Source organism: Anabrus simplex, chromosome 4 (assembly GCF_040414725.1).
Source record: "Anabrus simplex isolate iqAnaSimp1 chromosome 4, ASM4041472v1, whole genome shotgun sequence".
Taxonomy (NCBI): Eukaryota; Metazoa; Arthropoda; class Insecta; order Orthoptera; family Tettigoniidae; genus Anabrus; species Anabrus simplex.
In genome coordinates this window covers 170353158-170925061 of record NC_090268.1, presented here as the reverse complement: position 1 = coordinate 170925061, position 571904 = coordinate 170353158, and the positions used below count along the sequence as shown (strand labels likewise).

At 41.2% G+C, this 571904-nt stretch overlaps 1 protein-coding gene across 1 annotated transcript; it reads right to left on the bottom strand.

Annotated features, from left to right (window-relative positions):
* Nucleotides 1-132104: 132104 nt before the first annotated feature.
* On the bottom strand, nt 132105-553497 carry LOC136872214 (sodium- and chloride-dependent glycine transporter 1-like). The gene is made up of 15 exons (XM_068227369.1): nt 553423-553497; nt 528317-528473; nt 512809-512940; nt 465981-466135; nt 446329-446350; nt 436317-436377; nt 424344-424611; nt 393055-393158; nt 362559-362683; nt 359619-359731; nt 314030-314158; nt 276215-276314; nt 230427-230527; nt 224872-225039; nt 132105-132257 (listed from the first exon to the last, which is right to left on the bottom strand). The coding sequence occupies exons 1-15, from the start codon at nt 553495-553497 to the stop codon at nt 132105-132107; spliced, it is 1863 nt and encodes a 620-aa protein (XP_068083470.1).
* Nucleotides 553498-571904: the final 18407 nt, after the last annotated feature.

Genomic DNA, 571904 nt, shown 5'->3' with positions numbered 1-571904 from the left:
TTGGCCTCTTCATGCACAATTTCAAGATCTGCCTGGACGAAGGCTTGGCGTGGTACCGTACTTTTTGTGTTCTTGCCAAATAACAAATATCAAATAACAGAGGTCTTACGAACTTGGTTAGGATAATATCACTAACAGTTTGCTGATGTTCTTTGACTTCACACTGTAACAAAACACATTCTGAAAGTTTTTTTTTTTTTTTTTTTTTGCTATTTGTTTTAAGTCGCACCGACACAGATAGGTCTTATGGCGATGATGGGATAGAAAAGGCCTAGAAACTGGAAGGAAGCTGCCGTGGCCTTAATTAAGGTACAGTCCCAGCATTTGCCTGGTGTGAAAATGGGAAACCACGGAAAACCATCTTCAGGGCTGCTGACAGTGGGCTTCGAACGCACTATCTCCCGGATGCAAGCCCACAGCTGCGCGCTCCTAACCGCACGGCCAACTCGCCCGGTATTCTGAAAGGGAAGACGTTGCAAGTCCTCGTATTACACTCGTACGTTTGAAGGACTTCGACAATAGGGCACAGCAGCTTAAACGAACTCTTGCAGATGCTTCACCAGAGCAACAAAATAAGGTTTCGGGTATCGAACTCCTCCTCTGTCCTGATGCATAATCAGTTCCATTTAGCGGTGTCGAAGCTCTAGGCAGTGAGATGTTGCTGACACAAATGTCACACTCCATCCTCTCTTCAACAACACGAACCTAATAGCCGCAAATTAGGATTTGATTTCCTGTTTCTAGTTTGATTGGAATATTATCGTTTGGATATCTGAGGTTGCCCAAAATGTCTAAACATGAAGACGTTTGTTTTGTGATTGTCCGTCACAATTCTTATCACAAGGAATCCACTATCCTCCACGGCTTTAATCACTTTCTGAAAAAAATCCGCAGCCTGTTTCCAGTCATTCGACCAGGCCAGGAATGGAATGAATGAAGCCCCCATCTAGCAGCGGGGATAGGAATTGTGCCGGCTACCGAATCTTGTCGCACTCCTCCGGGGCAGTGATTAATGAATGACAGATGAAATGAAATGATATTCGAGAGTGTTCCTGGAATGAAATATCATAGGGGAAAACCGGAGTATCCCGAGAAAAACCTGTCCCGATTTCGCTTTGTCCAGCACAAATCTCACATGGAGTGATCGGGTTTGAACCACAGAACCCAGAGGTGAGAGGCCGGCGCGCTCCTGCCTGAGCCACGGAGGCTCCATCACCTTCTGAAATAAGGTGTAAAGGCACAGATACGAGAGTAATCTGAAGATATCCAATTACTTCCTTTATTGGGTCCTTGCCTAGATAAAGCCGACAGCCGCTTTTCTCTCAGTTCCCTTCTAGACGGTATTTCACTGAGTCTTATCTTTTCTGGCTGCGAACCACCTTGCCGAGATTGGCAAAATGGTACACAACAATTGAATATTTCGGGGAAAGGATCTGAAGTTTCAGTTCTGCGAAAAATATACCTTGCACGAACGGAAAGAATCAAGTACCAACACCTTAAAATCACTTTTGAAATGTCTATAAGCATAACATGATTAATTCTTTTCACAGTTCTATACAAAATATCTCTTGTACGAACGGAAGTGAGCAGACACGTTTACTCGTTGTACGAAATAACTCCGGTTTTCACACACATTCATGCACCAATAACAGTGCTACACCCGCACTGATAAGCGAAGATTGTGGGTCTATTGCTGCACTCTTACGGCGACTTGAAGAAATATTGGTAGTCGCGCCTTCCTGTGTTAAACTAGTGGCATAGAGAAGGCAGTATAAGGGGATCGAGACGGCGGTGACCGTCCCCAAGCAGGTTCGCAGTATCGCCGCCAGATGTCTCGACATCGTGCTATAGTTTTCATGTTTTGTAGTGTATTAACATACGGAGAAAAGTTATTTTAATACCGGTACGTTTACGTATAGATTTCACTTAGAGTTAGTGTTGAAATGAACTCCAAGTAAGTTTCATTTGCATTATAAAAGATGGTGTATTGTTGTGTACCGTACTGTAAATCCGATTCGTCAGAGAAAGGAGAACATTGGGAGTTTTCATTCGTTTCCCGCCAATCCAGTTTTAAAGGAGAAGTGGATAATTGCTATATTTAGACAGGGGGCAAATCAGGTTCCCTTTGGTCGCCTACGAAGTCATCCAGAGTCTATAATTTACGTTTTAAAGATTGTGCCTTCAGTTTAAGTACAGCAAAAAGACAACTTCTTCCGAATAGAGTCCCTTCAGTCTTCATGGGTTATCCGCCTACAAACAGGAAGGTGTCACACCTGTAGTCGAGGGTAGAAAAAAGACATTTCCCGAAACCGGAATCTACACGTACAACTCCAAATAAAATAAGAAAGCAGTGTTCTACAGATGATTGTGAAAATGTAATGATTCTGCCGAATTATGCAAGTAAACCTACCACAAATGAAATAGGAATTCAAGTCTCTTTCCCACTTGCTGACCATAACGCTAGCATTCCAAAAGCGAAATATACACTGACTGACAGAGCAAATGCAACACCAAGAAGGAGTGGTCAGAACTTAATGCCAATTGCAGGGTATACTGACGTCACTGAGGTATGCTCATGATGTGAAATGCGCCGCTGTGTTGCGCACGTAGCGAACGATAAATGGGACACGGCGTTGGCGAATGGCCCACTTCGTACCGTGATTTCTCAGCCGACAGTCATTGTAGAACGTGTTGTCGTGTGCCACAGGACACGTGTATAGCTAAAAATGCCAGGCCGCCGTCAACGGAGGCATTTCCAGCAGACAGACGACTTTACGAGGAGTATGGTGATCGGGCTGAGAAGGGCAGGTTGGTCGCTTCGTCAAATCGCAGCCGATACCCATAGAGATGTGTCCACGGTGCAGCGCCTGTGGCGAAGATGGTTGGCGCAGGGACATGTGGCACGTGCGAGGGGTCCAGGCGCAGCCCGAGTGACGTCAGCACGCGAGGATCAGCGCATCCGCTGCCAAGCGGTGGTAGCCCCGCACGCCACGTCAACCGCCATTCTTCAGCATGTGCAAGACACCCTGGCTGTTCCAATATCGACCAGAACAATTTCCCGTCGATTGGTTAAAGGAGGCCTGCACTCCCGGCGTCCGCTCAGAAGACTACCATTGACTCCACAGCATAGACGTGCACGCCTGGCATAGTGCCGGGCTAGAGCGACTTGGATGAGGGAATGGCGGAACGTCGTGTTCTCCGATGAGTTACGCTTCTGTTCTGTCAGTGATAGTCACCGCAGACGAGTGTGGCGTCGGCGTGGAGAAAGGTCAAATCCGGCAGTAACTGTGGAGCGCCCTACCGCTAGACAACGCGGCATCATGGTTTGGGGCGCTATTGCGTATGATTCCACGTCATCTCTAGTGCGTATTCAAGGCACGTTAAATGCCCACCGCTACGTGCAGCATGTGCTGCAGCCGGTGGCACTCCCGTACCTTCAGGGGCTGCCCAATGCTCTGTTTCAGCAGGATAATGCCCGCCCACACACTGCTCGCATCTCCCAACAGGCTCTACGAGGTGTACAGATGCTTCCGTGGCCAGCGAACTCTCCGGATCTCTCACCAATCAAACACGTGTGGGATCTCATTGGACGCCGTTTGCAAACTCTGCCCCAGCCTCGTACGGACGACCAACTGTGGCAAATGGTTGACAGAGAATGGAGAACCATCCCTCAGGACACCATCCGCACTCTTATTGACTCTGTACCTCGACGTGTTTCTGCGTGCATCGCCGCTCGCGGTGGTCCTACATCCTACTGAGTCGATGCCGTGCGCATTGTGTAACCTGCATATCGATTTGAAATAAACATCAATTATTCGTCCGTGCCGTCTCTGTTTTTTCCCCAACTATCATCCCTTTCGAACCACTCCTTCTTGGTGTTGCATTTGCTCTGTCAGTCAGTGTATACTGAAAAGGAAATCAAACTACCGACTGAGACAAACATTACGCAAGCTAAGAAATAAAATAAAAGATCTGAAGTCCTCGAAGAAAGTTAAAAATTCTTCATTTGATGAACAAGTTAATAAAATAAGGAAAGATGGTGGAAATGGAGAAATGAAAGCATTATTACTGTTACCGTGTTTTTGTGGTAGTTATGCGTGAAAGAAGGTGCGGGGTGGTGAACAGGTCTCAAGCTATGAAAGTAAAATTAATTTAAAATTTAACAAGGTTATATTTTCTTTTCAAAATAAAGAAATAACAAACATGGCAGGTACAGAGTAGCAAGTCAAAAGGGTAGTTACAATATTTACAGAATTTGGGCTTCGAGCCCTGACTTCACAATGCTTGGGCAATCAGCCCAACCTTACTTCAAAATAAGTATTAACAGAGGGGCAGAAAACCCCATTCATGCTCAGGAGCACTTGCTCCAAATTACACCGAAAAGCCTCCACGAGGCATACAACACTCAATTTTCGAAAAAGAGCCACTCGCTCTCAACTTTAAGCCTCTCAAAGGCCACACCAAACTCCACCTTCAAGTTGTCCTCACTGGACATAGACACAGGGGTAAAATACCCAACCTACTGAGGTCTATTAAATGAAAAGGGGTAATTACATGACCTCCAAAATAACAATTTGAGAGGAGGCGGTCTGCACTCCTAATACACTTTGTTTTTAAAACCTAATCTGGCTCTAGGCCACTAATGCAAGGGCTAATCCCATACTACAGAGGTGACTTTAGAAAAGAACAATTTGTTTTACGTTAACTAAGAATAGGTTGAGAAAAATAAGTTCACCTCAAAACAATATGATTGGGAACTCGAGAGGGTTAAGCACTCTCTATCCCAATATGTAGTTTAAAAGATAGAATAAATACAAGTTTCTTTACATTTTAAGGAAGGTTACATAATGGAAAAACTTCGGACCCGCCCCGAGAGTTAAACTGCTGAGCAAGCAAGAAAAGAAGTAATTAATCGGCCATTACCTGGTTGTTGACCGCTGCCGGAGAAAGAGGCGCTTCCCGCCCCCTGCTATGTACTTTACACACAGAAAGATGGAACAGAAGTGGCCCGGAGACCCTAAAATCAGCAGTTTATATTCTCTCTCGGAAGGTTCGAGGCGTTAGGGGAATGAAAACACTCTCCCACAAACTCTTTATTGGGTAGGATACAGCAACATATTCAAGTTGGGGGAAGATACATCTGATTGGTCAGAAATTAATAAAAGAAATTCGGGATTGGCTAAATACAAAACAAGGGGAAAGAGAGGGGTATACAGCCAACTTAAACAATAACAGAAAGAAATTTAACAAGAAACAAACTTTTGAAATAAAAATTTCTCCAAAAAATAGTTCTTTCACTCCGCACTAGGGTGCACTATTGTTGATCTTCAGTAGTGTCCTCTAGAAGAGAAAGTTCACACTTCTTACTACAAGCAAAACAAAAATACGTCGAAAATGACACAGTTCAAAAACTCTAAAATTTCCACGTAGTGACATCTTTTGAGAAATTTGAAAATTAATACCGTCAATAAAGTTCAGACTTCCTCCAGCAGAGGAGTTTCAATTGGCGCACATTTTAAATTAGCGGCGTGGAGGTGTACCGCCCGGTACAGACCTCCCCCCCCCCCCAAAAGTTCCTCCAGGGGTGACACATGAAATTTGTTTGAAAACAAGGTCCAAGTTTTGATGTAGATATGGAGATTAATTGCCGAAGAATTTATAAGATTTTCTTAATGTGGTTTGATTCAGTTTCAAAATTTTTGTTGTAATTGGAGAAGTAAAGTTTTTATGTTTGTAGAAGTTGAATTCAGAAGGAAAACTTTAGTTTTTAAAGTTGAGGAAAATTTTCTAAGTCCACCAAATATTGCAGTAGAATACCCAAGAAAAGGTAGTAAAGTTGATCTGGAATGTCCATATAGTTGATGTTGATTAAGTTGGATGGCCAGACCGGCCGTTGCAGCTTGCGTCCAGAGGAGGCCGCTCGGACCCCTCAAGTACCCTGAGATACCGCTCGCCTGAACTATGAGGGGAGCAGTGGTGTTGAAGCACGCCGCGCCCGCGGTGAACATATACAGGCTGCGGGCAAGTAGCAGGTCGTGCGCCGCACATCAGCCTTGGCCGGGAGGAGAGCTCCGGCTCGCCGTGCACATGTGGTCCTCGCTGGGGAAGAGGGGGCCCTTCCTCTAACCCAATCGCAGCACGGCGCCGCACGGCTGCGGGGGCACTGAAACGTTAAAGCTAGGCGGCAAAATTTGTTGGACCATCATCTTTTTTTTTTTTTTGAGGGCACAGGCTTTGTGGAGAGGTTGAGGGGCCAGCGGCGTGCAGAAATTCATTTCATATGCGAGCCACTGTGTATAGTGGAGCAGGAGACGGGAGCGTGGTAATGGCCGTAGCAAGGATAGGACAGCAGTTTAACCGCGCGGGGAAGGTTTACAAAAACTTACATATGAAACAAAATATTATAGAAGGGGCAGAATGCCTTCAACGTGAAAACTCAAAAAAAAAAAAAAATATAACCTTCATATTCCTTTCAAGATAATATGAAGCAAGTTAACACAGAAATTACACCGGTTTCACCTGTGACAGGTGAACCCTAAATATCCTCTCGGTGGCTGGATTGCTTAATAATAATGTGACCGGCGTAAGGAAATCCAGAATGACACACGGCCCATGGAATCTGGGGGCAAGCTTGCCCGCGGGAACAAAATTCTTGACCATTACTTGGTCACCTACCTTCAAAGGGGTGGGTCTCCGTCCACGATCATACCTTTCCCTAACCTTTTCATGAGACACTTTAAGATGGGCTTTAGCCTTCTTCCAAAGATCTTTAATATTATCCGGATCTATTGTCTCGGGTAGAATGTCACTCAGAGACCAGAGGTTAGAGAGCGGCGTGTTGGGAACGAACTTGAACATCAAAGAAGCTGGAGTAAATTTGTGAGATTCATGAACCGCCGAATTCAAAGCAAAAGCTAACCAATTCAGGGACGTGTCCCACCTGGAATGATCTTCATGATGATAGGCAATAAGCGCGGACCTGAGATTACGATTAACCCGTTCAGCCAGAGATGGTTGAGGGTAATAAGCAGAAGTTGTCACATGAGAGATGGACAGGTCAAAGCAGAATTTACGAAATAAATTAGATGTAAAAGCCTTAGCATTATCAGATACAACATATTGGCACGGACCAAAAGAAGCAAAAATAGAATTTAGGCAAGTAATGGTGGACTGCGCGGTAGCCAGCTTAGTTGGAAATAACCAGGAAAATCTCGTAAAGCCATCTACGCATACAAAGATGAACTTGTTGGCATTTCCCTTCGACTGGGGGAAGGGTCCTACATAATCAATATACAGGCGTTCCATGGGGCGCGACGCTTGATGCGAAGGCAAAAGGCCTACCTTGGTGGACATGGTGGGTTTACTGAGCAAACAAGATTTACAAGCTTTTACAAGTTCACGGATTTCACCGTCCATACCCTTCCAGATTAACCTTTCACGAATCTTTTCACGAGTTTTAAAGATACCAAGATGCCCTCCTAATGGGGTCTCATGATAATACTTGAAGATCATAGATACAAGAACAGCTGGAACGACAACTTTCATCATCTTATCATGCCTCGATGGGCAACATAAAACACCATTCCTCAGAACATAAGGGACAACATGTTCCCCAGAAGAAAGGGTTTCCATTATAGGAGCCAGCGTCGGATCTTCACGTTGGTATTTCTCGATATCCCTAAAGAGCATGGGAACATCTGTTAAGATGGCATTAACATCAGATAGTATGGACTCGGAAGGTGATGAACTGTCGACCGGTTCATGGGTCTCGACGTCGTTGGAAAACATACGGCTGAGTCCATCAGCAACAACATTTTCGGTACCTCTGATATGCCTGACATCGAATTGGAAGGCAGAAATACGGATGACCCAACGGGCTATACGACCAGTACGACGCGGCCTACCTAAGATCCAGCTTAAGGCTTGATTATCTGTCTCCAGGTCGAATTTGACATGTTCCAGATAGAGACGGAACTTCTCTAAGGCAAATAAGACTGCCAACCCTTCGAGCTCATAGATAGAATACTTGGCTTCTTGAGCCGATAGAGTCCTAGATGCATAGGCGATGGGTCGCCTCCCTTGTTCAGTCTCTTGAAGAAGGACTGCAGCTACTGCTGACGACGACGCGTCGGTTTGGACGATGAATTTCTTCGAGAAATCAGGCATAGCAAGTACAGGGGCATTACATAGAGCTAATTTAAGATCTTCAAAAGCGGCTTGTTGAGAAGGTCCCCACTCGAATTTGATGCCTTTCCTACGAAGAAGGTTCAAGGGCGCCGCTCTATTAGCGAAGTTAGGAATAAACTTCCTGAAGAAATTCACCATACCAATGAACCTGACGATACCTTTAATGTCATTGGGAGGTTTAAAATCACGGATGGCCTGTGTTCTAGAATGATCGACCGCTACACCATCAGGTGACACAATATGCCCTAGGAACGACATAGAGGGCTTAGCAAAGGCGACCTTGGACAACTTGACAGTTAACCCAGCCTTACGAAGGCGATCGAGAACTTCTCGCAGATGATCTAGATGTTCTTCAAAAGTCTCTGAAAATACGACGACATCATCCAAGTAGTGATATAAGTACTCAAATTTGATGTCGGAGAAGACCCTATCTAGTAGCCTAGTGAGTACAGCTGCTCCCGTGGGGAGCCCGAAAGGCACGCGGTTGTATTCGTATAAATTCCAGTCCGTGGCAAACGCTGTAAGATGTTTAGACTTTTCGGCAAGGGGAATTTGATTATAGGCCTGATTCAAGTCCAAGATAGTAAAGAACTTGGCCTTACGGAACCATGAAAAACAAGAATGAAGGTCGGGAAGGGGCACAGATTGTAACACCACCTTCCGATTGAGAGCCCTATAATCAATGACAGGCCTGAAGCCTCCTTGGGGTTTCGGGACTAGAAATATAGGTGACGAATACGCCGACTTAGAGGGCCTAATAATACCATCCTTCAACATCTGATCAATGATTTCTTTCAGAGCCTTCATTTTAGGTGGCGATAGCCTATAAGGTGGAAAACGGACGGGAATCGAATCCGTGACCTCAATTTTGTATTCAATAAGGTCAGTAACGATACGAGTATCCGAAAACACCTCTGAAAATGACTGACATAATTTACGAATACTATCAGCCTGCTCCTCAGGTAGATGTCTAAGGTCTAACAACATCTCATCCTGGGTAGGCGAAATAGATGAACATGATACAGAATTACACTTTAACAAGGGAATTTTACAATTGGACGCAAATTTGAATGTGCACGACCTACTCTGGAGATCGAGCACAAGACCAGTGTGAGAAATGAAGTCCGCTCCCAGAATGATGGGGCAAGACAAGTGCTTAGCCACAAACAGTTTGGTTTTCCATGTAAATTTAAAAATACGAATTTTGACCTGTACAGAACCTAGAATTTCTAATGGAGATGAATTAGCCGAAACATATTGAACAGGAGATGAGTCATAGTCAGGTAGTTTACAAACAGACTTCAATTTTGAATACCATTGGTCCGAAATAATTGAACAAACACTGCCTGAATCTAATAGAGCGGTTATAGGCTCGTTATTTAACTCAATCTTAAGAAAAGGAACAGGTGCGGGGGTATCCGCCGCAATCCTAAGACATTCTTTAGGGCATTCAAAAGATGAATTTGAAGGCTGATCGTTCCCTGAATTCACGACCTTTTTGCCAGGGGCTGAGCCTTGGGAAGCAGAATTAGTCGACTCAGCCGAAGCCGCTAGTCACATTTTATTATTGGCATTGGTGGAATTTGCACCAGAAGTTGAGCAGGAGGGGGTGCTATTTGAGTTTGGGCAATTCTTGGCGATATGTGAGAAAGCCCCACATTTAAAACAGCCTTGTGATGAACCAGCCCCATTATTTGCCCTACTAGACTTGATCAGTGGACACTTATTGCGAAGATGGTCAGGCGACCCGCAAGCATAACATTTACGAGGTGTGACTGATCGGCGACTTGGAGGCCGAGTATTACTAAAAGAAGGTGGGGGTTCTTTCGCGACACGCAAGGAATCGGCGTATCTCACTCCTTCCGCTGAGACGGCCAATGCTTCAAGTTCAGAGAAAGTTTGCGGGCACGCCGCGAAACACAAATATGACCTATAGGATGGTGAGATACCTTCCACAATGGCTTGTACAATCTGATCCTCAGGGAAGTGAAGAGCAAACACCCTAGTATAAAACTTAATGTCCTGTATGAAATCAGCCAAGTTTTCATCCAAGCGCTGTACACGGTAATAGTACTTCTGAATCAGAGATGACCTCGCGCGAGCAGGAATAAAATTTGCAAGCAAGTGTGCGTGAAAATCTTCAATAGATGACTGTTCAGCTATGGCTCTTACTATTTTGTCAGAGAGAATACCAATTGCATAAGGATAGATGATTTGCAAAATTTGACATGGAGAAAGAGAAAACACAAGGGCATGGTCCTGAAATTCAACTAGAAATCTTAAAAATGATGGTGGTATTAACGGAAAACTTAGAGATACCTCTGAGCAACATTGCCAATGGATGAGGCAAGCTGCTAAACCCTGGTGACATAGTAGGTAAAGGTTTCAATGGCAAGGAAGTTAATTCCGAACGTATATTTTTCAACGATGCACGGCGTTCAGACTCGTCCAATGGGGCAGCGGTTGTTTGAGCAGCGATGGTTTTCCTATTTACTTCTCCCTTAGGAGGCTCTTCCTCGCTACCTACATTCACTGTGGTGGGTAGATCGCTTTTGGGAGGAACCTCCCCAGTTAACAATTGAGTGACCTTGCTAGATAATTCAGAAATATTTTCAAGCAGCGTACTAGCTTCCTTCTTCTGAACGTCATTCAGCTTTAGAGACAACAGATCGTTAACTCTATTTGAGAAATGATATAGCCTGGCTTGCACACGCTTAATTTGATTAGGAGAAGGATCATTTTCATCAAAAAAACTAACTACAGAGGCTAGCCCAGTAATATTCTCGACGATCGTGGAAAGAGAGTCGTCAATTTCTTTCTCTCCCAAGGTGGGGATGGAAATAGGCAACTCAAGGGACTCTCTAAGCTTGTTTGTGTCTATCGCAACCGTGCCTCCAGATTGCACATTTCTAATAGTCAATTCATAGATCAACTCCTCCTTGCGCAAATACTTAAGATGGAGAACATCGCGAGGGCCGGGCATGATGACAGAACAATTTTGAAAAACTCAAAAAATTCCAGCAACAGAGAAAATGGTTAGAGTTCGGATCAAAACAATGTTTAGCCGTCAAAAGGGGCTAAAATGAGACCCATTCAACCACGCTCTGCTACCACTTGTTACCGTGTTTTTGTGGTAGTTATGCGTGAAAGAAGGTGCGGGGTGGTGAACAGGTCTCAAGCTATGAAAGTAAAATTAATTTAAAATTTAACAAGGTTATATTTTCTTTTCAAAATAAAGAAATAACAAACATGGCAGGTACAGAGTAGCAAGTCAAAAGGGTAGTTACAATATTTACAGAATTTGGGCTTCGAGCCCTGACTTCACAATGCTTGGGCAATCAGCCCAACCTTACTTCAAAATAAGTATTAACAGAGGGGCAGAAAACCCCATTCATGCTCAGGAGCACTTGCTCCAAATTACACCGAAAAGCCTCCACGAGGCATACAACACTCAATTTTCGAAAAAGAGCCACTCGCTCTCAACTTTAAGCCTCTCAAAGGCCACACCAAACTCCACCTTCAAGTTGTCCTCACTGGACATAGACACAGGGGTAAAATACCCAACCTACTGAGGTCTATTAAATGAACAGGGGTAATTACATGACCTCCAAAATAACAGTTTGAGAGGAGGCGGTCTGCACTCCTAATACACTTTGTTTTTAAAACCTAATCTGGCTCTAGGCCACTAATGCAAGGGCTAATCCCATACTACAGAGGTGACTTTAGAAAAGAACAATTTGTTTTACGTTAACTAAGAATAGGTTGAGAAAAATAAGTTCACCTCAAAACAATATGATTGGGAACTCGAGAGGGTTAAGCACTCTCTATCCCAATATGTAGTTTAAAAGATAGAATAAATACAAGTTTCTTTACATTTTAAGGAAGGTTACATAATGGAAAAACTTCGGACCCGCCCCGAGAGTTAAACTGCTGAGCAAGCAAGAAAAGAAGTAATTACTCGTCCATTACCTGGTTGTTGACCGCTGCCGGAGAAAGAGGCGCTTCCCGCCCCCTGCTATGTACTTTACACACAGAAAGATGGAACAGAAGTGGCCCGGAGACCCTAAAATCAGCAGTTTATATTCTCTCGCGGAAGGTTCGAGGCGTTAGGGGAATGAAAACACCCTCCCACAAACTCTTTATTGGGTAGGATGCAGCAACATATTCAAGTTGGGGGAAGATACATCTGATTGGTCAGAAATTAATAAAAGAAATTCGGGATTGGCTAAATACAAAACAAGGGGAAAGAGAGGGGTATACAGCCAACTTAAACAATAACAGAAAGAAATTTAACAAGAAACAAACTTTTGAAATAAAATTTCTCCAAAAAATAGTTCTTTCACTCCGCACTAGGGTGCACTATTGTTGATCTTCAGTAGTGTCCTCTAGAAGAGAAAGTTCACACTTCTTACTACAAGCAAAACAAAAATACGTCGAAAATGACACAGTTCAAAAACTCTAAAATTTCCACGTAGTGACATCTTCTGAGAAATTTGAAAATTAATACCGTCAATAAAGTTCAGACTTCCTCCAGCAGAGGAGTTTCAATTGGCGCACATTTTAAATTAGCGGCGTGGAGGTGTACCGCCCGGTACAATTACTATTAGAACAAATAGACGCTTATCGGAAGAGGTATGTAAGATATGGAGAAACAACTTTAAAAATGTCTGTCCTTTTGCAAAGAAAATATCCAATGGGCTACAGATGCATTAGATCACTTCATTGCCTCCAACTTCCGCATCAAAAGACACTTAATAATTATGCTGGCTTTTCGAATGGAGAAACAGGAATAACATCCCTCATTAAACAAAGGCTCCATTACGAAGTCATGAATTTGACATGCGTGGAGGAAAAGTTAGGATCCCTAATCATAGATGAAATGGCTATCAAGCCATGATCGTAATCTTGACCGATTTCTAGGATACTTCGAGGATGAACTTGAAGAATCGGGCCTTAACGACAGGATTGCAAAGAGGCTTCTGTGCTTTTTGTTTCGAGAGCTCTCTACATCTTTTCGGGTTCCTGTGGCGTTTTATTTCACTCGCCAATTAACGGGTACACAACAGCGCAAATTAACTTTGAAGGTGTTGTCTGAAGTGGAAAACACAGGTTTTAAAATTTTGCGATTGGTTACTAATAACTGTACAGTTAATGTAAATATGATGAAAAACTTGTGCAATGGAACCATCTCGCCTGAAATTCAGCACCCAAATGACCAAAATCGTCTTCTCTTTCTGAGTTTCGACTCTAGTAATGTGCTAAAGAACAGTCGTTCCCAGTTTAGACAGAAATATATTTTCCACGAGAAAAAAAATGATATCAAGCATCCATATTAAGAAACTACCGGTATATAATATACAAAGGCAGCAAACAGTGAAGCCTACTCGTGGCTTAACAAGGAAAGTAGTTTTTTCCATCTAACCTGGAAAAAATGAATGTCCAAAGGGCTAAATTTTTATTTTCGACATGTGTTAAAGGAGCTCCATAAGCAGTGTCAGATATGGGATCTCTTAATAAGACCGTAGAATTTATGGAACATATCAGGAAATGGCACGATATTCATGACGTATGTAACATTAAGTACTCTTACACGTCAAGAAATGCGGATAAAATTATATTTACGGAGTCGGATGATGAAAGACTAAATGGCTGAAAGACACCTTTGTTCCTTATTTGGAAGAAATTCAGAAATATGTTGTGAAGAGTCACTGGATTAATCAAGAAACTTATGAAGCCCTCATTCTTACCACCAAGTCAACTGTGCAGTGCATTAAATATGTATTATCACTTGGGTTCCATTATATCCTAAGTCGGAACTTGAATAGCGACGATATTGAACTTCTGCTTAGTCATCTAAGAAAAAGAGGAGGATTTAATGATATAATGGATGTGAGGTCCTGCATTTATGCTATGGAAACGACTTTAATTACGGGCATGATAAATATCCGTACCCGCTACATCTGACTCTTCGAACGTGGAAAGACAGGCTTTCAGGACATCAGCTGCAATTCGTCAGAAAGAATCAAAATATGAGAGCAAATTAGGTCTGAACCTATTGCTCTTCCAACAACAGTTTTGGAATTTCTTGATGGAATGCTCGAAGGTAAGCTAATTAATCAATTCGCAATTATTGTATTTTCTTTCCCATGTATTATTTTTAATAAGCCTCAAAGATCTGCAAGTTTTATATAATCTTAAGACGCTATAGATATTAAGAATAATACCATGTCTTTTCAGAGAAACCTGTCACTCTGTAGTTGTCTTCCTTGGCCATGATAGGTGGTTATCTTGTTCGAGTTGCTGAAGAAAATTCCAATTGTGAATCATGCTTGGGACAGATATCCTCGGTCACTATTGACAGTCCACTGATGTTGTTGAACGCCGTGTGGTTGTTTTTCGTCAGAGGTCAGCACAATCAGACTGCTACAGCCCCAGTGGAAGGGGGACAGAGTCACGCGCCTCACCGGCGTCAGTGAGTTGCGAGACTTGGACGAGCGTGGGTAACGGTATTGTGTTTGTGCGCTACAACATGGACCACGGCGTCCTAATGTATATTTTGTACAGTGTAAATAGTTTTGTGAATAAATGAAGTATGTAATGTACATTATGTTGGCCTTCCCTTTGCACTTAATGAAGTACATTTCGTGGACTGTGGGAAGAGCTAGGCCTTGTTCAACACGAGTAAGCAACTCTAAAACGAGACCGAACATTTTGGTCCTCCGATGCCCGATGTGATTCAATGACGATATTACATCTCATAATCTGCGCATTTAGGCCTATTAGTGATTACAGTTTATTTACAAGTGTTTACATTTGTGAAATACGAATGTGTTCGTTTTATCGCCAAACTTACAACCACCCACGTGCTAAGTACTGCGCAGTAAGGTACAAATGAGTGACTTCAACTAACGTGCCGTGTATGTGATTCACAACCATTTTCTACATGAAACACTGTGACTTGTGATGTGATTAACTGAGTTCTAATACAGTTCTCATTCATTTTAAAGTTGTCTTGTATGGAGGATATTTATTTGGGATTCAATATATTATTTCCCAGTCACAAGTCCAAGGTAATATTTCACTTGTATCACATCAACACACATTTACATAATTAATTATCGTTTTAAACACAAATACACTTAGGTAGACAAACTGAAAAAGGTACTATTGTGTCTTTTGTGTGTAGATCCATGAAAGTATGACACTATATACGGAGTTCGAATACACAGATATTTGATGGTTCTTTAGCAGCATAAACGTAATACACTGTACAAGATTAGGACTGAGGAAAACTCTTGGGGCGAGATACACTCACCAGGAACGTATAGAAATGCCACTTCGCAAACATGTCGGAAAAAACAACTGAAAATCTAGAGCGTAACTACAATTTGATATGAGTGTTATCAAGGTACCGTACTCGTTTAAAATAGCAATGATAATAGGTGAAGGTTGAGACAGCAAGACTGATAGTCGTGTAGGTAAAGCTACGTGTTCTTTAATTAATTTCTGCATTAAAATTGCCTGGTAGTGTGCATATTGGGGGCATTGGAAAAATAAACGGTCGCTGTCGGCATAAGGTTCTCCACAGGAACAAGTTGGGTCATTCGTAATGTGAAATCGAGATAAGTATACAGGGGTTAATGAATGATTAAAGCGTAATCTAATTATATTAGTGATGTGACGTCGTGTGTACTTACCGTTTGCAAACCACGGGAGTGTGGGAATATTCGGTTGAATTTGGTAATAATATTGGCCTTTCGTACAAGCTGATATACGCCATTGTGTGTACCATGCGTGTTGAGCTTCGTGTTTAATACATGGAAGGAAATCTGAGACCGGAATTTTGATTCGTAATAAGTTCGTGGTATCTGCACTAGCCTCTTTGGCTGCTATATCGGCCATGTCGTTGTCTACGTGCTGACTATGTCCTTTAATCCATAATAACGTTATAGCAAAGCCAGATGTTTCGAGTTGATAAAGGAGATGTTTAACGTCATAGACATATGTATTTTGACTGTGGGAGAAAGATTGTAGAGCTTATAGCATACTTTGAGAATCGCTAAATATATTTATTTTTCTGGAATGCAATTTTTTGACATATAATAGAGCTTGATATATGGCATATAGTTCTGCTGTAAAGATAGTTAAATTATTAGGCAACGGATATTTAAAGCTAGTGTGTGTTTGTGGACCAAAAAATGCTGCTCCAACTCCAGTACACGACTTTGATCCATCGGTAAAAATGTGATAATCTGGTGAAGTAATTAAACTTTTAAATTTCTTATGAGCGCATGGTATGAGATTAGGTGCATGCATTGTTTGATTTGAAGAATCAAAAGGTACAATGATAATTGATGGACGGAATGTTTGAATATCGTAGCTACATGAGTACATATTTAAGCGTGGTGTTCGTAATATAATCTCAGCAATATGGTGCATTTCAGCATATGCCATATATATGGCGGGGTACTGATGATTAGGTGGAGGTCGCTGTTGATAGTATTCATATAATAATTTTAATTTGGGGACGATAAGAGAGTTCGATCTGCTAATATGTTTAAGTAGAAATTTATTTGAAATTTTTATCCTTCGAATGGGCAGCGGTTCTTCTGTAGTTTCCACTAATAAAGCGTTAGTAGGTGTTGTTCGGAGGGCACCCACGCTGATAAGTAATGCAGAAAATTGTAAACGATCCAAGGCTAATAAACAGTTTTTAGAGGCTAAATCGATAATATGTGCACTATAATCAAGTGTGGAACGGATAGTTGCACGATATAATTGTAATGCTGACAATGTACGTTTCGTTACCGTTCGTAATATGGTGATATAGCGATCAGATTTCCTAATTAAATACTGTATTTGGGGTTGCCATGTAAGTCTTTGGTCTACATAGACGCCTAAATATAAGTGTTGTGAGACATTTTAAACTTCGAGATTGAAGCGTGTGTTGCCGCCATCTTGCGCGGACGAATACAGTCTTGCCAACCCAATTGGTGGAAATTCCAAGGAGTAGTAATCCAGATCCGTAGCAGTAGTTCCAGAAGTGACCACCAGAGTGCAGCCCAGACGCGCAGTGCTCTTTGGTTTTCAGCCCTGCTGTGGAAGGATACATCCTCCTGATCTGTAAGTAATCTGGCATTCCCAGTCCTTTATAATATATCCATTATTTCTTGTTATCCTTCACCATGGATCCTGTCCAGCAAAAAGGTCTCATAAAAAAGAGAGCAGTTATTAAGTCTCGTATAAAGCGTATAGCTAGTATTGTCAGTACATTTAATGAAGGCTCAAATCTGAATGATATTCGAGTTAGGCAAAGGCTGCTATGTTCAAGTAATAAGGAATACAACGATGTTCAAACCTAGTTAGAAATTAGCGATACCGAAGTAGTTCATGATGCAGATAGGGAATCCACTGAAGAACTCATCCTAGAAATAGAATCTAAGATGGAAACTCTGTTGAATGCAAATTCGAATGCAACATTCCCCGCAACATCTAGTTCTTCAAATACCAGTAGCATACATGAAATAAGACTCCCTACAATTTCACTGCCAAAATTTACAGGAATTATTTCTGAATTTATTCATTTTCGAGATACCTTCCAGAGCCTAGTAATTAATAATTATGCCTTAACAGACGTACAGAGGTACTATTCCCTACTATCATGCTTATCGGGAGAACCTCATAAATTAATTGAAAGCTGGCCTGTCACTGAAAGCAATTTCAAGGTAGCTTGGGAATTAATCTTTCAGAGATATAATAACCCCAAATTGATTGTAGACCTACACGTTAAGCAACTGCTAGATCTTCCGTCAGTTAAAACATAATCAGCGAAGGACTTAAGAGTGTTGCTAAATCAACTGCTGAGCAACCTGAGCGCTGTTGAATAGAAATAGATGTGCCTCTGCATGACATTTTGTTATCTCGCTTAGTGCTAGATCGAATCAGCCTCGGTCTAAGAAAACAGTGGGAAGTTAAATCCTCAGATAAGAAGTTCCCTCGCTTGAAGGATTTAGTAGCTTTCTTGGAGAATAGTTGTCAAACTCTGGAGCTAATCAACCCCGAAAAACACCAAAGCGACAAGCAACAGGTCGTATCCAAACATGGTGGTGATAAGAGCAGTAAGAAGTCCTTTGTCACAACAGCAACTCATTGTGAGTTTTGTAAGACTTCTCACACCCTAACAAAATGCCCTAAGTTTCGTGAAGCCAGCGTTGGAAATAGAATAGATTTCACCAAGAAGTGAAGACTTTGCTTTAACTGTCTGGGTGCTAATCATACTTTAAAGGAGTGTAGTTCAGGAAATTGTCGAATCTGCAATAATAGACATCATACTCTCTTGCACAAGGAGTAGAGTACATCCTACAATGCTTCTACTACATCAGAAACCAACCAGACTCAGCAGCAAACCTACTGTGCTGTGAAGAGCAACTATACTCATGTAGAAGTTCTATTGTCAACAGCTCTCGTAGTGGTCACAGACAAACGTGGGAATGCACATCAGTGCCGAGCTCTACTTGATAGTGCGTCTCAAATGCATTTCATGTCCAGGCGTTTGGCAGATCGCTTAGGGATTGAATTGAGTCGGCACTCAATGCCTATAAGGGGAATTAGTGATACTAAGGCAACTGAATCATCACATATTTGTCAAATCCAAGTTACATCTAGGGTCACAGACTACACTACCCCCATTGTTTGTGCTGTACTTCCTCGCATAACTGGTCAGCTCCCTACAGTACAGCTTGACACGTCTGACTGGCAGCTACCACAGGACATTCCCTTGGCGGATCCTCAATTTAGTACACCAGGTGAATTTGATTTACTACTGGGGGCTTCTGTGTTTTTTGACATACTGCGTCGTGGTCAACTCACGAGAGAAAATCATCCTGTACTACAGGACACTGAATTTGGTTGGATCTTATCAGGCAAGATACCACCACACTCTCTAAAGTCCACCAGCAAAAACGTAATGTGTCTTGTGCGCGGCAATGAACTGCACGTACAGGTCGAACGATTTTGGCAACAAGAGGAAGTAAAGATGTCTCCCCCGCGTTCTAAGGAAGAAAGTCAGTGCGAAGAACACTTTGTGAATAACACTACTAGGGACAGCACCGGAAGATATGTTGTAAGACTGCCTATTAAACCACACCATGAGGAACTTGGGGATTCATTTAAATACGCCACTCGTTGCCTCAGTCAAATTGAACAGCGGTTACATCGCCAACCAGACTTGAAGAAGGACTATGTTGAGTTCATGACAGAATATGCTTATCTTCATCACATGGAATTTGCGACAACGCAAACCAATAAGCCAACATATTACCTGCCACATCATGCTGTAATTAAGCAGTCCAGCACTACCACTAAGGTCAGAGTCGTCTTCAACGCCTCTGCTAAAACTACTAGTAACTACTCACTGAACGATATCTTGATGGTTGGACCTACGGTACAAGAAGACTTGTATTCTATCATCTTGAGATTTAGAACACATAAGTATGCCTTCACTGCACATGTTACAAAAATGTACAGGCAAATTCTAGTTCATCCTGATGACCAAGATCTGCAACGCATTGTATGGCGTTCATCTCCGAATGAACCTATCCAGATTTATCGACTTTCCACTGTAACATATGGTACCTCGGCAGCGCCTTTTTTAGCCACGAGATGCCTGGTACAACTTGCCAACGATGATGCACTGCAATACCCAAGAGCGTCGGAGACATTACGAAGAGACTTCTATGTTGATGATGTTCTGAGTGGAGCAGATACCATTGGAGATGCACTCAGTCTGCAACAAGAGCTGATCGAACTACTCAGTAGCGCAGGCTTTCCTCTTCGTAAATGGTGTGCTAACCATCCCACTCTTTTAGAGCACATACCTCTTGAGCACCAAGGATCACAACTGCCCTGTAGTCTGGATGACAAGGAAGAGGGTACCATTAAGGCCTTGGGACTACTGTGGCATCCTCTAAAGGACATCTTCCAGTTTGTAGCTACCAGTCACATGCAGAAGACCACAACCTGGACAAAACGTAGAGTGTTATCCTGCATTTCAGCCATTTTTGATCCGTTGGGCCTCTTAGGTCCAGTAATAATAAAATGTAAAATTTTCTTGCAACACTTATGGTTGGCGAAAGTGGACTGGGATCAGAGTTTGCCTCCTGAGTTATTAAATACTTGGAAACAGTTTCACGCACATTTGCCATCACTCAACGACATTGGCATCCCTCGAAGGGTGACGGGAGACGGAGAAATTAAACGATATGAGTTACACGGATTCTCTGATGCTTCAGAAAGAGCCTTTGGAGCATCTGTTTACGTACGGAGTATAGATGTCAAGGATAATGTAACAGTAGTGCTGTTAAGCTCCAAATCCAGAGTAGCACCATTGAAACAGATTTCTCTCCCTAGACTTGAACTATGTGGTGCATTACTCCTTGTAAAATTAATGGATAAGGTTAAAACTGCACTTAACCTCAAAATTGAACAAAACTACTATTGAACTGATTCTACCATACTACTAGCTTGGCTTGCAGGAGAGCCCGCATCTTGGAAAACGTTTGTTGGTAACCGAGTGTCTGAGATACAACAACTTTCATCTGTAGAACAATGGAACCATGTGACGTCACAGGACAATCCAGCTGACATCATTTCGAGAGGGATTGAACCACATCTTCTTCAAGACAATCTGTTATGGTGGGCGGGACCATCCTGGCTCTACCAGCCACCGTCAACCTGGCCTGTCAGCGACATGAAGAAAACTTCCGAACTCACTGATGTACCAGAGCAACGGAAACCAGCTGTTTGCTTACTTGTTGTCAGTCGTTTCCTTGAAGATTTCGTCCAACGCTTTTCCTCTTGGTCACGGCTGGTGAGAGTCATGGCCTTCATACTGAGATACATGAACAACCTCAGGCTTGCTGCTTCAAGGAGACAGGTGGGAAGTCTGACTGTAGTAGAACTTCAAGAGGCATCGCACAGGATCATTCGTACTGCCCAAGAACGAGAATATGGTAAGAAGCTTCAAGATCTGCAACTTGGCAGACCGATCGCAAAGGACAGCAAGTTGAAGTCTCTTCATCCCTTTGTAGATGCAAACCAGATGCTTAGGGTGGGCGGCAGATTGGAACAATCTCAAGCTCCGTACAGCCAGAAACATCCCATCATCCTACCACCTAATCATCATGTGACCAGGTTGTTAGTAATGTGTGAACACATGCGACTTCTGCATGCTGGACCCCAACTTTTGCTTGCAACCATTAGACAACGATATTGGATACCTAATGGTAAGTCTGTCATAAGGCACATAACACACAAGTGCCTCCCTTGCTACAAGTTGAAGATAAGTACATCAACTCAACTCATGAGCCAGCTCCCACACCACACGGTAGAACCCAACAGACCATTTTTGAACTGCGGACTTGACTATGGGGGTCCACTTTACATTAAGCAAGGGACTCGAAAGAGCAAAACAAAGCTAAAATGTTATATTGCTCTATTCATCTGCATGGCTACCAAGGCGATCCATCTTGAACTTGTCTCTGACCTGTTTACTGATGCGTTCCCAGCTGCTCTGCGTAGATTCACATCGCGTCGGGGTATCTGCCAGAATATCTACAGCGACAATGGAAGTACCTTCGTGGGAGCAAGAAACGAGCTACGGGAGCTTCACACCCTTTTCAGATCTCAAGTACATCAGAGGAAGGTGGATGACTTCGCATCTCAATGTGGAATCCAGTGGCATTTTATTCCACCGCATGCCCCTTATTTTGGTGGGCTGTGGGAGGCTGGCATAAAGTCTACTAAGTCCCATTTGAAGAAGGTTGCAGGAAATCTTGTACTGACTTTTGAAGAAATGTCCACGTTGTTAGTCCAGATTGAGGCATGCCTGAATTCGAGACCAATAACCAAATTGTCTGATAACCCTGATGACTATTCATTCCTGACTCCCGGTCACTTCCTGATTGGAGAACCTCTCACAACCATCTCAAAGCCAGATTTATTTACAGTTTCAGGTTCTCGTCTGTCCAGGTAGCAACTACTTCAGCGTTGCAGACAGTACTTCTGGAAGCGGTGGTCAAGGGACTATCAATGTCAACTCCAGCAGCGGCCTAAGTGGTCAGCAGGAAGGGTCAACCTTCAACCCGGAACTCTGGTTCTTCTCAAGGAAGACAACTTGCCACCTCTCGTGTGGCAGACAGGGATCGTGGTAGATATGCACGCAGGTGCCGACGGCTTGGTGCGAGTTGCCACTATTCGCACTCCCAAGGAGACCTTCAAACGGCCAATTGCAAAACTTTGTGTCTTCCCAGAAGAGATTGAAACTGTATATAGTGAAAATGTAATTAGTGAAAAGGTGTAATCTTTTATGTGCTAAAACTTTGGTTTTTTCATTTGACTTTTTCAGTGTGAGTGCTAATTTTTATTGTTCTTAATAATATTTATGTTTGTAATTTATATATAAATTAGGTGGGCGGTATGTTGAACGCCATGTGTTTTCTTTCGTCAGAGGTCAGCACAATTAGACTGCTACAGCCCGAGTGGAAGGGGGGCAGAGTCACGCGCCTCACCAGCGTCAGTGAGTTCCGAGACTTTGACGAGTGTGGGTAACGGTATTGTGTTTGTGCGCTACAACATGGACTACGGCGCCCTAATGTATATTTTGTACAGTGTAAATAGTTTTGTGAATAAATGAAGTATGTAATGTACATTATGTTGGCCTTCCCTTTGCACATAATGAAGTACATTTCGTGGACTGTGGGAAGAGCTAGGCCTCGTTCAACACGAGTAAGCAACTCTAAAACGAGACCGAACAGATGTGCCTCATTAGGATGCAAGATGGTGGAGCATTACGCTGCCCCTCAAGAAAATTTGTTTACTTTCTGCAAAATACTTTGAATTTTACGCGTCACTCCTTACGTTATCTGGGCAATACGAATTTAGTTAAAAACTTAACGTTTTTGTTGTTCCAAAGTTCATTGAGACATTCAAATGTGATGAGTGTGATCAGAGAGCACTGGCTGTAACTCACACTACAAAACTTTTAAAACCAATTCTCGACAATGAAGCTCGTAAAATTGCAGATGCTCATGACTTGGAAAAGAAGTTGAGGACAAAGCCTTTAAGTCGGAAGATCTTAAAAATATTATGAGATATACGGTCAGTGATACTGGGAAGTCATTTTAATGTATTACATTTATTATTTATTGCACTTAACTTCGCCTAAAATAATTCCAAATATCACTTAAATGTGCTTTATATTACATCAAATCACTCTAAATCACATTTAGGTGGTCCTAACTTCATTGTTTGTACTTTTGATGTGTTTAAAAACTAACACGTACTATTAATATAATGTATTTCGCGCGAGCAGTATAGCACGATGTCGAGACCTCTAGCGGACGTTCGTGAAACTACTTGCGACCCGCAATTCTATCGGCCCACTTCCCGGCCTTGTATATCTCATAGGCAACGTTCAAAGACAAAGATAATCCATATATTCACTTATTTAGTTCACTTCCAACCCATATCGCATTCCAGTCAACATTGTTTTATAGTGTTGTTGTTTTTGTTGTTGTGGATGTTGATGATGATGATGTAATATGAGACGATGGCGTACATGGATTTCATCATAAAGTATGCACGGTATGTGAGCTCATTCCTACTTAACTAAAAACCAAACCAAACTAAACACCATGGACCTTGACGGGCCTTTGCCTACCAAGCGACCACTGCTCAGCCCGAAGGCCTGAAGATTACGAGGTGTCATGTGGTCAGCACGACGAATCCTCTCGGCCGTTATTTTTGGCTTTCTAGACCGGGGCCGCTATCTCACCGTCAGATAGCTCCTCAATTCTAATCACGTAGGCTGAGTGGACCTCGAACCAGCCCTCAGGTCCAGGTAAAAATTCCTGACCTGGCCGGGAATCGAAACCAGGGCCTCCGGGTAAGAGGCAGGCACGCTACCCCTAGACCACGGTACTTAACTAAAGGAAATATATATCTATAAGGAGCACTCGAATGAGTATTAAGTTTGTTGTGTTGATTTATATTTTGCTGTATTCTGTTAGAGTTTTTAGTCTGTTTTTGCACTTTAGCAGATGGTAGCGGTCGCACTTTTCCTTACACAGTGTACAAACACAGTCGTCTGTTGGGTTGTGGAATTTTGTCTTTGCGCATATTTTGTGGTGGAAGCTATGTATGGCATATCTTGTTATGACATGTCTTTGTTCTTGAAGTTGTTTGGTCCAGTTACGGTCTATCATGGCGTCATTGCTGTAGAATTCGGGGTCCATTTCCGCGCGTTTCTTAAGAAGTTTTTTTTTTTTCTGAAACTCTTGGAATGGGGCGGTAGATGGCAGTGGTAGATTGAGTCGTAGATCTTCAATGAAGTAGGTTTTTCGTGCCAGTACATAAACAAGTCTGGAGGGTGCGAGTTTACCTACTCCTAGGGCCTTCTTGAGGAATATTGCTTTGACTATTTCTATCCTCTTCAAGTCTCCGATTGCCAGGTTGTCCCATATTATTCCGATTCCTTATGTGGCAATTGGGGTTATTGCGGTCTTGAGTGAAGTCATCGTTGTGTTAAGGGATAGCATAGATATATTCTTGATATTGTGAATGGCTCTGATTGCTGCTGTTGTTCTGTCTATAACGTGGTTATTGAAGGATGTCATGCTCGTTTGGAACGTGATGCCCACGGATTTGAATTTCTTGACTATTTCTAGTGTTTTACTTTTTAATGATATAGCGTCGTCCTTGGCCGTCTTGCCACCTTTTCCAAACACCATCTGTACTGTCTTTTCCTGGTTAATTTCAAATTTGTTATCTGAAGCCCAATCTTTTAACTTCATCATTGTCGTCTGTAGTTCTTCCTTTGAGCTCGATCCCAGTGCCGTGTCATCAGGGTACATTATTAGAGTAGTCTCAGGAGAGTCCGTCATTATTTGTGTGATATCTCCCGTTGCTACGTTGAATAGTAGCGGACTTAGGAGGTCTCCTTGGAGTACCCCATTTGTTTGAATTACTTTCCCGGATGAGGATGCTCCAAGTTTTGATTAGGTTGTAGTCTAGTATGGCCTCAACGATTCTCACGAGCGTGCGGTCACCAAACATTTCTTTTAATTTTCCTATCAGGATATTTATTTATTATTTATTTATTTTATGCCTCGGCCCTCTCTTACACTTAAGCACTACGTACAGTACATAATCACATACTTTGGTAAAATAACATTAGCAGACCCTAGGAGCTACCTAAATTTATGGAGTAATATTATAACATATTGTAATTGTTATATTTAATGATTAATATTATCTAGCCTATCTACATCTACATCACCTAACAATAGTTCTAAATCACGCTTGCAATCATACACACTAACATTCATACAAGCTGGCCACGTATTTAAGAGGGAATCTCGACAAGACCGTTTAAATGAGACTGTTGAAGTGCTATTACGTATACTGACAGGGAGTGTGTTCCATAGCCTTGCCCCAGACACTTGGAAAGAGTGGCTGTATACAGATGAATGATTAATCGGTATCATAAGGGTAGAAGTCGATCTGGTATTATGTCCATGGAAAGATGAGAGGAAGTTAAAATGTGAGGATAGGTATTCAGGTGTAGATTCGTTCAGAAGTCGAAAAATTAGTGTCACAGTATGTAAATTCCTTAGTTGATCCATTTTCAGCCAGGATAGCTTCTCATAATAAGGGGAAATGTGTGTCCTAAAGTTCAAAGAAAATATAAATCGTATGCAAGAGTTCATTGCCCTTTGAAGTTTCATAGTTTGTTCTGCAGTTGCATCGGTTAATACGACATCACAGTAATAAATTATTGGGAAAATGAGGGGTTGGATAAGTTTTATTTTCATGCTGTGTGGAAGAATGGATTGTTTCATTTTTAGGGGGCGAAGAGATGCATATACTTTTCTGCAGACACTTGTTATATGGTCATTCCAGTTTAATGTGTCATTCATGACAACGCCTAGGTTTTTTACAGACTTCTGAAAAGGTATAGCTTCACCACAGAGCATGAGGTTAGATCAAAGATCAAAAGTCTTCTTATAGTCAACAAAGACGACAGTACTTCCCTTTTGGGTGCCTCAGTGCCTCTTCTACTTTTTCTTTTAAATATGCTGCGGCTTGTAACGTGCTTTTTCCTTTGCGGAAGCCTTGTTGGCATTCTGGTATGAATGGGTCTATTTCGTTATTCAGGTGATTCGCTACAATAGTTGCTTTCTAGAGCTATACCTCTATATCAGTCGGGGTTGTCAGTTTCTCCTTTCCATTTGTAGTGTATCTTCAGCGTTGCCGTTCTCCAAACTTCCGGTATTTTGCCTAAATTTAGACATTTAGCCTAAAGGAAATATCACAAGTCGAACGTCATAAAATGCAAGTACGGTAACTAACTCAAAATATGAATAATGGTGCACCAAAACTAGCGTTATCGCGTAATTCTAATGTAGATCCAATTGTAATTTCAGTGGGAGAATTACTTTATAAATATCAGGTTGAAACAGACACACCATCAAATATTTTCACATATGAAACTCGGGACTGCAAATAAGATAAATATGTGTCAACGAATAGCATTATGAGTATGCTGCGGCTTGTTAACGTGCTTTTTCCTTTGCGGAAGCCCATTTGGCATTCTGGTATGAATGGGTCTATTTCGTTATTCAGGTTATTACTACTTTATAGTCTTATATTAAGTGCCATGCAACATCATAATTGCCCACAGCCCATTATGTAAATAAAACATGCAAACAAATACATTTCTCGTACAAAATTTCAATAATAATTGTTCCGAGATTTCTGTGGAACAGCAGAGGTGAAAGAAGGTGCCGGGGTGAATGGGTCTAACTACAAAGCCGAGATATGAATTAAAATTTCATTAAAGGTTATATTTTCGAAAATAGCAAAACTTAACAATTTTCACATAGAATTTCAAAATTTAACAAATAACAACAAGTCAACAAATAACCGATAATTCAGGTACAAGACCAGAAAAAGCCAAGATACAGAACAATTCTGGGTTTTACGCCCCTCACTCTACAATTCCCTTGAGCTCATAGCTCGAATATACCAAGCACAAGACCTTCAAGGACAGAAAACCCCTTCATTCAAGGAGCACTTGCACCTAATTACAATATCAAGCCTCCTACAGGCACTTTTCCAACACTAGAAAAGAGCTGACGCGCTCTCAGTTTTTCAAGCCTCTTCGAGGCCATACCATACTTTACAATCACTTGTCATCAAGGCACAAATTACACCACTAAAACGGGGGTATCTTGTACCCAATCTACTGGGCTTTAAAAGAAAAAGAACAGGTTAAGTGAATGGCCCGCAATACCAAAGGAATGGAGGCGAGTACTTGCACTCCTAAATACACATTTTAAAACCTAAAAGGCACTAGGCCGAAGAAACAAGGGCTATTCCCAAACTATGGAGGTGACTCGTATACAGAATAAATTTAACACATTAAGGAAGAGTAGAAAATCGGTTACGAAAACGTAGTCACCTCAAATCAAAGTGAAGGGGAGCTCGAAAGGGTAAAGCACTCTCTATCCCCGATTTACAGTTAAAGATATATGAAGTTTTTTCATAAACTGGAAGAAATTTACATGTTTGTAGAGATAGGTTACATGGTAAAGGTTTCGGACCTTCCCCGCGGGTTAAAGTGCTGAGCTAGCAAGAAATAAAGATGTTAAGCGGCCATTACCTTACTGAAGAACTGCTGCCGGAAGAAAGAGGCGCTTCCCGCCTCCTGCTACACGTCCATACTCTAAGTTAGATGTTGATGAAGTGGCCCAGAGACAAGAAAATCAGCAGTTTTTATACCCTCGGGGAAGATTCGAGACCTTTCATGAATAATTAAGACACACCCACAGGCTTTTATTGGCTACAGTACACAGTTACACATAAAATCGAAGAAGAAACCAATGATTGGTGGGAAATTAATTACAGAAATTCTGGATTGGTTAAGTTCAAAACTGGCGGAAAGAAAGAACGAAATTTAGCAAGGACAAAACTTATGAGTACAAAATTTCTTCAAGAAAGTTCCTTCACTTCGCACCAGGGTGCATGATCACAGTTCTTAGGCAGTGACATCTATGAGAGAATGTCCAAACTTCTTGATAAATAGTAAACAAAAACACGTCGAAATTCGCAGTGACATCTTCAGAGGAAAGGTTTAAGTAGATCCAGTTTTAAGTTCACAGTTTCTCCTGTAGAGGAGTATTTTAAGGCGGAAAATTCAAATGTGCGGCGTAGAGGTGTACCAGCCGGTACAACAACAACAACAACAACAACAACAACAACAACAACAACAACAACAACAACAATAATAATAATAATAATAATAATAATAATAATAATAATAATAATAATAATAATAATAATAATAATAATAATAAACAGAAAAATACATACAACTTAATCGAAACATTTACCTTATTACTGGATAATGCATCTACTTGCTGGTTACTTTCATCTGTTTGCGTATCTGCAGTTTCAGTTCATTAGGGTCGATTTTTGGCTTGCTAGTTTCCTGGCAATATCTTTAGAAGCAGTGTTTTCTTCCAACACTTGAATATAATTGTTTATAAAACTGTTAGAGAGAATTTCGATGCACTTCTTAATAAGATATTTTAACGGGGTACCACATTTGCCGACATTATCCCAGTTACTAATTATGCATTCACTTAGCTGCATACTGCCCATACTGCTGACTGTCAATTTTAAGAAGTCCTGTTCATAAACTTCACTACTCAGAACCTGAACATCTGAGTACTGACTCATGATCCAGAACCGCTATTGCTCTTACTACTGCCATATAGGGTGAAAACTATGGCCATGTACGGTATTTATCTATCTTCCTCGTAAATAATTTCATAAATCTCAGGAATTAAACTTTTTATGAATAATTTTAGAAAATTATTAAAGCGATGGGGTCAGCCCTATTTCGCGAAATAACGTAAAAAATGTTTCTTTTTCCCGAAATCGATAATGAATAAGGCGATAAAATCATGCCTCTGCACATGTTCTAACATTAGGTGTTTTTTTTTTCTTTTTTTTTTTTTTCAGAAGCACGGGGTACCGCTCAAAGATATTCTCAACTTGCAACTCTGCATCACATTCATTGCACACGAACTTTGAGTGCTACTGACGAAAAGATTAACCATAAGTACTACCACGCGCTAATGCTATTGACGAGACGGTTCATCGCTATGCGCGTACTGTTTAGTTCCACATTCCAGCTGTTTGAGACGCTGTCATTTGCAAGTGAACCTACCTGCTGTCGTATGATAGTCTACCGGACCATTTACTTTGCACTGAAAATTTCTGTGGTGATTGTTTATTAGGATGAAAGTCTAAGCTGATAATACAGTATTTTAGGGAGGTGACTGAACTCCCTGCGTGATAACCTTTCAGTGACCCATAGGTTAAACTCATCATGTCCCGAATCATACTATTTTGTTACATTGTGATTAGGAACAAAGATAATAAGTATTTATAGTGCTACAATGTCGCTATTTAACTCCATGTTAAACCATAGTCGTGTAAAAAATATGATTTTAGTAAACTGTCCTTCGTTATGAATATTACATCATCTCACTCTAGATTTATTGAAGTATTACCTTATGAAGTTAACAGTAATGAATAAATAAATAAATAAATAAATAAATAAATAAATAAATAAATAAATAAATAAATAAATAAATAAATAAAAAATACAATTTTCTTCCTGCTAATTCGCCTGTTTAGACGTACTGCTGCTGGCACTTCATGTGGATATGGTTATACGGCCGGATGGCCTTCCTGAAGCACCGAGCGATTTAACTATGCGGTTTCGGTCATGTAGTTGTGAGCTTGCATTCGGGAGATAATGGTTTCGAACTCCACTGTTGGCAGCCCGGAATGGTTTTCCGTGGTTCCACATTTTCTCCACGAACGCCTCCTTCCCAGTCCTAGCCGTGTCCTATCCCATCGTCGCCATAAGACCTGTCTGTGTCAGCGCGATGTAAAACTAGTATCTTACCCGACGCCAACTGTAAGCGACAGTTTGTATTCACTGCTGCGTGTTTCCTTGCTGGTTGGTGTTCTGCTGTAGTATGTAGGTGAAGTATAGGAAGACGAGGACAAAGACACAGTCTCCGAGTTAGAGGAATGAACAACATGCAGTTAAAATTACCGGCCCGACTGAGAATCGAACCCGGGTCCCTCTGAACCGAAGGACATTATGTTCACCTTTCATCGAAGGAGCCGTGAAAAATAAATAAATAAATAAATAAATAAATAAATAAATAAATAAATAAATAAATAAATAAATAAATAAATAAATAAATAAATAAATAAATAAATAAATAAATAAATAAATAAATAAATAAATAATCTTAACCTTTCAGTATGCAAAGCTCTATGAATATACTAAATGCCTTCACAATACTCTTTTGTAATTAGCTCTGTCACATCAGCGTCCATAACTCTCGCATTGAAAATCCCCCAGGCGCTCATATCTTGGAAGGGACAACGGTGGTGGTGGTGGTCGTCGTCGTCGTGGTGATTGTTGTTTAAAGAGGAAGTACAACTAGTAACCATCCTCTCTGAACAAATTAAGTGGAAACAAAATGAAATTAAGTGGAAACAAAATGAAATTAAGTGGAAACAATATTAAAATAAATTTAAAACTATTTAATACACGGACGAATTTGAAAATGGATTTTTAAAATTTCCGCCTCTGTGCTGTAGTGGTTAGCGTGATTAGCTGCCACACCCGAAGGCCCGGGTTCGATTTCCGATTCTGCCACGAAATTGAAAAAGTGATATAAGGGCTGGAACGGGTTCACTCAGCCTCGGGAGGTCAACTGAGTAGAGGGGGTTCGATTCCCACCTCAGCCATCCTGGAAGTGGTTTTCCGTGATTTCCCACTTCTTCTCCAGGCAAATGTCGGAATGGTACCTAACTTAAGGCCACGGCCGCTTCCTTCCCTCTTCCTTGTCTATCCCTTCCAATCTTCCCATCCCCGCACAAGGTCCCTGTTCAGCATAGCAGGTGAGGCCGCCTGGGCGAGGTACTGGTCATGCTGTACAGATGTATCCCCCGACCCAAAGTCTCACGCTCCAGTACACTGCCCTTGAAGCAGTAGAGGTGGGATCTCCTGCTGAGTCCGAGATAAAACCAACCCTGGAGGGTAAACTGATTAAGAAAGAAAGAAAGAAAGAAAGAAAGAAAGAAAGAAAGAAAGAAAGAAAGAAAAAAGAAAGAAAGACTTAAAATAATAACAAGTATTTTATTAAGCCGAAAAGACACTGAAAACTTGAAATAAAGAAGCTCTTCATTAATCCACTCTCTAACATAAAGCGAATGACGAAATCATCAGTATTCCCGTCATCTGCTAGTAATGAGTTCGAGTGTCTGCTGCAGGCCGATTTTCCACCTTAGACCCGAGAGTTCGGCACACACTGTGAGGATGTGGGCCACGGTGAATTCGGCACCACAAGAACACACTTGGGGGTCTTCCATCTTCAGGAGGTTAAAGTGCGTAGATCTTTCATGACCTATCCTCAGCCCAAGGTCTATATACACAGCTCAGGACACGAATGTTACTTACAATGCCGCTATTTTGGGACTCAATGTGGGCGATCCCTACATTTCCATATTGCATATGGGCAAGTTTCGGATTTTAAAAATGTATTTAAGAACACAAAAGCTGTTAAAATTAGTTTTATTTGCCTGGAACTACGTGTAATTAATAGCTTTCCTATAACCTGAGAATTCTGATATAATGATCAGATATCTATTTTGCAATTTCTTAAATTTCATAAATTGTGAATAGGTGCAATGGAATTAAAACCAGATTATATGACAAAATTATCATAATATTTTTTGAGCTACTACACCTGATTTAGGGTAACGCAACGGTTAGTGTAATTATATGCCATCCTCGGAGCCCAGATTCGATTCCAGATAATGCCAGTAATTTAAGAATGGTAGGAGGGCTGGTATGTGAACAAAGTACGGTAATATAATGATTAAAAAAGTGTGGACGGTTAAAATTATATAACATAGAGGTACACGGGAGGAACCGAAATAAAAAGGTATGGAATCTGGCCGTAAACTGCTGATAGGAAATTACCTCAGTTGATAGCCAGTTCGGTGGGCTAAAACAATATTATTTATTACTGTTCCGGGGATTTCGCGCGACGCAGAGGTGTGAGAAGGTGCTGAGGTGAATGGGTGGACAGGGAAATGACCAGAGCATAAGTTAAAGCACAATAGTTTACAAGGGATGAGCATTGTAGCTCTGAAGGTATACTATTTTACAAGAGCATATTTGCTGCACTCACATTCTAGGAGACTTGGCTCCGAAAGGTTACTGTAGTCAAGCCTCGAAGAGGCACAAGCTTCATACAAAATTATGTCTCACAACTTTCAAAAATACTGTGTTAACAGTCACTTCTGCTCAACAGTCTGTTATACATTCGTTTATCAATAATTTCACTTTAAACCTGTGCAATGAATGCCGATACTACATGGCCTTAATGTAAAATTAAAGGGTTTAAGACGATCGGCCATGAACAAAATGCTAGGAGACGAAACACTTGCACTCCTTTTAGAAAACACTAAAAATCCTAAATGGGCTTATGGCCCGAAGTTGCAGAGGCTAAGCCTATACGACAAAGAGATGACTAAAGGTAAAAAATTAAATGCCGAAAGAGATTGAAGAATGTAGTGGTTTAGACCAAAAGAAATTTTCTAAAATATGTGATTAGTGGTCCTATCTTAATGAAAATCGGTATTGTAACGGTTCAAATCCCGTTACAGGGTGATATCTGTATTTTTATAATTTTATTATTTGATCTGTATTATTATTATTATTATTATTATTATTGTACCGGGCGGTACACCTCTACTCTGTTTATTTAAAAGTTGCGCCAGTTGAAACTCCTCTTCTGGAGGAAGGTTGAACTTTATCTATTCTATTAATTCTCTACTTTCTCAGAAGATGTCACCACGTGGAAAATTTTGAGTTTTTGAACTGTGTCACTTTTGATGTGTTTTTGTTTCGCTTGAAGTAAGAAGTGTGAACTTTCTCTTCTAGAGGACACTACTGAAGAATTACAATAGTGCAACCTAGTGCGAAATCAAAGAACTATTTTGTTGGAGAAATTTTTATTTCAAAAGTTTGTTTCTTGTTAAATTTCTTTCTGTTATTGTTTAAGTTGGCTGTATACCCCTCTTTTTCCCCTTAGTTTGGATCTAGCCAATCCCGAATTTCTTTAATTAATTTTCCACCAATAATGTGTTTCTTTTTCCTCTATGTAGGGGTTTCTTTTCCCGAACCAATAAAGATTTTGTGGGAGGGTGTTTTATTTCCCCTAACGCCTAGAATCTTCCGCGAGAGGATATAAACTGCTGATTTTGGGGTCTCCGGGCCACTTCTGTTCCATCTTTCAGTGTATTCAGTACATTGCAGGAGGCGGGAAGCGCCTCTTTCCTCGGCAGCGATCTACTACCAGGTAATGGCCTATTAATATCTTCTTTTCTTGCTAGGTCGGCAGTTTAACTCTCGCGGCGGGTTCGAAGCGTTTTCCATCATGTAACCTTTTCCTAAAATGTAACTACTCTTTTCTTCTTTTCTTGTAAAGTTACATATTGGGATAGAGAGTGCTAACCCTCTCGAGCTCCCACTCAAATTTGTTTTGAGGTGAACTTATTTTCTCAAACTTTTCTTCGTTTATGTAATGTAAAGTGTTCTTCTCTAAGTCACCTCTGTAGTATGGGATTAGCCCTTGCGTTAGTGGCCCAGAGCCAGATTAGGTTTTAAAAGCAAAGTGTATTAGGAGTGCAAGTTCGCCTCCTCTCAAGTTGTATTTTAGAGGTCATGTATTAATCTTTTCTCACCTAATAGACCTCAGTAGGTTGGGTATTTTACCCCTGTGTATATGTCCTTTGAGGACGACTTGAAAGTTGAGTTTGGTGTGGCCTGGGAGAGGCTTAACTTTAAGAGCGAGTGGCTCTTTTCTAAAACTGAGAGTTGTATGCCTCGAGGAGGCTTTGCTGTGTAATTTGGAGCAAGGGCTCCAGGGTTTGAGTGGGGTCTTCTGCCCCTTTTGTTGAAATTGGTATATCGTAAAGTTGAGCTAGTTGCTCAAGAATTGTGTTTTCAGGGCTCGAAGCCCAAATTCTTTAATCCCTGTAATTGTACATTTCAAGTTGTATTTCGGCTACTAAGTACCTGTTCTATTGGTTGTTACCTAATTTTGAAAAGAAAATATAACCTTGTTAAATTTTAAAATTTAATTTCTCTTTAGTAGCTTGAGACCTATTCACCACCCAGCACCTTCTTTCATGCTTAACTACCACAAAAACTCGGTAACAAGTGGTAGCAGAGCGTGGTTGAATGGGTCTCAATTTAGCCCCTTTTGACGGCTAAACATTGCTTTGGTTCGAACTCTAACAATTTTCTCAGTTGCTGGAATTTTTTGAGTTTTTCAAAATTGTTCTGTCATCATGCCCGGCCCTCGCGATGTTCTCCTCCTTAACTACTTGCGCAAAGAGGAGTTGATATATGAGTTAACTATCAGAAACGTTCAATCTGGAGGCACGGTTGCAATAGACACTAACAAGCTTAGAGAGTCCCTTGATTTGCCCATTTCCATCCCCAATTTGGGAGAGAAAGAAATTGACGACTCTCTTTCCACGATTGTCGAGAATATTACTGGGCTAGCATCGGTAGTCAGCTTTTTTGATGAAAACGATCCATCTCCTAATCAAATTAAGCGTGTGCAAGGCAGGCTGTATCACTTTGCAAATAGAGTTAATGATCTATTGTCTCTAAAGGTGAATGACGTTCAGAGGAAGCAAGCTAATACGCTCCTTGAAACTATTTCTGAATTGTCTAATAAGGTCACTCTATTGCTAACCGGCGAAGCTCCTCCCAAAACTGATCAACCCGCCACGGTGAATGTAGGTAACGAGGAAGAGCCTCCTCAGGGAGAAGTCAATAGGATAACCGTTGCTGCTCAAACTATCTCTGCCCCATCGAACAACGAATCTGAACGCCGTGCGTCATTGAGTAACATCCGCTCTGAATTAACTTCCTTGCCCTTGAAACCTTTAACGACTATGACACCTGGGTTCAGCAGCTTGCCTCATCCATTGGCAATGTTGCTTAGAGGTATCTCTAAGTTTTCCGTCAACACCACCAGTGACGTAATTTCATTTTTAAGATTTCTAGTGGAATTTCAGGATCATGCCCTTGTGTTTTCTCTTTCCCCATGTCAAATTTTGCAAATTATCTATCCTTATGCTATTGGTGTTCTATCTGACAAAATAGTTAGAGCCATTGCCGAGCAATCTTCTATTGAGGATTTCCACGCCCATTTGCTAGCTAACTTCATCCCGGCTAGGGCCAGGTCCTCCCTTATTCAGAAATACTATTATCGGGTACAGCGCTTGGATGAAAACCTGGCAGACTTCATCCAAGATATTAAGTTTTATACTAGGGTGTTTGCTCTCCACTTCCCTGAGGATCAGATCGTGCAAGCTATTGTTGAAGGGATTTCACCACCCTACAGGTCATATTTGTGTTTCGCGGCGTGCCCGCAAACCTTCTCTGAACTGGAAGCATTAGCCGTCTCTGCGGAAGGAGTTAGGTATGCCGATTCCTTGCGTGTGGCGAAAGAACCCCCGCCTTCCTTTAGTAACACTCGGCCTCCACCTCGCCGACCAGTCAATCCCCGTAAATGTTATGCTTGTGGGTCGCCTGACCATCTGCGGAATAAGTGTCCTCTGATCAAGTCAAGTGGGACAAGGAATGGAGTAGGGCCATCACAAGGCTGTTTTAAGTGTGGGGCCTTCTCACATATCGCCAAGAATTGCCCAAACTCAAATAGCACCCCCTCCTGCTCAACTTCTGGTGCAAATTCCAGCTATTCCAATAATAAAAAGTGACTAGTGGCGTCGGCTGAGCCGACTAATCCATCTTCCCGAGACTTAGCCCCTAGTAAACAGGTTGTAAATGCAGAGAACGACCAGCCTTCAAATTCATCTTTTGAATGCCCTAAAGAGTGTCTTAGGATTGCGGCGGATACCCCCGCACCTGTTCCTTTTCTTAAGATTGAGTTAAATAACGAGCCTATAACAGCTCTCTTAGATTCAGGCAGTGTTTGTTCCATTATTTCGGCTGATTGGTATTCTAAATTGAAATCTGTTTGTAAACTCCCTGACTATGTCTCTTCTCCTGTTCAATATGTTTCGGCTAATTCATCTCCATTAGAAATTCTAGGTTCCATACATGTCAAAATTCGGGTTTTTAAGTTTACTTGGAAGATCAAATTGTTTGTGGCCAAGCGTTTGTCTTGCCCCATCATATTGGGAGCGGACTTCATTTCTCACACTGGTCTTGTGCTCGATCTCCAGTGTAGGTCGTGCATATTCAAATTTGCGTCCAATTGTAGAATTCCCTTGTTAAAGTGTAATTCTGTATCATGTTCATCTATTTCGCCTACCCAGGATGAGATGTTGTTAGACCTTAGACATCTACCTGAGGAGCAGGCTGATAGTATTCGGAAACTGTGTCAGTCGTTTCCCGAGGTGTTCTCTGATACTCTTGGTGTTACTGACCTTATTGAATACAAAATTGAGGTCACGGATTCAATTCCTGTCCGTTTTCCACCGTATAGGCTATCTCCACCTAAAATGAAGGCTCTGAAAGAAATCATCGATCAGATGTTGAAGGATGGTATTATTAGGCCCTCTAAGTCAGCGTATTCTTCGCCTATTTTTCTAGTCCCGAAACCCCAAGGAGGCTTCAGGCCTGTCATTGATTACAGGGCTCTCAATCGGAAGGTGGTGTTGCAATCTGTGCCCCTTCCCGACCTTCATTCTTGCTTTTCATGGTTTCGTAAGGCCAAGTTCTTCACCATCTTGGACTTGAATCAGGCCTATAATCAAATTCCCCTTGCCGAAGAGTCTAAACATCTTACAGCGTTTGCCACGGACTGGAATTTATATGAATACAACCGCGTGCCTTTCGGGCTCCCCACGGGGGCAGCTGTGCTCACTAGGCTACTAGATAGGGTCTTTTCCGACATCAAATTTGAGTACTTATATCACTACTTGGATGATGTCGTCGTATTTTCCGAAACCTTTGAAGAACATCTAGATCATTTGCGAGAAGTTCTCAATCGCCTTCGTAAGGCTGGGTTAACTGTTAAGTTGTCCAAGGTTGCCTTTGCTAAGCCCTCTATGTCATTCCTAGGGCATATTGTGTCACCTGATGGTGTAGCAGTCGATCATTCTAGAACACAGGCCATCCGTGATTTTAAACCTCCTAAGGACATCAAAGGTATCGCTAGATTCATTGGTATGGTGAATTTCTTCAGGAAGTTTATTCCTAACTTCGCTAATAGAGCGGCGCCCTTAAACCTTCTTCGTAGGAAAGGCATCAAATTCGAGTGGGGACCTTCTCAACAAGCCGCTTTCGAAGATCTTAAATTAGCTCTCTGTAATGCCCCTGTACTTGCTATGCCTGATTTCTCGAAGAAATTCATCGTCCAAACGGACGCGTCGTCGTCAGCTGTAGCTGCAGTCCTTCTTCAAGAGACTGAACTAGGGAGGCGTCCCATCGCCTATGCATCTAGGACTCTATCGGTTCAAGAAGCCAAGTATTCCATCTATGAGCTCGAAAGGTTGGCAGTCTTATTCGCCTTAGAAAAGTTCCGTCTCTATCTGGAACATGTCAAATTCGACCTGGAGACAGATAATCAAGCCTTAAGCTGGGTCTTAGGTAGGCCGCGTCGTACTGGTCGTATAGCCCGTTGGGCCATCCGTATTTCTGCCTTCCAATTTGATGTACGACATATCAGAGGTACCGAAAATGTTGTTGCTGATGGACTCAGCCGTATGTTTCATAACGACGTCGAGACCCACGAACCGGTCGATAGTTCATCACCTTCCGAGTCCATACTATCTGGTGTTAATGCCATCTTAACAGGTGCTCCCATGCTTTTTAGGGATATTGAGAAATACCAACGTGAAGATCCGACGCTGGCTCCTATAATGGAAACCCTTTCTTCTGGGGAACATGTTGTCCCTTATGTTCTGAGGAATGGTGTTCTATGTTGCCCTTCGAGGCATGATAAGTTGATGAAAGTTGTTGTTCCAGCGGTTCTTGTACCTATGATCTTCAAATACTATCATGAGACCCCATTGGGGGGGCATCTTGGAATCTTTAAAACTCGTGAAAAGATTCGTGAAATGTTCATATGGAAAGGTATGGACGGTGAAATTCGAGAACTTGTAAAAGCTTGTAAATCTTGTTTGATCAGTAAACCCACCATGTCCACTAAAGTAGGCCTTTTGTCTTCTCATCAAGCGTCGCGCCCCATGGAACGCCTGTATATCGATTATGTGGGACCCTTCCCCCAGTCAAAGGGTAATGCCAACAAGTTCATCTTTGTGTGTGTAGATGGTTTTACAAGATTTTCCTGGTTATTTCCGACTAAGCTGGCTACCGCTCAGTCCACCATTACTTGCCTAAATTCTATTTTTGCTTCTTTTGGTCCGTGCCAATACATCGTATCTGATAATGCTAAAGCTTTTACATCAAATCTGTTTCGTAAATTCTGTTTTGACTTGTCCATCTCTCATGTAACTACATCTGCTTATTACCCTCAACCATCTCTGGCTGAACGGGTTAACCGCAATCTCAGGTCCGCACTTATTGCCTATCATCATGAAGATCATTCTAGGTGGGACACGTCCCTGCATTGGTTAGCTTTTGCTTTGAATTCGGCGGTTCATGAATCTCACAAATTTACTCCAGCTTCTTTGATGTTTAAGTTCGTTCCCAACACGCCGCTCTCTAACCTCTGGTCTCTGAATGACATTCTGCCCGAGACAATAGATCCGGACAACATTAAAGATCTTTGGAAGAAGGCTAAAGCTAATCTTAAAGTGTCTCATGAAAAGGTTAGGGAAAGGTATGATCGTGGACGGAGACCCACCACTTTGAAGGTAGGTGACCAGGTTATGGTCAAAAATTTTGTTCCCGCGGGCAAGCTTGCCCCCAGATTTCATGGGCCTTGTATCATTCTCGATTTTCTTACGCCGGTTACCTTATTGCTAAGTAATCCAGCCACCGAGAGGATATTTAGAGTTCACCTGTCCCAGGTGAAACCGGTGTAATTTCTGTGTTAACTTGCTCCATATTATTTTGAAAGGATATGAAGGTTATATTTTTTTTGAGTTTCACTTTTAAGGCATTCTGCCCCTTCTGTAATATTTTGGTTTTAGATGTAAGCCTTATGTAAAACCTGCCCCGACCCGTTAAACTGCCATCCTGTTCTTGCCACGGCCATTACCACGCTCCCGTCTCCTGCTCCACTCTACACAGTGGCTTAATGAATACCATGAATATCTGCACGCCGCTGGCCCCTCACTCTCTCTACAAGCCTGTACCCTCAAAGAAAATAATTGTCCAACACAATTCTGCCGCCTAGCTTTAATGTTTCAGCGCCCCCGCAGCCGCGCAGCGCCGTGCAGCGACTGGGGAGGGGGATGGGCCCCCTCCTCTCCAGCGAGGACGACATGTGCACGGCGAGCCGGAGCTCACCTCCCGGCCAAGGCTGATGTGCGGCGCACGACCTGCTACATGCCCGCAGCCTGTATCTGTTCACCGCGGGCGCGGCGTACTTCAACACCTCTGCTCCCCTCATAGTGCGGGCGAGCGGTATCTCAGGGTACTTGAGGGGTCCGAGCGGCCTCCGTTGGACGCAAGCTGCAACGGCCGGTCTGGCCATCCGACTCAATCTACATCAACTACATGGACAGTCACCATAAGCAATAATTACATTTGGGAATTTAACAACAATATTTGGTGGACATTGCAAAACTTTTCTTCACCTTTTAAGCATTAAAGGTTTATCTTCAGAAATTCAACTTCTACAAACATAAAAACTTTACTGCACCGGCAACAACAAAATTTTGAAATTGCAACCAACCAAATTACTAAAATCTTATAAATGCTTCCGCAATTAATCTTAATATCAACATCAAAACTTGGACCTTAGTTTGGAAACAAAGCTTATGTTCTTCTGTGTTACCCCTTGGAGGAACTTTTGGGGGGGGAGGTCTGTACCGGGCGGTACACCTCTACTCTGTTTATTTAAAAGTTGCGCCAGTTGAAACTCCTCTTCTGGAGGAAGGTTGAACTTTATCTATTCTATTAATTCTCTACTTTCTCAGAAGATGTCACCACGTGGAAAATTTTGAGTTTTTGAACTGTGTCACTTTTGATGTGTTTTTGTTTCGCTTGAAGTAAGAAGTGTGAACTTTCTCTTCTAGAGGACACTACTGAAGAATTACAATAGTGCAACCTAGTGCGAAATCAAAGAACTATTTTGTTGGAGAAATTTTTATTTCAAAAGTTTGTTTCTTGTTAAATTTCTTTCTGTTATTGTTTAAGTTGGCTGTATACCCCTCTTTTTCCCCTTAGTTTGGATCTAGCCAATCCCGAATTTCTTTAATTAATTTTCCACCAATAATGTGTTTCTTTTTCCTCTATGTAGGGGTTTCTTTTCCCGAACCAATAAAGATTTTGTGGGAGGGTGTTTTATTTCCCCTAACGCCTAGAATCTTCCGCGAGAGGATATAAACTGCTGGTTTTGGGGTCTCCGGGCCACTTCTGTTCCATCTTTCAGTGTATTCAGTACATTGCAGGAGGCGGGAAGCGCCTCTTTCCTCGGCAGCGATCTACTACCAGGTAATGGCCTATTAATATCTTCTTTTCTTGCTAGGTCGGCAGTTTAACTCTCGCGGCGGGTTCGAAGCGTTTTCCATCATGTAACCTTTTCCTAAAATGTAACTACTCTTTTCTTCTTTTCTTGTAAAGTTACATATTGGGATAGAGAGTGCTAACCCTCTCGAGCTCCCACTCAAATTTGTTTTGAGGTGAACTTATTTTCTCAAACTTTTCTTCGTTTATGTAATGTAAAGTGTTCTTCTCTAAGTCACCTCTGTAGTATGGGATTAGCCCTTGCGTTAGTGGCCCAGAGCCAGATTAGGTTTTAAAAGCAAAGTGTATTAGGAGTGCAAGTTCGCCTCCTCTCAAGTTGTATTTTAGAGGTCATGTATTAATCTTTTCTCACCTAATAGACCTCAGTAGGTTGGGTATTTTACCCCTGTGTATATGTCCTTTGAGGACGACTTGAAAGTTGAGTTTGGTGTGGCCTGGGAGAGGCTTAACTTTAAGAGCGAGTGGCTCTTTTCTAAAACTGAGAGTTGTATGCCTCGAGGAGGCTTTGCTGTGTAATTTGGAGCAAGGGCTCCAGGGTTTGAGTGGGGTCTTCTGCCCCTTTTGTTGAAATTGGTATATCGTAAAGTTGAGCTAGTTGCTCAAGAATTGTGTTTTCAGGGCTCGAAGCCCAAATTCTTTAATCCCTGTAATTGTACATTTCAAGTTGTATTTCGGCTACTAAGTACCTGTTCTATTGGTTGTTACCTAATTTTGAAAAGAAAATATAACCTTGTTAAATTTTAAAATTTAATTTCTCTTTAGTAGCTTGAGACCTATTCACCACCCAGCACCTTCTTTCATGCTTAACTACCACAAAAACTCGGTAACAATTATTATTATTATTATTATTATTATTATTATTATTATTTTAACTGTGAGATTACTATTATTATATTATCATTCTTATTCAATTCGATTCTGCAATGCTTGTCGCTTGCATGATTGTAGTTAACTGTATGCATATATATGTGTGTGTAGATTAACATTAAAAAACATGTACAGTGAGAATTGTTATATATCAGATGTTGGATGTGACATCGTTACATTGTGTAATACTGCTGGGATTTCTGTCAAGTCATCGCCACGTCATGCTACGTCATCGTGCGTATTTAGCACTGAGCTCAGATATTCAGGCCGCCCCAGGGGATTTCACCATTACATGCAACGGTTTGAGGCGGGTGGGAGTAGATCGTAGTCATTTCTGGAGATTACGTAGGTGTGCCATGCTGTACCTATATAAGGTGGATGCATATTATACAGTCAGTCATTATTCAATTGGAAGGAGAGGCGACAGTTGGTCGGAGTGTGAACGAGATGCAGAGGCCTCAATCGGTCATTAATTCAACGGGAGTCTACGGGAAGGAGAAGACTCAGTGAACCATCAGTCTTTGGTCATTGAGAGAGTGAGGCCAAAGTTGGTCGGTAACTTAGTTGAAGATACGGACGCAAAGGCTTACCATGGAGTCATAGAAGGATACCACTTGCAATGGAGTCATACAGTGCAGACTTTGACTACTATTGACTTTCTGCATACAGGCAGCTTCCCTAATTCTATTAACTATCTAATAATACCTCCATTTCTTTAATAGTATTGACTTTCTGCATACAGGCAGCTTCCCTAATTCTATCAGAACAATGCTTTAACATAATCCTTACGATATCAACTTCTGAACCAATACTATTAAGATTTTTCCATACGAGCACGTGTGTCAGAAAACATTCTGTCATAGACACTCCCTCCTGTTGTCTATATTTACCAAGCATAGTCCGTTCTCTCTCACGACCTTGGATATTCTCATCTCAAAACTTATTAATGAACTTCTCTTTAAATTCTCCTAAATTAGACATATTATTACGGTACACTTGAAACCAGGTTTTACTTTCATCGATGAAGGAATTAGACAAGATCTCCAACACGTATTCCCATTCGATAATATTATCCCTCAACTTACTTGCATATCTTTTCTCGACTAATTTTAAAAATTCCATACGATTAAACTGTTTTCCAGTAAACTTAGGCAAATCTTGGTCCCTATTGTACAAACCACTCGTTACTACTATTTATCTTGTAATCTGACCTTCTCTCATTTCTTTCCATAGTACCCTCTGGCAATTCAAAACTTTTTCTTCCGCTATTCTCTCCGCATTCCATTTCATTATTCTCAATTCTTCCTGTAATTTTTCCTCTTTCTCTGTAACCTTCTGCGACAAAGTTTCTTGTTTGTTCTTTAGTTCTCTGACCTGCCCAAGCTCTTTTTCAAACGTTTCTACCTTACTGACATATTCCGTCATATCTTGCACCACTGCATTATGGATCTTGTCCAATCTTTTTTCGACCATCTCATGAATTTCTTCCCGATTACTAGAAATCTTATTACTTAACTCTACGATATTCTGAGTAAATGTTTCTTTGACATGCTCAATTTGAGTATGAAGATCGCTCCGACTCAACTCCATTTCTCCTCTAAGGTCAACACACTCCTTGTTTAGCTTATTTTCTAACTTAGATATTTGATTAGTTACCTCTACTATCTTAGTATCTATTTTAGAATTTAATGATTCACTTAACACCTCTATTTTCTCATTGATCGCAATGTTGCTACTAATCATTTCTTCGATTTTATTACTTACGTCTTTCTTACTATTTTCGTTACTACTAATTATTTGTTCTATTTTACTACTTAGAGAGTTAATCTGTTTATTACTATTTCTGCAGATGATAAAATGGAACTCTGAGTAACGCCTTATCACTCAAACTGAATCAATTTTGCCCTTATTAACTTACGTATATCAATAAATCACATCCTTCTTGGCAACAACAATAAAAGGATCAATACTATGACTACAAGATGGTTCAATTATTCCGTAATCCAGCATAATGTTTATCTGTTCTTCGACGTCACTAGCATTTTTAAGTTGAATGGGGTACTTACCTCCCACAAATGATTAGTAATGTACTACAAATTTATGTTCATATACGTGTTCTACTTACCACTAGATACATCTCGATGCTTACCTAACATTGAACACAATTACTCCTCCTGTAATTCACTCAAATTACCTCACGTCACTGCCTCATACCGACGATCCCTCGGATACTGTTCGTATAGACACGTAACACACTTCAACACATTTCCTCTCACTAGGAACACCTTCACTTACCTCTCATATATCTTTAAAGAGCACACATTACCAAACACTTAGCTCAGACCATCATAATTAACACGTACTTCTTTGCTAGTTTTATCCCAGAACAAACACACACTACCTATATCTACCTCCATGATTTGCAACCAAGTCAGCTTCTAAACTAACTGAATACACAAGTTTTGGTATAACAAGGCATGGCTGAAACTTACAATTATCTTCTATCGTGATTAGTACCGCTATCATTTTATTTACTCACTGTGACTTACCCAACGACTGTTATAATATCCAATAGTACCTTCACTTACCTTCTTCGTGTCACAATTTCTATCATCAGAGTTACTACTTCACTAGTGACAGTATATTCCCAGTATTAGAAGTACTTACATCACTTTAACAGATCACTTCTTACGTCTAACTTACTGCTACCATTAATTACTTCATTAACTACGACTACGTCATTACTTAAATATCTCACTTAACATTACTTAGGTCACAATCAGACTGTACTCTTAAATCTACTTTCACTACATAACTACTTATACTACATACCTGTACAACTTCTACCTTCGGACTGTTCACTTAATTTACCCGATTCCCTGTGCGTTTGGAATACTCTGACTCGATGACTATTCCTCAATACCATTCGCATTTGTCCTATTACTCTCTCTCTCTGATGACTTAAATCCTCACGCCTTCCGTCACTTTGGCCTATAAAGTTTCCTCGCCTTCCTTCTCCGGATTGCCCCTGATAACTCTGCTGAACCCTATCACTATTGAAATGTCTATTATTCCTCGGCTGATCATAATTATTCCCTCTCCAGCTATTTTGTCTATAATTCCTCACATAATTCACATCTGCACGCCTCCCATCTTCCGATTCTCTCTGGTAACTCTGCTGACCTCTATCACTATTGAAATTTCTATTATTCCTCGGCTGATCATAATTATTCGCTCTCCAGCTATTTTGTCTGTAATTCCTTGCATAATTCACATCTGCACGCCTCCCATCTTCCGATTCTCTCTGGTAACCCCTCTGATAATTATCTGACCTGTTTTCCCTTTCCTCTGCTATTCTACTTTGTGGTCGACTACCATCTACGCTACCATTCAGAGCCTCGAAACTATCTAGCGTAGATGGTAGTCGACCACAAAGTAGAATAGCAGAGGAAAGGGAAAACAGGTCAGATAATTATCAGAGGGGTTACCAGAGAGAATCGGAAGATGGGAGGCGTGCAGATGTGAATTATGCAAGGAATTACAGACAAAATAGCTGGAGAGCGAATAATTATGATCAGCCGAGGAATAATAGAAATTTCAATAGTGATAGAGGTCAGCAGAGTTACCAGAGAGAATCGGAAGATGGGAGGCGTGCAGATGTGAATTATGTGAGGAATTATAGACAAAATAGCTGGAGAGGGAATAATTATGATCAGCCGAGGAATAATAGACATTTCAATAGTGATAGGGTTCAGCAGAGTTATCAGGGGCAATCCGGAGAAGGAAGGCGAGGAAACTTTATAGGCCAAAGTGACGGAAGGCGTGAGGATTTAAGTCATCAGAGAGAGAGAGTAATAGGACAAATGCGAATGGTATTGAGGAATAGTCATCGAGTCAGAGTATTCCAAACGCACAGGGAATCGGGTAAATTAAGTGAACAGTCCGAAGGTAGAAGTTGTACAGGTATGTAGTATAAGTAGTTATGTAGTGAAAGTAGATTTAAGAGTACAGTCTGATTGTGACCTAAGTAATGTTAAGTGAGATATTTAAGTAATGACGTAGTCGTAGTTAATGAAGTAATTAATGGTAGCAGTAAGTTAGACGTAAGAAGTGATCTGTTAAAGTGATGTAAGTACTTCTAATACTGGGAATATACTGTCACTAGTGAAGTAGTAACTCTGATGATAGAAATTGTGACACGAAGAAGGTAAGTGAAGGTACTATTGGATATTATAACAGTCGTTGGGTAAGTCACAGTGAGTAAATAAAATGATAGCGGTACTAATCACGATAGAAGATAATTGTAAGTTTCAGCCATGCCTTGTTATACCAAAACTTGTGTATTCAGTTAGTTTAGAAGCTGACTTGGTTGCAAATCATGGAGGTAGATATAGGTAGTGTGTGTTTGTTCTGGGATAAAACTAGCAAAGAAGTACGTGTTAATTATGATGGTCTGAGCTAAGTGTTTGGTAATGTGTGCTCTTTAAAGATATATGAGAGGTAAGTGAAGGTGTTCCTAGTGAGAGGAAATGTGTTGAAGTGTGTTACGTGTCTATACGAACAGTATCCGAGGGATCGTCGGTATGAGGCAGTGACGTGAGGTAATTTGAGTGAATTACAGGAGGAGTAATTGTGTTCAATGTTAGGTAAGCATCGAGATGTATCTAGTGGTAAGTAGAACACGTATATGAACATAAATTTGTAGTACATTACTAATCATTTGTGGGAGGTAAGTACCCCATTCAACTTAAAAATGCTAGTGACGTCGAAGAACAGATAAACATTATGCTGGATTACGGAATAATTGAACCATCTTGTAGTCATAGTATTGATCCTTTTATTGTTGTTGCCAAGAAGGATGTGATTTATTGATATACGTAAGTTAATAAGGGCAAAATTGATTCAGTTTGAGTGATAAGGCGTTACTCAGAGTTCCATTTTATCATCTGCAGAAATATGTCTAAGTTATTTTTGTATCAGGGGTATTTCACTATTGTGAACCGTATCGGGGAGTGTGCATATTCCTTAAAAGATCAGGAAGGGAAGATTGTCGGTACTTATAACATTAGGAATTTGAAGAAGTACTTCACGTGAGATTTGTTGAGATAAGAATAAGATGATTAATTTTTGTGAGAAACTGGAAAAATAAAACTAACATATATGAATTTGCGTGTGAACCAAGTGTCGTATTGGTGTATTGGAAGAATTAGTGCTACATTGTCATGCGTTGTATGTCAAAGCGGAGAACGAGACATTGAACAGTTATCTACGATAACCATATGCGAGAAAAGTTCTCATGTAAGAATTTTCATAAAATGTTTTGATATGTTAAAAAAAGAAGAATGTTGTGTAATCATTTAAAATTATTTGTATGTATTAAATTGAGTGCTGTAGTCTTGTGATTTGTATGAGAGAGAGAGAGAATGGGACACTGGACAGTTATCTACGATGACAATGTGCGAGAAAAATTCTCATGTTTGCGATGTTTTATAAAATGTATGGATGTTGAAAAAGAAAATTATTGTTGTATACTCATTTAAAGTGTTTGCATGTGTCAGTGTTTTATATATATATATTATGTTGTTCATAAATCAATCGATTCTTTGTTCTACGATTTATTTATGAGGGAGGCGAATTGTAACGGTTCAAATCCCGTTACAGGATGATATCTGTACTTTTTTATCATTTTATTATTTTATCTGTGTTATTATTATTATGTCAGTAATATTATTTTATCTGTAAGATTACTATTATTATATTATCATTCTTATTCAATTCAATTCTGCAATGCTTGTCGCTTGCATGATTGTAGTTAACTGTATGCATATATATGTGCGTGTAGATTAACATTAAAAAACATGTACAGTGAGAATTGTTATATATCAGATGTTGGATGTGACATCGTTACATTGTGCAATACTGCTGGGATTTCTGTCAAGTCATCGCCACGTCATGCTACGTCATCGTGCGTATTTAGCACTGAGCTCAGATACTCAGGCCGCCCCAGGGGATTTCACCATTACATGCAACGGTTTGAGGCGGGTGGGAGTAGATCATAGTTATTTCTGGAGATTACATAGGTGTGCCATGCTGTGCCTATATAAGGTGGATGCATATTGTACAGTCAGTCATTATTCAATTGGAAGGAGAGGCGACAGTTGGTCGGAGTGTGAACGAGATGCAGAGGCCTCAGTCGGTCATTAAGTCAACGGGAGTCTACGGGAAGGAGAAGACTCAGCGAACCATCAGTCTTTGGTCATTGAGAGAGTAAGGCCAAAGTTGGTCGGTCACTTAGTTGAAAATACGGACGCAAAGGCTTACCATGGAGTCATAGAAGGATACCACTAGCAATGGAGTCATACAGTGCAGACTTACCCAGAAGTTCTATAATATGGAGAAGAAGCAGTCACAAGGATGCATCACCAAGTCAGGCGTGACACATCTACAGTAAACAACAGATTTAAGGAATACGTCGTAATTACACTCAAAGTGTTGAAGGTACAGTCAAGTGAAACAGTGAGAGATATATTCCGTATAAAATGTTATATGTCCGGTCAAGAAGAATTCAAATTCATGGCTAGTTTCTTTCAGTTGCAATGTAATAATTTCATATTTTCATCTGTTTCAAGAATATATTTTGTTCTATCAAATTAATTTAGCGTTTCATTTCTACAGTAAAATATCTTAACCTCAAAAATTAATGGGGAAATCGAACGCCAATCTCCTTTTCCCAGAACTTATATGGTATGTTGTCAAAAGTAAGCTTATTACCCCAGACCCTAGAGATAGTCAAGATTCTCATTCTATTGTTGCTGCACTGAGTGGTAGCTGGCGCCCTTCAAATAACGTATGTGTAAGTAAGCAGGTAAGAAGTAAGTGTGAGTACAAGGTTCGACGATTGTGTATTTTATTTAATGAATATTAATTTTCATAATTTCAATTTTAAATGCAGATATTTCATATTTTCAATTTAAATGCAGATGTATATGTTTCAAAAGATAGTCACAGAGTTAGGAAAATTACCGTATGCAAAGTCGCTATAATCTAGGCCATAAATAATTTTATTCACGCTGAGTGAAATGGTAGTTTAGGTGAAGGCCTAAAATTTAATTTTCAAATATTTATGTTGTTAGTGGTCGTATCGGTATATATTACATAACTAAAGTTATATAGTATTAAATTTCCATCATTTATGTCATACATTGTTACCGTACCGGCTATGATCACAGAGATATTCATGAATTTGGATTTTTGTTACTAAGTCTATATCAGCGCCGGGTCACAAGAAGATTGGTGAACAGAATTTAATGAAAATCGGTATGTAATGTCCGAGAATAGTTAACTACAGTCTGCGCTATAAATATTTTATAAGACGCCCTAATATCACAGAGTTAATTTTGGATGGTTCTTGGAAACGTACGCAACAGCAAGAGGAAGATACATAATTTCGTTGTTGGGACGCTAAATTACCCCCACATCACGTGCTTCTATCAGGAGGGCTTTTTCTGTCAAGGACAGACACTTCATCTATATATCGACAGGGTGGTGACGTATATCGGCTCTCATTGGCACGAGATGTCATGTGACATCAAGGGAGGAAGTGGGAATATGAAGAGGATTTATATAGATCTACACGGCGTGGTGAAGATCATTCTGTATTCTGATTCTGTATTCTGCATACAGCTTTCTTGAGTCTCCATTCTCAGGTAGTCCACGGGTTTTTAGAGAGTCACTCTGCTATTTGAGTGCATCGCTAACGATGTGCTTATACTCAGCATTTCTTATCGGCTCTGTGAGACTTACTCAGATTATTTAGAAAGACAAGTTCATATAATATAGAAGGACTGGATGTTTCCGTTCTCTCTGTTCAATTAATTCCGATGTAGAATTTCACATTGTAAGGCTGGTACTATGTTTTTGGTACTTTAGCACAATAGGGAGTGATAGATTCAGGGTGGAATCCATTCCATGAAGCAGATGCTAAGGATGATGCTGTTGGAAGAAGGACGATAACTATCAACCACGGAAGCAGACGACGAAAAGATCAACCTACGGTGAGCATTAGTAATCCCTGTTATCGCAAGTCCGCGCGTGTAGTATTGAATTGTAATCTCAGTCAGTCATTTTTAATTTTGGTAAAAACTCGTTTTTACGTAATTTCATCTTTTTTTTTGGAATAAAACTTTTTACTTTTTACATCGTTAAATAATTGACTTTTTAGTAGGTTCCCTATGTTTTTCCACATGGTATTTAATGGTCAGTATCCTTATACCCCACGACCGGGATAGTCTCATTAAATTTAGTATTTTCTAGATCTAAATTCGGTTTCCAATTACATTTAATTTCGAAGCCTGGCGTCCAGCGTGCAATTGTTGTTAATTATCTATATCGGGTATTTGATCCGTTACGCCCTTTGTACTTAGGAGTAAGGAGATAAGCTGCTCGACTAAGTGGTTTGTTCCGAGCTGTCAGTAGAGAGATGGCGCGGAATGATTTTAAGCTTGAATTGAGTTTCTTAAAGTAGGGAAAAATCATAACATAAAAATAAAGTTGGAATTCAAGAGGTCAAATTGGGGCAAATATTAGTTTATACAGGTTATACCAGAACTATACCGACAAAAAAGAATCAGGGATGTTCTTCGCGTTTAAGAACGATGGCTCAATCGGATTGGCGAAGTAAATTTATTTTCGAGAAAATGTGGTTACTTCCTGGCGAGCGATTCAAATTGACGAACTTGCCATGTTTGCTATGTCAGACAGCCAGCCGGCTGCCTGTTGCTGCGCGTCAGATAAAGGAAGAGGAGGGAGGGGAAGTGGGAAGGGGAAGATAGCGGTAATGCTCGGTGCGAATGCACAAGTTTCCCGTTCATTTCGCATAGTCGCTTCCCAGCCCCAGTTTGTTCTGCACAAATCGACTTACTATGCCAACCCCGTAGAAAGAGAAGATGAACTTGTATAAAGAACACAGGCAGCTTTCCAGGTCGTTCGCGACAACACCACACATCCTGAACAGAGTCTAACGCTCACTACTACACCCCTATGAACTGTGCATCGAATTGAAAGGGGCGGGCATATTGAACTACTGTAATCAAACCATTGGGCGTATTGTTTCCTTCGTTCAGCATTTCATTCCATTTACAATGTTGTCAGTGTCGTGGGGCGGCAGCGTTGCATCTTCGAGCATATTAAATGATAAAGAACATTCCTGCTGCCAACAGCCGAGAGGACAAAACGATCTTGGGCATTCCTTAACTGACAAGTGTCTTAAATACAGTATATTCTTGTACTGTGTGTGCAGGTACGGCTGTTTAATAAACGAGCTGTGGATATTGCCTGTAAGACACAAGGGCATTCCTGTGTGAGTCGAACGAGGAAACTTGTGCGGAGCATTATCTCTGTCTCCATCAAACACCCTAGTTCCCCTCCCTCCCCTTCTCTTCTCTGAAGCACGGCAGCGGCTTGTGCTTTGGTAGAGTGAATACGGCGAGTTCGCGCGCCCGGAAGAAACTAAGTATCCTCATTTTTCGAAAAGAAAAATTTTCTCCACCAATCTGATTGCACCATCTTTCTTAACATAACACGAAGGCATCCCTGATTTATTTATCGGTATAGTTCTGATACACCCTGTAGAAAGAGGAATTAGGAGTTAGAATAACAAGGGAGATGTTCGATAAATGGACCGCCTCTGTGCTGTAGTGGTTAGTGTGATTAGCTGCCCCCCCCCAGAGGCCCAAGTTCGATTCCCGGCTCTGCCACGAAATTTGAAAAGTGGTACGAGGGTTGGAACTGGGTCCACTCAGTCTCGGGAGGTCAACGGAGTAGAGGTGGGTTCGATTCCCACTTCAGCCATCCTGGAAGTGGTTTTCCGTGGTTTCCCACTTCTCATCCAGGCAAATGCCGGGATGGTACTTAACTTAAGGCCATGGCCGCTTCCTTCCCATTTCCTCGTCTATCCCTTCCTATCTTACCATCCCCCGCAAGGCCCCTGTTCAACATAGCAGGTGAGGCCGCCTGGGCGAGGTAATGCTCATCCTCCCCAGTTGTATCCCCCGACCCAGAGTCTGAAACTCCAAGACACTGCCCTTGAGGCGGGTATAGGAGGGATCCCTCGCTGAGTCCGAGGGGAAAACCAACCCTGGAGGGTAAACAGACAAAGCAGAAGAAGAAGAAGAAGAAGAAGAAGAAGAAGAAGAAGAAGAAGAAGGTGTTCGATAAATGTCCAACATCTTTGAAATTATTCAATACAATACTAAGTAAACAACTGGTAGGGAATTACCACCTGTACGACAGCTCTAAATGCAAGTCTATGTTGATTGATTGATTGATTGATTGATTGATTGATTGATTGATTGATTGAGTTACTGCCTTACAGTACCGGCCAAAAGACTACAATATAATATGACAGAAATTCTATATACTCAATTATTAATAATATGATTTCCCAAGAACTTATGTCTATAGAAAAATGTTTATAATCTATATACAGGGTGAAGCGTAATTCGCGCACTCGGGCGTCGCAGCGCGACTCCTCACATGCCAGCAGTAAAAAAAATCTCTCTTACAAAATTTCATCTTGCGAGTATATCCGGTAGAAAACGGACGTTGAAGAGTAGCAATCTGGCAACACTGTAACCACATGTAAGGTAACTACTGCTGTCAGCAGAAATTAGTCGTACTGTCCAGTTGGTGCAGTGGGTAAAGTTTTTGGTTGGCATGCAGGAGGTCGATGGTTCGATCCTGGGTTGAGGCGCATTTTTTATTTGCTAATTTCCATCTGACATTACCTACTGTAATACAGTAAGACACCATTTCTGAGGTCACATGTATTCTACACTTCATCATCATCATCATCATCATCATCTGTTTACCCTCCAGGTTCGGTTTTTCCCTCGCACTCAGCGAGGGATCCCACCTCTACCGCCTCAAGGGCAGTGTCCTGGAGCTTCAGACTCTTGGTCGGGGGATACAACTGGGGAGTATGACCGGTACCTCGCCCAGGCGGCCTCACCTGCTATGGTGAACAGGGGCCTTGTAGGGGGATGGGAAGATTGGAAGGGATAGGCAAGGATGAGGGAAGGAAGCGGCCGTGGCCTTAAGTCAGGTACCATCCCGGCATTCGCCTGGAGGTGAAGTGGGAAACCACGGAAAACCACTTCGAGGATGGCTGAGGTGGGAATCGAACCCACCTCTACTCAGTTGACCTCCCGAGGCTGAGTGGACCCCGTTCCAGCCCTCGTACCACTTTTCAAATTTCGTGGCAGAGCCGGGAATCGAACCCGGACCTCCGGGGGTGGCAGCTAATCACGCTAACCACTACACCACAGAGGCGGCATTCTACACTTACAACATAATAATAATAATAATAATAATAATAATAATAATAATAATAATAATAATAATAATAATAATAATAATAATAATGCATTGAGATACGTACTAAACAGCATGCGGTTACCAGACGCAATGTTGAAAGGCAGAATGATTGGGACCATGATGATGTGTTGTATGTTGGGTATTCAGCCCGAAGGCTGGTTTGATCCTCTACAGCTCCACCAACAACTGCCATAGGCCTAGATAGCCTAGGTATCACTGAAGAAGCATACTAGGGAAGTGAGGAGTGAGGTAGTTTCCCGTTGCTTCCCTCACTGAGTCAGAAGTTCCTATTGCATATCAGTCTGCCAAGCCCACTGAAATGCATGCACCAACCGACCCTATGAGCGATATTTTCACACCATTCATAACAGGGACTGGCTGCATAAGGAATGACATTACTGGCATCGCTCATACCTCGGTCACTTTCTGTTGTATGTCCGTCGCTCCCCTCGATCCGCCAGCCAGCTACAAGCGTGCCAGTGTGTTATTCTTCGAGCCTCGACGCGCAGCCCTCAGTGCGCGTGCCCGGAACGTCGTGTGTGCTATATAAAGGAGCTCCTAGCCTGTCCAGACGCCCACTGACCCCGGTGTCCAGCTCCAGAATACACCCTACGTCGAGCACGGAGGCTACTCCTCTTGAAAATGTGCTTCGGCCAGGTGGACTGAATTTCTGGCAGTAAGAGGTCTCACCTCGGGTCACCGCTCCTCTTGCCTATTCCGCTGTCCATGCCCAGTCTTACCATTATATGCCACTATCATTCCCTAGCTAATGCAAGCTCCCATTATCGACTTAGTTTCGCTAAGTAGGAACTCTTCAGTCATTGAACTTACGTTAATGAACTCAGACACTTCAACAAGGAAGGACTCTCTGAGATATTTACGTCAGTGCTTCTGATAGTTTTCGACTATCAAGAACTTTTCATGTCACAAAGACTATCTTTCCGAAATAGTAGTGAACGTGAATACTCCAACGTGTATACAGTGTACAAAGACAGACTCTTTCTCCAAATTCATAGTTCAATTTGCTTCGAGATAACTTTCAGTTTTGTTAGTGTAAATATTGTAATTTTACATGTGAAGCAAATAAAGAAGTTGTGCTTTTTGTAAACCCAACCTTGTTTACAACACTTTCATATTGCCAAAGCCAAGGATGAGACTGAGACAGGTCAATGAAAGTAACAAATTTATTCTAGCCTATACCAGAAGACATAGTGCACTGTAGTGCACTGTAAACACTACATCCTGCCAGCAAAGGCACAAATTGTAACCGAGTTTCGACATTATTCGCAGAGCACGTTGCTAGGCCTACTGGTAACGTAATGCCCTAACGAAATGTAATGGACCTGAACAAGGCAAGAATAATAGTTGGTACTAATCTATGGGACCATTGGAGGAGGGTACAAAGAAGCCAGGTTTCACATCTAGTGGATGAAGTGGTGCGAATAAATTCACGCCCACGACGTGGAAAGGGCGCCTTTCAAAGCTCACCAATGAAAATGATTGTTCGTCCATTTCTAGGATCGTAGTATGTAAGTGCAAATGGTTTCTAGAGGACCGACTGTAATCGCTGTTGACGATTAAGATGTCAGATACCATACCACCTGGACTACATTTACGAAATAAAAAACATAGCCTGAACCCAGGATCGACCACTCGACCTACTGCATGCTAACCCAAAACTCTATCCACTGCACCAACTGTACAGCACGACTAACTTCTGCTGACAGAGATAGTTACCCTACATGTGGTTACAGTGTTGCCAGATTGCTACTCTTCAACGTCGTTTTTCTGCCGGATATACTCGCAAGACGAAATTTTGTAAGAGACATTTTTTTATTGCTGGCATGTGAGGAGTCGCGCTGCAACGTGCACGAATTACGCTTCACCCTGTATAATTTGAACGTGTAACACAATATTGTAAGCCTCCGTGGCTCAGGTGGCAGCGCGCCGGCCTTTCACCGCTGGGTTTCGTGGTTCAAATCCCGGTCACTCCATGTGAGATTTGCGCTGGACAAAGTGAAGGCCGGACAGGTTTCTCTCCGGGTACTCCGGTTTTCCCTGTCATATTTCATTCCAGCAACACTCTCCAATATAATTTCGTTTCATCTGTCATTCATTAATCATTGCCCCAGAGGAGTGCGACAGGCTTCGGCAGCCGGCACAATTCCTATCCTCGCCGTTAGATAGGGGCTTCATTCATTCCATTCCTGACCCGGTCGAATGACTGGAAACAGGCTGTGGATTTTCATTTCAACACAATATTGTGAGGAAACTGCAATACAAAAAGCCTATGTGTTGTACATCAAAATAAAGTTCTCCATCTCAGGATTACTAGAAAAATATTATGTATTTCATTAAGTTCTTTATTTGAGTAAAATAGTCACTTATTCGAGTAATACGATGCTCAGGTCTTTGCATTTAACTGCATTCGTCGATAGATGGTTCCAAGAAAGTTGTCTCTGCTGGTCTTTCTATGTTACTCAGATATGGCTCTGTGAAATATTTGTTTACAAGCTCCAAGAGACTGCGAAGAAACATTTGTTATTCAATTTTATAAATAGTATTCATGATTAAAAGCAACCGCTGTCGCATGGACAGGAATTGTAGCTTTGTTATTACCAGACGGTACAACAATTCAAAAAACGTTTAGTTTGCCTATTCCAGTAAAAGACAGTTCAGTTTCATGTATTAAATGTAAGATTATGATAGTGCAATTGCCAAGGTTCAAAAATTCTGTATGTAGAGTCATAACAGAAATCTTAAGTTTAAAGGCAAATAAACGGTCTTTCGGAGTTCAGTATATTTTCCGTTCCTCTTCTCACGCTTCCTTTATCATCAATTTCATTCGTAGTCTTTGTTTACAGCTATTGCTGCGACAGGCCACTGACATAATATAATTATTTGTTTAGCGTATGGTATTAGTATTAGTATTTATTTATGAACAAACAGGCTTTCCGCCCCATAACATGTTCACAAAGCAATAAGACACAATCTTAATAATAAAAAAAAAAAAAAAAGAAAAATAATAATAATAAAAATAATAATAAAATAATGATAATAATAATATAATACATAAAAATAAAATAATGATAATAGAGGTAATAGGAATAAATAATAACAAAAATGATAACAATTCTGTAGCAGTCCTCGGCTCGAGGATCCAGCAAACTCATCACTTGTCCTTATGCCTACAGCAATTTTCGTCACATTCCTTTTCCCTGACCTACTCCCGATCAATACCAAAACATCGACAGTCAGCACTTACATTCTAACCAGCCATAACACAAACAAAAGTCCTCCACGTTCACAACAATAAATAACACAATCCTAACCCAGCAGAAAATCATAATAACTTACAATCAAATTTCAACACTGGTCTCCCTCCACACTTACCTTAAATACCACTTTTATTTCAATGCATTACTACCTCTCATGTTGCAACTTGACCATTATTTAGCCATGCTTGTTCTCATTTTAAAACCCAAGCCATGCTCAGCATTACATTTGCTATCGCAACCACCACTCATTCCGTGTCCTTGTGGATTCAGCACATACGTCATCTTCGTTGTCCTCTAACTTACTCTCTGTCCAAACCATAACAACCAACATTCCGCAATTGCCCTTCAATCCATCATACACTACATTTACCAACCCGCACTTAATACAATCATCTCTCCAACTCCAAAAGTTTCAGCAATAAATTAAACCATCTCATTACCAATCCATCTTCGCCTATACCAACACTTCTCCCACACCACATTTTTTTTTTCGATAAATCTAAACTACTTCAGCAATAAATAAACCATCTACATACCAACTCCCGGATTCAGATACCACCTCTTATCCACAATTTCCATTCCAGATCCACCTCATATACCTTTCACAATACACCACTAAATCTAAATTTACAACATCTCAGATTTACAAAATAACACCGCTTAACACCGCTTCTCACCATATTTCGACCATAGTCCTCAATAACTGCGACCATTTTATACCACCACTTCTCCAACACCTCATTTCAGCAATATGACACATCTTACCTTAATCATATCTAGATACCAGGCCATCTTCACCTTAAAATACCAAACACTCATATACCATCTCTTCACCAACACCACATTCCAATCTCTACCATCCAAAACTCTTGTCCCTCTTAACACTCACTTAGTTAGCATTAAATAAACCTCCTACCCAACCAAAAGCTAATACAGCTACCCTTCAATACCAACACATCGCTTCATATACCACCTCTCAATCTCATACCACACTATCATGCTATCCTCTCTCTTATATACATCAACAATAAATATACCACTTCACCATTGTCACATTTCGGCCTTCACAAATAATTACCATCATAACCTAATAAATTTACAGTGAATAACAATTACTGACTTATCGTAAGACTTACCAATCAGCGTCAACTCCAATTATCACAATAAATATATCACTTCACCCTTAGCACGTCTCAGCCTTCACAAATTATTTACCATATTTCAGTCTTCACAAATAGTTACCATCCTAGCCTAATAAAATTACAATGAATAACAATTACTGACATATCATAAAACAAACAGACCATGCCATCCTGTCCTCTTACCCAACTCCCCTAACTAAATACTCAGTCCCTATATACACTAAACCATTAAAATTTTAACCTACTATCTCCTTCCCTTATACAGATAACTATTCTACCCCCCTATTCCCCTGCCCACCCTCTAACTCACTCTCCTTCATTTTACTCTCGCAGGCCTTTTTTGTCGCACAAAAATACCTGTTCAATTCACCCCCTTTTTCCCATTGTTTAAGAATCCATCTCAGTATTGCGTTCTCATCCCCTCTCCCCAGTACTTCCCGATTCTCGGCACTCAATAATCTATGTCTTAACCCCCTCGTTCCCTCACAGTCTCTTAGCAAGTGAAACTCATCATTCACATCTCCACAAAGTACACACCTTGTCTTATCCCTGCCCTGTAACCAGCCCTTATTCCTTGGCAGACCTAAAAGCCACCACATCATCCCATATCGATTTGACCTATCAACGTATCTAATATTCAACCCTGCTATCTCCTCTATTTTCGTCAAAACAATCAGCGAATTTCTTAGTCTGCTTTCCCCCAATAATTTCTGCCTATGGATATCCCTAATTCTCCTTTCTAGTATTTTCATCCCTCTCACTTCTGTCTTTGACCAAACCTCCCCCCACAGGTGCCCTAATCCTATCCTCTCTAAATATCCTTTTATTTTTTCTAACCATCCCCCCTTATACATGCTCTTAAATTGCTGTACATATGCAGCCTGTAAAACTCTCCCACCTTCCTGTCTTTTTAAATTCATCCAATATCTAACTATTCTTTTCACACCCTCTGATTCCAAATCCTCCCCACACATTAATTCCGCCCCTACGTTTGCTGTACACCTCGGTAAGCCCATCACTAACTTAGCAAAACTACTAACAATCTTTCTTAGTTCCTCTCTTTTTTCATCCAGCCCCCAAACTTCTGCTCCGTATAATACCCTCCCCACTATTACCGACCTGAACACGAGTCTCAGTGTTTTATAACTGATCCCCGGGAACTTGAGTAGCAAATTTCTGACTGAGGCTAAGGCTGCCAAGCCTCTATATTTCATTCTTTTGATCTGGTCACTCCAAGTTCCTTTATCATTAAAAATAACTCCTAAATATTCCAGCTTCCTTACCTGTTCCAATCTTTCTCCCTGTATTACCCAATTCCCTTCCATCTTTCTTCTTTTGTTCACCTGTACTATCAATATTTTAGACTTATTTCCATTAATTTTCAATCCCCATTTCCTCGCAAATAGCATCACTGACTCTAAGGCCCTATTCATCGCCCCTGAAGTTAACGTCATCAATAACACATCATCCGCAAATATCAGTCCTGGCACTTCCAAACCATTAATTACCGGTACAGCCCAATTTCCTGCCCCAAACCCCTCTAAAATATCGTTTATAAATAAAATAAACAGTATGGGCGATAACTTGCAACCTTGTTTTAAACCCACCTTGGACTCCAATGGTCCACTCATTCTCTCTTCTCCCAATTTTACACAAAACCTGACGTCCCTGTATATTCCTTCCACTGCCCTCAACATCTTCTCCGAAATCCCTAGCCTACCTAATTTCTCTCGTAGTGCCTCTCTATTTACCTTATCAAAAGCTTTCTCAAAATCTATTGCTGCTACATAAACCGTACTTCTATTCATATTCTTATACTTTTCTAAAATAGTCTTTACTATCATTATATTATCCACTGTTCTTTTCTTTTTCCTAAATCCCCCTTGGTAATCTGTCAAAATTGTTTAGCGTATGGCTTTTAGTGCCGGGAGTTTCCGAGGATATATGCGACTCGTCTAGTGCAGATTTTTCTATTTGATGCCCATGGCGACCGGCACGTCTGGGAGCGAGATGGTGATGATGATGAGGTAGGGAGAGGGTGAAATCCGGTATTGGTACGTAACCCATTCCTGTTTAATGATCCCAAGGGGTCTGCTCAAGGCTTAACATCAATATTCGTCGGACGAATCACCATCAACAGCGTCATATCGCTCATTAAATACAACAACGTCATAACTCAAAAACAGTCTCTTTTGAGTTAGTGGTGGTCGTGGTGATTATTGTTTTAAGAGGAAGTACAACTAGGCAACCACCCTCTATTAACACTAACTAGCAAATGTACCCGTGCTTCGCTACGGTATTCTACATTGTATACGGATATCGACGTAAATACTGTGCGTGCAGCAAATGAGATTGTTTTAAAATTGCATGTCTCTTAGCCTTATCCGAGAAATAGCATGGGGAGGTCCACATACGTTGTTTCCAACGTAAAGTGAGGGTTGCGGAGTTGTGATGATAACGCCAGGCTCACTTGCCTACTGCCATTCACAATCGAGTTGGCAAGTTTACATTATAATTGCAGGCCCCAATGCCTACTGCGCGGTCACAATCGATTTGGGGAGTTTTAGTTACAATGGCAGACCCATTTCCTACTTTCAGACAGGTTACAGTTGAGGAGTTTTTATTATAATACCAGGCAACTTCCCTACCACCAGTCAAAATTGAGTTGTGCAGTTATTATAATGACAGTCCCTTTTTACTGCTGCTAGCCAGCTTACTGCCAGTCACACGGAATTAGTGAGTTTCCATGAAAATAGCAGGCCACTATGCCTAATGCTAGTCAAATTTTAGATTGGAACATTTGTTTATAATGGCGGGCACCCTGGCCTAGAGCCAAACACAATAGAGTAGGGGACTTTCGAACAAAACTGCATGATCCCTTGCCTTCTGCAAGACAAATCGAAAAGTGAATTATTCATTAAAATGGTAGGCCCTCCTTACTAATGCCAGTTACACAGGAGTTGGAGAAGGACCCCATTCCTACTGCCAGCAGTCAAAGTCGGTGTAGGGAGTACTGATTACAATAGCAGACACATCCTTTCTCGATCGCTACAAATCGACATCAATGAATATATACAGATGGACATACGAAAGTATATGAATGTTTACAATATTGCAGACCTTCATTTACAGATTAACTGCTGCTAAACGGTACGTCATATCGACAAAGGATTGTATCGTAAGGCGCAGTATTTAGCGATCTAAATGGCTGGTCCTATGATATTTTCTCGCATCTAATCTATTCATGGGTCAGATTGAATCAGAAACGTTGAATAGGTTGAAATTTGTGTAAGATTATCTTACATTGCATTACTTTTCGGATAATTATGTGACATAGCATTTGGCTCACATATGGGTACTGGATGGGCCAATGTTCGTGTAGAGTTTGATCATACTATCTTTCCTGTAAGTGATTGAAATGATGCACATGAGAAGAAAAGGTTTAGAAATTAATTTCCATTAAGGCAGGTAGATTTCCATTAAGTTTGGTTGTGTGTATTTTGAGGGAGTGCAAAATAACGGTTTCGGTTTCGTATAAACCCCCAATTAGTTCAGGGATTTAGAAACAATATTTGCCCTAAAACCTCCCCAAAGGATAGGTGGATTCTAAATATGAAGTTTGGTGGAAATATATCCAGTAGTTTTCAAGTTAGAGAAAGACAAACAGACCAAACAAACAAACAAACAAAAAACAAACAAACAAACAAAGAAACAAACAAACAAACTAACTAACTAACTAACAGACACCAAGGAAACCTACCCTTGGACAGATGGATGCTATATATAAAATTTGGTTCAAATATCTTGTTAGTTTTCAAGTTGTAAGAAGTACGCTTTACACGCACCCGCTCTTGCGTTAAGTCCGCTGGGATTTGTACCGAAAAACGGTCCGTTAATGATATCTCCCTTACTAAATCCTGTTATCGAAATGATGCACATGAGAAAAAAAGGTTTAAAAATTAATTTTCATTAAGGCAGGTTGATTTCCATTAAGTTCGGTTGTGTATACTTTGAGGGAGTGCAAAATCACAGTTTCGGTTTCGTAAAAAACCCCACTCAATTCAGGGATTTAGAAACGATATTTGCGCTAAAACCTACCCAAGGAGAGGTGGATTCTAAATATGAAGTTTGGTGCAAATATATATTTAGTAGTTTTCAAGTTATAGAAGGACAGACAAACAGACAAACAGACAAAGAGACTAACAGACAAACAAACAGACAAACAGACACCAAAGCTAAAAATGATGCAGATGGTCATTATTACACCTGAAACGGATAACTGTACGGAAATTTCGCCAAAATAATCAGTGTACAGACACACAGTTTGCGCTAAAACCTACCCAAGGACAGGTGGATTCTAAATATGAAGTTTGGTAGAAATATATCCAGTAGTTTTCAAGTTATAGAAGGACAGACAAACAGACAAACAGACAAACAAACAGACAAACAGACACCAAAGCTAAAAATTATGCAGATGGTCATTATTACACCTGAAACGGATAACTGTACCGAAATTTCGCCAAAATAATCAATGTACAGACACTCGGTCGTTACGATTTTATTTATATAGATGACGGATAAGCATGAGCACGTTGAAAAGTGCAGACTTCCACTTCGAGATTCATATCTCCTAAACGGTTTATGATATTAAGAAACGGTTTGCGCCATCAGACGCCTCATTTATCCCTCTACATGTTTGTTTCTAAACCATTTCCTCGTATCTCCCATATTAAGGGGGTAAATTGAGTTCAAATTTTGAATAGGGTGAAATTTGGGTGCATTTTTAACATTTTACATTACATTTTGCCTACTTATGTATAAGCTAGAATCATGAAATTTGGTACACATATGTCCCTTAATCGTGCTAATGTGCGCACACAACGTGATGATCCTATCATTGTTATAAGTGTGTCAAACAATAAAATATACTTGTAAAAATCACCAAATTTACGAAGAATCCAGAAATACGGCCAAATTTAACGTACAAGGGAGAGAGATACGACAAAATGTCACAGGACCAAAGTTGTAGATCACTCCGAATTGAAGGGACATTGCGCCATCCGTTTTGTGATACGACTTACCGTTTAGCCAAAAAATAGCTCAGAAGGAATGTCTGCACAGTCATTAAAATTGCCTCCATATTTCGATATCCTTGGGGGTAAAAAGTGAAAAATTTGAACATCTTGGAATTTTCCCGTCGGTTAGGGTTCAAAAGCTATAATTTCACCAAATTTCAATTGTCTACCTCGTCTCGCAGGTTGTGCCGCCATCTTGATTTGGGGGGATGGGGGATAAAAATGAGGAAATCCCCGAAAATTTTTAAGCCCACGAAACCTATAGGTTATCGTTTTGGATATATTATACGACTGTGTTCTTATACTGAGTCCAAAATTTGAGCCCCCCCAGCGTGCCCCCTTCAGGGAATTTTAAGAATTTCCGATTTTTCTAGGGATCCTGGGGTCATCAGTTTCCCTCGTACCAAGTTTCAAATTTCTGAGATTTCTGGAAGTGCCTCATTAATTCACGTCTTTTTTCATTTTTAAATATTTATATATACATCGCTCCAGCCCGACTTGCTTTTATATATATAGATTTGGGGGGATGGGGATTAAAAATGAGGAAATTCCCGAAAATTTTTAAGCCCACGAAACCTATAGGTTATCGTTTTGGATATACTATACGACTGTGTTCTTATACTGAGCCCAAAATTTGAGGCCCCCCAGCGTGCCCCCTTCAGGGAATTTTGAGAATTTTTGATTTTTCTAGGGATCCTGGGGTCATCAGTTTCCCTCGTACCAAGTTTCAAATTTCTGAGATTTCTGGAAGTGCCTCATTAATTCACGTCTTTTTTCATTTTTAAATATTTATATATACATCGCTCCAGCCCGACTTGCTTTTATATATATAGATGACGGATAAGCATGAGCACGTTGAAAAGTGCAGACTTCCACTTCGAGATTCATATCTCCTAAACGGTTTATGATATTAAGAAACGGTTTGCGCCATCAGACGCCTCATTTATCGCTCTACATGTTTGTGTCTAAACTATTTCCTCGTATCGCCCATATTAAGGGTGTAAATTGAGTTCAAAGCTTGAATAGGGTGAAATTTGGGTGCATTTTTAACATTTTACATTACATTTTGCCTACTTATGTATAAGCTAGAATCATTAAATTTGGTACACATATGTCCCTTAATCGTGCCAATGTGCGCACACAACGTGATGATCCTATCATTGTTATAAGTGTGTCAAACAATAAAATATACTTGTAAAAATCACCAAATTTACGAAGAATCCAGAAATACGGCCAAATTTAACGTATAAGGGAGAGAGATACGACAAAATGTCACAGGACCAAAGTTGTAGATCACTCCGAATTGAAGGGACATTGTGCCATCCGTTTTGTGGTACGACTTACCGTTTAGCCAAAAAATAGCTCAGAAGGAATGTCTGCACAGTCATTAAAATTGCCTCCATATTTCGATATCCTTGGGGGTAAAAAGTGAAAAATTTGAACATCTTGGAATTTTCCCGTCGGTTAGGGTTCAAAAGCTATAATTTCACCAAATTTCAATTGTCTACCTCGTCTCGCAGGTTGTGCCGCCATCTTGATTTGGGGGGATGGGGGATAAAAATGAGGAAATCCCCGAAAATTTTTAAGCCCACGAAACCTATAGGTTATCGTTTTGGATATACTATACGACTGTGTTCTTATACTGAGCCCAAAATTTGAGCCCCCCCAGCGTGCCCCCTTCAGGGAATTTTGAGAATTTCCGATTTTTCTAGGGATCCTGGGGTCATCAGTTTCCCTCGTACCAAGTTTCAAATTTCTGAGATTTCTGCAAGTGCCTCATTAATTCACGTCTTTTTTCATTTTTTAATATTTATATATACATCGCTCCAGCCCGACTTGCTTTTATATATATAGATGACGGATAAGCATGAGCACGTTGAAAAGTGCAGACTTCCACTTCGAGATTCATATCTCCCAAACGGTGTATGATATTAAGAAACGGTTTGCGCCATCAGACGCCTCATTTATCGCTCTACATGTTTGTTTCTAAACTATTTCCTCGTATCGCCCATATTAAGGGGGTAAATTGAGTTCAAATTTTGAATAGGGTGAAATTTGGGTGCATTTTTAACATTTTACATTACATTTTGCCTACTTACGTATAAGCTAGAATCATTAAATTTGGTACACATATGTCCCTTAATCGTGCCAACGTGCGCACACAACGTGATGATCCTATCATTGTTATAAGTGTGTCAAACAATAAAATATACTTGTAAAAATCACCAAATTTACGAACAATCCAGAAATACGGCCAAATTTAACGTATAAGGGAGAGAGATACGACAAAATGTCACAGGACCAAAGTTGTAGATCACTCCGAATTGAAGCGACATTGTGCCATCCGTTTTGTGATACGACTTACCGTTTAGCCAAAAAATAGCTCAAAAGGAATGTCTGCACAGTCATTAAAATTGCCTCCATATTTCGATATCTTTGGGGGTAAAAAGTGAAAAATTTGAACATCTTGGAATTTTCCCGTCGGTTAGGGACCAAGAGCTATAATTTCACCAAATTTCAATTGTCTACCTCGTCTGGCAGGTTGTGCCGCCATCTTGATTTGGGGGGATAGGGGATAAAAATGAGGAAATTCCCGAAAATTTTTAAGCCCACGAAACCTATAGGTTATCGTTTTGGATATACTATACGACTGTGTTCTTATGCTGAGCCCAAAATTTGAGCCCCGCCAGCGTGCCCCCTTCAGGGAATTTTGAGAATTTCCGATTTTTCTAGGGATCCTGGGGTCATCAGTTTCCCTCGTACCAAGTTTCAAATTTCTGAGATTTCTGGAAGTGCCTCATTAATTCACGTCTTTTTTCATTTTTAAATATTTATATATACATCGCTCCAGCCCGACTTGCTTTTATATATATAGATTTGGGGGGATGGGGATTAAAAATGAGGAAATTCCCGAAAATTTTTAAGCCCACGAAACCTATAGGTTATCGTTTTGGATATACTATACGACTGTGTTCTTATACTGAGCCCAAAATTTGAGGCCCCCCAGCGTGCCCCCTTCAGGGAATTTTGAGAATTTTTGATTTTTCTAGGGATCCTGGGGTCATCAGTTTCCCTCGTACCAAGTTTCAAATTTCTGAGATTTCTGGAAGTGCCTCATTAATTCACGTCTTTTTTCATTTTTAAATATTTATATATACATCGCTCCAGCCCGACTTGCCTTTATATATATAGATGACGGATAAGCATGAGCACGTTGAAAAGTGCAGACTTCCACTTCGAGATTCATATCTCCTAAACGGTTTATGATATTAAGAAACGGTTTGCGCCATCAGACGCCTCATTTATCGCTCTACATGTTTGTTTCTAAACTATTTCCTCGTATCGCCCATATTAAGGGTGTAAATTGAGTTCAAATTTTGAATAGGGTGAAATTTGGGTGCATTTTTAACATTTTACATTACATTTTGCCTACTTATGTATAAGCTAGAATCATTAAATTTGGTACACATATGTCCCTTAATCGTGCCAATGTGCGCACACAACGTGATGATCCTATCATTGTTATAAGTGTGTCAAACAATAAAATATACTTGTAAAAATCACCAAATTTACGAAGAATCCAGAAATACGGCCAAATTTAACGTATAAGGGAGAGAGATACGACAAAATGTCACAGGACCAAAGTTGTAGATCACTCCGAATTGAAGGGACATTGTGCCATCCGTTTTGTGATACGACTTACCGTTTAGCCAAAAAATAGCTCAGAAGGAATGTCTGGACAGTCATTAAAATTGCCTCCATATTTCGATATCCTTGGGGGTAAAAAGTGAAAAATTTGAACATCTTGGAATTTTCCCGTCGGTTAGGGTTCAAAAGCTATAATTTCACCAAATTTCAATTGTCTACCTCGTCTCGCAGGTTGTGCCGCCATCTTGATTTGGGGGGATGGGGGATAAAAATGAGGAAATTCCCGAAAATTTTTAAGCCCACGAAACCTATAGGTTATCGTTTTGGATATACTATACGACTGTGTTCTTATACTGAGCCCAAAATTTGAGCCCCCCTAGCGTGCCCCCTTCAGGGAATTTTGAGAATTTCTGATTTTTCTAGGGATCCTGGGGTCATCAGTTTCCCTCGTACCAAGTTTCAAATTTCTGAGATTTCTGGAAGTGCCTCATTAATTCACGTCTTTTTTCATTTTTAAATATATATATGTATACATCGCTCCAGCCCGACTTGCTTTTATATATTCGATATCCTTGGGGGTAAAAAGTGAAAAATGTGAACATCTTGGAATTTTCCCGTCGGTTAGTGTTCAAAAGCTATAATTTCACCAAATTTCAATTGTCTACCTCGTCTCGCAGGTTGTGCCGCCATCTTGATTTGGGGGGATGGGGGATAAAAATGAAAAAATTCCCGAAAATTTTTAAGCCCACGAAACCTATAGGTTATCGTTTTGGATATACTATACGACTGTGTTCTTATACTGAGCCCAAAATTTGAGCCCCCCTAGCGTGCCCCCTTCAGGGAATTTTGAGAATTTCTGATTTTTGTAGGGATCCTGGGGTCATCAGTTTCCCTCGTACCAAGTTTCAAATTTCTGAGATTTCTGGAAGTGCCTCATTAATTCACGTCTTTTTTCATTTTTAAATATTTATATATACATCGCTCCAGCCCGACTTGCTTTTATATATATAGATGACGGATAAGCGTGAGCACGTTGAAAAGTGCAGACTTCCACTTCGAGATTCATATCTCCTAAACGGTTTATGATATTAAGGAACGGTTTGCGCCATCAGACGCCTCATTTATCGCTCTAAAGGTTTGTTCCTAAACTATATCCTCGTATCTCCCATATTAATGGGGAAAATTGAGTTCAAATTTTGAATAGGGTGAAATTTGGGTGCATTTTTAACATTTTACATTACATTTTGCCTACTTATGTATAAGCTAGATTCATGAAATTTGGTACACACATTTCCCTTAATCGTGCCAATGTGCGCACCTAACGCGATGATCCTATCATTCTTATAAGTGTGTCAAACGATGAAATATACTTGTAAAAATCACCAAATTTACGAACAATCCAGAAATACGGCCAAATTTAACGTATAAGGGAGAGAGATACGACAAAATGTCACAGGACCAAAGTTGTAGATCACTCCGAATTGAAGCGACATTGTGCCATCCGTTTTGTGATACGACTTACCGTTTAGCCAAAAAATAGCTCAAAAGGAATGTCTGCACAGTCATTAAAATTGCCTCCATATTTCGATATCTTTGGGGGTAAAAAGTGAAAAATTTGAACATCTTGGAATTTTCCCGTCGGTTAGGGACCAAAAGCTATAATTTCACCAAATTTCAATTGTCTACCTCGTCTGGCAGGTTGTGCCGCCATCTTGATTTGGGGGGATAGGGGATAAAAATGAGGAAATTCCCGAAAATTTTTAAGCCCACGAAACCTATAGGTTATCGTTTTGGATATACTATACGACTGTGTTCTTATGCTGAGCCCAAAATTTGAGCCCCCCCAGCGTGCCCCCTTCAGGGAATTTTGAGAATTTCCGATTTTTCTAGGGATCCTGGGGTCATCAGTTTCCCTCGTACCAAGTTTCAAATTTCTGAGATTTCTGGAAGTGCCTCATTAATTCACGTCTTTTTTCATTTTTAAATATTTATGTATACATCGCTCCAGCCCGACTTGCTTTTATATATATAGATGACGGATAAGCATGAGCACGTTGAAAAGTGCAGACTTCCACTTCGAGATTCATATCTCCTAAACGGTTTATGATATTAAGGAACGGTTTGCGCCATCAGACGCCTCATTTATCGCTCTACATGTTTGTTTCTAAACTATTTCCTCGTATCGCCCATATTAAGGGGGTAAATTGAGTTCAAATTTTGAATAGGGTGAAATTTGGGTGCATTTTTAACATTTTACATTACATTTTGCCTACTTACGTATAAGCTAGAATCATTAAATTTGGTACACATATGTCCCTTAATCGTGCCAACGTGCGCACACAACGTGATGATCCTATCATTGTTATAAGTGTGTCAAACAATAAAATATACTTGTAAAAATCACCAAATTTACGAACAATCCAGAAATACGGCCAAATTTAACGTATAAGGGAGAGAGATACGACAAAATGTCACAGGACCAAAGTTGTAGATCACTCCGAATTGAAGGGACATTGTGCCATCCGTTTTGTGATACGACTTACCGTTTAGCCAAAAAATAGCTCAAAAGGAATGTCTGCACAGTCATTAAAATTGCCTCCATATTTCGATATCTTTGGGGGTAAAAAGTGAAAAATTTGAACATCTTGGAATTTTCCCGTCGGTTAGGGACCAAAAGCTATAATTTCACCAAATTTCAATTGTCTACCTCGTCTGGCAGGTTGTGCCGCCATCTTGATTTGGGGGGATAGGGGATAAAAATGAGGAAATTCCCGAAAATTTTTAAGCCCACGAAACCTATAGGTTATCGTTTTGGATATACTATACGACTGTGTTCTTATGCTGAGCCCAAAATTTGAGCCCCCCCAGCGTGCCCCCTTCAGGGAATTTTGAGAATTTCCGATTTTTCTAGGGATCCTGGGGTCATCAGTTTCCCTCGTACCAAGTTTCAAATTTCTGAGATTTCTGGAAGTGCCTCATTAATTCACGTCTTTTTTCATTTTTAAATATTTATATATACATCGCTCCAGCCCGACTTGCTTTTATATATATAGACTAGCAAGATACCCGTGCTTCGCTACGGTATTATACTGAAATTTATAATTGAATGCTTATTGTTTTAGATATATAATCCGCCGAAATTCGCGATCTGACTCGTTCTCTGCGAGAATCCACCAAAATTCCAGATCTATTATTTTACGGCACGTTTCCTCCCATTTTTAAATCTTCCTTTCCAGCAAGCGATTTCGTACTTCCCGGGTTAGGCTCAGGTATTCCTCCAGGTCAGTTGGGTCCGTAAATCTTTGCCATCTTTTCCTATAATATTTTTAATACGGATATAATCCTTCAGGAGATCCGGCGTGCTGTCATACTGGGTGCCTTGGCGGCACTGAACACGCGACCGGACTGCATTCTTAGTCATTACCCGTCCAGGAGCCGTTTCCATCGCGGTCCGCAATTTGACGACGGTCCGGATTATTATTATTATTATTATTATTATTATTACTATTATGTGATGCTGGAATGGCTGATGACAGGGAAAACCGGAGTATCCGGAGAAAAACCTGTCCCGCCTCCATTAAGTACATTAATAACAGTAAAATCAATTGGCCTCACCTCCTTCTACACCCCACCGCCGTTAAGTTTATTTACAGCCACCCCCCCCCCCGAAAAAGAATTAAAAGGATGCTTGTTTCTTTATGTTTAAGGGAGATTCCAAACACCAATGTTCACATCTATTACCTTCAGTTTTGAGATATAAGTATCCACATAAAAAATTTACTTTTTTCACTTCATTTCACAATAATCTCTCCTCCCCCTAAATGAATTTTCCCGCAAAAAATACTTGTTTCTTTAATAGTAAGGATCTTCTAAATACCAATTATCACGACTCTAACTTCTTCTTCAGTTTTTGATTTATGTGTCCTCATGAAAGGAATTCAACACCTTTACACTCCCGCCCTCCAAGCTGGTTTCCCCACCAAAACGCCTTTTTCTTTGTTTTTAAAGGAGATCCAAATACGAATTTTCACGTCTGTAACAACTTTAGTATTAGATGTATGTATTCTCATACAATTAAGTCAACTAATGTTTCTATTCTTTCACCCCCCCACTTCATTGGATTTTCCGAGAATTCGTGTTTCTTTACTTTTAAAGAAGATTGCAAATAACAAATTTCACGTCTGTAACATCTTCATTTTTGAGATATCAGTAGCCTAATTAAAAGAATTCATCACCATTTTAAGTCACTTTTACCCCCCCCGCCCTCCGCCCAAGTGGTATTTCCGAAAACTAAAAATACACTTTTCTTTATGTTTAATAGAGATAAAAAATACCATTTTTCACTTCTGTAACATGTGAAGTTTTTTAGATATCCGTAAAAATTCTCATTTTAAAATTTCATCCCTTTTGGGTTCCCCTTAAGTAGAGTTTCCAAAAACAAATAACCTATATTTATTTACATTTACAGGAGATTTACACCCACTTTTTACGTCTGTAACATTTTACGATTCCAAGATATTTTGTAGATATAGTCTTTCAAAAAATTCACCCCAATTTGTCACTCCTGTTTAACTGCCATTAATTGGCTTTTCCAAAAACTAAAAAATACGTGTTTCTTTATTTTTAAAGGAGATCCCATATGCGAATTATCAGTTCTGTAATATCTTTCGTTTCTGAGATATGTGTATTCTCATTAAAGGCATTCAACCCATTCTTCACCCTTTTACACCCCACCTATTAGGACTTACTGGAAACAAAAAAATACGTGTTCCTTTATTTTTAGAGGAGATTCTAACCACCAATTTTTACATCTGTAAATTTTAAAGTTTTAAGATGTAGACACACTCATTTTAAAAAATTCACCCCCGTTTTCACCCCCCAATATTTGGATTTTCCAAAAACGAAAAAATACCTGTTTCTTTACCTTTAAAGTAGATCCAAAATACCAATTTTCAGGTCTGTAATAACTTCAGGTTCTGAAATATAAGTATCCTCATGAAAGGCATTCAACCCATTATTCACCCTTTTACACCCTTCCTATTGGGATTTTCCGAAAACAAAAGAATACGTGTTTCTTTATTTTTAAAGGAGATTCTAAATACCAATTTTTACATCTATAAACTTGAAAAGTTTTGAGATATAGATACACTCATTTTAAAAAATCACCCCCTTTTCACCCCCCCCCCATTAATTGTATTTTCCACAAACAAAAAATACGTGTTTATTTATTTTTAAAGGAGATCCCAAACACCAATTTTCAGGTCTGTAATATCTTCAGGTTCTGAAATATAAGTAGACTCATGAAATGCATTCGACCCCTTTTTCAACCTTTTCCACCCTTCCTATTAGGATTTTCCGAAAACAAAATATACGTGTTTCTTTATCTTTAATGGAGATTCTAAATACCTATTTTTACACCTATAACCTTTAAAAGTTTTGAGATATAGATACACTCATTTTAAAATATTACCCCTTTTTTACCCCCCTTAATTGGGTTTTCCAGAAACAAAAAATACGTGTTTCTTTATTTTTAAAGGAGATCCCAAACACCAATTTTCAGGTCTATAATATCTTCAGTTTCTGAGATATAAGTAGCCTCATTAAAGGCATTCAACCCCTTTTTCACCCCTTTTCACATCTCCTATTGCGATTTTCTGAAAACAAAAAAATACTTGTTTCTTTATTTTTAATGTAGATTCTAAATACCAATTTTTACATCTGCAAACTTTAACAGTTTGGAGATATAGATTCACTCATTTTAAAATTTCACCCCCTTTTCACCCTCTCATTAATTGGATTTTCCAAAAACAAAAAAATACGTGTTTCTTTATTTTTAAAAGAGATCAAAAGTACCAATTTTCAGGTCTGTAATATCTTCAGTTTCTGAGATATAAGTACCGGTATCCTGATTAAAGGCATTCAACACATTTTCCCACATTTTCACCCTTTTTCACCCCTCCTATTTGGATTTTCTGAAAACAAAAAAATACGTGTTTCCTTATTTTCAAAGAAGATTCTAAATACCAATTTTTACATTTGTAATCTTTTAAAGTTTTGAGATATAGGTGCACTCATTTCAAAATTTCACCCCACCTTTTCACCCCCTTAGCAACGGAATATCCAAAAATCCTCTCTTAGCGAGCACCTACATCTTAATATGAATGTATCCCCAAAATTTCATCTCATTATGTCCAGTAGTTTTGGCTCGGCGATGATGAATCAGTCAGTCAGTCAGTCAGTCAGTCAGGACAAGCTATTTTATATATATAGATGACGGATAAGCATGAGCACGTTGAAAAGTGCAGACTTCCACTTCGAGATTCATATCTCCTAAACGGTTTATGATATTAAGAAACGGTTTGCGCCATCAGACGCCTCATTTATCGCTCTACATGTTTGTTTCTAAACTATTTCCTCGTATCGCCCATATTAAGGGGGTAAATTGAGTTCAAATTTTGAATAGGGTGAAATTTGGGTGCATTTTTAACATTTTACATTACATTTTGCCTACTTATGTATAAGCTAGAATCATTAAATTTGGTACACATATGTCCCTTAATCGTGCCAATGTGCGCACACAACCTGATGATCCTATCATTGTTATAAGTGTGTCAAACAATAAAATATACTTGTAAAAATCACCAAATTTACGAAGAATCCAGAAATACGGCCAAATTTAACGTATAAGGGAGAGAGATACGACAAAATGTCACAGGACCAAAGTTGTAGATCACTCCGAATTGAAGGGACATTGTGCCATCCGTTTTGTGATACGACTTACCGTTTAGCCAAAAAATAGCTCAGAAGGAATGTCTGCACAGTCATTAAAATTGCCTCCATATTTCGATATCCTTGGGGGTAAAAAGTGAAAAATTTGAACATCTTGGAATTTTCCCGTCGGTTAGGGTTCAAAAGCTATAATTTCACCAAATTTCAATTGTCTACCTCGTCTCGCAGGTTGTGCCGCCATCTTGATTTGGGGGGATGGGGGATAAAAATGAGGAAATTCCCGAAAATTTTTAAGCCCACGAAACCTATAGGTTATCGTTTTGGATATACTATACGACTGTGTTCTTATACTGAGCCCAAAATTTGAGCCCCCCTAGCGTGCCCCCTTCAGGGAATTTTGAGAATTTCTGATTTTTCTAGGGATCCTGGGGTCATCAGTTTCCCTCGTACCAAGTTTCAAATTTCTGAGATTTCTGGAAGTGCCTCATTAATTCACGTCTTTTTTCATTTTTAAATATATATATATATATACATCGCTCCAGCCCGACTTGCTTTTATATATTCGATATCCTTGGGGGTAAAAAGTGAAAAATGTGAACATCTTGGAATTTTCCCGTCGGTTAGTGTTCAAAAGCTATAATTTCACCAAATTTCAATTGTCTACCTCGTCTCGCAGGTTGTGCCGCCATCTTGATTTGGGGGGATGGGGGATAAAAATGAGGAAATTCCCGAAAATTTTTAAGCCCACGAAACCTATAGGTTATCGTTTTGGATATACTATACGACTGTGTTCTTATACTGAGCCCAAAATTTGAGCCCCCCTAGCGTGCCCCCTTCAGGGAATTTTGAGAATTTCTGATTTTTGTAGGGATCCTGGGGTCATCAGTTTCCCTCGTACCAAGTTTCAAATTTCTGAGATTTCTGGAAGTGGCTCATTAATTCACGTCTTTTTTCATTTTTAAATATTTATATATACATCGCTCCAGCCCGACTTGCTTTTATATATATGGACTAGCAAACGTACCCGTGCTTCGCTACGGTATTCTACATTGTATACGGATATCGACGTAAATACTGTGCGTGCAGCAAATGAGATTCTTTAAAATTGCATGTCTCTTAGCCTTATCCGAGAAATAGCATGGGGAGATCCACATACGTTGTTTCCATTGTAAAGTGAGGGTTGCGGAGTTGTGATGATAACGCTAGGCTCAGTTGCCTATTGCCATTCAGAATCGAGTTGGCAAGTTTATATTATAATTGCAGGCCCCAATGCCTACTGCGCGGTCACAATCGATTTGGGGAGTTTTAGTTACAATGGCAGACCCATTTCCTACTTTCAGACAGGTTACAGTTGAGGAGTTTTTATTATAATACCAGGCAACTTCCCTACCACCAGTCAAAATTGAGTTGTGCAGTTATCATTATAATGACAGTCCCTTTTTACTGTTGCTAGCCAGCTTACTGCCAGTCACACAGAATTAGTGAGTTTCCATGAAAATAGCAGGCCACTATGCCTAATGCTAGTCAAATTTTAGATTGGAACATTTGTTTATAATGGCGGGCACCCTGGGCTAGAGCCAAACACAATAGAGTAGGGGACTTTCGAACAAAACTGCATGATCCCTTGCCTTCTGCAAGACAAATCGAAAAGTGAATTATTCATTAAAATGGTAGGCCCTCCTTACTAATGCCAGTTACACAGGAGTTGGAGAAGGACCCCATTCCTACTGCCAGCAGTCAAAGTCGGTGTAGGGAGTACTGATTACAATAGCAGACACATCCTTTCTCGATCGCTACAAATCAACATCAATGAATATATACAGATGGACATACGAAAGTATATGAATGTTTACAATATTGCAGACCTTCATTTACAGATTAACTGCTGCTAAACGGTACGTCATATCGACAAAGGATTGTACCGTAAGGCGCAGTATTTAGCGATCTAAATGGCTGGTCCTATGATATTTTCTCGCATCTAATCTATTCATGGGTCAGATTGAATCAGAAACGTTGAATAGGTTGAAATTTGTGTAAGAATATCTTACATTGAATTACTTTTCGGATAATTATGTGACATAGCATTTGGCTCACATATGGGTACTGGGTGGGCCAATGTTCGTGTAGAGTTTGATCATACTATCTTTCCTGTAAGTGATTGAAATGATGCACATGAGAAGAAAAGGTTTAGAAATTAATTTCCATTAAGGCAGGTAGATTTCCATTAAGTTTGGTTGTGTGTATTTTGAGGGAGTGCAAAATCACGGTTTCGGTTTCGTATAAACCCCCAATTAGTTCAGGGATTTAGAAACAATATTTGCCTCAAACCTCCCCAAAGGACAGGTGGATTCTAATTATGAAGTTTGGTGGAAATATATCCAGTAGTTTTCAAGTTAGAGAAAGACAAACAGAGCAACAAACAAAGAAACATACAAACAAAGAAACAAACAAACAAACTAACTAACTAACTAACAGACACCAAGGAAAACTACCCTTGGACAGATGGATGCTATATATAAAATTTGGTTCAAATATCTTGTTAGTTTTCAGTTGTAAGAAGTACGCTTTACACGCACCCGCTCTTGCGTTAAGTCCGCTGGGATTTGTACCGAAAAACGGTCCGTTAATGATATCTCCCTTACTAAATCCTGTTATCGAAATGATGCACATGAGAAAAAAAAGGTTTAGAAATTAATTTTCATTAAGGCAGGTTGATTTCCATTAAGTTCGGTTGTGTATAATTTGAGGGAGTGTAAAATAACGGTTTCGGTTCCGTAAAAATCCCCACTCAGTTCAGGGATTTAGAAACGATATTTGCGCTAAAAACCTACCCAAGGAGAGGTGGATTCTAAATATGAACTTTGGTGGAAATATATATTTAGTAGTTTTCAAGTTATAAAAGGACAGACAAACAGACAAACAGACAAACAAACAGACAAACAGACACCTAAGCTAAAAATGATGCAGATGGTCATTATTACACCTGAAACGGATAACTGTACGGAAATTTCGCCAAAATAATCAATGTACAGACACACGGTCGTTACGATTTTATTTATATAGATGACGGATAAGCATGAGCACGTTGAAAAGTGCAGACTTCCACTTCGATATTCATATCTCCTAAACGGTTTATGATATTAAGAAACGGTTTGCGCCATCAGACGCCTCATTTATCGCTCTAACTGTTTGTTGCTAAACCATATCCTCGTATCTCCCATATTAAGGGGGTAAATTGAGTTCAAATTTTGGAAAGGGTGAAATTTGGGTGCATTTTTAACATTTTACATTACTTTTTGCCTACTTATGTATAAGATAGAATCATGAAATTTGGTACACATATGTCCCTTAATCGTGCCAATGTGCGCACCTAACGCGATGATCCTATCATTCCTATAAGTGTGTCAAACAACGAAATATACTTGTACAAATCACCAAAATTACGAACAATCCAGAAATACGGCCAAATTTAACGTATAAGGGAGAGAGATACGACAAAATGACACAGGACCAAAGTTGTAGATCACTCCGAATTGAAGTGACGTTGTTCCATCCGTTTTGTGATACGACTTACCGTTTAGCCAAAAAATACCTCAAAAGGAATGTCTGCACAGTCATTAAAATTGCCTCCATATTTCGATATCTTTGGGGGTAAAAAGTGAAAAATTTTAACATCTTGGAATTTTCCCGTCGGTTAGGGACCAAAAGCTATAATTTCACCAAATTTCAATGGTCTACCTCGTCTGGCAGGTTGTGCCGCCATCTTGATTTGGGGGGATAGGGGATAAAAATGAGGAAATTCCCGAAAAATTTTAAGCCCACGAAACATATAGGTTATCGTTTTGGATATATTATACGACTGTGTTCTTATGCTGAGCCCAAAATTTGAGCCCCCCCAGCGTGCCCCCTTCAGGGAATTTTGAGAATTTCCGATTTTTCTAGGGATCCTGGGGTCATCAGTTTCCCTCGTACCAAGTTTCAAATTTCTGACATTTCTGGAAGTGCCTCATTAATTCACGTCTTTTTTCATTTTTAAATATTTATATATACATCGCTCCAGCCCGACTTGCTTTTATATATATAGATGAGAGAGGAAAAAATTGAAGGGATCCAACATTTCGAAAAATTAAGGTAGGTATCGGCCAAAGGAAGAAAAGGGCCACGAAGGGCGTGAGTATGAAACACTCCCTAGGCTTTGCAACCTAATACCGTCGGGGTCGGAAAATAACAGATGTTGACCGACGGAGGTTCCTGTAAGATAGATGAAAGTAAGGAGCTTGGCACAAGAAAGTGGAAGCAACGCCAGGACTCAAATAAGGGCCCCGTGGTCGCCAACCCATGCTCCCAAGTTAAGAGCCCTGGGACCCCTTTTAGTTACCTCTTTCGACAGGCAGAGGATACCGTGGGTGTTATTCCACTGCCCCAACCCCCAGGGGGATGTTTTGAGATGTTTATCAGTTAAAAGTGCATGCAAGAACCGGTACCATGGTATACAGTTATAACGTTCTTGTATTTAATGAGCAATACTGTATATCCTCACTCTATATGAACGCTGCGGGGAGGCTTGGAATTGAATCCGGGGTTTTGGCAAGCAATCTGGTGGTTAGAAATTGCATACTGCCATCTCTCCTACCCTGCCGGCCAACATTCTGACGGTGAACATGTTTTCCACCATCGGTACTCGAACCGGCAAACCACGGTGTCAGACCTTATAAACTCGACTCCTTAAGGACCTTAACTACTAGGCGGACTGATAGACAGAGATAGATAGATAGATAGATAGATAGATAGATAGATAGATAGATAGATAGATAGATAGATAGATTAATTTTGTGACGATTGTTTTAAGAGGAAGTACAATATTATGGGAGACGAAAGAGCATCCTAAAATTTTCCCGTTCTTAGAACCATCCGTAAAGATATGTCGCCCATCCGGCTACTGGTGAACGAAGTCCTCCGATGAACAGAGGCGGTAGTTAACGAAAGTCGTGGGAAGTGACCGCGCTGCTTAAAAGAGACATATTTGTGGAATGCAGTTGATTTGCACGTAGCAGCGCTTAAACAATGTCGTAGACCTAATTTCCTGATGTTAACGAAAAACAGATGAGTTAGAAATGCGACCATTACAATCGGCAATGTAGGCAGCGGGACTATAGCTGCAGATATCGGAAGGGTGAGGTGCGGTGGTACAGCGAAGGCCCGCGCGGCATAAAGCTAAAGTAGAAAGATTACGAGATACGTGTTCCGGAGTTCGGACACGCTTCCGTTTTAACTATCAGCAGGTCATTTGAACGAGACACATTAAAATGACGCCGACAGCTAACATTTGCCGTACTGAGTAATACAAAATGCTTGCTTCATGTAATGAACGTGGAACGTGTTGACCATGTACTCATTGTGTAATTTGGTCGATAAGCTGTGCTGATATGATATCTGTGCTGGCGTGTGTGTGCTGTAACTGGGACTAGGCCTGGCCTAGTACCATATCGGCATTAGTTTGGAGTAGAGGTAGGAAACTAAGAAAAATATTTCCAGGATGGTCGAGAGAGGACTCTAATAATAATAATAATAATAATAATAATAATAATAATAATGGTTCGCGGTGTGGGTTACTGTATACACGTCCTAGTTACGGACCATGGGCAACGGCTGAGTGGCCTTGTGAGTGGTTATGAGAGTCGGGATACCAGTTGCCATGGGCATCTCGGACACATTCTGAATCATGGTCCTCCTTGTGCTGAGGCGGCTAGAACTATATAATCCACCTGTGGTTCACAGAATTTTCACCGAGCACGCTCAGAACGTTTTAAGCAAGCCTAGGATCTATGGGAGTAACGGAGTTTCACTCCCATTTGACAAGCTAGGTACTCGTTGGAAACAACTTGGCGAACGAAATGAAATTAGATCGGGAGCTATAAATATTAATGCGTCTTATGGAAGAAAGAAAGTAAAGCTAGTTGAGTCAACAAAGAGGATGCATCTGGATGTGTTAGGAGTTAATGATATTCGGTTAAGGGGAGATAATGAGGAAGAGATAGGAGAGTGTAAAGTTTATTTGACAGGTGTTAAAAAGCGAAGGGAAGTGTTTTGGGTAAAACTGTTCATCAGGAATATTATTGCACGCAACATAGTTTCTGTTAGACACGCAAATGAGCGAATTGTGCGGGTAGATTTTTCAGTTGGAGGAAATTAGGACGAGAACTGTCTCAGCGTTTTCACCATGTGAGGGTGCGGATGAGGGTGAAGTTGACAGGTTGGATGAATAATTGAGTGACATAGTAGTCAGGGTCAACAGCAAGGATATGATAGTGTTAATGGGCGACTTCAATGCGAGAGTTGGGAATAGAACTGACGGATACGAAAGGATGATTGGTAAATGTGGGGAAGGTATGGAAGCTAATAGGAATGTGAGCGTTTGCTGGACTTCTGTGCTGCTATGGAATTAGCTGTTACGAATACATTCTTCGAGCACAAGGCTACTCACTGCTACACATGGGTGGGTAGGGGCACCAGATCCATAATAGACTATATCATAACCAATTTTGAATTCAGGAAATCTGTTAAGAATGTGCGGGTATTCCGTGATTTGTTGATGTTACAGACCACTATCCGATCTGTAGTGAACTAAGTATCTCTAGGCCTACGATCTGTCTGCAGACGAATAAGGGTAGAATATCTCCACGACGGGGAAATTAAGACAGGATATGATTAGTGAAAAGTTCCAAACAATGAGCAGTAAGCAGGTTCAGGATATAGAAAGAGAATGGGTGGCATACAGGGATGCTACAGTAGAAACAGCAAGGGAATGCCTAGGAACAACTGTGTGTAAAGATGGATAAAAGCGAACACTTGGTGGAATGATAAAGTGAGAGCAGCTTGTAAACGTAGAAAGAAGACGTATCAGAAATGGCCCCAAACAAGGACTGATGCATACAGGGAATTGTTCGTAGAGCGAAACATAGTTGTTGAATCCAAGAAGAAGTCGTGGGAAGATTTTGGTAATAAAGAAAGGCTAGTAAGATAGTAATAAAGAATCTTTAGAAGAGAGGGAAAAGAGAAAATGAATAGTGTTTTGGCTAAATCTGATGAACTCATAATAGATATTAGGGAATCATTGGACAGGTGGAAGGAATATTTTGAAACACTTCTCAACGTAAAAGGAAATCTTCCTGGTGACATCTCAAACAACCGAGCTCGGCGAGGACGACAACGTTGTTGGTCAAATTATTCTTGAGGAAGTGGAAAGGATGGTAAATACACTTCTTTGTCAGAAAGCAGCAGGAATAGATGAAATTAGACCTGAAATAGTGAAGTATAGTGGAAGGCAGGGATGAAATGGCTTCGTAGAGTAATAAGATTAGCATGGAGTGTTAGTAAGGCACCTTCTGATTGGACAAAACCAGTGATTGAACTTATCTGTAAGCAAGGGATGAGGAAGGATTGCAACAACTATCGAGGTATCTCATTTATCAGTATACCAGGCAAGATGTTCACATGGATTTTAGAAGGGAGGGTGCGTTCAGTGTTTGAGAGTAAGTTGGATCAAAACCAGTGTGGTTTCAGATCACAGAGTGGCTGTCAGGATCAGATTTTCAGTATGCGCCAAGTATTTGAAAAACGCTACGAGATGAATAAACAGTTATATTTATGTTTCGTAGACTTAGAGAAGGCATACGGCGAGTGCCGAGGGGGAAAGCTGTTCGCCGTACTGCAGGGCTATGGGATAAGGGATAGGTTATTAAAATCAATCAAAGACATTGTATGTTGACAATTGGGCTGCAGTGAGAATCGATGGTAGAATGAGTTCTTGGTTCAAGATACTTACAGGGGTTAGACAAGGCTATAATCTTTCACCTTTGTTGTTCATAGTTTACGTGGATCATCTGCTGAAAGGTATTAAATAGCAGGGAGGGATTCAGTTAGGTGAAAATGTAGTAAGCAGTCTGGCCTATGATGACGATTTGGTCTTAATGACAGATTGTGCTAAAAGCCTGCAGTCTAACATCATGGAACCTGAAAAAAGGTGCAATGAGTATGGTATGAAAATTAGCGTTTCTAAGACTAAATTTGTATCAGTAGGTACGAAATCCAAGAGAATTGAATTTCTGTTTGAGGTTACAAAGCTGGAACAGGTAGATCATTTCAAGTATTTAGGATGTGTGTTCTACCACTATGGTAGTATATTAATGGGATTGATTCAAGGTGCAGTAAAGCTAATGCAGTGAGCTCGCAGTTTCAACCAACAGTATTCTGTAAGAAGGAAGTCAGCTCCCGGACGAAACTATCTTTATATAGGTCTGTTTTCAGACCAACTTTGCTTTACGGGAGTGAAAGCTGGGTGGACTCAGGTTATGTTATTCATAAGCTACAAGTAACAGGCGTGAAAATAGCGAGAATGATTTGCTGGTACAAACAGGTGGAAAGAATGGTTGAAGGGTGCTGGGAATGAGGAGATAAAGGCTATGTTAGGAATGTACTCGATGGAGGAAGCTGTACGCATAAACCGGCTTCGGTGTTGGGGTCAGGTAAGGCGAATGGAGGAGGATGGGTTGCCCAGGAGAATAATGGACTTTGCTAAGGAGGGTAAGAGAACTAGAGTGAGACCAAGACGACAATGGTTAGATTCCGTTTCTAACGATTTAAAGATAAGATATATAGGACTAAACGGGGTCGAAGAACTACTGACAATTAGTAAATTCGCAGAGGCTTGCAGACTGAACGCTAAAAGGCTTAACAGTCCCTAGAGAAGATGTATGTATAATAGGATAATAATAATAATAATAATAATAATAATAATAATAATAATAATAATAATAATAATAATAGGAGATGGATTGTCACCCCTTCTCTTCAACCTCGTCCTAGATAAGGTGATGAGGGAATGAGGAAAAAGAACTGAAAACACAAAATGGCTGGAACCCAGTAAACATGGGGACACAAAAAAACAAGCTTGAAAATCCATGCTTAGCCGTCGCGGATGACCTGGCCCTCTTGTCCAGCGATGAAGTCACAGCGATAAAGCAAGTTGAAATTCTCGAAGAATGACTTCATATCTCCTTCGAGAAAACTGAATTTTTCTGTTCAAAACTAGACATCCATAGTTTCAATACAAAATTCGGGCAAATCAACCGAGTCCCTCACTTCAAATACCTGGGCGAAATCCTCGAACCAACCGGACAAGAAAAAATAGCCCAAAACAATCGTGTCCAAAAACTCAGAAGAGCATACGGGAGAACAAGAGAAATCAACAACAAAAAATGTATGTCTCTCCACGTTAAGATTAAACATTACAATACTGTAATCTACCTGAGGCTTTATATGCAGGGGAAACTCTAACGCTTCATAAAAAGGGCGAGCTGGAGAATATCTTAAAAGAAGAGCGAAAAATCATGAGGAAAATTTTAGGACCAAGACACACGGAAGAAGGGTAGCGCCTCCAAACCAGAAATCCACAGAAAAATTATCTAGTATTGCAGCTGACCTCAGGAAAAGAAGGCTAAAATTTTATGGACATGTTAAAGAGGCTTCCAGGAATCAGACTAACCCAAGTTCTTGCAAGAGTTGATTAACTGAAGAATTTCCCTTGGATACAACAAACAAAAGAGGACATGAAGAACGCACAAATATTACCTGAAGAAATTTTGAATCGAAATATGTATAGAAAGAAAATTGACAAGTGGGAAATTCCTCCAGAGAATGAAGTACCAAAATGAGCGGGTACCAAGTGGACAGATGAAAGCATCCTGGATCCTCCGCAAATGAAATCATATATAAAGCTTTGTGTCTTCCGAAAGGGACCATTCACGCATAATAATAATAATAATAATAATAATAATAATGATTGTACCGGGCGGTACACCTTCACGCCGCTAATTCAAACAGTGCGCCAGTTGAAACTCATCTACTGGAGGAAGCTTGAACTTTAACAACCACATTAATTCTAAGATTTCTCAGAAGATGTCCCTACTGTAAATTTTGAAGTGTTCTGAACTATGTCTGTTTCGATTCGTTTTGGTTTTCTCTGTAGTAAGAAGTGTGAACATTCTCTTCTAGATGGCACTACTTAAGAACTACAATTGTGCACCCTAGTGCGAAGTGAAGGAACTTTTTTTGAAGAAATTTTGTAGTCATAAGTTTGTTCTTTCTTAAATTTCTTTCAGTTATTTTTTGGGTTGGCAGTATAACCCTTCTCTTTCCACTTGTTTTGAATTTAGCCAATCCCGAATTTCTCTAATTAATTTTTGACCAATAACGTATGTCTTCTCCGATATGGAGATGTTGCTTTATGCTACCCAATAAAATTGAGGGGGGTGTGGGTTCTCATTCTTGAAAGGTCTCGAATGTTCCACGAGGGTATTTAAACTGCTGACTTTCTGGTCTCCTGGCCACTTCAGTAACATCTATCCGTGTGTGATTATGTAGCAGGGGACGGGAAGCGCCTCTTTCTTCGAGCAGCAGTTCATCCATAAGGTAATGGCCTTTTAATAACTTCTTTGCTCGCTAGCTCAGCAGTTTAACCCTCGGGGCAGGTTCGAAACTTTTATCATGTAACTTTCCTTTAAAATGTAAAAGACACTTGGTATAAATTCTGTCTCTTTAACTACAAATTGGGATAGAGAGTGCCTAACCCTCTCGAGCTCCCACTCATATTGTTTTGAGGTGATTACGTTTTCAGAACAGTTTCCCTTCTCTTCGTAGTGTAATAAAGTTTTCCTATCGTGTCACCTCCGTAGTATGGGATTAGCCCTCGCATAAGCGGCCTAGTGCCAAATAGGTTTTAAAAAAAGGTGTATTAGGAGTGCAAGTTACGCCTCCACTCAAGTTGGTATTTTGGGGCCATGTAATTGTCCTGTTTCTTTACTGAATAGGCCTCAGTAGGTTGGGTATTTTTACCCCTGTTCTTATGTGCCTGGAGGGCAGTTTGAAGGTGGAATTTGGTGTGGCCTTTGAAGAGGCTTGAACTTTGAGAGCGGGTTGCTCTTTCTTAAATTTGGTTTCTGTGTGCCTCGAGCAGGCTTAACTGGGTAATTGGGAGCTAGTGCTCCTTGGCATGGTTGGGGTTTTCTGCCCCTTTGTTGAACTTTGTACATAGGTAAAGTTGGGCTCATTGCTCGAGGATTGCGTGTCTGGGGGCTCGAAGCCCAAATCCATTAACAAATTGCAATTGTACATTCCTAATTTGTTGATATGCTACTGAGTACCTGTTATACTTGTTATTTCTTGATCTTGAAAAAAAAATATAACCTTTGTTAAATTTTAAATTAACTTTAATTTCGTAAGTTGAGACCTATTCATCCCAGCACCTTCTTTCACCTCTGCCGGTCCACCAAAATTCTGTAACAAGTGGTAGCAGAGCATGGTTGAATGGGTCTCAATTTAGCCCCCTTTGACGGCTAAACATTGTTTTTAATTCGAACTCTAACAATTTTCTCAGTTGCTGGAATTTTTTGATTTTTTCTAAAACAATTCTGTCATCATGTCCGGCCCTCGCGAGGTTCTCCATCCTTTCTATTTGCGTAAAGAAGAACTAATTTATGAACTATCTCTCCGAAACGTTCAATCTGGAGGCACGGTTGCGTTGGATGCTAATAAACTTAAAGATTCCCTTGAGTTGCCTATTACCACCCCAACGTTGGGAGAGAAAGAAATTGACGATGCTCTCTCCACGATCAATGATAATACTACTGAGCTAGCATCTGTAGTTAGTTTTTTTGAAGAAGGGAACCCATCCCCTAACCAACTTAAACGTGTGCAAGCTCGACTATTTCATTTTTATAATAGGCTTAATGATCTATTGTCTCCCAGGTTGAGTGACATTCAGGGAAAGGAAGCTAGTGCCCTCACTGAAAACATTTCTAAACTGTCCAGTACCGTTGGTCACTTGTTATCGGGGGTAACGCCTCTCAAAACTGACCCGCCCCTGGCGGTAAACACTGTTAGCGAGGAAACTTCTTCCAAAGGGGAAGAAAATGGAACATCAACAGTTACTCAAAAAACCACTCCCCCATTAGAAACTGAGTCCGATCGTCGCACGTCCATTCCACCCTTTGTGTAAAATAGCGCACCTTCGGAATCGGCTTCTCCGCCACTTAGGCCCCTTTCTACTATGTCACCTGGTTTCAGCAGTTTAACCCATCCATTAGCTATGTTACTTAGAGGTTTTTCCAAGTTTTCTGTTAACTCCACAACCGATGTCATTGCTTTCTTAAGGTTTTTAGTTGAATTCCAAGATCATGCCCTTGTTTTTTTTCTGTCTCCGTGTCAAATCCTTCAGATAATTTACCCTTATTCCATTGGTGTTCTCTCCGACAAGATAGCTAGGGCAATCGCTGAACAGTCATCCATAGAAGACTTCCATGCCCATCAGTTGGCAAATTTTATCCCCGCTCGAGCTAGGTCATCGCTCATTCAAAAGTACTACTACCGAGTACAACGGTTGGATGAGAATTTGGCCGACTTCATCCAAGACATCAAGTTTTACACTAGGGTGTTTGCCCTACATTTCCCTGAAGATCAAATTGTTCAGGCTATTGTAGAAGGTATTTCACTACCTTACAGATCATACTTGTGTTTTGCGTCGCGTCCGCAAACTTTCGCTGAGTTAGAGGCTATGGCTGTCTCAGCCGAAAGAGTCAGATACGCCGATACCTTGCGTGTCGCGAAAGAACCCCCTCCATCCTCTAGTAGTTTTCGGCCTCCACCTCGCCGACCATCTTCGCAATAAATGTCCATTGATCAAATCTAGTAGGACATTAATGGAGCAAGTTCATCCCAAGGTTGCTTTAAATGCGGCGCGTTTTCACATATTGCCAAGAACTGCCCTAATGCTAACAGCACTCCCTCCTGCTCAACTTCTGGTGCAACTTCCACCAAGGCCAATAATAATAAGTGACTAGGGGCTTCGGCTGAGTCGGCGAACCCTTCTTCTCGAGGCTCAGCCCCCAGTAATCATGTCGAAATTTCAGGGAAAACTCTGTCTTCAAATTTATCTTTTGAAGGTCCCAAAGAATGTCTTAGGATTGCGGCGGATACCCCCGCACCTGTTCCTTTTCTCAAAAGTGAATTAAATAATGAACCTGTAACAGCTTTATTAGATTCAGGCAGTGTGAGTTCTATTATTTCGGCTGAATGGTACTCCAAATTGAAAACTGTTTGTAAACTTCCTGACTATTGCTCATCTTCAGTTCAATATGTTTCGGCTAATTCTTCTCCATTAGAAATTTTAGGTTTTTTATATGCCAAAATTCGGATTTCTAAATTTACTTGGAAAGTTAAACTGTTTGTGGCTAAGCACTTGTCTTGCCCCATTATATTGGGAGCGTATTTCATGTCTTCTACTGGTCTAGTGCTCGACATCCAGAGCAGGTCGTGCACATTCAAATTTGCTTCTAATGGTAAAATCCCTTTGTTAAAGTGTAGTTCTGTATCATGTTCATCAATTTCGCCTACCCAGGAGGAGATGTTGTTAGATCTTAGACATCTACCTGAGGAGCAGGCTGATAGTATTCGTAAGCTGTGTCAGTCGTTTCCAGAGGTGTTCTCGGATACTCTTGGTGTTACTGACCTTATTGAATACAAAATCGAGGTCACGGATTCGATTCCTGTCCGTTTTCCTCCTTATAGGCTATCTCCACCTAAAATGAAGGCACTGAAAGAAATCATCGATCAAATGTTAAAGGATGGTATTATTCGGCCCTCTAAGTCGGCGTATTCTTCACCTATTTTTCTAGTCCCGAAACCCCAAGGTGGCTTCAGGCCTGTGATTGATTATAGGGCTCTCAATCGGAAGGTGGTGTTACAATCTGTGCCCCTTCCAGACCTTCACTCTTGTTTTTCATGGTTTCAGAAGGCTAAGTTCTTTACCATCTTGGATCTGAATCAGGCCTATAATCAAATTCCTCTGGCTGAAGAATCTAAACATCTTACAGCATTTGCCACGGATTGGAATTTGTATGAATATAACCGCGTACCTTTCGGGCTCCCCACGGGAGTAGCTGTACTTACGAGTGCTAGATAGGGTCTTCTCCGACATCAAATTTGAGTACTTGTACCACTATCTTGATGATGTCGTATTTTCGGAGACTTTCGAAGAACATCTAGATCATCTGAAAGAAGTTCTCAATCGCCTTCGTAAGGCTGGGTTAACGGTGAAGTTGTCCAAGGTCGCCTTCGCTAAGCCTTCCATGTCATTCCTAGGGCATATTGTGTCGCCCGATGGTGTTGCAGTCGATCACTCTAGAACAGAGGCCATCCGTGATTTCAAGCCTCCCAAGGACATCAAAGGTATTGCCAGATTCATTGGTATGGTGAATTTCTTCAGGAAATTTATTCCAAATTTCGCCAATAGAGCGGCGCCCTTGAACTTACTACGTAGGAAAGGCGTCAAATTTGAGTGGGGACCTTCTCAACAAGCCGCTTTTGAAGATCTCAAATTAGCTCTGTGTAATGCCCCTGTTCTGGCTATGCCCGATTTCTCCAAGAAATTCATCGTCCAAACCGACGCGTCGTCGTCGGCGGTAGCTGCAGTCCTTCTTCAAGAGACCGAACTAGGGAGGCGACCCATCGCCTATGCCTCTAGGACTCTATCGGCTCAAGAAGCCAAGTATTCAATCTATGAGCTCGAAGGTTTGGCAGTCTTATTTGCTTTAGAAAAGTTCCGTCTTTATCTGGAACATGTCAAGTTCGACTTGGAAACTGATAACCAAGCCTTAAGCTGGGTCTTAGGTAGGCCGCGTCGTACTGGTCGTATAGCCCGGTGGGCCATCCGAATTTCTGCCTTCCAATTTGAGGTTAGGCATAACAGAGGTACTGAAAATGTTGTGGCAGACGGACTAAGCCGTATGTTTTCCAATGATGTAGAGACCCATGAACTGGTCGATAGTTCGTCACCTCCCGAGTCCATACGACCTGAGGTTTATGCCATTCTGACTAATGCTCCCATGTTGTTTAGGGATATTGAAAGATATCAACGTGAAGATCCAGTGCTGGCTCCCATTATGGAAACCCTTTCTTCTGGGGAATATGTCGTCCCTTATGTATTGAGGAATGGTGTTTTATGTTGCCCGTCGAGGCATGATCAAAAAATGAAAGTTGTAGTTCCAGCTGTTCTTGTACCAATGATCTTCATCTACTATCATGAGACCCCCTTATGGGGGCATTTAGGCATCTTCAAAACCCGAGAAAAGATTCGTGAAGTGTTCATCTGGAAGGGTATGGACGGAGAAATCCGTGAATTGGTAAAATCTTGTAAATCATGTTTGCTTAGTAAACCTACCATGTCAACTAAGCAAGGGCTTTTGTCTTCTCATCAAGCGTCGCGCCCCATGGAACGTCTCTACATCGATTACGTAGGACCCTTCTCCCAGTCAAAGGGGAATGCCAACAAGTTCATCCTTGTATGTGTAGATGGTTTTACAAGATTTTCTTGGTTATTTCCAACTAAGCTGGCTATCACCCAGTCCACCATTACTTGTTTAAATTCAATTTTTGCTTCTTTCGGTCCGTGTCAATATGTTGTGTCTGATAATGCTAAAGCTTTCACATCCAATCTCTTTCGTAAATTCTGTTTTGATCTGTCCCTATCGCATGTAACAACATCTGCTTACTATCCTCAACCATCTCTACCGGAATGGGTCAACCGTAATCTGAGGTCGGCCCTTATTGCCTATCATCACGACGATCATTCTAGGTGTGACACGTCCTTGCATTGGTTAGCTTTTGCTTTGAATTCGGCGGTTCATGAATCTCATAAATTTACTCCAGCTTCTTTGATGTTCAAGTTTGTTCCCAACACGCCGCTCTCTAACCTTTGGTCTCTTAGTGATATTCTGCCTGAGACAATAGATCCTGATAATATTAAAGATCTTTGGAAAAAGGCTAAAGCCAATCTTAAAGTGTCTCATGAAAAGGTTAGGGAAAGATATGATCGTGGACGGAGACCCACCCATTTGAAGGTAGGCGACCAGGTTATGGTCAAGAATTTTGTTCCCGCGGGCAAGCTTGCCCACAGAGTTCATGGGCCTTGTATTATTCTTGATTTCCTTACACCCGTTACTTTATTATTAAGCAATCCAGCCACCGAGAGGATATTTAGGGTTCACCTGTCGCAGGTGAAACCTGTGTAACTTCCGCGCTAACTTAGCTGGTTTTTATTTTTTTGTTACATTTTGAAAGAATTCGGAAGGTTATATTTTTTTGGTTTCATTTTTAGGCCTTCTGCCCCTGGAATTAGGTCTCTTGTATTTAAATATTTTTTGTACAACCTCCCCCGACCAGTTAAACTGCTATCCTGTCCTCGCCATGGCCATTTCCATGCTCCCGTCTCCTGCTCAAACACACCAGTGGCTAATTAAGATGAGATAAAAACCTCCACGCCGCTGGCCCCTCTGCCTCACCACAAAGACTGTACCCTAAAATCATTATGGTCCAACAAAATTCTGCCGCCGAGATCTTAATGTTTCAGTGCCCCCGCAGCCGTGCTGCGCCGTACCGCTACTGGAGTGGAGCACGGGCCCGATCTACTTCAGTGAGGTCAACCAGTGTACGGCGAGCCGGAGCCCTACTCCCGGTCAAGGCTGATGTGCGGAGCACCTTCTACAAACTGCCCGGGGCCGGTAAACAATCGTCGCGTGTGCGGCGTGCTTCACCACCACTACCCTTCCCATAGTGCGGGAGAGCGGTATCTCAGGGTACTTGAGGGGTCCGAGCGGCCTCATCTGGACACAAGCTGTTGCGGCTGGTTTCGCCATCAAGTAATAGGCAACTAATGTACTTATCCAGCTACATGGACATTCCATATCTACAATTACTACATTTTTGGATTCAACTGCAACATCTGGTGGACTTAGAATTTTTTTCCTTTCAAGAATTAAAGGTTTTCTTTCTGAATTCAACTACTACAGCATAAAACCATTTAATCAAAAGTTACTCCAAAGAATTTTTAAACTGGATCAAACCACCTTAAGAAAACCTTTTGGTGAATCCTTCTGTAATTAATTTCTATATCAACATCATAACTTGAACCTTGTTTTAAAACAAAATTTGGTGTTCTTCTGTGTCACCCCTTGGAAGGACTTTTTTTTTTGGAGGGGGGAGGTCTGTACCGCGCGGTACACCTCCACGCTGCTAATTCAAACAGTGCGCCAGTTGAAACTCCTCTACTGGAGGAAGCCTGAACTTTAACAATCACATTAATTCTAAGATTTCTCAGAAGATGTCCCTACTGTAAATTTTGAAGTGTTCTGAACTATGTCTGTTTCGATTCGTTTTGGTTTTCTCTGTAGTAAGAAGTGTGAACATTCTCTTCTAGATGGCACTACTTAAGAACTACAATTGTGCACCCTAGTGCGAAGTGAAGGAACTTTTTTGAAGAAATTTTGTAGTCATAAGTTTGTTCTTTCTTAAATTTCTTTCAGTTATTTTTTGGGTTAGCAGTATAACCCTTCTCTTTCCGCTTGTTTTGAATTTAGCCAATCCCGAATTTCTCTAATTAATTTTTGACCAATAACGTATATCTTCTCCGATATGGAGATGTTGCTTTATGCTACCCAATAAAATTGAGGGGGGTGTGGGTTCTCATTCTTGAAAGGTCTCGAATGTTCCACGAGGGTATTTAAACTGCTGACTTTCTGGTCTCCTGGCCACTTCAGTAACATCTATCCGTGTGTGATTATGTAGCAGGGGACGGGAAGCGCCTCTTTCTTCGGGCAGCAGTTCATCCATAAGGTAATGGCCTTTTAATAACTTCTTTGCTCGCTAGCTCAGCAGTTTAACCCTCGGGGCAGGTTCGAAACTTTTATCATGTAACTTTCCTTTAAAATGTAAAAGACACTTGGTATAAATTCTGTCTCTTTAACTACAAATTGGGATAGAGAGTGCCTAACCCTCTCGAGCTCCCACTCATATTGGTTTGAGATGACTACGTTTTCAGAACAGTTTCCCTTCTCTTCGTAGTGTAATAAAGTTTTCCTATCGTGTCACCTCCGTAGTATGGGATTAGCCCTCGCATAAGCGGCCTAGTGCCAAATAGGTTTTTAAAAAAGGTGTATTAGGAGTGCAAGTTACGCCTCCACTCAAGTTGGTATTTTGGGGCCATGTAATTGTCCTGTTTCTTTACTGAATAGGCCTCAGTAGGTTGGGTATTTTTACCCCTGTTCTTATGTGCCTGGAGGGCAGCTTGAAGGTGGAGTTTGGTGTGGCCTTTGAAGAGGCTTGAACTTTGAGAGCGGGTTGCTCTTTCTTAAATTTGGTTTCTGTGTGCCTCGAGCAGGCTTAACTGGGTAATTGGGAGCTAGTGCTCCTTGGCATGGTTGGGGTTTTCTGCCCCTTTGTTGAACTTTGTACATAGGTAAAGTTGGGCTCATTGCTCAAGGATTGCGTGTCTGGGGGCTCGAAGCCAAAATCCATTAACAAATTGCAATTGTACATTCCTAATTTGTTGATATGCTACTGAGTACCTGTTATACTTGTTATTTCTTGATCTTGAAAAGAAAATATAACCTTTGTTAAATTTTAAATTAACTTTAATTTCGTAAGTTGAGACCTATTCATCCCAGCACCTTCTTTCACCTCTGCCGGTCCACCAAAATTCCGTAATAATAATAATAATAATAATAATAATAATAATAATAATAATAATAATAATAATAATAAATTATTTAATGCGCACAATGTGCAAGATACAAAATATTAATCTTCGTTACAAAATTTCACCAGTGATTCCGATCGCTGTTTACAACTTAAAACATGGTACCTAGTACAGTGAGCACCACATCTTGAACATACACAGTTCAAACCTGGTTTATGATAATGCTTTATATTACATTGTTTATAATGGAACCTATGAACGGAGAACCTTGTCAGCAAGTGTCGCAGTTCATATCCACCTTGAACCCACTCGCGATTTAGCATGGCATCGGTAGAGTAGAAATCTTCCCAGATGGCAGCCTTCTTCGATCGTAGGTCTCGAAGCAGATGTATATAGGGTGTTGTTGCTGGAAACAACAACTGTAGCCTTAGCTCCTCCACATAAAATCCCTCTCTGCATAGCTCATACACGAGTCGGGAAGGAGAATATTTGGAGAGACACAGAGCCTGTTTCAAGTAGTTTGCCTTCAACTTCTCGATTTTATCTGAATGTTTCATACTCAAATGTTCCCAAATGTTTTCCAAGCCATATGTTGCTATAGGGCTGATTTTTAGATGAAAGAGTTTTATGGCTGTTTCTAAAGACAAGTTTCTCAGATGCTTAATGTCAGATATTGCTTTCATAGATGCATTTAGACGGTCCATGAGATGGAGGGTGAAAACATTACCTTGGGTTTGAAAAATTACACCCAAGTATTTAAAATGCTTTACGGACTTAAGTTCTTGGTCTTCATAAAGGAAGGTTGCATGAGGCCCCCCTCTTCTAAACGTCATGGACACTGTTTTTTCCACATTCAGTTTGAGCTCTTTTTTATTTATCCAATCTACTATTTGGTTGAATGATTCCTGGAGTTCCTTCTGTGACGTTGATGTTAGACCATATCATCAGCGTACATTAATAGTTTGACGCTTTCCTGGTTTACCAAATCCACTATGTCTGCCGTCGCAATGATGAATAGTAGTGGAATTAATGGGTCTCCCTGTAATACTCCGGTTGTTTGCTCCAAAATAATAGATTTGGTAATGCCATCATCTACTTCTACTGAATTGTTGAGCAGTAGGTTCCTAATCAGCGGTATAAGGTAGTTCGTACTACCACTGACACTATCCAATTTTTCTAACAGTATGGTTCTGCTTATGGTGTCAAAAACTTTCGAATAATCTATAAAGATGGCATGCAATTTATCCCTTGGTTTCTTTAAGGCTTCTTCTATGTCAGTCTGGAGACAGCGGATAGCTAAAGTCGTTGATTTTCCTTTTCTAAATCCAAATTGCGACTCCGGTAGGTTATTTTCCACCCGTTTAATGAGACGTTTACCTACTAGTGAAGTTAAAGTCTTTAGTAGAGTACATTCTAGTGCTATTCCTCTATATGAGTTGGGATCTGCGGTGTCACCTTTGCCTTTATATAGCATTTTAATAGTAGATTTTCTCCAGTTGTGAGTGATGGATTCACCCAATTTTGGGAGAGCAGATTTAAGATGTTAATTGAAAATATGATCTGGGCCACATGCTTTGTTATCTTTAGAAGCTGTAATAGTTGATACAACCTGATTCATTGAAAATTCGTGAAGTTCAGGGATTATTTGAAAAACTGGCACGAAATAATTAGTAGGTCGTGTGTCCCTCTCTTGAAGCACTGTACTCAAGTGCTTTTCCCAAACTTCCATTGGTAAGTTCCTGGAGAACTTCGGTTGTCTAGGCTTCAGGGCGAGGTAAGGATCTAGACTGGCACGTTCTATAAGTTTATTTTCTTCTTCCTCTCTATAATTATTTTTGGTTTCTTTTAGTAGTAGTTGGTATGCTTTCCTTTTACTGGTATATATTTCAAGAAATTATTTTGTTTTCTCTCTTCTGGTTGTATGTAATGCTTCCCAATACATCTCTATGACATTTATAGCATTCCTTGGTGAACCAGGGTTGAGGTTTCCTGACCACAGGTATTGATGGTAGAGTAGCATTCTGGAGCAGCACTTCTAGATATAATGCAACCTCATTAAGGTTACCCTCTCGTAATAGGTTAAGTATCGTTTGATTATCTTCACCACAGATAAGAGACGGATTACTTTTTCTACTTATTTTTGCACGTCCTTTAACCGTATCAAGCGTACTAAGCCTATTCTCTAGCTGTAAGGAAGTTGCAACTGGTAGGTGTTTCCGTTGCGCCTCGAGAATAACCTCCTGCTTGATCGGCACAAACTTGGAGTTTATAAACACCAGATCTATTGTGCTAGCACCATTATGAGACATGTAGGTATTCATGTTAGAGGCATTCACCAACCGAAGACCTTCCTCTTCTAAGAAGTCCAAAACTTCTGTTGATTTTCGATGTTCTGTATCAATGCGACAATTTAGGTCTCCGGCGAGGATAATGGCATCATCCCTAGTAGTCACAGTTAAAGCTTTACTAACTTCCTCAATAATCTCAGCTGATGAGAAATCTGGCAGGAAATATACACATACACAAACACACGGCTTGGTTCGAACTACTAAAACGTTCGTAGATCTGTATTGTACACTAAATGGTGAGAATTGATCAGTGAACAGACATGCAATGCCTCCTTTGGGTCTCCCTACTGGGGATTTTTCTGCCATGACGAATGTTGAATAATGTCTACTGGTTTGCCACACATGCGTTAAAAATGTTTCCACTAGGATTATCACATCAAATTCCTGTATTATCTCTTCTAGTGTGTTTGTCATGCTCAGCAGTCCTTCAATATTCCATAATAGTACCTTAATCTTTGATGTAGGCAAAACGTTGTCGTTCTTATCAGGATTTGGTTGAGAGCATTGTACCCGAGCCGTTATGGGGTCGAAAATTATACCTCCTGACCAAAATCCTCCCTGGCCAGAATTATGGGTTATTTACTTTTTCTAGGTGGTCGAAACCAATACCAATTCGAAACGCCTTCTTTATACCTTTTGTGTCTAATTGGTCACAAATAATGTCATCAGATATATTGTTATCTCGAAGGAATTTAGTAATATCCTCTCTCTCCGTGTTCTGATGAAGTTTGCCTATATACAACCAGGCTGTTCTATTAGCCGCTCTTAGGTTGCTAGTTTCATCAGCCTTTCTCGAACCTATGATTACCTGTCTACGGTGCCGGTTTCGCTTCACAGCCTCTGTCCATATGCCTCTTCGGTGTTATCAGATGACGTCTCTTTGTCTTCAATTACTCTAATGTTCTGTTCGTGGCTATTTGACTCCACTTGTGGTGGTTTCGGGGCCAATCCTTTCTTGGCAGTGATTCTTCCTTTTGAGGTCTTTGGTGTTTTTCTTGGACTACTTCATTGTCTGCATTCAAGTTGGTAGCCTCAGTCGTTGTGGTTGCGGTGTCTCCCGTTGTTTTGGTGTTATTTGTAGTTCTTCTGGTTGCAGATTTTTCCAGGCCTTTCGACAATATGTCTGCTTGCTGAAGTTGCGTCTCCAGGATGAGTGTCATTTTCTTCATTAGATCTTCGCTTACTTCATTAAGCTTTTCCTTGATTTCATCGCATGTTTGTTTATTTTCAAGCGCGATTTGTCTTGTCTCGTGATCTTCTAAGGTTCCAGAGTTCAGTCCGTAGGTTTTTAGGCGGTTTTTTCATGTTTCACACATCCATAGCAGGGATCCTTTCTTTGACTTTAGAGCGTTGTACTCTGTTATTGTGAGCGTAGTGCATTCTCTGTGGAACCGGAGTTCACAGTCACCATCACAGATGACGGTATTTTCGTCCTTTGTCAGGGTTATGGCACATTTGGCACATTTTGGACACTGCTTATTTTCCATGTGCTGGTTGTTTGGTTGCAGGAAGTTTCCTCGCAGTTGTGGCAGGTCGGGGTCTGCCAGATTAATTGAGTTTTATGTGTCGTAGGACGTTCGTCACCCTGCGAAAGTCCTCTCGCTTTAGCAGTCAATGCCCGTCCGTATTTGTTGCACCTGTAGACTTTCTCTCTTGTGTGGATCGGTTGAGAGATAGCAGTGAATGTCTGACCGCATTTAAAGCAAGTGTGGCGTTTCCCTCCTGTGTGAACCAGTTTGTGGGGTAGGGGTAAATGCTTGAGCGCTTTTATTGAAGCTGTGGATTTTTTCACCTCTATGAATCGATTTGTGCGGTGGCGTGAGTTTACTTCGGTTTGTGCTATCTGTGGTAACACTTTTATATGGATCACATTTAAATAATTAATAACGGCATAACTTAACGTTCGTTGATCCTGAGAATTTATCTTCAGGCACTGTCAACTAAGTTGACATAAAGTGTTTAATAAGGTGTCTAAGTGTGGCGCTAATAAAAAGTATTTGTCTGTCGGACTGTGCGATAGGCTGAAGTCTTTGTCCAACTTTCGTACTTGAATTCTAGCTCGTCTTGAATGCAATTGCGTTGAGTAGTTATTCTCTACGAAGCATAACGATTCTCAACTCACCTTCACTTTTGTAAAAAGAAAATATATCGCCTTATGGCGTCTTGACAACACTATTTACGTCTGAATCGCTTATTTTATCTGTAAATATCACTTATTTATCAGAGCAACACTCTTGCAGTATCCTTACGCGGCCGCCATGTTCCCAATAATAATAATAATAATAATAATAATAATAATAATAATAATAATAATAATAATAATAATAATAATAATAATAATAATAATAATAATAATAATAATAATAATAATTGTACGTACCGGGAGGTACACCTCAACTCCGCTCATTCAAAATAAGCGCCTTAATGAACTCCTCTATCGACAAAAGGTGAAACTGATACTACATGAACTTGAAACTTTAATCAGAAGATGTCACTACTGAAATGTTAAGTAATTGTGTTATTGTGAAGTTTCCTAAACTGATTGAATTTCTCCTTCTTTTGTTTTGCTATACATCAAGAAGTTTGGACATTTTTCTACAGATGTCACTACGAAAAAATTTTGATCATGCTCTCTGGTGCAAAGTGGAAGAACTTATAATTTAAAGAAGTTTCGTATTCCTAGGTTTTCCATAACTGAATATATGTTCATTTATTTTTGGGTTGGCAACACTTCTTTTTCTTTCCGCCAGTTTTGAATCTGGCCAATCATAAATATTTTGTAATTAATTTTCAACCAATCCCGCATTTCTTGTTCACTTTGAATTTGCCAATAAAAATTGAGAGGGTGTGGCCGGATTAGTCCTGAATTCTCTCGAACATTCCCTGCGGGATATATAAACTGCGGCTTTTCTGGCTCCCTTGTCAATTGATCGCCGTCTTTCTAAAAGTGTGTGTTAAGGCAGGAGGCGGGGCGCCTCTTTCTTCGGCCGGCAGAATATCTACAAGGTAATGGGCACGTAAATTATTTCTTTCTTGCTGTATCCGCAAATTTATCCGAGGGGAAAGTCCGAATCTTTGACTATGTAACAAACTTTTCTAAAATGTAAATCTTCTTTCGGCTAATGTAAAAACTTCATAGCGTTTAAACTTAAATCGAGGTTAGAGAGTGAGTTACCCTCTCGAGCTCCTCTTCATCTTGGTTTGAGGTGACTACAATTTAGTAACTGTTCTTGTAATGTATTAAAGTAATTTCCATGCGAGCCACCTCAGTAGTTTGGGACTAGCACCTGTTTCATCGGCCAAGAGCCCTGTAGGTTTTAATAGATTTAATAGCGCGGTGTTAGCCTCCATTCTGTTTGTGTTCGGGCCGTTTATTTAACCTGTTCTTTTTCGCAAAGGCCCTGTAGGTTGGGTACTAGATACCACTGTATAAAACTATTTCAATTTGTAAGTTGTGCCTTGAGAGGCCAGAGATTGTAAGATTTTGATGTTGCCTTGAGTAGGCTGGAAGAAACTGAGAGCCTGTTAGCTCTTTTCAAAGTTTTATAATAGTGAAGGGTGCCTTTCGAAGGCTAGACATTGTAATTTAGGGAGCAAGTGCTCTTGAATTAGGGGATTTCTGCCCTTGACTAAATTATTTCTCATTTTGAATTGTAAACTTGAGCTGGTAGCTCAGAAATTGTAAAACTAGGGGCTTGAAGCCCAAAATTGTTAAAGTTCTGGATCTCGTTTCAAGATTGGCATTGTACCTGATTTTTCATTGTGATTTCACCTAGTGGAAATTTGTTAAATTTGTTTTTTTAAATATTGAAAGAAATATAACTTTTGTTAAAATTTTAATTCAATTCTTGGTATTGTAGTTATACCCATTTAAACCCGCACCTTCTTTCACCATCTCTGCGTTCCACAGATACTCCGGAATAATAATAATAATAATAATAATAATAATAATAATAATAATAATAATAATAATAATAATAATAATAATAATAATTGTACCGGTTGGTACACCTCTACGCCGCACATTTGAATTTTCCGCCTTAAAATACCTTCCTATAGGAGAAGCCCGGAACTTTAACAACTGAACTAACTCTACTGTTTATCAGAAGATGTCATTGTGTGTTTTTGATTTCGTTTTCATTGATCAAGAAGTGTGGACATTCTCTAACAGAAGTCTCTACCAAAAAAACTATGATTGTGCACTCTAGTGTGAAGGAATGAACTTTCTTGAAGAAATTTTGTATTCATCAGTTTTGTCTTTACTAAATTTTGTTCTTTTATATGAGGGTTGGCAATATTAAGCTTCCTTTCCACCTGCTTTGAATTTAACCAATCCTAAATTTCTGTAATTAATTTCCCACCAATAAGGTGTTTCTTCTTCGCCTTGTGTATAAGTTTTTGCTGTCAACCAGTAAAAATTGAGTGGGTGTGTCTACTCATTCCTGAAAGGTCTCGAATTTTCCACGAGGGTATAAAAACTGCTGATTTTCTTGTCTCCGGGCCACTCGTATTACATGTTTCTCAGTGTGTGAATATGTAGCAGGGGGCGGGAGGCGCCTCGTTATTCAGGCAGCCGTTCTTCTACAAGGTAATGGCCTTTTAACATCTGTATTTCTTGCTAGCTCAGCAGTTTAACTCTCGGGGAAGGTTCGAAACCTTTAATATGTAACCCATCTCTTTAAAATGTAAATCCCTTCTCTCTCCATGTAAAAACTACAATTTCTTTAACTGTAATTCGGGGATAGAGAGTGCCTTACCCTCTCGAGCTCCCCTTCATTTTTGGAATTCGAGGTGACTACGTTTTCGTACCCGTTTTTCTCTTCCTTCTTAAAGTGTTAAATTTATTTTCCAGACTAGTCACCTCCATAGATTGGGATTAGCCCCTGTATTATTGGCCTAGCGGCACATAGGTTTTAACAAACTTTAGTGTAGGAGTGCAAGTACTCGCCTCCATTCAATTTTGTATTTTGGGCCATTTGTTTAACCCGTTTTGTTTTCCTTCCTGAGAAGACCCAGTAGATTGGGTACGAGGTACCCCTGTGCCATTATAAGTGTGCCTTGAGGGCAGTTAGTGTAAAGTCAGTTTATGGCCACTTAAATAGGCTTGAAAGATCGAGAGCGGGTCAGCTCTTTTTGGTATTTTGAAAGATGCCTCAGGGAGGCGTGACATTTTGATTGCTGGAGCTAATGCTCCATGTAATTAAGGGTTTTCTGCCCTTTGGTAATTTGTGGTTATGAGCTGAGGGCTCAGGAATTGTAACTTGGGGCACGAAGCCCAGAACTTGTAAGAACCCGAAACTCGGGCTTTTCTTGTAAATCTATCTGGTACCTGATTTTGTATTTCCCCTAGTGGAAACTGGTTTAAGTTTTTATCTAATCTTGGACTTCTTGATTGTGTATCTGATTTAACTTGTTATTTGTTGTATGCTCAAAATTCTATGTCACCATTGTTTAGTTTCGAAAATATAACCTGTATTGAAATGTTAATTCATCTTTCGGACTTGTAGTTAGACCCATTCCAGCCCGCACCTTCTTTCACCTCTGCCTTCCACGGATAACTCCGTAACAATAATAATAATAACAATTTCATGTGGCTGTTATAACTTCGTTCACGAAATCTTTTTCATTTGTTTGCTAGGAAGTCAAATTTGTTATTACGGTAGTCGGATGCTGACGATCAGGTAGTGGTGTTGATTACATTTTAAGAGGAAGTACAACTGAGCAACCTTCCTCTATTAACGTACATCAGAGGGAAAGTGGAAGAGGTCCGACACTTCGAAGAATGAAGGTATTGGCAAAAGGAAGGGCCACGAAGGACGTGAAAATGAACTCCCTAGGCCTCGAGTGCTCTAATACCGTCGGAGTCGGAAAAGAACAAGACTTGACCAAGGGAGGTCCGATAAGAAAGCGACGACACTGACGCAAGTAAGTGGAAGCAAGACCAGACTCAGCTATGGGAACTATGGTCGCCTGTCTACGCTCCCAAGTTGAGATGGCCACGTAAGAGATTCTCTGGGTGTTATTCTACCGCCCCCACCCATAAGGGAGATTCAGTCAAGGAGGCGGACTCTGATGGCGACAATAATTCAGAGGGTTAAAAAGTTCAAAAACTCGGTGAAATCATACAAGAGAACGGACTAGAGAAAGCTGTTGTAGACGTTCATATCTAAAAATGGAGAGAGCTTATAGTCTAACTAAAAACATCTACCACAAGAAATTCATCTCATGAAATGCAAAAATAAGGCATTACAACACAGTAGTAAGAAGAGCATGTACCTCGCGATGAATTACAAATTGAAGAACCTGGAGATCCTAGAAAGAAGAATACTACGGAAAACCTAGGGCCCAATGCAGACTGTAGACGGCTTGAAACTTCGGAACAATAATGAAGTAAAAAGAAAAAATATGGAGAAAATTTCAGAGACCATGAAAAAGAGGAACTACCTGTGGAACAAGAAGACAACGACGGCGTGGATTAAGGAAGTTCGTAAAGATCTAGAGAAGTCCAACATTCAGGAAGTTCAGATGTTAGACAGCAGAACATTTCGGACCACGATTCAACATTTGGAAGGGTTTCAAGTCGAAAAAATGTAAAGACGCGTAGAGCCTGGACGGATGAACAGAAGAAACAGCATAGCGCCCATATGAAGGAGTACTGGAGGAAGACGAAACTTCAGACAAAGAAAAAATGAAATTGTAGCGTGATCCTAAGTGGTTAATTCACTAATAATAATAATAATAATAATAATAATAATAATAATAATAATAATAATAATAATAATAGCCATCTCTAAGCTCCAAGTTTCGGTAACAGCGACATCATTATGGAGGTACCACCAGCCTGTATGGTGTCTTCTTGACAAGTGGACTCCATGGCTTCATTGGGGTCCCTACCATCAGCTTGAAACAACTCATCGGACCAAGCTACATGTCGCCCGTCAGCTATGGTCCATTTAGCAACGTTACACACGCCAGTAAGACGCTGTGCCCGATGTCGTGGTGTTCTGGTAGATCTCTGCTTCCGTATCCCACTGACGTTAAAGAACGCTGCACTGACCTGCTGGATTTGCGTCTGGTACCTCCTGCATTAAATATGGATATGATCTGAGCCAGTGTCGCTTGTCTGTTACCACGGTCTGACGTCGCTAGTCGTGATAATTAAAGCGTCCCGCGCACTTGGCGACCACGACAGCGGCCCAAGTCGCCGCGGCTAGCATAATGTTAATGAGTATATGGACATCCGCTCACTGGACGATAGCTGCCGCCTGGTCATGGCGTTGGTCGCTGACATAGCGACACACAAGCGCTCAGCTCTTTGTATTATAACTTCTGCACAACCCCGCACTCAAGAGACCAGCAGCGCGGCTCTTTGGAGAGAAGCAGAGTCCGACTTGTCAGTTCAGTGAGCGGTGAGTACATAATTATGACCATGAATATCGGTGTGCAGTTTATAAAACAAATTAAAAATTGACTCGGATTTGGGACATATCATCGGAAGCATATAGTGATGTAAAGAAAAAAACAATGGGAGGAAATCGCTGAATTGTTTGGAGGCTACGACACTGTACATAATAAAGCAAAACAATGTTTTGATGATCTAGAGCTTAAGAGCGGATGCACACAATAACTTCTCTTGTGTTTGTGTTTTCTTCGGTAAAGATATGCTAAAGCAGCGATCTTTTCAACCTCCATATCAGGAGTCTAGACTGATGATAACATCAGCCGTCCAGCTGGTCGCTGTGTCGGCCGTTCCATCAGCGACTTTGGCCGCTGTCGTGGTCGCCAAGTGCGCCGGAAGCGTTAAATATCCGTGATCGGCCACTGTGCCAGGTATTGCCGATACTCGCGTGACAACGTCCAGAAGCGGCGATTGGGAATTAGAAGTGTGTGTGTGTGGGGGGGGGGGGGCAAAAATTATACAGACAACATAAAGTAGCGGGTTTGAGGGATATAGCGGGCGGGGGTTATACACATCAAAACTGAACAAAAAAGCTACAGAATGGTAAGTTTTGATGCTCTTTGAGCGAATTTCAACAGAGAGGTACTTTACTAACTTAAGTGCGGCAACGATAGTTTTTTGAGATTTTGATTCAGTACTATACAATAAAACTTTCATCGAAGAAACAATTTTACTCACGTATTACAATTACATAGAAGTACGGCGTGATTATAAAATTTAAAAAATCATTTAGTAGTTAACTACACTCTAAGAAACTAACAGACAGTATTAAAGAGACTGCCAGATTGACGAATTCACGCGGCAAGCAGGTGAATCATACCTCAGTGTCCACGACCTTGGCAAAAATATACCCCTGTTACCCTTCCTCATAACATTTGCGAAGACTCCACTACATGCTGTGGCGCTATACAAATCGGTTAGCGAGGACGAACGACATTTTGTGCGTATTTTCGATAATAATTTTGTTAATAATTAAAAATTTGTACACATTTTAAAAATAATTCCTAGTTTCAGCCGGCTGAAATGGAATAAAAAGCAATGTTTTCTTTACAAAGTGGGGGGGGGGTGCGACTGCCCCCCGTCGCCCCCCTTAGTCACCGCTACTGTCAATGTCGATCGAGGAATGTTAAATGTCCGTACAACTTCGACAATGGAATGTTCCATTCATCCTGCCCCCATTATCATGCCCCGTTCGAAAGACGATAATTCACGTCACGTGTCACGACCAGCACACACGGTGTTTCCGCTCACTCTCGAGATGTCACCGAGGTGATACTGGTGGTGATTATTGTTTCAAGAGGAAGTATAACTAGGCAACCATACTCTTTATAACACTAATCAGAAAAATGGAAGGGATCCGACACTTCGGAAAATGAAGGTATTGGCCAAAGAAAGGCAAGGGTCACGAAGAGCGTGAAAATGAAAGACTCCTTAGGCCTCGAGTGCTCTAATACCGTCCGAGTCGGTAAAAAACAAAAGTTGACCAAAGGAGATCGGAGAGGAGCCTGGCACAAGTGGAAGCAATGCCAAGACTCAGCTAAATGCCCCGTGGTCGCCAACCCACGCTCCCAAGTTGAGAGCCCTTGGGGCTCCTTTTAGTCGCCTCTTACGACAGGCAGGGGATACCGTAGATGTTATTCTACCACCCCCACCCACAGGGGCTAGAGATATCAGACCACACCTGGACACTTCAAAGATATCACGCCACGGTGGCACCGGCCACTATTACCTTTAAATACCGCTATCCCATGACTTTTGACATATCAGTAGTTGCAACCATTGGTTGTCGTCAAAGTTGTTTTTTCTAGTGATCTAGTTCAACTCCTAGTGAATGCTGAGATGATAAAAAACAGAAATGTTTTGGCCATAATCGCTTCTTTCTGAGTTCGACTCCTTGGCTGAATGATCAGCGTTGAGGTTCAGACGGTCCCGAGTTCGATTCATGGCTGGGCTGGGAATTTCAATCGCATGTGGCTCGGGGAATGGCTGTTTGTGTTTGTCCCAACACTCTCCTCTTCGTATTGAGACAACACACCGCACTACCAACCACCACAGTAACACGTAATAGTGATAACATCCCTCCACAAAGGATTGGGGTTAGGAAGGGCATTCGGGCGTAAAACAGAGCCAAATCCACATGTGCAACACTGTTCGCACCCGCGACCTCATACGGTTTGGTAAAAGCGGCGGAGGAAGGAGAAGAAGAAGAAGAATCACTTCTTTCTCAGTCGCATGGCCTCAGGTACCGTAAGCAGGTATTTTTAATTCGACTTTTTCTGGCTGCTTTCTCATCAATTCCGACGTTCCGTTTCACTTCAGGCCTAGTACATGGCAGAGTAAAGCGAACCTCTCTTGAGCGTCTATGATTGAGTTTAAATTAATTTTGTCTGAACACCAAATGTGTCACCAGATATCTTTTAAATGCCGACATCGTGTTTCCTGCAGACCGAGGTTCCGTCTTAGGCCAGAGAGATCTGCACACTCTGTGAGGATGTGGGCCACCGCTAACTCTGACTGTTCCTTGGCGAAAATGGGATAGGACTGGGAAGGAAGCGAGCGTGGCCGTAATTATGATTCATCCCCTGCATTGCCTGGTGTGGAATTGGGGAAACCATGGAAAACGATCCTCAAGTTTGCCGATTGTGGAGTTCAAACTCATCACTTCCCGAGTGTAAACTTATAGGTACTCGACCCTATTCGCGCAGCCAACTCGCTGCTGATTAGTGTCTTATAGTCCGCCTCCGTAGTTTAACGGTTAGTGTTATTAGCTGCCGCCCTCGGGGACCCGGGTTTGATTCCCGATACTGCCAGTAATTTAAGAATGAGTGGGGGCTGGTATGTGGTTGAAATGGTACATGCAGCTCACCTCCATTAGGGGTGTACCTGAAAAGAGTTGCACCACCTCGGGATGAGGACACGAGTTTACTAGTGTCTTATAAGGAAAACAATTATTATATAACCATCAGAAATCTCAGTTAGTGATATATAAATCAGTGTAAATATAGAGATGGATGATCCGCCTAGTCAATACTATGTATTAATTTCTGAAAAATATACCTTTCACATTTACATTATATCTAGTACATGTTTCGAGAATGTACACATTCTCTTCTTCAGCTAGTTAAGTTAAAATTCGTGTATACAAAAAGACCTGGTGAAAATGGGGGCCCCCGTTAAGAAATCTAAAACTATAACAAGGACAATGTAACATGTTAAGAATTGATGGGCCGCCTCTGTGGTGTAGTGGTTAGCGTGATTAGCTGCCACCCCCGGAGGCCCGGGTTCGATTCCCGGCTCTGCCACGAAATTTGAAAAGTGGTATGAGGGCTGGAACGGGGTCCACTCAGCCTCGGGAGGTCAACTGAGTAGAGGTGGGTTCGATTCCCACCTCAGCCATCCTGGAAGTGGTTTTCCGTGGTTTCCCACTTCTCCTCCAGGCGAATGCCGGGATGGTACCTAACATAAGGCCACGGCTGCTTCCTTCCCTCTTCCTTGCCTATCCCTTCCAATCTTCCCATCCCTCCACAAGGCCCCTGTTCAGCATAGCAGGTGAGGCCGCCTGGGCGAGGTACTGGTCATTCTCCCCAGTTGTATCCCCGACCAGGAGTCTGAAGCTCCAGGACACTGCCCTTGAGGCGGTAGAGGTAGGATCCCTCGCTGTGTCCGAGGGAAAAGCCGACCCTGGAGGGTAAACAGATGATGATGATGATGATGATGAAGAATTGATGGATGGTGCAATGGAATTAAATTCCATCTTGTCATATACAATGCTTTCTTGTAAAATTCAAGTAGGTTGATATTAAGAATAATATAAAATGATATAAAACCTTGTTATCAAGCCGATACCCTCCGTTAATGTGTGCTTATGCAGCCAAGTTCATATCAACCTGGCTGCATAAACACACATTCTTAACATGTTACATTGTCCTTGTTATAGTTTTAGATTTCTTAACGGGGGCCCCCATTTTCACCAGGTCTTTTTGCTTACAAGGGGCTGCCTGGCCGAGGCGGTAAAGGCGTGCTCGGTTCGCCCGGAAGGACGTGGGTTCGAATCCTCGTCAGGAAGTAGTCAAATTTAAGAAACGAGATTTCCACTTCCGGAGGTGCATATGGCCCTGAGATTCACTCAGCCTACACCAAAAATGAGTACCAGGTTAATTCCTGGGGACAAAGGCGGCCGGTCGTAGAGCTGACCACTCTACCCCATCACGTGCCGCGGTTAACAATGGTGGAAGCCTTTACCTTCCACTCCACCAAGGGCCTTCATGGCCTGTCGGAGGTGTCTTTGTCTTTGTCTTATTGCTTACACGAATTTTAACTGAACTAGCTGAAGAAGAGAATGTGCATATTCTCGAGGCATGTACCAGATATAATGTAAATGTGAAAGGTAAATCTATATATTAAAAAAAATTAATACATTGTATTGACTAGGCGGATCATCCATCTCTATAAATATTTACTGTGATTAAATCAATGCAGACCCAATACTGGCCATTATGGTCAAGATTCTTAATCTATATATATAAAATAACTTGTCCTGACTGACTGACTGACTGACTGACTGATTCATCATCGCCGAGCCAAAACTACTGGACATAAAGAAATGAAATTTTGGGGATAAATTCATATTAAGATGTAGGTGCTCGCTAAGAGAGGATTTTTGGATATTCCATGGCTAAGGGGGTGAAAAGGGGGGTGAAATTTTAAAATGAGTGTATCTATATCTCAAAACTTTAAAAGTTTATAGACGTAAAAATTGGTATTTAGAATCTTCTTTAAAAATAAGGAAACACATATTTTTTTGTTTTCAGAAAATCGCAATCGGAGGGATGAAAAAGGGTGAAAATGGGGGAAAATGGGTTGAATGCCTTTAATCAGGATACCGGTACTTATATCTCAGAAACTGAAGATATTACAGACCTGAAAATTGGTACTTTTGATCTCTTTTAAAAACAAAGAAACACGTATTTTTTTTGTTTTTGAAAAATCCAATTAATGGGAGGGTGGAAAGGTGGTGAATTTTAAAAATGAGTGAATCTATATCTACAAACTTTTAAAGTTTGCAAATGTAAAAATTGGTATTTAGAATCTTCTTTAAAAATAAGGAAACACATATTTTTTTGTTTTCAGAAAATCGCAATAGGAGGAGTGAAAAGGGATGAAAAATGGGTTGAATGCCTTTAATGAGGCTACTTATATCTCAGAAACTGAAGATATTATAGACCTGAAAATTTGTGTTTGGGATCTCCGTTAAAAATAAAGAAACACGTATATTTTTGTTTCTGGAAAACCCAATAAAGGGGGGGGGGGGCTGAAAAGGGGATAATATTTTAATGAGTGTATCTATATCTCAAAACTTTTAAAGATAGATGTAAAAATGGGTATTTAGAATCTCCATTAAAAATAAAGAAACACGTATATTTTGTTTTCGGAAAATCCTAATAGGAAGGGTGGAAAAGGTTGAAAAAGGGGTCGAATGCATTTCATGAGTCTACTTATATTTCAGAACCTGAAGATATTACAGACCTGAAAATTGGTGTTTGGGATCTCCTTTAAAAATAAATAAACACGTATTTTTTGTTTGTGGAAAATACTATTAATGGGGGGGGGAGGGGGTGAAAAGGGGGTGAATTTTTAAAATGAGTGTATCTATATCTCTAAACTTTTTAAGTTTATAGATGTAAAATTTGGTATTTAGAATCTCCTTTAAAAATAAAGAAACAAGTATTCTTTTGTTTTCGGAAAATCCCAATAGGAAGGGTGTAAAAGGGTGAATAATGGGTTGAATGCCTTTCATGAGGCTACTTATATTTCAGAACCTGAAGATATTACAGACCTGAAAACTGGTATTTTGGGTCTACTTTAAAAGTAAAGAAACAAGTATTTTTTCGTTTTTGGAAAATCCAAATATTGGGGGGTGAAAAGGGGGGTGAACTTTTTAAAATGAGTGTGTCTACATCTTAAAACTTTAAAATTTACAGATGTAAAAATTGGTAGTTAGAATCTCCTCTAAAAATAAAGGAACACGTATTTTTTTGTTTCCAGTAAATCCTAATAGGAGGGGTGTAAAAGGGTGAAAAATGGGTTGAATGCCTTTAATGAGGATACACAAATCTCATAAACGAAAGATATTACATAACTGATAATTCGCATATGGGATCTCCTTTAAAAATAAAGAAACACGTATTTTTTAGTTTTTGGAAAAGCCAATTAATGGCGGTTAAACAGGAGTGACAAATTGGGGTGAATTTTTTGAAAGACAATATCTACAGAATATCTTGGAAACGTAAAATGTTACAGACGTAAAAAGTGGGTGTAAATCTCCTGTAAATGTAAAGAAATATAGGTGATTTGTTTTTGGAAACTCCACTTAAGGGGAACTCAAAAGGGGTGAAATTTTAAAATGAGAATTTTTACAGTATATCTAAAAAAAACTTAACACGTTACAGAGGTGAAAAATGGTATTTTTTATCTCTATTAAACATAAAGAAAAGTGTGTTTATAGTTTTCGGAAATACCACTTGGGTGGAGGGGGGGGGGTAAGAGTGACTGAAAATGGTGATGAATTCTTTTAATTAGGCTACTGATACCTCAAAAATGAAGATGTTGCAGACGTGAAATTTGATATTTGCAATCTGCTTTAAAAGTAAAGAAACACGTATTCTCGGAAAATCCAATGAAGGTGTGGGGGGGGGGGGGTGAAAGAATTGAGAAATTAATTGACTTAATTGTATGAGAATGCATACATCTAATAAAAACTAAAGTTGTTACAGACGTGAAAATTCGTATTTGGATCTCCTTTAAAAACAAAGAAAAACGCGTTTTGGTGGGGAAACCATCTTGGAGGGCGGGAGTGTAAAGGAGTTGAATTCCTTTCATGAGGACACATAAATCAAAAACTGAAGAAGTTAGGGTCGTGATAATTGGTATTTAGAAGATCCTTTACTATTAAAGAAACAAGCATGTTTTGCGGGAAAATTCACTTATGGGGGGGGGGGATTATTGTGAAATGAAGTGAAAAAAATTAAATTATTTTTATGGGGATACTTATATCTCACAACTGAAGGTAATAGACGTGAACACTGGTGTTTGGAATCTCCCTTAAACATAAAGAAACAAGCATTCTTTTAATTATTTTTTTGGGGGGGGGGGGTGGCGGTAAATAAACTTAACGGCGGTGGGGTGTAGAAGGAGGTGAGACCAATTGATTTTACTGTTATTAATGTACTTATAAGGATCCTCCGTTGCTCAGGCGGCAGCGCGCCGGCCTCTCACAGCTGGGTTCCGTGGTTCAAATCCCGGTCACTCCATGTGGCATTCGTGCTGGACAAAACGGATGCGGGATAGGTTTTTCTCCGGATACTCCGGTTTTCCCTGTCATCAGCCATTCCAACAACACATAATAATAATAATAATAATAATAATAATAATAATAATAATCCGGACCGTCGTCAAATGTGCGGACCGCGCTGGAAACGGCTCCTGGACGGGTAATGACTAAGAATGCAGTCCGGCCGCGGGTTCAGTGCCGCCAAGGCACCCAATATGACAGCACGCCGGATCTCCTAAAGGATTTTATCCATATTACAAATATTATAGGAAAATATGGCAAAGATTTACGGGCCCAACTGACCGGGAGGAATACCTGAGCCTAGCCCGGGAAGTACGAAATCGATTGCTGGAAAGGAAGATTGAAAAATGGGAGGAAACGTGCCGTAATCTAATAGAAAACGAGTCAGATCGGGAATTTTGGTGGATTCTCGCAGAAAACGAGTCAGATCGCGAATTTCGGTGGATTATATATCTAAGACAATAAGCATTCAATTATAAATTTCAGTATAATACCGTAGCGAAGCACGGGTATCTTGCTAGTAGTATATAAATCAGTATCAACAGCAAGAACATGCAGTTTAACGCTTCTTCCGACACAGCATTGTAACTACGTATTTCATGGTATTTACTTTAGATTATCAGCTTGGTTCTTACTCACTCACTTGTTGACTTCTGCATACAACAAATAATGAGAAATATTCTACAGTATATTTCAAAATGAAATGCTTATTTCCAATCTTAACAGCCGATCCAGGCACGCCGACTTCGGGTAATTATTGGGGGAAGGGGGGGGGGGCATGATTAACATGAACAAGGCCGTGTGGAATGATAAACAATAATTATTAATGTAAAATTTCTGTATTTTAACAATAATCACAATCAGACAGTAAAACAGAACAATAATGAATTATTTGGTGGCGGGGGCAAAATGACACTCTGCCACCCTCAAAGATTATTGGGTGGTTGGGGGGGGGGGGGGGGGCAGAAAACGCCTAGCACTCCGAAAGTCGACGCCTCTGCAATAAACATATTCTTAAGTAAAAATTATCTGCACAAGGATAATTATTATCTACAACCTGATAGCCTTTTGGATATGCTGTATGTGGGGTCATAATAGTCGAGTGACACAGGAATTGGCTTTTTTTTTTTCTTTTTCTTTGTTGCTATTTTGCTTTACGTCTCACCGACACAGATAGGTCTTACGGCGACGATGGGACGGGAAAGGCCTAGGAATGGGAAGGAAGCGGCCGTGGCCTTAATTAAGGTACAGCCCCGGCATTTGCCTGGTGTGAAAATGGGAAACCACGGAAAACCATCTTCAGGGCTGCCGACAGTGGGATTCGAACCCACTATCTCCCGGATGCGAGCTCACAGCTGCGCGCTCCTAACCGCACGGCCAACTCGCCCGGTAGGAATTGGCTTCTCATCACGGTGATCGTGATTCGAATCCCAGCCAACACTTGTGAATTTTTTAAAAATCAAAAGTTGTGGTGATTATTGTTTTAAGTACAACTGCAAAACCATTCTCTATTAACACTACTCAGAGGGAAAATAGAAGAGGTTCAGATCTTTGAAGAATGACAGTATCGGCAAAGAAAGACAACGGCCGCGAAGTGCGTGGAAACGAAAGACTTCCTAGGCCTCGCAAACCTAATACCCTTGGGTTCGGAAGAGAACAAGATATGATCAAGGGAGATCAGATACGATAGATGAAAGTGAAGAGCCTGACAAGTGTAAGCATGGGGCCCCGTGGTCGCCAACCCATGCTCCTGAGTTGAAAACCTCTGGTTTGCCTTTTTGTCGGCTATTACGACAGGCAGCTTATACCGTGGATGTTATTCTACACAGAGGGGTTTATTTAAAAAAAAAACCCGCCATAAATGGCATGAAAGTAAAAGACTCTCTTCTTCTACTCTTTCTTCTTTAAGTGCCATATCCTGTCCTCCAGATAGTGCTGGCAAACGAAGGCGGTTCTCCGTTGATTGAATCCGAGATACGATTGAAATGCCCCATGCGGTTACCTCCGGTACTGCCGACGAATGGCGAGCATATTTACGGAGGGGAAACGGAGAACGGTGGTAGTAAGGTGGATTGGAGAGGGGAGGGCATCCGGAGGTGAGTCATACGATTCGTCACTAGCCAGTGCTCGGAGACAGGTTGCGAAGTTTAGACTAGGTAACTTACAGCTGGGCATGGCAGTAAACAGTAGAACGGATTCGTGCAATCGCTCGTTGTACGACGGACATTTTCCAATGCCAAAATGGAAATCGGAGGTATGGCATTTATCTGAAAGAGATTTTAGTAGAAAAGAGGCAAAATGTTCTTTATGCGGTCGGTTATATGCAACAGGTGGGGGAACATCGAATCTTCTGGATCATTTAAGACGTTTCCATAAGTAAAATATTGAAGCAAATGCTGATAATGATAGTGGTAACACCGTAGTGATGTATTGCGAAGATAACGAGGAAAAGAAAAAGATTGACGAAATGCTAAGGAGATTCATTGTAAGTGATATGTTGCCATTTATTCTTGTCGTAAGTGAAGAATTTAAAGACTTCGTCAAAGCTCTGAATCCCCGGTACTTATTACCTTCCCGTCGCACATTGGCAAATTTACGTACGTTAATTCATTCATTAAAGACTTATATTTCCTGAATTTTTTAAAGGATATAATGTGGAAAACATATAACACTGTCAAAGAGGCCTTGAAAATTGATATATCGCTCGCTAAATCTGTCTAATTGACTATTGATACGTGGACATCAATCAGGCAAGATTGTTATCTTGCAGTTAAAGCCCATTTTGTAAAAGACAACGCCTTAGTATCTGCTTGTCTTCAATGCTGTGTATTTGAAGATAATCACACAGCAGAAAATATTGCACAAGCTTTGAAAAATGTTATTGCAAACTGGGGGATGAAATGAAATGGCGAATGTTTTTTAGTGCCAGGAGTGTCGGAGGACATGTTCGGCTCGCCAGGTGCAGGTCTTTCGATTTGACTCCCGTAGGCGACCTGCGAGTCGTAATGAGGATGAAATGATGATGAAGACAACATATACACCCAGCCCCCGCGCCAGCGAAATTAACCAACGATGGTTAAAATTCCCGACCCTGCCTGGAATCGAACCCGGGACCCCTGTGACCAAAGTCCAGCACGCTAAAACTGGGGAATCACTGGGAGAGTAACCGCTAATGTTACTGATAATGCTGCTAATATGGTCGCAGCTGTGCAGAAATTGTCCATTCGGCATGTCCTATGTATGGCTCATACGTTGAATCTGGAATTAGCTGCCAGCATCAAAAACACGCCTTCATTAGCGGAAGTTCTGAACCACGCCTCGAATATAGTGACGTTTTTCAAGTCAGTAAACTCCCATTACTCTCTGATCGATGTATTAAAAATACTGCACCTTTACGGTTAAGGGAAACTAAATTATTATTTTAACTAGCAAGATACCCGTGCTTCGCTACGGTATTATACTGAAATTTATAATTGAATGCTTATTGTTTTAGATATATAATCCGCCGAAATTCGCGTTCTGACTCGTTTTCGGCGAGAATCCACCAAAATTCCCGTTCTGACTCGTTTTCTATTAGATTTCGGCATGTTTCCTCCCATTTTTCAATCTTCCTTTCCAGCAATCGATTTCGTACTTCCCGGGCTAGGCTCAGGTATTCCTCCCGGTCAGTTGGGTCCCTAAATCTTTGCCATATTTTCCTATAATCATTTTTAATATGGATGAAATCCTTCAGGAGAACCGGCGTGGTGTCATATTGGGTGCCTTGGCGGCACTAAACCCGCGGCCGGACTGCATTCTTAGTCATTACCAGTCCAGGAGCCGTTTCAAGCGCAGTCCGCACAACTGACGACGGTCCGGAACATTATTATTATTATTATTATTATTATTATTATTATTATGTGTCGCTGTAATGGCTGATGACAGGGAAAACCGGAGTATCCGGAGAAAAACCTGTCCCGCCTCCGTTTTGTCCAGCACGAATGACACATGTAGTGACCGGGATTTGAACCACGGAACCCAGCTGTGAGAGGCCGGCGCGCTGCCGCCTGAGCAACGGAGGATCCTTATAAGTACATTAAGAACAGTAAAATCAATTGGTCTCACCTCCTTCTACACCCCACCGCCGTTATGTTTGTTTACCGCCACTCCCCCCCCCCCCCCAAAAAGAAATTAAAAGAATGCTTGTTTCTTTATGTTTAAGGGAGATTCCAAACACCAATGTTCACGTCTATTACCTTCAGTTTTGAGATATAAGTATCCCAATAAAAATAATTTACTTTCTGCACTTCATATCACAATACTCCCCCCCCCCCCTCCCCAAGTGAATTTTCCCGCAAAAAATGCTTGTTTCTTTAATAGGAAAGGATCTTCTTAAATACCAATGATCACGACTCTAACTTCTTCAGTTTTTGATTTATGTGTCCTCATGAAAGGAATTCAACTCCTTTACACTCCCGCCCTCCAAGATGGTTTCCCCACCAAAACGCGCTTTTCTTTGTTTTTAAAGGAGATCCAAATACGAATTTTCACGTCTGTAACAACTTTAGTTTTTATTAGATGTATGTATTCTCATACAATTAAGCCAATTAATTTTTCAATTCTTCCCTCCCCCCTTCATTGGATTTTCCGAGAATACGTGTTTCTTTTCTTTTAAAGAAGATCGCAAATATCAAATTTCACGTCTGTAACGTCTTCATTTTTGTGATATCAGTAGCCTAATTAAAAGAATTCAACACCATTTTCAGTCACCTTTACCACCCCCCTCCATCCAAGTGGTATTACCGAAAACTAAAAACACACGTTTCTTTATGTTTAATAAAGATAAACAATACCTTAACTTCTGTAACATGTTAAGTTTTTTTTTTTTTAGATATACTGTAAAAATTCTCATTTTAAAATTTCACCCCTTTTGAGTTCCCCTTAAGTGGAGTTTCCAAAAACAAATAACCTATGTTTATTTACATTTACAGGAGATTCCAAACACCCACTTTTTACGTCTGTAACATTTTACGTTTCCAAGATATTCTGTAGATATAGTCTTTCAAAAAATTCACCCCAATTTGTCACTCCTGTTTAACCGCCATTAATTGGATTTCCCAAAAACTAAGAATTACGTGTTTCTTTATTTTTAAAGGAGATCCCATATACAAATTTTCAGTTCTGTAATATCTTTCGTTTCTGAGATACATGTATCCCCATTAACGGCATTCAACCCATTTTTCACCCCTTTTACACCCCTCCTATTAGGATTTACAGGAAACAAAAAAATACGTGTTCCTTTATTTTTAGAGGAGATTCTAACTACCAATTTTTACATCTGTAAATTTTAAAGTTTTAAGATGTAGACGCACTCATTTTAAAAATTCACCCCCCCCCCCTTTTCACCCCCTCAGTATTTGGATTTTCCAAAAACGAAAAAAATACGTGTTTCTTTACTTTTAAAGTAGATCCAAAATACCAATTTTCAGGTCTGTAATATCTTCAGGTTCTGAAATATAAGTAGCCTCATTAAAGGCATTCAACCCATTTTTCACCCTTTTACACCCTTCCTGTTGGGATTTTCCGAAAACAAAAGAATACGTGTTTCTTTATTTTTAAAGGAGATTCTAAATACCAATTTTTACATCTATAAACTTTAAAAGTTTTGAGATATAGATACACTCATTTTAAAAAATCACCCCCTTTTCACCCCCCCTCCATTAATTGGATTTTCCACAAACAAAAAAAATACGTGTTTCTTTATTTTTAAAGGAGATCCCAAACACCAATTTTCAGGTCTGTAATATCTTCAGGTTCTGAGATATAAGTATCCTCATTAAAGGCATTCAACCCATTTTCACCCCTTTTCACTCCTCCTATTGCGATTTTCCGAAAACAAAAAAATACGTGTTTCTTTATTTTTAATGAAGATTCTAAATACCAATTTTTACATCAGCAAACTTTAAAAGTTTCGAGATATAGATTCACTCATTTTAAAAATTCACCCCCATTTCACCCTCCTATTAATTGATTTTCCAAAAACAAAAAGATACGTGTTTCTTTATTTTTAAAAGAGATCAAAAGTACCAATTTTGAGGTCTGTAATATCTTCAGTTTCTGATATATAAGTACCGGTATCCTGATTAAAGGCATTCAACCCATTTTCCCCCATTTTCACCCTTTTTCACCCCCCCCTATTGGGATTTTCTGAAAACAAAAAAATACGTGTTTCCTTATTTTTAAAGAAGATTCTAAATACACAATTTTCACATCTATAAACGTTTAAAGTTTTGAGATATAGATACACTCATTTTAAAATTTCATCCTCCCTTTTCACCCCCTTACCGAAGGAATATCCAAAAATCCTCTCTTAGCGAGCACCTACATCATAATGTGAATATATCCCCAAAATTTCATTTCTTTATATCCAGTAGTTTTGGCTCGGCGATGATGAATCAGTCAGTCAGTCAGTCAGTCAGTCAGTCAGTCAGTCAGTCAGTCAGTCAGTCAGTCAGTCAGGACAAGCTATTTTATATATATAGATAATTTGACACAGGCACAGCAGCATCGCAAGTGAAAAACTCGCTAGCTTTCAAAATGCAGCAGGAAAGCCAAGGCTACGTTTAGTACAACAATTAGTGACACGATGGAACAGCGTAAAGTGGAACCTTGGTTTGCGAGCATAAATCGTTCCGGCAACATGTTTGTAATCCAAAGCGATTGTATATCAAAGCAAGTTTTCCCATAAGAAGCAATTGAAACGCGGATGATTCGTCCACAACACAAAAATATGTATTCACATACAATTTCTAAAACAAAATATAACGTAAAACGAATTAAAGCGCACTTTTCCTTACAATAGAATCATTGTTGGTGTGAGGGAGACGAAAGATGACGTGTAGCACGAATTTCTCTAACGGAATCACTGCTATCTGTTGGCTCACTGGAATTGTTTTCTTTTCGTGCAACTTTAACGAGGAACCTGTCCAATGACTGTTGCTTTTGCCTCTTTTTGAGGATTTCACGAAAATGTGACATTACATTGTCATTGAACTGATTCATGGCTCGCACTGCTACAGCCTTATTCGGATGGTGTTTTTCTACAAAATTTTGCACCATTTCCCACATTATGCACTTATCAAGAATCTCAGTTGAAGTGAGAGGTTCCATTGACTTTTACTCCTCCTCTTCCCCGGACGAGATCTCCATAACCTCCTTCTGTTGTTCGCGATGCAGGTCCATCAGTTCGTTGGTAGATAGTTCCTGGCCATGTTCTTCCACCAGCTCTTGAATGTCCACGTCATTCACCTCCAGTCCCATAATCTTCCCTAAGGACACAATTTCATCGACAATCGGCGTCTCATTGTCACCAACAAACCCCTCAAAGTCACGTCCAAGAACACAGTCAGGCCACGGCTTTCCCCAAGCGGAAGTGAGAGCTCTCTTGGTGACCCCATCCCAGGCTTTATCGATGACCTTCAGGAAGTTCACGATGCGGAAATTATTTCTCCCAAACTCTCGGAGAGTAAGGTTTGTTTCTTCGGTCACTTCGAAGCATCGCTAAAATAGTGCTTTGGTGTATAGCTTCTTGAAGTTCGAAATGACTTGCTGATCCATAAGCTGGATTAGTGGAGTAGTGTTAGGAGGAAGGAACTTAACGAACTTGAATTCCTCCAGTAAGTCGTTCTCAAGGCCTCAAGGCCTGTAGGATGAGCAGGAGCATTGTCCATAACCAGCAAGACTTTGAGCGGCAGATTATTTTCTGAAAGGTATTTCTTCACTACAGGACCAAATACCTCGTTCATCCATTCAACAAACGAACAAGGGAGGGGAAAACGTAGGCACACGTGACGCTCGTATTGCGGAACCTCACTCGCTTATCAAGTTACAATTTATTTAAAATGTGTGCTCGTCTTGCAAAACACTCGTAGACCAAGTTACTCTCATTCCAAGGTTTCATTGTACTTGGGATGGTTCGCCGTTAGCTGGACGTTAAGGACGAGCTTTTGCTTCCGCAGGCAAACGTGGTGAACTCCCCACGGGCTCTCAAAGGGTATATAATTTTCATCAGCAACATAAGTATATTTTTAGCACAAGTCATATCTGAACATGGATGCTCCAGTCTATTGTATTTTACCCCTTGGGTGCTGACGAAATGTTATGCCTATAAATACAGTAATAATGCAAATTATATTAAAAATTACAAACAAGCACGTATCTTATATGTCTAACCAGTAATAATTCGCTTATAAATGCGTCATAGTTAGATGCATGACTTTATGCATTAATTAATGTAGTAATAATTTTGTAATATTAGTGCCATTATTTGTCTTTTCAGCGGTGGAATGGGGACTTTTGTAAGAAATGCTTCAAATCACCTCACCGATAGAAACTATGACAACAGTTCTCTCGGGAGAACAGTATGTGACCTGCTCACAAATTATCCCTCTCGTGCATGGGTTGTCTCTGGAACTCACTAATATAACAAGAAACTTGTTGACGGATGTCGGCAAACAATTGTCAGTTTCCCTTTTGAGTGAAGTGGAAAAGAGACTCTTTGTTTATGAATCGCGACCTGTTCCAAAACTTGCAACCTTCCTTGACCCACGCTTTAAAAAGGCAGCATTTCGCTTGCCTGAAAGAGCAGACGAAGCAAGAAAGCAGGCAGAGTCCGAAATAGCATTGTTTCTGAGAAGGAACTTGAAAGAACGTCGTCCTTACATCCGTCGGCGCAAACCATTGCAGGACCAAGCAAGTATGGTGGTGGGTTATTAAATTTCCTGTCACGGAACGGTGCTCAAGCAAATATAACATAGCCTACTCACCGACGACTGACACAGCTATATGTGTGCGACAGTACACAGAAAAACCACACGCCCTTGGGATTACAGACCCATTGGCTTACTGGGTTAAGGAAAATACATCGAAAGGTCTAAGTGACGTAGCCCTCTGGTATCTTCCTGTTCCAGCCACCTCTGTACCTGCCGAAATAACTTTTTCAACGGCTGGCCAGATCATAACGGATCGGCGAAATTCACTCTCTCCAGAATCAACTAATAAGTTGATTTTCCTGAATGGGAACAAAACGTATTTAACCGAACAATGCACACAGTTCGTTTGATTTAAGCACGTTTCCTAGGTCCATGTTCATTTAATTTTTCAAAGTCAGCAGTACTGCGGATATAACATTCTTTTTTCATTCACTGTGGTCAGTATGTAAGCTACTTGGCACTGTACTGCGTTACTTTTGTTTATATGGTACCAATAACATCGTTAGAACATGCTCCTATCCAATTCGCCACGTAGTAAATGTATCAATAAGAATTTGAAATTACCGCGTGGCAGATTACTCGTAAGTAAATCGGAACTCCGAATAAATACGCGCCAAACATTCGCTCCGGGAAAAACTGCTCCGTTACCAGCACTACCTCCAGACGTTGGTAATCACCCTGGCAGAAGTGCCCGTTTCTTTGGCTAATCTGAAGAGTTGTTCGGTGTTGTTGATGCCAGACCACGGCATGGTGGAAATGTACGGACTGCTATTCAAGTACATCGCGGTTCACACGAGATCGTGCACTATCATGAAGAAAGTCAACGGTACAATCCCAAGATAAGCCGCACTGGTAGTTCTCTCCGAAAATGTTAGGTAATTTACACTTGTCTGAGGTGTGGAGCCCACTTAGGCAATTATCAATGATACCGGCCCACATATTCATTGTAAATCGTCGCTGAATATGTCCCCGTCGAATCGTATGTAGGTTATTGTTCGAATCGTATGTAGGTTATTGTGTATGGGTATTATCAAATAGCGTATTATGATAATAGTGGAAACTCCTACGAGAAACTGGCGACACCGCTTCTGCGTGTCATTAAGTGGTTCGAGGAGATTATCTACACTTGCTACTGCAGTCAGCTGTGTGTGTAGGAAGTGTCATATTTACAATTCAGATAGTTTTGTGCTAGTTATGTATCACTATTTTGGAAATGACAGGAAGAGGAGTTATTTGTGCTATGTACGGGTGTTTTATTTACAAAAAGCAAAAGTGATCGCAAGCCATTTTACAGATATCCTAAAAACAAATTGTTGCGAGTATACTTACCTGTTAATGTGCATATTTTTTCTATTCACGTGAACGTACTTTCTTTAAAACATTCTTCAGAAACCTATGTGTTTCATCGATTTTTAAGTGTACCCAGTGGGCTGTGAAGAGAAGAAGGGCAGATTTAGATGAAATTCTGAGGACCAAATGACCAGAACATATAAATAAAGGCTATGTAGTGTGCTCGTACCACTTCACAGAAAAGGATTTCAGAAACAAAAATCACTTAAGATATATATAGTTTCTTGTGGTATTTCATAGTTCTTATCAAGACTCAACTGAACAGAAATAGCGATTCAAGAGAGAAAAATCTTGCCAGTAAAAATATCAGACTGGAAAAGCTATTGCTTGTATGACTTGATCTTGGAGATGTTATCAGACGGTAGACATAACATGTCGTTAGAATGTTTTAATTCAATGAAACATTGTTTTGTTTTATTCTTATCACTGGTTCTTTCAGATCAACATCCACCTCCTTCCTTCCCTATATTACGTTACAAGAACGATGTAAACATCTTAAAACCTGTATTTTATTGGGTTTTCGAAGTCGAAATGTGTAGCGTTTTAATAACTCGTTGTGTTAGTGTTCTCCTCGAGCCGCTAGATGGCAGCATTACGCGCTGTCGTCACTGCTTTGCGTGGTAAGTGAGGCGAGTTTACACTATAATCATATTAAGCTACTAGCAAGATACCACACGTGCTTCGCTACGAATTTAAACTGAAAATTATTATTCAAAGTTTTATATTTTGGGAGAGTCCACTGTCAGCTAAGCCTGTAAAATACGCCCTCAGTTCGCACGTTAAACGTTTTTGGGAAAATGATTACTTATTTTCTGAGCTAGCACTCATTTGAACCCCAAACGGAAGAATGTGAATGTTTTAAACCCAATCTTATTTAAAATCTGGGATGTAAAAGCGACCAACCTGTGAAATTTTGATTCTGTATGTCGAACAGTAATGGAGGAATGAATACTTTTTAAGAGGTGAATGTTTTTAAATATTCATTAACATCTAGAGCATAGAAAACCAACCTTCATAAAAAAATAAATTCGTTCCTGAAAGTGTTTTGGAAGAATGGATATTGTGTCTTTGAGGGTTACCCACCATCTAAACCCCTTAGGGGAGAAATATTTTGAAGTATACGATATTTTACACCTAGCACATAAAAGAACACCCTTCTCGTAAAATTACAACTTTGTACGTCAAACATGTTTTGGAGGGATGAATAATTTCGTTTACGGAGCTAAGCTCATTTAACACATTAAGGTTGGAACATTAAAAAAATTTCCTGTTTCACACCTAGGATTTATAGTTATGAACTTCATTGTGTTCCGTATTGAAGTGGGATTCAATAGGTGAACCTTGAAAGATTTAAATTTACACCTAGGGTTTGGAATTGGAATTTTGTCTTCGTACGTTAAACCGTTTCGGAGGAAGGAATGAATATATTTGGTTTCGGATCTTAACCCTCATTAAACTCTCTGTCATTTAACGCCTAGGATATCATTTGAAATTTTAACATCATTCAAACGGTTTCATACATCATTCCTCACCCCGCAGACAAAACCGCCTTAGGGGTGTATTGTTTTAACTCCACTTCTTATTTGTATCCTCATAGAAATAATTCAACCCCTTTTACACCCCCTTAAGTTGATTCCACCCCCTCCCCCGCCACAAAATACGGTGTCTTTATTTTTAAAGGAGATTCCAAATACCAATTTTCACGTCTGTAATATCTTCAGTTTTGGAGATACCAGCATCTTAATAAAAATAATACTGTACAGCCCTTTTTCAGTCATTATACCCCCCCTTAAGTGTTTTTACCGAAAACAAAAATACGTGTCACCTTATTTTTTTCGCTTCTGTAGTATGTTAAGTTTTTGAGTTATACTACAGATTGCTAGTTTTAAACATTCACCCCTTTAACACTTCCCCTTAAGTGGATTTTTAGGAAACAAATTATGCATGTTCCTTTACTTTTACAGGAGATTCCAAATACCAATTTTCACGTCTGTAACATGTTACGTTTTGGATATATATCGTAGATATACTCATTTTAAAAATTCATCCCCTTTGTGACACCTGTTTCCCCCTCTTAAGAAGATTCTCCAAAAACAGAAAAAATACTTGTTTCTTTATTTTTAAAGATTTTAAATACAAATTTTCAAGACTGTAACATCTTCAGTTTTTGAGAAATAAGTATTCTCATAAAAGGTACTCAACCCCTTTTTCATACCCTTTAAGAGGACTTTCCGGAAAAAAATACGTGTTCTCTTATTTTTAAAGAAGATTCCAAATACCAATTTTCACGTCTTTAAACTGTTAAGTTTTTGAGATATAGATACACTCATTTTAAAAATTCTCCCCCATTATCACTCCCTTAGCGACGGAATATCCAAAAATTCTCCCTTAGTGAGTACCTACATTATAATATAAATGTATACTCAAAATTTAATTTCTTTATGTTCAGTAGTTTTGGTTCGGGGATGATGAATCTGTCAGTCAGTCAGTCAGTCAGTCAGTTAGGACATTTTTTTTTAATATATAGATTTGGTATTATGGGTGCTTTTCACTCTATTCCTCGTGAAACAGATTTCGTCTGTAGCTAACACTTGGAAGGAGAAGAGTGACTGTTGTGCCTTTTCGTTTGGAAACCACGTACAGAATTCCCACCTTTGTGGGAAAATATTCGTCTTGCAGTCACTATACATTTTGCAGATTATATGGTCACAGAATGCTCTTCACGCAGGACGGCATTGATAGTCCACTCGGACACAACGACGTCACGCGGAACACTTCGCGTCCTTCTCTTTGGGTACCACTCAGTTATGTCCAGAATGTTGGCTCCTTCTGCTAACACTTGATGCGATCTTTGCTGACTACATTTTCAATAAAACACTACCGGCATTGCGCGCTCACAGATACGCAGAAATCAACGTTCTCCTTTTGGGTGTGTGGCGAATAGGAAATACTCTGGTAGACAAAAAAGTGGATCACTTTAATTTAAGAGCAAAAACTGTATTTACCTTAAGCCTTGCATTTTCTTCATTCCTACACCATATTATTATAAAATGAAGTTAATCTGTGCTATGCATACTTCGTACTGATTATCGAAGTCCTTTTTTTTTAACTTTATCCAAAAAGTTTTAAGATGCTGTTATGGCAGTATAATTATTTTAAGGGAATTATTATTATTATTATTATTATTATTATTATTATTATTATTATTATTATTATTATACTGAATGAAGGGTAAACGGGGATTTAAATGAGACTATGGAATATGTAGGAAATTGGGAGATAGGTGGACAGGAGATAGGGATCTACGCTCAGATGGCCTTTATTTGAACCGCAATGGTACATATAAATTAGGAGGTTTCTTTTGAAGAGTTATAGGGAAGTAGGCCTACATTCAGGGAAACTGTGTGGACCAGGGAGCGGTGATGACAGTATAAGAAGCATGAAGTCAAGTAAGGATTACATGAAATACTCAGTGTTAACTGTTGAAGTATTGTAAAGAAAGGAATATAATTAATTTGATAGATATATATACACCAGATATTGTAATAGGAATTGAATCATGGCTGAGAAGTGATTTTATGTATGCGAAATTTTTCTCTCGGACCTGGAGTGTTTACCGTAGAGACAGGTTTGGAACGGTATGAGGGGGGGGGGGTATTTATAGTGGTGAGAGAAGAATATGTAAGCTAAGAAAAAGCTAAGGATGAGGAACATGAAATTTTAGGTGTAAGACTCATCTTAAAAGACAATGGATAACCTGATGTTTTGGGGTGTACAGACGTGGGAAGGCTGGCACTGACGCTGATGCAGAATCATTTGATAAAATAATCAACGATACAATGAATTGAATTTATTGATAATTTACATGCCACAGAGTATCAAACACCCCTTTATGTAGCGTCTTCATATAATACAAAACAGGTTTATGAACATACTAACTACAATTTTATAATATAAAAATATTAAATTAAACATTATTAAAAATTAAAAAATCAGATACCAAATTCGGTAAAATTATAATATAATAAGTCAGAAAGTAAATCATTAAGCCTATTTATTATTTTACACTACAAGGTTCTAAAGAATCTAAAGCTAAAACAGAGAAACCATTTTGCAAGAAATATACATATTTGTAATTGTTACACACAATAATGCCTGACCTCAGCCTCTTGCGTACTCCTCCAGGAAGATTAAGGACTGCTTTAGTTGAGTACAGTTAGTGCTATTTGCGAAACGGTGAAGATTAACCCTTTATAAGGCGGAGGGAATTATTTTCCCACCTCGGTTTTTTTTGCCATTTCTGGGCTCTGGGAATTTATTTTCCATGTATTGATGTGTGCTGCACTCTTGGGAATATCTGTGGAACTATTCTGATCTTCTTGGAATCTTTAGCTTCTTTGGAAAACATCTGAAGAGCGATATTGTGCCAGCGCAACGCCTGATGTGAACAAGATTTATGAAGTGAAAATAGGGTAAAATCAACATTTTATAAGTCTACATACTATTTACATGAATGTTCATTGTTTATTGTGCATTTTCCTCATTTGGTCTGAGATTATTTACTTCCTTTTACCAACTGAAGATTTCTGAGATATAAATTTCTTTCACACTGTATGTGGGAATATGCTTCCCATAGCCCACATAGGTGTCCGAAATATTTTTGCTAAATAAAAAGTGAACTGAACTGAAATTGTGTCCGTAGGTGGGAAATATGTTCCCACTTCTGAATGGCAAACAGCAGGCAGTGGGAAGTATGTTCCCATCTTAATACTGACCTCCTTAGTCCTGGATTGTTTTTTTTTTTTTTGTCAAATTGTATTATTTAGCACTCACAGGGCCTGTAAATGAAGTTAGTTAGAAAGGAAAGTGTTTTATTGAGTAATGCCTTATAAAGTGTTAAAGAAGATAAAGGTACGTGATGCAGTCCAAACAAAGTATTTGTTAAATTTCGTGGTACGTTGGAGGGGAATTTGAAGGGTAGTTTCTGTAATCTCTGTAGTCTCTGTTATGTACCGACCCCATAGGTCTAAATTCATTATACAGGTAGGATGGGGTCTTCAGTTTGAGAATTTTGTGCGTGGCAACAGCTACTGAGATATCCCGACGTTCATGGAGTTTCAACCATTGCAGCTGTATGTAATAGAGTGTTATGTGTTCATCACGCCTCATGTGCCACGTAACGAACACATGCGTTTTGTACCCTCTGTAGTTTTATGTTCAGAGTTTCGGATAGGTCGTTGTATACTAGTGAACGATAGTCAAACAAGTAGTTTACGCATGCCATGACACGTTACGTTTCGAAATATGCATGAATGACAAAAAACTTTTCGGATCACATTTGACGTATGATCAGACCCGGATAAGGTTCTGTGAAAAACTAGACCTACATTGTTAACGGTGTCACTATAATGGATATCTCTATCTAGAAATTTTATTGCTGGGAGGGATTTGAGATCAACAGTTTACCGGAGTATTGTGTAACCTATGCAAGTAAGCTGGACCTTAGCCACATTTAATTGGAGGTTATGATTTGCTCTCCCTTGTATCAATCGAGAGATGTTATGGTTACAATGCATTGTACAAGAAGGTGCGTTAGTGGCACTGAAGTGGAAGTAAGCTTGTAAGTCATCAGCATACATGTGAAAGGTACTACTTTTAAAGATTTCGGAGATGTCGTTAATATAAAAACATAATGTACCGAGGACTGTTCCTTGTGGTACGCCACAATTCACTGATTCCGAACTAGAGGATCGGCCATCAATAAACGTGACTCCTTGTGATCTATTTGACAAATATGATTCAAACCACGACAGAGCACTCTGCGAGAAGCCATTCGACTTCATCGTAGTGCTCCCGGTGTGTGCGTCCGCCTCCTGTTTTAAAGTACGTGTTCTGCGTATCAGTACTAGTTTTACGGGTTCATTCGAGGTACCCATTATGAATTAATAGTGGCGCTCACGATTCCTGCAGTCTTCTAGCCCGTAAACACACATTTCATTATATTACTCCGGTTTAGGGAGAGGAACCGATGTCTTTCAGAATTGTAGTAAATGTTAAGGGATGCATAAAACTGGATCGCAAGGGACTGGTGGACCAGCCGGTATATAACCAATATACGACATTAAATAGAATGGTTGCGAAAGAGAAACTTTTGAATTGTTATCCTCACCAGAATTATCTCTACTTCTCGTCCAAAATAATTCCAGTAATCGAGTGATGCACGGGAATACGAATTATCTCGCCACATCATTTCAGTGGAGCTGGGTAGCATTTCTTTAGTTCTTCGAAGTCATGTTCCACCATTACTTGATGTTTCACATTACAGCGCACACCATTTTAACACTATCCATAGTCGGCACTGAATTTAGTCCGAAATGGCTTACAGCACGTTTGAGAATGTCAGTACGGGTCTTAGTCATACCGCAGTTCTTTAACAGCCTCTTTGATTTGAAGACCATTTCGGTAGGAGTATGAAACAAATTTAACAATGATGGGTCTGATTTTATTGTGACTTCTGGTACCAACGCTGTGCGAGCGGTCGATCATCGTGGGATCAAGTGGAACATTGATCCGAGTGGCAATCTTCTGAATGCACTTATCGGTGTCTTCCCCTGCAGTTGCAGGTACTCCAAATATACGTAAGCTGTTCCGACGTTGACAACTTTCCAATTCATCTGTCCTATCGTCTGACTGCCGGTGAAAATCAGTTATTGCCTCGTCTCGTTTGGTGAGTTCACAATTTAATTCTCTTATTAGATCAGTTTAAAATCAGTACTTTCTTTAAGTTTGTGCATGACTTCATCGGCTATTCTGTCTACAAGTTCGTCGAGGTGTGAACTATCTTAATGAAGTTATCCAACGCTAGCGACCACCGACAATAGTAAATAGACAGGCATAGCATCTCATAGCATAGTTGCCAGTGAAGCTGGAAACTTGCGGCCGCCGCCATCTTACGTCACCAGAGATCCACTGTAAACATATACGTTACTGAGTTACGTGCAGTTTGGGCTTAGGCTATGTTCTTTCTTTCCACATTTCACTCTTATTTTTGGCGAACTACTGTGTGGTAGAATGGTGAATACCTGCGTAGTGTTCGGGTGTGGTTTTTTCCAATTCATGAGGAAAGAAGAACGAAGGAGAAGGAACAGGGGTTTCAATACACCGGTAAGTGGCTCACATGTACACTTGTTGTCTAGTTATTAATGATATTAAATTTACTATTAAAGATGCCTGATTATGTAGGAAACAGAGATAACTTCCTTCCGATCTATATATGTTGGCGTTAGCCCCTTGTGATGGAGCGCGGAATAATACTTGTACCTGGAGGTACACCTCAACCTCGCACATTTAAAGGAAGCGTCTTAAGGAACATTATCTATCGAACAAAACTTGAAACCGCTAATGCATAAAGTTGGGACATTGATCAGAAGATGTCACTACTGAATAACTGAATAATATGCTATTTTGAAGTTTCCTAAACTGACTGGATTTCTTTGTTTTGTTTTGGTGTACATCAATAAGTTTGCACTTTTCTCCATAGATGCCTGTACTAAAAAACTTGGTTCGTACACTCTGGTGCAAGGTGAAATAATTAGTGATTTAAAGAAGTTTTGTGTTTATAGGTTTTCTCAACTAAATTAACTTTCATTTATTTTCATACTTCAAGGTTTGCAACACTTCCTGCTCATCCCGCCAGCTTTGGAGTCTGGCCAATCACAAATTTTCTATAATTACTTTTTAGCCAATCATAAGCTTATTTTAACTTTTGGAGTATCCAATAAAATGAGAGGGTGTGTCCGGATCTAGTCCAGAGCCTTCTCGAACCCTCCCCTCGGATATAAAAGCCGCGGCCTTTTCCAGTTACCTTGTCTTATTGATCGTCGAACTTCTGAGTGTGTGTGTTAAGAGAGGAGGCGGGGTGCCTTATTCTTCGGCAGGCTGAACATCAGTCCAGGTAATGGCCACCAGTTTTCTATCTCTGTAGCTATCTCCGCAAACTGACCCGAGGGGAAGATTCTAATCTTTAACTACTTAAACGTCTGTTTCCTATAATGTAAACTTCTTCCTTATGTAAAATTTCATAAAGAAACTGTAAATTGGGGATAGAGAGTGCGTTACCCTCTCGAGTCCCCCTTCAATTTATCTTGAGGTGACTATGATTTTGTAAGAGTTTTTCTCCTGTAAATCATTAATTAACTTGTCCTAGTCCCCTCAGTGGTTTGGGATTAGCCTCTGTATCATCGGGCCGCGAGCCCAAGTAGGGTTTTAAAACCTGGTTGTCAAGGAGCGCAAGTGTACGCCTCCATAAATTTTTGAGTTTGGGCCTGTAATTTAACCTGTTCTTCCTTTTCACGAAGGCCCAGTAGGATGGGTACTAGATACCCTGTGTAATCTAAATTGTAAATTGTAGGTTGGGCCTAGAGAGGCCAGAACTTATAAGGTTTGTGTAAAGTTGCCTTGTGTACGCTGTAAGAGTTTGGGAGCGCAGTCTCCCAGGTCGAATTTGTAGAGCATGTAAGCTCTTTTCAGATATTTGTTGTAATATTGAGTGGTGCCTTTGGAAGGCTGTAAATTGTAACGGTTGGAGAGAAGTGCTCTGGAATTTTTTGTCTTGTGAGATATCTCTCCTTGTCTAACTAAACGCTACATTGGCGACGTTGTAAACTTGAAAATTCGGAGCTCGAAGCTCAAAAAACTTGTATATTACCTATCACTGGGTTTTCTATTATTTTATATCAAACTGCTATTGTATCTGACATTTAGGTCTTTCACAAACTGAAGCATTTTGCTTGTTAACCTTTAAATTTCTGAAAAGAAATATAACCTTTATTTTAAAGTTTTAAATTGATCTTTGTCTCTCGTAGATAGACCCATTCCAGCCCGCACCTTCTTTCACCTCTCTGCATTCCACAGATAACCCCGGAACAAGTGGTAGCAGAGCGTGGTTCAATGGGTCTATTTTAAGCCCTTTTTGACGGCTAAACATAGGATCCGCTCCAAACTCTAAGAATTTTCCCGGTTGCTGGGAGTTTTTCAAATTATTAACTTTTTCTGTCAAAATGTCGGGTCGTCGCGAAGTCTTAGCTTCAGGGTACTTGCGCGAGGAGGAATTGATCTATGAGCTCCTCATTAGAAAAGTCCAATCTGGAGGCACGATTGTAGCAGATGTTGCCAAACTTAAAGTGTCATTAGAACTTCCTATTTGCATCCCAGTTTTTGGGGAGAAAGATATTGATGAGGCTCTATCCACTATCACAGACAATACCACCGAGCTAGCGTCTGTAGTTAGTTTTTTTGAAGTGAGTGATCCATCTGCTAACCAAATTAAGAGAGGACAGGCTAGACTGTTTCATTTCTATAATAGGGCTAGGGACCTACTGTCTCTAAAGGTAAAGGATGATCATGCTAAGAAGGCTAGCAATTTTGTTGAACATCTGTCAGATATGTCTAATAGAGCTAGTCAATTGTTGACTGGAGCCGCTGCTCCCAAAACCCACCAAGTCCCTTTGATAAACTTGGCTACTGAAGAGGACTATAGTAAAGCTATTGAAACTAGGAAATCTGTTGCAACTCAACAAACACCTGCCCCATTGGAAACTGAGTCTGGTCACCCTAGACAAATTCCACCTTCCCTTTTAAATAATGCTGTGTTGGAAACTTCTCAGCCTCCTTTGCCGTCACCTATTATGTCGCCAGGTTTCAGTAGTTTGCCTCATCCATTGGCTATGTTGCTTAAGTGCATTTCAAAAATTTCAGTAAACTCAACTAATAAAGTTATTTCCTTCTGAATGTTCTTAGTAGAATTTCAAGACCATGCGTTAATGTTTCCCCTCTCTCATTCCCAAATACTTCAAATTAGATATCCTTATTCCGTCTGCGTCCTTTCGGACAAAATAGTTAAAGGCATAACTGATCGATCATCTATAGAAGAATTCCACGCCCACCTCCTGGCAAACTTTATTCCGGCCAGAGTAATGTCATCATTAATCCGAAAGTTCTATTTTAGAGTCAGCGATTGGATGAAAATCTTGCAGACTTTATCTAAGGTATTAAATTTTTCACCAGGGTGTTCGGTCTTCATTTCTCTGAAGACCATATAGTGCAAACTATTGTCGAAGGTATATCTCCGCCCTGTGGATCGTATCTATGTTTCGCGTCTCGTCCTCAAACCTTTTCTGGATTAGAGGCAATGGCTGCGTCAGCAGAAGGAGTAAGGTATGCCGATACCTTACGAGTTGCTAAGGAGCCCCCTCCGTCTCTGTCAATACGGGCTCTAATGTCATGACAAAGCTCTTCTGAGATTTTATTTGATGGCGTGTGTTTACCTCTTCCATCAACTTCAATCATACCGCACCCACTGGCCTTTTTCAAGGCAGTTTTCACCACTTGAATACTTATCCCCAGTGTATTCAAAAACATTCCTTGACAAATGGGGATTTTATTGTTTGACACGTTTAAATGATAAATATTTGTTGCTGTTCTTTGCCGTTGTGTCTCAAGACATTGTAGCCTATGCCTTATAACTGGCTTTTCCTCCACAAGGGAAATAATGTACTGTCTATTAAGGTCCCAACTCTTCTCTGCGCTCCAAAATTCATTAAATATTTGCTGTCTTTCAACATCAGTTACCTTTGTTCAATATTTCAGTATGCAGTTTCTACATTCAGAACGAAGGACACGCTTACCAACTAACTTACCAGCTGAAGAGACACATTCTTCTTCACCTAATAACTTTCCTCACATTCTTCTTCCACAAAAGAGTATTTCTTTTCCTTTTCCTACAACCATTCTTATTATTTTCAAAATCTTCATCTTCAGAATCTGAGTACGGAACCAATCTAACACCAGTTGTACGCGAGGGGAGCAAAAATGTTCCGTTCTCTCTTTGCTTACCGGGCGAGTTGGCCGTGCGTGTAGAGGCGCGCGGCTGTGAGCTTGCATCCGGGAGATAGTAGGTTCGAATCTCACTATCGGCAGCCCTGAAGATGGTTTTCCGTGGTTTCCCATTTTCACACCAGGCAAATGCTGGGGCTGTACCTTAATTAAGGCCACGGCCGCTTCCTTCCAACTCCTAGACCTTTCCTATCCCATCGTCGCCATAAGACCTATCTGTGTCGGTGCGACTTAAAGCCCCTAGCAAAAAAACAACCTCTCTTTGCTTGATGTCACGAACAGAAGAAAGGGCACTGGATGGGGTATCATTACAGTCACTCTCCAACGAATGCTCTTGTGGGGGCTGTGATCTCTTACCAGAACTACCCACAAGCCCATGAAAATTGGCACTGCATTCTATTTTAGTCTCTTCAACAGCGGGTAAATAGGCGTGGCGACTTGATCATTGTAACCTACGTCAGTGTAATGCGAATTCACTTTAACACATTCTAATTGAGTGTACACCGTTTCTCCACTATCTTCTCCGTCCTCTTCTTCTTCTTCTTCTTCTTCTTCTTCTTCACAAAATCGGGTATCGTAACAGTAGGGGCCCGTGGACAAAAGATGTTTTTAAGCTACTATCCAACAGATAAAAGCACACGCACGAATAACAGTTCTTGAACAAATGGCATTGGCTCTTAAAATACAGTATACAGTATAACCGTTCATGATTATGAAGTGCGATGAACTTAATGCTTATTTCCACTTTTTTACCTACTTGTAGATTCATAGAAGGAATGGCAGTTTCTGTTCCCTGAAGCTCATTATCATTGTCATTAAACCCTGTAAAAGAAATTGATTAACAAGCTAATTACTGTGAGGCTCATAAAGAAGAAGACTCTTTTCTAAAACGTAAACAAATTAATTTTCAATATCTGTAGAGCATAGAAATATAAATATATTGTACTAATCGATATTATTCTTACTTCCTGGACACTGGTTAACTGCAGTGCAAGATCAACATCCGTCCACGACTCATTGCTTCTTATGAATGAAACCGAGCAGAACATGCAAAACAATGGTAATATTCCCGCTTAAGTCAACAAAATCCTTGTCAATAATGTGACTTAAACTACAATGGTAACACAAAATCTTAATGCCAAACTATCTTAAACGGACTTAGGCTATCGCAAGTTATGATTTGCTTAGAACCAAAGTATCGTAAGTGGACTTAGGATAAGTTGGCTCACAGAATTCTTGGGACTATATATTGACACTGCTAATTCGTAAAATTATTGTCTTACAAGACTTAACATAGTCTGGCTCAATAAAGCGCTCTTTCATCATCTACACTCCGGATTATCTCATAAAGGCAAAAATAGACTTAAGATAGTCTGGTTCTCAGGTACGGAAATGATTCCACTACCTTCAGTTTATATATTTCTTCTTCAATTAGGGTTAGAGGTAAACTTATATTGTTTGACTATAATAACCTAAATTATACACAATGTTATAATAATGCTTTTTGTTTTATGTCCCACCAATTGCTTTCGGAGTTGCTGGAATTGTGTCCGATAAATGTTCTTTTACGTGCCAATACGTAACAATGTGACAATGGCATATTCGAGAACCTTCAAATACCACTGGACTGAGTCAGGATCGAACCTGGCAACTTGAGCCCAAAAGGCCAGCGCTCTACCACTTGACCTGCTCAGACAGACTTAATTTAAAAAATTAAGATACCTATCACCACATTTTTACATGCTTCGTCATTTGGTAACTTCTGATGACAGGAAGTTATGTAAGATCTCTCTCTGTGTCTGATTTCAAGCTTGGAGGATGAAACCTCAGTTCTAATTATAAACAGAGGAATCTACTTCATTTGCATGCTTTTACCAACTCAGTACTGAAAGGCACAAGAGCCTGAAATGCTACGCTTTTTACATTGCATCGACACAGATAACGATGATGCGATAGGACAGAACTAGGTCTGGGAAGGAAGAAACCGTGGCCTTACAGCTCCAATTGCCTGCTGTTGATTGTGGGAAAACAATCTTCAAGTCTGCCAACGTAGGTTTTGAACCTGTCATCTCCCGAATGTAAGTTCACAGAGAGTCTGAAATTAAGCAGTGCAAAAACTTAGGTACTCTGACAGACATATTACATATAGTAATCCTTAGAAAGTTCTGATTAGAGACTAGGAGTTGCCACGTTCTACTGAATGAGAGTACAAAAAGAATAGAGAAAGAGAAATAATCGCTTCAGTCAATATATTCATTATTTTTTTCAATTACAGTGAGGAAAAGACTGATTTTCAATTACTCCAATAAGCCTCTCCGTTGTTTCGTTTTGCAGACGTCCATTTTCAGCCTGCTGTAGCGCAGCCTTAGCCATAAGCATTGCTGCCTCAGCCTGCTGCTTTGCTGCTTCACCAATCATCTGCAATGAAAGGGAACAGTGGAAGATTAATATTTTATTGTTAAAAATCTTTCTTGCTACTGGTTTTATGTCGCACAGACTCGAACCGTAAGACCTGCCTATGTCAGTATAAAGTGAAACAAATAACAAAAAATACCCACATGCCATTGCTTACTTGTCAGTAAACTTAAGGTAACCCATGAGTGAAATTCAAAAGTCCTAAACCATCAAAGCTATATTTTTCAAATTTATACCAAAGATGTAATATATCAGAGGACTGTTTGTAAGTTTTCAATTCAGTAGCTTTAATGGTTCAGAAGATATGATCAAATTACTTCATTTTTATGAGACTCCATAGAAAAAGTTCCTCGTATTGCAAATTTGATTTTTTAACTCCATATTTTGTCAACATGTTCATCAAACATGCACTTTTTAAAATTGCCTTTAGTTTTAATGTGCTAATGATAGATAATCCACTAGATTTTTTTAATTTATGCATTCATAAATTTTTCCTTAAATTTCAGCAAAAGAATAGTAATTTGGAAACGAATAATAGTAATTATTTTTCCAGAAGAAAACTGTTCGCAATTTTAATCCATCATATATCTGTGAACTAATGTAGCAAGTTTGAACTGCCTATCTCAAAAAAAGTAACGCAAGGGACATTTTATATGCAGGAAGGTACTGAAAATTTGAAGTATGAGAAAACAGAAATTAAAGATCTGCATGCACTACTCACCCTAAAATCCTCCTGGTACGTATGTGGGGCCCCCAGATTTCTTTTTTCTCCTGCTCTCCTGATGCTTTAGCAATCTTCTTCTTCTTTCTCTGTTCCTTTCCACTGGTAGAACCTCTCTTCTTGCATTCAAACACAATGCAACGAAAATGTAAATGAAAACTAAGTGATGCATGGAGTGAAGAAGTGGGCTCCGCGAGATATTTAAATTGCTGCAGGGACTTTAAAAATGGCGGTTGCCGTTCGGCGATGCAATATTTCGATAGAAGAAGGCCTGGGCAAAATCAAAATTTCAATTGTTTCATCGATTTTCACGAAAATTCACTCATGGGTTACCTTAAAAGATGAAATATATTAAGCATTTACCAAGGAAATCCAATTGGTGAAGTACATATATATATATATATATTATTGGGGAAGAAAACGATGACGTGTGTCATACATTTCATGCTTGTCTGTCTGTTAGGTCATCAGCCCAGAGGCTGGTTGGATCCTCAAATAGCACCACCAAAGGTAATGCGGTTATAAGGAAACCGCAAAAACCAATGGCAGCACCAAAATGAGGCGTACTAGGCAAGGCGAGGAGTGAGGTAGTTTGCCATTGCTTTCCTCACTGGGTCAGAAAGTGCTATTGCAGCACGACTGACCCTATGAGCAACATCTTTCATACCACTCAGATGCACTAGTCGTGCTCTGAATGTCATTACTCAGCACTACCCATACCCCAGCAGCTTCCATATTGTCACAGCCATGGATGAGACTGGGACTTCGGTGAAAGCTACACTTTACTCTGGCCTGTGCCAAGAGATGGATACAAAAGTAACTGCAGGTATGTGGACAGCTGGAGTAACAGGCATTGGTCACAATATTTAAGTAGGGGAAATCTACTGTGGACTTAAGATCCCTCCAAACCTGTACATGAACACTGTATTAGATAATGATTAAACACAAATATTACTTATAAATATAATTAAACGTACAACTTGCCACTGTTTATTGTCATTGACAGTTCCTCCGGGAACATTGTTGAGTATGTCGGTTAAAGACTTCCACCTTTCACTTACGCCTCCATTCCCATCTTCCCCCAGAATTTTTTTGCGAGCAAAAAGATTATGGTTCTCCATGTACGTCACCAGTTCTTCTATCTAGCTTTCCGTAGCTCTTCCAGCTCTTGGAGTTTTAAAGCTGAAAGTAATATCCTACATAGTTTAGTCATCATAGTTTATACTGCAATATTGATTAATAGTATATCTCATTCTTGTGAACTAAGAGAAATTGTAGAGAAATTCTACACTTCTTTCCAGTAATTATATACCATTGTGGCCTGAAAATTACACATTTTCATTATACTGTAGACTGTCATGACTAAATGTTCAATTTGCAAGCATCTATGAATTAACTAAGCACCTCCATACTCCTTAGTTTGCAACTAGCTCTGTAGCCTCGTTTCATTCCTATTAAAAACTGAACCTAACCATCATCGCTTTGGCCCCCTCTAAGTAATCTTAAACAACAGAGTCTATTATTTTTCTAGGCAACCTATCCTTGTCCGTTCACCTGAACAATAAAATAATAATTACATGGCCTCAGAAGGAGCATAAATATGCTACCCGAAAGTTTAATAAATTTAACAGCAAATAAAAAGACAAATCTACATCAAAACAGACTTTCAAAATCCTATCTCATCACCTATAGGTACCCAAAACCTATTGCAATTCATAATATCTACATACCCGTACTGTTACCATCACACTGTGGAGTACCGGTATAATCACATACAAATGAATGGAAGAATATGTAAGGTACTACTCACAAATAATACTAATTCATTCACCAGGGTGTAGTGGATATAAAGAAAGAAAATGAAACTGGTACTGGTAGGGTGGCATGGAGAGCAGCATTAAACCAGTCTATGGACTTATGATCCAAACAACAACAATAAATTTGGTACCGGTACGGGAGCATCGTATATGCATTAATTTAAAACATGATTTTGAGTGCTTAACGTTACGCGTCTGTTTAATCTGTGAGCGGCGTTTTGTTGTGGGATAGTAAAGACAGAATTATTCACGGCTATGTGTTTGAGCGACTGTTTCATTTAAATGTGCAAGTCCGTAAGTTAAAATTTTGCTCTGTTTTAAACCAATAAAATGCGTATATTCTTCTATTATGCCTCATATAACACAAGTAAATACTGTACCAAAATCAAGCATTAGATTACCACATCCAACAATCTACAATTAAAAACACGAATATTGTAAGCCACGTGGTGTTTGAGCGAGTGTATTTCATTTCAATGTGCAATACGGGTACTTTTATTCTGCCTCATAAAACACAAGTAAATACCAAAATCAAGCAGAATACCACATCCAACACTCTACAATTTTTAAAAAAGAATAGGCTATTGTAAGCCACGTGGTTCTATAGGCCTAAAATAGGAATTTGATACTCTCGTTAATCCTAACATTCTAGTAATTCCTATAATACGATGCTGTTCATAAAATTCTATTAACACTTACCTCGAATAGTTTCTTGAAGACGTATCCATTTCAATAGCAAAAACCAAACGTTTAACGAACAATGTGTAGACGTACGGCTGTAATACGTTCAAGTTGGCGAAGACTACCGCGCTTAATGCGTTTCACTAACAACTCTACTCACTCTCCTGTAAGAGATCATCACTTCTTATTGGTCAAAAATTCTAGCCTTCGACCGGGGCGTTCCGAAGAAATTATTTTTACCGACCGAGTTGAGTGACGTCACACAGCTCTCGCTTGCAACGATTCCACAGAGTACAGAATAGCTCGGCGCCAGAACTGTCGGCCCTGCAAGTATAATACTCGCTGATTTGCCGATCCGAACATCGTCGGTTGGCATGTACAGAATAGCACCCCTGGCAGGTGAGCATGAACATTGTGTGTCTGTTAAAATGGCGCACGATCTGTCGGTCAAAAAAAAAAAATATTAAGATAAGGTTGGAATCGAACCACTGCATTACGAGTATTCAGACACTTAGTGTCACCAGCCCTTAACTGACTCAGTCACAAATACAACATACAAGACACTCGCTAAAGGATTATTAATACGTACGGCCGTTCGCCATCGAAAGTTAATATCCGCGTCCAAGTCTTCAGTAATGCTTTACAGTGTTGATTTAACCTTTTGTCATTACGGAGCACGTGGCATACGTATTCATTCGACCGTACTTTCTCCATAACTAAACAACAACTCAATGCACTATTCATAGGGCGTGAGGAAATAGATAAGTGCTGTGATGTGACCTCGTAGGTGTGGATTATTATTACTGTGCGTTGGACTCGGGAGGTTGTGGATTCGAATCCTATGCTGGCCTTCCTGAAAATGGTTGTCCTCAGTTTCCCATTCTCACCACGAGGCAAATGCCGGGACGGTACGTTAGTAAAAGACCAAGGCCCTTCCCAATCCTTCCCCACCTATCCAAGGGACAGACGCGAAAACCAATAGGAAAACAATTCTTTCTTTCTTAATCTATTTACCCTCCAGGGTTGGCTTTGCCCTCGGACTCAGCGAAGGATTCCACCTCTACCGCCTCAAGGGCGGTGTCCTGGAGCATAAGACTTTGGGCGGAGATACAAGAGGGGAGGATGACCAGTACCTCGCCCAGGCGGCCTCACCTGCTATACTGAACAGGGGCCTTGGTGGGGAATGGGAAGATTGGAAGGGATAGACAAGGAAGCGGGAAGGAAGCGGCCGTGGCCTTAAGTTAGGTACCATCCCGGCATTTGCCTGGAGGAGAAGTGGGAAACCACGTAAAACCACTTCCAGGATGGCTGAGGTGGGAATCAAATCCACCTCTACTCAGTTGACCTCCCGAGGCTGAGTGTACCCCGTTCCAGCCCTCGTACCACTTTTCAAATTTCGTGGCAGAGCCGGGAATTGAACCTGGGCCTCCGTGCGTGGCAGCTAATCACACTAAGCCCTACACCACAGAGGCGGACACCTGTTTTATTTAAAGGCGCAATAAATAAAATGTTTACAGAACGGTTCTAGGTATTTGGCGCAGAATTGTGCACAGTGGTTTCTCCTTTGCTAGGTCCATGAGATCAGTTTACAGTGATGACATACAGATAGCGGAGAGAAATTTCAAGTTATTTGATGTTCATAAAACTAAATTATAAGCATCTTTATGTTATACGCGTTATTTGAGTTGCCTGTCAAAATAATGGGGGTGGTGAACCACCCGGTATATTATGGCGTGTGGTCGCGGGTATTTGTTTGTTTCTTTCTTTCTTAATCTATTTACCCTCCAGGGTTGGTTTTTCCCTCTGAGTCAGCAAGGGATCCTACCTCTACCGCCTCAAGGGCAGTGTCCTGGAGCGTGAGACTTTGGGTCGGAGCGATACAACTGGGAAGGAGGACTAGTACCTCGCCCAGGTTGCCTCACCTGCTATGCTGAACAGGGGCCTTGTTGGGGGATGGGAAGATTGGAAGGGATAGACGAGGAAGAGGGAAGGAAGCGGCTGTGGCCATAAGTTAGGGACCAATCCAGCATTTTCCTGGAATTGAAGTGGGAAACCTCGGAAAACCTCTTCGAGGATGGCTGAGGGGGGAGTTGAACCTACCTCTACTTGATTGACCTCCCGAGGCTGAGTGGACCCCGTTCCAGCCCTCGTACCACTTTTCAAATTTCGTGGCAGAGCAGGGAATCGAACCCGCCCCTCCGGGGATGGCAGCTAATCACGCTAACCACTATACCACAGAGGCGGGTTTATGTTCTCTTAAAGATCTATAAGTATAAGCCACAAGGAAGACAATCACATATAAAATGATATTTGGAGCCTCTGATTTTCCCAGATGATACATGAGAAAGAACAATTGTGTTTGAAATGGCTTGTTAAATAATTCAGAGGCAGCTGGTGTACAAAATGTAAGTTGATGTCAGTATATTTCCATCGGGTATGTTCTTTACGCCTGTTCTTTAAAGTAGTCCTGTGATAAACCTTATCTTCATTCCGTCCATGGGGGGGAGGAGGAATGATGTCGATTCATATTTATCTGAGTGGGATTTTCACCACGGTGGGTACAGGGTGGCCACAAAGTCCCGTTACCCACTCTTATAACCGACAGATACCCCTAAACCTAGTTAAATAAGTTGTACGCCATTTCTAAGAGTTTTTTTTAAATATACGGCATTATGAGTCCAAAGCTTCACTCTGTGCACCATCATTTTCATGGCAAAGGATAATACGGCGCCAAGTTCTGTGCGACATTCTTCGGAGCATTGCTGGTGTGACTTTACTGAAAGCTTATCTTACAGCATCTTTCAGTTCATCCGTGGTATTGTATCGGTTTTGTGAAACGATACCCTTTATGAACCCCCATAGCTCATTATCACATGTGGTAAGGTCTGGGCTTCGTGGTGGCCAGGCAAGTGGAGCCGCCAGCAGAGGAGAACCACGACCTATCCATCGCTCTGGAAGAGCTTCATTAATATATTCGCGCACCGCGATGCTGGAACCAACATGTCTCTTTAATTCCGTGCTCCTCCAAGAGAGGAACAAACCAGTCCTGCAACATGCTCAGGTAACTGTGCTGATTCCCAGCACCTTCGAAAAAGAACGGCCCAGACAAGCGTCTGCTGTCCATGGCTGCCCATATCATGACATGCGGTGGGTTATTTTCCAACTCTTCATAAAAGTGTGGATTTGTCTTGCTCCAGAAGACCACATTTCGTGCGCGAGAGCTCTTGTAAATCGCACACTCATCGGAAAAGCACTTTGCCTCGTTTAGGTATTGTGTCGAACATCTGAAGAAGTGCCGCACATGCCTCCATTCTCCGGTCGATGTCAGCATCCGATCATTCCTGGACGGGTGCAGGCCGATATAGGCGCAAGCCTAATAAGTCTTTCTTTATGTGCTTCTGCATTGTCGACCGGGGTATCTGCAATTCCGCCGATCTTTTATGCGTCGACTTCTTCGGCGACCTCTCCACGGACTCCTCAACAAACTGACATGTTTCTCTTCTTGTGGAGGGTCTCCCACTTCTGTGGCGAAGGGTTTCTTTTCCCATCGCAGAAGTGTTTATTCTGGAGGAGGCTCTCGTTGAAATCGTGCCCGAAAATCAGTACGAACGTGTGCTACTCTTCCCTGTTTGCCCTCTCTCATGCATCCAATAATTTGCAATAAGACGCTGTTCAGTACTGTAACTGGACGTATCAGCGATCGTTTAGTTCACACAATCTGAAACATAGAACAAACCGAACGTACATTAACATTTATACGGGGTAACGGGACTTTGTGGCCACCCTGCAGTTAATTTTGTACGTCGTAGACATCTCATGGGCAGATTTTTGTTTAGGATATGTGTTGAGATGTCATTGGGAGATGTAATAATGTTATGTGTGTTATATATGAGTCCGCGTCTATGGCGTAGTGGTTAGTGTGGTTAGCTGCCACCCCTGGAGGCCCGAGTTCGAATACCGGCTCTGCGACAACATTTGAAAAGTGGTACGAGGTCTGCAACGGGGTTCACTCAGCCTTGGGAGGTCAACTGAGTAGAAGGGAGTTCGATTCGCTCCTCAGCCATCCTTGAAGCGGTTTTCCGTGGTTTCTCACCTATCCTCCAGGCAAATGCTGGGATGGTACCTAACTTATGGCCACGGCCGCTTCCTTCCCTCTTCCTTGTCTATCACTTCCAATCTTCCCATCGCCCAACAAGGTTCCTCTTCAGCATAGCAGGCGAGGCCACCTGGGTGGAGTAATGGTCCTCCTCAGTTGTATCCCTCCGATCCAAAGTCTCACGCTCCAAGACACTGCCCTTGAGTGATAGAGGTGGGATCCCTCGCTGAGTCCGAGGGAAGAACCAACTCTGGAGGGTAAAAGGATTAAGAAATAAAGAAAGAAAGAAAGAAAGAAAGAAAGAAAGAAAGAAAGAAAGAAAAAGAAAGAAAGACGTGTTATATATGAAATTTTCGTGGGAGACAGTTACGTCCGTTCATTTTTCTATGTCATTCTTGTGTTACTTAGACACCGCAGAGCGTAGATTCGCTGTCGTATGGTGGAAGTTAGGGTGTTTTGTGTATGTTTTGTGTATCAGAGGGGTGTGGATGTGTTTGGATGAAGATTCAGGCACCTGCGTGAGTCAGTCAAAATTTGGGGTTAAATTACCATAATAATATTATTAATAATGGCCGTAGTAATATTTGTTCTACTGGGGAATGAGGCATGTCACGATTTAGGCCCATGCATAAATTTATTTAGTCGGGGTTGTAATCTAGAAAATTTCAGTGGGGAGGCGAAGTACCAGAGTTCAATCTGATGAAACTTAGGATTTTCGTTGGAAGGAAAATGCCATATTTATGTCTGGAATGCCGTGATATCGAAAGGAGAAATGAAGGGATGTTCTTACTGTCCGAAGTTGATTCGTGGAGAAGGAAATGTTGTCCATGTGAGTGAGACCATGAGATATAGTGTTGTTCTTTTGTAAAGTGATTATGTAGGAGAATCCAGAAGTGTTGTATTCCTGGTGAAGATACCAGAGGAGATATATTGGTACCGGGATTTTGTGGGGAAACCCGAGAAGAAAGCCCTCGGACAGTGTTCGTTTTAATGTGGGAATGACCCGTATTTTGATTCTGTGTAAGTCACAAGAGAGGGGGGAAAAAGGGGAAAGGTGGTTTATTTAACTCCAGTGAAAACGTGTAATTCGAGATGGCATGTAACGCATTCCACCAGTCTTATTAGGTTCTTACAGGTTAACCCTCAATCGGGCGCGCTCTTCCGACGAACACTCTCGGGCGCGCGCGGTCTTTTAGACCGCAAGGATTATTTTCGTAATTTATTGTACGGCCTTGGAATCTAATAAAAATGTTAAAGTTTAATACTATTGCAAGTAAGTTTACTATTATTAAGATAATATTTAAAACATTTTACGTACTCAATGACCGCATTAGAAAAATAAAAACTTGTTGAAAATTGAGTTGATTTACAAATAAATTTTGAAAGCTTTGAAAAATAACTTTCCGTTCTATTTATTTTTTCTGGTTTGTAAAATGGAAGCTGTTTGAACTAGATATATATTTATCCTCCCCTTCATCCATTGTCACTGTAATATTTCTGGCATAAGTAATCGTAAATTAAAACACCGTTTTATTCAGAAATATTTGTATTCCAAATGATAAAAACTTCTAATTTTACAGCATAAAAGCCACCTTTGTGAAAAGCATGTATATGGGAGAATTATACAATATTTTACGTATATTTGAGTTCATATGTAAGTTCAATTTTGCACTATTTTCTTTATGTGAACACACTGGAGAATTATTGTCATTGTTTTAACCAAATATTGGTATAGTCGACAATCTTTTGTACAATATCGTCTGGAAAAAGTAGCTCCCAGGCCTCAATTGAAGTTTTAACACTCCTGGCTAAACCTTTAGTCCCTATAAGGCGTGTTACAATATTATGATCTGGTCCACGACCAGTCCTTGCGAATGTTGGGTGCGCATGCCGTTCTGTCTTACCGTCCTTGCCTGTCAAATTCACTTCAGAAACACCAGCACCGCATCCATCATCACCAGATAGCTCACTATTTGTATCATGGTCAGTAACCTGAAGATTGTCAGTTTCACCTTCATCATCACTTTGTGGCTGCTGTCTGGAAGTATCTTCTGCTGCCTCATCAACTTCTTCCAATAGGCATCCTACTGCTTTGTCTCTGTCTTTCACAAATGCAGTTATTCTTTCACTTTCTTCCTTTTCAACACTCTCTATCAATAATCGGATTATTTCCTCTTCAGCAGGATCCATATTGAGATGTATATGCACACGAAACTAAACGAATCTAGTAAAACACAGCCGGGCGCGTACTGGTCACAATGACCGAGACACAAGTTACACCAACGGGCGCATCGGTGTCAAAGACCGCAGACTGACTCGAACATCTACCTTTCTGTCTACAGGGTGTCTGACGAGGGGCCACCCTATCAGGGGGCTAGACGATCCCTTGGGGGAGATAGTCTGGAGGAGGCGTGGCATAGCTGACCTTCATACAGATTCCCTGACCAAAACTTTTAGAGGTCGGTCGTTTAGACCGCTACGCGCCCGATTAAGGGTTAAAAGACATGGATAATAGAACACAATGTTTGGTGTTATATATATTTGTCTGAACTGCATAAAGTGCAAATTGAGTTCATCCTCGTGAGACGAGAAGGTCTTCGGAGACCAGCTGTTCACAGGCTGCGTTGAGCGAAAGGGTCGCCCGAGCTGAAATTCAAAGCAAGGCATTGGAGGCAGTCTTGTCTGAATTATATTACAACTGTCATTTGAATCAGTTTTCATTTCCCAGGAAGTTCATTGTGATATGATGGTAGCCAAGATAGTTCACGTTTCGAGTCCAATGACCTACATAGGGGAGTTTGCATTTGAGTTTAACGAGTTTGACCGGAATAGTTTGCTTTAGTTTTACCTTTTAATTCAATAGAAGTTTATGTTGTATTTAAGGATATCGGCTTTGTATAATGCGAATATACGTGTGTAAATAATAGGAGTACGTTATATTTAGTCTTTGTAGTTGTATTTACAGTACTTCGATAAGCCTTGCTTGACGGGTAATGACTAATAGCCTACATGAGAATGAATCCACGAGATAGTTGGGCCGAAGATAGGACTGGGAAAGTGATGTAGCCGGCCAATTCACTCTATATGAATGTTGAGTTTTCCAGTAAATCACATACGGGATTACATGGATGAGGTAGCCCTAGTCATTGTCCAAGGGATATCGTTGCTTTCAGACCTGCTGTAAATAGTTAATCGAATTATTATTATTTTTTTGTAGAGAAGCATTGTCATCTGCATACTGCAATTCTGTGACCCGGGCGGAATAGGTAAGTCTGGCCTAGTTGAAAAGCTAACCGTCGTACCAATATTTAATTTCCACACCTGTGTTGTTTGCAGGCGTTGTTTCATAAAGCATATCTGTCTGGTACAGGGCGAAAAGTGTAGGTGCAAGTACACATCCTTGCTTGAGTCCATTTATGATTGGACATTCTTCTGAGATATCATTCTGATACAGTACCGGACCAACCCCATTATGGAGAGCTTGGATCAGACTAACAAAATGATCGGGGCATCCAAAGTGCCTCAAAACCATCCACATGGAGTTTCAAGGAACCGTATCAATGGCCTTTCAAGGCCATAGAACACTAAGGACAGAGGTTTCATTTGTTTCCTGCACTTCTGTTCTGCAACAATCAAATGTGCAGATCACTACGATAGTACTCCTTCCGTCATCATGGCTACAAAAACAAACAAGAAAGACGCTTTGCTGGCTTTTACTGAAAGTCCCCAGTCTCTTTCCGAACTCTCAGATACACAAAATCCTATCCACAGTAGCTGAGTATACAAGGCAGCCCCGTATGATTTGTTTATTGAACAGCTGTAAATTACCGGGCGAGTTGGCTGTGCGTTTAGAGTCGCGCAGCTGTGAGCTTGCATCCGGGAGGCAGTGGGTTCGAATCCCACTGTCGGCAGCCCTGAAGATGGTTTTCCGTGGTTTTCTATTTTCACACCAGGCAAATGCTAGGGCTGTACCTTAATTAAGCCCACGGCCGCTTCCTTCCCGATCCTGGGCTTTCCCTATCCCTCCCCCTGTGGGTGGGGGCGGTAGAATAACACCCACGGTATCCCCTGCCTGTCGTAAGAGGCGACTAAAAGGGGCCTCAGGGGCTCTGAACTTCGGAGCGTGGGTTGGCGACCACGGGGCCCTCAGCTGAGTCCTGGCATTCCTTCCACTTACTTGTGCCAGGCTCCTCACTTTCATCTATCCTATCCGACCTCCCTTGGTCAACTCTTGTTCTTTGCCGACCCCGACGCTATTAGGTTTGCGAGGGCTAGGGAGTCTTTCATTTTCACGCCCTTCGTGGCCCTCGTCTTCCTTTGGCCGATATCTTCATTTTTTCGAAGTGTCGGACCCCCTTCAGTATTTTCCCTCTGATTAGTGTTAAATAGAGGATGGTTGCCTAGTTGTAGTTCCTCTTAACAGAATAATCACCACCACTTTCCCTATCCCATCGTCACCATAACACCTACCTGTGTCGGTGCGACGTTAAGAAAATAGCAAATAAAGCTGTAAATTATAAAAGAAGCCGACACATTTCTCGAAATTATGGCGAAGGTTTTGACAACTTTTACTTAACGTTTCGGAAAGAGTTAAAACACGTTAGAGACTGCATGTTTTCAACCACTTCCTGGGCTGAATAGCTCAAACGGTAGAGCGCTGACCTTCTGAGCTCGAGTTTAAGGGTTGATCCCTGTTCAGCCCGGGGGTGTTTGAAAGTTTGAAAGTGCTCAAATATGCCAGCACCGAGCTCGATAGCTACAGTCGCTTAAGTGCGGCCAGTATCCAGTATTCGGGAAATAGTAGGTTCGAACCCCACTGTCGGCAGCCCTGAAAATGGTTTTCCGTGGTTTCCCATTTTCACACCAGGCAAATGCTGGGGCTGTACCTTAATTAAAGCCACGGCCGCTTCCTTCCCACTCCTAGCCCTTCCCTGTCCCATCGTCGCCATAAGACCTGTCTGTGTCGGTAAAGCAACTAGCAAAAAAAAAAAAAAAAAAAAAAATATATATATATATATGGCAGCCTCGTGTCGGTATGTAAGAGAACTCCTCCGGGTCGAAATTCCAGCACCTCGGGGACTTCGATTGAGTAATGGTGTTACTCGCACTGCTCATACCTCAGTCACTTTCATATTGTCAAAACCAAGGATAAGACTGAAACAGGCCAGTGGAAGTAAAAATATTCTTCTAGCCCATATCAGGAGACTTAGTGCACTGTAAACACGATATATCGCCAGCAAAGGCATACGTTATATACCGAAGATTATTATCATCTCAATAAGGGAAATGTGAGTTGGTTTGAGGAATAAGGATTCGATGAGTAAATTACATGGTTATAGCCCTCAGAAGGATAGGAATGATACCATCAAGTCCTGCAAAGACGGGAATATCAGGATTTAATAAACTGAGTTCCACAAGATCAGTTTGGAGAAGGAAAGAATTTAAAATCTACTTGATGATCTTGCCTTACTCATCAGTCCTTGAGGTTAATTTTTTCACGATTTCAGGGCTTCTCGAGGGACAAACACATCAAGAAACATGTACTAAAGTGGCCAAAAATGGCTATGGAGTATATGGAGTAGCTTTCAAATGGTCGCTATAGGCCTATGCATAAGCGTAAATTATAAGACAGTGGAGGTTCAAGATCCTAATACACACACATAACATTTTTTAAAGTCTAACAGTGAAAATTTGTCATTTTATTCTCATTTGAATAACCAAGGTATGCTACGCAGACAAAAGACACGTGAGAAAAGTCAAATGAGCATTTTTGGTGGTTATTTATGAACAAGGATGTTCAATTACTGTTATTAAAATTAAAACAAGAAGTACTTCACAGAAAATAATAATAAAAACGTCGAAAAGAAAAATGGACAGGTAGAGAAGAAGGGAAAGAGACCGAAAATGCAACTAGTGGCTTTTTAAAAATCTGTGGCTAACTTAATACTCAAAATGGCCAGATCTAGGCACATAATAGTTAAATTGGCAAGTCTGCAGTCTCTGCAAGCGCATGAGATGTTCTTTTTATCTGTTAAAACTGTCGTGCCTTGCCCTGGCTGGTGCTCGCCTTTTCTTTTTCTTTTTCCAAACACCAGGTGCGGCTCGGCAAGACAGCTTCTTCCCGGTAGCCAGTCAGAGGGAGGGATGCCAGTAATGTGCATACGCTTCGAAAATAATTCCACTAAAGAACTTCAAATATTTATTTTCTACTTTACAAATTTTTAACAAATCATTCGGCGTGTAGCGATTCAGTAAAGAAAATTTCAGTTAATTTTCATGTGTAGCTGACAAGTTGTGAGGAAAGTCAAAACGCGGCAAATCACATTTGAGCTTGGCGGGGGCGGGAAGTGGAGTGATCACATATGAGAAACGTGATCGCGGCAAGCCGGCAGGCGGCAGCCATTAGCTAACAGACAACGAACGAGGTATGGTGTCTTATCGCATATCTCCCAAGTTTTTGGTGTACGACATTGTTTATAGAGTTCATGATCAGGCTCGGATGACAACACGATGAACTTCCAAGTGATGGAGAAAGTTTTAGTATTTATCTGACAAAATAAACTGTGAGATATCGTCGAACAAGTGAAGCAAACAGCTACGCGTTGTCATTTGGGGAAGTGGACCGTAGAAAAATTCTGTTTCGTACATTGAACGTGTATATTTATCTACTTATAGACTTATTTTACTCGTTTATTTTTCTCGAGCTCTTTTACGCAGTGATGTGGTTTAAAAATAACTCATAAGTCGCCTTGTGGATGGGGCTGTAGAATACATCCACGGTATCCCCTGCCTGTCGTAAGAGGCGACTACAAGGGGCTTCAGGGGCTCTCAACTTGGGAGCGTGGGTTGGCGACCACGGGTCCTCTAGCTGAATCTGGGATTGTTTCTACTTGTGTCAGGCTCCTAGCTTTCATCTTTCCTATCTGACCTCCCTTGGTCAACTCTTGTTCTTTTCCGACCCCGACGGTATTAGGTTTTCGAGGACTTGGGAGTCTTTCATTTTCAAGCCCTCGTGGCCCTACCCTTTCTATTACCGATACCTTCATTTTTCGAAGGATTGGTCATCTTCTCTTTTCTCTCTGATTAGTGTTAATAGAGGATGGTTGCCCAGTTGTACGTCATCCTAAAACCTCCACCGCCACAATAATTTTCACGGAACGTATCCTCATCATGACGCTTCTCATTCGGAGTTATTTTCTCGTCAATGCAGTACTCGTATTTAAGTAAGTTTAGGGATCAGTGTTGTTTTGTTTATTTAGTGTTTCGCCGAGCGAGTGGGCTACATGGTTTGAGTTGTGCTGCTTGCTTGCGGGAGATAATGTGGTTCATTGGCAGTAACGAACACGGTTTTGGGTGGTTCCTCGTTTTCATACCAGACAAATAGGCCCTACTGATGATGAAGCTATTATAAGGACATGGCTGTTTCCTTTGAATCATCAACGCCGAAAACCAATAAATACGTGATGCCGTGGTATTAAATGGCTTGAGCTACTCCAAACCACAGTGATATACTTCTGTGGGTGGGGGCGGTAGAATAACACCCACGGTGTTCCCTGCCTGTCGTAAAGGCATCTGAAAGGGGCCCCAGGGGCTCAACTTGGGAGCGTGGGTTGGCGACCATAGGGCTCTCAGCTGAGTCCTGCCATTGCTTCCACTTACTTTTGCGAGGCTCTTCAGTTTCATCTATCCTATCCGACCTCCCTTGGTCAACTCTTGTTCTTTTCGACCCCGACGTCCCTTCTCCCTCTCTTTCTCTCTCTCTTTTGCTGCCCTTGTGGGTGGGGGACACAAACGATGAATACACCCATGGTATCCCCTGCCCGTCGTAAGAGGCGACTAAAAGGGGCGACCAAGGGGGTCATTGAATTAGAACCATGAGACTACTTGTGAATAGTACCATCACGCGGGGAACACCATGGGTCGCCTTTACTTGCGAGTAGTACCACTATGTTACGCACACAATAGGTTTGTGATTGGTAGCAGCAGTGAGTGTTTCGTTATGGGTTTACGGTATCCGTGATTAGTACCATCATATGTGGAACACCATGGGCTTACGTTGTCTGTATTATCATTATGTGAGAAACACCAAGGGTCAGGGCGTTGCCTGTGATTAGTACCACTATATTAGCGACACCGTGGGTCTGCGTTGCTTATGAGTGGCGCCGTTATGTGAGAAACACCATAGGTCTGTGTTACCTGTGCGACGTACAATGCTTGTAAGTAGTACCATAATGTGTGGGACACTGTGAGTCTACGTTACCTTTGGTTAGTACCGCTACATGAGAAATACCATGGTTCTACTTCACTCGTGATAGATGTCATTATGAGGGGCCGTTGACCTGGATTTTGGACCCCTTTAGACAACAAGCATCATCATCGTCATCATTATGACTCCTCATACCACCGTGAGATCTCACCTTGTTATCCCCTGTGGCTAAGATTGGTAGAATACATCCACGGCACCCCTGCTTGTAAGAGGTGACTGAAAGGGATGCCAGGGGATGGATGCTAACTTACGAGCATGGTTTGGCGACCACGGTTGCCTTAGATGAGACTGACATTGTTTCAACTCTCTTGTCTCGGGCTCTTCACTTTCATCTTTCGTATCAAACCTCCCTTATTCAACACTTGTTTTCATCCGACCCCGACCGAAGCCTAGAAAGTGTTTCATTTCCACTCCCATCGTGGCCCTTCCCACGTCAATATTATCCGTCAATATTTTCAGTAAAGAGGAATAATTACGTCGAAATTACGTTTTTGAGTAAGAGGTCAAACATTTCTATGCCACCAGTGCTAAATTGACGTGATTGTTGAACACGTGAAGATCTGATTTATGTGATAAATTGATTCATATCCGTCCATTCATTTTTCATCCTCACGTTCTGCTTTCAGGTCAGTGGAGGATTTTGACTTTTAATTTTTCATTATATTTCGTCTCATTTCATACAAATACAGGACGATGACCGAGATGTTAAGCCCCTTTAAACAAAACGCATCATCAATTCAAATCGCATTGGGGGAATGCAATCAAAGCAGAATATAAGAAATCACGTGGATTTTAGGGCTTGTCCAAATTGCTGTTTATATTTTGCAATTCGACAATGGGTTCATCCCAAGCTAAATCTTCGAAGATTAACTCTTGTTCAATTCGCTATGCACAGTTTCAGTAAAGAGGAATAATTACGTCGAAATTACCAACATTTTTGAGTAAGAGTTCAAACTTTTCTATGCCAACAATACTAAATTGACGTGATTGTTGAACACGTAGTGCACATTCGCCCTTACTGATTAATTTATGAATTGATGGGTTGGTTTTCTAACTGCCTGACTTAGTGGTACCCCTGGCATTTGCATTTTAATTCCCAGGCTCTATTTATTTCTTCTGCAGTGTCTATTCTTTCGTTGCCGTCACGTATATTTCCATTCACTGGTGCATTATATTTCCGAGTCCATGTATCAAGTATAGCTTCATCACTGCTGAAGTTTGTGCCACCCTTATCTTAATAGAGAACTGTCCTTTTTTGTAAGTTCTTTCGGTTTTTCTAACTTCTGTTGAAGAAACGTTAGTTTAATTGAAACTTTACAGATGCTCTTGACTCCACGAGTTCAGTTTCCTCATTCTTCTTTTCTTGCTTAATTGTCTCTCTTGTTCCCCTCTGGCCAATCTGCGTTCATCAACAGTTTCTCTAGCCTGGTTATGCTGCATCACTCGTATCCAACATTTTGAAAATCTGAAACTTCTTTACAGTCTTGATGAAACCAACCGTACCGGGCGAGTTGGCCGTGCGCGTAGAGGCGCGCGGCTGTGAGCTTGCATCCGGGAGATAGTAGGTTCGAATCCCACTGTCGACAGCCCTGAAGATGGTTTTCCGTGGTTTCACATTTTCACACCAGGCAAATGCTGGGGCTGTACCTTAATTAAGGCCATGGCCGCTTCCTTCCCACTCTTAGGCGTTTCCTATCCCATCGTTGCCATAAGACCTATCTGTGTCGGTGCGACGTAAAGCCCATAGCAAAAAAAAAAAAATACCACAACCGTTGCATTCTCTACAACTTCTTATCCTAAGGCATTATCTGCAGTAGTTACGAGGAATCTATGAGGTTCTTGTTAAACCACCGAATAAAATCGTTCCCACTACCTTGCCACTATTTGCGCGTGAAGCATTTCACGACTGCTATTGTTTTGTTAGATTGCAAACTGGTCTATTGTTATGCCAGAATTGTAACGGTGTTTTGAGCTTTTCAAATAATCAGTTACTTATGGGAGGCTCATTTAGTCCATTCGTCGCTTTCCCAAATGCCCAGGGTGTACTTGGGGACAGTAAATGTGTGAAAATTTAACAATGCGTATAAATGTACGATTGTGGCTGAAACACAAGGGCATTATTTATAGGGCTATGAGATATTTCTGCGCTGATCAGGGTGATGCCGTTGGTGAGAGAACGGTACGGATCTAGGCTTGTGTATTTGACAATATTACATCATTGTGCCGTGCCTGCAACAAGAAGCTGTCCATTGGTTTGAAATCTTTCTTTGCCCGTATTAAGGGAGACCTGAAGGTGATGCAAGATATTTTGTGCTGGTGCAATCGCATTTCTTGTGAGATGTGGTGATGATCTCTGCTTTAAGAGGTAGTACAACAAGTGGAGTACGTACCTCGATTTTTGCACAAATTTGCAAATTTCATTTTAGTGCATTTTAGTATTCTTTGGTATGTGTACAGTAAAGCACCATGTTCAAATGCAGTGCGGCATTGCAAGGGAAATTATTATTTTGACGTTGTCATCAAATCTATGCTGACCCCTCGGTACGATGGAGAACTCATTGAGGACCTGAATTGAGATTTGATTTCTCCATGCCATCTCGACTTACAATATCGAGTATTTTTAATTTTTGGGGTTCCATAATTAAGACAATTTTTAATCCCTTTAACAATTTTACATAATTAGTTAACTAATTTTCAAGAAGTAGGTGCAGTATTTAAATCAGGCAAATTGAGGTACTTCATCCTAATTTCATCACAGTTTTAATAGGGCCCTAACGCGTTAATATACAAGGTACTCCGGCACCGAAAGAAACAATATGGCTGACGGTTAGGGACGCTTGTGACGAAACACATGAAGTGCGGAAGTCTGTTGGATCGCTCCTTCTTGATTAGTTCCTTTGGCGTCAAATGAATATATCAGAGAACTTCCTTTAAGGTGAAGTCCATTTTGAACCAGGTCGCTGAACTTTATTTTGGTAAGTTGCGCCAGAGGAGGAACAATACAGTTTAATTTCAAAATGGAATTGTGATCCTTCCATCTATTCGACGAAGATGGGTCGCTCAACACCCTGTTGTGATTACTAGAGCTGTCAATTCATTAAAGGAAATTTCATGGCTTCCTCAACGTCTCTGCCACTTTAAACAAATCACCAGCAACAGTGCAGCGGGACACGTGGCAAAGTAGAGCAAAGCACAGTTCGGAGTGGATGGTACCACATGAATCCCCACCTTCTGGACATCAACTCAGCTCGACTAGTTGGAGGTCACTTAATCGTTTGGGGGATGCTATTGGAAGATATAGAAAAAACCTCATGAAGTACAGGTATTTAGAAAAACAGACAGAACACTATGATTGTGGGGAAATAGAAACTGCTCCGCACATGTATAACTGTGCATTTCAAGACCTCCTTAAAGGGAGCAAAGAGGGAATTGCTGTCGCTATAGATTGGACGGACTCAGCGTGACCGCAATAAATATATATGTTGGGTATTCAGCCCTCAAAATTATTCGCTGACTTCTTGCAGTTAAATGTACAGTATGTTGTAATATGCCTTGTGTCTACTTCACCTTTGTTGCTTGATACCTGCATTTATTTTATTGATGGATTGTTTTCTTTTTCGCTTGTTTTCTTTGAAGGAAAAGATTTTGTGGAGTATGAATGATGATTGTAGGATTGCTGTGGACGTGTGATACTGAAACTTGTTAACTTCGTCGTTATATCCTGAATCGTGGTTACATTTGTACTTGTTCATCTACTAATGATTTGTCATTTCTACATTCCAGTACATAATTTTTTCGGAATGAATTGAGATTTGATTTCTCCATATCTTCTCGATTTACCACATCGAGCATTTTCATAATTTTGGCTTTCCATAATTAAGACAGTTTTAATCCCCTTTAACAATTTTACTTAATTAGTTAACAAATTTTCAAAACTTAGGTGTAGTATTTAAAACTGATATATTGAGGCAATTCATCCTAATTTTGTCACCCTTTAATTAATTAACTAATGAATTAACTAATTAATTAATTATTAATGCAAAGTATATTTATTAAATTTTGTTTATCTTAAAATCGTGTTACTTATTTCATTTAATATCGGTAAGAGAGCTGAATTTGTAGTTTTTAAAACTGTGTACTGACCTTTTGATTTTGCCACATTGTGAGAGTTTTGTCACTGTTTCCACATGTGATTATTGTCACTGGTAAGTAATTATAAAAGTTGTGACGTAATTTTAAAATACTATTGTCTCTTATTTGGGACCCTGGATACAAACATCAAAGCGTTAAGAGCAAATAAATCAATAACATTACTTAATCAGGCACTAACGGGTTCAAGGGAGCAAGTGGGAACTGCTGTCGCTAATTATTGGACGGACTCAGTGTAACCGCAGGAAGTATGTATTTTGAATGTTGGGTATTCAGCCCTCAAAATTATTATCTTACTTAATGCCGGTTAAACGTACAGTATGTCTTAATATGCCTTGTGTATTCTTCACGTTTGTTGCCTGATACCTGCATTTATTTTATTGAGGGATTGTTTCCATATTTGGCTTGTTTTCTTTGAAGAAATGAGATTTTGTGGGTTGTGAATAAGGATTCGCTGATTGATTTGCACGTGTGATACTGAACCTTATTAACTTCCTCGTTATATCCTGAATCTTGGTTAAATTAATATTTCTTCATCTATTAATGATTTGTCAATTCTATATTTCAGTACATATTTTTGGAAATGAACTGAGTGATTTCTCCATCTCTTCTCGACTTACCAGATCGAGCATTTTTATAACTTTTGGATGCAATAATTAAGACAATTTTTAATCCCCTTTAACAATTTTACCTAATTACTTTACTAATTTTCAAGAACAAGGTGTAGTATTTAAATGAGGTAAATTGAGATACTTCATCCTAATTTCATCAACATTTAATTAATTAATTAATTATTATTTCAAAGAAGGTTTATTAAATATTGTTTATTTTCAAATTGTGTTACTCATTTCATGAAATATCGGTAAGAGAGCTGAATTTTTAGTTTTTAAAATTATGTACTGGCCTTTGGATTTTGCCATTGTGTGGGGGTTAGGTCACTGTTTCCACATGTGTTTATTTTCACTGGTAAGTAATTATAAACGTTGTGACATAGTTTTAAAATATTGATGTTTCTTATATGGGAGCGTAGATACAAACGTCAAGTATTAAAATCAAATAAATCAATAAAACTTTTAATCCGGCACTAACGGGTTAATATTCAAGGTACCTCGGCAGTGAAAGAAACAATATGGTTGACGGTTACGGACGTTTGTGACGAAACACATGAAGTGCGTAAGTCTGTTGGATCGCTCCTTGATTAGTTCCTTTGGCGTCAAATGAATATCTCAGACAATTTTCTCAAAAGTGAAGTCCATTTTGAACCAGGTCGCTGAACGTTATTCTGATAAGTTGCGCCAGAGGAGGAATAATACAGTTTAATTTCAAAATGGAATTGTGTTCCTTCCATCTATTCGACGCAGATGGGTCGCTCAACACCCTGTTGTGATTACTAGAGCTGTCAATTCATTAAAGGAAATTTCATGGCTTCCTCAACGTCTCTGCCACTTTAAACAAATCACCAGCAACAGTGCAGCGGGACACGTGGCAAAGTAGAGCAAAGCACAGTTCGGAGTGGATGGTACCACATGAATCCCCACCTTCTGGACATCAACTCAGCTCGACTAGTTGGAGGTCACTTAATCGTTTGGGGGATGCTATTGGAAGATATAGAAAAAACCTCATGAAGTACAGGTATTTAGAAAAACAGACAGAACACTATGATTGTGGGGAAATAGAAACTGCTCCGCACATGTATAACTGTACATTTCAAACCTCCTTAAAGGGAGCAAAGAGGTAATTGCTGTCGCTATAGATTGGACGGACTCAGCGTGACCGCAATAAATATGTATGTTGGATATTCAGCCTTCAAAATTATTCGCCGACTTCTTGCAGTTAAATGTACAGTATGTTGTAATATGCCTTGTGTCTACTTCACCTTTGTTGCCTGATACCTGCATTTATTTTATTGATGGATTGTTTTCTTTTTCGCTTGTTTTCTTTGAAGGAAAAGATTTTGTGGAGTATGAATGATGATTGTAGGATTGCTGTGGACGTGTGATACTGAACTTTATTATTTTCGTCGTTATATCCTGAATCGTTGTTAAATTAATACTTGTTCATCTACTTATGATTTGTCATTTCTCTATTTCAGTACATAATTTATAGGGAATGAATTGAGATTTGATTTCTCCATATTTTGTCGTCTTACCACTTCGAGGATTTTTATAATTTAGGGGTTCTAGAATTAAGACAATTTTTAATACCCTTTAATAATTTTACTTAATTAAGTAATTTTCAAGAATTACGCGTAGTATTCAAATCAAGTAAATGTAGGTACTTCATCTTAATTTAATCCCCCTTTAATTATTTACCGGTAACTAATAAATTACTATTTCAAGGAATATTTAATAAATTCCGCTTATCTTAAATTCGTGTTGTTCAGAGAAAAGATTTTGTGGGGTATGGATGATGATTAGCTGATTGCTGTGAACATGTGATACTGAACATTAATTTCGTCGTTATATCCTGAATCGTGGTTAAATTCATACTTGTTCATCTATTAATGATTTGTCATTTCTGTATGTCCGTACATACATTTTTGGGAATGAACTGAGATTTGACTTTCTCCATATCTTCTCAACTTACCACATGGAGCTTTTTTTATAATTTTGGAGTTCCATAGTTAAGACAATTTTTAATCTCCTTTAACAATTTTACTTAATTAGTGAACTAATTTTCAAGAATTAGGTGTAATATTTTAATCAGGTAAATTGAGATACATCATCCTAATTTCATCACCTTTAATTAATGTTTTAATTAATTATTATTTCAAAGAAGGTTTATTAAATGTTGTTTATCTTCAAATTGTGTTACTCATTTCATGAAATATCGGTAAGAGAGCTGAATTTGTAGTTTTTAAAATTATGTACTGGCCTTTGGATTTTGCCATTGCGTGGGGGTTAAGTCACTGTTTCCACATGTGTTTATTTTCACTGGTAAGTAATTATAAACGTTGTGACATAATTTTCAAATATTATTGTTTCTTATTTGGGAGCGTAGATACAAACGTCAAGTATTGAAAGCAAATAAATCAATAACAGTTTTAATCGGGCACTAACGGGTTAATATTCAAGGTACCTCAGCATTGAAAGAAACTATATGGCTGACGGTTAGGGAAGTTTGTGACGAAACACATGAAGTGCGTAAGTCTGTTGGATCGCTCCTTCTTGATTAGTTCCTTTGGCGTCAAATGAATATCTCAGAGAACTTCCTCTAAAGTGAAGTCCATTTTGAACCAGGTCGCTGAACTTTATTCTGATAAGTTGCGCCAGAGGAGGAACAATACAGTTTAATTTCAAAATGGAATTGTGACCCTTCCATCTATTCGACGACGATTGGTCGCTCATCTCTCTGTTGTGATTACTAGAGCTGTCAATTCATTCAAGGAAATCTCATCACTTCCTCAACGTCCCTGCCACTTTAAACAAATCACCAGCAACAGTCCGCCGGGACACGTGGCAAAGTAGAGCAGAGCACATCTCGGAGTGGATGGTACCACATGAATCTCCACTTTCTGGACATCTACTAAACTCGACTACTTGGAGGTCACTTAATCGTTTGGGGGATGCTGTTGGAAGATATAGAAAACCTCAAGAAGTACAAGTATTTAGAAAAACAGACAGAACACTGTGATTGTGGGGAAATACAAACTACGCCGCACATGTATAACTGTCAAATGTACCCTGTTCAGTGTACATTTCAAGACCTCGTTGAAGGGAGCAAAGAGGGAATTGCTGTCACTAATTATTGGACGGACTCTGTGTGACCTCAAAAAATATGTATGTTGTATGTTGGGTATTCAGCCTGAAGGCTGGTTTGGTCCTCCACAGCTCCACCAACAGCTGTCATAGGTAGTGTAGGTGTCACTGAGGAGGCATACTAGGGAAATGAGGAGTGAGGTAGTTTCCCATTGATTTCTTCACTGAGCCAGAAGTTGCTATTACTTATCAGTCTGCCAAGCCCACTGAAATGAATGCTCGAACCGACCCGATGAGCGATATTTTAAAACCATTCACATCAGTGACTGACTGCAGAAGGAACGGTATTACTGGAATCGTTTATACCTCGGTTATTTTCATAGTGTCAGAGCTAAGGATGAGACTAAGACAGGTCAATGAAAGTAACAAATTTATTCTGGCCCATACAACACTACATCCTGCCAGCAAAAAAAAATATAGATCTGTAAGATACCTTGCATTTTTTTATAATTGTAACGTGTATCTTGATTTACATACCTGTATTTATGTATACAGTATTTGTATTGTATCAACTCTCGAACACGAAATAATAATAATAATAATAATAATAATAATAATAATAATAATAATAATAATAATAATAATAATCGATCAGACAATTTCCTCTAAAGTGAAGTCCATTCTGAACCAGGCCGTTGAACTTCATTCTGGTAAGTGGCACCAGAGGAGGAATAATTCAGTTTAATTTAAAAATGGAATTTTCATCCTTTCGTCCATTTGACGACGATTGTTCGCTCATCACTCTCTTGTCAACACTAGAGTCGTCATTTCTTTAAAGGAAGTTTCAACGCTGGGGCGTATTTTTCACCAGTTTCTGTGAAGCTGTGCGTTGTAAAATTACAAGAAAGAGCGGGAGACCTTGGGTTAAGTATATCTTAATTTCTTGGGCATTTTTAGTTTAGTCTTTTGTGTCTTGATCTTAAATGTTGACATTGTCCCGTACAGGAACCATTACTACATCTTGTCGACTGGAATTCAACGAGCACTTAGCGATTGAATGAATAATGCACGAGACTGGACATCGGTCTCTCCTTTCAGCCGTAGAATTACCAGAGTAACCGGTACGTTGCCACATAAACGCAGTTTCATTATGATACTGATTTTTAAAATGAGGAATGTTGTTGAAGAGATCTGCATTAATTAACCCTCTTGTGCATGAATTAGTTTTTATTCGCATTAGGTGACGAAAATTTCCAGCTTCAAACTTGTGTTCAGTGTCTTATATTTATCAACAGTTCTTATCTAGAGCTAGTATCTTAACACACTTATGTGCTGTGGTTTGTTATAAAGGAATATATTGTATCCGTATCGACGACGCCCGTACATTTTTCAGTGGAGAGCATGGGTTTGACGCCAGGGCGTGTACGGTCCATGCTTAGGAAACGTCAGAGAGAGAGAGAGAGAGAGAGAGAGAGAGAGAGAGAGAGAGAGAGAGTAGTACAATAATTTCTTATACTTTTGAACTTTTGTTTATTCAAAAGAAAGGAGCAAATCATATCACCTCATAGATGAAGAGCTGAATTTACAGAGTTCAGGTTGGGAAATGAGGACGCCGTCCCCACGGCGTTGGCGTCGATGACGTCCCGTGATGACGAGCTCCTTCCCCTCACCATTGAACACTTCTCTGCACTATGGAACAGCGTAATCCGTCGATGGTCGACGGTTCTGGAAGTTCTGCTAGAGGCTCGAACCACGCAGTCTAATGACAGGTGAAGTGCAGCGTGGAATGTATAGTTAATCAATGAATTCTACTTAAGTCCCAAGAAGGGAGTAAAGAGAGCGTGTGACACCGAACAGAACGTCAATAAAATCTGAACGAGACTTCCTTACAGCACTGCACTGGAGATAATTGCGTAACACTGTTCATATGAGTTACGAGTTCTATTGTTCGTAAACTTTAGCACACATAAACAAGTTTCCAGTGATGCTTTCATCGAAGAGATTAAATCAGTTTTACAATCTACGACGAAAGTTATATTAACACAGTTCAAAAGTGAAATAATAACCGTCCGTGTCATTCGTCGGAAAAATAGAAAATGACAGTTCGTAACATTCTCCATCACTAAGGTTAATAATGCAATGAATTTAACATTGTTTTTTTAAGCACAGTCTAATGAAAATCAAAGAATGATGCTGAGACGTAGTTTTATACAACACTTGAAGGTATGACAAGCGTCGTAATGAAGTACAATCCCATTAACATACTACAGCACTGTTCGTAAAATAAGAACGATCGCTAAGACAAGATCAAATGAAAGAAACTCCTTCCTCGATAGACCGTCTTTCGAAGTTTTCTAAAGCATACAGTATTTCAAAGCACAATCTCATAAAATGAACATAGTTCTTTCATTGAGAATAGTCATTCGAAATTAACAGAGTTCATTCATTTAGAAAAGTTATTCGAAATTAACACAGTTCTTTCATTTAGAATAGTTATTCGAAATTAACACAGTTCTTCCATTTAGAACAGTTATTCGAAATTAACACAGGTCTTTCATTTAAAATAGTCATTCGGAAATAACACAGTTCTTTCATTTAGAATAGTTATTCGAAATTAACACAGTTCATTCATTTAGAATAGTTATTCGAAATTAACACAGTTCTTTCATTTAGAATAGTCATTCGAAATTAACACAGTTCTTTCATTTAGAATAGTCATTCGAAATTAACACAGTTCTTTCATTTAGAATAGTCATTCGAAATTAACACAGTTCTTTCATTTAGAATAGTCATTCGAAGTTAACACAGTTCTTTCATTTAGGATAGTCATTTGAAATTAACGCAGTTCTTTCATTTAGAATAGTTATTCGAAATTAACACAGTTCATTCATTTAGAATAGTTATTCGAAATTAACACAGTTCATTCATTTAGAATAGTCATTCGAAATTAACACAGTTCTTTCATTTGGAGTAGTCATTCGAAATTAACACAGTTCTTTCATTTAGAATAGTTATTCGAAATTAACACAGTTCATTTAGAATAGCTATTCGAAATTAACGCAGTTCATTCATTTAGAATATTCATTCGAAATTAACACAGTTCTTTCATTTAGAATATTCATTCGAAATTAACACAGTTCTTTGATTTAGAATAGTCATTCGAAATTAACACAGGTGTTTCATCTAGAATAGTCATTCGAAATTAACACAGTTATTTAATTTAGAATAGTCATTCGAAATTAACACAGTTATTTAATTTAGAATAGTCATTCGAAATTAACATAGTTCCTTCATTTAGAGTATTCTTTAGAAGTACGAAAAGAAATTAAGTTGCCGTACGGAAACACAGTCTGAAAGAGCACACTTCCTACGGAAATTGTACCGGGAGGTACACCTCCACTCCGCTAATTTAAAATGTGCGCCAGTTGAAACTCCTCTGTTGGAGGAAGTCTGAACTTTATCTACGCTATTAATTCTTTACCTTCTCAGAAGATGTCACCACGTGGAAAATTTTGAGTTTTTGAACTGTGTCATTTTTGATGTGTTTTTGTTTCGCTTGAAGTAAGAAGTGTGAACTTTCTCTTCTAGAGGACACTACTGAAGATCAACAATAGTGCACCCTAGTGCGGAGTCAAAGAACTATTTTGTTGGAGAAATTTTTATTTCAAATGTTTGTTTCTTGCTAAATTTCTTTCTGTTATTGTTTAAGTTGGCTGTATACCCCTCTTTTCCCCCTTGTTTTAGATTTATCCAATCCCGAATTTCTTTTAGTAATTTCCGACCAATCCGATGTATCTTCCCCCATCTTGGATATGTTTCTGTACCCTAGCCAATAAAGTAATTGTGGGCGGGTGTTTTCATTCCCCTAACGCCTAGAAACTTCCGCGAGAGGATTTAAACTGCTGATTTTAGGGTCTCCGGGCCACTTCTGTTCCATCTTTCAGTGTATAAAGTACATAGCAGGAGGCGGGAAGCGCCTCTTTCCTCGGCAGCGGTCATCAATAAGGTAATGGCCGATTAATAAATTCTTTCTTTGCTAGCTCAGCAGTTTAACTCTCGGGGCGGGTGCGAAGCGTTCCACCATGTAACCTTTTCCTAAAATGTAACAATCTTTCTTCTATTCTCTTTTAAGCTACCTTCTGGGATAGAGAGTGCTAACCCTCTCGAGCTCCCACTCTTATTGTTTTGAGGTGAACTTATTTTCTCAACCTATTCTTCGTTAATGTAAAACAAATTGCTCTTTTCTAAAGTCACCTCGGTAGTATGGGATTAGCCCTTGCATTAGTGGCCTAAAGCCAGATTAGGTTTTTTTAAAAACAAGTGTATTAGGAGTGCAGATTGCCTCCTCTCAAATTGTTATTTTAGAGGTCATGTAATTGCCCCTTTTCATTTAATAGACCTCAGTAGGTTGGGTATTGTACCCCTGTGTCTATGTCCAGTGAGGACAACTTGAAGGTGGAGTTTGGTGTGGCCTGGGAGAGGCTTAAATTTTGAGAGCGAGTGGCTCTTTTGAAAATTAAGTGTTGTATGCCTCGTGGAGGCTTTTCTGTGTAATTTGGAGCAAGGGCTCCTAGGTATGAATGGGGTTTTCTGCCCCTCTGTTAAAACTCGTGTTTGGGGTAAAACTGAGCTGATTGCCCAAGCTGTGTAAAATCAGGGCGCGAAGCCCAATTCCTGTAAATATTGTAACTACCCTTTTTGACTTGCTACTTTGTACCTGCCATGCTTGTTATTTCTTGTTTTTGAAAAGAAAATATAACCTTGTTAAATTTTAAATTAATTTTGCTTTCGTAGCTGGAGACCTATTCACACCCGCACCTTCTTTCACCTCTACCTACCACGGAAAAACTCCGTAACAAGTGGTAGCAGAGCGTGGTTGAATGGGTCTCAATTTAGCCCCTTTTGACGGCTAAACATTGTTTGTTCCGAACTCTAACTATTTTCCCAGTTGCTGGAATTTTTTGAGTTTTTCAAAATTGTTCTGTCACCATGCCCGGCCCTCGCGATGTTCTCCATCTTAACTATTTGCGCAAGGAGGAGTTGATCTATGAATTGACTATTAGAAATGTACAATCTGGAGGCACGGTTGCAGTAGACACAAACAAGCTTAGAGAGTCCCTATATTTGCCCATTTCCATCCCCAATTTGGGAGAGAAAGAAATTGACGACTCTCTTTCCACGATCACGGAGAATATTACTGGGCTAGCTTCTGTAGTTAGTTTTTTTGATGAAAATGATCCTTCTCCTAATCAAATTAAGCGTGTGCAAGCTAGGCTATATCATTTTTCGAATAGGGTTAACGATCTGTTGTCTCTAAAGTTGAATGACGTTCAGAAGAAGGAAGCTAGTACGCTGCTTGAAAATATGTCTGAATTATCTAGCAAGGTCACTCAATTGTTAACAGGGGAGGTTCCTCCCAAAAGCGATCTACCCACCACAGTGAATGCAGGTAGTGAGGAAGCGCCTCCCAGGGGAGAAGTTAATAGGATAACCGTTGCTGCTCAAACTATCCCTGCCCCATTGGACAACGAATCTGAACGTCGTGCATCATTGAGTAACATCCGTTCTGAATTAACTTCCTTGCCATTGAAACCTTTACCTACTATGTCACCCGGGTTTAGCAGCTTGCCTCATCCATTGGCAATGTTGCTCAGAGGCATCTCTAGGTTTTCCGTTAATACCACCAGTGATGTAATTTCATTTTTAAGATTTCTAGTTGAATTTCAGGATCATGCCCTTGTGTTTTCTCTTTCTCCATGTCAAATTTTGCAAATTATCTATCCGTATGCTATTGGTATTCTCTCAGATAAAATCGTAAGAGCCATTGCCGAGCAATCATCTATTGAGGATTTCCATGCCCATTTGCTAGCTAACTTCATCCCGGCTAGGGCCAGGTCCTCCCTTATTCAGAAGTACTATTACCGTGTACAACGCTTGGATGAAAACTTGGCTGATTTCATACATGACATTAAGTTTTATACTAGGGTGTTTGCTCTTCATTTCCCTGAGAATCAGATTGTACAAGCTATTGTGGAAGGGATTTCACCACCCTATAGGTCATATTTGTGTTTCGCGGCGTGCCCGCAAACTTTCTCTGAACTTGAAGCATTGGCCGTCTCAGCGGAAGGAGTTAGATACGCCGATTCTTTGCGTGTCGCGTGTCCTTTAGTAATACTCGGCCTCCACCTCGCCGACCAGTCAATCCCCGTAAATGTTATGCTTGCGGGTCGCCTGACCATCTGCGCAACAAGTGTCCACTGATCAAGTCAAGTGGGACAAGGAATGGAGCCGGGTCATCACAAGGCTGTTTTAAATGTGGGGCTTTCTCACATATCGCCAAGAATTGTCCCAATTCGAATAGCACCCCCTCCTGCTCAACTTCTGGTGCAAATTCCACCTATGCCAATAATAAAAAGTGACTAGTGGCTTCGGCTGAGTCGACTAATCCATCTTCCCGAGACTCAGCCCCTGGTAAACAGGTTGTAAATTCAGGGAACGAGCAATTTTCAAATTCATCTTTTGAAGGTCCCAAAGAGTGTCTTAGAATTGCGGCGGATACCCCCGCACCGGTCCCCTTTCTCAAAATTGAGTTAAATAACGAGCCTATAACAGCTCTCTTAGATTCAGGTAGTGTTTGTTCTATTATTTCGGCTGATTGGTATTCAAAATTGAAATCTGTTTGTAAACTTCCTAACTATTGTTTGTCGGCGATCCAATACGTTTCGGCTAATTCCTCTCCATTAGAAATTCTCGGTTCCTTATATGTCAAAATTCGTATTTTTAAATTCACATGGAAAGTTAAATTGTTTGTGGCCAAGCACTTGTCTTGCCCCATTATATTGGGAGCGGACTTTATTTCTCACACTGGTCTTGTGCTCGATCTTCAGAGTAGGTCTTGCACTTTCAAATTTGCCTCTAATTGTAATATCCCTCTATTAAAGTGTAATTCTGCATCATGTTCTTCTATTTCGCCTACCCAGGATGAGATGTTGTTAGACCTTAGGCATCTACCTGAGGAGCAGGCTGATAGTATTCGCAAATTGTGTCAGTCGTTTCCCGAGGTGTTCTCTGATACTCTTGGTGTTACTGACCTTATTGAATACAAAATTGAGGTCACGGATTCGATTCCTGTCCGTTTTCCACCTTATAGGCTATCTCCACCTAAAATGAAGGCTCTAAAAGAAATCATCGATCAGATGTTGAAGGACGGTATTATTAGGCCCTCTAAGTCAGCGTATTCTTCGCCTATTTTTTTAGTCCCGAAACCCCAAGGGGGCTTCAGGCCTGTCATTGATTACAGGGCTCTCAATCGGAAGGTGGGGTTACAATCTGTGCCCCTTCCCGACCTTCATTCTTGTTTTTCATGGTTTCGTAAGGCCAAGTTCTTTACTATCTTGGACTTGAATCAGGCCTATAATCAAATTCCCCTTGCCGAAGAGTCTAAACATCTTACAGCGTTTGCCACGGACTGGAATTTATACGAATACAACCGCGTGCCTTTCGGGCTCCCCACGGGAGCAGCTGTACTCACTAGGCTACTAGATAGGGTCTTCTCCGACATCAAATTTGAGTACTTATATCACTACTTGGACGATGTCGTCGTATTTTCAGAGACTTTTGAAGAACATCTAGATCATCTGCGAGAAGTTCTCGATCGCCTTCGTAAGGCTGGGTTAACTGTTAAGTTGTCCAAGGTTGCCTTTGCTAAGCCCTCTATGTCTTTCCTAGGGCATATTGTGTCACCGGATGGTGTAGCAGTCGATCATTCTAGAACACAGGCCATCCGTGATTTTAAACCTCCCAAAGACATTAAAGGTATCGCCAAGTTCATTGGTATGGTGAATTTCTTCAGGAAGTTTATTCCTAACTTCGCTAATAGAGCGGCGCCCTTAAACCTTCTTCGTAGGAAAAGCATCAAATTCGAGTGGGGACCTTCTCAACAAGCCGCTTTTGAAGACCTTAAATTAGCTCTTTGTAATGCCCCTGTACTGGCTATGCCTGATTTCTCGAAGAAATTCATTGTCCAAACCGACGCATCGTCGTCAGCGGTAGCTGCAGTCCTTCTTCAAGAGACTGAACTAGGGAGGCGCCCCATCGCCTATGCGTCTAGGACATTGTCGGCTCAAGAAGCCAAGTATTCCGTCTATGAGCTCGAAGGTTTGGCAGTCTTATTCGCCTTAGAGAAGTTCCGTCTCTATCTGGAACATGTCAAATTCGACCTGGCGACAGATAATCAAGCCTTAAGCTGGGTCTTAGGTAGGCCGCGTCGTACTGGTCGTATAGCCCGCTGGGCCATCCGTATTTCTGCCTTCCAGTTTGATGTTAGACATATCAGAGGTACCGAAAATGTTGTTGCTGATGGACTCAGCCGTATGTTTTCTAACGACGTCGAGACCCACGAACCGGTCGACAATTCATCACCTTCCGAGTCCATACTATCTAAGGTTAATGCCATCCTAACAGATGCTCCCATGCTCTTTAGGGATATCGAGAAATACCAACGTGAAGATCCGACGCTGGCTCCGATAATGGAAACCCTTTCTTCTGGGGAACATGTTGTCCCTTATGTTCTGAGGAATGGTGTTCTATGTTGCCCTTCGAGGCATGATAAGATGATGAAAGTTGTCGTTCCAGCTGTTCTTGTACCTATGATCTTCAAGTATTATCATGAGACCCCATTAGGAGGGCATCTTGGAATCTTTAAAACTCGTGAAAAGATTCGTGAAATGTTCATCTGGAAAGGTATGGACGGTGAAATCCGTGAACTAGTAAAGGCTTGTAAATCCTGTTTGCTTAGTAAACCGACCATGTCCACCAAGGTAGGCCTCTTGTCTTCTCAGCAAGCGTCGCGCCCCATGGAACGCCTGTATATTGATTATGTAGGACCATTCCCCCAGTCAAAGGGTAATGCCAACAAGTTCATCCTTGTGTGTGTAGATGGTTTTACCGGATTTTCTTGGTTATTTCCGACTAAGCTGGCTACCGCTCAGTCTACCATTACTTGCTTAAATTCTATTTTTGCTTCTTTTGGTCCGTGCCAATATATTGTATCTGATAATGCGAAGGCTTTTACATCTAACTTATTTCGTAAATTCTGTTTTGACTTATCCATCTCTCATGTAACTACTTCTGCTTATTACCCTCAACCATCTCTGGCTGAACGGGTTAATCGTAATCTCAGGTGCGCACTTATTGCCTATCATCATGAAGATCATTCCAGGTGGGACACGTCCCTGCATTGGTTAGCTTTTGCTTTGAATTCGGCGGTTCATGAATCTCATAAGTTCACTCCAGCTTCCTTGATGTTCAAGTTTGTTCCCAACACGCCGCTCTCTAACCTTTGGTCTCTGAGTGACATTCTACCCGAGACAATAGATCCGGATAATATTAAAGATCTTTGGAAGAAGGCTAAAGCCAATCTTAAGGTATCTCATGAAAAGGTTAGAGAAAAGTATGATCGTGGACGGAGACCCACCACTTTGAAGGTAGGTGAGCAGGTGATGGTCAAGAATTTTGTTCCCGCGGGCAAGCTTGCCCCCAGATTTCATGGGCCATGCATCATTCTCGATTTTCTTACGCCGGTTACATTGTTAGTAAGCAATCCAGCCACCGAGAGGATATTTAGGGTTCACCTGTCCCAGGTGAAACCGGTGTAAATTTTGTGTCAACTTGCTTCATATAATTTGATAGGAATATGAAGGTTATATTTTTTTCTTGAGTTCCACTCTTAAGGCATTCTGCTCCTTCTATTTTATTTTATATGTAAGCATTTCTGTGAAACCTCCCCCGATTTGTTAAACTGCCATCCTGTCCTTGCCACGGCCATTACCACGCTCCCGTCTCCTGCTCCATTACACACAGTGGCTGGCTTAGATGAAATGCCATGGATATCTGCACGCCGCTGGCCCCTCAAGCTCTCTACATGCCTGTGCCCTCAAAAGAAACATGATGGTCCAACACAATTCTGCCGCCTAGCTTAAATGTTTCAGTGCCCCCGCAGCCGCGCGGCGCTGTGCCGCGGCTGGGTTCGAGGACGGGCCCCCTCGGCCCCAGCGAGGACGACATGTGCACGGCGAGCCGGAGCTCTCCTCCCGGCCTAGGCTGATGTGCGGCGCACGACCTGCTACTTGCCCGCAGCCTGTATATGTTCACCGCGGGCGCGGCGTGTTTCAACACCTCTGCTCCCCTCATAGTGCGGGCGAGCGGTATCTCAGGGTACTTGAGGGGTCCGAGCGGCCTCCTTTAGACGCAAGCTGCAACGGCCGGTCTGGCCATCCAACTTCATCAACCTCAACTACATGGACAGTTACGATAAGCAATGACTACACTCGGGAATTCAACAGCAATATTTGGTGGACATTGCAAAATTTTTCATCACTTTTAAGTATTAAAAGTCTATCTTCGGAATTCTACTTCTACAAACTTAAAAACTTTACTTCATCTGCAACAACAAAATTTTGAAACTAAATCAAACCAAATTAAGAAAATCTTATAAATTTTTTTTTTGGCAATTAATCTCCATATCTACATCAAAACTTGGACCTTGTTTTCAAACAATTTCATGTGTCACCCCGGGAGGAACTTTTTGGGGGGGGGGAGGTCTGTACCGGGAGGTACACCTCCACTCCGCTAATTTAAAATGTGCGCCAGTTGAAACTCCTCTGTTGGAGGAAGTCTGAACTTTATCTACGCTATTAATTCTTTACCTTCTCAGAAGATGTCACCACGTGGAAAATTTTGAGTTTTTGAACTGTGTCATTTTTGATGTGTTTTTGTTTCGCTTGAAGTAAGAAGTGTGAACTTTCTCTTCTAGAGGACACTACTGAAGATCAACAATAGTGCACCCTAGTGCGGAGTCAAAGAACTATTTTGTTGGAGAAATTTTTATTTCAAATGTTTGTTTCTTGCTAAATTTCTTTCTGTTATTGTTTAAGTTGGCTGTATACCCCTCTTTTCCCCCTTGTTTTAGATTTATCCAATCCCGAATTTCTTTTAGTAATTTCCGACCAATCCGATGTATCTTCCCCCATCTTGGATATGTTTCTGTACCCTAGCCAATAAAGTAATTGTGGGCGGGTGTTTTCATTCCCCTAACGCCTAGAAACTTCCGCGAGAGGATTTAAACTGCTGATTTTAGGGTCTCCGGGCCACTTCTGTTCCATCTTTCAGTGTATAAAGTACATAGCAGGAGGCGGGAAGCGCCTCTTTCCTCGGCAGCGGTCATCAATAAGGTAATGGCCGATTAATAAATTCTTTCTTTGCTAGCTCAGCAGTTTAACTCTCGGGGCGGGTGCGAAGCGTTCCACCATGTAACCTTTTCCTAAAATGTAACAATCTTTCTTCTATTCTCTTTTAAGCTACCTTCTGGGATAGAGAGTGCTAACCCTCTCGAGCTCCCACTCTTATTGTTTTGAGGTGAACTTATTTTCTCAACCTATTCTTCGTTAATGTAAAACAAATTGCTCTTTTCTAAAGTCACCTCGGTAGTATGGGATTAGCCCTTGCATTAGTGGCCTAGAGCCAGATTAGGTTTTTTTAAAAACAAGTGTATTAGGAGTGCAGATTGCCTCCTCTCAAATTGTTATTTTAGAGGTCATGTAATTGCCCCTTTTCATTTAATAGACCTCAGTAGGTTGGATATTGTACCCCTGTGTCTATGTCCAGTGAGGACAACTTGAAGGTGGAGTTTGGTGTGGCCTGGGAGAGGCTTAAATTTTGAGAGCGAGTGGCTCTTTTGAAAATTAAGTGTTGTATGCCTCGTGGAGGCTTTTCTGTGTAATTTGGAGCAGGGGCTCCTAGGTATGAATGGGGTTTTCTGCCCCTCTGTTAAAACTCGTGTTTGGGGTAAAACTGAGCTGATTGCCCAAGCTGTGTAAAATCAGGGCGCGAAGCCCAATTCCTGTAAATATTGTAACTACCCTTTTTGACTTGCTACTTTGTACCTGCCATACTTGTTATTTCTTGTTTTTGAAAAGAAAATATAACCTTGTTAAATTTTAAATTAATTTTGCTTTCGTAGCTGGAGACCTATTCACACCCGCACCTTCTTTCACCTCTACCTACCACGGAAAAACTCCGTAACAGTTTTTCACTGAGCAGTCATGAATTTAAGCCATAGTCTACGCAAGAGACGAAGTTCCAACACTGAGGCACTATCAATTCATATATGATAGGGAACAGATTTTCTGAAAATAAAGCACAGTTTTTAAATGCACATTCGGAATGTCATTCAAACGAAATAATTTGAATGCACAGTCTTTACGAGAACAACAACTAAGAATGAAGTTCCCACGAGTCATTTCGGGAATATTTGTTCGTAGAATGAGTGTTACTTTTACGAGATAAATTCTACCACACTCATGTCACTGTTAAATGTTCGTCAATCAGTAAAAATGACTTGTAATATTTTAAACACCACTTCTCACACTTGATATTTAGCGTTCGAGGTTCGCACCTCGGGCTTAGAATGTTTACTGAACATTCGTACTTTACGTGTAGAATATTGGCGTTTCGCCAGGCAGGGTAACGATGTAGAATCATAGTCCCAAAGCTGGTCCGCGCACGAGATGGCTGGGACGACACGAAGATACTGCCTCAAATATTACTGTTAGGGCACCCCCGAGGGGGCCTTATTGGGTACCAGTACCGGTGCGCTTAATTGCGCTCCTCTGCTGACCTGTTCAGGAGAATAAGTAGTTAGCAATAATAATAATAATGATGACTGTACCGGGAGGTACACCCCAACGCCGCGCATTTAAATGTTGCGCCTAATAGAACTCCTCTACAGGAGGAACAGTGAACTTGAGACTAGACCTACTTAAACTTTTACTCAGAAGATGTCACTACAGTAATTTGACGTAATTTTGTTATTGTGAAGTTTCCAGAACTGTGTAAATTTCTACTTGTTTTTGTTTTCAATTCATCAAGAATTTTGGACATTCCCTCATAGATGTCACGGCTAAAAAACTATGATCATGCACCCTGGTGCGAAGTGAAGGAACGTTTTTTGAAGAAATTTTGTATTCATAAGTTTTTCTTTACCAAATTTCGTTCATTCATTTTTGGGTTGGCAATATTGATCTCTTCTTTCCGCCAGTTTTGAATTCAGCCAATCCCTAATTTCTGTAATTAATTTTCAGCCTATCACAGGCTTCTTCTTCTTCGTTCACATATTTTCTCACACAGTTTGCACACGCATTCGTCGCTTGGATCGTGATATATTTCTTTTACGCATAGCTTATGATGGAAACCATGTACAGCCAGCCTGTTGATAGCACTGCGCATGTTCTTATTTGGGCCCATCCAGTCTCTGTTTGTCATAGCATCCGTCACGTAGAACTCCGGCCAGATTTCTTCTCTTTTGCTTAACCTCAGATTTAGGTGAGCAGTGGCTTGGGGTGTCGATGGCACAGAAAGATATCTAAGGTCCTCGATAAGGAAAGGCTCCTGAGCTAGTTCATAAGTTAGTCTAGATGGAGATGTCTTAGAAATAACTAATATTCTTTTCAGAAAGGTAGCTTTCACTTTTTCAAGGGTAGTTAGGTCAGATGTTGATAATTTGTCCCAGATTAAATCTATGCCATATGTCAGAATGTGTAGTATCTTTGCATGAAAAAGTTTCATTGCCGAGCCTATTGATATTTTGGTTGGGTCTTGTATATCGTAAATTCCTCTTATTGCTGCTGCTGTTCTTTCCCTCACATGTATTTTGAACGAAGATCCTGACGTTTGTAGAGTGATGCCGAGGTAGCGAAACTTATTTACTGTAGTCAAGTCTACCCCTGCATATGAAATTATGTCTGTCGCTGCTATTCTTCCTTCTTTTCTGAAGACCATACAGACCGTCTTGTTCTTGTTAACCTGGAAGTCGTTTGTTTCGGCCCATTCCTGTAGTCTATCTACTGCGATCTGAAGGTCTTCTCTGTTTCTCGATCCTATTATCATGTCATCTGCGTAGGCACACAGCACTGTTGGCAAATTATCTGTTATTCTTGTCATGTCTGTTGTAGCTACGTTAAAAAGCGTAGGGCTAATGGGGTCTCCTTGTAATACACCTTTTGTTTGAGTGATGGGGGAAGAGAGTGATACCCCATCATCTATTCTCACGCTATTGTAGGCTAGAAGGTTATTTATTACAATCTGAAGTTCGTTGTCTGCTCCAATCATACCGTCTAATTTTTTCCATTAATTTTGATCTGTTGAGCACGTCGAAGGCCTTGCTGAAGTCAATGAATATAGCATAAAATTTTCCTTTTGGGTGCCTAAGTGCTTCTTGCACCTCATCTAGTAAATTAGCGACAGCTTGTAGAATTCCTCTGCCTTTCCTGAAACCGAATTGTTCCTCTGGGAGATGATCATCTATTAGTTCGTTAAGTCTTTGATTAATGATTTTTGTATATACTTTCATGATGTTCTCTAGCGCTATCCCTCTATACGAGTTTTCATCATCAGGCTCTCCTTTTCCCTTGTATAACATTTTTATGTAGGACGTCCTCCAACTTTTCGGGATTATACCTGTTTCTAGACATTTATTGAACAGCTTGGTCCAATAAGGTGCTAGCAATTGTAGAGTGTCTTTTAGATTATCGTTGTAAATTCCATCCGGACCGGCTGCTTTGTATTTTTTAGTGTCTTGAATTGTTCTCGTCACTTCATCTATTGTTATTTCTAGATTTTTTGTCGAACATTTTGCGATATCTGGTGCTACTGTTCGTCTTCCTGTACTTAGTACATTATTAAAGTGGGTTTCCCATTTATTCATGTTTATTTGATTCGATGGATTCACCCTTTTCCTCTTTAAAGCTACAAAAGGATCTCTTAAAGCTTCTTGGGCTTTCTGTTGTGCCTGCATTTCGGTATAGTTGTTCCTTTTCGTTTTCAGTAATTGTTTATAGCTTCTTCGTTGTATCGCGTACGCTTGTAAGGTGGTTACAGTTTTAAGTCTTCTGGCTATATGTAGTAATTTGAGCGCTTTTCTTCTTTCTATGTAGCATTCTTCATCAAACCATTCTTTGGACTTCCGAGGTTTCTTGTGGAACAAAGAATCCCTTACTATTCCTAGAGCTGTTTCGAGATTACTTTCCTCAATGAGCTGATGAGTCTCTTCTATCCTTTGGCTGTTTGCCCTGAGTTTGTTTTCGTCTATACTTCTTGATCTTATGTGTATATTCCATGTTTCATGTGGGACCTCTTGTCTGATTAAGAAATTTGTCGATACTGGTAGATGTTTCCTTTGTGCGGCAATACCTTGATTTCTCATAATCTGATGTCCTATCAGTTTAATATTTCTTCCTCGGTAGAAGATTAAATCAATGGTACTGGAACCGTTTGGAGCCAAGTAGGTGACCACCTCACTTGTATTGATTAGACGGTATCCTTCCGTGAGCAGCATTTCTAATACGATATCTGTTTTGCTAGTCTGTTTATCCAGACGACAGTTAAAATCTCCAGCTAGTATTATATTTTTGTCCTTGTCAGTAAATGGTAGAATTTTGGCTATTTGCTCGATAGTGTCTTCCACTTTTTTCAACGGACTAATATACGTTCCTACTATAGTAATTTCTTCTGCTTTCAAGATTACTAAGTTTTCATCTATTATTGTATCTCTAAGTCTTCCCATTTTGTTGTACGTGCAGGTCACTCTTCCTTCTGGCCTTCCTGATTCCTTCTGAATTGATAATGCGTGTTTGCTGTAGTAGCCTGGCGTATCCATCCTCTCTGTCAGCATTGTTTCTGTGATTATAATTATATCATGTCCAATTATAATTATATCATTTACCGGGCGAGTTGGCCGTGCGCGTAGAGGCGCGCGGCTGTGAGCTTGCATCCGGGAGATAGTAGGTTCGAATCCCACTATCGGCAGCCCTGAAGATGGTTTTCCGTGGTTTCCCATTTTCACACCAGGCAAATGCTGGGGCTGTACCTTAATTAAGGCCACGGCCGCTTCCTTCCAACTCCTAGGCCTTTCCCATCCCATCGTCGCCATAAGACCTATCTGTGTCGGTGCGACGTAAAGCCACTAGCAAAAAAAAAATAAAAATAAAATAAAATTATATCATGTCCTGCCCAAGGATTTTCTGGAGTTGTTGAAAGCAAGCCGCTTATTCCTTCTACATTCCATAAAATCAAGTCAAGTGTGAGATTTCCTGAATCAAAGTTATCTTTTTTGATTAATGTGTTCATTAACCTATTGAAATTTGGCGCCATCATGCCTTCTCTTTCGAAAACGAAACTGTCTTACTAGAACTCCGGCTGGCCAGAAAACTGCTTCCATGGCTCGTTCTTTTTCCGCAAGCGGGATGGAAATTTTAAAAGCTTTGAAATATCCTTAGGTTTGTAATTCTTCACAAGTTACCTGGTGTGTTATTCCTTGTTTTTGAAGAAGTTCCTTAATTTTTTCTTCTGTAATATCTCTGTGGAGTTTTCCTATGTATAGCCAAACCTTTCTTTCTCCAGCTTGGAGCTCGCTATTGCTCATTGTTCCAGTTATTGTGGGCTCATTACCTATCCCTTTCATTTTTCTGGTTATATTATCTTGTCGGGGTGCTCCTGGGTTATTCACTTTTCCCATTTCCACATTCCTATTCATTGTGGTATCATTGATTTTGCATTGTGTATCCGTTTCTGCATCCTCCCCTGTTGTTGTATTGTTCCTTTGTATTTCCAGGTGACTTGTTCCCTTTATTACTGATGATCTAGATGTTTGGGCAAATTCTGTATTATTTTGCTGTGGTGTGTAACTTTAAGGTAGCCAATAAAATTGAGCGGGTGTGGCTAATTTATTCATGAAAGGTCTCGGACCTTCCACGAGGGTTTATAAACTGCAGATTTTCTCCTCTCTTGGCCATTTGATCAACATCTAACTTAGTGTGTGTGTAGAGCAGGAGGCGGAAGCCTCCTCTTTCATCTGGCAGCAGGTCTTCAGCAAGGTAATGGCCAGTTAACATCTTTATTTCTTGCTAGCTCCGCAGTTTAACCTGAGGGAAAGGTGCGAAACTTTAACCATGTAACTTTTCTACAAATGTATTTTTCTGCCGGCTTATGTAAAAACTTCCTAAAATTTTTACTTTAAATCGGGGATAGACAGTGATCTACCCTCTCGAGCTCCTCTTCACTTTGGTTTGAGGTGACTACGTTTTGTAACTGGTTTTCTTCCTTTCCGTAATGTCTTAAATTATTCGTATACGAGTCACCTCCATAGTTTGGGAATAGCCCCTGTTTCATCGGCCTAGTGCCCTTTAGGTTTTAAGAAGTCACATCGAGGAGTGCAAGTATTCGCCTCCTTTCATTTTGTGTTCGGGCCATTTATTTAACTGTTATTTATTTTACACGAAGGCCCTATAGATTGGGTACAATATACCCCTGTTTCAATTTTTGTAAGCTGGGCCATGGAAGGCCAAAAGATGTAAGATATTTTTGGTGTTGCCTTGAATAGGCTTGAAAACTGAGAGCCTGTTAGCTCTTTTTCAAAGTAAGATTACTGAATGCCTTTCGGAGGCTTAATATTGTGAGTTGGGAGCCAGTGCTCCAGGCATTAGGGGATTTCTGCCCTTAAGTAAAGTTATGATCTTTGTAAAGTTAAGTGTGTAGCTCAGGAATTGTTAAGTGAGGGCTTGAAGCCCAAGTTCTGTTTATACCACCAATCTTGTCTTTCCTAGACTTGTTTATTGCTACTGGTACCTTTTACATTGTTATTTGTTGATTTTTAAAAAGAAAAAATAATATAACCTTTGTTAAAGTTTTAAATTAACATTGATTTTGTAGTTAGACCCATTCACCCCGGCACCTTATTTCACCTCTGCTGGTCCACGGGTAACCCCGTAACAATGATAATGATTATATTAAAGTTAATCATCTGTATCGTGGTTTGCGGTAAAGTGAAAATTGAGCAAAGTTCAAACTTCGCGTTGTGTGGACCATGGCTGTATAGGTAATAATTTGGATTTTTTCTAAATTATTTTCCACCAGTAACAAGGGCCGAGCCTGGTTGGTGACCCATCCAAACTCTGACCACGCCCGATGTTGCTTAACTGTATCGGGCCCTGGCGCTGGATTGTTTGCCGGAATATGTGTATTTTGATCATATATTCGGGTGTGTCGATGTCGGTGACAATTTCGAATTTAGAAAAACAGTATGTGGATTTGCAGCGTTTATGTGCATCCCGCTTAGGCGTCCTGTCGGTTTCCAGTGCTTCGGTTATGATGGTGATGATTGCTGCTTTTTGCGGTTGTATAGGATCGTTTGTGGATGACTTTGAGATAATGTGAGGCTAGAAGGCTGTTTCTGGATGGGAGTGTGGCTAGAAGCCCGTTTCAGGATGGAAGTGAGAACTTTCTTGAGATTTATGCTTGGATTTGCTGGGGTTGTTTTCTTGGGATATTTGCTTGGCTTGGCTGGGGTTGTTGTTTCTTGGTTGGAGTAGTCGGTTGAGGGTGTCTTGGGGTTGGGGGTGGGTATTGGGTGTGGTGGCCTGATTTGGGTCAAAAGGAGGTGTAATACTTGTAGTAATTGAAGCAGGGTATTTGTGTTCGGAGTTGGAGGGGCGGAGGTGGTTATGGCAGGTCGTGGGTTCGGGGACGACAACCTGCGCATTGTAGCGGGTAAAGGTTTCGCAACCCTCCAGAAACACCAACTGTGAGAGCGAGGTGTAACTGATGACCCTCCCCCTCCACACGCAATGAAGTAGAGTAACCGGTGTGAACCTCGTGCAACCCCCACACCGACTCCCCGCCGGACCATCGGAAAATGTCAGACGGCCGCCAGCAGAAGCAGACCACATTGTCCTATAAGGTCGTGAAGCACGTAGCAAGACCAAAGGAACGTCAAACACCGAGTACCAGTCGCACGTCACAAAGCTCATCCAGACCTGAGACAGTTACGCCGATCATAATACAACGAACCATGTCACAGGAACGCCAGCCTCAACAACCGGCCAGCAGCCTCAGGTACACCCTCCAGCGCAACAACCACCTCAACCAGAGCAGCCTCCACAACCACAGAATCCGCCAACGCTCCAAGATTTCACCCACATTGTGAACCAACTAGCCAGGAATATTCAGCAGTTGACAGATCATTTTTAGAACAGGAGCAAGACTTGGACGACACGGGTGGCGACAACTATTCAGAGGAGCAGGAGCTTCATTTTCGCAACCTCCGCCCACACAACTACAGCAAGGGCCTCGAGACGCCGCCGGACCATCGGGTGTACCAAATCGCCTCAGCACTGGAAGGCATGCTCCATATCCTACCCAGAGGCCGGGACCATCACGACGTGGCGATGACGCTCTGGCTACTCTCGGCGTGGTACTCTCTCGACCACGCCCAGAGAAAGTATGCATTCAACAGAGAAAACCTCCTTTACATTGCTCTTTCCAGGGGTTGTAACTCGGCAATTCAACTCGAACAGGCCACCGGAGACGAAATTGCAGAGCTCCCAGCCGGCTTCCAATTCCAGCCTCTACCACGACGGACGGTCAGCCACACCCCAGCAGCCATGGGGAGGGGTCTTGGCAGTCGCGTTCGAAGAGGAAGAGGGGCGATAGCACCTTAAGCTCCAGCAGCCGCTCAACAGTAGACGCGTCCAACATCTCGCCTCCGACCGACCTTCTCCCCCGGATCAGGCGGAGCGCTCTGCTTTCGGCAACACTCTCAGAACGAGAGAATCCTGTGACGCGATTCCGCAGGATGCAGAAGAAATCCAAGTCCAACCTACGACGCAGTCCCGGACGCAAGAGACGGCCAGACAAGTTCCAGTGGGGTAGGGTTGTTTATTTATTATTTTCCTAATTGTTTCTCTTGTAACCTTTTCATTCTTTGTGATTTTGTTTACAATGCCTCTGAACGCTCTACTGTATGATCGATATATTCATTAAATAGTATTTGTGGGGACACCTTTTCGTAGAAGGGACCTTACGGCTCTAGCCTCTTGTCCCGGCGAGGCTGCGCCAGTCAACTCCCCCTTACACGCGCCAGGCCATTCGGCTATATAAGGCGAGGGGTCAGTTGGCTCTGGAGCAGTCGTCAAGCGGGGACAGGAGGCAGAGCCAACTAAGTAAAGTAACCGGTGTGAACCTCGGGCAACCCCACACCGACTCCCCTTCAGACCATCGGAGAATGTCAGACGGCCGCCAGCAGAAGCAGACCACATTTTCCTATAAGGTCGTAAAGCACGTAGCAAGACCAAAGGAACGTCAAACACCGAGTACCAGTCGCACGACACAAAGCTCATCCAGACCTCAGACAGTTACGCCGATCATAATACAACGAACCATGTTACAGGAACGCCAGCCTTAACAACCTTCCCAGCAGTCTCAGGTACAGCATTCAGTGCAACAACCACCTCAACCAGAGCAGCCTCCACAACCACAGAATCCGCCAACGTTCCAGGATCTCACCCTCAATGTGAACAAACTAGCCAGGAATATGCAAATGTAGACAGATCATTTTTTAGAACAGAGCAAGACTTGGACGACACGGGTAGCGACAACTAACCGGAGGAGCAGGAGCTTCCTTTTCGCAACCTCCGCCCACACAACTACAGCAAGGGCCTCGAGATCCCGCCGGACCATCAGGTGTACCAAATCGCCTCAGCACTGCAAGGCATGCTCCAGACACTACCCACAAACCTGGACCATCACGACGTGGCGACGACGCTCTGGCTACTCCCGGCGTGGTACTCTCTCGACCACGCCCAGAGAATGTATGCATTCAACAGAGCAAACCTCCAACCAGGGGTTGGAACTCGGCAATTCAACTCGACCAGGCCACCGGAGACGAAATTGCAGAGCTCCCAGCCGGCTTCCAATTCCAGCCTCTACCACGACGGATGGTCAGCCGCACCCCAGCAGCCAGGGGGAGGGGTCGTGGCCGTCGCGGTGGAAGAGGAAGAGAGGTAGCAGCACCTCAAGCTCCAGCAGCCGCTCAACAGTAGACGCGTCCTCCATCTCGCCTCCGCCCGACCTTCTCCCCCGGATCAGGCGGAGCCCTGTGCCTTCGTCAACACCGTCAGAACGAGACTTCTGTAACGCGATTCCGCGGGATGCAGAAGAAATCCAAGGCCATCCTACGACGCAGTCCCAGACGCAAGAGACTGCCACAGAAGTTCCAGTGAGGCAGGGTTGTTTATTTATTTTTTGCCTAATTGTTTCTCTTGTAACCTTTTCATTCTTTGTGATCTTTGTTTACAATGCCTCGGAACGCTCTACTGTATGATTGATATATTCATTAAATAGCATAGGTGGGGTCACCTTCTTGTAGAAGGGACCTCACGGCTCTAGCCTCTTGTCCCGGCGAGGCTGCGCCAGTCAACTCCCCCTTACACGCGCCAAGCCATTCGGCTATATAAGGCGAAGGGTGAGTTGGCTCTGGAGCAGTCGTCAAGCGGGGACAGAAGTTGTGGCTACCCATTCCCTCCACAGCACGGTTCAGACTGACGGCTCATCCGGGGAGCGCCCCCGATTTATAGCAAATCCGGGTGCGCGTGTAACGAATCGAGCACTTCCCTGGACGGGGCGTCAGTCGGGTTGGCTGCAGAGGCAATGGGTTGCCACGAGAGGTAACCCCCTCTCCATTGCTTTATTTATGAACTTTATATACAAGGCAATCATATAACCATGAGCATGTAGTGCCGGTCCCCTGCCTGTACGGAGGGTCCAGAAGGCCACGGTACTATCCGTATATATATATACAAAGTCCTAATATTTACAAGAATATCTTGAAGGAACCATAATGCTGCAGTGATGGCGGCTGCTATCTCTGCTGCGTGTATCGGTGCTGGCGCTGTATATGCCTGGGCCCATCCCTGGGCGTGTCTAGGCGCCACTGCTGCGATGGAGGGTGGCGTGACGTCGGAGTAGACAATGTCCGTCGGCTGGAGGAACGCTGTCTTGCGAGGCCACGAACCTACTACGCTGGCGTAGCAGGGGGAGAGGTGATACTCCCACGTGGCGCGTCCCAGGTGGCGGATAGGGGGGTCCTAACCGGCTTGCCGGCGGACTTGAGGGAAATAAAATACCTCTCGCGGACCAAATACACTACCCCTGCGGGTGGGGGACGCACATGTAGAATACACCCGCGGTATCCCCTGCCTGTCGTAAGAGGCGACTACAAGGGGCGACCAAGGGATGATTTAATTAGAACCATGAAACTACTCTTGATTCGTACCATCATGCGGGGAACACCATGGGTTGCATGTACTTGCGAGTAGTATCACTAAATTGGTACGAAATAGGTTTGTGATTAGTTGCAGTAAAAAGCCTGGCCTGGTGGATTCCAGTACCCGTGCATCGTACCCATGTGTGCAACACCGCGGGTCTGGGCGTAGCCTGTGAGTTGTACCGCTATATGAGCGGCACCGTGGGTCAGCGTTGCCTGTGGTTGGTACCCACTATGTGAGGAACACCACGGGAATACCGGCGCCCGTGACTGGTACACGAAGGTGAAGAACCTTACCGGTTTGCGTTGGCTATGAGTGGCGCCATTGTGTGCGAAACACCATAGGTCTGCGTTCCCTGTACGAATTGCAATACTTGTGAGTAGTACCATCTTGTGTCTTCGCTACTTTTGATCAGTACCCCAAAATGACAAATACCATGGTTCTACTTTACTCGCGACATATACCATTCTGTGGGGCCTTAGACGTGAATTTAGCACCCCTTCAGTCATCAAGCATCATTGTGCTTTATAAATGGTCCCTTGGTCAGTAATACTCCAATTAACTACCTTCTTTTTGAGTCTGATCCACTGTTTTTGTTTGTTTGTTTTGTTTTTTGTAGGGTTCATGTCCATCCATTCATTCTTCATGAAATTTTTAATTTTATTTTGGTCAGTGGATGAATTTGAATTTTTTGTTATTTCATTTCGTACCATTAGGGGCCGATGACCTCGATGTTAGGCCCCTTTAAACAACAAGCATCATCATTATCATCATCATCTTCATGTCTTGCGAGGGGTGGCCAGAAACTGGGGCGTCAGGAGTCGTCGGATCCAAAAACTCTCCCCGGACATCGCGTGTTTTGACAAGAAGTACGGCCATCCCATTACATAGGCACACCATGATAAGTAGCCCGCTACCTGGGCTCGTTCTTCCTCTGTGGCAACTGGTATCACAGGGAGTAGCTGAAGTGCTTTTTCCTGTGTAGCATGGTGCAACGATATTTCTGCTACCGGTATGTTGATTGTCACACCCAAGTAGGTTAATATGTCCACTGGTGAGAGGATGGATTTAGTTCTGTTGATCGTGATACCCATGATGACCTCAAGGTATAGCACAATATCTTGAGCCATAGTGTCGTCCAGGTTGGGTCCATGCACCAGCCAATCGTCCAGATACGCTATGAATGAGACGGGAAATTCCTGAGTGATGAACTCTCCGACTGCCAGCGCCCACCTCTGCATGATGGAAGGCGCTCGCGCATGGCCCATAGGGAGCCGGGTCCACACGTAAGCTGTTTGTCTGTAGTACCCCCTCCCCCAGGGGTGTCTTGAATGTGGGTCAATCATAATATGTTAGAATCCACTTACCAAATCCAATTTGATAGCTCTGTGGTGATTGGGAATGCTGGCGAGTGCCTCTGCCGGTCCTTGCAATTATTCATTACTCGAAGTCAACCGAAGTATCCCGGCATTTCACGAGCTCGCGGCTCACTTGGCACGGTGAGTTCGTTCCCACTAGGGAGCGAAGCTCTTGAAATAAAAACATGGCTACTCTCAAAAAAGTTGTTTGTAGCTGGAATAAATATCTGGAATTATTTTTCATCGTAGAATTATGGGTTCAATATACTCCTGCAATGATGAACTACCTGTTACATCGCTTGTGAATAAAATGACCTTGTCCTTAACGATGCTACATGTTTTTTTCCGGCAGTGTAGCCTATAAACGATATTTTTATTACTACTATAAGCTCTTAACTTTGAAAGACCGATCATTACTGCTACTGTCCATGGGTACGCAGTGTAAGGTGCAAGTATACTTGCATGACCGTAGGTCGGTAATATCTTTGAGGATGAGCCAGAGGAACTCTTGAAGCCTGGGGTGACTGGATGGGGGGGGGGGGCGAAAAATAAATTGTGTTTGCTACGCGTGGATGTTGGAGGGGTGGAAGGAGTATCTTAAGTTGTAGGGATGTTTTACCATTTGTTATGTAAGAAAAAGTGCATCACTGGTGTATGTGTTAGACTGACAGTAAAGTTGTATGGGAAAAATGTAATAAAGTAATATAAATAATGCATACATGCATGAGAATCCAACGATCACATAGGGGGTCTTCGTCCATGAGAGGGTTAAGTACAACATTAATTAATTATCCATTAGCGCAGTTTGAAAAGCTTTGGTTAAATGTCCTCTTTAATTGCTGTACATCCAATTGCTACCTCAGTTTATAAAATCCAGCAGACTACAGCAGCGGTGTGGTTTAGAGTCCATAGCTAGGCCTACCTGTGGTGCTGTGCATCACACAAATTTGTTACCTTCATTCGACGACGGTTTTTCGCTCGTCACTCTCTTGAACTCTCTGAGGATGTGGGCCACGGTGAGTTCGGCACCGCAAGAAAACACTGGGTGGAGGGGGATTCCCTCTCCGGAGGTAACAGTGAGCAGATCTTCCATTAACTATCCTCACCCTACATAAAACTACGGCCTCTCTCCGTGAAAGCCGGAAAGAGGACCTCCACACGTCAGTTGCTCTCAGCTTGTTGGGGTTCGGATAATAGCCACTCCGATTCCCAGGACGCCAAGATGGTTCGACGTAGCTTAGAACAAATATCCGTAGTAGGTACGTTCATAGCTGTAGGTGGTAAAAGTAACGCTTCTTCAACAGCTTCATATCACGCAAACCCAACGTGGCTTGGGAGCCACGCGAAAGTGATTCTGGTGCTAGCTTCACTCTACCTTGCTAGAAGGTCATGAATCCGCCGTACAGTGGGTGTTGTGGGAAACAAATGTCAATGGACTTAACGAGTCGGTACATACGAGACTATGTGGGCCACCGTGAGTTCGGCACTGCAAGAAGACATTGGGTGGAGGGGAGCTTCCCCCTCCGGAGGTAAGAGTGAGTGACCTATTCTCAGCCTACATAAAACTATGGCCTCTCTCCGTGAATGTCGGAAAGAGGACCTCTACACGGCAGTTGCTCAGACTGGTCCGGCCCACCTAAAATAGGGAAGTCAGTGGTTCCAGAATAGTCTGGAAGTTGGATACGCTCAGAAACCTCTCGGCCCTAAATCGTGACCCAGTGCAAAGTGCAGTGTTTCTTAGATAGCGAAAATCTCCGCAGTATACACGGTCCACACATACAGAAGCGAAATGTTCGTGCTAATTTCAACTTGAACCGGCTGACCACGGTGTCAGACCATATAGACTTGACGCCTTAATGATCGTGGCTATTCGGTTCAACGAAGACTTATCACGGATGAGATGAAATTTCTCAGAAAATGCGCACTATTCAGTTTATTAGATAACAAAAGGCATGCTCAAGTAACCGAGCAATTGAAAACACTTGACTGCATACAACCTTACCAGAAGGAAATGGCCCCAGCATATCCGTCAAATGGAAAGACCAGAATACCAAGGCACATACTCCAATACAGAAGATCCACTGGGAGACTGCAGAAGTGGTGAGAACAGATTTTAACAGACCGCTGGTCTACAGGATGATGGTGGTGATCGAATGAGAACTAGATGAAAAAAATGAAATGTCGTATGGCTTTTAGTGCCGGGATATCCCAGGAAGGGTTCGGCTCGCCAGGTGGAGGTCTTTCTATTTGACCCCCGTAGGCGACCTGCGCGTCGTGATGTGGATGAAATGATGATGAAAACAACACATACACCCAGGCCCCGTGCCATTGGAATTAACCAATTAAGGGTAAAATCCCCGACCAGGCCGGGAATCGAACCCGGGACCCTCGGAACCGAAGGTCAGTACGCTGACAGTTCAGCCAACGAGTCGGACAAGAACTTAATGATATCTTGTAACGGGGGGCTTAAAGCAGTTTATCTAATTGGCGCTCTTTCTCTAAACATGTTCTATGATTATAAAAGCAGCGTACCTGGTAAACGTGCAGGAAGGCGTGGCCCCACTGTTAGCAGTAAAATTTAACGTCGTTGCTATCATAATCTGCTTTGGAAATTAGATCAATATTCGTCCAATCGCCAGGTAAAAAGAACGAAGAGGAAGAAAACAGTTAAATATTTCAGTAATATTTTTTCTTCCGGGTTAAATCGTGTTTTTTTCTGTTCATTCCGTACAGTTTGCCGATGTTCGCAACACTTTGTCAAGCGACTGCAATACCGATACTGGATCCGAGGTAATCGATCTCCCAGGCGTTAATCGACTTCGAAACGTCGGCAAATTGTACGAAATGTACAATAAAAAAAACATCACTCTTCAACCCGGAAGAAGAACTAAATTACAGCTCAGCAGAGAGGTAAAGAAGCGTCAGGGGTGAATGGCTGGACAAAATATGAACCAAAGTTTAACTTCTGATAATGATATCTACCGAAAAAATTATTTTCATCCTTTTCTTATTCGATTCTTTCAAATCTACAATAACAAAGTTTTAACAATTGGGAAACATTAACAAGAAATAACAGGGGATCTTAGAAGATCAGTTGGTTTACAAATCGGGGAGAAAGGACCTCCATTTCATATAAGTCTGTCAGTAAAACTCAGTCTTATAAACTTGCAAGGTTTGGGTATAGGGTAGCCTTTACAATTAAAGTTCAATAGCAGAGGGGAAATAAAATGTTATACACTTCGAAGAAGAAGCCGTAGTTTCTAGAACAAAGCAGTAAGAGGGGAATCAAACCGTCAATATTAAGGTCACTTTTAGATTAAAGGTTCTCGAACCATGCCAACAATTTAACATTTTACAAGTGCCCTTTATGGGCCAACAAATTACATTAATTACTTGAAGCAGAATGTACTTCCTGCTTTTAAAACCTTGGCCAACTTTTATACTCGCTAACCTTAGATAATAGGGGAGCTGCATTTGAAGGATGAATCGACAGATGCAGAATTTTAACAGGAGCCGCATCATACTACATGGCCGAGGAAAGGAAAGACACAAAGGTTAACTATAAATGCCGAGAATAAACCGAAAATGGAGGCTTGATACACTCAAGCACTCCTAGTCTAATACAAAATATAATATCTAACAGGGCTTAGGGCTTGATGAAGCAGTGGAAAACCATACAACTTGGTAACTAAGGAAGAAAAATTACAGTCCGAAAGGAGGGTAGAGAAATTTAGAAAAATGGAAAACTTAGTCACCAGTAAGGAAAGTGAAGAAGGGAAAAGAGGGTACACACTCGTGCGTCCTTACATTTTACAGAGTTCCCTTTAGGGGAGATTACATTATGTCCGAAGACTGCCTAGAAAACCTACATTTTAAGTCCAAGGAGAAATTAAAATCCAGGAAACGCAGATCAACCTAATTGTCACATGATAAGGGGGAACGCTGGAATCTTCCCTTTTGTCACGCGAGATAATGTTCACACAGTTAGATGAAAATTCTGTCTTTACCTTGAGATGCCACCTCTTTACGCTAGCCCCCGCCTCAGTATCTCCTCAGTTACGTAGCACACTCAAAGATGTAGATTGACACTTTAGCTCTAAAAACTCACAGTATTTATATAGGAGCTGGTTCACAGTTCTTGAACAATGACATAATGTGTTCTTCCATTGGTAGAATCAAATGTCATGAAGGAGATCCTTGACTGGTTGAATAAAGGACTGTCAGCGATACAACCCCAAAATAACAAAAAGAAAACAACAGAAGGGCACAGCTTATTAAACCATCAACCCCGTAACTTCCTTATCAAGTTAATTACAACATATTCCACTAGGCTGTACAACTATTCAACAGTGGAGACATCTTGTGAAAATACTTCAAAATCCTTAGATGTTGTAAGTTTGATCTGTGTCTAGTAGATTTCGCTCCAATCATACAGAATAGCGGGGGGCGGGGATTCAAACTCAAACTATTGTCACAATATTTATCGCTATAGAGTATTTTATTGAAATGTAATTTACATCAGTAGGATGACCTGTTCTGTTCGACGCACTGTTGTGAAATTACTCTTGTCGTTTCTCTCCCTCATCTTATTATTCAGTCTCTTCCTGTCCTCCCTGAACTTGCTGCTCTCCCGTCTCTTGAATTCCCTTTTGCCTTTCGATCATTGCTAGCCATTCAGCGCGGTACTCTGGAAGATCTGGTCCCCAGTCCTCGGCAGGCGTTATGTTAGTAACCACCCTCTGCAAAACAGGAAATCAGTCAATAACATCCACAGATCATTCCATGTTAAGTAAAGGGTACTGCTTTCATAGACCTACAAGGATTGAACACACATCCTCTTGAACACCCATAATTCCTCGTGATTAAGGAATATTATAATGTACTTCATATTGTATTATGAAGGAAAGAAGAAAGGATGGGGCTATTTTTGCCCTGAGTTACTAAAATAACTATTTAACATACTCGATTTCATAAATACATTCGCAAAGAGGAAGCAGGCTAGCAGCAACAGCTATAGCTTTGTTGCCTTCCTCCATTCCCTTTTGAGTTACTGCGGTACATGGAACGCGTTATCCATTACGCTGTGAATCGCAGGCAGTTATCACTGTTGAAGATAAGTGATCTACACACATCAGAAAAGGTTTTGCTTCACCTTGGTGCTCCTGGACCTTTACATACAAATGGAATAGAGATTTACACAAACAATATTTCAGCTGTCTTTATTGCTCATGAAAACCATACATTGTACATTGTACAATCATACAGCTAGCCTTTCTGAAGTTGTGGTCCAGATTGCAGCATACACCAGTACCTCCAATATCCAGTAGCACGTTCTCATGCAATGATGCATGCCCGTGGCATAGTATCCACTTGTTCATCAAGGCACCGTTGGTCCAGATTTTCCCACTCCTCAACGGCGATTCGGCGTAGATCTCTCAGATTGGTTGATGGGTCATCTCTTCCAAGAAAAGACGTTTTCAGTGTATCCCAGGCATGTTGCATAGAGTTCATATCCGGAGAATACGCTGGCCACTCTTGTCGAGCAATGTCGTTATCATGAATGAACTCATTCACAAGATGTGCACGATGAGGGCGAGAATGGTCGTCCATGAAGACGAATGCCTCTCCGAAATGCTGCCGATATGGTTGCAGTGTAGGTCGGAGGATGTCATTTCTGTACGTTATAGCCGTTTCGGCTGCTTCCATGACCGTCAGTGGCGTACGTCGGCCCCTCATGATGCCACCCCAAAACATCAGCGAACCACCACCTTGCTGCACGCGCTGGACAGTATGTCTAAAACGTTCAGGCTGACCACACTGCCTCCAAACACGTCTCCAACGATTGTCTGGTTGTCTGTGAAGAGAACTTGATGCCAATTCTGATGGGTCATGTTCAGCATGTTGTTGGGCCTATCTGTACCACGCTGCATGGTGTCTAGGTTCCCAATGTGAATCTCACCAAGGAAGTCGGGAGTGAATTTGCTCATCATGCAGCTATTGGGTACAGTTTTGAGTTGAAACGCGACGTCCTGTGGCTGCACGAAACGGAATATTCAGCACGGTGGCGTTGCATTCAGGGTTCCTCCGAGCTGAAATCCGTACGTGGAGGTCATCCACTGCAGTCGTGGTCCATGGGCGGCCTGAGCGAGGCATATCATTGACAGTTCCTGTATCTCTGTACTTCCACCATGTACGAACAACATCGCTTTGTTTCACTTGGAGACGTCTGGAAACTTTCCTTGATGAGATCCGCTCCTGACACAATGTGACAATGCAGATACCATAAAACTGCGGTATTCGCCTTCTAAGCATGGCAGAAATACAGACAACACGAGCAGTGTACCTCCTTCCTGGTGGAATTACTGGAACTCATCGGCTGTCGTACGCACTCCATCTAACAGACTCTGCTCTTGCATGGTTGTTTACATCTTTGGGCAGGTTTAGTGACTGCTTAGGGACTGTGCTCTTGATGCAATATAAACATTCAGCATCAGTGTTCCGGCGAACTTGGAACCGAGGTGATGCAACACTTTGTTTGATGTGTGTATTTATTTGTGTGTGCTAATATTCTTGTACTACACATCAGTTGATACTGGCGTTTTTGATGTCGTGGTGTGCAGCGATACAGCACGGCATGACTTGTCCTCATACAGAAATTCACTGAGTTTTATTTGTGCTCGGTTTTGTTATTTAGCTGTTGGTTCTTAAGCGCATTTTGTTTTTGCCATTATTTTACCACTTTTTTCACAAGCGTATTTAATTTTCACCTTCCCCTAGAATTCCTAAAAATAACTTGTGGCTTAGTTTCTTCATCTTTTATTTTAAACTTAAGTAATGAGTTTCGTTCGCCTCTATAGTGTAGTGGTTAGCGTGATTAGCCGCCACCCCCGGAGGCTCGGGTTCGATTCCTGGCTCTGCCACGAAATTTGAAAAGTGGTACGAGGGCTGGAACAGAATCCACTCAGCCTGGGGAGGCCAACTGAGTAGAGGTGGGTTAGATTCCCATCTCAGCCATCCTCGAAGTGGTTTTCCGTGGTTTCCCACTTCCCCTCCAAGTAAATGCCGGCATGGTACCTATCTTAAAGCCATGGCCGCTTCCTTCCCTCTTCTTTGTCTGTCCCTTCCAATCTTCCCATTCCTCTACAAGGCCCCTGTTCAGCATAGCAGGTGAGACCGCCTGGGCGAGGCACTGGTCATTCTCCCCAGTTGTATCCCCCGACCCAAAGTCTGAAGCTCCAGGGCACTGGCCTTGAGGCGAAAGAGGAGGGCTCCCTCGCTGAGTCCGGGGGAAAACCGACCCTGGAGGGTAAACAGATTAAGCAGGAGAAGAAGAAGTAATGAGTTTCACAAATTTCTGTGCCACCGTTTTTACATATTGCTGCGTAAACCAAACTGAGCCCCTCTAAACTCTCCGTGTCTTTTGAGTTCCTTAAAATAATTTTCAGCTTATTTTCTTCCCCTCACCCCCCCCCCCTTTACCTTGAAATTAAATACTGAGTTTCGCGATGCTGTTGTGCAAAGCTGTTCGATATGGCAATTTTCTTGTCATAAAAGCAATACTGATTTCTTAGCATGGAATGGTCTATATATTAATCAGTCATTTAAGAAAGGGCACATGTCTAGAAATATAATTTTTCAAGAGGAGTAAGAAATTTAAAAACCAGTCTTGCTATTTACGTTAAATGTATGTGTTTTGACCGTTAGTGTTGATGATTGTGGCTGGGTTACTTGATAAAATATGGAGTAATGATAAAGGACTTTATTTGATTTGGCAGATAAAGAAAATGGATGTATGCCCTTTCTATTGGGTGAGTCAGCTGCGCCTGACGTTTCTGCTTTTAGGCATCCCAACGAACGTCAGTGGGGTGATGGTCGATTTTCCTTTGCCGTATACCAAGATACAGTCGCCTTCAAAACATTTACTGCATCATCACTGCACGACTTTTGCAAAAGCATATATGGGACAGGTATTTACACAAAACATCAAACTGCCATACGGTTATGTAAAATGTACGTGCCAGTTATAAGCTTTCGATTGGTTATGAAATTATCGCTAAAAGCGATGGCATACTGATAGAAAACGTGTGTGAGTTTGTGAAGCGGATCGTAGTTTTACATCAAGTAAGCTTTCTGATAAACTGGAGGCAACAGTCAACGTGGTGTAGTGGACTAACCACATATGTTGCGTTGGTAGTTGGGTTCTAATCCCACGAGCGATAAATTATTCAAATTTTAAACTTTAAGGATCAAATAGGAGGCCATTCGTACCACATTCGACCACTAGCATGCATGTTGAATGTGTAGGGCCTGACACTTGGTGTTGCCTAGCAGTCCTGGTAATTTCATCGCTATGTATTCAGCAGATGAGTATGTTGACATGCTCCTCATCTGCGGTGAAGCAAGACAGAACGCACAGGAAGCATAGCTCTTGTACCAGGAAAGATTTCCACACAGACAACAACCAAACACAAATACGTTTAGGAGGGTGGAGCGACGTTTGCGTATAACTTCGTCACTTTCCCGAATAGGTCCTGTTAGAGAGGCACCGGTTACGTCCGTTGAAATTGCTGACATGGTTTTGGACACTTTCCGAGGGAATCCTCACACGAGTACCCGTGCAGTAGCACAACAGGCCAACATCAGCCAGTCGTCTCTTGTAAGGATATTGCATTCCAGTTCTTTTCGTCCGTATCACCTGCAACTACATCAAGAACTCCACGGACGAAATTTCGAAACTCATGTTGATTTCTGTGCGTGGATATTGACGTAAGTGGCAAATGATCCAGCGTTTGTAGCTCACATTTTATTTTCGGACGAGGCACGATTTCATAATAATGGCCCTGTGAATCGTCATAATATGCACTACTGGAGTGTTGAATATCCTATTGGGTAAGGCAGGCAGCATTTCAGCCACGATGGGGGGTAAATGCCTAGTGTGGTATACTGGGTGATCACCTAATTGGACCATATTTCTTTGAGGATCATTTGGCAGGAGCCCGGTACCTACAGTTTCTTCAAGACCAACTACCATTGTTACTAGAGGATGTGCCCCTGGGTGAGTGTTACACATCCCGGTAGATGGATAGGAAAGAGAGGACCCGTAATCTGGCCTGCTAGATCTCCCGCTTTGACGCCACTGGACTTCTTCCTATGGATCTATTTGAAGGATGTAGTGTACTCTCAGCAGCCGGAATACCGTGAAAGCCTTCGAAACCTTATTACGGAAGCCTGCGAATCCGTAACGCCTACAATGCTACAAAGAGCCCGAATGGCAGTTCAACGGCTTGCTGAAACGTGCATTACTGCAGGACATCTCTTCGAACACTCACTGCGCTAACAGGCTGTTGCTCAGTCAATCGGATTCAAACCCCCAATCATTATATCCTCGACCAGCCCTGCTTATAAAACATCCACATAAGCAGCCGTAGTGGCCTATAACAGTGACAAAATAACTTAATTAATTAGTCCACGACGTGAGGTTAATTCGGATACATAGACTCTGTGGGCGATTCTCGAAGTACAAAGTGCGAATAAATTTTACAGGCTCAAGTGGGATTCGAACCCACCTACCAAACGCAGCTGTATTAACAGCACCGCACTTAACCTATGACACCAGGGCGACTCCAGTGAGTAGGATTCCAGAAAGCCTACTAGATGGACTACTAGTTCCGCTTCACAAATGCACACACGTTTTCTATCAGTATCCCATCGCTTTTAGCGTTCATTTCATACCCTACTGAAAGCTCATAATTGGTACGTACTTTTTGATGCATTGTGTAAATGCCTGTCGCATGCGGTACATGTTTTTGCAAAGGTAATGGTGCAGTGAGTGTTGCTTGGTATGCGGCAAAGGAGAATAAAACCGTAACGACACCAGTGACATTCGGTGGAATGCCTAACAGCATAAAACGTCAGGCGCGGCTGACTCACCCGGTATAATGATGACTGAATGGAAATCAGTTTAGTAGCAAAAATATATTGTTTACTCAGAGATTAGACACACCGTGTCCTTGTTGTACAATACTAATCACTGAATAACAGGCAATGAAAATGCTCGTCAGTCACACGAACAGTCGGCCATGCAGGTATTTCATTGAAAAAGTCTTTGTACTCCCCCAGATGCCACTTCTGGACACTTTAGGTCATTCTTCTTGTTCCCATCAATAGGACTTGGTTCTTCGTAGGCAAGTTCTTTAGGAAGCTGGACGTTGCTGTCTACTTTCAAACGGAAGGTGTGTTCAATAAGACTTGATGAACTGTTTCGTCCGTACGTTTCCTGGATCTTCGGCAGAGTAAAGAAGTGCACTCCCCTTCCTCGAGATTCACCTAACAGTCCTCCTTTCTTATATTCGGAAGTATAATGCTTACTTCCAAATCACATCATTTGGTGCAAAGGAACTTATAAATAGAAAATGGCTTTATGCCAATATTCTAAGTCCAAGGGGAGGTGTACCAGTTAAGAGGAAGTCTTATTCCTTCGCCAAAGAAGGAACGTAAGTTTCTACAGATATATTTTGTTGGCGAAGTTGAAATAGAAGCACGTAAACGATGTTCCGGAGTTCCTGATGTTAATCACTGCTTAGTAAAACAATTACAAATGATACTTCATGTTAATAATTACTTAAAAGGCTTGACAACAGTATTAGATAAGGTGGCGCCAGACTGTGAACAGTTTCAAATCATTATTTGTGCACACTGGAAGCCTTCTGACTCTCGCCGAGGCCGCTTCAGTGCACACACAACGAATAAAGTAGCTAATGTGATCGTCAGTCAGCAGTTCGGAAAGAGAGAGATCGTGATTCATAGCGCAACCTATGGTTGTGGAGCACCGTACCAAACCATCCAGCACATCACCGAGGAGTGCAATTTGAGAGCCCACACGGGTGATCAGAGCTACACCAATGAGCCTTGAGTGGACTTGAGGCTCTTAACATTATTTTGTCTTGTGTATTTCCAGTAATATGTCTTTTATTATTTGTACATTTTATTTATTTCTATTATTATTATTATTATTATTACAATTATTAGTTAACATTGGTATGTGTTATTTATTATTTTCTTTATTTATATTTATAGTAGTTTGTTTGTATGCATAGTTGTGTTTCTTCCTTGTGTAATGTCATACGCTAAATAAATAAATAAATAAATAAATAAATAAATAAATAAATAAATAAATAAATAAATAAATAAATGAATAGTCACAACAATCAGTTAAGACCAAAAGACGCACCAGTGAAGTACACCCCGCTTCAGATGCGCTACAATATCCTCTTATTTCTTGTCACGGTGAAGACAGGTATGACATCAGTTTGCATCAGCGTGATGCTTAATCCAAACAACAGTAAAATTTAAAAAAGCCCTTTCGGCAGCAAACTATTATGCTTATTTCATAATGGTCAGAGATGCAAAAGAAACTAATGAACCTTAGTTTTGCGCTCTTTTAAGCTATTTCCTTGCGAATATATATCGTAAAATAGAAACGGGAAGATTGAATTTTATGGGAAACTAGCAAGATACCCGTGCTTCGCTATGGTAATATACTGAAATTTATAATGAAATGCTGGCATAAGTAAGCGGAAGGAATGCCAGGACTCAGCTCAGAGCCCCGTGGTCACAGACCCACGCTCCCAAGTTGAGAGCCCTTAGGGCTCCTTTTAGTCGCTTCTTACGACAGGCAGAGATATCGTGGGTGTTATTCACCGCCCCCACCCATAAGAGGAAGAGGCATCCGACTGCCGTCCATCTTGCTGTACACCTTGAAAATTGACAACGTGTATACTTCGAACAATTTATCTGATAAAATAAATAACCCTCCTCAGACGATACTCCTGACCTTCTTCGAATGATGCAAAATTACACGAACTTTGATGTACGCCAAGATTCCTTCTTAACTACATCTGGACAGCTACAAAAGCAGTGGGAAAGAAAGAAGCGTGAAGACAATGTTTATGAATAGCCTGGCGTGAACGAAGAGACTGGAACAACATTGAGTGGTATCATCTTCGATTATTACTGCATGAGGTTGCGTACTACAACATCTTTTGAACATCTAAAGACTGCCGATGGTGTTCTTCATCCAATGTTCCAGTCTTCGTGCAAAACATTATGTTTGTTAGGAGATGATAGACATTGGAATTCAACACTGGAAGGAGCAGCTATTCGTGATTCGCCTTTTAAATTGCGAGAGGGGTGGTGGTGATTATTGCTTTAAGAGGAAGCACAACTGGGCAACCATCCTCCATGTAACACTAATCAGAGGGAAAAATGGAACGGATCCGACACGTCGAAAAATGAAAGCATCGGTCAAAGGAAGACAAGCACCACGAAGGGCGTGAAAATGAAAGACTGCCTAGGCCTCGAGTGCTCTAATGCTGTCGGGGTAGGAAAAGAACAAGAGTTGACCAAGGGAAGTCGGATAGGATAGATGAAAGTGAGGAGCCTGGCACAAGTAAGTGAAAGCAGTATCAGGACTCTCCTGAGGCCTCGTAGTCGTCAACCCACGCTCCGAAGTTAAGAACCCCTGGGCCCCCTTTTAGTCGCCTCTTACGACAGGCAGGGATTACCGTGACTGTTATTCTATCGCCCTCACCTACAAGGAGTATAAAGAGATCCAACACTTGGAAAAATGAAGATATCGGCCGAAGAAAATAGCCGCGAAGGGCGTGAAAATGAAAGACTCCCTATGCCTCGAGTGCTCTAATACCGTCGGAAACTGATATTAATGTCGAATCCATAGTTTATATATTTTTTATGTTTTTATATTTCACCCATCCCCATAGGGTGCTTAGTGTGTTTTACCCCCACAGTAATTTTTCTGATAGTAAGTCAAAATGTACCAAGTTCAGTTGAGAGCTATTCTGGAACATACACACATACATCCGTCATCTCAATAATTTTGGATATTTTCTCTTTCACCCTTTCTCAACCCCCATGCCGATGGATACTGAACTTGGACTTAAACGACAAGCGGATTGCCGGTATTCATCTCGGTGACGTCGGAAACTATGGATTCTACACTAATATTGGTCGTTGTCTATAATTATTTTATTTCACCCCTCTTCCCACCACCGCCCCTAAGAGGTGTCTTACCCCACAGTTTTCTTTCCCAAATAATTAATATATGTGTGCCATGTTTGGCTGAGAGCTATGCTGGAACATGCGCTCATACATCCATAATCTGTCATTTTCGAAATTGTTCACCCCTTCCAACCTCCATCCCGAATGGGAATGAACTGTGACTCAACTACCCCGAAAATTATGGATTCGACACTAATATCGGTCATATTCGGATATTTTTACAATCCACCCCATTCCTGTGGGGCTGCTGGGGGTTTATTGCTCCTACAGTATTTTTCCAGACAGCAAGTTATATGTGTATCAAGTTTGGTTAAAAGCTTTGCTAGAACGTGCACACTCATCCGGCCCATGTCTAAGTCACATACGATGTGAGGATACTGGCGTTTTAAGATGTAGGCTATAAAGTGGTTTAGCAAGTTTCTCATTAGCATAAAAGGGTCAATCTTGACATTGGCCCCCTTCTCTTATTTTACATTTGTTTCAAGAAGGGACAATGTCGACATTGGCCTTTATTGCTGACAGATTGTTTCAACAATTGAAACAGTCCTGTGACATTGGTCTTAAATCTGGCGGGAATACACAATAATAAGTGTTGTTCCTTTAACAATTCCCCGAACTTTTTAGCACATTGTCAATGATGAATCTAGACAGTCTTGGTGGGCACACACATCATGTTTCACAGAGGCCGGATAATGGTATCTTTGTGTCAGAAGACAGGCTTTGATATCAGTGGTAAGGTGGTGATTATTGTTTTAAGAGGAAGTACAACTAGGCAACCATCCTCTATATAACACTAATCAGACGGAAAATTGGAAGGGGTCCGACACTTCGAAAAATGAAGGTATCGGCCAAAGGAAGACAAGGGCCACGAAGGGCGTGAAAATGAAAGACTCCCTAGCCCTCGCAAACCTAATAGCGTCGGGGTCGGAAAAGAACAAGAGTTGACCAAGGGAGGTCGGAGAGGATAGATGAAAGTGAGGAGCCTGGCACAAGTAAGTGGAAGCAATGCCAGGACTCAGCTGAGGGCCCCGTGGTCGCCAACCCACGCTCCATAGTTCAGAGCCCCTGGGGCATATCAGTGGTAAGTAAGTCTGTTCATTATAATAACCACAAATCGCTTGTTTTACACGGACGAAACAGTAATCAGGTTTATTTTGATTACGTATTTGTAGCTCGGTTTCTAATTATTTGTTCTTTACTTTAGAGCAAGTTACAAACGATTTACCAAAAATGATCGGTCAGACGTCATAAATGTAGTCAGTGAGGAGTCTGGACAACAAAATGTACCAGTTAAACCAGGACTTCAATCATCTTAAATGAATGCACGAGTACAATTATAACGCTAATAATAATCAAATACAAATACCTGTTTTCATGAGGGAGATTTTTCTTAGCCTATTAATCTTATAACTTTTCTAGGGCGTGTTGCACATTGTTTATCAGAATCCTACTCGTCAAATGGCACAATGTGCGGGAAGAAAGAGCACGAGGAACCAACTGCACCTGAAATATCAACGTTCAAGTCGTCACTCTGCTTTGAAGGTAAATTTACTAAAATAGACTGTTATTTTATACCTCATTTTTCCAACACAAACCCATAAATTGACTGGTATCTCTACTTAATACCGATTTAAAATATATACAACCGCCTATTAATTGATTTCATTGTTATTTTCTTTCAGGTTTTCCCAGTTCGAGTAGAGAAGAAAACGCATGTTCATCATTATTGGAAGATGTGATTTCAATTTCTGATGAAGATATATTTGAAGATTCTGATGAGTGTGTTCCAAGTGATGTCGAAAGTAGTGATGAAAGCACGGAATAAAAGTTGTAACACTGGCCTTTTATTAGCAGAAATGTCTATCCACACTTTTTCTACGTTGTGGTGTGGCATTTTACAAAGACAACTTTTAACCTTCAACTTGACCATCCATGTAAAATGACTTAAAGAATATTCACCTGTATGTTACATTTGGAATGAAACAGTGGCAGGAACAGGTGGCCAAGAAATGGCTTCTTGTCTATATGATTGTTTGATGAATCTGCCTGACGAAATTGTGGAGATAAACTTGTATAGTGATTCGTGTACTGGACAAAACAAAAGTATTTTTATTGCAATCATGTTTCTTAAGTAGTAGAAGAATGTATGATTATGAGAAGACGTTTGGAAACCAACCACAAGTTTCTTGAAGTTTGACATACTCACTTGGAAGCTGATTCTATACACGCAGCGATAGAGAAGACAAAGACAACAACTGTTGAAGCGGAACTGCCAAGAGACTGGGCCAAATTAATACGCATGGTTCCCCGAAAGGCACCCATAACTGCAATAGAGCTGGAACAAAAGGATTTCTACGGCTTTAAATGCTTGATGAGAAGTCATTATCTGCACAAGAAAATTAACACAGAAGGGAATCCTGTTGTTTGGAACAAGATAAATTGGATGAAGCATCACTCAGATATGCCAGGAATTGTTTCCTACAAACATAGTTACTCCTCAGAAGAATCATATAAGATGATATATCTAACAGAAAGGAAACTCGACGTTTGTAGATGCCAAAACTCGCACCTATTTCTGATGCCATCATTCCCATTCCAGAAAAGAAATTAAAGGACTTAAAAGCATCTCCTTCCGCACATCAACATAAGCAGTCGTCCATTCTACATGCAGTTCGTCAGTCACCTGAGAGCTAATACACAGTCGTAAAGGAGATGAACTTATATTTTATGAGAGGGAGGATGAGGATGGTGATGATTATGATGGAAACGAGTGATACATGTTTTTTGTTTCTACGTTTACAGTATCAACCATGGTGTATGTGAAAATTATTTGTCTGATAATAAGAACAGTGAATAAACAGTTCTACCCCTGATTTCGAGACTAAATCCGCAAGTTCATTTCCCGCAGTCCCAACGTGACTTGGAAGCCGCCCGAAAGTGATCCTGGTGCCAGCATCACTTAACCTGGCTAGGTCATGAATCTGCTGCACCAGTGGGTGTTGCGAGAAAGAGGTTTCAATAGACTGCAGAGAACTTAACCAGTCGGTACAGATGAGAAAATGGTTTCTTTCATCACCCAGTGCAAACTGCATGGCTTCTAAGATGGCGTAAAGCTCCGCAGTATACACGCTACATACCCTAGGAAGCGAGATCTTCATGCTTTTATCAACGGTGACGAAAGAGCCACGAACATTTTCTCCGATCTTAGAACGAAGTCCTGGAAATACCTCCGATAAACGGAGGAATCCGTGTTCACATTGGGCCTACGGAGTAGATCTAGGCGTATATCCGGTCGCGGAACTAACTACGGAGGTGCCTCGTTAAAAGTCTGTTCAAGACAACCAACGATATCTATATTTAACTCACGACACAAGCTTTGAATTCGAAACCCGACCAGCAGTGTGGCATTCGGCCGGTCTTGATACCTCTGGTGGTACTGGGTACTAAAGATGCACTGGTAGCATGGATGTGGCGGAATTTAACGAATTTTGGCAGCGTACATGAGGAGTAATAACTGCCTCCTTATTCGTAAAAATGGAACTCCCGCTTCAGCGAGTAAGCTGGGAATGGGGCTAGTACGGAAAACTCCCGTTGCCAACTCCACTATTGTGAACACTGTCTAAAAGGCTCAGCGTAGATTTTGATGCTGAACCATATGGTGCACTACCATAGTCCAGTATATTCGAGAGAGGAAATTTGCCGTGTAGAAACGTAGCAGCACCGCACGGTCAGCCCCACGAAGTGCCGCTAAGAAACTTAAGGCTTCGGCCACAGTGCGAGCGGAACTTTGCCGCTAGCGAAAAGTTGAAGAATGGGGAGGAGAGAGCTTCTGTGCGGACATCTAGCGAGAGTCAGTAAGCGGCGCACGAGGTGATTAGATAATGGCAGTTTCAAAGTTTTAGATTTTTTTACCTAAACTGAAGAATTCACCGTAGGACTAGGAGAGAATTTCGTGCTCATCCAGTAAATAAATAACGTGAAATGCATGGGGAATTTCATCATTTATATAGCGAACTGAATTTATTTCCTGCTAAGATTGTTCAAATATAGTTGTGAGGCCATTCAACCTTTTTACTTCTTAATAAAAAGGCGCGACTGCAGAAGCAAGTCACCAACTTCCAGAGACCCATAAAAGTCAGATGTAATGCTTAACACAAGTTTTCATCTCTGCAATATATTACAAAGTATATTAATATTAATTAAACAATAATAATAGGACATACATTAATAATATACATTGAAAACTATATTGTTTGTGTCCATAACCGTGATCGATTTTAAACTGAATTTATCTGGTATATTTAAGATCGTTCCAATTTCTTCCAGGCTTCCCTTGTCACTATTAGCTTTCCGAAGTTCTTCTCTCTGTCTTTCCATAGGAAAGTTCGGGTTTGAACTTCGGAAATTAGCACTTTCATCTCCTCTCTTGCTAGTTCACTAACGGTCATTGCGAGCGGCGCAGCAGAAATCTCAAACAGGAGTGAGCGGCTAGCGGCGGGTAGCGTTGTCCTTGAACCAACTTCCCCTCCAAAATAACGCGCCGCTGTCACTATGGCCACATGCATTTGCTAACGCACGTTTGAGTTTCATCTATGCCGCCACACAACGCAACGCTCCGCTCGCCGCTATCGAAAAGTTGAAGAGTGGGGAGGAGAGAGCGGCTGTGCGGACATCTAGCAAGAGTCAGTCAGCGGCGCGGCGTCTCCCCTGCACGTAGTGTTAGATGATGGCAGTTTCAATTTTCTCGTTTGTCCCCGCCTCTAGAAATGTTTTATCTAAACTGAAGAATTCGACGTAGGACTAGGAGAGAATTTCATGATCATCCAGTAAATAAATTACGTGAAATGCATGGGGAATTTCATCATTTATATGGAGAACTGAATTGATTTCCTGCTAAGATGTTTCAAATAAATTTCTATGTCCATTCAAATTTTTGACTTCTTTCTAAAACTTAAGGCGCAACTGTAGAAGCAAGTCACCAACTTCCAGAGACCCATAAAAGTCAGATGTAATGACGAACACAAGTTTTCATATCGGCAATATATGACAAAGGATAATAATATTAATTAAACAATAATAATAGGGCGTAAAATAATAATAATAATATGTTGCATTAAATACAATATTGTTTATGTTCATAACCGTGATTGATTTTTAACTGAATTTACTCGTATATTTAAGATCGTTTCAATCTCTTTCCAGGCTTCCCTTGTCACTAATAGGTTTTCGAAATTCTTCTCTCTGTCGTTCCATAGGAAAGTTCAGGTTTAAACTTCAGAAATTAGCACTTTCATCTCCTCCCTTATTAATTCACTAACAGTCATTGCGAGCGGCGCAGCTGAAATCTCAAACAGGAGTGAGCGGTTAGCGGCATGCAGCGTTGTACTTGAGCCAACTTCCCCTCCAAAATGACGCGCCGCTGGCACTATGGCCACATGCATTTGCTAACGCAGGTTTGAGTCTCATCTTTGCCGCCACACAACGCAACGCTCCGCTCGCCGCCTGCACTGTGGCCGAAGCCTAAGCATGTTAAGTCTCTTCATGCAGAGAACCATCAGCAGTGGATGTAGGGCTGCCACGTTAGTCTCTTATCAAAATAAAGACCCAGGAAGGTATCTGTCAATCTACTCGGACTCGAAAGAGCCGGAAGGACATGAAATTCTCAATAAATGTCCGCATATTTTCCATAAATCCCCACTGGTGGAGTATGGAGAGAATCTCATATCGCCAGGTAGTATCGTCAGCTATCTCCAGGTCAAAAAGCACGGCGACTAGGTATTCCTTCAGGAGAAAGGCCTCCTGAATGGCGCTCTCCAGTCTGACCAAATGATCGGTGGCGGACCGGTGAGAGCGAAATCCGCACTGGTAGTTAGTCAAGAGACCTCCCATCGCCCAAACAGGACGCCGGTTAAACACACTTTCAAATAGCTTACAAACGCCATTTGTAAGGCATATTGGCCTATAACTATCCAGAAGTTTTGGATCGTTACCTGGCTTCGGAATTGACATCACAATCCCCTCACGCCATTGAGATGGAAACACCCCCTCACTCCATATTTTGTTGAATAGAGTGAGGATATATTTGAGACATCAGTCACTTAAATGCTTTAGCATTTGATTGTGAATTTTGTCTGATCCAGGAGCCACGTGCATAGCGCGAGTGCACTGCGCAACTCCCATACGTAAAAGGCACGTTATAGGAATGCGACGCACTAGAGGCGAAGGAGAGCTGGTGTGCCTCTGCTTCGCGCTTAATTGGTAGAAATGCAGAATCGTATATCCCAGAGCAGGACGTATCTGTGAAATGTGGCGCGATCTGGTCTGCAGTGAGTGAAGGAATCATAATTATATTTCCATTAATGGAGATTCCGATGGCTGAGGGCCAGTTATGTACTCCGACCAAACGGCAGTTTCTTGTCCACACTTGTGGTGACGGAGTACCGTATGTATCGTCATGGAACACGCATCCTTTTCCCACGTAGCTTTCTTACTTTCACGAATTAAAAAACGGGCCATCGTGCTCAGTCGCTTAAATGTGATATGACTGGCCATTATAGGATTCGGACAATAATTTTTAAAAGCCCGTTGGCGTCACGTATGGGTTCTGCCATTTAGTCAGTCCACCATGGCCCTGTTTCCGGCGAGTGATACCGGAAAAGGAAGGAATTGTTTGCAGCAGGCAGAATTCCAGTAGTAATGGAAGAAACGTGGTCGTCAACAGACTCCAGCATATCATCGGCCATCACTGCAAGTTTGAACAATTTCGGCCAATTTTCCCGCCGAAGTAACCAGCGCTTGGGTACTTAGGACTGTCTTTGAATCAAGAGATATAGAATTATCGGGAAGTGGTCACTATCACAGAGGTAATTGCGTACTTGCCACCATAGGAGGAGAACTAGCTTTGGCTGCACAAGGTGATATCCTAGTGTGATATGTGCCATGTGCGATGCTGAAATGTATCGGTTCCCCTGTGTTAAGCACGCAAAGATCTAACTGGTTGATCAATCGCTCGAGAATCCTCTCCCTAGCAGGGGAAGACGGAGAAACCCAAAGTGTGATATGGGCGTTCACGTCTCACTGTATGTGGAAAGGAGGAGGTAATTGAGGGATCAAATCTTGGAGTGCATGCATTTCAAGATCGTAGTCCGGTGGACTGTACACGTTGCACACCGTTGTCATTATTGGCAACACACGCGAACTGCATGTAGTTGAGTTCGGAGCGCTACTTCGTCGCTGAAGATGTCGGAGCGAACTAGAATACAAACGCCCACAATCACTGCGCCATCTACAGCTATTCTGTCTTTAGAATACATACGATATCTTCTCATAGTCGAGTCGTGTCCAGGTCTCAAACGAGATTACTGTAGACAGACTACGGAGGCCGCAGAGACGGCACTGCAATAGTGCCTTTGTGGGGTTTGGTAGCTTTATGAAATTAGGAAATTGGCTTGCTCTTTTTTCGGTTCCTTTTATGTCATTATCATAATCCACGACAGTGAGTGGTCCAGTCTCCACTGTCTCCTCAGCAGAGGGAGACACGGCGTCCGAGAACTCCCTGGATGCTGATCTAGCTGATTGAGAACAGTGAGCCTTCTTGAGATAATTGGTCTTGGTGTTCCATAGAGGGGGTCCTAGAGGAGACATCTCTCTGTCGTGTTGCATGACAACGCACGTTGTCATGTCGCAAACAATGTCAATTTCTTATTGCAACGGTAGCATTGGGAGATCTTGGAACAGTGAGCCTTCTTCTTGAGATAATTGGGATCCCCAGAAAGGGATCGAGCAAAAGGGCGTCGGGGCCTCTTTAATTATATATGATATAAAACTGGGGCGGTGATCCGCATAGTGGTGGTAGTGATTATTATTTTCAGAGGAAATACAACTAGGCAACAGAGTTGACGTCTAGCCTGGGAGAGGCGAGAGCGGAAATAAGTCTAAACCGAGGTGCGACTGACAAGCTGCGAGAGGAGATCGAGATAAAACTTGAAGAGTTGACCACTGACATCGGAAAACAAGTATCTGAAACGCAACAGAAGACCGAAGATAAGATATATTTGAAGCTTAAAGGTAAAAAAGGGAAACAGAAGAGAGATTGAAAGAAATAGAGGATCAGCTTCCAACAGAAATGAGAGAAGAGATTGTAAAAACGGGGAAAAAGTAAAGAATATGATATTGGAAGGTAGAGAAACAATGCGAACATTTAGGAGCTATGTTCGAGTATGGAAACATGGATAGAGGTATCGCAGAAGAACCAGGTTAAAATTAAAACGGTGGAGAAAGAAATAGCGTAAATGAGAGATAAGCTGGAATTATTAGATTTACGGGCAGATAAGAAGTTGAGCAAAATAAAATGTTCAGTACAGCAGAATAGCATAAAGTGCCGAGTCGGGTAAGTGATCACACTACTTTGAGTGATATCCTACATCTACCTAGACCGGATGAACACAGTTCGACTCCCAATGCAACCAACAATATTCCCATGTACAACATCGTTTGTAGCAGCAAAGACAAGCCGCGTAAATTTATCGGTAACGATGATAGAACTCCAAGAGCAATTCTGAGGGAGATGGATGATTATATTGAGGTTTGCAGGATACCACCTGATCGACGGCTAAGGACGGTAGATAAGTTCCTAGGTGAGGTAGCTGCAGATTGGATGAATGCGTTCAGGTACACATTTAGTACGCACGAAGAATTTAAGGACGCCTTCCTTAAAAAATTGGGACGTATCCACGCAACAATTATTGAGCATAGAATTATATTCTCTTAAATATCCAGCCACGCTCCCCAAGAAATATTCACAGTTCTTCATTTCTCAGGTCATTAAATTTAGAGATTTGGATGCCCCGCCATCTGAGACAGAAATTATAGCGGCAATTTCACGTCAGTGGCCTATCGAAGGCCAGATAAGTTTAATAGCTTCGAGTGTGAGGACGGCAGCCGAAGCAAAAGTAACTCTACGCCGATTGGATCAGACGTCTAACCAGAATCAGCCGAGGATAAGACATGTCCGGGCGATTCATACGGTCGACATAGGTTAGAATGGTAGTACTTCGCCAAACGTGAGAAGGCATAATAACCAACAAAGTTCGGGGACGCAAACGATGTCTCGAGAGCAGCGAACCGGAGATACAACACAAGGTAATGGGAACTGGCAACGGAGGAATCGAGTAGAAAATTATAGAAGATAAAACTACCATGAGAATACGTCTAATCAACGAGGTTACAGTTACCCGAATGGTCACAATGGGAGGAGTTATCGATATAAATACAGGATTTATAACGGACCCATACGACCGTATTATAGATGGGACCAAAAGGAACAAAGGGCGAGAGCTGAAAGAGGAAACTACCCTACAAATTACGACCAACGGAATAAAGAATCGAGAAGGTACATTGAAGAAATGAAGGACAAAAGACAAGAGGAAGACCGGTGGAAAGGTGCGATACAGGCAAATAATGCCGGCGGTTGCCACGGAGCAGAAAGTACTGCTTATAGGGAGTACCGCCTGCGGCAACAGGAGGCAGGATTAAATCCCAATGCGCTCGCTTATGAGGGCAGAGGGACAGAGAAAAAAGCCCACTAAGTACGGAAGGAGCCTGAATCTGACACAAGGGGACGACAATTGATGGACTGTGGTGTCAGTAGATAGTTGGATTGTGCGACCAGAAGGTTTATTTGAAGAAGAGGTGACTCAAAATTTTCAATCTGTCAAACGTTTACCTGTAATTTATGCAAGAGTTGGTCATCTTCGCATTAAAACTTTGGTGGACACTAGCGCGACAATCCGTGTAGTGTCACAAGCACTCATCAATAAGTTAAAGTCACAGATGAAAGTACTTATCATTCCTATTTCCACATTGAAAGTCAGAGGAATTGTGCCTGATAAAACAGCAGTATGCAAGGAGCAAGCTTTGTTAGATATCAAAATTGGAAAGTTGGTAGACACATCCATGTGTAATCTTGCAGAAGATGGAGTTCAGTTTAATTCTTGGAACCGACTTCCTAGGGGAATATAAAGCTTTGATAGACATGGGCAGCAATAATATAATTTTTCGGTTCAAAATTCAAGTGAAGAATTGAGACTGGGTCAGGTTGAAGAAAGTTTAGGTGATGAGAGGATTTGGACAACGATAGTAACAGAACGAAATATTATCATCATTTCCAAAAATTGGTTAGAGAACTGCAGTGAATTAATGGAATATTTTGAGGCCATGACACTAAATTAGAATCAGAAGATAAGGATGAGAAATTATCAAAATTGTTGCCAAAAATAGCAGAGGCACCGGTGAGTGAAGAGGCGCGCATAATGTTGAGGGAAATCTTGGTGCATCATAAAAATATATTTGGTTCTAATCCTGGGAAGATACCCAACTATAAATATAAAATCATCGTGAATAAATGGGAACCGTTTAAGCAGAAGCCATACCCTATCCCCGAGAAACTATTTCCTTAGATTAAGGAGTTAATGGAAGACATGGAAAACAATGGGATGATAACTAAATCTCCTACACCATTTTAAGCCCTATCCTGGCTGTTCCGAAGGCAAATGGTTCTGTCAGTGTGTATTTGGATACCAGGGAGGTTAATAAACGCCTTGTATCCGAGTACACACAGGCTCCAGCGTTCAAAGACATTCTTAAAAAATTTGCAGGAATCGAATACTTTACATCGTCTTTCCATCATATCGAGTTGCATCCGGAATCCAGCATGTTAACAGGATTTATGTTTAATAACCAGACGTACCATTTTAAGACTTCCGTTCGGCCTCAAGAATTCTAGTTCAGCACTGATCCCTGCACTGGAGGATAATTTGAGTCCTGAAGTGAAGGCATTCACAATCATATATACTGATGATATTTTTTGCTCAAAAACAATCGAGGAGCACTTGGATAGAATGAATCGTCTTTTGGCAGATCTTAACCGATGAAATTTTAAAGTCAACCTGGAAAAATTGCATTTCTGCAATCAGAGTACATCATTTTTGGTTCATTTTATTGATGGTAAAGGAATTAAGCCCAATCCTGAGAAAATCTCATCTAATCAAAATTCCCAAAACCAACAAGAGTTAAAAACATCAGGCAGTTCCTAGGATTATGTCAGTTATTTTCGGACCATTGTATGTCATACACGGAGACCGTGGCACCCCTGCAGGAATCACTGAAAGTAAATAATCCATGGAAATGGGGAGAAGACCAAGACGAAGCCTTCAGGAAAACTAAGGAGATGCTGGCTAAATCAATAAAATTAGGATATTCCTCATATGATCGCCCATTCATTATACAAACGGACGCTTCGAATGTAGGCATAGGAGCCGTGTTGTATCAAGAAACTCCGGGGAATGAACAGAAGATTACGTATTTGACATTCACAAGTAGAAAATTACGGAATCACATGTTGAAATGGACAACTGCAGAGTTAGAGATGTTGTCAATTGTAGTCGCCCTGGAACAATGGATGAAATACATCTATGGATTCCCAATCATAATCCGCACAGACCACAAAGTACTAACCTTTATCTTAAAATCAAATGTGGGAAGTGACAGAGTATAGAGATGGTCTTTATTTGCCCAGCAGTTTGACCTCACGTTGGAGCATTGCCCTGGTAGATTGAATATTTAGCCGTAACCCTGATAACGTCGAAGCTACAGTAGATCTAGCAGTTTTAGATGAAGAAGATCAGAATATCGTAGACAAGCTCCCAAATTTACGCCAGGAAAAGACATTATTATTTAATTTAATTTCGCACAATGTGCATAATTAGATGACATACTCTTAAGCATTTTCACAGAATTTTGTCAGAGATATTTCTCTGCGCTTACATGTCATTACGTGATATCTGTCACATGGGTTATCACAAAGTTTGCACACGCATAGTTCATCCGGTTGGTGGTAGATGTCTCTCGTGCAGATAAGGTGGTGAAAACCATGAACAGCAAAACGCGTCATGAAGTGTCTCAATGCGTAATTGGCTTTTATCCATTCTCTGTTGACCGTATTCTCCCGTCACCGAGAGAACCGAACCTGATGTAAACAAAGAAAAATGTGTATCCGTATGTATCCATCCGCGGTCTAAACGCTGATTGGAGAATCAGTGGGCTACTCCCGGACACATGGCAGGAACCACGTGGGCAGTCTTGAAACTGTCGTTACTTCGCTTGATTGCGGCGATTACATCAGGATTAGCTCTACATAGACTGTTGCCGGATACCACTGACATCAACATTGACTGGCAATTGCGATGCGGATTACGGCACAAATTATACTCACTGTCCGCGAAAAATAAACAAATGGCATCTCGATATTTAACATATCAGAAAAGAAAGGTAGATTTGAATTTATGGCCGAAACGTAAATACGTAAATACGTAAATCAATCATAACAGCGCATATAAGTAAAACTTCACACATTTAATATTCTAATCAAGTAAAATTCTAGCGAGGAACTTAGAAGACGCAATATTGAAACAATAAAATGTACAGTACCGGTGCTTTACCTAATCACAATATGATAAAGGACGAACGACTTCCAAGTAAGCGCTTCTTCGATTTCCCAGGTGTTCTTACCAATCCTTGGTGCAGTCATTCGCTGCGCGCGGTATTAATGCTCTACTCCGAAACACAAGTGAACTCGGATGTCAGCTTCGCAAATCCTTTAAAGCTAAAGTCGGGTATTTCTTACGAAATTTATGAAACACATTCATTGCAATTGCCTTCTCGCCACTTTTCAAAGGTTTCCCTTTGCGATGCTTAACGAACTCAACTCTGTGATCCACATTGCACAAGAACAAGTACTAATGTCTCACTCACTCACTCATTCACTCACGCACTGTACTGCTTGCTTCCCAAGCTCACAGTTTAACAAAATGGCGGGTCAAGCATGAGCGAATGCGTCCCTTGTTCTCTTCAATTTGAAATGCTTGTTTATATTGAATAACATTGAATACAAAGAGTTTTTGTATATTTCTCTGACTTAAATTACTTAAAGAATTATATTTCGGACATTTTGCACCTAGGATCACATTAGCCATGATGTGGCTAACGAACTAGTTTCATGTCTCCGCGTAGGTGTCCCGCGGCAGCACTAACCAATAAACGTTAACCCAAGCACGTGCTTATGTTTACATCACGACTGGTTCTGTGGGTGAAATCTGTATAGCATCTGTAGCGTAAAATTCAGGAAATATTTCTTCTCTTTTTCCTTGCAGTTCAAGGAGTAGACTCTGGTATGCTTCTGTTGATAGCAGGCATAGGTCGTATCTCAAATCCTCAATGTAGAAGGATTCCTGGCGAGAACATATACCAGACGTGAGGGTGTATACTTTGAAATACACAAGGCCTTTTTCAGGAATCTTGCCTTTAATTTTTCGATTTCCTTCAGATTCTTCTTTCTTAATTGGTTAGTCAAACCATATATCACTATTGGAGTGATTTTTAACTTGAACATTTTTAACGCGGTATTTAATGATAACTTCCGTAAATTCGGTATACTGTTCATAGTTGATAAAGCGGTGATAACTCTCTCCCGAACATGGATACTGTATATATTTCCGTGAGTCTGTAATGTGATTCCCAAATATTTGTAATGTTTTACGATCGATAGTGTATCTCTTTTATAAATATAACATCATTAGCTGCCGGTTTGCCTCCTTTCCTGAAAGTCATTGACACAGTTTTATTTTCATTTAATTGAAGTTCGTTCTCGGTTGCCCATATTGTAAGTTTGTAGAAAGCCTCCTGGAGATTCGCTAACTCAGTGGATACAAGCACCATGTCGTCCGCGTATGCGTATAATTTGACCTTTTCTGTTCTAATGCTCTGAGTTATGTCCGCAGTTACTATGCTAAATAGGAGCGGACTAAGCGGATCACCTTGCAAAACTCCGTTTATTTGTTCTATCGGATCTGATATATCAACATTGTCATCTATTTGTATGACATTTTTGTTCAGAATGTTCCTTAAAATCCTCGTGATGTAATTTTTCCCAGTGAGCTTTTCCAGTTTATCGATTGCTATATTTCTATTCACGAGGTCGAAGGTCTTAGTTGAGTCTATAAAGACAGCGTCTAGTTTACCTCTGTGGAATCTTAATGCATCTTCTATATACCCTTGTAAACATTTTACCTCTTGGAGTGTTGATTTTCCCTTCATGAATCCAAATTGCTCTTCCGGTATTGATCCTTCAACCAAGCTGTATAGACGTTTTGTTATAAGGCTTGTCAGTATTTTTAGGGCAGTACATCCGAAAGCTATTCCACGATATGCGTTTGGATCCCCAATGCTTCCTTTCCCTTTGTATAAACTTTTAAAAGTAGAAAGTCTCCAGTTACGAGGTATTTTTCCTTGCTTTATGCATTCATTTTATAGGCCTGTCCATATTTTCTTGAGATGGGTTGCTGTACTTTTAAGATTTTCGTGTGGACCACAAGCCTTTTTGTCTTTCGTTGTGTTTATTACATGTTCTACTTCTTCTACCGTAAAGGGATTGAAATTAATCTCTGGAAACTCGTCTTCAGTTAGCTCTTCTGCTCGAGTTTCTTTTGCTTGCAAGACTTTGCTGAAATATTCTCTCCATATTTTAATCGGAATGTTGCTCGGAAAATGTGGTTGTTTGGGCAGTACTGCTTTGTACCATTGTTGTTCTGCCTCTTCTATTTGTTTTTGCTCTTCTTTGTCTTGAGATATTTATTTTGCCTTTTCTGATTATTGTTTTATAATTCTTTCTTGCGTCATTATATTTTCGTAGCGATGTTTCTGTTGGCATTAGTCTCGCGCATCTCAGTGCCTTCAGCATGTCTTTCCTTGCTTTATAGCAGTTGTGATTAAACCAGGGTTTCGCTCTTCGATTTTGTTGATTATTATATACGACAGTATCTTTGATAAATATTTCTAAATTGGCAATGGCATTATCTATATTGTCTTCACGAATGTTTTCAGTTATTGCATCTGTATCCATTTCAGCTAATCTAATTAGGTCAACTCTTCTCCCCCTCTTGGGTTTTCTTTTTCATTCTCGGTTTTTTGCAACTCTTCCAGTTTTATGATAGTGTCCACTGGTAGGTGCTTCCTTGCAACTATATTTGATAGTACCTTCTGTTGCGTTGACCTTACATTGGTGAAGACTAGAACAATTGTGCTGCAACCATTTACACATATATATTTTTAGAGTCTCTTTTATTTACCATTATCAAGCATTCGCTTTCTAAATACTCGACTACGTTTTCCGATTTCTTTTGACTAATGTCGACTCTGGAGTTTAAATCTCCCATTAATATGGTTCTTTCGTTCCGATGTATCATATTTATTGCTGTGACCAGCTCATCGGTGATATCTTCTTCTTTATATTCAGGCTGAAAGTAGACAGCGATTATTATGCATAGCTTTGTTTTTACCATTAGAATGGTATCGGTTTCCATCATGACACTGAATGGGGACAGTCTGGCTTTTAATAGCAAGGTGATACCGCCTTTAGGTCTACCACGTAGACCTTGTGTTGCGTGAGAATGTATGGAGTAAAAGTTTTTGGTGTTCCATTCTACGGTGAGGCATGTTTCAGTTAAGATTACTGCATCATATGGTTGGAATAAGTTTTCTGGTATCAAATCCAGGGCGTTTCTCAATCCTTCAATGTTTCAAAGTAGTGTCTTTAATGAATCTGGGGTGCAATTTTTATTAATTTTTACGGTACAAAATTTTGCATTTTTGTGGACGTTCTTATTTTTGTTTGCATTGGTTTTATCTTCACATGCAAGTTTCCAGGTTGATTCCCTGAATTCGCCTGTTTCTGTGTCGACGTTGGAAACGAAAAGGCCTCACAATCACTCCTTTAGGCCAAAATCTTGAGTCTTCTGTTGCCTTTAGTTGCCTATATGGGAATCCTATTTTGAACGATTTATAAGTACCCGGTGAATTTAATTCCTCACATACTATATTTTCTTCTATTCCTTTCTGTTGAAGGAAGTTTCTGACGCTTTCTGTTGTGGTGCTTTTGGATAGTTTACCCAAGTATAGCCATGCAGTCCTTTCTGCTGCTTGAATCGTGTTGTCCATAGAGGTTCCTATGATGACCTGTTGGTAGCGCTTCTTCTTCTTCTGTTATTTCTGTCTTTGTAACTGTTATGTTCATCTTGTTCACCATTTTTATTGCAATGGTGTTCGAAGTTTTGTCCTACATATTCTATGTTCGTGTCGTGGATGGTAACTTTTGTTTTCTGATGATAGGTTGTTCTACTGATTTTGGACTTTCCTCTGTCATTTGGTTTGTCTTTGCCATCCGAGGGCTGTAATCGAGTTCTATGTTGATTTTGTCTCGTTGTTCACTTTTCCTTATGAGGCATTCTACAGTTAGCTTGGAAAGTGCTTCGGCCATTTAATTTATTTTCATAGTTAGTTCCGTACGCATGTCTTCCAATGCTCTCTGCATGTTCTTTCCTGCTTTATACAAGGTGAAATTTTGTTAACAGCTAATACACTGACTGACAGAGCAAATGCAACACCAAGAAGGAGTGGTCAGAACTTTATGCCAATTGCAGGGTAGACTGACGTCACTGAGGTATGCTCATGATGTGAAATGCGCCGCTGTGCTGCGCACGTAGCGAACGATAAATGGGACACGGCGTTGGCGAATGGCCCACTTCGTACCGTGATTTCTCAGCCGACAGTCATTGTAGAACGTGTTGTCGTGTGCCACAGGACACGTGTATAGCTAAGAATGCCAGGCCGCCGTCAACGGAGGCATTTCCAGCAGACAGACGACTTTACGAGGGGTATGGTGATCGGGCTGAGAAGGGCAGGTTGGTCGCTTCGTCAAATCGCAGCCGATACCCATAGGGATGTGTCCACGGTGCAGCGCCTGTGGCGAAGATGGTTGGCGCAGGGACATGTGGCACGTGCGAGGGGTCCAGGCGCAGCCCGAGTGACGTCAGCACGCGAGGATCGGCGCATCCGCCGCCAAGCGGTGGCAGCCCCGCACGCCACGTCAACCGCCATTCTTCAGCATGTGCAAGACACCCTAGCTGTTCCAATATCGACCAGAACAATTTCCCGTCGATTGGTTGAAGGAGGCCTGCACTCCCGGCGTCCGCTCAGAAGACTACCATTGACTCCACAGCATAGACGTGAACGCCTGGCATGGTGCCGGGCTAGAGCGACTTGGATGAGGGAATGGCGGAACGTTGTTCTCCGATGAGTCACGCTTCTGTTCTGTCAGTGATAGTCACCGCAGACGAGTGTGGCGTCGGCGTGGAGAAAGGTCAAATCCGGCAGTAACTGTGGAGCGCCCTACCGCTAGACAACGCGGCATCATGGTTTGGGGCGCTATTGCGTATGATTCCACGTCACCTCTAGTGCGTATTCAAGGCACGTTAAATGCCCACCGCTACGTGCAGCATGTGCTGCGGCCGGTGGCACTCCCGTACCTTCAGGGGCTGCCCAATGCTCTGTTTCAGCAGGATAATGCCCGCCCACACACTGCTCGCATCTCCCAACAGGCTCTACGAGGTGTACAGATGCTTCCGTGGCCAGCGTACTCTCCGGATCTCTCACCAATCGAACACGTGTGGGATCTCATTGGACGCCGTTTGCAAACTGTGCCCCAGCCTCGTACGGACGACCAACTGTGGCAAATGGTTGACAGAGAATGGAGAACCATCCCTCAGGACACCATCCGCACTCTTATTGACTCTGTACCTCGACGTGTTTCTGCGTGCACCGCCGCTCGCGGTGGTCCTACATCCTACTGAGTCGATGCCGTGCGCATTGTGTAACCTGCATATCGGTTTGAAATAAACATAAATTATTCGCCCGTGCCGTCTCTGTTTTTTCCCCAACTTTCATCCCTTTCGAACCACTCCTTCTTGGTGTTGCATTTGCTCTGTCAGTCAGTGTACATAACCATAGAAGTTTCGATTTCTCTTTATTGGTTGATTTAAGAGCATTAAATTGACCTTGTTGTAGCTCCGCACATGAGAGGTGGTGCCATCGCTGGCATAACCCATCGCAGGTCACAGCTGCATCATTTTCTTCAACTCGTTTGTTGCATATTGAACAGATTTCATGCATATCAATTTCCTCGTTAGGTGTCGCAGTGTGGTGGTTGCTTTCTTTCGGTTGGTATATCTGTATTTTCTTTGTTCTTCGCAAAGCGGGCTCCAAGATGGCAGATCCTGTAAAAAATCTTGCCTAGTGCTCTTTTGAAATAGATATTGTCTGTTCTGCACTATGATTATCATAAATTACACTTCCTGACACAAATATTATTAACGGCACTTCACTTAAATAGATAGCACTTAATTTTATGAATTGTATCACTGTTTTATTTCGTATTTGTAAGACACGATTTTATTTGCGTGCTCTACCTCACACATCCCACAACGTGGAAAACAGTGGACAAGAAACAATGAACATTGGTGGCTAATTTATTTTAAGACTCAGTGTCATGTCTAGGGTGTTCGACACTCCAAGATACAAGAACCAAGCAGCCTATAGACTTATAGGTTGTGTGGACTGCTACCTCGACAGGTACAAATCAAGGGGATACTTTAAGGAGTTTCTAAGAAAATTTGCTAACAGCGAATTATGGAAACTAGGCAGCAAGTCTTTGGAAGCTACGCTTGGGGAAATCGAGGCATGCGAGTATGAATTATCTGAATCCTTAGATATTGAAGAGTACACTGCAGGCACCCTTTATGGGAAGTACAGTTATGTACAAGGCATATACGAATCTGACTCCAACTTCCCAAACCAACATGTTGCTGTTGGTAAAGTTATATTTTAGATGTTCAGCTCAATCACTCGGAAAAGGAGAAAGGTTTATTGTGATTGGGACGCAATGATTCGTTTGGTCGAAGGATACCTTAGCGGGAGATATGTAGCAACAACGGCAGCTCACGATGCCTCCCACTTAACAACTTGCAGCTCCCTGGCTATGGACATCATTTCTATTGGCATGGCCGCATGCAGACTAGGCAAGGATTCCTTGGATGCCTACCAATAACGGGATTTCGCACATCTCTCAAGACCACAGGGAATGGTTCACTATGAAATGCTGGTGTGAGGCACTCAAAAATATCAGATTGTCAGGCAAAACAGAAGCATCTGTAAACATGTCAGAACGCATCAGGGATAGTAGCATGGACGCAAGATGGCAAAGAACATCAATTATTGAATCCACCGGGGCACAGAACATCGGTGCTGAAGACGGGTATAGAGTCTTGGGCCTGGTCATCTTTGAATACAGTGACGCAGTATATGTGCTTGATTACTCTGCAATGGATCAGGTCCACTCCGTTGCAAAATTCTGGGAAGGCGCATGGAGATTTACTGTGAACTACAGAATCTCAGGAATCCTTGACTCTACAAAACCCGATGTCCACACCATCCTCAAGCTCGGCCAATCATGGGTTGCCAGGTCTCTAGAATATTCAAGATACAGCGACCGTCTAGCCAGATCCATGAAACAATCTCTTGCTTTACTCCAGAACGAACTTTACACGTCCGCTGAGAAGCTTGATATGAAGTGGGAAGTCAAGTCTAAAAGCCTCAGAGAGAAGATATCTGACATATTTGACTTGAGCACGTACTGGCACCAAGAGGTTGCGAGCTGGAAAATGCCAGACCGTGTGAAACTTGTCTATGCCCATCTTTACTACGGCCTGCCTGCTCCCGACTGTAACATACCTGCACTCATTTTCAGGGCAACTGTCTACATGGGCCAAGCAATGAAAGTTAACCCTGAGACCTGGGCGGACTTCATGAAGTATGTCAAAACCTATGACCTAGCGAAGGTCCTCACAAGAGTCAGAGACTTCACCAAAGTAGGATACAAGGAGGAAGCACGCTATTCACTCAAAGATGCAAGATGGGCCAAAAATGTGTAAAAGGAGAATTCTGCATTCCTCCCGACCATGAACTTGACAAAGCTTGGTTATTCCATCATTACGAATTCAAGGAATCAATTAGTGAATGTTTTTTTTTGAAGCAGCAGACGTCACACACGTCAGTGCAGACGCAAAAGCTTTCAAGGATGTGTTTACTATTCGCAAACAGCCCAGGGTAATTCACAATGAGTTATTATATGCCCTCACATACGCCCCATTGCTCAGCTGCACATACACACCCAGGTCTGTGCTAGTTGCTTTAGAGACAGGCACTGACTCATGGGATCGACTGGCTGTTATCGCTGCCAAATCTGAAAACACTAAGCCAGCAGAGAGTGTGCGTGAGACTTGGTCTGGCAATGACATTACCCGGGAACAAAGATATTATGAACCTACTAAATTGCTAATTGACTATATTAACAAAGAAATTGAACTCGGTACACCAAGATGCCTTGAGGACCATGAGAAAGTCATACAATACCATTATTTCAACAATTTACTGCATAAATTGATCGATGAGGAGCATACTAAATTCCGAATTGTTGTATCACCAGTGTTCCAAATGGATTTATTTTGGCTAGGACATCATGCTACCGGACACGCAGGAATAGAAAAGAGACGGCCACCCTGCAGGAAATCATTTGGCCACGCATGAGACGCATGATTCAGCAAGTTTTGCGCACCTGCGATACCTATCAGCGCATTAAACCAAACACCTTCTTATTGAAACAATGCCTAGGAAATTATTTGCAATAGACTATTTCGGAGCTTTACCTTCAAGACGCCGTAGCGTAAAGTACATTCTTGTTTGTATGGATGTACTTTCCAAATTAGTAACACTTTGTCCAGTGTAAGAGGCCAATATAAGTTCAGCTTTATATCAGATGAAGAATAATATAATACCAAAAATGGGCAAACCTGACAGCTTATTCAGTGACCATGGGCCGCAATTCACTTCACTAGCTTTCAAAAAAGGGAATTAGAAAAGTTAGAAATAAGGCACGTGTTGAGTTCCGTCAGACATCAGGAGTCTAATCCGCGTGAATGTATTATGAGGGAAATTGCCAAATACTGTCGCATTTTTATTCCTAGGGAACACTGGAAATGGCCAGAGGTCATACCAATCATTACAGAAAGTATCAAACAGGAGTCGACAGAACAAATCCCATCAGTCGTACATCATAACGAATATCCGCACCGACCTTGGAAAGATAAGATTCCGTGTCCATGTGACCCAAGGCCGTCTGCAGAGATATGTATACGAGACACCGCAGAGCGGTTGAACGCACAGGCAGATAAGAGACTGCGGAGAAGCCGGAACAACCGTTTCCATCGACAATTGAGGGTCGAAGAGCTAGTGTTAATCAAACTTCCCCAGAGCTTCGAGTGTTTGCCGAACTATATGTGGGTCCGTACACAGTAATATAAGTGTATGACAATAACTCATACAAGGTGCAGAGTCTGAATGGATCTATAGAGAAAATCTTCAACGCAGCAAATGTTAAATTATATTATCCAAGAGGTCAGATTAGGATAGATTATATTCCGGAAAATGAAGAAATGGAGAGAGCCGAGGAAGAGAGTGAACGAGAAGATCAAGACTCCAATGAACGTCCTGTAATGCTAGAAGGCGAGGACGACGACGAAGATATTGAGGACATAAACTACGTGGAAATGGAGAAGACAACTCTGCCATGTGAAGGTATTTGTGAAGAGTGTGGGAGTACACAACGGATATTTCAATCGCTGCTCGACGTATACTACAACGTACCTAAGGACAATGGTCATCTGCGGGAAGAGAATGTAAGCCTGCGAGATAGCAGAGAGCAGTGAAAGGAAGAGAGTCCACATTGTGCGATGACAGCAGATTTTGGTAGAAAAAAGCAAATACGTAGTCACGTATTCATTATTTTCCCGAGTAAGATGGGGATGCGCCGTATTCTGACGGCTAATTTGGAATATTAAATTATATTATTTGGCATATTAAACTGTATTAAAAACGTTGACTGCAGTTGGACGTTACAAGAGTGGCAGATTATAGCTGAGACCGGAAGTCAAAGAGACAGAATGTCGTGGGACACTTGCTTGAATCTTTCCAGAGACCGTAAGAAGCTTCCAGTTTTATTCATAGTCGGCATAGAGCGCATGTGTAGGGTACGTAAAGCCACGAGGTGAGCTGAGCCAATTAGAAAGCAAGGGCGTGGCTACTTTGAATACTGGACCGCGCAGAGTTGAAACTTCAGGATGACCAACATTGTTCTACGCGTGGTGTGATTGCATGAGAGAATGGTCAGTTCTCTTATTTGAGGTTTTACCACATGCCTGAGAACTAGAAATATTCGGGAATAAATTAGGAAAATTTTCTGAGCCGTAATCTGTTTATTATGAGTGCATCTGATATTAATTTCTGTGGATTATAAATACATTGTGTGAAAAAATAGCTCTGATTGGCTGAGCGTTTGAATCGTCGGGGAATCCCCTAGCCATAACGGCGTCTGCAAAGATACTTAAGCGCACCACATGGTGGAGCGTTCTTCTTCTGCTGTGTCGTTGAGTAGTGAGCACCTCTTTTGCCTGTGTCTCGTTGAGTAGTGAACATCGGTGTGATACTACAGTGTACGCGGGACGCGTAGTTGCTGCCAAGTGGCAGAAGTTTAACTTTGTACGGTCGTACCGACCCAAGACAGTGCAAATTTCTTGTGAACAGTGTGATTTAAACTATGTATAATCGTTAGCCGAGTGCGCTGTGGCACAAATACGTGCATTAACAGGACAAACTGTAATTTCCGCTGCAGTCTGGTAATTGGGCAAGGGAAGCCATCGGGCCTGTCGCGTTTCGCGAGAGACTGTTCGATTCGATCCGTGGGCCGCTCCTAGAGACAGTGATTGATCCCCTAACACTTACTTTTGATGGTGAATAGGTTGTGTGTACCAATTTCTTCACGTTGGCTTTCCATTACAGCCGACAGTGGGCTTGTTTCGGTGCAACTTGCACAAAGAACGGTGAAGAGAGACTGACAGATATTTATATGTTGCTGTTGTACAGGAACTAGCTTCAAGAAGATGGCATCATCCATTGAAGAGAGAAGATTGGATTCCCATGAGGAAAACGTGTTAAACCTGGTGTAACACGTCATGCCAGCGAGGATGTAACTCGCTAAAGATGTACTGGGAGTTGCCAAGTTAAGTTGCATGTATATTTAAGTGGCATGCTTTGTGTAATACTTTAAATACTAGTGAGGCTTAGATTAGGGGTTTTCTTTAGTTTTAATTTCAGCTAGAGGGCATGAGTTCACGCTATATATGTGTGATATTGTAAATATGGACAGGACTGGGTTGCATGTGTTCTTTTACTTTCTACTTAGCTACTTACTTAGCTAGATGGGAAACTGAGGGCGATGAAAGGTTTTATTTTTATTTGTGTGAATTATGCATGTTATTTAGTTAAGGTTATTCCTGTGTTTCTTTATACAGTTAGAATGATTATATAGCTGAAATCATCAACATCCAGAGTCACAGACTTACAGCGTCGAGACTAAATTTTTATTTAATTTTTATATAGAGATTAGCGACAGATAGATTGCTTGCTGCATGGATTTCAGGTGCTGTAAGACGTGTGGAGCTGAATATACACCGTTGAATTACAATAGGATATTTTAAAATGTATTGGAAACTGTTTTGGACAATGGTTAGGCAGGGAATCGAGCCCTGATTTATATTGAAAAGGGCTGATGAGAATACAGGATAGAGATGTCAATTTTGTGCCTGCTGAAATATATCTGAAGTCAATGATGCCGGCAATGTGCATACCTGGAAATATTATGACAACTATGTGTATGTGAAATGAGAATTGGACTGTGATTTTATTGAGGAGAATAATTATTGAGAATTAGAGATGCCGCGAAGAAAATGTCAGGCCAAGTAATTACTACAAATGTGTTGAGGAATATGAGAAATATGTGAAGTGAGAATCGGCCTGTGATTTTATTATGAAGAAATATTATTGAGAATTAGACATGCCACGAAGGAAATGTCAGGCCAAAAGATTATTACATATGTTTTGAGGAATATGCTAGCGTGCCGGCAATGTGTACGTCTGAATGCCAGTTTACGAGCGGTTTTAGCTCGCTATGAAGGTCAGTTTAACAGCCAGTCTTATAGACTAGTTGTGAAGCTAAGAATAGCTTCCGCAATGTAACCTTCTCAAAACAGTGACCAAGTTCCGAAAGTAGTCGTGTGTTTTAATATTCTTTACAGCTGATTGCCAAGCAGGAAATCTGGAGTTGACGAAGGGCGCTAGCCTGCGGTCTGATACAATAAGATGGACGGGAGTGTTGCCCGTTGCTTCCCTTGTGAATACTGAATTATGTTATTTGTTTCTTTTAGAAGATTGTGTATTTGTGTGATTTATTGTGATATTGTGTGATGTCTTCTTTGTTAATGGGAAACAGCCCGAGTGCTGAGTTATGATTAAGGTTTTCTAGTTCCGACTAGACCTTTGGTGAACCGCGTTTCACATGTCGAGTCAGTGTAGTATATGTTTTTCACCCCCCGATCCAGTGCAAATACTTGATTATTTTAGCCAGTTGTGAATGTTGTAAATATAGTGTAAAGCCATGTGCCACTACTTACGGTATTAGACCACATGCAGATACACTTAGCTAGGCAACCGTCCCAAATCAAATCCGTTAAATTGTGATCATGCGACGATGTCACTCCATGTAAACAGGAACTTTGGACTATCACGTTGATTCATAATGAAACTTTTCAGTAATTGATTTGTAATTTGAATTTATATTTCCATATTTTGATTTTGTTTTGCGTCGATATTGTTTGTTTTTACATTTTAACATGATAATTTGTTGGACTTAATTTCATTTCGTCGCCGGTTTGAGGCTCTTTTAATTTGGTTTCTACTTTGTGAATATTAGAATGGTTCGGATGATTTTGCGCAATAAACCTATCTTACCCTATATCAGTATTTCTCATTCGATATCAACATCCATTATTTTTCCCTGAGGTTTCCAACCGCCTGCAAAGTAACGTTTTGGTGTCAAGGTTTCAAATTACTCAATTTTTGGTTATTATTTTCATCGATTTGGAATCAATCGTCCTGAGGGCTACGTGTGTGTCTGTGGATCCTCACAAACATTGGACCACCTACTGTTTGAATGTGCTGCATGTGAAAGAAGAAGGAATCCCCTAACTCTCATTTGAATTATTGCAACATTGTATTATCCAAACCCCTGTATCATTTGTTTAAGAAACCATGCTGTTACAAATATATTATTAACTTCATCCACTTCATTTTCCGCTAATTAGATACAGAATTCATTTTCATTGTAAAGCTGTATATGTATTTTAACTATAACCCTAATATACTATGTAAAATACGGTTCCAAACTGCTGTGGATATTCAATAATAATAATAATAATAATAATAATAATAATAATAATAATAATAATAATAATAATAATAATAATAATAATAATAATAATAATAATAATAATAATCCTGTCATGATACTTAGAGATAAGTGTAAACTTTGACCTTTAGACTTGCCCGTGACAACCTAACCGACTCTCTACCCTCCTGAGTTCAGTCGGATGGAGGCATCGTCCTAGAGCAGGGATGGCGAACCTTTTCCAACTAGTGTGCCATTTTAAGTCTGGTTTATTACTATCATCTGTTGACTGTGCCACTTGTTATTTTCTATTAGGGGATGTCTACAACCTAGAAACCCCCCCCCCCCGGGACTTCCTTTATAAATTCCCGATTATGTTTCATAATATGTCATTTATTTATTCATTTACAGATTCATTTATTTATTTATTATACATATATCTGGTAAATACATTTGACTGCATGTTCCGTGGGGCTGTGCCTCAATTATGGCCACGGCGGTTTCCTTCCCACTTGTACGCCAATCCCACTTTCGCCACAAGACCTATCTATGTCGGTGCGACGTAAAACAAATTGTAAAAAAAATAGTTATTAGATACAAAATTCAAAAGTACTAATATTGCGAATGGACTTAACTTCCTCCATTAGTTTCATTATCATTCCATGTTGTAGTTTGTATGCTCAACAATTAAACTAATTTCTCCCTCATCACATTTCCATAACGAAATCTAAAATTAAAAAACAGGTATCCCTTTTTGTAAGGTCACATTCTGCTTTCATCAAAACATACTGCATACATGTGGGAGTTATCCAAATTAGCTTTCAACTGCTCCGAAACTTCTTCACTCATTTTTAATATTCTATCCTTGACAGCAGTTCAGCTGGCTGGCATTCCTTTAATGTGTCGGACGTCAATAAGAAACTTTGTTTCAATTAGTTTGTTTTGTGCAAAGTTCGATATTTTGTTAAACGAACTCTCTTCTTTCTTCATTTGAAATGGAACAAATATTCGAATGATCAGTCTGGAAGTCGCGCATTACATTAAATGTGAAGGATACAATTGTTTTCGAACACAGGCAACACATCTTTTTATCAATCCGAATTTCCTTGGCCAGAGTTCTTGAAAAATACGGTCACCACCTTTGTTAAGTTTCTGCTATTTTCGGCACCGAAAACATGTTTGCGATGCCCGTATACAAAACCACCAGAAAACGACACTATCTCGCTTGACTTTCGGACCTATCAGTGTAGCAGTGTTGCCATATTGCACGTCCGAATGGAACTAGTATTTAGATTTTCGATATTTATTTCTTACACGTGAAACTTTATATGTATTGTCTGCAGTGCAAGACGTATATATCAAATATTATTATGTTCATGTGGTGTGCCACCGAAATCGTGTTCGCGTGTCACCTGGTGACACGCGTGGCATAGGTTCGCCATCCCTGTCCTAGAGGGTTCCTACCCCTGGGTACGGTACAGCATGACCCTAATATTCCATGAAGGTTAAAATCAGTCACAATCAACGTAACACATGGATTCTAGACAAAATACAATATTGTTCTATCACGAACACATATGATCCTAGCTTGCGTCAATCGATTCAATACACACTTCAAATACTCAATCTCTTTTTTTTATTTCATCGTAGCACATATTCCTTTTTAATTCATATTTTGTTTCTTTCATAGAAAATTATATATCTTCTTTAGTATTCATTTCAATTCATATCTCTTCTTATTATTCTCAACTCTTCACAGTTAACCTCTATTGACACATATGTAATTTTCTTCCTGTATATTCTCATCATCGGTTCAATGTATTCTCAAATCGTATCAATACCTCTTCTGTCTGTTGACATTTCCATAACTTGTGACATCCTATCTTATAATAGCGGTGTATTTCCTTCATGCCTTATCAACTTATATCGCCTATATTTATATTAATCTAACACTTGGAAACTATAGCGTCATAAAATACTCTTCTTGTCAAAACTTCTCATCTCCTATGGCATAACATTACTTGGAGAGAATATCCCATTTTCCTTGACAACTGTGGTATGGTTGAATTCTTTTAGATCACTACCTAAACCAAACCAAACCCCATGGCACTACAGCCCTTGAAGGGCCTTGGCCTACCAAGTGACCGCTGCTCAGCCCGGAGGCCTGCAGATTACGAGGTGTCGTGTGGTCAGCACGACGAATCCTCTCGGTCGTTATTCTTGGCTTTCTAGACCGGGGCCGCTATATCACCGTCAGATAGCTCCTCAATTCTAATCACGTAGGCTGAGTGGACCTCGAACCAGCCCTCAGGTCCAGGTAAAAGTCCCTGACCTGGCCGGGAATCGAACCCGGGTGAGAGGCAGGCACGCTACCCCTACACCACGGGGCCGGCAGATCACTACCTACTCTCCGCATATCGATCACTGGCTAGATGCTTAAGCCTATTTTGAAGATTAAAACGACACAATAACAATACTTTGATTTGAAATGAACTACTCTAAATAACATCTACTAAACTACATGTTTTTATTTAAGAAATTTATCTCTTTTCCTTAGGTTTTGGGACGATTTATGTCTTGTTCATTCTGCGTTGTCGAGAGCGATCATCGTACTGCGTGGCTGGTTCTGCAGATGTCAACTGCGGTGTTGGCCCATCACGGTTCAGTTCAGGTCACTCCAGGTTTTCCGCCGCCCATCTTCTTACAGCTTCACCATCGTCTCATCATACTCAATTAAAGAAATGCAGAAAGCATGTGTGAGCCCAGCTGTTGCATGTGATTACAATCAAAGCCTTCTATGGTAGCAATTATTATTCTTTTAAAACTTCTTTGCTTGATCCCTAATTTTATCTCAGTCTTCCAAAATGTCTGCTGTAAATTCAATATATGTGCTGTATGAGATTTGTGTTATAAACTTTCTTGCGGTAATACTGTGTTGTTCCGAACTATTGCTTCTCTGGTTGATATTATGCTCTTGGTGTCTTAGACTGGCCGACTTTCAAATCTCGTTGAATGTTTGAATTGGATATAACGCGTTTTATAATAAAGAATTTATTGCGGCCGAATGGCCATAATGAAGCATATATGACATATTCTTTTTAGAATTTGACCTACATCGTAATACAGCATATTTCCTAGATCTGGGCAGCCATGTCACTCCTTGCTATATTCCACTAATGACCTGGTTCGGTTTGGGCACGTGGTTATGTGGTAAGTTCCGCATGTATTGTTGCATAGTTCACACACGCAATTTTCATCTGGATCATGAAACACTTTTCGGGAGCAAATCTTGTGGTGGAAACCATGAACTGCCAGCCTGGTCACGACTTGCTTCATTTCACACAGAGGTTGCGTCCATCTTCTGGCTAGCATTGCATTTGTTGTGTAGAATTCCATCGGTATATCCCGCTTTTTATTCTGTAGAACTTGGAGCAGCTTGTTGTAACTTTCCGTAGTCGGTAGTAGTAGAGTTATCCGTAGATCCTCTAGTAGGAACGTTTCTCTTGCAAGCTCGTACACCAGTCTGGATCTGGTTGTCTTTGATACACCAAGGGCTCTTTTGAGAAATCTGGATTTCGTCTTTTCTATCTCTTCAATTGCCTGTAGTTAAGGAATTCCCATATTAGCTCGAGTCCATATGTCAGAACGGGTCTGACTCTGCTTCCGTGATGGCCTTTCTTTGTGCCTCTTCTATGTATTCCCTTTTTCTTCCTTGTGAGCATGTCTTTATAGCTTTTCTTCTGCTGCCGGTATTCTTCCAATGTTTTGTTGTCTTTCTTTTGGCTCATTTTGTGAAGTTTTTTCAGGGTCTCCTTCCTCTGAATTTAGCATGATTCGTCAATCCATGGTTTTGCTTTTCTCCCTTCTACATACGGGGCTGCTACACTGAAATGAAATGTCGTATGGCTTTTAGTGCCGGGATATCCCAGGACGGGTTCGGCTCGCCAGGTGCAGGTCTTTCTAATTGATGCCTGTAGGCGACCTGCGCGTCGTGATGAGGATGAAATGATGATGAAGACAACACATACACCCAGCCCCCGTGCCATTGGAATTAACCAATTAAGGTTAAAATCCCCGACCCGGCCAGGAATCGAACCCGGGACCCTCTGAACCGAAGGCCAGTACGCTGGCCGTTCAGCCAACGAGGCGGACGCTGCTACACTACTGATGCAGTATTGGATCCATATTGCAGCGTCATCAATATCTCCTTCCTCGATCTGTTTTACTAACTTTGGTATATCCTCCATTATTTCTCTCACTTTATCTATGTTAATTTTCTTGATTGTATTGTTAGTTGCTGTTGCCTGAATATCGTCCTTAACACCATCTGCTTCTAAGCTGACTGGGATATGTTTGCCGATAGCAGCTCCTTCTGACAGTATTGTATTGGCACTCCTTTTTCCAGGCATTCCTCTGGTGCATATGAGGTCTATTGTACTAGCCCCAGTGTGACTTATGTATGTCCAGTCTTGGCTTCGATTACGGACATGAAAACCTTCCATTCTTAGGTAACTGACTACTTCATTACTCTTTGAATTTTCTATATCCATTCTTCAATTTAGATCACCAGCTAGAACAGCCTTTCTTGTTGCTTGAAAAGTATTCAAAGCTGCTCCAAGACAGTATATTATGTCCGTAGCGGTTTGTTCAGGCTTAAAATAAGCCGCCACTATCACACATGGTTTTGTTTCTACAACTAATATATCCTTCTCCCTCCATAGTAGCTTTATTGGGACCAGGTGTGGTTTGACTGTACAGGCAACGCCACCGGACGGTCTTCCTCTATTTGTGTATTGTCTTGCGTATGCATGAAAATTGTAGAAATTCGGAACGTCAAATCTCGATTCCTCTCTAACCATAGTTTCTGTAAGAATGCAAATATCATAGTTGATTAGGATTTCTTGTGATAGAAGGTTCAGTAGACTTCGTAGTCCTTCCACATTCCATGTTAGTATCTTTGTTGTGCCGGTAGTATGGGTCTTTGTATTTCCATGGTTGTCGAAAGGGCCGACAGTAGACGTCAGATGGCCAAAAATTGCAGTTGTAAGCTATTTCACATTTCTCAATGGGTATGCCTACTTTGAAAGCCCGACTTTCAATTCTTTCATTCACCATGTCGCAGTGGATCCTTCCTTCCACTCCATTTTCTTTTAAGTACGCAACTACGTCATCTGTAGTTGGTCTTGACTTAATTTTGCAACATAAAGCCATGCACTCTTTTCTGCAGGTTTTAGTCTCATTTCTCCTTGTTTGGTACCTTTTGCATATTCCTTTCTCGGCGGTGTTTCTGCTTGTGCTTCGTTAGGACGGTGGATTTGCATATTGCTCCTGTGTGGAGGTGTTGGTCTAGGCTTCCGTGTCATCTGAGTATTATACTTGTCTATCCTGTTGCTGGCTGAGGTTTTATACATAAGACTATCTTCGTTCACTTTCTGCGTTCTTCTTTTCCCACTGTTCTTCCACGTGTTATCGTGATCGCTATTCTCTTTCTCTCCATTCGTGCTCACTTTGGCTGCTGTTGCGAACGAGTTCGTAATTACCTGTTCCGCTGGCGAGATGTCATTTCTTTCTTTTGCACTATTCGCATTGTTGTGTCCGTTGTTCTCCTGGTCGTTGTTGTTCATATCCTCCATCTGGTGGTGTACCACTTTATCCTCCGGCCTGGTTTGTTGCATTGTCTCCTTCTCCACTTCGTTGTGCCTTGTAACTGCAGTTGTGACTCTTCCATGGTTGATTTTGAAGTTGGTTCCACTTCCTTCCCTTCCCTTCCCTTTTTGCTTACTTCTAGTTCATTTGGTTCTTTTTGGTATGGGCGGTGAACCCCCATCGTGCTTTCCAGCTCGACCCTGGTGGCATTGCTAATTCGCTTTTCTAGTCCGGTTTCCATTTGCTGGGTCAAGTATTCCCTCAAATTGTCGAGCCTCGTTTGGAGATCTTCGATTAGGTTTATGCAGCCGTGTTCTTTAACTTGGGCAGCACGCTTACAGGCGGTGCAGAACCACATGAGTCTCCGGCTTCTCCTTTTCAGAGTGTCATATTCTCCTTGTGTTAGGGTTGAGCAGTCTTTGTTTACGTGTGAGTTGCAGCGGTCGCATTCCACCGTGATTTCATCAGTAGCGATCGCTTTTGAACAGGTAAAGCATTCTTTATCTGTTTGGTGGTTGCTGGATGTTAGCAGTAAATTCCTTGCGATTGTCTATTCATTTGCGCTAGTTGAGAGAGTGAGAGCAACAAGGAGCGGGCCAGACACTTAGCGTCTCAAACAGTTCATTTCAAGGTTACACTCAACAAAACTGTGACGAACTCTCACGATAGGGCGTCCACTTGCAAAGGATACCAAGATCGCTCTCAGAGACACACTGTGGCCCACTCTTCTGTAGGAACAATCGCTTGAAATGTGTGCTAAAGTATATTTTACCTGTCAATTGTAGAACGTTCCTCGGTCCGAGTCTTCTTGAATTAGGTTCCTATCACGTAATTCACCGTCTTAATATCCACGTATAAATATCTGCCAACAACTTCTCTAACTAATTACATAAATTTGTCCGAATATATATTGATATATTAGGCGTTATTTCGACATTTTCTTGTGGCTAATATGTTCTTTCCTCAAATTTTCTCCTTTTCTTGATACTTTTCTTTTGAATCAGCTTACAACTTATTCGCGCCACGTCTTCTCGCAAAGATAGTCATTTTCTTATCCTTTCTGCAGTGTTTAGTTTCTTAACAATCCGAGTCCCCGGTTTTTGTCTTTCTCACTGCCATCATGATTACGTAACCTTTGATATTGCGTCATTCTGAATTTCTGTGACATATTAAATAGTTATTCATTCTGCTTAACTTCCCTAAAGGTAATTGCGTTTACTCCAACTCGATTGAAACTTCACCCTTGGAATAGTGTAATGACACAACACTTTCCCTGTGATACCAAATCCTACCTACAACATTAATCGTTATATTTTCTCAATCCTATCACCATATCCCGTCAAACAAAATTTTACTAAGTTAACAACATTTTAAGTTAAAAATAAAAACGTTCACACGTGAAATTCACGCAAATTTTGACAACGTACGTGAGGAATACGTGTTGCCACCTTTTCTTAAAGGTAGAACTGACAATTCAGCCAGCAGACTTGGAATCGGTACCGTAGGGAAAGCTCCGGTTGCCAGTCTAACGTTAAAAGGTTCAGAGCCGTTCTTGATGTTGAACCATACGCCGTACTACCAGAGTCGATACCACAAAGAAGGGATATTTGACCGACCGTGAGCAAGAGAGCTAGTAGTATGCAACTGATGGAACTCTTTAACTATACCTTACCTCCTTACAGGTTCCTGGAGTCTTTATCAGTTGGTAGATGGCGAAGCCCGGAATCAGGATCATAGAAATTACTGCCGTCATCCAACCAACAGCCACCGCCCAGTCTGGATATTCAATGTTGTTGTACGATACCCGAGTGTAGAATATAAGAGTGGCTATGAAGATGAACTGTAACACATGAAAATAAAAACTCTATGAACAATATATAAACAACTCAAGAAATATCATTCTCGTGCCAGAAACATGAGTACAGTCTTGATACCGCTGCATCTAAGAGAGCTGTAAATAAAGTCGTGACAATATTGATAGGACCCAATCTTTCATGAACTAACAAGCAAAATGTAGTCACCCGCAAAGTTGGCAACGCGTTCTCTGTTGATGATAGCGACGGAGCCCCCTACTTCGCGGAGTACAGATGCCAGGTCAGGAAATTTGCGGCTTCGGGCGGGTTCCTTCAGCTTGGCAAACAGGTCGAAATCAGAAGGACTCGTGTCTCATGAATACGGAGTGTAATGCAAGACCTACTTATGCTACCGTTGCAATAAGAGTTTGACATATTTTGCGTCAGGAAACGTGCGTTGCCATGCAACACGATAGGGCAATCGTCTCGCATTAACCTTTTCACTGCCGAGTTTTGATGAGCAGCCGAGCCGGGTTTTTAAGGAGAAAGCACTTTAACAGATACATATTTACTGATAATATTAATGGAATGCATATCATCCCCTTAGCCCTGCAGCTCAGTACGATGTCGGGGATGAAGTGAGATTATATTTATATCATATTTTACGGCCGGATGCCCTTCCCGACGTAAACCTCAGTTGAGAAGATAATGAATATGAAATGAATGATGATGATGATGATGATGGTGAATGAAACTGGGTACAGAAGTGGAAGGAATCGACTGTGGCTTGTGAATAGGAACTGTCCCGGCATTAACTTGGCAGTGCAAAAGGGAAACCACAAAGAAAAGAGAAGACAAGACAGCTGACGATGAGGTTCGAGCCAACTCGCCTGCCGAGTGCAGAGCTTGGCTCTATAGCCGTAGCATGTTAATACGCGCGGCTACTCCGCTCGGTGATAATATTACTGAAATATACTATAATTTTTTTTATCCAAGAACTCGTAATATCAAAATCATTTAAATTGGCGAAAAAATAATTTATCTGAGGAAGGGGTGACAATTCCGCATGAGACTCATTATTACTACTTTTTCTCACACTTTCTTGTAGTGCATTGTCGCCACTTAGATATTCTCCACCTTCATTATCAAAATATAGCTCTCCAGAATCACTATTTATGACGAAACATTCGATTTCTTCGTCAACAAGAGATGAAAGTATACTTGAAGACGCCATGATGGCTACACGTAAGCGAGAAAGATGTTCCACTCCAACGAAGCTGAAATAACACCAGATCGCTTTCAAAACACGCGAAATGGAGTGGTATATCTGCAGTACAGAACTTCTTTGAGCATTCCCACGGAATCTCAAAGCATGATATTATATCGCGTTCATTTGTGAAATCGGATAAGTGCACACGGCACCAAAACGTATATATACGGGTTTGGAAGTGAATGGGTTAAACATGGACGTTTGCGCCACATAGCCGGACGCAAATGTCGCTCCAGAAATCGGCAATAGCAGCCACTGTCGACGGTTTGTCCCTCAGGAACAGCATGCGTAAGAATATCACCCTCGTAGTCGTATTCCAAAATCAGCATAAGCTTCACCCAACTGGGTACCTGTCGAAATTTCTTTGGACGTGGTGAACCTGGGTGACGCCATTCATTCTACTGACGCTTTAATTCAGGCTCGTAGGCTCGTGCTCACGTCTCATCAATGGCGACAATACGCTGCAGAATTACGTCTCCTGCGTTGCGGTATCTGTCCAGGTGGATGCGAATCACTGCGCATTGGTGCCATTTCTGTAGTCGGTGAGTTGATGTTGAACCCAAAGCGACGGAGTATTCCTCACGTTAAGAAATTTCGTCACTTTGTAACACGCCGTTTGATGATTGAGACCAACCTCTACGGATAATTCTCGAACAGTCCATCGATGGTCTACTGAAACGAGACCACTCACGATGTCAATCTGATCTTGAGGAATGGATGACCGACCTGTGCGGTGCAAATCCGCAGTCTCATTCCAACCTGCACGAAATGACTTGCCCCATCGTGCAACCGTTCTATATGGCAATGCATTCTCGCCACAGGCTTCACGTAATCCTCGATAACATTTTCACCACCGGCAACCTCGATTTTTATCCTCGAACGCTGACCACCTTTTGAAAACATGCTTTAGAGCGTTGAAATCGACACTCTTCACTTCAACGCCACGCACCAACAACACTACCAACTGGATGACCATCAAATACACACTTCACATCGACAACAGCTTCACCTGACCGCTCCCATATCCTATTCGCGCATGCCCGATCTCCTGCGAGTGTCTGGACTACGTTGCCACTACTTTAGTTACAACCCTCGTACGTAGGTTCCAATTTTCCAACACTGTTTTCTTTTATCTAATGATGGCAGAAGCTCCTTACTATTTGTTGGCTATACCAACTCCTGACGAGTCAGTCTCTTATTGGTTTGAAGTAATTTGAGGCACACAGACTCTAACGTATGAACAAAGGTCTGTCCTAGGCGAGAAGTGAGAGTCGATAGTGATGTGAGATGGATTTGTTCTGCGTGATTCCAACTTTATCTTCATACTGTGATCTTTCCTGCTCTTAAAGACACCACTCAAACGTATTCATCTATTAATGTCGTTTCCACACCATCTCTCCACTGACAACTCGGAACGTACCGCTTAGTTGAACAGCTCGTCTCGTTTCTCCCACGTCTTCCCAGCCCAAACTCTGCAACATTTCTGTAAAGCTACACTTTTGTCCAAAATCATCCAGAACTAAATGAGCTGATTTTCTGGGATTTTTTTTTTCAGTTCTGGAATCAAGTAATCCTGGTGAGGTTCCCATACACTGGAACCATACTCTAGTTAGGGTCTTACCAGAGACTTACAGTATATGTCGTCTCCTTTAGATCCTTACTAAAACAAATGAATACCCTCATAACCATATGCAGAGATCTGTTCCCTTTATTTACAATCCCATTTATGTGATTACCCCAACGAAGATCTTTCCTTATATTAATATTCCTTATATTAATTCCCCAAAGGGAACTTTCATCCCATCAACGCAGTAATTAAAATTGGGAAGACTTTCCCTATTATTGAAACAACCTGACTTTTAACCCAGTTTATCATCATACCATTGCCTGCTGTCCATCTCACAACATTATCGACATCATTTTGCAGTTGCTCACAATCTTGTAACTTATTAATTACTCTATACAGAATAACATCACTCGCAAAAACTTATCTCTGATACCACTTCTTTACTCATATCAGTTACATATATAAGAAAACATAAAGGTCCAATAATACTGCCTTGAGGAATTCCCTTCTCAGTGATTACAGAATGAGATAAAACTTCGCCTAATCTAATTTTTTGAGTTCTATTTTCTATAAATATAGCAACCCATGCAGTCACTCTTTTATCTAGTCCAACAGCTCTCATTTTTGCCAGTAGTCTCCCATGATCCACCCTATCAAGGGTTGAGGATTGAGGCGGAGGATGTTTGGTATGCATAAGATCTCCATATATCAACATTTTGTGGTACCTAATGGTTCTTGTAAAATGCTTGGAAAACATCCGGTGGCCATAAAACTGGTAGCTAAAATGTAATCGACAACCTGAACGTCGGTGTTGATTGTGACGATACAATTACGATATATCCGGTTACGAGACCCATTTCCCTCCGCACAAAACATGAAATAGTTTCATCACAGATGTTCATTTCTTTTCAAGAGCTTCAAAAACTATTGTACGGCGGCGCTAGGAGCAGCGTTCAACTGTCAGTACTGCATTATATCAATGCCAGAAAAAAAAAAAAAAGTGTTCACTAATGTCTGAAAATAATTGTTCTAGAAAGGAGTATATATTATTTAAAACAGGAAGTACATATTTAGGTGGTTGGTCGTGATTATTGTTTTAAGATGAAGTACAACTACGCAACCATCCTCTATATAAATCACCAATCAGAGAAAAGAAATGGAAGGGATCCGACACTTCGAAAAATGAAGTTGTCAGCAAAAAAAGACAAGGGCCACGAAGGGAGTGAAAATGAGAGACTCCCTAGGCCTCGATACCTAATACCGTCGGGGTCGGAAAAGAACAAGAGTTGTCCAAAGGAGGTCGGATAGGATAGACGAAAGAGAGGAACCTGGCACAAGTAAGTGGACGCAATGTCAGGACTTAGCTACGGGCTCCGTAGTCGCCGACTAACGTCCCGAAGTTCAGAGCCACTAGAGCCCCTTTTAGACGCCTCTTACGACAGCCTGGGGATACCGTGGGTCTTATTCTACCGCACCCACAGGTGGCTGTGAATTTTAATGTGTAAGTTAGATGTTATGTTTCATAAACTATCCATTGTTTGAAGAGGAAGTAGAACACACAACTACGAAACCGTGCTCTCTGAACAAGTGGAAACAGAAAATGAAATAAATTTAAAACTATTTGTTACACGGAGGAATTTAAAAATGAAATTTAAAAGAAATAAAAAAAATGATTATAAAACACTGATAAGTTGAAATTTAGAATCCTTTGAGCAGTTCTCGCTCACACATAATAGCGAATGAAGAGATCAGCAGTAATCCCGTCATCGGCTGGTATGAGTTCGAGTGTTTCCTGCAGGCCGAGGTTCCGTCTTAGGCCACAGAGATCAGCACACCCTGTGAGGAAGTGGGCCGCGGTGAATTTGAATTTGGCACCACAAGAACACACTGTGGAGGAGGAGGGGGCCTCCCCCTCCTCAGCCTACATAAAAGTACGGCCTCTATCCGTGAAGGCCGGAATGGAGACCGTAACAAACCTGTTTTTTCTTAATTGCTCTCAGCTTGTGATTTTAGAATGTGATGTCTTGATGTGCGGCACAGAAATCTTATAAACTGCAAAATTCGATTTTAAAAACCAAACCAAACCCCATGGCACTACAGCCCTTGAAGGGCCTTGGCCTACCAAGCGACCGCTGCTCAACCCGAAGGCCTGCAGATTACGAGGGGTCGTGTGGTCAGCACGACGGATCCTCTCGGCCGTTATTCTTGGCTTTCTAGACGGGGGCCGCTATCTCACCGTTAGGTAGCTCCTCAATTCTAATCCCGTAGGCTGAGTGGACCTCGAACCAGCCCCCAGGTCCAGGTAAAACTCATTGTCCTGGCCGGGAATCGAACTCGGGACCTCCGGGTAAGAGGCAGGCACGCTACCCCTACACCACGGGGCCGGCAAATTTCGATTTTACCACGTTTTAACCCTTTAGTGGCGGAATTTCGAAAAAAACTATTTTCTTAGTGAACGAACACCCACTCTGAAACAAATGTATCCCAATAAATTCATGTTCGGTAGTTTTGTCTGGGCGATGACTGACAATCAGTCAGGACATTGCATTTTATATGTATAGATGTATATATCACTGAAAGGTATGCGAATACATTACCAGAAGAACGAATTCTGTGATGTACTTCAAAATAAACATCCACAACCAATGTAAAGGACGTTCGATCATGAATTCCACATCCCGTTTGAAGTTTTTGGAACCTGAAATTAAAGAGAAAACGTTATAACTTAAAGAATAAGCCTTTCTCATTGATGAGTTGGGAATCTACTTTACAAGATTGATGTCGAGTGGCTTCCAGGTCTTTCAGGTTGACACCCATGGGCGACCTGCACATCTGTCTGTGAGGGGAGAGGTCGTGAGATGAATCCAGGCTTTTAACACACTATCTAATGATTAGAAATTGTATACCAACTCTCCTACTCTGCCGGCCAACATTCTGATTGTGAAATATTTTTCCACCAACTGGACTCGAACCCGCTAACCACGGTGTCAGGACCACCAGGCGGACACAAACTACAGCCATCTGTACAGTAATGTGTAAGCACCTCAGCTAAATTACTACTATTACTACTACTACTAAACTGTAGACGGTAACGCCGTCTCTCTGGCCAGGAGATGTATGGAGAATGTGGCCGTGGCCTATACCCTACTAGGAACTGTACCGGCATTCGCTTTAATGCAGGAGAGTAGGAAAGAACGGATAACCATTCTCAGGACAGCCGACGGTGGGGACCAGCTCCTCTGCGTCTCCCGAATGCAGAGGTTTAGAGCCACGGTAGAGCCGTGGCCACTTGTAGACCGAAGCCTACTCTGCAGCAGCCGACCAGCTGAATGACAGGGAAGACAACCGAGAGGCTGGCTAGCGGCAACAATTCGGCACTATACTGCGCACGGATCTACTTCTCAATTGATGTTTTGGCCGATTTTGGCTCTGGGGGTTATGCACCGAAGCATAGACATCCAACCAATCCCAAGCTGCCATTCATATCGATTTATATCGGCAGAGCACGATCTTGAAACCTAGTTGCCAAGTCTAATATTTACATTCACCACGTGGTTAACCTATCTCGCTCAGCGTGTATGGTATTCGGTACGGTTCGCGATCTTTTGCATCTTCCTTCCTAGTGTGTTTTTCATATTAGTCTTTATCTCTCTAGAATAGTACACTATAGCGTAGTTTACAGTTTATCATAGCATAAGTTAGTACAATATACGTTTAATTATTAAATAGCTGTAGTTTTATTTACGTCCGTGTATCAGTGTACTTAGTTCGTCGTGTTTACCATCTCCCAGTGTAGTTCGGGAAAGACAATTGGCAAGAAATCGAGAGGTATGGGACAAGGCACGCCCTTGAGATGCTACGCCCGTGAAATTGTGTCCAACGTGCGCCAGTACTTTGAGAAAGAAAAGGAGAACGATGCTACATTGCTTCTTTTAACACAAGCCGTACAAAGAACTGCCGACGCTACCAAAGTAAGTACTGTAAATACACAGTTCTGAGGTCTAAGAAGACTGGCGATTACCACGAGGAGATGAATAGTGTTCATTTTCAGAACTGGTTTGAATACACATTAATAACCTGTCTGAAAATTGTGCGATAATAATGGACAACGCCCCCTACCATTCCGTAATTCAGGACAAAGTTCGGACAATGGCAGCAAGAAGTCGATTCTTGCTGAGTGGTTAAGGAAGCACAACATTCCTGTGCGGGACGACATGAAGAAAGCTGAACTGTTGCGTCTGGTGAAAGAAAACAAGCCACAGTTTCCGGTGTATGTCGTGGATGAAACTGCAAGACGTCATGGACATAAAGTTATTCGACTTCCACGTTATCATTGGCATTTCTATGCAATGGAGACATTTGGGCTCAGATTAAGTGTTATGTTGCAACCAAAAATAAGCGGTTTACTGTACCCGAGGTGGAAAACCTGTTAGCCGAATCTGTGACGAATGTAGTCACGGTAACTGGAGCAAAGTTGTGCGCAGTACACAAAGATGAATACGCGAGATGTGGGAAGATGAAGATGTAGTGGAGATTTCCGTCGAAAGTTTCACAATATCTTTGGAAGCTGGTGGTAGTGGTTAATTGTTGGAGGTTTCCAGTGATTCTGTGATCAGTGGAGTGTTCCCTTTGTAGGCCATAACCTCCTACCTGTGCCACCCATTAGCGGTGAGTGATGTGTTATTTCCTCATTCTTTTTTATTCTCAATAATATATTCTCTTATTAGTGTGAGATATTGTTACTAAGTGTAGTTCTTGTGAATTTGTTTTCAATGCATATTCATTAGTTTTTCTGAGTACGGTATTACATTTTACTGGGGCTGTTTACCGCGGTCGTATTGCATCGGCTGTTCTCACGGGCGCAGCGCGCTGGCAACAGAGGAAAGGCGATGCTCAACTGTTTTGCGAAACTTCAATTTAGAAGTAAGGCCGTGAGGAGTACACCTTCTTGTTCAGATTATACGCTAGAACATCTCTCTCCCACTGAACGTAGTCTTGTTCGAATTTCCTTACAATATCTCCACTGGTGTCGGAATTATTGAGGAAATGCCAGGTTCGGTAGAAACTGGGCTACTGTATTACCTTGAAGTTTCAAAACAAGATTTCCCATCAGTGGCTACCAGGATATTTTAGGCAACATTCAGTTCATCCACTGACAAATAAATGTTCTTATCAAACCACAAGACCACGTCCATCGCCAAATGTCACCGTCATCATCATTAAATTCAAATTTGTTAAGAACTGACTTTATTGACTGGTATTAGTTTATTGTTCATTGTGTAATAGAGAAAATCTAGCACAAAATGTGAATAACGGCACACAAGAGAAAAATGCGCAAAACTTATTCGAAATTCGTAACGTAACGAGTGTTAACTGAGAAACAATAAGTCTGCCAGTTTTAATGTTACAGTATACAACAGTAATTGCCTTCAGGCGTAATTCTACCAACAAAACGTTTGGACACTCCCTTTGACTCTGAAATTCCCGCTAGAGCTGACCGCAGTGGCTTCTTTATCCAGTAACTTCGTCACTTTCTCCCTCCTTTGCGCATGCACCTTCTTATGTTTTACTTTTGAGTTCACAGGTGGCAGTGTCTTAAATATCTCTCTATATATAAAATAAAAATTTTGTCTGTACATTGCTCAGAATGTCCGGCTCCATGGCTAAATGGTTAGCATGCTGGCCTTTGGCCCAACGGGTCCCGGGTTCGATTCCCGACCGGGTCGGGGATTTTAACCTTAATTGGTTAATTCCGATGGCTCGGGGCTGGGTGTGTGTGACGTCTTCATCATTAGAATTCATCATAAGTAAGGCCTAATCCTCATAGACGCGCAGGTCACCCAGATTCTTCGACTGCAATCGGAACTGAACGGACGTGTTTTTTCGGAGCTCTTGCGCATCTCTTGACCCAGTCCATCATCGTCTACAGCCGGCCATTACCAGCCCGTCTGTGATTGGTCGACTCGGCTGATTGGCAGCCAATCCAAAGGAAGCAAATTTGTCCGTGTCTTTCTGGGCGTGAATTGTGTCTCTTGCCGTGGAGACACCACTTATTAACTGTTGCCTGAGACACATTTACGCCTGGTAGACACTTCTCCAAATAAAATAGGTCCACCTTCGGGTGTGTGACCAGTCCCCCCCCCCCTCCTCCCCGGATAGACCGGCCTCCCGGCCCTTGGTCCATACCGGCAACTAGAGCTTGCAATAGGTAGGCCTCTACACATATCTTCCCCTTTACATCTGGTACACCATACCTAATACACTGCGAATAATGTCATCTTCCGACATTGGCCCTCATGCAGACACCTTTGATGAGTGCTTGGATCCTACTCTTTCATATGTCGAAAGAGAGGACCAGCCCTTGCACGACACATCACCAGATGTTCCCCCTCCACTCCCTTTCATTCTAATGGAGCTGCACATAAAATACAGAGATATAAAGAGTATCTTCTATCAAATCAAACTACTACAACCCCTGACCCAGCTATCTTGGCAAAAAATGTAACGCTTAAAGCATCCAAGAAGAAAGCATCTCTTCTACCTAAAAAGACTCCCTCTCAAAATATGCTTAGAAAACTTGAGCTACAAAGACAACTCTCAGAATCTTCCAGACCGTCTACTTCAATATTATCCCCCAATACTGTTAATATTTCAGCCTCCTCTCCTTCTCCAAGCTCTCCTAGACCAAATAGGACCAGACCAATCACTGATGAACATGGTTTCACTTACCCGACTCCCCTGTTATTATCCCGACAATCACCTCAAACACCTACCAAAATTTACCGGCAGAACAAATGGATACCTCTGCACTAGACAGTAACAATTCTATCCCTCAGACTACTACCCAAGTTAACATTTGCAAACCTCCCCCAATCACAATTCGGGACGATCCCCTGCCCTACGCCAATAGGAGGGCAATCTTGAAATCCTTGATCCATGGTAATTTTACTGCTAGAATTGTCAAAAGAAACCTTGTACGCTACTTTATCCAGGATCTACATGATTATCATACCGTTATTAAAGCCCTCAAACAAGACAATGTCACATTTTTTACTCAGTCTTCTGAGCCCTCTTCCACTATGTCTGTCATCATCAGGCACTTACCGATAGACACGAATCCAGAAGACATCACCACCGCACTAACTGAAATGGGGTACCAAGTGTATCAAACTGTACAGCTTACTAAATCTTACGCAGTCCAAGCAGAACAGAACGCCTTACCAAGCAGAGAAAGGAGGAAAATTCCTCTCTTCGCAACTACCCTCAAGCTCACCGAGAAATCTCGGCAAATATACAATGAGACTTTCCTCCGAGATCTCAAAGTCGAATTCGAAAAGCCTAATACACCTATTTGCCCACCACAGTGTAAGCGTTGTCAACGCACAGGGCATACTCATAATAATTGTAATATGGCACCAAGATGTGTTAAAAGCCCCGGTGCACATTCCTCCGACGAATGCACTATCAAAGAACCGCAGAACTTCCAATGTGTGAATTGTAATGGAAACCACACCGCAAACTACAGAGGTTGCCCCACCATAGTCAAGGCTACTCAAGCTAAGATCAACAGAACTAAAAAGCCCAATTCCGACTTCCAAATAAAACAAGCAGACTTTCCTCCACTCCCCTCACATAATTCTCCAGTACTAAGCTCCTTATTCTCCACACAGACCTCTCTACAAACTCAATCTTCCTCTTCAAATACCGTTCATCAAATATCCCAACCTACTACCCAATCAAAATCTAACATTACCCCTCTACCCAACCAATCAGTTTCTCACCCTTCCAATTCTTCTAAGTCCCTCCACTTAATTCAGAAACCAAAATATCCACCTAATTCATACCCATCTCTCACTAACAATATTCAACTTCAAGCTCCCCCTCAATCTACACCCACTCAATGCCAAAACCCACCTAACATTCACCCCATACAGTCATATCCCACTCTCCCGTCAACTCGAGAAGAAGCGCTCTCCATGCTAACTGCTTTTCCCCTGACCTGCACCATGTAATCCTTATTAACCACATTAAGACATCAGGTATAGCAAATAGAATAACAAACATTCTCCTTGACCTCATTTATCCCCCTCAAGGCATGTCCTTGGAATCCGTCGTCTACACTCATCTATTCACTCATGGCCAATGATCTTCACCTAGCTACCTCTCACTCTAATACTAATGACCGTCGTAATCTCTCGAACCACCCCAGACTTCTCTACTGGAATGCCAATGGCATCCGCGGCAGAAAAACAGAATTCCATCTCATCCTGCAGAAATACAACATCGATGTCGCACTCATAAGCGAAACTTTCCTGAAGCCTAACATTAGATTTTCTATACCGGACTACAAAATCCTCCGTGTCGACAGAACTGGAGATAGAGGAGGATTAGCCATCGTCATCAAAAAAACATCTTAAATACGACGAATTCCTACTTCCCACACTTCAAAAAATTGAAGCTTACGCAGTCAAACTATATACAAAACACGGACCAATTATACTAACCACTGTTTATCGCCAACCAAGAACTAGTCTTATTAAATCAGACCTGGAAAATCTATTCAACAATCGCTACCCCACCATTGTCGCAGGAGATCTTAATGCCAAACATGTCCATTGGCATTCCAGAATCACTAACACTCAAGGAACACAAATCCTTGACTTCTGTACAGAAAATAATATCACAGCTACTGCACCCACTGAGCCTACATACATCCCTAATCAATCAAACCACGAGCCTGATGTTTTAGATATAGCTCTTCTACAAGACTTTCCTTTTCATACTCAACTTGAATCCCTATGGGCAACAGATTCGGACCATAACTCTGTCTTAATGGTAATAGAAACCAATTTAAATTTTCAGCACAAAACCACATCTAACGTCATTCCCACAAAAGACATTAATTGGCCCAAGTTCCGCAAATTCATGGAACATTATACAGACATGCCCCTCCCCATCTACTCCTGAAGAGCTGGATCATCTTACAGAGGAACTAACTAAAAGTATCAGGTCAGCTGCTACTGCAGCCAGAAATCCGCCATCGCAAAAGCCAACATCTTCCCTGCCGGATCGGCTGTTATTTCTCATTAAACTTAAAAACTTCGCCCGATCACGTTGGCAAAAAACCAAAATTGAACAACATAAGGAATCCTACAATTTCTTAAGAAGAAAATGTGCAGAGGACATTCTCCAGTACAGAAATACAGATTGGAACAACACTCTCCGTAATCTCACTACTAAAGACAATAGCATCTGGAGAATGACTAAATCACTCAAGAGAATTCAAACCCATATTCCTACTCTCTTCCACAATAATAACCAAGCCACCACTAACGAAGATAAAACCGACCTGATAGCTGATGTGTTACAGGATCAATTTACCCCCAATGAAGAGCCACAATACACAGACTTCACTTCAGCAATAGAAGAAGAAGTTACAAAAATTCGCTCCCTACCCACTACTATTAATTCTTCTAACATTCCCCCAGTCACTCCCCAAGAGCTATTAAGGATAATTAAAAATCTTCCCAGTAATAAAGCCCCTGGTCCAGACGGTGTTTCCAATATCATCATTAAGAATCTTCCCCTCGCAACCATCAAATTACTAGTTAACATCTACAACACCTCTATCGCTTTATCACACTTTCCCGCCAGCTGGAAAATTGCTAAAATAATTCCAATGCCTAAACCTGGAAAACCACTAAGCAGTCCATCCTCATATAGACCTATTAGTCTTCTTGATAATTTAGGCAAGATCCTTGAAAAACTTATTTACAAGCGGCTTCTCACTAATTCAGAATTTCATAACAAACTTCCCCGCCAGCAATTCGGCTTCAGAAGGGGCCACTCTACAGTACATCAGTTGGTCAGGATTGTAAACTCATTGTCTACCTCGATGTATCACAAGCCTTCGATAGAGTATGGCATGCAGGGCCTACTCTATAAACTGCATCAAAACAAAATTCAACCACATCTTTGGAAACTGATAGACAATTATCTTTCTAACCGATACTTCTAAACAGTAGTAGAAGGTGAAAAATCAACCTTAAGGCCGATACTTGCCGGCGTTCCCCAAGGCAGTATTCTAGGCCCTTATCTTTACCTTCATTTCACATCCGACACCCCTACCACTCCTAAAACTGAACTAGCATTATATGCAGATGATACTGCTATAATGGCAGAATCATTTATGCCATCTGTCGTCACCCGCCAACTTCAAGACGCCCTCGACCATTTTACAGTCTGGTGTAAAATGTGGAGAATCAGTATAAACATATCCAAAACAAATCCAGTGTACTATACCAGACGATACGAAAGAAAACCTACTACAAATCTATCTCTCAACGGCAAACCCATCTCTTGGAGACAAGAAGCCAAATATCTAGGGGTCATATTAGACAGAACCCTAAAATTCGCTTCCCACTTTCGACATATTTTACAGAAATCTAAAAAAGCCTACTCTTCTATTTACTGCCTACTATCAAAGAACTCCAAATTAAATATTCAAAACAAAACTCTAATCTACAAAACCCTTATCTCCACCATCACCCTATATGCCTCTACAGTATGGGGAACTGCTAAGGAGTGTTATATTAAGAAACTCCAAACCTTTCAAAATAAAATTCTAAGAATGATAGCTAATGTACCCTTTTACACTACCAATAAGGAAATACACAGAAAACTCAACATCCTAACCATTAAAGAACACATAAAAAGGGATGCTATACGTTTCTACAGTCCAAAACCTCATCATTCTAACTATCTAATAAAACAAATACACGATATTGACAGCACAGTCTTTTATAAAGTTAAACATCCCAAAACACTCATCAATTAACATACAGTACTAAATAACCAATCTTATTTATTCTCCTACACTTAGTATACCAATAATATTCCACCTACACAGGGGAAGGTAGGCAACCTGCATTCAGGTTGCCTACCCAACCCCTACAACATCTTAATCAATCTTAGTACACTTGCACTTACCCTACCTACCTCAGGGGAAGTTAGGCAACCCGGATCAGGGTGGCCTATCCTGCCCCTTACACCTACCCAATCAATTACTCTTCTCTTTACATATTACATTTAATTGGCCCTTCTCATCTCACACAAATTACCATTACCTTTCGAACCTCAAGCCCTGAATAGTGCCATTTTTTGAATACTGCATCTCTAATACATACAAACTTATCGAAAAAACATTACTATTATCTATCGAAAACCAATACTTATCACAAATTACATCCCACTTGCAAGCTCTAAGAGCCCCTTTCTAATAAGAATCCTAAGACCCCAATGGGTCGGTAAATTCTAGCCCCACCACTTACATTTTTTTCCTTCGGGAAAAATGTAAATCGACTGTTTAGATGCAGATGCGCAGGTCACCTAGATTCTGCATATTGACTCGGAAGAGATCGCACGTATTGAACTTCGTTTTCACGGCAACTCAGAAGGCCTTGAATCCGACTCCAGCTTCCTAGATCCTCAGCTAACACGGTCTCCCTTGCCGTCAGCCCAGCTTGAATCCTGATTGGTCGACGTCATAGCCGGCTATCCAATCACCATCATCCCTTCGTCACCAGCGTATAGACCTGCAATTGTGCTTTTTGCCGGGGAGACACCCCTTTAAAAACTGTTGCCTGAGGCAAGTTGCAGTTTTATACGCTATCATTCCCTTCCTTAGTGATCGACCTCCTGGTATTTGATCCCCTCCCTCACCTATCCCATGGCTCGATACTCGAGGAAGATCCATCAATCCTCGGAGCACTCAACTGCCTCTTCTTCCAACTCTTCCTCTTATACCAATTTAAAATCCTTTCCTTCTACACCTGGTGTTCTACACCCATCTGAACAGCTAGGTATAGCCATACCTAGCCCTCACCACACCAACACACCCAGCACCCCTTATTCGGCTGGCGTGAACCAACTAGCCTCAGCTGGTAAGGGCTCTATTGGTACAACACCAACACCAGGTTCGCACCTTGCTTACAAACTCCAAGTTCAACAACAGCTCTTAGGTCAATCATCTAAAGGTCCAAATTTAACCCCTCCTACCTCTTCAAGTCAAATAAAAGCCACTCCTCTCTACAAACCAAAACAGAAACCTAAGTTGACCGCTTCTAAACTTGGTCCATATAGTGCCACTAAGGCAGAACAAATCCTTGAATATGTCAAGAGACAGACTCCTGATGAAGATGAATTTGTGTACCCACCAACTAAGAAGACTATCAAACATGTCACCCAGACTAATCAAACTCCAAATGTACCTACTGCTGATGCGTTCTCCTCACTGCAAGTTAGCATGGAAACCGATACTACGAATTCCACAGAAACCATTGAAAATGCAGACCCTGTATCTACTGATAATACTTCCAGAAAAATCCCTGCCATTACCATTAGAAACGATACTATTTCCTATCTTGAAAGACGACAGTTCGTCAAAAGCATCATCAAGGGAACATTCTCTGCAAAAATGTTACGTAAACACGTCATCCAATTTAAAGTTGATACCACTGAAGATCATAGAGCCCTGATTACCGCATTGAAACAAAATGACGTCCAATTCTATACACTGATTACTGAAAAAAGCGATATCTTCACCATTATTCTCAGACAACTACCATTAGATACCAGACATCCATTCTTTATTAGCAGAAATGGGGTACCCTGTTCTAAAGGTCGTCCAGCTGACCAAGTCATACCGTTCCACCACTACCAACACCAATGGAGAATCACCTGTTACCTTCGAGAGAAGAAATATTCCGCTCTTCGCAGTGACCCTAAAAGATAACGAATTATCTCGTCAAATTTTCAAGAAACAGCTATTTCTCTTCGACCTTGAAGTAAAAATTGAAAAACCCAGAACGTTAAATCCACCGCAATGCAAGAGGTGCCAGAGAACAGGGCACTCAGCTAAAAATTGCAATCTAGCACCTAGGTGCGCTAATTATAAAGGATGCCCTGCTATCAAAAGCGCCAAGCAGAAAAACAAGGCTCCAAAACATAGAATCTGAAATCCTCCAGCTGTTGGGAAAAGAATTTCCTCCTTTACCCACCCCGAAGAAAGCTCTCCCTTTTACCTCTGTGAATCAACCTAATCCTCAACCTAATTCTTCTAACAAAACTATATCCACTAATTCTATTCCTAAATCAGTCAACATATCTGATCAGACACCTCTAAATATCGGTCGAACACATGATATCTCCCCTCTCTCTCTCTCACTACTCTTCCTTCTACCAGAGAGGAAGCTGAAAACTATCTTGCTACTTTACCATTTCCACTACAACACCAAGCTCTTATTTCTCATATCACGACAACTGGTATTCATGAACGTATCACCAACATGCTTTTAGATCTGATTTACCCACCCACAACTTTTGGACAAGTTGTCTATAGCCATCTTTTCCAATCCTTTCATTAACTAAACTTCTTTCCAGCTATATGTTGAAAATAATATACATCCAATCAGAAAATTCTCTCCCCTTAGACATAGGCCACCTGCATGCAGATTGCCTATGTTCCCCCTGCAGAAATACTCTCCCCTTTAAACATAGGCAAACTGCATTCAGGTTGCCTATATTACCCCTGTAGAACATACTATCTTCCTATCGAACCTGCCGTTTACTTTATTTAAATACTGCATGTCTCCCCCTTTCTTCACTTTCCTCAATATCTAATGAACCTAATTTATCTATCCAACTATACTAGTCTACCTTCATTTTATCAAAGTTGTCTGCTCCAGGAGCCTCGCACAGTTGAAGAAGAATAAGAGACCAAGTAGGTCGGAGATTTCTTGCGTTCTTACATAGCGGTCGCAATAGAGCTCGCTCGCTCGCGCAGGTCACCTACACGGCGTCAACTCGAAAGACCTGCACCAGGCCTCTTCGCAGGTCAAACGCCATTAATTAATTGATTGCTCAGAATTGGGCAAGAATGGTATTTCTGTATCGGTCATGTCCACAGTAACAAGGAAATGCACTGTTCACTTTACCGTAATTTCTGTCTGTATGTATGTACACGCATCACGAGGAAACGGCCGAAGAGAATTTAATGAAAATCGGTATGTAAAGTCGGGGGATGAGCCAGTACAATCACGCTTAGTGAAAGGGTAGTTTGCGGGTAGGCCTAACATTCAGTTCTCAAATATTTATATTATTAGTGGCCCTATCGATAAATACTACATAACTAAAGTTATATAGAATTAAATTTCTGATCATTTATGTATTATATACTTTTACCGTACCGGCAATGCTAATACAGATATTTCTGAATTTGTATTTTTGTTGTTAAATCCATATCAGCGCCGAGCCATGAGAAAATGTCTTAAAATAATTTAATGAAAATCCCTACATAGAGTCGGGGAATAAGAAACTACAGTCTAAGATATAAACAACTTTATTCGCCTGGATGAAATCGTAGTTTAGGGGATGGCGCCTAAAATTTATTTTTAAATACCTATGTTATTGGTCCTATCTTAAAGTACTACATAACAAAAGCTATAGAGAATACAGTTTCCGATTAATTATGTTTTATTCAGGTTTACTGTACCGACTATGATAACAGTGGTATTTCAGAGTCATAATATAACATAGCGCATAACATTAAGCAACAATAACATTACATTGACCATTGTTTGTTGTGATGTTCTTAACTCTTATGCCGCCAGTCATCTCCGATAGATGGGATTACTGCTGCGTACCCAGTATAACAGCCTGCCTGAATATTGGCAGGAAATAGCTGTTAAGCTGTTAAGTTAGAAAACTTTCTTCTTCAGCATGCCATTCTCCTCGGTTCATACATTTTCAGATACTGCTGGTACGTATCACACTGGTTCATCATAGTATTCCAGTTATTCGATCCCTACTCTGACGCTCTGTTTTGAATGAGCAGTGTGCACACTTACGGCAGAGGCTCACTTAGTAGTAGTAGTATTATAACCTGGTCTAGAATTACAGTTTAGGCCTATACCAAATTATAGCACCACAATTCACTAATAACTCATAATTCAACCCTGAAAAGAGCCGTTTCTTAAGAAAAGCTTCTTCCTCTTCACTTTTATTAAATTCTACATTCATTTTATACCAAATTAGCAGTGAAGAGTGGGTTTCTCCTCTAGCTTGGAGGAAAAATTTGCTTGCGAGTCAGATAGATTTTTCCGCCGCCAGTATAGTGAATTGAGATTTTCAGACTCATCGGGTACTCCTAGGAAACACATAATTAGTAAAAAAGGCATAGTTTTTGTCTGGGACTGTCCACTGTTCGACCTCCTCTCTCCCCCCTCCCCCAACTACTCCTCGCCGAAAAAAGAATACGAGTGTTCACGGATCACGGCTGTCTGCGGCCTGGTCATTCCAGTTCTGGAACTTTGCACTGTTAGATCGTCAGCGTAGTACTGTTAGTTAAAAGTGAGAAAATATGTGGTTTTTCATTTGATTGAGCATTTGATATGAAAGCATTGCTTTTAACCGCGCCATTCCTACTGACGTCATTGTAAAGTCCTATGTTCGTTTCAGTTTGAAAGCCACTAAGGTCCGGTTTCATCAACACATGTTAATACTTAATAAGGTGTTAAAGCATTTTAACATACAATTTAAGAAAATTAGCGTTTCATCAACAACTGTTAACGTTAGCATATGCTAAACTGTATATTAAAGTTAACATCAGCCATTTCCCATGTTAAATGGCTAACATTAGCATTTAGCAACCTGTTCCAAAATGGCTGCTGTGAATCTCCCCTTAGATGCGGAATTACTCTATTTAGATCTTTTACACAGTAATCCTGATCGAAAAAGAGTTCAGCGACGTAATGACTTTGAATATTTGACAGGTGCAGAATTTCTTCGTAGATACCGTACAGGTTATCGAAAATAGTCGTTGCTAAGGTTGTTGACGAAATTCGAGTGAGGTTGAAATACGTTACGAAGAGAAACTTACCTCTTTATCCAATGTTGCAGGTACTGATAATATCACGATTTTTTGCTACTGGTTCTTTTCACGTAATGGTCGGAGACAATGCTGGAATTTCTAAAGCCACTGTTAGTAGAGTTGTTTATCGAGTGTCCGCAGCAATAGCATCCATAAGAAGGAGGTATCTAACATTCCCTTTAGTAGAAGAACGTCAGCAAATTATCCGCGACTCCTATGGAATAAGCCGTTTTCCTGGTGTTCTAGGAGCAATAGATTGCACACATGTAAGAATTCAATCACATGGAGGCAATAGGGCCGAAATATATCGTAATTGGAAGGGATATTTCTCCGTTAATGTTCAGGTGATTAGTGATCCTAACCTCCAATTCTGTACATGACAGTACAATATTTAATAACTCCCATATCAGAGCACAGTTTGAAGTGGGGACAATTAACGAAGGGATTTTGTTACGTGATAGTGGATACCCGCTAGGAAAGTATCTGTTAACCCCATACTTACATCCTGAAGGAAGACCTCAAAACCACTACAACATAGCGCATATCGACAGTGGTGAAGACAATACAATATTATTATTATTTCCAGTCTCCTACTTCTTTACCAGAGCCCTCATATCAGAACACGGAAATGCGTGGAATGATAGGGGTCTGGAAGAGAAGAGTTCCTGTTCTCAGCCTGGGATTACGAATCAAATGCCAGTCAGCCTTAACCATTATTGTAGCGACAGCTGTGTTACACAACATCGCAGTGCTGACTAGAGATGAACTTCCTCCAGATGACTTACCATTATACCAGTACATAAGGCAAAGGGGAAATAGGAATGAAAGGATGGAAAATCATCCCATTTACTAACTAATTGAATTAACAACTTCTTTTCGAAGGAGGAAAAATTAGAACTACGACTCCGTTTCACTTCACGCCCCATATTTAACGGCTGTTCTCAAACAAAAGAGCATCGGAGCGCTGTAAAATAGCATGTTCGTGCAACTGCCTCCTTGATTCGCACCAGTTCGCAATGTTCGGAGAGCTAACAGTCGATTAGTTAACATGTCACAGGAAAAGTTTGATGAAACGCAAGAAACCTAACAAGATGTTACATTTTTAACTCAGCATTAACTAACTACTTGTTAGTATATATTTAACATGTGTTGATGAAACCGGGCTTAAGACAGTCTTTCCGAGGATGTAAAAAGGCAGGTGGAGAGTGAGTGTCTGCTATTTAACCCATAACGCGTCACGTACTCTTAACCACTCCGTAGCGACACGTGAGCATGAGAGACTCACATCCACGAAAATTCAAAATATCAACGAATTCCCAGAATATGAAACTGAAGCTGAACTTACTAAAGATAATTCAATTAAAATTACACATTTTAAAGGATTTGAAATTCCACAGGGAGGGAAAAAATAAGCTTTCAAATAAAATGTATAAACTGAAACAAAATATAGAAACCGTGACCTTTGAAATGAACTTCATAAACAGGAAAAATTGCAGGAACTATTAATCTTTGAAATAATGTTCATAAACAGAAACTAAAGAGGAACAGAATTTCCAGTTTTCATATTCTTCGACAGTTACTGGCAGTCATCATCTGAAAGAAAACTGCACCTATGTTATTCCTAGGCTGCTATCATCTGAAAGCTTCTGTCGAATAAGAACTAGACCACTTTTAGTTTTCCTGCAGGCATTTCAAGCACACCTTCCGTGAACATTCAAGGCAAATAGGATTGTTACACTTCACACACCTGTAACCGGTTTGCCGATGCTTCTTGTACGAGCACAATGAGCAGTACTTCTTCTTTGGAATCCTGTCATCGAGAGACGAAAGAAGGGGGACTGTTTCTGGATGAATATTCAGTACTTTTTTGATCCACATCTTCACGTCTTTACTGATGTGTGGGTTCAAAACTCTGTCTTTCAGGTGAGGTTCTATGAGTTGTAAGGCTAGCTTTTCGATGAAGTTGAATCTGGGTTCGAATTTACTTGAAACGAAGCATTTGTGAACCATAAAGGAATTAACCAGTGCTATATTCAGCATTGCACTGAAGACACATAACGGCCACCTCTCATCCTTCCTTTGCGTGCTGTAGAGAGCGCACTTGTAATCAAGAGCATCTAAGCCACCCTTTGTTTCGTTGTAGAAACTGTTCATGACAGCCTTTTCTTCTTCACTTTTACCCTTGGATTGATGCATTGAAGAAATTATGTTCAAAACTTTGTTGTTCTTCACCTTTGACGAAAAGTGTTGTTTTTTCGTCGAGGGTAAAACCGTACAATTCATCTTTCAGAGCTCTGCCCTTGATTGTCGTGAACTCCGGTAGCAACAGTCTTTTGTTCTTTTTCATTATACCTACGCATGTGAACCCTCTTTTTTGGAGCTCCACCACCGCTTCCATTGAGCTGAACCAGTTGTCACCAGTAATATTCCTGTTGCTACCATGAATAGGTTTTGACAACTTAATCAGTGATTGTGTTGGAACGCTAAGAGACTTTTCTGCATCTGTGAGGCCTTTTCTATCTGATCCTCTCCCAGTATAAATGTACGAATTATAAAAATAGGAGGTCCTAGCATCTGTCATAGTAATCAGCTTGATACCGTACTTCGCCGGCTTATTGGGCATGAAGACCCGAAATTTTACACGACCCCGGAAGGGAAAAAGGGTTTCGTCGATGGTGCACCTGTCACTAACATAATACAAGCGGTGGCTGTTTGCCACAAGTTTTGAAAACATTTCCAAAATGGGTGCAGCGATGTCGACTTGTCTTCTAACAGCCCTTGTGGCAGGATCATCAAAGCCTAAAGCTTCTTTCAATACAGTAAATCGACGGCAAGACAGGATGGCCCTGAAGATTGGGCGACCCTTACAGCCGGTAGCAAAAAGAGCCTTACTACTCTCTTTATTCGATTTATAAATTGACGTGAGCAGCAACAAGCCAATAAAAGCACTTATTTCGTTATCTGAAATATCATAGTAATTCCTCCTATTAGAAAGGCTTGCCTTGATTCGGGATTGTGACATGTGAATGGTAGTGAAATTACGAATGTCTTGGATCATTTCACCATCTATAAACTGCCACCAAACATCTAGTTCAGAGGGTGAGTCCCCTCAGGTATCTAAAGCATAGTTAGTTAGCCCTGGCAATGCTGTGGGCTTGGGGCCGTCCCCTTCTTTGAGGTTCCTCGGATGTCCACTGCAATCCATTTTTACCTTTGTATACTATTGTTATTCTCACTATCTGAAACACACACTACCTGCACATGCCACACCTTTATCTCCGACCGAGCTGTCTTCATCACTGCTGGATCTGTCTGAACTGGTGTGCAACTACAGGTCTGAGGACGATGGGTGAATGTCTGGGTATGAATCTTAGAAAAATAAAAGTACAAATTACAAAACAAATTTACCATGTATTGAACGAAAATCTTACTTATTTTCATATATAGGAATAGAATAAATTTGAATTACTAGGGAAAAAATAGGTATTCACGGTCAGGAAACACACATCTACACGTAACTGCAGTTTGTCACCATCCCGTGATGACACGTGAGTACACAAGACTCATATTATTTTATAGCCTGTTGCGACACGTAAGCCTGAGAGACTCGCTAGGTGTTAGAAATATTTCCCTTACCTTCAACGGCTGCTGTCAACCGGTGCGTTATATGCCACAGTTGCACAATGTACTGTAGCGAATTTACGTACGTGTTTCTGACCGCCTAGAGGCGCAGGGCAACCAACACTTGACATGAAAGAAATCGTATGAGTCTGATAAACTCACGTGTCGCGTTATGGGATAACGAAAACTCCCCAACCTGAATGTGACTTTTGGTAGGCAAGCGGGTCTACCATTACAATGAAAACTCCCTAACCCAGCCTTCATATGAGAAAATACTTTTGGTGACTTCCCCGTCGCGTTTCTAAGGTAACGTTAAGAGCTATGCAATTTAACACAATCTTGCCCACAAAGTGTACACTACCTAAACTAGAATTCTGCATACAGTGTAGAATTCCGTAGCGAAGCACGGGTACATCAGCTAGTAACTAATATCGCAGTCAGTAGGGGCAATTAGGAGGGCGAGGGGAGAAAGTATTACATTTTACCCGGTTGAATCTATGAATTATAGGAATAATTAAAAAAAGCAATTTGTACGAGCACTGTTGTCTTATCAGCGAATTCTTTATTTTATTTTATTTTATTTTATTATAGAAAAAAGTATTAATGGAAATACGCACAAAATGTCGTTCGTCGCGACTAACTGATCTGTATAGTTCAGAAAGTAATGGAGACTGCGTGCGCTGTGAGGAAGGATAGCAGGGGTACATTCTTTTGCCAAAGTCATGGACACTGAGGTGTGATTCACCCGCTTGCCGCGCGCATTCGTCAGACTGGCAGACTTTAATATCTGTTAGTTTCTTAGTGTGTAGTCAAATACATTTAACTGTACAATCACGTGCCCTACTTCTATTTAATTGTAATACATGTTCAATATTGTTCCTTTGGTGCGAGTTTTATTGAATTAAAATCTCAAAGAAAACTTTTATTACCGCACTTAAGATTGTAAAGTGTCAACCTTTACCTCTCTGTCGAAATTCGCTCAGAGAGCATAAAAACTCACAATTTTGTAGCTTTTTTCAGTTATGAGGTATATTCCCCCGCCGCCGCACTGTCCCACAAACCTGGGTACTTTTTGTTGTGTACATTTCTTGGCCCCCAACTTCTAATTCTCAATCGCCGCTACTGATCACACTTATCGTAACGTGATAAGTGAAGAACACAATAGTTTGTCCAGGTTTAGCTATACAGGTGGTGGTGATCATTGTTTTAAGATGTCGTCGCCACAAGACCTATCTGTGTCCGTGCGACGTAAAGTAAATAGAAAAAAAGTTTTAAGATGAAGTACAACCAGGTAACCATCCTCTATTAACACTAATCAGAGGGAAAAAATGGAAGGAGAACGACACTTCGGAAAATGAAATTATAGGCCAAAGGAAGACAAGGGCCGCGAAGGTCGTGAAAAAAGACTCTCTAGGCTCCGTAAACCTAATACTGTCGGGGTCAGGAAAGAAGAAGAGTTGACCAAAGAAAGTAGGATAGGATAGATGAAAGTGAGGAGCCTGGAACGAGTATGTGAAAGCAATGTCAGGACTCAGCTAAATGGCTCCTTGGTCACCAACCCACGCCCCCCCCCCCAAGCTGAGAGCCTCTGGAGCCCCTTTAGTCGCCTCTTTTACCGGACGAGTTGGTCGTGCGGTTTGGAGCGCGCAGCTGTGAGCTTGCATCCGGGAGATAGTGGATTCGAGCCCCACTGTCGGTAGCCCTGAAGATGGTTTTTCTGTGCTTTCCCCTTTTCACTCCAGGCAAATGCTGGGGCTGTACCTTAATTAAGGCCACGGCCGCTTCCTTCCCACTCCCAGGACTTTCCTATCTCATCGTCGCCGTAAGACCTATCTGCGTCGGTGCGACGTAAAACAAATGATAAAAAAGTCGCCTTTTATGAGAGGCAGGGCATACCGTAGGTGTTATTCTACCACGTCCACCCACATGGGGGGATAAGAAAAGGAAAAATGTCGACTATGAGAAATAAGAACTACAGTATACATGAGCTGGCAGGTAAACAGAAAGGAAAACCTGGTAGAAAAATTCTAGCGTTATGATCAAAGTGAGTCTGAAAAAGTGGATAGTATTAACAATAAAAGATGAAGTCTGCTGCACGCAGAAGCTCGTCTATGATTTTCTAGGTAGATAAGATGGAAAAGGAAAGGGAAACGAGTAATAGAAACTGCAGCATACAGAAACAGGAACTACGTATACAAGTGCCTGTTAGAACAACTATAGGTAAAAAGGTAAGGTAAGGGTGTATTCTGCCCGAATGCAGGTCCGAACCTCCGCAGAGGTGTGCCTGAGCCGGAGTTTACGTACGGTAGGGTGGCCAGTTCCTTTCCGCTCCTCCATTCCCTTACCCCCCCCCCCCCACCAACAGCACGTGGAAACCCATCCAAATCTTGGCCACGTCCAATGTTGCTTAACTTCGGAGATCTCACGGGATGCGGTGTTTCAACACGGCTACGGCCGTTGGCAACTATAGCGTTGTGACCAAAATAAAGAAGATGTGCACGACGAATACAAGTTTGTTCGCTGAATAGCATAATCTTCTTCTTAATCGGTTTACCCTCCAGGGTTGGCTTTTCCCTCGGGCTCAGCGAGGGATCCCCCTCTATCGCCTCAAGGGCAGTGTCCTGGAGCGTGAGACATTGGGTCGGGGATACAACTGGGGAGGATGACCAGTGCCTCACCCAGGCGGCCTCACCTGCTATGCTGAACAGGGGCCTAGGTGGGGGATGGGAAGATTGGAAGGGATAGACAAGGAAGAGGGAAGGAAGCGGTCGTGGTTTTAAGTTAGGTACCATCCCGGCATTTGCCTGGAGGAGAAGTGGGAAACCACGGAAAACCACTTCGGGGATGGCTGAGGTGGGAATCGAACCCACCTCTACTCAGCTGACCTCCCGAGGCTGAGTGGATCCCGTTTCAGCCCTCATACCACTTTTCAAATTTCGTGGCAGAGCCTGGAATCGAACCGGGGCCTCCGGGGGTGGCAGCTAATCACACCAACCACTACACCACGGAGGCGGACGAATAGCATAATGCTGTCTGATATAACGCACAAGCACGTCTGACCGTAGTACTGTAAATTTCACAACTGACAGTGAACTCTGTAAAATTCTCTCACAGAATATCTCCTTCCTGTAATCTTTCTTCACGTCTTAGGCAATCTGCCCAAGCGGAAGTTCTCTTTCGCGAGTCTGGCAACATGCTCTCCAACTTTTCTGACTCCATAGCGATGCAGTGAGGTGTAGGGCCCATATCCCCATATGGGCATAGCGAGCATTGTTCCCCGCATCGTAAGATATAAAATGAGCTTTGTAATGGTGATGACGATGATGATGATGATGATGATGATGATGATGCTTGTTGTTTAAAGGGGTGTAACATCTAGGTCATCAGCCCCTAATGGTACGAAATGAGACGAAATGCAATGACAATTTCTTCTTCTTCTTCTTCGTCTTTTCCCGCTCATGCGGGGTCGACGTTTTTGACAAGTCTTTTCCATTTTCCTCGGTCCCAAATGGTGTTTTCATTTAACTGCTTTTCTGCGAAGTCTTCTCGCACACAGTCCATCCATCTTCTTCTAGGTCTGCCTCTCTCCCTCCTGCCCTTCACCTCCAAGTCAAGCACTCTTCTTGCTACATAGTTCTCATCCCTGCGCTTAATGTGACCATACCAGAGCAACCGCCTTTCTTGAACTTTCTGTGATGCTTGAGTAACCTTAACACTGCCTCGTATGAAGCTGTTCTTGATATGGTCTTTCCTAATAACACCACACATCCATCGTAGCATTTTCATTTCGGCTACATCCAACCGCTTATTTTGCGATTGTACTATTGGCCAAGTTTCTGCACCGTATATCATGGCAGGTCTCACCGCACTTTTGTAGACACTCCCTTTCACTTGGACATTTAGTCTCCTGTCGCAGAGGACACCAGACAGCCTTTTCCAATTTAACCAGGCAGCCTGAATTCGGTGTGTAATTTCCAGATCTAGATTGCCATCATCAGATACAGTTGATCCAAGGTACTTGAAACAATTACTTGCGAGGAGTTGATTTCCATCCATTTTCACACTATAATTTCCCTTTCCACCGAGGCACAAGTATTCTGTCTTATTCCGGCTGATTTTAAGACCTCTATCCTCCAGTGCTTTTTTCCAGTGTTCTAGTTTAAGTTCAAGTTGTTCTCTATTAGTGCTGCATAGTACGATGTCATCTGCAAATAGCATGCACCAAGGAGCTGGATCTCTAAGACTTTCAGAGAGAACATCCATTATCAGATTAAAGATATAAGGACTCAGCGCAGATCCTTGATGGAGACCAACTTCAACTGGAATGGTTTCCGTTAGCCCTACACTGCTTCTAACTTGCGTCTTTGACCCATGATACATGTCCTGAATGATGCGCACATACTTCTCTGGTACTCCCTTGGATCTCATGCAATGACAATTTAAAAGTACAAAATTCATCCACTAACCAGAATTCAAAACGTGATGAAGAATGAATGGATGAATATGGATTTAAAACAATCAGTGAATCCGACCCGCAATGCCTCACATTCCCAGAAACTATATTACGGACCAAGGGACTGTTTCCAAAGCACAATCCCGAATCGATGATGCTTGTTGTCTAAAGGGGTTCAATATCCAAGTCAACAGCTCCTCATAACGGCACTTATCGCTAGTAAAGTAGAGCCATGGTATTTGTACCGGGCGGTACACCTCCACGCCGCTAATTTAAAATGTGCGCCAATTGAAACTCCTCTGCTGGAGGAAGTCTGAACTTTATTGACGGTATTAATTTTCAAGTTTCTCAGAAGATGTCACTACGTGGAAAGTTTGAAGTTTTTGAACTGTGCCACTTTTGATGTATTTTTGTTTTACCGGTAGTAATTAGTGTGAACTTTCTCTTCTAGAGGACACTACTGAAAAACTACAATGGTGCACCCTCGTGCGACGTGAAAGAACTGTTTTTTTGGAGAAATTTTTATTTCAAAAGTTTGTTTCTTGTTAAATTTCTTTCTGTTATTGTTTAAGTTGGCTGTATACCCTTCTCTTTCCCCTTGTTTTGTGTCTAGCCAATCCCGAATTTCTTTAATTAATTTTCCACCAATAATGTGTTTCTTCTTCATATTGTGTAGGGGTTTTCGTTATCCACCAATAAAATGATTGTGGGCGGGTGTTTTCCTTCCTGAAACGCCTCGAACTTTCCGCGAGAGTATATAAACTGCTGATTTTAGGGTCTCGGCGCCACTTCAGTACCATCGTTCAGTGTGTAAAGTACATAGCAGGGGGCGGGAAGCGCCTCTTTCTTCGGGGAGCAGTTCTACACCAAGGTAATGGCCTTTTAATATCTTCTTTTCTTGCTAGCTCAGCAGTTTAACTCTCGGGGCGGGTCCGAAGCGTTTCTACCATGTAACCTTTTCCTAAAATGTAACTACTCTTAGTATCTATTATCTTTTAAGGCTACATATTGGGATAGAGAGTGCTTAACCCTCTAGAGCTCCCACTCATTTTGTTTTGAGGTGAACTTATTTCTCACAACCGATTCTTCATTAATGTAAAGTAAATTGTTCTTTTCTAAAGTCACCTCTGTAGTATGGGATTAGCCCTTGCATTAGTGGCCTAGAGCCAGATTAGGTTTTAAAACAAATGCATTAAGAGTGCAGATCGCCTCCCCTCAAATTGTTATTTTAGAGGTCATGTAATTAACCTTCTTTTCATTTAATAGACCTCAGTAGGTTGGGTATTTTACCCCTGTGTATATGTCCTTAGAGGACAGCTTGAAAGTGGAATTAGGTGTGGCCTTTGACAGGCCTGAATTTTGAAAGCAAGTTGCTCTTTTCTCGAAAATTTTGTTTTCTGCGCGCCTCAAGGAGGCCTTACTGTGTAATTTGGAGCAAGTGCTCCTAGGCATGAATGGGGTTTTCTGCCCCTCTGTTGAAACTTGTGTTTGGGGTAAAACTGGGCTAATTGCTCAAGAATTGTGAGGCTGGGGCTCGAAGCCCAAATCCTGTAAATATTGTAATTGCATTTTTATTGCCTTGCTACTCTGTACCTGCTATGATTGTTATTTCTTTATTTTGAAAAGAAAATATAACCTTGTTAATTTTACATGCACTATAATTTCGTAGCTTGAGACCCGTTCACACCCGCACCTTCTTTCACCTCTAACTACCACAAAAACACGGTAACAGTATTCATCAAGTTGCGGTACTAATCAAAGGTAGTGTAAATTCGCGGTGTTCCAAACATTACGGTTCTACTCACATAGTGGCGCCACTCGTAAGAAATGCAAACCCATGGCGCAACTCACATAGGTGTACTAATCACAGGGACTCGTACTATCCCGTGGTGTTCCTCACATAATGGGTACAAATCACAGGCAACGCAGACCAACAGTGTCGCTCATATAGTGGTGCCCAGACCCGTGGTGTTTCTCACATAATGGTACAAATTACAGGTAACGAAAGCCCGTGATATTCCGCATATAGTGGTACTAATCGCAGGTACTGGAAACCCACAGTGAACCACTCTCTGCTGCTATTACTCGCAAACCTGTCGTGAACCTAACATAGTGGTACTACTCGAAAGTAAAGGCGACCAATGGCTTTCCCCGCGTGATGTTTCATGGTTCTAATTCAATCATCCCTTGGTCTCCCCTTTTAGTCGCCTCTTACGAAAGTCAGGGGATACCGTGGGTGTATTCTTCGTCTGCGTCCCGCACCCACACGGGGTAGAGAAGAAAAAAGAAGAAAAAGAAGGTATCAGTCACTTCGAAAAATGAAGTAACGGACGAAGAAAGGCAAGGGCCACGAAGAGCGTGAAAATGAAAGACTCCCTAGGCTTCGAATGCTCTAATACCGTCGGGGTCGGAAAAGAACAAGAGTTGACCAAGGGAGGTCGGATAGGATAGATGAAAGTGAGGAGCCTGGTACAAGTAAGTGGAAGCAATGCCAGGACTCAGCCAAGGGCCCTGTGGTCACCAACCCACGCTCCCAAGGTGAGAGCCCCTGGGGCCCCTTTTAGTCGCCTCTTACGACAGGCAGGGGATACCGTGGGTGTATTCTACCGCCCCCACCCACAGGGGGAGGTATGGACAAAATCTTGGGGAAGGAGTACAAGATGAAAATAAATCCAAAACAAAATTAATGGAGTGCGGTCGAACGAAGGCAGGAAATGAAGTCTTAAAGGAAGTACATTAGATGAATATTGTTACTTGAGTAGCAGAGTAACTAACGTTGGCAGAACAAGACTAGCACAAGTCTTTCCGAACAACACAAATGATATGCCGCATCTTAAGAACTTGTTCAGTTGGTTTTGGGGGAAGTGTAGGCGGTAAGAACGGTAGGGGCAGACCAAGCTATGAATATAACACGCAGATTAGGGCAGATATAGGATGGAGTAGTTACATAGAAAGGAAAAGGTTAGCACAGGTAGGGTGGCATGGAGAGTAGCATCAAACCAGTCTATGGTCTGATGACTCAAACAGTTAGTTGAACCAAATTATAGAGCTGAAGTGCTAACAACTAATAATAAAGCGATGTTTATAGCACTAACTTCCGCGCTTACACCTTGAAGGAGCTTGGCACGCGTACACCACGTGGTCTGTAAGGCGACAATGAGACTGAGAGGCAGACAGCCAGGGGGTTCTCTTCCCGCATCGCGCTCACTTGTTTCTCTCCTGGCCGCCTTCTGCGTGACAGCGATACAGCGCTGGGCCGTCCTGCTGACACGTATTACCACTACAGTCAAAAATGGTCATAACTTCTGAACCATTCATACAAATAATGTCGTGACAAGGTTAATGTAATCCTTATAAAATACTAGAGGAGGCCAAACAATTTATTTCGATGATGTATTCGAGGATAATATCGAAATATTTATTTAATTTTAAGGAGTTATATTTTTTAACGCAGACTGTAGCATAAAATCGTTTCTAGAGGGCAGCCGGTTGGAAATAGGTATGTGCCATCGCGGACTTTTTGTAGAGGTTTCTATGCTCTACATTTCGTCCGCTTACACTTGGAGTCTATCGTTGATGGTTCACGCAGCGTAAGCCAAGAAAGCAAGTGACCGACCGACCGACCGATTGACCGACCGACCGACCGACCGACCGAGCGATATTTTTGTCTCTTTCTACGTATTTACTGTATATCGGATCACGGATACATAATAATTTTATAGTGGTTCACTACGTGAACAGTGTTCGTGTTGTCAGTATCTGAAGTAGAACCACTGTACTGATTAAAATGCAGTCAACATATTATGGAAACGTGTGTGGCGCTATACATTGTCGGCACGTAAAAGAACTCTCGTGGGACAAAATTACGGCACCTCGAGTCTCAGAAAACCGTAAATGTTGTTAGTGAGACGTAACACAAATCACATTATTATTATTTCGCATATTATAAAGACAATAACGACAACAACCATCATAGCCAGTTAGTTTGCTACTGTGATGGCATAACAATACTTCCTCGTCAGCAATGCTTGGTTATTGGAACACTTTGTAATAAACTCTTGAATATCTCCATCATTACAGCTCGTACGGTAAAAAGGTGTCAGATATAAATGACTGAATGAAATTAATATTTTCTATAATTATTGTTATGTGCTAATAGCCGGGCTGAGTAACAACTCAAATGGTAGATCGCTGGCCTTCTTAGCCCAACTTGGCAGGTTCGATTCTGTCTCAGTCCGGTGGTAAAGGTGCTCAAAAACATAGTTAGTAGGACGTAAAATCCAATAACATTAACATTATTATGTGCTAATAACTTATATTTCTGAATATATTTCGAAGCTCGTGAAATAATACAGTATCCGTGATCCGATATACAGTAAATACGAAGAAAGAGACAAAAATGTCGCGCGAGAATAGACCTGTTACTGGATCTCGGTTATTTCAAAAGGGGGCCTCACACATTCCAGTCATGAGTGGTTAAAAAATATAGCCCAGTTCGAAATTTCATTTAGTGTGTTTCACGGTAAGACTGTATCCAGATGCAAAAACGTGAAAACTCTTATTTCTATTATTAAGTCAAAATTTCCAGTATTCCATGACAAAATAATTTGTCTCTACGTAAGGACCAAGACATTTATTAGGATATGGCATTTTAATGCAAAGAGTAAGGAGCTAGCACTGAGAAAATATGCCAATAAGAAGGCTAAGCTTTGGGCTGGTTCATCAAGTAATTAAGTCTCCTGACACGTACGTTTTAATCATTTAATATAATTCCATAAAGATGTCGATATGGTGCATATTTTCCTATGCCATTTGATCCAAATATTTACTTCATCAGGAAATACATTAATTATTTTGAGTTGCATGGCAATATTTTATTTCTTATCGTATTACCGGTTTATGTCATGTATTTGGTAGTTGATGTTCTACCTGCTCAGCATGTGACGAAATTTAACGCATTTTCACGTTTTTAAATCTATTGGAAGTGCCGTTACTTATCGAATCGGACTAAACCAGACTATTATTTGATGAAAGATTGAGAAGATGTTTCACAGGCACGAGAACTCACAGGTTTGCTGTACTGCGACTGTGTACCTTACTCTCGCTATTGTTCATACCGCATGACGTCAGAGCGCTCCAGCCAATGGAAGCTTCAACCGCCGGAGTAGCCTACCTTACTGTATATTCTAGTTACCTTGGCAGACAGCAGCCGTCCCCGTCGTGTGGCTTCGAGTCTCCGAAAGTTGGCGGAGAAATCCTAAGGTGTACGATTTGTGAAGCTAGTCCGGAGGTAGTCTTGGCGCGCTTCAAACACGACAGTGCTGACTTTCACTGCTTACTGGTCACCATGGCAACGATGACGCCATGCGCATCGTCTCGAACGGCCTGGCAGCAAATGCTCTCACTCTTAGATCCCCCTGTTGGTGTTGGAGGTAGAATAACACCCACGGTATCCCCTGCCTGTCGGAAGAGGCGACTAGAAGGGCCCCCGATGCTCTTATCTCGGGAGCGGGGGTTGGCGACCACGGGGCCCTTAGTTGAATCCTGGCATCGCTTCCACTTACTTGTGCCAGGCTCCTCACTTTCATCTATCCTATCCGACCTCCCTTGGTCATCTTTTGTTCTTTTCCGACCCCGACGGTATTAGAGCACTCGAGGCCTAGGGAATCTTTCATTTCCACGCTCTTCGTGGCTCTTGTCTTTCTTTGACCGATACCTTCAATTTTTAAAGTGTAGGATCCGTTCTATTTTTCCCTCTGATTAGTGTTGTATAGAGGATGGTTGCCTAGCTGTACTTCCTCTTAAAACAATAATCACCACCACCACTCTCACTCTTAGAGGCTTTAGACCGTCAACCAGCGTACGTACCAGCTTACATTCTACGTAAAATTACATCAAATAATCATTCCCATACGAATCATTAACGTACGTCTCGCATTGTACATGTAGAAATATTTCTTTATTATTAGCTACGGGGGAGGAATCCAAACAATAGGGTATGAAATTCGGCCGTGAACTTCTGATAGGAAATAAATTAGGTCCTCAGATGTTTCACAGGAAAATCTGAATGCTTCTAAAATACAAGTAAAGCAGACCGGGCCACCCGTGCCTCCGCCCCTGCTGTTTTAGCACTTTTCACTCTTGATTACAGTAAACCGGTTGCGGATGTTATCTATAGTAGCGAGTATGCTCAACCTGTTAGATCGGTTAAACATATACCGCCACCGTCGATCCAGTAGTGGCGCGTACAAGCTAATGCGAGCTTATTTACTAGCAGGGTGCAAAATCAGAAAGAAACGGTGGGGGCGAGATAACTTCAGGCAGTACCCGGCGGGAAGAGGGTAAGTCAATTAACCCCTCCCCCAGATCTTTTCTGTTTGAATTCTGTTGTTATAAAAAAGAATGATAAACATTAGAATGTTATTCCGCTTGTGCACTCCTAAAGTGAATATTGTCCTATTTGTTACTTATTGGAAACACACCCTCTACAAGAAGTACAGGAGTGGTGTAAGCTCGAGCTACTTAGAACAATGACAAGGTAAGAGGGCTTCAAGTAATTGATATTTTTGCCCGGGTTTTGATGGACTTGCCAGAGTGAAACACGAACAATAGGTTGCAGGTGCGAAGTTGCCATTGCTACGTTGCTTTATTGCTGAAGATCTGGCAGTTATTCCATTATTTCTATCTTATATTATTTTTGCTGATGTTTTTATGAAAATAAGCACAGTAAAGAACATTAATTCCAGTAATATAAGTGTTCTATATTTCCTCATTATTTTATAATGAAAGAATCCCTCCACCCCCCCCCCGGAGCAATTTTAGTGGGGAGGAATCTTTGAGATAAAATCGTCGGTGGAGTGGAAGACCCTCCCTCCCCCTAGCGATTTCGCACCCTGACTTAGTCTAGAGAAGGGAAAAAATAACACAACAGCTATTTTGGAACTGTTCCGTACTCGGAACTGTTCTTAAAATGAACAGTACGCCGCAACATCCTGTTCCTAAATAACAGTGTTCCGTATCGCCTGGATTCCTGCGGAATTGGTCTAGCAACGCCACGGTCTGGGTGTTTGGTTGATTGTTCCGACTCCGGGAGAACGTGAATGCTAGTTCTCTACAGTAGTTTCGTTGTTCATTGGAACTACAGTAGTCACTGGGTGCAATGAACAGCAGCGCACACCAAGCGACCAGAGAAGGTAACCCGCGGAATATGAATACTTAAGAGGCGCCTGTCTTCGTCAGCAATTCGGCAGATAGCGAATTCACGGTAAACACGTGTCCTCGTACTGAGGTGGTGCAGTTTTTTTGAGGCACACCCCCAATGGAGTTGAGCTCTTGTACCATTTTAAACAGATACCAGTCCTCCTATCATTCTGAAATCTGTGGCAGTACCGGGAATCGAACCCAGGCCTCCGAGAAACGCAGCTAATAGTAGTGACCGTTTCGCTACGGAGGAGGACGAATTCGCGGTAAGTATCCATGACATGACACTGATTAATTATTGATCTCTGTTCCTCTTAATTCTCACTGTATTTAAACACGTACATTGTCGACTACCACCATTTTTATTTTACCGCGGTTTACGACTTTTTGTGTTCGGCTATCTACAGCAATTTCTAAATTACTGGTGTTAGAAGATATCCTAACAAGTATTTTAAATGTATAAATACCGACAGATGAGTAAAGATAACTATGTGGAAGGTCTATGTCACTCAATAAAGATTTCTTAGTCCTCAAATTCAGCTTCGCCTAGCAAGTCTCTTTAAATAATCTCATCAGCTATTCGCTCTGAATTCCAGTGACCCAACGTATATTGGTGCTAGCGCTCTCTGCATAAAGATAGGTACTAATTTACCTTGTTTAGGCTAAACTGCCCTAAAGCGCATCCTAATTCTCCCACTCCTAAATCCAGGACTGTTATTTGGAACATGGTATTTTTACGGAACAGGAACAACCGTAACTGTTCCACAAAAAGAACAACTTCGCCTATCTCTATTACCTACACACTGGGCGGAAGAAAAATTGAGTGGTAGATTTGCCGCTAGCGGTAGAGTGCAGCCACGTGCTGCCTCTACTCACGCCCATTTCCCGGTAGTGGCGTACGTGATCAAGTGGGTGTTTACACACTAAGCGTATTTTCAGCCGCCTTGCTTTGTAGTCTGCTTGTACGTATGGCATGGTGGGTGTCCGGACATTTCGTACCACGGACATTCCGGACCACTTGATATTTGAGGGCATTTCGTACCACTAGAAATTCCATTTCTACTCCAGCGGGCGTAATGAGCCCGGCAGACACACTTTAGAAATAAGAAACAAAAATAATTTGCAACATTTTTTGAAGAAAACTTCTGTATTGTTTTAATAATTTCCCATTAAACTATACTTATCATTTATGTTTCCGTAAATAAAAAGTTGTAGATTAAATTGAGAGGGTGTGGCTGGTTTAGTCTTGAATGATCTCGAACCTTCCCTGAGGGTTTATAAACTGCGGCTTTTCATGTTTCTTGGCCAATTGATCGTCATCTTACTGAGTGTCTGTGCTTAAGCAGGAGGCGGGCGATCTCTTTCTTCGCTCAGCAGCTAGAACATATATAAGGTAATGGCCACATAACTTCATTCTTTCTTGCTTCATCCTCAGTTTAATCCGAGGGAAGGGTCCGACTCTGTAGCTATGTAACCTACTTTTCTAAAATGTAAATCATCTTTCGGCTAATGTAAAAACTTCGTAAACCCTTTAATTGTAAATCGGGGATAGAGAGTGAATTACCCTCTCGAGCTCCCCTTCATCTTGGTTTGAGGTGACTGTGTTTGTAACTGTTTTTCCTTCTGTAATGTGGTAAAGTAATTTCTATACGAGTCACCTCAGTAATTTGGGAACAGCCCCTGTTTCATCGGCCTAGAGCCCTTTAGGTTTTTAAGTTTTCATTATCTTGGAGCGCAGTGTATGCCTCCATTCCTTTTGTGTTTGGGCAGTTATTTAACCTATTCTTTTCCATGAAGGCCCCGTAGGTTGGGTATTAAATACCCATGTATTAACTTTTTTTTCAAATTGTAAGTTGTGCCTTGAGAGGTCAGTGATTGTAAGTTAATGTTGCCTTGAGTAGGCTTGGAAAACTGAGAGCCTGTTAGCTCTTTTTCAAAATTTTGGTAAGATTAACGAGTGCCTCTGGAAGGCTCCGTTAAGTAGGGGATTGCTGCCCTTGAAAAAATTTGCGCTCTTGTGTAAATTTGAGCTGGGAGCTCAGGAATTGTAAGGCGAGGGGCTTGAAGCCCAGGATCTCTAAAGCTCACTAATCTTGGATTTTCCTAGACTTGTTTCAAGATTGTCATTGTACCTGATGTTTCATTGTCATAAAAAATTGTTAAGATTGAAGTTCTAAAAGAAAAATATAACCTTTTACAATTTTAATTCAATTCTTGATAGTGTAGATAGACCCATTCAAGCCCAAACCTTCTTTCACCATCTCTGCATTCCACACAAACCTCGGAACAATAACAATGACATTTACAATAAGGTACACAGTTGAAAACTAGAAAAGCGACTGGAATTGATACGATTTCTGGGGATATACTAAAGACAATGGGTTGGGATAGTACCATATCTGAAGTACTTATATGATTATTGTTTGGTTGAAGGAGCTATACCAAATGAATGGAGAGTTGCAATATTAGCCCCTGTGTATAAAGGAAAGGGTGATGTACATTAAGCTGAAAATTACAGGCCAGTCAGTTTGACATGCGTTGCATATAAGCTTTGGGAAGCCATTCTTTCTGATTATATTAGATTTGTTTGCGAAATTAATAACTGGTTCAATAGAAGGCTTTTCGGTATTAGGAGAGGTTATTCCACTGAAGCTGAAATTGTAGGACTCCAGCAAGATATAGCAGATATCTTGGATTCAGGAGGTCAAATGGACTGTATCGCGATTGACCTGTCTAAAGCATTTGATAGAATGGATCATGGGAGACTATTGGCAAAAATGAGTGCAACTGGACTAGACAAAAGAGTGACTGAATGGGTTGCTATATTACTAGAAAATAGATATCAGAGAATTAGAGTAGGTGAAGCTTTATCTGACCCTGTAATAATTAAGTGGATAATTCCTCAAGGCAGTATTATTGGACCTTTATGTCTTCTTATATATACGAATGATATGAGTAAACAAGTGGAATCAGAGGTAAGGCTTTTTGCGGATGATGTTATTCTCTATAGAGCAATAAATAAGTTACAAGATTGTGAGCAACTGCAACGTGACCTCGAAAATGTTGTGAGATGGACAGCAGGTAATGGTATGTTGATAAACGGGGTTAAAAGTCAGGTTGCGAGTTTCACAAATAGGAAACGTCCTCTCAGTTTTAATTACTGCGTTGATGGGGTGAAAGTTCCTTTTGGGGATCATTGTAAGTACCTAGGTGTTAATATAAGGAAAGGTCTTCATTAGGGTAATCACATAAATGGGATTGTAAATAAAGGGTACAGATCTCTACACATGGTTATGAGGGTGTTTAGGGGTTATAGTAAGGATGCAAAGGAGAGTGCATATAAGTCTCTGGTAAGACCCCAACTAGAGTATGGTTCCAGTGTATTGGACCCTCACCAGGATTACTTGATTCAAGAACTGGAAAAATCCAAAGAAAAGCAGTTCGATTTGTTCTGGGTGATTTCCGACAAAAGAGTAGCGTTAGTGTTAAAAAATATTGCAAAGTTTGGGCTGGGAAGAATTTGGAGAAGGAGGACGAGCTGCTAGACTATGTGGTATGTTCCGAGCTGTCAGCGGAGAGATGCCGTGGAATTAGTAGACGAATAAGTTTGACTGGCGTCTTTAAAGGTAGGAAAGATCACAATATGAAGGTAAATCTGGAATTCAAGAGAACAAATTGGGGGCAAATATTCATTTATAGGAAGGGGAGTTAGGGATTGGAATAACTTACCAAGGGAGATGTTCAATAAATTTCCAATTTCTTCGAAATCATTTAAGAAAAGGCTAGGAAAACAACAGATAGGGAATCTGCCATCTGGGTGACTGCCCTAAATGCAGATCAGGATTGATTGATTGATTGATTGAACAAATGGAACCATCCAAAGCTGCGTACATTCTTAGAAGAGAAGACTGGAAAATCTATACCAGATCCCAGAACGTTAAGAAGAACCTACGTTGGAAGGTGTTATGACAACGTTACAAGAAATATGGAAGCATATGGGTATGCATAGATGAAACAACAGACAGTATGGGACGATATATAGCCAACGTTATTGTAGGCGTCCTGGAAGCAGGGAATGCGAATGCTGGAGAACCATTTTTACTACATTGTGAGCAATTGGACAACTGGTCAAAAAGTCAGCAAACTGTTTGACCAGTCTTTGAGGTTATTGTGGCCCGGTGGCATTCGGAATGACAATGTGCTGCTTTTAATAACAGGTGCAGCACCCTACATGGTGAAAGCTGCAAATTCGTTACGTGCGCTCTTCTCGAAAATGGTGCATGCCACATGCCTAGCCCATGCGTTACATCGGACCGCGGAGGAGGTCATCATCATCATCATCTGTTTACCCTCCAGGTTAGGTTTTTCCCTCGGACTTAGCGAGGGATCCCACCTCTACCGCCTCAAGGGCGGTGTCCTGGAGCTTCAGACTCTTGGTCGGGGGATACAACTGGGGAGTATGACCAGTACCTCGCCCAGGCGGCCTCACCTGCTATGCTGAACAGGGGCCTTGTGGAGGGATGGGAAGATTGGAAAGGATAGGCAAGGAAGAGGGAAGGAAGCGGCCGTGGCCTTAAGTTAGGTACCATCCCGGCATTCGCCTGGAGGAGAAGTGGGAAACCACGGAAAACCACTTCCAAGATGGCTGAGGTGGGAATCGAACCCACCTCTACTCAGTTGACCTCCCGAGGCTGAGTGGACCCCGTTCCAGCCCTCGTACCACTTTTCAAATTTCGTGGCAGAGCCGGGAATCGAACCCGGACCTCCGGGGGTGGCAGCTAATCACGCTAACCACTACACCACAGAGACGGCCTCCGCGGAGGAGGTACGACATAATTTTTCTGAAGTCGGCAAGTTAATTGGGTGCATAGTGTTTTAAAAGCCCCATCTAGAGTTCTATCATTCAAAACAGAAGCTCCTGAAATTCTCTTGCCTTCTTCGCCTGTTTTGACTAGATGGGGAACGTGGATTGAGGCATGTTATTACTTCAAGAACTTTGAAGTTGTAAAGAAAGTGGTCGATTCCTTCGACAAAACTGAGGCTGGAACAATGAAAACAGCGCAGGAACTCTTGGCTGACAAATTGCAGCTCAACTTTCCTACATAAAAAATGTCGGATCCCTTCGTAATGCAATAAGTGCTCTCGAAAAATTCCAAGTGCCACTAGTGGAGCAGCTGCAAATTGTGTATAAAGGTGTGAATGATCTGAATCGTGTGTGTGGTAAAGTGGGTGAAGTTGTATCCGAGAAATTGAATAAAGCGTTGCAAAAGAACAGTGAGTATAAAACTTTGTGTTCTATTAACAAAGCATTGTCGGGTGAACTTTTTTCTCTTACCGACTGTGAATTGAATCCGGGAGATATTGCTTGTTTTCAGTATGCACCAATTGTTTCAGTTGAGGTAGAGAGAAGCTCCTCCATGTACAAGTCGTTACTTGCATACAATAGGCAATCGTCTTCATTTCAGAACCTACGCAAAGTTTTCATTGTGCATTTCAATTGGAATTTATTGTAAACAGCCACTGAAGTCTGTTTTCTTAAATATTCTTGGTTAATTAAATGACACCTATTTGCTAGGAAAGTGTTTGAAGAATATGCCAGGTCTAAAATATTTAATACCGGGCGAGTTGGCCGTGCGCGTAGAGGCGCGCGGCTGTGAGCTTGCATCCGGGAGATAGTAGGTTCGAATCCCACTATCGGCAGCCCTGAAAATGGTTTTCCGTGGTTTCCCACTTTCACACCAGGCAAATGCTGGGGATGTACCTTAATTAAGGCCACGGCCGCTTCCTTCCAACTCCTAGGCCTTTACTATCCCATCGTCGCCATAAGACCTATCTGTGTCGGTGCGACGTAAAGCCCCTAGCAAAAAAAAAAAAAATATATATATATATATTTAATTTCTTTCACCCGGTGTGGCAAAGTGGTATTTACTTAGTTAGTAACAAAAATAATTTAAACTTAATGCATTGTCATCCATTAAAATTATCTCTCAAATCAGGTAATTGTTTCTTAATAGATTACAAAATAATTTGCGAATAATTTATTGTTTTTTTTTTCAAATTTTGTGTCATTTTTAACCATTTTAGGTCATAAATGCATTTTAAATTTTGCATTTTCTTGCTATTTTTTGTTCATTAATTGCGTCGCCCTAATTATTACATTATTAGCAAATCTACCCGTGTTTCGCTACGGTATTCTATATTGTGTACAGACATCGAAGTAAATTACTGTACATGCAGTGAATAAGAATTTTTAAAATTGCATGCCTCTTAACGCTTTCCAGAAACAGCAGGGGGGAGATCCCCATACATTGTTTCCAGTATAAGGTGCGAGTTGCGGAGTTGTGATGATAACGGCAGGCTTGCTTGCCTACTGCCATTCACAATCGAGTAGGGATATTTTTACTATAATAGCAGGCCCTATTACAGTTTATTATAATGGCAGACAACATCCCTACTGCCAGACAAAATTGAGTCGTGCTGTTATCATTATAATGACAGGCCCCTTTCTTAATCTCAGTCACAGCGAGTTGGTGAGTTTCCGTTACAATAGCAGGCCACTATGCCTAATGCCAGTCACATGTTAGATGGGTAAATTTGTTTGTAATGATGGGCAACTTGCCGTATCCCAAACACAATCGGTAAGGGAAGTTTTGAAAAAAAAATGCATGCTCCCTTGACTTCTGCCACTCAAATCGAGAAGAGAATCAAATTACAATGGTAGTCCCTCCTTACTAATATCAGTTACACAGGAGTTGGTGGTGGTGATTATTAAGATGAAGTGCAACTAGGCAAGCATCCTCTATATAACACTAATCAGAGAGAAAAAAATGGAAGGGATCTGACACTTCGGAAAATGAAGGTATCGACAAAAGAAAGACAAGGGCAACGAAGGGAGTGAAAATTAAAGACTCCCTAGCCCTCGGAAACCTAATAGCGTCGGGGTCGGAAAAGAACAGGAGTTGGCCAAGGAAGGTCGGATACGATAGATGAAAGTTAGGAGTCTGGCACAAGTACGTGGAAGCAATGCCAGGACTCAGATAAGGGTCCCGTGGTCGCCAACCCACGCTCCCAATTTAAGAGCCTCCGGGGTCCCTTTCAGTCGCCTCATACGACCGACAGGTGATACCGTGGGTGTTATTCTATCGCCTCCACCCACAAGGGGATACACAGGAATTGGAGAAGGTTCCCATTCTTGCTGCCAGTCAATGTCGATGTGGAGAGTAATGATTACAACAGCAGACACCCTCCTGCTGAGAGTCACTATCGATTCGTAAAATATTAATTATAATGGCAGACACATCCTTTCTACATCGCTACAAATCGACTTCAATTATATAGATCGACATACGACGTATCTTCTTCTTCTTTTTCTATCGCTTTTCCCACACCTGTAGGGTCGCGGGTGCGAACTGTATCGTACTTGTGGATTTATCCCCGCTTTACGGCCGGATGCCCTTCCTGACGCCAACCCTGTATGGAGGGATGTAATCACTATTGCGTGTTTTGGTGGTGGTTGGTAGTGTAGTGTGTTGTGTGAATATGAAGAGGGAAATGTTGGGACCAACACAAACACCCAGTCCCCGGGCCAGAAGAATTGGTCAGAGGCGATTAAAATCCCCGACCCAGCCGGGAATCAAACCCGGGGCCCTCTGAACCGAAGGCCTCAACGCCGACGATTCAGCCATGAGTAAATCGACATACTAAGTATATGCTAGTTTAAAATATTGCGAACTTTCATTTACAGCTTAACTGTTGCTAAACGATACGTCATATCGACAAACGGATTGTACCATAAGACGCTCATTTAGCGGTTTAACTGGCTGGTCTTATGACATTTTCTCCTATATAATGTATTTATGGGTAAGATTGAGTTAGAAACTTTGAATTAGGTGAGATTTGAGTAAGGTTTTCCCACAGTGCATTAAATTTGAATATTTATGTGAGAGCTACAAGCATAGAATTTGGCTCACATATGGATACTGGGTGGGCCAATGTTCGTGTAGAATTAGATGATTCTGTCTTTCGTATAAGTGATTCAGACTATGAATTATACGTGTACAAATTGCAAAATGTACGTACAATCTAGAAATAGAGACAAAGCTAACTTACAAGGAATACAGATACGACAAAACATCATAAGACCAAAGTTGTAGATCACTCCAAATTGAACTGAGATTGTGCCGTCCGTTTTGTGATAAGACTTGCCGTTTAGCCACGAAATACCTCGAAACGAAGGTCTGCACCGACATTAAATATTTCGATATTTTTCGGGGGTAAAAAGTGAAAGATCTTGAAAGCTTGCAGTCGGTTACAGGTTAAGACATATAATCTTGCCGAATTTAAATATTATAGCTCGTCTGACAGGTTGTGTCGCAATCTTGATTTTTATGGGGGGGGGGGGCTAAATGACTTTCAGGAAACTAAAGCTAACACATGTGCAGATGGTCATTAACACCTGAAAAGGATAACTGTACTACAATTTCGCGAAAATAGTTAATGTACAGACACACGGTCGTTTCGATTTTATTTACAAGATAAGGAATCTGCTCCACGTACAACACCTTTTGGCCTATGTCCGCTGAACTTAGCCCGCAAAACCGACCGTTCATGATATCTCCCTTATTAATCCTCCTATCGAAGAAAAATGCGCATGGGAGAAAAGTTTTAGAAATGGATTTTCATCAAGATTGTTCGATTGCCAGTCAAGTTGTTCTTGTATGTATTGTGGGAGAGTAAAGTCACTGTTTCGGTTCCCTATAAACCCCGAGTCCATTCCGGGAATTTTACATGGTATGGACCTAAAAACCTACCTTTGGACAGGTGGACGCTAAATATGAAGTTTGGTTAAAATATATCCAGTCGTTTACAAGTTTTAAGAAATACGCTTTACACGCACCCGCTCTTGAGTGAAGTATGGTGGAACTTGTACTGATAAACGGTCCGTTAATGATACCTTCCTTATTAATTCTCGTATCAAAATGATGCACATGAGGAAAAAGGTTAATAAATTGATTTCCATTAAGACAGGTATATTTCCGTTAAGTTTGGATGTGTATATTTTGTGGTAGTGCAAAATCACGATTGTATCACGTATAATTCAGAGTTTGAATCACTTATACGAAAGATAGAATCATCTTCTACACTGTTTCAGTTCCCTATAAACACCTAGTCCATTCCGGGAATTTTACATCGTATGGACCTAAAAACCTACCTTTGGACAGGTGGACGCTAAATATGGCCCACCCAGTATCCATATGTAAGCCAAATGTTTGTAGCTGTCACAATCCAAAAGTAATGCACTGTGAGAAAACTTTATCCAAATTTCACCCTATTCAACGTTTCTAATTCAATTTTATCTTATAGATAAAATCTCAACGACCGTGTGTCTGCACATTACTACAATTTGGCAAAATTTTCATTCAATTATCCGTTTCAGGTGTAATAATGATCATTTGCATATTTTTTAGCTTTGATGTCTGTTTGCCGGTTTGTCTGTTTGTCAGAGTTCTTATAACTTGAAAACTACTGGGTATATTTCTAGCAAACTTGATATTTAGAATCCACTTGTCCTTGGGTAGGTTTTAGGGCCAATATTATTTCTGAATACCTAAATTTACTGGGGTTAATCCGAAACCGAAACCATTATTTTGCACTCCCGCAAAATATGCACATGCAAAATAATGGAAATCTACCATCCTTAATGGAAATTAATTTCTAAAACTTTTTCTCATGTGCATCATTTCGATAGGAGGATTAATAAGGGGGATATCACGAACGGTCGGTTTTGCAGGTTAAGTCCAGCGGACATAGCCCAAAAGGTGTTGTTCGTGGAGTTGATTCCTTATCTATCTATATAAATAAAGTCGTAACGACCGTGTGTCTGTACATTGACTATTTTGACGAAATTTTCGTGGACCTATCCGTTCAAGGGGTAATGATGATGATGATGCTTGTTGTTTTAAGGGGCCTAACATCGAGGTCATCGGCCCAGGGTAATAATGACCACCTGCATATTTTTTAAATTTAGTTTCCTGAAAGTCCTAATTTTTACCCCTCTCCCCCAAGTGAAGATTGCAGCACAATCTGCCAGACGAGCTAGAAGATTGATATTTGGCAAAAGTAAACGTTTTAGCCTGTAACCGACGGAGAACTTCCAAGATCTTTAAATTTTTTCACTTTTTTCCCCGAAGAAAATCGAAATATAAGGCAATTTTAATGACGTGCAGACCTTTGTTTCGAGGTATTTCGTTGCTAATCGGTACGTCCTATCACAAAACGGATGGCACAATCTCCGTTCAAATTGAAGTGATCTACAACTTTGGTCCTATGACGTTTTGTCATATCCCTGTCCCTTATATATTTAATTTATCTCTATTTCTCAATTGTAAGTAAATTTTGTACTTTTTATACGCAAAATTCATACTTTGAATCACTTATAGGAAAGATAGAATAATCAAATTCTACACGATAATTGACCCACAGAGTAGTCATATGTGAGCCAAATGCAATGTTTGCAGCAGTAATGCACCGTGAGACATTCTTACACAAATTTCACCCTATTCAGCGTTTCTAACTCAATCTGACCCATGAATAGATGAGATACGAGGAAATATCAGAGGACCATCCATTTAGACAGCTAAATGCGGCGTTTTATGCTATTATCCGTTTGTCGATATGACGTGCCGTTTAGCAGCAGTTAATCTGTAAACGGAGGTTTTCAATATTTTAAACATTGAATGTCGATCTATATATATTCATTGATTTCGATTTGTCGCGATCGAGAAAGGTTGTGTCTGCTATTGTAATCAGTAGTCCCTACATCGACTTTGACGGGGAGTAGGAATGGAGTCCTTCTCCAACTCCTGTGTAAGTGGCATTAGTGAGGAGGGCCCACCATTGTAATGAATAATTCCCTTCTCGATTTCATTTGCAGAAGGCAAGGGAGCATGCAATTTTGTTGTAAACTCCCCTACCCGAATGTGTTTGGCTGCAAGCAAGGGTGCCCACCATTATGAACAAATGTACCCATCTAAAATGTGACTGGCATTAGGCATAGTGGCATGCTATTTCAATGGAAACTCACCAACTCGGTGTGACTGGCTGACATCAGGAAAAAAGGGGCCTGTCATTATAATGATAACAGCACAACTCAATTTTGACCAGCAGTAGGGAAGATACCTGCCATTATAATAAAAACTACTCAACTGTAATCTGTCTGGAAGTAGGAAAGGGGGGCTGCGATTTTAACGAAAACTTCCCAAATCGATTGTGACCCCGCATTAGGCAATGAGGCCTGCCATGATACTGTAAACTTCCCAACTCGATTGTGAATGGCAGTAGACAAGCGAGCCTGCCGTTATCATCACAACTCCGCATTTTGCACTTTACATTGGAAACAATGTATGGGGACCTGGCCATGCTGTTTCTCGGATAACGCTAAGAGACATGCAATTAAAAGAACATCTTATTCAATGCATGTACAGTAATTTACCTAAATATTCGTATACAATGTCGAAAACCGTAGCGAAGCACGAGTACGTTCGCTAGTTTTGTAAATATTTTCGTTTCGGTCGTCTGTGGACCACGTTTGACAGTCGTTGCAGATTCTTCTCCGCCTTCACGCTCTTTTGTATAGGATATCCCTTTTCTTACTGGCGTTTCTCCAGTCTCCTGAAAACCGCGGAACTTTTTGACGAGTTGTCAAAATCAATTCCTGTCTGTGATATAATCTTCAGGAAAACCCATTTTCGTCCAGTCCAACCTCACTTCTCGAAACTATTTCAGCTCTGTCTTCCTCCAAAACCAAACCCCATGGCACTAAAGCCCTTGAAGGGCCTTGGCCTACCAAGCGACCGCTGCTCAGCCCGAAGGCCTGCAGATTACGAGGTGTCGTGTGGTCAGCACGACGGATCCTCTCGGCCGTTATTGTTGGCTTTCTAGACCAGTCTGTCTTTCTCTTCCTCAAGAATTCAAAGATTCCATCCTCAACAAGTCTCCACAAAAGAAAGATTCCATCCTCAACAAGTCTCCACAAAAGTGTAACCTTCTCTTCCTCATCTATTCAACCACTCTTCCATTCTTTGATAAAATTCTTTGTTAGATTTGAGTCTCCTATGCCCATATTTTTCATTTGGGCTCAGAATGTTTCTCAACACTTTTTTTTCACTTTTTAAAACCCAACTTTTCCAATCATGTCCAATGTTTCCGCTGCATACAGGCCCTCAGGTTTAACAAGCATAAGATACAACTTTTGTGTTGTAGGTATTATTATTATTATTATTATTATTATTATTATTATTATTATTGATACAGTGATTCCGCGGCTCAGAGAGGAACAGGAAGCGCCTGGTTTTAATGGGCAGAAAAGCAATATTCAAAGTATAAGTTAAACTAGCGGAATTTCAGAAATTTTATTTCTTTACCACTACAATTTCATTTAACCAAAATTTCACAACGTTTAGAAGAGCAGACTTGCACGATAAACTTCTACAAAAGTGCAACCATACAGGAGCTTGTAAGGTTCAGAAAACAAAATAAGAGCTCAAAAGCTCCGACGCCGGTACAGCATGAACCTATTGATTCCTAACAGGTAGCCTACAATTATTACGGGATTGAGCTCCCCTTTACATGAAAATGGCAATGATTAGGTCGAGTTGCTTCATCCTCAGTTCAAATAGAGGATAGCCTTAAACGTTTTGGAAGAGACGATTTCACAAAACAAGCTAAGCCCCATAATGGGCTATTGATACAGTCTTTCGATTTACATTGTTGATAACAAATTCACAGATCTAACTTACTTACCAAGGTTACCCTTCGAAAAACGTATATACAGATGCCAAACGCCTTTATTACTTCGCCACAGCAAAATAAATGTAGAAAAGGAAATACTATAGCCCGATAACTAATTAGAAAGTAGGTGGTCAACAAGCACTCGAGAATGAAATGGTTCGAACCCTAACTAGGCTGATGGCTCGCGCGAAGCATAGAAATATTTAAAACGAAAAACGTTAAGTTCAATTTTAGAGTTACGAAAACTTAGTCACCCTATTTAATTTGAATGGGAGAATTACGAGGGTAACCACTCGTGCTCCCTTAAATACAACCAATTTCCCATAGGGAAATAATTATTTAAATCGGGAGACCACCCTAAATAACGACGAGAAAAGAAGGCCTTAATGGTTATATATTACATGAAAAGTGAGAAAATCTTCCCTACACTTCTCACGCAGTTAGTACACTTAGATAAGTTTATTCTGCCATACCATATTAGTTGGAACGTCTTCCAGGCCGTAAATCACACCTCCAGACACTGAGGGTGAAAATGCCTCAGCTTACATAGAGAGAAAGCCGGAAAGATCTAGATGTTTACAATGTAAGGATCGGATTGGGCGGCTTACATTAACCAAGAGCACGTTGGTCAGAAATATTACATTCTAGTTTAAGATAGGCTGACGGAATTAGAGGGGGTGGTAGAGGAAGTATGTGCAACTTCGGAACTAAAAATAATAACCACAGCATACTATCAAATTCACAAACATAGAAATACAAACTTTCTTTTAGGATTAGTTGGAGTTTTACCCTCAAGGATTCTTATATATATCGATAACAGGGCTACCTAACCATAGAACAAAAAACGATTACGATGTCTCTAAGTTCAGAGTCTTTAGCAGAGATGGTCATAATATAGGACAGCTCAAGGAATACACAAATAGAGACACTGTACCACGGTACAATTATTATCATTATTATTATTATTATTATTATTATTATTATTATTATTATTATTATTATTGTTGTTACGGGGTTACCCGTAGACCAGCAGAAGTGAACGAAGGTGCCGGGGTGAATGGGTCTAACTACAATATCAAAGTTAATTTAAAACTTTAACAAAAGTTATATTTTTCTTTTTTCTTGAATTAAAAAAAATCATCAAATAACTGTTACAATTAGCAAATCTGGAACAAGTCAAGGAAAATACAATACAGTGAATTCCACAAGTCCTGGGCTTCAAGCCCCTCGCTTTACATTTCCTGAGCTACACGCTCAACTTTACAAAGATCACAACCTTTATGCAAGAGCAGAAATCCTTCAATACCTGGAGCGCTTGCTCCCAACACACAATATCAAGCCTCCCAGAGGCACTTTTACAACACTAGAAAAGAGCAGACGTGCTCTCAGTTTTCCAAGCTTATTCAAGGCAGCATTAAATTACAAATTCTGGCCTCTGAGGCACAATTTACAATAGAAAAAATGATTATACAGGGGTATTAACTACCCAACCTACGGGGCCTTCATGCAAACGAAAAACGGTTAAATAAATGGTCCGAACACAAAATGAATGGAGGTGAAATCTTGCACTCCTAGATGGGAATTCTTACAACCTAAAGGGCACTAGGCCGATGAAACAGGGGCTATTCCCAAACTGTGGAGGTGATTCGTATAAGAATAAATTAAGCCATTACGGAAAGGAAAACGACCAGTTATAAAACGTAGCCACCTCAAACCAATATGAAGGGGAGCTCAAATGTGCGTAAGGTTCGTTGATGGTCACGAGAAGAAATGTTTGCACCTTGTTTAGGTCTGAAAAAATTAACATGAGTGGTTGAGCAACCATTTCTGTGCAGGTGGTGCATTACGAAATTAGTATAAAATGAGGCTTTCGACGGATATCTAGGTGATCCAGGATTTTTAAGTGGTGTAGGGGAGGATATAAACAGATTCTAGTGCCATGGGATCTTTTTCTTCAAAAATTGCGTACACAGATTATATTCCCACCGTCATATAAGGAGTTACAATAAGAAAAGTATCGTTTCTCTTCCGATACTAGAGGTGTGACGGTGATTGTTGTTTTAAGAGGAAGTACAACTATAGTAGGTAACGATCCTCTCTGAAAAAAATAAGTGGAAATCAAAATGAAAATAAACATAAACAACGGAGGAATTTGAAAAGAATGTTTAGAAAACATTAATAAAAATGTATTAAGTTCAAAAGGACACCGTGAACTTGAAATTTAGAACCCCTTGATTAGTCCACTCTCACACATAAAGCGAATGACGAAATCATCAGTATTCTCGTCATCGGCTACTATGGGTTCGAGTGTCTCCTGCAGACCGATAGATCGGCACACTCTGTGAGGATGTGGGCCACGGTGAACCACAACAACACACTGTGGGGTCTTCCCTCTTCAGGAGGTAAGAGTGCGTAGATCTTCCATGAGCTATGTTCAGCGTATGTAAAATTACGGCCCCTCTCCGTGAAGGCTGGAAAAAGGACCGCCATACGGCAGTTTGTCAAAAAATTAATTTCTCTCAGCTTGTTGGTAGTTCGAATAACTAGCTACTCCGATTTCCAGGACGCCAAGATGGTTCAACGTAGCTGAGAACATTTGCACGCATATTCCAGAGTTACATTTTCGTTTTCTTTAGTGGTTTAACGTCGCACTAACACATCGAAGGTTTTGGGCGACCCAAGGCCGTGGCCTTAATTAAGGTGCAACCCAAAATTTGCCTGGTGTGAAAATAGGAAAGCACGGAAAACCATCTTCTGGGCTGCCGACAGTGGGATTCGAATCCACCATCTCCCGAATGCAAGCTTACCACTACGTGACCCTAACCGCACGGCCAACTCGCTTGATACTTTAGATCGCGATGAATATCTTAACAGAAAGAGCGTAGTAAGTCAACAAATTAAAAATACGAAGAATTAGTAAAGTAATAATAATAAATAATGTTATTTGCTTTACGCACCACTAACTTACGGTTTTTGAAGACGCTAAGATGCCGAAATTTAGTTCCATAGGAGTTCTTTTACGTCCCAGTAAATCTACCGACACGAGGTTGACGTGTTTGAGCACCTTCAAATACCACCAAACTGAGCCAGGGTCGTACCTGCCAAATTGGTGTCAGAAGGCCAGCGCCGTACCGTCTGAGCCACTCAGGCCGCCTCAATAGAGTGCCTACTCGTATTTCTTTCGGTTGGCGAATTTACTGCGCGTCAACGCCCACGCAGCTGTAAGCTTGCAGGCTCAAACTCCAACATCGTCAGTTTTCCATTTGACTGCAGAAAAAGTCAACTCCGAACAGGCCATGAAGGCCCTTGGAGGAGTGGAAGATACAGGCTTCTACTATCCGTAACCTCGGCACTTAGTGGGGTAGTGTGGTTAGCTCTACGCCCGGCCGCCTTTGCCCTGGTACTCATTTTTGGTCCCTCATTTGACTACAGGTTGTACGGTAATTAAAGCAACGGCCGCTTCCATCCCAGTCCTATCTTCTTTTTTTTTTTTTTTTTTTTTTTTGCAATTGGCTTTACGTCACACCGATACAGATACGTCTTATGGCGACGATGGGACAGGAAACGCCTAGGAGTGGGGAGGAAGCGGACATGGCCTTAATTAAGATACAGCCCCAGCATTTGCCTGGAGTGAAATTAAGCTATCGGCCAAAGGAAGACAAGGGCCACGAAGGACGTGAAAATGAAAGACTCCCTAGGCATCGAGTGCTCTAATACCGTCGGGGTCGGAAAAGAACAAGAGTTGACCAAGGGACGCCGGATAGGATAGATTTAAGTGAGGAGCCTGGCACAAATAAGTGTAAGCTGTGCCAGGACTCAGATAAGGGCCACGTGGTCGCCAACCCACACTCCAAAGTTCAGAGCCCCTGGACCCCATTTTAGTCGCATCTTACGATACCGTGGGTGTTATTCTACCGTCCCCACCAACAGGGGAACATCCATCTTCTAAGCGGTATGGGGCAGGGTATTTGTATCCACCAGTCAACAGTGTCCAGCTCCATGGCTGAATGGTTAGCGTGCTGGCCTTTGGTCACAGGGGTGCCGGGTTCGATTCCCGGTAGGGTCGAAAATTTTAACCATGATTGGTTACCTTCGCTCGCACGGGCGCTGCGTGTATGTGACGTCTTCATCATCATTACATCCTCATCATTACGCGCAGGTCGCCTATGAGCGTCAAATCAAAAGACCTGCATTTGGCGAGTCGAACTTGTCCTCGGACACTCCCGACACTAAATGTCATATGCCATTTCACTTTTTCAGTCAACAGTATCGAAAATAGTTTCAAGTGTCATGGGTAAAATGTTTCAAAAAATATTAACATCTATCAAATAGTTCCCGAACGTTTCTTGTTAGCATATTACCAATAAATACCAAAAAGAAAATATATTTCTTACCATAAATCCACAACATAATTGTAGTTTCTATGAAACATGTAAAGATGACTGGAATGGATACACAGTATGCATCCAAGAGCTGCAGGACGTAAATTCCTCCCTGTAAAAGAAATATTAAACACCATTTTCATAACAGGAGTGATAAAGGTTGCAAATTAAAACGATAATTACCGGTATTATTAAACACTTAAAGCCCATAGTACTACGGCCCTGATGGGGCTTGGCCTATTTAGTGGTGGTGGTGGTGACTATTGTTTTAAGAGGAAGTACAACTAGGCAACCATCCTCTATATAACACTAATCAGAGGGGGAAAATGGAAGGGGTCCGACATTTCGAAAAATGAAGTTATCGGTCAAAGAAAGACAAGGGCCACGAGGGGCGTGAAAATGACTCCCTAGCTCTCACAAACCTAATAGCGTCGGGGTCGGAAAAGAGCAAGAGTTGACCAAGGGAGGCCAGATAGGATAGATGAAAGTGAGGAGCCTGGCACAAGTAAGTGGAAGCAATGCCAGGACTCAGCTAAGGGCCCCGTGGTCGCCATTCCGCGGTCCAAAGTTCAGAGCCCCTGGGGCACCTTTTAGTCGCCTCTTACGACAGGCAGGGGATACCGTGGGTGTTATTCTACCGCCCCCACCCACAGGGGGAATTGGCCTATTTAGGGACTGCTGCTCAGCCCGAATGCTTGTAGATCTACAAGGCGACGTGTGATCATCGCGAAGAATCTTCTCAGCTATGTTCCTGGCTTTCTGGACTTGGGCCCCTATTTCGTCACCACATATCGCCTCAGTTTTTCTCAGGCTCACTGTGTAGACCTCGAACCATTCCTCATATCCAACTAAAAGAAAATCTGGACTAGAATAAGGGCATGGCTCTAAGTAACAGGCGGATTACATACCGCTAGACCGTGGGCCAGCAGCTTAATTCTCAATGCGAAGATTGGTTCGCAGCAATTCTTATTTCTGTTAGTCTCTTCATTTCCTCATATGAACCTACTCCTACATCTTCTCTGATCTATCGAGAGAATATAGCCTATAATATAATATAATATAATATAATATAATATAATATAATATAATATAATATAATATAATATAATACACGAGGGGATAACAAAAAACGGAATTATTTTTGAAAGCTATATATTTTCAATTTCTTACAAAACAACTTTATCACTTTCATTAAAAAAGATGGCGCTGGTGTATGAACACGGACTGTCTAGCATTTACGTGTGATAAATGGTGTTCTTGAAAATCAATATATATAATCATTATTTGATGCAGTGCAAATGTTTTCCTTCATGAGAGATAGTGTTATCCAGGTCTGGTTTGCTATTCGTATGGTGAATTGAAACATTTGGGTATCTCCGGAATTTGTGTTGCACTCGCCATTTTAATATTTGGCCAAGAAGTATTAGTCAAGGAGTAATCGTAAGATACAAAACTCCGTTGAATATCTTAGAGTTTATAACTACCCGTGATAATAATTAATTACGTTTATCAGCCATAAGGCGTAGCGTCAAGGCAAGACCAACTACAATATATCAGACCGTATTATCGAAACCAAAATGGTGGACATCGTGGGCGCAGTAGCTGCCGACTGATGGAGGTTAGAGTAGCACGCAATAACTTCATTTCGGGGATAAACCAACTACTATTCACGGTTTTCGGATATGCCGGAATTTAGTACTGCAGGAGTTTCTTAACCTGTCAATAAATCTACCGACACGAGGCTGAAGTATTTGAGCACCGGACTGGGCCGGGATCAAAACCCGTCAAGTTGGGGACAGAGGACCGGAGCGTCAACCGTCTGACACCCTCAGCCCGGCGTCACATTAAATTATTTTCGTTGATACGAAAGCGCTACACAGTCCGCCAGAAATTACGAAAATATCTGGTACATATTTTGCCAACGGTGGTAATTTAACATGATAAATGTAACATCATAGAGAAAATCACTGTTGTACCTTTGAAAACGCTTCACGAACAAGTACTCTCATCACACATAATAGAATCACACATATTCTACTAGAACAGATGGACAGTCCCACAGCAAAAGAGAACAACAAACTGATTATTTAGACGTTTCACTTACTCAAATAACGTTTTCTCTTAGATTTCACTTCGCTGGATAGATGGAAATACATTATAAAACTGTTAAAATGATATTTGTAACATCATTTTGAATGTTCGAAAATATTTAAGGTGTGAACTTCCTCAGCTTATTCATTCTCATAAGAAGTATGAAACATAACGTGTTGCCCTAATTTCGAAATGGCGGACAATTTCTAATGTTCAGCACTAAATCAAAGGGAAGTACACCCGAAATGATTATGCCAGCCCAATGAACGGCCCTGGTGACGTTGAGCCTTCCCTACTGGAAACTCTTAAAACATATGTTGACATATATGGTAGCCTATAGCAGCACTTCCAACAATGATGATAAACTTAGTAATGAAACGTTCAGGCACTAAAGATATAATAGGATTTTCTCCATTGAAGAACATGGGTATAAAAACTCCATTGACTCTAAACAATGAAGTCTTTAACCTATATGGACGAGCTTCAATTTGGTGTAGACAGCTTGATAACAGATATCCACATCATGAATCGGAATGTATTGATGCTATAAAACCCCCGCGATACAAACACAGCTAATCCCTGCAAGCCACTATGTCATGTGTGTAGCAGTGTACAAATTGCTCCATCTGTCACACTATATGTTTCGTTATACTCCAAGATCCAGCCAAACGTTTCCGCAGGCAAGCACAAATACAATTGCATCTAAATCACGCGACACTTAGAAGCACATAGACGCTGACGAAACATCACCGTATCAATTATCATACGTCTAAATGAATGGGGTTTTCGAGTAATACGAATAGGTTCACCATTTAGAATTAGAAAAAGTCTTCCCTAACCCAGACTTACTGTACTCTCAGGTTACATATGCGCACTACTGTTTTGTAGAAACATTCACGATGTATGTTCCTAATTCGCTTCTCTCTTAATGTTTTATTCTTTAGAAAACTTATATACAAATAGTTGTATGAGAGGCATTGCCGTAGTTCGATTTAAATCCGGTTCCCAACGCTTGAAGATAATACATTAATCTTAAGGACTTCACACTTCTGTGATTAGATTTCACCATAAGATATAGAAGATATAGAAATTTGTCCGATATCATTTGGAAAGACCATAGTTGAGTACTCATCAACAGTTTCTTGGCTTGTGATGGATGAATCATTAACCTGGGAAAACATACAGAGATTATAGGGGGAAAACTTGTAGAATTTATTTCATGATAATGTCTTTGAAAAATAATTTTAATTTAGAGGCTTGTCGAATAATGTTTTGCATATGCCTGTCCCATACGGTATGGAATTGTTTACTGGGGGAATTCACGATATAGAGAAGTCATCTTTAAGTTACAAAAGAAAATAGAGGAGTGGCCGGTGTCTGCAGGAGGACAAGCTGCAAGAAATATTTTAAACTTTATTCTATGTTCCAAACACTTGTATATATGAAAGAGAATGTAATCAGTTTCACCATAAACTCAGATGTACATGTTTATAAAACTAGAGATAGACACAGTCTGCACATAGAATCACACAAAACTAAGCTTTATGAATCAAGCTTGAATTATGCAGGAGTACTTTTGTTTAATAAATTGCCAGACTTCATTCAGCATATAAAACCGTGTTCAAAATTTAAGAAAGAATTATTCAAATTTGTTTCAAACCATTGTTTTTATTCTATTGAAGAATACTCAGCTCTTGAAAATTAACTTATGTGTCGTCTTTTTAAAATCTGTGTTTCTTTACTACATTGTATATTTCTTTTTAATTCTCATAGCATGTATATTACCGTTTTATCCTCGGTTACTGTAAATATGATTATTGACGTGTCCCATATCACTATATGATCTGTTGGATGAAATAAAATACACTAGTGTCCAAAAGTTAAGCATAATCACTAAACGAGGCCATACCGCATGAAAGGAATGTCACACGGATTGCTGAATAAACGGAAGCTGACTCACACCATATGTCACAAAACTTGTCCAAAATAACAGTGTCAGAAAGGTTCTGATAGATAAGGTACACCTTTGACAACAACTGTCAGAACTTTGTAATGTCTTCCACAACAAAATATGCTGCTAATAGGGTGTATGGTTACCCCCTAACGGCCACACATGCTTCGCAGCGACGTGGCATTCTCTCTATCAGATGGTCCAAGAGCTCTTGTGGTAGTCGATCCCATTCCTCCGAAAGGGTAATGGGAAGGTCTTGGAGGGTCCTTAGTGGAGGCTGACGGGGTGCAATTCGCCTCCCCAATGCATCCCAGGCATGTTCTATAGGATTCAGGTCCGCAAAACTCGCTGGCCATTCCATGCAATGAATCTCTTCCCCAGCCTGAAATTCATTCACCAGAGCAGCGCGGTGCGGTCGGGCATTATCGTCCATTAAGAGGAAGTCTGGACCAACAGCACCTCTGAAGAGTCGAACACGTGCTCTCAATACCTCATCCCTGTACCTCCGAACGTTAACAGTGTTCCTCGGACCACCCATGAAGATATGCAGATCCGTACGCCCATTCAACGTGATGCCGCCACCACCACCATACTGGTCCCGTCCCACGATGTACCTGTGGTTGTATCGGCTACCCGGTTCTCTCCAGATTAATGTGCGACGGGAATCGTTCTGCAAACTGAAGCGGGATTCATCTGTGAAGAGCACATCCCTCCATTCATTCATGGTCCAGTTTCGATATTGACGGCCTCACTGAGAACGGGCCCTTCTCTGTGCTGGAGTGAGCGGGACGCACACCGCTGGACGTCGGGCAAACAGCCCTGCTGTTCTGAGCCTCCGGTACACAGTTGGCCAGGAAACGGCAACCCCTGAGACAGCTGCAAGCTCCGCCGACAATTGTCTTGCAGGTGAACTCGATTTCGTCGGGCGGTTAAGGCCAGATATCGGTCCTCCCGTGGGGTGGTTATCCTTAGTCAACCTTCTACTGGCCAACGGCTAACATCTCCTGTGTCTCGAAATCGTCTCCATCATCATCATCATCCTTTCATGTATTAGTCCTACAGAAGAACTGTTACGGTCTATACAAAAGATTTGCATTTTCACGCCATCTCTTCCTGGGGCGTCCCAGAGATCTCTTCCCACTGGGGCAGTAGTTTATGACTGCTTTGGGGATCCTGCTTCAGTACATTCTGTTTAGGTGTTCTAGCCAATTTCTCTGGTATTCAGATGTATTCCAATATACTGTAGATCTTCTTTTAAGGTCATTCAGCACATCTGTACTTCTTTTGTGTTCCCACTTAGTGATTCCTGCTGTTCGCCGCATGTATTTCATTTCAGCTGTAGTTATTCTTCTCTCATCGCATTTCCTCAGGGTCCACGCTTCACTTCCATAGCAAAGTACAGGTCTTTTTGTAGATTCTTGTACGGGTGTGTTTTTGGACTAATGAAGGTCTAAAAAATTTATTGATGATTCCCAAACACCTGTTAATTGAGGAGCTTTTCTCGGGTATATCCAGTTCTTTAAAGAAAGACAGAATGTAGCCGAGGTATTTAAAATCATTTACTCTTTCCAAAATGTCGTTATTTAAGCAGATCTTGATTCTTACCGGTTCCTTGCCACAGAAAGCCATTATCTTAGTTTTCTCAGGGGATATTTCCATTGAGTACTTTCCTGAGACTAGGTTTAGGTTATACATTGAACGCTGTAAATCATCTTCTGAGGTGGCGACCAGCACTAAGTCATCTAATATTGTGTCCAGCTATAGATTTCTGTTAACGCGGATGGAACCATGTCTTGCTTCTCTAAATTCTTGTATGAGAGCATTCATATAGATTATGAACAGGAGAGGGGAGAGACCGCAACCCTGTCTTACTCCTGTGTATATTGTTTTCCACTCTGATAATGTATCGTTGACCTTTACGGAAATCAGGTTATGTTTGTAAAGGTTACTTATGTTCTGTACCATCTGTTGTGGAGTGTGGTCGGATATTAAAATATTAATTAAGGCATTGCGGTTTACTTTGTCAAAAGCTTTTTTGAAGTCCACAAAGGCAATGTGTATTTCTACATTAAATTCCCTGCGTTTTCCTAGAAGGATTTTCATTGTGAAAGCCTGGAAATGACACTTTGTGGCACATTCAAAGATACGATGACTTCAGTCTGTGTCTGGCCTTCTTTCAGGCGGCCCAGTATTCTACCCTGCAAAACGGTGTCCAGATGGCGTCGTTGTACCATTATGTTGTCACGTTCACCACGAGGCTACACTCCGCACACTATAACAGGGCAAACACGACTGAGGAAATATGGGGCGCAGGCACTGGCTGTGTTTACCTTCCAGTTATGCCGCTTGTCAAAGCAGGGAACACTCCTTTCCTATACAGAGCGAACAACTAAGGTTGTGTTGTGAACCTGGTTTTAAGTCTAGCTATGGCAATGCCTCTTATACACCTATTCTTAAGTTTTCTACGGAATAAAACAATAAGAGGGAAATTGATTAGGATTATACATAGTGATTATTTTGAAGTCAATCACACAACTCTAGTGTGCATACATCATTTTGATAATAAGTCTGAGGGTAGGGAAGACTTTTCTCTAATTCCAGACGCTGAACCTATTCGTGTTCCTCAAAAAATATTAATTTAGATAGAACATAGTTGATATTGTGATATTCCGTCAGTGACTATGAGCTTCAAAGTGTCGAGTGATTTAGATGCAAGTGTATTTTACAATAATCTGTGTTTGCCCGCGGATATGTTTGGCTGGATCTTGGAGTATAACAAAACTTACAAGTGTGACAGATGGAGCAATATGTATACTGTTACACAGAAGAAATAGTGACTTGGAGGGATTTGCAGGGTTTTACACTACCAACACCTGCCCAATCATGCTGTGGTTACCTGTTATCAAGCGACTACACCGAATTGGCGCTCGTCCATGTCGTTAAATATCAATGTTTAGAGTCAATAGAGTTTTTGCACTCATGCACTGATGCTCTTTAACAGGTAAAAACCAATTATATCATTAGTGTCTAGGTTACCATCATTTGTGAAGTGCTGCTATGCCATATATTAATATCATGTTAGCATTACCAGGGCCGTTCATTGGATTAACATAATCATTTCAGGTAAACTTGGGCTGAGTGGCTCAGACGGTTAAGGCGCTGTCCTTCTGACCCTAAGTTGGCAGGTTCGATTCTGGCTCACGCTGATGGCGTTTGATAGTGCTAATTTACGTCAGCCTCACATCGGTAGATTTACTGGCATGTAAAACAGCACCTGCGGGACTAAAATTCCGACACTTCGGCGTCTCCAAAAACCGTAAAAATGTAGTTAGTGGGACGCAAAGCCAATAACATTATCATTTCGGGTGTACTTCCCTTTCATTGGGTACTGAAATTAAGAAATTATCCACCACTTCAAAACTATGGCAACACATTATGTTTCATAATTCTCTTGAGAGCGAATAGAGGAATTTCGCACCTTAATTTATTTTGAAACATTCAAAATAATGTTATAAATATCATTTTAACAGTTTTGCCTACATTTTCATCTATCCAGCGTAGTGAATTCTAAGAGAAAACGCTATTTGACTAACTGAAATTTCTAAATAATCAGCTTGTTGTTCTCTTTTCTAGTAGAAGATATGTGATTCTAGTGGTGGTGCGTACTTGTTCGCGAAGCATTTTCATACGTGAAAATGATTTTCCTTATGATGTTATATTTATCATGTTACATTACCGCTGTTTGTTTAATATGTACGTGATATTTTCGTGTTAGCCAATATCAGCTGTCCGACTACTTCGGCTGCCATGTTTTTTATATATTATGGTCTGAAGATTGGAGCCGGTCTTGGTCAAGTATACGAGATCTTTTCGATACTGAAAGTATCCGAAACCAAGGAATATCCAACTAAGTCATAACACTTGAACTGTCTAGGAAAACATCGATTCTAGTGAACAACCAACGGCACCTAACGGCAAAATCAGAATTGCGAACATGTCACGGAGTAATAAATTGCAATCTGATTATATATACCCGAGACAAACAGCCAACAGCCAACATACAGATGAGCAAAGAAAACCAGAGCCCACGGACATCTGTCTTATCTGCAAAGGGAAGGTAGAAGGCGAGACAGCTGTAACATGCGAAGGAATTTGCCAGAAGTGGAATCACCTGGCATCTGCAGAACTACAAAAAGGGCAATTCAATGCGCTGAAAACGACAAGCAAGAAAAAAGTCTAAACTAATGTGGCTATGCTACAGCTGTAAACAAGAGTTTCTACAGTACAAAGCAGGGAAGTCTATGCAGAGAGAACTGGAATCTTTAACGAAAGAAGTAAACGCTTATCTAGACAAAATGACAGGTGCTCTAACAAGAATACAAGAGAAATTCCCTCGCGGAAAACAAAGATCGGTTATCAAGAGGATGGCTCCACGACCAGAAGAAACAATAAAGCAGGCCGCAAAATGAGACGCAGAGTGAGCCACGGCGACAATCGTCGCAAGTTGGATCACAGTTTCAGTACGCAGTTTACCACGGAACTTCAGCTCTGGCTCACTAAAACTCACTTTTTGTGTATGGAAATACGTTGTTTTCAATTTGTATATCTCAGTTTAGCCATTAAAAACAATTCGTATTTGTTACACGAGTTTATTGTTGGAATTTCTCATTTCAAAACAATTATTTTTGCATTCATCAATAGATGAAACACTTAACTGCAATAAATTGGTATGTTGTTGCTTTATATTGTACATTATTCTTCTTCAAAACGCAATATATAGTTTATGGTGGTTTAGACAAAAAAAAAAAAAAAAAAAAAAAAAAAAAAAAAAAAAAAAAAAAAAAAAACCATTTAATATGATTTTCCAAAAGGAATTCCTGTGTCAGCAAAATGGTTTAGACGGGAGTTTTAATAACAGCCAGAATAAAGGTTAACAAAGAGTCCCCCTGTGGGTGGGGGCGATAGAATAACACCCACGGTATCCCCTGCCTATCGTAAGAGGCGACCAGAGGGGGCCCTAGGGGCTCTTAACTTGGGATCGTGGGTTGGCGACCATGGGGCCCTTAGCTGAGTCCTGGCACTGCTTCCATTTACTTGTGACAGGCTCCTCATTTTATCTATTCTATCTGACCTCCCTTGGTCAACTCTTGTTCTTTTCCGACTCCGATGGTATTCTAGAATTCGAGGCCTAGGAAGTCTTTTATTTCACGCCCTCCGTGGCCTTTGTCTTCCTTTGGCCAATACCTTCATTCTTCAAAGTGTTGGATCCCTTCCATTTTTTCCTTCTGATTAGTGTTATATAGAGGATAGCTGCCTTCAGCTTCGTTTTCAAGTACTTCGTGGCTTGTATCATACAGAACTTCGCGAACACGCACGGCTTCAATGAGTTTTTCTTCCGTTTCGAACTACAATACACAATATGAACACACAAAATCACCGTGAGACTTGCAGGAAACTGCGGAAGAGAGACTGCGGTCCGCAGGGTCACCACGGGCAACAACTGCGTCACGTCACCTTGCGCCGTAACATGCGCGGGTCCAGTCAGTTTTGTGGTTCGCAGAAACTCACCGTGAGTCACCCTGCGTCACCTCACGGACCTGCGTCTCATTTTGCGGCCGGCCTAAGCGTACCGGAGGTGACCCAGACAACATACATAGGAGCAACTCAAAGAAAGGAAAATGAAAAAATACCAGAACAACACATGGAAAAAATAGAACAAAGAAAGGAGGAAGCAAGATCACGATGTGATACGCCGGAGGTATGTACTGAAGACAATGAAGGATTCAAAGAAGTAGTAAGAAAGAGGAGATACCGAAAACGTAGATCACAAGTGATAATAGGAACAAAGGATGAATGGTAGAGAGATTGATGAAATACAAGCGGGAAAAAGGAAGGCATGGCTATACATTGGGCATCTTTCGCAGAACGCGACAACAGAAAAAATCAAGACTTTCGTGATTAAATTGGGTATGGACAAAGAAAAAATAGTGTGTGAGGAGCTGAAGATCCTGGGTACAAATAAGGCCTTCAAAATTGGACTCTCACTTCAGTACATACAGGACGAAGAAAATCCAGAATTCTGGCCGAAGGGCATAGTGCTGCGCCCCTTTCGCCTCTCAAGACAAAGACAAAGAGTACAATTATAAACGACAAAGTGAAGAAGGAAGGATAGATACACACTAGGGCATACAGAAAGACCACGTAGTGCAATAAACCTGATACCAGCCAATAACGCCATAAAACTCCTATTATGGAATGTAGAGGGATTAAAAAGTGTCATAAATATGGACCCATCAGAGATCGTGAACGAATATGAAATAGTACTACTCATTGAAACAGTCCTCATTGAAGAATGGTAACAAAGGGGATTCTATGGAATACACTCACTCGCAACGCAAGGACTCGGAGGCAGGCCGAAAGGAGGCATTGCGCATCTAATAAAACCCACCTGTAGCCCTTACAAAGTCATTAAGAAATCTCTTAACCGTATTGCAATAGGCCTACAGACAAGCCCAATGTCAATAATTACTGCCGACTTCCAACCAGACTTCAACGCAGCAGATATAATTGATGAATTGAGTGAAGCATTCATAGACGTAGACAAAAGAGCACGACTTGTCCTAACAGAAGACTTTAACTGAAGAGTTGATAATGAAGACGGAAAGTCAAAAACCGCATTAAAGTACATACAAGAAGAAGGTGTCACCCTTATCAACATCACAAATTGAAATATATCTGCCACAGTAGAGGCAGTGTTTTCTCTAACATGTCAGTAGCAACGTACGGAAGAACATACCCATAAGAAAACACCTACAAGTGGAAAAAGTATTCTACACCAACAAATACACTCCAGGACCCAATCATCAACAGCCTAGACTCTCCAAGAGGTTGAACATCGAATGTTAACAAAGAACGACAGAAGAAATAAAAGCTATTATCGAACAAGCCCAGTGAATCCAGAGGAAATGCTAACGTAAATAGAGGCAATTCTTCATGAAGCTATAGAATCAACCAAGATCAATACAGAAAAGCAAAACCATGGTTTAATAAGACATGCTACGAAGCCTTAAGATGTGCACTAGCTGCCCTACACAGAAATGTACGTGTGCATACTGAAGACTCAAGGAAAGATTACGTAATAAATAATAAAATGTACAAAGACACTCTGAAGGGTGAAAAGGAGAAGTATCGCAAGTCACAAGAAGCCATCGTGGTAGAACAAGCCAGGAAAGAACCATACAGAGCGCTCCAGCCGAAGAAACCGACGTTCTCGAGACACACATCGATGGATAGTTGGACCATGCACTTCAATTCCATATTCCAAAACAAGAACACATGCTTTGTCATATCGGAAGGATCAAAAGAGGCAGCAATTACAGACCCCTTCACTGTTACAGAAGTAGTCAATGCAATCAACGAAATGAAGAATGAGAAAGCCTATGGGATTGACGGCATCTTCAACGAGCATCTGAAACAGAGAAGCTCGTTACTTGCAGAGGGCTGGACGAATAACATTTCCGGCTCATCACGCTGCTTGAACTTCTCTGCCGGTTAGAAATATTTAAAGAAAGGTCTTATAATTTGAAATGGGATTTTTGAACTCGCAGCATGCACTGGTCAGTCAGTTCTCGCTCAGATAAAAGAGGAAACAGACTGGATTGAAGTGGAGAAGCAACTGCAAGTCATTATGGTATGGAAAGCGTGCGATAAAAGGGAATTTCATTTTGCATTTTATGCACGTAAATTGCTAAAATGTTCGGTAGTGAAGGTGACACATTCTTGAGCACAATATTATAACTTAAGCATATGTTATTGCCGTTAAAAGGCATGGTGTCACCTATAGGTGATATTGGTCACCTGAAGTAGGCCTTTTTGTCCAGTTTCAGTTATGAATAGTATCCGATATTCACTTCGCGTTTTCTCCCTCTTTTCAGTCTTACACTGGATGAGGTACTAGAAATGTTGGAAGATGACAGTAATAATGCACCATGTATAGATGTCATTGTGTTTCCTCCAAATAAAGGACATTTTACAGATGAGGAAAGTGGTGATGAATCAACTAATTCTGTCGATGTCAATCCCCTTCCTGGTAGAATATTGAGGATGACAGTGGAAATAAATGCGCATCAGCAGATGGTGGTACGCCGATACCTTATAAACAAATGCAGCAGGCACCTGGTCTTTTCTAAGACAAATAAACCAGCATCTTCTAAGAAAAAATACAATATATTGTGAGGAGCTACAGAGGGGAATTTTACTTTTCGATTGGGTGAGGTGACGTACATGAAAAACCTTCTGAATATGACACACCGCAACTGTCTCCAATTCAGTGTTGGAGTTATTCATTGAAGAAGAAGAATGTCATTGTGAAAATGTCCAAGCTATATGCTCCGCTCAGGAACCACGTGTTAGACATAAATTCAGATGATATAAGTGTTTATATCGCTGTACTACTGTTGACTGACTGAATGAATTTCCAAAACTATAAGAATGCTTTGAGTATTAAAATCAGATGTTTTCAATAACTAAGTTTCCAACAGCATGAGAATAAATACATTTCCAGAAATTCATCGGTATTTTGCATCCTTCGGACAATATGAATATCCCGCCTCACCCCACCCCCACCCATCAATGACAAACTTCGCAAGGTATGACAATAGTTAGAATTTCTCAATCAAAACTTTGGTCAGTAATTTGAGGAAATTTGCTTAACTGATCTTGCAGTGGATGAAGCTATGGTTCCATATTACAGTCGTTCAGTACCAAGTAACATATCCACGGAAAACCTCTACTGTTCGACCATAAACTGTGGACAATTGCTACGCGATTTGATTACCTCACAGCCTTCGAGTCTTACCAAGGATCTAAATTGGCTCAGCATCCTGGAAAGTCCGAATATGCGTTAGGGGCAGCAGTTGTCCTCGCACTTTAAAGTAGACTACCAGCAAGCTGCATACTGTAACCACACTGACCAATGTCACCTACAGGTGACACCCCTGTATTTTGTTTGTGGAACATGTTACCTGTAGATTGTTAGTTCTGTGTTGTTTTTCGTAATATACCTAACATAATCTGATAGGAAATACAAAGAATTATTTTGTACATTGTGTTTGGGCTTTGGCGGGATATTGTTAACATTGAAAGAATCACTAGTCCTTCCACCATAACAAGGAGAAACAAAAACAATAGTTTCGTTCGGAGTCACAGCTAATAAAAATTTAAATATGCAACATGACTTGTACAAAGAATACATGTAACATCTCTCATCTATTCTTGCTGGCGTTTCTGATTTCATTTCTGTGGAATCGATTAAAACACGTGCGTCAGGGTAACATGTTTTAAAAGCGTGAGGTAAAGTATTTTGCACGGATACTTTACTAGGCCAGAAAGTAAAATTAGAAGTGCGTTTCTGGACTACCCCCAGAGCTGTAAAAAATATTCATACAGCGGTAGTATGGTTTGCACCAAGTATGATTGCCAATGCAGCAAACGTTATGCACAATTTCATTTTCATTAAAATGAGTAAACAAACATCGTCATTACTTACATTTAGAGACACATTAGAAAGAAATAATGAAAATTAAAAATGAATGTTTTAAATGAAACACTTGTTAAATCCCTCCACTGTGACTCACTTTTCATGCTCTGGTATCCATAAAATCCTCTGCATATGTCTAGGGACGGGGTGGGGGAGTTGGAACCACAACTTTTAACCTTTAACGAAATACTTCGAATTGTTGTGTTTGAATTGCACTGTTTTTCACTAAAAACGCATGTGAATTAAAAAGTCGTTGCTTCAACCTCAAACGCTGCTTGCACCGACTTACGTAGTTTTTCACTTTTATTTTGCACCAGAAATTCACAAGTTTCTTGATTAGAAGACGTATGTTTAATTGAGCACTTCATTCGTTTCCTCGCTCTTTCAAAACGGGATACATCACTTTCTCTTGTCGGTTTTCTCTTATAGCTCTCATGAATCATAGATGGTAGGCCTATATATGATTTTAAATATTGCTTGGCTTTCGCCCCCAACCCCCCAACAAAATGTTCACTGGAAACGAAGGAGCATTTGCTGGGCTCCCATGGAGTTCCATCTGCACTGAAATACAGGGAACACATTTATTATTATTATTATTATTATTATTATTATTATTATTATTATTATTATTATTACTCTATATCCTTGGGCGGCGAAGTCAAGACAAGTGCACATGGAAGTGAATATAAACATATACGAACATGATGCAATGTATACTTGAAAAGAGATGTAGGCCTACTATTTCAAAATATAATTAAATGAACGTGTTCCTGACCTGGCATACCTCGTGTGTTTGAAATTTGTGATTTCAGAGGTGTTTGATGATTATTTGGCAATAATAAATCATTTACATCACTTTATTCTCCCCATAGCTAAAATCCACTTCCTGCGTGTCTGATTCCCATGGATGACTAGAAAATCTATGAAATGTAATTCATTTTCCGTGCGTGTTATTTTGTGTGTTGTGGTAGTTCACTGCACAACAGTTTATATTTAATTTAGGCATTTTGACACACTACTGCTACCACAATTTCACTCCCACAGTTACACTGCCTGGACTGACCGCTCAAGACAAGAACTTGCCGATTTCTCCCGCTGGAGGGGCTAGGAGCGGCCATGCACGCTTCTATGGTGAAATTTAATGAATTTCAAGAAAAATATCGAAATTGGGTTTAGAACACTAAAAATTAACCTGATGTGTGTTCTATCAAAGAATGTTTTTAATTTTTAAATGCCATCATTTTTAATTCCACAGCGCCTCCTTTAAATGGCGCTGCGCGGGCATTTAATTGTCCCATGCTCTACTGGACACGCCCTAACAAAGCAGGAAAAGGAGCTGGTTCTGTATGAGTTGCGCCGATTAAAAGTTGCCCTGAGTAAAATTTGCGCCGTGGAGATACCCCGCCAAGAGTAGAAGTGTTTTGACAGCTGTCTTAAGCATCTGCTACCTGCGCTGCACCGCAGGGGGTTATTTCCAAGTTCAAGGAATGTCTGTGAATATCTGTAGTACTGAGATTTTGAAATTAATATATAAAAAATATTATTCACTGTATCTTTTTTTTGCTAGTTGTTTTACGTCGCACCGACACAGATAGGTCTTACGGCGACGATGGGACAGGAAAAGATTAATGGATGGCAAATGAAATGTAGCGAATTTGTTGAGTAAAGAATGACCAGTGAAAACAGAAAAACAACTGTCTCACCCTACGTTTCCCCGACATGCACCCCTTATGAAGTGATAGGGCTCAAGAATGAACCATAGCTACTGCCAAAGAAAGGAAATTGTGTGCCCTGGCGAGGCCTGTCGCATTCCCCTGGGTATAAAAGATTAATAAATGACAAATGAAATTGTTTCAAACAGTGATGCTACTATAAATATGACGAAATCAGAAATAATATTTTGAACGCCAGCTTTGTATGTTTCTGCCCTTTTGTTAGGTAAAACATACAATAAAATGTTGGGAATGTTGAAGGAGAGAATTCCCGACTGGCAACCCGAAAGGGTGGTCATTGATTTTGAGTCTGCCAGCATTTGTGCTTTGAAACAGTCATATCCATTAGCTAAAATACAAGGATGTTCCTTTCATTTTCTCCAGTGTATTTGGAGAAAGGTACAGGAAATCGGACTGACAACACCCTACAAAGAATGTCAAGAAGTGAGGCTGACAATTCGGAAGTGCGGGGCTCTTGCCTTCTTGAAGCCTGAAATGTTTTTGTGGTATGGTGTACCATAAGCAATCTGGAACTGCCACGAAAGACGCCACAGAACAACAAATGCTGTTGAAGCGTGTCACTACAAAATTAACAGTATTCTAGGGAGACCGCACCCACGAGTTAAAGATCTCATTTTGTGTCTCAAATCCGAAGCAGAAAGCTCGAATTTTAAAATTGCGAGGAATGAACTTCATCTTGAGGGCAAAAGAAGAAAAAGAAGTTACGTGCAATTAGACCAAAGGATCTTGAGAGCAACGGAGGTCTATTTGGAAAGCGGTAATGTAATCATTCTGAAACACGAAACTTCCCTGTGGAATTCCCAAACAAGACCTCTAGTTCCTAGAGTGATTAATGACCACGGCACAAGTTTTACTGATTTTAACACGGCGCAACTTTTACTCGGCGCAACTCATACGACACCAAGGAGCTGAGGTGAAAGCAAAGAGCTGAGAAAAAAGAAGAAGGTGATGAAAATATCACTGGAGGGGAGAAAAAAGAAGTTTGAGGGCACACTTATTGTGCAGCGCAATTCTAAAGTGAGTGAAGTTGCATAGATGTTTATTTTGCATTTTATGGCTTAACAAAGCCTTCGTGTTTTCTTTCTTAAAAGGAGTCCCTTATCATGAAATTTTTGTTTGATGTAGGTGAAATTTTACACAGTAACCTAGTAGTCAGATAGTTGGTGCATAAATGGTAATGTCCATTTTACGATGGAAGGCGATTCAAAAATGTTTTTGACTTTACGAAATGTTCTGTGTACACATACTTTAAAAAAAACATTAAATTATAAGGAATTTTACATGCCAATATACTTGTCAAACAACAAACTTTGACACTGATATTTGTTAGCGTAACTATCCAGCAGATTTTTGCAAACTTTGGCGCCAAATGGAAAAAATCTGATGCCAGGAACTTCTTTAATGTTGCTGATAAAATTAAAGTAAAACCATTCCTACTCAAAACGTTTTATAGGTACAATACTGAAATTTGACAACATTAGTCATTTCAGAGGAGATATACCGGTAAAAATACATTGAAAAATATCGAAGTTAGAAATGTCACTATTATGTCCCCTAAATAATGGAGTCAGCGAGGTTGCTGACATTATAATAAAACTACCCAGATTGATTGTGATTGACAGTATGCAAGGGGGCCTGCCAATATAAAGAAAATTCCCCAACCCGGACTTCATATGAGGAACGGCGTATGGCGACTCCCCGTGGTGTTTCTCGGGTAAGGCAAAGAGCCATGCAGTTTTATTAAATCTCGCAACGTGTAGAATACGTCATATACAATTTTGTATAAGATGTAGATTCCCGCAGTGAATCACGGACACGTCAGCTAGTTAATCAATACAACAATGAAGAAATTCTAACTAAATACATTGGACTCGCTGATTATTCGCTGTCTGTGATGACTTCATATTCGTGCATACCATTGTTGCCACGGTTCGTGACATCACCCAGACTGATTTCAAGATCACTTTAAAAAATTAAAAATCGTTTCTTGTTCAACATTGGCTTTTATGAATTTCACGGGGACATCCGTAACGACAAGCACACAAAGTCACGACTTGAGTTTTTCTTGTTTCTTGCTTGCCTTACAAACAAACCCCATTTCATCCAGTTGCGCTTTGAGCTTGATGTTTCTGTCCTCTACAGACCTGGAGGGATGACGCCAACTCCGATGCAAAATCATTGGTAAGATAATACTGATTATAGTCAGCGATATGGGAAACGACACAGAAAGGAATGCGATTGTAGCAGGTGATCTGAATTTACAAAATGTTAAGTGAGAAGGCAACCATGACCCATAAACCTGGAAAGATCAGCTGAATCAGGAAGTAATGGAACCAACTAGAAGAAAGAACATTCTAGACGAGGTGCTGATAAAATCAGATGTACAGTATAGAGAAACTGAAGTGATAGAAAGGGTAAGTGCTCACGAAAGTGTTTAAGTCGTAGTTAAAAATAAATCTGATAGAAAGGAAGGTTATAGAAGCAGGACTATTAACCAGTACCATACGGCTGACGAGGCAGTTTTTAAACGGTTACTATGATCTGTGGAAAATGGTAAATAAAAATGTAAACGACGTTTGCGATGGTTTTAACGCAATAGTTGAGGAGTGTGAAAACTGGTATATACGGTCAAAGGTAGTGAGGAATGGTATAGGTCCACTGTACTATAACAGAGAAGTAAAAATATTAAGGACGTCCAGGTTAGAGAGAAAATGAGTTAAGAATTGTTGTGGAAGTAAAGGAGAAATTGAAGCAAGTTACGAGTACTACGATATTAAATTTAGCAATGAGTCAACTAAGGATAAAATTATAGCAAACATAATTAGCGGTCATATGAGGTGATGGTTATTATCTTTAAAAACAATTTGCTTTACGTCGCACCGACACAGATAGATCTTATGGCAACGATGGGAGAGGAAAGGGGCGGAAGTTGGTAGGAAGTGGCCGTTGGCTTAATTAAGGTACAGCCGTAGCATTTGCCCGGTGTGAAAATGTGAAACGACGAAAAACCATCTTGTTTCAAGAGGAATTACAACTAGGCAACCATCCTATATTAACATTATCAGAGGTAAAAAATGGAAGGACTCCAACACTTCAAAAAATGAAGGTATCGGCTAAAGAAAGATAAGGGCCACGAAGGGCGTGAAAATGAAAGACTCGCTAGGATTCGCAAACCTAATACCGTCGGAGTCAGAAACATGAGTTGACCGAGGGAGGTCGGATAGGATAGATGAAATTGAGGAGCCAGTACAAGTAAGTGTAAGCAATGCCAGGGCTGAGGTAAGAGCCCAGCGGTCGCCAACTGACGCTTCAGAGTTGAGAGCGCTGGGGCCCCTTTTAGTCGCCTCTTACGACAGGCAGGGTATACAGTGGGTATCAGTCTATCGCCCCCACCCACAGGCGGTACGCTCATATGAATTTCAGTGGAATGGAAGGGTATGTATAGGTACTTCGAGGCAGAAACAGGATCCAAAAACGACATTCCAGAATCATCAGTGGACAAGAGTAGTGGAAGTAGTTCTTTACACAACAGCCACGGAAAGTGGTCTTTTACGTTACCAGTGAGCGGATATTCGATACAAGTAACGCAAACTTATCACTCTAGTGGCTGTTGCGTACATATTTTATCGCATGCTATGGTGAAAATACTTATTTGAAATCAAATGAAATAAATTTCAAATAATTTTGATTCGTCGCGATTCAAGTCCGCCTCTGTCGATCGACTATTTAGATATTACATTCAGAAATTGGATAGTGCCCTCAGAAATATCAGTACTCAATCCATCAACCTAACTAACAAACCCTAGTGGACCGGACGAAACTAGCTAGAGACCGCCAGGAACTGGATTCGGCCCTCTTAAACTAAAGAATAGCACTAAAAAAGACATGTACCCAACACAGAACAATTAGAAGGATAAAATAATGTTTATTGACATAACTTGGTAAATAGAAGATAATGAGAACACAGTACAAATGCACAATACAAAGGGAGAAAGGATACTCACGTTCATAATCTTTTACGGTATTGTGAATACAGTCGAGTCATTTGAATCATAAAATCCAATCTTATGAATTTCAGTATACACGTCACAGGAGCGTAGAGAAAAGTGATTAGAATAATATTCAGTTCTTTCCTTTCTTGAAAGAAATAACTAAGATTTGATGCCAAGCATTTCTTTCCCCAGAACAAAAAGTTAATGATACGTGAAAGAAACAACGTTTCACAAAAAAATAATACTATCATAGCATCGGAATGAACAGAGCTAGAAATCAATTCATTCCTTTTGAAAAAAGAAAGTGCAACAGTGTCCAAGGAGACTGTATTCCCCCCCCCCCCCCCCGAGAAAAAATATGTCAGAAAAGTAAACCTGGCAGAAAAGGAATAAACAAGGAACACAAAGAGTTTGAGGGAGTTGTCATAGTTACGATGGTAAATAAACATGTCTTAAACGAAATAAATAGAACTGAGAGAGAAATCCCGAAAATGGGCAAGTAAACAGGAAGATACAGTTGAGAACAAGTGTAAGATAAATTAGCAAGTAATAGAAATAAAGCAACATACGTAAGACAGGAAAAATAATATGGATCAAGCAATCATACGATATCAACACACATACACACGCACACGCAGAGACAACAATAAGCAAGGTAGAATAAATGATATAGTGTCAAGACACATTCCGACGAGACTCGTAACTGCATGGCAAAAGTATCATGGGCTCGTGAGCTTGATCCAAATGCATAGATCAGAATCCTGGCTTTCAAAAATATAGGCACGGCTCACCCAGTCGTCAATATAACCAAATCTCAGCACATACGCTACGTAACACATTCATATCGCCCGAAAAGGCGAACATGAAATGCACAGCATTAGCGTTGTGTCATTGCATTTTACGTCATGTAAGAAAATATCGCCCAACGGTATGAATGAAGTTACGCGAAATGCATTTAGGCAGAGCGAAGGCGAACAAGAATATGGTTTAAAAGTTAATACGGGTAACTTAGAGAAGAAGAGCGTGATCAATATGACAGTGGAGAAGAAGACAAAGAAGAGCGAGCTAGATTGTTAAAAAAAAAGGATTATAAGACTACTACAACTTCGCCAAGAAAAGTAAATGGACAACCAGTTTTAAATCATATCTAATGATAGATAATAAGTAATATTTGAAGGGAAGGAAACGAAAAGCACTCCAGAAAGAAATATACCCATTCATAGAAGAAGTATATCTTACAAGAGAAGAAAAGAAGAGATTGACAATCAGACCAACTTGAAATATGATAGCCGAGATAGCAGTAGTTGGCGAAATATCGAGATTGCCAAGTGGAACCCAAAATATATTCAAGAAGAGAAAATAGTAATTATCACGGAAATAAAAGCAGATTGTTAAAACCTGATCATCTTGGGAATAAAATATAGATTGGAGCAATACCAACATTTTCATGATACAATTCAGAGCAGTCTTCTATAGACCAGCGGTCAGAAAAGCAATATATATTATCTATTGTACAAGGATATCGATATGAATTCCCATATTTCATGTGTATATTTCTTTTTTAACACGAGTTCAAGCGAGAAGATCGTCATGAATTCCAGTTAAATGTGCAGTGGGCGGCCCTAGAGATGTGTTCGACACCGCGGGATCGGTCCCACTGAGAGGGAATGAGAAGGCAGCGGGTCGTTGCTTTTCCGAGAGTCTGAAAGAGTAACAGGCCAAGGACGGATGGCAACTGAGTCGCCCCAAACCGGAGAATGATTGAGCTAAGTTCCCATAAATTACAATTCTTACATGAAATAAAATATTCATAAAAATATCTCTAACCTAAAATGGAGAGTATGTAGTTGAGTATGTAGTTGTAGTATGGACATATTCAATGTAAAGTAAATTTTAAATTAAGCTCTTGCATATTAACCTAAATCAGAGTCTATGCATATGAATGGAGCAGTTTTCAGTGGCCATGGAATGTATACAATGCTGTAGACAGGCACATCTCGCCTTGATAATGTTGAATAGTTAAAGTTTACTAAGTCAGGGAACAGTAACGTTTCAGAACTAGATATTATAATGTATAAGGCAAACTAATGTTTAGCGTGAAAAGCATATGTAGGGTTAAGTGTGGATATGCAGGCAGATACGTGTTTTCGTTGTCATTGAAAAACAAGGAGCAATGTGTTAGTTAACTCGGGAGTTAGATATCCTTGGAATGGAATAATGTATGACCCAGTGTAATTTAAATAGCTATAGTTATGTATGCCTCGTCGAGAGAGATGTATTTATGAGAAGAGGTTGAGACATTTAAGAAATTAATATATACATAGAGGATTTAAATTGAAATATGTAAGCCGCCAGTTGTACTAAATGAAGTGTATAATCGTCGAAGAGAATTAGCATTAGCAATGCACAGAAGAAATAGTTTGGGATACGAGTTGTACATAGCTTAAGGTTGGGGTCATGTACAGAGGGTCATGTACAGACTACACTGAAGTACTAGGGAAGCTTATCGAGGAAACATAAAAGTATATGAGGACATATGTGACCGAGAACAGTGAATGCTAAGCCTGGTCCAACTTATATTGAGGGCATATCCATGCAATGGAGATTAACATGTTAGGTGACACCTATATCGAAAATCTCATGTGTGTCTAATATTATAATATATTGAGAAAAGGGTTGAAATCATTTAATGTTGTGCGATAGTCGTAGTCAAGCTGTTCATTGAATTTAAAGAGCTGTAGTCAAACAACGGAGTGTTATACTGCGTTGATGTTGGAGCACGATTTTAAAATATAAGCTGTAATCAAATAAGAATTGGTAGACTTAGAAGTCAGTTAGAAATGTTCATTTTGGAGAATATGATATGATTGAATAAAGATTTTACTGCAGCCAATGGCCATTAAGATATGTTTACATGACGAATTACATCAAACAGAATTTGGTTAGTCCCATCTGTCTTTTAGTACACGTCATCACATGATATAAGTCGCAAGTTTTCTCGCACAGAACACATATACATTCCTTTCTCGGGGTGTGGAAAGTTTTGTTAGCACACACACACGATGATGTAAACCGTGAGTTGCTAATCTAGTCACTATGTGCCTGAGTTCATAGTTTGCCTTCATCCAATCCGTACTGGTCATAGCCTCTGTGGTGTAAAATGTTTCCCATATATCTCCCTTCTTGGTTTGCAGCTCTGTTTGTAACTGGTTGAATGCATCTATAGACGGAAATATTAGTTTGTGACGTAGTTCTTCTGTATAAAAGAGTTCTCTTGTCAGCTCGTAACATAGTCTTGAAAGAGTGAATTTGGACAAACATAATACCTTTTTCATGTAGATTGCTTTTACACTTTCAATGTCTCGAATATTTCCTTTAGTGAGATGTTCCCATATCAATTCTAGTCCATACGTCATTATCGGAGATATTTTTGCATGGAACAATTTCATAGCGACTTCAACCGAAAGTTTGCGTAAGATCAAGATGTCATTCATTGCTATTACGGCCGCAGCCACTCTATCCTTGATGTGTCTGGTATAAGTAGTTCCTGACGTCTGTAATGTAATGCTCAAATATTTAAAGTTGTTTACTGTTGGCATAGTTTCTCCTCCATTTTCATACTGAATTGTCTCTTTTAATGCTGTTCTGCCTCCCTTGCGGAAGATCATCTGTACCGTCTTTTGTCGATTAATTCTGAATTTATTGTCTTCTGCCCAAATGTTCAGCTTGTTGAAAGCAGCCTGTAGTTTTTCGTGTGTTTTTGATACGAGTACCATGTCATCTACATACATGTATATATGAACCTCGTCGCCTTCGACCTTTATAGTGGGTATTAAGTCTGAGACCGCTATATTGAAGAGTATGGGGCTCATTGGATCACCCTGTAGTACTCCGTTCATCTGCGTTATGGGATTCGAGATAGAGACGTTATCGTTTACAGAGATGTAATTATAAGCAAGAATGGTCCTAATGATGTTCGTTAAAGGATTCATATATCCTATTATGTTTCCCAGTTTCTTCAGTAGTTTTTCCCTGTCCACTAGGTCGAACGCTTTGTTGTAGTCTACGAAGATCGCGTAACGTTTCTCTTTTGGATGTCTGAGGGTATCCGTTATATCGTCAATCAGATTCTTTATCGCATTCATTGTAGATCTCCCTCGTCGAAAGCCGAATTGCTCTTCCGGTAAGGCGTGGTCTACCTCTTCTATCAGTCTCGTTGTTAATAACCTGGTAAAGAGTTTAAATATATTGCTTTCTAAGGCAATTCCACGGTACGAATCTAGGCAACTCGTGTTTCCCTTTCCTTTATATAAGATCTTCATCATTGAGTGTCGCCAGGTGTCGGGAATTTCGTTCATTTCCACGCACTTATTGAAGAGCGATGTCCACGTTGTTAGTAGTATATTTTCTGTAGTTTGTATATGTTCGTTGAAAATGCCATCAATTCCTGCAGCTTTCTTAGCCTCCAAGTCCCTTATGGAATTTTTTACTTCCTCTTCGGTGAAGTCCTGAGAGAGTTTTTGTTCTCCATGTATGACATTATCTACTGTAGTTACAGATAAGTTGTTCGTGTTCAGCACTTTCCTAAAATGTTCTTCCCAGTCTTCTATGGCAATATCATGAGGGAAGTGCGGCTTTCTTGGTTTTAGAGCTATAAACGGGTTTACTTTTGCCTCTTCGACGAGTTTCTCTCCTTCTTCATCTATATGTTTTTCTCTTTTTTCTTTTAATAAAGCCTTATACATTCTTCTCTTCATCGCGTAGATATGTAATTCGCTTTCTTTGTGTGAGCGCCTTGCTTTGTGGAGAGCTATAAGAGTATCTTTCAGAAGAATATAACATTCTCGATCAAACCATGATTTTGCTTTCCTCGTCCTGTCCTCAATCTTTACCATTCCCATTCGTATTACCTTTTCTATCTCCTGGGTTGCCTCATTTATGTTGCCTTTGGTTATGTCGTTTTGAATAATTTCCAATGTTGGAGAGATTCCCTGGAAGGCTGTTAGATTGGTTGCTCTTTTGTATTTAGTCCTCACCTGTTGGCTCTTCGGTTCAAAGTGTTTCACTGTTACAGTTAACTTGATAGGTAGATGTTTTCTGATAGGGATCGTTGGTGAATCATCTATAACTTGGAGAGATTTCACAGTAATTTTATGGTTTACGAAGACAAGATCTATGATACTGTGTCCGTTGTGACAGATGTACGTTGGTTCCGTTGGCTTGTTTACTAGCATGAGTCCTTCAGATTCTAGGTATTCTTTCACCAGTTGTGTTTTCTGATTTGGCACGTCTATGCGACAGTTTAGATCACCTGCTACGATGAGAGGTTCATTCTTTCCTCTAATGTTTACTGCTTCTTTTAGTGAGTCTATTATGATGTCTTCTTGGGTATCTGGCTGAAAGTATGCACATATCAATGATGTAAACGTGGTTTTGACCAGCAATAGGTGCGGTGTTCTGTATATAGTTCTCATTGGAGTTAGTTCCGGTTTTACGAAGCAAGATATTCCTTCACTGGGTCGTCCTTTTGCCCCTTGCAGTGCCAGACTGTGTGGTGTGTAGTATCCTTGTATTGATAATGGATCTGTTAAGAACGTCTCTACTAGTATTACTATGTCCGTGTCTATAATATTCACTGGCATTTGATTTAGGGCGCTTATTAGGCGTCACATGGGCTATTATTGGAGTATCGCTCCTGCGTCCCTATTATATTTAGCAATGTCGTCAAACCTTCTACATTCCCTTTTAAGAGCTTTATTGTGTCACTCTCATCCTTTGCGCTATGCTCTACTTCTTTCTCATCTCCATTTCCGAAAAATATAACGTCTTACTATGATACCCTTCAGCCAAGCGTCCGATTTTTCTATCAACTCCTTTTTGTCAAAAGGGATACCAATTCTGTATGCTTTGTTGAAGCTCACTGATTCAAGTTGCTCACATTCTATTTGCCCTGTGATACCACACTGATTTATGTGGGCTATCAGGTCTTCCCTCTTCACCGAATGATGTACGCGCCCGACATACAGTCAGGCTCTTCGTTCTCCAGCTCGAAGACTATTTGGTTCTGGTTCCTTGGTTCCAGTAATTGTCTCGCTGTTCCTGCGTTTCCTTCGGTATGTGACTTTGGTAGACGGTCTCTGTTCATCCTCTCTTGTGATAATGGTACCGTGTATTTCCTCCTCTTCCGTTGGAGCGGGAGTAGTAACATGTACTTCCCCTTGGTCTTTATCTGTTTCTTGAGATAAGGATATTTTCTCGTTTCCATTCATGGGCTTCTTGAAAATTTGTGATTCTCCCTCATTTAAGGTATCTGTATTAATGTTATCCTTGATTCCCGATGCTATCTCTGGAGGCTTAGGAGCTTTAGTTTTGGTCATATTAGGGCGTGGAAGATGCCTCTTCATTTCCTGACAAATTGATATGATTCAAATATCCCAGTAAATTAACATCGGGTTAGTAGATGCAAGATTTTGCTATTTAAGGTAGAAGTGGAACTTATGACAACATTTCGAAGGTAGTCATGAGGAATAGCCATGAGGACAGAAGGATAAGTTATGGTCTAATATACAAAATTAAATTAGGAATTTGATAAATAGTCATGTTGGAAACAGTTTTGTTTCTAGTGATCTACATATTAGTGGATATCTGTTGGAAAGGAAGTAAGGCTAATCATTACAAAATATATATTGTATGTTGGTTAGCTAATCGTAAAGCAAGTGGAAGGTTATACTTAGAAGATAAACGAATGCTATATTGAAAACAATATTTCCCATGAAATTTATTTGAACATCAAGTATTATGAAATGATTTATGTCACACTAATTTTCTCTTTCCAAGATATTCTAGTTATTTAATAAACCATTGTAGTTAAAAATTTACCATGTGACAATGTTATTTATTGATAGATATTGTAAGTTAAGGATATATATATATATTTAAGTGAATTGCGTTATTTGTTTAATAACCTCATCGGTTTGCGTTAGCTATGAGTGGCGCCATTGTGTGAGAAACACCATAGGTCTGTGTTACCTTTACAACGTACAATACTTGTGAGTAGTACCTTAATGTTTGGAACGCCGTGAGTTTACGCTACCTTTGATTAGTACCGCAGCTTGAGAAATATCATGGTTCTCCTCTTCTACTGATAAGTGCCATTAGCATCATTGTGCTTTATAAGTGGTTACTTGGTCACTAATACTACTATTTACAATCCTTTTTGAGTTTGATCCACTGTTTTTTTTTGTGTTCATGTCCATCCATTCATTCTTCATGACATTTTTTATTTTGGTCAGTGGATGTTTTTCATTTTTTTGTTATCTCATTTCGTACCATTAGGGATCGATGACCTCGATGTTAGGCCCCTCTAAACAACAAGCATCACCATCATTATTTGTTTAATCTTTCTCATCGTATGGTACGTGGGTGGATACATCCACCTGAGATATTGATAGGTCACAGTTGTGGAACACCGTACCCTTTCTCTGACTCCACGTTGAGCTTAGATTCGTCAAGATGTACCCTGAAATCATCATGAGTAGTCGGAGTTTTCTTTCACTCTCCTACTGGACGCGGTAGTTGGGTGCAGAAAGAATTGGCTGCCCAACGTTGAGCAAGGAGAGAAAGATGATGCAGAAGGTAAAGAGAAATTGATACCCAAACATTAAGCTCGAAAAGAAGATAAAGATGATACGATGATGATGATGCTTGTTGTTTTAAGGGGGCTAACATCGAAGGTCATCGGCCCCTAATGGTACGAAATGAAATGTCAACCAAAAATATAAAACATCCACTGATCAAAATAAAAAAATGTCATGAAGAATGAATGGATGGACATGAACCCGGAAAAAAACCCAACCAAATGAACCCGGAAAAAAACCCAACCAACCAACCAACCAACCAACCAACCAACCAACCAACCAACCAACCAACCAACCAACCAACCAACCAACCAACCAACCAACCAACCAACCAACCAACCAACCAACCAACCAACCAACCAACCAACCAACCAACCAACCAACCAACCAACCAACCAACCAACCAACCAACCAACCAACCAACCAACCAACCAACCAACCAACCAACCAACCAACCAACCAACCAACCAACCAACCAACCAACCAACCAACCAACCAACCAACCAACCAACCAACCAACCAACCAACCAACCAACCAACCAACCAACCAACCAACCAACCAACCAACCAACCAACCAACCAACCAACCAACCAACCAACCAACCAACCAACCAACCAACCAACCAACCAACCAACCAACCAACCAACCAACCAACCAACCAACCAACCAACCAACCAACCAACCAACCAACCAACCAACCAACCAACCAACCAACCAACCAACCAACCAACCAACCAACCAACCAACCAACCAACCAACCAACCAACCAACCAACCAACCAACCAACCAACCAACCAACCAACCAACCAACCAACCAACCAACCAACCAACCAACCAACCAACCAACCAACCAACCAACCAACCAACCAACCAACCAACCAACCAACCAACCAACCAACCAACCAACCAACCAACCAACCAACCAACCAACCAACCAACCAACCAACCAACCAACCAACCAACCAACCAACCAACCAACCAACCAACCAACCAACCAACCAACCAACCAACCAACCAACCAACCAACCAACCAACCAACCAACCAACCAACCAACCAACCAACCAACCAACCAACCAACCAACCAACCAACCAACCAACCAACCAACCAACCAACCAACCAACCAACCAACCAACCAACCAACCAACCAACCAACCAACCAACCAACCAACCAACCAACCAACCAACCAACCAACCAACCAACCAACCAACCAACCAACCAACCAACCAACCAACCAACCAACCAACCAACCAACCAACCAACCAACCAACCAACCAACCAACCAACCAACCAACCAACCAACCAACCAACCAACCAACCAACCAACCAACCAACCAACCAACCAACCAACCAACCAACCAACCAACCAACCAACCAACCAACCAACCAACCAACCAACCAACCAACCAACCAACCAACCAACCAACCAACCAACCAACCAACCAACCAACCAACCAACCAACCAACCAACCAACCAACCAACCAACCAACCAACCAACCAACCAACCAACCAACCAACCAACCAACCAACCAACCAACCAACCAACCAACCAACCAACCAACCAACCAACCAACCAACCAACCAACCAACCAACCAACCAACCAACCAACCAACCAACCAACCAACCAACCAACCAACCAACCAACCAACCAACCAACCAACCAACCAACCAACCAACCAACCAACCAACCAACCAACCAACCAACCAACCAACCAACCAACCAACCAACCAACCAACCAACCAACCAACCAACCAACCAACCAACCAACCAACCAACCAACCAACCAACCAACCAACCAACCAACCAACCAACCAACCAACCAACCAACCAACCAACCAACCAACCAACCAACCAACCAACCAACCAACCAAAACCAACCAAAACCAACCAACCAACCAACCAAAGAACAGTGGATACTAATCGAAGGAAGATCAAAAATAAGAGTATTACTGACCAAGGGACTATTAACAAAGACAATCCTGGAAAAAGGATGCTTTATGGCTAAAGGGGTCCAAAATCCAGGTCTAAGGCCACTCAGAATGGTACTTATCGCTAGTAAAGTAGAACCATGGTATTTGCCAAGTTGGGGTACTAATCAAAAGTAGCCAAGACTCACGGTGTTCCACACATGATGGTACTATTCACAAGTATTGTACGCCGTACAGGTAACGCAGACCTATGGTGTTCTCACACAATGGCGCCACTCATAGCCAACGCAAACCAATGGGGTTCCTCATCTAGGTGTACTAAGCACGGGCGCCGGTATTCCCGTGGTGTTCCTCACATAGTGAGTACTAATCACAGGCAACGCAGACCCACGGTGTCGCTCATATAGTGGTACTAAGCACAGGCAACGCGCAGACCCGTGGTGTTGTTCACATGGGTACGACTCACGGGTAATGGAAACCCACAGTGACCCTCTCGCTGCTGCTACTAAGCACAAACCTATTGTGTACCCAACATAGTGGTACCACTCGCAAGTAAAAGCGACCCATGGTGTTCCCCGCATGATGATACGAATCAAGAGTAGTTTCATAGTTCTATTTCAAACATCCCTTGGTCGCCTCTTTTAGTCGCCTCTTATGACAGGCAGGGGATACCGTGGGTGAATTCTTCATCTGCCTCCCCCACCCACAGAGGGTGTGTGTTTGGTCCGCGAGAGGTATTTTATTTCCCTCAAGTCCGCCGGCAAGCCGGTTAGGACCCCCCCTATCCGCCACCTGGGACGCGCCACGTGGGAGTATCACGCCTGCGTAGCAGGTTCGTGGCAAAGATGATACGAGAGAAAGGGAAAATTGGATTTTACCGCGAAGACAAGAGAAAGAGGAAGAGATTGAAAGCAAGTCAGGACACTGCAACATTAAGCAAGAGGAAGAAAACGAGATGAGGAGAAATAGGATGCTTAATGGAGAGAAAGAGAATGATAGATGAGAAGGCTGGGCGTGAAGATGATATCGAATGAATTTAAGATGTCATGAAGTAGGATAGGATTAGTTATTCATACTGTTAGTATGTAAGTTAGACAACTGATATGCATGATAGGGGATAATTCTAAGGATGACCATACAGAGATAAGCTAACGTAACTAGACCATAAATTGTCTCGATTCAGGACTGGGCTGATCCAGGTTGCAGGATATATCTCTAGGAAGTCCACTAGTTTGCAAATAAGAAACAGCTGATTCATTGTTAGACTAAGTATAAACTTAGATACAAGTAGAAATTAAGTAAATAGAGAATAACTTAGGGAAACTTTACAGATTGTTAGGAATTTAGAGAAGCACTACTTAAACTCTTAGAAAGATGGCAAATCAAGTTAGGGCTCAACTGGAGCAGTACCAGAAAGAGCAGGAGGAGGAATGGCAAAGGAGAGACGAAGCGATAAAGAGCAATCTGGAGGAAATAAAGAAGACGAAGGAGGAGCAGAAAGGAATAGGCTACTGGATATTCTGCAAGAAATGGTCAAGAAACAGGAAGAGAAACAACAAGAACTATTGGAGAAAAAGAGAGGAGAAAGGAGAGAAGATCAAGAGAAGCAGCAAGTACTGCTGGAGGAAATGAGAAGAAAAAGAAGGGAGTTCCAACAGAGACAGGGAGAACTGCAGCAGAAGCAGATAGAAGAAATATGAAAATGAAGGAAAGGCAGAAGGAAATCGTAAAAATTGAAATTGGAAGAATTGGAACAGAAATTGCAGACATCAGAAATGATATCGTGAACATGCGCATAGAGATGACGGAAATTATGGAGATCAAACATTTTAAAAATTACGAGAAAATGAACAAAATTAGAGAAGGACTTTCCGAGAATCGAAATGTCATTCACAACCTGAAAGAAGAGGAGATGAAAGGATTGACATACAGCATCGAGGGATTGAGAATTACTCCTCAGCAGCGGTGGGAACAATATCTGGAGGAAATAGCTAAATTAAATGAACCAGTTGAGACTACTACTAAGGCCATGGAAGTGGACTTTGTAGTAGCCAAAGACCAAATAGCGGGTAAAATGGGCATCATCAAGGAGGAATTGGAGCACAATAGAGATGAGGCTAATCAGAAGATAGACAGGGCAGAAGAGGGATCGAAGCCGATCAGAAAGGAAATACAGGAAATAAGGATGGAACACCAAACAACAAGATCTGTAAAGTCGAGTTATAATGAAAGCAGAAAGCAATTGAACTGCAGATTAATGAAAGAGAGTCAACACCAATATGAACGGTAGAGTCGAACCAGAATATTAATGATACAATATTCGAGAAAAATAGCAATGGTAACCCGGCGAAAATAAATATTATCAAAACATATGATGATAGTCCCAAACACTTTAATAATTCCGGAACGATATCTCCCAAGCAATTCCTAAGAGAGATGAAAGAGCATTTTGAGAAAATAGAGTCCCAGAAGACAAGAAATTGAGGATAATTGAAAAACATCTGGACTCAAACCCACATATTAGGTACCAGGCATTCAAATATACCTTCCATGATTATGAGGAGTTCGAAATTGCATTCCTAAGACGTTTCTGGAATCCGGAAACGCAACAGCAATTGAGATTGGAGTTATATTCCAGAAGATATGCATCGGCAGGGCAAATTCGCTTCAGCGATTACTTCGCATACCAGTTTCGCAGATTTCAAGACCTAGATGCAGCACCAAGTGAGCCAGAAGCAGTCAAAACTATACAAAAGAAATTCCCACCTGAAGTACAAAGACTATTAGCAGCAACAAATGTCGAAACAGCAGTAGACATGGAGAACGTCCTGAAACAACTGGATATGACTTCAACACACCCAACAGGCCGGATCATTCGGAATTCAAGTACGGAAGGAGCAATAAGTGCCATATGGCAAGATCATTCGGAATTCAAGTACGGAAGGAGCAATAAGTGCCATATGGCAAGGGATGACAACAACAGTGAACCAAGGGAGCAAAGAAACAATATCAGAAACTATGGTAATGGCAGGGGGAAGGAGCAGGATATATGCAATTGTAAATGCAGTAATGACTCATGCGGAAGGCATAACCCAAATAATAGATTTATACCATACCGTAGATCGAATCAGAGGTTTAGAGGAAACATAAACATATATCGTTATCGAGAAAGACCAAGATAAAGGCCAAGGCAAGCAAAAGAAGTTGAGGAGAAGGAATATGCCAACAGGAGATACATTCAGGATCTGCAGGAAACAACCCAAAATAAAACAAAAATGGGAGAATGCAATCCGTGACAGAGATGTCAATGGAGAAATCGAAGGGGCTGAAGGTCTAGAAATGCAAAGATATAAGTGAAGGAAGAAGGAAGAGCGTAAGCTACATCCAAATACCCCAAATTTTAGCATAAACTCAGAGGCGCCTGGGAGAAAAAAACGCCAACATCAGACTGAATGAGGAAATAGAGGGAAATAGAAAAGAGGAAATATTCAAAATTCACAATTGGATAATAGCGCAAATAAATTCATGGGATATAAAACCAGATGATTTAATAGAATGCAGTAAGTCCTAGGAGACAACAATATAGTTTGCCGATAATCCTAGCAAGAATAGCAGATATGAAAGTACACTGCTTGATTGATTTTGGCGCAAGCATCAGTGTAATTTCAAATGCATTATTCCAAGATATAGAGAGAGAAGGCCAGCTAACCACAATACCAGTACCAGGAGTGAAAAGAGGAATCGTTCCCGACAGAACAGTAGAATGTAAGATACAAACCTGCCTCAAGTGATGGTCAGATACAACCGACATCAAAGAACTTGCCTCTGGATGAAAGAAAGGGTTACTCGTTCAGGACGTGTTATCCATTTTCCTTCCAAGTATCTTGAAATCTTTTCGTCACTTAGTTACTAGAAAAGGGTTTCTGAGGGAAAACAGCGAAATTAGATTTATTATTTGGTTGAATGCTGAAACGGATTGTAAAGCGATTCTTTGTTGTTTTTCGATACATTAACAAGAAATGTATGATTAAAATTAGTTATAATTGAAAGTAAAAAATTGCTCTTGACCGTACCTCCAGGGTTATGTTGTAATAAACCATAACAATTATTATTATTATTATTATTATTATTATTATTATTATTATTATTATTATTATTATTATTATTATTATTATTATTATTATTATTTGAAGCAACGAACACTGAACTAAGCTACCACAGTCGTAAACATGGTATCAGGTCCCGGATTAGTGAACTTGCTACAAACTTTATGGTATACTGTGATATATGCGATATTTTTTCTCGGAAATGGATTAAACGATACATTGATCAGCATTGTGATGACGACAGATTACTTAAGCTGAGAATGCAAAAGACGCCATTCTTTCTTTAACTAGGTACGGAACCATGGAGTTGCAATCAGTTAGGTGTTCCTTGATTCATGAACTCTCTGACTATTCGTGTTTACGATAGTGTAAAGCGGAGTTCAACCAATCAGAGACTTTCTATTAAAGCAGTGTGAAAAGTAATAACAGTACGGTAAAGTGTTATTTTCCGTACTCTTTTGAGTACGGGAGGAAGGCAATTCCGTCACAGTATGAAATAAAGTATTCTTCATGCGCATACTTGAACTCAGTACTTATTACGTTGAAATGAAAATAATTTGTACGGCTTTTTTTTTTTCCTCCACGTCGCACCGACACAGGTAGGTCTTATGGCGACGATGTACTTTTTGTAACCCGAGGAGGTTTGGTTTTCTGCAACAATCTCTTACTCAAGCTTTTTGGGATACAAAGTAAGCTATAGATAGTTTCACGTTAAGTAAGCAGTATTGCTCTTATGAAAACAAGGTTGCCATATCAAACAGCTCTGCTCAACAGCTTCACGGGAAAACGGCGGCACATATATTGATAAAACTCAGTATTTAAGTTCAAGATAAGTACGGACTGATACAAAGACTAAAACAAAACAAACCAAACCAAACCCCCGTGGCACTACAGCCCTTGGCCTACCAAGCGACCGCTGCTCAGCCCGAAGGCCTGCAGATTACGAGGTGTCGTGTGGTCAGCACGACGAATCCTCTCGGCCGTTATTCTTGGCTTTCTAGACCGGGGCCGCTATCTCACCGTCACATAGCTCCTCAATTCTAATCACGTAGGCTGAGTGGACCTCGAACCAGCCCTCAGGTACAGGTGAAAATCCCTGACCTGGCCGGGAATCGAACCCGGGGCCTCCGGGTGAGAGGCAGGAACGCAACCCCTACACCACGGGGCTGGCACAAAGACTAAACAACACATAAATAGACGACTTCTCTACAACAGTAACAAGCTGCCAGGATTTACAGAATAGCGGATTACGCGTTATGTATACTGGAGTGGCCGTAGGAAAATGAAGGAAGGCGACAAAGCGATGGCTTTTCCAGCCATTCTGATTCCTCCTTGAGAACGTGCGAATTTGTGAAATAGAGTATGTAAATAGTTATCTGAATAACGCTAGACTAAGAATACCTCATCCTTTTTTCTTTCTTCCTTTCTTTCTTTGATAATACAATTTAAAATTATAATATTCCTTAATCACGAGGAATTATGTGTGTCTAAGATGGGGTGTGTTAGCTCCTTGTAGGTCATTTAGAGCAATACTGTTCGTTTTACCATTGAATGATCTATAAGGTTCTTTCCAACACAGCCCCTGTACCAGTACATGGCCTCTTTGCTCATGCGTAACACAAAATATCCTTTCGAACACAGTCAAAATTGCGTTCATGTATTCATCTGTGAACACAACAGGCTTTCCAGCTAACTCTTCGCATCGCTCCCTAACGGTCAGAAGTAGTTCGCGATCTAAAGCATGAATTGATCCGTACATTTCTGTGACATGCGCAGAAACACGGAAACATTGTCCTGATGTACGCTTGTTTCTTCCTTGCGATATCTTAATCAGATGTTAGGTGACAACGAATTTATACAGTCTTCACCCAGTGAATATGAAGAAGAGCTGCTAATTTTAGCAAAAAGAAATGAAAATTATTTAGGTACCGGTAATTAATGACTTATCTTTCTTTAATTAATAATGTATTGGGTTACGATAGGCCTATATAAAGGTACAAAATCTACCACTTCTTATTCTTCTTTCTCTACCGCTTTTTTCCCACACCTGTGGGGTCGCGGGTGCGAACTGCGTCGCACATATGGATTTGGCCTTGCTTTACGGCCGGATGCCTTTCCTGACGCCAACCCTATATGGAGGGGTGTAATCACTATTGCGTGTTTCTGTGGTGGTTGGTAGTGTGGTGTGTTGTCTGAATATGAAGAGGAGAGTGTTGGAACGGACACAAAGCCCAGTCGCCGAGCCAGAAGAATTAATCAAAAGCGATTAAAATCCCGGACCCGGCCGGGAATCGAACCAGGGACGCTCTGAACCAAAGGCCAATACGCTGACCATGCAGCCAACGAGTCGGACGTACAAAATCTACCACGTTAAACAAAAAATAATTGAAATACGATGCATTTTTTTAGAAGAAACTGTCTCTCAGTACTTTTTCGAGCATTTCCACGCTAGCCGCTGAAGATATTTCAAATCTATTTCAAATACGAGAGCAATAGAGGAGTAACTTATAGAAAACGTGGAATATGAGGAATTCGGACTATTCTGAAACACGTAGAAGTTTTCCCGTTCTCTTATTTTAATTCATATTTCGTGTTTAAATACAGAGTTAAAGTATAGGCTAAATCGCTAGATATGAAAACTTGTTTTTAGGTTTCAGCATCTAAATTTAGCGCTAATTTGGGTCTAAGTTACAGAACTACAATTCTATAATTTTTGAAATATTGCGTTAGTTAATATTTAAATAAAATATTGCATAAATACTGGTGGCCAGTAGCTGCGATTAGGGGAGGAGCGAGAGAGACATTTTATGGGGAAAACATTACATTTTTATTCCATTTTAGCCGGCTGAAACTAGGAATTATAGGAATTATTAATGGGAGTAACCCAGCCAAAATTGGGCCAAAAATCAAAATCGATTATGCGGAAAGAAGGAAAGCACAAACTCTCTTTTAATGCTTAAATTTTAATCACCTCCCAAATGTGACTTTGTAGCCACGCCCCCTTCTACACTGTCAGCGACTCGAGTGAAACTTATGGGAAAAACACTTGACCTATCTTGACTATCTTTCTGACAGCACCCAATACTTAAAGGGGAATGTTTCGTCCGTAATACTGGTGGTAGCATTTGGAGACAATTGAATGATATCTAGTGTCTCTAGCTATAGCGGGGAAACTTAGTTTACTTCCTCCATGCTTTCTTGTGCTGAAGTATTGTGCTTTTGCCAGTTGTACTGGTATTCTGAGAAGAGAAGAGACTGTTGTAGTGTTTTTAATCATCACTTATAAATGTAATATAGCAAGTATGGTTCGAATAAAGAGGTCTGATAAGCGCAAATTTTCTGGAAACTACCGGACTGGTTTCTGAAGTAAGGGAGATGTCGTTGAGGTTATGATTACAGAGGCTGAATCTACGCCATTCGCATAAATAAAGCAGACAGGATGATGAAAGAAATGGAGAAGTGTTTAAGAAGGAAGAGAAGAAACAAGAAGAGGATGAGGAGAACGAAGAGTCTGGAGCAGGACAGTTTTAAAAGTAAGATTTCTCTTGCAAATATTTGAAGTCATTTTTCTCGATTGACATTTTCCTCGGTTGACATTTTTCTGATTTTTGGTACAGATTCCTCCTACACTATTAACGCTACAGGAATGAAATTTATACAACTTGTTCTTACACTATAGAGCTACAAAAATAAGAAGTCAATTTGTATAAAATGTGTATTTTTCAAAATATGGTAATTTAAGGGAATTTTTGGAAAAATATGACTTCGGGGAAAAGATATATTCCGGCAACTAATAAATATTTTCAAAAACTGCTTCTTCTTCTTCTTATCAAGGAATATTCAAGCTAAAATTGGTAGGAGTTTCAAGTTAATATCTTTGCTCAATTTTAAGAAAATGGTACCTGAAAATTGGAAAATTATCATGGGCAAGATAGGGTGGGCTTACTCCACTTGAAAAAGCAATTTGTTCAAGCCCTGTTGTCTTATAAGCTAATTGTTTCCTCATTTTCTTTAATTATTAGCAGAAATACGCAAAAATGTCGTTTGTCACGGCTAACCGACTTGTATAGCGCCACAGCAAGTAGTGGAGACTTTGCGTGTGCTGTGAGGGAGGGTAGCTGGGGTATATTTTTTTGCCAAGGTCATGGACACTGAGGCGTTCGTCAGTCTGGCAGTCTCTTTAGTGTCTGTCAGTTACTTAGTGCGTAGTCAAATAATAAATGATTTTTAATTGTATAATCACGTCGTACTTCTATTTAATTGTAATCCATGTATAATATTGTTTCTTTGTTGAAGGTGTTACTGTATAGTATTGAATCAAAATCTCAAAAAAGTGTTATTACTGCACTTAAGTTGGTAAACTGGGAACCTTCACCTCACTGTAGGAATTCGCTCCGAAAACATAAAACAAGTTACCGATTTACAGGTTTTTTTTTTTTCTTCAGTTTTGATATATATAATTCACCCCCCCCCCCCATTCCGCCCGACATATCCCACAAACTCGGGTACGTTTTGTTGTCTGCACATTCCCCCCCCCCCAACTTTTAATTCCCAATCGCCGCTTCTGCTGGGGGATAATATCAAGGACAGTTTGTATACTTTATCCTCTCCTTCATATTTAAGTTTTCATTGGACTCTGTTACTCCAATTCCATGCAGAAAGAAGGCATTCTTCCATGACAGTTCATAACGTGAGAGAGAATCTATTCCAACACAACCCAGTCGTGTATCAATAGGTACGGTCAGCGCATGCGTATGGAGCGATACGTGAATGTGTCCATGTACTGGCAGTGAAGTGCGTTTTGTAAGAACCTCTTGTGTACTTAAAGAGTTACCTAGGATACTTGCATTTGTAACCATGGAGATCGACACCAAGGCCATGGCCAAAACGGCGGCAAGTGTGACTAACTTCTTATGCGGCCTCAGGTCAGGAAACTCGTCCGTTAAGCTCCCGATTATGGCCTCTATCATCACAAACTGAAATAAAGGGAAATCAGCCATAAAAATCGTTATGCTAGAGATGATCTGAAGCTTTCTAAAACATCATTTAAATGCATCTGACAATTTTATTCTGGATGCAAAAGTAACAGAATGATAGTTCTACTCATGATCGTATTTTGATGGCGACATCTTGTACTGTGAATCATACAAATTCTAACTTATATAGATCCTGGTCAGGGCCCCTGATTACAGAAATGCATATTTATTAATTCATTTCCTCGTCATTTTTCCATTTATTTATGTTAAGGTCATTTGGTTTTAATTTTTGCCTGATTACATAGTATATCGTGTGTTGGGTATTCAGCCCGAAGGCTGGTCTGATCCTCCACAGTTCCACCAAAGGCTATCATAGACAGCCTAGGCGTCAATGAAGAGGCATACTAGGGAACTGAGGAGTGAGGTAGTTTCCCGTTGCTTTCCTCACCGAGCCAGAAGTTGCTTTTGCATATCAGTCTGCCATGCCGACTGAAATGCATGCACCAACCGACCCTATGGGCGATATTTTCACACCAATCATAACAGGGACTGCTGCATAAGGAATGGTATTACAAGCATCGCTCATACCTCAGTCACTTTCATATTGTCAAAGCCAAGGATGAGACTGAAACAGGTCAATGAAAGTAACAAATTACCCTAGCCCATACCAGAAGAAATAGCGCACTGTAAACACTACATCTCGCCAGCAAGGGCTCGAGTACATAGTCAATTTCTGTAATTGGTACCATTATTTGTTTGTTTTAAAATAATTTTCCTTTGTTCTTCGTAATTATTTAGTTTTGGTTTGTGCATTTATGAAAATGCTACAAAGAGACCTGGTTTCATCAGAAACGCACTTAAAGAAATGGAGATTGAATCCTAACCCTGCTAACGCAGAGGTGTATTGCTTATATTTGAACAAACATCAAGCCTACAGTAAACGTGACATTAAATTTTGCCATCGAGATCTGTGACATAAATGGTATCCAAATTATCTAGGCGTTACTCTAGATCTCACACTTTCTTTTAATCAACATCTTCTGAATCTGTCTAAAAGGCTTAAGACACGCAACACCATCCTTCAGAAATTATGTGGCTTTAAGTTGGGGAACATCTGCAATCACTTGACGATCTTCTGCTTTGGGACTGGTTTTCTCTTGTGCGGAGTACCGTGCACCAGTGTGCTTGAACAGTCCTTACGCACGACTCATCAACGTTCAGCTGAATGCTAGTATGCGTTTAATATCTGGCACCATCCAGTCCACTTCACTTCATTGGCTCCACTTCTGTCAGGTATAATGCCACCTGTTTTAAGAAGAACGAATGCCCTACTTATAGTAAAAGAAGATCCGCACTAACTCTCAGCTACCAGTTTTGAAAGACCTCGCACTCCAACAAAGGCTCAAGTCACATCACCCACCCTTACGCGATGGAGCCATAAGGGTTGCGACCAACTTTGGCCCATTGGAGGAATGGAGAGATCGCTGGACAGCCGCCATAGACGATTCTCTGCACGTCTGTTCCGGTGAACACGTTCCCAGCAAGAACTCCGTTTGCAGGTGGAATTATACTTCAACGCCAGAATGTGATTGTGGCACCCCGCAGAAAAAAGTTCTCCATATTGTGAGTGAGTGAAAGTTGCGGTGCTCTCCAGGTAGTTGGAATGACTTCCTGGGACCAACATCTGAAGTTCAACGGTGGATCAAGGATCTGGACATTCGACGTTGATAAGATGCCCCAAGATTCATATTTCTTCTTTACGTACATAAGTATACAATTCCAGGTATATGCGTAACTTATCGCCGTATAATAATAATAATAATAATAATAATAATAATAATAATAATAATAATAATAATAATAATAATAATAATAATAATAATAATAATAATAATAATTTTATTATATTAATTTTGTTATTAACAGATATAAACAATTACAGAGGGATTTCCTTACTATCAATCGTCCACAAAATTTTCTCTAAAGCCATATTGAATAGATTAGAAAAACAAACTGACCACCTCACTGGAGAATATCAGGCTGGTTTTCGAAAAGGAAGATCATGCCCAGAACAAATCTTAAACCTAAAAACTATTTTATAAATTCGTAAAACAATACAAACAATAATTACCTTTGTTGACTTCAAATAAGCTTATGATTTAATAGACCGACAGACTCTATTCAACATACTTGAGGAATTTCAAGTCGACAGAAAAACAAGGGAATTGATCAAGAAAACTCTAACAGCCACAACAGCGAAAGTTACATTTTTAGGAGAAATTTCAGAGCCATTCGAAATTACAGCAGGGGTCAGAAAAGGCTATGGATTATCAGCACTAATATTCAGTCTGGTTCTGGAAAAGGTGGTTCTAGAATAGAAAAATGAAACTATTGTTAGGATTCTAAAAAAAAATCACCTTGATGCAGAAGACTTTGCAATCGTCTCCAACAACAAACAAGAAGCACTCCAGTCCCTAGGAAAACTTTATGAAATAGCGCCAAGAACAGGCCTGCAAATTTCATATGAAAATACGAAGTATATGGAAGGTACAAAATCAGGATTTAACAACCATCTCCCAAATAAATAAATTCAAATACCTAGGCGAAATACAACCAAACGGGATAAATCAGCAAGCAAACAAAGAAAGAATTACATAATTACGGAAAGCATACACAACTGTCTGGAACATGAACCATGCTTGTCGCATGTTCCATTATTTGACATTTCCTTGTGCAAATGGCTTCCTTCAGCTTTGTCTTTCAGTGTTTACATGTGTCAGTCTAATGACGTCCAGTAGGGAGCAGCACATGCTATGTTTTTATCGGTGAGGTCGTTCGTTTTGCTAGAGCGGTAATTTTTACTCTGTGAAGTTCTTCTTCTGTTCTATGTGTGGCGGTTACTAACAATGGCTGCCGCTATGTTTGGTGTGGCATTTTTATGCTTTAAATATTCATTTAATGTATTCAAGCCTGGACCTTTCACGCTAACTGCTATTCAATTTTACCATTGATAATCACAGGTATGTGGTAGTTTTGTTTATATTTAAATTTAGTGACGAGTCATTCCCGAATGTTACAGTCGATAGCATACATCTTTCCGCTCCGTCGTACGATGTGCTTTGAATGAATGTGTTTGTAGTCTTGTGGTGATAATTGAAAAAGGGTCTCTGTGGTTACGATTTGGTGCACTGCGTGACCCTCATGATGTGCCCCTCGTCTCGACCACAGGAGGTACAATCCAGGTTGTACGAGACGCAACACGCCATTGATGTGAATAAAGTAATGTTCAATTCTGACCTTACGTGTAATTGCACGCCGCACGCAAACATTTGAGTACGAGAGACCCGCTGGTAATGACCGTGGAGTCATAATTTATGGTTTGTATTTGACTACGAAATCTGAACGGCCGTTCGTGTTTTATTTTCCCGATACCTTCATTGTGTGCGCGTGAATGTGGTATGCATGTGAGTTGGGATGTGTTGGGGAGAAAAGGATGGTATGTCGATCGACCTGTTGTATTTGTCTTTCAAATTCTGCGCCTTGTTTTGTTCTCAGCGCAGAGCTATATATTTATTTCTTATCCGTGGCTGATGCTCAGCTTGAGCAACCGCCATGTTGATTTCATATTTGCGCATGGGCGTACCTATTGTATTTTTTGGATCTGTCTTGGCTTTGATTGGTCCATGGAGGCTGTGCTCAGTCTCATCTGTTGTTCTGCTTATCTGCCTTTGTTCTCCGGCACGGCTTATTGTTGTGCTGAGGCTTCTCATTGTTAGTTGCCCGTGTAATATGTGGTGCAGTGGCTTGGATATGTGGATCCTGGTAAAACAGGCGACCTGGTTGAATTGTTAATGATGGAAATGGAGCTGCTGGTAATGTAATAGTGATGTGTTGAGGGGCAGTGAGCATTTTAAATTACGTATCAATACATTTGGTGAGAATTAGCCTTGAGCTCACGCCATGTTACAACTATGTGAACATGAATAAGGTATGTCCATGTTTATTACGATTAATTTCCCTGTTAATTTTGTGTGACTTTTTTCTCTTGATTTAAATACTTTTCATACTTATTTAATAAACCCCTGGTTTAAACCAATTCTTCTTTTATTGCTTATAGATGTAGTCTTGCCCTTGTTACCTAATTACAAGGGGGGGGGGTTCAGCTCAGGGTTATGTCTGTGCCTTGCCCAGTCGACACGATCCGGGCCTCAAACATTGTTCCCCATGAATATTGAACAGCGATATTGCTTGGATCACTGATTTATGCAGTGATAGATGGGGTGGGTGTGGCTCAAGCAGATACAACAAACAACCACACAGTTGCCGAACCAGAAGCCTTTATGCGTCAGAATATCTGATAATTGGTGGCAGATCAAAATATAAGCGTTGGAAAACAAGAGAGGAAAATTCTTAAGAAAATTCTAGGACCTAAATGCGAAAATGGTATTTGTATGGAAAGGAAATCACAGGAAATCTATCAAGTAACAGAAAAATCGCAGACACCATTAGAAAAAGAGGTCCAAATTCTATTGTCACATGTTTAGGATGGATAACAATAGGCTAACAAAGAAAATACTAAATCTCGCAGTTTCTCTGAAAATCACAACTGGCTCAGAGAGATAAACAAAGATCTTTAGAAAATCGGTATAAATGGAGAAATCTTGCAAGACCAAAAAAATTCAGAAATCTCATAATCAAACACAAATTTGCTGATCAACCTAAAAGACAAGCTACAGGATGGACGGAAGAACGCAAAAAGAAGCACAGCGAAAGGATGAAGAGATTTGGGGAAGATAAGAAGAAACGTTGTGACAATTGAGTTCACATGCGCCCCTTAGCTGGGCATAACGAATAATAATAATAATAATAATAATAATAATAATAATAATAATAATTGTACCAGGCGGTACACCTCTACGACGCAAGTTCAAATTTTGCACCAATTGAAACTCCTATACAGGAGAAACCCTGAACTGTAACAACTGAATCAACTCTCCTGTTTACCAGAGGATGTCTCTAGGTGTTTTTGATTTGCTTTTGTTGATCAAGAAGTGTGGACATTCTCTAACAGATGTCTCTACTAAAAACTATGGTAATACACTCTGGTGTAATGGAATGAAATCTCCAGAAGAAATGTTGTACTCATAAGTTTTGTCTTTACTAAATTTTGTTCTGTGGTTTGTGGATTGGTAACATTAATCCTTTCTTTCCGCCTGTTTTGAATTTAACCAATCAGTAATTTCTGTAATTTATTTTCCTCCTATCATAGCTTTCTTCTTCAAATTTCCATGTGTAATTCTTTGTCTACCAATAAACATTGAGGGGTTGTGTCTACTCATTCCTGAAAGGTCTCGAATTTTCCACGAAGGTATAAAAACTGCTGATTTTCTTGTCTCAGGGCCACTCGTATAACATCTAACTCAGTGTGTGAATATGTAGCAGGGGGCGGGAAGCGCCTCGTTCTTAAGACAGCAGTTCTTCAACAATGTAATGGCCTTTTAACGTCTTTATTTCTTGCTAGCTCAGCAGTTTAACTCTCGGGGAAGGCTCGAAACCTTTAATTGTAAACGATTAAACATGTAAACCCTTTTTTCTCGTAAATTTCAGTTTCCTTGAACTTTAATTCTTTACCCTCTCGAGCTCCCCTTCATTTTGAAATTGAGGTGACTACGTTTTCATAACCGTTTCTTCTCTTCCTTATTGTATTAAAGTTTTTTCATACGGGTCACCTCTCTAGCTTGGGATTAGCCCCTGTGTATCGGCCTAGAGCCACTTAGGTTTTAAAAGTGTATTTAGTAGTGCAAGTTCACGCCTCCAGTCCTTTCTGTACTTTGGGCCAGTAACTTAACCTGATGTTTTGTTTTCTTCTTGAGAAGGCCCAGTAGATTGGGTACGAGGTACCCCTGTGCCATTACATGTGTACCTTGAGGGCAGTTAGTGTAAAGTCAGTTTATGGCCTCTTAAATAGGCTTGAAAATTTGAGAGCGGGTCAGCTCTTTCTTGTGTGTAAAAGGTGCTTCTGGGAGGCTTGAGTTTAAAAGTTGGGAGCAAGTGCTCTATGCATTTAGGGGTTTTCTGCCCTTTAGCAATTGTGGTTGTGAGGAGAGCTCAGAAATTATACTTGGGGCTCGAAGCCCAAATCTTGTAACGAACTGTAATTTGTAATTTCTTAATTTGTTGATCTGCTACTTGGTACCTGTTATTCTCTGTTATTTGTTGATTTTGAAAAGAAAATATAACTTTTGTTAAAGTTTTAAATTAACTTTGATTTTGTAGTTGAGACCTATTCCAGCCCGCACCTTCTTTCACCTCCGCCTACCACGGATAAGTTCGTAATAATAATAATAATAATAATAATAATAATAATAATAATAATAATAATAATAATAATAATAATAATAATAATAATAATAATAATACCGGGAGTTAGATAGATAGATAGATAGATAATGCCTTTATAGGTGGCGAAGTTAGGGCTCAAGGCCGTCTCTTACACTTAACCACTGGAAGAGTATACATGTACATAACTCATACAGTACTTACAAATACAAATATAACAAATAATATTAATAGCAAAATCAATAGTAATAATATAAAAAATGACAATAAAAGAATCCTTAATTTTAAAATGCACAAAGTGAAATACACTAAAGTGGTGTAACTGCAATAATCCGTTCATTCATCCCATTCATTCTTTCATTCACTCAACAATAAATTATCCAGCAAGTCAGCAAGATCTACTCGACAAATACTCGCGGCACGCCACTTTAAACTTGCAAAGAGAGGAATTGTCCCTTATGTTCGCAGGTAGAAAATTCCATGCCCTGGGCGCAGAGATTATGAAGGAGCGGTTGTAAGCAGCAGTGCGGTTTACAGGTATGGTAAGAGAGGAGCCAGATCTCGTATTGTGGTCATGATGTGACGAGAGGTAAGAAAAAGGCGAAGAAAGATATAGTTGAGGACAAAACATGACGATCTCGCCTCACACCACTACCCTCCAGCGGCAGCCCGGTGCCTATAAGGGGCTAATAGGATTTACTACGTCTGCCGTAGTCAGAGTTGCCAAATCGTCTACCTCATTAGCACCAAACGAGCCAGAGTAGGAATAAAACATTTTCTTGGAATTTATTATTTTCGATGTAAACTAAATTATTATTGTTCCGGGGTATTTGTGGATCGCAGAGGTGAAAGAAGGTGTCAAGAATTGAATTTAAAACGTAAACTGAAGGCTATATTTTTAAAACACAAAATTGAACAATTTTGCAGGTACAAGACATAGTAATCATTAAACAAGTCTAGGAAAGACAAGATTGGTGGAATAAACAGATCGTGGGCTTCAAGCCCTCACTAAACGTTTCCTGAGCTCCTAGCTCAGATTTACAAAAGAGCACAAATTTTATACAATGGCAGAACTCCCCTAATGCATGGAGCACTTCCTCTGTAAATTACAATATCAAGCCTCCCAGAGGCACTTTTACAACACTTGAAAAAGACCTAACGTGCTCTCAGTTTTCCAGGCCTACTCAAGGCAACATTGCCTGAAAATCTAATAATCTCTGGCCTTACAAGGCACTATTTACAAAGGGAGATATCATTACACAGAGGTAGCTAGTACCCAACCTACAGGGCCTTAGTGAAAAAGAGAACAGGATAAATAAACAGCCCGAGTACAATTTGAATGGAGTCGAAGACTGAGCCCCCCAAAATTGAAACCTATAGGGCACTTGGCCGACGAAACATGGGCTATTCCCAAACTACTGAGGTAGCATGCATGAAAATAACTTTAATACATTGCAGAAACAAAAGCGTGGCGCCTCAAACCAAGATGAAGGGGAGCTCGAGAGGGTATATCACTCTCTATCCCCGATTTACAGTTAAAGATTTTATGATGTAATTACATTAGCTGGCAGAAAGTTACATTTTTAGAAAAGAAGGTTGCATAGTTAACGTTTCGGACCTTTCTCTCGGGTTAAACTGCGGAGCTAGCGAGAAAAAAAGATGTTATATGGCCATTACCTTGTAGAAGTTCTAGCAGCCGAAGAAGAGGCCTCCCACCTCCTGCTTGACACACACGCTCATTAAGATGACGATCAAGAATATCAATCAATAAAAAAAACTTATGAATACAAAACTTCTCTGAATTATAAGTTCTTATTCCTCGCATCAGGGTGCATGACGATAGTTTTGAGTAGTGACATCTGTGGAAGAATGTCCCAACTTCTTGATGAATGGAAACAAAACAAGTAGAAATTCACACAGTTCAGGAAACTTCACAATAACAAAATTACATCAGCTTTTATTGGTGACATCTTCTGAGTAAAGTTCTAAGTAGGTATAGTTTCAGTTTCACTGTTTTGCCAATAGAGGAGTTCTTTAGGCGCTGAATTTGAATGCGCGGCGTTGGAGTGTACCAAGACCGCATTAGATAGACAGGCCCCAAGGCTCGGATCGTGACGTCATGAGAGTGGCTGGCGTTCAGCATGACAGTGTAGGGTCCGCTCTCATTTTCTCCATGATATTGTTCATTTATTCAACCTTAGCGATATAATTGAACACTCCTTCAATTGTGGCTTTATTTAGGCTTGTATACTACACGAGTTTTATGCGGGGAGAAAACTGGCTGGGCAGTATAAGCAAATTTCTTTACGTAAAATTATGCTGACATCTGTCACTTGTAACTGAACACGGGATCATGTAAAAGATTAGAACGCATAATACGTATACAAATAGTTGTAATGTTACTAGGAAAATACATGATGGCAATTCACAACAATAGTCTGAAACCTTTCTTAGAAATTAAGCTGCAACTTAAAACTTACCTAACAATTTCTAAGCCATGAGTTTGTCTACGGTAACTTTTCTATTGTTATTCAATAATATATTACAAGAGATGTATATACATTTGTCAACGAAATGTTTAAAACTATTTGTTTAATCACTGCATGTTTTAAACATGACGTTTTCGTTATCCAGAACATTGTTGACAAGCGAAATAAGAATTTTTCTCTGAGAATCCTCATGTAAAAACATTAGTGTATAGGTTTACATTTTGTAGCTCTAATAGAGTCTGGTACAACACCTTTTGGTCCAGGGCAGGAACAAGCCAAGGCCGCGTTAGATAGACTCAGATAGACATTTTTTTGTCTGACTCAGGGTTGTCAAAGTCAGGATAAGTTGTCAGCTTGATTAAGCCAGTTATTTATTAATATTTTAAATAAATGACCGGTATCAAACAATTATTAATTTTTTGTGTTTCGTCAAATGGGTTTTGCAAAGTGGTTTGTAAATTGCTTTTGCACAGCTTTTCAAACATTTTCCTACTAACACTGTTATTATTAGAAATTATGCATGCCACCTTATAAGCTATAGGCCTATCTGTTAATACTTTAAAGACTTGCAAAGTTAGTTCTTCTAAGAAATGTCACGTTAGGTTCTTACATGGAAACAAATCAACAACGTCTTTATTTTTTTAAGACTGGATGACAACATAAAAGTTTGTGGAGTTGTAGCTAATGTAGTGTTATTTTCTCCACTTTTACTACTAAAAGCAACTCCCTCTACCTTTCCTCCTACCGGGCGATTTGGCCGTGCGGTTAGGGGCGTGCGGCTGTGAACTTGCATCTGGAGATAGTGGGTTCGAATCTCACAGCCGGCAGCCCTGAAGATGGTTTTCCGTAGTTTCACATTTTCACACCAGGCAAATGCTGGAGCTGTACCTTAATTAAGGCCACGGCCGCTTCCTTCCAACTGTTAGGGCTTTTCTATCCCATCGTCGCCATAAGACCTATCTCTGTCGGTGCAACGTAAAGCCACTAGCAAAAACAAAAACAAAAACAAAAAATTAAAACCTTTCCTCCTTTATAGTTCAGCTCACGTTTTACGTAGACTCCATCCAACAAGTTACAAAATGGAGTCAAGATGGCAGTGACTTACATGATGTTCGCGTGTAATATTGTCGCTTGGAACTATTGCATAATCGGTCATTCTAAGCTAAAATTTACCGTCTGAAGCACCAGAGTGAAGCTGCTAAGTACTTTTGTAGTGAGTGTGGTTTTAAATCTGCGTTGTGGAGATTAGTGTTCATTAAAGGATCAATCTCATACCTATAACCTCATCTTGTTAGCTAACCGATAATGGCCGCCTCTGTTGATGGAGGTCGGCAAGTTTTTTCTAACTCAATGAATCTAAATAATGAAAATCAGCAAGTCTCAAGTAACCTCATGAATCGACAGAATAAAGAAAGCATAATTCCCACCCGTACCGGTGAACCAGGTAACCTCATGACAACCTCTATTACTGTTCCTAACACACTTAATCAATCTCCTAACAATCCAAGGTTAAGTTACTCTGCAGCAATGCAATCCTACCCTACCAAAGATCAAGCTATTGTTATTGAATCTTGCGATGGTATTAGTATCCGAGATTATATACTAGCAATTGGAAAAGTCACTAGCCCTAGTAACATCCGATTTGTCTCACGGATATCTAATGGAAGAATATGTATCTTCCTTGCAAGTCAAAAGTGTGTTGAAGAATTAATTTCAAAACATCCTAAGATTCTCATAAATAATGTCTCCTTGGAAATAAGACCTCTCCTAACTAAAAACAAACGAGTTATTCTATCCAATGTTTGCCCTGTTATTCCTAATATTGTTATTGAAGAAGAACTTCTCAAACTCGGCATTAAACCAATGTCAAAGATATCACCTATTAGAGCAGGTTTAACAACCCCCGGATTTTCTCACATTCTCAGTTTTCGGAGACAGATTTATATTCAAAATGAAGACTTTAACAAACTTCCAGACTCACTCCAAATCGAATATGAGGGTACCAATTACTGGATTTATTTATCCTCTGACACACCAACCTGCTTTCTTTGTAAAACTGAGGGGCACTTAGCTAGAAACTGTCCTGATAATGATGAAATAATAAATGAAGGCTCTTCATTAAATCAAAACAGTCATTCTCATGGCAAGATCAATCTAACAGAATTTCCCCAACTAGTAGGGGATACACAAAAAATTAAAACAAACTGTCAAGAAAATATTAACTGTACTCCCTCACAAACTACTGTTCAGACAACTGCTACATCTACATCTCTTCAATGTTCTCAAAATCAAAACTGTGGACCTTTACCCTCAGTCGAAACGACTCTAACCTCTCATTTGGAATGCCCTCAAAACCTCTCATGTGTCCATCTTGCTGGATCGAAGAGACCAATATCACTATCTAGCAGTGAAACTACAGGCAGAAAAGACCTTGATTTTAAGGAACCTCCCCTAACAACTGAACCTAAGACAAGTGAACAGGCAGGGAAACACAAGACAAAACAAACATACAAGAAACAAAAGACAGAAAAAGAAAGCATTAGTGATATGCTTAAGCCAATTAAGCAAGTTCTAGAAGCCAACCCTCAGTCCTTTCCCCTCAATTACTTACAACTCCAATCCTTTTTTGAAAACAGTATTGGAGTTAATTACATTGCAGCAATAGCTTCCAATTACACCCAAGATCTAGAGGGTTTAGCCCAAGCCCTTCAAAAACTATATCCATACTACACTGAAAAATCCATTAAGAACAGGAGTACTCGAATAGTCAAGAAACTGCTTAAGGCTAGCAGTGAAAACCGAGGTGAAGCAATTAACAGTTTAGTTCCAGATTACTCCAGCGATGACTCTACTTCTCTCACATAATGATGATAAAATTCCCTCTACACTTGTTTGTCATTCTTATGACTATATCATTACTTCAATGGAACCTCAACAGTTTTCGATCACAGCGAGAGTATTTACAACTTCTACTAAATAAACATCAGCCTTCAGTTGTCTGTCTGCAAGAAACTAACTTTAGAGACAACTTTGTTTCCCATTTAAGACAGTTCAACGTAGATTATAAAAACCGAATTAATCCAAATCATGCAAGTGGAGGCGTAGCCACCTATGTTAAAAGTAATTTACACCATCAAGAGGTTCCTTTAACTACTGATTTAGAAGCAGTCGCAGTTTTATTATACCTACCACAAGCTATATGTGTATGTAATGTTTATTTTCCTACGAATAGTACATCTCACGCTGATGATTTAAGAAACCTAATACACCAACTCCCCAAACCCTTCATTTTGATGGGTGATTTTAATAGCCACAACAGTTTATGGGGTAGTCGCAATACTAATGCAAGGGGGAAAGAAATAGAGAAGATACTAGATGAATTTACTCTAGTATTATTGAACTCAACTGCTCCAACTCGTTTTGATATAGCACACGGAACATACAGTAGCATAGATTTAACTATATGTACGCCAGACATAGCTGCAGTATTTAACTGGTCCATTTATTTAACTCTACAAGGAAGTGACCACTTCCCCATCATAATTAATGATGATCAAAGTTCTCCAGATAACACATCAAAACTCCAATACTGTAAATGGAATTTAAATAAGGCAAATTGGCAATCATTTAGAAAGATTGTAAATAACTATTTAAGGAAATTATAAATGAAGTGAAGCATGTTTCCTGAAATATTATGTTTCATCAGTGTTTCAATTAGATAGTCTTTCCACACCATGTCATATGCCTTCTCAATGTCTAAACTAACAGCTATGAGGTGCTGATTATTTAGGAAAGCTTCTCGGATTTCTGATTCTAAACATATCAGAGTATCTGTTGTTGAACGTGCTTGACGAAAACCATTTTGTGCATCACTAAAAAAGTGTATATGTTCCAAATACCAGCGTAATCTCTTGTTAACAATTTTCTCCAGTAGCTTACACATTGTATTTGTCAAGGCGATGGGACGATAATTATCTGGGATCAAAATGTCCTTTCCTGGTTTGAGTATAGGCACTACAATAGCACAACGCCATTGATCTGGAAATAGTTTGGAACTCCATATATAGTTGAAAATAGCAAGTAGATAATTGAGTGCACTATGTGGAAGCTGTTTTAAAAATTCATATGGAATGGTGTCTGGGCCAGGACTAGATCTGCCGCATTTGTTGAGTTCTGTAACCATATCATTATAAGCATAGTTCGGTGTAGGTACAGTTTCACTTAAGTCTATTGGATCTCGAGTTGTTTTCATGCGAAGAAAATCAGGTTCATAATTGATATCGCTAGAGATTTTTGAAAATGATTTAGCCAGTTGATCAGCTATTTGTTGAGGTTCCTTTACAATTGACCCAGCGACTGGATCTCTTAAGAGAGGTAATACGGAATTTATTGTATTTGCCACTTATTCTTTGGATTTTATTCCACATAACTTTTTGTGAAGTTTGGCAGGTTAAGGAGGAGACGAATGTTAACCAGGAGGTTTTCTTACTTTATTTTATTTTATTTCGTGCTATTGCTCGGTGTTTTTGAAAATTGATTTTATTTTCAGGCGTAGGATTTCTTTTGTATAGGTAGTAAGCACGGTTTTAATTTTGATAGCCTCTTTACAGGAGTCATTCCACTAGGGAACCGTTTTCTTGAAGGGCATAGGAGCTGTTTTTGGGATGCTCTGGTCAGCAGATTTAATTATTACTTCAGTGAAGTCTTGAACAATATCATTGATGTGCTTAGAAGGAAATTTATTTGTTGGAGCTGGATCATTTAAAGATCGCCGAATTCAAGTCAGGACAAATGGAACTCTTTCACATGAAGTAACCATTGACAATGGAGTTCCCCAAGGATCAGTCATCAGTGTCACATTATTCCTCGTTGCAATAAATGGCATTGTCTCCAACATTCACCTACCAGTAAAGGCTTGCCTTTTTGCCGATGATTTGACTATACTAAGTGCAGGAAGAAATAAATTAACTACTCAACAGTTACTTCAAGAATCAATTGATAATATCCAAAAATGGGCTAAAGTTACAGGGTTCAAGTTTTCCAAAACTAAAACCAAATGCATACTCTTCTCCAAATGTAAACATACTGTACAAGACCTGAGCTGTACATGGACAAACACAAAATTGAAACAGTAACAACTATGAAAATCTTAGGAGTTTTATTCGACACTACGTTAAGTTGGATACCTCACCTGAAAAACCTTAAAGATGACTGCTTGCGAAGGTTGAACATAATGAAGATCCTGGCAGCAAAGAACTGGGGGGCAGACTACCAAGTGCTAATGAACACGTACAAAGCCATTATTAGGGCTAAATTAGACTATGGCAGCATTGTATACAATTCCGCAAGAATGTCTTCACTCAAAATCCTTGATTCCATCCAGTCCTCAGCTCTTCGAATTGCTCTAGGAGCCTTCCGTACCAGTCCAGTAGCCAGCACTCAAATAGAAGCAAATGAACCACCACTCACAATTAGACGTAGACAACTAAGTTTGACTTACGCGCTCAGGGTAGCGACTTTGAGTGAATCAAGAATTAAGTTGTATGCTTTTCCTAACAAGCATCAAGGTACACTCATTAAATCAGGATCACAACCACAGCCTTTTAATGTCAGAATAGCCAAGTTTCTTGAAGAACTAAATTTAAATATTCCTCCAATACTCCTCACAGACAACTCTCTTAATGTCCCACCATGGACTATTACCCTTCCAAAATTTAACTTTGAAATAAATTACAGTGTCAAAAATGAAACTGACAGATCTCACTACCATCAATTATTTCTTGAAATTTCTAATAAATACCCAAGGCACACTGCAATCTATACTGATGGATCAAAATGTGAGGAAAGAAATGGATGTGGGATTATATATCCTGAACGTACCATGCTATACCGATTGCCTGACTACTATACAGTCTACTCTAATGAGCTGTACGCAATAAAGCAGGCTATGCTATATATTTTGAAAACCAGCACCTGTAATAACTCCATCATTTTTTCTGATTCAAAAAGTGCATTAAACGCAATAGAAAGTCCATCATCGAAACACATCCTTATACAAGAAATTGAACTGTTGTTTAACAACATCATGAAAGAAGGCAAACAAGTCATCCTTGTGTGGATACCCTCTCATAGAGGTATTCAAGGCAATGAATCTGCTGATCAAGCAGCTAAAGACGCTACTTACCTCCCGCTAGGCGATCTAACAATAGCTACCCCCTCACAATGACATTATTGCCTATGCTTAAAACAAAATTATACCAACAGTGGAAGATAAAATGGCTTCAAACTTCGAATAGCAAACTCCACGAAGTAACAACGGAATCTACAGTACAACACTATCTTCACAACCTTCACAGGTAAGATCAAGTCCTAGTAACTAGAATACGGACTGGCCACTCCAAGATAAGTCACATCTACCTCCTTGAGAAGAAACTGCCTCCCATCTGTACAACATGCAATAGTGTGTTGACTGTGAAGCACATCATAACAGACTGTTCACTGTATGACAAATGGCGCCAGTACCACGGTATACCTAAGGATATTAAGGGGACACACTCATCTCCTTCACTGTGCAAACAAATTATCAAGTTTTTCAAAGACACTGGTCTGTATTCAAAAATTTAACTGTTCAGTTTAAAATACCACTTTCATATTTTTTTCATTCTTCACCCTACTGTAATTTAATATAAATTCTACAGTTAGAAGTCACGATAAGACCTTAGGGTTAAAGTGACTCTAAATTATCTTAATAAAAAAAAGTTACAAAATCTTTCATGCTCTTTAACAATTTTAGTTTCTTTTTCAAGTAATTCCAATGTGAATCATCAATACCCGAATTTCCCGGGCCTAGTTTTGCAGTAAAAGACTGTGAATAACCGGTGAGGCATTGTAAGAAACGTTGACTGTCTTATCTTCTTTTACGTCCCAGGAAATGCGAAAAATATTGAAGTGAACCATGTTATTACTATACAAGAGTAAGATACTTTCTTTGCAAAGGCTATATTTGACTGTTCCTTACAAAATTATAATTTATCAGTAATGATACACTCATAAACTTTACTTTCAATTTCATCGATTATTTTGTGCACAGATTCTATTTTATCGTGGACAGTCACTTTTGAGTTACAAGCAGGTCTAAACAGGAAGTTACAAATACTTTTCTAATTCGACAATTTTAATATCTTGCCCCCTCACCTAATGCACATATATCAGGGTTATCACTCATGAAAATATCATGTTGAATGGCTTTAAAATCAAGAGCCTCGTTTAATGTTAAGGAAGTACCAATTTGTTGAATATTTTCCTCAGTCATATACATTTTGAAAATACAGAGACTTTGGCTGTTAAAATTGTCGAAAACTTTGTCCAAATCTAATTTGCGTTTAATACTGAAATTAACCTGAACGTCATCGAAGTCCTTGATCCTGTCATATTCTTCCTCAGCTTTCTTTCTTTCCTTCCTCTTCCCGTTTTTCAATTTCTTCTTGTTTTTGAATAGGATTTTTGCTCGGTGTTGGAAGATTTTTAGACAGATAGGCAGGCACATTTTCAAACTTAGGAATAGCGTCGTTTGGGAGTTTTAAATGGTTAGGTTTTACAGTTAAAATAGGCTCATGAAATCTTTTAACAGAATCGTCCCTAATTACGAAACTTCGTCGAAGTGTTTTATGCACACAACTAACTTACTGCAGGGGCGAATTCGGTTCGATGAATGGCTATGATCCACTTTTGTTTCTGAAACAAGTCAGTAGGAAATTTAAACAATGAAACATTAGGCTGTTTTGAACTGTAGTTGATTCTACAACCAGGTACACAACACGACGTGGCCATAGTTCACAACGTTCACACACGTTTAAATCATTCAACACCATCGATAGCCTCACTGCTGCGAGGTTCAGATCAGCCTACAAGTCACTGGCGAGAAGTGAAGCGGATGGCGATTTGTGGGACGTAGCGCCCGAAGTGGAGGGGGAGCCTTATGGCCTGTCTATCTAGTTGGCCTTGGGTGTACCTTCCGGTAGAATTATTATTATTATTATTATTATTATTATTATTATTATTATTATTATTATTATTATTATTATTATTATTATTATACCTCAGGAAATTAGACATGAAAAAAATATTGTTCATATTGTATTATGGCGATCTAAAGTAGCCTAGGTTATGAGGTAACGAAGAAAGCCCCTGAATACTAAAACACAAACTTAAAACGACCCATAAAACTGGACTATCTCAGTGATAAGGCAACGGCCTAGTAACCCGAAGTCAGGAGATATCGAGGGTTCAAATCCCACCGGCTGTTCTTGAAATGATTTATGTAGTTTTTCCATTTCACATAAATGCCGGAACATTATAAGGCTGAAACAGCCACATGAATAATAATAATAATAATAATAATAATAATAATAATAATAATAATAATAATAATAATAATAATAATAATAATAATAATAATAATAATAATTGTTACGGAGTTTTCCGTGGTTGTTAGAGGTGAAAGAAGGTGCGGGGGGTGAACAGGTCTCAGGCTACGAAATTAAAGTGAATTTAAAATTTAACAAGGTTATATTTTCTTAGCAAAAACAAGAAATAACAATAATGGCAGGTACAGAGTAGCAAAACCACTAATCGAGAATGTACAATTACAGGATTTGGGGCTCCGAGAGCCAGACACACAATTGTTGAGCAATTAGCCCAACTTTACGATATACAGAATTCAACAAAGGGGCAGGAGACCCCAATCATGCCCAGGAGCACTTGCTCCCAATTACATCCTAAAGCCTCCTCGAGGCGCGCAGAAACAAACAAAAGAGCGATCTGCTCTCAAAGGTTAAGCCTATCAAAGGCCACACCAAACTCCACCTTCAAGTTGTCCTCTAAGGACATAAACACAGGGGTAACGATACCCAACCTACTGAGGCCTATTAAGTGAGAAAATTTAATTACATGGCCTCTAAAATACCAATTTGAGAGGAGGCGAACTTGCGCTCCTAATACACTTTGTTTAAAATCTACTTGGCACTAGGCCGTTAATGCAAGGGCTAATCCGATACTAAAGAGGTGACTTTTAGAAGGAAACAATTTACATTACGTTAAGGAAGAAACGGTTGTGAAAATAAGTTCACCTCAATGCAATATGAGAGGGAGCTCGAGAGGGTTAAGCACTCTCTATCCCAATATGAAGCTTAAAAGATGGAATAAATACAAAGATTCTTTACATTTTAGGGAAAGTTACATGGTGGAAAAGCTTCGGACCCGCCCCGAGAGTTAAACTGCTGAGCTAGCAAGAAAAGAAGTTATTAATCGGCCATTACCTTGCTGTTGAACTGCTGCCCGAAGGAAGAGGCGCTTCCCGCCCCCTGCTATGTACTTTACACACTGAAAGATGTTACTGAAGTGGCGCAGAGACCCTAAAATCAGCAGTTTATATACTCTCGCAGAAAGTTCGAGGCGTTTCAGGAAGGAAAACACACGCCCACAAACATTTTATTGGTGGATAAAGAAAACCCCTACACAAGATGAAGAAGAAACACATTATTGGTGGAAAATTAATTAAAGAAATTCGGGATTGGCTAAATTCAAAACAAGGGGAAAGAAAGGGTTAATATTGCCAACTTAAACAATGACTGAAAGAAATTTAGCAAAGAACAAACTTTTGAAATTAAATTTTCTCCAAAAAGAAACAGTTCTTTCACTTCGCACTAGGGTGCACCGTTGTAGTTCTTCAGTAGTGTCCTCTAGAAGAAAATGTTCACACTTCTTACTACAAGCAAAACAAAAATACGTCGAAAACAACACAGTTCAGAAACTTCAAAATTTCCAAGTAGTGACATCTTCAGGATAACTTGAAAATTAACACATAAGACAAAGTTCAGACTTCTTCCAGTAGGGGGGGGGGGTTCAACTGACGCAAGGTTTGAATTAGCGGCGTGGAGGTGTACCGCCCGGTACAGACCTCCCCCCCCCAAAAGTCCCTCCAGGGGTGACACATGAAATTCGTTAAAAACAAGGTCCAAGTTATGATGTTGATATGGAGATTAATTGCAGAAGTATAAAAATTTTCTAAATTTATTCTGATCCAGTTTCAAAATTCTTGTAGTAACTGTCGAAATAATGTCTTTATGTTTGTAGAAGTTGAATTCAGAAGGAAAATTTTAGTTTTTGAAGTTGAGGAAAAAAAATCTTCTAAGTCCACCAGATATTGCTGTTGAATTCCCAAGTGTAGTAATTGCTGATAGTAAATGTCCATGTAGTTGATTAAATATTTCGATGTTGATTAAGTTGGATGGCCAGACCGGCCGTTGCAGCTTGTGTCCGAAGGCGGCCGCTCGGACCCCTCAAGTACCCTGAGATACCGCTCGCCCGCACTATGAGAGGAGCAGTGGTGTTGAAGCACGCCGCGCCCGCGGTGAACATGCAGGTCGCGGGCTAGTTACAGGTTGTGCGCCGCACATCAGCCTTGGACGGGAGGAGGGCTCCGGCTCGCCGTGCACCTGTCGTCCTCGCTGGAGTAGAGGGGGCCCTTCCTCTATCCCAGTCGTGGCACGGCGCCGCGCGGCTGCGGGGGCACTGAAACATTAAAGCTAGGCGGCAGAATTTTGTTGGACCATCATCATTTTTTTTGAGGGCACAGGCTTTGTGGAGAGGTTGAGGGGCCAGTGGCGTGCAGATATCCATGGCATTTTATAAGCCACTGTGTGTGTGGAGCAGGAGACGGGAGCGTGGTAATGGCCGTGGCAACGACAGGATGGCAGTTTAACGGTTCGGGGAAGGTTTTACAAAAATGCTTACATATAAAACAAAATATTATAGAAGGGGCAGAAGGCCTTAAAGGTGAAAACCTCAAAAAAAATATAACCTTCATATTCCTTTCAAGATTATATGAAGCAAGTTAACACAGAAATTACACCGGTTTCACCTGTGACAGGTGAACCCTAAATATCCTCTCGGTGGCTGGATTACTTAATAACAACGTAACCGGCGTAAGGAAATCGAGAATGATACACGGCCCATGAAATCTGGGGGCAAGCTTGCCCGCGGGAACAAAGTTCTTGACCATCACTTGGTCACCTACCTTCAAATTGGTGGGTCTCCGTCCACGATCATATCTTTCCCTAACCTTTTCATGAGACACCTTAAGATTGGCTTTAGCTTTCTTCCAAAGATCTTTGATATTATCCGGATCTATTGTCTCGGGTAGAATGTCACTCAGAGACCAGAGGTTAGAGAGCGGCGTGTTGGGAACGAACTTGAACATCAAAGAAGCTGGAGTAAACTTGTGAGATTTATGAACCGCCGAATTCAAAGCAAAAGCTGACCAATGCAGGGACATGTCCCACCTAGAATGATCTTCATGATGATAGGCAATAAGCGCGGACCTGAGATTACGATTAACCCGTTCAGCCAGAGATGGTTGAGGGTAATAAGCAGAAGTCGTCACATGAGAGATGGACAAGTCAAAACAGAATTTACGAAAAATATTTGATGTAAACGCCTTAGCATTATCAGACACAATATATTGGCACGGACCAAAAGAAGCAAAAATAGAATTTAGGCAAGTAATGGTGGACTGAGCGGTAGCCAGCTTAGTCGGAAATAACCAGGAAAATCTTGTAAAACCATCTACGCATACAAAGATGAACTTGTTGGCATTTCCCTTTCACTGGGGGAAGGGTCCTACATAATCAATATACAGGCGTTCCATGGGGCGCGACGCTTGATGCGAAGACAGAAGGCCTACCTTGGTGGACATGGTTGGTTTACTAAGCAAACAAGATTTACAAGCATTTACTAGTTCACGGATTTCACCGTCCATACCCTTCCAGATGAACCTTTCACGAATCTTTTCACGAGTTTTAAAGATTCTAAGATGCCCCCCTAATGGGGTCTCATGATAGTACTTGAAGATCATAGGTACAAGAACAGCTGGAACGACAACCTTCATCATCTTATCATGCCTTGATGGGCAACATAAAACACCATTCCTCAGAACATAAGGGACGACATGTTCCCCAGAAGAAAGGGTTTCCATTATCGGAGCTAGCGTCGGATCTTCACGTTGGTATTTCTCGATATCCCTAAAGAGCATGGGAGCATCTGTTAAGATGGCATTAACATCATATAGCATGGACTCGGGAGGTGAAGAACTATCGACCGGATTATGGGTCTCGACCTCGTTGGAAAACATACGGCTGAGTCAATCCGCAACAACATTTTCGGTACCTCGGATATGCCTGACATCGAATTGGAAGGCAGAAATACGGATGGCCCAACGGGCTATACGACCAGTACGACGCGGCCTACCTAAGACCCAGCTTAAGGCTTGATTATCTGTCTCCAGGTCGAATTCGACATGTTCCAGATAGAGACGGAACTTTTCTAAGGCAAATAAGACTGCCAAACCTTCGAGCTCATAGATGGAATACTTGGCTTCTTGAGCCGATAGAGTCCTAGATGCATAGGCGATGGGTCGCCTCCCTAGTTCAGTCTCTTGAAGAAGGACTGCAGCTACTGCTGACGACGACGCGTCAGTTTGGACGATGAATTTCTTTGAGAAATCAGGCATAGCAAGGACAGGGGCATTACAGAGAGCTAATTTAAGATCTTCAAAAGCGGGTTGTTGAGAAGGTCCCCACTCGAATTTGATGCCTTTCCTACGAAGAAGGTTTAAGGGCGCCGCTCTATTAGCGAAGTTAGGAATAAACTTCCTGAAGAAATTCACCATACCAATGAACCTGGCGATACCTTTAATGTCCTTAGGAGGTTTAAAATCACGGATGGCCTGTGTTCTAGAATGATCGACGGCAACACCATCAGGTGACACAATATGCCCTAGGAATGACATAGAGGGCTTCGCAAAGGCAACCTTGGACAACTTAACAGTTAACCCAGCCATACGAAGGCGATTAAGAACTTCTCGCAGATGATCTAGATGTTCTTCAAAAGTCTCCGAAAATACGACGACATCATCTAAGTAGTGATACAAGTACTCAAATATGATGTCGGAGAAGACCCTATCTAGCAGCCTAGTGAGTACAGCTGCTCCCGTGGGGAGCCCGTAAGGCACGCGGTTGTATTCATACAAATTCCAATCCGTGGCAAACGCTGTAAGATGTTTAGACTCTTCCGCAAGGGGAATTTGATTGTAGGCCTGATTCAAATCCAAGATGGTGAAGAACTTGGCCTTACGGAACCATGAAAAACAAGAGTGAAGGTCGGGAAGGGGCACAGATTGTAACACCACCTTCCGATTGAGAGCCCTATAATCAATGACAGGCCTGAAGCCCCCTTGGGGTTTCGGGACTAGAAAAATAGGCGAAGAATACGCCGACTTAGAGGGCCTAATAATACCATCCTTCAACATCTGATCGATGATTTCTTTCAGAGCCTTCATTTTAGGTGGAGATAGCCTATAAGGTGGAAAACGGACAGGAATCGAATCCGTGATCTCAATTTTGTATTCGATAAGGTCAGTAACACCAAGAGTATCAGAGAACACCTCTGGAAACGACTGACACAACTTACGAATACTATCAGCCTGCTCCTCAGGTAGATGTCTAAGGTCTAACAACATCTCATCCTGGGTAGGCGAAATAGATGAACATGACGCAGAATTACATTTTAACAAGGGGATTTTACAATTGGAAGCAAATTTGAATGTGCACGACTTACTCTGAAGATCGAGCACAAGACCCGTGTGAGAAATAAAGTCGGCTCCCAATATGATGGGGCAAGACAAGTGCTTAGCCACAAACAATTTGATTTTCCATGTAAATTTAAACATACGAATTTTGACATTTACAGAACCTAGAATTTCTAATGGAGATGAATTAGCCGAAACATATTGAACAGGAGATGAACCATAGTCAGGTAGTTCACAAACCGATTTCAATTTTGAATACCATTGATCCGAAATAATTGAACAAACACTGCCTAAATCTAATAGAGCTGTTATAGGCTCATTATTTAACTCAATTTTAAGAAAAGGAACAGATGCGGGGGTATCTGCCGTAATCCTAAGACACTCTTTGGGGCATTCAAAAGATGAATTTGAAGACTGAACGTTCCCTGAATTTACGACCTGTTTGCCAGGGGCTGAGCCTTGGGAAGCAGAATTAGTCGACTCAGCCGAAGCCGCTAGTCACTTATTATTAGTGACATTGGTAGAAGTTGCACCAGAAGTTGAGCAGGAGGGGGTGCTATTTGAATTTGGGCAATTCTTGGCGATATGTGAGAAAGCCCCACATTTAAAACAGCCTTGTGATGAGCCAGCTCCATTATTTGCCCTACTAGATTTGATCAATGGACACTTGTTCCGAAGATGGTCAGGCGACCCGCAAGCGTAACATTTACGAGGTGTGACTGATAGGCGAGGTGGAGGCCGAGTATTACTAAAAGAAGGCGGGGGTTCTTTCGCGACAGGCAAAGAATCGGCGTATCTAACTCCTTCCGCTGAGACGGCCAATGCTTCAAATTCAGAGAAGGTTTGCGGGCACGCCGCGAAACACAAATATGACCTATAGGATGGTGAATTTCCTTCTACAATAGCCTGTACAATCTGATCTTCAGGAAAATGAAGAGCAAACACCCTAGTATAAAACTTAATGTCTTGTATGAAATCAGCCAGATTTTCATCCAATCTCTGTACTCGATAATAGTACTTCTGAATCAGAGATGACCTCGCGCGAGCAGGAATAAAATTTGCAAGCAAGTGTGCTGGAAAATCTTCAATAGATGACTGTTCAACTATGGCTCTTACTATTTTGTATGAGAGAATACCTATTGCATAGGGATAGATGATTTGCAAAATCTGACATGGAGAAAGAGAAAAAACAAGGGCATGATCCTGAAATTCAACTAAAAACCTTAAGAAAGAAATAACTTCACTGGTAGTGTTAACCGAAAATTTCGAGATACCTCTGAGCAACATTGCCAATGGATGAGGCAAGCTGCTGAACCCAGGTGACATCGTAGGTAAGGGTTTCAGTGGCAAAGAAGTTAATTCAGAACGTACATTATTCAACGATGCACGGCGTTCAGACTCGTTGTCCAATGGGGCAGAGATCGTTTGAGCTCCAACTGTTATCCTATTGACTTCTCCCTTAGGAGGCTCTTCCTCGCTACCTACATTCACCGTGGTGGGTTGATCGATTTTGGGAGGAACTTCCCCAGTTAACAATTGGGTAACCTTACTGGATAATTCAGAAATACTTTCAAGCAACGTACTAGCTTCCTTCCTCTGAACGTCATTCAACTTCAGAGACAACAGATCGTTAACTCCATTTGAAAAATGAAATAGCCTGGCTTGCACACGCTTAATTTGATTAGGAGAAGGATCATTTTCGTCAAAAAAACTAACTACAGATGCTAGCCCAGTAGTATTCTCGGTGATCGTGGAAAGAGAGTCGTCAATTTCTTTCTCTCCCAAAGTGGGGATGGAAATGGGCAAATCAAGGGACTCTCTAAGCTTGTTTGTGTCTACTGCAACCGTGCCTCCAGATTGCACATTTCTAATAGTTAATTCATAGATCAACTCCTCCTTGCGCAAATGGTTGAGATGGAGAACATCGCGAGGGCCGGGCATGATGACAGAACAATTTTGAAAAAGAAAAAATCAAAATTTCCAGCAACAGAGAAAATTGTTAGAGTTCGAATCAAAACAATGTTTAGCCGTCAAAAGGGGCTAAATTGAGACCCATTCAACCACGCTCTGCTACCACTTGTTACTGTGTTTTTGCGGTAGTTAGAGGTGAAAGAAGGTGCGGGGGGTGAACAGGTCTCAGGCTACGAAATTGAAGTGAATTTAAAATTTAACACGGTTATATTTTCTTAGCAAAAACAAGAAATAACAATAATGGCAGGTACAGAGTAGCAAAACCACTAATCGAGAATGTACAATTACAGGATTCGGGGCTCCGAGAGCCAGACACACAATTGTTGAGCAATTAGCCCAACTTTACGATATACAGAATTCAACAAAGGGGCAGGAGACCCCAATCATGCCCAGGAGCACTTGCTCCCAATTACATCCTAAAGCCTCCTCGAGGCGCGCAGAAACAAACAAAAGAGCGATCTGCTCTCAAAGGTTAAGCCTATCAAAGGCCACACCAAACTCCACCTTCAAGTTGTCCTCTAAGGACATAAACACAGGGGTAACGATACCCAACCTACTGAGGCCTATTAAGTGAGAAAATTTAATTACATGGCCTCTAAAATACCAATTTGAGAGGAGGCGAACTTGCGCTCCTAATACACTTTGTTTAAAACCTACTTGGCACTAGGCCGTTAATGCAAGGGCTAATCCCATACTAAAGAGGTGACTTTTAGAAGGAAACAATTTACATTACGTTAAGGAAGAAACGGTTGTGAAAATAAGTTCACCTCAATGCAATATGAGAGGGAGCTCGAGAGGGTTAAGCACTCTCTGTCCCAATATGAACCTTAAAAGATAGAATAAATACAAAGATTCTTTACATTTTAGGGAAAGTTACATGGTGGAAAAGCTTCGGACCCGCCCCGAGAGTTAAACTGCTGAGCTAGCAAGAAAAGAAGTTATTAATCGGCCATTACCTTGTTGTTGAACTGCTGCCCGAAGGAAGAGGCGCTTCCCGCCCCCTGCTATGTACTTTACACACTGAAAGATGTTACTGAAGTGGCGCAGAGACCCTAAAATCAGCAGTTTATATACTCTCGCAGAAAGTTCGAGGCGTTTCAGGAAGGAAAACACCCGCCCACAAACATTTTATTGGTGGATAAAGAAAACCCCTACACAAGATGAAGAAGAAACACATTATTGGTGGAAAATTAATTAAAGAAATTCGGGATTGGCTAAATTCAAAACAAGGGGAAAGAAAGGGTTAATATTGCCAACTTAAACAATGACTGAAAGAAATTTAGCAAAGAACAAACTTTTGAAATTAAATTTTCTCCAAAAAAAAACAGTTCTATCACTTCGCACTAGGGTGCACCGTTGTAGTTCTCCAGTAGTGTCCTCTAGAAGAGAATGTTCACACTTCTTACTACAAGCAAAACAAAAATACGTCGAAAACAACACAGTTTGAAACTTCAAAATTTCCAAGTAGTGACATCTTCAGGATAACTTGAAAATTAACACATAAGACAAAGTTCAGACTTCTTCCAGTAGGGGGGGGTTTCAACTGGCGCAAGGTTTGAATTAGCGGCGTGGAGGTGTACCGCCCGGTACAATAATAATAATAATAATAATAATAATAATAATAATAATAATAATAATAATAATAATAATAATAATAATAATAATAATAATAATAATAATAATAATAAAATTTCCTGCTGTTGTTGTTGCTATTATCATACAATTGTTGACAGAATTAATGTTAAAATTACCCAATTGTATCCCACCAATAGGCTGCACAGTTTGTAATGTAAAACCATTTTGAAAAGTGAAAATAATAATGTATTCATACTGAATGAGGAGACAACTGAATTATTATTAACTATTCATAATTAGTATAATTATTGGCTCCTCCGTGGCCCAGACTGTAGCTTCTGACAGTTAAGGGTAATTAATACACTTTAAGGCGTTAACTCCCACTTTAGGGTGTTTTGAAAACAATAAAAACCTTCAAATAGGTTGGGTTATTGTTATTTATTTACTTCATTTTACTTCATTATCAACAAATATTTGTAAAAAAAACCGTTTAATTTGACGTGTGGGTCCCCAGAAATACTAGTTATTATTATTATTATTATTATTATTATTATTATTATTATTATTATTATTATTATTATTATTATTATTATTATTGTTATTATTATTAACAAATACATCGCAATTGGGAACAAGTGGCAATGGTCACTTACATTAGTGTGATAGTAAAGTAAAGTTGAAATATAATTACCCAACTACAACAACAAAAACGACTACTACCATTACTACTACTACTACTACTACTACTACAAGAGTACAACAAGAGTACAACAAGCAATTCCAAGCAAAGAAAATATTACAAGAAATATAACTAGTTTAACATTTTAAATCCAGTATATCATGTACATAAGCATTAACCATTAATCCATTAAATTTCTTCTTATTAAAATTTTATCTTAATCCTCGTCGCTGTCTTCCTTCTCAGAACCAGAAGAATCTGGTAGTTGTATACAAATCCTCTCATTGTCGAAAATGGACTGGATGCTCTTGTAGCTATTTTCTCCACGTGGCTGATGTAATTTCTCCACTTTTCAGGTGTCACGAGCATACAGGCTTCCTTCAGTGATTGAATAATTTCTTCCAATGGTTTCTTTCTTAGATTTTGTGATGCGGTCCTCCTTTTTATTTCCGCCCACACGATCCCAATGGGATTAAAAATGCAGTGGTATGGCGGTAAATGCAAGAGTGTGTGTCCATAACTGGCTGCCAATTGATCTACAATATACTTCTTTTTTCTTTCCCCAATAGGCGTGTTCTTCGTAATAATTTCGAGGAGTACTTATATTATAGGAACGGGATGAGGGAAAGGAATATTTTTATCGATCATATATTGAAGGATTCGATCTTTTTTCTAGGATTGATTGGTTTTAGGGTTAAATACACGGCTGTGGTAGGAGGCATTATCCATAACTATTACAGATGGTCACTCTAAGCGTCGTAGTATCCTCTCTTCAAACCAGTTTTCAAAGATTTTCGATTTCATGCTGCCATGGTAATCCGCGAGAGCATCCGCCATTTTGGTATGTATAAGTAGAAGAGCATCACTAATAAAACCAAACCGTCCACCGCAATGAACAATAACGATTCTATCGCCTTTGTTGAATGGGGTTGTTACAGCACAATTGTCAGAATCATCTGTCCGGTTCTTCATTCTGCAACAGTTACTGTCGAAGCACGTTTCATCTAGGTATACGTCAGCATAACTTTGGGCCCGAAGATCTTGAATATCTTGAAGATATCTGTACCGCCAAGCAATTATTTCAGGTGTTTCAGCTTTTAAGCACTTTTTAGGTACAGACAGGTATTTAAATCTCATACTTTTCAGAAGACAGAATACGGAAACTGATAATCTGTCCCAGCTGTCTTCTGTTTCATTGATTCTGTTAGGTCACCTATTGTTGGAGATTTACCGTCCCTATAATACTCAAAAACTGATCGACGAAGCAGGTCCCGAGTGAAATCATCTATTTTATCAAATTTAAATTTCTGCTACTGAACCTTCTTTTTAGTGGGGGTTACGTAGGTATTGACATAACTGATTTCACCTATTTTTTTCACCGTAGTAACACAGATTCTTGTCGCTTCCGATGCTAAATTATTTAAATTGTTACCAGTTATAATACCGCCATTTCCTAAAACACTTCGTAAGAAATTTTGAATGTTCCTCACCAATATCACGGTTTGTTTTCGTAATTTAACACCTCTGCCAATCACATTTTTGTCACATTTAGTTGGAATTCTTGGTGAGGAGAGAAAGAAGAAGGTCCAGGTAGCTGATTTAATTCCGCTTCGTTACACTGTGAATGTGGATTTACCCACGGCCGGAAGAATACCGACATATTACTGCTCTTGCGCTAAACTGATACATATTACAGATATCAGTTATTTCATATCTTGTTATTAATAATGCTCACTAGGTCACTGCACTGCACTCGGCATGAAGAAAGAGTCAAGACTGAAGAGAGTGGTTTGGCAACCTCCCCATACCAAGTAAGGATTGCATGGAGCTCATTAACTCAGCAGAGTGCAGGGTGGATTTACAGCTGGCTTCCAGCTCGCTTTCAAGAACTGAGGTCGTCATGTTTTGTCCCCAACTACAGTTGGGAGTATTAATGGAAAGTATTTGTGTAGAAGTAATAACGTGTGAAATTCACGGCGCTGGTGCACTCGAAACCACGACAATTCCTTATGATATGGTGATATATGAGCATCATATCACAGATTAAATGTATATCTTATTCATCTATTCAGGCTCCGGTCCAGTTTCTTGTTACTGTCGCAGGTAATTTCAGTCAACACAGTGTCACAATAGTCAAGTATAGGTAGTATAAGAGAGTGACAGGCCAATGTCCAGTATTCGGGAGATAGTGGGTTCGAACCCCACTGTCGGCAGCCTTGAAAATGGTTTTCTGTGGTTTCCCATTTTCACACCAGGCAAATGCTGGGACTGTAGCTTAATAAAGGCCACAGCCGCTTCCTTCCCACTCCCAGCCCCTTCCTGTCCCATCGTCGCCATAAGACATAACTGTGTCGGTGCGACGCAAAACAACTTGCATAATAATTCCTAAGTTAGTCACTGAATTAGAGCAGGGTATGATTTTATTGCTTAAAATTATTGGAGAGATGTCCCGTTGCTAGAGGGAAAATGGGGTTTTACTGTAACCGTTAATAATAACTTGAGTTTTATTCACGTTTATTAGTAAACTGTTTTTATTTGCATAGTCACTAAGATGTTTTAGGTCGGAATTTATTTTATTAATTGCAGTATCAGTATCACTCGGTTTTGAATGACAGAAAATTTGTACATCATCTGCGTACGCTTGCACTTTGCAGGATTTAAGAGCTTTTGATATATCACTAATTTGGAAGATAAGTAACTGTGGTCCCAGGACCGACCCCTGAGGGACACCGAGGGTATTAATTTGCCACCTGAAGTCACATTTCCCACAGTCACACGTTGCCGGCGATTTTCAAGATAAGAGGAAAAGAACCGAAGCGACACACTATTATAATTTAGTTCTCGAAGTTTGTGTAGTAGTAACTGAGGGATGACAGTGTCTAAAGCACTACTGAGATCTAATAATGCCAGTATAGTCACGTTCCGTTGGTTCATTGCACGTTTAATACCATATGTCACTCGTAGTAAAGCTGTCGCGGTGCTATGTCCTTTCCTGAAGCCGGATTGGAAGGGATTGGGGAGGGAATGCTTGGTAAGGTATTCAGTAACTTGTGTGTGAACTAGGCGTTCAAGTACCTTGCATAGGGGTGGTAGGATGGATACTGGATGATAATCTGAAGAAGAATATAACTTAGGGCTCTTTGGGATGGGTCTAATTAGTGCATCTTTCCAAACATCTGGGAACACTCCGTTTGTCTTGCAGTAAAATATATGAGTTAGTATTGGCAGAACAGCTCCCAAGATATCTTTAATCAGCGATATAGGAATGTCAGCATTACCTGAGGCATTAGATGTAATAGAGTATATCACACCTTTAACTTCATTCGAAGTGATATTTCTAAAAGAGAATTGCTCATGCACAGAATGCTGTTGAAACAAGGGTAGTAGGGAAGGAGGTAGAGGCTGTTCTTGGCCGTGCGAAATAATCATTTAAAGCCTCTAGCGATATGCTTGGTACATGTTGTTCTACGGTTTTACCTATACCTAACGTACGTAATTTACTCCATTTTTGTCTCGGGTTGTTAGTGTTCATCAGTTCCTGAAAGTATTTATATTTAGAATTCCTAATTAACTGCTTGGTTCTGTTTCTCAGAATCCTGTACCGCTCAAAATCATCCGTATCATGCGTCAGTTTGTATTGTCTCTACAGTTTGTCACGAATGGTCGTAGCAGATCTTATCTCCGCCGTTAGCCACGCGGATGAATGGCGAGTGATTCTTGCCTGTTTCTTTGGTGCGTGCTTGTCAAATATTTCCAGTACCAATGAATTGAATTTGTTTACTTTAGAGTTTATGTTCTGAAAAATACGTATACTGTCCCAAGGCAAGTTATATGCATCGTGGCGCAGTTTATTCCGGTCCATATGTCGTAAGTCTCATATTGTAATGTAGCGTGGTTTGTACTTGAGTATTCGCGTAGAGTAACACATGTACAATAGGTCACGTGAAATAATTCCAGGAGCAGGGTCCGTGCTTAATTACTTTCTGAGGTTGATTTGTCACAAGAAGATCAATTAAGGTATGACTTGTGCGGTCAGAGTAATGAACGTGATTAGTAACGTTGAGGGGTAAAATAGTCATGTTTGTGGCGAGAAAAAAAAATCAGTAGGTTATTTGCTTCAATAGTCTGCTTTACGAAAAGGCCAGTGATTATAATGTCATCATATGCCGAGATAAGATTTGCTACTGCTTCTTCAAAATCATCAATCTGTCTTATTTTAGGTGGCTTGTGTACAGTCCCTATTAATATCTTTTTATGGCAGTCAAATTCTACAAACATAAATTCTGGTCACAGTGTAAGTCTTGGGTCAGAAGTGGAAATTATCTTACATTTCAGGTCATTTCTGTAATAAAGTAGAAGCCCACCACCTATTTTGTCCGTGCGGTCATGGCGTAACAGGAGGGGGGGGGGGCAGTCCGGCAATGGAAGTTGCCATTGGTCGCTCTCGCGTGACGTCAACAGGCGGATAGCCTTGAGACAGCGCATGCTGTGTAGGTTGCGAGAACGTACTACTTTCGCAATTTACACGTTTTAAAAATGTGTAAAATAAAAAAATACATAGTATGCAAATTAATACGGTACTATATACAATTGAACAAGTTCCACGGCCACCATGCATTAATTTAATTTAATTTGTCTTAACCCGAACATACCTGTATGCAGGAGAGTGAAGGGTATCCTCATTATTTTACTGGCTGAGATGCAGTCCACATCAGATTCTTCTTTGCGTCATATTTCTTTGCTGCTTGCAACTGCCTTTCCTTATTCAATTGCCTGATGCGAATAAATGTCCTCGTCCTTGTATACAAATGAATTATATTTTCATGCACCTGAGGAAACTTCGATTTAATAACTGAAGACAAAGTTTTAATCACTTTGTCACACTTCGAACTGTCATGTCCATGAAAACCAGCAAATATAATTTCGAACTGTTTGACTGTGTTCACCCAATCCTTTGTCGGAGTAAAAAGGCCCCCTCTAGAAACAGTAGATATCCAGGAATTAGAACTTGCCCCAGGAATCGGGCACATTTCAGTTCGTGATCCCAAGGATTTATCAATCGCTTGGAATTTAAATGCGAGGTAGCCCGCCATGTACTGGAAAGTATCGGGAGAAACGTCCTCATTATTAGAATAGTTCTGCCCTAACTCGTGGACTTTACTCAGTAACTCTTCTTCGTCTTCTTTAATGTCTTCAATGTCAGAACTACGTATAATATTCGCTGGGCTTTCTTGTATTACTTCAATGCACAGTTCACTACTTATGAATTTGAAGAATTCCTCATCTGTTTTTCCTCGTCCCGTGTTTCAACGTCTGCCACAGAAGTACTATTTCTTTCTTCAGCAACTGATGTACTTCCTGATAAGGGTATGTCATTTGAGTTTCCTGTTAAGATAAGAAGCCGAATCCTGTGTTTCACCTCAAGTGCTGTAGAGTTGTTATAAAAGGCACCAAGACCTCGAATTCTCGAAAAATAATTTTCTACACAGTCTTGATTTAGTCGAGATGTTAAGATGTATCTTCTATTCTCTTCCCTGATTTCTTGAAACAGTCCCAGAAGTGATGTGATGAAGATGAGAACTCCCTTTTGAAACGGCAACAAACCTCTTCTACTTCTAAAGCGCCGTCCATGAACCTTCTTAATGTATTCTCCTGGCTCGTAAGATTGAGACCGAATCCGCTACGGAGAGATGTACCATGGTCAAAGGGAACTCGAGAATTCAGAACATCGAAAACATCATTCACTAATTCAAAGAAAATGCTCTCGCCTTCCTTACCTAGAACATACTTCAATGATTTAGTTGTACGGTGTGAAAACAAGCGCGCAGCCATTCTAACATTCTATCGCGCTCGACCTGTGACACTGATGTGAGCTTCTGATATGTGATGCGTAATAGATAAATCGCCTTTCTGGCTATCTAATACGTCCTCATTTATTTTCCTCGTTATCTCAGTTCCATCGGGCAAAACTACCAACTCATCTATAAAGTGGTTTCGAAGGAGCTTCAGTAAGTGAGGCACGTCATAAAAAACCCAGATCTTTCTTTCCTTGTCCGCTGGATTTATGAAAAAAGTTTTTTATGTGTTGACGCAGAGTTCGTTCCACACTTTTGAATTCTTTCCCCCCATATCACACGTTACCGCCACGACATGTAGCCCTAAATCTTCAACTCTCATTATTACATCTTGGAGCAATTTACTGTTCATCGTCACATCAAAATGGTAATAAAGTGGTTGCTTCCAGGATTTACACAAACCGCGAATCATCACAACTTGAACATTGCTCTCAGGTCCTAAAATTCTGTCCTCCGAGGCATCATAACAGATACGGCCATCTATGTTCGTTTCGTCAAAGCACAACACAGTTTTCTTATCTACTGTAACTCGCTAAATGTGCGGGCCTTTACTTTCAAAATTGAAAGAACTTCTTCCGAAACACCCGGATTACACTTAAAATTCCTAGTCCAATTCTGAAACGTAGCACGACACGGCAAAGGAATGTTGCGCTTTCTTAAATAGGTATAAGCGTTTCGAGAAAGGGCCTTTGAAGTCAGTGCGTTGGCAATATCCTCGGAGCTCCATCTTACTCGTTTGTTGCATCGTAACAAGGGCGAATTTGTCCGGGAGTGAAACACTTAGACAGAACACTTTCCACTTTCTTCCTCACGACACGTTCTTTCAGAGTTCTGGATAATTTTCTCTTGTTTGGCAACATGTGTCTTACAGCTTTGGCATTTTTCAGGGCTGCATCACACTTTTTAAGGCAATTTCTTGGACTGCATTTTTCTTCTTTAGGACTTCTATTTCTGTTTTCAGTCTTTTAATTTCTTCGTCCTTCAGTTTCATATCTGAGAGTTCACAGATGGGCTCTGTATTTGTCACTTGGTCCAGTTTCCTTTTCTTCGGGGATATAGACTCCAAGGTTGCAATGCCTCTCTTTCACACTTCTCTACTTTGATGCCGTTGAACACGATAACGTACACCCTAAAAGGAAAAAAGAGCAACTTGTAAGAAATAAGGTAGATAACTGCCACAGTTCCAGGTTTCCTGTTCTATTTCTAAGTAACGTAACACGTGTAACCCCGTGGGTCTTATACTTGGACGCCGATGATGCTCTACGTGTCCTAATCCACCGACTGACCTCACGAGGCTGGTGGGTAAATTACTTGGCGGAATCGGGGATCGAACCCGGAACCTCGGGGATAGTAGTCAATAACGCTGCTACTACTACACCAACGAGGTCGGCTGTTTTATTTCTAACAAATGAGGAATCATAACTACCTATGAATAAAACAAAAGTCATTCGAGAAGTTAACAAATGAATACTCTAAATCAACGTTAATCAGTTCAACAGTACTTATGTAGAAAAATCTTTAGCATCCTTACCTCTTCGACTGCTTCGCTATTCGTGCCGCATTCAGCTGTACGTACTTCTCCGTGCTGTGATGGAACTGCATTTGCTTTTAGTTTCTTATTTAGCGGTAAACCGAGCAGCTCATTCTTTAAATCACGCTCGTAATCCTTCGGAAGGAAATGAGCTGAGCATATACGTGCATTGTTCACGTTGATTTCATCGGCACGCTTGCACCGCGATAACCATTCTCTCTGTATCATTGTATCTTTAGGGAAACGATGATAGACTACATTATACCACTCGTCTTACGGCCATAATTGTTGCAATTTGTAACTGCACAATTACTGTTATTTTTACTCATGGATGACAGCTTCTCTCACAACGCTTCCTTTTTACTATTTCCTCACGCACACACTCACTAGTTACCTCGTTTTTCACTCACTCCTAAGTCTGCCGGGGCCTGAGTTATCCGCCACATGACGTCACAGTGCGCAAAGCAGTGTGGGTAAATTTTCCGCTGAACGGGCGGAAGAGGCCTACCTCATAATAGTCTACTTACCTTGATGGCGTAATGTTGAGTATCTGTCAAGGTTAGCTGCCGATGACAGCATGTCTGTACGCATCCAGCTTTCACTGATTCCAATAATATGTACATTGTTCACTTCAAAAATAGCCTGTACCTCTTCCATATGAGCTAATAATGGCTGGCCATTTTAGTGGCAACAGTGTAACGATCGCAGGTGGCTACTGAGCTGCACTTGCAACACAAGTCCTGTTGAAGGTGGTAGGGACAAAAGAGAAGGGGTGGGTGAGGGCTGTGGAGAGGAATGCAGGTCAATGGTATTACTGTTGTACTGGTCAACGAACATTTGAAACTAAGCAGTAGGACATAAAATTAAGCAAGAAGTAAAATGAGCTTGTCCGAGCAGCCTGGCGATTAGATCCACTGACTTTCACAGGCACACATACACACAACACACACAAATAAAAACTAATTAGTAAACACATAATTTCTTTCACTAAGTTCACATGTTCAACCTACTCCCTGCAATGTTTTTTAATTGAGCCATCGTGCATATTTGAATTTTACTTCCATCTTCCCGTAAAACAGAAATGCGTCCATCTTGAGTCCAGCATTCCTGCATTCGCCGTAAATCCCTTGCCTGATTAAGGACATTTTTCTCACACTTGTGAGGGACTCAGTTAGCATGAGTCCACTGCCCTTAAAAGCTCGCTTCGCGCGCCACACTCGATCACGATCATGGTATCGAAGGAACTTGATAATGATCGGTCGATTTCCATGTGAGACCACCTCAGCAGACGTTCGATTACGGCGGCCCAGCCCAACCCCGTGCATTTAAATGAAGCGCCTTCAAGAACGCTATCTAACATGCAATACTTGAAACATGTGGTACAAGAAGTGTGGACTTTTCTCCGTAGATGTTACTACTTAAGAACTGATGACATGCACTCTGGTGCAAAGTGGAATAACTGGACTTCTTGTAACCTTTTGACTGGCCAATAAAAATGAGAGGGTGTGTCCGGATTTAGTCCAGAGCCTTCTCGAACCTTCCTCTCGGGTATAAAAGCCGTCACTTTTTCGAGTTAACTTGTCTTATTGATAGCTGCATTACCGAATGTGTTGTGTTAAGAGAGCAGGCGGGGGCCTCATTCTTCGGCAGTCAGAACATCCGATAAGGTAATGGCCACCAGTTTCTAACTTAGTAGTTATCTCCACAAGCCGACTCGAGGGGAAGGTTCCTGTCTTTAACTATGAAACTGTCAATTTCCTAACATGTAAACTTCTCTTTCTTCTCATGTAAAAGTCCAAGTAAGTCCAAGTACTTAACTGAAAACCGGGGGTAGAGTGTACATTACCTTCTCGAATTCCCCTTCAATTAATCTTGAGGTGACTATGATTTTGTAACCGTTTTCGTTTGTAAATTGTAACTTAACTTGTCCATCTAGTCACCACAGTAGTTTGGGATTAGCCTCTGCATCATCGGGCCGCAAGCCCAAGTAGGGTTTTAACCTTGGTTTTCAAGGAGCGCAAATGTAAGCCTCCATATATTTTCAAGTTTGGGCTAGTAATTTAACCTGTTCTTTTTCACGAAGGCCCGGTAGCATGGCCCTGTATTGTTTCTTAAATCCATCTGAAAATATAACCTTTATAGCAATTTTAAATTCATCTTTAAGACTTGTAGTTAGACCCATTCCAGCCCGCACCTTCTTTCACCTCTGCTGATCCACCAAAACTCCGTAACAACAACAACAACAACAACAACAACAATAATAATAATAATAATAATAATAATAATAATAATAATAATAATTGTACCGGGAGGTACACCTCTACGCCGCGCATTCAAAATTAGCGCTTAAAAGAACTCCTCCACTGGTGAAACAGTGAAACTGAACCTGCACCAACTTATAAATTTACTCAGAAGATGTCACCACTAAATTCTGATGTAATTTTGTTATTGTGAAGTTTCCTGAACTGACTGTATTTCTACTTGTTTTGTTTGTCATTCATCAAGAAGTTTGGACATTCTTCCATAGATGTCACTACTAAAAACTATGATCATGCACCCTGGTGCGAAGTGAAAGAACTTTTGATTTAAAGAAGTTTTGTGTTCATAAGTTTTTTTTTACTAATTGATGTTCATTTATTTTTTGGGTTGGCAATATTTACCTTTTCTTTCCGCCAGTTTCGAATCCAACCAATCAATAATTTCCGTAATTAATTTTCTACCAATCACAGTCTTCTTCTTAATCTTCGATTTTGAGTGTAACTTTTAAATTAACCAATAAAATTGAGAGGGTGTGGCTAGTTTAATCTTGAATGGTCTCGAACTTTCCCAGAGAGTTTATAAACTGCGGATTTTCACGTCTCTTGGGCAATTGATTGTCATCTTACTGAGTGTGTTTGTCAAGCGGGAGGCGGGCGGCCTCTTCGTCAGCTGCTAGAACTTCGATAAGGTAATGGCCACATAGCATCTTTACTTCTTGCTAGCTCCGCAGTTTAAGCTAAAAATGTAACTTCTGCCGGCTATGTAATAACTTCATAAAAACTTTAACTGTAAATCGGGGATAGACATTGAAGTACCCTCTCGAGCTCCCCTTAATCTTGGTTTGAGGTGCCACGTTTTGTAACCTTTCATTTCTGCAATGTGGTAAAGTTATTTCCATGCGAGCAACCTCAGTAGTTTGGGAATAGCCCCTGTTTCGTCGGCCAAGTGCCCTATAGGTTTCAAATTTTGGGGGCTCAGTCTTCGACTCCATTCAAAATGTACTCGGGCCGTTTATTTAACCTGTTATTTTTCACTAAGGCCCTGTAGGTTGGGTACTAGATACCTCTGTGTAATAAGTTTTCTATTTTTAAATAGTGCCTGGTAAGGCCAGAGATTATTAGAGTTTCATGCTATGTCACCTTGAGTAAGCTTGGAAAACTGAGAGCACGTTAGCTCTTTTTCAAGTGTTGTAAAAGTGCCTCTGGGAGGCCTGACATTGTAATTTAGGGAGCAAGTGCTCCATATATTGTGGGATTTCTGCCCTTGAGTAAATTTGTGCTCTTTGTAAATTTCAGCTAGGAGTTCAGGAAAAGTGAAGCGTGGACTTGAAGCCCATGATCTGTTAAAACCACTAATCTTGGATTGTTGAACGATTGCTAGTTGTACCTGCAATATTGTCATAAAATCTTGTCATGTGTGAAGTTCTGAAGATATAACCTTCAGTTTACGTTTTAAATTCAATTCTTGACATTGTAGTTAGACCCATTCAAACCGGCACCTTCTTTCACCTCTGCGTTCCACGGGTAACCCCGTAACAATAATAATGATAATAATAATAATAATAATAATAATAATAATAATAATAATAATAATAATGTGTCTACGTCGGGTGATTAACCTACCGCAATATATATTTATTTAGCGAATGGCATTACACAAGGAAGAAAAAAATATGCATACAAACTACTATAAATACAAATAATAAATAACACATACAAATATTAATTAATAATAATAGAAATAAAACATACGAACAATAAAATATATATTACTGGAATGACACAAAACAAAATAACTAGCCATTCCGATTTCCAGGACGCCAAGATGGTTCGACGTAGCTAAGAACAAATATCCGTAGTAGGTACGTTCGTAGCTGTCTGACGGAAATTGAACAGTTTAAGAGTATTTGAATCAAGCCAGATTATCCAACACCTCCTAGATAATAAGGCCTAACAACAGCGTGTTGACGTCACGCAAAGGAGGCGATAGCAATGGAGAGAAACGCGGAACATGGTTAAACACAGGCATGATTTTAATATTTTTTGCCAATGGAATCATTTATTTACTAACAAATAGCGTTTAAATTTTGAAGTATATTGAATTATACTGTCGTTATTACCGTATTTTAGTGACTCTGCCATTAAAGATAAACAGCAAACAGTTGTAAAACACGACAGCAACTTGCAATGTTAACGTACTTAGGCCGAATTGCTAACATCACAACACGATGTTACAAATATATTTCAGTTTAAATAGGCATTACATGATCTTACAAGAAAACTAGCACGTATAATATTAGCATAGCCCTAACATCTAAGATGATGTAGCATCACTGGCAGTATTTGCACATGAGCCTACAGTGTTTCCTCCCTTGAAGTTCATGTATGGTTTAATGATAATTTCACCTACCATCGATGTTACCAATTTGTCATTCTGTTCGAAACCTTGAACTTTGTTTTATTTATTACAGAAAGCATGTAAGTTTCTGTCCTAATATTGGACTACCATTCAGACCGGAGCCTACTCTTTTAAAAGTATTGACATGTAGCAAATTAAATTGCTACTATGCCTCATGAATTTGTAAAAATCGCACGGCGCAACAGCCCTGAAGGGCTTGGCCTTGGCCCTGCTCGGCCCGAAGGTCTACAGATTATGAGGTGTCTTCGTGTTCGGCAGGCCGAATCCTCTTGGCCGTTATTCTTGGCTTTCTAGACCAGGGCCGCTATCTCATCGTACGATAGCTCGCAAATGTAATCACGTAGGCTGAGTGGACCTCGAACCAGCCCTCAGATCTAGGTAAAAATCCCTGACTTGGTCGGAAATCCAACTCGGGGCCTCCGGGTAAGATGCAGTCATTATATCCCTTCACCACGTGGCCGTAAATTTGTAAACATGAGGAGATATCAGGCAGAAGTTTGAACAAATAACAAGAAAATCATACACATACTCCTTTATGAACTAAGAAATGTTTTATCTGCGACTATTAAATTAACTGTGGGGACATCATCCTCGGTGTTCAATTCACCAACTAGGACTAGAATTAACTTATTTATTGATTCTTTCTACACATTATTACACTAATTTCTTGTAATGCAGCTATGGTGTTTTGTAACTAAAGAATATACCGCATTTGTATTAGTAATTTTGTTCACATATACATTATAAATATTTTATACTTAATAAAACCCGTTTAGAATAAAGGCCATGTCCTATTAGATGATTACATATGCTGTGTAGTATGATTGCCTTGATGTATCGACGTACGGAAGAATTACTTACGTTCCCTTCATCACAGTACAACAACCATCAGGTAAAAACATGTTTATTTTACTTTTCAGCGGTGTAAGATTGTGGATTGAAATTCTGTGTACGGTATGAGATATGTACTATCTTCAATGGCTCTGTTTCTTGCTCCTCTTTCTATTCTACTTTTTTGCCTGGTTCTTCTCTTCGCCTGCCAGAATGTGACGATAAATATGATGGGCAGCTGGGAAAGACATAAGGCACTGCAGTCTCTGACAGTCATGGTCTTGGAAGAGGAGTAGTTAAAAGTGTTTTTTGAGGATCAGTACCAGTTATTTCCCATAAAATATCACCGACTTCGAAATGTCTGTGGCATACCTGTAAAATAATGTATCACCGTGAGCGAAATTCATGCACTTACAGAGTGAATCGGCCTACACCAGCAGCTCTTGTAGGTGATATGTTTTAATGCGTATAATAATAATAATACCGTTGGAATAATGTATTCCATGATTGTGACCTAACATAATCTTATATCATTGAAGAGTAAATATGCCTACATATCACCAGCTGTTGCGTCATAGATCTATGCTCATTATGATTGTGTGAGAATGTAATAATAATAGTTACTCACCACTGAGTTATTAGTAAATCTGTAGTCTTGTCTTGGAATTGCACGTAAACATATCTGTCGCACAACCTAGTCTTTCGGAAACTTAATGCATGCACTTCGTTATCACTGTCGCAATTCTCCTTACAGTTGAGTACCCAACACATCAGTACCATTACGTACAACGGTATTAGCAATTGGCACCATCAAACGAATTAAAACTCTTCTAATTTCAGAGTTACATGGCCAAACTCATTGCTGTGTTATTACTGAAAAGGTTCAGGATTGCCAGCCGATGCTGACGTCACAGTATATTCCCAGAATGGTTCTGAGGCCTTATTCTAGGAGGTGTTGGATTATCATCCTGTAAAGTACTAGTAGTATAGTGCTGCCATCTTGCAGCATGTACTGAACTAAACTTGTACTTAATTATTTTCGGGATAACGACAATCGAGCGATCACCAGTTGTTATATAAAAAAAGGATTGTACAAGAAGAAGCTCTTATTGTTATTGCTGGGTCTTTGATTATTTTTTTGAGCTGAAGTAGAAGGAAGATGTATCACCTCGATACAGGGTGATCCTATCTCCGTGTGGCGATGGCCACAAAATCTTTTCATTTGGATTTGTTTGGTAATTTTCTTGAGAACCTGTGAGTAGCAGTTTCAATGTTTTCAACCCGGAGGTGCATGAATACGTGAAGCGCTAACTGTAATTGAATTTAGTTGTATTGTTCTATATATCTTCACCTAAATTCCGTTGGGTATTATTTAATCATCGCAGTGAGTGAGAATTTCTGTTACCAAGTGACTGTATTTCAGTTGTCTTGATTATGAATTTGTTATCAATTTTTCATTGGGCTGTAATGTAATTATTCAGAGAATCATTTTGGCCCGTTAATCTCTCTGGAAACGTTTCCTTTAAACAAAAGAATATGACTTGAAAGGTGTTGTAATAAAGAGTACCTATGTCTTTAACTACGATACTTAGGAATGTGTGTCGTAATATTTTCTGTGTTTTACCTTGTATTTATTCAATTGGGATAATTCTTTTAACTAACTGAATTATTGTGTAAAGGCAGGTAAAAGCATGAGTGGAAAATTGTTTCTTTAATGGCTAATTCTACCTTTGAAGATAATCATTTGGGCGGGCAGCCATTTTCCTTTCTTTGGTCATGTGATCCGTTTCCAATGGGTGGGAGTATTTTGCGCTATGTTTTGACATTTGACGTCTGAGGCTCTGTTTCTGGTTAACATCTGACGTGCGTCAATTGAATGTTGATGGGTTTTTGTTATTGGTATTGAGTGTGGAACTGAATACCATCCCTGTCCGTACTAACTACTACCGTGGTATACCTATCTGAAAGTACGCTATAGCTGTAGGTGGTAAAAGTGCCGCTCCTTTTCACCTTCATCCACAAGTTAATTTCCCGCAATCCTACGCCAATCGAAAGTGATTCTTTTCCCATCATCACACAACCTGGGTATTTATTTATTTATTTATTTATTTATTTATTTATTTATTTATGTATTTATTTATTTATTTATTTATTCGTGTCTGAAGTACGAAATAGGAAACATGAAAACATTAAAAAAATAAGAAGCAAGAAATAGAAACAACTACGCAAAAATGTGGTCATCAAGTGACTTCAGCCCAAAACTTAGTCACTTCGAAAGCACTTGAATTAGCTTGCGCCAATTCACTCATTGTAAATTAGTATGGGCACAAAGGACAACATGAGAGATGTTATGTTGTTTGAAATTCACCACAATCAAATATAACTGTCGTGGTTGGAAAATGTCACTTTGTCACTTATATAAGTTGTCCCTTTCAGACAAATTACTAGTTCTCTCCTCCCACATGACAACTCATGTTTTTGAGACTGTTCCTTGTAACGGTTGAGTAGTTGTTAGTGTACCGGGAGGTACACCTCTACGCCGCACATTTAAATCTTGCTCCTAAACCTTTTCTCAGAAGATGTCACTACCGTAATTTTGTTATTGTGAAGTTTCCAGTACTGTGTGAATTTCAACTTGTTTTTGTTTTCCGTTCATCAAGAAGTTTGGACCCTCTCTCATAGATGTCACGGCTAGAAAACTATAATCATGCACCCTGGTGTGAAGTGAATGAACTTTGTTTTGAGAAGTTTTGTATTCATAATTTTTTTCTAATCGATGTTCATTTATTTTTGGGTTGGCAATATTTATATTTTCTTTCCGCCAGCTTTGAATCCAACCAATCCCTAATTTTTGTAATTAATTTCCAAACAATCCTGGATTTCTTCTTCGACTTTGAGTGTAAATTTTGAATCGTCCAATAAAATTGAGAGGGTGTGGCTTGATTATTCATGAAAGGTCTCGAACTTTCCCTGAGGGTTTATAAACTGCGGATTTTCACGTCTCTTGGCCATTTGATCAACATCTAAGTGTGTGTGTGTCAAGCAGGAGGCGGGAGGCGCCTCTTTCATCAGGCAGCAGTTTTTCAGCAAGGTAATGGCCGTTTAACATCTTTATTTCTTGCTAGCTCCGCAGTTTAACCTGAGGGAAAGGTCCAAAACTTTAACCATGTAACCTACTTTTCTACAAATGTACGTTCTGCAGGCTAATGTAATATTTCACAAACCTTTAACTGTAAATCGGGGATAGAGCGTGAGGTACCCTCTCGAGTTCCCCTTCATATTGCTTTGAGGTGACTACGTTTTCTAACTGGTTTTCTTCCTTTCCGCAATGTCTTAAATTCTTTCTTATACGAGTCACCTCCATAGTTTGGGAATAGCCCCTGTTTCATCGGCCTAGTGCCCTTTAGGTTTTATAATTCTCATCTAGGAATGCAAGTATTCGCCTCCTTTCATTTTGTGTTCGGGCCATTTATTTAACTGTTATTTCTTTTACACGAAGGCCCTATAGGTTGGGTACGAGATACCCCTGTTTCAGTTTGTAAGCTGGGCCATGGAAGGCCAAAAAGGTGTAAGACATTTTTGGCGTTGCATTGAATAGGCTTGAAAACTGAGAGCCTGTTAGCTCTTTTCAAAGTAAGATTACTGAATGCCTTTTGAAGGCTTGATATTGTGGGTTGGGAACCAGCGCTCCATGTATTAGGGGATTTCTGCCCTTGTGTAAAATTGTACTCTTTTGTAAAGTTGAGCTGAGGGCTCAGGAACTGTAAAGCGAGGGGCTGAAAGCCCTGATTATCAAACAGTCACTAAAGTTTGGGTTTTCTTGCTTTGTCTAAACTTTCTCATGGTACCTGATGTATCATCGTTATCTCACTAAGTGAAAAGTTGTTAAAGTTTTGTTGTTGATTGTTGAAATTCAAAAAAATATAACCTTTGTTAAAGTTTTAAATTAACTTTGATTTTGTAGTTAGACCCATTCACCCCGGCACCTTCTTTCACCTCTGCTGGTCCACGGGTAACCCCGTAACAGTTAGGAAGTTCTTTCTGGATTTTAATCTCCTTTCAGCAGGTTGATATCCGCAGTGGATGTGAGGCCACAGTAGATGACTTTCCCCTTTCGTTGTTGACAGCCACTTCTCTTCTGATATCAGATGGAGCAATCCCAGCCAGATAGTTCTCTTTATTGATGGAAGTTGGCCTCAAGCAACCTAAAATAATCCTGCAACCTACGTGTACGGATGGCCGCTTCTAATTCTTCAAGGTCAAATGGTACAGCGAGTTCACTGCTCTTATTGTGTGCCTTATCCTCTAGTTTAAAGTCTCATTTTCTAAAGTAACATCTTGGTGAACTGTTATTTATTAGTTGTGATTCAATTTTATTGGCAGGGATGTTTGCGTATGTGACACTCTTAGTAGGATCATTATTTAGTTTCTTCAGCAGTCTCCGACTATTAACAGAAAAAATACAGTAGTTTCCTCCATTAGTTTCAAGCATTTTTCTCTCTTGTTTTGTGCTATCGTTGATATTAGCCCTTTGCCTAATAAAATGATTTCGTCACTAAAGGATTGTCTTCAAGGAGTGAAAGATAATTACTCATAAGATCAGTTGTATTCGGTCTTAAGCCATGAAAATATTGTATCCTGCACCGTCGGGGCATAGATAACCGAGATGCCTTCTTCACTGCATACACAAGTTTGTGATATTCTTCTGGTGTTGACTGGATATCAGCTACAAAACTATCCAAAGTAGATAAATTTCTCCCAATTAGCTTTCCGGAAATTCAGTCTTCTACGGTAGGATATAGTGATCGGCCGCGCTACTGCAGTAACTTGGCACATCACAGGTCTATGTTGAGAGTTAAGTACAGGAGAACGGGCTGTGTGCTCACTGAAAAAAGTCCGTTCTGCATTGTATCCGCATTGTCAACGCTCATTATTGAAGATTGGAGGAAGTTTACTGTCATGAATGAGGGTTAACAGGAAAGTATCGACTAGAAGGCTAGTGGATGTTGCAGGACACAGATGTCTATAGATTGCAGAGAACTTAACGAGTCTGTACACACGAGAAAGTGGTCTCTTTCGTCACCCAGTGCAGACTGCAGAGCTTCTAATATGACGAAAACCTCCCCAGTAGACAAACTACACGCAATGGCAAACGAGATCTTCGTGCTAATATCATCGGAGACGAAAGAGCATCCTACATTTTTTCCGAACTTAAAACGTAAAACCATCCGTGAACACATGTCGCGCGGCCGGATGGTTTTACGTTTTAAGTTCGGAAAAAATGTAGGATGCTCTTTCGTCTCCGATGATATTAGCACGAACGAAGTTCTGAAAATACCTCTGATAAACAGAGGTGTCCATATTCACCTTGGTTCCACGGAGTAAACTACTACTACTACAACTACTACTACTACTAGCAAAGCAAAGTCACTCCGTACAAGACATGAAGGCCCTGGGAGGAGTGGAAGGTAAAGGCTTCCACCATTGTTAACCTCGGCACGTGATTGGGTAGAGTGGTTAGCTCTACGCCCGGCCGCCTTTGCCCCCAGCAATTGACCTGGTACTCATTTTTGGTGTAGGCTGAGTGAACCTCAGGGCCATATGCACCTCCGGAAGTGGACATCTCGTTTCTTAAATTTTACGACTTCCTGACGGGGATTCGACCCCACGTCCTTCCGGACGAACCGAGCACGCCTTTACCGCCTCGGCCAAGCAACCCCTACTACTACTACTACTACTACTACTACTACTACTACTACTACTACTACTACTACTACTACTAATAATAATAATAATAATAATTATAATTATGATAATAATAATAATTTGCAAAAATATTCGCATTTTGTTCTGAGTCAGTTTACTTACCAAAGTGTCCATTCCCAGCACATAAAGCATGAAGAAGAACAGAAACGACCACAACTGAGGAAATGGCATCATTGATATGGCTTCAGGATACACAACGTACGCCAAGCCCGCACCTGTATCAGAACACACACAGCACACATATTCTTAAAACAAATACTGGTTACCTTAAAGGGATAGCCTGAAGATTAAAATTGCTATTTCAATTATTTTGCTGAAAATATATGGTTGTGCACACATTTAGATTGCGATTCAGCAGAAAGTATCACATCTAACATTGTTTTGCTTTTTTCCCAGGTTTCCGGTTACACACATCGAATTTCATTTTTCTGTATGAAGGGTTCCGTCAGAGACAGTCACAAGCCACACTCTGAGCGATTTTAAGTTTTATTAATGGCTGCACTGCTTTTCAACAGATGTCTCCATACACTTATCATTGGGTGACATCTGGTGACATGATATTGTAAGCCAATGTTGTTATTCGCTATCCTGCTTGTCTCGCATAAAAAAGTAAAAAAATAAAAAAACACACAAAAAACCGAAGATACAATCACAAGCCAACGGAAATAGCGTGAGTGAAAAGAGAACTTTTTTTGTTGCTGTTTTGCTTTTACGTCGCAGATATGTCTTATGACGACGATGGGATAGGAAAGGCCTAGGAATCGGAAGGAAGCGGCCGTGGTCTTAATTAAGGTACAGCCCCAGCATTTACCTAGTGTGAAAATGGGAAACCACGAAAAACCACCTTCAGGGCTGCCGACAGTGGGGTTCGAACCCACTATCTCCCGATTAAAGATAACTTTCGTTTCATTCTCAAGAAAAAGAAAATTTTGGTTATTTTCAAGCTTCAGTACAAACTGATAATGGAGAAGTTTTTGAAATCCTAGTACAGTGAATCAGACTCAGAATCTGAACAGGTAGGGTAATTCAGAATTTATTTGGATTAACCTCACCTTAAGTGGCTTATGACTATGAAAATGTATTTCAGTTTCAGTTAAGTGCTTCAAAATATTAATTATTAATTACTGTTGACTCGTATTCACCTAATCAATGTAGTTAAATGTGTTCAAGCTCTAAAGTTACTTTTGTTCAAGGGTCGTGTAGTATGATACCAGAAATATTTTCTAATAGTGGGGCTCGTGATTGTATCTTCGTTAAATATGACTGTAAATTTCATTTATTGGCAGGATATTCGAAAAAACTAGAGAAAATGGAATAACTCCTCCTAATCAAACCAGAACTAGGGACACGCAAATAAATATAAAAATGTGACGCAAATTTCTAATTCTAAGTGTAAATTGCAAAAAAAAATTATATCCTTATAAATATGATTGTACATACCCACGAAACAAAAGCGAGTAATGCTCATGAGATATAACCATAAGCCACATGATGCACTGTCATATGAATTAAGTAACATAGAACTATCCTCAGCGGGGGACTGAGCTTGCATTCTTAGCCAGCGTGTGAGGTTATGCCCCCACACGGCTGTCTAAGTGGCAGCTGTCAAATTGAAGTTTCCCGCTCTATAGGGAAGGGCAGTCGGTTAAGCTAACTAGTGGTCAGCGTGAGGTTAAGCTTGCGCTCTTAGCCAGCGTGTAAGATTATGCCTGCACATGTGCGCGTCCTCACGTGGCTGTCAATGTGACAGCTGGCTGCCAAATTCAAATTTCCCGCCAACACCATTTACAATTTCCCGCTCTTTTAAGCCACGCCCCTCAGCCAATCAAGAACCCTTTCGCAGTGTGTCGTCATCAGTCACGTGACCAGCGACAACCAATCGGCGCTTGGTCTATTACTCTTGTTAGATACCTACTGAAGACCTATGAAGGCTAATGGGTTGAATACTAGTAAGTATAAAAGAGGTAACCTTTGCTTCTGGAACTCAACTGTGCGAAAATAAATACATAAGGAGTGTGAATCCACCACTGAGTTCTTGGAGGATTCACAGTGTGAGATATCGAAGATTAACATTCGTTTTTGCTATGACATATCCGTAGGGTATTTTGAGATCGAGGACTCCAGTCTGAGATGGTTACAATGCAATTTCATCGGTTGTTTGAGCAGATGGGTAAACTCGAGTGCAAACCAAAACAAGGAATTTCTCAGCAACTAGACGTGCAGAGCATTGGTTTTGAACTCTACGTTCACTGTGAGATATATTCTATACCTCTTAAATCTGGTTTCCATTTCGTCCTCACAATAATGTTCTCTATTCACCAAACTGAGGCCCTGATTTTTTCTTTCTATTTGCTTTACGTCGCACCGACACAGATAGGTCTTATGGCGACGATCGGAGAGGAAAGCCTTAAGAATTGGAAGGAAGCGGCCGTGGCCTTAATTAAGGTACAGCCCCAGCATTTGTCTGGTGTGAAAATGGGAAACTACGGAAAACCATCTTCAGGGCTACCGACAGTGGGGCTCGAACCCACTATCTCACGATTACTGGATAGTGGACACACTTAAGCGACTGCAGCTATCGAGCTCGGTGAGACCCTGTTTAGCTCCATAAGAAGTTAGTCGTGAGTGAAAGGAATGCTGTACGCAGTTTAGGGTTTCGTGATCGCAAGAGCTGATCATCGTGTTTTATACTTCAATGGATCTTTTTCCTAATTATATCGAGTCGGCACAAGTGTTCCACGGCAAGGTGCTCTTTCTGACGATAACCTCACAGGGAGAGATGTATTCACTATGGAGGCTGGTGGTGTTGTATATAAATGAAGATGTGTATTAGGATTATCATAAACACCCAATCACCGAGCTAGAGGAATTAATCGAGCGCGTTTAAAATCTTCGGCCCGGCCGGGAATCGAGCGAAGGGTTCTCTGTACGTTAGGCCAGTACGCTAACCATTCAGCCAAACAGCCTGATGGAAGAGGTGCTCCTTCGCAACGGAAATTATACAGTATTACACTACGATACTCAAGGATTTTCATCGATTACCTTCTGTCGCGACTTTGGAGACCGGCAATCCCGTAACGTGCGACATGTAGCCGAGAACGGAGAAGATGACGAACCCACAAAATATACTTGTTGCACAGTTAATAATAGGCATGCATACTGATTCCCTGAAACATACAACATTGCACAATATTAAACTTTAAAAATCATCGCGGTTCATTCAAGAATGTTTGGTGACAGTCTAAATGTATCTATAATATACTCTGCTTCTTATTATTCAGAAATCTGTCGTCTGCTATTACTTTCTTCGTCGGGGTTGGAGCACGTCGTTTTGCTCTGTATAGATATCGTCAGCAATGACAGATCCATAGAAACAAATTTGTACGAACACCTGCCGGCTCCAAGGGGCGGGGTTATTAAAAACAGCTCATTCACTTCCTCCTTCAGTAAAGGCTGTGGTGATTTTTGTTTTAAGAGGAAGTAGAAGTAGATAAACATCCTCTCCGAACAAATTAAATGAAAAAAGAGAAAAGAGAATTAAAACTATGTATGAACGGAGTAATCTGAAAATGATTTTAAAGATAAACGAAACATTTTATTAAGCCTATAAAGCATTGAAAACTTGAAATTTAGAAGCCCTTTGTCAATCCACTCTCTAACATAAAGCGAATGACGAGATCAGCAGTATTCCCACTTTTACAATTTACAAATTGCTGCCTGGAGGACTGATTACCTCGGATCGAGGAGGGGTATTACAGTCGCCTTGACAAAGAATACTGCAATGTATTCGAAACGTCGGCAAACTGTACGTGATGTGCAGACAACTACAACACGGTTCAACCTGGAAATTAAACTAAATAAGGTTTCCTGCTGTATATTTTAATTTTCTCTAAGTAGGGCTAAATGTATCGTGATTTCTTTTGTATGTACTGGAAATGTGTTACTTTTCCTTCTTTCTGCAATAGGTAAGAATGTATATTTTGTATTTTTAATGTCCTTTCCTTACCAGGAAAACTGTGAAACGGTCTTTATACCTGCAGCCTGTGTAGCCTTCACCAAGCAATTATCAACGTTTCATTAAGGAGGTATTTAGAGGCCTAGTCTTTATTTTTCCACATCTTCATGACTGCCTAATTCCAGCAGCGTCAGTAGAGGAACATCGTGAGCATCTTAAGATTGTGTGTGAGAAGCTACATGAATTTGGCCTCCGAATTAATGTTTTCAAGTCTGTGCTCGGTGTAGAACATTCAAAGGCAGAATGTAAAATTAGCTCTACAATGTTAGAGAAAGGCTGAAAGTGTTACCGGCAGGTGAAAAGTTTAATCTACCATATTATAAAGAAACAGCTTGGTATATTAAAATAATAATAGATATGTGCGTTGTTGACAATGCGAAAACACCAGGTAAAGGGGCAAGGCTCAACAGCTTAATGTTTCCAGTCTCTTCAAATTTTCTGAGGAAGGGCTTCAATATTTGCTTTTTTTTTCTTTTTTTTTACGTCGCACCGACACAGATATGTCTTATGGCGACGATGGGATAGGAAAGGGCTAGGACTGGGAAGGAAGCGGCCGTGGTCTTAATTAAGGTAAAACCGAGGCTCGATAGCTGCAGTCGCTTAAGTGCGGCCAGTGTCCAGTATTCGGGAGATAGTAGCTTCGAACCCTACTGTCAGCAGCACTGAAAATAGTTTTCCGTGGTTTCCTCATTTTCACACCAGACAAATTCTGGGGCAGGCTGTACCTTAATTAAGGCCACGGCCGCTTCCTTACCACTCCTAGCCCTTTCGTGTCCCATCGTCGTCGTAAGACCTATCTGTGTCGGTGCGACGTAAAACAACTAGCAAAGAAAAAAAAGGTAAAGCTCGAGCATTTGCCTGGTTTGAAAATGGGAAACCGCGGAAAACCATCTTCAGGGCTGGCGACAGTGGGATTAGAACCTACTATCTCCCGAATACTGGATACTGGCCGCACTTAAGCGACTGCAGCTTTCAATATTTGAAGAAATACCTACCATGGCTAGTAAAGTGTCGAAATATAGGTGAACAGGGTTCGTTATCATATCAAACAATGGCTGCTTTGAAGCTGACAACCGAAGGATTTTTTATGTTGATAGAATATTGTTTGTCAAAACTTAATTTTTCATATGTCGTATTAGGTAAATTTCAGACAGACATATTAGAGGACAGGTTTGGTAAATATACGCAGCTTGCAGGACGGCAGTTCAATATTTCTACGAGACAGTTGTTTGAAGTTGGAAAGCAGCTAAAGTTAGAATCATCACTGACTCTAAAGATAAAGATTTGGGGAGAATGAAGTAGATGAGTTTTCTGAGCCTCTTTCTGATTCCTCTGCCTTTGTTAATGTTAATAATGTATTCTGAGGATATTGAAAACTGTAACAATGACATGCCAATTTTAGTCGATCTTAGTCTATTTCGTAGGATATTGTTGCTATAGAATTTCACAATATCTGAAATAAGAACACTGTAAAATTATACTCATTACTGAGGACTTAATTTATCTCGATGATGAGGCATATCATCTGATTATAAATAAGAGTAGGGGCAGGCTTTTGTTCCCTGCAATGTTTGTTATCAATTAATCATCTAGAGGTAACACAATTAAGTATAGATCTTGAAACTGAGTTTCTCTTAGTAAATAATCTTAGGGAGGTTGCATGTGGCAGTGCGATTTAAGTTATTCATGTTACGGGGATTCCGTGGAGCAGAAAGAGGTGAAAGAAGGTGCTGGGTTGAATGGGTCTACCTACGATTTCAAAAATTAAATTAAAACTTTAACATAGGTTATATTTCTTTTCAAAAAACAAACTTAACAACTTTTTACTTAGTGAAATAACAATAACCAATTTGGATATTACAATAGAGAACCCCAGAATGGGGAATTTAACAATTTTGGGCTTCAAGCCCCTAGTTTACAAATTTCCAATTTCGCAAAAGTGGTATTATTTAGACAAGGGCAGAAATGTCCCAAATTCAAGAGCACTTTGCCCCAAAGGTTACAAATCTATAGCCGTCCAGAGGCACCCCTCACTATAACAGGAAATTCAAAATCTTAGAAAAGAGCTTACATTCTCTCCAACATTAACCAAGGAGACTGCGCTCCCAATTTCTTACCGCCTACTGAAGGCAATATTACACAAAATCTAACACCTTCCGGCTTCTCTAGGCCCAACCTAACATTTACAAACTACTGGGCCTTTGTGGAAAGACAAACATGTTAAATTACTGGCCCGAACACAAAATGGAGGCATACACTTGCACTCCTAGAAAATTCAAAACCCTAATTGGGCTCTCGGCCCGATGATGCAGAGGCTAATCCCAAGCTACTGAGGTGACTAGAATGGAGGTTAATTTAACACTTTACAGATAAGAGAAAAGTTTACAAAATCATAGTCACCTCAAACTAAGCTGAAGGGGAACTCGAGAAGGTAACGCACTCTCTATTCCCGATTTACAGTTTAAGTCTTTATGAAATTTTACAATAGCCGAAAAAAGGTTTACGTTTTAGAAAACAGGAGGTTACATAGTTAGAAATTAGAACCTTCCCCTCGTGTAAGTCTGCGGAGGTAGCTACAGAAAAATAATTTAGGTGGCCATTACCTTGGCGGTTGGACTGCCTGGCGAAGAATGAGGCTCCCCGCCTCCTGTCTTAACGCACGCACTCAGTAAGTCGACGATAAATAAGACAAGGTAGCCTGAAAGACCGCAATTTATATACGCGAGGGGACGGTTCTAGAGGGTTCTGGACTCGTTCGGAAACACACTCTCTATTTTATTGGCAGAATCAAAAGTTACACCCAGAACCAACAAGAAGCCCGTGGTAGGCTGAAAAATAATTACAGAAACATTTTGATTGTCCAGACACCAAAGCTGGTGGGAAGAGAAGGAAGTGTTGCAAACCTTAAAGTATATAAAAAAGATAAATGAAAGTTAATTTACTTGAGAAAAACTATAAACACAACATTTCTTTTAATAACAAATTATTCCATTTTGCACTAGAGTGCGTGACCTCAGTTTTGTAGAGACATCTATGGAGAAAAGTTCAAACTTCTTGATGTACACCAAAACAAAACAAAGCAAATCCAATCAGTTTAGGAAACTTAGAAATGACAAACTTCTCAGTTATTCAGTAGTGACGTCTTCAGATTAATGTCCCAACTTCATGCAGTAGCAGTTTCACGTATTGTTTGATAGATAGAGTTCTTGAAGGCGCTTAATTTGAATGTGCGGAGTTGAGGTGTATCTCCCGGTACAATCAAGAACATCTGGGGGAGCCAAATATGTGTAATAATGGACATACATCAGAATCTGTGTGTAGAAAACTCGTATGGACTTCAATAAACAGTTTTTGAATAATTATTGTAAGAAAAAAGGTCCATCTCAAAGCATATATTGGCGAGGTAGAAAAGTGTCATTTGTCAGCAGAACTGAATTTCATGCAAATCTGCACTTTCGTAAATAAGAGTCTTGTTGCTTTCAATTTCTTGTTTGAGGGTGGGGACGGGGGAGGGGGTTGTGGGGACGAAAAAAACATTTATTTTGAATTTCGGTATTCTGCCATTCTCTTAATTCCCGAACCTCACTAGAGTTTCAGCATTTGTTTTAGAAACCTCGTGTATCGACTAACCCTAATTTTTTTCGAAATATTTTTCTGATGTGTACTTGTATACTGGAGAATGAGGGGGCGGGGTAGGAGTGTCGTCATTATTTTGACAGATAAGTAGCCAGATCAATTAAAACCGAAATGATAAGATGCCATTGCGACATTATGATGATGGCCATCTTGGTTTCGTGCTAAGGCCTTGTTGGTTTGACCAACCATCCTGATTATTACAGTTGTCTTGGATCCACACATACTGTAGCTTGAGAAAACAGACACTTTACATATTACACTCAGCTGTAACATGAAAGCACCACATTAATCTTGATGACTACACATTATTATTGCAATTTCTCCACTTCTGTAAATTACACTGTTTCGATGGCAAGTCAGCGAATCGAAATGGTTAAATCACTCGTTATTTATTCGCTATCCCAAAGACACAACTGAACTATATCTCACACTTATTGAGGAGCGTGACTTATTCGGCTCATTAAACGGACGACTTTTCTACATAAATTGATCATCGCTGGCAAACAGTTTATCACGTCTTGAGCGCAAACATTATAATTTACCACGACCGTTTACTGGTCTGTAACTCCGTTGCGGAAATTATGGTAAGTACAAATACTGAACTATATGACTTGACCAAAATATCCTAAGTTCAACTCCGAATCGACTTTCTTCCTGAACATTTTCCAAGTCCAAGTCACAGCGACATAGATCCGGCCTTTAAATGGCTACATAACTGAAGTAAAGAGAAGAAAAACAGGGCGAAATAATGAGGGCTGATTCCTTCGAGCCAAATTCGTGCCATGTTCAGTTCTCGAGACTTGATAACTTTCATTCGAAGGCCTCCCAACTTCTCTTCACCAACTTCATGCTCACAGTTTCTTGATTGGCAAATATTGACAGAAAACTCGTGTCTTTGTAGAAATTTATACCATAATTTTTGCTGCGCGTCCCATGAACTATATTCTTTTACTGCCCCAATAACTTGGCACCCTCTCCAACAGATGTTACCTCATGGTGTTGTAGGAAATCATAATCCCGCATAATAGTCGTATCGTGCTAAATAACTGGCAAGTAGTTTATATTACTGGCTGATTAATCCTATTAAATGTTTTTCATAATTGAATAGGTGAGTTGAAAGAGGTACACATAAAAAAACTGAGATAGCCATGTTACTTTTTGAAGGTGTAGTGAATAGATGCAATGAAAAGGAAATCACTTTAGGTCAACTACGTACTACAATCTTGCATTTCAGTGAATCTAAAAATTACAGATAATACAAAGACGTATCCAAATAACAGTCTCAGACGTTCAGAGACATTGTACAGGTCACAGTCAGAGAAAATGCACACACCCGGTCGACCTCCAGCGGGATGACCAGCTACACTGGACGTGTAATCTGATGTCCGTCAGTCGTGCGGAGTATCAGAGTCCTGATGTGGCCGTCCCCTCCTTGGATGAGTTCTTTCTCTCGTATATGACGACGGCGTAAGTCGTTTTGTAGAAGAACTACACCTCCCACTCGTAATGGAACTGCTCTTCCAGTCTTTGTTGGACATGATGGTAGTTTTCTACTTTCAAGAGATATTCTGTGGTCCATATTTTCATAAGATCCTCTGTTGCCTGTTGTTGAAGTCGGAATTTTCGTTTGAAGTCTTTGTGCAGAAGTTGTTCAAGTCCAGTAGGGTTATAAGTCAATCGTCGTCCGAGTAAGTGAACAGGAGTTAAAGTGGTAGGGCCTTCATCCTGGAGTAATGGATGTGAATTTATTGCTGCCTCCACACTGGTCAGAATTGTGTTAAGTGTTTCATGGTCCACTTGTCTGCGTCCTAAGACCATTCTGATACACCGCTTAACTGTGCCAATCGTATGCTCCCACCATCCTCCCCACCAAGCAGCACGTGGAGCAATGAATTTCCGGTTAATTCCATTGGTTGCACAGTATTGGGAAGTTTTGTTTTGTTGAAGGATAGTAGGTATTTGTAGGAGTCCCTTACTGGCTGCATGGAAGGCAGTGGAGTTTTCTGAATATACTGAATATGGAATTCCTCTACCACTGGTGAAGTGTTGAAAGGCGAGTAAGAATTTGTCTACAGTGATGTCGGAAGTTCCAGGTGGACAGCTCGAGTAGTGCCACAAGTGGATAATAAGACATACGTCTTTTAACAGTGTTGCTTCGCTTTTAATACAGCGAACCAGCGAAATCCAAACTTGTGAATTCAAATGGTGTTGCGAACTTAACGCGGTCTACTGGTAATGGAATTTCAGGGGATTTTCCGTGAGGGTTATTCGCGAGCTTGCATGGTAAACACATTCGAAGAACTTTCTTGATGTCCTGTCGAGCTCGAACGATCCAGAATGGTGACCGAAGTTCCGAAAGTGCTACTCGCAGTCTTTTTAATATGAATTTGTCGGATCAATAAGCGAGAGAAGTGATGAGTGCCATCAAGAAGAAGTGGGTGTCTCTCATTAAATGATGTTTCAGTGAAATCAAGACTACCTCCCTGACGGATCATATTGTCTTCCAGAAATGGTTGGAAACGTTTGATTTTAGAGTTCTTCGGCTGCGGTAAATGCTCCCGTAAAGCTTTATACCCCTCAGCATAGCTTTCTTGCTGGGCCGTCATAATTTTCTGTTACGTATTTTACCAGGAATGCCTACGGCCTGGCACATTATATTTGTAATTCGTAATTTATTAACGAATTGATAGCGCAAGCATTTGGAGTCAGCGTGCCGAGCGATCATTCCAGACTCAGCTGCTCGCTATGGGAGTGAGAGAGACAGCGCTACGACACAGGCGAGGAACCGGCTGGGTGACGTAATCGCCATGTGCTGCAGACTCACCCGTCTAGAAGGTACTCGAAGGATTTGGATATCTACTAAACGCCGTTAACTACGAAAATATGAAGTACACCAGCGTGAAGCGCATATTTGAAAAGTAAAGTAGCCAAAATTTGAAGGAAATCCACCTGCTAGTTTCCGGGATATTAAGGTGGAAAAGAAACATTTTTTTCGCTTGAAGCAGAGAGCCAGCCAGCTTTCAGTATATCAGTATCGCCTTGAGGAGTACAGGCAGTTGCAATACACAACTAGACCATTTCAGATGGTACTGTCGCCGTGTCGCATTACGGGAAGTTGTTCGTCAAAGTTATGAGATTTCTGCCGAGCTAAAAGACTTAGAAAAATTCGGCGTGTACTAAGACGATACTTATACATTTTCTGCTGTGTTGCGAACTTGTAAAAATTCGGTGTGCATTAAGTCAACTCTGTTATTCTCAAATACAGTGTTACGGACTTGAAAAAAACTGCGTGTGATAGTTTGAACTCTATTATTATCGGTGTATTCCTGCGTGTGTTTAACATTGAACGAGTATTTCGATAATCAGGAATTCAGTAATTATCTTAACCGCATGGGAACAATTTTCTCAGAAATGACTAGTGTTTGAACAGTGATAGTAAACAATTAAGTAAACCTTAAGGACCTTTTATTTCATCTTTAGGAAATACTGACTTAAGTGCAGCTAAATAAGATTGAAAACTTCCTTAAGATTTGTGTTGGCGATAGCTAGAGACAGTTTAACGCATCGTGTATGTATAGGACATGGACTGTACTTCACTCACTATTTCCATAAACTTTGAACTTTAAGTTTCGCTTCGAACTCAATACGACGAGTTCTGAACGTCAAGAACATTGTGTTCTAGTGTAAATATCCTGCACTATATGAACTGCGTCCTTAAAAACTCATGTTGTTTAAGAAGTGTTAATATTTAAAATCTGTGGATACTTCGAACTGTGACATGTGTTTTAAACTCTTCCGCGTGTGCTTTAATTCATTTAAAAGCCATCATTATTTTTAATAGTGAGCATTACTTTGAAGTTAGACAACGGACTGTATTTCAAAGTGCACATTGCAAACTGTGATTCAAAATTCACGTGATTCTAAGTGTAATTATGAATGCTATTTATTCTTGACTTGCGAATATTCAATTAACCACACTCACGATCCAGTGTCAATTGAACTTTCTCGTGTGTCCACAACATTATACGACACCAGAAATCTTGACCGAGTGTTAAGCCTCATATCAATTCAACACCTGATTCGACTTGGGACATAGTACAACGTTGGAGGCGGTACGTGGTTCTACGAGGGATGTAATACGTGGTACAGCGAGGGATATGGAACGTGGTACGACGTTGGAGATGATACTTGGTTCGACGTGGTGCTGACAACATCGTTCAAGTTCCAGTTGCTGCTCGTGGAGCCGCATTCACCAGTTCCAGCCTAGAAAATGCTCAGGTGATATGAGTGCATTTAGCATTTTAAGCTGATTAAAAGCAAGTAACTACTTTAAAACCTGTTGCACTAGACAAGCATTGACTTACTGAAGAGGCACTTTTTCAAATTATTCTTTTAAAGTGCTACGTTAACCACAAATTACAAGTACCAATTGATGAAAATCATTTTCGTGTGATAATTACGTAGGTGGATCAAAAGGTTAGTTGCACTAACGCGCCGCAGCAGCGCGCTGTGTGTCGCAAAAGGTGGACACAGCGGAGAAAGGGACAGACACTGCCTACACGTCTGTTAGGCAGGTCGCCCTCGTCTAGTATTGTGTGAATAGCGGCCAAATGCAATGACGATTCAACAGGACGTCCACTCCAAATATGAGGTGCGTGCGACAATCTGATTCCTATGGGCCAAAGGGAAGAATTGTACGGACATTCATCGTGAAGTTAGTGCTGTGTATGGGGAGCGGGCCATTTCCCGGCAAGGTATCGTAAAGTGGTGTCAGCAATTCGAAGCCGGGCGCACGGATATCACGGACAACCATCGCGAAGGCAGGCTCGCAACGTCCAGGACCCGTGCAAAGGTCAACAGTGTGAATGCGATCATTGGACAGAACCGGCGCATTAAACTGAGAGAAATCGCGACGCAGCTGAACATGTCGTATGGCAGTGTGTTCGCCATTGTTCACGAGGACCTTGGGTATCGTAAGCTGTGTCAAAGATGGGTCCCACGTCTTCTCACCGATGAGCACAAGGGACAACGTTTCCAATCCTCCCTGGCATTTTTGCAACGCTATGCCGCAGCCGGCAACGGGTTTTTGCGGCGAATCGTCACAGGCGACGAAACGTGGGTCCATCACTTCACCCCCAAAACGAAGCGAACATCAATGGAATGGATCACCCCTCATCACCACAACGAAAGAAGGCCAAGGTTCAACCTTCAGCCGGTAAGGTTATGGCGACAGTGTTCTTTGACATGGAGGGTTTGCTGCACGTGGAATTCATGCCGAAAGGAACGACGATCAACGCGGCGTCCTGTTGTCAAACGTTGCACCGGTTGCGTAAAGCGATTTAAGAGAAGCGCCGGGGGAAATTGAGCGCCGGTGTGATTTTGTTGCACGATAACGCAACACCTCACAAGGCCCGCCAAACGTGAGAACTGCTGCAGCGTTTCAAGTGGGAGGTCTGGCAACATCCACCCTACATTCCTGACCTAGCGCCATGTGACTTTCATTTGTTCGGTAAGCCATCACTTCACCCCAGAAACGAAGCGAACATCAATGGAATGGATGCACCCCTCATCACCACAACGAAAGAAGGCCAAGGTTCAACCTTCAGCCGGTAAGGTTATGGCGACAGTGTTCTTTGACATGGAGGGTTTGCTGCACGTGGAATTCATGCCGAAAGGAACGACGATCAACGCGGCGTCGTGTTGTCAAACGTGGCACCGGTTGCGTAAAGCGATTAAAGAGAAGCGCCGGGGGAAATTGAGCGCCGATGTGATTTTGTTGCACGATAGCGCAACACCTCACAAGGCCCGCCAAACGTGAGAACTGCTGCAGCGTTTCAAGTGGGAGGTCTGGCAACATCCACCCTACATTCCTGACCTAGCGCCATGTGACTTTCATTTGTTCGGTAAGCCATCACTTCACCCCAGAAACGAAGCGAACATCAATGGAATGGATGCACCCCTCATCACCACAACGAAAGAAGGCTAAGGTTCAACCTTCAGCCGGTAAGGTTATGGCGACAGTGTTCTTTGACATGGAGGGTTTGCTGCACGTGGAATTCATGCCGAAAGGAACGACGATCAACGCGGTGTCGTGTTGTCAAGCGTGGCACCGGTTGCGTAAAGCGATTAAAGAGAAGCGCCGGGGAAAATTGAGCGTCGATGTGATTTTGTTGCACGATAACACCTCACAAGGCCCGCCAAACGTGAGAACTGCTGCAGCGTTTCAAGTGGGAGGTCTGGCAACATCCACCCTACATTCCTGACCTAGCGCCATGTGACTTTCATTTGTTCGGTAAGCCATCACTTCACCCCAGAAACGAAGCGAACATCAATGGAATGGATGCACCCCTCATCACCACAACGAAAGAAGGCCAAGGTTCACCCTTCAGCCGGTAAGGTTATGGCGACAGTGTTCTTTGACATGGAGGGTTTGCTGCACGTAGAATTCATGCCGAAAGGAACGACGATCAACGCGGCGTCGTGTTGTCAAACGTTGCACCGGTTGCGTAAAGCGATTAAAGAGAAGCGCCGGGGGAAATTGAGCGCCGGTGTGATTTTGTTGCACGATAACGCAACACCTCACAAGGCCCGCCAAACGTGAGAACTGCTGCAGCGTTTCAAGTGGGAGGTCTGGCAACATCCACCCTACATTCCTGACCTAGCGCCATGTGACTTTCATTTGTTCGGTAAGCCATCACTTCACCCCAGAAACGAAGCGAACATCAATGGAATGGATGCACCCCTCATCACCAACGCGAAAGAAGGCCAAGGTTCAACCTTCAGCCGGTAAGGTTATGGCGACAGTGTTCTTTGACATGGAGGGTTTGCTGCACGTGGAATTCATGCCGAAAGGAACGACGATCAACGCGGCGTCGTGTTGTCAAACGTTGCACCGGTTGCGTAAAGCGATTTAAGAGAAGCGCCGGGGGAAATTGAGCGCCGGTGAGATTTTGTTGCACGATAACGCAACACCTCACAAGGCCCGCCAAACGTGAGAACTGCTGCAGCGTTTCAAGTGGGAGGTCTGGCAACATCCACCCTACATTCCTGACCTAGCGCCATGTGACTTTCATTTGTTCGGTAAGCCATCACTTCACCCCAGAAACGAAGCGAACATCAATGGAATGGATCCACCCCTCATCACCACAACGAAAGAAGGCCAAGGTTCAACCTTCAGCCGGTAAGGTTATGGCGACAGTGTTCTTTGACATGGAGGGTTTGCTGCACGTGGAATTCATGCCGAAAGGAACGACGATCAACGCGGTGTCGTGTTGTCAAGCGTGGCACCGGTTGCGTAAAGCGATTAAAGAGAAGCGCCGGGGAAAATTGAGCGCCGATGTGATTTTGTTGCACGATAACACCTCACAAGGCCCGCCAAACGTGAGAACTGCTGCAGCGTTTCAAGTGGGAGGTCTGGCAACATCCACCCTACATTCCTGACCTAGCGCCATGTGACTTTCATTTGTTCGGTAAGCCATCACTTCACCCCAGAAACGAAGCGAACATCAATGGAATGGATGCACCCCTCATCACCACAACGAAAGAAGGCCAAGGTTCACCCTTCAGCCGGTAAGGTTATGGCGACAGTGTTCTTTGACATGGAGGGTTTGCTGCACGTAGAATTCATGCCGAAAGGAACGACGATCAACGCGGCGTCGTGTTGTCAAACGTTGCACCGGTTGCGTAAAGCGATTAAAGAGAAGCGCCGGGGGAAATTGAGCGCCGGTGTGATTTTGTTGCACGATAACGCAACACCTCACAAGGCCCGCCAAACGTGAGAACTGCTGCAGCGTTTCAAGTGGGAGGTCTGGCAACATCCACCCTACATTCCTGACCTAGCGCCATGTGACTTTCATTTGTTCGGTAAGCCATCACTTCACCCCAGAAACGAAGCGAACATCAATGGAATGGATGCACCCCTCATCACCACAACGAAAGAAGGCCAAGGTTCAACCTTCAGCCGGTAAGGTTATGGCGACAGTGTTCTTTGACATGGAGGGTTTGCTGCACGTGGAATTCATGCCGAAAGGAACGACGATCAACGCGGCGTCGTGTTGTCAAACGTTGCACCGGTTGCGTAAAGCGATTTAAGAGAAGCGCCGGGGGAAATTGAGCGCCGGTGTGACTTTGTTGCACGATAACGCAACACCTCACAAGGCCCGCCAAACGTGAGAACTGCTGCAGCGTTTCAAGTGGGAGGTCTGGCAACATCCACCCTACATTCCTGACCTAGCGCCATGTGACTTTCATTTGTTCGGTAAGCCATCACTTCACCCCAGAAACGAAGCGAACATCAATGGAATGGATGCACCCCTCATCACCACAACGAAAGAAGGCCAAGGTTCAACCTTCAGCCGGTAAGGTTATGGCGACAGTGTTCTTTGACATGGAGGGTTTGCTGCACGTGGAATTCATGCCGAAAGGAACGACGATCAACGCGGCGTCGTGTTGTCAAACGTGGCACCGGTTGCGTAAAGCGATTAAAGAGAAGCGCCGGGGGAAATTGAGCGCCGATGTGATTTTGTTGCACGATAACGCAACACCTCACAAGGCCCGCCAAACGTGAGAACTGCTGCAGCGTTTCAAGTGGGAGGTCTGGCAACATCCACCCTACATTCCTGACCTAGCGCCATGTGACTTTCATTTGTTCGGTAAGCCATCACTTCACCCCAGAAACGAAGCGAACATCAATGGAATGGATGCACCCCTCATCACCACAACGAAAGAAGGCCAAGGTTCACCCTTCAGCCGGTAAGGTTATGGCGACAGTGTTCTTTGACATGGAGGGTTTGCTGCACGTAGAATTCATGCCGAAAGGAACGACGATCAACGCGGCGTCGTGTTGTCAAACGTTGCACCGGTTGCGTAAAGCGATTAAAGAGAAGCGCCGGGGGAAATTGAGCGCCGGTGTGATTTTGTTGCACGATAACGCAACACCTCACAAGGCCCGCCAAACGTGAGAACTGCTGCAGCGTTTCAAGTGGGAGGTCTGGCAACATCCACCCTACATTCCTGACCTAGCGCCATGTGACTTTCATTTGTTCGGTAAGCTCAAAACGGAGCTCGGTGGTCGACGTTTCCAGACCGATGAGGAGTTGAAGGCCGCTGTCTCTGAGTGGTTGCAGAACGCTAGAGGAAATTTCTATGCATCCGGCATCGACCAGTTGGTTGTGCGTTCGCATAAATATTTGGAGTCTCTTGGAAACTATATGGAAAAGTGACGTTACAGTGTATGTCGTTATAGTCGTGTTGCTGTTGTATAGGTGGTGTAATAAATGGCCATAACTGGGAAGTGCAACTTATTTTCTGATCTGCCCTCGTAATAATATAGCAGACTTTAGGCATTGATTTAAAAGACTGTAGGTTTCATATGAGAGTGATTTATGAAAACAAATGTTTATTTTTGAACATTCTAAAGACTTATGAAACCACATTAAACTTATGAATTTCATGAAAAAATAAGTTTATTTTTCAACTTTATTTATATCAGAGAGTTTTCTGAATTTCAATTTTTGATTGACCATACATGAAAGAATATATTTTCAAATAATTTCTCCGTTTTAAATGCGAGATAAGAAGAAGGTTATTTTTGCGCCTAGATTCTTGAATACCTTTTTATTAGCAAAGTAACATCTATTATTTCGCCCTGCGAACTCCTTTCTCTGTACCGGCTCCTAAGAATCGTTCACTACCTAAGACCTTTCCCATGCTCAATAGCCCAAAAACTTTTCCTGGTACAGTATGTTATTTACGAAACGAGAAATCCGTACTAATATAGGGAGTGGTTTGAAGTAGGAACTGTACTTGGGAATATCAAGAAGGGGATTTTGAGGGGTAACGACAAGTGTTTGATAAGTAGTTATCCTACATTCTGGGAGTGTTTTGTGCTCAGATATGAAATCTTGAGGCTAGTGCTGTGGTGACGGTCGAAGGCAGGAAGTCCATACCACCATGTTTCAGTCGAACGTAGATCTTGAGCAGGAATTCCTCTTTATAAATGGTTTGCCGGATTTGTAACTCCACTGTGATGGTGAAGTGTACGAGATGATCTCGATAACGCGATTGCAGACGAATGTTTTCCGTCGACGAGGTTCACTGCGGATCCAACGAAGTGTGAAACAGTAGAGTCGGTACACGTTGTTGCTTTTTTAATAGCATAATTTGTGGCATTACTGAAATACCGTAAAAGTTTCGCGCCCACTAACGCTGCAAACAGTTCCAGGCGAGGTAAAGTGATCTTCCATACAGGTGCTAATGTATCTTTGCTGGATACTAGTCGCACTGTCGTGTCAATGTTTCGTACGCAGGTATATGGCAGCGCTATATGCTCGTTCCGAAGCATCACAGAAAATATGTAATGTAGAAGTCTCAAAACCTGTATTTTCGGCTCCTATCCTTAGTGGAAAACAAATAACTCAAAGGTGGTGGAGATTGGTGCACCATCAAGACCATTTTGCACCTATGTCGAAGGGAAGTGTTTCTAGCCATCCAATACCTCTGCACCAAGTATCCTGGAATTGTAATCTGCCAATTATTAAGACTGGTGAAAACAATCCGAGTGGGCCGTAGAATTTCGAAATAACCATAAGTACTAGGCGTTTTGTTCTAGGTTTCTTTTCAAAAACAATCAAAATATCATCAGGGGATGTGAGGGAAGGCATCATACTCGGTATTCCAATCATTGCCAAGAACGTTTGTTCTTATATGTGGCGCTATATCGACAGCCTTCCATGTGTCTTGTAGAGATTCAGAGTAACTAGCCCATTTCGATATAGGAAGCTTCATGAGGATGGTGAGGTCTCTATGTAGCAGTTTCGTCGGTCGTAGAAGTAAAAGTCATCCATGTAAGTGAACTTGTCCACTAATACAGCAGATGAACGAAATAAATCAGTGTGTAACGTTGCTAATTCTCGGAGTGTGGCAGACAGAAGAAAAGGGCTACCAGAATGTCCAAAAGGTTGTCTGGTAAAACGATGTGATAACGTCATTTGTAGTCTGAGGTCGGTCATTAGTATCTGATATCACGCGACACCAGAAGATTATGTTCAAATCTCTGTCGGCGGGGTGTAAAGATAGATGCTTGTGTTACATCTCCTATCTATATATAAAATAAGAGATTTGTCTGTACATTGCTCAGAATTTGAAAAGAATGGTATTTCTGTATCGGTCATGTCCACAGTAACAAGGAAATGCACTTTTTACTTTTCCGTAATGTCTGTCTGTCTGTCTGTCTGTCTGTCTGTCTATACACGCATCACTAGAAAACGGTTAAAGAGAATTTTCTGAAAATCGGTATGCAAAGTCGGGGAATAAGTCGCTACAATGTAAGCCATACATAATTTTATTCACGCTGATGGAAATGGTAGTTTAGGGGAAGGCCTAAAATTTAATTTTCAAATATTTATGTTATTAGTGGTATTATCTTAATAGAAATTGGTATGCAAAGTAGGGGAATAAGTCACTACAATCTAGGCTATAAATAACATTTATTAAACCCGAGTGAAATGGTAGTTTAGGTGAAGGCCTAAAATTTAATTCTTAAATGTTTACGTCATTAGTGGTCCTATCTCATTGAAAACTGGTGTACAAAGTCGGAGAACGAGCCACTACAATCTAGGCTATAAATCATTTTATTCACTCTGAAAGAAATGGTAGTTTAGGGGAAGGCCTAAAATTTAATTCTCAAATATTTATAATATTAGTGGTCGTATCGATAAATTACTACGTAACGAAAGTTATATAGAATTAAATTTCCGACCACTTATGTCTTATACATTTTTACCGCAGCGTCTATGATGACACAGATATTCATGAATTTGTATTTTTGTTGCTAAGTCCATATCGACGCCGTGCCACGACAAAATGGTTAACAGAATTTAATGAAAATCCGTATATAGAGTCGGGGAATAAGAAACTACAGTCTAAGCTATAAACGATGTTATTAATCCTGGATAAAACTGTAGTTTAGGGGAAGGCGCCTAAAATTTAATTTTTAAATACTTATGTTTTTGGTCCTATCGAAAAGTACTACATAATAAAAGTTACAGAGAATACAATTTCCGATCATTCATGTTTTATTCAGTTTTATCCTACCGACTATGATGAGTGGTATTTCAGAGTCGGAAGAAAACTAAATGTGAAGGCCTACAATATCGAAAACACATAACATTGATCAACAATAACATTACATTGACCATTGTTTGTTGTGATGTTTTTGATCTCTTATGCTGCCTCCCAACTCCGATAGACGAGATTACTGCTGCGTACCGAGTACGTATAATAACCTGACTGAATATCGGCGGGAAATGGCCGGGGAGTTAGAAAACTTTTTTCTTTAGCATGCCATTCCTCTGGTTCATACATTTTCTGATACAGCTGGTACGTAACACACTGGTTCTTCATAGTATTCCAGTTATTCGATCCCTACTCTGACGCGCTGTTTTGAATGAGCAGTGTGCATACTTAAGGCAGGGGCTGACTTAGTATTAGTAGTGTTAGTAGTAGTATGGCCTGGCCTAGAATAACAATTTAGGCCTACTCCAAATTATAGCACCATAATTCACAAAATAACTCAAAATTGGACCCTGAAAAGAGCTGTTTATTAAGAAAAGCTTCTTCTTCTTCCCTTTTATTAAATTATACATTCATTTTATTCCAAATTATCAGTAAAGAGGGTATTTCTCCTCTGGCTTGGAGGAAAAATTTGCCTCCAAGTCAGATAGATCTTTCTGCCGCCATTGTAATGAATTGATATTTTGCGACTCATCGGGTACTCCTAGGAAACAGATTAGTAAAAGGGCACAGTTTCTGCCCTGGGAGTCTTCACTATTCGACCCTCTTCCCCGCCGAAAAAAGACAAAGAGTGTTCACGAATCACGGCTGTCTGTGGCTTGGTCATTCCAGCTCTGGAACTTTGAACTGTTAGATCGGCAGTGTAGTCCTGATCGTTAAAAGTGACAAAATGTGCGGCGTTTCATTTGATCCGAAAATTTCATATGAAAGCATTGGTTTTAATCGCGTAATTCCTACTGACGTTCATTTCAGTTGGGAAAACCATTAAGACAGTCATTCTGAGGATGTAAGAAGGCAGGTGGAGAGTGAGTGTCTACCATTATAATGAAAACTCCCCAACCTGATTGTGACTGATAGTATGCAAGCGGGTCTACCATTACAGTGAAAATTCCCTAACTCAGTCTTATATGAGAACAGATGTTTGGTGACTTCCCCGTCACGTTTCTAGGGTAACGTTAAGAGCTATGCAATTCAATATAATCTTGCTCATAACGTGTACACTAGAATTCCGTATACAATGTAGAATTCCGTAGCGAAGCACGGGTACATCAGCTAGTTAAAGCATATGGGAACAATCTGAACCTGAGTAATACAGATAGTGTTTCAGAAAGGCGTTTCGGTCCCATTTCCAATATACCGTTTAAAGATAATCACATATTTGTATGAGAAGATGCATCGAACACGACTCTCCATTTCGTATAATCTCCATTCTCCTACTTACCAGTGTAGTGAGGAAGATAGTAGTATACGTCTGTTACGATATCCGTGCCAACTACCTCACCTGCACCCTGTAGAATGAAGGTAAGCATTTCATTGCAGTACGTAGTTTGTAGCTTGTTGTTGTTGTCAATGCTTGGAAGCGTTTTTCTGCATTCGCCCGATTGTCGTTAAGGAATGAATTATATTTCTTGGGAAGTGAAACTACTCCCTTACCGCCATCTACACAGAGAGAACCGTGGAATTCGTTGAGTATGTGTTTCTAGAGATTTTGATCTTAAGTCAGTATCCTTGATGCCCATGCTTTCGAAATTACAAAACTGACGTATTTGGTTATGAAGTGTTGTAAAATCTTCGAGTAGCTCTACCTTATCATCGCTGACTTCATTGATGGCTATTGCTGATCATTTGCCACTATGTATCCGTCCAAAATTCGATGGAAGTAAGACAAATGAGGAAGACATTCTGATCGGAGGAGTGTCTTTTATTAGTTTACAATAGTGGTCGGCTCTGATTAGTATCTCATTGGGAAAGTGTGGAGAATTATCTCTGGAGCCTGATAACAATAGTTTATGATTGTGTGCGAGTGAAGCGATGTCTGGTGGAGTAGTCGGTTGAGAAGAATACACATTGTTACTTTCGAGAGCAATGATAAATGTGTTTTTATCGTAGGGTAAAAGCACCAGTCATTGACAGGGTCACCCGTTGTTGACACCCTGGAGAATACCCAGTAAACATAAGGAGTGTGACAAGACATGAGAGTTCAAATTTCGGCGGTAACTACTCTGAAGCCCTCTGGCGGTAATGACTGAGAACTAATCAGATGAGGTGTTTAGATTCGGAGATAGACGTAGTTTAGTGATGACGTCTGTTGCAAGATTTAACAGCACATGTTTTTCTTCTCAGATTTGTTAAGCAGGTGGGTGTGTTTCACTTATTATAATTCCTCGTGTTCACTTATTTAAGTAAATCCTGTCATGTAGTTTGAAAGTTTAACAGTTGTTCTTTTCATTTTTGTGTTCAATGTGAAAAAAGGCGGGAGGAAACAGTGTTCCGTTAGGGTGTCAATTATTGGTTTAGTGAAACACGCTTATAACCTTTCATTGACACCCCCTGTCAATAATGGGTGTTTCCTACCTAACTTAAATTTGGAATCTTGTTGTTATTGGTAGAATGTACCTTAACTTCCGAGTATTTTGGTAGATATTTTAGTGAAATTGAATGGCCCCTACCAAAAGATGACAGGAGGTGTCAACTTCAGGTTTTCCAGGTGTCAACTATTGGTGACTGATTGATTCCTACATATAGTTAATTATTTATTTATTTATTTATTTAGCCTATTAGCCTAGGTTATCAATGTTTTAAGCTATTAAGGTTTTGGCGTTTAATCTAATGTCATGCTATCTTTCGTTTTAGGCCACAAAATGACTAAAAAGGGGAGAAAAATTCTTAATTATGCTCCCGAGCAAATGGGACAAGCAATGGAGGATGTTAGGAACGGGTCTTCGGTGAAATCAGCAGCTAAAAGGCATGGAGTACCAAGAATTACCCTGATGTATAGGGTACAGGGCAAAATTAAAAAATCCCGAATGGGCCCAAACCCCATTTTGTCACTGGAGGAGGAAGATGTGCTTGTGAACTGGATTCAATCCTTGGCAAAGGCCGGTTTTCCAACTGTGAAAGAGGAATTAATAAACAGTGTTCAGCAACTTTTAATACGATTAAATAGGAGGTCCCAGTTCAAATCTGGCCGTAAGTGGTTTAAATCATTCTTGAATAGACACCCCACAATCTCTTTACGAACACCAGAAAACCTAACAACATCAAGAGCATCCGTGTCAGCCGAAGACTTGCAAAACTGGTACAAAGAAATATATAATTACCCGTGTGACGAAAATGTTTTGGATGTACTAGATAATCCGGTTAGGGTTTTTAATGCAGACGAGACTGGGATGTTTTTGAATCCGAAAGGAGGGAAAATTTTAGGAAAGAAAGGAGAAAAAAAGATTTACCAAAAGGTAAATCCAGATGAAAAGGAATGTTTAACTGTCATGATAACAGCCAGTGCAGCAGGTGTGATGGCCCCTCCATTAATTGTGTTTAAATATGAAAGGATCCCATCAGAAATTGCAGCCAGCATTCCCTCAGATTGGGGAATAGGCCGTTCAGAAAGTGGGTGGATGACCGGAGCACTTTTTTATGAATTTGTCACCAACATATTTTACCCATGGCTCAACAGCAATAACATTGAACTTCCTGTGATTCTTTTCCTCGATGGCCATTCCTCTCACATGACTCTTCACACTAGTGAATTTTGCGCAGAAAAGGGTATCATTCTCATAGCCCTTTATCCCAACGCAACACATCTCATCCAACCGATGGATGTTTCCGTTTTCAGATCATTGAAAGGACGCTGGAAGGAGAAGGTTCATTCATGGAGAACAGAAAATATGGATTCGCCGATCTTGAAAAAGAAAGATTTTGCTTAATCGGTGCTTAATGACATCCCCTCCATAGCCATCCAGAACGGCTTTAGGAAGTGTGGTTTAGTGCCTTGGAATCCATCCGCTGTGTTAGACCATGAATTTCCTTCTGGAAGTGAAAATCTGAATGTAAATGTTATTACAAAATTTGATTTGAATGAGAACAAGATAGCACTTAAAGTTTTGGAAAATGTTATTGGGAAAGGAAAATTATCAGAATTTCAAGGAGCTGAAGAATGGGTTGGAGAGATAAAGGACACATCGTTATATTATGCATGGAGAGAAATTAAAACCAAGTGTATTAGTCATGATGTGATCCCACACCTGGAGAAAAACACTGATCATTTGATTGAGCATGAAGAGCAACTAGAACCACAAATCTCGGAAGATGCCACAATGCCATCAACAAGTTCAATTATTAACTCAGCACCAAATACCAAACCCGGAAATGAAGACATCCCAGTGCAATCAACCAGCAAATGTGTTGAAACAACACCAAGAAGTATCCCAAGTAATGTCCCCAGTCCATTTAAAAATATACTTTTCTGGCCGGATGTTTCTACTGTGCAGAAGAAGAAGAAAAGAGAAACGCTACCATCTGTTGTCACTTCGAAATCGTGGCAGGAATATCACAAGAGTAAGATAAGGAAGAAGTTAGATTTAGAGGAAAGCAAGAAGGTGAAGGCCATGGAAAGGCAAAAGAAGAAGGAACAGAAAGAAGCAATGAAATTAAAAACTATGGCAAAGAAGACAGTTACGAAAAGGAAGAAACAGCGTGAAATCATTTCTTCGGAGGAAGAAGAAGAATGGATTCCTTCAGGAAGCAATATTGACGATGTAAGCATCCAGCTCACTGACGAGTCAGAAACTGAAAATTTAGAACTTCAGCACCAAGATGATGTCAACGATTTATCTTCAAAGTTAGATCCTGTGACTTACGAAGAATCTTCCTCTAAAATGCAAGATGAAGGCAGTGTTTCGGCAGTGAATGAACTAGTGGAAGAACGTCTGTTAGGCCTAAGTGAGAGAAAGTGTATTAAGAATTCGCCTCGCCTATACGATGATATCGCAATCCAAGAAGGTACTTTTGTTATATACCAAACTAAGAAAATGAAGGAATATTTCAAATACGTTCTTCAAATAACAGAGGTTCTCGATGAATATAATGCCACAGCTGTTATCTTCAACCCTCTTAATCGTTTGAGGAATGTATTCGTTAAAAATGAAAGGGACAAAAGGAATGTTTCTGCAAATGATATCCTTCAAATTCTACCTAAACCATTAACTTTTGGCAAGCCAGGCTCAACAATTCATTACCAGTTTCCTTGTTCAGTAGAAGTGGACTGGTAGATCATATCGCTTAAATATGGGACAGTAGAAAATACATTTCAAGGCAAATAGGCTAATTAATTCATTTATATGTCTGCCAATCTGCCTGTGATGTGATGAATAAAATTCCAAAATAAGATGTTAGGCCTATGTGTTTATGTAAGACTGTCTTCTAAATAGTAACTTTTGCAAATTTCAGAGTTTACCCCAACTCTCAGATATCTTTGTGTTATTAGGAACACAACTGAAGTATTTTCATTTTATTGTATTTTATTATTGACAGAATTCAGTTTATTTCGTGTTCTAATGTTATATTCCTACGCTGCAATTGCTAATAAAGATGATGATATACTTAGTTATAATTTTCATAACTGTCAACCATTGGCTCTCTACTGTGTCATCTATTGGTGTTAAGTTTCTGTAGCATGTCAATGACTGGTTAAGTTTTTACATTTGAAACAAAGAAAAATATCCAGTTAACTAACGTTATTGTTAGAACAAATATATCCTAGATAAAGAAAGAACTGTAGATTATATTCACACCATGAAAAGAAGTTCAGACGAAAAAGAAACTGAAGTAGAATTAAATGAAGTATAAATTTTCCTTAAGGGTGTCAATGACTGGTGCTTTTACCCTAAGTCCTTGAATGTGAAGACGTACTTGATGACGTTTCTCTGAAGTTGATTGAGTTGTTTCAGATCGAGTAATGGTGAAGGCTCGTTCAGCGACAATTTCAAGTTTGAGCGAGTTGATAAGTGATATACAAATGAAGTTAGATTGACTGCCGGAGTCCAAGACGCAACGTGTTACTTTATTCAATCCTGTTGATCCAATTAACCGAACACGTGCCGTCTGTAAGTGCGTGTAGTCAGGTAACTGTGTGGCAGTTTGATTAACTGTGATTGTTTGTGAACCTTCAATAGGGAAAATTGAACGATGATGTGATGGCTTGCATTTAGAACAGAAAGCTTTTCCTCGTTTGCTGCAGCTCTTAACTGAGTGACCACGATTAAGGTACAAAAAGCATCATGATGTAGTTTTAAGTTCCTCAGTACGGTTCTTGATGTATGTTATTTGCTTAGAGTCTTGGGCCCAGAGCCCTCGTTTATCGCAGAATTCACAGAATGGCTTCACTGACCCTTTATTACCTGTTAAATGTTTTGTTGATATTATGTTGACGTGGAAAGCAGCGGTAGTAGGGAGAAATGTTTCTTCAGCGGTGAATCACCTCAAATTTTCTTCGCTGTGAGAGCGCCTTCAACCTCATCATTTAAAAATTCCATCAAGTTGGAAATATTGCCTTCGGAGAGATTCTATTTCTTCGTGAAAATCATCCAACGGCGACAGATGTCTCCCGAGAATGCCCGGAGAATTTTGGGTGCGAGAATTCGTCCGTAATTTTCTACATTCTCTCCCAGAGTCCTCAGGGCTTGCAAACGACGATTGTATTCCATGTATATGTCATTTGAGGAATAAGGAGTGATAGATCGAATGGGTTTGAGATTATCAAGAAAATCTATGTGTGTTTGTATAATTCAATTTTTATCACCATACTTATAGTGCAAAATTCGTTTGGTTTCTTCACAATTTTCTGCAGTGACGGCGATACCATCAACTAGACGTTTAGCTTCTCCTTCCAGATAACTTCTTAAGAAAACATGTTTATCAGTTGTAGATACTGTCTGATTCTTGTCTACAGATGATTGGAACTGTTCCCAAAATCGGGACCGTCTCTCGATGTTACCATTCATAGTGGGCAGTTTTACTGAATGTGTGAATCCAGAGGATATTGTGTTGGCGGAATTATTACTGAGAGGAGACGTTGAAATGGTATACTTTCGTCAATGGCGTGTGTAGCGCGCTACATGGCTCGTTTGGCAGTGTCAATATACTCCTCACATTTTTCGATATCAGATTCAGACTCTTGATCCGAAAGAAGGTCGTGGATTACGTCATCTATGTCAATAAGTTTGTCTAGTGTCTCTTGTAGTCTCTCTCGGTAATAATGATATTCGTTCAACGGTGTGGTGTCACTGAAACTGTTAATAGTATTAATAAATCGTGTAGCATTTGCCCTTTCCCTAGTGTGTTTCCGTTTCAAGTTTTGTAGTCTATCTAATGAAGCTTCTGCCATTTTATTGAATGAAAGCGGAACAATGAGCAGGTTATCGTATGCACGACGAGAAGGATGTTACTGTTGAATTAGCTTGCCTACTGAGTTCCCGAGTTGATTGTGGCTTGTATTTTGGGAGATACGGTAGATGGCGGCAGTAAATATCTCGTGAACGATATGTGCTTAACCTAAGAATGTAATGTACGAAATAGATTACTCTACCTGAAAATGGATCGAAATTCCAAGTCGAGTAAGTAGCAATGTGAAAACTAGCAAGATACTTCCCCTTATTTGGCCGTAGTGTGCAGCTGTATGTTCCTCCACGTCGTCGAAGTACAATATAACCTAAGTGTGTTTTTTTAGGTTGAATCAAAGATTTATACGAGTAGTACGTTAGTTGATTCATTCAATCGAGTGTTTCGGCACGAAAAATGTAGTAAATAGATGCAAAGAAAAGGAAATGACTTCCGGTCAACTACATACTACAATCTTGTATTTCAATGAATCTAAAAATTACAAATAAAACAACAAAGTATCCAAATAATAGTCCTATACATTCATTGAGAATGCACAAATCACAGCCAGAGAGAATGCACAAGTTATCAGTCCAAACTCCCACAGTGTCTACATCAACTTAGCAGAAAAAGGGACACTTTCATTACGTCTAAGTCGGCTCACCAGAGTAAGGAAAAAGCAAAGGAGTTGAAGAAAGAACATATTCCAAGAATAAGTTCCGTTTCTCTACTCAACAAATTCAAGAAATGTTTTATCTAAGAAAATTATGGTTTACATTTTCAGTGCTTAACGACTTAAAAAAAGACTAGGCCTACTTTTACACATACCCAGAGGGTGAGGGTAACAAAGGGCCCAATGACGTATGTTCCATGGTTTTGGACTTTATCACTAATCATGTTCCTAACGAAGTAAAAAGCTGCATATTTTCAGTGATGCATGCGGAGCCCAAAACCGCAATCACGCTTTTTGTAGGCTTTTGAGCATCCTTACTCTGAACAACAGATTTAGTGTTATTCACCAGCACTGCTCCGTAAGAGGGCATTATTTGATGCCATGTGTGGCACGTGAAGTCCGGCGACATGACCGCGCCTATTCACCTGAACAATACAGCTTAATGATAGCAAGTGCCGAAGGACGTAACCTACTCTCCAAGTGAACATTGTACAGTGTGACTCATTTCTGGACTTCAAGACTTGGTGGCCACAGTATTCTGTGAAACTACTCAGAAGCTTAGAAACCAAGGCAGTATCTTTCAAAATAAGCACATACAGAAGTACGGCTATTTGGTACGTTAAAACATTGCGTAGTTTTGACAGCATTGTGAAATCAACCTGTACTTGGAAATTAAGAAAAGGTCAGCACAGTGGTACTCCCCGAGACTAAGGCGTACCCGTTGGGAAAAGTTCCCATAAAACAGGAAAAACTGCAAGATCTTCAGAAGGTGATCCACTACATCCCTGATAAGTACTGTCCTTTCTTTCAAGAAAGACTATCTTGGCCAACAATGTACTCATGTACATAGATCACTTTTATGTCCATACTTATATATTTCCATTTACTTTATTGCTTATTGTGTTTTCTTTATGCACTGCTTATATTTTTCAATTTGTATCTTACTTTTTCATTATGACCTTGTCTATTTCTTTTTACCTTTAACCGAGCTCGATAGCTGCAGTCGCTTAATTGCGGCCAGTATCCAGTATTCGGGAGATAGTAGGTTCGAACCCCACTGTCGGCAGCCCTGAAGATGGTTTTCCGTGGTTTCCCATTTTCACACCAGGCAAATGCTGGGGCTATACCTTAATTAAGGCCACGGCCGCTTCCCTCCCACTCCTAGCCCTTCCCTGTCCCATAAGACCTATCTGTGTCGGTGCGACGTAAAGCAACTTGCAAAAAAAAAAAAAAAAAACTTTATGATCCGGATTTTTTAAAACTTTATTCTATTTTATTTGTTGAACTTTGCTTTCTTTCTTCATTATATGTTGTTAGAATCTGTAATTTTTAGCTTATCCTTGATTTTATAATAATAATAGTGCATTCCTTGTATATATCTAATATCTAAGAGAAGGCGACGAGTCCTAACTTCGCCACTCCTGAAGTCAAATAAATAAATAAATAAATGTTTGATGCTTGTTGTTTAAAGGGCCTAATATCTAGGTCATCGGCCCCTAATGATACGAAATGGGACGAAGTGAAATAAATTAAAAACAAAAATCCTCCACTGACCACAATTCAAAACGTGAGGACGAAGAATTAATGGATGGATGGATATGAATTTACAACGATCAGTGGAACCGACACACAGTGCCTCACATGCACAAAAGCTGCCGAAAACAATAGTATTACTAACCAAGGGAGAAAAAGAAAGAAAGAAAGAAAGAAAGAAAGAAAGAAAGAAAGAAAATACATAAATAAAAACTACAGGTGGCGTCAACGAAGAAGTCGATGATGGTGACAATACAAAAGAGGAATACTTTTTCACACAGCGTGACATGATGTTGTATCCTGAGACGTAATTAGACGTGATATGGTGCAACGGGACGTTAGGTTATGTAACGTTAAATGATCTATAAGTATATTTATAATTTTTTCACTTGTTAAATATTGATTTAGAAAAGGAACATATTCCTCGACACATTTCCATACAAACGAGTATATTCTATAAACCGATGTATAAATATATATTTACTTATCACAGTGTGTACCAATAATTTCCAAGGTATAAATCAACGATATTGTTTAATGTTAGTATTCTTGCAAAACAGTATTTCTTTTGAATTTGCCAAAATTTTAGGTTTCTGGAATATGTACCTTTTTCAATTCACCCATTCAATAGTCACAGTGTAATAATGATGTTATTTTGCTTTACGTCCCACTAACGACTTTTACGGTTTTCGGAGACGCCGAGGTCCCGGAATTTTGTCCCGCACGAGTTCTTTTACGTGCCAATAAATCTACCGAGACGAGGCTGACGTATTTGGGCGCCTTCAAATACCACCGGACTGAGCCAGGATCGAACATGCCTAGTTGGGTCAAAAGGCCTGCGCCTCAACCGTCTGAGCAACTCAGCCCGGCTGTCACAGCGTAACTTTCACTAATGTAGAATAACTACCCATCGTACATAAGTTACATGATTTCTATCAATATTCCTATTGGCTGAAGCTCAGAAAATGAAAATCAAATCTTGTAGTAGGGACAAAATCCATAGGGGAATCTAGTGCTTTCTCTCTTTTTTTCAAACCCGAGTCAAATGCGTAGTACGTTGTGGACGTTTCTTGTACATACCTGCGCCCTGTTTCACTAATGGGGCAGATTTTCGATTGTGCTACGTCGATTTCCAGAAATCACTCGAGATATTCGGCACTCAACTCTCGGATTAACCTCGCATAGCCGGCCGCTGTGATCTTCTGCTGCTATCTGTCATGGCTCCTGTATTCTTGATAGACCCTTGATACCGTGATACGGGAAGAATGTGGTCGTTCCTAACATACTAACACCACACCTCCAGGCCTCAACTCTCCGCCCATGTCAAAATAGCTCAGCACACCCCATTAACCGCTGACTGGCAAATGGAGCCGTCTGCTATGCATAGAAGTGATCAGCACACTATCTGAGAGCTCACGGTGAAGTTATCACCATGTGGTATTTTGTCATAGCTAACGCAATTTGAAGCGTCAACACAGTCATTCATTGTTCACTAAAACGGGTTTGATCATCTTAGTAATAACGGGTACAGATTTTCCTACAGGTTGAACCTAGTTGTACTTCCTCTTAAAACAAAAATCACCACCACCACAACTTCCTACAGGTTGAGTTGGGTTGACCAAAAATCTTCTGGAGAGAGATTGATCCATGGGAAGATGACCTTCTATTGGCAATCCCTCAAAAAGAGATAATGAATGAAGGGCAATTTTGGAGACCCTTTACCTGTGGAACGCAGACAGGGAGAAGATGTCACTGTTGTTCCACTAAAGGTGTTCAAAAACGTGCAAGGCTTGTTTTCAATCGTTACGTAAAGAATGTTTTACACCTACCATACGTAAACATGAAAAGACTAGAAACGGAGTTCGTGTTATAGTTCCACAAAACCACTTGAATAATGTGATCAGTATCATGAGAGCCTTTGTCTATATATCGCGCCCTGTGAGTGGGAATGGTAGAATACATCCCCGGTATTCCCTGCCCGCCGAGAGAGGTCGCTACTTGGTAGACCAGGGACTCTCAACTTCGGAGCGTAGATCGGCGACAACAGGTTCCCTTAACTCAGTGTAACATTGCTTCCACTTGCTTATGTCAGAGAGAATGATTGCTCAGTTGTATTTCTTCTTAAAATAATAGTCCCCATGTGGGTGGGGGTGGAAGAATGTCACACACGGTATCCACTCCTGTCGTAAGAGGCGACTAAAACGGGCCCCAGGGGCTCTTAACCCTTTATAGGGCGTGGTACAATAATGTACCACCTTTTTATATTAACGATATCATGTATGTGTCTTGGTACAAGTGTGTATCGAATGCATGTGACTTGTGGATTGTGCTGCCAGCTAGTTTGAGGTCTAGAAATCCGCTGTTCTCTCTCCAGTGGCATGCGATTGCGAAATGGTACATACCTGTACCGCGCCCGTTTGGAGGTCTACTTGTGAATGTGTCTTTGCATTTGTCTTCGCTTTACAACTGAATTTCGAAGAAAGTAAACGATTTCTTACTGTTCCAAGGTATGTACATTTTTGTTAAGATAGATAACTACACACATATATATGAAATAGTATTATATTACTTAGAAATACTTAAGTATTGCAATATAAATACGGAGAAATACTTAACCTGAAAATTTAACACAATGATATTACGTATTCTCACAATAAAATTTGGAGAGATAGTAACACAATTAATGGTGCAATAGTGAAGTTGGTCCTTTACCAATAGATCTACGCATAAAGATAATACAATGAATTTAGTCAAGTTGTCATGATACTTTTGTTTTGGTAGGTCATGAATGGTATGTCTAAAGATGAAGTAGATGATCTTTTGATCTCGATCTCCGAAAACCAAGCCTGTTCATTCATTCATTCACTTACTTCCTCAATCATAAAAGAGCAAGTATATAACAGGCCTCCCCAGACGGCCCAGTTCAATAATTCGGGTCTAGATGGGGCATTCATTCCTGACCTGGCCTTCGACTGAAAACATGCTTAGATATATATTGTTAATGTATTAGTTTATTAGTTACTATTGTGCAAACTTTCAATCCTTGTCTGCAGTATTGGAGGATTCTGATGATTTATCATCAGATGATTCTGCAATGGATCCAAACTTCATGCCAACTGCTAATGACACAACTAAGCCAGCAGGAATTGTCATACCGGAGTCGTCATCTGAATCGGAGGAAGATGATCAGCTTACCCCAGCAGATCAATATCATTGGACCAAATTGGGTAAAAAGCCTGATGAGTTCAAGTTTAGTGCAGTGTAATGTAAATCTGTAAAATATCAATGCATAAAAGAAAATTCTGCTTGAATGTATTATTTGATATGTTTCAATAAAATTATATAATAATGAGTGTGATTGATTTTTGAGTGCTTTTTTGAATAAAATAATATAATAATGAGTAATGATTGACTTTGTAAGTGCTTTGATCATATATGTGATTAAGGTCTCATAATGTACTGTAATATTTTCAGGATAATGAGGTGGTACATTATTGTACCATGCTCACTTTAGTTTTTACATGACCGTTATAGGGCAGTGGTACAATAATGTACCACCCATTTTGACTGATCAAATGATCATAAATAATTATAAAATCAAAGTCTATCGACAGTATGCATTGTACTAAGTCATGAAAACATACACAAAAAACTGTAAATTGCGAGAGCACCTTATGCCCTATAAAGGGTTAATTTGGAAGCGTGGATTGGCAAAAAAACACAGATCCTTAGCTGAGTCCTGATATTCCTCCCACCTACTTGTGCTAGGCTCCTCACTTTCATACATCCTATCCGACCTTCCTTAGTCAACTTTTGTTCTTTTCCGACCGCGACGGTATTAGGTAGCGAGATCTAGGGAGTCCTTCCTTTTCACGCCCTTTGTGCCCTTGACTTACCTTGGCCGATATCTTCATTTTTCGATGTGTCGGATCCGTTCCCTTTTTCCACTCTGAATTAGTGTTAATAGACGATGGTTGCCTAGTTGTACTTCCTCTTAAAAAAGTAATAACCACCACCGTCATATCTGTTTAAAGAGGAAGGACGAGTGCATTTAGCAACCTCGATATGACGTCATCGAGTGATTCAGTGGAGCTGCCATCTTCAGGAACTAAATTAGCTTTGCGAACTCCCTCTTATCTGTATATGGACATTTATGCAAGACGGAAATTAAAAGTAATAGCGTACTGCGATTCTTTCATGAATATATTTCACTCTACTTTCAGTTTACTCACGATTTAATGTTGTTCCTGAAGTAGTTGTAACTGGCCATGCTGAGGATGCCTCCCCAACCAGAGCCCAATGCAAAGAAGAGTTGCACAGCCGCATCGACCCAAACCTGCAAAGAGCTCCACGGTTTCTTTATCAGAGAAAATATAAGATCTAATATTCTTAAAATTTGACAAATGATGTGATGTGAACACAAAGGAAAGTAAAGGTGATGGTGGTGGAGGATGTTATTATTGTTGTAAAAGGAACAAGAACACAAATCAGAGGGAAAATGGAATAGGTTGGACTGTTCGAAGGACGAAGTTATCGACAAAAGAAAGCCAAGGGCCACGAAGGGCTCACATACATAATACCATCAACCTCGGAAGAGGACAAGAGTCGACCAAGAAAGGTCAAATAGGAGCTTGGCACAAGTGGAAACAAAGCCGAGTCTCTGCTGCGGGCTCCGAGGTTGCCAACCCACCCTTGGGAACGCATTTTAGTCTCCTCTTGCGATATTCAGGTTATTGTGTCTCCACAAATCACCTTGTTTTTCAAAGATAGTCCTCCCTCACATTGCGCAGGATTTCCAATAGCAAGAAGCATTCACGGTACGTTGTTCAAGTAGAAATTCGACGACCATGATACGTGTAGCCGCGAGGACCTCGTCGTGAGACAAATGGGTTTAACCCTCCGCAGAGGCGGTCTTTCCTTTTGACTAATTATTAAATTGTAGACGAAATTGATCACGACTCACAGTAATTCTCGCATTGATTGGCAGGATTGCGTGTACTTACTAGTGACAGTTTCACCAAGTACCTTCTCTTAGCCGATGCTGACTTGGCAAACCCTGGCGAAACCGTAAAATACGAGGTGCGATTTTAATTCTGTACCGACATATTTTCAAAGAAACACAACATTATTTTGAAAACAGTTGATTTCCTTTGGATGTTACACACCTTTACGACTTCACAGTGGTGGTGGTGATTATTGTTTCGAGAGGAAGTACAACTAGGTAACCATCCTCAATAACCAGGGAGAAAAATGGAAAGGATCCTACACATCGAGAAATGAAGATATCGGCCAAAGAAAGGCAAGTGTCTCCTGCAGACCGAGGTTCCGTCTTAGGCCATAGATATGGGCGCACTCTGTTAGGATGTGGGTCATGGTGAATTCGGCACAAGAAGAACGCACTGGGGGTGTTCCCTCCTCGGTGGTGGTGGTGATTTTCCTTTTGATAAGAAATACGAGTAGGTAATCATCTTCTCTGAACAAACTAAGTGGAAAAGAAATTTAAAATAAAACAAAATTATTTACTCAAGGAAGGAATTTCGAAACGAAGTACAAAATAAAATAAAAAAGTACTGTATTAAGCCGAAATGGTCGCTAAAGAATCAAAAGGGAACGTCAATTCCCTGAGAAACAGAACACTTGCAATTTACATGCCTTCGATTAATCCATTGTCGCACAAAAAACGGATGACGAGATCATCAGTAGTCGCATCATCGGCTAGTATGCATTCGAGTGTCTCCTGAAGGTCGGGGTTCCGTCTTAGGCCAGAGAGATGGGCGCGCTATGTGAGGATGTGGGCCACGGTGAAATCCGCACCACACTTTAGTAGATAAGAGTGCGTAGATCTTCCGTGACGTATCCTCAGCCTACACAATTCTATGGCCTCAATCCGTGAAAACCGAAAAGAGGACCGCCACACGGCAGTTGTCTTCTTAATTGTTCTCAGCTTGTTGGGAGTTCGGATAGCTAGCCAATCAGATTCCCAGTACGCCAAGATGATTCGACATAGCTGAGAAATAATATGTCTGGCAGGTAAAAGTACCGTTTCCTTTGCTGCTTCTGACCTCTGAGGCTCTGCACTTTAGAGCGTGGTTTGTGGCGACCGTGGGGACCTTATCTGAGTTTTGATATTGCTCAACTAACTTGTACCAGCTCCTCTCTTTCATCTATCCTAACCGACCTTCCTTGGTCAACTGTTGATCTTTTCTGACACCGACGGTATTACCTAGGTGTGCGAATCCTAGGGAGTCTTTCATTTTCACCCCCTTCGTGCTCCTTGTCTTTCTTTGGCCGATACCCTCATTTTCCGAAGTGTCGGATCTTTCCACTTTGCTCTCTGAGGATGGTTGCCTAGTCGTACTCCCTCTTAAAACAATCATCATCATCACCACCACCACCACCACCACCACTACCATTTTTCAGCTACATCCGCAAGTTCATTTCTCGCAATCCCAAAGCGGCTTGGAAGACGCGCGAAAGTGATTCTGGTGCCAGCATCACTTAATGTGGCTCGACGGTCATGGATCTGCTGCACCAGCGACTTTTGCGCGAAACAGGTTTCAATAGTCTGCAGAGAACTTGACGAGTCGGTACACTGAGGAAATGGTTTCTTTAGTCACCCAGAGCAAACTGCAGGGCTTCTAAGATGGCGTAAAGCTCTGCAGAATACACGCTATATACACTAGGAAGCGATATCTTTATGCTTATATTATCGGTGACGAAAGAGCAACCTACATTTTCTCCGATCTTAGAATCATCCGTGAAGATATGTCTCTCGGCCGGATATTTTTGTGAACGAAGTCCTGGAAATACCTCCAATAAACGGAGGAATCCGTGTTCATCTTGGGTCCACGGAGTAGATCTAGACGTATATCCGTTCGCGGAACTAACCACGAAGTTACCTCGCTAAAATTCCGCTAAAGACAATCACCGATATCTATATTTAATTCACAACACAAGCTATCAATTCGAATCCCGATCGGTCGTTTGGCATTCGGCCTGTCTTGGTACCTCTGGTGGTAATGGGTACTAAAGATGCATTGATAGCTTAGGTGTAGTGGTAACTGCTTCCATCTTTTTCGTAAAGATGCAACTGTCGTTTCAGCAAGTAGGCTAGTACGGAAAGCTCCCGTTGCCAGCCCAACTCCCCCTATAGTGAACACTGTCTAAAAGGCTCAGCATAGATCTTGATGCTGGACCATAAGCCGCACCATCATAGTCCTTTCGGGAGAGGACAGTTGCCGTGTATAAAGGGAGTAGAACCGCACGGTCAGCCCAGCAAGAAGTGCCGCTGAGAAACTTAAGCATGTTAAGTCTCTTCAAGCTGGCAACCTTCAGCTGACGGATGTGGGGCTGCTACGTTAGTCTCTTATTGAAACGGACACCCAGGAATCTGCAGGTGTCCGCCACTGTTAAGACACTGTTTCAGGATGTACAAGCCGACGTCGACATAAGTGTACAACTGGGGTTTTCGCCGCTGAAAAATCGAAAACCATGTTGCAGGGCCCATCTGTCGACTCGGTTAATAACTTGCTGTGTCTGTCTCTCAGCAAACGCCATCCTTCTGGAGTTGCAATGTAGAGCTAAATCGTCTACATACAGGGATGGAATGACTGCGGGCCTAACAGCGGCAACTATGCCGTTGATGGCGATGCGAACAGTGTGACACGCAGTACAGATCCCTGTTGTACTCCAGTTTCTTGAACGTAGTATTGAGAGGATGAATTCCCTGCTCGAACTCGAAAGAGCCGGAGGGACATGAAATTCTCAATAAACATTGGCAAATTTCCCCGAAATCCCCACTGGTGTAGTGTGGAGAGAATCTCATATCTCCAGGTAGTATTGTAAGCTTTCTCCAGGTGTTCCTCCCGGAGAAAGGCCTCCTGAATGGCGCTCTCCAGGCTGATAAGATGGCCGGTGGCGAATCGTTGAGAGCGAAAACCACACTAGTAGTTAATCAAGAGGCCTTCCTTTTCCATGGCCCACACAAGATACTGTTTAACCTTCCCTTCAAATAGCGTACAGCGGCCATTTGTACGGCATAATTGCCTATAACTATCTAGAAGTTTTGAATGTTTCTGGCTTGGGAATTCGTATCAAAATTCCCTCATGCCATTGAGATGGAAACACTCCCTCACTCCATATTCTGAGAATAGGGTGAGAATATCCTTGAGACATCGGCCACTCAAATATTTAATCATTTGATTGTGGATTTTGTCTTGTGCAGGAGCCGTGTCTCTGCACAGTGTGAGTGCACTCCGCAATTCCCACTCCGTGAAAGGCACGTCATAGGAATTCGAACAACTAGAGGCGAAGGAGAGAAGGTGTGCCTCTGTCTCGAGCTTAATTGGTAGAAATGCAGAGTCGTATCTTCCAGAGCTGGACGTATCTGCGAAATGTGACGCGATGTATTCTGCAATGACTGAAAGAACGGGTACTATAACTCTATTACCGGAGATTCCGGGGACAGAGTGTAAAGTACTGTACTCAGAGAATACGGCGAATTTTTGTCCACACTTGTGATGGTGGGAGTATGTGCCGCCATTGAAGACCTTTCACACGTAGCTTTCTTACTTTCTCGAATCCAAAAATGGGCCTTCACGTGCAGACGGTTGAATGTGATATAATTGACTATCATAAGATTCCGACGTTAATGCTTAAAATCCCTTCGGCGATTACGAATAGATGTTGCAATTTCGTCGGTCCACCATAGGACCAGTTTCCGGCGAGGAATACCGGTCTGCATTTCGTTAAGGGGTTAATGCGGTAGCCCTACATCTGTCAGCTGAATATTGCCTGCATGAAGAGGCTATTTTCTTCTGCAGCAGCCAGAATTCCGGTAGCAATGGAAGAAACGTGGTCTTCAACAGACTCCAGCATATCGGCCGAGACTGCGCGTTTGAAAAATTCTAGCCAATATGCCTGCCAAAGTAACCAGCGCTTGGGTACTTCGGAGTGTCTTTGATTCAAGAGAGATAAGATGTATCGGGAAGTGGTCACTATCACGGAAGATATCGTGTACTTGCCACCGTAGCAGCGGAACTAGCGCACGGCTGCATAAAGTGTCATACAAGTGTGAGAATGTGCCATGTGCGGTGCTGAAATGTGTTGGTTTCCGTGTGTTAAACACGTAAAGATCGAACTGGTTGGTCAATCCCTCGAGAATCCTCGCCCTTGCACAGGAAGACGGAGAACTCCAAATAGTATTACGGGCGTTCACGTCTCCCAGCATGAGAAAAGGAGGAGGTAACTGTCGGATTAAATCTTGCAGTCCATGGATTTCAAGATCGTAGTCCGGTGGAATATACACGTTGCACTGGCAACGGAGGGTGAACTGCAGCTGCATCTAGCTGAGTATGGAGCAGTACTTCGTCGCTGAAGATGTCGTGGTGGAATAGGATACAATTGCCCCCAGTCGCCACACCATCTACAGCTACTCTGTTTTTGTATTTGGACGATATCCTCTCATAGTCGTGTTCAGATCTCAAGCTACATTCCTGTATACAGACTATGGAGTACAGAGAGACAGATATCAACTGGCGTAACTCGGATAGGCGACAATGATAACTATTGCAGTTCAATTGCAATAGTGCCATTGTGCGGATAGGTAACACAACAAAATTAGGACAATTACTTGCCCTTATTTCCAACTAGTACCGTCCATTTTCCGCCGTCCTTGTCGGTGTCCTTTGTGCCATCATCACCATCCACGTTAATAAGTGCTTCAGTCTCCATCGTCGCCTCTGAAGAGGGAAACACTGCGACTGAACACTCCGCAGAGGGTTGTCTCATTGAGCGGGAACGGTAGGAATTTTCCTGGGAGAAGTAGGTTCCCCAGAATATGACCGAGCAAGGGAACGACAATACTCCTCACTCTTGTCCACCGTTTTCACAGTCTCTGAATGAGCCTTTACAGATCATTTGCCAGGTTTTCCTGGGGGTGCGGTGATTCCCGATTGAGTTGAAGAAGGCTTCTTTAGGGGAGTGCTGGGGCTTCCCCGCTTCCTCCTTTTTGTTCCGAACTTTGGTTGGAGGGCTGGACGACTTTCCAGCCCTATTTGAGGATATAATTCCCTCCGCCATGTTGGGGCAGCACTTCCCAGTCAAACGTTCCTGGGAAGAGCCCTTCCTAGACAAAGTCAGCAATAACGTACTTGTAGATATCACAGATGTTGGGGACAACTTCTTCGGATCTCCAGTTTCCATGACTAATACTTCTTGTTGGTGGCTGCTAATACTTTTCGACGCTTCTGATGTACTGCTAACTGGTATACAACTCTCTTGACTTGACTCATCTTTTCCGCAACGCAGGTGGAGAACTCCGGAGCAGCCATGAATTTGAATTTTCTCCGGGTATCTGGAAAAGAAAGTTTATCCAGAGTTTAGATCTCCTGGATCCCCTTATCCTGTTTAAATGTGGGACACACCTGTGCAATTGACGCACACAGGTGGTGGTGTCCAATCGACACCGGCATGCTCGCATTTTCCACAAGTTTTGCAGATCGTCGAGCTTTGACATCGCAACGAGGTGTGGCCAACATTTTGGCAGTTGTAGAACCTCATTGGTGCTGGAAGTTTTGGACAAATAACCATACGGTACATTGCAACCTTTATCATTTCGGGTGGAGACTGGGCGCGAAAAGTCAAGATAAAACGCCCGTATCGAGCAGCTTATCACCGACACGTCTTCACGTCGGTTCCACATCGACGTGCTAGATATCCAATCATAGTATCATCGGCAGCGTTGACCAAATCTCTGTGGAAAATAACTCCTTTGCAGATGTTCAGTAATTGGTGCTTCTCGATGGAAAATTCAACCTTCCCAAAATTTCTGACTTTAAATACCCGTCTTGACTGCTCAACCGTCGATGACTTTATAAGGACGGGCCCATCACTGAGCTTTCGCATCTCGTTGACTTCATCATCAATAATTTCATCATCTGAGTTACGGATGCAGATTGGGCATTCGGCCAAAAACTCTTTCGTCGATCCTGGATACAACCGGGAATCGAGGCACACGCTCATCACATACATTGTCAACCGGTACTGGAGTATACCGCTTTCGTTTCTGACGCGTTAAGGACGCTGTTTTTTGAAGGGTGCAACTCTTATTTAAAGGTAAAGAAGTAGTAGAAGGAGGTTCTGTTTTTGGTCCAACGAGTACCCGGGAAATATGAGATCGACCTTCGGCAGAGCCCCTGAGTAATACCAAAATGCAAGGCTAAATACTCCATAGGGCGACCGGTATCTGGAGGGTGTCGCTTAGAACTACTCCTCCAATAACCATGCATCTCCTTGCCACGACCCGAAACTTGTGACTGGCGGAGGGTGAAACTTCTATAGAACTTTACAACCCGAGGCAGAGAGGTTGGCTAAAAAGAAAAAGGAATGAAATGAAGAAGGTGAGAATGGAAGGGTAGAAATAGTAAAGAAGAATAAAAAGCACAGACACATTTCAGGCAACTCGCGGGAAACTTTATTAGTCTGGTCCTACCCCGAAACCAATCCAGCATGGGTAACCATGAGCTAGCACAGCCGTAGGGATCAACAAGCACACAAGTCCCCACACCGACGTCAAGGTCGTGGTGTCCGTAGAGGGTGTCTTCTCTCCTCAGGGGGGTAAGAACGCGTGGATCTTCCACGACCTATCCTCAGCATATATAATACTACGGCCTCTCTCCGTAAAGGCTGGAAAAACGATCGCCACACGGCAGTTGCATTCTTAATTGCTCTCAGCTTGTTCGGACTTCGAATAACTAGCCACTCCGATTCGGAGGATGCCAAAATGGTTCGTCGAAGCTGAGAAAAGATATCTGTAGCAGGTGCGGTCATAGGTGTAGGTGGCAAGAGTAACGCTTCCTTTGCAGCTTCATTCGCAAATTCATTTTCTGCAATCCCAACGTGGTTTGAGAGCCACGCGAAAGTGATTCTGGTACCAGCATCACACAACCTGGCTAGGAGATCATGAATCCGTCGTACCTGTGGGTGCTGTGGGAAGCAAATGTCTATAGACTGCATAGAACTTAACGAGTCGGAACATACGAGAAAGTGGTCTTTTTCGTCACTCAGTGCAAACTGTGCAAACTGCAGAGCTCCTAATATGACGAAAAGCTCCGCAGTATACATGCTACAAACTTTGGGAAGCGAGATGTTCTTAATAATAACATCGGAGACGAAAGACCAACCTACATTTTCCCGGATAAGAGTACTATCCGTAAAGACACGTTGCGCGTCTGGATACTGGTGAATGAAGTCCTGGAAATACTAGAGAAGAGAACAAACCCAGATCAAGCCGAGAAAATTGCCTATATATCCAGGCGCCAGCCTAAACACGACGTGATTGTGTTGCCAGCTGACCGTCGCATGCTCCCTAGTGTTCATGCGGTTCACAAGTTCAAGTGATGACGAGCTCATAGGTCTTGGGCCACATTTGTGACGAATCCAGAAGACCTGTCTTCAGTTCAATGCTCAGGTGCTCGTTAAACGTAGATATGCTAAGTGAAACCGAGATGAAAATCAAAAATAAATCGAATGCATTAAAAAGAAGTGCTGGGAAGGGTGAAGTATTGGAACGATCCTATGTTGTTATTGATGACAAGAGACAGAAAACAAATTCTGTGCAATGCAAAATAGAACAGCGCCTCTTACGAAGCTCTAATACCAGCGCAATAGCAAAGCATGTAATTGCACTCATTCTCCTTTGAGCCAGATGAGTATGTCATGCAGTCGGGTACTCCTATCTTTAGAGGACATAAAATAACATAGGCTTGAGCAAAAATGTGTTCTGAAAACTACGCGCTTTGAATGTTGTCAGGAACAGGGTTTCAAATGTTAGAACAAGGGTTAATGTGGGAAATGACTTAAGTAAAGTAAATGGGTCTGAGGTGCTACCGCGCCGGACGACTGTTTCCAGGTGAAGTCATCGAATGGCCGATGATATTCGTCGCTCTTCAATATCGGACGCTTGTGACACAATACAGTGTTATTCTCAAGCTGCAAATACAGTACAGACATGTGGACGGATGACCAAAAAGAACATTAGTTTTTCAGGTTCACTACAGTAATGAGTGGACAATAGAATACTATTATATTACAATTATGACAATACCTGCCTCTTTCCCAGCACTCCCAAGTCTGGTGAAAACATCGTAAAAGTAATTACCACTCAGTATGTTGCATTAGGAATTCAGCTGCCAGATTTACAAAGGTTACGTTTGTAACAGATTAAGGTGCGAATTGAAGAAACTCCTTAACCCTTTATAGCTTGCTGTTGAATGCATTCACATACGTGTAAATACATTTACCACTATAGGATAAAAATATTCAGAAGGTAAGAGCCTACGTTAGGTGGCTTTAACTGCCTGTTTCCTAGTCTAGTAACGCGCTTTACGGCCACTTGAACGGTTACTCTTCCGAATGTGGTACACATGTTCATCAGAGAGCGCTACTACTTCACTCGTGGTATACTCTGTGGAAAGTTATCATGTAAGCAAAGTGATAAATATATTTACCCGTGCACACTTCGGGTGAAAAATCCTAAATGCTCTCTGGAGTGGTAAAAATAATTATCACCCTATACCTCACCAAGCAAACAATGCATTGACTCGGATGTTAATGATAACCAAAACAATAACTCCCAGTGATATGGTATTTAACCAAATACGTAATTATTTTGTTCCCCAGAGTTTTGCCCTATAAGGTTCACGAAGGATTTACGTGAATACATTGTGTAGGGTATTGCTTAAATACAGTTTAGTCGCGCACATTCCAAGACGATTTCCTTAATTCTCAGGAGAAGGACCTGAAATACGGAAAGCTGTGACCTATTTCAAACGTACAGGTTTAGTTAGGCGTGTCGAGTATACTCTGTATCAGGATGTAGAAACAAGGTAGAATGGTAAGCTCATCATGCTAAAATCTATACATAACCAGTACTGTAAAATGATTGAGATCCTATCGGCTTCAACTGCAGGCAAAAGAGACAGCGGAAAAAGTGAGAAATACGCTGTAAGCAATCAATAAAGAACTCATGAGTGACTTGATTTACTTCCTAGAATCTATCAAAGAACCCACGAGAGATTTAGAAGGAGACAGCAGTCCAACAATACAAAACGTGCTCCTTCGATTCGACCATCTGGTACCGGGAATCGCACCTGGACGCAGATGAGGAGCTAAAACGCTCTCCTGGGATTACGGCGGAGGTCAGTCTTGATTATTACAACTACATTACTTACAAAACAATACCGAAATTTTCTTTCGTTAAAATCAGAATGGAATGGTGCAAAATGTGCAGCACGCTCTAATCGCCCCTCAGCCATCCTGGCTGGTATGCCAGCTCTCGCAAACCCAGCCTGCAAAGGAAACATTGGAATCTGTAGACTGCCGATATTTGGTAAATGTTAGTCTTGTTAATTGAGTTTGTATTATATTTGATATCCATGTTTCTATTGTTAGTTCGATATGCGATTTCGGTGTTGTGTTTCTTCAGAATATATGTAACACTGTAAATATCTTCCTTGAACGTGAAGATTGAGGACCATGTATGTATCTCAGTGTGTCACTACGCCGGTTCTGATTATTGTTGTTTTATTAACACGGGATGAGAATAGGCGTATAAAGACTTTTGTGCTTTGATAACATATCAAGGAACCTTCTTTTAACCTTTGAACAGTGAGTGGCTATGTACATACTTCAATGTGTCACTGCACCAGTTTTAATTATTATGCTGTTGCTCATTTGTTTTGACGGTTTGTTTGACACATGGTTTGAATGGGCGTGTAAAGACGTTTGTACTCTGATTATATGTCGGAACCTTGTATTAGTCTTTGATTAATAAGAGGACCCTGTACATGTCTCAATGTGTCACTGCGCCAGTGTTAGCATAAGGTATGAATGGGCGTATGGAGACTTTTGTGATCTGATAACATTTCAAAGCCTTCTCTTAGAATGTACATATTTCAATGTGTCACTACACCAGTTTTAATTATTATGTCCTTGCTCATTTGTTTGTGATTTGTTTATGGCTGATGATGACATTTAAATGTCGAAACCGGTCTCTTGTTAAATAAATGTTGTAAATAACATCTATACAACACGTAATTAGTATCGAATAGATTGAACATTATAAATAACTCATCTCTGTGATCTCAGTTCAATCCGGAAACAACAATGAAGCTCATATATTTGAATAACGAAGCTTACCAAGCAAAACTCAAGGCCTATAGTTATAGGAACCTTAAAATAAAAATCGCGAAAATGGGCAAGGACATTAATTTCTTAAAACAATGCTTCGAACATAACCTGACGCCTTTCTCGAAGCGAACACCAAAAGACACCAAAACACATCTCAACACAAGAGTACACAAAATAAAGGTAATAAGATATGGATTAGAAACTAAATTAAATTCTTATATAAGAAAAAGTCTTTTCTAAATAACCAACTATACGCGACGCACCTTGAAGCCCCGTGCCTCCTTTCTAAAGCTCAATGGAACATTTTTCTTGACGAGGTTAATAGTAAATTGCTTGAAGAGTTAGCCCAAAAACAGCTCATATTAGACAAGAATCTCAACACACTTACGGCTAATGAGACGAAAAAACGGAGTACAAAAAGAGAAACAAAAAATCACAACCATTTAAACAACTTCATTGAAGAATTTCACCCACCAGTTATAAATTTGTCAAAAACAGTGCTAACAGAGCAGGACAACAAGATTCTAGAAAAAGGTCCGAAACACAATTGGCCGAACACGAACATAATCAATGCCACTACCAAATTAATTATCGAATAGGAAGCAGCTTATCACGGATTTCGGATATGTATTGTAGTGTACTTAGACACTTATCAAGTTACCTTTTGATCAAAACTAATTATAATGATTATTTTGGCTCATCGGAATTTAACTGGAAGAATTTTATACTGCAAGCTCATTTCTGTATGGATCCGCCACTGTAGCGCTAGCATTCAGTGAGCATGCTGTCGAGATTGTACTGCTATCTAGCAGCAATCTAGAAACTTAACTCAGCTTCCTTTTTCTCCATGCGTTAACGACAATCGAGTGATTGGCAATTATCATTACGAATTGATTTGTACAAGAAAGATCAACTATCGCTGTTGCGGCTGGACTTTTGGAATATATTTGAGCAGAAGAAGGAGGAAAAATATTAACCTTTGATCCGGGGTGATTGTATCAACAAATGGCGATACGCCAAATTTCTTTGATTTATTTTTCTTTTCATCATGGATATCTGTAAGTAGCATTTCTGTTCTTGTTGGTCCCGGAACTACCATGAAGTGAGAAGCCCTAACGACGATTGATTCTTACTATATGGTTTTGAAATATATTCATCTAAACCGTGTTATGTAAACTTTTATTACCTCCGAAAGTGAGAAACTATTTGGACAAAAGGAATCCGTAATTTAAGGTTATCTTGTTGAGAAATAATTACAGTACCAGTATTTTGTGGGGCTTCGATGTAATGATTTGTAGGGTTATTTGGTTTGATAATTATTCTGAGCACGTTTTCTTAAAAGATAATTCATACATCAAAAGATGTTTTAGTAACAAATACGTGTCCTGCACTACTACATTTAAAAATGAGAATCCTTATCACTTATGTCTGGGGTAATTCAACCAGTTATATCTTAATATCCTACTATCCGTACTAAAGTGTGAAATAAGGTGAATGTAAGGGTTGAAAATTGTTTCTGATGACTAGTTCTGTCTCGGGTAGGTAACTGTTCGGGGAGCCGCCATTTTGGTTTTTATGGTCACGTTACCTCGTTGCTATGGTGACATTCATAACCTTATGTGTGGGTGTATGCTGTGTTTGACTTGACATTTGTTTGACGTTTGTTTAATTCTGACATCTGACTTGCGGTAATTGTGTTATGTTGGTTCTTGATGTTTGACGTGGGACTGGTAATGTGACTTCGTAATTTGCGTTACGCGGTGGTTAATGTTTTAAATATCTGATTCTGTAAAAGTGTTTTCCTTTTTGGGGTGATTCTTCGTGTATATTTTTCACGTAAATATTTATCCTTAATTTTGCGTTCCTGATGTTTGTTCCTGGTGGAACTTGTGATCGGTGACTTAGCTTATCCGAATTACATTTAGTTTAATTTTGAAGTAGTCAGAAGAAACACTTTTCTACTCCATTATTATTTTGTAACTAATCTAAGATCTCGGATTTGGGATTCTCATAAGTACTCCGTTTCTTCAAACTTATGTTTAAACATTGATAATTTGCTCAAGGAACTGAATTGCGAAAACAGACTTATTTAATTTTAACCCTGGTCAAAGTTTAATGACCTATATTTCTTGACTTAAATTCATTTTTTTAAACTTCTTCTTAGGGACTTGTAATTTTGTCATTCATTTCTTATCTTTACATTAAAGTCTCTGTTCAACTTGAAACTGGTTTTTATTTTAGTCAGTAATATTTATTTATCGTTTACTCCACCTAACCTCGGTGGGCTCGGGTTGTTTCCACGGCTTGCTACGACCTTCCGTTGGGAAAATTTCGGTAATTGCTTGTCTAATTTAATTTTCCCTGGTCGTGCAACTACTGTCGTGTAATACCTCACTTGTAAGTACGTGACAAGTTGTTAATAAAATGCCTTTGGAAATACAAGATGAGGTCAGATTTGATATTAGGAGAAAACTGAATAAAATCCATGCATCAAAAATAAAACCATTACTTAACAATAGAAACCAAGAATATTCTGTAGAACGAGAACAGGTAATTAACCTAAAAAAAGAAAATTAAAGATATGAACCTTATTGTCACTAGGGCAGATAAAGGGAACACGACTGTAATAATGGATCAAACTGATTACATTGAAAAATCTGAATAATTTTTCAAGAATAGCTCTTTTTCGGTGATTAAAAAGATACAACCAAAAAATTACATCTCCTGAAAGCAGCCCTAAAAATACGTCATTTTTATTCACAGAACAAGAGAAGACGAAACTAATAACGATGAACCAGGACTACCAGTAGCGAAAGCTTTACCCAAGATCCATAAGACCGGAGTCCCCATACGCCCCATCATAAAATATAGGTCAAGTCCATTATATAACCCAACACAATTCATCCAGAAATTTCTAAAAAAGAACTATAATTTTCTGTCAAATAAGACTCTGAAAAATACCATTAAGCTAGTTAAAAAACTAGATGTCTTTGAAATGCAGCCTTTCCGCTCGATGCATTCTTTCTACATAACAAATATGTATCCGAGCATCAATACTAAGAAAGTTTTTCCAATAATCCAAAACAATCTAAATAAATATAGCAACCTCAGTAAACTTGAGATCCAAGATTTCATGGAAATTTTGAAACTAGTAGTTAAGAATAATTTCTTCAGTTTCAATAATTAACATACACCAGCAGAATGGTTTAGCTATTGGCTCACTGGCTTCAGGGATATTAGTTGATTTATTTATATATATATTGACCATTTACAGCATACAGCAATTAACAACATAAAATTTTGGGCCGGGTTTGTAGATGACACTCGTTATCTTTGACGAAAGAATTACTGATGCAGCCCCCACTCTTAGCAATTTAAAGAATATTGATCCGCAGATAAAGTTCACTCTGGAATCTGAGTCAAACAGAAGCATAAATTTTCTGGATCTGACGTTAAACAGACTTCCTTTATCTATAGAATACACAATTTACAGGAAACCGACACAGACAGCCACTACTATCAAGAAAATTATTTCCATCCCAAAGCACACAAGTATGCTACCTACAACAGTATGGTAGACAGGGCACTCAGTGTACCGCCTAATACAGTAAATCTAACTAAAGAATTGAATACAATCCGCTTCATAGCCAAATATAACGGTTACGACAATGCATTTATAGAGCGCATTATCAGCAAACGAAAATATCGCCTAAATTCAAGTCTAACTAGAGAGAAAACTAAACCTGATTATTATTCAACCTTCACATTCAACGAAGATATTTACAGTGTTATAAATATTCTGAAGAAACACAACACCAAAATCGCATATCGAACTAACAATAGAAACATGGATATCATATATAATACCAGCTCAGTTAACAAGGCTAACTTTTACCAAAAATCGGGAGTCTACAGATTCCAATGTCAAAATTGTCAATCCTCGTACATTGGTCAAACAGGGAGGAACTTCAAAATCAGATACATGGAGCATGTAAATGCTACAAAATATAATAGATACTCGGCAGTTGGCCAGCACATTCAAGATTTAAAGCATAGCTTCAGTAACATACAACAAGGTACTCTTGAATGTGGACAAAGGAACTTTCTGGTCTCCTTGCTTTTCTCCCATCCCCTCTGGTGTTTCTCAACGTATGTGACTGTGTGCTAAACGGCTTTGTAAATATCCGGTATAACTCCCGTTAAGGGTGACCAGCGCAAAACCGGTCCATAATGTTCATTTGTCATCGGGGATATAAGTCAGTTCAATTAGTTCGTGGTACCAACTTTAATTAGTTTCTAGTATGACGTACAAACAACTAAACTTAGTTCCTAATACTACGTAGCACGAAGTACCAACTAGGCCGAGCGATGAAGGGGAAGGTACTGACTGCGCGCGATGTTTAATTATTCTTTTCGTTGGGCATAATTGCCCGCGATGTTTAATTGTTCTTTTCCTTGCTATGGTAATCAACAACTTACTATTTAAAATGTATGTCGCTGTTAGTGTATACTGCTTTGTGAAAATAGTAGATTTTTCTCAATTTAGGTTTATTGTAATCATGGCCTCATCACGAGGGAGAGAAAATGTGAAAAATGTGGAGTAAGCATCAAACTCAGTGTTCGTCGAGGCAGCGATTTATTTTTTATGTGCTCTTGTAGATACAACGGTGTCAAATGTGGATGGTGGGTTGGTGCTAAAAGAAATACGTTCTTTAAGAAATCGAAACTTTCGTTATTCGATATAGGATATTTCGTTGTACTTTGGTGCACTTTACCAAAGCCGAGATATGCTGTTTTAAATACCGAACTAGGTTTCGGACACAACTGTGGATACGTTGCTGGAAGTTATTACAGAGTGGGTTGCCGGGGTCAATTGTGATTTCTGACTGCTGGAAAGCTTCCGATAGCTTGGATGAGGAAGGGTGCGTTCATCTTAGAGTCAATCACTCTATACAATTTATTGATAGCAGCAAGAGCGTATCCGTTAACAGGAGTAATAGGAGGGTGATGCCTGATAATAGGCCTTCTATACATACTCAGAGCAATGAAAATAGATGGCGGCATTTAAAACATGGCAGTTCTTCTATTCCGACATTCGGGAGGAGGAAATATCCTTTCGTCGGCTATCTTTGTGAATTCCTCTTCAAAAGTGCCTTTCCAATACAGAACAGAGTACACAATATCTTCCTGTCAGCTGCTGATATCTACTCTCTTCTCCATTAAGGTACGTTCAATGTCAGTATAAATGGTTATTTCTTCTATATTCTTCATTGTGTGTGTGTGTGTGTGTGTATATTTTTTCGGCTTTTCTTTTCCCTGGACCACTGTGTACCGCTACCTCTGAAGCATTTAAACATGTCATTGTTTGTGTTTCTCATTGATATTGAATCATGAGTGCCAGTATTGCAATGAGTGAGAACAGCGCAATCTATGCTTTACAGTGTACAATTCCGTAATTACTGTCTACCTATATTGGTGTGGATACGTTAGGTCCGGCTAGTGACAAAAGTATTGGTCTGGATAGGTTAGGTCCGGCTAGTGAAATCATTCGTTTGTGAACAAGCAAACGTTAGAAGCCGCAAAGCGGCTTTAGGCCTCTATTTCTTATTGCTATTAAATCATAAGTGACGTAATCTATGCTTTACAGTGTTCAGATCCGTAATTACTGTACGGCTAGTGACAAAGCCATTGGTCTGGATAGGTTAGGTCCAGCTAGTGACAAAGCCATTTGTCTGGATAGGTTAGGTCCGGCTAGTGACAAAATCGTAGGTCAGTGAAGAAGCAAACGTTACTTTAGGCCTCTATTTCTTATTACTATTAAATCACAAGGGACGCAATCTATGGTGTACATTGTTCAGATCCGTAATTACTGCATGGCTAGTGACAAAGCCATTGGCCTGGATAGGTTAGGACCTGCGAGTGACAAAATCATTGGTCTGTGAAGGAGCAAACGTTAGAAGCCGCGAAGCGGCTTTAGGCCTCTATTTCTTATTAATATTAAATCATAAGTGGCGCAATCTATGCTTACAGTGTTCAGATCCGTAATTACTGCACGAATAGTGACAAGGCCATTGGTCTCGATACGTTAGGTCCGGCTAGTGACAAAATCATTAGTCTATGAACAACAAAACATTTAACTTCTACTTCTTATTAATATTAAATCAAAAGTGGCGTAATCTATGCTTTCCAGTGTTCAGAATCGTAATTACTGCATCGCTACGTCTGAACTATTTAAAAGTCATTGGTCTGTGAACAACCACACATTAGAACTTTGAACTGACACTAATAACACGACGAAGACCCAGTGCGGTTGGTCAAAACTAGCAAAGACTGCCAGGAAATGGACCCGGGCCTCTTACACAGGTAACACACATATAAGAGACGCAAAGAAATAAAAATATAAAAGGAATAAGGGCGAAGACAAATTTATTATGAAGAGAAAATCAAGAAGGTCGCATAGGCGAAACAAGGGGGCTAAAAATCTAATAAATTATATTAATCATACGTGGCTCATAATCAATACACACAAGATTCACTGTTTATCGCACCTTCACACTCGCTTACCTTCATAAAAAACGTGATGAAAGTTTAGGTACAAGGACTTGGCATCTACCATCCTTGAATGAAGAACATAAATTCAGGTGGGTACAAAGTATTTCTTTTATGCACATCAGGTCTAATGAACCATATGTTTAGGGAGAAACAGCACATTATCATAACATTCCCCCTTCCAATTTCATTAAGAAAATTAATATACCTTCCCCTCAAGATATTATACGTCTAATCCACTCTAGCCCAGAACAAGGCGTATCAACCCCCCTCCCAACCCTGGCGACTCCCTTTTTCCTTACGTTGCCTGCCATTCCTACTCAAAGGCTGCTTTCCTTTCCTCAACCCTCGACCCGGAGGTTTTGGAAGCATTTCTCCCAGCCTAGAACCAATCTTTTGCCTCGCTCGCCTCCCCATGTTAATGCTATTAGCCTAAAAAGTCCTTCGCACGACAGGAGAGGCAATTATGTAATTTGGTGGAATTGTGGCAAGTCGGTCATATATCATGCCATTGCCAAAGTCGTGTACCGCGACAATCATGTAGAAATTGCGGTTTGTTAGACGTAGATAGAAATGTGTGTCCACGTTGCAACCCTGAACAGGGAAACTAACTGAACAACTGCGTGATGGTCCAACGTCGGTGCCTATTGATTCCCCAATATAAGAAGATATGACGCCTACCCTCCCTTTCTCCGTGGGCCAAATTCTCATGTGTGCCAGAGTTTTTGCATGCTTTGCTTGACACTGGCGCTACATCTTCATTCCTTGGACAGAGTTTTTGAAATTGTTACCATATAAATATTACCATGCTAATGACTCTATGCATTAGAAACTTAGATAGGTCGATATTAAGTGGTTATATGGTGTTTACTGTGTTTGTATAAGAATAAAGAGTGGATTGGAAATAAAGATACAATGGCATGCATTTTGTGTGGTGAAGTGAGGGCGGATTACCACCTACCACCTGATATTTGAGTGTAAAGGAACAAGGAATGAGAGTGAAGTTATTGAGTGAGATTCAAATAAAAAAATTAATTCAAACTGGCAATGATCAAAAAAAGGTATTGTGTGGCTTGTGAAAGAATGGAAATTGGCGGGTAGTATATGCAAATATTTAAGGGCAGTGGGGAACTTTTGTATAAAGAAATTAAGAGTGGGGAATATTTATAGGAGTGAGGGGTCTAACAGGGGTAACGAGTGATGGAGTCTTTTTTATATTGCTCTTTATATTTCTTGCTCTTTTGTAGGGGTTCTCGTTTGTTCTTGTACTTGATTGTGATGTTGTGTTATAGTAAACATTCGGTGGCTTGCTGTGATGTTTGAGTATAGAAAATGAACTGAGAGACAGAAGGACGTGTTGTGAAGGTGCTCCGCAAGGTAATCTTTTGAGATGAGTCAACGTAATGCTAGGAGAGACAGTGACCTAACTGAAGTAAGGTAGGCCAGGTCTGAATTTACAGGGGAATTGTGAAGTGGGGAGACACACACTTACAATGCGAGTCTCCTACGTTTGGTGTTCCCACGGGGAAGCCTGGGAGTTGTTCCCCTCTCTCATTACAGGATCCAGTGAGGGGAGAGGAGAAAAGAGGAAAGGAAGGGAATCGGTGGTAGAGTGCCCCCCTCCCTAACAACTGGTTAGCATCTGGGACTGGAATTGTTTATGTGGTTCCTAATTTATCGGCCCCTATAATACCAGGGTCAAATTTCTCGCATTCTACTGGCCTTTCCATTGGGAGAGGGAATATCGCGTTGACTCAGTTCAAGTATCGTCACGGACTCAACACGTGTAACCTTTATGTGTTTCCTTAACATAGCTAATGGAGAAAACTGAAGTGTTGTAGAAATGGAAATAAAGGTATGATATGATATGATATGATATATGATATGATGTGATATGATATGATATGATATGATATGATATGATATGATATGATATGATATGATATGATATGATATGATATGATATGATATGATAATGACTCTAGGCTGGTTTTCTTCACTGCGCATGAGCAGGAAGTGCCTCTGATTTCCGGAGTTTGTTGTGATATTAAGATGTATGGATTATTGTGAGACTGGAATTGTTTATATGGTTCCTAATTTATCGGACTCAATATTACTAGGGTCAGATTTCATGCATTGTACTGGCCTTTCCATTGATTTCAATTCCAGAATCATTTTCTTTCGTTTTTGCTCCGACCAATGTTTTCGTTTTGAGAAATCATTTGAGTTACCATCCCTTTGATGCATCCCCACCCACAGTGTGCCTCTTCCCTTGTGCGAAGTTAGTGATTCCCAGAAATTAGTGTTCAAACGTCTTATTGAAGATTTTACTGACGTGTTAACAGAAGATTTGTGTAGTGCAAAACATTTTTCTTATAAACAAGATATAGGCTTTTGGGCTTATGTCTATACCCTACAAGTACGGGCCGTGAAAGCATCAATGGCAACATTTTTCATATAAGTTTGATCTTAAGGATAATGAACCTATAAGATCACCCCATTTCGGATGTTCCCCTCCTAAAAGCCTCCATGAGAGACCATGTTAAGAAGCTTTTAGACAAGGGGTGTTATCAGTTCTTTCCAATCAGCATATAGTGGCCCTGCCTTCCTCATCCCAAAGAAGAGCCACCAATAGAGGTTGGTAGAGGACTACCGTAAGTTCAACGGGAAAATCATTTTTGACAGCTTCCTTTGCCCACTATTGAGAGTGCTTTTCAAAACCTTAAAGGAGCTAAATTTTTCACTATTCGGTGTATAATCATACCCCTTTCACCCCGACTGCATACAGCTCATGGCCTTCGCTACACCTTTTGTCCTCTTTCAGTTCAACAAAGTACCCATGGGAGTTTCAGTCGGAGGGCAAGCCCTAAAGAGAATATTTGATGAGATGTTCGGTGATATCATGTTCTCTTGCGTGTTCAATTTCTTAGACGACCTAGTCATCTACAATGCTTCTTTGATGAGGATATCTCTATCTTCAAGAAGTGTTTTCATGCTTGCGTCATCGCGGATTTACTGTCAATCCTAAAAATATTTCCCTGTGTTCGAGGCAAATCTCCTTCCTAGGTGACGTGGTATCTGGCGAAGGCATCAAGGTAATCCTCTCCGTGTTAAGGTTATCCGTGGTTTTCCCCCTCCCAATAATGTTCATGGTGTACGAAGATTTCTATGGATGGTAGTTTTCTATAGCCGTTTTCTCAAAAATGTTCCGATCTGTGATCTCATTTCATTTTGTCGAAGAGGAAGAATTCTCGCTTTATGTTGAGGTCCGGCTCAAGACACTGCCTTCAATCAGCTGAAATCCACTTTGTGTGAGGCTACTATTCTGTACAGCCCTGATTACTCAAAGGAGATTGTTTTACAATGCGATGCCAGTAACATAACTGTCTCTGCAGTTTTAAACCAGCGCTCAGAGAAAGATAAGCTGACAGGTGGTGGTGGTGGTGAATATTGTTTTAAGAGGAAGTACAACTGGGCAACCATCCTCTATATAACACTAATCAGAGAGGAAAAATGGAAGTGATCTGACACTTCGAAAGATGAAGATATCGGCCAAAGGAAGACAAGGGCCACGAAGGGCGTGAAAATGAAAGACTCCCTAGCCCTCGCAAACCTAATAGCGTCGGGGTCGGAAAAGAACAAGAGTTGACCAAGAGAGGTCAGATAGGATAGATGGAAGTGAGGAGCCTGGCACAAGTAAGTGGAAGCAATGCCAGGACTCAGCTGAGGGCCCCGTGGGTGTTATTCTACCGCCCCCACCCACAGGGGGAGATAAGCTGGCACCTATCGCTTATTTCCGCAAGATTCTCCACGGAAACGAATTAAAGTACCCCATTTATGAGAAAGAATGCTTAGATGTGGTCTTGAGAGTAGAATAAATTCACACATACCTTGAACACCGTCATATTTGGTGGTGGTGGTGGTGAGTATTGCTTTAAGAGGAAGTACAACTAGGCAACCATCCTCTATATAACACTAATCAGAGAGAAAAAATGGAAGGGATCCGACACTTCGAAAAATGAAGATATCGGTCAAAGAAAGACAAGGGCCACGAAGGGCGTGAAAATGAAAGACTCCCTAGGCCTCCATACGTAATACCGTCGGGGTCGGAAAAGAACAAGTGTTGACCAAGGAAGGTCAGATAGGATAGATGAAAGTGAGGAGCCTGACACAAGTAAGTGGAAACAATGCAAGGACTCAGCTAAGGGCACCGTTGTCGCCAATCCACGCTCCAAATTTCAGAGCCCCTGGGGCCCCTTTTAGTCGCCTCTTACGACAGGCAGGGATACCGTGGTGTTATTCTACTGCCACCACCCACAGGGGTGTCATTTTTGGATCCACACCGATAATGAAGTGCTTTCTTGGATGCCAGCTAACATAAGAACTTATGACGTGCAACGCGATAGATTTTACATCTATCTGCATACAAATTATAGATCATGTTCATGGGAAAGATAATATCGTGGCTGACTGAGTAGTGGTTTTGGGCGGTTTCGGCGGCATCCGGTATCCGGTGTCGCCTGGACGACGCCTGATCCGGTGAGTGACGTCACTGCGTGGTGCGGGCTGCGAGCTAAGAGCGTGCCCTTACCTTTATTTGGCTAAGAGCGTGCTCTTAACCTTGCATGACCTTACACTGGATTCGTGTCCAGGCTTAACCTTACAGACCTCGGGTTCGACCCTAGGCTTAAGGGCCTTAACCTTACATACCCAAGTTCGATGCCAAAAAGTGCAAGCTTACCCTAACAGCCAACGTGATTATGGTTAAGAGGGAAAGGTTAACCAGTCATGACGTGTCTAGACTTAACTTCGCAGATCCCGGGTTCGACTCATGCCTAAGAGTTTTAACCATATAGACCCTAGTTCGAAGCCTAAGAGACTCAAAGTTCAACACACGAGCTAACCGCTTAAGAGTTTGAAGCTTAACAGACTTCAAGCTGACCTCGCGTTAACCTAACTTAACTTCCCAGGACTTGGAGCCGAACTTGGAACAAGATGGCATCTATAAGGCTTAATGCGTATGCTTTTAGACTTCAAGTTCGATACCGGAGCTAACTTCAGGCCTAACGTTACGATGACCACGCGTTAACCTAACTTAACCTCCCAGGACTTCGAGCTGAACTTGGAACAAGATGGCGGTTATAAGGCTCAATACGTATACTTTATTCATACAGGCGTAACATCGGAAGGTGACTTCGGGGGCTCAGACCTGAACTAGGAACAAGATGGCAGCTGTACATAGGACTAGGGAGATGGTGTAAGGCTTAATACATACACTTTATTCATAGGGGACGTAACATTTAGGAAGTACCTTTGGGGCTCGAAGCTGAACCTAACCTCCTAGGCTAACCTCAAAAATAGTGTAAGCTTAACCTTCACGTAATTTTTGTTCGATAACCGACTAGCCGCATAAAGTGCTAGCTTAATCTTACGCTGACCAGGCATTAACCGAACCGGAAGCCCCTCCCTACACGAGCTTAGCGGCTACACGTTGAACGAATAGGACTAGGGAGACAGTGTAAGACCTAATACATATGCTTTATTCAAAGGGGGCGTAATGTCGAAAGACACCCTTAGCGGCTTAGAGCCGAACTCGGAACCATATGGCGGCACAGGACTAGGGAGCTAGACTTAACCCTTTGTTACCAATACGTACCCTGTGGCAACAATTACTTTTACCCTTTACAGAAGATATATTATACTGAACACCGTGCTATTTTAGCCCATATTAGCTACTTAGATATTTTTTCTTTGAAATAGTTGTGTTTCTGAAGTTGGTAACACTGTTAGAGCTCCATGTCTTTTGTTTAAGTCTCAACAGCTGCTTCAAACGGGGGATGTGAATGGCAGGCTTCGTTTTCAACTGTGAGTAAAAAAATTATTTGAAGCATGAATCATTAAATAATATTAGATACATGTCAGTAAAAGACTATAAATTATATTTTTATTATGACTGAAGTCATATCCCTAATGTATTTTACTGTAATTGGTTCCTAAAATAATTATTGTCATATGGCAACTACAGTCATTAGAGGTTAGGTAGTACACATTTGTTTACTTCTAGATTTTCATACCCTTGTCTCATATGATTCAAGTTTCTTGATAAATGTACTGTGTACTGTACTGTATTATTATTTCTTTATTAGTACATGTAGGTCATTCATATACTAAGGTTACGAGTGATTTTTTGACGTACCGGGCGAGTTGGCCGTGCGCGTAGAGGCGCGCGGCTGTGAGCTTGCATCCGGGAGATAGTAGGTTCGAATCCCACTATCGGCAGCCCTGAAGATGGTTTTCCGTGGTTTCCCATTTTCACACCAGGCAAATGCTGGGGCTGTACCTTAATTAAGGCCACGGCCGCTTCCTTCCGACTCCTAGGCCTTTCCTATCCCATCGTCGCCATCAGACTTATATGTGTCGGTGCGACGTAAAGCCCCTATCAAAAAAAATTGGACGTAGTCTCATAACCTAACAAGAGATGTTCACGGTTCACCTACACAACTGCAGTGAACATCCAGAGATACAACATTCACATCAATTGACAAAATTAAAGTTTATCCAAAGGGGAGAAAAGTCGATTTTGATTCTCCTGATTGCTCTTGGAAAGGTAGTATTCCTGGACCTCCACTTGAAGACATTTCTCTTTAGATTATTTTCGAAGTTTTATTTCCAGTGATATTGCATCTTTTATTGCTGAACAGTCCAATTTATATGCTCATCAAAAGGATGGTGCCACACCTAACATAACATCAGATGAAACTGAACAATTTTTCAGTATACTATTGTACATGGGTGTTGTACCAATGCCACAGTATCGCATGTACTGGTCATATGAATGTCAGTTTTCTGCTATCTCTGATGTAATGAACAGAAGTAGGTTTGAATCGATTTGCAGATATTTTCATATAGCTGACAATGCAAAATCCAAACCAGCCAATGATCCTGAACGTGACGAACTATTTAAAGTAAGGCCTTTGATTAATCATTTTAGAGACAATTTATTGACCATTCCACCTGAAGAAAATCAAGTTATCGATGAACAAATTATTCCTTTCAAGGGAAGGACCCATTTAAAGCAATATATAAGAAATAAAGCTCACAAGTGGGGGTATAAGGTTGTTACCAGGGCAAGTTCGAGTGGCTTCGTGCACAATTTTGAAATATATGTAGGTTCAGGTACCTGTGAGGATTTTGGTCTGGGTTTTTCGTGTAATATAGTGATGCAGCTGGTTGAAAATCTACCAAAGAGACAAAATTTCAAATTGTTTATTGACAGTTGGTTCAATTCAGTCTCATTGTTAGTAACTTCGAAGCAGGCAGGAATATTTGCTTTAGGTACAATCATATCAGATCGAACAATGAAGTGTCCACTAAATGATGAGAAGGTTTTGAAAGCTGCAGGTCATTGTAAACGCTGGTCACAGAAAGACAAAAAATCTATCACTGTGAAATGCCCTGCAATTGTCAAAACAGTTTTATGGGCGGGGTGGATGTAGCCAATATGCTTACGGAGCTTTATCGCATCTACCTAAGATCAAGGAAAGGTTATATACACATTGTATATTGGGTGCTGAATTCTGTAGTTGTGAATGTATGGCTGCTCTACAGAAGGCACCGTTCACAGAAAAAACATCACATCAGATGACTTTCATTGTTGAAATTTCAGACTGTGATTGCGAATTCACTCACAAGTGCAGGAAAGTCACAAATGAGAAAAAGAGGTCGCCCGAGCCCAGAGTTGCAGCCTACTGTGAAAATAGGGCAAAAGGTAACAATGCCAGTTTCTGATGTGAGGTTTGATGGGTTGTGCCACTGGCCAGTTTATATTAAAAAAACAGAAGCGTAGGAACTGTAAAGTGGGTTTCACCAGGGTAATGTGTAAGAAGTGCAAGGTTGGCTTATGCTTGAATGGAAATAATGTATGCTTTTTGCCATTTCACAATCGTTAGGTAAAATTCAGAAGAACTAGGCTCACATCATACTTAGTATTATTCAATTATAATTGTAATTTCAATTTTTTTCAGTTTTACTATATTAATTGATGTGTTTGTTTTGATGTGTACCAATTGTGTGATGACAATATGAAATTTAGTGAGTGCCTATTATTTTGACACCATGCCCCAAAGTTGCCATATGGGTATAATAATTACTTCAATAATTACAATGGGAATTTCTTTAAAAATGGTCATATCTTAAAGCCAAATAACACAGGTAAGAACAGTGAAATATTTTTTAAGAAAAATAATTCAGGATAGAAAGGGTTAATACATATGCTTTATTCATATGGGGCTTAACGTTCGAAAGCGACTTAAGGGAGCTTGCGGCTGAACTTGGAACAAGATGGTGCCTGTGCTGACGCGTAACGCGCTGTTCGTTTTTTAGTGTCTGGAACACTCAATTATTTATTTGAACTTAGAGCTTATAGATTTGAACTCCAGACACTTTCAATTGCCTACTGTAATATTGATATTACTTAGAGATTAAAAATTTGAGTTCAGAACCGAAAACATTTTCGCAGTACCCACATGACAGGGAATGGAACCCAGGGCTCTTCCCATTGAACTGCTGATTGTCATGCTAAGTAAATAATTATGCGTAGATGGCCAGGTCCACGCACTCTGCAAGGATGTGTACAAGGTTAGATGACCACCGCAAATCCACACCGGGGGGGCGTTCACCCTTCAGAAAGTAAGGAGTGCGTTACTACGCCATAACCAATCCGAAGACGGCATAATACCACAGCTTCTCTCCCAGAAGCCCGAAGCGAGGTCTTCCATACCTTCTTAGTTCCTTTTATCGCTTTCACCTTATTTGGGGAGTAGTGGCCTGCCACACCACCTCCCAATGGGACATAACGAAATATCTCAGCTGATGCCATACAATTATTAGTACTTTTCCGTATCCTATGTCGAAGAGGGATATTTCAGTTGTTATTTGCGATAGTTCACGTCCATAGTTGTACAGCCTTTTTGCGTATGCGAATTTTAGGTCTTTGTTAACTTTTGTTTGAGTAGACGCCACGCATAATCATAATATGTAACAAAACTCATAAAAGTTAATATTTATGTGATAGAATTTGGTTTGTAAAAAGATCATTCTGAAATTTTTATTTTATACTTTTTTGTCAAGGGGTGATGGTGCCGGAGTTCAGTCGGTGAGGTCTGAGGTCACGTTGGATTGTGTGCAATATGTGGTTCTGGACTACTATATTTCCGTGCGATGGATTCTAATGAAAAGTAGTTTTGTGTTTTTTGTTGGTCTTAGAGATGTATTTGGTCCAGGCAGTAGCGAACCCCTGCGACCCAGATAGTGAGTTATATTTCAGGTAGAGATGTAGTGTTCTAATGTAATGCCGCAATTTTTGTATGGAAAAGGCCCGATGCGAGATGTTATAACAGTGTATTGAAATGTAGTGCAAGGCCCATGATTCGGATTTTATATGAGATGATATGTGCAGAGGGGTAGTTTGTTTCATCTACGAGTTACTCCAAGTGAAACTCAGTAAACGTGTATTATATTCCACAAATCTCACTCGTTGTGGAAATGATGTCAACCGGTAAACTGTTAGAAATTTGTGGTATTTCGATATGCAGTAGATTGCGATGAGGTTAGAACTGTCGCTCACTTACAAGACAGGGTGACGGCACGTAGAAACCTATTTCGTGTTTACAATGTTAGTGTAGGGCTATATCTAAGCGGGTGTATCTGGAGTCCGTGATTTGCTTATATTTGAGGGTTACCTATGAGTAAAGTTGAATAATAATAATAATAATAATAATAATAATAATAATAATAATAATAATAATAATAATAATAATAATAATAATAATGTAATTGGCTTTACGTCCCACTAACTGCTTTTACGGATTTTGGAGTCGCTGAGGTGCTGGAATTTAGTCCCGCAGGATTTCTTGTACGTGCCAGTAAATCTATCGACACGAGGCTGACATATTTGAGCACCTTCAAATACCACCGGACTGAGCCAGGATCGAACCTCCCAAGGTGGGGTCAGAAGGTTAGCGCGTCAACCGTTTGAGCCACTCGGCCCGACGAAAGTCAAGTTTAGTTTAATATTTCATGGTGGGTACGGGTATGGATAGCGTGCCTGCTTCTTACCCGGAGACCCCTGGTTCGATTCCTTGCCAGGTCAGGCATTTTTACCTGGATCTGAGGGATTGGTTCGAGGTCCACTCAGCCTACGTGATTAGAATTGAGGAGCCATCTGGCAGTGAGTTAGTGGCTCCGGTCTAGAAGCCAAGAATAACGGCCGACAGGATTCGTCGTGCTGACCACACAACACATCGTAAATTGCGGGTCTTCGGGCTGAGCAACGGTCGCTTGGTAGGCCAAAGCCCTTCAGGGCTTTTGTGCCAAAAGGTTAGTTTTACTTAGCAATATAACACAATGTTATCATGGTAAAACTTGTAGTTGTGCACAGGACTTCATATACTGGTCTTCAAGAACATGTGTTCCAATAACTGATCCCAATAAATAAACGGAGATATGACCGATTATAGAAAGATTCACTACGTAACAAAGAATTGTTTACGTTTATTTATTTGTGTTTATTGTATAAAACCAACGTGCTGAATGCGAATATGCCGTTAGTTTTTCAATGTCGATACTTTTTTATATTTTAACGGTTTATGAAAAATTGTGAATTTACCACCGAAGAGAAATGGAATGGCGTATGGCTTTTAGTGCCCGGAGTGTCCGAGGAAAAGTTCGGCTCGCCAGACGCAGGTCTTTTGATTTGACTCCCGTAGGCGACCTGCGCGTCGTGATGAGGATGAAATGATGACGAAGACGACAATTACACCCAGCCCCCGTGCCAGCGAAATTAACCAATTAAGGTTAAAATTTATGACCCTACCTGGAATCGAACCCGGGTCCCCTGTGACCAAAGGCCAGCACGCTAAATATTTAGCCATGGAGCCGAACAATTTATCACTTTTTCTGGCAGTCGTAGTTGTTCAAGGTGATCACCACTTAAATCGCTTTAATGTGATGTTCCATCAGTATTGGCATACATCTGGAAAGGTTCAATATATCGACTTCTTTAAAAAGCCAACTTATGTATCGATATATATCGATATTTTTCTCAAAATGTCTTCCTGTCGTTTGTGAATGTAGATCCAGTTCTATGGTTATAAGTAACGTTGAATTGTCGTCTTTTAACGAAAAATGTCAACATCCAGACTTTATAAATTTTCAGCAGACGGGTTTTGTTATGTTTGTGGACATTACATTGGATCTAAACAAGTGAAACATAAAATGGTACGAAGTTCTATGAGAAGTACCGCGCTTATTTCAGTGTGCATATTCGAGAGCAACATGTTTTATGGGCTCCCCATGTCACTTGTGGCAGCTGTCGGTCTACTTTAGAGGGATGGCTACGCGAAACAAGAAAAGGTATGCCATTTGCAATTACCCGAATATGGTGAATGCCTACAAACCATCACGACGACTATTATTCTTGTATGGTGGATATTACACATTACAAAAGTATAAAGAGCAGGAAAAATATTCCATGTCCTAGCCTACCGTCATCTATTTTCTCCAGTACCACATAGTGAAGAGCTGCCAGTTCCATCACCACCAAAAACAGAATACAGGTGAAAAGGACGTAGAGACAAATTCAAGTGACGGCAGTGATTTCAGTTTTAGTAATGACAGCAATTTGGAACCACAGCTCTTTACTCAGCCGAAATTGGATGATCCTGTTAGGGAGTTGCAGCTAACTAAATCAAAGGTTGAACTTCTTGCATCCGGTCTGAAGCAATACAACTTGCTCGATAAATCCTGTAAAATAACAAAATATAGACTAAGGCATGAGGATTTTGCATGCTTCTACCAAATGTACGGAACTCTTTGTTTTTGTAGTGATGTTAATGGTTTGTTTGAACACACTTAGATTCCTCAAGGACCGGATCAATGACGGCTATTTATAGATAGTTCAAGTGGAAGTCTCAAAGCTGCCCTACTGCACAATGGTAACAAGTTTCCTTCCATACCAGTAGCTCATTCAGCACAACATATGAAAATATGAAGCTGCTCTTGGAAAAACTAAATTACGGATGTTACAAATGGGATGTTTGTGGTGATTTTAAAATTTTGAGATTTCTTCTGGGATTTCATAGTGGCTACACCAAGTATTCTTGCCTCCTCTGCCTGGGCAGCGAGCGGATGATCAGCATTACACCAGGAAAGAATGATCAACAAGGAAAGAACTCATTCCAGGTGCACACAACGTGAGAAATGAGCCCCTTGTGTCCAGGGAGAAGATTCTGTTACCACCACTCCATATCAAACTTGGGCTTGCTAAACAGTTCATCAAAGGTTTGCAACAGTGAGGCTCTGAGCCTCATCAGACAAACGTTCCCAAGTTACCTGGAGCAAAAATAAAAGACGCAATTTTCACCGGACCTCAGATTCGTGTGATGTTACAATCAAAAGGAGCTGTAGATGCAATGACTCTTGATGAACGGAATGCTTGGGATGCTTTTAGAATGGTAGTGCAACAGTTCTTGGGAAATAATAGAAGTGAGAATTGCGTGAAACTGATAGAGAATTCGATACAGAGTTATCATGTACTTGGATGTAGAATGTCCGTGAAAATGCACTATCCGTTTTCGCATATTGATTTCTTTAGACCAAATTTAGGAGCTGTAAGTCAAGAACACGGTGAACGCTTTCACCAAGACATTCACGGCATGGAAAGAAGGTATCAGGGACGTTGGGACTGTGCTATGATGGGAGACTATGTGTGGGGCATATTACAGGCAGAGGGACAGAAGAACATAAGGGGAAAAGCCGTTCTAACGAACATTTTTGACTGTCACCATTGTTGGGTGAAGATTCAATTGAACAATGGTACATTTCCCCTTGCACTATACACCCTCCTTTTCTTGTGTTTTCCTATAACAATTTTGATACTCGGCACTAAACGTGTAACTTGTCTATTGTGTACCGAACTATTTCACTCCTCTGGGATTACACATTGGATATTTACAGTTTCTTTTTCAATTTCCTCATTAATGACTGACGACTCAAACGTTAAGCACCACCGCCGTCTGACACTATGTCTGTTTACAGTCGCCTCAGCTGTAACCAACAGCAGATGGCTCTTGACCAACAGTGACAGTTCCCGTGGAGTTCTTCAAAAGCGTGCTGGCCATGAAGCCGGTTCGCTTGTCAGATCTCCAGTATTGCACAGCTGCATGCAGTTCTGTCCAGTCTCGCTGTTCGCCCTCAGTGGCTAAATAGTTAAAACGGAGAGTTGACAACGCTGTGTCACGAGTTGGGGAAGTCCTGGCAATCACAGGACAACAAATGTAAACACAGACGGCCAGCTAAGCTTCAAAAGCGTGGCGGTCGTTAACGAGGAAATTGCAAGAACTGTACAAAAAGTAACGTTCTAGCAAGATTTTACACGTGTTCAGCAACCATACTAATTGAGTGCTGGAATAAGGGAAATCACTCACACAGACGTAAGCTGCAATCTTGCCATAAGGCAACATCACACCACATCACTTCAGTACAAGATCAAAGAAGAGCCACCTTTTGTTACAAGCCACCGCAGAGCCAGCGCGTTCCGTTCGTCGTGCTTTCAAGCTGAGGGACCATGAACTCCTTATATACCTTAACAAGAGTCGGCACATTTCTTCTATTCGCTATGCTATTAACTGTCCTCTGTGCTTCTCGTACAACCGTAACCAAAATTATAATTTCCATAATTTACAGAAGAAATGTACTAAACCTACAAAGAAAATGAAACTATTACCTTGATGTTTAAAAGTTGCTTCCAATCTGGGTAGATAAAGAAGAGAACTCCTTCCGTAGATCCCGGTAACGTGACTCCTCGTACAAGAAATATAAACAGGATGACGTAAGGGAAGGGAGCCGTGAAGTACACAACCTTCCCGACAGACTTCACGCCATTCATGATGCAGAGGAACATGATCAACCAAGAGAGTAAATCGCACACCAAAAGCTGCCATACGATACCACCCGGGTACTCGATTCCTTCAGAGATCTGCAACATCCCGTTACTGCAACACACAAGTAGAATTTCAAAAACTATAACTAGAATGCGATTGTCCAGGAACTGCAATCTCCATTTAAAAATAACAGGAATAGGACTAGTTTTTTGGTGATTAGGCCGTAGCGTTTGAAGAGTTTCGCCCAGACGTTCATGCTTTTGGAAACTGAGAATCACTTCTGATTTAGCAGGTTAGCAATCCCTATTTGCTAACACGGTGCGACCACGCAGTTGGTCTGCCACTGCTAAGCAGAATCTTGGAGGGGAGTGTCAATCCAACTGATGAGCCCAAATGGCACGCCTGGGAGAAACTCTGAAAACGCACACGGCCTAACCACCCAAAGCTGGTTATATTCCTGTGATTTTTAGATCTGCGGCCGTGAGAGCCTTTCTTGTTAAAAATATTGAAATCTTGATATGCCAAAGGGGCTAAGTTCCATATTTTAAAAAGTACGTATTTTTACCCCCTTTCGGAAGTAAGTACCAAGTGGTGGTGGTGGTGGTGACGGTGGTGATAGTTGAAGTGCAACTTGGCAACCATTTTCTCTTACTAAGTGTAAACAAGAAGAATAAAAAAACATAAATAATATATTCAACGATTGATTATTTAAAATTAAGGGAAAGGTAATACACTCATCAAAAAAGTTAAATATATACCAGATTCTGTTATGTTGAGGTAGAACCGATATTGTCATATTATTTAATATGAAACTGAGAATGACTAATCCAAACAAATTAAGGAGCCTCTTCAGTTAGAAAATCACAAATTAAAGAGAGTTTTCAATGTAGTCACATGTGTCAATAAGTTGTTGGTCCTCCAAAAACTACTGAGACACTCTTGAATCATTGAGCATTTCTTGAGGAAGTCTGTCCCCACCTTTCGATTGCAGCATCTTATAGGGCCTGAGTCGTTGGTGATCGATACTTACGGTTGGATATCACACTTTTAAGACATGTCCACACATGCTCTACTCAACTCATGTCCGGGGAATACGCTGGCGGCTCCATTCTGCGGATTGCACGTTCCTTCAATGCCCGGTAGTTGCTGGACCTGATACCTACACAGAATAGTGCTGAACCTCCAAGTTGTTGGTGTCGTTCTACTGAGAATGATTCATTGCCACTTTCTCTTACCCTCGGTATGCAGAGAGAGATGTCATCAGGGTGTAAGCCAAATCGCACTTCATCAGTGAAGAACGTTCTAGACCACTGATCTCGTGTCCAAGTGTAATGTGTTCTAGCCCATCGAACGTGAGCCGCCCTCTAATGTCGTCGAAGTGGAGGAGTTCTGAGGGGTTTTCTTGAATACAGAAAGTCTTTCGTTTTCATGCAATTCGTAGTCATTGTCGTTCTTTGGCCGATAGTTAGATTTCTCTAAGTGTACGACTCCTTCCGTTTTTCTCCTCTGGTTAGTGCCAATAGAGGATGTTTGCCTAGTTGTACTTCCTGTTAAAACAATAATCACCACCACCACCACCAATGTCGGACCTAATGTAGACTAGGCCAATTTTACGGATTAATACCCTTCCTCAAGGCAAACCTGTGTGTAGGTATGTATTCACTATTACGTGCTTCTGTGGTGGTGGCTAGTGTGATGTGTTACATAGAAATGACTGACACAAATATCCAGTCCCCGAGCCAGATGAATCAACCAGATGCGACTAAAATCTTCTTCGGCCTGGCCGAGAATTGAACCTAGGTCCCCGGAACTAAAGGAGGCGGCAAACTCAACCCTTCAAGAACAAATAGGATTTCAAGAAATATTCCCGTGAGTATTTTTCTTTTTTCAATTCGTTTTACGTTACACCGTCACAGATTGGTCTTAAAGCGATGATGGGATAGGAATGGGCTAGAATTAGGAAGGAAGTGAGTGTGGCTTTAATTAAGGTGTGAAAATGGCAAACCACGGAAAACCATCTGCAGAGCTGCCGACAGTTGGGTTCGAACCCACTGTCTCCCGTATAGAAGCTCACAGTTGCGCGCCCCTAACCGCACGGCTAACTCGATCGGTAGTAAATTCTCTAGCTCGGTTTTATTTGAAGTTGCTCAAATACTACAGCCTCGTATCCGTATATTTACTGGCACGTAAAGGAACTTCTGGGGTACTAAATTACGGCACCTCAGCGTTTCCAAAAACCGCAAGAGTAGTTAGCTGGTCGTAAAAGCAACAATATTATTATTTCTTAAATGTTCCAACACGCACAATAAAGTTCTGGTTACGGGAAGGGTTTAGCTTCAACCTAATGCACTTTTGGTGAGTTTCGATGTGGAGTCCTTGTTCACTAAAGTGCTGATTGACGCGGTCATGTCTCTCATTGAACACCTGTTCTCTGAGGACATTACTAAGCTATTTTACCACTGCATGACTTCCACCTATTTCTTGTCGGGTGGAAATTTTTACGAACAGACGGACGGAGTGGCTATCGGAAGTCCACTTTCGCCCTCAGTGGCTAATTTCTTTATGGAGCATTTTGAGGAGGAGGCTATTGCTTCGGCGCCCGTCAAACCTATGATATGGTGAGGTGTGTTGATGATACATTTGTGGTCTGGACAGAAGGTTCTGAGAAACTTCATTATTTCTAAACCACCTAAAACACCAACATCCTTCAATTAAATTCACTATGGGGATGAAGTCGGACGGGTGCCTTCCTTTCTTGGATGTTCTAGTAAGAAAGAAACCAGACGGCTCCTTAAAACAGTCTATCGTAAACCTACCCAGACAAATCGCTATCTTCAAGTAGATTCTTACCACCATCAAGCACAAAAACAAGGCATTTTCACGACACTCGCCAAAAGGGCGAGACGAATTTGTGAGCCATCAAATATCCAGGTGGAGATGGACACGCTCAAAGTCACGTTCAAGGGTAATGGTTACAGCAATTTGTAGATTCATAGAGCCCTGCATCCCAGAGAAACGACCAAGCAAAGCTCACAGAAGGAAGAAGTGAAGGGAACTGCCTACTTGCCTTGCATTCACAACACCACAGATCTAATTGTCAAGGTCCTCCGCAAACACAATATAAGACCGTGTTTGGCACCGCCACTAAAATTGCTCACAGTCCAAGTAGACCAAGGGCAAATTTCCCCCACTTTTACATCGTGGGGTAAACGAAATTCCTTGTACTTGCTGTAAGGTATACATTGGTTAAACATGCCGGTCCATTGGTACCCCTCATCAAGGAACATGAACGTAATATTCGTATCAAACAGCCAGACAAATCGGCAATAGCTGAGCACGCTATATCGTCAGGTCATGATGTCATGTTCCAAGATGCTCGAGCTCTTACCCACACTAGACACTACAGGTCCAGGATTATACGGGAAGCTGTGGAAATGAGTAGAAATCGTAACGATTTCAACAGGGACACTGGCTATCAATTAAGTAATACCTGGTTGCCAGCCATTAAGGATTTACGTAGGTAGTTCCCTTCCCTGTCCCGTCACTATTGTTATTTTGTCTGGTGATGGTGGTGGTGATGGTGATCATTGTTTTAAGAGGAAGTACAACTTGGCAACCATCCTCTATATAACACTAATCAGAGAGAAAATATGGAAGGGATCCGACACTTCGAAAAATGAAGGTATCGGCCAAAGGAAGACAAGGGCCACGAAGGGCATGAAAATGAAAGACGCCCTAGGCATCCATATGTAATACCGTCGGGGTCGGAAAAGAACAAGAGTTGACCAAGGGAGGTCAGATAGAATAGATGAAAGTGAGGAGCCTGGCACAAGTAAGTGGAAGCAATGCCAGGACTCACATGAGGACCCCGTGGTCGTCACCCTACGCTCCAAAGTTCGGAGCCCCTGAGGTGGTGGCGGTGGTGATTATTGCTTTAAGAGGAAGTACAATTGGGCAACCATCCTCTATATAACACAATCAGGGAGAAAAAAATGGAAGGGGTCCGACACTTCGAAAAATGAAGGTGTCGGCCAAAGAAAGACAAAGGCCACGAAGGGCGTGAAGATGAAAGACACCCTAGGCCTCCATACGTAATACCGTCAGGGTCGTAAAAGAACAAGAGTTGGCCAAGAGAGGTCGGATAGGATAGATGAAAGTGAGGAGCCTGGCACAAGTAAGTGGAAGCAATGCCAGGACTCAGCTAAGGGCCCCGTGGTCGCCAACCCACGCTCCAAAGTTCAGAGCCCCTGGGGCCCCTTCTAGTCGCCTCTTACGACAGGCAGGGAATACCGTGGGTGTTATTCTACCGCCCCCACCCACAGGGGGAGGAGCCGCTGAGGCCCCGTTTAGTCGCCTCTTACGACAGGCAGGGGATACCGTGGGTGTTATTCTACCGCCCCACCCACAGGGGGTATTATTACTTCGTCTGGGTGGTTTTCTTTCCAATTTCGTACGTTCCTCATCGCCAGATGTTTCAGTCCAGGCTTGTGTCGATTTCATACACCTGTCAACGGCATATGTTACGTACACATGTTATGTGACCCTCTTAGACTGAGTCAGATGGTTCGGCCAGCTTCCGCTTCGAACGCTAGCGTTGTGCCGCATCCGGGGAGCCATCTGGTGACGAATGAACGTACGATTTCCACTTCTGTTATAACGTCTAAATTTCAAAAGCTCATTGTTTAAGAAGCCTTTCTCGTAGACAGTCGAGATTTTCTTCTGATGACGCAGAGCACAGTTCTCTGTGAAACGTAAAAAATTTCAACTTATTTTCTTAACACGGCATAAGCCCAAAAGCCTATACAATATCATGTCTAAAAATGCGCGTTTCTTTATTTTTAATGGAGATTCCAAATACCAATTTTCATGTCTGTAACATCTTCAGTTTTTTTTAGATATAAGTATCCTCATAAACGGTATTCCTTCCCTTTTCCCCCTTATTACTACCCTTAAGGTGATTTTCCAAAAACAAAAAGTACGTGTTTCTTTATTTTTAAATGAAATTCTAAGGACCAATTTTTACGTCTGTAAACTTTTAAGTTTTTGAGATATAGATATGCTCATTGAAACAATTCACACACACCCCTCCCCCAGCTATTTTCACCCCTTAGTGACGGAATATCCTCCCTTAGTGAGAACCTACACTCTAATATATATGTATCCACAAAATTCCATTTCGTTCTGTCCAATAGTTTCGTCACGGCGATGATGAATCAGTCAGTCAGTCAGTCAGTCAGTCAGTCAGTCAGTCAGTCAGTCAGTCAGTCAGTCAGTCAGTCAGTCAGTCAGTCAGTCAGTCAGTCAGTCAGTCAGTCAGGACATGATATTTTACATATATAAATTTAGATTATTATTACATCTATAATTTTGTCACAGTTCATCTCAGCGACCAAGAAAACTATGGATCGACAATAATGTTTTTTTCGATAATCTAGAAACCTTGATTTAACGTTGCCATGGTTACGGTGGGTCACTTCTTCAGCCGATTCCTAGAGCCGGGGTACTGAGGTGCCAATATCTCGAAAAGAGTTGGTTTTAGGGCCTTAAAGTGTGGTTTTCGGATCCCGTAGGCACATGCCGAAGTTTGTTCCTCTCATCGCGAGGCTTCAAATGAGCTCTGTATCGTCCTTGTACGACAGATTTCACCTATATTAGCCCATTGTGATGTGCCAAAGGGCCTAAATCTAGGGAATGGTGAAGACTTAACATGTCAAACCACTTTTATAACCCTCTCTGGATCAATAAGAACAAAGTATGCAGTTTTCAGCGAGCAGCAGTTTTCGAGTCTATAGAATACGAACAAACAAACATTCATTTATATATAAGAAGAAGACAAAGAAATGTTTTACGTTGTTTAAGAATCTTCATTTGTAAAGTTGACTTTTATGTTAGGCCTAGGCCTCTTATGTTCTTTTTAAACATTTACATCTGTATTAATGTGTGATTTAATTCGTGCCCTACCTGTTCATTAAGAAATGAACTTAATACAGCCACAATTGTTTTTGTTTATATTAGACCTCATACTTCGTCACTGCAGCGATAAGTCGGGAGAGGGAGGGCGGGTGAGACGCCGAATTACATTGTTGCCTCGGGCACCGGAGAGCTTACATCCGTCCCTGTTATCACGTCACTCAGCTTTCAATGAATATTGAATTTTCACGACCGCATTGTAATCGAAACCAACTTTCAACCCATTAGGTCGTGTTACGTACATTTAGTACGTGTTGAAGAGATGTTAAGTACAGAACAAAAATAGCCAACCGGACACCAGTGGGATCCGAACCCACAACCTCCCGATTTCGCAGCTGTCAGTCAACTCGTCGCTCAGCCAAGGTTTCAGGGGAAGTACGCCGATGTCTTCCCAAACCCATTAGCTAGAGCTCACTGGACACTCTGGGTACATCATCAGGGCAGCTCAACCCATCCCGCAGCAGACCTGAGAGAACCATACTAGGGGCTTTCTTTTTAAATGTTGTTACACTTCAATTCTCGGCTCGGGGCTCCGAATACTACTTAACATCACGTTTTAAGGGACTTAACAATTAGGAGATTTTGGTGGGGGGGGGGAGTGGGGAAGAAATGGCCCTCTGACCCCCTAAGATCACTTTTAGGGAGCCAGAAAACATCATTCCCCTCCCCCCAGTACAAAGTCGGCACCACTGACACTGTCGACAAGCGGTAACGACTGTCGCACGCAGCGAGAGGAAAAACGCAGCGCGGCGGGTAATTTTTATAAGAAACTAGCAAATCCACCCGTGCTTCGCTACGGTATTCTACATTGTATACGGATATCGAAATAAATTACTGTACATGAAGTGAATAAGATTTTTTATATTGCATGCCTCTTGGCGTTATCCGAGAAACAGCATAGGGAGGTCCGCAGACGTTTCCAATGTAAAGTGCGAGTTGCGGAGTTGTGATGATAACGACAGGTCCACTTGTATATCGCAATTCACTATGCGTAACGTCAGTCACATTTTGATGCGTAATTTTTTTTAAATCGGGGGCACCCTTGCAAGCGGTCACCTATTCCTAATGATAAAGAGAGTCAGCTAAAAGAGTTTTGAAAAAATGCACGCTCCCTTGCCGTCTGCTAGTCAAATCGAGAAGGAAATTATTCATAACAATGGCACATAGGCGTTGGAGTAGGACCCCATTCCTATTGCCAGTTAAAGTCGATGTGGGGAGTACTGATCACAACAGCAGACGCCCTCCAGCTGACAGTCACTATTGATTTGTAAAGTATTAATTACAATGTCAGACACACCCCCTTCTAGATCGCTACAAATCGACTTCAGTGAGTAAACGTAGATCGACATACGGAAGTGTATGCATGTTCACACCGAGCTCGATAGCTGCAGTCACTTAAGTATTCGGGAGATAGTGGGTTCGAACCCCACTGTCGGCACCCCCCTGAAGATGGTTTTCAGTGGTTTCCCATTTTCACACCAGGCAAATGCTGGGGCTGTACCTTAAGTAAGACCACGGCCGCTTCCTTCCCACTCCTAGTCCTTTCCTGTCCCATCGGCGCCATAAGACATATCTGTGTCAGTGCGACATAAAGCAACTTGCAAGAAAATAAAATGCATGTTCACCTTCATTTACAGAATAACTGCTGCTATACGGCGCACGATATCGAAAAGCGGATTGTACGGCAAGACGCCTCTGGTCTCATTTAGCGATCTAACTGGCTGACCCTATGATATTTCCTCGTATCATATCTATTTAAAAGTAAGAATGTTTTAGACCGGGCGAGTTGGCCGTGCGCGTAGAGGCGTGCGGCCGTGAGCTTGCATCCGGGAGATAGTAGTTTCGAATCCCACTATCGGCAGCCCTGAAGATGGTTTTCCGTGGTTTCCCATTTTCACACCAGGCAAATGCTGGGGATGTACCTTAATTAAGGCCACGGCCGCTTCCTTCCAACTCCTAGGCCTTTCCTATCCCATCGTCGCCATAAGACCTATCTGTGTCGGTGCGACGTAAAGCCCCTAGCAAAAAAAAAAAAAGAATGTTTTAGAAACGTTGAATAGGGTGAAATGTGTGTAAGATTTTCACACAGTGAATTACTTTTCACATACTTATGCGACAACTTCAAACATAGAATTTGGCTCACATATGGCTACTGAGTGGGCCAATATTCGTGTAGAATTTGATGATCCCATCTTTCCTATAAGTGAATCAACCCATTAATTAAACGTGGACAAAGTGGAAAATTTAGGTAAATCCAGAAATACAGCAAAATTTAACTTACAAAAAAGCTATAATTTTGCCAAATTTCAATTTTCTAACTCGTCTGGGAGATTCTGCCGCCATCTTCATATGGAGGAGGGAATTAAAATTAGGACTTTCAGGAAACTTTTAAGCCCATGAAACCTATAAGTTATCATTCTGGATAAATATCACCGACTGTGTTCTTATGCAGATTTGAAACTCCCAGCGTGTCCCCCCTCAGAGAATTTTAGATTTTTCTAGGGATCCTAAAGTCATCAGCTTGTCTGGTACCAAGTTTCTAAGATTCCTAGAATGGTCTCATTTATTCACGTCTGTTTTAATTTTTATGCTTAATTTATATATATATCGTATAGTATAAAGAGATCGCTCCAAACTAACTTAATATTGAACATATTTCATCCGCTTCGCTAGTAGTTCTAGGGGCGTCTTACTCCCAAAGTATGTTTTCCAGGTAGTAAGTCATGCTTGAGAGTCATACTGAATACACACGTCCAATATCTCGATCATTTTGACAATTTATTTTCTCACCTTGTCACCCCCTATGCCGAAGGGGATGAAGTTGGACTTAAAAAATCCGGAATGTTACTATTCATCTCAGCGACCCGGAAAACTATGGATTCGGCAGTATATTCGATTATTTTTACATCTCACCCCCCTCCCCCACCCTAAAGGGGGCAAAACTTTGATTCTTAAAAAATCGGGAGTGTTAGTATTCATCTCAGAGACACCGATAACTATGGATTCGACACTATTTGCCATTATTTTATGTCGCAATCCCCCTCGCCCCCCACCACAAAGGGGGATGAACTTGGACTTATAAAATATCCGGAGTCTCACTAATCATCTCAGCGACCCCGACAACTCTGGATTCGACACTATTTTCGATTATTTTTATGTATCACTCTCCCATCGCCCCCCACCACGAAGAGGGCTGAACTTAGAAAAATTCCGGAGTGTCACTATTCATCTCAGCTACCCCAAAACGTATGGATTTGACGCTACTTTCGATGATTTTTATATCTCAGCCCCGTCGCCCCCCACCCCTAAGGGTTCCTGGGGTGTATTACTCCCACGTGGTTTGTCTCCTGATACTAAAAGTCCGGAGTGTCACTATTCATCTCAGCGACCCCAAAAACTATGTATTCGATACTATTTTCTATTTTCTATATATCACTCTCCCATCGCCCCCCCGCAAGAAGGGGGCTGAACTTTGACTTTAAAACATTCCGGAGTGTCACTATTCATTTCAGCGACCCCGAAAAGTATGGATTCAACACTACTTTCGATGATTTTTATATCTGACCCTAAGGGTTCCCGGCGTGTATTTCCCCCACGTGCTTTGTCTCCTGATACCAAAAATCTGTTGTGTCACTATTCATCTCAGCGACCCCGAAAACTATGGATTCGACACTATTTTCTATTATTTTTATATATTACTCCCATCGCCCCCACCCCAAAGGGGGCTGAACTTGGACATTAAAAAATTCCGGAATGTCACTATTCATTTCAGCGAACCCGAAAAGTATGGATTCAACACTACTTTCGATGATTTTAATATCTCACCCCCCTCGAACCCCCCGCTCCTAAGGGTTCCTGGGCCGTCTTACCCCAACGTGGTTTGTCTCCTGATACTAAAAATCAGGAGTGTACAATTCACCTCGGCGGCTCCGAAAAGTATGTATTCGACACTATTCTTTTAATTTTATATATCAATCAGCCCCTCGCCCCCACCCCAAAGGGAGCTGAACTTTAAAAAATCCGGAGTGTCACTATCCATCTCAGCGACCCCGAAAAATACGGATTCGACACTATTTTCGTTAATTTTTAATTTCCAGTGGTTCAGTGTCATTTACACATATACATCCATTTTTATATATAGTAAGATAAGATGTCACTGTACACATCTGATTTCGTTAACGAGTACATTATGGTTTCTGTGCTGTCTGGCACCCACGTGGTTTGTCTCCTGATGCTAAAAATCAGGAGTGTACAATTCACCTCGGCGACTCCGAAAAGTATCTATTCGACACTATTCTTTTAATTTTATATATCAATCCGCCCCTCGCCCCCACCCCAAAGGGGGCTGAACTTGGACTTTAAAAAAATCCGGAGTGTCACTATTCATCTCAGCGACACCGAAAAGTATAGATTCGACTCTATTTTCGTTAATTTGTATATCTGACCCCCTCGCCGCCCCCGCCCCCAGTGGTTTCTGTGCTGTCTGACCGCCACGTGGTTTGTATCCTGATACTAAAATTCCGGAGTGTACAATTCACCTCGGCGACCCCAAAAACTATGTATTCGACACTATTTTCCTTTAATTTTATATATCACTCCCTCCTCGCCCCCCACTCAAAAAGGGGGCTGAAATTGGACTTAAAAGAATCAGGAGTGTTACTATTCATCTCAGCGACACCGAAAAGTATGGATTTGACACTATTTTCGTTAATTTGTATATCTGACCCACTGTCCCCCCCCCCCACCCCACCCGTAAGGGTTCCTGGGCTGTCTTACCCCAACGTGGTTTGTCGCCTGATACTAAAAATCAGGAGTGTACAATTCACCTCGACGACCCCGAAAACTATGTATTCGACACTATTTTCCTTTAATTTTATATATCACTACCTCCTCGCCCCCACCCCAAAAGGGGGCTGAACTTGGACTTGAAGAAAATCCGGAGTGTCACTATTCATCTCAGCGACACCGGAAAGTATAGATTCGACTCTATTTTCGTTAATTTGTATATCTGACCCCCCTCGCCACCCCCCGCCCCCAATGGTTTCTGTGCTGTCTGACCTCCACGTGGTTTGTATCCTGATACTAAAATTCCGGAGTGTACAATTCACCTCGGCGACCCCAAAAACTATGTATTCGACACTATTTTCCTTTAATTTTATATATCACTCCCTCCTCGCCCCCCACCACAAAAGGGGGATGAAATTGGACTTTAAAAAATCTGGAGTGTTACTATTCATCTCAGCGACACCGAAAAGTATGGATTTGACACTATTTTCGTTAATTTGTATATCCGACCCCCTGCCCCCCACCCGTAAGGGTTCCTGGGCTGTCTTACCCCAACGTGGTTTGTCCCCTGATACTAAAAATCCGGAGTGTACAATTCAACCTCGGCGACTCTGAAAACTATGTATTCGACACTATTTTCGTTCAATTTTATATATCATTTCCCCCTCGCCCCCTATCCAAAAGGGAGCTGAACTTTGACTTTTCAAAAATCGGGAGTGTCACTATTCATCTCAGTGACCCCAAAAACGGTGGATTCGACACTTTTTCAATTATTTTTATACCTTTGCTCCCTTGACCCCCCCCCACTCCTAAGGGAGCTACGAATGGCTTACCCCACAGTGCTCGTCTCCTGATAGTAAGTCATAAGTGTACCAAGTTTGGTTGAAATTGCTCCAGTGGTTCAGGAGGAGATGTCATTTACACACATACATCCATTTTTATATATAGTAAGATAAGATGTCACTGTACACATCTGATTTCGTTAACGAGTACATTATGGAAGGACCTTAAAGATATTGAAAAAAGCATGCTTAAATAATGATACTCAGTACGCTACTTACTGAAAGAATTCGTCGGCTGGCGTTCTCCATGCTGTTACGGACGAGTTCTCTGCAGGAGGTACTCCATATAATTCGAACTGTAAGAGTAACATAGTTATCATATTAAAGATGTGTAAGAATTGAAATAAACTTGTATTGCAACAAGTAGGAATTTCTTACGATTCTGTGCAAGTTAGTTACACAGACATTGAACCGAGAATCAGCGTCAAACTTATATACCTCGGCCTACAATGGGCAATGGTTTCTCGTATTATATATGATTTCCTGCCTTGCTCCTTATTGTAGACTATAAGGGAAAGTTATCCAAAAAGTATGAGGGAGTAGGTATATTTGCTACAATGTCGTCTAGCTAGCTGTCAACGTCCTGTCATTATCCAGAACGAAAAACAATGTTTTCTGTTTTGCTTTTCTTCTTCTCCCTGTGGGTGGCGGTCGGTAGAATAACAACCACGGTATCCCCTGCATGTAGTAAGAGGCGACTAAAAGGGGCCACAACGACTCAACTTGGGAGCGTGGGTTAGCGACCACGAGGTCCTTAGCTGAGCCCTGACATTGCTTCGACTTACTTGTGTCAAGCTCGTTACTTTCATCTAATTAGATGTAATAAGTAATAAATTCTGTAAAATAATAATGGGTCTACCAGAATGCATAGCAAACAGTGGAGCTAGAAGTTTATGTGAAGATAATCAGCATCCAAGCAGATATAAGCAGAAAAGTAGTAAAATATTGGTTAAGATTAAGAAGGGGAGAGGGGAAGGAAATATTGAACCTAGCATACCAACACCAGATGAAACACTTAGATGATGATTATTGGGTGTCGAAAGTGAAAAGTATGCTAGACAGAATAGGAATGGTAGAATACTGCGATATAGAGATGAACAGTATAGGGAAGAGATTCATAAAAAAGAATTAACGATCAGAGTGAGGGGCATAGAGAAACAGACGATTAGGGCAGAATGTGAAACCAAAAGAACACTAGCATAATTTTGCGGAATTATTCAAAATATGCCAATAAGAAAAGAAAAACTCCCAGATAGAGAACTAAGAGGTGTGGTGTGGTGGCTAATGGGGATATATAAAAATAAGGGACTGAGAGATGTACTGAAAACTAAATATTTTGGTGATAAATACAAATCAGAAGTAGAATGTGGCAGAAGGAGATGAAAAGGGATCAGCACCACTAGTACGTTTAATTGATATTAGATGTAATAATATAGAAATTGTTGTATTAAATAAACTAAGGACGGGGAAGATACATGTTGTCCTAGACTATATAATATTGTTAACGTCTAGAGCAAAATAAATTATATTTAGTATAGTCAAATAATTGTGAGAGGGAAATCTAAGTCATGTATCGAATTTAATGAATTGCAATAAACGAATGCTCTCTCCCCAGTTTCAGGCGATCCGGAACTGGGAGACCTGAGTATTCTATTCTGTTCTATACTTTCACCTATCCTATCCGACCACCGTTGGTCAACACTTGTTATTTTCCAACCCCGACGCTATTAGGTTCCCACACCTACAGAATCTTTTATTTTCACACTGTTCGTGGCCCTTGCCTTTCTTAGGTCAATACCTTCATTTTTCCATGCCTTCCTATTCTTCTCTCTAATTAATGTTATAGAGGATGTTGTCTTCCTCTTAAAACATTAATCACCACCATCGCTTTCCGTCGAACGCGTAGCGAGTGTATGTAAGCACATGCGCACTCACCGCCAGAAGAACAAGCATGGCAGTGGTGTTTGTGACACACAGACAATGTTCCCAGTTGGTATGCTTGTTGTGATTCATTCTGCTACTCTGACCTTCGTCCAGGTGTGTTCTGTGTGTCACAACTTTGCAACTCGAATGAATCACAGCATGCAGAAGCTCTGCTGTACTGTGGCGCGTGCACTTACGTATTGTGTTTTACATCACATTACGAAAAGTAACAATTTTCCACACCTATCTTGCGAATATCCTTCTCTGCTACCCCGTACGATGGCGCTACAATATTACCTTCCATCCTATATACATACATCGGTCAAACATCCCTATTATATAAAGCCACAAGGCTAACTGACTGACTGACTGACTGACTCACTGACATTAATGTCTGCCCACTTCCAGGTGAGCTAGGAACATGAAATTCGGTAGTCTATTAGCTATTAGGCTGCAACACAACGAGAAATTCCAAAAAGTTGACATTTTTCATATTTAGCCCCCGCTCCGCCCAATCAAGGTATCGGACTCAAATTTCGTGTTAGACCCTTCCAGACGAACTAGAAAGTTGAAATTCGGCAGTCTGATAGACATTGGGCTGTAAGCCAAGGAAAAATCCAAAACGTTATAATTTTTCATATTTACCCCCACCACTACTCAATCAAAATATCGGACTCAAATTTCAGGTTAGACCATTCCAGATGAGCTAGGAACTTAAAATTTGGAAACATTATAGCTATTAGTTTGCAAACTACGGAAAAATTCAAAACAATCACATTTTTAATTTCTGCCACCCTCCCCCCAAAACAAAATGGTGGACGCAGTGCCCTACAAAATTAAAATTTGACAAAGCTCTAGCTCCAAGACCGCAAACTACGTAGAAATTGTAACAAGTTCAAATTTTTAATATTTTATCCACTAAAAAAATCGAAATATCAAGCCAAATTTAATGACCGTGCAGACTTTCGTTTCGAGCTATCTTGTGGCTGAATGGTAATTGCTATCAATAAACGGATTGCACTTTCGCTCCTATAATTAAGAGATTTACAACTTTGGTCCTATGACTTTTTGTCGTATCTCGACCCCGTCTACCCCGACTGAGCTTCATTTTCCCGGGTTTGTCAACTTTGTTAAATTTCCATAAATTTATTTACTGATTCACACACTCATAAAACAGGTAGGTGAACGAAATTCAGCACGCTCCGTGGCACGATCATTGGCCACATGTAGACCGACTTTCATTATTCTAGCTGCCTTTAATGTATGGGAAAACGGAAGGAATATGTGGAAACACATCAAATTTCAGCCGAATTTATGTTTCTTAAGCAATTTATGGTGAAGTCCATGGAGATACAGCAAAACCTCAAATAACCAAAATTCTAGGTCGTTTCATCGTTGACATGGTTGGCAAGTTTCAAGACTGTAGCTGTCTTATAAGTTGGCAAAATAATATTTCAACTTGTGAAAAGCGCACGAAATTTGACATGGATCGAAATGTCCACTTCTCTCAGTGTTACAAATAAGCGAGATACGAGAAAATGCATAAGAAGGTAATATAGACGACTAAAGGGGTCGTCTGATGGCGCAGTCCGTACCTCGATACGACGTACCGTTTGGCCGCAATAAATACGACGTACCGTTTGGCCGCAATAAATTTCGAAATGAAAGTCTGCACTATTTAGCGTGCACATTGCCTGGCTCTATCTTATATATATCCCTTTGGCTAACTGACTGACATAAATGTTTACCCACTTCGGCATGAGGTAGAAATTTGAAATGTGGCAATGTGATAGCTATTAGCCTGTAACCTACGGAAAAAAAACAAAAAAATTCAAATTTTTAATTTTTGACCTTCTCTTCCCAAAGAAAATAGCGGACGCCATTATGTAGTGCCCTAAAATTTACAATTTGGCAGCGTTATAGCTCCTAACCTGTAACCGACGTAGAAATTGCAAGAATTTCAAATATTTAATATTTTACCCACTAAAAAAGTCGAAGTATTAAGCCAAATTTAATGACGGTGCAGACTTTCGTTTCGAGCTATCTTGTGGCTGAACGGTAATTCCTATCAATAAACGGATTATACTTTCGCTCCTATAATTAGGAGATCTACAACTTTGGTCCTATGACTTCTTGTCGTATCTCTACCCCTTCTACCTCAGATTGAGCTTCATTTTCCAGGTTTTGGTCAATTTCGTTAAATTTCCATAAATTGTTTTTGCTGATTCACACACTCATAAGACAGATAGATGCGCGAAATTCAGCACTCTCCGTGGCACGATCATTGGCCATATGTAGAACGACTTTCATTATTCTAGCTGCCTTGAATGTATGGGAAAACGGAAGGAATATGTGGAAACACTAATCAATGGTGAAGCCCATGGAGATTCGGCAAAACCTCAAATAACCAAAATAGTAGGTAGTTTCATCGTCGACCTGCCTGCCATGTTTTGTGACGTACCTACTCGGCCCACAGATGTGTGACAAAATTATAACGCGTCGGGTCACTTTAATATTAATATAAGTAAGTGATATCTCATTGTTTCTCCATAAACAATATCCCATGGGCGCCAACCTTCAAGCTTATGGCTTGAAAACGAAAGTTGATAATTAATAATAATAATAATAATAATATTAATAATAATAATAATAATAATAATAATAATAATAATAATAATAATAATAATAATAATAATAATAATAATAATAATAATACGTAATGAGACTCAAAAATCTCCCAGGGCTGGGGTGACGTAACACAAATCATTAAGTACACTAACTTGAAATTTAAGGATCATTAATAATAATTTCAGAAAACACAAATTAACACAGCTATTTATTAGGATGATAAACGTGACGTAGCGGCGTATTAACGAAATCTGAACTTACGGAAGCAAAAGAAAAATTAAATTAAATTAACTCTAAGAACATGAATTGTAACGCGTGGACTTGCAGTAATTTAAGCCATTAGCTCACCATTTGTAGAGTCTGTTATCTTGAAGCTGATGATGGATGGATCTCTCGGACCGGCTGCGTCATCTGTTGTTGGATTCCAGTCCTACTTCTGCTTCGTGCATAATACACTAGCTGTAATATGTCTTTCCTGCCTTAACACTTCCTACTGTACTCCTTGCATAAAGTCGTAATGAGTCCTAATTTTAAATGCAAAACCACCATGGGTTATGTTCATGGAGAGAATACACTTCTATTCTTCCGTATTACGGAACAGTAGCGTAACTACATTCATAATAAAAGCTCTCCTTCCCTGTACTCGTCAAAACCGGTCTCCCGTTGGCTATACCTCTCGTCATTGAGATAACAAGTCCCAATGAGAGTAACTTTTGAGTAGTATCCTACGGTACTACTCAGATGCGAAGTGATCTAAGTTAAAATCTTCTCCGATGTGCAGACGTAGAATCGTAGTAAGAGTGTCTTCCAAGAGTGTCTCTGTGTCTAAGAATGAGAATAAGAATCTCCTCTCCAGCTCTTGTCTTCGAAGTATATAGGTTCAAAAGTCTCCCTCTATCAGCCATATCACATGGTCCAGTGAGATTCGAGGTCTCATCCCTTCTCCTATGTATTGCTGTGAATCCATCACGTTGCTTCATTACGTCCATTCACATAGGCTGAACTTTCCCGCGAAATCAAAGCGTCAGGTAGCGAACTTCGAAAAGTCGGCGTTCATAATGTTTCAACTATCTCTTCAGAAGGTGGAGAGGGTAAGGTCTCTCGTAACATTTCCTGGAAATGGGCTGAAATTAGCCTGCTGACTCTGGTCACTTCACAACGGCTATTGGAAAATCTACTGCAAGTTATTAATATAATGATGTTGAAATACTTTACACAGTTATTTGTTCGTTCAGAATACGTTATAGCCGCGATACAAAGAAATGATGTGAAATGGATGATTAAAACCCTATATATATACATATTAATTTAAAAAATGATCTACCGGTGATTAAATATATACATATTATCAATTAATTAGACAGTTCAATAATTTATCACATACTATGATGTTCCAAACATCACAGTTTCAAGACTGCAGCTGTGTTCTATGTTGGCAAAATAATTTTTTAACCTGTGATAAGCGGACAAAATTTGATATGGATCGAAATGTTCACTTCTTTGTATGGTATAAATAGCGGAGTCACAACAACATGTATAAGACAATAATTTAGGCGACTAAAAGGGTCGTCTGATGCCGCAATCTGTTTCCCGATGCGATCTACCGTTTGGCCGCAATAAATTTCCAAATGAAAGTTTGCACTGTTTAGCGTGCACATTCCCTGATCCTATCGGCGATCTCATAACTATTAGGCTGTAACTCAGTGATAAATTCCAATAAGGTTAAATTTTTATTTTTACCCCTCCACGCCTTGAGTGCTCTAATACCGTTGGGGTCGGAAAAGAAAAAAGAATTGACCAAGGAAGGTCTGATAGGATAGATGTATCCGAACACCCGGCCGGAAGGTCCTAGATTCGCTGCACCAGAGGATGCCGAGGGAAACATATATCAATAGATTGTAGCGAGCTGACGGAGTCGGTACACAGCAGAAAGTGCCGGCGCTCATCGAACAGCGTGTTCCGCAGAGCTTCACAGATAGCATAGAGCTCTGCTGTATACAAACTACAAATGGCACTAGGAAAGTTTAGCAATACGCAAAACCGGTTGGCTGGATACGCCTGATATGGTGAGGGATGAAAAGAGAGGTGACAACCGGTCTAGGAGACAGCAAGGCACGATCTTCACACCAGTTGTTACCAAGCAGTGGGATCGAAGGCAAGTTAAGATGTTAGTGTGGTGTAAAGGTGAATATCGCGCAATTATCCGCTACAGTTTTTCTCGTGGATTAACTGTTAACCAGTGCCTGGAGGAAGTGACTCCTGTGCTTGGGAAAGACTGTCCACATCGGACAACACTTTTCCGCTGGTACAAAGAGTTCCAGAGGGGAAATTTTGGGGTTGAAGGCAATCCTCGTTCTGGGCGACCGTCTGAATCAGTGACAGGAAAACATTGAAGCTGTGAAGAAAATGTTGCAGCAAGAGAGGCGGTTGACATATCGGCAGGTAGAAGAGACCCTCCAAATCCCTGCGCCAGCTATTCATTCAATTCTAAATGACCAGCTCCATGTTAGAAAGGTTTGTTCCTTTCGGATGCCCCATTCACTTTCAGAGGAACAAAGGGAACATCAAGTGAAATGGTGCCGAGAAATGCTAAAACAGTTTGAAAATGGGACTTCGCGTAACGTCAATAGCATCGTTAGAAGTGACGAAAATTGGTTTTATTATTACGATGTCCCAACAAAATCCCAGAACAAGGTGTGGCTGTTTGAAGGTGAGGGTTCTCATGTGACTGTGTGAAAGTGAAAGTCAGTGAAGAAAAGGATGATTGCAGTATTCTTCACTAAACGGGGCATCCTGACTCGGGTTGTGCTAGAAACACAAAGGACAGTTACTGCGAAGTGGTACAGTGAGACTTGTCTGCCTCAGGTCATCCAGGCTCTCAAGCAACTCCGTTCAATTTCACGTCTCAACACGTGGCTCTTGCATCACGACAATGCTCCAGCACATCGTGCTAACGTAACAATGTATTTTCTTGGCAGATCAGGGCTGACTGTGCTTGATCACCCTCCATACAGTCCTGATCTTGCCCCATGTGACTTCGCACTCTTCACAGGAGTGAAGATGAAGCTGAAAGGGCGGCGTTTTTCATCCGACGAGGAGCTTCTGGCAACCTGGGATCAAAAGTGTGAAAATAAAACCGAAGAAAAGTGGCAGAGTTGGTTCAGTGACTGGTTTCGACGTATGGAGAAGTGTATTGAGTGTGGTGGAAATAATTTTGAAAAAGTCTAAAGCGTTCTCTCACATTACAAAACTTTCCTAGTGCCCTTTGTACAGGCTTCCGGGAGAGTAAAAAGAAACCTGTTATTGTCGACAACGAAACCACAGGCTACTCCCGCCGCTGCGCTCGAATCATCCGTGAAAACAACGGCTGAATCGGGATATCGGCCAACAACGGACAGGGAGTGTCTCCGATAAATGGATCAGGTCGTCGTGTTATCCACGGACGTACCCTACTTGGTTGTCTAACAAGACAAGGAATCGTACATCAGAAAATCTGTGGATACTATCCAGACCTATTCCAACCGGCTGCGTTGCTTGAGGATAAGCAGCGTACAGCCGACGGTTTTCTTTGTGGAATACGTAGGGATAGCTTGGGTAAAGTGGCATCTGTCTCAAATTTGCAGCATAGGACAGAGTTATTTGCAGGCGACTCGGGTGTAAAGGCGGCACACCAGATTCAGCGAGCAGGCTGGGGGGCTTGTATAAAAAGCTCCCGTTGCCAACCTAACTCCGCTGTGGTGGATGTTATTCAGATTCGCAAGGACACTTTGCCTTGTTGATACATTTGCTGCACTGCCGTATTCTAACCTGGATAAAATACGTGCCTTATATATCGTACGAGCAACGTGCGGTCTTTCCCCCGCAAGTAGCGCTGCTAAGAAATTTAAAAAAATACTCAGCTTCTTAGCGCATTTCACATTTAAACTGCCGCATGTGTGACTCTCACGATAATTTGCTATCGAGAAGGACCTCAAGAAATCGGTAAGTGTCAACTACCGGAAGAGCGAACTCCCCTAAATAAAGCTCAGGATGTGAGTGAAAAGTGCGCTTCCAGCATAAGTGTACAACAGAGGTCTTTGCGGTTCAAAACCGAAAGCCATTTTCTAAGGTCCACTGTACCATTCTCCTGATTGTTTGCTGAAATTGAATCGTTGAATTCAAGAAGGGGACTAGTGCATCAGCAATAATTTCGAGAAAAACAAAAACTTTATAAACTGCATAATTTTGCAGTAGGCTTAATTTGTTTTGTACATTCGGGTTTCGGATGTCATTAGGTACATAATTAGAAGAAATTATTGAATTTTAGGAAGTTTTTCATTCACAAAAATGAGCTTAAAAATTGCAAACACGTTCCCTTTTTGCACGGAACGGTGAGGCTTTATATTGAATAAAAAAAATTATCTACATATTTAATGTCTTAATGCACTGACACACTGAAGTAAACATTACTGAACAAAATTTGTTTCATTAGAGCAGTTTTCAAATGGATATTACAAGCAAATTTGAAATCAATCCGTGTACCATACTTCACTTTCTGAATCTAGGTCTGTTGGTTGTTTTCCTTTGTCAGAAAATCGTTCAGCAATGATCCTAAAATAATCCCGATGTTCTGAGGGAATTATTTCAAGCATTTTATCAACATCATTGGCCTCGGCAGCTTTTATTGGTACTAGGACAAAGTAGGCTGAGGGCACACCTGACACAGTAGAATGCCTACCAGGTTTTACAAGTGAGAAATCGTAAGTAACTAGGCCACTGCAATGAGGAGATACTTTTACACATTTTGATGTTGATGAGAACTCATATCCCTTATATGAAATCACAGGCCATTATTCCCTCTCACTGTAACATATTTTTTTGAAAAAGGAATCAAAATATGCAGAAAAATGAAAATATACTTTGAGGGCACATTTGTAACACCAACTTTTTTAGACTAATACTTAATATGTCATGTGAAGGGGTATACACTGTGTCTTGTTTCCTTTTTGAGTTCTATTGCAGAGAAATCTCGGTCACATGCCATGTAAGAATGGCCACGTGAAGGAAACATATGGCTTACTACAGAAAACCTACTGTTGTGCACCAAGGTGCACCAAAAATGAAAAAACCGTGCGATTCCTATTTTGGCCCATACAGGCATCTGAGAAAACATACAGTTTTCTTACAGTTCTAGCTTCATGATTTTCAATACAACTCATTAGCTGTGAAACAACTTCATCTGGGCCCTTCCGAGCAGTTGTTTCATCAAGCACATACATGAAGGCTTTATCACCAGAAAACCATTGTGTCCCAAAAGCAAAAACCCAAGGTTGCCTGTAATGAAACATGTTCCCAACAGGAATATGTGAACTGAAATGTTCTGCATATAATCGAAAGTAATCATTTCTGCTCTTCCTTTCTCATTACCCTTAACTAGTTCCTCACATCTTTTCATGCTATCATAAAATGATTTTGCTCTTAACTTATGAAGTCTAAGTTCATTTTTTGCTTGTATCCTTAAAGCCATGTTTGTTTCATTGTTTATTTTACATTTAAGTTGTTCACAAATCCCACATAATATTATATACGCCCTAGGAGGACCAAATCCATAGATAACCGTGGAGAGGGCGCGCACGGTCTTTTAGATCGGCTCAGGAAAAGTAGCACAAATTAAGCAAAACTAATTTTAATGTTACAAAACTAGTAAATAATTTTGAACCAACCTGTAAATAATGTTAAGAGGTGTTTAACAATACAAAAATTTGATGTTAAACAATTGACGTTCATTCTGCGTCATCACTTCATTCTTGTCTTTCCGTACTCCACCGAAAACATGTCACTCACGAGTGTACTTTGCAGATATGTCGCTGGCATATACGGCATCTAATCTTGGTTTTTCTGGTTGTTTATTTTTCAGTTGCAGTAGGTGAATCTTCCATTCCCTTCTAGTTCTTGTGGAGCTGCAGAGGGCTGCTCTTCTTCAGGCAATCCTAACATTTGGCGAACGTTCCTTTTCTAAAAGTCTTTCGATTTCTCTTTCCCTATTTCTATCCATGATGTGCCGGACTTCATTATATACGAAGGCACTATTTTACACCAAAATCAAATGAAACTGACACATTCTTACTATATTAACTCAACAAGTAAAATGAAAATTAACTCATCAAACGCATACGACATGGGGCGCGCCAGGAGTTTTAGACCGGGTCCGTCGAACAACTGACTCGGGCTGAAACTGAGGAGCGTAAGGGGTAAATTGTTTACGCACACTGATAGTGGACGAGTTCGGTGTAAGTTACTGAGGGGATGGAAGCTAGCGGCCCGCTACGTTAAGAACTATAAACATTTACGTCTGAACCCGGTCGAAAAGGCCGTGACGCGCCCTCTCTTGGATTAAAATGGTCTTTGAAATAGTCATAGAAATATCGGTATTTCACTTTGGAATTGAATGCATTTTTATCACCTCCATTGGATTTCATATCTTCATAAATCAAGTACATTTCCGGATCGTACTTCTCCATGAAAAGCTCCCATAACTTCTGAACCGATAGGTTACATGATAAATCCTTCCAGCAGTTTTTCCATAATGCACAACCCTATACGGAGATTAATGAAAGAACTCCTGTGTTAACTTATTGGTATCCTCCGGACTCCTGCGCTGTTGATCGTGCCTCCCTCGACCATCAGTTGGCGAACACACACATCCTCCTCGACAAGTCGACATATCCTTTCTAATCGTCGCTTCGGAATGCCGTGAAGTGCTAAAAATGCCTTTTTGCATACGACACCGTCTTGGAAACCAACTTTAACCTAAGAGAGAATAAAATATATTAATGTATTACCATTCCACTGTTGTGTTATAGCTTATAAAATATCCGTTCACAGATTTCGTACCCACCTTATAGTAGTAGTTCGCTGACCTTGGGCGGTGTTAAAAACTATTTTCCCGTGGTTTTCTGGTCTTATGCGTGTCCTGTGTCCTGTGCATCCTTGCTTTTCATTCTATTAAACTCATTCAATAATAGGATCTTCGAGTCGTGAGATAACTTATTGAAATATTTCTTTTGCAACCGGAAACTAGAAAAAAACAGGGCAATCATTATTTGATATTGATCTTTTAAGGGAATATTCGATAAACATTTTAAAACTCTAGCCCTCACTCAGCAGTGCATTCGGTATTGTGGTTATAAATGAATACCAAGCCTATTATTAAAAATATTTACCTGCGGTCTGCACCACTTTGTCTTGCTGGAACACGTTCTCCTTTCGAATTTTCATGTTCTTCACCACTTACTTTCTTCATTTTCAAAATATTTATTTTCCAAAGTGCAGCTCTCCGTTTTTTCGAACGAACTCAGAGCGTTGATCGTCACTATCACTGCTAGTGTCCGCCATGTTTTCACCACTCCACACAAATGAAAGAGCGCGCGCGGCACTGTTTTCGTCAAGCAGCAGACAGATTCGTGGAAAAAGAGGACTTGTCATTTAAAAAGACCCTTTTCTCCAACTTAACGCATGAATTTTCCTAGGTACTAACTTGTAAGTGTTTTTACGTTAAATAATGCAGAGTGCACTGGTATACACCACACAACTCTTGACTCAGATATAACTTTCCAGGTTTACCAAGTGGTCAGTGGTCGAGCTAGCGGGTCAAAAATCACGTTGGTACCCGGACAAATGTACTTTTTCTCCAGCACCACACAATTCGGCGATTCACCATCCTCTCAAATGGCTTACACAAACAGATAGTAAGACGAATAGGTCTGTAACTTCCTGCATACTTCGGATTATTGTCAGGCTTGAAGACATAGCTAACGGCCGTAGCTGTGATGAAATACCGGGTCAGATTTAAATGGGTTGCCACGCGCTATCGGTGGGGGTAGGGGAATGGAGGAGCGTAAAGGAACAGGCCACCCTACCGTACGTAAACTCCGGCTCAGGCACACCTCTGCGGAGGTTCGGACCTGCCTTCAGCCAGAATACATCCTTACCTTACTCCCTCTCGACACTGGGACGGAAACTCACCTCTACCCCGAGGCTACCCTCAGTAAGGTGTTTCACCATCTGGTTATGGTCATTAGCCGTGTCCTTGCAAAGCGCCAAGGTGCTGCTGAGTTCCCACTCTGTAAAGGGCATGTTATAGTCCTCTGAAAACTGAGTGACAAAACTGAGGTGAATACGTTGTGCCTCCCAATTCAGAGCTTGGAAATCACGATGGTAATTTCCGTAACCAGACACATCCGCGAAATGACTGGCTAGATGATTAGCAATCAAGGGTGGTTCAGTGACAATAATGCCTGCAATGGAAAATCCCGGTACTAATGATGATCCCTGTATACCCGAAGTACGTCGAAGTGTAGTCCACACTTGTGATGATGATGATGCGTGTGACGTCATGGACGAAGGTTACTTACGCTGGCGAATAAGAACTCGCACCTTAGCGCCGTTTTTTTAAATATAACTAAATTGGCCTCACTAGACTACCTACGATAGCGCTTATTAGCGCGGCGTCGTTATTTCATAGCTTTTGCAAATTCTTCGTACTACCTAGGAATGAGTTTTCGGCGAGAAGCCCCTGAAAAGGATTGAATGGTGTCCCCAGCAGCAGCAAGGATAACTTGTGTGATGTAATTTATGTCCCCGTATACGATCCGGCTGGTCGTGTCCCTCCCTCCCACGCCTTCCTGAGACTAATATTTACTTTCTTTAAATTTAAATTTAACTTCATTTATCAAAATATATTATGCATAGAAATTATAAAACAATGCGACACTTGGTTAATTATTATATCAGTCTGGATGTGAAAGTTACTTGTGAACATTCACTTGGTACAGCTGTTGGATCAGTGGGAAGTATGGTGTTATTTTCCAAAGACCAAGCATTTTACAAGCGTAGTCACCGAACCGAATATCAGCCTCTACATTAGCTCTATTTCTGTACTTTGTTTAACTTTTGCCCTAGCAGAAAAGGTTTACTCACACAGGTATGTTGTTGTGTTTCCTTTCCAGAAATTGTAGGGCATAGGAGATGTCATTGACCCAAAAGTCGATCAGAGACTTGGAGTTGTGATACAAGGCCTTCACAAGATACTGCGAACTTGTACCATTTATCGACCAAGTATTCCATATAATCAATCTGAGTTACACAACAATGAAACATAGTTTCTGAATGGTATTTTTACAACGTACATTATTATTGCGGACCCGTTGAATTATCGTCGCGGCCCCCACGGGTACGCCGACCACAGTTTGGGAATTGCTGCCTGCATGGTTGCTATGGTTACACTTCCGTCACACCTTTTCTTACATCACGTTACATAACATTTCGGATGATCCCCTGCCGTAATACACATTTATGTCAAGTGATCCTTCGTTCAGGAAACTGACGTGTTTGACATAAAACGCAGTATTGTCGTGTTGTTATGTACTTGAAGTTCCTTAAAAGAAGCTCGAAACCCGCACAAGTGCCTCGGTAATCGTGGCTAGGTAGGTTTCCTTCAGTGCAAATCTCTTCCACAACTCAGCGATCATCCTCGGTATGGTACCTCATGCGCCCACTGACAATCCATACACGCTGACGGAGTTAACATGCTATTTCTCCATGATACTGGAAGGTAAATTGCCTGCTTCTCATAAGAGTGCACATAGTGCGGCTGTTGTTCGCTTTATTCTACTCGTTGGGTACAATATTACTGAATGATCTCTCCGTTTATCGATGCCTGAATTTCTACCCCTATACCTCCCACTCATTACCTCGAAAGGCTTTTGCAATAAGGTCGTGAACTGTGTGTTGGCGATTATGCCTGAGCAGTGAGCCGAACGGACAGTAGCAGGGAAAATGTCCCAAGTTTCAATCTCACCACAGGCACCCGTTCTTACTGGAGCCACGTCTGCCAACATTTTGATACTTTCAGTCCACTGTAACGCTGAAAGGCCTATCTTTCCTGCAAACCTATTATTTCGTTGAGGGTGCTGTGCGAAGAGGTCACTTCCTTTTAAAATCCCATTTTCTGAGCTTTTCCCTGGCAACATTGCTGTTTGTTGTTGTTTATCCCTCAGTAATGTTCAAATTACTTTTTCTTTCCCAGTATTTCTCCCCCAGAATGTATATACTTTATTAGATTATTCCAGGATGTTTACAGTGTTAAGATGCTAAATAAATTCTTCCCTCTGCCTAACTAACTCTAAGTCTTTGCATTTTGTGGGTCAATAAATCATGACATCCGGAACGTCAATGGGAAGTGAAAAGAATCTCTTTGAGAACGCTCCGTAACAACTGGTTCACAGTCTCAAGGCATGCTTTTGGCAACTGATCGAGTGGGGTGTTCCTTAATGGATACACAAGCGTTGGACATATATGGTTAGTTAGTTAGTTAGTTAGTTAGTTAGTTAGTTAGTTTATCAGCTTTCAGAAGTGGAGTGGCGATTGATTTTTCCAGTTTAACGTTAAGGTTATTAATAACTTCAATACGATTTAAAATGACTGAGACAAATATACCCACAAATATTTAATTGCCAATATTTTTTATCGTTACTTCCTATGTATTCCGAGATTTATTTCTTTAAAATTTATCTTATCGATTATAATGACAGAACACTTGGATTCGTTGACTTCCAACCCAGTACCTTCAAGAAGTTTAATAGTCTTCCTCAACAGTTTCTTAATCTTTGGCTATCAACGCAATTTCATCTGCGGGCACATAATGGACAGACTGTCAGCTCTCGGTAAAAGTGGATATCCAAAGGCCTTCGTAACTCCGCCATAAATTAAGGCATGAAATAAATAAATAGATACATACATAGAAATTTATTGGAGAAAGTGGTGCATCCTGAAGAAGATCCCTCTTAATCGTCTGTTCTATTACTCTTTCCAGACTTTATAATCTATCCATGTATATATATATATATATATATATAAGTCACTGGATTTCAACCAAACTTGATACACTTATAACTTAGTATTAGGAGACAAACCGTGTGGAGGAAAGACACCCCAGGGACCCTTAAGGGCGTGGGACGATAGGGGGTGAATTATACAAATAATCGAAAATAGTGTCGAATCCATAGTTTTCTAGATCGCTGAGATGAATAGTCACAACTCGGATTTTGTAAAATTCCAAGTTCAGCCCCCTTTGGGGTTGGGGAGAGGGGGCTGTGAGATATAAAAATAATCGAAAATCGTGTCGAATCCATACTTTCGGGTAGCTGAGATGAATAATGACACTCCGGAATTCTTTCAGTCCTAGTTTTGGCCCCTTTGGTGGGGGGGGGGGGCGAGGGAGGACTGTGATGTAAATATAATCGAAACTAATTTCCTAATGCATAGTTTCCGGGGTTGCTGAGATGAATAGTGAAAATCCGGATTTTTAACATCGGATTTTTTAAAAGTCCAAGTTCAGCTCCCTTTGGGGGTGGGGAACGAGGGGAGGAGTGAGATATAAAAAGTAATCGAAAATCGTGTCGAATCCATAGTTTTCGGGGTGGCTGAGACAAATAATAACACTCCGGAATTTTTTTCAGTCCAAGTTCAGGCCCCTTGGGGGGGGGGCGAGGGAGGATTGAGACATAAGTACAATCGAAAATAGTGTCCAGTCCATAGTTTTCAGTATCACTGAGATGAATAGTGACATTCCGGACCTTTTATAAGTTCAAGTCCATTCCCCTTTGGCATAGGGGGTGAGAAAGGGTGAGGAATAAAATTACGAAAATGACCGATATTACGGATGTATGTGTATGTGTCCCAGCATAGCTATCAACTAAATTTGCTAAAGATATCACTTACTATCTGTGAAGAATGCTGTTGGGACAAGACACCCCTAGAACCCCTAGGGGAAGGCTTGTAATATAACTAAAAACTACCATCGGCTTCGGTTGTAAGATAGTGTGTAAAAGAAAATTAAAATGGCCGAGATGTGCATGTCCCAGCACAAACTTATACACATTACTTACGACTGACGATCAAGATAAAATATAGTGTGGGGGTAGAGCACCACCAGCAAGTCTAGAAGGGAGGGGAGGAGGACATGTTACAAATCTAAAACCGAGACTGAACATTAAACACAAATGATAACTCTATTACTACTAAACAGTTCGTTAAATATCAAGTCTAACTTACTGTTAATTCGTCGTAAATAACTTTTCCTGAGCCTTCTTTTAATGCCAAATGCGCCTGTCTTTATTGTGCTGTCGCTCATGCATAAATGCGTAGTTGTGCAGGTTCGTCTGCCATCTACCGCATCATTGGAACTATGACAAACTTGTCGCTCACCTGCCATCTACCGTTTTCATTGGAATTTTGTAATCACACGGCCGACTGGATCCCTCGCTGCGCTCCTTGTACCGGCGTTGACAATCGTTTGTGTAGCCCAGCATACAGCTGTAATTGGAAAGTTTCCCCATAATGCCGCTGGAGCACTGACCACCTAAGGCACTGGCAGGAAGCTGTATACCGCAAATTGACGTATTTTCTGTTTCATTTGTATTGTTTTGCTGTCGTCAGTGTCGGTAATGGATGCGTAATGAGTTGTATGTTATTGAGAGTTGATCGTTATGCGCTAATTAGTTGCTTATTTTGTGTGTGGTGTAGTGATTTGGTTTTTAAAATTATGTTTACAAATCTTGGAATATGTGATATTGTTGAGCACTTTCCTGTACATAGAACAGAAATTTCCTGCAAACAGGAGCAAATGTAATTTGTGGATCAAAGTGATTTCTGGCCGTAACTTCATCCTAAACAACAATTCTCCTTAATGCGCTAATTCGTTTTTAAAATTGTGTAGTGCACTGATTTGTTTTTCTTTAACTGTGTTTGCAAATATTCGAAGATATCGTATTGCTGTGTGCCTTTTTGTGCTTTAGACAGGAAAAGGAACAAAGGGACACTATAATTTCACGAATTCCATGTCGACCAGGACAAAACTAAGGAGTGGCTCAAAGCAATTTCTCGCGAAAACATTTTCCCTAAGACTAATTCTACTTCTTCTGTTGTATGTAGCCTTCATTTCAAAGAACATGATTATTCATTTGTACGCAAAAGTAGGAGAGTACTAAAGAAAGGTTCTGTACCGTCAGTGTTTCCTAACCATCCTAGTTATAAGGTGACTAGTCCAGAGTCCCAGAAGAAGAATTACTAAAACAGTACTACCAGAGAGATAAGTAGGTGTGGTATTTACATGTGCTCTGAATTTCTTCTTTTCTATTTTCACTGGTTTCTGAAATGATGGTATTAGGATTTCACTTCAAAGTTTTTGAATTTGTTAGTCGTCATTTATTACTTGCCTCCCATTACAATTTACAAGCTGACATAAAGCGCACTGAGTCGACCGTGAATTTATCCTCCGTCGTCTGGGCCTTCCTTTTGTACCAAATGTTCACGTCTTTTTTCATTTTTTTGGTGCAGCGCTCGTGTAAAAAAAAATATTTGGTCCGGTTCGTCTGCCATCTACCGCTTGCTTTGGGACTATGTCAAACGTATCACGCATCTACCATCTACCGCTTGCATTGGAACTATGTAACTTATCACGCCCAACTAGATCTATGCTGCGCTGTAGCTTCCTACAGCGACGTGCCGGCCGTGGAGCTATCGTTGATTAGCCCCCCAAAAAATAATTCCAGACGTACTTTTAGTACAAAACCTGCCCGCCTTTGTCTGTTATTGGTATATTTTTCGTCGTAGTACATCTAGCAAAGCATTCATCAAAGTATGTAAACAAGCATTACAGATCATTCACGTACAGACGAGCAAGCAAGATCGAACTACGAGGTTTAAAACTCAGTTAAAATTGCATGTTAAGAAAGTTGGAGGTATAAAACTCATTTCCCTCATAGCGAGTGAATTCAGATCATAGTACATACTGAACGTTTAGACAATATTATCGTTCAGAAGTATATACACTTTAGAATAGTAGTTTGACAACGCCTGAAAGGAAACGTACGTCAATCGGTCAAATTCAACCCAAAGCGAAGAAATTAAAGCGTTTGCAAGTAGACAACACTAATGATCAACAACAGAAGCGGCTATAGGCTGTCCGGGAACATTTCAGAACATCGCGAGTGGCTGAAGCAAAGGAACAATGTTAACGTCGTCTTGAAACAAAACGGAACCAAGCCACCACATCGCGAGCCACTGAATCTGAAGACCAATGTGAACGTTGTCATCAAGAAATGCGGAAACAAGCAACCACTTCGTGGGCGGCTGAATCTGAAGACCAACGTGAATGTCGTCTTCAACAAATGCGGAAACATGCTAGCATATCGCAAACAACTGAATCTGAATACCAACGTGTACATCGTCCTCAAGAAGTGCGAAAACAAGCTATCTCATCGCGAGCCACTGAATTGAAGACCAACTTGAACGTCGTCTTCAAGAATTGCGGAAACAAGCAACCACCTCTCGGGCATCTGAATCTAAAGACAAACATGAATGTCATCTACAAAAAGCACGGACACAAGCTACCACTTCGTGGGCGGCTGAATTGCATTCCAGCTTATTTCCCGAAGGTTTTCAATACGATCCTAAGAAAGACTACAGTGTGTTAATTGGAGGAATGGGCCAAATATGTAAGTACTGTTTTGCAAAGAAATATAACGGCGAACATCCAGGCATGTGCTGCTGTAATGGGAAATTCCATCTACCAGAATTCGAAACACCACCTGAGCCATTACTCTCTTACATACCTGGGACTAATTCAGAATCGAAACATTTCCTCAAGAAAGTCAGGAGATACAATTCATGTTTTCAAATGACTTTTCTCGGGACCTCATGCATTGTTCAACAAAGTGGTCTTGAGACCACGTTCAGGGTACAGGGTCAAATACACCATGAAGTGGGCTCTCTCCTGCCTCTTCAAAGAGAACATGCAACGTTTTTACAAATGTATTTCATCGGAAACGAAGACCTGGAAATGGACCAACGATGTGAGAACATGACAGGAGTGAGACGTGATATTGTATTGAATCTTGAAGGAATGTTTCAAGAACATAACCAGCTTATAAAAATATTTAAGGTGGCTTTAGCAGACATGCCTTCGGATGAGCGTAAAGTAGTTAGCTATGCGGGTAAAGGCCATTTGGGGAGCACGAGGGACGTTTCAATAGTCCCCCAAGTAGATGAGTTGGCATTCATCATAGCAATGACTGTGACAGAAGTTATTGAAAACGAGGTGGCCCGCTAAAACGCATTGCAGAGACTCGCCGCTCTTATATGCTCTCCAGTATCCCATTATATTTTTGGCAGGGTGCGGATGGATATCATTTTAACATCATGCAGTGTAACTCCAATACAAAGTCCACAGTTAACAAGAAAGTTTCAATGATGAACTTCTATGCATACAGAATGATGATTCGGAACAACTCAACTAATTACATTTTAATGGCTCGGCAGCTATTTCAGAATCCATTTGCAAGGGCATTCTTTTATTCGGAACGTCCGCGCTACTATTCCTGGGATTTAGGAAGGAAAGCTTTTTCTAAAACAAGGAAAGGAGTAACTGTTTTGGGCAGTGGTGTTGTAGCCAGTGAGCTTTTAAAATGTGTTTACACTGTTCATACAAAAAATCCCGTATGCTTTTTCTTAAGAATGCTGCTTCCTACATTCAAAGGACCAACGTCTTACGAATTGGTAGGGTACCCATCATACCCAGTTTGTCTCCTTAATAATTTGTATAGGATGTTTCTTGCTACATCTGCCGTAGGGACACTTCTCTCAACCTGTTCCTTAATGTCTGGTCAGACACCGTGTCTCCAGTGACCATCCTGAGGTCTTGTTGCAGTTCTCTGGCAGTTGCTGAACGACGCCGCAACGCACAGATGGTCAGATATCGGTCATCTTGTGGGGCTGTTATGCGTCCACGACCTTGACCAAACCTCCTTGTCAACTGGCTTGCCTCGTTGTATCGATTCCACAAGCGTTGAATAACTGACGGAGAGATATTGAGATATACAGCAACACGACGAAAAGTCCATCCTTCCTGGGTCAAAGTGACGGCCCTTGCGACTTGAACCACGTTAAGATGTCACACGGGATATGCTGGTTGACGTACAACGTGCTCAAATGACCGCAGTAGGCTATTCACTTTGTTTTGAGAGGTCACCTGGCATTTTAATGCATGGCTACGCCTACAGATGAAGTATAACTTCGATTTGACATACTCGGAGTAGCTAAGGTCCCAGGGTATGCGGTACGACCATTGGAACCCCATCTCCCAAATTAACGTTCACATGTCAGACGTTACAAAACATATTCCCCTAATATTTTTGAACTGTGCAGCTCTAAGCAGGTACATTTTTACAAGAGTATGTTTAATCCACTCACTTACATCGTCTAGGAGTTTGAGATCCAAAAGGTTACTATAATCCAGCCTCTTAGAGGCACAAGTTTCTTACAAAATTATGCCTGAAGAAACTTCAAATACTGTGTTTACAGTCACTTCTGCTCAGCAGTCTGTTACACACTCGGCTATAAACAGTTACCAAATAAACAGGTGCAATAAGTGCCCATTCTAAATGGTCTTAATGTAAAAATACAAGGTTTAACACGATCGACCATGGAGAAAATGCTAGGAGGCAAAACACTTGCACTCCTTTTAGAAAACTCTTAAAACTCTAAATGGGCGCATGGCACGAAGTGCAGAGGCTAAGCCTATGCTACAGAGGTTGATGATGCTTGTTGTTTTAAGGGGCCTAACATCGAAGGTCATCGGCCCCTAATGGAACGTGATGGACGACATGATACATGATATTTAAACATTTTAAAATGTATCCACTGACAAGAGTTAAAAAATGGTGATGAAAAAATGAGTATGAGATTAAAACAGCAGTAGATCTAATTCGCAATGCCTTATTTTCTAATAAAATAAGAGAAAATACAGGGAGAAAAGGAATAAGGTATTGCCTGGTGGTGCATATATATATATATACTTCATTTACATTAGACGTTAAAATAACACATTAAAATACGCAACACAAAAATGAAGTCAATGGGATAAAAGCGCAATTGAAACAAATACACGACGACAAAGGACATCACTAGACACGATAAAACAGACCACTATCCCTCATAAAGCGGATGACGAGGTCTGCTGACTGCTCGTCATCTCGCAAGATAAGGGAGGTTAAGACTACGGCGAAGATCGACCAGGTCCATACACTCCGTAAGGATGTGTACCACGGTAAGTTGGTCGCCGCAGGTACACACCAGAGGGGATTCTCCTTTCAAAAGATGCGAGTGAGTTACGATACCGTGGCCGATCCGAAGACGGCATAATACCACGGCTTCCCTCCGCGAAGCCCGAAGGGAAGTCCTCCATACCTTCGTTGTTCCTTTTATCGCTCTCAGCTTATTGGGAAGTGGAATGGCCTGCCACTCCAACTCCCAATGAGACATGACCAGATGTCTCAGCTGAGAGCGAATATCACTTGCTGGAATCTTGAAAGGCAACGGGGGCAGTGTAACTGCCTCCTTGGCAGCCCGATCTGCTAACTCGTTTCCCTCGATGCCCATGTGGCTTGGGAGCCACAGAAATGTAATTCTGGTGCCGCCATCCGAACACCCGGCCAGCACGTCCTGGATCCGCTGCACCAGAGGGTGCCGAGGGAAACAGGTATCAATAAACTGAAGTGAACTCAAGGAGTCAGTACACACAAGAAAGTGGCGGCGCTCATTGTACAGTGCGTACCGCAGAGCCTCACAGATAGCATAGAGCTCTGCTGTGTACACACTACAGGTGTCCGGGAGAGCGAAAAGAAACCTGCCATTGTCGACAACGAACGCACAACCCACCTTCGTGTCTGTCCTTGAACCATCCGTGTAGACGACGACTGAACCTGGAAAGCGGCCAACGACGGACAGGAAGAGTCTCCGATAAATCGAAGGGTCCTTGGTCTCCTTCGGGCCAGTGTGTAGGTCCAGGAATATTTCAGGTCGCCGTACTACCCACGGAGGTACCCCACTTGGTTGTCTGCCAAGGTACGGAACCGAAGGTACGTCAAACAACCTGTAACTGCTATCTAAACGTATTCCAACCGGCCGCGTTGTTCGGGGACGATCGGCGTACAGGAAACGGTTGCCATTGTTGAAAACGCTAGGATAGCTTGGATGAAGTGGCATCTGTCGCAAATTAGCAGCATAGGTAAGAAGCAGTTGCTGGCGCCTCAGGTGTAAAGGCGGCACACCAAACTCAGCGAGCATGCTAGGTATGGGGCTTGTACGAAAGTCTCCCGTCGCCAACCGAACCCCGCTGTGGTGAATGCTGTTTAGCTTCTCAAGAACGCTTGGTCTTGCTGAGCCATATGCTGCACTGCCGTAGTCTAGGCGAGATAAAATATGTGCCCTATAGAATCGTAGGAGCACCGCGCAGTCAGCCCCCCAAGAAGTGCTGCTAAGAAACTTCATGATATTAAGCTTCTTAGCACATTGCACTTTCAACTGCCGCACATGTGGCTCCCACGATAATTTACTATCGAAAAGGAGCCCAAGAAAGCGGTAAGTGTCAACAACTGGCAGAACGACATTTCCTAAATAGAGCTTGGGATGAGGGTGAAGAGTACGTTGACGACAAAAGTGGACAACAGAGGTCTTTGCGGCAGAAAACCGAAACCCATGTTCAAAGGTCCACTGCTTCACCCTCCTAATAGCTTGCTGTAATTATTGTCAGTCTGCTACTGCCATACTGCACGAGCTATAGTGCAGATGCTACAGAGGAGTGACGAAATGATAAATATAAAACACCAAAAATGTGTTAAGAATTTAGAGTTTAGGAAATGTTAGTCACCCCATGCCAAGTTGAACGGGAATCAATAGAGGGTAACCACCCTTTGTTCCATTAGTTTACATGTTTCCCAGCGGGGATTTGAGTAGAGTCCTCAGACTTACCGAAAATCTACATTTAATCTATGACTTTAAAACTTTACATTAAGAAAAGAAGTTTGAAACCGTTCCCTCAAGAAATTTGTGCCATTACCTTGAGTTGTTAGGCCTTCCGAACGAAGACCTGCAGCCCCTGCCTCGGAATAATCCGCCTGACTCACTAGACCGGCGCGATGAAGAGGACGATACGGCTTTAAAGCGCCCAGCCTTTATGACATTTCCAAGGGAAAGTTTCCAGAACTCTTTACAGATAGGCTGGATGCCTGTGCACACCCCCAATTTTAATTGGCTAGAGAGAATATTCACAAAACTCCTGATCGGTTAATGACAAAGGAAGAAGGAAGCAGTAGCAGTGTTGACAACTTTGATACTTGAAAAAATAAAAACTTAAGGTTTGCCACGCGTAAAAATATATTTTTCCCTTGCCGAGGGTAGAGACATCTAGCGGGAGAATATCCAAATATTTTGTAAAATAGCAGTTCAAGTTCCATAACACAGATGGCTTTATGGAAGCCGCGCAGTTTAGCGGAATTGAGGTGTACGCGCGGTACAATAATAAACAAATCTATGGCTCGATTGGGACTGGCAGTTGGCACGGGGCTGCCATTGAAGATCCCAACCCGGTTTTGACTGGCAGTAGGCAAGAGGGACTGCAATTATAACGAAAAATCCACGGATCGATGATGACTGGCATTAGGTAAGCGTCCTGGCATTATAACCTCCACTCCCCAACTTGATTCAGACTGTCAGTAGACAAGTGGGCTTGCTATTATAATCAAATATCTCCAACTCGACTGTGACTGGAAGAAGACAAGAAACCTGCATTTATAATGGAAATTCCCAACTCGATTGTGACTGGTATTAAGTAAATGTGTCTGCCATTAAAATGAGAACTCCCCAGTTCGATTATCACCGGCAGTAAACAAGGGATCTACCCTAATAATGAAAACTCCCTAAATCGACGGCGACTACCAGTAGGAATACCATTATAATTAAACCTGCCGACTCGATTTTGACTGGCAGTAGACAAGGGGCATGATCACAATGGAAACTCCCCAACACAACTGTCACTGGCAGTAGACGAGAGAACTCCCATTATAATGAAATCTCCAAATAGATTGTGAACGGCAATAGGCCTGCCATTATATTGAAAATTCTCCGGCTCGGTTGTGACTGTCACTACAAAAGAGGGGATTACAAAAGAGTTTAAAGGAGTTGTCGGTGTTTGCAGGGAAGTGGGCATTAAAATTAACAGTAATAAATCGAAGGTGCTAGTTGTACGAAAGAATAGGAGGAGGAAAAAGGAAAGGAAATGGATATTACAGAGGAAGTAGGTAGAATTAGATAAGATAAAGTATTTAGGAGTGCTGATAAATAAAATAGGAGGATGGGAAGATCACATTAAGAGGGCTAGTTGAGAGGGATAGCAGCACTGTCGGTGGTAAAGAGTATAGTGGCAATATTCCCGGGGATTTTGAGACTAGTATGACTAGTATTAAGAACGTTAGTGCTACGCAGAACGTTATATGGGGTAGAACTCAGGGGTCTTGATAAGAAAAGGGATACATTAAACCCAATCATGTATAAATTTAGTAAGGTAATTATGAGATTGCCTCAGTGTACAGCTAATGTGGGGGCGTTATTATTATGTAGAGAATATATAGAAGTAGATTGTGTCAGAAGGGTTCTGAACTACTGGATGCGGTTGAAAAGTAGGCAGTGTGGCCCAGTATTACAGGAAGCATACAAACAGCATTGAAAGGAGATGTACGCAGAGGGTTGGTTGAATGAAATTAAAAACTATGTTGAGAGTGAAGGAATGGATTATATTTGCTTTGAGACATGGGAGGGGAAAGGAGGTAGTAGGTAGGGAGCTCTGACAGCTAGACTTAAGGACATACAAAGGAAAAAAATGGTAGAAGAATGTAGGAAAAGAGCTTCTCTTAGTTTATTTTTTGTGGTTGTCTGCAATATTAACATAAGGTTTGGGCAGAGGAAGCGGAGAGGGGGATTAATTTGGTGGCTCTTGGACCTGTACAGAAATAAGGGTTGGATTAGGAGGAAAGAATTCGTTATGCATTTGCATAATTTCATTATGCATTTTATGAGGAGATAAAACGGATGACTTACATTTGGTAGGGGCGTGTGTGGAAACGGTAATGTTGAGGAAAATGTTCCTAAGTGATGAACGGCAAGAAATGTGTAGAATGAGTGATTATCATAAAATTATTGTGTGGATCTCGAAAGAATGGAACAAGAATGGTAATTTGAATATAATCTTAAGTGCTGTGAAAAAATCGTGTAAAAGGAAGGTGGGATTAGCATGTGTATAGAGATAAGAAGTGGTTGTGTAAGTGCATAAGTGGACAGAAGTTTAAATGGTAATAAGGACAGCGTAGAGCCAGCATGAAGGACAGCGCACTCAGCTGAATGCATTTTGTTGTCAGAATCGGTTGGGTGTGGTATAAGGTAATGCCACACTAACCGAGTTGTGCAATGAGTATGTGTGCCAAAGCCAGGTTTGTACTTGCAAATGTATATCGTCATATTTTGCCAACTCTGCCAATTATTATTGCCTTAGTCTTACTTTGTTACATAATCTCAATGTCAGGTTTCGTTTCATTTGGCAACTTGCAAATTATTTATTTGTTACCTGGTTTTGTCGTTCAATCCTTATAATATTTTAGTCAAAAGGGAGGAGACTCTGTAAAGACTCAATGAAATAAATAAATAAATAAATTAACACTACGAAAGAGGATCTGACATTATAATGAAAACTCCCAACCCGATTTTGACTGGCAGTAGGCAAGCGGGCCTGGCGTTAAAATTGAAACTCCCCAAATCGATTGACACCGGGTAAGCAAGGGGGCCTGCCTTTAGAACCAAAATTCTCCAACTCGACTTGACCGACAGTACGAAAGAGGAACTGACATTATAATGAAAACTCTTCAGCTCGATTGTGACTGACAGTAGGCAGGGGTCCTGCCATAATATTAATGAAAACATCTCAACTAGATTTTGACTGCCAGTAAAGAGGCGAGCCTTCCTATATAATGAAATCTATCTAAATTGATCGTGACTTGAAACGGAAAAGGGAAAACACACTAACTCTATTGAGACTAGCAGTAAGAAAGTGAGTCGGCGGTTCAAATGAAAACTCCCCAGTCGACGGCGACTGGCAGGATGTATGCTATTAGAATGAAACCTCTCCAACTCGAATTTGACTAGCAGATAGCAATGGGCCTGCCATTATAATGAAAACTCTCCAACTTGATTGTCATTGGCAGTAAGCAAGGGAGCCTTCCATTATGACCATAACTCCCCAACTCGACTGTGATTGGCACTAGGAAAGAGGATGTGACAATATAATGAAAATTCACAAATCTATTGTGACTGACAGTAGGCAAGCGGGCCTGCCATGAAAGTGAAAACTCCCCAAATCGATTGGCACCGGCAGTAAGCAAGGTGGCCTCTCATTAGAATAAAAATTCCCCACCTCGACTGTAACTGGCACTACGAAAGAGGAACTGACATTGTAATGAAACCTCCCCAGCTCGATTGATACTGGCAGTAGTCAAGGGCATCAGCCATTTTAATCACAACTCCCCAACTTCACTGTAACTGGAAGTAGGCAACGGGCCTCTCATTACAAAGAAAACTCCCCTACTGGATGGTCACAGGCATTAGGAAGAGTTGAATGCCTTTACAATGAGAACTCTGCAATTCGATTGACAGGAATAAACCAAGATGGCTTTCCAGTATAGTGAAATGTCCACAACCCGGATTTATAGATGCGAAATGACGTATGGCGGCAACCCCATGGTGTTCCGGGGGAACGATAAGAGCTATTTAACTTAATATGTCTTACAGCGTGTGGAGTTCATTACCTACAAATACGTATACCATGTTAAATGCGGTACTATTCGCAAGTAAAGGCGACCCATGGCGTTTCCCGCGTGATGGTACTAATCACAAGTAGTATCATGGTCCTAATTCATTTATCTCTCGGTCGCCAGTTTTAGTCATCTCTTACGACAGGTAGGGGATACTTTGGGTTATTTATCGTCTGCACCCTTAGCCAAAAGTCCTCATTTCAAATTACCCACGCTGTGACGTCACAGCTCTGTCAGGAGAAGGCCAGCGCGTTCCTTTATGTAAAGATAAGCATGCATTTTTAAATCGCCCGCGCTTATAACGACACAGCTCCGTCACTACACCAAAGAGGAGACGGGAAAATAGCCTGTGAGTGCGTGAGCAATCCGCTTTACTGTAACTTGCAAACTCGCCGTCGGAGTGTACCTCAAGCTGATGTACATGCGCACTAGCTATACCCCCCCCCCCCCGTTTATGCCTCAAGCGGGATATTTTAATTACAGTAACTCACGAAGTCGCCACGAGAGCGCACTGATATGTCTGTAGCGGGATCTGATAGTCACACTGTGACGTCAAAGCGCTGTCAGGAGAAGGCCTGCGCGTTCCGTTATGTAAAGATAAGCATGCATTTTTAAATCGCCCGCGCTTATTACGTCAGAGCTCCGTCACTACTCCAAGGGGGAGGCGACAAGGAGCCTGTGTGAGGTTAGGTTACCGTTCGTGGCCAAGGTTAACCACACCTACAAATCACCTCACTCGTTCGGCTCCTCCAAGTGGAAGCTGTGTGAGGTTGGATTGGCGTTCCTCGTAGCGAGCTTAGGTTAACACGTCATAACCCCAACTCCCAGTCACCTAAACGATTGAACCACTCCGAGGGGAGCCTGTGTGTGAGGTTAGGTTAGCGATCGTCATAATGACGTCTTAAACTTATCTGCAGGTCTCCTAACCAATTTGGGGCTCCTCCAAGGGGGGGCTGTCCGATTCGGCTCCTTCAAAGTGGCCCGTGAAGTTAGCATTGCCCTCATACGTAAGGGTATGACGTCATAACCTCACCTAGCGATCAAAAAACACACCAGGTTGGCCAGTGAGGTTAGCATTGCCTACATACGTATGCGTATGACGTCATAACCTCGCATAGGGAATCAAACAGCGCCCTTCGACCATTCTATGACCAATTAGGCCCCTCCAATGGAGTCTGTAATATTAGGCTTGCTCTCGTACGCAAGGTCATGACGTTATTCCCCGTTCAATGGTCTGGAACCTACAAAGCCTTACAGCTAAACTTGGGATCAATGACCTCATTCCAGAATCGACGTAGCTTTTCTACTCAACAAGGGGTCAATGACCTCGTGGTAAAATGCTGACCACAGAGCTCGATAGCTGCAGTCGCTTAAGTGCGGCCAGTATCCAGTAATCGGGAGATAGTGGGTTCGAGCCCCACTGTCGGCATCCCTGAAGATGTTTTTCCGTGGTTTCCCATTTTCACACCAGGCAAATGCCGGGGCTGTAACTTAATTAAGGCCACGGCCGCTTCCTTCCAATTCCTAGGCAATTCCTATCCCATCATCGCCATAAGACATATCTGTGTCGGTGCGACGTAAAGCAAAAAAAAAAAAAAATGCTGACCCAGCACCCACCAGTTAGAACATACATTGCTCATATACTACTAACATATGTGTTCTCAAAGAAGTGAAAGATCAATTCGTAAACAGATTTCATGAACTTTCAGTTTTGTTTCCTGTGTGTAATTTATTTATTTCCACGACGATTTTCTATCTCAGTGAATCGCGCACCAACTAACTTACAATTGGAATTAACAGTGTAGTGCGCGGTTGTGGGACAAGTTCTTTGCTGCAAGGAAATTGACCGAATCCTACGAAAACATTCCCTATAATGAATGTCCTCGCCTTCATCATGAGGCCACCAAACTCATGAGTATGTTCGGTTCTACCTATGTATGCGACGCATTCTTTCAATATTGAAACTTAACAACCCAGGTTACGAGCATGCATTTCAGAAATTTGAGAAGCTGTTTACGCTTGTCTTTAACACGTTCATTTGCGCTTAATTGTAACAAGATTGTTAACTCACAAAACCATGAATTATTGTAAACGAGAACAGCAATTAACTTTGCCATTGCAGAAACATTAGGTATTTTGTTTTTTGTAAAGCTTTTATTGTGTGATATTTGGCACAGCGGAAATATGTTCTCTTGTTCCCTTTTGCATAAGAAGGGAGAAATTTAAATAAAAAATTATAAATTTTGTACGTGAAACAGCCTATGAATGGAGGGGGAGGATGGACGTACGGTAAGGGAGTGGATGCACAGCTGTTATTCCGAGACACACACTGTCTGCACAGTGCTGAACGACCTTGGATGCGGCTGCTTTATATGGACCATACACAGAAGAGGCTACAACCTATATAGCGAAGAGAATAATGAAAAGGTTTCATGTGAATTTATGCAAATTATGATTGAGTTCTATTTCTTTAACTTACTGTATCGAAATACGAGCTCTATTACTAACTATAAAGTTGTGAAATAATAATAATAATAATAATAATAATAATAATAATAATAATAATAATAATAACAATAACAATTGCTAATCATACCTTATAACAAGCCGGCGTGTTCCAAGAGTTGTTGCAGTGCTCCCAGGGCAGCGGACTGCGGAAAGACAGGTACATGAAGTAGATAGGATAGGTGAGTACTATGTTGTAGTAGGTGCTGCACAAGAAATTCACTAAGACCATTGCGTACCCGGTGCCTGGAAACACACAACATTGTCCGTCTGTTAGGTCATCAGCCTAGAGGCTGGTTGGATCCTCAGATAGCACCACCAAAGGCTATGTAGTTACAGCAAAACCACAAGAAGCAATGGCAGCACCAAAATGAGGCGTACGAGGCATGATGAGAAGTGAGGTAGTTTGCCATTGCTTTCTTCACTGAGCCAGACAGTGCTATTCTGGCACGACTAACCTTATGAGCAACACCTTTCATAACACACTATGGTTTAATTATCTACATTTTCGTGACTGCTTGTTCAGTTTCTTCGCCTGAGGAAGCACTCAAACGTATTTTCACCGAATTACGTATCAACACATTACACGCAGCAGTGATAAACGAGTGTCCCGAAATTGCCTGGCTGTGCAGCGAAAAGAACAATACTTTAGGAAAATATGAAGATATAAAAACAGGCACATGTAATAAATATTTAGTTATGTTATTTATTAGCCCTTGAGAACTGGGAAGATATTGAACAGTTCATAATGTTCTATCAATAATCACATTATTGTTACACCCAGAGGGAATGTGGGATTGAATTGGGAAGAATTGTGAATAAATACATAAGTAATTTTTAATCTAGAGAAAGTACCCTAACCCGTTTCTTGGTCAGTGCCTAAAATCCCTCTTAACAGACGTATATTGCTGAAAGCTGATGTACGAGCATACGTAGTATACAGGACATTCCCAAACATGTTAAAGAGTTCTACTAAGTGCTAAGGAAATTACTCGTAGAACAGATTAGAGGTGCTTTTACACCTACAGAGTTCACAAGAACCATGGAGATATAAGCTGCGCAATTTTAATAGTATTTCCCAAAATATCTCAATTATGTACGTAATTATAGGTTTCAAAGTTGGATAGTGAAAGCCAATGCCCATGTATCGGCATAGTGCCCACTCACAGCGAAAGCAAATAAGGCTGGGTTGTAACTATAAAACGAATACCGTCACTCGCAGGAAATAAACAACTCTGTGCGAATAAGTCCGGCATGGTGAGAACTCCGAGAACTTCACGCCTGCTCCGACCCGTCGGCTGTCCTGAGAATGGTTTTCCGTGGTTTTCCATTCTCCTGCAATAAGGCGAATTCCGGGACAGTTCGTAGTATGGGCCACGGCCGCCTATCGCCTCATCTTCTCCGCACATCACCTTCACCGTAACAAATCTCCCGGCTTGAGAGACGGCGTCAACGTCTAAGAGGCCCGCCTCCCCCTTCAGGGGAGGAATGAAAACGTTTTAGTAATAGAAGTAACTCTGAGAGCCGGGACAGTTTGTAGTGTAGGCCACGGCCGCCCACCCCCACACCTTCTCCGCACATCTCCTTCACCGCAACAAATCTCCCGGCCTGAGAGACGGCGTCACCGTCTAAGAGGCCCGCCTCCCCCTTCAGGGGAGGAATGAAAACGTTTAGAACAGAACAACTCCGAGACAACACATTCCACCTACTTGTGTACTGTATGACAACAGCTACGAACGGCGACACCTGTATATCAGCAGCAGATCAACAGAGGGCATCATCCGTCAAAAATTTACCACCTGCGGGTAAAGCAACATTCATGGCGTCCGGAAGTACTACACCACCACCACGAGGACAACAAACCGTGATGGACGAGGAAACAGTAAAACAAGCAAGGAGTCTTGAATCCAACGATTCTCCGAGTCCCACTCATCGCAAGAAGCTCGCCATTGCTCCTGAGGATGACAGGTCCCGTGAATCGACTGGCAGTACCTATACAACACTGTCAGCCAATCCCAAAGCATCTCCAAGAGGCATATCACTTCTAAACATCAAAGAGTGATATTTTAGCACCGTTTTATTTACCACCTGGGAACCAGTCTCCGAGATTTATGCCATCAAATATTAGAAGCTATGCAGAGGCAGCAAAAAATCCTGCACTGCCCTACCAAGTACGACAGCGCAGTGGCACAGCAAAAAACACCGGTCTACCTGCGCCATTCTACATAGTGAAGTTGAGGCATCTGAACCCGGACCTCAACCATCCGAAAGCAATCTACCATATTATCACCAAGTTTCTGCCCAACGCCACACATGAGTACAATCTAGAAATTCAGTGGAGCAAAAACGGCTACAATATCAAAACTTCTATACCATTCTACCCAGTCCTAGTCAACTCCATAGGACTGGCGCACATTGGAAAGCACGCTGCAGCACAGAACCTGACTAAACAACCACGGCGAAGACAAACACCTTCGCGTCCAGCCCCCACTTTGTCAGTGGTGGCATACGGGGTCGATCGCATTTTCACTGAGGACGAGGTCGCTGCCCAACTCCAGCAGCAGGGATATCAAATCTTCCGGGCCATTCGTATCCGGAATGCCAACGAACCGACCTCGCTGATGCGTATCCTGTCCCGGGATACTGCAACATTGGACCAGCTGCTGAGGGATGGTGTACTGATCTACGCGAAGCAACATCGTGTGGAGGCCTCTCGCTCATCTCCACCACAGCGCAGACGCTGCGATCGCTGTCAATCCTACGATCATCCTACTACTGCACCGTGCTTTCTCGATAAGGTATGTGCGATTTGTAGTGGTCAACACGCCTCACATGCTTGCATGAATAAGGGATCACCCAAATGCAGCACTTGCGGCGAAGCTCATCCAAAATGTTTAGTTAAATGCAAGGGTAAACATCAACCCTCCCCCACTCAACCAGAAACCGTGCTACCTATCACTCCCATTGACCTTCCTACCCCGCCATCCTCTTCCACCCTCCCCACCCTCCCTCCGCTGAGAACATTCTGCGATTCATCACTATGGTGCTCCAGAATGTTCTCCCCTTCCAACGTTCTAATATTCTGTTCTAATATCAGGTCCAGTTAGCGGCGCGATTGATCTTCCAGAGTCACTTGGACGCAACGTTCTCTGGGACAAGAATGCACTGTGCATTCTTTTCCCTTGATCCTAGTCCACTATTGTAGTAAATGAAAATTTATTACGATAATGTATGTTCTTTGAGGGCCAAGCGCCCGCTGCTGGATCTGCAGATAGATCAACACAAACCGGATATCATAAATTTTAATGAAACATTCTTAACAAGGAAACAAAGTCCAAAATTTAAAAAAAACATACTTTCTACCGTTCCGAACGCCCCACCAGAGGCCGCGGAGGGGTAGCTATTAGTATTCATCAATCCATTCCCTCACAACAATATTATCATCTAAATGAATATCCATCTAAAAACTTGATTATAGAAATAACGATTGGAAATCAAATAATAGCTCTAGCAACAATTTATATACCTCAAGTTACTTCCCTATAAACCAAATTTGTGGAATACATCGATCGTAAATACAGTTATTGTTATCGCAGATTTTAACATTGCGTCATATACGCAGCAACAACAAACCATCTACGACCAACTATTAAATGATATCCGGGGTGTTGACTTACCCTTCCCCTCCCCCACCCGGCCTATATCACAAACGACCCCTGACATTCTAATCCTCATCCCTAACCTAGCAACGAACTGTGACATCACTATGCTACCTTCAATCGGCAGTGACCATGTTCCTGCCCTATTAACCGTCACCAATGTCCTAACCAATCCATACCAACATACCCGACGTCCTCCACTAGTCAGACAGTATAATCGAACCGATTGGGTAGCATATAGGCAAACAATAATAGACATAATACGCAATACTGACCCACCTACATCACCGCATGAATTACATGACGTAATTAAGACATTAGAATTCGCACTAATTACTACCGACTGACTCCATATTCCTCGCCACACCTCCCCCTCCCACCTAAAGCACTCCAGCTATTAAAATATGCCCATGACCTTTACAAGGCATACCTCCGCACCCGTGACCCAAATACCCTCCGCGAACATAGAACTAACCTTAGACATGCTCGTTCATTCATCAAGGCTATGAAAAGAAAAGCCTGGGCAAATACTTGTACTGAATTATCCAACGCGACTGATACTCGCAAATATTGGACCAAATTAACACAATTGACACACATAAAGAAATCCTACCCCCATTATCCAATAATGCATAACAAATCCGCACCCAGTGATTCTAAAGTAAAGGCCGACATTTTTGCAGATCATTATAGAGTAATATTCTCATCGTCTTCCGACCCCCATTTGTACCATCCCGACCACGCTGTAATAACCGAATATGCGGATATCACTCAAACTCCTCTTCGATCTAGCTTTGAACCTTCTTCCGCCCCTGATTCCCAACGTCCCCTAAATACTTCTATACAGTACAAGACATAAAAGACGTACTCAGGACCAAAAGGAACACTGCCCCTGGTCTAGATCAGATTACTTACCGACACATCAAAGAAGCTCCACATCCCTTCCTACAACTCCTAAGTGCACAATATACTATCATTCTCCATACTGGATTCTTTCCTGCCCATTGCGGACATGCTACTATTTTGTTATTTTTAAAACCTAAAAGACTACCATCCTCCTAAATTCATATCGTCCTATCAGCCTTCTAACAGTGTATTCATAAATCTTAGAAACCATCCTCGCACGCCGTATATATTCCTATCTCAACTCCCTCCATCTCATACCCCAATCGCAAGCCGGTTTCCGTCCTCAGCACTCCACACACGATCACTTCTTTCATATTCCTGCATCCCCAACAAAATATTTACCTCCCAAAAACCGCGTAGCCCTTATCAGTCTAGACGTTGAGAAAGCCTTTGACAAGGTATGGATCAACAGACTGATATTTAAACTTCGTCACCTCCCGCTACCTATGACGATCATCCGCTTCCTCGCCAACTTTCTTAAATCCCACACAGCCCAGATAAATATACATAATACATTATCCTACACTTTTCCTATTAAAACAGGAGTCCTACAAGGTAGTCCATTGTCACCGCTTTTGTATATCTTGTTTTGTATCGATATTCCCCAACCTCTTCCCCCACTCAGATTATATCAATTTGCTGATGACATAGCAATACTGGCTCGAGGAACTAATACCCGATCCCTGCAATCCCGATTACAAACCTACTTAAATGAGCTCGAACAATGGCTGAATCTTTGGCACATCAAAATCAATGTAAGCAAAACACAATTTATAATTTTCCGCAATCGTAAACGTAGATGCCGTCCTACTAACCAAATTTACCTATTCTTACATGATCAACCCCTTATCGAAACCACCACTCTTACCTACCTAGACATCACTTTTCAAAATAATTTAAAATGCAATATACATCTGGACCAGATTAACAAAAAGGCATCCCGCAGGTTTCACCTCCTCCGCTGATTGTTAGGTCAAACCTGGGGATTAAAATAACACGAATTATTGATACGTACAAAGCTTTTGTTCGACCTGTTATCACGTACGCCTCCTTATCCTGGATCTCCGCCCCCTTCTCCAATACATCGAAATCTTAAAACTAGACCGTCACGCCATCCGACTGGCTTATCGCCTCAGACCAGAAACTAGACTCGTAGTAAATAACCTTTATACATTCACAACAATCCCTTCCCATCTACATTCTATTTGTCCTCGCTATTTACAGAATGCTGTCTCCAGCAGCTCATCTGAACCTTTAGAAGCAATTAGCCTTTCTCCTCCCGCCACCGCCATCCTTACAAACCAACCAACACCTTTTATCAAACACCTCTTCCCACCATCGACCTCAGCCCACAGCTGACGCTAAACGCACATACAGTTATGGACCACTGCAGATCGCACAATTCTGAGTGAGGTTCTTATTCCGGTTATTTTTCCATTGCCACCTTACACATTTAGTGGAATTAATGGCGATACCACCGCCATCTCTGACTACATTTGTGTTCAGTGTGTGTGTAACCTCAGAACTTATGACGACTTGGCTTTTTCACTTGGACAAGAATTGGTTAATAATGTTATGTCAGTGCTTTTACATTTAAATTCCGATCTTGTTCATCATTTAATTTCATTCCATATTACTCACTTCAAGAAAACAATGTTCCCTGTTCTTATGTTAATTTTGTAGTGCTTCGTACTTCAAGAAACAGACTTTCATTTCTGCTGATGTGTTCTACAAAAGAAGACTTTTTTTAAATTTCGTAAAACGTGTGGTATTAGCACACACTCATATAAAACATTTCACAACAAATTATTGTACATGTAATCGGTCAAAGAGTCCCTTTGTTGGACTGGTGGCCCGCTCCCTTCACAGAGAGAAGGAAACAACTATATGAATGTAAAAAAAAAAAAAAACCTCCGAGAGTCGGTAGATGCAGAGTGGGTTTCGTCCCTTCAGAGGCCACGGCTTGTCCGTGGTCCAACAGCTCTGTACTCTGACCGGTCAACCGAGCAGGGGAAAGTTGGCTACGGCTCTACCGTGGCTCTACGCCCCTGCATTCGGAAGACGGGTCTGGGGCACAGTGTCGGACTACACGCCTGGCCCCACCTGTCGGATGTCCTGAGAATGGTTTTCCGTGGTTTTCCATTCTCCTACACTAAGGCGAATGCCGGGACAATTCGTAGTATAGGCCACGGCTGCCCACTCGCTCACCTTCTCCGCACATCTCCTTCACCGTAACAAATCTCCCGGCCTGAGAGATGGCCACCGTCTAAGAAGCCCGCCTCCACCTTCAGGGGAGGAATGAAAACGTTTAGTAGTAGTAGTAGTAGTAACTCCGAGACTTTCCATCTTCGTTTATTCATCGAGTAAAAGTTAATAATCACACTCCTATATCCCAATAATATTGCAGTTCAAGCCTCCGGCGTAGTTTTGACAGAAATTATTGTAGACAACCTCTTATTTTTCAGCATCTTAGGACACTTTTATTCTCCGTCCCGCGTAGTAGGGAAAATAATAGTAATCCACCAGCGGTAAAAATTCATATAACCAAATCTAAGGATTGTAGTGTAGATACAGTATATTTAGATAGTACCGTATCTTACCTGCAATATTCGTGTGTATCTTTCGTGTGCATGTATTATAGCATAGTACTAATAATTACCTGGCTAAGCATTTAGCTTTGTTCGTAATCTCTGAGTACAGCAGTTCTTGCAAATTTCAAACTTGCAATTTTCATTTGTGTTTGTGCTTAGTAGTGACATACGGTACCGGTATTGTAATTAGAATACGTCTGAACGTAGTTTAAACTTACTGTAGTGTGCCGTTTCACAATTCTTTATAAGAGCTAGAGCAACAAAGATGGAGTTTCTGCGGTCAAAATCTCAAATAAAATACATTTAACGTCAGTACGGGCCAAATTATAAGTCTTTTCGTCAGTCGGTTACAGTAATAGCCGCGTTTAGAAGGCGCAGAAAAAAATGACAGATGGACATTATTTGAAACCATTATTCAAGAAAAAAGATGCTCATCTTTGACTATCTAAACTGACTTCGGTGTATTAACAGGACGAAAAACTCATTTTAAAGGAATTATTCAGCGGAGCGATATATTGGAGATTTGGAAACGAAGATTAGTTCCCGACTACACTCTATTTGGCAGAAATCAAGATTTAAACGCCGCGCGAGAGATTTAATACGAGAAACAATAAGAGATAAGATATACTACTGTGGAACTACGTCATGCAGTGACGCAAACCCTTGATGAAATTTGCCCGACACCGGTTAACATTGAAAGACACTTACGGACCAGTAAATTAAATGCATTTAGGCTGATAAAAGACGGCGGAAAGAAATTTATTTTCGAATCAGAATATACTGAATATAAGTCTTAGACAATTCTGGACTATTTATTGATCTAACTGTTTTCCAGTAAAAACCTGTACAATCTGAGCAACGCAAGAGCTATAGTACTTGAAAAATGTCAGCAATGAGTCAAACATTCTATCATTGTTCTGTTCCATACGCACGAGTCTTCACCATGGGTCTGTAAGGAAGCAAGGCGATGCTGCTTGGATCCTGACGAGGCGAGACGATGTTGGCTATCCCGGATGACCAGTGAGCGATGATGAGAAGCCACGATGTACCCAACCACTTGTGGAGGAACCAGATGACCAGTTCATAGTCTCAGATGATCGGAGAGGAGGAAACGCCTAGACCATCTTGAGCAAAGTTAAGTCCAATATCCAAGTCGTTTTCGTAAGTAAGAAGATATTGTTTTCTTTATTTTGCTTAGTAATATTTATTGGTGCGAACACAGTGCGTAAACAAACATCTAGCTAAATTGATTGGAAGTAGGTACTCATCCGTACGAAACGTCAATTCCATTTGTAGGCGTGGTCACCAAGTGATATTTCCGATCGTAATGTTTTCCAGAGACATGCGTGAAGAGATCGCTAAAATTATTATTATTATTATTATCAGTGATGTGTAAGAATGAAGTAGGCATTTATATCTGCGTGTCATAAACTTAAGCAACGTCAAATTGTACGAGATCATGCATAGGATTTGTGTTATGAAGGAATGGCAGTAGACTATTCCAAGTTACGTTAAATTTGGTACTATGACTGTAGTAAATAAAGTAGGCATTTTAGTAATGTCGCGGCACGTTCATGTGCAAGCCAAGGTAATGAATTACGTGATAAAGTGATAGTGTGGTTATATGAGATAAGAGTAATAATTATCGCGTCATGAATATGATATAGAGTTATTGATGATGTATAATGGTTGTAGTTATTGTTTCTTCGAGAGAGAGTCATAGTTGCATGAAATAAGGTCTCGTGATTTCAAATGTTATAATTGAGAAGATCACTGATTTCTCGCCAATTCCACGCAATGATTTTAAGCCTACGCATTTTATCTAGCTCAGGACATGATCTCAGGACGTCGAGTGCAATGTTTCTTTTATCCATATTAAGTTACTTGGAGCAGCAAATGTTTACTCTGGATAGTTTGGAGCCTTCACTGATTCGCTTAGGAAGATCTCGAGAACTCACTGAATAATTACACTTCTGTATGAATTTCAATCTATAGGCCGATCGCTGGTGACCTAGGGTTTCGAAGGAGAATCATTTTCTTTTAGCTGGAGATATTGTCATCCGATTAAGTAGATTTTCCGTTGGTAGCATGTGTTATTATAACCTTGTAGAACCAGTGTGATGACGTTTCTTGCCATTTCGTACGCACGTAGTCTATGTCAATAAGATAAGGTCAAATTACCTTAAATTCATGAATTAAATCTTGCGAAGATGTTACTTATTGGATGATTACGACTTACAATGGACGTAGCTTAGCTCATGATGTGTAACATAAGGAAATATGAGTGTCTAAAAAGCAACTAAATAGGCAGAGAGTAATATTTAAGACGTAAAACGTATATGTGTGTACTTGTCAGAACAACGCAAGAAGAGTTTAGAATATCCTCATTGATAGTCTTAAAGCTACGGACAGTCAATCAGTCAGTTGAATTTTAAGTACTGTGATAGTTTTTAGAATAATATCAAGTGTTAGTTAACATAATCTGATGCGATGTCCAAGGACGGTTGACTTAAACAAATAGAACTCCATTTCTTGACTGAAGAATGGCTCAGAAAGTCCACATGTGTTTCTTTATTTCTCAAAATAATACAACTAGAAGGACTATAAATAATAGTTGATAGGAGTTTTCTTTTCTTTTCTGTGGATGCATCCTACATTTTTAATGTAAATAATTTTCATGTTTTATTTTCTTGCCAAGAAGGCACTTATAAATACTAGTAGCTGTATCCAATTTAATTTATTTAATCATCACCCAACTCGCTAGGTGAATTGAAAGAGAAGGATAGGGCAGTTTATTTTTAAGAATCTTCCCACATGTGTCATGTCATGTACAATATTAATTGATGATTTCGGAGAAGAATGAGTACTAAGAAAGGAAGCTATTTAAGCCGAGAAGACATTCAATCACTTAGGGTGAAGTGAAAAGACGTGATTTTTCCAACGTTATCGACGGATATGGATTACTAGGTCGACGATGAGTCAGTCAATACTAAGGCTACTTCATTAGTAAAATTTTGAACTAATTGCTTGAATATCTGATTTAATATTTAAATAAATTTTGAATTGTGAAACCTAAAAACTCTTTCTCTGTGTTCTTAGCATAAGGTTTAGTTGTAAGATTGTAGTAGTAACGATCGACGACGATTTTCTTAAGAATTAATGAGTATGGTACCTAGCTAAATACGAGTGAGAGACGTCTTTCTGCGTTAGTTAGGGAATACCGTTGTTTGACCTGGTCGTTTTTCCGTTGCGGAACTCACACCCGTAGAACTCAGTCACCCGATTTATTGAAGTTAGAGCTAGTCTGGATCTCTTGTGTCCTTGCCTGGACGCGGGAACGGCGCAAGTAGAAAATGTCGCCCATACGTGGGGCAATTCGAGAAAGACACCGTGGTCAAGAACCGTTGGTCGCCATAGAAAATGGCGCCTCAACGTGATGCGAATGGAGGAAAACGCCATGGGAACTGTTGGTTGCAAACCAAACAGAATTTTTTTTTTTGAGATACTCATGTATGTGGAAATTCAAGAGAAAGTCGTCGTGGGAAGTCAAGAGAAAGAATACGACACAGAACTGTGAAGAGGTCGATTCCCATATGTAACAATAAGAATGAGGAAAACATCGGGAAACCTAGTAAAAAGATGACAGAGATGATAGTCGAATGACGGGTCTTCGGTGCAATATTAGAGTAAAATGGGAGAATTTACTCAAGAAGTGGGTAAGACGAAGGAGATATTTTAGAAACTAATGGATGAGGAATTATTGATGGTAACAGCAGATTGATTGCATGGAAATGAAGATGTTGTACGGTAATTTCTTTACTGGACTGTTAGGCGTTATAATCTTATGGGATCGAAGTGGACACAGCAAGATATTAGACTGTGAGGACGAGTAGATGCCCAGTATAGATAATGGAATAGGAGAAAGAAGAAATGGATGATTGCTCTGAAGAGGATAGCAGCAAATGGCTGATAGCAGTCAGAAATAGGAAAGAAGGATAGATTATTGCTAATATGTCAATTTATTTAGATGTAACTTAGATATAAGAGATAGATTGTAAGAGGTTATTTGAGTTATTTTCAGTTAAGAATTGGAGTCATAAGTACATGAACAAGTACCTCATATTTCCTAGTGTGATTGGGTCAACATCGTGAGCTGAATCGGATCCAAGTAGTGAAGCCTGCCTGTGTATTTGCTGAATATATATATTGTTGATTGGAGTAGTGGGAGAGACATTGTCGGAGAACTTGAGTTGTGGAGAATTTAGGGAAAACCATAGAGTTTATTAGGATTTTTAGAATTTAGAATACTAATTGAATATCGATATGACGACGTTAAGCCATTTGAAAGCTCAATTTGAGGAGTATCAAAGGGAACAACGAGAAGAACAAGAACAGTATCGGAAAGAACAAGAAGAGAAACAAGAGAAATATCAAAAAGAGCAGGAAGAGAAAGAAAGAAGACAGAAAGAAGAGCGCCAGGGATTGTTGCAGGCTATAAAGGAAATGATGGAAGAAAACAGAAAGCGCGATGAAGAAGCTAAAAAAGAGAGATTAGAAGAGAATAGAAAGCGCGATGAAGAAGCTAAAAAAGAGAGATTAGAAGAGAATAGAAAGCGTGATGAAGAAGCTAGAAAGCGCGATGAAGAAGCTAAAAAGGAGAGATTAGAAGAGAACAGAAAGCGCGATGAAGAAGCTAGAAAGCGCGATGAAGAAGCTAGAATGCGTGATGAAAAACGCGAGGAAGAAGCTAGAAGACGCGACGAGGAAGCTAAGAAAGAGAGGCAGGAAGAGATGAGAAAGCAGGAAGAAACGTTGAAGAAGATGATGGAAGAAATGAATAAGAAGCAGATGGAAGAAATGGCTAAGAAGCAGGAAGAAGAGAAGAACAAAGAGAGACAAGAACGAGAGGAGAAGGAGAAGAAGCAGGAAGAAGAGAGGAAGAAAGAGAAGCAAGAACAAGAGGAACGATACCAAAGATTTATGGAAGAAAAACATAAAGAAATGATGGAGGAAATAAGGAGAGGTCATCAAGAACAAAAGGAAGAAATGAATAAATATCAGGAGAAGATGGAGGAGATGAAGAACAATATAGATGAATGGAAAGCTGAAATTAGTGGAAGCATGGAAGAGAAGAACCGAGAGATACGAGAAGAAATAAACGAAATTAGGAGAGAAATGACAGGGAACAGTAACTATCTCCAATCTTTGAAGGAGAATGTAATAAAGGATTTATCGGATAATATGGAAAAGTTAAGCCTAGATTCCCAAGAAAAATGGAGATTATGTGAGGAAAGTATAGGAAAACTAGGTGAGGACGTGCTAACCACGAGTACAAGTCTGGAAAAGAAGTACGACCAGGCTGCAAACCAAATTGGAAGCAGAATAACGGAGATAAGAGATGAAATAGAACAACATAAGGATGAATTGAACCAAAGAATAACGAAATCTGAAGAAGGGCTTAGACAAATGCAAGCTCAGTTACAAGAAATTCGAGAGGAAGGAACAGGAAAGACTGTTATGATGTCTAGTAGCGAGCGGAACAGAGGAGTGGAGTTTCAAATAAATGAAAGAGAAGTGACACCCATACCAGCCACACGTTCTAACCACAGTATGGGGGAGACAAATGTGGATAACGGAAACAGTGGTTATCCTACGATTATTAATGTCATAAAGACCTTCGATGATAGACCGAAGCACTTTAATAATTCCACCAGTATTTCGCCCAAACGTTTCCTTAGGGAAATGGAGGATTACTTCAAGGAACATGGCATCGCTGAGGAGAAGAAATTGAAAATAGTGGAAAAGCATTTAGATGCTAATCCAAGCTTATGGTTCCAAGCATTTAAATATACTTTCCATGAGTATAGTGACTTTAAAACGGCGTTCTTACAGAAATTTTGGAGTCCGGAGTTGCAGCAGAATTTACGCTTAGAGTTGTACTCTCGCAAGTATGCTACGAACGATCAAACAGGGTTTAGTGATTATTTCGCTTTCCAGTTTCATCGTTTTCAAGACCTTGATTCGCCACCCAGTGAGCTTGAAGCGATCAAGACGATACAACGACAATTTCCTTCCGATATACAAAGGTTACTGGCTACTGCTAACCCAACTACGGCAGTACAAATGGAAACGACACTCAGACAGATCGATATGACCACAGCACCACACCCTCAAAGAATGATTAGGAACGCTTACAGTGAAGAAACGGTTAATGTGCTCACACAGGAAAACGTCGATGGAAATACCCCTGAAGAAAGAGTAAAAATGAGCAGGAAGAGACAATGGGGAAACCAGGAGAATGGAAGGAGAGATGAAGAAAGATGCTATTGCAGGAAAGGGTCCTACAACCAAGAAGCATATAGGGAAAATAGAGCTTATAGACCCAACATGCGGTACAGGAACCCGTACAGAGAAAACAGAGGAAGAAATAATTTTAGAGGAAGATATGGTTACGGAAGAAGAAATACGAGAGATAACCAAGGAAGGGAAACTTATAATCGGAGACCTACACGCGATGTAAATGAGGACCGAAACGAAAAGATCAAGTGGGAAAAAGCAATTAGAGAACAGGACGTCAACGCTGATGTAGAGGGAGCGGAGAGTCTGGAATTGCAAAGGTACAAAAGGAAGAAACAGGAAGAACAGATCCTCGATCCGAACGTGAGAGAATTCGAATGTAGAAGAGAAAGTGAAAAGATAACAAGCAAAAAAAAAACGCCGATTTTGAATTAGAAGGTGAGGTTGAGAATATAAAGAACGCATTGGATTCCAAAATTTATAGTTATTTCATAACACAGGTGGATTCGTGGGAAATCGATTCGGAAGAACTGATGAAGGATTTGACAGTACATCACATAAAGAGAAAGTATGAATTGCCTATTATCGTGGCAAGAGTTGGAGAGATGAAAGTACGTTGTTTAGTTGATTCTGGGGCTAGCATCAGTGTGCTTTCGAAGGAATTATTCCAAGATATGAGTAGAAGAATGAAATTATTAACCATCCCAGTTTCGAAAATTAAAATAAGAGGGATAATTCCAGATAAAACAGTGGAATGCAATATACAAACATATTTGGAAATAAATATTGGAAACCGGCACTTTGAGCATCCATTCATAGTCATGAACAAGATTAAATATAATATTATACTAGGGATAGACTTCATGACGGTTACTGGAATGACGATCGATATGGAGAAACAAGAAATAAGGTTCCCTATATCTGACGAACACACCAGGGAAAACCAAGAACGGATTAAGATCAATGACAACATTATGATCATAGATAACAAGGAGGTATCGGGAGAAGAAAACGTATCATCGGAAGAGCATCCGAACTTTCACTTAGAGAAAGGAGAGATATCTCTGGTGGACGAAAACATTGTTGCGAGCATAGAAAAGGTAATGGCTATGGAGGAGGAAGAAGACATGCCGAACATAGCGGAAGCAGTGGCGAATGCTAAAATTTCCACAGTCGAAAAATCAAAACTTCATGGAATCTTACAGGAATACTCGGATTTATTTAAGAATAAACCAGGACAGATTCCAAATTTTAAATATAAATTAATAGTGAACGATTGGACGCCCTATAAAGGCAAACTCTATGGAATTCCGGAGAAGCACTTCCCAGAAGTGAAGAAGATCATAAAGGAAATGGAAGACGATGGCATTATAATGAAGACATCAAGTCCGTATTTGAATCCCTTGGTAATTGTCGTAAAAAGCAACGGGAAACTCCGTTTGTGCCTTGACGCTCGTTTTTTGAACGGTCGATTGATTCCAGAGTATAATCAAACTCCAAAAATAAAGGATATTATTCAGAAATTCCGTGACATGAGGTATTTTTCAACCATGGACTTTACATCCTCATATCATCACATCGTTCTGGAGGAAAAATCCCGATTATTAACCGGATTTATGTTTGATAATCAGACATATATCTACTGTCGTCTCCCATTCGGATTAAGAAATAGTTGTGCTGTTTTGGTGAGAGCATTAGACAGAAATTTAACGCCGGAAGTAAAGGAGTTTTTAACTTACTATGTGGACGATCTAATTCTGGCAACTAAAACATTTACGGAGCATTGTGACAAGCTCGAGAAGTTGTTTCGAAACTTAAGAGCCACGGGATTTAAGATCAACCTTTCAAAATCGAAATTCTGTCAAGAAGAGGTCCTATTCGTCGGTCACATGATAGACGGTACAGGAGTACGACCTAACCCAGTTAAGATCCAAGCCATATGCGATTTTCCCCGACCAAAGCGTATAAAGCACGTCAGACAATTTCTTGGTATGGCGCAGTTTTTCTCTAACCATTGTCAAGGATATACCCAGACCGCCGCGCCTTTGCAGGATTTGTTAAAGATCAACAACAGGTGGAAATGGGATGAAAAGGCAGAAAGAGCATTCCAAGAACTAAAGACCTTGTTAACAAAAAGCATTAAATTAGGCTATCCTAACTATGAAAAAGAATTTATAATACAGTCAGACGCATCTAATGTTGGCATCGGAGCTTGTTTATACCAAGAAGAAGAAGGAACACCTCCCAAAAGGATATATCTAGCATTCACTAGCCGAAAATTAAGGAGCCACGAGGTTAACTATACTACGACAGAACAGGAGCTATTAGCAATCATTTACGCCTTACAGCAATGGAGAAAAACTATTTATGGATACCCAATAACGGTCAGATCAGACCATAAGGCATTAACATTTGGACTGAAAGCTGCAATGACTAATGAGCGGATAACAAGGTGGATGTTGTTCACGCAGCAGTTCCAGATAAAAATAGAGTATTGTAAGGGAAAAGAAAACATCCTTGCTGACGCCCTAAGTCGTAACCCTGTGGAGAAAGAGGAAGTAATTCATAGAATTGAATTGGTCCCGGACGATGAAGAAACATTAGAGAAACTACAGAACCTAGTGCACTTGCAGCGTCAAGACGAAAGGTTGAAACAAATCATAGATAAATTGGAAGATAGAAATTGTGAAAGTGAAACAAAATTGAGAATTACGAAAATCTACAGCTTAGAGCAAGGCATACTAATGGCTAGATCAGGTAAAGGTCATAAGAGGATACGAATAGTACTACCTTCGATGTTATACAAAGAAGTAATCTGGCACATACACAGAATTACAGGTCACGGTGGCGTGGAAAAGGTAACACAAGTAATACTCGAAAAATTTACTTGGAAAGGTATTCGAAGAACGGTGAGGAATACCGTGAGAACATGCGACATATGCCAAAAGGTTAAACATGGCAGTGGTACAGTAAGACACGAACCCAGAGCTATATTGCCTCATAAAGCTCGAGAACTATATGCTATAGATATCTTTGGTAGACTCCCAACTGCCAGAAGGGGACACAAGTACATAGTTGTAGTGATGGATGTGTTCTCTAAATATGTGTCGTTGCAACCAATTCAACGCGCCAACACAAAGCAGGTATTACAACGTCTAATCAAAAACACCTTACCTAACATGGGAAAGCCTGAGAAATTACTGTCAGACAGAGGGACACAATTTACGTCGCTTCAATTCAGAGAAACCATGGAAGAGTTAGGAATTAAACACATTCTTTGCTCGGTGAGACATCCAGCGTCCAATCCTGTTGAAAGATGCATGAAAGAAATAGCGAAATTCTGTCGAATCTATTGTCCAAACCAACACTGGAAGTGGTTAGAGGTAATAGGAATAATAGAAGACAGCATGAATAACACAATACATGAATCCAGCGGACAGATACCTAAAATTATTCATCATAGTATTAAACCTGAAAGACCTTGGGACGCAATTGTTCACCTACCTGCTGAACCTGACTTAGATATCGACGAAATTAACAAACTGGTTCGCGAGAGGCTGTACAGACAAGCACAGAGAAGGTTAAGGAGGGTACAGCATAAGAAATTCAAACCTGAGTTGAAGAAAGGCGACCTGGTATTAATAAAGAAACCCGCAATTTCCAGTGTAACGAACAAAGTCTTTGCGAAATTCCTGCATTTATTTGAAGGACCATTTAGGATTAACCGTTCATTCAGAAATAATGCATACGAAATTCACGACTTAAATGGAAACAGTAAAGGAGTACATAACAGTGCAAACATCAAGTTATATTTCAAAGAATAGGAAAGGGGCAAACCATCTCAAGTGATGACGAGTCAAAGAAGTACAGATTGAAGCCACTTACAGCATGAGTAAACAAATTGTTCCAAAGAAAGGAGTAATAATGCAAGAAAAGAACTCATAAAGAATAGTGAAAAGTCCCATTATAAAAAGGAAGACGAATATAATAAATATATAGCAAGCCATTTATTTCTTTCAACGTAGGGGAAGTTAATGTGCCGTTTCACAATTCTTTATAAGAGCTAGAGCAACAAAGATGGAGTTTCTGCGGTCAAAATCTCAAATAAAATACATTTAACGTCAGTACGGGCCAAATTATAAGTCTTTTCGTCAGTCGGTTACAGTAATAGCCGCGTTTAGAAGGCGCAGAAAAAAATGACAGATGGACATTATTTGAAACCATTATTCAAGAAAAAAGATGCTCATCTTTGACTATCTAAACTGACTTCGGTGTATTAACAGGACGAAAAACTCATTTTAAAGGAATTATTCAGCGGAGCGATATATTGGAGATTTGGAAACGAAGATTAGTTCCCGACTACACTCTATTTGGCAGAAATCAAGATTTAAACGCCGCGCGAGAGATTTAATACGAGAAACAATAAGAGATAAGATATACTACTGTGGAACTACGTCATGCAGTGACGCAAGCCCTTGATGAAATTTGCCCGACACCGGTTAACATTGAAAGACACTTACGGACCAGTAAATTAAATGCATTTAGGCTGATAAAAGACGGCGGAAAGAAATTTATTTTCGAATCAGAATATACTGAATATAAGTCTTAGACAATTCTGGACTATTTATTGATCTAACTGTTTTCCAGTAAAAACCTGTACAATCTGAGCAACGCAAGAGCTATAGTACTTGAAAAATGTCAGCAATGAGTCAAACATTCTATCATTGTTCTGTTCCATACGCACGAGTCTTCACCATGGGTCTGTAAGGAAGCAAGGCGATGCTGCTTGGATCCTGACGAGGCGAGACGATGTTGGCTATCCCGGATGACCAGTGAGCGATGATGAGAAGCCACGATGTACCCAACCACTTGTGGAGGAACCAGATGACCAGTTCATAGTCTCAGATGATCGGAGAGGAGGAAACGCCTAGACCATCTTGAGCAAAGTTAAGTCCAATATCCAAGTCGTTTTCGTAAGTAAGAAGATATTGTTTTCTTTATTTTGCTTAGTAATATTTATTGGTGCGAACACAGTGCGTAAACAAACATCTAGCTAAATTGATTGGAAGTAGGTACTCATCCGTACGAAACGTCAATTCCATTTGTAGGCGTGGTCACCAAGTGATATTTCCGATCGTAATGTTTTCCAGAGACATGCGTGAAGAGATCGCTAAAATTATTATTATTATTATTATCAGTGATGTGTAAGAATGAAGTAGGCATTTATATCTGCGTGTCATAAACTTAAGCAACGTCAAATTGTACGAGATCATGCATAGGATTTGTGTTATGAAGGAATGGCAGTAGACTATTCCAAGTTACGTTAAATTTGGTACTATGACTGTAGTAAATAAAGTAGGCATTTTAGTAATGTCGCGGCACGTTCATGTGCAAGCCAAGGTAATGAATTACGTGATAAAGTGATAGTGTGGTTATATGAGATAAGAGTAATAATTATCGCGTCATGAATATGATATAGAGTTATTGATGATGTATAATGGTTGTAGTTATTGTTTCTTCGAGAGAGAGTCATAGTTGCATGAAATAAGGTCTCGTGATTTCAAATGTTATAATTGAGAAGATCACTGATTTCTCGCCAATTCCACGCAATGATTTTAAGCCTACGCATTTTATCTAGCTCAGGACATGATCTCAGGACGTCGAGTGCAATGTTTCTTTTATCCATATTAAGTTACTTGGAGCAGCAAATGTTTACTCTGGATAGTTTGGAGCCTTCACTGATTCGCTTAGGAAGATCTCGAGAACTCACTGAATAATTACACTTCTGTATGAATTTCAATCTATAGGCCGATCGCTGGTGACCTAGGGTTTCGAAGGAGAATCATTTTCTTTTAGCTGGAGATATTGTCATCCGATTAAGTAGATTTTCCGTTGGTAGCATGTGTTATTATAACCTTGTAGAACCAGTGTGATGACGTTTCTTGCCATTTCGTACGCACGTAGTCTATGTCAATAAGATAAGGTCAAATTACCTTAAATTCATGAATTAAATCTTGCGAAGATGTTACTTATTGGATGATTACGACTTACAATGGACGTAGCTTAGCTCATGATGTGTAACATAAGGAAATATGAGTGTCTAAAAAGCAACTAAATAGGCAGAGAGTAATATTTAAGACGTAAAACGTATATGTGTGTACTTGTCAGAACAACGCAAGAAGAGTTTAGAATATCCTCATTGATAGTCTTAAAGCTACGGACAGTCAATCAGTCAGTTGAATTTTAAGTACTGTGATAGTTTTTAGAATAATATCAAGTGTTAGTTAACATAATCTGATGCGATGTCCAAGGACGGTTGACTTAAACAAATAGAACTCCATTTCTTGACTGAAGAATGGCTCAGAAAGTCCACATGTGTTTCTTTATTTCTCAAAATAATACAACTAGAAGGACTATAAATAATAGTTGATAGGAGTTTTCTTTTCTTTTCTGTGGATGCATCCTACATTTTTAATGTAAATAATTTTCATGTTTTATTTTCTTGCCAAGAAGGCACTTATAAATACTAGTAGCTGTATCCAATTTAATTTATTTAATCATCACCCAACTCGCTAGGTGAATTGAAAGAGAAGGATAGGGCAGTTTATTTTTAAGAATCTTCCCACATGTGTCATGTCATGTACAACATTAATTGATGATTTCGGAGAAGAATGAGTACTAAGAAAGGAAGCTATTTAAGCCGAGAAGACATTCAATCACTTAGGGTGAAGTGAAAAGACGTGATTTTTCCAACGTTATCGACGGATATGGATTACTAGGTCGACGATGAGTCAGTCAATACTAAGGCTACTTCATTAGTAAAATTTTGAACTAATTGCTTGAATATCTGATTTAATATTTAAATAAATTTTGAATTGTGAAACCTAAAAACTCTTTCTCTGTGTTCTTAGCATAAGGTTTAGTTGTAAGATTGTAGTAGTAACGATCGACGACGATTTTCTTAAGAATTAATGAGTATGGTACCTAGCTAAATACGAGTAAGAGACGTCTTTCTGCGTTAGTTAGGGAATACCGTTGTTTGACCTGGTCGTTTTTCCGTTGCGGAACTCACACCCGTAGAACTCAGTCACCCGATTTATTGAAGTTAGAGCTAGTCTGGATCTCTTGTGTCCTTGCCTGGACGCGGGAACGGCGCAGTAGTGTACTGCACTGTAGTATACGAGTAATATCTTATTAGAATTTAGCGTGCTTATTTTATTATTGTAAAATATTTGTGTAATACCGGTATAGTAGAGGTATCTGTAGAAACTCTGTTATTAAAATTCTGTTGTTGCAATTAGGATAGGCTTAATTGCAGTTTAGGTTTGTGTAATTCTTCTGTATTCCTTTCGGTATTCAGTAATTAACAGGTGTTGTAGGATAAAAATAGAGTTCGACTAAGTAGTATTTTAGTGTAGTCGTATATTAAATATATCCCTCCGTTCATATTTTTGCACATAAGTTATTTTATTTTTCCTTTTATATTGATTTTTCGTAAAGAATGGCTAAGGAGTGCAAGTGTAGGGACTGTGGGTGTGGCGAGGCATTGAGGGGTATGAGGGAGGAGGTGGGGAGTTTGAGGGAGATAATTAGGATTCTAACAGAAGACAGGAAGGAAGACAGGTCTCCCTCAAGCAATGTACACGTTACAGTAGGTGTACAAGAGGGAAAGGAAGGAAAGGGGGGAGTTGTAGAAGACAGGTGGTCTAATGTTCTAAGGGGAAGGAGATTGCAGGGTAAGAGCCCCATTCAGGATCAGAATTCAGGACAGGTTTCTGTGCGAAATCGGTACGAGCCACTCCAGGTACAGCAGTAGAGGGAAGTTGAGGAACAGGGAATTGTTGCTGAGATGTGAGGAAGTAGGAGGAAGGGAAAAGGTAGGAAAGGGAACTGTAGAGTATAGGATAGGAAAAGACAGGTGGAACAGGTCATGGGAAAGAGAAAAGGGAGGAGGAAGTAGGTTCTGCAGCTATCAGGAAAGATAGGGCTGAACAGGAGCGGAGGGGATCAAATGAGGTGGGTAGGGTTGAGGCTCTGGTCATGGGGGATGCCATCGTTAAACATGTGGGGAAAGTGTGTGGAGGAAAGGGAACCAGGGTAGAGTGTTATCCAGGAATTAGGTTGAGGCAGATGTTGAGGAAAGTAGAAGAGAGGGAGGAGGGGAAGGAGAAGGTGGTAGTGTTTCACGTTGGTACCAACAACGTAAAGCAAGCTGATATAAATTCCAACATAGCTAGGGATGTGTGGGATCTTTGTATAATAATGCCTGTTGTACCCGACACGTAGGGCATGGAATATTTTAATAACACTCTTGAATTGTCCATTCATTCCTCCTGTCCTTTGCACTCATACACGTGTATCATCAACCTGGATGGATCCACTAGCTGTGTCGACCACTGATGAAATGTTACTTGACAAGTGTTATTAAAATGTCCCATGCCTTACGTGTCGGGTACAACAGGCATTATTATACAAAAATGCAAAGTGCACATATAGTATCTAGAGTTGAGGTTAGAAAGGACAATGCTGAATGTTAATAAGATGAAACTTAGGTAAGGTAGATTTTGATGCAAATACGCTGACGAAGGGAGTTAAGGCTCCCGAAACATGTACGTATAAATTATTCAAAATATATTGACAGGGCGGACCAAACAATCACCCGTTATACGTTACTGTTATTACGAGTCAATACGGACCAATTAAGGACCGATATGGTCAAGTTTATCGATGTGTGGGATCTGGTTAATGCAGCACGGGGAAGTTTAAGGAAGCGGAGATTGTTATCAGTGGGATTCTGTGTAGGAGGGATACTGACTGGTGGGTGATTCGGGATTTAAATGAGACTATGAAGTGGGTATGTGGGAAACTGGGAGTGAAATTTCTAGATCCTAATGGGTGGGTAGGAGATAGGGATCTGCGCTCAGATGGCCTTCACTTAAACCGCAGTGGTACGTATGAGTTAGGAAATTTGTTTGGAAGGGTAATAGGGAGGTACATTCAGGGAAACGGGGTTATCTAGGGAGCGGTGATAAGGGTGCAGAGATCTGGAAGTCAAGTAGGGATGACATAAAAATGTTAGTGTTGAACTGTAGAAGTATTGTAAAGAAAGGAATAGAATTAAGTAATTTAATAGCTACTTATATATATATATACATACATATATTTTCAGATATTGTAAGAGGAGTTGAATCATGGCTGAGAAATGATATAATGGATGCAGAAATTTTCTCACGGAACTGGAGAGTGTATTGTAGAGATAGGATAGGAATGGTGGGAGGGGGAGTATTCATTCTGGTGAAAGAAGAATTTGTAAGCTACGAAAAAGTTAAAGATGAGAAACATGAAATTCTAGGTGTAAGGCTCATTTCTAAAGATAATAGGCAACTTGATCTCTTTGGAGTGTACAGACCGCGAAAGGGTAGCGCTGACATGGATTCAGAATTATTTGATAAGATAATCAGCTATGTGGGAAACGACATGGAGAGGAATGTGATTGTAGCGGGCGATCTGAATTTAACAAATGTCAATTGGGAAGGAAATGCGAACGACAGGAAGCATGACCAACAAATGGCAAATAAGCTAATATGGGAAGGACAGCTGATTCAGAAAGTGATGGAACCAACCAGAGGGGAAAATATCCTGGACGTGGTGCTGCCAAAACCAGATGAGCTCTATAGAGAAACCGAAGTAATAGAGGCATTAATGATCATGAAGCTGTTTTTGTCGTAGTTAAAAATAAATGTGTTAGAAAGGAAGGTCTTAAAAGTAGGACTGTTAGGCAGTACCATGTGGCTGATAAAGCAAGCATGAGGCAGTTTAAAAAAGTAAATATGATCGGTGGAAAACGATAAATAAAAATGTAAACACAGTCTGGGATGGGTTTAAAGCAATTGTTGAGGAATGTGAAAACAGGTTTGTACCTTTAAAGGTGGTAAGAAATGGTAAAGACCCACCTTATTATAATAGAGAAAAAAAGACTAAGAAGGAGGTGCAAATTGGAAAGAAATAGTTAGAAATGGCTGTGGCAGTAAGGAGAAATTGAAGGAACTTACTAGGAAATTGAATCTAGCAAAGAAGGCAGCTAAGGATAACATGATGGCAAGCATAATTGGCAGTCATATAAATTTTGGTGATAAATGGAAGAGTATGTATAGGTATTTTAAGGCAGAAACAGGTTCAAAGAAGGACATTCCAGGAATAATTAATGAACAAGGGGAGTGTGTATGTGAGAATCTTCAAAAGGCAGAAGTATTCAGTCAGCAGTATGTAAATATTGCTGGTTACAATGATAATGTCCAGGTAGAGGAGGAGACTAATACAAAAGAAGTATTAAGATTTACGTATGATAACAATGACATTTACAATAAGATAAAAAGTTTAAGACTAGAAAAGCGGGTGGAATTGATAAGATTTATAGGGATATACTAAAGACAATGGGTTGGGATATAGTACCATATCTGAAGTACTTATTTGATTATTGTTTGGTTGAAGGCTATACCAAATGAATGGCGAGTTGCTATAGTAGCCCCTGTGTATAAAAGAAAGGATGATAGCTATAAAGCTGAAAATTACAGGCCAGTAAGTTTGACATGCGTTGCATGTAAGCTTTGGGACGGCATTCTTTCTGATTAAATTAGACATGTCTGTGAAATTAATAACTGGTTCGATAGAAGGCAGTTCGGTTTTTGGAAAGGTTATTCCACTGAAGCTCAACTTGTAGGATTCCAGCAAGATATAGCAGATATCTGGGATTCAGGAGGTCAAATGGACTGTATTACGATTGACCTGTCTAAAGCATTTGATAGGGTGGATCATGGGAGACTACTGGCAAAAATGAGTGCAATTAGACTAGACAAACGAGTGACTGAAAGGGTTGCTATATTTCTAGAAAAGAGATCTCAGAGAATTAGAGTAGGCGAAGCTTTATCTGATCCTGTAATAATTAAGAGGGGAATTCCTCAGGGCAATATTATTGGACCTTTATGTTTTCTTATATATATAAATGATATGAGTAAAGAAGTGGAATCAGAGGTGAGGCTTTTTGCAGTTGATATTATTCTGTATAGAGTAATAAATAAGTTACAAGATTGAGAGCAACTGCAACGTGACCTCGATAATGTTGTGAGATGGATAGCAGGCAATGGTATTTTGATAAACGGGGTTAAAAGTAAGGTTGTGAGTTTCACAAATAGGAAAAGTCCTCGCAGTTTTAATTACTGCGTTGATGAAGTGAAAGTTCCTTTTGGGAATCATTGTAAGTACCTAGGTGTTAATATAAGGAAAGATCTTCATTTGGGGTAATCACATAAATGGGATTGTAAATAAAGGGTACAGATCTCTGCACATGGTTATGAGAGTGTTTAGGGGTTGTAGTAAGGATGTAAAGGAGGGGGCACATAAGTCTAATAATAATGTTATTTGCTTTGCGTCCTACTAACTACTTTTACGGATTTTGGAGACGCCGAGGTGCCGAAATTTAGTCCCGCAGGAGTTCTTTTACGTGCCAGTAAATCTACCGACACGAGGCTGACGTATTTGAGCACTTTCAAACACCACCGGACTGAGCCAGGATCGAGCCTGCCAAGTTGGGGTCATCATTCCAGCGCCTCAACCGTCTGAGCCACTCAGCCCGGCGCCCATAAGTCTCTGGTAAGACCCCAACCAGAGTATGGTTGCAGTGTATGGGACCCTCACCAGGATTACCTGATTCAAGAACTGGAAAAAATCCAAAGAAAAGCAGCTCGATTTGTTCTGGGTGATTTCCGACAAAAGAGTAGCGTTACAAAAATGTTGCTGGGAAGAACTGGGAGAAAGAAGACGAGCTGTATGTTCCGAGCTGTCAGCGGAGAGATGGCGTGGAATGACATCAGTAGACGAATAAGTTTGAATGGCTTCTTTAAAAGTAGGAAAGATCACAATATGAAGATAAAGTTGGAATTCAAGAGGACAAATTGGGGCAAATATTCATTTATAGGAAGGGGAGTTAGGGATTGGAATAACTTACCAAGGGAGATGTTCAATAAATTTCCAATATCTTTGTAATCATTTAAGAACTGGCTAGGAAAACAATAGATAGGGAATCTGCCACCTGGGCGACTGCCCTAAATGCAGATCAGTATTGTTTGATTGATTTGGCATTATAGTTCTGCAGCGTGGCGACATTTATTGAGGCAAGCAACATCTACTTAAATCCAGCTCTCAACGTATTCGAAGCTCACTGCTATCTCCCGGAGTTTACGGCGACCATCTACCATCTCCGCCATCTCGTGTCAGTTTCTTCAAGCTTTCTACTCATCGAGGCGACTCTTCACTATTAGCGCCATCTCCCGAAGTTTCTAGAAACTTCGCCCGGTGTCATGTCGGAGCTCCAGGAGACGGATCTAGGCCACTTCGGATCCCGCCTCATGGACGACGAATCTGCTATATTAGGCCGACCACTGGATAGCGACGATGACCACCACTCTAGCCCTGAACGTGTAATTAAGGAGGTAAGGGGAGCAGTTTTACTTTTCCATAACAATAGCAAATACCCTTGGGTTCTCCCTTCCATCGCAAAGCTTTACAAAATTGGCAGACCACTTCCATTGCGCCTATTTTTTGCTCCTTCATTGTAGATGATAAGTGGGTCGTAATAAAATCCACTGTTCATTTTATCAGCCCATCTTCTTCGGTTCCGTGTAAGATGCCTCTCCCTCTCAAATTCCAGCCTCTGCACTCTCTCCTCATTAGACTCCACTTGTCTTATGGCTGCGTGCCTCTCACGGTCCTCTGTCAACCTAATATTTCTATCTCCTTCCTCTTCATTCCGCCGAAGTTCTCCAATCCTCTCATTCTCCCTACGAAGAGTCAAGTGCCTTGCTTTGACATTCAAGCTGTACTTCTGTGTCTCTTCAGCAAGTGTAACTTCCCTCTGATCATTTGTTTCATGCAATCTTGTTAGAGTATAGCGAGATCTATTTACGTCCAATTGTCCTTCTCTTTCTCCGCTAGATTCCGTTCCAACAATCGAATGTGGCGTACCCTGTCTCGTTCCAATCTTTTCTCTCTTTCGGCCTCCGTTTCTCGATTCCTCAATTCAGTGTGGCGCACCCCGCCTGGTTCCAATCTCTCCTCTCTTTCGGCCTCCGTTTCTTGATCCCTCAATTCAATGTGATGTAACCTGTCTCGACCCAATCTCTCGTCTTTTAGGGCTTCGGTCTCCTGTTCCCTAAATTGAAAGTGGCGTATCCTGTTTCGATCCAATCTTTCCTCCGTTTGAGCTTCAGTCTCCCGTTCTCTGAGCTCCAAATGACGCATGCTGCCTTGAGTTAATCTTTCCTGCCTCCCGAATTCAGTTTCGTGCCTCCTCAGCAAAACGCGTCGTACTCGGTATTGATGCCGTCTTTCCTCCCGCTCAGCCCCACGTTCTGTATTTTTTTTAACAACTCTGTGATTCGTGCATGATTCTGAGACAGCCTCTCTTGTGTCTGGGACTCAGTCTCTGCTTGTCTTGTCTGTGAAGCATGCACCGTCTGTCCTATCAAACGTTGAGATATTAGCGCTTAGCCTGCCTAGATACAGCGCTGATATTACCCCTGTTTCGAAAAGGCATAATTGAAAAGAAATACACAATAATTATTATAGTGAAGAGAAGCGAAGAAGAGAAAAAAGGGCGATAATCCTAGGCTGAGTCCAACTACTATATAGTAGTCAGTGAGACGTAAAAACAGTTATTGTTATTATTATTATTATTATTATTATTATTATTATTATTATTATTATTATTATTATTATTATTATTATTATTATTATTATTATTTTACTATTATCCAAATACATTGACGTCAATTGAAAGCAATAATGATGCCATATGAAATATTGGATCAAATGAAAAGCAGAACAGGTCCTCAATTTTCACGAACAGAAATCGGATGGCGTAAGACAATAATTATAGTGTCAACATAATTGAAGAAGAGAACGAAAGAAGACAATCTACCCTGATTAATTCCAATTAATATAAGACAGTGACGTCAGTATTCTTGTCAGAATACAAAATTCAACGACTTGAATGCCGCTGTTGAAAGCAATTCTCTCATAAGAAATGATCGATCAAATTAAAATTGGCTTAGTTTTTCACTTTTAACGATAGTACTGCGCTGGCGTTCAACCGTGTCTAATTCCAGAGCTGGAATGACCCAGCCACAAACAATGCTGAACAATGGTCTGCCGTAGTCCGTTAAATGAGCAACCTCCCCATTCCCATAAATGTAAGATATAACGTAGCAGGGATGGAATAGATACCAGCGTGTCACATACCAGTATGTATGAACCAGAGGAATGGTGTGCTGAAAAATGACAGTTATTTAACTCCCCAGTAACCTCCCGCCAATATTTAGGCAGGTTGTCAGGCTGTTCTTCTCAGGTAGTTAACTCTCTTAGTTCAAGCGATACGCAGTAGCAGTGCTATCTATCGACGACGAGTGGCAGCAGAGCATACAAAGCACATCACAACAAACAATAGCCAATGTATAGTTCCGTTTTTATGAGTTTCGACTTGACAGTTAGCCGGAAGTCAGCCGGTGGTGCCAAATTGCTACGAATACAAACAGCTAATTTACGATACACAACACGAACAGAAATGTAAATAGTGGAATATAAGTCCGTAATCAGTTATTCTTTGTAGCAACATACATGACTCACATAAGATCAATAATACACAACACATTTAGCATAAGGCTACAAGATAAAAATATGTCAGTGTTCGAACAGATAAAACGTGAGAAAATTAAATTAAATTTCTAGTCACTATATAGAAGATCTCGCGTTGCTGTTAGATTCACTTTCCCGTAACGAAGGAAATCTATATATATAAAATAGGAGTTTTGTTTGTACATTGCTCAAAATTTGAAAAGAATGTTATTTCTGTATCGGTCATGTCCTCAGTAACAAGAAAATGCATTTTTTTACTTTTCCGTAATTTCTGTCTGTCTGTCTGTACACGCATCACGAGAAAACGGCTGAAGAGAATTTAATGAAAATCGGAATGTAAAGTCGGGTGATGAACCGCTATAATCTAGGCTATAAATTATTTTAATCACGCTGAGTGAAATGGTAGTTTAGGGGAAGGCCTGAAATTTAATTCCCAAATATTTATGTTATTAGTGGTCGTGTCCTAATGAAATCGCTAGACAAAGATGGGAAATAAGTCGCTACAATATAGGCTATACACGCTGAGAAAAATGGTAGTTTATGGGAAGGCCTAAAATTTAATTGTCAAATATTTGTTTTATTAGTGGTCGTATCTTTACGAAAATTGGTATGCAAAGTCGGGGAATAGGTCGCTATAATCTAGGTTATCAATAGTGTTATTCACACTGAGTGAAATGGTAGTTTAGAGGAAGGCCTGAAATGTAATCTATATATATATAAAATAAGTGTTTTGCCTGTACATTGCTCAGAATTTGAAATGAATGTTATTTCTGTATCTGTCATGTCCACAGTAACAAGGTAATGCATTTTTTTACTTTTTCATAATGTCTGTCTGTCTGTCTGTCTGTCTGTCTGTCTGTCTGTCTGTCTGTCTGTCTGTCTGTCTGTCTGTCTGTATGATTGTACACGCATCAATAGAAAACGGCTGAAGAGAAGTTAATTAAAATCGGCATGTAATGTCGGGTGATGAACCGCTACAAGCTCGGCCATAAATTATTTTATTCACGCTGAGTGAAATGGTAGTTTAGGGGAAGGTCTGAAATGTAATTCTCAAATAAGTTATTTATGTTATTAGTGGTCGTATCGATAAATACTACATAACTAACATAACTTTAGTTATGTCGTAAGTTAGTATTAGTTATGTAAAAGTTATTAAATTTCCGATCACTTATGTCTTATACATTGTTACCGTACCGCATATAATCGGATATATTCATGAATTTGGATTTTTGTTACTAAGTCCATGTCAGCGCCGAGTCACGAGAAAATGGGTAAACAGAATTTTGTGAAAATCGGTATGTAAAGTCTGAGAATAAGGAACTACAGTCTACGATATAAATTACTTTGTAAGACACCCTAATATCACAGAGTCGAAAGAAAACTAATGTGAAGGCCCGCAATATAGAAAGCTCATAAACTTTATCAACAATAACATTACATTGACCATTGTTTGTTTGCGATGTGCTTTTTGTCTTCTGTTTCCTCTCATCCCCGATAGATAGGATTACTGCAGCGTACCGAGGTTTTTTTAATTTGCTTGACGTCGCACCGACACAGGTAGGTCTTAAGGCGACGATGGGATAGGAAATGAATAGTGGTGTGAAGGAAGCGGCGTTGGCTTTAAGGTACAGCCTGGTGTGAAAATGGGAAACCACGGAATGCCATTGTTTTTTTGCTTAACGTCGCACCGACACAGATATGTCTTATGGCGACGATGGGATAGGAAAGGTCTAGGAAGTGGAAGGAAGCGGCCGTGGCTTTAATTAAGGAACAGTCCCGGCATTTGCCTGGTGTGAAAATGGGAAACCACGGAAAACCATCGTCAGGGCTGCCGACAGTGGGACTCGAACCCACTATCTCCCGAATACGATCTTCAGGGTTGCCGGCAGTGGGGATCGAATCCACTATCTCCCGGATGCAAGCTCACAGCTGCGCGCCCGTAACCACGCGGCCAACTCCCCTGGTCGTACCAACTGTAACAGCCTGCCTGTATATTGGCGGGAAGTAGCTGGGGTGTAAGATAACTTTCTTCTTTAGCATGCCATTCCTCTGGTTCATACATTTTCTGAAACATCTGGTACGTAACACACTGGTTCATCATAGTATTCGAGCTATACAATCCCTACTCTGAGCCACTGATTGGAATAAGTAGTGTGCACATTTAACGGAATAATGACAGAGGAGTGTTCACGGCAGTCTGCGACCTGGTTATTCCAGCTCTGGAACTTTGGACTCTTAGATCGACACCGTAGTACTGTTTGTTGAAAGTGAGAAAGTGTGCGGTTATTCATTTGATCGAGTATTTTATATGATAACATTGCTTTCAATCGCTACATTCCTACTAACCTTTTTGGTAATGACCTATGTTGAATTCAGTTAGGAAAACCACCAAGTCAGTCTTTCTGACAATCCCGTAGCGAAGCACGGGTATATCCGCTAGTAATCCTATGAAGCGAATATACCACTCATTTCTCAGTCACTATCGGCATTGTCATCGTCTGTTGAGGTTTTCACTCTCGCTTGACCCTAAAGAGATAATAAAGTCTTCAACATAATCGTCTGAACTGCTTTATGCCCTTCCTTCTGGTTATCCACCACATAAACTGGGTACTGGGGCTTGTTTTGTTTCAAGAGGTGCATAAGATCCCCCTTCCCCATGTCATCGCGAACCAAAATATTGTGCTCCTTCAACCACTTAATCAACTCATTCTTTGTAGCCGCCATTGTTGGTGCTTTGTCAAGAATGATTCGCTAACATTACAAACAATTTCCCGGGCCTGGCTCCTTAGTGGAGTGCCGCGTCCGAAGGGCTTTTTTCTCTTGGGAGCTTCATCCTTAGACGTAGGCGTCGACATGACAGAACGACAAAGTCACACACGGGCCTAAAATTAACCTACCGGGCGAGTTGGCCGTGCGCGTAGAGGCGCGCGGCTGTGAGCTTGCATCCTGGAGATAGTAGGTTCGAATCCCACTATCGGCAGCCCTGAAAATGGTTTTCCGTGGTTTCCCATTTTCACACCAGGCAAATGCTGGGGCTGTACCTTAATTAAGGCCACGGCCGCTTCCTTCCAACTCCTAGGCCTTTCCTATCCCATCGTCGCCATAAGACCTATCTGTGTCGGTGCGACGTAAAGCCCCTAGCAAAAAAAAAAAATTAACCTACTATATAACTACCGAACGAAATATTAAAACTAAGCTACTATATAAAATAGATCACCTGTTACACACTATTTACTACAATATAACGCGCTATACTATTAAAAATACTAAACAATACATTTATAAACTCTACACTACGAAATATAAACGAACAACAACCTAGAACAAAGACACACAAAGACCGCGAAAAGAACAGATCGACAACACTGCTAACCGGAACTGGAGTCTAAAGCCGGCTTTACATTTACGAGTAACTCGTATACGAGCGCTCGTATCCGAGTAGGAAACGCGTTTACATGTATGGTGCTTACTCGTATAACAGTACAGTTTCCAATATGGCTCCAAGCAGACGAAAACGTCTTGGTCTGGCTGGTATCTTGCTGTTGTGTTTTAGAACAAGACAACAGAAAGAAGCTAAAAAGTCACAAGCGTTTGGGCTAAATAATCCTTGAAGAAAAGATCCGTTTTTGGAATACAGGAACATTTACCAGTTGGTTTATTAAACGAGGGAGGAGATGGTTATAGAAACTTCTTAAGGATGGATTTTAGTACATTTGAAATGTTGCACCATTTGGTAAATGGAGGAAATGACTTTTATAATACCGGTACCGATATGCTAAAGTCTGGCATATTATTAGTAATTCATGTTTTCCAGGTTGCTCCTCGTATCACCAAAGAAAATACTCAGTTAAGAAGTTGTATTATTTCTCAGCTGCAACTGGCAGTGACTCTGAGACTTTTAGCTACAAAACATTAGAATTCTTGACGCGTATATAAGCCTCAACTATTTCCTTGTTTATTCCAAAAGTTGTTGATTTTTAAACTAGATCCGTAGTTATGTTTAATATTTCCGCTATACCTTCATAGGCCTTATTTCTCGAATTGACGTCCCGATATTGAGAACACTTAATGTCCCACAGGCACTCTGCACTGTAGTATCAATCAATGAACTCCTCCAGATTTTCACCAGACATCATGCAATATTTAGCCTCCGCCATTTTAAAACAGTCGAACTCGGATGCAAGTCGGAAGCCTCTCTACTTTGATTGCTACTCGCATACGGTCTACGAGTTCGTACGAGTCATCGTTTACATTTACGATTTCTTATCCGAGTCAGTCCGAATAGCCCACTCGTAGAAGAGTTACTCGTAAATGTAAAGCCGGCTTAATGCGCTCTATCGGAGCGATCGGCTGCCTATGATTGGCTGTTGATTAATTCACTTACCCTCCGCCAAAAGGCAGCGCTCAAACGTAAAGTCGAAACTCAAGAGCTTTCGGATATTGTAAGCCTTCACATTTGGTTTTCTTCCTATTCTCCGATATCAGGGCACCCAATAAAGGGAGTCCTTCATCCATTCGTGACTACCCCTTCTCTTAATCTTCAATCGATCATTCCTTCATGATTTTTTTCTCATTTTGATTGTAATCTTCACAATGTTCTTGATGGCCACGTGGACAATACCGACAGAATCCACCCCGATCGCCAGGTAACAGCAATGAACAATATTCCCATGTTAACGGTGTTCAGTGTTGCTGTGGAGCAAGCAACAAAAAATGTTAAGTCAGCAGAGAATTAAATGTTAGGCCTTTCCCTAAACTACCGTTTCACCCATTTATGGCATAGACTATAATTCCTGACTTAACATAATATCGATTTTTATTACATGCTCTCAAGCCATTTCATATGAATTACGCAACAAAAGTGTAAATCGTGAATATCTAGGTTATCATAGCCGGTGCGGCAAAACTGTAGAAGACACAAATGAATGAAAATTGTATTTTCTATAACTTCGGTTATGTAATATTGATATCATATAAAGGAAAATGTCTTGACTGACTGACTGACTGACTGACTGACTGATAATCAACGCACAGTAAAACCTACTGGAGATAACTGCATGAAAATTTGAGGACATGTTCCTACCGTAGTGTAGATGCGCACTAAGAAATGGTTTTTAAAAGTTCCTATTTTAAAGGGGTGAAAAGGGGTGAAATGTTATTTTATATTTTTGTTGAATATCTCCGTTTTTGTGAAAAATATTGTACTTATATTCATTCAATATTTCTTTCCTTATAGCATAAATACTATTTTAAAAGAAATAAAATTCCGATTTTAAAGAAGTGAAAAGGGATGAAATGTGGTTTTACATTTCTGTTCAATATCTCCGTTTTTGTGAAAAATATTGTACATATATATTCATTCAATCTTCCAAATCGTATCAATAGTCAGCAGAAATCTTGCATTTCTTGGAAAGTCAACGGAAATATATTTATTTTCAAGATTTTCCAGATGAAATACTTCTCTTGCGCGCATGAATCTTTGGCTTCTGCCAATCAAAAATGGCCGAGGCACTTTTCAACATGTAAGTATACGCGCCAATTCACTCCGCTTCTGTGTATTGCAAGACGGTAATCAACCAAGTCCTTAATGAAAATAAAATACAATTACCAGTATACAGGCCTACATATACGAATGTTTGTGAATAAATTAATGAACATCTACGTTACGCAGAGCTGATGGCGCAACGGTTAACTCAACGGACTGCAGATTGAAAGGATGGAGGTTCAAATATTCCTCTTGGAGGCTTTTTTTTTACACAGGAATATTGTTTTATCAAGGAGAATTATGACGGTACCGTTTTATATTTTGTTAGTGAGTTATGCAGCCGCTTATAGTTTAAAGGAATTATTTCTTCCGTACAACTGGTAAAAGCCGCCTCTGTGGTGTAGTGGTTAGCGTGATTAGCTGCCACCCCCGGAGGTCCGGGTTCGATTCCCGGCTCTGCCACGAAATTTGAAAAGTGGTACGAGGGCTGGAACGGGGTCCACTCAGCCTCGGGAGGTCAACTGAGTAGAGGTGGGTTCGATTCCCACCTCAGCCATCCTGGAAGTGGTTTTCCGTGGTTTCCCACTTCTCCTCCAGGCGAATGCCGGGATGGTACCTAACTTAAGGCCACGGCCGCTTCCTTCCCTCTTCCTTGCCTATCCCTTCCAATCTTCCCATCCCTCCACAAGGCCCCTGTTCAACATAGCAGGTGAGGCCGCCTGGGCGAGGTACTGGTCATACTCCCCAGTTGTATCCCCCGACCAAGAGTCTGAAGCTCCAGGACACTGCCCTTGAGGCGGTAGAGGTGGGATCCCTCGCTAAGTCCGAGGGAAAACCCGAACCTGGAGGGTAAACAGATGATGATGATGATGACAACTGGTAAAACAGGCTAGGCGAAAGCAATACCAGTTCTTCTTTCATTATGATCGGCAAGCGCATGTCATTAGCAAAGCTGTCTAAGGTTAAAAGATACGTCACTCATATCTAATAATTTATTTAATGCGCACAATGTGCAAAGAATTAATATACAAAACATTAATCTTCGTTACAAAATTGCACCAGTGATTCCGATCGCTGTTTACAACTTAAAACATGGTACCTAGTACAGTAAACCGACCCTGGAAGGTAAACAGATTACGAACGAACGAACCTAGTACAGTGTGCACCACATCTTGAACATACACAGTTCAAACCTGGTTCATGATAATGCTTTATAATACATAGTTTAAAATGGAACCCATGAACGGAGAATCTTGTCAGCAATTGGCGCAGTTCATATCCACCTTGAACCCACTCGCGATTTAGCATGGCATCGGTAGAGTAGGAATCTTCCCAGGTGTCATCCTTCTTCGATCATAGGTCCCGAAGCAAATGTATATAGGGTGTTGTTGCTGGAAGTAACAACTGTAACCTTAGCTCTTCCACATAAAATCCTTCTCTGGATAGCTTATACACGAGCCGGGAAGGAGAATACTTGGAGAGGCACAGAGCCCGTTTCAAGTAGTTTGCCTTCAACTTCTCGATTTTATCTGTTTCTCAAATGTTCCCAAATGTTTTCCAAGCCATATGTTGCTATAGGGCTAATTTTTAGATGAAAGAGTTTGATGGCTGTTTCTAAAGACAAGTTTCTCAGATGCTTAATGTCAGATATTGCTTTCATAGATGCATTTAGACGGTCGATGAGGGTGAAAACATTACCTTGGGTTTGAAAAATTACACCCAAGTATTTAAAATACATTACAGACTTAAGTTCTTGGTCTCCATAAAAGAAGGTTCCATGAGGCCCCCTTCTTCTAAACGTCATGGACACTGTTTTTTCTACATTCAGTTTGAGCTCATTTTTATTTATCCAACCTGATTCCTGGAGTTCCTTCTGTGACGTTGATGTTAAGACCATATCATCAGCGTACATTAATAGTTTGACGCTTTCCTGGTTTACCAAATCTACTATGTCTGCTGTCGCAGTGATGAATAGTAGTGGACTTAATGGGTATCCCTGTAATACCCCGGTTGTTTGTTCCAAAATAACAGATTTGGTAATGCCATCATCTACTTCTATTGAATTGTTGAACAGTAGGTTCCTAATCAGCGGTGTAAGGTAGTTCGTACTACGAATGATACTCTCCAATTTTTCTAACAGTATGGTTCTGCTTATGGTGTCAAAAGCTTTCGAATAATCTATAAAGATGGCATGAAATTTACCCCTGGTTGCTTTAAGGCTTCTTCTATGTCAGTCTGGAGACAGCGGATAGCTAAAGTCATTGATTTTTCTTTTCTAAATCCAAATTGCGACTCCGGTAGGTTATTTTCCACCCGTTTATTGAGACGTTTATCTACTAGTGAAGTTAAAGTCTTTAGTAGAGAACATTCTAGTGCTATTCCTCTATATGAGTTGGGATCTGCGGTGTCACCTTTGCCTTTATATAGCATTTTAATTGTAGATTTTCTCCAGTTGCCTGGCATCCTACCTTGCCGCAAGCATTCATTAGGTGAGTGATGGATTCACCCAATTTTGGGAGAGCAGATTTAAGATGTTCATTGAAAATGTGATCTGGGCCACATGCTTTGTTATCTTTAGATGCTGTAATAGTTGATACAACCTCATTAATTGAAAATTCGTCAATTTCAGGAATTATTTGAAAAACTGGCACGAAATAATTAGTAGGTCGTGTGTTCCTCTCTTGAAGCACTGCACTCAAGTGCTTTTCCCAAACTTCCATTGGTAAGTTCCTGGAGAACTTCGGTTGTCTAGGCTTCAGAGCCAAGTAAGGTTCTAGACCGACACGTTCTATAAGTTTCTTTTCTTCTTCCTCTCTATAATGATTTTTGGCTTCTTTTAGTAGTAGTTTGTATGCTCTCCTTTTACTGGCATATATTTCAAGGAATTCTTTTGTTTTCTCACTTCTGGCTGTATGTAATGCTTCCAGTACATCTCTACGACATTTATAGCATTCCTTGGTTAACCAGGGTTGAGATTTCCTGACCACAGGTATTGATGGTAGAGTAGCATTCTGGAGCAGCACTTCTAGATATAATGCAGCCTCATTAAGATTACCCTCTCGTAATAAGTTAAGTATCGTTTGATTATCTTCACCACAGATAAGAGACGGATTACCTTTTCTACTTATTTTTGCACAGTCTTTAACTGTATCAAGCGCACTAGGCCTATTCTCCAGCTGTAAGGAAGTTGCAACTGGTAGGTGTTTCCGTTGCGCCTCGAGAATAATCTCCTGCTTGATCGGCACAAACTTGGATTTTATAAACACCAGATCTATTGTGCTAGCACCATTATGAGACATGTAGGTATTCATGTCAGAGGCATTCACTAACCGAAGACCTTCCTCTTCTAAGAAGTCCAAAACTCATATTGACGAAAAAGAGAGACCGGAGGCAACTTGCATTTTGTCGACCAATAATGAATTGAGTGTAATAGAACTGTTGAGCAAGAAGGCTTTGAACCTTTGCGGCCCTTGGTAATAACTATTACTCCTCAGAAGAGTACCGACTTTTCGTATCAAAAGATTCAGCGTACTGGTGTATGATATTTCAAGAAGACAGCTAAATAATAGACTGCAGCGCGAAAACATGTTTCTTACGCGCACGGCCTAATAGCAGTAACTTACCTAAATATTAATGGTGAAGGGTTGCCACATAACATTGTTTCTATTGTAGCTGACGGTGTGTGTCTATTTAGCAGGGGCGATTTTTCCGAGCATGCTACGCTTGCTGCGCAAGCGCAATATTTTTATATAGCAGGTGAGTTAAAAAAATTTACAATATGTACCGTATCTGTAATAGATCTGTACTATACAAATCGCATGTTGCATATATCTTGGCGAGTCTAGCGAGGCTTGCTCGTGTCTTAAGAGCTTCAGCGGAGCTGTCGACACAGCGAGAAATGTATGCGCGCGCAGGTTTCTTCTCTCCAAGGCCGGTTGCAAGCTGTTACGTTTGTAATGTGTAGTTGGAAGCTCTGATCTGAGAGCTACAGAGCTAGTGTTTTGTGTCAGTGAGTAGTGTACTGAAGTTCCTGATCATCTATTCTGAATTATTTGACGTGCTGCAATGGGTTCCGAACCGTGCATTATTGACAGCTTGTTATGAAATCCATTTTCTCGGAGGACTATCCAAGAGAAAACAGACATTATTAAGAATGACAGGCTCTGTCCGGCACTGCCAGATTTAAAGACACGGCACAGGGAGAAACAGAGAATATGTACGTTCGTTCTCTGTATCTCAATATAATAATACGCACTGGTTGACAGGGTCCAAGAAACTGAATAGACTGTTTTGCTTGCCGTGTTTACTATTTTCTGCTGATAACGGTTTATGGTGTAAAAGTGGCTTTGACAATTTGAACATCCTGACGCTGTCCATTACAAGACATGAGAAATCTGCAAACCATATGAAGTGTTTCTTGCAGTGAAATAGCTTTGGGCGTACAAGGATCGACCACCAGCTGGATGAAAAGAAACGCATCAATGACCAACTTCATAATGAAAAGGTAAAGAAAAATCGTGACATACTTAAACGACTGATCGATGCAGTGTGTTTTTTTTTTTTTTTTTTTAGCAAAACAGGAACTACCATTTCGTGGACATGACGAGTCTGCAACTTCCGTAAACAGAGGGAATTACATCGAACTTCTACAAATTATAAGTGAATATGATCCTCTTCTGGCAGCTCATCTGAAAGACTCCACCATTTTTAGAGGGACGTCGTCTGCAATACAAAATGATTTAATAGCAGAAATAAGTTCAGTAATTGTGAGAAGAATAAAGGAGGAGCTCAAACAAGCAACTTTTGTGGCAATAATATTGGACGAAACGTCCGATATCATTGATAAGTCACAACTCTCTACCTTACTCCGTTTTGTAGATGAAAGTGGTGAAATTCAAGAGAGGTTTCTTGGTTTTGCTGACGTTAGTAAAGATCGCACTGCTGGAGTCCTCTTAAATCATGTTCGTGCTGTTTTAAAAGAGTTCAGTTGTGAGGAAAAGATTGTGGCTCAAACGTATGACGGTGCCCCAGTCTTAGTCGGTCATGTGAATGGGCTTAATAAACTACTTCAAGACCAGTATCCATATGCGACATTTGTGCATTGTTATAGCCACCTATTGAATTTAGCACTACAGCAGTCTGCTTCAAAAATCAAAGAATGTACAATTTTCTTCCAAACAATGTCAGGACTTGCTGCTTTTTTTTTTCAAAGTCTACAAAGGGAACAGCTGCTCTTCGAGATTTTGTTCTGAAGAAGTTGCCAACAGTAGCACCAACGAGATGGAATTTTGCTTCACGTCTTATTAATACTGTGAAGGAATATTATGATACGCTGGTGAAATTCTTTCAACATGTACAGGAAACTTTAGACGACTGGGATGAAGACACTACATTGAAAGCACAAGGATTTTTGTTCTTCTTACTTAAGTTCAACACTAGATTTCTTCTGGCAGTGTTCTCCAAGATTTTTTCATTCTCCGATACTGTGTTCAGTATTTTACAAACAAAAAGGCTGGATATTCATTACTGTGGCAAGAAGGTTGAGGAGCTCTTTTTAAATATCTAGTCTATGAGAGATGAAGATTTTGATAGTTTGTATGGACATGTTGATACTGAAATTGATGTTTATGGAGGACAGCCGTGCTCTAAAAATCGAAGAATTAGTGATGAACCAGAAAAATCAAAATACAAACGTCTATTCAGTGAAATTATTGACAATGTACTTGTCCAAATAGGAGAGCGTTTTAAATGCATAAAGAAATTTGTGTTCTTCTCGCTGTTGGATTGTGATTTGTTTGAGAAGCACAGAAATAGGTTTCCAGACAGTGATGCCCTAGAAAAGACCTATGGGTCATTTTTCGACATTGTTCGCTTAAAAACCGAATTAAGTGTGATGTATTCATCTTCTGATTTTAAAGAGAAAAGTGTTTCAGACTTAATGCAGTTTATGCATACTAATAAATTGTACATGGGTATGCCAGAAATTTTCAAGCTCATCAAACTTGTAGCAACAATTCCTGCTACTACATCCTCTGCAGAACGTTCTTTTTCAACACTGAGACGCATTAATACATATTGCAGATCGACTCAAGGCCAGGAGAGGCTATCATCATTAGCTACGTTGTCCATTGAAAAAGGATTGCTTGCAAAAATTAGATTACAGTCCTCTTTCTATGATGAAGTTATTGATGGTTTTGTAAAGAGAAGCCGCAGAGTAGAATTTGTTTTCAAGTAGGAAGATCTAATAGATAGTTGCAATTTTTCTGTGTACATAGTTTGACGTTTACTTGTTTAAATTATATAATCAGTGGCTTGTCATGATTTGTTAATAATTATAAAATGTGTCTGATTGTTATTCTTTTGGCCATTCTTGAAAGTGTGACGTAACCAGTTTGATGCATGTTCATGTAACCGATGTTTAAAATGTTCATGTGATTCAGCACGGTTTATAAATTTTATTCGTTCAGAACTATGCATGTCCCACCCCAACAACTCTCACGGATAGAAGAGCAAGCCTGACTTTTATGACCAGCATTCGCCCCTGCTATTTAGATCTCTTTCTCACATTTCATATTCTACTCAGTTACGGCATAAAGAAGTTCGTGAAGCTGTTGTTTCGTGTGTTGTGAACAATTGGGCAGTGTTCTCCATTTTGTCCGAAAATCATCTTGGTAATAACCATTCTTCCTCAGAAGAGTACCGACTTTTCATGTCAGAAGATTCAACTTATGGTGGAACATGTGAGTTGACGGCAGCGGGCAAAATATTTCCATATTTCCATTCCGCTTTGAAATTTAGGGAGATTGTACTCAAGAGTTTTAGACTACGGCGCAGATCGACCAGGTCCACCACTCCGTAAGGATGAGCACCACGGTAAGATGATCGTCACAAGTACTGTACACACTGGGGGGGGTTCCTTTCAGTAAATACGAGTGCGTTACTATACCGTGGCCGATCCGAAGACAACACAATAGCACTGCTTCCCTCCGCGAAGTCCGAAGAGAAGTCCTTAATACCTTCGTTAAAACTTTTATCGCTTTCAGCTTATTTGGAAGTGGAGTGCCTGCCACTCGGTCTGCCAATGGGACATAACCAAATGTCTTAGCTAAGTGAATATCACTTGCTGGAACTTTGTAAGGCAACGGGGGCAATATAACTGCCTCCTTGCTAGCCTTATCTGCTAACTCATTTCCCGCTACACCCATGTAGCTTGGGAGCCACATAACCGTGATTCAGGTGCCGGTATCTGAACACCAGGCCAGCAGATCCTGGATACGCTGCACCAGAAGGTGCCGAGGGAAACAGGTATCAATAGGTTGTAGCGAGCTAAAGGAGTCACAGAAGAAAGTGTCGGCGCTCAACGGACAGTGCGTACCGCAGAGCTTCACACATAGCATAGAGCACCGCTGTGTATACACTACAGGTTTCCGGGAGAGCAGAAAGAAACCTATCATTGTCGACAACGAATGCACAGCCCATTTTCGGTTCTGCCCTCGAACCATCCGTGTAAACGACGACTGAACCTGGATACCCGCCAACAACGGACAGGAAGAGCCTCCGATAAATCGAAGGGTCCGTGTTTACCTTCGGGCCACTGTGCAGATCTAGGACTACTTCACGTCGTCGTATTATTCACGGAGGTATCCCACTTGGTTGTGTGACAAGGCAGGAAACTGAAGGTACATCAGCAGTATACACAACGTATGTTCTGGATCATTAGTCAGCATTTTTTCTGCTGAGTCATCACCCGAGGTCACTTGACCCTGGCCAAGGCCATTGACCCCATGACGTCGTGACCACGTACCCGTGACGTAACATTGTTTGTAAACAAGGCCACGTGCTTGACAGCTGTAATCTTGACGGACCCTAACCTCACTTTTTTAGCACGTGGGCGCGGCTAACTTCACTGCTGCCATCTTGACAGGGCCTAACCTTATTGTTGCCACTTTAAGCACGTGGGGCGCGGAATTTAAAATCCATGTGGTTTCTGACAGCTGTCAAGATGACAGGTCCTAACCACATACACGTATTGAACAAGTGAACGCGGCTAACCTCATTGCTGCCATCTTGACAGGTCCTAACCTCACTGGTGCCATCTTAACGACGTGGGGGCGCGGAATTTAAATTCCACGTGCTTTTGTCAGCTGCCATTTTGACAGGTCCTAACGACGTGCATTTCATAAACAAATGAACGCAGCTAACCTCATTGCTGCCATCTCGATAGGGCCTAACCTCACTGCTGCCAACGGACAGTATGTGTATGTGATGATCTTCAAAAGGCAGAAGTTTTCAGTCAGCAGTGTATAAAGATTGTTGGTTACAAGGATGATGTCGAGATAGAGGAGGAGACTAAGGCCAAAGAAGTAATAAAATTTTACTTATGATAACAATGACATTTACAATAAGATACAAAAGTTGAAAACTAGAAAAGAGGCTGGAATTGATCAGATTTCTGGGGATATACTAAAGACGATGGGTTGGGATATAGTACCATATCTGAAGTACTTATTTGATTATTGTTTGATCGGAGGAGCTATACCAGATGAATGGAGAGTTGCTATAGTATCCCCTGTGTATAAAGGAAAGGGTGATAGACATAAAGCTGAAAATTACAGGCCAGTAAGTTTGACATGCATTGTATGTAAGCTTTGGGAAGGCATTCTTTCTGATTAAATTAGACATGTCTGTGAAATTAATAAATGGTCCGATAGAAGGCAATTCGGTTTTAGGAAGGGTTATTCCACTGAAGCTGAACTTGTAGGATTCCAGCAAGATATAGCAGATAGCTTGGATTCTGGAGGTCAAATGGACTGTATCGCGATTGACCTGTCTAAAGCATTTGATAGGGTGGATCATGGGAGACTACTGGCAAAAATGAGTGCAATTGGACTAGACAAAAGAGTGACTGAATGGGTTGCTATATTTCTAGAAAATAGATCTCAGAGAATTAGAGTAGGCAAAGCTTTATCTGAACCTGTAATAATTAAGAAGGGAATTCCTCAAGGCAGTATTATTGGACCTTTATGTTTTCTTATATATATAAATGATATGAGTAAAGGAGTGGAAGCGGAGGTAAGGCTTTTTGCGGATGATGTTATTCTCTATAGAGTGATAAATAAGTTACAAGATTGTGAGCAACTGCAACGTGACCTCGAAAATGTTGTGAGATGGACAGCAGGCAATGGTATGTTGATAAACGGGGTTAAAAGTCAGGTTGTGAGTTTCACAAATAGGAAAAGTCCTCTCAGTTTTAATTACTGCGTTGATGGGGTGAACGTTCCTTTTGGGGATCATTGTAAGTATCTAGGTGTTAATATAAGGAAAGATCTTCATTGGGGTAATCACATAAATGAGATTGTAAATAAAGGGTACAGATCTCTGCACATGGTTATGAGGGTGTTTAGGGGTTGTAGTAAGGATGTAAAGGAGAGTGCATATAAGTCTCTGGTAAGACCCCAACTAGAGTATTGTTCTAGTGTATGGGACCCTCACCAGGATTACCTGATTCAAGAACTGGAAAAAATCCAAAGAAAAGCAGCTCGATTTGTTCTGGGTGATTTCCGACAAAAGAGTAGCGTTACAAAAATGTTGCAATGTTTGGGTTGGGAAGAATTGAGAGAAAGAAGAAGAGCTGTTCGACTAAGTGGTATGTTCCGAGCTGTCAGCGGAGAGATGTCATGGAATAACATTAGTAGACGAATAAGTTTGAATGGCGTTTATAAAAGTAGGAAAGATCACAATATGAAGATAAAGTTGGAATTCAAGAGGACAAACTGGGGCAAATATTCATTTATAGGAAGGGGAGTTAGGGATTGGAATAACTTACCAAGGGAGATGTTCAATAAATTTCCAATTTCTTTGAAATCATTTAGGAAAAGGCTAGGAAAGCAACAGATAGGGAATCTGCCACCTGGGCGACTGCCCTAAATGCAGATCAGTATTGATTGATTGATTGATTGATTGATTGATTGATTGATTAACCACCTAGGGGCGCGGAAATTGAAAAAGTGGGCAAGGCTAATATCACAGACGGGACAGCTGAGGCGCGCGAGTGCAAGGCTAACCTCAGATAATTTTTATGGCAGCAGTGAGGTTAGCCGCGCCCACGTGCTTAAAAATGAGATTAGGGTCCGTCAAGACGATAGCTGTGGCCAAGCACGTGGCCTTGTTTGCAAACAATGTTGCCATTTGTTGCGGGCACGTGGTCATGACGTCATGGGGTCAATGACCTTGGCCGGGGTCAACGACCTCGGGTGCTGACTCAGCAGACAAAACTGCTGACTATTGATCCAGAACATACATTGCGTATCCTTCTTACATCAAACAGTCTGTGACTGCTATCCAAGCGTAATTCAACCGGTCGGGTTGGTCGAGGATAAGCAGCGTACAGCCGACGGTTTCCATTGTGAAATACGCAAGGATAGCTTGGGTGAAGTGGCATCTGTCATAAATAAGCAGTATCGGACAGATGCATTTGCTGGCTGTTCAAATTTCAACATTTTACTCCGAAGTAGAGGCCTGTTTCAACACTTTATCGTTGGCATTTATACCAAGATTGAACCTGAAAGGCCGAGGTTTATACGATTATATCATTGGAAGGATCGGACCTAAAGAATTTTTGACTTCTACAGACGATTAGAAAGACATATTCCGCCCTTCCGAGTGAAGTACATGGAGAAAGAAATAATGACACAGATTTGCTAACAATGCAGTAATTATATGGCATAACGTCTGATGTATACCATTTAAGTGTCGTAGTTTACCCGCACGAACACCCATCCCCACAATGTTCCCACTGGTAGCAACAAGACAATGAAATGCAGAAAAAAAAGAGAAAAAAACAAGGTTGAAGCAACTGTCACCCAATAAGAAAAACACAACACAAAGAAAATGCAGTACTTACCACGAATAGACCAGGTGACCAGAACCCGTGGAAGGAAAAAAATAAAAATAAACGGTCACTGTATTGTTTCAAATGACTACAAGAAAGACACGTCCAGGTACTTTTGGAATAAATATGTAAATTTAATGAACAAAAAGGAAGAAAACAAAGTAAACTGTGGACAACAGGAAAATAGAACATCAACAGGAATAAAAATTAAAATAGAAATTTAAAGAAAAATCAACAAAATACCCTGCGGATCGATCAGACCTATATTATTGGGACCCAATATTTACTAAGCTAACCTACCTTCCTGGTTAATGAACTTCAAATAAATAACGACACAGTTTGATGCCTTTGGGTTCGCTTAAATCCATACAAATTATCAGTCCATGAAATGTAATTCAGAACTAATTCTTTTTTTTTTTTACAACCCAACGTTTTCTTCTCTTGGAAAATACACCAAGTTTTAAAATCTCCTTAAGCTACTAGCCAAGGAGTTATCACAAGGATTTTCACAGCCACATACACGCAGAGCTAAGCAAAGAAAATCCCCCGAATCAATCCGGGAAAATCAGAAAAATAATATCCCAAAGATAAACAGAGATATTGAGAAATGAATCCAATCGGACACAAATAATCTGCCGAAAATAAGGTCAAACGAATTTAGCAATCAACATTACAGCATCCCACCGATACATAAAAAAAACATTAATCGCCAACATTCAATACTAAATCACCATGGCAACAACAACAATCAACGCCCCAGGAAAAGTTGAGCCAATCCCAATTAGAATTGCAACAATGCCATTTACAGACCACAAGAAAAATCAGAAAAACCAACTTCCAGGGTAAGAAAAAAACTAAAAGAAAACTAGAAATAAGCAGAATTAGGAAATAACCACACGGTAAAACCTTATGAACACTGTCGCGCTTAGTATCCATTACCCTAACACAGCCCCTCTAACAGGGCATCACCTTTTTTTTTTTTGAAATGAAAATTATACTAACAAAATAAATATTACAATAAGAGTTAAACATCTTTAAGGATTCTAATTTTGAACTTTTCCTTATCTGAAGGACAATACCAATTCATGGGAATTGATTTCCAACTTTAGCACGCCGCCAAAAAATATTATTATTATTATTATTATTATTATTATTATTATTATTATTATTATTATTCACGAACTAGAGTTCAGGTAAATTTCGATGTCGTTATTCCAGATAAGATTTTCCATGTATCACTAATCAACCAGCAGAAGAACTTCGACGAAATCATAACAGATGTGAAGTTGAAAATTGTTTTACTTACAGTCTTGGTGGTGTAGTGGAAGACAGACCCCGTACTTACTCAAGGCAGAAAATTGTATAAAATTTGTTAAATATTCTACATCTGCGATGTTCCAAGAGTCCGTCCAGAGAAGAAAGGCAGTTCAGTTGGGGGAATGAAACCCCTAATATTCACTAAATCATCCAGGATCCATATTGTCCAAGAGCTTCACAACGAAGCTAGGAACACGCGTCTCTCCTTCCATGTTGTCGGCAGACAGCCTCACCCTTTTTCTCCAACGGCAAGCCGAAGTTGGCTTCACACGCCTGGAGAGCTATGCGCCAGAGGACTGCGCAATAGGCTACAGCCCGGCAAGGTAACTCGCTCGACGACCGGAAGAATGTAGCTCAGACAGGACCTTACTGTCGCAAAATAACTTCAGGGAGCTGCATATAATTAAGTTTCAAATGAGTAGTAATTTATCCTCATATAGAGGAGAAGGAAGCAGATCATGATTTTAAATGACTTTAACGATTAAGTCCACATCTCGCAGGAAGATGCCACAATCAATATCTACGGAGATAAACTCCAACGCGAAAATGTCAAACAAGGAGACTATTTTTTAATTCTGACTCATAGTTAATACCGTACCTCGAAAACAACATTTTGTATCAGTTCTGATGTGTCGAGACTGTTCAAGATAATGATGAAAAGACATGTCTGTCATTGGTCCTAACCATCAAGTCTTCAATGGCACAGACTCAACCACTTTACCTCAATTAGAGACGCAATTCTCCAGTGACAGCTATGGGAGAGGTTGTATTTTTTACGGAACAGTAACATTTCATAGGAATGGTGAGATAAGTGAGCTCCACACTTAATGTTCTTTCTTGAGACGGGGCTCTTCTTGCAGGCGAGGGATTTAGGATTGTACGGGGGAGCATACATCAGGTTTTATGGACGTAAAATTGCTGTAAGATGTTGGGTAAGGGCCAGTTAAGACATTTAATTATAACAGGTTGCATATATTCAAGAAAGAAATAGGCGCAGCTGATTCATTCAGCATTGTAAAGCCTTGAAACCAAAATATAATACGATCATACAATTAAAAGCTCTAAAAATTCTCGTCACAATTTACCTTTGAAGAGCGGACAGATGCGGAAGAAGGTTATGCAAGCTTGACTGGAGAACTGCCCCATGGCGATCTCCATGAAGTAGAGTGGGATGCCACATACAACCAGCATGATCAGGTATGGAATCAGGAAGGCACCTGTGAACATATATCCCGCTGTTTTGAATAACAAATACGTAAATTAAATAAAAATGTTGTTTCTTTTACGTCGCACACACACCGATAGAACTTACGGCGACGATGGGATAAGAAAGGGCTAGGAGTGGGAAGGAAGCGAACTTGGCATTTCTATTAACGCCCAGAATTATAGTAAATAAAGAAGAAGCATTCGGTGATAGCATTAGGTATTACAGCAAACCATCACTTTTTCCGACATCATTAATTCGGAATTCGAGATAATTTCATCTCCTCTACATAGCGCATTTCCCTTGTCACGTGTGTACGAAGCTGAAGGAAGACGTTTCGAGCTATTCTTTTCAATCTGTCCTGACTTGTTTTCGTTTCACTCTCGTGTACGTCGTTTTAACAATTAACTGCTGACCTTCTTTCGTCATTTGTATTTTTTTCAAACTGCAGTTATTTTTGTTGATTTCCTAATGAACAGAGATCGCGACTAAGAACATGAAGTTAGGAGCCTGTATGCAGACCACACTGTTGTGCTGGTCGTGGAAGTACAATTCGGCAACCTTCCTCTACTAACAGTAATCAGAGGGAAAATGGAAAAGGTCGGACACTTCGAAAAATAAAGATGTCAGCAAAAGTAGGACAAGGGCTACGATGGGTGTGTAAATGAAAGAAACGCTATGCCTCAGAAATCTAATACCGTTGGGGTCGGGAAAGGAAAAGAGTTCACCAACGGAGTTCCGGTAGGAAAGATTAAAGTGAGGAGACTGGCACAAGTAAGTGTAAACTATGCCAGACTCAGCTAGGGAAACCGTCCTCACCAGCTGACGCTTCTAAGTTAAGGGACCATGTTTCCTCTTTTATTCGCCTATTGCGACACGCAGATGGTGGTAATTGGCGTTTTAAGACGAAGTACAACTAGGTAAAAATTATCTCTGAACGATTTAACTGGAAACAAAAATTAAAATAAAGAAGTTACTAAATGGAGGAATTTGAAAATATTTTAAAAATTAACGTAAATTGATAAAGCTAAAAAAGGACGCTGAAAACTTGAAATTTAAAAGCCCTTGATTATTACATTCTCACACAGAAAACGAACGACAAAATCAGCGGTTGCCTATTTCGTCACCCAGAGCAAACCGTAGAGCATCTAAGATGGCGAAAATCTCCGCAGTATTCACGCTACATACATTGGGAAACGAGATCTTCGTGCTAACATCATTGCAGACGATACAGCATGCTACATTTCCTCCGATCTTAGAACCACCCGTAAAGGCATGGTGAACGAAGTCCTGGAAATAACTCAGATCAACACAGACGTCCGTGTTCATTTTGGGTACACACGAAGTAGATCTAGTCGTATATCAAGCTGCACAACTAGCCACGGAGGTACTTCACTATGAGTCTGCTCAAGACAATCGCCGATAGCCACATGTAACTCACGACACAAGCTATCAGTTCTAATCCCAACCGAAAGTGTGGCATTTGGCCGGTTTGGTACTGTCGGGTATCGGGTACTAAAGATGTATTGATAGTGTCGATGTCGCGATATTTCACGATTTTTCGCAGAGTGCATGAGGAGTATCTGTTGCCACCGCGATTCGGAATGTAGGCTGGGAATAACGCTAGTACGGAAAGCTGCGGTAGCCAGACAAACTCCACTAGGGCGATTATTATCTAAAAAATTTCAGCGTAGATCTTGGAGTTGAACCATAAGTTGCACTAGCATAGCCCATTCGGGATAAAATAGTGGCCGTGAGAAACGTAACATCAACGATTTCGCCGCTGAGAATCGAAAGCCGTGCCATCTGTCGACTCGGTTAATATATTACTGTAGCTGTCTCTCAGCCAACGCCATCCTTCCGGAACTATCATGTGGAGCTAAATCTTCTACATACAGTATCTTCTTGAACGTATATTGAGAAAATGCATTCTGTACTCGGACTCGAACGAGCCGGGAGGGACATGAAGTTATCAATAAACGTAGGTAAATGTGGAGATTACCCCATACCCCCAAGTGGTGCCGTAAGCTTCTTCCCGGTGAAAAAACACGGCGACAATGTTCTTTTTTCCGGACAAAGGCGTCTTGGATGGCGCTCTCCAGATTGACCAAATGATCAGTGGCAGACTGATGACAGCGAAAGGGACCTTCCTTTTCGATGGCCCACACAGGACGTGGGTCAACCATCCTTTCAAATATCTTACAGAGGCCAGGTCTCAAACAAGATTCTTGTAGACAGGCTAGTGTTTAGTGCGGTCGCAGTGACAGATATCAATGATGTAACTCAGCTAGGCGACATATATATCGATTGAAGTTCCATTACAATAATGCCATTGTGCGGAGGAGTACAGTAACGAAATTATGACAATTCTTTTTCCAACTTTCGTTCTGGAGTCTTCCAATCACCGATAATCCACGATAGTGAGTGGTTCATCCTCAATCGTCCCCTAACTAGAGGGTGACACTGTGACCGAGCACTCCGCCGATGGTGAATCTTCGACCTCGGAGAACTACTTTCCCAAGAAAGAAACCGATCAGGAGGTCGTCGGGGCCTGTCGCTCTTCTAGGCATTGGCAGGCAGGCTGGAAGACTTTCCAGCCCTAGTTGGAGAAGTCTTTTCTTCCCACACTTGTGGGGGACGGCTTCCCGGCCGATCGCTGCAACGTCGGCAATGACGCACTTGTTGGCTTCCCAGGAGGTACGAATACCTTCCTGGGTACTCCACTTTCCTCGAATACTTCATCTTGTTTGTGGCTGAGACTTTTCCGTACTTGCTACGTACTTGCGTTAGGTACAAAACTTTCTGTTATGAACCGCACTTCTGTAAACCTTCAGCAAAGGAGACCGAGAATTCCTTTGCGGCCATGGACTTTCTCCGATCTCCTTGACAGGACAGCTTATCCAGAGCTTTCCCTGTATGTTCTTCTCTTCCCTAAATGCGGGACATCTGTTGAAAATCGGACAACGCGCACGTGTGCAACTGACGCACACAGGTGATGATGTGCAGTCGACACCAGCATGGTCACCTTTCCCACATTTCTTTCAGGTATTGAACCTCGACATTGCAATGATACGTGAGTTGTGGTGTCTTACGGCTTCCGCCGCATCCGGAATACGGTGGCCCCTGGACAAAGCCGGATCAGATGAAAGATGTCAGAGCGCGGTGCGGACTGATACCTAACAGCGCGCTCTTAACTTCCCATGATCTTACGCTGGCAACGTGTCCAGGCTTAACTTTACAGACCTCGGGTTCTAACCCAGGTCTAAGGGCATTAACCGTAGAGACCCCAGTTCGAAGCACGCGACCAGGCTTAACCTTATAGACACACGGCTTATACTCCAGGCCTAAGGGCGTTAAACGTAGAGACCCTATTTCGAAGCATCTGTCCAAGCTTAACCTCAAAGACCCCGGGGTCGATCCTAGAGTTAAGGGCATTAAGCTTACAACCTGAGTTTGAAGCCGAGGCTAACAGCATACCAGTTCAGTCTTAAGCTCACGCTGACCAGGCGTTAACCTAACCCGTTGCCCGTCCTTACACCAGCTCGGACATAACATTACATCCTAGCTAATTCTGCAGGCTTAAGGTCACGCTGACCAGGCGTTAACCTAACCGGTTGCCCTTCCTTACACTAAGTCAGGTATAACTTTACACGCTAGCTACTGGTGCTGGCTTAGCCTCACGCTGACCAGGCGTTAACCTAACCAGTTGTCCTTCCCTCCACTCTGGCTAAAGGTGGATGCTTAATCTTCCGCTGACCACGGGTTAATCTAACTTAACCTCCCGGGACATAGAGCTGAACATGGAGCAAGATGGCGGCTACAAGGGTAAATACTTTTGCTTTATTCGTAGGGGCGTATTGTCAGAAGGTGACTTCGGGGCCTCAGAGTTACACTAGGAACAAGATGGCGGCTGCACATGGGACTAGAAGACAGTGTTAAGCTTAATACATGTTCATTATTCATATTTTTAGTGTCTGGAACTTGGACTTTGACTTAAAATGGAGTTCTAGTTTGGAACTCCCTTGAACTAAAAAAGAACTACTGCCAGACCAAATTCCGGCACTTCGACGACACTACAACGTATTTAGTAGGATGTAAAGCTAATATTATTATTATTAATAGTTGATCCAAACAGAGATCGAGTCTGGGATCCCCTTAAACAAGAGAAGAACGATTGCGGGACTAAATTACGGCACATCGGTGTATCTCAAAAGTAGTTAATAGTACATAAGGTTACTTGTAGGATGAATCTTTGACCCAAAACAGAGATCTAGTCTGGGGTGCACTTGAACAAAAGAAACATTAGTAACATCCTACAGAGAGATCAAGTCAAGGACCCTTGAACAAAAGAAGAACGGATATCGAACTTGGAACTCTCTTAGACTGAAGCTCAACATCACCAGGAAATCGAACATTACATTTTTTCTTGAACCGAAGGCTAGTGTAACCCAACAGCTAAATCTGCTACAGCATAAGAGGAATGCTGAAAAGTATTATAAAGCGAACAATGCAACATCTCAGCAGAATTGTTTCTGCAAGGAGAAAGGGTAAACTCACCAACCTCGCAAAAATTTGCGAATGTAGTCTTTTGTGCAAGTATTCATACATGTTATTATCCGGTGTGCGTGTGGAAAATTATGCATACGTTTGAACTACGGTTGATTGTCCTTCCCCACACCAGCTCGGACATAACTTTACACCCTAGGCTTAACCGAACGCTGACCATGCGTTAAGCTAACGGTGGCTCATCCTATACGAGCTTAGCGCCTACACGTTGTACTAATAGGACAATGGAGATGGTGTAAGATATCTTGCATGTGCTTTATTCATTGGGGTGTAACGTTGGTAGGCAGCCTCAGGGGTGTGGGGGTGCTTGGAGCCGAACTTGGAATCTTGAACAAGATGGCGGCTACACACATTGTACTGATAGGACTAGTGAGATGGCGTAAGGCTTAATACATGTGCTTTATTCGTAGGAGCGTAACGTTGAAAGGTTAACTCTGAACAAGATTGTGGATAGAAATGGTACTAGGGAGATGGTGTAAAGCTGAATACATGTGCTTTATTAATAAAGGGCGTAACGTTGGAAGCCGAACTCGGAACAAGATTGACGCTACAAATGGGACTAGGGAAAAGGCGTAAGTTTAAAACATGTGCTTAATTCATAGGGACCGTAACGCTGGAAGCTGAACTCGGAACAAGATTTTGGCTACACATGGGACTAGGAAGATGGTGTGAGACTTAACACATAGCTTTATTTAGAGGGGCGTAACGCTGAAAGGCGACCTTATCTTTTGGAGCTGAACGACCGCACAAATGACCAATGGGAAATAAGGGCTAAATGTCGAAAGGGCAAAACGACTAAATGGTTAAAGGATAAAGGGGCTAAATGGCAAAAGAACAAAAGAAAGGGAAGAAAGGCAAAAGGGTAAAAGGGCAGAAGGGAATGAACTAGGGTTTAGGGCTTAGAGCTGAACTTGGAACAAGATGGTGACACGGGACTAGGAAGATGGGTTTAATAAATCATGTGCTTTCTTCATAGGGACATAACTTCAGAAAACAAAGCTACTTCAAGGTCTTGAAGATGAGCGGCTGCAGAGTGAAAGACGCTGCAACTGAGCTGATGCGAAAGGGCAGAAAGGCAGGAGGGCAGAACGGAAAAAGGGCAAATGGACAAAAGGGCAGAAAGGCAAAAGGGAAAGGGCAGAAGGGTAGAATGGCAAAAAGGAATGAACTATGGTCTTGACCTTAGAGCTGAATTTGGAACAAGATGGCGACAGGTGCTTAGGAAGATTGTATAAGGTTTAGTATATGTGCTTTATTGATAGTGACATCACTTTAGAAAACACAACTACTTGTGTCTGAAAGCTGAGTGGCTGCAGATGCAAAGACGCTAGCAACTGAGCTGATGCGTAACGCGCTGTTGGTTTTAGTGTTTGCTACACTGAATTTTCGAGCGTATAGAGTTGAACTCTAAAGACTTATAGTAGCTTATGATATTGTCTGCATCACTTAGAAATTAAATATGTTCACAACCGAAAAAATGTTCGTGCTACGTATGACAGAAATGGAACCCAGGTCACTTCCCATTGGACTGCTGAGTATCATGCTAAGTAAATTACTGGGCATTAAAAGCGTGCGTTTAATTCATGAGAACTTTTGTTCGATTAAGGATGCCTGTCTTCTTTTATCCAGGCTTTTGTCTGGCTCTACAGCTAGAGGTGGAGTTAACACCCTGAAGGGGTTGCTAAGTACTTTATAAGAATGTTGTTCACTTTTCTTGTTTTTGATTTACGTCCCACCGACACAGATAGTTCTTATGGTGACGATGGGATAGGAAAGGGCTGGCCTGGGAAGGAAACGACCGTGGTCTTAATTAAGGTACAGCCCCAGCACTTGCCTGGTGTGAAAATGGAAAACCACGGAAAAACATCTTCAGGGCTGCCGAAAGTGGGGTTCGAACCCAATATCTTCTGGATGCAAGCTCACAGCTCAGCGTTTCTAACCGCACGGCGAACTCGGCCGGTGTGTTTTTTACTATGTTACAGAAAGAAGGCTTAGGATTAGAGGAAATGTGTGTAATATATAGGGGGTGTTTAGGTGCTGTACTGTAAGGAGAGTCATTACAGGTGACGTTATTGCTTTGAATATCTATTACTTAATAATACCCGCACGACGTAATTCCAACTCTATTTCTAAAACGTCTGCTTTATACTGTGTGTAACCGGCATCGTGATAGACTGTTAGCAGTTTCAAACGTTTTACGAGTAGGTTGTGGTCTTTACAGTATCTTACTTCTATACAAGGTAACAGACCTTTTTTACATTGCGGTTACATGCAGACACTTGATGGGCAGGAAACGGTAGAACTTGTTTTGAAGTAGTAACGTGCTTCTGTGATGGCGTTTGTAGGTAAAAATTGAACATGGTTTAAAGGCAAAGATGCGTTGAAATCTTCTTCTCCATTATTGTCATCATTATTACTATCTTTCTTCTTCTTCTTCTTCTTCTAGATCATCATCCTTGTGTTCTACTTGATACGTTAGCACGGCGACAGAACATATACGTGGTAGGCTTAGGTAATCAAGTAAAATTAAAACGCTTTGATGGTGCACAAACTTTGAAATCTTCTCTACCATCATCCATCATCATTATGTTCATCATCATCCTGCTTCTCCTAATCTTGAGATGTGTGCATAGTAACATAACTTGTAGCAGGCGTATAGGAAGAATTAATCTCTCGCAGAGGTGTACTTTCCAAAAATAAATGTATCAGCATGAATACGTTTGAGCTTCTAAAATATGTTTCTTGATGAAACTACACTACACACTTTTTCATGACGTTGCCCATTGTAAACGTTTTGGAATTGCCTTTGACAGTGTTTGCATTCAAAAATAGTCTTACGCAACATCTCATGGCGTCTCTTGTGATAGCTCGGGAGAAACGTCTTTCCACACTCTTCGCAACTACAGATAGGAATCGGTTGTTCCTTGATAGAGGAATTTCTAATAACACAACGCGCACATTACTCAAAAGATGAATCTCTGTCTGAGCGCTCCTTTCATTGGACTGCAGACTATCATGCTAATTAAATGATTGTGCATTAAAAGCTTGTATTTATTTTCAAACACTCGGCCTTCGAGCTCGTAAAGTCAGTTTTTCTGCTGAGATGGGCACACAGTCAGGACATCGTTCTATAATATATTTCGGATAATCGCGATAGTAGCTATTATATCGAAAAATACGACATAACAAATACTGTAGAAAATTACATTTCTAATCATTTTGTCTAATTAAGGCTTTTGCTGAGTTGCGAGAACTTTCTTGAACAGAGTGTAGTTTTCATCCTACAGCGACAGCTTTCAAAGTGACAACATGTTAACTTCTGAAGAATTACACCTACACCCGATATCAAGGTGTCAATCGACGCAGGAGGCTCAATTTCGTGAGAAATATATCAACATATTGCCTGTATGAACCATAACGGCAAGGCTATCAGCCTTCAAAGTGCCAAAATGTTAACTTCTAAACATTTTCATCTACACCCCATATCAAGGTGTCTTCCAAGGTTAGAACGAGCATCCCTAACCAACTCGTGAAACATTTGTAACTGCTAAGAGTCTATCACGATGCTGGTTACACACAGTACAAAGTAGACATTTTATAAATAGAGCAAGAATCACGTCGCGCGCGTATTATTAGGGAATAGACCTTCAAAGCGATGACGTCACCTGTGAGCTAACTCCCTTTACAGTACAGCACCTAAACACCTCCCTACATATCAATCGTATTTTCTTTAATCTTAAGCCTTCTTTCTGTAACATATAGTAAACAACAATCATACAAACTATTTAATAATCCGTTCAGGATGATAACTCCGCCTCTAGCTCTAGACCCAGTCCTAAGCCTGGATAAAGGATAATAGACATCCTAATTCGAATACAAGTTTACATGAATTAAACGCACGTTTTCACTGCGCAGTCATTTACGTAGCATGATATTCAGCAGTCCAAAGGGAAGAGCCCTGGGCTCGATCCGTCATATGTAGCGCAAATGTTACTTTCGGTTATGAACACTAAGTTTTAATCTCTAGGTGATGTAAACAATATGATAAGCTACTATAAGTTTCTAGAGTTCAAGTATATAAGTTCGAAAATGTTAAAATCAAAAATTCAGTGTTCCAAACACTAAAAATCAACAGCGCGTTACGCAGCAGCTCAGTTGCTACAGTCTTTGAAACTGCAGCCACTCAGATTAAAGACCTTGAAGTAGCTTTGCTTTCGGAAGTCCATGAATAAGACAGATGTATTAAACCTTACACCATCTTCCTAGTCCCGCGACACAATCTTGTTATAAATTCAGCTCTAAGCCGTAGACCATAGTTATTCCGTGTGCCCTTCTGCCATTTTTCTCTTTTGCCCTTCTGCCCTTTTGTCCTTCTTCCCTTTTGCCCTTTCGCATCAACTCAGTTGCTAGTGTTCTTGTCTCTGCAGCCGCTCAGCTTCAAGACCTTGAAGTAGCTTTGCTTTCTAAAGTTATGTCCCTATGAGTAAAGTATATAATTGTATTAAACCTTACACCACCTTCCTGCTTCCGTGTCACCATCTTGTTCCAAGTTCAAGTCTACGCCCTAGACCATAGTTCAGTCCCTTTTGCACTTATGTGCTTTTGCCTTCTGCCTTTACTTAAGACCTTTTGCCATTAGCCCTTCTGCCCTTTTGTCTTTTAACCATTTAGACGTTTTGCCCTTTCGACATTTAGCCTTTTTTCTTTTGCCATTTAAGCGGTGACTCAGCTCCAAGACCTAAGGTCGCCTTTCAGCATTATGACCCTATAAATAAAGCATATGTATTAAGTCTTACACCATCTCCCTAGTCCCATGTGTAGCCAAAATCTTGTTCCGGGTTGAGCTTCCAGCGTTACGGCCCCTATGAATTAAGCACACGTTTTAAAACTTACGCCTTTTTCCTAGTCCCATTTGTAGCGTCAATCTTGATCCGAGTTCGCCTTCCAACGTTATGCCCTTTATTAATAAAGCACATGCATTCCGCTTTACACCATCTCCCTGGTCCCATTTGTAGCCGCAATCTTGTTACGAGTTAAGCTTCCAACGTTATGTCCCTATGTCCCTATGAACATGTATTAAACCTTACACCATTTACCTAGTCCTATGTGTAGCCACTACCTTGTTCCAATCTGACCTCAAAACCCCCTGAGGGTGCCTTCCAACGTTATGCTCCTATGAATAAAGCACATGCAAGAGATCTTACACCATCTCCCTTGTCCTGTTAGTACAACGTGTAGCCGCTAAGCTCGTGTAGGGATGGGCCACCGATAGCTTAACGCATGGTCGGAGTTCGGTTAAGCCTAGGGTGTAAAGTTATGTCCGAGCTGGTGTGGGGCAGGACAATCAACTGTAGTTCAAACGTATGCATAATTTTCCACACGCACACCGGATAATAACCAGTGGCGGCTCGTGAAAAAATCAGCCTACGTGCTATAAGAAAACCACTGAATAAGCTTTCTTTAAGTCTGCATATTGCCATGATGACCGACATACTTCAAACCTGTTAATAATAATAATAATAATAATAATAATAATAATAATAATAATAATAATAATAATAATAATAATAATAATAATAATAATAATAATAATAATAATAATAAAGCTTTTCTCACAATTTATAACTCAGAACAAACAAGAACAAAATTACATTGTAATGCAGGAAAACATTTAGGGCCAATCAAAGATTCTTTGACTCACCAACGAATTCCTTATTTTTGATTCCAAAAGGAAGATGGATATTTTAATAAGCATTGGTTGGTTTCCTTAATAACAACATTATCATTGCGATAGATTGCCTCCACTTACGCTTTACTTTCGAGACTGACGTTGCTTTCAATCCCAGGCGATACTAATCTCTAGTGGCAGAATCGCTAACCACTTACCACGTTCAACATCAGGGTATCAGGAAACATCGTGCAGTTCTACCCCCCTTGCGGGAGAAAAAGTAACTATTGACGGGATCAGTGAAAGTTGAGCCCGGTTTATGATATAGTCCACCGGCTACGGGGTGTGTTGCAAGCTTGGCTGCGCCTGCGTATTGCTTCCTTCAGGCTACAGGCCAGAGCTCATTTCAGATGAGCACGGACTAAGTTTCCCGGGAGAAGAGAGCTAGGTGTTCAACAGATCTTGTCCTGATTTTCACCAAACACAAATTCATACCGTACTCAAAACAAAGAAAAGGCACCAGGATAATTGTACTGTACATAAATAATTCCGTACAGTTCCAAGCTACGTGCTGGAGCCCGGTAGCACGTATTGACCGGCCGCCACTGATAATAACATGTATGAATACTTGCTCAAAAGACTACATTCGCAAATTTTTGCTACGTTAGTGAGTTAACCCTTCCTCCTTGCACAAACAATTCTGCTGAGATGTTCGCTTCATAATACTTTGTCAGCATTCCTTTTATTCTGTAGTGGATTGAGCTGTTGGGTTACACTAGCCTTCGGTTCTAGAAAAAATGTAATGTTCGATTTCCTGGTGATGTTGAGCTTCAGTCTAAGAGAGTTCCTAGTTCGATATCCGTTCTTCTTTTGTTCAAGGGTCCTTGATTTGATCTCTGTGTAGGATAGATATTTTGACTAATGTTTCTTTTGTTCAAGTGCGCCCCAGACTCGATCTCTGTTTTGGGTCAAATATTAATCAAGTTATTGACTTGATGTCCTATTAACTGCTTTTGAGATACACCGAAGTGCCTAATTTAGTCCCGCAGTCTTCTCTTTTTTAAGGTGGTCCCAGTCTCGATCTCTGTTTGGATCAACTATTAATAATAATATTAGCTTTGCGTCCTACTAAATACGTTTAGTGTCGCCGAAGCGCCGGAATTTAGTCCGACAGTAGTTCTTTGTTAGTTCAAGGGAGTTCCAAACTAGATCTCCATTTTAGGTCAAAGTCCAAGTTCCAGACACTAAAAATATGAATAAAGAACATGTATTAAGCTTTACACTATCTCCTAGTCCCATGTGCAGCCGCCATCTTGTTCCTAGTTCAACTCTAAGCCACCGAAGTCACCTTTCGACAATACGCCCCTATGAATAAAGCATACGTATTTAGCCTTGTAGCCACCATATTGTTCCATATTCAGCTCCAAGTCCGGGGATGTTAGGTTAACGCGTGGTCAGCGGAAGATTAAGCATCCACATTTAGCCAGGATGTAGGGAAAGGCAAGCGGTTAGTTCAACGTTGTACAGCGTGTTTTTAATCCTGCACTGTTATGCTGTTAGGTTCGGCATCGAACTTAGGTCTGTAATGTTAACGCCCTTAGCTCTAGGGTCGAAACCGAGATCTGTGAGGTTAAGCTTGCACACTTGCTTCGAACTAGCGTCTCTACGGTTAATGCCCTGAGGCAAGGAGTCTAACCCGGGGGGTCTGTAAGGTTAAGCCTGGACACGTATTTCTAACTAAGGTCTCTACGTTTAACGCCTGTTACGGACTTTTCCGTGGTAGGTAGAGGTGAAAGAAGGTGCGGGTGTGAATGGGTTTCAAGCTGCGAAATTATAGTGCAATGTAAAATTAATTTAAAAGTTAACAAGGTTATATTTTCTTTTCGAAAACAAAGAAATAACAAGCATGGCAGGTACAAAGTAGCAATTCAAAAGGGGTTAGTTACAATATTTACAGAATTTGGGCTTCGCGCCCTGACTGCACAATGCTTGGGCAATCAGCTCAGTTTTACCCCAAACACAAGTTTTAAAAGAGGGTGAGAAAACCCCATTCATACCTAGGAGCCCTTGCTCCAAATTACACTGAAAAACCTCCATGAGGCATACAACCCAGAATTTTCAAAAGAGCCACTCGCTCTCAAAATTTAAGCCTCTCCCAGGCCACACCAAAACTCCACCTTCAAGTTGTCCTCAACGGACATAAACACAGGGGTAAAATACCCAATCTACTGAGGTCTATTAAAAGAAAAGCAGGTTAATTAAATGACCTCTAAAACAATTTGAGAGGAGGCGAACTTGCACTCCTAATACACTTTGATTAAGACCTACTTGGCACTAGGCCGTTAATACAAGGGCTAATCCCATGCTAAAGAGGTGACTTAAGAAAAGAACAATTTGTTTTACATTACGGAAGAATAGGTTGAGAAAATAAGTTCACCTCAAGACAATGTGAGTGGGAGCTCGAGAGGGTTAGCACTCTCTATCCCAATATGTCGTTTTAAAAGAGAATATATGAAAGGAGTAGTTACATTTTAGGAAAAGGTTACATGGCTGAACGCTTAGAAGCCGCCCCGAAAGTTAAACTGCTGAGCTAGCAAAGAAAGAAGTTATTAATCGGCCATTACCTTGTGTTGAACGGCTGGAGAAGAAAGAGGCGCTTCCCGCCCCCTGCTATGTACTTAACACACTGAAAGATGGAACAGAAGTGGCCGAGAGACCCAAAAATCAGCAGTTTAAATACTCTCGCGGAAGTTTCTAGGCGTTAGGGGAAAGAAAACACCCTCCCACAAACTCTTTATTGGATAGGACCCCGCAACAGATTCAAGTTGGGGGAAGATACATCTGATTGGATAGAAATTAATTGAAGAAATTCGGGATTGGATACATTCATAACAAGGGGAAGAAAGGGGTAAATATTGCCAACTTAAACAATGATAGAAAGAAATTTAACAAAGAACAAACTCTTGAAATTAAATTTTCTCCAAAAAAATAGTTCTTTGACTCCGCACTAGGTTGCACTTCAGTAGTGTCCTCTAGAAGAGAAAGTTCACACTTCTTACTTCAAGCGAAACAAAAACACATCAAAAATGACACAGTTCAAAAACTCAAAATTTTCCACGTGGTGACATCTTCTGAGAAGGTAGAAAGTTAATACAGTCAATAAAGTTCAGACTTCCTCCAGCAGAGGAGTTTCAACAGGCGCACATTTTAAATTAGCGGAGTGGAGGTGTACCGCCCGGTACAACGCCCTTAAGTCTGAAGTCGTACCCAAGGTCTGTAAGGTTAAGCCTGGACACAGAGGTCTGTAAGGTTAAGTCTGGAGACGTAGCTAGCGCAACACGTATAAAACCACTACTGTTGTGGCCAAATGTCTGGCAGTTGTGACAACTCATTGGGTCTGGAACGTATGACGCACAGTCAGACGGTACATTGAAATCTATATACGTTCTCGCAGATTCTGGACTTCCAATGTCAGTAGTAAAGTGTCCGACACCTTAATCAAATCCCAGTGGAAAGTAACTCCTTTACAGGAGTTAAAGAATTTGTGCTTGCTGAACGATTCAAATTTTTATTAGTAGTCTATAATGCTCAGCCGTCGATGTCTTGATCAGTGCGGATCCACCACTAAATTTACACATCTCGTTGACTTCGTTTAAAATAATTTCTGCGAACTAATTGTTGATTAAGAAAGTAATTGCATGTAGGAAAATCTTTTTATCGACCGTGGAAGCAACCAGGGACTGAGGAAGATGGTCATCACTTTCATAATCCATGGGTACTGGAGTGTATGTCTTGTTCTTCTTAACTTTAGAGGACACTGTTTTAAGAATACACTCCCGAGAAAAAGTGGTGATAATTATTGCTTTAGGAAGAAGTAAGGCTAGGCAACCACCCTCTATATAATACGAATCAGAGGGAAAAATGGAAGGGATCCAACACTTCGGCCAAAGAAAGACAAGGGCCACGAAGGGCGTGAAAATACAAGGGACTCTAGCGCTCGTAACCTAATAGCGCCGGGGTCGGAAAACTTTACCAAGGGAGGGAGAAATGGATAGATCGTATAGGATAGTGAGGAGGCTGGCACAAGTAAGTAGAAACATTGCCAGGACTCAGATAAGGGCCTTGTGATCGCCAAGTTAAAGCCCCTGGGGCACAATTTAGTCGCCTTTTAAGACAGGCAGGGGTTACCGTGGGTCTTGTTCTACCGCACTCTTCCACAGGAGAAATAATGAGTGGAAGAGGGTATCGTTTTTTGCCCTACGGGTAGCTAGAAAAATATGTAGTCAACATTCCGGAGGTGCGTACTCAAGGAGCTACCCGGTATCTGTAGGTAAGCCGCTAGCAACGACTCTCCCAGCATTTACTGATCATTCGCCACGATTGTACCTGAGACAGAGACACTGAAGGTGGTTAGACTAGAAGGAAAAATAGCACCGACTACTCTCAGGCAACTCGCGGGAAACCACTTCAGCCTGGCCCAACTCTGAGCCTAATCCTGAGCTGGCACAGCCCTCAGTATCAACGAGTGCACAAGGTGGTGATTATTGTTTTGAGAGAAAGGACAACTACGCAACAATCCTCTATATAACACTAATCAGAGGGAAAGAATTGAAGGGATCCGACATTTCAAAAAATGAAGATGTCGGCCAAAGGTAGACAAGAGCCACGAAGGGCGTGAAAATGAAAGACTCCCCATGCCTCGCTACCTAATACCACGAGGGTCGGAAAAGAACAAGAGTTGACCAAGGGAGGTCGGGTAGAATAGATGAAAGTGAACAGCCTGGTACAAGTATGTGGAAGCAATGACAGACCTCAGCTCAGGGCCCCGTGGCCGCCAAACCACGCTCCCAAGTTCGGAGCACCTGGGTACCCTTTTAGTCGCCTGTCACGACGGGTAGAGGATACCGAGGGTGTTATTCTACCGGCCCCACCCACGGGGAAACAGAGCGCACAAGACCCCACACAGTCGTCAAAGTCTTGGTGTCGCTAGAGGAGGTACCGAGCAAGAAGCGGTAACTGGCTGGGCGGAAAAGCAGTGAGCTAACATGTTCCATATTTATAATAATAATAATAATAATAATAATAATAATAATAATAATAATAATAATAATAATAATAAGCTACCTATTACTAATAGTTGTCGGCGCATACATACCTCCACCATTCCGGTAAGCAAGGTAGGGGAAACGCCACACATTTCCGATGCCAATGCTGTAGCCCAAACATGATAGTATAAACTCGGTCTTGTTTGCCCACTGTGGGCGGTCGTTATCAAAAGAAAGTGATTGGGCTGTGTCCACTGCAATAGTGCCCTGCAACATTAATATATTTCTAGTGAGTTGTCAATCGCAAATATCATCATTGGTCAGTGTTGGCAATTCTCCTTCATCCTTGGTAGTAGGGACATGCATGTGGCACATTATTCCTTGCTATAGTTATAATAGTAAAAGAAGTGTTCTGTCAGATAGCGCAGGAGGGAGGTTGTCGTGGTGATGAAGTGATGATGGTGATTACTGTTTTAAGAAGCTGTGCAACTAGATATTTTTACTTAATGCATGGATTTTCATGAAACTTTGTGGGGATGTCACCTGAATAAAAATAGAGATATCACGATAAATTATTTCATATGCAATTAATATTTAATCCAAAAAGTTTTGAAAATATTTTTTCATGAAATTTAATTTGGAATTAGGTAGATAATACTTCTTTAACAATCACTGTATATTGATTTTTATATAATGTACATAATTTACATAAGGAGATATATTGTACTAATGTTTGTGTAAATATTATGTTTAAAATTTTTTACCTGAAGATCTCTACTACTTGGAAAAGTACTGCAATAAAAATTCCACACGCAGGTTTCCTAATATGGCTGTGATACGTATTGGACCAGAAATGCTGGTCTAGCCTCCTTACTTGAAATACAGTATATCGAATTTGAAATAGAGAGCCGAACCGCTGCTAGCGAACTTGGTGTGAGTTCGCTACTGGCCGTTCAGGGTCAAAGCGACAGCTGAATTCCGTGACGCGTACGGCAGATTCCGCATAATAGAAGCCAGGTGACGATCCTAGGAACAGTATTATTCGACAGCCCAGCCATGCCGATTGCCTGATGGAAGTTCTACGACGTGATACTGTCAGTGTTAAACTCTACGAAGTTCACTATTTAACATGACAAAGAGTAGTAGGGCAAGGTCAATTCTAAAACAATGGGTGAAGTGTGTGCATTTTCCCACGAGGTCATTGACCCCTAGTAGTGTACCTAGAGGGTTCTGACCCCTTTTTGAGTAGTAGGACAATGGGGGATACGCAGATTTTGCATACGAGAGCAAGCCTGATCTCACAGTAGCCATCCTGGAGGGAGCTGACCTCACAGGGCCTAGTTTTACGGCCAGATGTCCTTCCCGACACCAAGGGCCTAGTTTAACGAGCAGATACCCTTCCCGACACCATCCTTTTTCGCTAGTAGCTTTACGTCGCACAGACACATATAGGTCTTATGGCGATGATGGGATAGGACAGGCCTGGGAGTGGGAAGGAAGCGGCCGTAGCATAAATTAAGGTACAGCTCCAGCATTTGCCTGGTGTGAAAATGGGAAACGACGGAAAACCATCTTCAGGACTGCCAACAGTGGGATTCGAACCCACTATCTCCCGGATGCAAACTCACAGTCGCGCTCCCGTAACCCCACGATCAACTCGCCCGGTCGACACCATCTTGGAGGGGCCTAAACTCACAGGGCCTAGTTTTACGGCCAGATGACCTTCCCTACGCCAATAGCTTTCCGGCCAGATGCCCTTCCCGACGAAAAGGGTGTATCTTACCTGCAGATGCCGTTCCCGACGCCATCTTGGAGGGGCCTAACCTCACAGGGCCTGGTTTTATGACCAGATGCCCTTTCCGACACCATCCTGAGTAGTAGGGCAATGGGGATTCACGTAAGGGAGCAAGCCAAACCTCATAGAGGGGCCGAACCCCACAGGGCCTAGTTTTACGGTCAGATGCCCTTCCCGACGCCATCTTGAATAGTAGGGGAATGGGGATTCACATAAGAGAGCAAACCTAACCTCACAGTCGCAATCTTGGAGGGGCCTAACCTCACTTTTATGATCAGATGCCCTTCCTGAAGCCATCTTCAGTAGTAAGGCAATGGGCAATCGCGAATTTTTCCGACGCCATCTTGAGTAGTAGGGTAACGGGGATTTGCGGATTTTGCATAAGAGAGCAAGGTTAACCTCACAGTCGCTTGGGCTTAACCACATAGTCGCCATCTTGGGCCCAGTTTTACGGTCAGATGCCCCTCCCGTTGCCATTTTGGAGGGTGGTAACTACACATGGCCCAGTTTTACGGTCAGATGCTCCTCCCGTCTCGATTTTGGAGGGCCTAACTACTCAGTCGGCATCTTCGCCTAGTTTTACGGACAGATGCCCTTCCCTATTCACAGACGCCATTTTGAAGGGTTCTACCCTCACAGTCGCCATCTTGGGCCCAGTTTTAAGGATAGATGCCCTTCCCTCAGGATCTTTGTCGTCTACCCCCTTGGTGTAGTGACAGAGCTGTGACGTAAAAAAACGCGGGCGATTTAAACATGCACACAACCGAAACTCCTCATCTCACGCAGTTTTACGATCTGATGCCCTTCCCTCCTCCTCATTTCACCACGTTTTACGGTCAGATGCCAACCCTCCTCCTTACTTGGCCCCGTTTTACGGTCAGATACCCTTCCCTACTCCTCCCCCTCGTCTGGCCTACCTCTTTGGAGTAGTGACAGAGCTGTGACCTAATAATAAGTGCGGGCGATTTAAAAATTACGTTTTAACGTGTAGCGATTACGTTGACATGTTTATGCATGATTATACTTGTTCGTTATCAACGTCACTCTCTAGTAAACTCAAGCCTTTCTAGATGGTATAAGTGTGAACTTTTCTTTAGTCTCTGAGATACTGTGATAGAGTGTCGAGCGCTTTATTCCATCATGACAAGAACATTAATAGTTGATGTTCAAGGCTTCAAAGTGAACGGCAACAAATTTATGTTAAAATAGGTGGCTGTGTTGGATTGCACTGTGTTGTGGGCGCCAAAACTCGTCAGCTTAGTATTTAGCCCACCTTTCCCCCTACTGTTCGCAAACAGATGAAAAAAAAGCCGACATAATGGATAGAAAAAATTAGGTCTGCAGTGGGAAAAATGAATACCTTATCGCAAGTGCAGATCTTGTTTTTAAAGGGTTGTGAAAAGAAGGAATTGTTGCGTATCTACCATCACCATGTGAAATTATCGACATGCATGAATTAGGATGTCCATCATTTTAAACTCTTCTTAAGGAGCATAGTGAAGAAACAAATAAAGACCTTACGCCATGTTTGCATGCTCTTTGATTGGTTTTGATGCAATTCTTTCCGCGAAGTGAACAACATATGTAAATTGCAGTGTCGAAATGACATCAGCGTGAAAGTAACATTTGTAGAGTAAAGACATCATGTCATTTCTATCTGATACTAAGTGTAACGCAGTGGAAAAGGGAATCGTAAAGTTTTATGCTTGCAAAAAAGAACTAAACAATTTAACTGATGAAGAGTTGAATGCATTTTGTATGTATGTTCAGTCCGTCAGCGATGCCGCAGGCGGGATCCTCAACAGCTCTGCCACCAGCTGTCATAGATGGCCTAGGTGTCGCTGAAGAGGCGTACTAGAGAAATGAGGAGTGAGGTAGTTTCCCATTGCTTTCCTCACCGAGCCAGAGTTGCTATTACATATCAGTCTGCCAAACCCACTGAAATGCATACACCAACCGACCCTATGAGCAACATTTTCACACCATTCATAGCAGGGACTGGCTGCAAAAGGATTGGCATTACTAGCATCGCTCATACCTCAGTCACTTTCATATTGTCAAAGCCAAGGATAAGACAGAGACAGATCTATGAGGTGGTGGTGGTAGTGATTATTGTTTTAAGAGGAAGTACAACTAGGCAACCATCCTCTATATAACACTAACCAGAGGGAAAAACCGGAAGGGACTCGACACTTCGAAAAATGAAGATATCGGCCAAAGGAAGACAAGGGCCACGAAGGGCGTGAAAATGAAAGACTCCCTAGGCCTCCATACGTAATACCGTTGGGGTCGAAAAGAACAAGAGTTGACCAAGGGAGGTCAGATAGGATAGATGAAGGTGAGGAGCCTGGCACAAGTAAGTGGAAGAAATGCCAGGACTCAGCTAAGGGTCCCGTGGTCGCCACCCCACGCTCCAAATTTAGAGCCCCTGGGGCCCCTTTTAGTCGCCTTTTACGACAGGCAGGGGATACCGTGGGTGTTATTCTACCGCCCCCACCCACAGGGGGAACAGATCTATGAAAGTAATAAAATTGCTCTAGGCTATACCAGAAGACATAGTGCACTGTAAACACTAGGTCCTGCCAGCAAAGGCATTTGAAAGCATTAACAAAGGCATTTTTGTTCAACATAGCTGCGAATGCTGTAAAGAAGATCTGGAATAAGGTGCCTCGTGAATGAACACAAGATCCCGTTTTGTCAGAGCTTCAAACGTGTAGTTTACATCATAAACAAGTAAGTTTAGCTAGGAGAACTTTAGTGAGACAGTGCGGTACATGTCAACTCATTAAACTGTATCACGGACCTAAACCTAACGAGCTGTCTTCGCTTATAAACACTTATCATAGCCGCTAAAAGTGTAAGCAAGCTGTTGCATAAAAAGGCGAAGAAACATGCTGGGAGAAAAGTGAGGAAACATGTTGTGCATGGGCTCAAAATAAGGTGACTGCTATTCTTCCTTTTCAGCTTCATCTTTCTTGTTACCAGTACTGTGGCCCTGGAACTTGACTAGACGTCTGCTTGGCACGTGGTGATCCCGGTATTAATATGTTAGATGCTGCCAGCAGAGAGCATGATAATGCTTATCTTCAAAACAATCCTGAACTAAGACATGTAGCTGACCCGGCCGGGAATCGAACCCGGAACCCCTGTGACCAAAGGCTAGCACGCTAACCATTTAGCCATGGAGCCGGATATTCTGGTGGTCACCGAATAGAACTGAAGAACTGAAAACAGTTAATGACAGTTTAGACTTCGAACTTAAAATGTGCTAGTAACTGTAAATCACTGTGTAGGAATTTGACTTGAAATGATTATCATTTATTGAGAAGAGAGTGAAATTGTTTTTTTTCTGAGCTCAAAAGGTATCACTAGTATACCATATATGTGTTTCAACCTCTATACAATCCCAAATATGCACTAAGCACATCAGAATTCAACGTTTATAGTGCACTGAAGTATGATAAAACAACCATGAAGCAAGGAGCGGTACACAGAGAAGCATTACAATCATGGCAGCGCCTTTCCTGCCAGCATTATCTATTACTTTCTGCATTCTGTTCCAATCCGAAATCACATGTGTACAATATCATCTCTGTCCAATTGCCGTTATCCCCACACCTACCTCTTACTACCTTGAGTGGGCGTGGCTGTTCATGTGGAGGTGAGATCAGGTTGATTCAATGAACAATCAAAAAACGAAAATAACGACATTGTTCGTGAAAAGTAATACCAATTAGAATGATTACATCTTACGTCCGTATAGGTAAAGCTTGCGCTTACTGGCATTTTCCGATGATCTATAATCAGAACTTTCTTCCAAATATATCCATTTCACTACTGCTACTACTACTACCGGGCGAATTGGCCGTGGGGTTAGCGGCGCGCAGCTGTGAGCTTGCATAAGGGAGATAGTGGGTTCGAACCACACTGTCGGCAGCCCTGAAGATGGTTTTCCGTGCTTCCCTATTTTCACACCAGGCAAATGCTTGGGCTGTACCTTAATTAAGGCCACGGCCGCTTCCTTCCCACTACTAGGCCTTTCCTGCCCCATCGTCGCCATAAGAACTACGTGTGTCATAGCGACGTAAAACAAATTCTAAAAAAGAAAAAGCTACTACTACTACTACTACTACTACTACCACCAAATGTTTCATTCCTCCCCTGAAGCGGGAAGGCGGGCCTCTTAGACGGTAACGCCGTCTCTTGTACCAGGAAATTTGTTTAGGAAAAGAAGAAGTAGGGAGAAGGTGTGAGGATTGGCGGCCGCGGCCTATACTAGGAACTGTCTCGGCATTAGCCTTAGTGGAGGAGAATGGAAAACCATGAAAACCATTCTCAGTTAAGCCGACGGTGGGGATCAGTCCCTCTTCGTCTCCCGAATGCAGAGGCGTAGAGCCGTGGTCACCCATCGTCTGCTCGGTTGGTCGGTCGAAGTGCAGAGCTGTCGGTTAGCCGTGGCCACTTGTAGGCCGAAACCTATTCTGCAACCACCGACGTATCCACTTCAGCGTCCGATAATTTGGTGCAGGTCTTTTGTATAGAGCCTGTCGCGGTGTTGCGAGAGACAGCAAGCATTGTTTACAGCTACACTCGGTACAATAAACCGCTGCTAGGTACAACCAGGTGGCAATTCCTCAACGTACAGATTTAACAAAAATAAAATAATATCGATTGATTCTACAAAACCGCCCTGATCATTTCTATGCAGAGTGACATTAGGCTAGGTATATATTACTTTTATGTATTTGCGAAGAGTCTGCGGGGCCCCCTAAAGGTCCGGGCCTACCTGCCTTGCGGGCTCTGCAGGCCCTAACGTTCTTTTTCCTTTTTTAATGCTATTTATTCGGGGCGTCGTCCTAGAAATATCTTTTTCCCCTACTTTGCACCATATGTTATGAACCTGCGTGTATTTGGAAATTGCGGAAGTGTAAAGTGTTGAATGTGAGGAAAGGAACATTAAGGGCGACACAAACAACCTAACGTTACGCTCCTGCTTACGGTGAATCCATCCGAAATGAGAGTAAAGTGTGCCTCCACCGTTTCTGATGTCATGGGCTATAAGTTGTTGCTCTGTGGTGTGGTTTAAGAGGATATGTTGGCACACGCCTACTTCATATCAATTATCGATCGTGCAGCCGATTTCTCACTACCTGATCTGCCACTTTAACTCTGACGACCCTCCGAATAACCTCGGGGGCAGGAACAGGTGGTGATGGTGGTGATTATTGCTTTAAGAGGAAGTACAACTAGGCAACCATCCTCTATTTAACACTAATCAGAGTGAAAAAATGGAAGGGGTCCGACAATTCTAAAAATGAAGGTATCGGCCAAAGAAAGGCAAGGGCCACGAAGGGCGTGAAAATGAAAGACTCCCTAGCCCTCGCAAACCTAATAGCGTCGGGGTCGGAAAAGAACAAGAGTTGACCACGGGAGGTCGGATAGGATAGATGAAAGTGAGGAGCCTGGCACAAGTAAGTGGAAGCAATCCCAGGACTCAGCTGAGGGCCCCGTGGTCGCCAACCCACGCTCCAAAGTTCAGAGCCCCTGGGGCAGGGGGGACAGGAACAGAGGTGGTGGTGGTGATTATTGTTTTAAGAGGAAGTACAACTGGGCAACCATCCTCTATATAACACTAATCAGAGGAAAAATATGGAAGGCGTCCGACACTTCGAAAAATGAAGATATCGGCCAAAGGAAGACAAGGGCCACGAAGGGCGTGAAAATGAAAGACTCCATAGCCCACGCAAACCTAATAGCGTCGGGGTCGGAAAAGTACAAGAGTTGACCAAGAGTGATCGGATAGGATAGATGAAAGTGAGGAGCCTGGCACAAGTAAGTAGAAGCAATGCCAGGTCTCAACTAAGAGCCCTGTGGACGCCAACCCACATTCCAAAGTTCAGAGCCCCTGAAGCCCCTTTTAGTCGCCTCTTACGACGGGCAGAGGATACCGTGGGTGTTATTCTACCGCCCCCACCCACAGGACGATTTCAAACTGAAACCCAGAACACTTGTCAAGCTACCTGTTTCATTGCTCCAATTGTAATCATTCACAAAGTCTGGAAAATCGGGATCAGTACAAAACCTTTCCTCTAGAGCTGAAGGACGTAGTAAAGCTGAATAGAATCATGTCAACCTCAATATTTGCACGAAGAGTTGAAGTTTATGGCGCCAGTTTAGTAAAACATAGAAGTAAACTAAATTACATTATAGGCCCTATACGCAAACAGTGAGTTGGGGTCAATAATGGGACTACTATTATTTAAACACTGGGTAAAAAGACGAACAGTAGTGAACAGCGCTTAGAGCAAGAATTAGCCTTCTGCTGAGGGTAGGGTACAGGGAAAAGAACAGTTAGGGAGTAAAGCAAAGAACGTGAGTGGTGGTGGCGATTATTATTTTAAGAGGAAGTACAACTAGGCAACCATAATCATATAACAATAAACAGAAAAAAAAATGGAAGGGATCCCACTCTTCCACAGTACGCAATGGTATGATGATAGACGTGGTTGAGTTTCACAAATAGGAAAAGTCCTTTCACTTTTAATTACTGCGTTTATGGGGTGAAAGTTGCTTTTGAGGATCATTGTAAGTACAGTACCTAGGTGTTAATATAAGGAAAGATCTTCATTGGGGTATCACGTAAATGGAATTGTAAATAAAGGGTACAATTCTCTGAACAGGTTATGAAGGTATTTAGGGGTTGTAGTAAGGATGTAAAGGAGAGAGCATATAAGTACCTATTAAGACCCCACTAGAGTATGGCTCGAGTGTATGGGACTGGAAAAAATCGAAAGGTAAGCAGCTCGATTTTTCTGGGTGATTTCCTACAAAAGAGTAGCGATAAAAACTATTGCAATTTTTTTTGCTATTTGCTTTACGTCGCTTGACACAGATAGATCTTATGGCGACGAGGGGACAGGACAGGCCTAGGAATGGGAAGGAAGCGGCCGTGGCCTTAATTAAGGTACAGCCCCAGCATTTTCCTGGTGTGAAAATGGGAAACCACGGAAAACCATCTTCAGGGCTGCCGACAGTGGGGTTCGAACCCAATATCTCCCAGATGCGAGCTCACAGCCGCGCGCTCCTAACCGCACGATCAACTCGCCCGGTATTGCAAAATTTGGCCTGGAAGACTTGAGAGAAAAGAGACGAGCTACTCGACTAAGTGGTATGTTCCGAGTTGTCAGTGGAGAGATGGCATGGAATGACATTAATAGACGAATAAGTTTGGGTGGTGTCTTTAAAAGTAGGAAACATCACAATATGAAGATAAAGTTGAAATTCAAAAGGACAAATCTGGGCAAAGATTCATTTATAGGAAGGGGAGTTAGAGATCGGAATAACTTACTAAGGGAGATGTTCAATAAATTTCCAATTTCTTTGCAATCATATAAGAAAAGGCTAGGAAAACAACAGATAGGGAATCTGCCATCTGGGCGAGTGTCCTAACTGAAGATCAATATTGATTGATTGATTGATTGATTGATTGATTGATTGATTGATTGATTGATTGATTGATTGATTGATTGATTGATTGATTGATTGATTGATTGATTCGAAAAATGAAGGTATCGGCCAAAGAAGGAAAAGGGCCCGGACGGCGTGAATATGAAAGACTGCCTATTCCTCGAGTGCTCTAATACCGTCGGGGTCGGAAAAGAACAAGAGTTGACCAAGGGAGGTCGGGTAGGATATATGAAAGTGAGGAGCCTGGTACAAGTAAGTGTAAGCAATGCCATGACTCAGCTAAGGGCCCCGTGGTCGCCAACGCAAGCTCCCAAGTTAACAGCCCCTCGTGCCCCTTTTAGTCGCCTCTTAAGACAGACAGGGGCTACCGTGGGCGTTATTCTACTGCGCCCATCACCAGAGGTTCACGGAACGTGACAGCGCTGTACAGTCTTGACTGGTGCCATAAACGACCCAACCTCAACATCTGAGGATTAAAAGTAATGTTATTAAACTGACCGTTCGGCCAAATGCCCCTGCCAGGGAAAAAAAAAAATACAAAAAAAACCTACAGTCAATACCGTAAACATGTTTGAGTTATTGTGGCACAGACCGCGTGAAATCGTAATATACAAAACGTTTTTCTGCATTGTACTATAATTATAACTGTGGCTATGATCATAATATGGTCATATTATGATTTTAAACGTCTTAGGAGGTGAGTGGCGTTTAATCTCGTGGTGCTCGGGAAAGAGTTGATAAGTTCAATGTTGGATCAGACTGACCTATGTAGTTATATGGTGCTGGTACGTCATCTTCGGATACAGGGAAAGTAGGCAAGTCTCATTCCCTAGCCCTGGAGGGGTGGTAAATTTTGTTTTAAGGATACTAAAACTGGGCAATCATCCGATCTTAACACCAGTCTAACAAAAATGAAGAGGTCCAACGCGTCGTAGGGTATCAGAAGAAGGGGTGAGGTGATTGTGAAAGCCTGAACAGACAGTTCTAGTAAGTGGTGATCTCCCCCGCTGGGGGTGATTATTGTTTTAAGAGTAAATTCAACTAGGCAACCATTCTCTAATAACACAGATCAGAGGGGAAATACTGAAGGGAACCAACACTTCGAAAAATGAAGATATCGGTCAAAGAAAGACAAGGGCCACGAAGGGCGTGAAAATGAAAGACTCCCTAGCTCTCGCAAACCTAATAGCGTCGGGATCGGAAAAGAACAAGAGTTGACCAAGAGAGGTCAGATCGGATAGATGAAAGTGAGGAGTCTGGCACAAGTAAGCGGAAGCAATGCTAGGACTCAGCTAAGGGCCCCATGGTCGCCAACCCACGCTCCAAAGTTCAGAGCCCCTGGGGCCCCTTTTAGTCGCCTCTTACGACAGACAGGGGATACCGTGGGTGTTATTCTACCGCCCCTACCCACAGGGGTTTCTCCCCTAGTGCAAAGACATGAATGAATCGTATCCATGAAATTTCATTGTAATTTTTGTCCTAAATGGAGGATAATAATTGTTTTCACACAAATCAACAGTAAAATTAGCGGTAAATTAACAAATACCATTATTACTAGAGAAATATACAGTAGATACATAAGTACGGCGACTATTTGTTGTAGACATGACTCTTCTGTGGCATTCCGCTTCATCGTGCCGCCGTTTGTTTCCTTCCTGAGGTCCGACGTGAGCACCGAGGAATTGAAGTGAATTCTCAATATCTTTGACCAGCGCGGGCAGTTCAGACGGGAAAATGGAGGTGAAAATAGCGCAGAAATGACTATTGTTGAAAGAAAAATAGCTTGATCCCTGCACCAATAATTATATTAAATAATGAGTTGTGAGCACAAGTCAACAACTCGCCCCGCCATGTAACATGAAGCAAAGCAAAGAAGTTAAGTGAACAAAGACTTGACACACAAAAGTGGTAGATGAACAAATGACATACTGAAGCACTATGACGTAGTAGAATTCATAGTCGTAAGGTAGTAAAGTATATATTTCTGTAGTAATAATCGTATATATTAATTTACCGCTAATTTTACGGTAAATTTGTTTAAAAGCAATATTATTATCTTCCATTTAGGACAAAAATTATAATGAAATTTCATGGATACGATTCGTTCACGTACCCCAGAGACAGACTATGAGGGTATTTCTAGTAAGTGGACTCAGATATTAAGCTTACATATTTGCATTCGGGAGGAGATGGGCTGCTCCCAGTGTCGGTTCTCCTGAATGCTTTTCCGTGGTGGTGGTGATTATTGTTTTAAGAGGAGGTACAACTAGGCAACCATCCTCTATATAACACTAATCAGAGGGAAAAGTGGAAGGGATCCGACACTTCGAAAAATGAAGATATCGGTCAAAGAAAGACAAGGGCCACGAAGGGCGAGAAAATGAAAGACTCCCTAGCCCTCGCAAACCTAATAGCGTCGGGGTCGGAAAAGAACAAGAGTTGACCAAGAGAGGTCGGATAGGATAGATGAAAGTGAGGAGCCTGGCACAAGTAAGCGGAAGCAATGATAGGACTCAGCTAAGGGCCCCGTGGTCGCCAACCCACGCTCCAAAGTTCAGAGCCCCAGGGGCCCTTTTCAGTCGCCTCTTACGACAGGCAGGGGATACCGTGGGTGTTATTCTACCGCCCCCACCCACAGGGGGGCATTTCCGTGGTTTTCCATTCTAACCACAAAGTCAATTGCCGCGACATTTACCTTTAGTAGCCACGGCCACTCCCCTCTCACCCCTTTCCTCACCCCGAATCATCGCAACGCATATCCCGGACCGAGAGAGGGCGTCACACTCTAGGAGGATCGCTCAACACCATTAGAGTTCGCAATGCAGCTTTTATTTCCAGCCGATCACTTGCTATGTCTGGAAATGTACATGATTGGTGCACCACGTAATTTTTCATACTTTAAATATTAGGCCTAATGGGTAAAATGATGAAAAGTTAGTGACTTTTAGATCACCGTGCAGTATCAGTGGATAGGATAAATTTTACATTTGTTCCAAAACATAACGTAAATAAGTTCAAAATACGTACCCGGTAACGGCGGAAGGGCAGCTGATGCATATTCGTTTAGATAATATAACATAAAACATATATTTCGACCGCTGTAGATATGTACAAGAAAACAGGCTAGATGTTGTACCTCATTACATGAAATTACTTCAATTAATTAATGAAATTACAGAAAACTGCTAACCGTGATTTCTTCTCATTTCCATGGTGATTCCGATTTACGTATTATCGAGAATGTGTCCTAAAAGAGTGATTATTGTTGAACGTATGGTCTCTAGTTTGTGAATGGAAAATGCTGTTAAAAGCTGTTTCTCTCCTCGGTTGGCCGGCAGGCGTACCCAGCAGTTGACTCATCACTTCCCGCTCCGCGGCAGATCAACAAGGACAGCACTTAGCTCACTTTATCCGTGCATACATGAGATAACAATTACAATTAAGAAAAATAAGAATTAAGAATATTAGTAATTACGAATGAAGAAAATAATAGTTACCTTGTTCGGTTCCAATTTTAACAATTTCGTAGCCCACCATGCTGAGCTCTTCGAAACCCCGGCTTCTTTTCCAAGTTGTCTTAAGAATTTTGTTCTAATCTTTCTGCGATTTCATTTAATTTTTCCTCGTTAAGTACACGTTTTTAACACTTCGCTTCTTATGGAGTAAAGAACCAGTTCGTCTCAATTTGTTTACGAGTCTACACACGGTATCTCTATGCGGAGCGCGTACACGTGGAAATTGTGTTACAAATCTCCTAACGACTTCTCTGCAAGACTTTGTTTTCATATAATGGACGCACATAAATACCCCTTCCTCTACCGTGCACACAAGTGGAGGCTTTATGAGAATTATACCGACAACTCGAGAACAGTTGGAGCGACAGAACAACACGGACCTGAACTGCACTGTCGCTGAGCTGTGTAACGGGAGAGAGATGAGCTGGGCGCGCCTGCCGGCCAACCGATGAAAGAAACTTCACTGTATAACTGTGTGGTGGAGAACTCTGTCAGGAGATCATGTCTATCTTAACAATACATTACGTGGTATCTTCCACACATCGTCGCACAGATTTTGCAAACACAAACTGAAAACTGATCTTGGCTGGTGTAATCTTAAATTACCACTTATCAGATGGTGAAATCTTTGACCGCACATCATCTGGTCATCACATGGCACATTTCACAATTTGCTTGCATCCAGTGCCGAAAAATCATAGCACTGGTGGCATAAAAGGCAGTCCAGGTTTCCTCTCTCTCTCTCTCTCTCTCTTGTTTTTTGTCAGCTGATGGAGGACAGTCTTGTATCCAGTATTGCTGGTAAATGAAGTGTAATGTGTAGTTCTTCTATATAATACTGTTCTCTGACAAATACGTATACCAGACGGCATTGTGTGAACTTGAGCAGGCACATGACCTCCTTCAGCAACACTGCTTTAACTTTATCGAGTCATTCTAAGTGTCCTTTTGTGAGATATTCCCAAAAGTTTCGTAGGCTTATGTTGCGGCGGGCGATATCGTTACGTGGAATAGTTTTATTGCTGTTCCAAGTTATAATCCGTTGACATGCTTAATGGCGTTCATTGCTTTTATTCGTGCACTGAACCTGTCTTTAATGTAGAAGGTGAATTTCTATGGATTCCCATTTTCACACTAAGTAGATGCCTTAAAAAAAATGAAGGCCACGGCTACTTCCGTCCAAGTCCCTGACATTTCCCATCCAATCCTAACCATAAGAAAATAATGTGCTAGTGTTTCCAGTTTAAAAAAATTGTGGAAGTGTCTCGAGTTCATCACCCTGTGGGTGGGTGTGGTAGAATAACACCCACGGTATCCTCTATCTGTCGTAAGAGGCGACTAAGAGGGGCCTCAGTGGCTCGTGGTAGCGTGGGTTGGAGACCATGGGGCCCTTAGCTGAGTCTTGGCATTGCTTACACTTACTTGTGCCAGGCTCCTCTCTTTCATATATCCTATCCGACCTTCCTTGGTCAACACTTGTTCTTTTCCGACCCCAGCGGTATTAGTTTGCGAGATCAACGGTGTCTCATTTCTGTGACCTCCGTGACCATTGTCTTTCCTTAGCCTATATCTTCATTTTTAGAAGTGTCGGGCCTCTTCCATTCTTTCCCTCTGATTAGTGTTATATAGAGGATGGTTGCCCAGTTGTACTTCCTCTTAAAACAATAATCATCACCACCACTACCGCCACCTCCACCACTCTCCAGTTCATATGGTATAATTGTACTAGCACGCGGAAGTAATTTTAAATTTTTGGTGATATGTCTTACAAGGTTTTTTTTTTTTTTTTTTTTTTTTTTTTTTTTTTTTTTTTTGTAGACGACATTAATGTATGTTTGTAGCTCAGTGCGAGGTCTTTTTTCTGCTTGTGTTAACCACCCTTTTCCTCTTCAAGCCAGGCTCAAAGTATTTCTACGCTTTCATGGAAACGGCGATAACTACCAAACTATTAATGCTGTGAACGGTAATTTTAATCTCTTAAAATTTATGAAGTGATAAACACTTTATTTTCATAAGGGGTGCGCGATTAATGTCACTACATCTAAAATTCTAAGGTTGAATTTTCCCGCGAGATATCGCAGTTAGCCTAAAGTGGTGGTGATTATTTTAAGAGGAAGTAAAACCATGGAAACATCATCTATTAACATTAGAGAGAACTTGCAAGAGGTACGACACTTCGAAGAATAAAGTTATCGGCAAGAGAAGGCAAAGGCCACGAAAGGCGTGAAAATAAGAATTCTAAGGCTTCGCAAATCTAATAGCGTTGGGGTCGGAGAAGAGCAAAAGTTGGCACACGGAGATCAGATAAGATGAAACAAGTAAATGAAAGCTATGCCAGGATTCAGCTTAGAGCCCCGCGGTCGCCAACCCACACTACGAATTTGAGTGACCTTGGTCCCACCTTCAGTTGCCTTTTACGACAAACAGAGGACCACCTGTCCGCGGAGACTTAGGCTCGACTCCCGTTACTACCACAGATTTAAGAAGTGGCAGGAGGGCTGGTATGTTTTTAAAATGGTACATGCAGCTCCCCTCAATTGGAGTTGTGCCTGAAAACAGCTGCAGTAGCCCGGGACGAAGACACGAGATTACTTGTGTTTTTCTTACGGTAGGCAGGGGATACCGTGGATATATTTGTCGCCTCAACCAAAAAGGGAATGCCGAAGATGGGGTTCGAACCCAGCACTTTCCGAGCACAAGCTCACAGCAACGCAACCACATCCCAGCAGCCCACTGGCTAGTGATTATCACCTTAAAAAGGAAATTCAAGTTGATAACCATCAGGAATCTTAGCCAGTGAAGAACGAATCACCGACCGAGTGGTTGCGCATTCGGGAGACAATGGGTTCGAGCCCCACTGTCGGCAGCTCTGGAGATGGTTTTCCGTGGTTACACATTTTCACACCAGGCAAATTCTAAGGCTATACCTTAATCAAGGTCAAGGTCGATTCCTTCCCACTCCTAGATCTTTCCCGTTCCTTCGTCCCAATAATACCTATTTGTATCGGTACGACGTAAACCAAATTGTAAATAAATAAATAAATAAATAAATAAATAAATAAATAAATAAATAAATAAATAAATAAATAAATAAATAAATAAATCTGTATCAATAATAACGGCATTGAGTTGAATGTTGCTTTCGAGACAACTCTGTAGCAAAGCATTTCATGCTGCTGGGTAGATTATCAGCTTGGTTCGTACTCACACACTTGTTGATCAACAGACTTCTTCATACAACAAATAAGGAATGGGAGATAGCTTGACAAATATTGTACAGTATATTTCAAAAGGAAACACGTAACTTTAGTTCTTAATAGCCAATACGCTGATTCATATGTCAAATAAATAACTACGATCTACAACATTATAACAACGACATGATAGTTGAGTGACATAGGAATCGGCTTTCCATGAAGATGACGTTAATTCGTATGCATGTGCGAATTTTGAAATGCAAATTAGAGTACTGTCTTGAAGTATCCCCTATCTTCTTCTTCTTCTCGTGTTAGAAACATCTAGCATATACATTTAAAATTACACCAGGTAACATTACACATATTTAGACTAAAACTTTGCTAAATGAAGTGTGTGCTTTGAAAGACTTCATCATCTTCGCAGGCGGATGGGAACAGCGAACCTAGAAGCAAGGTATTCCCACATTCACACTTACATTCATCAGTAAATGTATTGCTATGCACCACTATATTTGTATAATAACGATGTAATTGGTTTTGCGTCCCAGCTCTACTTATTATTACTACTATAGACATAGAGGTGACAGGTGGTGGTGATTCTTGTTTTAAGGTGAAGTGCAACTGGGCAACCATCGGCTATTGACATTAATTAGAGAGAAAATTTGGAAGGGGTCAGACACTTTAAAAAATGAAGGTATCGGTCAAAGAAAGACAAGGGCCATAAAGAGCGTGAAAATGAAAGACTCCCTAGCCCTCGAAACCTAATAGCGTCGGGGTCGGAAAAAAACAAGAGTTGATCAAGGGAGTTCTGATAGGATAGATGACTGTGAGGAGTCTGGCACAAGTAAGTGGAAGCAATGCCAGGAGTCAGCTAAGGGCCCCATGGTCACCAACCCACGCTCCCAACTTGAGAGGCCCTGGGGGCCTTTTAGTGGCTTCTTACATCAGGCATGGTATACCGTGGAAGCTATTCTACCATCCCCACGCCTCCGAGATACGAGACAAGCCCATCCGCGTCACAATTGATCGGGTAAAACCTGACTTTCTCCTAGGTGGTGATTGGTGGTGATTATTGTTTTAAGAGGAAGTACAACTAGGCAACCATCCTCTATGTAACACCAATCAGAGGAAAAAATGGAAGGGATCCGACACTTCGAAAAATGAAGGCATCGGCCAAAGAAAGACCAGGGCCACGAAGGGTGTGAAAATGAAAGACTCCCTAGCCCTCGCAAACCTAATAGCGTCGGGGTCGGAAAAGAACAAGAGTTGACCAAGGGAGCTCGGATAGGATAGATGAAAGTGAGGAGCCTGGCACAAGTAAGTGGAAGCAATACCAGGACTCAGCTAAGGGACCCGTGGTCGCCAACCCACGCTCCAAAGTTCAGAGCCCTTAAGGCCCCTTTTAGTCGCCTCTTACGACAGGCAGGGGATACCGTGGATGTTATTCTACCGCCCCCACCCACAGGGGGATGACTTTCTCCTAGCAGATAACACATCCTTACCTGGACAAAATGCTAATGAGCATCATCGTATCGGCCCAGAGATGACACAGCCCCAATATCACAGGCACCTAAAAATGCTCCATCATCCCGCGACAAGAGACCTACAACTCGATCCGGCCGAAGAGTTAGATTTTCGGAATACTTTCAGCTGTGACTACCTTAAGCCCGTGGGGGGCTGGTGTTGCGACATCACAACAGCGCTAGAGTTTCGTTGCCAAAAAGTGCGTCAGGTGATAGCACCAAGGAAGGGCAAGGAATCTACATGACGGTCGGTGGGTGAGAAATACACAAGATATAACTTTACTTCCGTGCTAAGACTGACAACAACATTCAAGGGGGTAAACAAACTGTACATTCCTGTACTCCGAATAATAAAGCATTAAACCTTGTGTAGTATTAATGCTGTATACAATGTGTGTACGTGTAAGTAAACGATCATATCATTAAGGATCTACTTGTTCCTTTCTATGCCGTACCTTAGATTTCTTATTTGCATTCAGTATCGTACTTGATGTCATTTGTAGCTTATTTCAGTTACAGTATTTTAAGTACCAGTAATTTCATACTCGCTGAGATATGTACGAAGACAAACTGGAGAGTAGATCACTCGCTGATCTCCATGATGTTCATATACAGAGCGACGGGTCATTCTTACTCCAGGCTCGATCGTTCTGTATATTTGATGACGCCGAACGGCACATGAAGGTGAGAGGATGGGTTGTACGTCATGGAATGAATAGCTGGGAAGAGTTCGGCATGAGTGCACTTACCGAAGATAATAGGAGCTAAGCAAGTGCCTAATACTATGCAGAGGTTATGAGTAAACATGGTTGTTTTGGCTGTGTTATCGAGGAGCAGGCAGCTACAGAGGTATACCCATATCACAACTTCGGGGTGTACCGTACGCTAACAGAGCACTGGTCGTGTATTTTGGGGAATGAGCTAGGATAAGGAGGTTGAGGTTCTCTGGGAACACATGCGGCGGACATTTTAATTTATATCAGTAGCCGGGTGAACAAACTTCCGACGTCCCTGAAGCTGCTTCTACTCCTTTTCCACTTACGCAGAGGGGCAAGTCCAAGAAAGTGAGACCAGTTACGAAAAATAAGAAAATATAGCACGTCTACTCAAGAGGCTCTTTGAATGTTACTAAAAACCTGAAAGAACGTGTGGAATATTTTGAAACCGAAGGAAAAAGAGAAGAGACTCAACACTTGAGGAGGAGGTGTAATGGAATTACAATTATTACCTGCTAGGGTACAATGTACTCTGCATTATATTTATGCGCTGCGACCTTGTCTGCATCTCTACAAAAACAAATATCGGAAGGAATGATCTTCCTTAATGGCTAATGGTGAGACATCTAGCGGTCAACTCGGAACTTGAGGCGAGAGCTCGCTAAGCGGTGCTGCTATCTGGTCGCGATAAGTGAAGTATGAGCCCGACAATTAACTCTGAGCAGCAGTTGTTTGGATGATGGATTCTTGTGGCTGAATTGGAATAAGACGCTTCGTTACGGGTCCTGTTTCTTGGATAAAATTGTAAAGGAAGAAGGAAGAATGGTCGTGGGACTCGATCCAGGGTGATGTTTTCCCAATCTGGGCGTAAGGCCTGAAGAATTTATGAGTTATTTTTTAAATATTGATTTTGATTCATGCTAGCGTCCGACCTTGTAAGTAAATCTTAACCGTTTCTGTACTGTTAACGTACCAAAACGAGAGTGCTGTAATCATGCTAAGAGACGTGGACACTTTTAAAAGCAAGGATATGTAAGAAAGTCTACAGTTGGTTTTTAAACTTTTCGAGGTTGTTTTAAAATTCAAGAATTGAGAATCGGGTCTTAATCATATCTACGTTAATGTCCTCGGGGTTTCAATTTTAATGCATGGATAATATTTATTTTTCCTTTAATTCAGTTATTTCTAATTTTCATGTCTGTAAAGGCATATTTACGTTGAAGAGCTCTCAACTAACCTATCATGTAAGTAGTCTCTGAATAAGCTTATGGCGCTTGAATTTCATTTCCTTAATGTCATAATAATTATATTAATTATTTAAAATATTTTCAAGATATCTTGGCCAAGTATAAGAAAGAAAAGTGTTTTCAGGGAAGGCTTATCTAATGAGTTACTCGGTTTTTCAAGTTCTCATTTGATTTCGGTGCTCGTCATCTGTTTCTCTTCGATGTCATAGAATGCGCACATGACATTTTGTCTTGCTGTGTTGAAACTGACATTTGAGGGTCAGTTGATTATGATTATTATTATTATTAATGGCTTGTCTGTCATTCCTTGGGGAATGATTTTGCGTGCTCGTAGATGTGTTGTGCTGTGATTGATTTGTTTATTTGAGCTGAGTTACCGTCTTTTGGGTGATATTGGATTAGTTTATTCTTCATTTGATTTTAATTGCAGGTCTTGAATTATTATTGCTTCGATATTTGAAATTGTGTGATTTTGGGGGGTTATGACTGTTTGTGGGGGTCAATTTGTTAACCGAGATACTTCATTAGAAGGTTTTCACCGTTCAATTCCTCAGAAACCTTGAGATTTTCAGACTGTAAGGATTTAATTTAATCTTAATTTACCTCCTATATACGATTATTAATTAATCTGAGGTGTTTTCTGTTTTATTTTAAGAGGTTGACGCCACAATGTTAATATTCTTAAGTCTTTTAATTAATCTGAAAAGGGATTATCATTCCTTGAGTAATTATAAATTTTCACATATCGATTTTGAGGTCGGAAGTTATAAATAATTTGGATAATTAAAGTTTGTTTCTTAAAATTATTGACGAATTATTATTTCAGCCAACTTTAATTAATTAAGCTTAATTTAAGTTGATTCACAAGACCTCTTGAGTTCAGAGCTTCCACAATTGGCGACGTTCTTTCTCTCTGGATAATGGTATGTATTTCTGATTTTATGTTAATTTATTATCATTATCTGAGGATGTGCCAACACTCTTGCATTTTTAATCTTGTGTTGTGAGAGGAGGAACAAAACGAGCACTGGAAGTGAAACACAAGAAAAAATAAGGAGATGAGATTGAAAGACTGAAGACAGAGAAGGAAAAAGAGAAATGAAAATGAGACCGAAGGGGTAAGAAAGAGGAGACTGGAAACTTCTGGAAGCCCAAGTAGCGGACATTTTGATGTGTGTGAGGAGCCAGGTGAACAAGACTAGACATTCCTCAACCTGCTTCTGCGGACAGCATTCCGTGTGGAAAACTACGTCAACCAGCCGCATGCAATCACTGTTGACGGAAATGCTAACGACGTGGGGAAAGTTTCATTTCACTGCCCTCTTTCATGAGAGGCCCGCGTTACACATGCACGCAAAAATTCCAAGAGGCGATGACTCAGTGTACGTGCGGCACCACGCAAGGCCCACTTATTCCTAGCTTTTACGTGTAATCCTAAATTGGAAGATAATGAATTTAAGCTGTTCGAACACCAAAACGCTCATGATGAGCACGACATTGTCACAAGAGCGTTTCATTGAAGGTAAATTACCAAATGAGACTTCTCATAAAAGAAAAATGTTTGGATCTGTCCGGAGCCATATCTGTCGAGTGACAGAAGCGAGGTCTTCCCCACGCACATATTTTGATAAGGCTAGGTAAAAATTGAAGCTAATGTTATTGGTTCAATCGTCTCTGCTGAACTCCCTGACCCTGTCATCAACCCATCGAGAAATACAATATGATTGATTGGTTCTGTGGTGCTATGAATTGCAACAATCCATGCATGAAACACGAGCAATAGTCAAAGAACTATGCTAATAAGATCGTAAAGGAAACTCAAACAGACAAAGACGGATACCGTACCTGCAAGCGGAGGAGCCCTGCAGACGGAGGGGCTCTGTTGAGATGATTACTAGACCAAGAGCCATCACTGTTGAGAACCGCTGGGTGGTACCTCTGCTGTGTAGAACATTCAAGGCCCGCATCAATGTCGAATATTGTTATTGTGTGACATCTATCAAATATATGAAGTATATTAATGAAGGATCAGATCAGACATCGTTCACTGTTCAAAATGAGATGGACGAGATTTTGAAGTACCACACAGGAAGAAACATTAGCAGTTCTGAAGCCATGTGAAGAATCTCTTTATCCAAATCCATGGCAGGGAGCCCAAGGTGGTCCCAGCTGGTAATCCACGTGTAAAATGGCCAATGCTTGTATTTCGACCCTAATAACGTCCAACATGGCGATTTACCTCCCACGACATTCACTGCTTTCCTCAATATTTGCTGCAGAGCTAAGATCACCAAGATTTTGTTTGTACCCTGGGGTTCCATCATACTACACATGGAACAATAAAGATTTCTCTCATCGGAAGCAAAGTGCTGTTGTACAGGGGTTCCCTAATGTCAGGAAGTCAAATGCCATTGGCAAAGTCTACACATTTCACATGAACGGCAGGCAATGTTTCTAGCTGTGGCTACTGCTTCATCACGTGAGACGGCCCACGTCCTACCAAGCCCTCCAGACAATGAGTTGCTATGTTAATCCTGATTAACAATCAGCGTGCAAGATTCTTGCACTACTCGAGGACGACCATCAATGGAAGCAGTCTCCCGCAGATACATCCTTCACATACTCTCCCAAAGAAGTGGTGGTGGTGGTGATTATTGTTTTAGGAGGAAGTACAACTAGGCAACTATCCTCTATGCAGCACCTATCAGAGAGAAAAATGGAAGGGATCCAACACTTCGAAAAATGAAGGTACCAGCCAAAGGAAGACAAGGGTCAAAAAGGGCGTGAAAATGAAAGACTCGCTAGAATTCGCAACCTAATACTGTCGGGGTCGAAAAGAACAAAAGTTGACCAAGAGAGCTCGGATAGGATAAACGGAAGTGGGAAGCATGGGACGAGTAAGTGGAAGCAATTCCAGGACACAGCTGAGCGCCCCGTGGCTACCAACCAACGCTCCCAAGTTATGAGCCGTTGGGGCCACTTTTAGTCGCCCCTTACGACAAACAAGGCATATTGTGGGTGTTATTCTACCAACCTCCAACCACAGGGGAACTCTCCCAAAGAATTAAGGAATATTTTCGTCGTGATCTTAATCTTCTCTGAAGTGTCCGAACCTCTACAACTATGGATGAATTTCAGATATGACTTCTCGGAAGATTACTTGCACGAAGCCAGAATCACAGAAGCCGCAAGCAATTTCAATCACATTTATGACCGGACTCAAGTGGCCCTTGACACCGAACTGCTCCAGGCCTGTGGAAGAACTGTGCACAGTTTCGACCTACCTGTTCTAGAAGTCAGTGCCACTAGAGACACTTGGAGTTGGTACTGTGCGGAGAAGAGCTGTGACAAAGCTTAATCAACGCCAATGAGCCCCTTCTAAACTTAAGAGTAGTGGTCTGCCCACGACGCAATTTAGAGTGTCGACAGAGGCTTGGAGATACAGGGAAAGTATTTCTGGTTAGTCAAATTCTGTCACGTATAAGGTCTCACGGACAAATAGGTTTGGCTGTTGCGGCACAAGGCATTGGCAGCCACTCTGTAGCCGGGCGGCCAGATTGCTTACTCTGCCTCAATTCAGAATACGACGATCTTCCTGCGGGCTTGTCGACCCCAGAGTACTTAAGGAACGTGCTTTAGTATCTGGGACGAAAGTTCTATGTCCCATAGAAGAGCCCTTCAAGCACTAGACACAAACCTCCAATATCCTCACGACATTCATAGGTTGAAATGTGGAGTAACAGTTCTCATCTCGGGTGACTTTTGGCAAACGCTGCCACTCGCGCTGATGAAGTCAATGCATCAATGAAGAGCTGTCATTTTTGGTTGTGTGTTGAGACTCTGATGGGGAATGGGTTGTCCTGCAGACCAACGGGGATATCAATTGCCTTCGGAACTGGGAAATCAGGTAGATTCCATGGAAGGACTAACCTCAAGAGTGTATACAGACATCGGTCTCACGGTTGTGTGAGAGAGCTATCCTCACTCACAGGAATCAGATGGTTGATAGCATCAACAGTAGCTGTTTACACCTTTCCTCGACGGCAAAAGAAACCTACCTGCCAATTGATCGCACTGTCGAAGACTACCGCACAGAGATTCTCAAATTTCAGACCCTTCTTGGGATGCCTCCAAATAAACTTATACTGAAGGTTAGTTCTCCCGCCATGTGCATCATAAAAATGAAACCCCCTTCTCTGTGTAACAAAACAAGGTAAGGTGGTGGTGTTTGTTTTTTGAAGAAGAAGTGCAACCGGGCAACAATTCTCTGTTAACACTACTCAGAGGAAAAATGTAGAAGGGATCCGACACTTCGAAAAACGAACGTACCGGCCAAAGAATGACAAAGGCCACGAAGGGCGTGAAAATACAGCCTCCCTAAGCATAGAATGCTCTAATACTGTCGTGGTCGAAAAAGAACAACAGTGAGGTCGGTTAGGATAGTTGAAAGTGAGGAGCCTGGAAGAAGTAAGATGAATCAATGCCAGGACTCAGCTAAGGGCCCCATGGTCAACAACCCACGCTCCGAAGTTCAGAGCCCCTGGCGCCTCCATCACCTGGCGCCTTCGGAGTCGGAAAAACAAGAGTTGACCAACGGAGGTCGGATAGGATAGATGAAAGTGAGAAGCCTGGCACAAGAATATGGAAGCACTGCAGGGCTTAGCTGAGGGTGCCGTTGTCGATAATCCACGCTCCCAAGTTAGGAGCTCCTGGGGTTCCTTTTAGTCGCCTCTTACGGCAGGCAGGGGATAGTGTGGGTGTTATTCTACCGTCCCTACCCACAGGGGTGGTGAAAATAGCAAACCACGGACAACCATCTTCAGGGCTGCTGACAGTGGAGTTCGAACCCACTATCTCTTGAACGCAATGTGTTTTTCTATACATTTCCTATGATTATAAAAACAGCGTATATGGTCAACCTGCAGGAAGAGACGGCCATGCGATACAACTGGCACAACAGTTTGCAGTATATTTTGACGCCTTTGTAGTCAGAGGCGGTGGTCGCGGTGGTGATTATTGTTTTAGGAGGAAGTACAAATAGGCACCCATCCTTTATATAACACTAATCAGGGGGAAAAATGGAAGGGATCCCACACTTCAAAAATGAAGGTATCGGCCAAAGAACAAGCACCACGAAGGGCGTGAAAATGGAAGACTCCCTTGGATACGCTACCTAATACGTCAGGGTCGGAAAAGGACAAGAGTTGACCAAGAGAGGTCGGATAGGATAGATGAAAATGAGGAGCTTGGCTTAAGTAAGTGGAAGCAAAGTAAAGGACCACGTGGTCGCCAACCCACTCTCCGTACTTAAAAGACCGCGGTGCCCCTTTCGGTCGACTCATACGACAGGCAGGGGATACCATGAATCTTATTTTATCGCCCCCATCCACTGGCGAAAGGAGCGAGGAGTGGAAGGAAACATAGTTAAATATTTCAGTAATAATATTTATCACAAAGTATTTTATTGAAATTGAATTTACATCAGTTGGATAACCTGTTTTGTTCGACGCACTGATGTGAAATTACTCTTCCCATTTCTTCTACTCGTCTTCTTGTTGGACACCGGATCCCGTGAGATCTCCGAAGTTAAGCAACATTGGGCATGGTCAGGAGTTGGATGGGTTGCCACGCGCTGTTGGTGGGGGGTAAGGGAATGGAGGAGCGGAAAGGAACTGGCCACCCTACCGCACGAAAACTCCGGCTCAGGAACACCTCTGCGGAGGTTCGGACCTGCCTTCGGGCAGAATAACCCTTACCTCTTCTTGTTGGGACTCTTTCTGTCCTCTCTGATCTCGCCACTCTCCTATCCCCTTTCGATCGTTTGTAGCCATTCAGAGCGGTGCTCTGGAAGATCTGGTCCCCACTTCTCGGCTGGCCTCAAGTTAGTAAGCAACCTCTCAAAAACAACAATACAAATACAAACACCTATATACAGAATGTGGCAAAACAAACGGTACTGAAAATACAAATGTTTTGTTATTATAACATGCTTGGAGACGATGGCAACATTTATCTAACTGCGTCGGTACTGCATGTGTTCAGAATGCACGTCATTGCGTCTCACACATTGTTCATAAGCGGGCCATACACGCTGAGATATGTATCAAGAGAATGTCTCATGAAACGCGTATCTAGCAGTTTTATCGTGTGTAGCGTTGACACAACTCGTCTAATGTGGTATCGTGGTATCACGTCTCTCGTTCTGGACAAGATCTTGAGACAGATACAAGTCTCAGCTGGTTTACACCTGTGTACGGAGGTATTGCGTGTATCACACTGCTTCACTGTGCTTGTATAGTACGCGAACCTTTTCTTGAGCCCTAGTTCCCATTCAGCACTATGGAGCTCAGGGCTCGAGAAAAGGTTCGCGTACTATACTGAGTATTGCTTTGAAAAATGATCTTGAGCGAAGAAATACTGTATCTGAGCGTGCACTTTGGGAAGAATTTATAATTTCCTACCGAAAATACGCAGGTCAATGTGATTCGAAAAGTGACAGTTACTGTGACAGACGTGCCAGAAACAATGCGTACGAAATTTCGGTTACGTTTTGTCGGATGCGTTTACCTGAGGCTGATAGAGAGTTTGGGTCTAGAAAATTCACAATCATAATGTGTTTCGGCGCGAAATGAGTAAAATTCGCAAGTCAAAGGGAACGGGTAACTCAATTTTACCATTACTCCTTCCTCGGCAGCCGGGCTGAGTGGCTCAGACGGTTGAGGCGCTGGCCTTCTGACTCCAACTTGGCAGGTTCGATCCTGGCTCAGTCCCGGTGGTACTTGAAGATGCTCAAATACGACAGCCTCGTGTCGGTAGATTGACTGGCATCTAAAAGAACTTCTGCGGGACAAAATTCCGGCACCTCGGCGTCTCCTAAAACCGCAAAAGTAGTTAGTGGGACGTAAAGCAAATAACATAAATCCTTCCTCGGCACTCACTGATTTCCTTGTAATTGTATCCTGTTCTTGAATTTCAAGGCCTATCAATTATAACAAAGTATACCACTGGCGTAGCCAAGGGGGGGGGGGGGCAGTGGTGAGATTAGACGAAGAATATGTGTACCTTAGTAATTGTATCATACCCCGCTCGATTTACAACCGCCCTAGAGAAAATCCCCATCAAACAATGTATAAAGAATGCCAGGAAAGTTTTCCAAGGGGTTTCATGATCATCGCTGGATAATGCTACAATGGCAAGTAAACCATTCGCCATGCCGCTAAGAATGTGAAGGTGAACTCTACATATTATCAGCAGAGGTTTTAACACCCATTTACAACACAGATATCCAGCACTGTAAGGGAGGGCGAAAAAATCAGATATGGGTACATCAAGATAAAGCATCCAGCCACACCTCTCGTTCGGTTCGTCTGTTCTTAGAGAGAACTGAGATGGAAACTGGAATCCGTGCAATTCCTTGTACTGACATTCCGGTGCAGATACCCGACGGGTCACCCATGGACTTCCGTGCATTTGGACTCCTAAAACGGTCCTTAGAAGATAGACGGCCACGCCCTACAAATGGCCTCCGGAAAGCCTTTCAGGAAAACTAAGGCAAGGTAGACATGCTAGCTCTGCGAAAAAATCTGATGCAATGGAAACTACGCTGTTGGAATATAGCTAGCCCTCACGGAGTCGCTCACTCGTTTGAAACGTACGTAGTCGCGTGGGATGTTGACAACACCCCAACTATCATTTCACATTACAACTTACATAAAGACATTTTTTTTCAAAAATGTGTTTTATTATGTATAATATAGATTTGTAAACGAGACTAGAATATGAAAATCATAAAATTTGCAATACTCATCTACAAAAATCCAAGCATACGAAACTATTTCTGCATTTCACTACAAAACAAATTAATACATGAATATTTTTGAATTACACTCAATGTTCCTGTTATCAGATTGAAGTAAAGGCATGTAAGAATACATTCAACAAAACACAAGGTCAGAAACTTAGTCTGTATCACTTTGTGGTTCACCTGAATCTTGGTAACATTTTTCACACACATCCTCATGTTTCAGACACATCACTCTACAACAGCGATCACAGTACGATTTAGTCTTTACAGCTTTGTTTCTAGGGCAGACTGTACACCGAGATTGTATCGGAGCTAATTCTAGGACAACTGTCGTCTTACTGGGGTCATCAGCACCAGTTAGTTTTGCAGCTTTTCCCCGAATGATCTTCGGCAGGTTTTCGGTATAGACTTTTTTACTCATTGTAGGATTCACTCATTCCCTTCCAAGTTCACGCAGGAACATTCGGCGTACACGTTTCTTCTCAGGGTTGTTTGAAGAAAATGTGATCTGAGCGTTAATTCCACCAATGTCAAGAATTCTGTAGAATACTGTTAATGGCCAGCGTCCGCATTTCCCTGATATAGAGTATGTGCCAGACATTTGATCCACTGTGTCCACTCCTGTTGTAGTCATATTATCACATTCTTTTCATCTCCTGTACTAGTATCAATTTCATCATCAAAATGCATGATAGAAGAACTATGCATTTGTTCTTCTTTGAGACATAAGAGACAATAGCCATGCTTTTACGGAACCCAAACAGGCTACTTTTTATATCTCTGTCCTTCGCACACTTGAACTCCACTGGTAACTCCCTCTTACTCTTACGAAGTGTACCAACTAGTCAGTTTTCTTTTCACGAAGTTCTCTTGCAAAATGAATGCTGCAAAACCAATTATCAATTGTTATGTTACGCCCAGTCTCTTCCATACATCGAACTAACCTCTTTACAACTTCTGTCGGTGAGTTATTTACTACGTATGTCCCCTCTGGTTGTTTGAAAACGTACATTTCCATTGACTGAGTGTACTATGTCTTAGCATCGGACAGCGTCACAATTTTCAAAAAATATTTATCTGGTTTGCTTCGGATGTACACTCGAAAACTACATCTAGCTCTAAAAGGAACAAGTTGCTCGTCAACAGTTGCATATTCGGAAAGTGTGTAATTATTCTCACAGTTGGAGAGAAAAAGTTTCAAAATCTCCCTAATTGGGGCTAATTTATCAAGTTCCCTCCTCTGCCGTCGGTCCCTGATATCATCAAACCGAAGAGCACGCAACAAGAACAGGAATCTGTGTAGACTGAGTGTTGTATGAAATATATCTACCCCGAAACCAGTTTGATGAGATTTTGATATCCAGAGCGATTAATACTGTAGCCCGGCTCTCAAGATTTTCACACCCGTGCAACGATTGTCGTTTGACTTTCACACCCGCGGAACGATTGTGGTTTGTTTACCACGCTCGCGACCTTCTAGGGAAGGATGTTGTCAAACGGTGCTCACTGCTGACTACATCTGTACTTAGGAACTAATGAGTGAGTGGTGCTTATATAGCTGGAGGGACAAGGAAAGGGTGTCTGGGGGCTTATAAGCCCCCAGGTTAGATGCCGCGAAGCGGCCTAAGGCCTCCACTTTCGTGTGGAAACACGATTAGTCTTCACTGATTCTTGCCGTGCGGACGATAAGGATAGGATCTGGACAAGTCCAGTGATATAGGGACAAGCAAAGGGGGTCTGTGGGCTTAAGCCCCCAGGTTAGATGCCGCGAAGCGGCCTAAGGCCTCTACTTTCGTGTGGAAACACTATTCGTCTCCACTGATTCTTGCCGTGCGGACGATGAGGATAGGATCTGCGTGCGGACGGTTAGGATAGGATCTGGACAAGACCAGTGATATAGGGACAAGCAAAGGGGGTCTGAGGGCGTACGCCCCCAGGTTAGAAGCCGCGAAGCGGCCTAAGGCCTCTACTTTCGTGTGGAAACACGATTGTTCTCCACAGATTCTTGCCGTGCGGACGGTTAGGTAGGACCTGGACAAGACCATTCCTCTGCAGTGGTTCTTGCCGTACCGACGGTTAGGTAGGACCTGGACAAGACCATTCGTCTGCAGTGTTTCTTGCTGTGCGGACGGTGAGGATAGGATCTGGACAAGACCATTCCTCTGCAGTGGCTCTTGCCGTGCGGACGGTTAGGTAGGACCTGGACAAGACCATTCGTCTGCAATGGTTCTTGCCATGCGGACGGTTAGGATAGCATCTGGACAAGACCATTCGTCTGGAGTGATTCTTGCCGTGCGGACGGTTAGGTTAGGAGCTGGACAAGACCATTCGTTTGGAGTGTTTCTTGCCGTGCGGACGGTTAGGTAGGACCTGGACAAGACCATTCGTCTGCAGTGGCTCTTGCCGTGCGGACGGTGAGGATAGGATCTGGACAAGACCATTCCTCTGCAGTGGTTCTTGCCGTGCGGACGGTCAGGTAGGACCTGGACAAGACCATTCGTCTGCAGTGGTTCTTGCCGTGCGGACGGTTAGGGAGGACCTGGACAAGAGCATTCGTCCGCAGTGGTTCTTGCCGTGCGGATGGTGAGGATAGGATCTGGACAAGACCATTCGTCTGGAGTGGTTCTTGCCGTGCGGTCGGTTAGGGAGGACCTGGACAAGAGCATTCGTCCGCAGTGGTTCTTGCCGTGCGGATGGTGAGGATAGGATCTGGACAAGACCATTCTTCTGCAGTAGTTCTTGCCGTGCCGACGATAAGGATAGGATATGGACAAGACCAGTGATATTGGGACAAGGAAAGGGGGTCTGGGGGCATAAGCCCCCAGGTCAGAAGCCGCGAAGCGGCCTTAGGCCTCTACTTTCGTGTGGAAACACGATTGGTCTCCACTGATTCTTGCCGGACCTGGACAAGACCATTCGTCTGCAGTGGTTCCTGCCGTGCGGACGTTAGGATGGGATCTGGACAAGACCATTCGTCTGCAGTGGTTCTTACTGTGCGGACGTTAGGATGGGATCTGGACAAGACCAGTGATATAGGGACAAGGAAAGGGGGTCTGGGGTCGTATGCCCCCAGGTTAGAGGCCGCGAAGCGCCCTTAGGCCTCTACTTTCGTGTGCAAACACGATTGGTCTCCACTGATTCTTGCAGTGTGGATGGTTAGTTAGGACCTTGGACAAGGCCATTCGTCTGCAATGGCTCCTGCCCTGCCGACGGTGAGGATAGGATCTGGACAAGACTATTCCTCTGCAATGGTTCTTGCCGTGCCGACCGTGAGGATAGGATCTGGACAAGTCCAGTGATATAGAAGTAAGGAAGGGGGGTCTGGGGGCGTATGCCCCCAGGTTAGAAGCCGCGAAGCGGCCTTAGGCCACTACTTTCGTGTAGAAACACGATTGGTCTCCACTGATTCTTGCCGTGCGGACGGTTAGGTAGGATCTTGGACAAGACCATTGGCCTTAGGCCACTACTTTCGTGTGGAAACACGATTGGTCTCCACTGATTCTTGCCGTACGGACGGTTAGGTAGGACCTTGGACAAGACCATTGGCCTTAGGCCACTACTTTCGTGTGGAAACACGATTGGTCTCCACTGATTCTTGCCGTGCGGACGGTTAGGTAGGACCTTGGACAAGACCATTGTTCTGCAGTGGATCCTGCCGTGCCGGCGGTGAGGATAGGTTCTGGACAAGACCAGTGATATAGGGACAAGCAAAGAGGGTCTGGGGGCTTAAGCCCCCAGGTTAGAAGCGGCCTTAGGCCTCTACTTTAGTGTGGACACACGATTGGTCTCCACTGATTCTTGCCGTGCGGACGGTTAGGATAGGGCCTGGACAAGACGTTTGGTCTGCAGTGGTTACGGTCAGGGTTGGACCTGGACAAGATCTGTGATATAGGGACGACAGTAGCGCATTCTATGACGTCCAGTGTTTGTAATATGAATTACAACCTTAATGTACTGTTACTCGCTACTGACGTTCCGTCCAATATGAATATGTTTGTGATATGAATTACAAGTTCGTTGTGTACTTTTACTCGCTACTGACGTTTCGTCCAATATGAGTTCCATGACGATTGTTGATTCATTATTCAGAAAGCAAAGCAAAGTCATCTCCGTACAGGCCATGAAGCCCCTTGGAGGGGTGGAAGGTAAAGGCTTCCACTATTCGTAACTTCGGCACGTGATGGGGAAGAGTGGTTGGCTCAACGCCCGGCCGCCTTTGTCCCCAGGAATTAACCTGGTACTCATTTTTGGTGTAGACTGAGTGAACCTCAGGGCCATATGCATCTCCGGAAGTGAAAATCTCGTTTCTTAAATTTAGGAATGAAATTCATGGAATGAAGAAATGGCTGCCTGCGGTGGTTGCGTTATCAGTCCTTCTGAATTTGCAATTAAATATAAAAGCAATTTGACGGATTTAGTGGAGTTCTATCAACGTCACGGTTTGCAATGCAATAAAACCATTTCTGAAAAGTGCTAACTTGATGCTCCATTGCGTGTGATTAAGTGTGGCAACAGAATTGAACAAATAAGCTTTCGATGTCGACGGGTCGAACGGGGTATGCAATGTACTTGGTTTGCTAGTGGAAGAAAAATACCTTCTTTGATGGCTCTAATTTGAGCTTAAATGAAATTGGTTTCTTTGCCGTTTTACCGAAACCCCTCTGTCCCACTGTCAAACTAGAGTTGGGTTTCTATGATCCAACCATTGTCGATTGGTCGAACTTCTGTAGAGAGGTTTGGCATAGCCTGGGTCGACGATAATTTTAAAAAAAGTAGGAGGACCGGGCATCGCAGTCGAAATTGATGAAAGCAAGTTCGGAAAGAGGAAGTACAATCGAGGCAGGCCCGTAGAAGGACAGGACAGTGACTCTTCGGAGGCGTGGAGAGGGAAAATTCAAAAACTTTGTTGTTGTTTCTGTGCGAAAAAGGGATAAAGACACCGTATTATCTGAAATTAAAGAGTGGATCCTCCCAGGGACGACAATTATTCCGGATTGCTGGAGGGCGTACGATTGTCTGGAAGATGAGGGATTCGTGCACCTTCGTGAATCACTCTGTTCAGTTTGTGGACACTAAAAAGAGTGGTCACGTCAATACGGGGAACAGGAGAGTGATGCCCATCAATCGCCCTCCCATGCATACTCAAAACATAGAAAACCGGTGGCGTTATCTTAAACACGGGAGCTACTCGATTCCTGGATTCGGCTGGAGGAAACAATTTTTCCATGGTTATCTTGCCGAATCTCTGTTTAAGAGCTCGTTCCCCTTAAACGTTCGGGTGCACGAATTCCTCAAGGCTGCAGCAACCCTCTTCATTGAGGTAAGTTCCACATAACGTTATTGCCGTTGTGTATTCTACATTGTTTCTTTAACATGTTATATTTTCTTGTGCTTTTATTTTGCTGGAGTTGGTAACGAATTATGATTAACATTATTGACTGCAACGACATCGCGTGGCACTTCACATTGAGCAATAGGAATGCAAGTACCTACTTCAGAAATGAAAATGACGTGTAACAGTCTTCCTTAGGTTATAAAAGTAAATGTAATTCTTCGGTTGGGATGGTGGGTACCTGGACTTCGCAATGAATATATCTCTCCTCTGAGATGCTCTCCAAGTAAGATTTCATTAATTTCCACTTAGTATAACATTACAAATAAGATGACAGTCTGGCTGAAGTAATACCCCAGAGCGATAAACACCTGCTAGTATGAGAATACCAATCACACACTTTATTTTAGATTCATCGGTATGCTTTGCATCGCGATCTTTCGCATAATTTCCGGCAATAGTGTCTATGTAAATGTTTGTGCAATTAGTAATAGTTATGATCATCACATCATCCACGAATAGCAAAAAACACTTGAGCACTGACTTAGCACTTTTAGCACGGGCCTTGACACCAGGGAGATTAATGTTTTGTTGACGCATCCTAACGTTCCTTGGAGGGGGGTCTTTCTTCCACTTAGTCTGATTATCTTTACAAAAGTAATGATTTTCTCCTTCATGGTGAACTGAATTATTATCACTCTGCCCGTTATTATCTACTTCACTATTAGCCTCTGTATCATTATCCTGGATAAGTTCCTCACAATTGTCGCTTTCTTCTGGATCTGACTCATCGAAATCTTCTTCACAACTTTCATAATCTTCTAAAAGTTGGTATATTCTAGCCTCTTGTCGTTCATAGCTAAGCTACACATTTTCACAGAAAATTAGACTATCAGTCTATCACCATTCAAGCGAGAACTGAGTACTGAGCCGGGAATGTTACGATAGTGGTCGCGCCGGGGTATGATGGCACCCCACGTGTGAAGAAAAAGCGCTAACGCCTGTCGCAGCAATTCTAATTATAAGCACTCGCTCAACACTTCATGGTCAAGGTCACTTAGAGAGGTATAACAGATTATAGCAAGCTAAATGAACTCGATCGCCAGATTTAGCCTAAAAAACGAACGTGGAGTGTTGTCAACGCCCCGCGCGACTCTTTGAGGGCTAGAAATGCTGGATTTCTAATTGAGAATATCCGTAGGTAGGGACATGGCTTTTCATAAGCTAATTACCCTTCAAATATCGTCCCCAGGGATCCTAAACGACCTTCTGTAGTTTTCCCCATCATATCAATATATATCTCAGCGTGCATGGCGCGCTAATAACGGTCCGGTAGGTTGTCGAACATACTGATGGACACAGGTTGCTGCAAGGACACAAAATATGACAGTACTCCTCTAGTACTTTGGGAATATTCCTGGGTTGGTGATCTGGCCGGAAAACAGATGCTTCCAGCATTTGATGGTCAGAGATCTGGGGAGTGGGAGGCGTACGGAAAATCGATCTCAAAAGGGTTGCGCGGTGTGGTGTGTAGTTTATGTTGATGCATCCACTGCTGTTTTTGGCGGTAAATGGGATGAATATTTAAGTCGTAAGTTTCACCACCTCTCAGTTTTAATTACTGTGTTAATCAGGTGATAGTGCCTCATGGGGAACACTATAAGTACCTAGGTATTAATATAAGGAATTATCTTCACTGGGGTAGGTAATCGTATTAAAGAGGTTGTTAAGAAATGTTACAGAAATCTTCACATGTTACGAAAGTATTTAGGTGGTGGTGGTGGTGGTTGCGGTGGTGATTATCGTTTGAAGAGGAAGTACAACTAGATAACATTCCTCTATGTAACATTAATCAGAGAAAAAATTGAAGGGATCCGATACTTCGAAAATTGAAGGTATCGGCCAAATAAAGAAAGGGTCACGAAGGGCGTGAAAATGAAAGATTCCCTAGGCTTCGATACCTAATACCATCGGGGTCGGAAAAGAACAAAAGTTGACTAGGAAGGACGGATAGGATAGATGGAAATGAAAAGCCTGGCACAAGTTAAGTGGAAGCAATGCCAGGGCTCAGCAAGCGCCCCGTGGTGACCAACCCAAACTCCGAAGTTGAGAACCCTGGGGACCCTTTTACAGTGGCGAAACTACTTGGAGTCATTTGAGGCAATGCCTACCCTAGGAAATACGATTAAACATAAATATCGTAACAAATTTGTCTTCTGTTGTTATTGCGTTAGATCAACAATAATCTCTATTTGATATGTGCTACATGATGACAGCAGATGATGTGCTTCGCTGATCGCCCCGCTAGGTGGCGACAGCAGACTACTTGTTCTGACCGGTAGGCAGGCTGTAACTTGTCTCACCCAGGACTTTTTGTTTTGTTTCCCTTCCAACAGCTTGGAGACTGGAGCAGGGTGGCGGAGGAAAGATAGGTTACCGCCCGCGCTCCTCTCACCGCAAGGTCTAGACCCCAGAGAGGCATGCCTCTTCTGTTATTTGAGAGTGCAGAAACTCCCCGCGCGAAGGTGACAATGAAATACCGTATTGTTAATTGTGTTATTCTTTTGAATTAGTAGGCAGTCAATGCATTATTGGCTTTATTTGTGACAATTCAGATATAGACTGTTAGTTGTGTAGAACAAGACTGACGTCATCCAGTTGAAACTCATTAGAGTGAAGTCTTTCGAACTCTTTAACCCGTAAAACCGTTATCATCTTTGACTTTCGAAGAGAAGTGTGAAGCCAAAAACAAAAGATGTATGCCTAATTTGGACATTAAGTATTTTGACTGTAAAGTAGCGAGAGAATTTCAATTTTCTTGGTATACACGATATTCATAGTTAACAGCCTATTCCGAAAGCAAGAAGTTTTTATATTATAAGAGTGTTTTGTTTGGTGGTGAAAAGGAGTGGACTTTAAATGGGGTAATCGTTACAAAAAACCTTTCTTAGAAAAGCAGAGAAGCATCAACATTCAAATAAACATATTCAGCGGGGCGCGGGAGGATAGAACATTCTTTATCTGAAGGTGCAAGAATTCAAGCCGTTAAAAAATAACGAAGTCGTGAAACAAAATCGTTGTTGAGAGACTTGTTGACATTGCGTGTTTCTTCGGAAACAGGTGCTTGGATTCCGAGGTCATTTTGAAGGGGAAGACTCGATCAACAGGGGCAATTACCTAAGAGTTGTTATATCTTCTTTCGAAACAGGAACAGTACATTCGAAATCATCTCCAGTCCACATCGGGCTTTAAAAGCAGATCAAGTGAAATACAGAATGAATTAATTAATTGAGTCTGAAACTGCCATAATTCAGAAGACAATCAAGGCAGATTTAGTTTCTTGTGATTTCATTGGTATCCAGGCACATTCGACAATTAACTACGTTAGAGGGCACACCGTGTCCTCTCCGCAGTTCCCTGCAATCTCAGATAATTCTGACGGCGATATCTCCACTTTTTATCGGTCAACGCTCACAGTTCCCATCGGACAGACTATCCAGCGTTCTGATTGGTTGACTGGCTTGCTAGTCACCCAATAGCCTTTTGTACTCCTTGAGGGACTTGTTCGGGCCTGAATTGTGTGTCTCGTCGTGGAGACACCACTTTAAAAACTGTACTTGCCACACATTTAGGCCAGGCAGGTCCAATCCTAATTAAAAAGGTACACCTTCGGGTGTGAGACCACCCTCCCCTTGCTTGCAAGACCGGCCATTGGCCCTTGGTCCACTACGCAGGCATTTAGAGCTTGCGATAGGTAGGATCACACGTCACTACAAATCTGGTACACCACTCATCAATACAGCGAATATGTCACTGCCTCGTGACATTGGTACTCACACATCCACTACTAATGGGGCATGTGATGGCCTCTCATCTGTCGAGGGCGCCGCACATGTCCTGCACGATACCCAACCAGATTTCCCCACCACCTCTAACACTGCTACCTCTTCCAACCCTACTGGCAATACGGAACTCACAATGAGTCAATATAAAAATCTTATGTACAAGCAATATCTCCAATCCAAAACAGACAATCCCAGCAGCAGAAAATCTGCCCCAAAAACCTTGTCCCACAAAACAGGCATCAAATTTAAAAATGTCAAACTTAAAAAATCTTCACTCAGCATAGCTAAGGACAAATCATCTACTGATGTATCTATCATGGACGTCTCAAATCAATCCCCGTCTTCACCCAGTCCATCCCGCTCTCCTAGAGTAAATCGAAGACATGCCGTTATTGATCAAGATGGATTTGAATACCCACCACTTTGTAAAACTGCTAAATTGAATGAAGAACCGATCATTATACCCACCGAAACAGTCAATAGCTTCACTCCACTCCACTCCACTCCACTCCACTCCACTCCACTCCACTCCACTCCACTCCAAGAAGAGATGGAAACGGCACCACTTCAGGCCAACTCCACCATCACTCTAATCAAACTTCTACTAATAAAAGACCACCTCCCATCACTATAAAAGATGATCCTCTCTCTTACTCCTTACGAAGAGCTTTTTTTAAAAGCAAATATTCATGGCACATTTACCGCAAGAATAATTAAAAAAGGATTAACCCGTTATTGTATTGATGACAGAAATGATTACTTCAATGTAATCAAAGCCCTAAAACAGGATCAGGTCAATTTTTTCACGCAATCCGCTGAGCCAGCCACCACCTTCACCGTAATTGTGAGACACTTGCCAATTGATACGGATCCCGAGGAGATTACGACAGCCCTCACCGAAATGGGATACCCTGTTTATTAGACAATACAACTCTCTAAAATTTATGTTAATAAAAATCCTGAAGATCCCCAGAATGATGTCAAAGAAAGGAAAAAGATACCTCTTTTTTTCTGTCACAATTAAGGCCACGGACAATGCCAAGAAAATCTTCGATGAGACTACTCTCCTGGACCTTCGTGTATCTTTCGAGAAACCTCCGACTCCAGTTGGCCCTCCTATTTGCAAGAGGTGCCAAAGGACGGGCCATACTCAAAAAAATTGTTATATGACGCCACGTTGTGGCAAATGCCCCGGGCCACATAGTACCGCTGAATGTCTAATTAACATACCCAGCGAGTTCAAATGCGTTAACTGCCAGGGTAATCACACTGCAAACTTCAAGGGCTGCCCTGCCATACTGAAGGCAATAGAAAGTAGAAAAAATGCAGTTAAGAAAACAACATCTACAACAACATTCTCTATACGTCAGGAGGATTTTCCACCCCTTCCAACACCCCCAATTAGTCCAAAAAATTGTACACATACCAGATGAAAACACCAAACTGACTGAAAAATCTATATCAACCTCCAAAGTGACGTCAGTCGTCACTAGCCAATCGCAATCAACCACGGCAAGTATTAACCAATCAAGGCGCACCCAATCCACCGCTGGTATTAATCCAACATTTAATCAAGTAGTAACACAACAACAACAACAACAACTCACCGCCAGGATTATGACCCCTAAACCACGTATAGTGCAATCTTCACATATGAATGTAGTAAATGCAACATACCCCTCTCTACCACCAACTAGACAAGAGGTGGTGGTGATTATTGTTTTAAGAGGAAGTACAACTAGGCAACCATCCTCTATATAACACTAATCAGAGAGAAAAATGGAAGGGGTCCGACACTTCGAAAAATGAAGATATCGGCCAATGCAAGACAAGGGCCACGAAGGGCGTGAAAATGAAAGACTCCCTAGCCCTCGCAAACCTAATAGCGTCGGGGTCGGAAAAGAACAAGAGTTGACCAAGAGAGGTCGGATAGGATAGATGAAAGTGAGGAGCCTGGCACAAGTAAGTGGAAGCAATGTCAGGACTCAGCTAAGGGCCCCGTGGTCGCCAACCCACGCTCCAAAGTTCAGAGCCCCTGGGGCCCCTTTTAGTCGCCTCTTACGACAGGCAGGGGATACCGTGGGTGTTATTCTACCGCCCCCACCCACAGGGGGAACTAGACAAGAGGCATTGCAGCTCCTCTACACCATTCCCCCAGACCAGCAATACCACACTCTCATGAACCATATATTCACCTCAGGCATCGCTCAGAGAATCAATAACGTACTTCTGGACTTAATTTACCCGCCCCCAGGTATGACCCTTGAGCATATGATCTACAGGCACCTTTTCTCATACCCTCATGGATATTAATCCCAGTATAGTGCTTAACTAATCAGAAATTCTCACAAATTCCCATAGCCAATCACAGCTCCCCAGAATAATTTACTGGAATTCTAATGGTATTAGAAGTAAAAAGGAAGAATTTCGGCAAATTTTACGAACTTATCAAATTGGCGTTGCCTTAATAAATGAAACATTACTCAAACCGACAGCCAAATTCACTATACCAGGATATAAAATTATCAGACAGGCTAGCCATCGCACTAAAATCAAAGTATAAGTATAGTGACTTCCTCCTTCCAACTCTTCATGGTCTTGAAGCACTGGCTATTAAACTTTTCACAAAACAAGGTCCGCTAATCCTTATAACAGTCTATAGGCAGCCAAGACTCAGAGTCAATATTTCCGATCTGAAAAATATATTAAATAACGGCTATCCTACAATAGTGGCAGGAGACTTGAATGCCAAGAACACCTTCTGGAATTCAACATTAACTAACACACCAGGCATAAAAATCATGGACTTCTGCTCTTACAATAATATATTACCTATGGGACCTACTGAGCCAACATACATATCATTTCAAGCCAATCAACACCCTGATGTCCTGGATTTTGCGCTCATACAAGACTTCCCTCATCAAATTGAACTGCAATCTCTTTGGCTCACCGATTCTGAGCATAATCCCGTATTAATGACTATAGATCATGATATTCATCTACTAAGAAAAAATCATTCCAACATCATCAACATGAAACATATCAATTGGACTAATTTTAACAAATTTATGAATGAATACACAGATAATGTCACTTTTTATCTAAATTCTCCTGAGGAAATTGACCGAGCCGTAATCACCATCACTCAAATGATCAGAAGTGCTGCCACAGCTGCCAAAACACCACCGGCTCAAAGGAAAATATCCACTCTTCCGGATAATATCCTACAGCTTATCAAACTCAAGAGCATTTCCAGACAACGCTGGCACATGACTAAGTTGCATCAGCATAAACATATGTATAACCTATTATGAAGACAGTGTGCTGCTGAGATTTTAGAGTACAGGAACAACGATTGGAATAACACCATATCTAAATTAAGTACTAAAGATAATAGCATTTGGAGAATGACAAAAGCCCTACGAAAGACCCCTACTACTATACCCACACTAATTGAAGGAACAATTACAGACACTACCAATGAGGAAAAAACTGACTTGTTAGCTGATACACTACAGGAACAGTTCAGTCCTAATGTGGAGCCGCAATATCCAGGATTCACTTCTGCAATAGAGGAGGAAGTCACGAAGCTACGTGTAAATTATTCCACTCATAATATCCCTGAGAATCATAACCCGATCACCTTTCAAGAACTACATAAAATTATTAAAAAATTGCCTAACAACAAAGCTCCAGGCCCTGATGGGATTGGCAATTTAATAATTAACAAACTGCCGCTGAATGCTTTAAAACTACTTTTAAATATCTATAATGCTGCACTTATCACGGGGCATTTTCCTACCCCGTGGAAAGTTGCAAAAATCATTACTATTCATAAAAATGGGAAGTCCATGAGCAAACCAACATCGTATAGGCCAATCAGCTTGTTAGATCATCTTGGCAAAATTCTTGAACGCCTCATTTATAAAAGGTTACTCATGAATGCTGACTTTCATAATAAAATTCCATCACAGCAATTTGGTTTTCGTGGAGGACACTCCACAGTGCAGCAACTCATCCGCATAGTCAACGCCATAACTAAGACTCTCAACACCAAAAGAGGTAGGGGAGTAATATATCTGGACGTAGCGCAAGCCTTCGATAGAGTATGGCATGCTGGCCTACTTTATAAACTTCACTCTCACGGCTTATCATCTTATCTGTGTCCGGCTCCATGGCTAAATGGTTAGCGTGCTGGCCTTTGGTCACAGGGGTCCCGGGTTCGATTCCCGGTAGGGTCGGGAATTTTAACCATCACTGGTTAATTTCGCTGGCACGGGGGCTGGGTGTATGCGTCATCTTCATCATCATTTCATTCTCATCATGACGCGCAGGTCGCCTACGGGAGTCAAATCATAAGACCTGCACCTGGCGAGCCAAACATGTCCTCGGACACTCCCGGCACTAAAAGCCATACGCCATTTCATTTCATCTTATCTGTGGAAAATCATTGACGACTATCTTACAAACAGAACCTTCTACACTGAAAAAGAGGGCGTAAAATCTACACTTCGTCCTATCAGAGCAGGAGTTCCACAAGGCAGTATTACCGGCCCCTACCTCTATCTACACTTCACTGCAGACACGCCTACCACTAATAAAACTGAACTGGCCCTATACGCAGATAACACAGCCTTCATGGCTGAATCATTTATGCCAAAGATCGTCACTCGTGATCTGCAGGAAGCCCTGGATCATTTTCAGTTATGGTGCACTATGTGGAGGGTTAAGATCAACATTTCCAAGTCCACGGCTGTGTACTACACGCTCCGTTATGAAAGAAAACCCACTACATCGGTTAAGTTCAATAACCAGCCAATCCCAGGGAGCAACGAGGCAAAATATCTTGGAGTAACACTAGATCGCACACTGACATTTAGATCGCATTTTCAGAATATCCTAATGAAATCCAAGAAAGCCTTCGCATCTTTATATCCACTACTTGCTAGAAATTCGAAGCTCAATGTCAGAAATAAGTTACTGATTTATAAAACACTTATCTCGTCAATAACTCTCTATGCCTCTACGGTATGGGGTACAGCAAAAGAATGCTACATCCGCAGATTGCAAGTTTTCCAGAATAAAATTCTCCGTATGATTGCCAATGTTCCCTATCACATCTCAAATAAGACTATACACTCCAACCTGCACATGCCCACCATTAAGCAACAAATTACCACCACAGCTAAAATTTATCGTCCTCGCCAAAAACACCCCAGTGATATAATCCAGAAAATTCATGACATAGACAGCACAGTCTATTACAAAAAACTACACCCCAAAACCCTAATTAATTAAAACACACATCATCTAAAACATACATCAAATTCTTTTACACTACACCCTCTCAACACTAACATATACACTACTATTAATATTATGTAAACAATATCATTAATTATACCACCTGAAAAGGCCGATTTTTTTAAAATACTGCATGTCCCCCACCTACACCTTAACCTTTAATTAATTTAATTCTATTAATTTTTACTCAAATGTCAAATTATTACCACTATCGCAAGCTCTAAGTGCCCAATTAAAAAGGAATTAGAGACCTATTAGTCGACGTTTCCTAACAATACCACTTACTTTTTCCCCTCAGGGAAAAAGTAAATCGAAATCATGGTTGGTCGCTATCCAGGCAGATGAGACCTTAGATGTATCAAACAGATCAAGTTAGTGTAATATTCCGGTTCTGCTCAAAACAGGGTCCCACAGAAAGATGAATAGGCTTTTATGATGTTTCGATTGATAAGACCGCATCAGAATTAATTGTCGACATTCTGTGAAAGTGGGGAGTGATTGATAAAGTCGTATGTCAATGGCAAGAAAGCATGGGGGTGTTGAGCATTACATTAAACAAGTTTCCCCAACGGTTATATTTCTACACTGTTATGCCCACAAGTTAAACCTCGTTCTTCTCCATTGCTCCAAAACAATAAAATCAGTCAGGCTCTTCATTCATAATCTGACAGTGTTTCGTTCATTTAATAATAATAATAATAATAATAATAATAATAATAATAATAATAATAATAATAATAATAATAATAATAATAATGTTATTCGCTTTACGTTCCACTAACTACATTTACGGTTTTCGGAGACGCCGAGGTGCCGGAATTTAGTCCCGCAGGAGTTCTTTTACGTGCCAGTAAATCTACCGACACAAGGCTGACGTATTTGAGCACCTTCAAATACCACCGGACTGAGCCAGGATCGAACCTGCCACATTGGGGTCAGAAGGTCAGCGCCTCAACCGTCTGAGCCACTCAGCCCGGCATTCATTTTTTTTAGCAGATCCTCAAAAAAGAGCTCATCTTCTGGAAAGGAGTATGAGCACTCTAAAGAGGATAAAGACATACTTGCATTATACAAGAACAATGAAAGACTAAGCAGTCTTAGTACCATGTTTGTCGAGAAAAAGCTTGCGAAGGAATTGATGAGTGATCAAGTATTGAAGGACCGTGTGATTGACCATTTTGCAACCAAGAAAACTCGACATTTGGAACTAAAAACCAAACCCCATTGCGCAAGAGCCCCGAAGGGCCTTGGCCTACCAAGCGACCGCTACTCAGCCCGAAGGCCTGCAGATTATGAGGTGTCATGTGGTCAGCACGACGAATCCATTCGGCAGTTATTCTTGGTTCTCTAGACCGGGGCTTCCATCTCATCGTCAAATGGCTCCTCAATTCTAATCACGTAGGCTGAGTGAACCTCGAACCAGCCCTCAGATCCGGGTAAACATCCCTGACCCGGCCGGGAATCGAACCCGGGGCCTCCGAGTAAGAGGCAGGCACGTACCCCTACACCGCGGGGCCGGCCGACGTTTGGAATCACCCTACAAAAAACTTTAAGGTAAGATTTCCTGCCTACCCATTCATTAACTAATAGCTTCGTCACTGCCCTTTTAGTCGCCTCTTACGGCATGCAGGGGATATCGTGGGTGTTATTCTACCGCTGCCACCCACAGGGGGTAGAGATTTAGGGGTTGTAGTAAGGATATAAAACAGGGGGCCTATAAGTCTCGGGTAAGACACCAATTACAGTATGGTTGTAGTGTGTGGGACTCCCCACAGGACTACTTGATCCAGAACTAGAAAACATCGAAAGTAAAGCAGCTCGATTTGTTATTGGTGATTTCCGACAAAAGAGTAATGTTACAAAAATGACAAAGCGGAAACCTTGTTTGTCTGGCTCTACGCCGAGGCCAATCCAGCATGGGAAACCCTGAGCTGACACAGCCTCGGAATC

Coding starts and splice junctions, on each gene's coding strand:
- LOC136872214 (XM_068227369.1), bottom strand. CDS start 553,497: ATGGCTACAAACGATCGAAAGGGGATAGGAGAGTGGCGAGATCAGAGA. Junction 225,040..230,426: donor TCACAGAATTCGTTCTTCTG/GTAATGTATTCG, acceptor CATGTGTTACAG/TTCATCTTCATAGCCACTCT. Junction 132,258..224,871: donor CTCCAGGAACCTGTAAGGAG/GTAAGGTATAGT, acceptor CTTTCATTGCAG/ATGATTGGTGAAGCAGCAAA.